The sequence below is a fragment of the Nipponia nippon genome, unplaced genomic scaffold (assembly GCF_047370975.1).
Source record: "Nipponia nippon isolate SJK-2023a ecotype South Korea unplaced genomic scaffold, ASM4737097v1 scaffold_2, whole genome shotgun sequence".
NCBI lineage: Eukaryota > Metazoa > Chordata > Aves > Pelecaniformes > Threskiornithidae > Nipponia > Nipponia nippon.
In genome coordinates this window covers 39,141,318-39,718,033 of record NW_028262336.1, presented here as the reverse complement: position 1 = coordinate 39,718,033, position 576,716 = coordinate 39,141,318, and the positions used below count along the sequence as shown (strand labels likewise).

At 37.2% G+C, this 576,716-nt stretch overlaps 3 protein-coding genes and 1 long non-coding RNA gene across 6 annotated transcripts; 2 read left to right on the top strand and 2 right to left on the bottom strand.

The window, feature by feature from the left end:
* Positions 1 to 119,021: 119,021 nt before the first annotated feature.
* LOC148055754 (uncharacterized) lies at positions 119,022 to 136,048 on the top strand. Its single transcript, XR_015705098.1, has 3 exons — positions 119,022 to 119,071; positions 129,069 to 129,111; positions 135,576 to 136,048. It is a non-coding gene; the product is annotated as an uncharacterized LOC148055754 (long non-coding RNA).
* CFAP47 (cilia and flagella associated protein 47) lies at positions 126,914 to 478,510 on the bottom strand. Its single transcript, XM_087759023.1, has 64 exons — positions 478,349 to 478,510; positions 474,371 to 474,522; positions 469,431 to 469,546; positions 467,246 to 467,384; positions 464,902 to 465,130; positions 464,111 to 464,271; positions 463,086 to 463,219; positions 462,263 to 462,498; positions 461,351 to 461,543; positions 458,388 to 458,601; positions 457,850 to 458,002; positions 456,484 to 456,673; positions 456,281 to 456,377; positions 454,814 to 455,030; positions 453,874 to 454,118; positions 452,723 to 452,853; positions 451,464 to 451,586; positions 449,927 to 450,058; positions 448,652 to 448,729; positions 447,949 to 448,093; positions 446,286 to 446,380; positions 435,111 to 435,279; positions 431,854 to 431,954; positions 430,453 to 430,612; positions 422,283 to 422,475; positions 420,663 to 420,872; positions 410,749 to 410,849; positions 408,483 to 408,611; positions 406,421 to 406,652; positions 405,392 to 405,601; positions 399,200 to 399,296; positions 398,478 to 398,618; positions 393,962 to 394,157; positions 374,905 to 375,002; positions 374,485 to 374,601; positions 362,837 to 362,971; positions 362,223 to 362,335; positions 354,344 to 354,494; positions 353,324 to 353,412; positions 351,206 to 351,292; positions 337,926 to 338,002; positions 335,554 to 335,699; positions 329,947 to 330,055; positions 328,856 to 329,082; positions 322,215 to 322,395; positions 307,884 to 308,080; positions 303,136 to 303,279; positions 301,814 to 301,987; positions 286,183 to 286,294; positions 275,862 to 275,999; positions 247,654 to 247,751; positions 227,198 to 227,373; positions 224,792 to 224,899; positions 220,306 to 220,417; positions 213,942 to 214,046; positions 209,312 to 209,468; positions 198,759 to 198,854; positions 167,887 to 168,046; positions 167,148 to 167,242; positions 163,539 to 163,700; positions 149,551 to 149,722; positions 147,929 to 148,090; positions 138,669 to 138,837; positions 126,914 to 129,263 (listed from the first exon to the last, which is right to left on the bottom strand). Exons 1-64 carry the CDS (start codon positions 478,508 to 478,510, stop codon positions 129,054 to 129,056), a joined length of 9,558 nt encoding a protein of 3,185 aa, XP_087615149.1. The 3' UTR covers positions 126,914 to 129,053.
* A 23,262-nt stretch (positions 478,511 to 501,772) lies between these two features.
* Positions 501,773 to 523,765, bottom strand: LOC148055753 (uncharacterized). 2 transcript variants are annotated; one of them, XM_087759406.1, is made up of 6 exons: positions 523,612 to 523,765; positions 521,148 to 521,217; positions 520,586 to 520,678; positions 504,024 to 504,133; positions 502,816 to 502,911; positions 501,773 to 501,852 (listed from the first exon to the last, which is right to left on the bottom strand). In XM_087759406.1, the coding sequence occupies exons 2-5, from the start codon at positions 521,191 to 521,193 to the stop codon at positions 502,831 to 502,833; spliced, it is 330 nt and encodes a 109-aa protein (XP_087615532.1). In that variant the 5' UTR covers positions 521,194 to 521,217; positions 523,612 to 523,765; the 3' UTR covers positions 501,773 to 501,852; positions 502,816 to 502,830. The 2 variants fall into 2 exon arrangements, with proteins under 2 accessions (XP_087615532.1, XP_087615533.1); XM_087759407.1 differs by having other exon boundaries at positions 520,613 to 520,678.
* Positions 523,766 to 523,957: 192 nt separating this feature from the next.
* On the top strand, positions 523,958 to 559,437 carry PRRG1 (proline rich and Gla domain 1). Of its 2 annotated transcripts, XM_087758982.1 has the most exons (5): positions 523,958 to 524,109; positions 539,912 to 539,962; positions 543,208 to 543,257; positions 547,482 to 547,642; positions 555,292 to 559,437. In XM_087758982.1, exons 3-5 carry the CDS (start codon positions 543,248 to 543,250, stop codon positions 555,814 to 555,816), a joined length of 696 nt encoding a protein of 231 aa, XP_087615108.1. In that variant the 5' UTR covers positions 523,958 to 524,109; positions 539,912 to 539,962; positions 543,208 to 543,247; the 3' UTR covers positions 555,817 to 559,437. The 2 variants fall into 2 exon arrangements, with proteins under 2 accessions (XP_087615108.1, XP_087615109.1); XM_087758983.1 differs by lacking the exon at positions 539,912 to 539,962.
* Positions 559,438 to 576,716: the final 17,279 nt, after the last annotated feature.

The window sequence follows — 576,716 nt, the reverse complement described above, 5'->3', positions numbered from 1 at the left end:
AGAAATTTCTGAAACTGATTCTAGTAGTAACACTTGATGTGGTAGGTTAGCCTTGGCTAACAGCCAAATGCTCACCCACCTACTTGATCACCCTACTCTCTGGTGGGATGGGGAGAATATAGAAGGAAGGCAAGAAGACTTTTGGATCACGATAATGACCATTTAATAAGGAAAGCAAAAGCTGCATGCACAAGGAAAGTAAAAAGAGGAATTCATGCAACACTTCCCACTGGCAGGAAGATGTTTTGCCACTTCCTGGAAAGCAGGGACTCAGCACACCTAACAGGTGCTTGGGAAGAAGAACACTGTAACCATGAATGTCCCCCCTTCTTCATCCTTTCCTTGAGCTTTTATTGTTGAGCATGGCATCATATGGTCTGGGATATCCCTTTGGTCAATTTGGGTCAGCTGTCCCAGCTATGTCCCCTCCCAACCCCTTGTCCACCCCCAGCCTACTCATCGAACGTGGGCAGGGAGAGAAGGGCAGAGTGGGAAACAGAGAGCCTTGATGCTGTGCAAGCACTATTCAGCAGTAGCCGAAGCTTTGTTGTGTTATCAACACTGTGTCAGCCACAAATCCAAAGCACAGCACCTTATGGGCTGCAATGAAGAAAGTTAACTCCGTCCCAGCCAGACCCAATACACGTGGAAAAGGTCTATTAAACAATATCGCTTCTAACTAGAGGAGACATTATTTACATTGAAGCCTGAATCATATTAAAAGAGTTGTTTACTATTCTCTGTTAGTTTCAAGACATTTATAAACATCAAGCATCATTTGTAGCGTCTAACCCTGTGGTGTACTGAGATGCTTCCATTAGACAAAACTGAGATCTGAAAGTCCCATGCAGAAAGGAACTGCCAGTATTGGAAGGAATAAGTGGGTCAAACATGTAACATTGCTACTGTTGTTACTCATTATTATTCCTTATTTTACCTTTTTGCCATAGAAATATATTCAAACATCAGTCATTTTTTTTTTTTCTGGCTTAGGTGCTACTCATTACATTTAATACAAAATATCCTGATTGATTCTGCAAAATATACTGATTCTAAGAAAGCTGAAAATAGAAAAATAATGCATTCTCAAGTTGAGTGAAGAGAACCTTAATTTTCAAGGGGCAGTGGATGAGTCACAAAAAAAGTAGTAAGAGAAGGTGAATCTGCACACCAGAAGATTGCCTGCATCTCTCTGTTAGTAGGTACAGAAAAGGGTGATTTTAAATTGCTGCTAGACTGTATCCTGAAGCCTTGATAATGGGAAGAAGATATGAAATAAGCTATTCTGATAATGAGAAAATTAAAGCCTTTAAAGAAAATGGGGAGAGGATTTTTTTATTCACATGACAAAGAGACCTTTCTTCAGATGTTCTTTGCAAGTGTAGGGGAAAGCACTAAGCAATCATTTCTCTGACTTTTATCTAGATTATTAGGACAAGGACCATTTTAATGAGTGTTCAGAATTAAGAGTTTTATTTTGGATGATATTTTGTCAAGATTATTAGGACAAGGACCATTTTAATGAGTGTTCAGACTTAAGAGTTTTATTTTGGATGATATTTTGTCAAACTAGACACAGGGCAGAGGGCTCCGTGGCTCAGCTCCATGTGACTGCAACGAAAATCTCACAAAAAATGAATGTTAATTACATATTTTGGTTGTTGCCATTAAAAGTATTTGAAGAATGCAAAATTTAAAAAAAAATCTGCCAAAAATTTTTAAGTGACTTTTTAACATTTCCTTCCAAACTATATGTTGGGTTTTTTTCTTCAGCTGGTTGCCATGTAGTAAACAACTAAATGGCAGCTACCCAGGTTGTGTACTGATATGCACTAAAGGCATCCTAGGACACCAGTGCTAAGGTATAGCAACAATCAGCAACCAACCTAAAAAGACACACAGAAGTTAAGATCCAACAAAAATGACAGGAAATCCAGAATATGGCATAGATAGGGAAAGACCCTGAACTGGTGGATGAAGCAGCTATCAAATCTTAAAAAATATGTTCCCTTCTGTAACTAAGAAGGAATTTTGGCTGGTTACTTGTTTGGTGACCCATTGGCAAAAAGGGGAAGCATTCAATTTCTTGCACCATTCTCCTACCACTTATTTTAATGAGGTGCCAATCTCAGTCAATAAACTCATGGTTGTGTTTTGTATTTAGGACAGATTCCATGTTTAGGAATGATCCCTCATGAGATTCGCATGATCTTGAAAGTGTTGCACTGGAGTCGCTGAGAGTTGACTTTAACCAACAGCAGAACCAACTGACTTGGGCTGTGTCTTACTCTACTTTCAAATATACAAAGCTAGGAAGAAATGATGGGACCATAATCTCTATGGCTCCAGCGTTCACCTATAGGTTATCCTCTGCCTTTATCTGTATCAAAGTCCATCCCAGCGCTAACCCAGGCACTTAAGTACAGCTTGAAAAGACTCAGGCCTAAGACCTAATTAGGAGATATTTATTCCCCTCCTGGCAACCACCTGCAGAGCCATTTCAGAAGCCTGGTCTTTCTTGTTCAGCAAATTGCATACTGCAATGTGGAGAAAATTCTGTGGCCACCCAGCCCGAGGCAGGCTGCCATTTAGTGGTTATATCTATGTATCACGAAAGGACAGGCCAGAAAAGGTAATATCCAGCCTGCTATCTCTCTGTTATGTCAGTGGTGGGTGAGGGTGCGAGGCCGAAGATGGAAACTGAACTGACAGAGCCCTGGCTCTTCCCCAGGCAGGAAGGATGTGAATTGAGCTGGAAGGGTAACAGAGCAGCTTCGTACAACTGAAAAGAGCTGGAAAGACAGCATTTAAAGTTCAGTATATAACCGGCTCTGAGAAAGAGAGCTTCACGAGGAGTATTACAAGTAGGGCAAAAGATCAGGACAGTATTATTTTCATGTACATACACTCCCACAGTTAATAAACTAGCCAGTGAAGAAAGATACTAGAGCACGGCAGAAAATAAAAGCCATAAAGAGAACATTATTTTTAATATACATATCTGCCAATCAAACACTACACTGCTAGTTTTTAAAAGGTGACCTGATTGCTTGGCCATTAGCGCAGCAGACTGCCTTGTGGGGAAAATGAATCCAAGTACAGTTGTCTGAATATAATAGAAACTTGGCAGGGGACCTCTAATAATGACTATAACTGTGTCAGGAAAAACAAGGGAGAAAACCCCACAATCTTCCAGTCCACTTTGGAAGATCAGCCATTTTTATGTGCTTAGAAAAAAAGAATGTTTATGAATTAGGACAAAAGTCAATTAGGACAAAAGCCTAAAAAGAAATATTGATGGGATATTAGTGTCCTCCAATTTTGCTATAGCTCAAAGCATCTACCATCAGTAGCTCCCTTTATTTTCCCCACTTTTATTGAACCCTATTCCATGACTGCAAAGCTACTAAGTACACTAGGGTAGACTTGATAAATGCCTCATTGACACAAACAATCAGAATTAGGACTAAAATTGCATAGCACACTCTACATGCAAAAGATTTAGGTTTTCTTTCTGATTTTAACAAAGTTGTACTGTAAAGCCTTTCTTTTTATATGGCAGTTGATAACATTAAGAGCTGATGAGGAACAATGTTCTATATACCAGGTTAATGTCTGCATTAATTACACGAGGAGCACAAATATTAATTTCAAAATACAGACTTTTCAAACTGTACTTTTCTTTATCTTCAGGAGATTTGTGGGTGAAGCATCTTGCCACACTTTATCTAGGTTAGAATAACCATTTTTAATGATTATTATTCCTAACTTCTTCTCATTCATGGTTTTAACTCCTTTATTTTGACTAGAAGAAAGATTTCACAATTCACTTCTGATAAGAAAACACCATATGCTAGTGTTACTGATGAAAGTTACTGAAAACACATTAAAAGTTATTTGCTGCTCATTTTCATGTAGTAAACTCAATTCTACTCTCTGCATTGAATTTATAGGCTAAACAATATTCCCTTATTAAATTAAAGATCCCTTCATGGCAAAAGAAATGTGAACAGACAAATAAACAAACTTTTGCTGTATTGGTTACATGGGAAAAATAATGCTAAAACAATTACATTTAAAACATCTCTCCTTTTGTTTTCCAACTTAAAGACCCTAGAATTTTAACTATTAGAAAATAAATCATGTGGCAACACATATTGTTGGGACATTTGCACACTATTGCAGCTCTTGGCAGGTATAGAATTATTTTTACAGAGCAGAAGTTAAATTCAATTCAGAGAACGGATTTCTTTGGTATAATAAGACAATTACATGAAGCTGAGCAAACTTGTACTGCTATCTCCATCTTGATCTCCTGGGCCTTAACCCCAAGTTTATATATGAACCTACTGAATTTTTGTGATAAAATTTTGAGGCAACTATCAGTGAACTGGAGTGAGAAAAAACACAGAACTACTAGAGAAACCCTAAAAGGTCAAATATAAATCTTTTAGGCTATTTCATTTTCCAAGTCCCATAAGGAAAAAAAAAATATTTATATATATATATTTTTTCTATTAAACTGTTAAACCACACAGGCAGCTGGATTTTAACCTCTAGCACAGCTGTGGACAACAGAGATTTTAAGAAGGCACAGTGGCAGTTTAACTTTTATGAGCAAAAGGCAATACTTTTTAGATAAAACAGAGCTGACAAATTTTCTGGCACAGTTATGATTAGCTATGCATCACCTATCATTCAAGCTGACAGAAAGATTTTTATTCAAAGTTAGTGAGTCTTTTTTTGTTATTGGCATCTAGATTCACCCTGGAGGCTATCAGGAGCTATCTAAAACTGCACCAGTTGATCCACAAAACACTACTCTTGCCTACTTGATAAACACTTCAAGAGTTTAATAAGCAAGATAAGCATTACAGAACTCATAATATTCTTAAGTACAAAACAAAACCTCCCTCTTTTTTTATTCTGTCAGTGTGGTTTAAAAAGTAGACCACCGAGAAAGCCAAAAATATGTGAAAGAGATAGATAGTTGTACAAGTAATAGTTCCAGGAATCCAATGTCAGTGGTGCCGCTACAATTCATGCCATGACTTCAGTGCCAGCTTGAACTGTTACAGCAAACTAGACACATATCATTCCCTGGTCATCTTCTGATCATAAGAATTGGTCACAACTTATTATTGCATCGTCAGTCCCATAATCACCATCACTACGACTACATTTGCCACATTTCATGTTATTCTCCTTTTAACAGATATACCTGTATACATGTATGCACCATGGTTGAAAATCAATGTGATCTTTTTCAGAGGATGAATAACAGGAAAAGATGGAAAATGTGATGGCAAACAACCAAAAAAATACAGAGAAGCTTGAGAAAAGCAGAAGAAAATTTTTATCTGTATCAGACTTGGGAAAGAGCAACTAAGTAGGGAATCCTCATAATGCCAGACTCTTCCTGTGCTATGTATGAGTGCAGAGAGGAAAGGACCCAAGGGCAGAGCCCAAACCAGTGATTTCCCTCTCCCTGCAGAACCAGCATCCATGCAGGAGATGTGAGCTAGGCCCACAAAGGAGTTTCATAGTGAGCCTTCAGACTCTGAATGCTGAAGATCTTGGTTATCTTCCATCTCCGACAACAGCTCCCTCCCTGCTCATGGGAAGAAAGAGCACGTCTAAGGCTGTAATTTGTGTTTGTGACTTGTCTCTCACTTGCAAACACAATGAAAGTTCTGTGACTTCTCTGAAATAAGGTAGAAAGAAAAATCACACAGGGTTAATAGCTGACAGTTTAAGTATAGAGGGGTTGTGCCTGCTCTCTGTGTGCACAGAAGGAGATACAGTGCAACGGGGAAGAAACGGCAGTGTAACATTCACCTGATCTTACTAGGGACAGAACTGGCAGGCACCATAAAAGGGCAATGCTGCAAGATTGAAGCACAACTTTTAATTGTGTCTCAGAGCTTCTGGCATGAGGCCTGCCTGCCGCCTTCCTCCTCCTCCTCCCCACCCCACATAATGAGAAAAATATTATTAGTCTATTAGCTAATAGCTTTAATTATCACTCACAAGCTCATTTTCATTGCACTCCACTGTTTTCATGGGAACAGTACACAGATTCTTCTTCTTTCTCAGCAGCAGCAGCACCTTCCAGGGCAGAAATATGAACATTGTTTAGAATATACTCAGAAAACTGTAGACATTAAAATCAGAGAAGATTTATTGATTACGAAGCTCATTTCTCTGCTAAGGGAGGCTTAGTCCCAAAAGCACACTTTCTAGTGTTTCATACAGAATAATGTTAAAAATACCAGTGGTGAATCATCCTCCAGATTCTCTCAGGAGAAAATTCCTCAGCAGAACTCACTTCTGTGGTTTTTGTTGTGGTTTCATTTTTTGATAGCCTAATTTTTTAATTTCTTTATTTTATTCTTAGCTATATCTACCCTTACAGCATTAAATACTTCTCTGCATACAGCTAGCAACCTTCACACTTTTCTCACCCATCAAATCTTACACTCAGCATAAGACTCATACTGCTGCCCCCGCTTCAGACTCCCATGCAGCTAAGGCCTTATTGTGGGGCCATTTGCAACGCAGCATCAGGACCATATGTGAATCTCTGAGCAGATGCATCTGACGCGTGGCATCCCAAAGCAGGAGGGAGGCAGGAGCACAGAGCTGCAGCTAGCTGCGTGCCATTCAGCTGCAAAGGCTGCCCAGCTGCCTCAGGCCTGCTAGCAGGCACATTCCCCTGCTCCTCCTGGAAATGATGGCTCATCCTTCTCACATAAGAAAATGTGACATCTTTCTGACCTGAAATACATTCTCTGTCATATGAACCACATAGCACCACCTCAGACACTGAACATGAGCAAATTCGAGAGGTTTATCTGAACACCATTCCTTGCTTTGCTTAGTCATCACATACCTAATTTAGTACCTTTAATCCATCGCCTAAATCCTCATAGTCCTCTAGTAATTAATTTGTTGTTCTTCGCTAAATTCTCTCTAATTGATCAATATCTTTCTAGTTAACATACTGCTGAATGCTGCCCAGTATTTCAGAAGCAGTCACGAGAAAAGCACTGTTATTGTTTATTGGACTCTTACTTGTGCTCGGCTATTTTTATCAGCTACTACTGTCATCAAAAACCTCAGAACTCAGGAGAACTATCTCTTGGCATTATAGCTTTCCACTGCGGAACCATCAAAACCAGCAACATTTCACCTGAGCCCACTGAATTATGGCCAGATCCAAATTTTTAACAAACAGGTGCGTTATATTACAGACAGGCTGAGCAAATAACAGGTGAAACTTCATGGTGAATGCTAAAACCTGCTTATATTGCTAGTTATTTTAAGTGTGACAACTTTAAAACCTCTGTAGAACTTGGCAAAAAGCCAGACCAGAGAGGGCATTCTCACTTTATTGGCAGGACACAAGAATATAAAATGTCTTCTGATCACTCAGTGCCTTTTGCTCCTTTAGCTTCCATTTTACTTTTCTCCACCATTTCCTCCAAACACACTTTATGGTGCTTCCATTATTTAGGATTTCACAGAAAAGAAATCCAAGAATGCTGAAACACAGAAGTACTAATTAAAAGACACTGTTTTTCCCCTTGTGCCAGTTATATATGTGCTTATAAAAGGTCACGTAGCTTTGTCACAAGTTTGCTCCTTTTTCTATGTTAAAAACCACACAATTAATAGAAACACATAAATATCTAAATCGGACTGGATAGGGAAGATATTGGACATCTGTCAGTAATTACTGTCTCTAAACTGTAGTGTGTGTTCTTCATCTCACAGATGCTCTTTTCCAGACATGCTTGCTGCTTGCTATAAACAGTTCCTATCTTGTACCACTCAGATATATTTACCCAGGGCTGTGTGTGCACATGCATACATATACATGTACATATATTTATCCATCCATGTATACATGCATATATGTGTGCGTCTGTGTGTGTGCATGCATGTATATTTACATTTACAGGTATATGCAACCCAGGTGTGTGTTACATCTGCTATTTTTCTGTGCAAATGATTGGAAGTTATAATTTTTAGCATTTTTCTTAAAGCTTCAGGTGCTGTGATTGTGATCTTGCTTCAGAAGCTCATTTTTCATTTACAAAGATAAAGAAAAATAGGTTTCTAACCCTTGTGGTGAAAACCTTGAAGGCATGAAGTAACCTTGAAGACATGAAATAAATGAACATCAAAGATGAAAAAAATAACAAACATGAAAAGAATGTACCATTCTTAAAAATCTCAGAGTTTTAAAATCCCTTGCTTTTTTACTGACTTCTAATTTTTATTAATGCTTGTTTTACCCTGCATTCTGGTCAGTATCCATGATATCCTCCTGAAGCAGAAAGCTATTTTCACATGGGAATCTTTCTTTATTTCCACAACATGCAAAAACAATTGTTGTCATCAAATACAATGTAATCCACCTTGCTCTTTCTCCTAATAGGCATGGGTTTAAAAGTCTTCTGTGAGTGACATACATGATCCATCATAAAGAAGTATAAATTTATCTTTGTGAAATGTACATCTATATGGGATGCCACAAAGATAATTATTGTTGCTTTCTTGTATTAATTAGCACTTGAGTATCCAGTAATTTGGATTTTTGCTATTTGATGAATAACACATCTTAAAGTCTATCTGGAAAGGTACCCAGCAAGCTCTAAGGAAGTTTTTAATGATTATGAATCAATTTCCTGTGAACCAGCTGGTGAAGTTTAGGTAAATTAAATCATCAGCTAAATCCTACTTTCTAACCAATCAGAGGTGATAGGACCTGGAGACCAGTCAAGTGAATTTAAAGATGGCTTAATCAATCTTTACAGGAATATTTCTTTTTCTCAATCTACAAAGTCCTGTCCTCCCACAAATCTCCCCACCTCCAATATTTTTCTGTTTGGTTAGAATATCATACATCCAGACCTTTGTACATAGTATACTAGAGACAAAATGTAGAGAAGAAAGGGAACAAACTGTCTGCAATCGAAAAACAGCATGAAAAATACAAGTAGGACTATAGGGAATTTGAACTTGCTGCTTCGAAGGTTTGGAGGACATGACAGTGAGATAAATCTTTGCATCGTTTCAAGGGAAATATTGCACAGTTGGAGCAAGGCGTGCAGATCCTGCTGTTCTGACCTTCCCAGAGAGTCCTGGGCCAAAACTCATCACTGAAGTGCAAATACAGCTTCATGATTCTCCAGAGAGAGCACACGACCGACTAGTCACCTTGCCATCAAGTGGCATATTTTCCTCTCACTTTTTAGGAACATTATTGACACATTATAGTGTCAATGGCTCCCTCACCCAGAATGTGATTCTGTGACAAAAAGTTTCATTGTGTTAAGGTTTAGTAAAGTGCTCGACAGTAGTCACAAGCCCCCAAGGACATTTGAAGAAACTGTTATGTGCTGGAAGCAGTAATCTGCATAATAATGATAATAATGTATAAAATCTATAAGATTTTTATTGTTTTGTGCTTTGGAATATTGAAATCTGTGACAGACCATCAATGCCGAAGCACTATGGCTACAGGCATTAAGAACTATGGATGATTAATAGAGAATAGGTAGGTGTTCTGTAAATTTTATAATAGGTCTTTAAAAAATATTACAAATAATCTGGAATTCTAAAAATCATAACCTTTTCAAGGTGAAAAGACAATCTGACACAATACATTTCCACGTGCTGAACTGGGAGCTGGACCAGAACAGATTCATTAGAAGTGAAATAAAGCACATCTGCACTTATTTATATCATTTTGAGTTCTGCTGAAATCAAGAGCCTGATTTTCCAAACTATTGCATTTTTCAAGTCATAGAATCATTTAGGTTGGAAAAGACCTTTAAGATCATCAAGTCCAACTGTTAACCTAGCACTGCCAAGTCCACCACTAAACCATGTCTCTAAGCACCACATCTACACGTCTTTTAAATACCTCCAGGGATGGAGACTCAACCACTTCCCTCAGCAGCCTGTTCCAGTGCCTGACTACCCTTTCGGTGAAGAAATTTTTCCTAATATCCAATCTAAACCTCCCCTGGAGCAACTTGAGGCCATTTCCTCTTGTCCTATCACTTGTTTACTTGGGAGAAGAGACCGACCCCCACCTCACTACAACCTCCTTTCAGGTAGTTGTAGAGAGTGATAAGGTCTCCCCTCAGCCTCCTCTTCTCCAGACTAAACAAACCCAGCTCCCTCAGCCACTCCTCATAAGACTTGTGCTCTACACCCTTCACCTGCTTCATTGCTCTTCTCTGGACACACTCCAGCACCTCAATGTCCTTCTTGCAGTGAGGGGCCCAAAACTGAACACAGTATTCAAGGTGCAGCCTCACCAGTCCCAAGTACAAGAGGCACGATCACCTCCCTGGTCCTGCTGGCCACACTATTCCTGATACAAGCCAGGATGCCATTGGCTGCCTTGGCCACCTGAGCACACTGCTGGCTCATATTCCGCCAGCTGTAGACCAACACCCCCAGGTCCTTTTCCATTGGGCAGCTCTCCAGGCACTCCTCCCCAAGCCTGTAGTGTTGCATGGGGTTGTTGTGACCTAAAGGCAGGACCCTGTACTTAGCTTTCTTGAATCTCATACAGTTGGCCTCGTCCCATCGATCCAGCCTGTCCAGGTCCTTCTGTAGAGCCTTCCTACCGTCCAGCAGATCAATGCTCCTGCCCAACTTGGTGTCGTCTGCAGACTTACTGAGGGTGCACTCAATCCCCTCGTCGAGATCATTGATAAAGATATTAAACAGAACTGGCCCCAATATTGAGCCAACTGGATTTAACTCCATTCACCACAACTCTTTGGGCCCGGCCAGACAGCCAGTTTTTTTACCCAGCGAAGCGTACACCCATCCAAGCCATGTGTAGCCAGTTTCTCCAGGAGAATGCTGTGGGAAAATGTGTCAAAGGCTTTGCTAAAGTCCAGGTAAACAACTTCAACAGCCTTTCCCTCATCCACTAAGTGGGTCACCTTTTCATAGAAGGAGATATATTATTCAAGCAGGACCTGTCTTTCATAAATCCAGTCACAGCAGTAGGCAGAATCACACTGATGTAACAAGAGGTTAAGTGAGAAAGCAGAATCAGAACATAAGAGCAAAAGTTACTCTAGAACAATTTAAAATGGAGACAAAATTGAAAGTACTGACTGGACAAACGTCTCCAGTATCACAAAGAAGAAGGATTTTTTAATATGTAAACACTCAAAGCCTCAGAGAAATGCTGACATGAATAACATTGTGACATGTTTTGACAGTTTTTGTAAAAATCAATGCAAAATGCTTGATGTAGGTTTCCTTTTTTTATACCTTTGAGATAAGATTAGATTGGGAATAGACTGGTAGGTTGACTGGTAGACCTGGGCACAAGAGAACATGATTAAGAATACATTAACATTTCTGAAACCAATATATTGAATTATGCGGCACAACAACTTGACATACTAGACCTTAGCAAAAATTAAAACATTAGCAGAAATTAAAGCTTACTAGCTTTGGAGAAATACACATTTCACCTGATCTACAAATTATCCTAAACAAAATAAAATCATGTTAATTTCTTATTTAGGTCAATAGCTCAGTTTTCAATGTACGCTGGGGCTCCCAGAAGCAATGTTTAGAACCTAAAATTCTGTATTAAAAATGTTCCCTTAAAATCAGGAAATATCAAACACACAGATGTAAATTTTCCTTTCTATTCTTGGAATCATCACAAACAGAAGAAACATTCTTTGTACTGCAGTTATGATGTTTCTTGTCAGAAAATAATACAAACTAAATATTTCAAATCTGTGGCCTTAATATTCATAATTAGGAAGGTATAGATACCTATGGTTAGGTCTGGTCTTTCTTGTAAAGAACACTTTTAAAAGCACAAGTAGTCACTAATCTGCCTAGAAACAACTAAAATAATGACTGCATCTTACTTCATGTTAAATGTCCATATCTGAATGGTTTAAAACTTCAGCATAATACGCAAACCCTTTTGAATGCCAGCATTTCACCTTCAGAAGCCAAAGGGAGTGACACATTGCCCACCTGGCTTCTGTACAGCCTCTCTGCCTGTGGCACACACAGGACCTCTGTGGTCTGCTCTGCCCAGCCGTCCAGGACAGGCCACATGCAGTGTATAGCTCCAACCAGGTGGTGGCACATCCCGAAACACCACAGAAATTCATGAAGATACCATCTAGTCAGACTTTGTTTTCCGGGTGACAGCGAGTTGATCCCAGCAACACAGCATGGCCATTTGTGAAGCTGAAGAAGCTATGGCATTTGAAAAAGAGAGCTAGAAGGTTTTCCCAGAAATATTTTTTTTCTCTCTCCTTCTATTCCCCTTTCCTGAATTGGATATTGTATTGCTGAGATCAACTCCCAGTCACTTCAAAAGCAAAGGTGCAGCTCCCATTCCTTCTCCTGAGACCACATTCTTCCTTACTTTGGTATTGGAGATAAAGTTTCAGATGCAGATTTTGACCTACAGTGCCTTAAACAGGAGGAAGTCTGGGCAATTCAGCAGCACCCCTTTTAACGACCCTGTCTGTGACTGCTTGATGTTAGAGACTGTACTGCACTTCTCTTTGTCTGTCTGTCATGGACACATTGATTTTCTGAATACGGTAACGTCTATTAGTCAGTGTTTTCCCAAGCAATGGGGTGAGAAAAAGAACACTGCTCTGGTGATTTGAATGTAAAAAGTTCTTTCATCAAGAGTTACTCATTTTAACATTCTACCTTACTTGTTAAAGAATGAAGTGAGATGCTAACATATGTGACCAGAAAAAAGTGAATAAATATATCTTTACACACACACGCATATCAAGAGCCCAAGGGTAGCAAATTGACATGAGGAATACATGTTTATTTTAATAACTCAAATGATGTAGCATCAACTGATGCCTTTATACGCTGTCACCTCTTCATATCAATCAGCCACATAAACTTAAATAAATAAATAAATAAATTTAGTAAATAATTTTATACCTAGATAAATAATTTTAAATTAATTAAAATATATGTATTTTTTTTTTACCCTATAGTAGAGATAGTTCTGAGTTGTCTGGTCAAGGTCCTAATTTGGCTCCAAACTTCTCCAGACTTGAGAACTGGGGTTTTGGAAGCATAAATCTGATGTATTTGCATTTACAACAGTTGTCTGCATTTTCCCAATACACTATGAATAGCCATAAATAATTATAACTAAAGTAGCAAATAAATTAGGGGTGAATTTTCTGATACATCACCCTGACTTTTTAAATTGTATTTGCTCATTTATAAGCTTAGTAGTAGACCTCCCAATTATTACTATAAATTAGAGAGTTTCTGTTAATTAGTGGCCACCAGATGTCTCCCATATTGTTTTCTCTATACAATAGAAAAACACTAAGAATCATGGAAAAATCGATGCAAACAAATGAATAAGAGCTAAAGAGTTCAGCCAAGGCATGCTCCTTGATTCATGCCCAAATCTACAGTATGTTCTTTAAAAATCAAACACAAATTACTGTGATTTATACTGTCCCTTGAACAAAAAAGCAACAGTTGCATGTAACTACATTCTGTTTACACTGCACATCTCTTTGTTACGACAGCATCCGTTGAAATATTTACTTTTTGCACTATTAGCTTTTTTGGTCTCGGAAGAAATGTTGCATCCAGAATTATTGTCTACGTTGTTTTGGTCTCCATGTCAGTAACTAACTATAATCCAAATTTTTGTGCTTCCTCAGCAATTTCTTCATTTTAAAGTGAAGAATGAAGGGAGAGTAGCCTGTGGCCTTATTCTTGTCCTCCATTTTGTGCACAAACTGGTGAAAGGATGAAGGGCATTCTGCACGCCTCCTTAGCAGAGGTCCAGCCCCATTTTTCTCTACAGCTATATCCACCTTAACATATGTTGCCATGCAGTAGGAGTAGATCTGTAGAATGAAACAGCTGGCATGGAGGATCAAATGCAAATGAGAACCATACATGCCTCCTTTAGACTAGCTCCGGTTTGATCCTATGGGCTGATCTCTCATTTGCAGTTAGCACTCATTTAGTGCTCTCCCAGAGCAGTTTTTTTCAGTTTAGTTTCATCTAAATAAATGTCGTGTAAGCACTGTGAAACCACTCCATACTGCAAATCATATAATGGTAAGTACAGACAGTCAGGATATTAACTTCAGAAGAGTACTGAACCAAAATAAAATGCTCATGCAGTTGCACAATTCCCCATAGAGGTCCAGAAATCTACTTTTAATATAGAATGATTGTGTTCTAGGCATGGTCCCAGGCACATAACATCATATGGGCTATGTTTTAGCAGTCTGAGAACATCTGAAGATGTTGCAGAGCCTCCATCTGACATAGGCCATCATGGCTTGGCATTTCTGTTTCCACTGTAGCTTGTTTCTCAGTCTTCCTTGTGTGTACGTAGTTGCATGGACAGTTTGTAAGACGGTCATTATCGGATGAAGCATGATAAATTTACCTAAGACGGAAATTGCATTCTACCTAGGGGCTGTTCTGTCCCAACCACTGCTAAAAAAGCAAGAGAAAGTTCACAGTTTTGCCAATGTAGTCCAATGTTTTGTTCTCAGCACTGCACGCCATCAGTCACAGCAACTTGATAAGGTGAGCTGACCCCTCCATTTAGAGTGCCAAAGAAGTGATTACTGGCTTTGGTTCGAAAGGAAAGGAGCTTCAGTATGAATGCATAATGTATTCTGACTCAGATGCCTGGGATGAATATCATCAGAGCCTTAAGTTCTGAGGAATTTTCTCCTCTAGTTCCCTTCATAAACACTCTTGCTGCTTTAAGATCAATGAATTCCCTCAGGCCATATCCTCATATATCTTTGCATGCTTTCTACTGCATCGCTTATTTATCACTATTAATCTTTGTCTACAGGTGACGGACATTCTTTCACTTGCAGGAAAGAACAACAACAAAGGGTTGTTGTATTTTTTTAAGCCAAATAAGGCCGTTTTAAGTAAAATAGTTAAATGCAATAATAAAATTGTTCAGCGTGCTTATTTTTAGTGCTAGCAGCAGCATTTTTTCCTTTTAGCTTGCAGACTGAACCCGAAGTTAACCTTTCCTTGGATGCTTCATCAGCTTGCTGTAAGTCTGTTCAGCTCCTTTGCACTTAACAGATTCATTACCGTCACCTTAATTTTGCAGAAGCAGGTAACAGCTTAAGTAGGTACCATGTAACTTGTCTAATTGCTGACACAGGGGAAAAATTAAATGAATTCTCTGGTAAAACATATCCAATTAGAAAAATATGCAAACTCAAATCAAGGGGGGAACTGGGAAAGAAAAAAATATGTTACTACTGTATTGTAAACACTATGTGTTTGATTTAATGTGAATCAAAGATACTCACCTACAGAGATAACTTGATATTAAACTGTAATCAATCAGTTATGTCATTTAATTTTAGACCGAATGCCAATAGAAAATGAAATAGCTTTTTTTTTTTCTCTTTTTAAATGTGGATGTTTACATATTTTGAGCAAATTATATGAAATTATCAAAAAGAATTTATTGAAGAATATGTACATCTAACTGCATGAAAAAAATCAGATTTTCTTTAAGGAAATATGGAGTCATTCAGTATGTCTGCCTAAAATATGGATTTCTGATAACATACTGAAGTTACAATGAAGCTGAGAGTTCCTGGCATAATAATACCTATTGCCTGGCAGGCTTGCATGAGGGTAAAAGCTAAAGCTTAATGCCCAAATTGATCTTTCTATGCACTACTGGAACAGGAACACCCAGAGCTATATTCCTGCCTTCCTCTTAAAATGACCTTCAGAATTCAAAGACTTCGTTTAAAAAAATAAAAAGGGGAAAAACAAGAAAAAAGAATAAACTAATATATCAAGAGTAGTTTGTTTAGGATGCAAGAGCATCTGTAAGTAATATTGAACGTAGAAATTAAATTACAGCTGCGGTTAACAATACAGCATATTATACTTGAAATAACCCTTTCCTGGAGATAGCCTAGTGTATCACATTTATTATAGCAGCTGAAAACACAAAATTACAAGTGAAAAGTTGCAAAGACGATAGGTTAAGTCCATGCCATTTCCCATTCATGTTATATCCTTGTCATGAGGATGGACTGACTAGAGAAAAACATGGGTCATACTTTTCGTCTTTCTCAGTTTACCCAGGAGAGTTAATTGTTCTCCATCTCATAGCGTTCTTAGGGGTTTAGAGTTGGTTTGTTTTCAAACAAGCAAGAAACAAACCTTTCCATTACATTTCAGCAGAAGCTACAGATAGAAAAAACATTTGATACTGAAATGTCCACTATTTTAGAATTCAAGCATTTCAGGTATCATATACCATACTTGGAAAATACACATATCTGTATGTACTTATAACATGTACATAACATGACATCAACACAGTGCTGAGTACTGAAGATGAAGGTATTGATAGCCTATTTTCTCATAGAGGAGATGAGGTCTTATTTTCTTCTTGTTACTTTTGCTGTAATCTGAAGTAATGTCCTTGAGATCAGTATTAATGCATGGAAAATCATGGCAGCTGAAGGCAGTATATTGCATTGATTGTTTACTTTGATGTTTTAGCTGTAATGGACGTGATTGTGCAGTAGATTAGGACCAAAGTAGATTGGGACCAAAGTTCTGACTGCTGCTTAAAGAGCAAAGCATCTGCCTGAGACACCTAGTTTACCATAATTTACACAAAAAGGGTTTTTGTCATCCATTTCCATTTTCTAAAATGCACCATGCTATGAACTTCAGTGTCTGTAGCATTACCTGAATATAGAATCACAGAAACATAGAATCACAGAATGGTTTGGGTTGGAAGGGACCTTTAAAGATCATCTAGTCCAATCCCTCTGGCATGGGCAGGGACATCTTTAACTAGATCAGGTTGCTCAAAGCCCCATCCAATCTGACCTTGAACACTTCCAGGGATGGGGCAGCCACAATTTCCCTGGGCAGCCTTTTCCGGTCTCTCAACACCCTCATCTTAAAAAATTTCTTCCTCATGTCCAATCTAAACCTACCCTCCTTCAATTTAAAACCATTACCCCTTGTCCTGTCACTACAGGCCTTGGTAAAAAGTGTCTCTCCATCTTTTATAAACCCTCTTTAAGTATTGAAAGGCTACCATAAGGTCTCCCCACAGCCTTCTCTTCTCCAGTTGGAACAACCTCAGCTGTCTCAGCCTTTCTTCATAGGAGAGGTGTTCTAGCCCTCTGATAATTTTTGTGGCCCTCCTCTAGACCTGCTCCAACAGGTCTGTGTCTTTCCTGTGCTGGGAACCCCAGAGCTGGGTGCAGAACTCCAGGTGGGGGGTTGACGAGAGCCGAGTAGAGGTGGAGAATCACCTCCCTTGATCACAGCATATCTTAACTACAGTGATTGAGACATGTTACTTTGGAACAATGAATCATGAAACCCAGCAAATTTGATCACATAAATGTGCATGGTTATAGAAAATGGCAGATGAAATATAAAACACACCTGTAAACTGATCTAGATTTCTTCCATTCCAAATAACGGTGCCATACAGTACAGTTTTAAGTATTACTGTAAACTGAATTAGTTCACTCTTTTATTCCTCACCTTCAGGTAGATTCAGCCTGTTAACTGTTTTCTAATCTGCAAAATTGAGTCTTTATTTTGCTTTAAGAAAACATCCATGTTTTCACTTTATTGTTTTATATATGAGAGAAACGAATATTTCTCAGATTTCATATAGAGTGTCTCCCAGATGGCACGTTTGCCATTCTAGCTGGGGTTCTCTCTGCTTCATATTTTGATTAAAAAAAAAAAAAAAAAAAAAGAAAAAAAAAAGAAAAAGATAATCAGTCACCTCTTAATGAAGTTTATCTCATTAAGGGATAAACTAGCATCAGCCATTTCCCATTTATCACTACTTCTGCTACCTTGTTAATCATTTGTTCTTCTCTGGCCCTGCAGTGATCACTACCAGCATGACAGAGGGAAGAGACCAAGATTGAGTTCGGCTCTCCACATCCATGAAACCCAAACTGCAACTGCTCTGTGACTTGTATCAGTTCCTCTCCAAATTATAAAAATACAGTCACAAATAATCTTCCTTAAATTTGCAGTTATGACAAATGTAATCATATTTCATTGTTCTCTGTAGAAGAACTCTTTTGATCATGCCTGAAATACATGTCAGTACTGTAGATATGAAAAAGACTGCTAAAATATAACTCATGCAACACTTGCAATGCTGAACATGATGCATACCAATATCACCTCTGTAACCGGTATCTATGGATTCCTGTTGATAACGATGCTAAAATGTGAGTGAGAAATGTGTTATTTTCATCCTATTCTCCTTACTTACCTCAGTCAATGTCAGGAGAAGACTTGGTCTGTATAATTTTCTGCTACGGTCTTTGTCATGAAAATGAAGCATCAGGATATTCATTTCCATCAGAAGAGAATGAGAGGGGCAGAAGCAGGAACTGAATACTGCGGACTGTTTTCTGAACTTTAGATGGAACATTGCTGATATTATTGTGAATGGAAATACCAGAAATGTAGGTTACAAAAAAAATGTTAGATTTTTTTCTAGGAAAAATGTATGTTAAAAATGTTCATGGCTAAAATAGTATGCGTAGGTTTTCAGAAGCTCCAAAATGATTTAGGAATCGAAATTTCATTATTTGCAATAGCACTTCAGCTCCAAAGGCAAAGAAATACTTTTAAATATTCGACTCACAGTCTTATTGCATACGAAGGAATAATTACTTTTCAATTATGCAAACTTCCACCCCTAACAATGTAGGAGGGGTTCACATCTGACAGTTCAGATCAGAATTCCCAGACTGAATCACACAATGCAAAGGGCTTGTGGCGCTGCGTTAATGGTGCTGCTCTGTGCTGCCACAGGCATTTTGATATCTTTTTTATATGATGAGAGCACTAATAAAGTTTGGGCACAAGAAACGGTAGCACAGCATGAATCTTTCACTTTTACAGCCACAAGAATGACTACAGTGCACAAACAGCACTGTTTTTTTTTTTTTCTACAAGAAAGTTCTGTGATTTGTTGAAAGTCTGCAAAGTGAGGAACATTTCCAAAAAACAAAACACAGCAACATGGAGTTCTGTTTTTAAAACTGAATGTTCAGATCACCAGCCTATTTAATAAAGTTACCACCTGGTAATTTGTGGGGACTGAAACTGCCTTCTTTTTGCTCACTCCCTCTTCATCATTCCTCTTACTGTGCCTCTGTATCATGATACTGCATGCAGAGCTCTAGTAAAACAACCATTTGACTACTTCTGGGAAAATTCACATGCATGCTTTGCACTGCCTGGCTTGGACTCCCTGTAGCTCCATTCTTTGATCCCTCCCTCCCCCTTCCCCCTTTCCCCAAGCAGTCAGCCTGATAAACATGATGCACTAGTCCCATCACTGATCACTATGCAAATCCCATTGAACAGGGTATTTTTTCCCCTCTCTGATCTCTAGGGAACTCTCCAAAGTTCATTCCTTTGGAAGGGAGTATTCTCTTTGAAATATCCTTTGAAATAAAGCAGACATGTCCAATACCAAGCAGCAAATTGTGAGGAAATGGATCAAAACTCAGTAATTCATATTTCTAATCCAGTCACCTAATAATTAGGAATGGTTGTAGTAAAATACTATGACTTCATATAAAAAAAAAGTATCCTGAAATCAACTGAAAAAGTACCTAATGCCAGTATAAAAGACCTGATAATACTTGAGGGAATAAGATCCTAATTTTTCTTGGCTACCGTTTTAGCAGTATAAGCGATTTAACCAATTTTGTTCTCTCACTCCAAACATCCTGCTTTAAGTTTTATCTTCTTTTAATCATGCACAATTGGAAGGGACTTTTGTTGGATTTAGGCCCTAGCATTTGAGTCTATTAACATGAGGGGTTGGGGGAAATCAGTGATTCCTCAGATAATAATTACTCATAGGAGAGAAAGAAGTAAAAAACTTGGAGTCAGGACCCTGAAACATTAAGCAAACATTCCCCCTTCTCTGATGCTGGAGGAAGAGGATATTTTCCAGAGATCTGTCAAATAATTGCAAGTTAGTACCTAGTCTGGAAGCTATAGATCTAAACCAGGAAACCCTACTGTGCATTCTGTAACCTATATTTTACTGTTCAAAGTCAGCTTTGATTTCATAACGCTGGCAGGGTCTGCTAGCGCAATAATTGAAGCTTTTGTATTTTAAAAGACTTACAAGTTATATTCCTAGGATTTCTAGGGGAAAACACTTCTTACAAAGATGCACTTTTTCCTCTTAAAGATTATGTGCATTTTTGCCAAATATTTCAGTTGCATTGGATGCAATTATAAACAGAGAAGACTTTAAAAGTATCTAAGGCTTCGATTCGCTTCTCCCCTTTTGCCTGGCAATCCTCCTCCCCAGCTCTTCCAAACATTTCATATTTGTATGAAGAAAGAGTCTGTTTATTCTGTTTGGTCTATTAGCAAGATATGTTCCATAAGCAGAGTAAAAAGCAAACTTTCGCCACCAGTTGGCAGACTTCACTCCCATCCAAATAAGAAACCACTTTGTGTGCTTTTCTGCAGCTCCCCTCCCCCTAGTCCCTTAATTTCTTGGACAAAACTAAGGGAAAATCAAATTCCTTCCCCAGCTCTCTGAAGCTGTTCCTTGGAACATTTTATTTTTAAAACTAACATTTTTTCATCTTTATACCCATCCCATGTTTCCAATACGGCTCTCTCCACACCATAGCAGAACCTTCCTGTTCCCATTTTCCTTCTTTAACAGTTAAGCCCAACGAATGTGCACTGCTCATTTAACCACTGCTTTGCAAGTTTGTGTATGCAGCCAATTAAAATCAAGTAGCCAAAGTAAATAATTGAGCTAACCCTTGTGTTTGAGGAAAAGAGAGTTGCATGAGGAAGGACACAGAGAAGCCAGCAGGAATGGCTTACAGATTAGAAGTGGTTTAGACTTCTGATATTGGAGTGTGGATTTGATGTACAGACAACTGTCATCTTTGACAATCAACACAGTGGACCTAGCTATTAAGGCTTTCTACCCCGTTATGACAGGCGTTATAGTTGCATTGGTAGTTCCTTTCTCACTTACATATTCCTACTTTTGGAAAAGACATTATTTCACAACACTTTATTTTGTGTTGATAAGCAGAATTTTTTTTTCTTTAATTCTGCACATATGGTTAGGAAGTCCTATAGGACCAAAGAACATTCTTTTTATAGTGACTAGCTACAGAGCCAAGAATGTCATCATACATCCTAAGGATAGTTTACATGGATATCAAGCAGATATTCAGGGTACACAGTTAAAAAAAGAGAAATTTCACAGGGCAGAGAAAAAAATCCATCTGGTTATTTAGCTATGTTGTAAATTCATACAGATCAGAAATGCGAGGAAAAATCATATTTTTAGGAGTATTTCAGAGTCAAATCCTCAGTGGGTATAAATGGGTGGGATACTAGAAAGAGTATTTTGTGTTTAATTAGCAGGGGGCATGACATTTGTATCGACTGGGATAGGTAGATAGTAAGGTTCGATATATCATCTTCAGAAGCTTGTCTTTCAGAGAATGGCAAATACAAGGACGCACAAATACAAGAATACTCTATTCATACAGAACTTAAATAATTTTCAACCCTAGGATTTTTTGTGAAAATAACTGCACGCACAGTCAGTAGCATTCTTGCTTACCTTGGGCTGTCTCTGAAGGACACATAATGGCAAGGATGTTTGCGTCAGGCTGTAGAAGAATGTCCTGACTGACAGTGGAGAAAATTCTGGTGTGCCAGTTGACAAAAATTTATCAAGAACCACGTTTTGCAAGTTGCAGGTATCCAGGTGAGAGTTTTAGTATGACAATAATAATGGATCCTTTTTTGTTTGAAGCTGATAAGCAGCTGCTACAGCTCAATGCTAGATTCACCAGCAGGTGGGTGACAGCAAATAAACTACAGCTGTGTTTGCTGTGGCTTTCATTTTATTTTTAATTATTTATAAATAGCACTAGCAGCAATTTAGGCATTACCAAATGATATGCCCTTTAAATGATTAGTTATTTCTTTTTTCTCTTGAACACATTCTAACTGAGCAGGTAGGAGCTAGATGGAAGATAATGTCAGACAGGTGCAGAGTACAACTCTTTTCAGTCCTGTGACTCCCATTGTCACTTCAGCAATAATGAAGTTTTGAGTGAGCTTTTAAAAAGGAAATTCAGCTAATGCTTTGATTTAACAATGTGATGCAAAGCACCTGACCACACAAATATTCCTCAAGCAGCACCATCTGGGTATGTCACAATGTTGACAGAAAAGTAACCTAAAAATTTAGTGAGATGAAGTAAGACTTATTGTTCTGGCTCAATCTTGTCCTCACGCAGAACATACTAGTATCCCATTACACCAACTCCAAATAACAGCAAATGACACTACCATGTCAATCTCCCATTTGACATCCTGTTCAATGGTGCATTGCTGACGTGCTGCCTGTGCTTTTGATGTTCTTCTATTACAGAGCTTGGAATACGCACAGCTGTGATGTGCTCAGCCTGGGGCTGACCATTTTGCTTAGGCAGTCATTCATCTGTCGCCTCCCATTTTCTCCTCCAGCCAACTCTTCAGTTGAGCACCTGAATACCCATGCTTTTTTTTCACCTTTTTTTTTCCCTGTTCCATTTCTCATGCTCAGAAAAGATTCCTTGTAAATATCTTCAAGGATCTGCTTTGCAATAGATTTTCTTAAAATTCACATTTCTAAGTACACATGCAAAACATTTGACAAAGACAGCTGTCCTGTCACACTGTCCAAGCATGTCTTGTTCTTAGCTTGTCCTCCCCTGCCTGTCTGAGAGCACCTGTTGTCCCATCTCCTACATTATAAGCACTTCGGCAGAATGTGGCAGAACTTATTTTAACTGTTTGCCCATCACTGCCAAGTGTCCTAGACGTTGAACGGGGAGTAAGGACATTTGTGTCCCAGCGATAGGCTGAATCTGTTGCAATACCTTATAAAAAGTAATACCTGAACTGTGAATGAGGGTTGAGGATGTAAACTTGTAACTTCCTTGTGCCCAGTGCTCTCTGTTCTTCCACACAGGGATAAAAGGGAACTGTATGTACTGACAAATGCTTTTAGCAAGAAAATATCAAGAACAGATTTACTAAACTAGACCTTTCTTTCTAATGCAGACTGACACATCAGCTGTGGAGCCAGTCCTCCTCCAACAGAGCAGAGATACCTTCAGGAACTGAGACCTCTGACACACGAAATAGGGACATGCAGTTCGTGTTTCAGTTGTGTGCATACTCTGATCCTACCTGTTCATCAGTTCTGCTCCATAAGTCAGTGGGAGCTTGGATCAGGGCAGGGATGGCACAGACCCTTTGTATTTGAAGGCAAAGATTATTGTTTTGTCTCTTGCATTTGCCTACTCAGTAACAAAAGGTAACTGCAGCTGATGTTTCTCAACCCCATATAGAAGCAACACGTCACATTTTCATATCATTAAAGGCCAGGAGTCACTGCTCACAATCCCCTCACTGCAAAAAACTCCAGATCCAGAACCATCTGAGGAAGAGATACCATCTCATGGTAGTTTATCATCCATGTCCAGAGAACTCATGGAAAGAATTAGAAGAGAGGGGATGAGAACAAAAGGAAGAAAGATGAAGTGCACTGTAAGGATGCCCAGGGAACCCAAAAATACACTTTATAGTCCAAAAGAAATTTTTCTTCTGCATTGTCATGGACAAAAAAGTTTCAAGTCCAGGAAGCTGAGCTTATTGCCAGTCAAAGCAGAACTTCCGATCACTAATTTGGGCACTGAGGAAAAAAGCGCAGAATTACACATCCAGTCACTGAACGCTTATCTTCACCCATCACCTGTCCAAACCTCCCCTGTTTTCACCATGGTTTACCCTGTGCCTGTCAAATTGTTCCCAGTGAGACAACAGTCAGCATAGAGGCTAGGATCGTCACGCACATGATGCTTTTTCCATCTTTGCTCCTCATTGATGTCCCTCCCATGCTGTTCCTTAGTGTCCCTGCCCGGGTGTGGGTCGCCCGTGGCTGCAGTCCCTCACAGTGTCCTTGTCCCTTTTGGCTCAGGGCATCCCCCTCCAGCCTCTCCCCTGCAGCTGCCAGTTTCCTTCTTAAATATGCTTGTGCGGGCACACCGTATGCTCCTCAGATTTGCTCCTCCTGTTTACCTCAGCCTCTGAGCCGGCTGGAACCGGTTGTGACCAGCTGCGACCAGCTCAGGGCAGCTGAGGGCCTCCTCCTGCCCAGGGCACCACTGCAGTTCCTGGCTACATCAAGCCTGTGACTCATGCCGCTTACACATGGGCTTATGTTTTTCTCTTACTGCTGGGTCCTGCATGAGAAACAAGGTTTGTGGAAAAGGAAAAAAGGCTGTAAATGGAGTAAAGGCCCGGAAACCTCTAAGGAAGGGGAGAAGCGGTAAGTGGGAGAAGTGAGAAAAGGAAAAAAAATCTTTGTCTGGAAGAGGCAGGGAGCTGCTGTGTCTCTGTTTCCTTGTATCCCTTTCCTTATTTTTCCTTTTACTCCTGGTTGTACCCCCACTTCCTCCCCAGCAGGGAGGCCTGCGGCCCCTGCCACCATCCTCAGCCTTGCCTGCTGTGTGACCCCTTCTCTGTCTGCTCATCTCAGTCGACGGGGGGCTTCTCTCCACTGTTTTTGGCTTTGTCAGCTCACAGGCCTGACAGAAAAGAAGAAGAGGAGGGGAGGGGAGAAATCTGCTTGGTCTCCCTGCAGCTTTTGGTTCACACACCTCTGCATGTTACTTCAGAGATAGAAATGAACACACGCAGCACTGTTCCCTTCTTACCTTCACTGGTAAATGTTGGAAGGTAGATTGCTAATTCAGTAATGTTGTAGTACAACATATAGCCCGTGTAAATAGGTAAAGTGTCGCCTGTGCCAGGCATCAGGGTGCTGTGCTGAGCGTGAATGGACCTCGGTTCTGCCAGAGGAGGGGGTTTCTGGGCAAGCAGCAGTGACTTAGCACCCGGTGGTACGGGGGCAGACAAACTCGGTGCCATCAGACCTCCTGCTACGGGTTCATAGTGGAAACATCTTGCTTCAGTAAATACGGAGCAGAATGCTAACTCTTAACCTTGTCTCTGCATTTCCATCACTTTATCCTAATCACTTTTAATTTATTTTCCAGGTTTGCTGGAAGGCAGTGTTTCCCTAGCACAGGCTTTATATAGATCAGTCCCTTTGTAGCCTCTCAGGTTCAATGTACAAATTTTCATTTTACACTAATGTAGTTTGGAAAGCATGAAAAGGTGGTCAGGGTAATTCCTAGTGCATGAGATCTTATCCAATGTTGTGATGAGCTTTGCAATCACTGGATCATTACACTAATTGTTTGTCACTGTGCACGTGTGCTTATAATTAGCAGCCTTTAACAGAATACATTACATTACTCCTGTGTAGGATATGGTGTGTCTCAATCCATCAAGAGGAAGAGTTAGAAATGGTTAGAAATGAATGTAGGAGAGTGTTTAAGCCAGAATCAGAGGTTCTAATTATTTCACACTAAGTATTTTACGTATTCACTAAACTGAGTTGTGATGCTGCTATTGATTATAAATGTCTTATGTCGTTGCAAATGATCATTCTGAGATTTCTGTGTCTAATGAAAATTCATTTTAACTAGAAAATTCTTTTTGTACTATCCGGGATTCACTTAGAGAATCTTCTGAGCTGTTTGAAAAGTGGCTATGATGCTACTTTTACCCCTTAACACATCCTGAAACTGTTTTCTATGTTTAATAAAACTTCATTGAGAAAATTTAAATGGGTGCATTTAATTCTTCAGTGCACTCACACTACTGACACATGGAAGACATTTCTGGTTTCTGTAGTATGAACATAGATAATCAGTGGAAAATAAAAGGAATAATTTGTTTTTATCTATCTTCATGTTATTACAAACAGATAGGAAGTTAACTGAAGTTAGGTCCCTTTTTGAAAGCTGCATGATGCAATGCATCAGTAAGAACCAGGTATTGAAGCTCAGTGATAACTGCCCACTGCAATCCACCTGAGGTGCTATCAGTCAAGATAAGGATCCGGGGAACTACAGGCCTGTCAGTCTGACCTCGGTGCCAGGGAAGGTTATGGAGCAGATCATCCTCAGTGTCATCAAGTGGCATGTATGGGACAACCAGGGGATCAGGCCCAGTCAGCATGGGTTTATGAAAGGGAGGTCCTGCTTGACTAACCTGATCTCCTTTTATGACAAGGTGACCTGCTTAGTGGATGAGGGAAAGGCCATGGATGTTGCCTACCTAGACTTTAGTAAAGCCTTTGACACCGTTTCCCACAGCATTCTCCTGGAGAAACTGGCTGCTCATGGCTTGGACAAGTATACTCTTTGCTGGGTAAAAAACTGTCTGGATGGCCAAGACCAAAGAGTTGTGGTGAATGGAGTTAAATCCAGTTGGCAGACGGTCACAAGTGGTGTTCCCCAGGGCTCAATATTGGGGCCAGTTCTGTTTAATATCTTCATCAATGATCTGGATGAGGAGATTGAGTGCACCCTCAGTAAGTCTGCAGACGACACCAAGTTGGGCAGGAGCATTGATCTGCTGGAGGGTAGGAAGGCCCTACAGAGGGATCTGGACAGGCTGGATCGATGGGCCGAAGCCAACTGTATGAGGCTAAGTGCCGGGTCCTGCCCTTAGGTCACAACAGCCCCATGCAACACTACAGGCTTGGGGAGGAGTGCCTGGAGAGCTGCCCAATGGAAAAGGACCTGGGGGTGTTGGTCTACAGCTGGCAGAATATGAGCCAGCAGTGTGCCCAGGTGGCCAAGGCAGCCAATGGCATCCTGGCTTGTATCAGGAATAGTGTGGCCAGCAGGACCAGGGAGGTGATAGTGCCCCTGTACTCGGCACTGGTGAGGCCGCACCTCGAGTATTGTGTTCAGTTTTGGGCCCCTCACTACAAGAAGGACATTGAGGTGCTGGAGCATGTCCAAAGAAGGGTAACGAAGCTGGTGAAGGGTGTAGAGCACAAGTCTTATGAGGACTGGCTGAGAGAGCTGGGGTTGTTCAGTCTGGAGAAGTGGAGGCTGAGGGGAGACCTTATCACTCTCTACAACTACCTGAAAGGAGGTTGTAGCGAGGTGGGGGTTGGTCTCTTCTCCCAAGTAACAAGTGATAGGATGAGAGGAAATGGCCTCAAGTTGCTCCAGGGGAGGTTTAGGTTGGATATTAGGAAAAATTTCTTCACCGAAAGGGTAGTCAGGCACTGGAACAGACTGCCCAGAGGACAGGTTGAGTGGGGTTAAATACCTCCCTGGAGGTATTTAAAAGACGTGTAGATGTGGTGATTAGGACATAGTTTAGTGGTGGACTTGGCAGTGCTAGGTTAACAGTTGGACTTGATGATCTGAAAGGTCTTTTCCAACCTAAATGATTCTATGATTCTATTATCTATTCTATGCAGGCAAAAAAAGAGAAAAGGTGGGAAATAATGACAGAAAAACAGTAGTAAAAATAATGCCATTTATTCTTCATATGGAAAACTGTCCTGGGTTGCAATATATTTATATATAAAATAGATCTTCTGCAGTCCCCAGTTTATCTTCAGATGTCTTTAGCCATTGACAGGTTGCTAATATAGGATATGATATCCACTTTTAGTCAAGTTGAACAAGCTGCACCTCCAGTGTATGGAACACCTGTATCTATTTTATTGACCTAACAGAAAATACTAAGCTCTTTCAAGCTGTCTCCTCACTCTTGCATTCATATGGTAGCCTCTCAGAAAACCTTGCTGGGTTTTACATCCTGATCAGCTTTTTATGAATACCATTGGATGCACAAAAGGAACCCAGGGAATACCCTACATAGGTGGTTTGTCAAAAATGGAAAACCCAGTCAAGTCTCATTGAAAAGTCGAGTTGTACTGGTACCGTGGTCCAGCTTTTCAGATTGTCAGTCCTTGAAATTTTAATGCTACTCACCTCCCACACTGTTATTTACTTTGCCTGATAAACAACAAGGCATGCTGGCAGAGAATTATTCTCCCATTGCATTTCTGTCCTACAGGCAAAGGAAAAATACTTAGAAATAAATTACCGGAGCATAAGTGTCATTTCTCAAAATTTCACGGGCTGTAGTCTTTGATGCTAACACAGTTAACGTACAATATGCTTTTTTACGTAAATACTAAATGTACATAAAATCACTATAGAAAAATACAAATACCTTAGATGCTCAGTAATAGATTATGCCTCTGAGTTGGCCATTTTACAGTAAAGATTTCCTTACCTTTTTTCCCTCCTGAAAGAGCAAGTGTTCCACAAACACCAAGCTGAGTGCTGCAGTTGATATGCTTGAGGGAAGGTTGCCATCCAGAGGGACCTTGACAGTCCTGAGAAGTAGGCCCCTGTGAACCTCATGAAGTTCAAAAAGGCCAAGTGCAAGATCCTGCACCTGGGTTGGGGCAATCACCAGTATCAATACAGACTGGGTGATGAATGGATTGAGAGCAGCCCTGCAAGGAAGGACCCGGGGATACTGATGGACAAAAAATTAGGTATGAGCCAGCAATGTGCACTTGCAGCCCAGAAAGCCCATCATATCCTTGGCTGCATAAAAAGAAGTGTGGCCAGCAGGTCAAGGGAGGTGATTCTTTCCCTCTGCTCTCATGAGACCTCATCTGGAGTACTGCATCCAGCTCCAGGGTCCCCAGCACAAGAAAGACATAGACCTGTTGGAGTGGGTCCAGAGGAGGGCCACAAAAATGACCAGAGAGCTAGAACACTTCTCCTATGAAGAAAGGCTGAGATAGTTGGGGTTGTTCTGAATGGAGAAGAGAAGGCTCCGGGGAGACCTTATTGTAGCCTTTCAATACTTAAAGAGGGTTTATAAGAGAAAGATGGGGACAAACTTCTTATCAAGGCTTATAGTAAGAGGACAAGGGGTAATGGTTTTAAACTGAAAGAGGGTAGGTTTAGATTGGACATGAGGCAGAAACTTTTTAAGATGAGGGTGTTGAGACACTGGAACAGGTTGCCCGGAGAAGTTCTGGCTGCCCCATCCCTGGAAGTGTTCAAGGTCAGATTGTATGGGGCTTTGAGCAACCTGATCTAGTTAAAGATGTCCCTGCCCATGCCAGAGGGATTGAACTAGATGATCTTTAAAGGTCCCTTCCAAACCAAACCATACTGTGATTCTAGAAAACCTCACTTTTGATAACAAAATATTGTACAAGTATTTGTTTAAAAAATTCCTTGCTAGATCTTCTGTAAATGTACCATGGGGTCTGCACTGAAGTCAGAGATAATTAACACTACAACTTTTCACATTCTCACCTTCCCTGCTTAACTGCCTCATAATTGTTCCTTTTTGTTCCTTCTTTCCAAAACATGTTAGTTTTCAGATGCCATAGCTGGGGTCTTGATCTTTGGGTGATTAAACATAAACCTCAGGGTTCCACCCTTACAGAGTCTGCAGGACCTTACAGGCATAAAGTTAGGGCTGGATGAATTTTGTAAATCAGACAGTGAGACATTGAGTGGGGTTGGATTTTAATATCATTTGGGAGTTGCTGAATACTGCACCATTTCATTGTAGACCTAAGTTTCTTGACACTTATCATTTTTAACGTAAAGCTGTAGAGCCCTCTTTATGGATATTAACCATAAAATGCGGATAATATTTTGAGGACATTCAATGAGCATCACTGAAATGTACTTTCAAGCTTCACTTTTTATTATACACAAGCTACTGTGATAAAAAGCATTAAGGTTGCAAGACAAGTACTCTAAAGCAATATTCACTCTCTACTTTCTTCCCTTGTGAGCTCTCTTGAGGAGAGACACTCTTTTATATTTATCCATCAAATACCAAGCTCTTTCTTGGGGGTATACAAATAATTAATACTAATAATAGATGCGGCAGAGAAGCAATGCCATCATGAAATTTTCGATTTAGTGTGGATGACATAAGTAGTTCATTTTCATTTTGCAATCGGAAGGCATTTTCTGCAGACTGCAAGTCTCTCTCTCTTCTTCCTACCTTATACAATAAATATTTTATTCCACAGACCTGATTGTCAAACCTGGAATATTTTCCAGATTAATCAGTTGATTCCCATTTCATTATATCCTAGAGCAGAATTCTTCACTACTGCTGCTCACGTATCATAAAAGAACTAGAGCATAGCAGGCAATGTCCCATTAGTAGACCTTACAGGCATCCATGTACACAAATGGTAAACTCCTACCATCCATCACCACTGCACCATACTCACATTCAGTTGCTTCATTTCTTTGGAGTAATCTAGCTAGGTGTGAACCAGCTGAATTATGAAGAAATAATTGGTTCTTTCCTTTTCACTCTGATCAAGTTGCATTCAAGTAAAATAAAAAATGTATGAGGTTGAATTACCATTTTGAGTCCACTCCAGCTCCTTTTGGATCAGGATGGCAAACCTTCAAGAGCTGGATATTCTTCAGTATCTGCACGTGGCATGCTTTAGTTTGTCAGTCAGCATTTCTTTAAGTAATAGCTTTACATATGCACATATTCAGACTGCCTGGAGAAACTAATAATTAGGCACAATGAATATCAGTATAGGCAACATGCTATTGCAGTTGATAAACTCTACAGCTGTATTTGCACCAATGGCTTCCTAACATCTTAAGGAAATGCTTTTGGAGCTAATTTTTCATTAATGAGCCATAATTTCAATTACTTCTTTCATAGGTCAGTTTTCTCTTCTCTTTACCCCAAAATCCCATAGCCTGGGTCACTGTGGAGACCAAATCACTTATATAGCGAACATATAGAGGAAAGAGAGGATGCTTGAAAACTTGAAGCACAAGTACCTTGCCTTAACATTAATGTTATTGTAGACATTTTAGCAAATTTTATAGATGGGGCAATAGTTTTCATTTTTAGGTTTTGGCTACATCAGCTAACACAGTCAGAATTAGACAAGCTCCTGATAACCATGGGCTGCTCAGTAACTCCATGGCTGCAGTTAGCATTTTTCTCATTTATTAATTGATTTGAACTCAGGGCAGTTGTTTTCCCAGTTAGTAACCTGAAAGGAGCTTGAGTTGTTAACATCAGATGTTGCAGTAGCAGTTAAGTCATTACTAGAAGTCATTTCAATTTTTGCATTTATGCATTACTACTTCCCAACCAGGAAGCACCTTCTTGAATATCACAACTTTTTATTGCATTGCAAGATGAGGCGGCAGACAGGTTCTGGTTTTAGAATGAAGTTCTAAATTTCTTCCACTGATTTCTTTTCTTTAATTGCCATTTTTGAGGTATTGCCTCTTCCATATTGTTAAGAGGTAGCTCAGCAAGGGAAAAAATATGAAAGTCAGAATCATTCACTCATTTGAAATTTGGTAGTTATTGTTTGTTAAAAGACAATCCCTCAACAAAAAATTAAAATAAACAAGATAGCAATCAAAACATCTATTTCAAATAGCTCAATTATTATATTTCTTTCAGTACTAGAAAACATCTGCTGCGTGAAAAACAGCAAATCGAGTCTTTTTCAGTTTTCTATATGCTGCAGAAGGCCATTCTATGAAATGAATATGGGAAATCATAGTGGTTTCAGAGTCAGAGGATGCCTCTCTTTGTTATGTGTAGAGGTCTCAAAAATACTGCTTTGAATACAGTATTCAAGGATAATACATTTTTCTGGAACAAATCAGAAGAGTTTTCTTCATATTCTGACATGCCTATTCAGAATTTCAAGTTGTTAGCTATAAAATAACACTTCAAGTTCCACTCTCTTCTATATTCCAGTCAGAAAGACAACTCAATATGTCAAAGGTTACTGAGACATCTTGGCTGACATTTACTCGGTTTTATATTTATGGTAATTTTCACTGGATTCAAGAAAAAATGTGAGCAAAAGCAAGACTACTGTATCAGGATTAAAGAAAAATGTGCAAATATTTAGCTGGAACAATGCATAAAATAGTTCTCACACTTTGTATTAGTCTAAAATAACTGATAGGATAACAGGAGCAAGTATGGAAGAAATTATGTCACCTCAAGTAATTACTATTTTACTCAACAGTAACTAGTAATTTACTACTAAGTAAATCAAAAGATGGAAATGGTGGGATTTACTTATTTAATCACTTGTAATTTTTTCTCAAGGAAAAATGAAAGAAAATTTCAAATTGAATGTTGGTCTTCAACGTTAAGAAATATCCCAAAATGCTTGAGTTCAGGTTTTTCCATTCCTTTCATACAACAGCTACAAGGAAAGTAGGACTGAAATGAAAAAACAAGGACTGAAAAGTCTGGAATTCACAGCCAAGGGGCTTGGCTGTTCCTTGCCATTGATGCCTGCACAGACATGCTATTTCTATGCAGCCTGCTTGGGAACAGAACATGTGGCTGGACAGAGAGAAAGGTTTTAATCCTGTCTTCCCTCTGTTGCTTTGGTCAATGGTGCTGAATCAGTGTGTGAAGGTCCAGGAGGCAAAGTGGGGAAAAGGGAAGGGGAGCGGTGATAATTTGCAGCTCATATTGACTTCCCCAGTGCAAAAAGAGAGGGGAAGTTTTCTGGTTTAGAGATATAATTCATACTTGCTATGGCTCCAAGTATGCAATCTAATGCACAGGCTGTTGCTGTTCCTCCTGTGGTTTCCCAGGAATTATTTTTCTCTAGCAGTATTTCTAATCTCAACAAATGAAATAAGTAAGCCACTTGAATCAAACTGAAGTCATAACAGTAGCTTAATTTGATAACGTGGGGAATTTGGACCCTGCTGAAGGTAAGAGGAGAAGAGTTACTATTGACTCAGTAGAGCCAGTGCTTCACTTGCCATCACTGTAGTTCCGCCTGGTCTGAAGTATTCTGCAAGTTGTTCTGCAAAACATCCCATTTCCTCCTAGAGTTTGTATGTTTTTAGTGCCAATAAAGAATGGGAAAAAAGATGATGAAAAATACAGAGAAGATTTTAACGTTTTCTCTTTCTGTGCTTTCCCTCATTCTATCATCTTCATTTGCTTGCCCTCCTGGGCTTAGCTGACATCACAGCTCACTGGGGACAGCTGAATGCTATGCTGTTCCAACAAGGAGAGAGGCACTAAACTGTGTCCCAGACACCCTTATATATGCAACGATTCAATTGCAAATGGGAAAAAAAGCACAACTTAGAAATAGCAGTTCAGAGAAGCCTGAGTTTAAAAAAGGAAAATGTTTCATGCCATACACGATCTCTTTAGATCCATGTAGGATCTACTGGCTCCAGGATGAGTTTCAGAATCGGTGCTTATTTGGATCCATGAAAAAACAGTGCTCTGTTCTTCTAGCAAAGCAACACTTGGCACTACTGTGAAAACATTTTCTTTGCATCACTATCACTGTTGTTATTTCAGCACCATCTCTGAGAAAGTGATCACTCACATTCATACCAGTCTTGTGTACTTGGATACCAGATCATTATCAACGCTCTTTCCCTGCCAAACTTGAAATCACATCTTCTGCTGTCATGAAGAGCTATACATTTGAGTCAACCTGGGACAAAACTGCAGTACCAGCTCACCATCTGATCACAGCTCTGCGGAGGGGGCTTCAAGGCTTACTGAGCCAACTGACAGTGATAGCCCACAGTAACATAACTCTGGTGATAGCATCCTTACACTTGTCGTCTTCTGTGGTGTCTGAAATCCTGATATATTGTCTGCTCATGTGTAGTGTGTCTAGAAGCCATAAAATAAATGTGATGCCATGTTGCAGTTAACATCACTGGTGTTTCAAAGCATAGAGCTGTTAGGGAGACTTGCCTGTAGGGTTTTCTGGGAACACACTATGTATGACACAAAAAAGGCTTAAAGGAAGAGATGAATAAGGTTTTGTTTAGCTAGAAAGCACAAACTGAAATTATTGACAACTAAAATATGGAAGTCTCTATATTAATGGTGCTCTTATTTTTTGACGTAGAGATGACTTGCCTTAAGCTTTTAGATACAGAGTGACAGTGAGCTGCTATGAATCAAACAATGCTTTGCTTCATCCTTTAACAGCTGCTAAAAATTTTTCATGCAATGTAAAGCACGACATCTGGTCCAGTGTTCCCAAGTCAGGTGTTATGAAATAAGCCTCCCTTCTAAGCTTTTAGTGGTGTTATTTTACTGTGCAGCTTCTGAGGAAGAGAGAAGTAGCTGAAGACTGTTTGTATAGCCAGTGATGTCCTGTCTCCAGCTCTGCAGAAGCAGCATTGCCTGTTTTATCTAATGAGACTGTTTCAGTTGAAGCCTAATAAGAGGACTCTCAAATAGAACTTCTGCACTTATTCTTGAAAATATTCAGATTGACGGCTAATGAGTAGTGTCCACCTGCTGATATCACTGTTCCAAATAGCAAAGGACCAGCTCAGAGAAACCCAGTAATGAGGAAGTTCCTTCAGATGGAGCTCTGTGCAAGCTTGCTCTAATAGGGGAGAATATATTGTAAGGGGAAGGTATAGTACATTCTGAAAAATTCAAGGCTGTATTTGATGCATGTGATCCTGTAGGCTTGATGTTGACTCTAAGGCACTAGTTTTTTGGGTTTTTGCCAGGTGCTGTTGTGTTTACAGTTTCACAGTAAGCTCAAGTAATCCTAGATATTTTCTTTTCTTATTAAAATACAATGCTTTGGGCTTGGACATTATTAATTGATTATATTGACCAGAACTTTAGCTACATTCATAGTTACTTACTGAAATATAAATCATGAATAATACTTTTCTGGAAGCTTCCAGTGCCCTAGTGTGACTTAAAATTACAAAATAAAAAAACGGAGCAGGTGCAGGGTTCCAAGGCAGTGAACAATGAGAAAACAGCACCTTTTAAAGGTCCATTTTTTCCTCTGAGTTTTATTCATAACTGCCAACCATTTGCTCCCAAACTACATACTGAGGCTGATCCTGTGCCAATTTTATGAACAGAGCTTATGTGGATCAGACGCAAAACACAGGGGTTGTAACCCTGCCCATTCTGCTGTTTCCCACTGTATGGAATAGCTGTTGCATCTGTCTCTATCTGGGTTTTTTGGTTTTGGTAAAGAAAAAAGAATTTGAACATGCCACCTACAGATGAGACTGGAGTTACCATTTTATGTTAGTCTGTTTGCAGCCTGAGAGCAGAGGGCATGAACAGCATGCTGCTGTGGCAGCTTGACTACAAGCATGGCTAAAATTATACAACACAAAATACCATGCTAACATGAAAACTGTAGTCTATTTATATGCACGAGCCTCTTTTGATATCTTCCTCCATTCCTCCATAACCTTAACACCAAATGACAAATTAACAGAAAAGGTTCCTTATGCCTTTTCCTTCTGTAGAATGATGCAAAACTGCCATTTTTACAGCAAATTTCACTGTAGCAATCCAGTGTAGAAACCAGTTGTAACAGGTTCAAGTGCAGCTAATCCATTTGCAAGGTTGTCGTGCCTCTTTTACAACCACAATGACTTCTAGGAGGGCAGAGAGAAAGAATAGAAGTTCTCATATTGCCAAAATTTTTTGCATTACATTAATTACTTTTATTAAACACTTGTAAGAAAGAAGCAAAAGTTTCATTACCAAGTTGAGCGTATTTGTTGGTTATTCCATTTTTCTTTTCACCATTCTCATTTGCTCGTGTTCACAGTTAATAGTACATGCTGTGTAGAGTGTGCAGCTTTCTTCATTCTGCGAACTAAGAATAACTTGGAAGCCCACAACTGTGTTTAGATTTTGTCACTAAATTCTTCTGTACTTGTAGAAACTGAACTATATTTCTGAATTTTTAGATCACATGATATGTGAAGAAAGTATCTACATGTTCTGTTTTGCATGATTTAAAGAAAATTTTAAAATTCAGATCTTTCAATTGGAAATTTTTTAGCTTTGACTTTTGGAAGGTATTTTAGAAACTCATAGTAGAAATTTTATAGGAAAACTTACATTCTTCAGGGCATCAGATGATTTTATAGGAAACTAGGTATCTACTGATAGGTTATATAGTTCATATTCTTTTCAGGGATTCTTGCTCCTTACCTCTTTTGATAATCTCTCCATGTCACACATTTGGAATCTGTTGGCAGGAAAAGGAAGATTTTCCAAGGAGGACACTAATCAGTGGCAGACATTTTGAAATTATATGTAGAAAAACAAGTGTCTCTTTAAACGAGGAAGACTGAGCAAGTAAAGCAGAAGTGTAAGTATCATTGCCAAAACGGATATCAGCAGCTGTCAGGCAGGAAAGAAAAACCCTGTAGCTGAGGCAACAGAGTAAATGGATGATCGCCCAGAAACAACAGAAGAATCTGGCAGTGGAGCAAATGCTGCAAACATCTGCCTAGTATCTGTGACACATCAGGGCTCTGCAGTGCTTGAATCAGTTCCTTTTATCTCCTGAGTACTGATCTTATGCTCTGTCACTCACTTTCCAAAGGATCCCTTGTCCTTCCCATGCTTTCCTGTTTTGTGTGATCTAGTCTAACTTTCTTTATCCACTTTTCTCAGAGGGCATCACAGAAGCATGTTCCTATACCTTCATGACTGGAAAAAATACGGAAAAAAGGAGTCCCTCTCTATGAGGCAAGAAGCAGATTAATGTCCCAAGAAGAACTGTAAATGTTCTTGTGCGCTTGCTGCAGCCCACTTTCATTGGTACTGCTTGTCCCTTTCAAGACTTCAGACTATAAAGTCAGGCTAAAAGTCTCTTGTCACGCAGCATTTGACCTCCAGATAAGCCAATAACACTGAGAAAAACTGCATCAGTGGAACAGTAACTTATAAAAGAAGACAAAATTCACACTCATCATAATTACTCTTTTCAATAGGAATCAAAATGCTATTCTCATCCTTCCTGCATGATTTAACTTTTCTCATTACATTAGAAAACTGCCAAAGCAATACTCCAAACTTCTCTTTAACGTGGTTTTCTCTTCATAAGCTGAGCACAACTCCGCTGATATTCCTGAACAGGAACACACAAGGTCAAGCCACCTTCTTCAGTTGGCATTAGGATAAAACTATATCCAGAGGTTCCACAATAAACTGGCAGGTATTAGCAGTAGTCCAAATTGCTTTCTTCTTGTCTTCTGAAAGAAGTGTCAAGCAGTGGTTCTTGATAATGGAATAAATATGTTTTCAGAGTCTATGTACCATGAGAAAAATATTTTGAAATTCTTTCAGAGGGATTTTCCATTTATACAAATTATGACTAATTTCTAAGCTACATAGGAATAAGTAGTCCGTGTGTTCTATTAGTTCAGGATCTTCTCTTATCCTAATGTTGCAATTCCTCATTCAGTGATTCATACATCTTTCTTCTGTATCCTCACATACTAAAGTCAGTTCACTGAGTTAAGAGATTGCTAGACTTTAAGACCCAAGATTAGCACTTTAGAAAGCAAAAAAAATTAATTTATTTACCTAACCTAGGTATAGGCTTACTTTTTGATGTGTACAGCAGTGTTCTTACTGCTAAGCATTCTAGTTCTTTATAATTATCCAAACCAGTACCTGTTTGGAACATTTAATGGCAGTCATCTTGAGCACACGGTCTGGTTTCCTTTATGTACCAAATAGGATTCGTGGAAGGAAAGGTCCTGCAAATTTGTGCCTTGTCCTTGCAGAGAACAAGGATACGGCCAGAGCATGCTTTCAGATTCAGGAACTGGGAATCACTCCTGGGAGCTGTAAAGTAAAAGTAGCATCAGTATTGCACCTGTAATTCACATCAAAAGCCCAACACCTAACAACTGTTGCCCAAAATGGATCTGTAATTCTTTAACATCTTGTGTATTGTATATCAGTCAGGCTGAGTGAGCCAAGACCAAAAGTAGAGGAAGGGTGGAGTGCTCTACAGACTAACAGCACAATATTCTCTGTAAAAGTCTCTTTCAAAGTGTGAAAAGCAGGCACATGTATTTGAAGTCTTGGGAATATACAGGGGAAGGCTTGAAATTCTGTTGTATGCAGATGGTCCTAGGAACTGCAGAATTTCTTGAGGAGGAAATATTTAATGTAATTTTCCATAAAAAGGCAGTAAATATTTTACAATAAAAATGTTGAAGAGAGTTCATTTTTGAGGTACCAGAATGCAGAACGTAGGGGTTTGAACAAGAAGATATATGTTCCAGTACCACTTTGTTACCCAGATATCCCAAAGCAGTGGGTGTGAAATTCTTATTCAGGTAAAGCCTATATTTATATGCACTTGGATGAAATCAGGGTTCTACTCAAATAACCGTGTCCTCCTTATTTTGACAAATGCCTTATCACTAATGTCAGACTCATGCACAAAAATGGATCTTTTTATCTCATCTTCATCTTGCAGCCTTTGAGTTCCATCCCATTGGCTGGAACAATATTTTTTGTAGATCTAACAGAAACCAAGCTGGCAAACCTTAAAAAACGATAGTGTTTGCAGTGGCCTCGCTGAGCAGAAACAAGAAACAAGATTCAGCTCTCACATAAGATGTCTGTTCAATGGAAGAGGAAACTTTACTTTTACTTCCAGAAAATGGATCAAACTTTTTTGTATCTCAGACTGTTTTTGCAATAGTGAGGAGATCTATGAAGTGAATAACCTTGCTGCATGTAATCTTTAATACCAGAGATTTCTCATAATCACTCGTACAGAAAAAACTTCAGTCGGACTCTGAGAAATCTTGGAACATGTAAGGACACTTTGCCAGGTATTTTTCTCTTCCTTCCACTCATTACAGTCTCGTAGTTCTAAAAAACTGTTGAAGAATATCATGAAGAAACTTAGTTCCCTGGCCAGGCAGTGCAATTAAGTGTTTGAGCACTTAATGATGTCATTGATGAAGCTTTATTTGCTCAGGTTCCTTATCCTCATTTCAATTGACAGGGTGAATGGGGTACTATTTTTAAATATATGCATGCATTTTTTATCATTCTGGGACTTCTGCTGTACTGGGACCATTAAAATTGTTAAGTTCTGAAGAATCCACCAGACTAGCAAATGGGTACCAATATTGATTCTGATTCACAGTACCTGGACCCTGTTGTGTTTTTAAATATTACATAAGCAAAGTTTGGAGGTGGGAAGAACTGCTGTTGGCAGTATTGCAAATACAGATTTTTTCCAAGAATTAATGGATCTATAACATACTGTATAATTTGTATGTGTTGCAAACTTGATTGCTGTTCTAAAATAAATCATAATAAATTATAGAAACACTTTTTTCTATCACCTTCACTGTGTACTATGCCTCTAGGTGAGAGAGAAGATAAACAGCAGGCTTACCTCTGTAGGCCAGTATGCCATCTCTGGCAATAAGGAACAGAAGCCCTGCTGCTTGGCAGGGGGCCATGCTGACAGTAGATCCTACTCCTGGAGCTTTCTCTCTGCCCTTTTCCTGCCTTGCACAGGATCAAAGAAAGGGAGAAGCAGAAGAGGGGAATAAATCATCAACATGACCACTGCTTCCTCAGACACCACCACTGTCCTGAGTTACTGTCTCCCACGGCACTGCCCTTCACTAACACTCATGGCAGGAGCTGTGACTCTGGGGGCATGGCATTACCTCATCTCTCTGTGGTCATGACCCTATAAGCCTGGAGCTCATACCATGCCCAGATTTTCCACTACACCACTTTCTGCCTTCTGCAGAGGACTTCAGGTTGATGGGACAGAGTGGAGTATCCATTGTCCTTCCTACTCTGTTCTTCCATACAGATAGGCAGTTTTTGCCCATCCAAATTATATTTCCCACCTCATCTCCTTTTCCCCTAATGAGCAGCAGAATCTTTCCACAAATCAGTAAGACCCTGGCTTCACCGGTGATCCACAGCACCAGGAGGTGGCCACTTAACATGACGGATCACAGCAACTACAGGGCCTGTTTCCTACCCCAGAGCACAGGAAAAATGGTTCAAACAATGGCTGGTAGTGGATTCCTAGAGAAAAAAAATAAAAGAAACAAGGCAAGGTTGTGTCCATCCTTTTTCTTGCAGACTCTCACTGTTTTCAGCAATCTGCCATTCAGCGGGCAACCCAAACTGCTTGTTGGTATAAGATGGCATAGTTCCACTGAAAATCAGTGTGAGTTTGTAATTACACATATACTATGCTCAACACCACTCACTGTTTCTTCTTTCTGTAGTGGAAGAACATTGTTTCAAAAAAGCATACATTTGTACTCATCAGTATACCCAATAGCCATAAATTATACAATCATAGAATCATAATATCGTTTAGGTTGTAAAAGACCTTTAAGATCATCAAGTCCAACTGTTAACCTAGCACTGCCAAGTCCACCACTAAACTATGTCCTAATCACCACATCTACACGTCTTTTAAATACCTCCAGGGAGGTATTTAACCCCACTCAACCTGTCCTCTGGGCAGTCTGTTCCAGTGCCTGACTACCCTTTCGGTGAAGAAATTTTTCCTAATATCCAACCTAAACCTCCCCTGGAGCAACTTGAGGCCATTTCCTCTCATCCTATCACTTGTTACTTGGGAGAAGAGACCAACCCCCACCTCGCTACAACCTCCTTTCAGGTAGTTGCAGAGAGTGATAAGGTCTCCCCTCAGCCTCCACTTCTCCAGACTGAACAACCCCAGCTCTCTCAGCCAGTCCTCATAAGACTTGTGCTCTACACCCTTCACCAGCTTCGTTACCCTTCTTTGGACATGCTCCAGCACCTCAATGTCCTTCTTGTAGTGAGGGGCCCAAAACTGAACACAATACTCGAGGTGCGGCCTCACCAGTGCCGAGTACAGGGGCACTATCACCTCCCTGGTCCTGCTGGCCACACTATTCCTGATACAAGCCAGGATGCCATTGGCTGCCTTGGCCACCTGGGCACACTGCTGGCTCATATTCTGCCAGCTGTAGACCAACACCCCCAGGTCCTTTTCCATTGGGCAGCTCTCCAGGCACTCCTCCCCAAGCCTGTAGTGTTGCATGGGGTTGTTGTGACCTAAAGGCAGGACCCTGTACTTAGCTTTCTTGAATCTCATACAGTTGGCTTCGGCCCAATGATCCAGCCTGTCCAGATCCCTCTGTAGGGCCTTCCTACCATCCAGCAGATCAATGCTCCTGCCCAACTTGGTGTCGTCTGCAGACTTACTGAGGGTGCACTCAATCTCCTCATCCAGATCATTGATGAAGATATTAAACAGAACTGGCCCAAAAATTAAAACAACAAGTTCTCCAAAATTCTTTGGTCTTGGCCATCCAGACAGTTTTTTACCCAGCAAAGAGTATACTTGTCCAAGCCATGAGCAGCCAGTTTCTCCAGGAGAATGCTGTGGGAAACGGTGTCAAAGGCTTTACTAAAGTCTAGGTAGGCAACATCCATGGCCTTTCCCTCATCCACTAAGCAGGTCACCTTGTCATAAAAGGAGATCAGGTTAGTCAAGCAGGACCTCCCTTTCATAAACCCATGCTGACTGGGCCTGATCCCCTGGTTGTCCCATACATGCCACTTGATGACACTGAGGATGATCTGCTCCATAACCTTCCCTGGCACCAAGGTCAGACTGACAGGCCTGTAGCTCCCTGGATCCACCTTCTGGCCCTTCTTGTAGATGGGCGTCACATTTGCTAACCTCCAGTCAGCTAGGACCTCCCCAGTTAGCCAGGACTGCTGATAAATGACTGGAAGTGGCTTGGTGAGCACTTCCACCAGCTCCCTCAGTACCCTTGGGTGGATCCCATCTGGCCCCATAGGCTTGTGCGTGTCTAAGTGAAGTAGCAGGTAGCTAACCTTTTCCCTTTGGATTATAAGGGTTTCATTCTGCTCCTCGTCCCTGTCTTCCAGCTCAGGGGGCTGGGTACCCTGAGAACAACTGGTCTGACTGGTAAAGACTGAGGCCAAGAAGGCATTAAGTATCTCAGCCTTTTCCTCATCCTTTGTCACTATGTTTCCCCCCACATCCAATAAAGGGTGGAGATTCTCCTTAGCCCTCATTTTGTTGCTAATGTTTTTATAGAAATATTTTTTTGTGGTCTTTTACAGCACTAGCCAGATTAAGTTCTAGTCAGGCTTTAGCCTTTCTAATTTTCTCCCTGCATAACCTCACAACATCCTTGTAGTCTTCCTGAGTTGCCTGCCCCTTCTTCCAAAGATCATAAACTCTTCTTTTTTTCCTGAGTTCCAGCTGAAGCTCTCTGTTCAGCCAGACCAGTCTTCTCCCCTGCTGGCTCGTCTTTTGGCATGTGGGGATGCTTGCAGATTTCAATGTGCTTTTAGGTAATGTGTGCTTGTGCTTGTGCTTGGTAGGTGGAATCAAGCTATAAACTCGTATGCCAAATTGCAATGTAGAGTTCCCAGCTGTAGAAACCCTACTGTGTAAAATAATATGAGATGAGGGGAAAGACATAGTCCAGAGTCTTCTATCTGAACAGAGTCAGCAGTGGATGGGGGAATAAAGCCAACCACTTTTCTGAAAACCTGAACAGCGTAAATAAACTACGCATTTCAGAAATCTGCCCTTTTGATTTCTTTTTTTCTTGTTACAATAGTTTGCTGATATTTTGTATTTTGCCCCAGTATCCCAAATAATTTTATAAACTGCATTTGATATGTGGAGAGAAAGTTCTATAAGCTTTAAAATCTAGCCACCTCTTATTTTTAGGAAACCATAAAATATTGTAAGAAAAACATTAAAGAGAAGTAAATATCTGTAGCATGCAGTTTGCAAGAAGAAAGATGCCATGTTTTCAACAATCACAGAAATGTTGAAGTGAAACATTAAGAAAGCTCAGCACATATCAAACCCATTTTGAAAAACTCCAGTGAAACACTTCCACAGTCTGCATCAGTAGCCAGTTCGACTCACAGCTGTGTATCTTTACAACATATTCCTAAGTCTCCCTTACTATATATTAAGTCAGTATTTTATTGCCCTGCCCTGCAAGCACCACACAGAGAACAAGCATTTAGGTACTGTCCTTTTTCGTATACTATCTTCTATATTGGAAGGCTACGTGTCCTCCTCATTTATCTTCCCATTTGTAAAATTGTTTAAATTTGCCCTCCTTTTCTTAAACGTCACTCTTACTAAAACTCTTGTCCTGCTACTCTTCCCTAAATTTGCCTACATCTACATTTCTTTAAAGTGTAGTCATATGAGGCCTCATGAGCACTAAGCAGAGCAAAATAATTTCTTTCCATGTCTTACGTGTGATAATCCTGAAATAAAATGTGGTTTCCTCAATAGTTCAATACTTGTAATTCAGTTTTATCTTGTCATCCATTAGATCTTTTAGATGTTTTTTCTACATCATTGCTTCTTACCTAATTTTCCCATCTTTTGGCATTTATGCATTTGACTTCTCCTGAAAGGCAGGACTTCTCTTTACTGGATCTCATCACCGATTTGGATCAGTTCTTCAACTGACAAAGACATTTCTAAATTCTGTGCCAGTTCTTAAAGAATTTTTATTTTGTATTTTGAAAATGCACCATCTACACTATCACACAGCACATTTCTGGAAATATGGATTGGAACCAGCTCTAAGACAGACCTCTGCAGAGCTACATGAGAACTAGTGCTTTTTTTTTTATTTAATTTTTATTTATTTATTTAATTATTTAATTTATTTATTTTTATTTAATAAAAAGTCACTGACAGCTTCTGCTCAAGTGAAGTTTTTAAACTATTTGTATGGTAATTTCATGTGGACTGCATGTTGCTTATGAGAGTGTCACAGGAGACTGTCAAAATCCTTGCTGAAGTCAATATACAGCACAATTGCAGCTTCTTCCTCATTGACTGAGCCAGTTATCCTGTCAGAGGAGGAAATTAAATTGGTTTGACATAATTTGTTCTTAGCAAATCTGTGCTGTCTGGTTTTCTATCACTTAACTTTCCTCTTTAAGCCTATAAATTGACTATTTAATAATCTTTCTCTACTATCTTAGTATTGAAATTTGGAAGTCTTGCTTAATTTCTGAGTTGTCCTTTTTTTTAAAGATGTCACCATCAGGATTTTAGTTTATGGGTACCAAGAAAAATTAAATTTGAACTACCACAAGTGAAATCCAGAAATATGGGTGACCTCAGACGCTTCATCCAGCATTGGCTTAGTGTAGCAACAGTAGATATCTGACACAATTCATGACAGGATAGTAGTACAACTAACTATAGATGCAGGAAATGTAGAACTTAATCTTCTGTGCTTCACCTGCACTGAAACTTTGTGATTGCACTTTGTGATTGATTTGTGTTTGTCAAAAACACTTGATTACATTTTAACTGCCATTCTACAAGCAATCAAAATAAGAACAAGACACAAGGGAAAGTCCTGCCCTTGCAACTCCACAAACAGACCACACTGCTGTCTGACAAATCAAGTGACTGATGTGCAGAAGAGAACGTGTGCTTCGGCTGCTCTGAGAGACTTAAAGGCAGAAAGGGAGAAGTATAGGCCATGGCTAAGCTCCTGATGCCACCAGCAAACAAAGGGAAAGATGGCTTTGAGCTTGTAAAGATCAAAAACAAGGGTCGTACCAGACACATGCACCTTTGAACTGTACACAGTTTCTTCTGGATAAAACATCCTCTTTACATTATCATTAAAATAAGAAGTCCCTTGAATGCTCATATTAGTCCAATTCATATGCTAGTCACTTCAGCATAAACACCTTGGAATCACTGCATATTGGTGTCAAATTCACTGTAACATCAGTTATGCTTTTTCTCTTTGTTTAACAGCATGCAGAGCAAATAACCAGAGATCTTTCTAGGGACAATTCTATGAATATGTACTATGTTTCTCCTTTGCTACATTGTAAGAAAATATCTTAATTTCAGCTGCTAGCAGATTAAAAAATTTTGTTTCTCAGTTGACGCAAACAAAAAAAAATCAAAACATATCTAATTTGTGAGGTACGTCATGAAGTCATTGAGCTTCTCTGTCAAAAAGCAAAAGGTCCATAGGGACTGTTCACATTTTCCATCTTTCTTGAGGCTTTCAGATGGAGCCATAAAGGATTTATGAGTGAATTAGGCAGCAAGCCTCCATGACTTTGCTGTGCTTTAGATATTCCTTGTAATTATTCCTTCCTTAGTCTTAAATTCCCATAAATAATAATTATATAGAAAGGGTTGGGAGGTGTTTTTTTGGTTTTGTTTTGGTTTTTTTTCCCCTTTTCCTTTTACGTATGAGAGTGACTTAAAATGTTTGAGCTCTCTTCCCTGCAGTAGTCATGTAACCACCTCCTGTCTAGACAGAAATATCAATATATTCTGGCCATATAAAGAAAGGCCAGGAAAGAACAGTAGAAGGCAAAAGACAAAGAGACCTGGGATTTGAGGAGGTCTCTCAGCAAATATTCATACCAATATTTATTGTGTTTATCCAAATAAAAAAATCATCCCAAGTATGTTTTAAAAAGCATATAGTGCTTACATAAATTTCTGCTTTCACTGGGCTCTATGATATTTTCTTTGCATTTTGGATGTTTTTTCCTTCAAGAAAGTCATCAGCAACAAACTCAGGATTTATGTAATTCAAAGGAGAATGAAAGTACAAACACCTAAAGAAAAATTAATGCTGGCATGTACAAAACAATAAGACACTCAAAGTGTAATGCAAAAAATGTCAGTAGACTACTTCCAGCCACTACAACAGTTCGTAGACTGAAAGCAGAGCTCCAGTATAACTATATGGTGCAGACAGTCTTCATTGGTGCCTTACAATATATGCATTTTTTTTATACTTTCTTTTCATTTGACTCTGGACGACATTAATGAAACAGACATTTAAAAAAAAAATTCTATCATAAGTAGAAAATGTTAAACTTAGGAAGAGTCTTAAAGAGACTCTATTTCTGTCCGTTCCTATTTTTACTTTCATTGTATTGAATTTCTTGCTTTTGAAGTAATTTCATTTTGGAAACTTTACTCAGGAGCATACAAAAAAAAAGATGATATTGATGAAAATCTGGCAACAATTACTGAGGCAATTTAGTAGTCTCTGATGTTCACACAATATATGAACATACCATTGAAGAGGACAGTAATTACCAAAATAAACATGTGTTTGGCAGGCATGTTTGTCTGTCTGCATGTGCATTCTTGTGTTTTCAACTGTTTCCCAGTTGAACAAATGCATATGAACATTAACTCTATTAAGTACTTTCAAGGAGAAGTCTTTCCAGGAAAACATAGTGAAAAATTTAGAAGAAAATAGGAATTTTGCAAATGTAAAAAGTCCCCATATTATGAATATTTTTTTTGCTATTCATCTTTTCCTTCTAAGAAAGTCAATCAAATGTTTGCAGAATTTACATTCCTACAATTAGGATGTTTCATTCCTGGTTATATAGACTTCTGTTATTTTTAAAATGCTGACAAACGGTTAACATATTACTGAAAGATGGGTAAAAAAAGCCACCAGGTGAATGGATGTCAGTATAGTCTAGCACATGTACACATGCTGAAATTATGTTTTTGCATCCCAATAATATTATATTCTTTCATACAGAAAAAAAAATCTGATGTCTGCTCGCTTTTTTTAACCTGTTGAAGATCTCACTGAATTTCTTTGAAGGAGGCATTTGTAAAAAAAAAAAATGTGTAAGAACTTTAGATTTGGCTCAGAGTAGCAGAATGGGTAATAATTAACTCTCTCAACATAAGATTTGTGTGGGCTGGTTCAATCCATCCTTTTGAAAAGATGATCTTTCCTGCTCCCTCAGGTTTACCGAAGATGCATTGCTTTAAAACTGCAGTCTTGAATTTTTCCTGAAATTGTTTACTTTTTTCCTCCCTCACAATCCCTGCTTTTGGTATCCTGTTTTAAGTGCTGTGACATCATACTGCACCACCTGAAAGCACACAGCAATTTGTTTAGACAGTATAGCTTTGGGGGAATATTTATAGAGCTGCCTGTGCCCTGAAAGCCTGCCATGGAACAAAACAAGCTTTAATCTTTTGGGGACCTACATGATCAAGTCAAATGCCAGCATTGACACTTGGTGTGATTAAACAGGCTGTTGTATCTTTATAAACTGATTATACAGTGATGCTGGCTGTTCTGCCAGAGGGAGGTGGCATTAATGCTAACAATCTGAGAAGAGTCTCTTTTATCCTCTAACATTAGGTTTGTTGCACCACTGATGTCAAAGGGATAGCTGATGCTACCACAGAACCTCAAGCTACCATGAACACAACACTATTAATTTAATCAGCTATAATGTCAGTGCCTATTGAAGTTACCTGACGTTCTGCCATGTGTCACAGAGGGCACCATCATCATACAGACGCTTTCTGCAATAGAAACAATGGCAGTCATGGTGAGACTTTTCAGGAAAATTAACTGAATGAATATTTTGTACCTGATAATGTTGACATCTATATTAATGTTTGATGGCAGGTGAAAAAAGGCTTCCTATAAATCAAAGGAGTGAAAAATGTCAAGGGTTTGTCTAGGCTTTTATTAGCATTAACTGGTATTTGATACTCGTTGAAGGCAGAACATAAAATTTCTATTTGTTGCATGTTTTCTAAGAAGGAAAAAATTGTCTGTTGCAGGAAAATGTTTGAGGAGAAAAACTAGGAGAGGTGAGAAGTATTTTATGTTCAGGGCACAGGAGCAGAGTCTGGTTTGACTTATTTTTCTGACTTGTACAACCTGTAAGATCTTAGACACATCATTTCATTACAATATGCCTCTTCTCCATAAAGTATGTCTCTTTCCTATAATTTGCCTGTGCCTCCTTATGTCTCTTCCCTATCTTGCCTGGATGATCACTTTCTGGAGTCAAACAGCAGCCCCTTCAAACATGGAAGCAGCAGGTGGTTTGAGAAGCCCAAAGACTTCATGTGCAGGCTCACAAGACACACAAGTTGGTGGTTTTTATTCTCTGTCAGTAACACCTGGGAGAGTCCATAGTAGAGAATACAGTTTCAAAACTGCTTATATGAGCAGAGCGTTTCCCAATTTAAAAGGTGAAGCAGTACAGAAAATAAATTAGATCTTGGGCTTCTTAAATGCCAGGAAACTTATGTAAGCAGGACTGAAAACATTGTAAAATGTTTATGTTTTGTCATTTTTCCCTCAGGAGACAAAGGAAACAGTATACATCTCCTCCCTGCTTATCTTCAGGTATTTAGTAACTATAACTACATCCCAGCATTGGCTGCTTAGTAGAAACAAATACTTCTATAGGACATCTGTTTTACATGCCAGTTAAATATTTCTTTCTTCAAAAATATCTGCAGGAATTCCCTTGTTTCTGACTGAGAAGAAATTACTGTTACTTTCTATTAAGAAAAACGAAGCAATTTCCAACTTGCAAATTTTGGCTTCAGATTTCAGTTTAGGCCAAGGCCCATTTCTGAGAATACTCTTGTGCCCATGCAGACAGGTACTGAATTCAGTGAACTTCCTGGGGATGTCTGCAACAACAGGGCCTAAACACTGACCCAAATAGAGAATGGACACCCCTTCGTGTTACCACGGATTACATCCTTCCTATTGTATCTCAGAATCACAGAATGGTTGAGGTTAGAACTCTGGAGGTCATCTGGTCCAATCCCCACATTCAAGCAGGACCACCTAGACATCATCAGAGACACAAAGACATCAAGAAATCATGTACAACATGATGTCTTACTTAAAGGCTTTATCTGTTCCACAGGAGAGACCAATGCAGTTTTAAAATGAATATTGATATGAAATGGAGATTGTTGACATTTTTAGAGGAGCAGATAAGGTCTTAAAGGGATTTAAATTTCAAAAATTCCACAAATCTGAGTCCTTAGTCCTAGCCGTCTCACTTACAGCAGGTTCTCAAGGATGAACCATACTGTCTATGCTAGAAACTTGTGGCATTGGATCTACAGGCATCAAGGTTTTCATTTCCACATGTTCATAACTGGATCTTCCATGAAAATTGAGCACACAGATGCCCTTGAAAATTGAGTCCCTCATTTTGCATGTCTTCCTTAACATGGTCTTCATTTTAAACCGACACAAACTGAGGTTTCGTAGTCTCCAGTTTCAAGGCAGAAAGAAACCTGTCTGATTTCTGATTTCTAATGCTTGTTCACCAGCCTAACTATACAAGTTTCTGTCTTGGTAAAACGGTTTTCTATGCAAATGTCCAACTGTTTTGAAGTATGCTCAGGTGAACATTATATGAGGAATACAATTCTGAAGTTTGCATTTAGACAAATGAAAAATAGAAGCCTGTTAATTCAGTTGCATGCTGCTGTAACTGGTATCAACAGGAAACGAAGTTAGGCTGCCCACTTCTATCTTCATACACTCAGATGCCAGCACCACTTTTTATTCCATTCAGCTTCTACTTGTCTTTACCTCACCTTCCTACTCCACAAGTTGCTTCTGTCCCTAGATTGTCTTCCTTTCTACTTTTTCTTCCTGTGCTACTCTACTTTCTACATCTCTCTTTTGCATTCTAGACTCAGCTCCTTTTTGACATACCTGTCAACCAAGAAAAGTAAGCACAAAATGCGGGGATATGGTATGTGAGAAAACATGCTAACAATTAAGATAAGGATTTGTATCAGTAAGTAAAAGTTGATAAGCAGTCTTGTCTAAATAGTTGACGGTGAGAACGTGAGAATGACAGAAAATGTTTGAAATGGCTGAGAACTGTATTGGGTTACACTGAAAACAGGAAAATCAGGGATAGGAAAAATACTAGGAAGGAGATACTTTTTGAATAGAGGGCTATTTGGGGGTGTTCATGAAACAGGTAACTATTAGAGTAAGCACTGCTATTGTGACAACATTGGATTAGGAGGTTAGGGGCGGGTTTAAATTTATTTTTATATTATATAATATTTAAGCTCTTAGGAAGAAAATGAAGAGGAGGCAGTGGTTACTATTTGTTTGCTTATATATCATCCCAAACATAATCCAAATTTACATCAACAATAGATAACAATGGACAATTTATTTGCTGGGATTTGTCTTTTGACATGATACTGTTTGAGTCAGGATCTTAACTTACAGTACTATATTTAAATGCCTATTGACTAAATAGAATAATTGCTGCAGAGCAGCTACTATTTTTATGCCCTTAAAGTCATTTTCTCAAGGATGAGTGTATCTGGTTTTTTTTAGTTCCTGATTGCTAGTATAACAACATGGTGGTTAGTACAATGTTTACATTAGTTTATTTCTTTAAGATAATTTAACAACCTTGTCTTTATTCAGGTCCTCAAATCCATCATTAAGCATCAAAATAATAGTAACTTATTTTTTTCAGAATAGCTCAGAACCCACAAATCCAACCCAAGTTACTAAAATTTGTAGGTGCTCATAAAGCCTTCAGATCAGACAGCTTGTATTTAAGACTAAAACATGAGTTTAGGAACTTAACATTAACAAAAAAAAATCGAATAAATTCTAAATCTGTGAGCTCTAGGAAATGAAAAATTTTCCTGTTAAAGAAGAAGTGATACTTCTTTGACAAAGAGATAGAAAACAATAGAAGTTAAACTTTCAAACAACACTATGTTGAGTAAACCATGAAAAATACAAAGAACATTATACTAAGGAGTAGAGTTTATGAATCAACATTCAGTCTTTAGTATTTTGGTTTAGAGTGTGCTCATGTATTTTATGGATATCACCGACTGTCCTGACCTATGGAAAGTTTACCAGAAGATTCTGTCTCTACAACCTAAAGAATCCCTAAGATTTTTATTTTCATTTAATTATGATTTTAATTTACTTCTCCTTAGAACTACTTGCAATTTTTTCATCCCTACCAGACAAAGCAATCACGTCTCTTTGACTGCACCAACAACTACACTTCTTCATTAGATATGTGTGAACACTTACGGTCTTCCTTTCTTGTCTTTTCCTTTTCTCAGGAAATTAGCTTGGTGGCATCCTGAAAAGATCTTAGCAATAAAATGTAAGTGAAGGGTTTGTTGGTGAATCCTGCTACAGGATTTCTTAACATGAGCATTGCCTTCTTTTGACTTTTGCTATGTCTGGCAGGGAACTGCGTCACTGTGTACAAAACCATAGCACTTTGGATGAAACAAGATTCAAAATTTTCAGAAACAAAATATCTTTTTTTGTTGTTGTTTTGCACCAGCCTTACAAAAATCTAGTCTGACCCTTCCTCAGACATCAGTTCCTCAGAAACTGAGGAAAGCCCCAGAGTGATTAAAACACATACTCAGGAGTGTGCAGTGACAAACATATCTAACATTGTTCTGAGCTGTCATGATCTGCAGTAAATGCCAGACTTTCTGCAGGTTTTTACATCAAGAAATCTCTGATCAGCACTTTAAAAATTAAAATAACATCAAATTGACAAGGTTTGTTCAGAAAATCAATACAGATTTTTTACACACTCCTTGGTTAATACTAGTTGTCTTTTAAGCCTTTGTTTCCATCTCCCCTAAGTGTTGGTATTTCCATATGTCCTCCACAGAGAAATTCCAACTATGAACATTTTTTTCTGTCTTAGCTATTCTGCCACTCATGTTAAAAGCTGATCTGTGATTTCTAAAAATAACTGGTAAGAGGTAATAAAACCGTGTCTAATATAACTGCCATTCCATCACAAGCTTGTGAGCTTAGTGTTATTTTTACATGAAAGCCTGGCTGAGTCAGAAAGACACCAATAATGAGGGGAAGATTCTTTTTTTGTGGCAAGATCAGTGAGAAAGCTCTCCGTTGAACACATAATGAAGTTCCTCATTAAACTCCTTCTATTACTGCATCACATTTTGGAAAATGGGATTTAAATAAATCTGTAGTATTTTTCTTAACTGTTGGAATCCTGCCAGAAATAGGAGGTGAGGGAGAGCAAGGGACTGAGGTGAATTAAGACTACTTGATGATTTTAAACAGAAAGCAGGCACTTCTGGACAGATTTGAGTAAAAAATCTAGGACTTGATATAACCAAGATTCTTCACTAGCTGTATTAGCAGCTGTTATTCCAAGATTAGCAGTGATTTTGGATGTAAATTGAGGCATGGTGACTCACATGTCTGTTTTTGAAAATCTTTGCCTGAAACCCTGTGTTTGTACAGCACAACATAAAGACGCACATTGTGGAAGACATTCTTCGTTAATGCTGCAAGGTATACTGAGAGGAAGCTGGATTTTCAAAATGCACTGAAAATACATGGGATGAGGGGGGAGGTGGGTGGCAAAAGTAGGGAGGCAAAAATAATGTGTACCATGTTTACATCACAATTAAGTGCAACTTCTTGCAAAAATCCGGTAATAGAGTATTTTCTTGTGCATCCACTGGGCATCATTGCCACCTTTTCCACGCAGTTATACCATAGTATGAATTATGGCAACAGTTGTTTGATTTCCTAGTGTAACTCTTTAATAAGTATTATAGCACCATTAGGGACCACTGTTTCTTTCAGTGCCTTCCTAAACCCAAATACCACCGGAATCACCGCTGACTTATGCAGACTTATGATGTCCTTATCAGAGGTACACTTATGCAGATATATAGCAAGATTCAGAAGGCTTTTACGTCTGAACTGTATGTTCACACACATATTAGATACAGTGGTCAGTGTACCAGAGGAAATTATACAGCCCATTTTGCCTTTCATTTTTTTCATGCACTATTCAGAGGATTATCACTCCACCCGTGCTGTTTCCCACAGAAGAGGTGTGTAAATTCACAGTGTTTAGACATACTAAAATTAATATAGATATTTTAAGGGCTCTAATTTTTGCTTATGATTGTCTATGAATGAATCTCCCTGACAGATTCATCTTATGCATATACTACAGGATCATCATGATAAGGTGTTGCTGTATAGTACATGACTAAGTACAATGCAAGGGAAAAATACAGTTAATACATTGACTCGGGTAAAAACAGGTATATACAGACTGCTTTATAAAATTGAAACACAGACACATTTTTAATGATATGGGGAAATGGAATTTTCGGGAAGAAATTACATAACAGTGAAAAATAATGGAAGCATCAATGAGAACTAATAATGTCCACCTATAAAATCATTTAACAAGTAAACACAGCACTGTCTTCTCATTTTCAGTCTCACTGTGACCTTCTGGTAATTGCTAAATCTGGATTGAGGTTTACCACATGCTAAAATCATGATCTTTTTTATATTTTACTCCTATTTATTTTATAGTATTTTCTGGCCTTATCAGTTATATTCAGCATCTGTTTCCTTTATAAATATATTCCATAGTTTATAAAAGATTTAAGCAAGAAACCAGCTTCTGAAGGTTTTCTTTGAAGAATCTAATTCTTCACCTTTGTGGTCATTAGCAATTACTCAATTTTTAATTGAGCATAATTAATATTTTTTTAGTACTTTCAAAATGCAAGACCTGCAAAATAAATAAAACATTGAATGATCTGCACAGCCTTCCCATTGTATTAATGTTAAAGTAATGAAGGGGTATATTTGTTAATGTATAGTGACATCATGGTGAGTTGTTTTGCTTGGATAGTGTCATGGTTTAACCCTAGCCAGCAACTAAGCACCACACAGCCACTCAACTCAGCCCCCTGCCCCTGGTGGGATGAGGGAGAAAATCGGAAGAGTAAAAGTGAGAAAACTCACGGGTTGAGATAAAGACAGTTTAATAATTGAAATAAAATAAAGTTAAAAAAACCCCATAGAATATATAAAGCAAGTGATGCACAATGCAATTGCTCACCACCCACTGACCGATGCCCAGCGCATCCCCGAGCAGTGGCTCAGTTTATAGATTGAGCATGATGTCATACGGTATGGAATAGCTCTTTGGCCAGTTTGGGTCAGCTGTCTTGGCTGTGCTCCCTCCCAGCTTATGCACCTGGCAGAGCATGGGAAGTTGAAAAGTCCTTGACAAGTATAAGCACTACTTAGCAACAACTAAAACGTCAGTGTGTTATCAACATTATTCTCATACTAAATCCAAAACACAGCACTATACCAGCTACTAGGAAGAAAATTAACTCTATCCCAGCCAAAACCAGGACAATAGTCATATTATTTTGCTCTATCAATATTAGAATTGTCTGTTAAGGCAGAAAACAGGCTTAGAAAATATCTTCAAAACTTAATTTTGTCACCCTGATTGGAACAGAGTGTGTGGTAATATAATGCTACTTGAATCATACAGAACTTCTCAGCAGCAGCTCTGAAAGCACTTCATACATAAGGAGAGTGACAGGTGATTTCCCTAAAGGGATTTAGCAAGCCCCTGGCAGTACTTAGAATAGATCCCAAGTCTGCTGAAACACATTCCAATGCTGTCCTGACTGACTAGGAATCTTACTTTTTTGGAGAGAAATTAAACTTAAAGGGGATATAGACATTAAAAACAAATTTCAATATCCTTGCAAAGTGATTCTTTTTTGTCAGGGAAAGTGGTTTTTCTTTGTCCACACAACAAAATTATTAAGTGGTAGCTCGGCAATGTATTTTAAAGATATTAGAAACATTATAAGTGACTACAGACTGCTAAGATATGCTCCATATGTGCACCTGACCATTACATCTTCTGTTCATGTGTTCGAAGGGAATGAGCCTGTTAATGTAATTCCCTCTTGCCTTTACCTTAAAATCTCATTTAGAATTAGGAAACCACTGACTTGGTGCCTGCATTTAAGCTCTTAAGTCAAATCACAGGTTTCACTGGTGTATTAAAACCCCAGCTTTACCATTTTATTTGCTATTCTTGCATTTGTTTTCCTTTCACTAATTCTTGATACAAAAAGTCCTCTACCTCCTCTATCTCCAATTTTTAACACATATGTATTTTTGCTGTCTGTGTCAAGATCATTGCTTCAGATCACATACAAATTTGTAGTTTTGTACAAAGGCAGCGTTGTCACTACACCATTTTCCCTGGTCCTAAAAGACTAAATAAAACAAAAGGAAGACAACAAACAAGTACAACAAACCCCACCAAGCTCTTACTATAGGCAGCTGTAGAAAGAGCATTCCAAAAAGTGGCCAGACATCAGTTTCCTATATTGATGTAACCATCCAAGTTCCAGAATGAAAGTATTTCAGTTAACCTTGAAACTGTTGTTTTGTTTTGTTTCCCTGTGATTATCTTAGTGATATAATCACTGCAGCAAATTGACTGTAGGCAATATATGTATGGGCAATATGATGTAGGTACCCAGCCGTGTTCTGCATGTATGTAGAGTTCCTCACCACTGTGGGAATATCTGCACTTCATTTTGAGGAGGACTCTAAGAGCGTCCCTTGACCAAGCTTGCTGGAACCTGCACTTGGGAACATGTGGAACCACATGATCATAGGTGGCAGTTTATTAATCCCCCAGGACAGGAGGTGATCATCTCAACAAGGAGTGAAAGTCAACATGAGGCAGATTATCCCGTACTCAAGCTTACTTTCAGAACAACTCTTTGTAAGTGATACACACATGAACTACTTGATCTCTTTCAAGAGCGAGAAAGATAGCTAAAGCCAACTGTTATTTTAATAATGCCTGTAAGACCTAACACAGATGAAAGCCATACAGCACTAAGCGCTGAGTAAAACTCTAGTCTCTTACTGAACTGTGTGACAAGAAGCTTTGATATCACTATTATCTAGAGGAAGAAATAAAATGTTGAACCTATAAACAGGACTCAAACCCAAAATTCCTGCTTCTAAGGCCCCAGCTTTAGCCACAGAAATTTTTTTTATTTCTCCTAATCACAATCTTTTAAAGGATGGAGTATTGGTTTCCTGGTAAATATGTGTCTGTAAACAATACCTCTTTATATTACAGATAGGATCTGTTTGGGATAGCTGTGCCCTGTCACAGGGAATTAAGTCTCAAAGGGTTACTCTGAACATCCCAACTCAATCTGTCCTAGAGCAAGAGAGTAATCTGAATCCTTTCCATGCAAGCACTATAAATATTTTATTACCTGCAATTCTCAGTTCACAAAGAATAAGCTCTTACAACCCATGTAGGCCCCAAATTTTACCTGCATAATAAAATGATCTGTCAAATAGCAAGAATTCTTTACCTTAACTATTGATTTGGTTCAGGTGCTGGCAAAAAGTGTTAATTTTTCATGAGTCTCAGCACAGATGATAAAACAGCACAGAGTTTTCAAAGTATCAATCATCTCAAAAACTCCATGTGCCACAGCCCCATAATCAGAAGGAATGAACAAAATCTCCTACAGCACAAAGGAATTCTCATTTTCTTCTGGATTTTTTAAATCTTGTAACTGCCTGAAAGTCCATACTGAAAGCAGTACAGTAGTCACCATGAGAAGGATCAACGGTACCCCACAATTACAACATACATTTATCTGAGACACATCAATAATTTTTGAAAACACTTCTGGAAATTAACATAGCTGAAGTTTCTTTTTGTGGTAACTGCTGCTAAATGTAGATGTTTTATTCCAGCAACTTTGAACTGTAAAATTTGGTAAGTTAAATGCTACCCTATATGGAAAGAATCAATCATAATACAATTCTATACTTTATACTGTGTTCTGTGTTCCAGCTTGCAGTGAGATAGAGCCAAATCTTGTCTGAAAGTAATTTTCAGAAACAAATATGCTTTTACTTGTAAAAGATAATTTCTACAGTAAATGTTTTCTCTAAACCTTCATTTTCTGCCTAGCTCATATCCCCTTTAGAAAAACCTTAATAAAAAAAACCCACTCTGTTCTCTCTCAATTATGTTTTCATTGTCTTAAATAATATTCTAACAAATAGATTTAGAGCATGACTTATTTGGTAACTTATTTGGCAGAATTAAATCTATTGCAGAAATAAGAAAATAGTCAATTAGAGCAAAGAGGACTAATTAGCATTTGTAAAAAAGTTTTATTAAATGCTTTTAAAGTCTCAGCTTGCGAGCAATTAAAACTCCGTACTGTTCCAAAGCAACAATTTTGTGCATTCATGTCCCCTACCTACATGCCCCTTCCTATGGAAGCAAATGCTACAATCTGCAGAAGCCCTGCAGGTGGCATTCCTATTTGAAATCATGCTGGTGTAGGCCACATTTTAGACCTTTGTTTCAGAACTGAGCACAGAATTGAGAAGTTTTTAGAGGACCTGGAAGAACTGAATTTTCGTGTGATTTCATCCTTTTAAGGAGATATAATGTTTTAAAACACTTCTTTGTCACTGATTGGTATCCTGTGTGGACAACTTAAAAAAAAAAAAAAAAGTGATGAACTTTACCTTCCAACAACAAAGAATTTAAAAATTATTTAATAACTTAGTGCTTAAAAACCAGAGTCACAAAGACTGACATCACGATGGGAATCTGGAATAGGAGCTGCAAATAGAACTTAGAATTGTTTTCACTGACTGTGGCTTTATAGAAAGATAATCCTTCCTTCCTCCTAAAATGTCAACATATTAGTTATGGAAGAGATACAGTTTGGGAGTATTTATGCAGATTACTGCACATAAATTCTATTTCATGAGACCAGCATTCATAACCATATTTCCTCATTAAAAGTCATTTTGAAAATGTATTTACTCTTAAAGTAAAATCTCTGATGGAGATGTGTTATTGAGAAGTTGCTCCAGAAACACAGCAGTCATATATTCATCAAGGAGGGAAATGACAACAGAGATACAAGAAACAAGAAACTTGGCTGCTCTTCCAAAAAAAAAAAAATTACACATGTACAAGAACACAGGTTTAAAAGGAAAATTAATCTAAAAAGCTGACAAAAAGACAAACTTTCTTTAATGAATGTACTGGAAGCAGCAAATGGTATATGCATTGCGTAGCAAACTCGTGCTATTCTTGTTGAGAAAAATCTTTCAGCACAGTCCCATAGTGTGGAAGAGCTTTGCACTGTGTTTTCAGCTTCCCAGCTTGGTTACCCATTTTGTTGTCTGTCATGCTATTCTACAAAACTGTACTAAGGACTCTACACTTCCCCCTCACAAGAGACACTTCAATGCCAGCGAGCTCTTTGGCTCTAGCAATGTTGCCATTCCAAAGAAGTTGCCAGTGTTGCTAATTGAACTATCGCGGCTCCTGCTGTTCACATTATTTTATCCTGTCCCTAAAAGCAGTGGGAAAGGTTCTCCTTGTACAATTTAACTATGAAGAATTATTCTGCAAAACAACAGAAAGAAGTTAATGATGAATTGGAAGCTATTCACTAATAATGGATAAAACTTGTTAAGTTAAAACAGCAAAAAGCATTCAATGTTTTAACTGAAGAGTGCAGATTCTATTCACTTTAGTGTGTTTGTGTTTGGCCTGGTTTATACAGACAAAGAATTGAAGAAAAACTGCAGTTTTTCCTGGCATATTTGAAATAGTTTGTTCCTAAGTGAATAATGAGTGCTGCAGCTTCCCCTTGAAAAACAACTCAACTTGTTCTGCCAACCCAGCCTTGTTCCCTTTTTCTATGCTGTCAAACATTGCTTTCACGCACTCCATGGAAAAGATGAGACCTCTCTTTTATAAATGTTCTCTTCTCAGTTCAAGCTTCAAGCCAAGTAGCTGTCCGGCAGCATGGTGTTTTAAAGTTGTCGCTTCACCACCACCTTCCTGAGCAGTAATTTCACACGACTAACCAAACTGGACCTGGGGGACAGAACTAAGATTCCATCCCCAGTGAAGAGAGCTCAGACATTGACTATAGGATGGGACACAAAGTCCCATCAAGGCTCAAGGCTTGACTTTATAACACGCTTTTAGCAGCTGTCAGACAGGACATCAAGCCTTTCACATTGTAACTAGAATACCTATCCCAAAATACATTAAATACATAAATATTTGTTAGTTCCACTAATGGAAGTGTCTTGACCACCATCATGTGGAATCATCTTAAAATATCAGAGGAAAGAACTTTTCTGACAGAGTGCTTACTATAATTTGTTGGTTTCTATTTGAATAAGAGATCTAGGAAGATGGTTCCTGTCTGAAGTATTTTGCTGGATTATCAGACATGACATGATGGTATGTTTAATTATCTCTTCTCTCTCTTAAGCATTTGTAGAATTGCACAAGGGACGCTGGTGCACATCTATAAATATCCATATCTATCTTTTTCTCTATCTATCTTTTTATCCATTCACATCCGTCTATTTTATCACAAAGTAGCTTAATATATCACTTATCTAAGGATATCCTGTAAGACTACCTAAGTGCCTATTTGAGTAGTGAATCAAGGACAAATGCTGAACTCAACTGAACTGAATAATAACTGAAAGAAATGCTGAACAGAATGCTGAAACAGCAGCTGAAACTGAATAATAGTGAGGCTGGGGTGGTGCATGGGAAAGAGGCCACCGTTTGGGGAGCTGTCATTATGCAGAGAGAGTTACTGAAAGAGAACCTCTGCCTTCTACTCTTGTGTGGAAAAGTTTACACAGACCCACTCAGGGTAAGCCTGTGGTACTTATAAACTTAGGTCTAGCATAGGGGAGTGAACTATTTGCTACTTGCCGAGTAATAGGTGGTCCCATTATAGGAGCAGGGCTAGACTAGGAGTGTTTCTTTTCCCTAGGGAATAGAGGTAAGACAAAATCTTATCAAGCTTGCCTTCCTTAGTCCAATAACAACAAAGGGCATGACTGCAAAAACACGGTCTTCTAGGTTTCTTGCCAGCCTTCATTCAATGTTTGGCCCTTTCTGCCTAAAAAGGCAAAGTTCCTTTGCCTTCCCTTTACAAAGCATAACTTACCAAGAATAAGTAATTTCAAGTATTTCAAATGTGAGTTTACTGTACACTAGTTGGCTTAGGAGTGGTTGGCACTTTGCCAGCAGTACCCACCATGCCCGACTTTCTGACAGGGAAAGAAAAAATGGTGCTCACTGAAGCAAAACCTTCCAACAGTGTATGTTTATTGGGAAGGTGACCAGAAAGAACTTCTGTGATCATCCAGTGTGACCTCTTGAATATTGAAGAATATTCAAGAATTAAATGTAATCTAGAATATTACATTCACCTGATTGCCCCATGTTTTGCACTCCTGTTTAGCTAGCAAGTGACAGTGCAAAGCGTGATTCAGTCTCATCTCTGTGGATTAAAACTGCAGGTAACGTGCAGCACTGATGAAAACTACTAAAGAAATCTAACTGAGCTGAAGCATGAAACAGTGCATATAAAATTATGACCTTAAAATGGGAGAGAGGAAAAATATTCCTAAATAACATAATGACAGCAATAAACCCACCATACTAACACAAAAATCACTATTTCATTCATCCAGCCATCCATCACTGAACAAACGTTATAGGTATCAACTTAGTGTCTACAGTATGCTAAAAGCATCATCTCTAGCCAAAACATCTCCTAGCCAAAAGGCATGGGGAATAAAAATCTAGACTTGGACAATGGTAATCTATAGTCTGACAAAACAAGAAGTCTCCGAGAAACCTTAATCTGTTAAAATATGCTACTGACAAAGTTTTCATTTGTGGTTTCTATAAGCATCATCTCTACCTAGAGGATTCCTTATGCTTGGATTTTCAGCGCAAGTGTTAGCTAAGAGACTGGTTGAAAGTAATTCAAAACTTTAAAAGGAAAATTTCCAGAACATTTGAAAATAATTTCTTCTTTTTGAGAGGGTTATTAAGGACAGTATGAAAACAGGCACTTAAGAAATGCAGTCAGCATGATGATGTGATATAGTGCTAGTCTTTGGCTAAGATAACTCGGAAGAGCAAGGAGATAAAAAATGTTCTTTGTAATGTGAGCATCTTGGACAAACAAGGCTAATGGGTTTGTGGACCTCCTCATGTTTCCGAAAGGCATCACATTGTACAAGAAGTACAGCACGTCTGTCAAACAAAGTTGATATGAATCAGGCCTCAACAAATAGAAAGGCAGACTTTAATCTGCAGTTGCAGATTTTCTATCTTTTTGGTAAATATTTTTGTTTGTAATATATTAAGAAGTGTACAAGTATAACACAAAAAAACCCAAACAAATACATTTTGCTGTGAGAAGAGATAATTTTAAATCTATTTAAAGCTCTTTCATCTGCTAAATAGATTACCAAGGTTTACTCATTACAGCAGAGCAGACCCTAGATCTTCCAAGAGAACTTTGTACCAGTTTGAGACAAAACCAGTTTAGTCTACTTCCTTAATAGTCTTTAAACATAAAGTGCTGCCTTAAATAGATTTGGCTGAAAAATGGTGTCCAGCTGTTGCAGGATCCCTGTTGCCACATAAATTAAGTGCAACTACTTTGAAACATCTTTTACAATCCTGCAGTGCCTGGACATGTACTATATTTCTGTAGAACTTAAAGATATGTCTCCTCTGCTATCCTGAGCATTGTGACAAAAGCAGAGAACTGAATTTTTTATGCTTTCTGCTTCCGAAACCTTAAGCTTATAGCTCTCCATATTTGTTCCACTTACTACGGGATAACTACTTCTGCCAAGGAATGATCAAGATATTTCTCAGTCACATGTTTCTCTAACATGTTCTTTGTCCAGAGATCGCTGCAGGATGATAACAATATGGAAGAAAGATATGAGAATTCCTTTTAAAAAAACCTTGGCCAATTGCTGTGCAAAAAAAGAAAAAAGAAAGAAAAGAATATTGACAGCTGAGCAGAGCAGTTCATGGTTCAAAGCATAAAATTTGATTATTTTTGTAATATTTACAATTTCTTTCATGTTATATGATAAGCTCAAATTCTACAAGTCCTTCACATATTCAGAAATCCCATTAAATTCATTCTCAGAAAGAAAAAACTTACAAAACTGGCACCCAAATAAATTATCTGTCTTTTCAGCTTTTTTGTCTACTTTTTTAATGCAGTGTCAGTTTCACCATATTTTTATGGATTATCAGAAAAATAAATTAGTAGATTATCTAAACTCATTACTTTTCAAGAAAGAAACCTTGAGAGACAGAGAAATATTCTGTTATAGCATAAGAACTTTCTCTTTGCTAAACTCCATTCACCACAAGCAATAGTTGTACTTCAAGGTTACCTCACCGCTCCCTTCAGGAGTCTCAAGTTTCTTCCAGTTAGTAGCTTGGCAACCCTGTCTATCTTCCTGTCCTTATTTACTGGCAATACAGACGGTGCTGGATAGTTAAAAACAAAACAAAACACACACCCCCCAACAAAAACCCAGAAAAATAATATTAAAAAGATATCAGGTATTTATTTAAGTCATTTTGTATAGGCATATTGCCAGATGTTTTTAAATGCCAGCTTCAGTTAGGATTAAATGCCTTTCTGTTGTTGTTCTTCTTCTTCTAAGTAAAAACATTTAATATTACTGAAAGACAGGGGAAAAAGACCCAAGTGTGGTATATAGAACAAGCCCCACCAGCTAGCTTTTTTTGTCACCGTGTCATTCTTGACAATTTTCTGGTGGATCTCAAAATTAATCATGTTGCTGGGTTGCCAGATTGATGATCCGTAACAGGGTGGCTTGTTGCTTTTTAGGAAGCAGTTAACGCCATTTGATTAAAAGCTGGAGAGGGACTAATGACAGGTAATATTAGGAAAGGAAAGCCTGAGAGAGAGTGGTCAGGCAACAGGGCCAATTCATGTGAGACAAACTGGCAGCAGACTAGGAAATTGTACTTATTTTGGGAGGTTTAACTTGAATTAATGAACAGTGCCCTATGAGAAGGGTCAAAAAAGTAATCTGGCTGTACTATTACTTCATTTGAGGCTCTTAAAAAAGTTATCTGACCTACAGATCTCCTGTATCTCTACTGTTGAGAAAATTGTAGCCTTCTTTATTTTTACTCTTTATCTCTTTCTGTGTTTTTCTGTCTCTGGTTTGTTGGGTTGGTCATTGGTATGGTTTGTCGTTTTTTTTCCCTTTTTTTCTGTTCACTTATTAAAAACTACCTTACTTCATTTTTATCCTTTCTGCTCTGAACTTTGCGATCTCTTTTCCAAGTTGTCTGTTTCCTGGCTATGGATTACATGTGTTTTTGCTGCCACGCAAAACAGCCACAGAAATAGGCAACTTGGACTGGTTATATCCAGTCTGAATGTCCAACACATAAGCTGCTTCAGCAACTGGCTGCATGAAGTGGTACTGTGGAATCAGGATTATGATAGGTGACTTTCAAGGAGCAACCGATAGCTTTGCCAGCAGCTGCTGGAGCACATTACAGGGCGGTAGTTGGAACGTGTCCAGGGTCATGCAGATTTATCCACTCCCACGGCATTTCTCTACTGCTCTGCACATTACTCTCATCTTTCAACCCTCCCTGAGAATGCTGAACTAGGTTGGGGAGGAAAGATATTAAACATATATTTAGTGGCACTATAAGTGAAAAGTACAAAATTGATTTTCATTTCTTTGCAAGTATGTTTTTTTCAAACTTTGCTAAAATTTTATAGGAAGAAAACCCAATTAAAACCTTCCTGCATCTTTATAAAAGGAATGCATTTTTTATATACATTCTGTATTTGTACACATATGCATGCTCATGTACACATACAGATACGGATCACTTAGCCAGTCGCTGAAACACAGCCACTTGTGTAACAGAGCACAACAGCTCTTTAACAGTGCAGAAACACTTGGCAATGATATTAGAAACACTTCGCAAAGATATTTTAGGACAGAAAACTAAGGCAGAAGGGGAAATGCTGGGAGAGTTACAGGCAGAATGTACTCATTTTAAACTACAGTCAGAATGTTATTATCTAATCCGAAATCAGTGAAGGAGGTGAAGACTAGCATCTCTTCTCTTAGGAACGGGGGCCTGTTAAACCAGAAACACTAAAGAAGATATTCAACCAAATTCATTTTCCACAAAAACACATTTCTCTCTATTTCTTCACCTGCAGAAGTGCACTTGAAACCAAAGTGAGCCAGAACTTGAGCAAAGTAAGAGGAGTAAAAATGGGGAAATCCATGGGTTTGGGAGGCAGAGGGAGAAGGCAGGAAGCTTCATGTATTATACATATACATGGAGAGGTAAAAGAGATTAATGTTCCAAACCTCTATTTTGTAATCAGTTTTTCTATTCAGCTATCCACAGTGACTGCAAGGTGAAATGCAAATTTATATCACTTGTATCTCCTACCTCATCGTTACTGGTATGTTGCAAAGAAGACCGGACCAAAGCTATACCTATCCTGTGTAGGATAGGTATCTTGTCCTGTTACACAAAGATGCTGCCTACATCTTTGGTCTTAATCAGCAAGACACACTGATGCAAGTATTATCATGTGTATTAATTACCATTAATTACATGTCTGTTCCTCACATGAGTTTCTATAGATTAAGCTGTTTCTTGTATCTCCCCCCTTTTTCCCCCATCAATTTCCATGCTCACTTTTAATGTTCTTAAAAGTTTTCCCTACACCACTTTACCTCATCATCCATTTATATTTTAAATAAAATTAATACATAGGCAATAAAGTAAACTGATTTTCTCAAGTATCATTGAAGAAATTAGTTTTCAGATATGCTTTAGTTAAGGGACAGTGGTAGAACAGTTCAAAAAAAGTAGTCATTCTGCAAAGGCCACACAGATCCTAAGATGGTGCGATAGTCAAGATACAACCAAGCTAGAGGAGAGTAAGTTTGAAAAATGGTGGGGTGGAAATGATGTAACACAGCCGTGGTGATGTTGAAAATGTTCATTTGATTGGGATTCAGGAAGGGAAAAAATTAACGATGATATGATTAGCAATGGTAACTGGGATTCTGTCCTGAGCTACCTGGAGTAATGTTTTTGCATAGGGGATCAAATGATTAGAACACTTTTTTTTTCAAGAAATGAAATAAGTTGACATACTAGCAAAAATATTGGCAAAATTTCACATCTCTTTTCTGCCTTGTGCAATATAAATGAAAATAAGATCAACAAAAAACAGGAATAAAGGAAAACTAAGCATCAGTAAACTTAGAAACAACTATATTTGTTGGATGAGACCAAAAGTCCATGTAACTCAGTATCCTTTATTCGAAGTCAATAGCACAGGACCAATGTAAAGAGGACAGTAACAGGACAAAGATATAGTGATGCATCCCCCAAATATTCCCCAGAATCTATCTGTCCATGGCTTAGGAAGTAAATGAGACAGAAGTTATATCCATTCTTGTCTGAAACAGGAAAGTGTAGTTAATATGGTACACCAGAAGAAAACAACAGAAAATTAAAATCATAGTAAATAGGGAAATGAAGAGCCACTTCTTAATACCAGTTACTTTGGAGCACACATAAAAATAGTATACAATGCCATTACATCTTGAGAAGATAGTATTTATCAGGGACATATTAACTATGGTAAGAATCTTATTATCCTGCATGAAAATATGGAAGTGACTGTTTTTAAAAATTATAGTTTCTATTTTTCTAAAGTAGTGAAGGTTTTGGACAGAATTCCAACAAGAAAGGATGATGGTATGGGATGCAGAGAGGGATGGCATGACTGTTAATAATAGAGAAATTAATTACTGAGTAAGGGTTGAGGAAACATTCCTGAATGTCTGTGGCTGATTGCAGGGTCTTCCTACCTAGGCAACTCTGTAATCATCTAGATTTCTACCTTTCTTTTTTTTTTTTTTCCATCTTTTTTGGGGGGGACAGTATAACTTGTTTTTACTCTAACTTATCTTTTAAGAAAAAAACATCCTTCAAACCATTTCTTTGGACTATACATAGTAATAATATGATTATTACCACTATAAAAAAAAAATTACTCTGAATGTACGTTACATACGTACATTAGTATGTAGGTTATTGAAAATACATGCACAATATCAAATGTGTGGAATTATATGTTAAGATGATATACTATATTTTCAAATTATGGAAATAAAGACTAATCATTATGGTTTTCTCCAAAGATTAGTATTTCATAGCCTTTTTATAGTAGAGGGAATGAGCACAGAGGAAGAAAAATATTTCTAATGTCACAGGGGATGGATTTCCTTGACTCTTAGCTCCACTGGCATTCCCTCTCAATCACCCTGCTTCTCCAGCTGAATATAAATCAATGTATGGATTTGTGAATAATTCACGTGCATAAAACCTTATTCATTATCAGATTTTGGCCACAAGTTGATGCATCACTTAATTCCACCTGTACTACATAAACAACAGTGTACAAAGTCTCCGTGCTGTACACCTTAAAAAAAAAAAGGCGAGCTAGAAAGTCTATAAATAAAAGAGTTTTGATTTTCAGCCAGTATCCCCAGTCGTATGATCTTTTATACTGACTATAACTTTCCTCATTTTACACAAATCAAATAAAGATACGTATCTTTGAATAAAATATTCCTCTACTCAGGCTGTAAAAAAATGGAATAAGGCTGGTAGCTTTTATCAACTTCATTCTGAAAAATTGAGCAAAACAGCAATCAAAGGCTAGCAAACTGGTAAATCTCCCTTAACTTTTCTAAAGTTCCTTCATTATTTGTTGCTCCTGAGCTGAACAAAGAAACAGAGCACATATTCTGCAGTCTTTATTTCACATCTCTTCTCTAATAAGCCCCAGCCTAACTCACTGGCTTCTTTATATTACTGTGATTTATTTATAATTTCCACAACAGCTAGGCTGAATTCAGCAAGCAATTTGTTGCAAATGTGTGGATCGGTAGATTGAAGCAGGTTGTGCTGAGGCCTCTCACATATCCTGCTACAGGGGGCACTGGGAGTTTATTTCAGATTGGATTTAGTCTTCTGAGGAGAGTGGAAGGAACCAAAAGGAACTGAGTTCCAACATACCAAAACCTCTCTGGAAACTGAGGCTCCTGTCAGCAAATGGTGACAGTCAAAGGATTAATTTCTAAGCAGCACCACTGCTCTGAACTAGCTCACTAATGGAAACAGCTAATGCCTACACAAAAACTCTTTAAAGAAATTTCTGCCATGGCCGTAAACCAGACCCAAACTAGGGTGGAACATACTTTTCCTTACCAACTTCTAAACCTGATTTTCCCCTCTGAAACTGCTTTACTCCTAGGGCCTGCCAGGGCCAAGGTCAGCCCAGGCAAAAGGGCTGTAAGAGAAATGACCTTGAGGACCTCACAAGAAAAAACACTCTTGATTAATGAGCCCTAACCATACAGTCTCTAGCATAAGCAATTGCCTTTACAGCATTTGCAGGTTTCTACAAATACATCAGCAGTAAAAGGAACATGAGCTTAAAGTGGGCCTGCTGCTGAAGGAACGGGGCAGGGACCCGGTGATAAAGGACATGTATGGGCCTAAGGTACTCAGTGCCTTCTTTGCCTCAGTCTTTACTGGTAAGACTGGCACTGAGCAATCCCAGGCCCCTGAGGCCAGTGGGAAAGTCTGGTGGAAGGTAGACTTGCCCTTAGTAGATGAGGATCATGTTAGGGGACATTTAAACAGACAGGACAAACACAAGTTCTGATGGGACAAACACAAGGACCTGATGAAATGGATGCACCCACAACTGCTGAGTGAGCTGAGACATCCCACTGTGAGGCCACTATCTTGGAAAGGTCATGGTAATGGTGGGAGGATCCTGAAGACTGGAAGAAAGGAAATGTCATTTCTGTCTTCAAGATGGCCAAGAAGGAGTATTCAGGGAACTACAGGCTGGTCAGCCTCACCTAGGTGCCTGGGAAGGTGATGGAGCAACTAATCTTGAAAAACATTTCTAAGCAAATTAAGGATAAGAAAATCATCAGGAGTAATCATCATGGATTTACAAAAGGGAAGTCATTCCTGCCCAACCTGATAGCCTTCCACAATGAGATGACTAGCATGGTAGACAAGGGAAGAGCAGTTTATCGTTAGCAAGGCTTTCAACAATGTCTCTCATAACATCCTCAGACACACTGATAAATTACAGAATAGATAAATGGGCAGTGAGGTGGACTGAAATGAGGCTGAACTGCCAAGCTCAAAGGGTTGATCAGCAGCACAAAGTCCAGCTGGAGGCCAGTCACCAGCAGTGTACCCCAGGCGCAAATATTGTTTAACATCTTAGTGACCTCGATAATAGGGCAGAATGCACCCTCAGCAGATTTGCAGACAACACAAAATTGGGCAGAGTGCTTGACAGATCACATGAATGTGCTGCCGTTGAAAGACCCTTTACAGACTGGAAAAATGGGTCAACACAAACCTCACAAAACTCAACGAAGGGAAACACCAACTCCTGCACCTGGGGAAGAACATCTCCACACACCAGTACACAGTGGGGTCTACCAGCTGGAAAACAGCTTTGCAAAATCTGTCTTGAAAGTCCTGGTGGACACCAAGTTGACCATGAGTCAGCAGTGTGCACTTGCAGCAAAGAAGGCCAACAGCACCCTGGACTGTATTTGGCACAGCATCACCAGCAGGTCAACTGAGGTGATTCTTCTTCTCTGTTCAGCCCTGGTGAGGCATACCTGGAGTGCTAGTCTCCCCAGTACAAGAGAGACATGAACATACTGGAGTGAGTCTAGCAAAGATGACTAAGGAACTGGAGAATCTTTCATGTGAGAGGAGGCTGGGAGAACTGGAATTATTCAGCTTGGAGAAGGGAACACTCGGAGGCAATCTTGTCAGTGTGTATGAATACCTGATATGAGGTGTAAAGGCAGATCCAGACTCTTCTCAGTGGTACCCAGTGACAAGACAAGAGACAACGGGCACAAATTGAAGTATGATAAATTCCATTTAAATTTAAGAAGTTGCCCAGAAAGGCTGTGGAGTTGCCATCCTTGGAGATAATTCAAAACCCAACAGGACACAACCCTGAATAGCGTGTTCTCACTGACCGTGCTCTGAGCAGGGGTGTTGGACCAGATGATCTCCAGATCAGTCTGGAGATGAAGATCACCTGGACCAGATGGTCTCTCTTGTTCTGTGAGTCTGAGACTGTACTCTGGACTTAGAGAGAATCACCAGTTCCTGTGGTAAAGCACCTTTCTATCCTTCTGGTACCAAACAGATGTACAAACAATCCAGAAAAGGAGCCTGTGATAAAGTTTTAAGTTTCAGGCAGAAGAGCACACTAGCTCACATGAGCTAGCTTGCTAGAGCAACAAACATAACTGATGGACTTGCATTTATAACTGTTAAAGCATGTACTCTACAAAAGATTCATTGATGTCTCTTACTTAAATTGTATGTGAGATTAACCACAGACTTCACAGCTAATGCTTCTGTCTTTATGGCAACTGCTCCAAAATATTTCAACTGAATCTGAGGTTGTGCTAATTGAACTGAGGTCTATGTTCCATTTTTATGTTAAATATATATTGTGAGTAGCAAAAGTGGAGTCTGTGTTTAATTTCAATATGTTAATCTAAGTTTTCTCACAAACTTTGCAAACCGAGGTGTGCTATATGGATTGTTAGTGCCCTGCTGTCCTGGAAGCGATTACATTTCTATTTCTTGACTGTGTTTTTATGCCTGCCACCTAGAGTTTCTTTCTACCTGTTGCAAGAGTTGCAACTGTATTTCTTCTCTCTATATATATTCAGAAGGATGTATTTAAAAAGTATTTAAGTAGAATATGTTGAAATCCAGAATGAACAGATTTATTTTTTTCCTGGATTAAACATAGCTCTTTTAAAGAGAAAACTATTACAAAGATTTGGCCCTGATCAGAAAAACCATACACCTCATATACATGTTTTCTAAGAAACAATGATGAGGGATGGAACTAGAAAACTTAATTTGGTTAATGGTCTTGAGAAAATTTCATGAGCAAAGAATAGGTTCATCTAGCCCTTGTACCCCTAAAGACTGAGATGACAACTTTATTATAAGCCTATGGGGGTTTGTAATCAAAAAGTATTTGAAATTCACTCTGAATTGGGGAAGTAGTGTTTTTAAAATCTCTTTAGCGTTGGACAAGATGTGGTTTCTGAATTCAGTCAAAGGGTGATTTTAATTTTTCTTGTCCTTATGCCAGTAAATAGTCTTGGCTGATGAATGCATACACAGAGAGAAAGATGTGTACAGAGACAAAACTAAATTAGAAGTAATAATTTTCTATCAGTCATGATAACGGTCAATAATTTCTTCTTTGTGTCAGTCTTGGTTACAAGTTCTCATATGACTGTAAAGACCAGCTTTTCTGAGATGTGTTTTCCCCTACACAGGGCAACAAATGTGAGGTTTACCAGATTTTTCTTTCTTACATTTCCTTTGGGGTCTCCTTTATCATCTATATAGTATGAAGTGTTTCAGCTATAAATCCAAGTTCTTAAATCATGTTTTGCCCTTTTTTTTTTCCTGTCATATCATCATGCTCCCATGTGTCATTGGAAATTCTATGTTTTAGCCTTGCTTTTAAGCAGCTCTTTTATCCTTTATGTTACTTATTGTAAAAAACAAGTTAATTTACCTGCAAAATATTTTCTTAGGAGCCTTTGAATCAGACTTTTTCATTAGGTAGCTGGCATACCTTAGTAAGTTATGGCTTCTACAGCTGGTATATTTGCTTTTTCCAAAAAACACAGTATTTAGTATCATATACCACTAATGAATTTTCATATTTCTGAAGTGTTCCCTTGGTGGACTGGGGAAGAACAAAGGGGGAGAAGGCTAGGTATGTGGAGTGGTGAATTAAACTAAAGCTAAACCTATATCCACAACAAAATTTTCATACTCAAAAATTAACGTAAACCAAACTTAAAATACATTGAAAATAGGAAGTTTGGAGTGGATCCCAAGCTGAGTTTTCTAAACATCTGAGGTCCCAATTTAACTTCCACATTTAATTGTACACAAAATGGAAATTATGCAATGCAGCTTAATTCCAGGATAAAATTCAAATTCAAAACTGAAAGGATTCGATCTGTTCAGGTACCATTAAACCACCATTTGTCCTCTGTAGTTATGATCAGGAATCAGGTGGTCCATGTATACTTTGAAAGTAAATAAATAAATAGAATCAAGATTGAATTTACACAGCTTTTAAGAACTGGAGTACAAAAAAAAAAAGAAAGAAATGCAGTTCAATTTTTTTGTCTTATATATTTTAAGCTAAATAAAAGGGCAATAAAAACATCTGTTATAATATACTGTGATTAAAATATAGCTAGGTACTACAATTTGCCCTGAACAGAGGTAGTCCAACAAGCTCAGGGTCAGCAGAAGAGAGATGGTGAGGGGAAGAACACACTCCAAACCACTGTAGTGATTTCCTGTGGTAATTGGCAAATTTTAATCAGGAACTGCAAAAATTTTTTCTCTTATTAACAATGTTGTTTAGGTATGAGTTGAGACCAGATTGATGCCACCCTACTGATTTTCCACAGCTACCCAGAATAAGAATACAGTAATATTTGTCCTGTTATTTCCAGATGCAGATCACGTAGAGAAAAGTCAAATATGGCAGGTATCATGCATGATTACAGCAAGTTTAACAGATCCCCCTGTATGATAATATGTTACTAATGAAACACTATCTTAGAAAGGGACTGTAAAATTATCCATTACTGAAGGAATGGAGAACAGAAAAAAAACCAAGGATGGCTTTTAATGAACTGGAATAAACTGTTCTGACATGGTTTTCAGCTGCAGGTGAGTCTCAGAGCAGACAAGGCTAATGGTGATGATATCAGGCACAACTGAATCAAATGGAAGTCAGGAGGAAATAACTGTCAGGTCAGAGATCAGACTTGGTAAAGCCACTTCAAAATCTGGAGGAAGACCAGAAAAGTGCGGAGTATTTTAGAATAAGTATAAATGAACATGAAGTTTTCAAGTCAGAAATAATAATTTCACTGCATAGTGTGACTTCCTTCATGTCTTAGCATATGAATTGCAGTGTCTTGCACCTCTTACGAAGTCTATGCATAGAAGAATACTAAATAACTTAGAAAATGTTTTTCACCAAAGCAGTTATATGTGCTTGATGAGTAAGACTGATTTCAGAATACACTTCTATGAAGTAACAAAAGTGTACGGATATATAGCTACACTTCCAGGTAACCGCTAGTTGTAACCCGAGTCCATGCTCCCTTGTGTGCTCTTTTGCTTTACTGTTTCTGAAGGCAGCACTCACTGCTGGAAATAAAGGTTTTGACTACAGCCTGCCAATTAGTGTGAGACATGCCCTCAGATTTTGCCCCCTTGGTCGTCAAAACCAGCACATGGTTAGACTGGGATCTCATGTGGAACATATCCCCCTATTTCCTTAGCATGGAAACAGGAATGAAACAGAGTGCAGAAGAGCCAGCGTGCATCAAGCCTTGGCTGATATGAAGTTATGATGTAGCCAAGGAAAGCAGTAAGAGCACCACAAAGCACTCTTTGGCTGTGTTTTATGGACTCGGTGAAAAAGATTTTTTTGTTTTCTATGATTTTTTATGCTCTTTGACAAACAGAATTTGTCCCATCTAATTTTATTCCAAAAAGTCCTTGAAAGTTCATATCTGAAATAGAATGTCATGAAAAAGACAGCTGGGCTACTGCCAACCATCTTGGATGTGTTACTCTTGACGCCTCAAACTACTCACATGCTGTATGCCACCTTGATGTGTTTATGAAGCAGTGGCTTCATAGCTTCTGATGGACTCACACCAGTACTTTCTATAATGTTATTCACTGAACAACAGTGGATCTGATTGGTGAGGTTCTCACCATTGCTATTATCTGGGGGGGATTTTCTAATGTTCTTTGATGCTCTGAATTAACGTTTCCCTTGCAGCATGCTTAACAGTCAGAACATAATGCAGACTATAAGTCTTGTCACCACAGTACTAAAAGCCTAACTAGTATCTGTACTTGCATGTGTAATTAGGACTATTACTCTCTTTAATTGCCTTCTATTAAATAACCCCTTCTCACTTGATCTAGTATTTTTCTTCTGGGACTTTCCACCTACTGATATTGACAAAGTGCAGCCATCTCATCAGGCTGACATACAAGGGTTGCAGGAATATCACTTGTGACTGCCATTTCATGCTTCATTACAGCTGTGCATCTCAAATCATAACACTAATTAGCAAACAAGTCTCTTCTTCACCTGCCTGCATGATGCAAAATAAGATCACTGGCAGGCTGAGCACAGCCAAATTAAAGTATTTACTATACGGTTAAATGGTCAGTACAGAAGTCTTATTCTGCCTGTCACAACTGTACCATTTTGCTCTTGTAAACTCTTCATTTTAGATAAACATTAAGATAAGGTTTATCCTGCTCCCATTTTCCCCTAACAGCATCTTTGCAACAGGTAATTTTACACGTGAATTGGTTGTTAGCTATTGTAACATGATCATACAACAGCTAGCTCCTGTAGCCATGTATTTGCCAATATCCACATATTTCCACTAATTTTTAGACAGAAGCAGTTAAAATAGGTCCACAAGTATCTCATGTGTGCATTCATATACCAGAGGAGGAAATAATTTCTGATATCTTTACCTAGTCCGCTCACTGGAGATAAATAAGTGACTTTCCCCACATTTGTATATACGAAAAATGCTATCCACCCTGTTAATCCATTCACCCACCCGTCCATACAAGAATCTGAAATGTATTCTACAGTCTCATATAATTTAATCTCAGCATGGCTGCAGAAAATTACACAAGTTATCACTGCCATTTTTCAGGTTAGTGTTGGGCTACAGAGAGTCTATGACTTGCCTTAGGTGGCAAAGCCAGACTCTGAGACAGAGCTGGGAATAGATCTTAGATTTACAGTCTCATAGCCCAGTACTCTAGCTGAATAAATCTCTACTTCTGCTATATCCACTGTAGGGAAGACTACACTGCCCTAACCTGCAAAAGGAACTTTCAGGAGAAACAGTATCTGTTAATTATTAGCTCCAATGTGTTTTTTCACAATGTCTGTGGTTAGAACCCATTTCTGTTACGAGCACTTTCACAAAAGACTACTTCTAGAAATCTCTTGATCCCACAATGCCTATGATAAGGATACAAAAAAGGAAACAGATGAATCTAAAATGTCAAACCCTTCCAGAAGCCAAAGACTTATTTTTTCCACTTCGGAAGAAATACGTTCCTCTTAGAGCACAGCCAATATACGAACAGTTTCCATGTAGCCCTGGGAAAAAATCATTCCAAGTGAAATCATTGTTGGATTTCTTTTACGGTTTTAAAAAATTTCGTAAAGCCCCCACCTCCAACCAAAACAAACAAACAAAAAAACCAAAATCCCTGAAGAAATTATAATTTCCTGCGAAAGTTAAGGACTGAGAAATTTGTCCAGCCTGATAGTTACTTCCTCAGTGTTTTACATTTGGGAATCCTTACTGGTAGATATGGTACACTAAAGCCAATGGATCTCCAAAGACAGGTGCTTTCATACCATACACACAGACAGCAAAAGGTAGCTACTGCTTCCACATGCCATACATCTAAAGAAACAGCCCAACTACAAAAAACGGTAGGAGACTCTAAGCCTCTAAGACATTAATGAAAGGATGATCAGAAGTCCTTTCTGGTAGCCTTTGAAAGGATGCGCTAGTTTCTCTGTGGCTCCATTGAGCTCTCTTGCCATACAGAGAAGATAAAACCATAGCTTTGTCCTTCTCTACCCCCTTGATGAGCTGTTGCTCTCATCTGTGGCAGGACTCAAATACACTAATATATCTGCCCTGCCTCAGTGCACAAGACAATAGAGGGAAGCATAGTCTTTTGTATGACCTCATTAAGACCCTGTACAGCATAGCACAAGCACTCTATCACAGCGCTGAGGTTGTAGCAACGGACATTTTCAGGATATTGCCCTGTTGTAACTTCTGGCTGTTGTAAGAGAAAGAAATATGGTTTCTTAATTTCATGACCCTAAGAATGGTGAAACTGTTAAAACTAAGCAAAAAGTCCCACATTTTAGAAAAATCAGACTTATAATTTATGAAGTTGTTTTCTAGCCAGGAAAATTAATTCACTTAGCCATGTGACTAAGTAACACATCAAGAAAGCAATGGATTACAGAAGCATTTGTTGTCTGTATTTTCAAGGGGAAGGGTATCCACATTTGTACACCATGGATGCATTTAAATTTGGATTCACATCAGCCAGAAAAAAAATAATTCAGAAAATAAAGAAAGTAGGAGTGAATATTTATGAATGAAGTCAATCCATAAATCAAATTATTTAAGACAGACTATGCAATCCCTCTCTTAACTGGCTTTTTTCCTTGAAAGCCATTTGAATGAGCAGAAAGTCTTCTTTTATTCCAATAGTATCAAAGAAATGTAATCCAAAATCCAAAGCCCCCATTTCACAAGAGTCTTAGTAAATTCAAGAGAGAATGGGGATTTGCCTCCAAATGAGACACTTTCAGTCATGTTAGTGGAAGTCACAAGGGAACTGCACTTCTCCTGGAGGTCTCTCTACCTGGCAGCCTGGCCCTGGCTCAGGTGGTTTTGCCTCTCAGTGAAACCTTGTGGAAGTCCCTGGGATGCCGCGAAGTATGCTCCTGCCTCCAAGCCAGTGGGTCAAACCACACAAATATGTCTTATGGCCCTGATCCTGTGCATGTTTGTTCCCACTCCCCCTGGCTCTGGGTCGGGGAAGTGGCAGTCTGAACAGCCAGGACAGCACAGCCGTGTGCCTGGGACCCTTCAACGTGACCACAACATGACTGTGGGGACCAATAATGGGCAGAGAGGGAGGTTACACTTCTTTGGCCACTTTTGTAAACACTTACCTTCCCTATTCACCCCAGCACAACAGCTGGATCCAGCCAAACAGTATTTAAAATGAACAGTCCCACAGTCCTGGTGGACCAAAGTGATGTTGGGTGCTGTTAACAGAGTTTCTTCATTACTTCTCTACTCTGCAGGAACATGTGAATGCATTGTCACTGTATGACAGCAATACCAGCTTTACCTTATGATTTTCAATATGAGAATACCTCCACTAATGTCATACAGGCAGCTAGCTATTCATTATCTTCAGTGCAGTGGGGCCAGAGAGCCTGATGCTGGAGGGCTTGTACTGCTCAAGCAGTGTGCAAATAAGAGCAACAGCATTTTACACCTGCAGTGCTTCATTTTGCCTGGGGAAAATGGATCCACGGGAGGTTGAAGAATCAGTCCCTATAAATGTCTTTGAGAACAGCTACATTTGGGTTTTTATGGTGAAAAAGCTTGATTTTCCTATGCTATACAAAGTTCAATCCTTCATTCAAAAGTCTTGCTCTACTCACCTGTATCACAAAAATACCAGCTGATGCAGTGCCACCTGATAAATGATGACAGTGATTAGGTTGCTTACAGATTTGTTCTCTTGAGGAGTTACTCTCCAAATGCTGTAATTGACTCTCTCCTTGAGCTCTCTTTATAGAAAGCCAACTTGACAGTCTGGATCAAATCTATCAATTATCTACAGCAATATAATGAATAAAATTCAAAATAATTTGACTGTAAGGGACACAAGTCAAGAAAAAAAAAAGTCTAAATAAAAGACTTCTGTAGCAAATGTCTCTGAATTTCCTGGGGAGGCAAAAGAATTTGATATAAACTTAAGATTTTGACCAATTTTGACTAAATTACTTTGTACTCTTTTGGGCTTATTTATACCATCTTAGAATTGTGTCGCTGTCATTGAAGGCTGAAATAAGTTATATAATATTTTGGTGTTGCTTACAGTTCCTGGGATGTCTTTAATGAACCATAATACATTGCAAAGATTTCAGGGAAGCAAGACAGTCCATTTACCAGGGTTATTCAGCATATTCTGAACTTTGAAATAAAGGGTCATCTTGTGGTTAAAGGAATGGTGCTGAGATGATTTAGCTGATTCTGAGACACGATCATAAATGTCATCAGTTAGACTTAGATCACTAAATGGTTCCAAAGGGATTTTAAATCTATGAATATAGAAGAAATTTTTATACCAGAAATCTGTAATTGAGCCAAAGTTCATTCATTTCTGATTGTCATATGTAAAGTGCAGAACCACTGAAAAATGTATGAGCTTGTTTTATTTTAAAGGAAGTCTACATATTAACAAATCTATGCTTATATAATGTGGGAAATTATATATATGCAGAAAAAGTAAAAGTTGCTTTTGTAACCTGTGAAAAGGAATTAAGTTATTTCCTAAAGCAGAATTCATTAATGCCATTAGTGTAACTTGCACCCCCAGGCAACTTTGAGACTGTGGAAGCCGAAATATTTCAGACTTGTTTCTTTAATATTTTTCCATCTTTATTTCCATTTGTCTGAGCTCACTTTTATTAAATTCCTTGAAACAGTTTTCCTATGGAAACCTGATGATAGAAATTTCTTGAAAGCTATCAATAGGTCCGTTCCAGTAAATTGCAGATTTACTTATTTGCAGATCTATAAGATGAAAGTCTTGACAAAAGCGAAGAACTGATTCATCCTGTGCTGTGCAAGGTACTGACACAGACAAATTAGATGCTGGAGGAACACAGACCACGCCCCATGCTCTAGCAGCTTGAGCTTACTACATCTCATCAGGGTGAGTTAAGGATATTGTTTGTTCAAGAATTCCCTTCTTTAATTGCACTAAGCATGTTACTCAACAAGGATTTTAATTTAGTTTTTTGCTTGAGTGCTCAAGTTAGCAGCACAGTATATTTTTCAAGATAAAAGGTCTATGCAAAAGGTGAGTAGGAAATGTACAGATGCTGCCTATCAGCTATTAGGTTATACCTAGCCAGTGTTTGTCTTCCATTTGCCTTCTGTCCTATAGAGCTTTATCCACTGAAGCAGAAGGGAATAAGACCTATCAGGGCATTCATAAAGTCAGGACTACAGTGACTGGACAAGTTGCTGGCAATCCTACAGAAGTTTGTTTCCACAATAAGTAAGAAATATTCTATCAAGGGAAAATATTTCAGGACATGAATTCATTTTTTCTTAGATCAGGAGTACAGGGTTCCCCCCACATCTTCCCAGCCTTGCATTTAATAGCTTCAGTGGATCTGGGACAGGTCCCCAGCGCACAAGTGATGTATCCTGATCTAGAGCTGCCTCAGCTGCTTGCCTGTACATTTGTCTCTGAATTGTGCCTGTCAACTTGTCACTCTTGACTCTAATTACCTCCTTCCCAGGTTATTCTATAATCATCTTCAGTCACAAAACTCCTATTTTGTTTTTCAAAACTTCCACAGACATCACTGGAATATAAAACACTCAGGATGCAATGTTAAAAGCGCAACTCTAGAAAAATCTGTTTCCAGTAAAGTGGCACCTCTCCTTGTTGACTCCGATGACTGACTGTCAGACAATATTTTTGAACAAGGACCCTCCCTGTAATCTCACCTGTATGGATCTTTTATTTTTGTTTGTTTTTTCTTCTCTCTTTATTCCTACCCCCAACATCAACAACATTCTCTGAAGGGGATGGAAAGTGAGTCTGGATTCTTGACTTTTTTTCCTAGACAAGTTCCTTACATGATATTACTTTAAAAAAGAAGTGTAAGTAAATGTTTTATTTAAAGTACTGTTACATAAACTAGGAAAAGATAAAGTGGTTAGTTTAAAGAAGGAGAATGACAATTCTAAATGAAATCCATTTGTTGCTTCTTAGCAGATACTATAACCTTCTTCAGTGCAAACAAGTCTTAGATTTTCCCCACAGAGTATTTCAGTTTACATACTTTTTCTTCTTCTTTCTGTCTTCTCTCCTTCGATATTTTTTGTATCCTTTCATAAAATTCCTATCTGGACACCCAAAACATCTTACACTAACTCATCAACTTGCACTTCACAAATAGTGGTTTTCAACTCAATTGGTCATGCTGAATTACTGTAAGCCTACAATTTTCAGGACTGTGGCACCAAAATATATTTGCTCATTTGTTATATATTTCATGAAATAAATTAGACTGCTGCATAATGCAATGTAACTGTTTTATGCACCATTGTATTCTTTATACAGATTGAACTTGTCTGCATACAGAGAGATTTGGGAAGTTAACAGCCTCAGCCTCTGAAAGCCTACAAACTCATTTTTATGCACTGAAGTAATGTGAAGTGGCAGGGAGCAGGAAAAGAGAAACTGGGGACAGTTCTAAGGGAAACAGCTCACTTTCTGAGAGCTTCCTGGATCATTAAATGCAGAGTGCAGGGTTTGATTTTTTTTATCCTTCTTGTCTGCCTTCTGAAAATGGGAATATGGGGCTTCTTGAATCAGTGGAAACTTAAATTGCTTCAGACCTGCTTTAGTATTTGTGAGGTGACTGCTCTAACCACCACGTGACAGTCTCAAAGGTTCATTTAACACTGCTATAGCAACCAGTAAATAATTAAACATAGTGCTCTGTCTCAAACTCCAAAGCTAGAGAGAGGGATAACGAGAGGCTCCTTGGGCAAAGGACACAGCTTACATTAAATCATTGTGTTATATTATTTCTTAAGTGGATATTTCTTATTTTCTTTCATTTCAACTCTTCTCTTTTAACTAAAGCAGAGACACATGTATGGAGACACACATATGGAACATATATCCTAATGCTGATGAAATAAGAAAGGCTAAATTCTGCATGCAGAGAGATACTGAGCATTGACACCAGCTGCGGGAAGTCTGAGGGCAGACATGGCAAGGCTGGTTCAGCTGACAGGTGAAAAATGTTTTAGTTATGCTATCCAAATTGATTTTGTGCAAAATCAGTCTTGTAGACGATCCACTGTAAACGTGATTCTTTGCTGCTGTGAGAAGACAAGGGCTACATATGTACCTAGAGTAACTCTTTGTATCTGAATTGGCTTCTGTTAAGCTGATGATCGCAACCACAAAGATATGTCTTGTCTATGGAATGAATGGTAGTGATTCAGAAGGAAAGTCCATTTTGGTATGGACTTTGGCCCCGTTCTTTGTGCACATGAAGTGCAAGTACATAACAGTACAAGTACATAACTTTGTGCACATAACAGTGCAAGTACATAACAGAGATGCTTTTTCAAGAGAAGGTAAAAAGATTAGATGGTTTTTAATGTGCATTTGTCTTCTACATCTAACAAGCCAAATTACATTAGAGTAATAAGTTCAAAAAGAGATCCAATTCTTATTTTTCTCACAACTATCTGCTAAAAAATGTATAGTTTTCTCTGAAACTTTTGGCCTGCAGGCCCAAATTTTTCAGCCAGCAAATCAGAAATAAAAGCAAAACCGGAGTCAGGATAAAGAATTTAAAAATTACTTTATAAGGACAGACTATTAAGGCTTACTGCGGGCTCACACAATTTTCTTAATAGATTTTCTGTTTTCCTGCAATGGATAAAAATTGTCATATATTTTCAATGGGATGATGTGCTCTGACTCTGCCAAGAATCTAGAAAGAGTGTAAGGAAATTTTTTTATTTTTTTTTTTTACAGAGGAATTGGAAAAGTAAAGAAAGATGCACTTGGCATTTGCTACAATGAACAGAACATCCTGCCTGTGTGCCCTGGATTTGAGATGCTGAAGGAGGTGCAATGCTGCTGCTGAAGGAACAAAAGCAGCTATCCTAGTTTCTAGATGACAACCAGCAGCATATCCACCACATTAGAATATTGCACCTCTGGAAAAACATGTTATAGTGGCTGCTGACTTCTCTTTTCCTTTAATTTACTTCACTAAAAGCTGACAGATTGATTGCTTAGCATTGGTTATTAACTTTTACAATTCCGGCAGCTGTCATAGACAATCATGTAATTCAGAAACCTTGAATGCTTCAGGGTTCTTTTTTGTCTTTAAGGGAAAAAAAAAGTATATTACTTGCCCTGTAAGCTAATGGTATGTTGACAGTGTGACATCTCACCACTGAGTGCAGGGTATAATGGATGGGACTGGCATTCCTAACCAACACGATCACTGTCAGAGTGTTGATGTGTCTGAAAAAAAAAGAAGTCCATCTAAACACACATAAATGGAAGCCATTTTCAGAATTACCTGTCCATCCTGATAATTTATAAGTAAGGCTATCTACTGATGACAAGAATTGCGTGTCTCCTCTGTTTACAAATGCTATGGTAACCTGAGCCTTGGGGTTTAACTAAACCTGATTTAGTAGACTTGAACTTCAGAAGCAAGACATTAGACATCTGTTTCTGCAACTCAGAAGGTCTTTAGCATGCTCGATTGCTGTTGATTCTTTTGGTTTTTCAGACATCACAAGAATCCTAATGAGTTGATGGGATGCAGGGGAACATTGCTGAAATGCAGCAATTCACATGGGGAGCTTCCTGCACAACTAGCAACTGCTAGGTATTAAACAGCCAAGACAGGAGGGTATTTCCTCTCAGATTTCATGCCTTGGTCTCACCTTGTTTTTCCATTTTCTTTTAATTATTACATAAATTGATTTTTTTTCTACTTATTTTCATTTCAGGTGACTCATGGGTTGTTTGTCTTTACTTTTCTGATAGAATAGGCTGACATGCTGCATGCAACGAAATAAGCAACATGTCAGAAAGAATAGACTAAACATGGATGAAAAACCTGAGGGAAAACTTGTCTACTGTGAAGTATTCCCGCCAGATACCATTAAACTGTACAATACAAATCTCTTTTATGAGCCTTGGAATGTGAAATACGTTTAAAAAGAAGAACTAACATTTTCTTAGATTAAGATCGTATCTAAATCTTGAAGGCTGTGCTCAAGGTATGGAGCTGTCTAATCATTCATGTGCCTGGAAAGGAAGTCTTGATCACAGTGGGGAATTGTGAAACAAAATGAAAGAAGGAATGACACATTTAAGACTGTCTTCACTAAAAACTGAATTAATTCTTTATTTCATTATTAATTCACTAATGAGCATAATTAATGTATTGGCCATTAATGCTGCTATTTGCACTTCCATTAGGTGCTCTGTGTAAAAGCAGAATGTGACTTTCCTATTTGCTAATATAACACATTTCAAATGCTGTAGCCAAGCAGTGAACTGCTCTTCAGTGCTATCCAGATTTATGCCACTGGATTATTTGGTCTCTCTAAACTGCTTGCTGAGGCTGGTCATAACTTAAAAGACAGCATGAATTACTTTGAACAGGTCAGATATAGGACAGTGGCAAAAAAGAGCACTTACATTCTAAATACATCCTTTACTTCATAGGATACCTGAGGCTGTTTCCGTTTTAAGTGATTTGCTCTTTCCACTGCCCCACTGCTTAGAAGACCAGTACCTTATATCAAAATACCTCATGAGCTCTATTTTCACTGTTCAAGAGGTGTACAGATTTGTGGGAAACCTATGCACATAGGCAATTTTCACACTTAGAAAAGAAAAACACAAACTGCAAATAATGCAGAGAAGTTTGAGAGCCTGCAATTGTTTGGCAATGTCTTTTCTCGATACTGCTTTTCCATTTTGCAGTATCAGCACTGTTATTGGATGCCATGTGTTCTCCCACTGTTAGAAGAATTTCCGTACATGCAGTAGAAGGTGGAAGGAGACAATTTTCAACCAGACCAAATTTCAATTTGAAGCTCAAACATTAACTAGTGCTCTTTCCTTCCCCAGCTATTATTAAAGCATTCTCAAGCTTGAACTATAGCTGTACAACACTATTGTTCTCTTGCTATTGGAGTATGCTAGTACTACACCTCTACAGTCTTGTCTAAATGAGCTCACTGAAATGCATAAATAATATTACCCATGATATGTAAGGGAAAAAAAAAAAATCAAGTTCAGTCTCTCTAATCAATGCTAGCTTGGCAAGTCCAATGAGTCAAACAAACAATCAATGAAAAAGGCTGATCTATGTCACTGCAATCAGGGACAAACTGCATCTGAATCAGAAAGCACAATTTTTACATGGTTACTTTTGAAGGGAAAATCTTCACAGATAATCTTGTGCCATGTCTGCAGAGGAAATCAGTGAAGAAATCCAGAGAGTGCAGGATTCCATCATCAGAAAGTTTTACAACATTATTTCCTTGAATTACATTAAAAAACCTGTCTTTTCCAAGAAACTGTTAAGATCTTTTGAAGGAAGAAGTCTAGCTCATTATTTTTAGTTCTGATAACTGTTTCAAAAGAGAGGAAAGGCATTTTTTGCCACAGCCTAGGTATTCAATAACGAGTGCTGGTATTTCAGAAAACCTTAGGGTGTGGCACAGTTTCATAGGACAAGGGCCACAGGCCACAGTAAGGTGAAAAATGTGGGGAGAAAACTGAAAATAAGTTTAATTTATAAATAGAAAGGTGAAATTTTCTTTAAAACTTTGTTGCTGGTAAAAGCTATAATTTCAGCATACATCTTTTTACTATGTTGCATCAGACACCAAAAGCCAGTTAAAGGCCAGATTATAGCTGTCAAGTGAGTTTAATCTGTCTTTCACTGTCTGACTCAAGTCTATTTCTTTATGACATAAAGGCATTTGAAAAATCTGACTGTAAACATTTGACATAATGTCTAAAATGACATACTAAAGTTGCCTGTGCTTGTTTTCCAGCTTCTGTTTGAATGCACAAATCTTTAAGAAATAAGAGTAGACTGCTTTCCCCAAGGATTTTCTTCACGTGTTTGTTATGCTATGACAGATTGCAAAAAGATGGAAGAGAAACTGGATTCCTCCCAGGACCAAGACCATTAATGAGACAGGGAAGCATTCACCTTTAAGTCACTTTTTGAAATACCACACAAGATCAGTGCTCAAGTTTTTCTACAAACTGATGGTCATTCCCTAACCTTTGTGAAATGAGGTGTTGGCTCAGCCCAGCAAGGTCCTTTGATGTGCATCACCTAACTTTTGACACAGAGTCTGACTCCCATTGCTCACTTGCCTGTTTTTTGGGGTGCCTTCATCCCCCTTCTAGACTGGAGCCCTGCTTCACACTGCCGTCACAGATGACGTGCTTTCTCTGTAGTCTTAAGAAATAGTGTGTGAAATGTTCACCCAAACCCGAGGCAAATGTAAGTTAGCCGTGAAAGAAATGCAAGGATAGCACACAGGTACAACTCCAATGCATGATCGTAAACACATCTGATGCCAGTAGTGCCACTGTACATGGCTTTGCCCTTTTGACCCATCTTTCCTTCACAGTAAATCCATACCTGGATTAGACTAATTGTAGCACTCTGGAGACTAAGCCTGAGGTGTTGATGGAATATGTTGTCTGTTCTGCAGATGAACATCAGTTTGGAGATTCTGGACTTCTGCTAGCATACTTTCTCAAAAGTGTAGTCTAGAAGAATGATATTTTCATAGGCAGAACTGCCAATCCAGTGTCCCCCGTTATGAAGACTGTTTTCAGCTGCTTACAAAGTACCAGCTGATATATCACCCTTTTTAAGTAGTGACAGATCATACTACCAGTCCTAGAAAAGACTAAAAAAAAAAAATGTTTTGCCCATGTATGGGCAAAGGGAGGAAAACATGCTTTGCTTGTATTCCCCACATTAAACAAATGGAAATGTAAAGAGTATAAAGGCATAAATGCAAAAGGGAGTAGGAAAAATCATGGAGGAAATAAAAATGAATAAGATGACAATGTAGCAATGATATAATGAGAACGGAGAGAGAAAGACAAAATGAGGAGCCAGAGGGAGTTGAAATATAAGAAGTTAGCAAGCAAGAGCTAACAAAATGAACAAAAGAAGAAAAGCAGCAACCAGGGAGAAGACGGGACCCCACCAGAAAAACAGAAGTGTGTAAACACTGGATGATTTTAACTCAGAGTTACAAACTGAGTTCCGGGCTTTTCTGTTCCTGTGTTCAGCAAGTAGGCATGGATCCCATAGGCTAACTGTGCATTTCTCCAGTGATGATGAGTCCACAAGATCCACTCTGATTATCTTGTGTATTACCAGCTTTGTATCATTAAACTGATAAATCATAGCTGGAGAGGTAAATAGAATTCACAGAATTTGGAGGATTTCTTATGTGAGATGAAATTATGAATAAGTTTAGGAAAATGTATTAAAGTACAAGCTGGAAAAGAATGTTAAAGCTGCTAAGTCAAGCATTCAGAGGATACTGTATATGTCCAGCTTGTAAATTATGAAATAGTATTTATTTCTATGATCACATAGTGGTTTTCTCTTCCATTTTATCCATATCTCCTCTAGAAGCCAAGTGTGCTTTTTTCAACATAATGATAGAATATACAAACAAAAAATCCTCTCCTGAGTCACATGAACAGTCTATCATGCCAAGTGTTGTACATGCTACATTTCCAGTAAGATAAGCAGTGCAAGGAAAGTATGTGAGCCCGGTCACCCTCTAGTCCCCTTCGCTTCATCCTCCCTGAGTTTCTTGGTGCATTAGGCATATTTGAGGGCATATCCCTGCCTTTTCTATTTAATATTAATGTACAGACTTGCTGTCCACAGAGTGGAATAGACATTTGGAAGTTATCTGTCTCTGTCTGAGGACAGGATTAGCTATCCTTGACAGATACATATCCAGTGTATTCAAAAAAAATCCCTGGTGAGGAGCTCTCCTGTGCCTTTTCTAATGTGATCTACCTGGTTTGCTTACCTTCAGAAATCTTTCCCTGATATTTAACCTAACCCTCCTTTCTTGTAATTTAAGCCATTATTCTTAACCTTCACACCATCAACACACCAGTAAACTCTTCTACCTTTCCCAGCAGTCCTCTGGAAGTAATTTGCAGCAAGCTAAATACACTGTCGTAAAGTAATACATGAAGTGAGCATCAGCAACAAAAAACTACTGTGCTTTAAGCTGTCTGGACCATGGGTACTCTGGCTATACCTACCTAGAATATACCAGGGACCATTCTCTGGCACTGGGGCCAACTGGGATAGAATGGCCTGTGTGTGCTAAACACTCACTCTCAAAGTAGGATGGCCATCAGTAAAAACCATCCTGGCTACTACTGTAATATCTGAACAGCATAGGTTGTTGTGTTCCTTGTCCTACTGTGGTTTAATTTACTAGTATATAGTCTAGCCTATGAAAATCAAAATTATATAAGGAGCCAAGCATTGATACAACTAGCTGAAGTATTGCAATTTATTTTTTGTTTATTAATTACAGAAAGCTCCTCATTCACATACTGGGCCTTTAAGAACCTCATGGAATAAAATAGTATTAATGCATATGCACAAATGTAAGTCTTGATTTGTAAGCTTTCTTTTCTTCCCTTCCATTACTCATAACAAAGCTCTTATCTGTGCTTGCAGTTTCCCTTTATTTTTCAACTCAACAATAAACTTTCCATCACTTTCCAATTCCAACCTCATATAATTTTCATTTCTTATTTTGCAGCATTTCTAAGACTTGACCTTTATCTGACCTTCCCACTGAGCCCATGCCACACGCCTTTGCCTATATAACTTTCACAATGTACTTTTGACCCTTTGATGTCTTCTGACCATTCTGATGAAATGCAGCAGCATATATGATCTCTCCCCACCCAGCAATGTCACCTCACTCTTTGCACCTGTCATTAGCCTTAACATCTTGTTTATCCAAGCTGAATACTGTTCTCAATATGTGCACAGTTTTCTTGCTCAACACAGATCCAGTTTCTCCTAGCACCCTCTTTCAGTGTGTCCAGTTCCAGTGACACAGGAGTCTTTGTATATAGCTCTTTCCTGTTTGTTTTGTTAAGTACTTCCTACTCCATACTTGCAGCAAAGCCCCTTTCCCATTATATCAGTTAGCAGTCCTTTATTTCTTCACTACCTGTTTCCATTAATTTGCTTTACCAAAAGCAATTTCCTTTCCCAATCATCAGATAATATTTATGCATTCAGATCTGTGAATAATAGAAATACCCCATTTCAGAAGCAGAGAGGCCAAATAGCCAAAATTAAGCTGTTTCGCTTGATGGGAACTGCTTTCTGTACTGTCTTGTCCTTCAAATACCATTTCAGCCCTAGTTTAGCTTTTCTCACTGAGCAAAGAGTTTGTTTATCAACTGATAATATGAAAGATTAAAACTTTTCATATCCAGCCTAGATAGTACCTTTAAGCAGTCCCTTGGCTAGGAAGAAAACATCAATAGAAATACAATTTATCTTCCACTTGTCACCCAGAAGCGTTCTCAAGCACTTTGGAAGCAGATTCAGAGTTCACAGGGAGGCAGAGCAAACAGCACGCAGCCTCAGCACCAGGCAGCGCAAGCGTGCCCAGTGAAAGCATGTGTCTGTATGGGGAGGGATTTGGCAGTCACAGACACTTATGCAGCTCTGCAGAGCTAGGTACATGTCTCTAGTTTAAACCTAAACCTTAAACTCTGGTAGGAAATTTTAATTAGAGTAGAAGTCAAAGGAACTCCTTGCCCCCTTCCAGTTCCTGGACTGTTGTAGTGTTTGTAAGCAAAGGTCCCTGAATGGACTTATTTGATGAAGTCTCCTAACCCGTGGCCCCCTCTCCAACACCCTCTGTGCTCAAACCCACTGAGCTCTGGAGCCCAGCTAGCACTTAGCACTCAGTTTCCTTATCAGGCCCAAGGCAGCACGGGCATTTCTTCTCATCACTTACACAGATTTAAACAAACTGGATCATATTCTGCTTTCATGTTTCCTCCCTAATGCAAGAGTTATTTCATTCACACTCTTGTGTCCACTTTGGAACATTTCACAGGCCAAAATACTTTTACACATCAAAGCAAAACTCTCCAGGCTACTCATAACAACTCCGCACACATAAAACAGACAACCATATTATGCCACTATGAGAACACTTTTTTCTGTACAAAATCTTCAGAAGATGAACATAGTTTCAGATTTATTTTATCTTTTACGTCTTGCAGAAGATGATCTAGGAGCACAGACAGATTATGATGCAGAAAATGCAGGAAAAGCTTCTCTTGACTGATTAGGTTACTATAGGACTATTAGGTATGAGGAGGAGATTGATACAGAGGAATCAATTGTGCTAGAAAAGGTTATATATATTTTCAGAAAGAAAATAGGAGGAGGAGGGAGAACCACAACACAGGCAAAAATAGCTTTCGATAAGCTGCCCTTGGTTGCCATGGTTCCTTACTTGTCCTGTCAATAATAATCATGAATAATAATACTTATATGAGAGTCAGACATAATCACACTGCTTATTGCTACCCTCAAAAACATACAGAAATTGTTACTCCCACATCATATTGAGCCTTTCTTTCTCCCTGAACAGAGCATGATGCCACACTGTAGGACCACTTGAAACAGGTCTTGAAGTTCCCAAGCACCTTGGAACCTCAGAGTATGATGCTATGGGCTCCTTTTTCCCCTGTACTCAATGGTGTTCTTGCTTTTTCCACCAGTACGTGTCCCCGCTCAGGGCTGCATCCCCAGTCCTCTCCCAAGTGCTCTCCGGAGACGTTCTCTGCAAGGATGTGGATCTGGGTTCCTCCTACCTCCCTGATGTAGCAGAGGCATGGAAAGAACAAGGAAGGAAAATGGTTGAAAATTGGCCCTGTAAGGTATGTCAGGACAAAACAGAGCAAGAGTATGAATATTTCTTTGTGGTTCTAATGAAGGAAAGCTGTGCTTTCCTTCCCACTAACTCCCTTCTGTTTCTTTTCTATGGCAGAAGCAAGGGCCATGGGCACAGTAAATGTCCTCTTTTTGTGGGGCAAGCACCTGAAGTTTTCACACTTGGTCAGATATTGATCTCTACCTGCATTGCAGTGGATCCACATCAAGTCACACACTGGCATTCCTAAGAACAAGTACTTGATTGCTAGATTTTAATTGTTTCAGAAATTAACAGACACACCAAAACCACTTGCTTGGTTGCGGGAAACTGTGTTTAAGAGTAATCTAGGGCTCAACTCCTTTCCTTCACAACCCCTCCCCATTCAATTTCTCTCAGATTTCTGCACAGAGGTTTAGCAGATGTGACCTCAGAGGCAGGTGTCACGGTTCAGTAGTATCTTGCCTTTGGCATAAGCTCACATTTTTCCACTAAGTCCTGAGCTACAAAAGGATCCAGAAGTTGCTGCACTGCAAGCAAGTGGCAGTATCTTGAAGCTTTTAGAAGCAAAGCAGGCAGATACATGCCTGCCAAAGGTACTGCTTTTTGAATGTCTAATCATGCATTCTTTTTACATTCACATTTTATTAAGAAAATAGGTGGACTATGGACCATGGACTATGTTTACCACCTGAAAATATTTAATCTAAAATTATATTTTATATTCAAATAATTACACATTAAGTTAAAAATTAATTTTGTAGCCATTGTAACAAATTAATGGCAATTTAAGAAATACTATAGTCATGCATATTATTCACATTTTATGCAATAGTCCTCTTAGCCAAATCTCATATTGAATCTCCTGAGTTTTTCCAATAATGAAATTTGCTGTAATAAGAGGTACTGTCTTGATCTGTGTTTCCTCCATGCCATCCGCAGATACTAGTGCAGCTGTGGCATTATTGCTACAGACCCTTTCCTCCCCTGTACCAGAGGGCCAAAGAGCTCCAAACTGTTCTGCAAAGATCTTGAAAAGATTTGCAAGGCAAGATGCCAAGGGAATACATGGAGACTTGACTACTATGCTAGCAAATGTTTTCCGTAGTAAATTTGGATGAGTTTGGGATTTTTCAGATAACTTGTGATATTTGGTTGTCTGTTTTCCGGTTTCCCTTTTTTGGAAATCTTGATAAAATCAAATTTTTGGAAATTTTGATAAAATCAAAATATTGATTTTATCCTCTGAAAGCAGCATGCTTTAAGGTAATTAACGGTTATGCATTTACAAAATTAAAATGTGCCCCTTTCCAGTTATCTTCTGAAAGAGTAGGCTCTTCACATTTTACACCATATGGAACAAGGAATGATTTTAGTAGAATAGGAAAGCAAAGACTGAGATAATACTCAAACATTATGGATGCAGTAACTCGAAGCCTTTGATCCTGAACAGATTTTAGACATTGTCACTTGCACATTTATGAGAGGAGATGGGAGGAGAGATTAGAAGCAGCAAAATATTGGGACAGAACAAACATGATGTGTTCTGCTTATGTTTTAACAACATAACCACTCTCCTGCTGATTTATATACTTTCTTAATTTGCAAGATGTGTTGAAAGTGACAACCAGCCACCAAAACAAAATTGTTCTTAGACAGCGCAGGAATATCTGCCTCTATAGGAACTTGGATTTATAGTCAGTCCTATTTTTTGCCACTCATTACATTCTCCATGATATTTAGTTTCATTATGATTACTCTAATTACAATACTAATAATTAATAGTTGACTTTATAGCTTGCTTGCAAAGTACTCAGGGGAACGCAATGTAACATAATAAACACAAACACAACATAGAAGCATATTCTTTGAAATTTGTAATCAGAGGGAAATGATGCATAATTTAGTATTTGAACTTTATTATTAGAAGGATGAGATCACCAGGTTTTTTTCCACATCATAGAGCCCTTACTTCAGTAACATAAATGCTAGATATGCACTCAACTAGATGTGAAATTTTTGAGCAATACTGAAGATTATCTTTCCCCACATAGGGTAAGAGAACATCATCATGTGCACTCTGAGGCAAAAAGAGCTGTTCCTCTTTGGTTTTCCGGATGAATTTGACTTTACCTACCTGTTTTCTAATTGTCAAATGCTGAAAAATAACTTGCTTTCCAATGAGTCTGGTCTAAAAACTCAGCTTCTAAGATATTCTATATAACCTGTTTTTTCAGCACAAGGGTTAGTTCTTGTTGAGAAAGTCTTTTATATTTCATGTATTTTTCTGATTCCAGCAAGTTTTCATGTATCTGAAAAAATTCATGTCAGGACCACTTGAAAAAGAGAAGAAAAGAAAAGCAGACACTAGATAACCTGTCTTTGCCTATATTTCTGCTCTTTGACTTCATCTATTTCAATATAGCATTTTACTGTTCATATATGACACAGATAGGGTTGTTTGTTTTTTTTTTCACACTGGGAAACAGAATTCTTCATCTTAAATTGTTACTGTACAGAAATAGTTTGTTAAGATCTTTAAGGCCTTATTCTACCTAGTATTTTATGCTTCACTTACAGCGAAAGAGCTTACTGGAGAACAAGTGGTTGCATAGTACACCTCACATATCAAATTGCATCTATCATTCCACCTTATCATATTTTTTTTAAAGCCATAGTCATCTATACTGTAGGCTTCTTGTTGCTAGTTTTTTCTGACCTTGCACTGGCAGAAAAGTCTTACAAATAAAAATCTGTCCAATACGTTGTTATTGCCATGTTATTGCTGATATATCACCACTCCACACATCTGATGCCATTGTGTGTTCTCTTTTTGCATTGCAATTGACTGTCAGATGGAAAACCATACAGCCATTAAATGCTTTTCTTGACAATCAATCTTCAGCAAAGAAAAGACTGGTATTTCTGCTATAACTGAATTTATAAGAACACTCAGCTACCACAAGTAGTTGTGACAGCACTGCACAATATACCAGCAATGCTCATCGGTAAACTGGGTAGCTTGATGACTATGTTATTTTTCTCCGGTAGCAGCCATTTCAGGTTGTGCACTAGGAGTACTTTGCAGGGGAGGAGGACAGTACAAGATTACCCCCAGGAAGATTACAGAAAGCAAATACATGTTATAATAATTTTTAATTATAATTCACATTTCTGTGGTATTCTAGGAAGCCTACACTCTTTCTGTTAGCAGGTGTTGATCCTACTGACTCACCAAGGATAACAGTTTTTTCCATACTGCTTATATACAACAAATTTACATCCTAACTAATTGCTTTCTACTAAATCTAGTATTGGAGAGAGATGTTGGGAAAAAGTGTGTGGGAACTTATTTTCTTTATTTATATAAACCTCAAATTATGTATACAGGAATCGGACCAAGAAAGTAAAAAAACAGCTCACAGATAGCAGAATGAAACACAGGAAAAAATGTAGGGCTCTTCTGGAAGTGATTTGTATGTGTCCCTCATGTAATACTTCAACTTTGTATAAAATATTTAAATGCTAAATAGTTAAACCGCACAAAATTTAAATCAGAGACAGACTTCAGGAAAAAATGTGAATCATTTTCCAGTCATGGAGTCAAGATTATGACACTCACACAACAAAGGGGACATATTTATTTGTGTCCCTTTGGTAGTGAATGTTTTTCTACATCTAGAAACTAAAAGAGCATTAACAGCAAACCTTGTACATGCTCTTCCTCATGACTTTCAGTGCAGAGTGCACAGAAAACAAGCTACCATCTTCTGACAAATGTATAAATACAGCAAGGAGCAAGTGAGAAGAAAATTAAATACAAGAGATACTTTTGGATATTCAGAAAAAATCTAAATTCACAATTGTGTACAGCCTTAGGCATATGGCTTCAAAACAGTCAGCTGATCTCAGCTTTGATCAGGAGTGTCATCCGTTGCAAAACAGCTTCATTTTTGTAGCATGCACGTTAAACAGCAGCAGAACACTTTTTCAGTGAAATGCTGTTGAATCAACACCACTATGAAATGCAGCTGGTTGTACTGCATCTCATCAACAATCAGAAGCATTTACATGAGCAATAAATCCCAAACAATAGAAGAAGAAAAATACACTTACTGCAGAAGACTGGCTTTCTGTCGCACTTCACAACATGGGACTTAAGATTCTTGAAGGATCACGCTGCATAAGGAAGTATAAGAAATACGCAGCAGAAATAGGATGGAAATCTTACTAGGTACCACTCTGGTGTCTTATGTCCTGATAGAAGAGGATTAATATCCTTTTCTAAAAAGCTACCATCATACCCTTGATACCTATACACCTGTACTGATTGCTTCAACAGAGGCTTTGGCCTTAATTTCCTGTGGTAATGGTTGCCTACTCTAGTTGCATACTGTATGGATGTGTGTTTGCTTTTATCATGCTGAATCTCCTGCTTTTCGCCTAACAGTCTTTCACCTTTTTGTGCATAGCAAGAGCAGAAGAAATGAAGCTCCTACTTTCCTTTCACCATGTCATTTGTCATTTTACATGTATTTTTTCAGGCTTGTTATTGGTTTGGTTTTTGTTGGTTTTTTTTTTTTGTTTTTGTTTTTTTCTTCCAAAGTAATCAATCCTAATCTAAAACTCCTCTCTGGCTGTTTTCATTGACTCATTTTTCATTTTCTTTGACATCCACAAACCTACTCCAATTCTGCTATATTATTTTCCAGGTGGAAAAGCAGCAGCGAACACACACACAAAGACTGCACCACTGATTTCTCTAACATCACTGAGTTTATCTAACGTGCTGCTTTTTCTTGTACTTAAAGATTTTTCTCTTATACACCCATTGGAAGATGTACATAGTATTAATGCTTATATAAAACCCAAGGTCTCCAGCTGAACTCTAACATGCAAACACACAGGAAGAGGGAGCCCTTTGCCCAAAAGCTAGGAAGGGGAAAACAGACCAAGAGTAATCAATTGATTTACTAACATTGCCAGGCTAGGTTACTGTATCCATTAGGTTTTAATAATGCTTGCATATGTTCCATATACCTACACGATTGCTAACATGGCTGCATATTTCTGGGATACTAGCAAGAGTATTGTAGTACTATATATATATATATACACACAAACACACTACTATATATACACCACAATTTCTGGTGGAACTAGCAAGCACAAGCCTTTGGGTTTTCCTAATGACACCAGATTGAGATTAAACAATGTATTATACCAGATAAATAAAAATGTATTTATATTGTGTTATACAGTTAAAGCTGTGCCATGTTATTAATGTCCTATTGTGTAACATCATTAGATATTGACTTTATAGGTACAGTAACTGCAAGCTTTATTAGCAACTGGATTAATGAAAATAATTGTTTAGGACTGACTTTGGGCTGTTAGTGCTCAAGATCATAACAAAATAGGTACATAAAAGTGATCTTGATTAATTCTGCGAGATGTGAAGACATCACAATGAAAAAAGATTGTCTCTGAATCTGGGGCATTTCATCACCTCACAGTCATCATGTTTTCTATGGGAAAAAAGTTAATGTGAAACAAAATGAATGCAGAAAACCCAAGAATGACTGGAGGCAGGGAAAGCACTTGATAAGATAAAAAAAATCATATCCAATTACATATGCCCAAATTCCAAAAAGGATGAATTAGTAGAAGTAGACAGAAAAGTAGGAAAAGTCTGATTAAATATTGCAATTTCTAATTAAGCTACATAAAATAAATGCAAAGGAAAACACAAGTCCATCAGGAAGCTTGGATCCCTATAGCTCCACTGTAAAGCCTTGCTATGCAGCAGTTAACTGCACTGATGCTTGTCTCTCTCCTGTATTTAGTCAAAATCTTCTCTAAAGGCCAAATTCAGACAAAGGTAAATGGCTTGGGATCAAATCAAAGTTTTTAGTGATTTGCCGGTCTGCCAAAAGTGTGTGCACATGTGTCATTATGCTAGCAGTACGGAGATATTTAGAGGCAGAAACAGAAAGTTAAACAGACTTCTAACAAAGTCGCCCTTTATGCCTTTGAATATCTCTCTCCCAAGGTTTTTTTTTTAGAGCTGAAGAAGTGGTGAGACTCAGTGTAAGAAGCTTATTATATTGTAGTGTTATGAACAGTATTTCAAAGCTTCACTTCTCCTAGTTCAATATTATAACAGTTGAGACATTTCTGGGACTTTGACATTAATACAGATATTCTTGTGTGCTCAGAACAGTATGTAACATGTAAGATACTTCTATCAATCCATTCATTAAGCTATCATGATTTCAGGTAGTGATGTGCTGGTCTATAAACATATCCCCTCAAGGGATGATGAAAAGTTATAGTCTTCTAGAAGGTTTCCTATCCTATTAACTAACTCAAATAGTGTTCACAACCCAAACCAATTGCTATGGAGAGGTGGATACTGTTTAGGCCATGACTGCCAAAGAGCAGCTGAAAATTGAGTTACATCACCTGACAAAACAGAATTACAACAACGCTACTCTAATCCCGATATTCTCATGTGTAACTTTGTAAGGTGATGCGTGACTTTTTATCTTCAGTGTCCTGGTTTCAGCTGGGATAGAGTTAGTTTTCTTCCTAGTAGCTGGTATACTGCTGTGTTTTGGATTTGGGGTGAGAATAATGTTGATAACACACTGATGTTTTAGTTGTTGCTAAGTAGTGCTTACACCAGTCAAGGACTCTTCAGCTTCCCATGCTCTGCCCGGTGCACAAGAGGCTGTGAGGGAGCACAGCCAGGACAGCTGACCCAGACTGGCCAAAGGGCTATTCCATACCATATGACATCATGCTCAGTATATAAACTGGGGGAAGAAGGAAGGGGGGGACATTCAGTGTGATGGCGTTTGTCTTCCCAAGTAACCATTACGTGTGATGAAGCCCTGCTTTCCTGGAGATGGCTGAACACCTGCCTGCCAGTGGGAAGTAGTGAATGAATTCCCTTCTTTGCTTTGCTTAGGTGAAGCAGAAGCTGCGCACACATTGTACTGTCTTTATCTCAACCCATGAGTTTTCTCACTTTTACTCTTCCAATTCTCTCCCCCATTCCACCTGGGGGGAGTGAGCAAGTGGCTGTGTGGTGCTTAGTTGCTGCCTGGGGTTAAACCACAACATTCAGAAATAGTATTTTAACCATCCTTTCCATGTGAGAATTTAACAAATACCTTGAAATCAACAGAAATATTGACTGTACCTATTTCACAAACACTATTTCATACCCTACATAGAAATTAAGAGGTTTCTGTACATTATCAATATAAGCCATCTTTGAATATTGACCTCTTCATCCACTCTCTCCATCCAGCCCTCCAACAACTCACATACAGTTTTGTGTTTCCCAGTGAAGTGGCAGGGGTCTTGGTTACAAGGGGTGAAGCAGCACCTCTCACACAGGGAGGCCATGAGAAGACAAGAGCTGTCACATGCTGCCATAGGAGCACACACAGCTGTGGCATTTGGTGGGTCTAGTCTGTTGGTGTAGTGAGCCCTATGAAAAAGCTCAGCTGTGTTTGTTTCACATCTTACAGGTCCTGACCCTCTTACAGCATCAGAAGGGTGAGGCAGGAGGTACCACAAGCTCTCCTCACTAGTGCTTGATGGCCAGAGTATTGCTCCTTTCTGTAGCAATCCTGGAGCAGAAGATAGACTCACAAGCCTCTGCAGTTCCTAGCCTAACATTGCAGGCCAACTTGTTGTCTCAGACATCTTCATTGAAGTGTTTATTACTCAGTGACAAGCTGTACTGAAGTCCTCAGCTGCTGCTCCCATGCTGACCATCCTGGGGGCTGCTCTAGACTCACTTTGTTTGTGTGTGCCTCTCCTCTACTGGGACCCCAAACTGGATGCAGCAATCTAGATGCTCTCCAACATGAAATGGTGCCCAACATGCAAGTTATATCAAGATGGGATTGTTCATGGTTCAGTGAACAAAAGAGTATACCAAAAATCTTTGGCTGTGATATTTTTCCTATGACACTATCACATATTCTCATTCGTCGTATAGTTCACTAAAGGTTCAAAATGGAAGAAAAACTCAACAATAAAAACATAAAAAGAAAACCAATAAGGAGTGACATTAATCCACTCTGATACTCAAAAAAATTTTCCTACACATTTAAGCTTCCTGCAGGAGCATGCAACTGTCATGAGCAGATTCTTTCTTGTGCACAAAGGCAGCTGATTATGGCTTCGAGCCCCACTTTTGACACTGGACTACCCATCAGACTGGTTTAATTTACACTCAGCTGACTATAGAATCATAGAATCGTTAAGGTTGGAAAAGACCCTTAAGATCATGGAGTCCAACCGTTAACCTATTACTGCCAAGTTCATCTATACCATGTCTTCAAGCACCATGTCTATCCGTTCTTTAAATACCTCCAGGGATGGAGACTCAACCACTTCCCTGGGCAGCCTGTTCCAATGCTTGACCATGCTCTTGGTGAAGAAGTTTTTCCTAATGTCTAACCTAAACCTGCCCTGGCGCAGCTTGAGGCCATTTCCTCTCGTCCTATCACTTGTTACTTGGGAGAAGAGACCGACCCCCACCTTGCTACAACCTCCTTTCAGGTAGTTGTACAGAGCAATAAGGTCTCCCCTCAGCCTCCTCTTCTCCAGACTAAACAACCCCAGCTCCCGCAGCCACTCCTCATAAGACATGCTCTAGACCCTTCACCAACTTCGTTGCCCTCCTCTGGACATGCTCCAGCACCTCAATGTCCTTCTTGTAGTGAGGGGCCCAAAACTGAACACAGTACTTGAGGTGCGGCCTCACCAGTGCCGAGCACAGGGGCACTATCACCTCCCTGGTCCTGCTGGCCACACTACTCTTGATACAAGCCAGGATGCCATTGGCCCTCTTGGCCACCTGGGCACACTGCTGGCTCATGTTAAGGTGGCTGTCAACCAGCACCCCCAGGTTCTTTTCTGCCAGACAGCTCTCCAGGCACTCCTCCCCAAGCCTGCAGCATTGCATGGGGTTGTTGTGACCCAAGTGCAGGACCTGGCACTTAGCCTTGTTGAACTTCATACAGTTGGCCTTGGCCCATCGATCCAGCCTGTCCAGATCCCTCTGTAGAGCCTTCCTACCCTCCAGCAGATCAACACTCCCACCCAACTTGGTGTCATCTGCAAACTTAGTGAGGGTGCACTCGATGCCCTTGTCCAGATCATCAATGAAGATATTGAGCAGGACTGGCCCCAGTACCGAGCCCTGGGGAACACCACTCGTGACCGGCCGCCAACTGGATTTGACTCCATTCACTCTCTGGGCTCGGCCATCCAGCCAGTTTTTAACCCAGCATAGAGTGCACCCATGATGGGGATCATATACATACTAGGGAACATCAGAACATCAGAACACAATACATTGCACCTATTTCTCTCTGCCTCAACTCCAGCTCAAATTAGGTCTTTGAGCAAAGAGGCAAATATCTGACTTAATTCTACTGCTTCTTGGGGCTTGTGTGAAGTACTAGAAGAAAACTCTTAATTTTGTCCTCCTTTGGTACTGACAGTCCTTTTAGTCCCCTTTATGATATTTGCAGGCACTGTGGCCTAGACTTGCAAGTGCTTAAGAGATTAACTTCCACTGATTTAGGCACTGAGTATGTTTGAGAATCTGGTCTCAACACCTTGTTTGATTGGTATTTCAACAAAATGTGTCCAAGATGGTCAGAGCACAAAATAGCAGGCAGAACTGGCAAGTGTATGCAAAGCCAGACAGAAGGATTGCATAAAGCCTGCAGCATGTGTCATTCAAGCTAGAGCAGACAACTCCTATATCACTTCCTTCAGAAGACTTCGCACTTGAATTTTGATTTATATTATCTTATATTTCAGTGTAGAGGACATATGGAAATGATCAAACTTATGAAATAGTGTATTATCTCTATCAGAAGCTTTCAATTTCCATAATCTGTATATTTCTGAGTTCTTGCAATGATGATGTACAAGTACTTCTAAAAAATTCAGATCTGTGGATTATACAGCATACATGAGCTTTCCTTTTCTGAACCTCCACATAAGAAGGGTATGACATACCAAAGGCCTATAGATGTCTATTCCAGGAGAGTGGCAGTGCAAGAGTACTCTGTACTGAGAACTAGGTCAAGATGCACATCAAAATGCCATATTCATTCGTTTTCTGTAATTACTTTTAGTGACTTGCTAAGCATTAGTAATGTGTTTAGTACAAGGTTTGGTTGGGGATTTTTGAACAAAAGAACATGACAATGGCAAATGACATGAACCTATCCATTAGAAACTAATATTCCATTACTTCCTCACTCTGCTCCATTTCATTTGTTTTGTCAGTAAGTCGAGTATCTGCTCTTTCATTTCAAGTTATATGGGGTTTTTTTGCAAGAATGCAAAAAACTACAGACATCTGATAAAGACTTGTGGAAGGAATGCTTTTAACAAACAAAGCCTTAACAAGGCTATGCCTACATTAGCAAATCATCCAGCATAATAGGAATGGATTAGCAGATGGAAGCTATTCGTGCTGAGGACCCTACATCTTCACTATACACAGTTTTCCAGATTTTACTTCAGGCTAGGTTTAGTCTGGTCATCAGGACTGAACATCCCCTCTCTATGCATGTGACCAAGCAGTCCAAAGTAGCACTCACTAGTTGAAACCTTTATATCTGCAAGAGAACTAGAAGTGAATCTGGATGCACACCTGGAGCAGAATTTTTTTAGTTTCCTCTGAAGTGACTCGTTCCCAGACACCAGAAGAGCCCTGCAGAACAAGGCAGCCTGCACAAAGTGGGGATAGCTGGGGAATTTGCTTTGAAACTGCACTGCCACTTTAAAGAAAAACACAGATTCAATCAAATATTCTTTTGCCTAGCATGACAAATACTTGAAAGTGTTCCAGCTTTAAGCATTGAGTAATCACATTGTTTGCAGTTGTACACTACTGTTGGTGACAAGGCTAACTAATGCATGCTCAACGCCTTGCAGAATCATACTGTAATATATTCCTACATTTAGTAGGATCATACAAGGCATTTATTCACTCTACCATAGGAAGTTTTCATTGACAGCACTGGATTTTTGATCTAGCCATGTCAACATCATGTTTACTGTACTGTACCAATATCTGAAATATGATTAAAGAAGCATTTACGTAAAGATCAGATTCACAATTAAAGAATAGAGAATACCAAGAAAGATATGTTAATTTGGAATAGTCCTCAAGCTTTTAAGCCTGAAAGTAGAGGTAACTAATCCAGAGAATCAACAGAACAAAGACACAATACTACTCAGAAATATTTTCCATTTATATGAGCAATACACACAGCTGCTCTTGTAGCTTCCACTATAAAAACAAAACGCTGCCATATTTTAAAGTAATGGTCCAAGATAATATAGCTGTACAAGCACAGAATAGCTTTCTACAGTGTTTCAAGCTATTTCTGTAATATTTTCACAAGCGATTAAGAGCACTACTCCAGTCAATGAGAAATTTGCATTCAACCAGGATTAGGAACAGAGGCCCTGAATCAAAGCTCTTAAGAATTTCTAAGTCTCATTGAGGTCAATGTAAAGCAAGCTTGCACTTGAGTGCTTTGCTAGGAGGAGGAAAAAATGCTCTTTATTTTTATGTTTTGCCTGTTTGTCTAAGTAAACAAAAAAGTCAGTGGAAGCTGATTTTTAATTTTTTTCCATCACATCTCTGAAACAGAATGGCTCAGCTGGAAGACATGGAAATTAGCCTGTGGCAAGAGGCTATAGAGACATCACAGCAAGTGATAAAGCAGCAGCATTTATCTTCCCTATAAGTTAATGTTCTACTTCTCGTGGCAAGTAGATGGGAACCAACTCCAAGTCTCCATGTTTGATTTATACAGACAGGGTATTTAAGTATACCAGTGGCATACATATTTTTATACAACAAGAAATAAATACTTTTTACCTGCAAAGTTTTCTTCACACAGAGCTTGATATATGCTGACACATGTCAGTCTACCAAATGTAACAGAATGGTAGCAAAATGGTAAAATGACATTATGAATGTGAAAGATTTCTATTGGAGAATGAACAGAGACTGTTCAATCTGTACAGACACACAAAGATAAAACCACCTTTTCTGCAATAGAGCGAAGATACCAACCCCTGATTCTTGTAAATGAAAGGTCAGCATCATTATAAAGATAAAGACTGACGTTTCACTCTGTATATTACAACAATGCACAAATATTTTAAGTGTCAGCATAATGAACTACAATGTGATAACTTACCATAGCTGCCTTCGGCTGTACAGTGATCTTTATATTTATCATAAATCCATTCCACATCTTTCCTTGATAAGGGTCTTCCCTCACTGCTAACCTTGGGCTTAGAATAAGAATGCTTACACTTTCTTCTGCTGCTTACAATGGAGTCATGAGACAGGCTATACCCAATTTATTGTATTTTCCTTTAACATAATATGGGAGTATATTGTGGAATATCATTGGAATGATATTGGCACATCATTTTGTTTTGAGTCAGTTTCCTCTTACAATCTTGTGCATTCAATCTTTAGAGGATGAAGGTCTTATCAGCAAACGAAATCAAAATCTGATTCCCAGTCTACACTCTCAGCAGAAGATAACACACTCCTGAGCAGACACAGGATACTTTTTAAGCTTTGGTAGGAATGCAATAGGTGAGATTGTACACAATTAATTACTATACTTCAAAGCAGTCTGCTATTTCTAGAGTCCCTGAGTGACTATGATTTTACTAATTGCAAAACTTCAAACTCTTAGTACTACTTAAACTTTTACCTGCTGTGTTAATGCCTGTAGGCACAACCTAAGCAACTGACCAAGGTTCATTGCAGAACACAACAGTGGTAGGTCATTTCCATTAAGGAAAAAATAAATCACATCTTCGATTCTTAGATTCTTTTTTTATTTTTAATAGAAAGTAAAGGCAGTATCAAGAAAAAACAAAGAAAAGGAAATTTTATCAAAAAGGGAGGGATTGAAAGACAATTGTTGCTTTTCTTCTGATTTTTAATTAAATATTTTGACTCATGCAAATATAATGCTTTTAACTAAAAGCAGATCTTACTTGCTATGAAAAAGTTGGTTGAATTTCTCCAAAAATTTGTTTCACATGAAAGCGAATTTCCTGATCAGTAGATATGCATCAGCAAGGCCATCTTGATCATATGAATCCTAAAATAACTATCTCTGACAAGGGAACTGTTTTACAATTAAATTATCTCTCTCCTGAAAGATTTTTCAGATAGACAAACAATTAAATGCAATTTACTTACCTGCTGCCCAAGTTATCTTAGGGTACAGGAAAACGATACTTTTGAGGAAACCTGATCTATGCATAGGGTATCGGATTTCTAGCTAAAATTTCACAAAAATAAGTGAGGATGGGTAACTTGTTGGTGACTTCTGATGTAAACCAGTAGACTAGACTACAGAATTGCATGAATGTGAATAACTAGATTGCACAGAGACAAAGCAAAGACTACCAACAGAATCCAGCACTTCATTTCTCCTGTCTAGATGAGAGCCTTTCATTCATATTTTCCATTGTAGCATAAGGAATTCTTTCCGACCACAATCCCAACCAATTTCAGTGAAAAAATAAATATATTCCAAGCCTCTTCAACCAATCTGCTGCAAAAACAGAGTATTGCCCTATTACAGAGCTCAATAGTAAAAGTCTTTCTCCTCTCCATTAACCAACCCATTTCCTAGAGTGGTGATGAAAGCAGTTCCCCAGACAAATTTGTTATAATACTTGTGCTTCCCAAATGCCAATCAATTTTACTCAGCAAGAAGAGGTGGCACATTAAGAAAAATGAGGTCATCCCTTAAACACACAACCAAAATTGCTGTTTTTTTTGCTGTTAAGCCCTCAGAAACTGATTCTCTCAAGCAAAGGCAGGTCTGACTGCCTCTTGCAGCCCAAATAATTTCCAAGATCCTGCAGCACATCCCGAGCCTGGCTCCCAACCCATCTCAACACTTATACCTGCTGCCAAAGCATTCAGTTTCTATGTGGCCTTCCTTTCTGATATGTTTAAAGTGAGAGTGAATCATCCAGGCAATATCAAAGGTGTTTCTGGCAGGACCTTGGCCACCCGCTGTGGGGTGCGGAATCCGAACAGCCTTCCCAGTGCCTTCCTTCCTCTCTCCTTTGTGTCTTCCAGCCAAAGGCTCCCATCCTAGCTCCTCCCAAGCACAAGATGGATTTGCATCCTCTCTTTTTGGGCAGAAACACACACCCTTAAGGCTATTTTCCCTCTTTGGCACCCTTACTAGGGATCCAACTGCCCACCGGCTCAAAAAACCAAAAGCTAAAATCTCCATGGTTTACCTAGTAATGCACACAGAGCAATAGCCTACAGCAGCCATTCTCAGATGAGTGTAATTGCAAATCCATATAGTTAAAAGTTATCTATTTTAAGTGAAGACAACCTCCCATGTTTACAGAGTAAGGACAAAAGCGGCCTTCACGTGTAGCAGTGGGAACAGAAATTCATGGGGCTGGCCTCCAAGAGATTTGGAATAATCCATATCTCCTTTTAATTGTTAACATCATTTAAGTGAACTAGATGGCTGACAGTAGGTGCTGAATTTCTTAAGTGGGTGAATATTTTATTTAACTTTCAAGCAAACCAATCCATCCACCAGCAATTTTTCAAAAAGTTAATTCTATATTCACTACAAAGCCAAACAGCTGGATTCTGCCTTCATATATTTAAAGCAAATGAGCTTACAAAACAAGCTGAATATGCCACAGTGTAAAAATTCCCATACCAGTGCTTTAAGCCATAAATGCGATATACATCTCTAGATATGCTGGACTGATGGGAACTCATATCTTTCTTTTGCTATAGCCGTACTACCTGTAACCTCTCAGGAGGCAGATGCTACCTTAATATTGTGGTGTTCAAATCCCTGCTTAGGCCAAGTCCAAAGCACAAAAAGAGACTATTAGATATGAATCAGATCCAGCTCAATCCCCTCTCCCTTCAGACAATATCACAGTGCAGGAAATTATTACGTACATAAGTTAAAATTATTTTCCATCTCCGATTCCCCTCCTCCATTGTCTCATACCTTCCCACCTTTCTTACCTCCTGTTATTTTCACAAGAGCCAATAAATTGCTTCACAGCAATTTTACTATTTCTTCTATTATTCCCTTGTTTCTTTAGCAAGCAGTAAACAACTCTGCCTATTATGAAAGTGTTCTACAGAGGCCGATTGCAGGTACAGGTTAGAGTTTCATACCTGTCTTAAAATCTGGAGGTCTATAGCCACATTAGGTCTGTTCTGGAGAAGAGTGCTGTGCTGCTTCTTTCTCCCGTGATTTAGGGAAGTAATATGGGGCAAGATTGTTCAGTAAGGAAACTCAGCGGAAAGCTAAAATATTCATCTTAATATTATCAACAAATAGCAAAGAACAAGAGTGATATTCACAAGTAACATGCTCTGATTTCAAAGCCATTGCCCCAGATTTGCATCTGTATAGAAGAGGCTCATTTCTCAGTCTTGTGATTTTCTTTACGGTGCTTATACTTATTACTCATATAACGATTGCAGGTTGAAATATATAGATACTTAAGTAGGACAAATATTTTCATTTCCTTCATTATGCAAGCCAGACATCAGAGCTGTATATGAGGTATATTTTTTAATAAACAATATTTGATTGAAAAATTCTACTAAATTTTGAGCAGCTTTTAAAAATCAGTATTCCATTCACCATAGCTATTACGTATAACTGACTCATCAATCTAGTGGTGCCAAAATAGCTTAAGTAACTTTAAAATATAGTAGCAAATGTAAGTTTCAATGTAACATAAAACTCCACACAGAAAGCATTTGAGAAATTTGAACATACCTTATTTTGAGCTATTTCCCCCAGTCCTTTGTAGCTATATATTTTACTACAGTTCTTGAACTCAAAGTACTGGAGATTTCTTACTTCTGTTTTTATAACATTGCCTATTAGCACTCTGTGGAGCCCAGAAAAAGCAACACCTGTGGACATTCTGAAGGCTCCTTTGAGCAGATTGAAATGACCACATGACATGCAGAGAAAAAAAAAAAAAAAGGTGCATGTGGGGGAAGTGCAAAATGAAGGCCTATTTTTAAGCTTCCCACCTTGCTTAGAAGACTTACAAAAATGTCAATGTCTAGCCCACATTTACTGGTCGCTTTATGATGGTTTTTTTCTGTGCTACACAATGAAGTTATTTACTTACAAGAAATACTGCTCCAGCCTAGGAGACCAACAACTTACACTGTCCTTGGCAATGTTACAGGACCTGCCACTACATCAAAATGAACTGTTCTTGAATGTCTCCAGCGTATTATGTGCAAATGTGCTTTCCTTTAGCACTGGGCCTGTAACCTTTCTTGGCTTCTCTTTTTTTTCCCTGGAACACACATACTATTCTTGTACCAAATAGACAGTAACAAGCTTATATTCATAGAAAATGGGATCATTACTTTGACAGCTGACAAAGTTCTGGGCCATATTCTCTCTTGGTAATAACTCGGCAGATACTTTATTTTCTCCTGTTTGCATACAAAAATTATTTACGGTGGCAGGAGGGATAAGGATAGAAAGTTAACAAAATCCAGCTTCAACCCACTGTTTTGTCTGCTAAGACTTTGGGGACACATCGGTCATGCATCCGTCCCTGAATACCATTTGTGTTTCTGGGAGTGATAGAGTTGGTAGTGGGCAGGTCCCAGCAATGTCTCAGTAGCACTGAATTTGCAGACATATTTAGAGCACAATCAGAACTGAGAAATATTCTGCCTTTGTCTATCTGATATATCCTGGAGTGTTAACCTGGTCAGCCGCAAAAGCATCAGGGTATCTTCCAGCACCAAGTGGGACAGGCTCTGTAAAGACGGGGAAAACTCTAGAAAAGGAAAATTGGTGGACCTGGGAGGGCTTACTGGCCCCTCAATTTGTGTATATCCCTAGTCACTTCCAGATCTGAAGTGTGGGTGAGAGGTAGGTCTACGCCAGCCTTCCTTATATTCCTGTCTTTCCTTACTAACGCTTTACTCAAATGAAAATATGGGTGCGCATGTTTGGAGAGACATGTGGCACACTTCAGCCATGTCCTGAAGGCAGAAGAAAAGAGATGTAGTCAAGTCTGGAGCATCCAACTATAATCTACAGATGTAGTTGTATTTCTATTTCTGGTATGCACCTGCTCTGCACTCACAGGCAGATGATTTCACCTCTGTGTGCCCTCTTCTGCAGTTTGCCTTTCTCCATCATTCAGTTTGAGAACTGAGACAACTGTGCATATATGTATAAATATGTATGTATGCAAGTATGTGTTTATATGTACAGACATACATGTAGAACTTCACACAATGGCAACTAACCTTGTTGAGACTGCTGGTTACCACTCCAGTGCAAAAACTCATGACTTGGAGGGAGTAGGGGTGTTTTGTGTTTTTTAATTTTTAAATGTTATTTTTAAGAAAACAGCAGTAACTTTTAAGGATAGCCTATGGCTGCATGCAGTGGTGGCTCTAATGCTTTTTTAGCTGCTGGGAATCTGTCTCAGACACAGTGAGGGTTATTGCACGGACACTGAGCATTACACCCTGTTTCAGTATGTAACTCTGGGTCCCTTTGTGCTTCTGGGCTTGATGCGAGCCTATGCACTACCCGTGGTCAGTGCAGGAGGAAAATAATATTCCGAAAGAGTTTTCAGATGGTTTTTAAAGTGCTGGTGGGTCTGCACCCACACTATCCCCAAGGTGTGTATGGAAAGAGGAATAAACAATACAGTGATGCACTTGTAATAGCCAGCAAGCTCGACGGTGCTTTTCCTGCATGATTGCACTCCTCTAGCATTCTTCTCTGTAATTTTTAAACAACAGTTAAAGGAAAGCTTTTTGGAGCACGGAGACTGTTTAAATGAGTGTTTGTTTAGATCTTTGGGGCCACAGTGCTGAAAGGGAATTTGAAGTGTTATGATGTAGTTAAATAAATGCTGTTGCAGGAGCTAAAGTCACCTATTATAACTGCCTGTGTTGTATTCCTTGCAGCTTCCTTTCAGGCTGACACTCTTTCATGTATGGCCTTTGCCTAAATATATATGTTTTTTGTGCAAAGGTAACCTATTTTTTAATACACTTTTCCTTCTCTAAACCATTCTTTTTAAAAAACATGTTTTTCTGAACAATTTTCCAGTAACTATAGTTAGCAATAGAAATTTGTCAGGGAGATAAACCCCATGCAGAAATATACTTGAGCTTTCCAGTGAAAAATAGCTGCAGCTGGAACAGAGAGGAGGCTTAAAATCAGATTTTGAATGAGTAACAATAAAAAGGGCCAGTCAATATTTTAACAATATTCATAAAAAAGGCAGCATTACTGAGGCTGACAACCAAACAGCTTCACTGCACAGTAAGAGTGTGTGCATCTCACTGTGGGAGGAGGGAGACGTGCTTCGTTCAGTAGTGCCTCTTTCTCTTTTAATGGAGCGAGTCTGACCTCTGAGTATTGAACAGGATGCACAATGAAAGACAAAAGAGTGTCTGTCATGACAATTTTTTTCTCTGTTTTGAGGTGATAATGCAGCAGCCATCTCTTGTTTTGTTTGCTTTTTCTTCATCATTATAAAACACTAGATGTGATTTTTTTTTCTTCCTTTCTTAAATAAATTTAAAATTAATATGATGGATTGGAAAAAAAAAAACTTTGATTCCTGAACTGGCTCCAATATGAGTACTAGATACAGCTGGACAAAGAGAAAAGATTTCAGCCCTCAGTCAGGTAAAATGGTTAGATAAATATGGTATTTAATATCTGCTTAGTATGATGAACTTCACCCTTGGTTTGCTTCCAAAGCTGGCTGGTGGGAATCTCACAAGTCATCAGTAATTATCTTGTTGAATTTGCAGAAGAAGGGTGAATGCCAGGCACTTAAAGAAGGAAAATGCAATGCCCATATTCCTGAAAAAAGGAAGGAAAAGAAGGAGCCAGAGAGTTGCAAAGGTGTCAGCTTAGTTTCAATTTCAGAAAAATTGTAGGGAAAGAAATCATCAAGCCAACAATTTTTAAGCACCCAGAATTAAAAAAAAAAAAAAAAAAGGAATGGAAAAGGAAACATGAATTAGTCTGGCAGGTCTTTCTTTTGCCAAATCTAATTGCCTCATGTGACATGGAAACACTGTGATAGAAGGGAAGAAAATGATGCCATTTCTTGGCTTCTAGCAGTGTTTTGAATGACATGTTCATCATCAAACTAGGGGAACCACAAGAGAGTGAGAGCAAAGATAGCTGGAAAACTGTAATCAAACTGTAGTTATTCATGAGCCACTGCCAAAATGAAAGTGTGTCCTGAGCAGACTCTCTGGAGTCTGGCAATATTTAATATTTTCTTTACTGTTATAGATGACTGGACAGGGTATTCAAATTAAATTTGCAGACAACAACAAAAGGGACTAATGGGACTAAACGGGGACCAGCCACTTTGCTGAACGCAAGATTTAGAACTCAAAATGTTCTTGACACTTTCATATGAAACAGTATGAATCAGGGACAAATATAGGGTTTTACATTTAGGAGAAAATAGCTACATAAATACACATAAGAGAATTGCGAAATTATATCATCTGGTTATTTTTTACCCATGTTCTGTCTGATCTGCAACCTCAAGTTGCTGCAAAAGCTGACTGGGATGCAGAGACAAAAGTTGAGCCTGTGCATCATGTGAAATGAGTCTCCTGCTATACGTGGTACTGATATGGCCATAGCTCTGGTACTTCTGTTTTTCAGATTCACATTTCCAACCAGTTGTCAAAAGATTAGAGGAGAGAATAACCAGAGATTTGAGGAAGGTTGGCTCTGAGGAAAGATGAATGGCTGTTTAGCCTAAAGAAGAAATCATGACATGAGGGACAGAAGTCTTTAAATATGTAAAAGGCAGCTTCAGAGGAGCAGGGAATCACCTCTTCTCCATGTTCAGAGGGGGGAGGACAAGTAACAAGCTTAAATGGCAAGAGGACATATTCCCGAGTGGCATTAAGGAAGGTTTCTAAGGGTGAAAGTCAGAACCAGTTGTCTGAGAAAGTTGTGGAAACCCCTTTGAAAGAACTGGTGGGACAGCGCCCTGCCAGGAGTGATGGGGGCATAGCTGATCCTCCTTGGGCAGGAGGAGTGACTATAAGCCCCATCACTTTAGGCAGGCCCATTAGGACTGATAACGACCATCAATCCCCACCTGGCCCATCCTGGGGGATATACCCTCTCCGTGCTCCCTGCCTGGCGCCTGTGCTCTGCCCAGGGATGGACAGCTGGCTGGTGGTGGGTCTCAGAAGGGCAACCCAGCCAGGGATACCAACATTGCAACTTGGGTATCAAGCCTTTAGCTGGTAAAACTTTCAATATGCTCTTAATGTGTCTTCTCCTTTTTACTTACTCATATTTATTCAACTGCTTAAATCAAGGTTTTAAGGTTCTTCCATTCTTAAGATAAACAGCACTTATTGCCTTCTGACTTCAATAGCCAAGCTAATAAAAATCCAGTTGGTAGACTTAATTTTTTTAAGCTTATATAAACTGAAACATGAGAGCAGATGGTTTTATGCTGATGCACAGTCACTGGTGGTATATGAACTTAACCTGTATCCCATCCTGCCAGACAATGCTTTATTGTTGTAATTGTCATTTATTGTTTAGACTATCAGGAAGTGCTGCCACTGTTTTTTTAAAATCAAATTAAGTAATTCTGCATTGATCTGGAAGAAAACTGTTTAGAAGAAAACAGTGACATTTGCAGCAACAGTAAAGAACTTTAAAGCTATGCTAATAACCTAGCCTAGACTATGCCACTTTCAATGAATCTGCTGTTATTTAGTTACATTATTTTACACATGCAGAAACTATTCTGGAGCTTAGAGGAAAGCTCTAAAGTGTCATTAAAAAGAAAGCTGTGGAGTATCATTGTATATATCTACTCGTATCTAAAAGAAGAAAAAATATAGGTGGTTACCAGAAGCTTAAAATCTAGCAGCTATATAATTTCTTAGATACGCAAAAGTCAATAGAGTGATAACTCTCAGAAACCAGCACCTCCCCACACCATGAATGCAAATCTAAGCACAGAAGTAACATTTATGGTATGAGAATCCCCCATTTAGCCCACTCTTTATTGCCCTCTCTACATCATGACAAAAACCTGGAGACCGTCCGCTGGTTTTGGCTGGGATAGAGTTAATTTTCTTCATAGTAGCTAGTATGGGGCTATGTTTTGGATTTGTGCTGAAAACAGTGCTGATAATACAGGGATGTTTTCATTACTGCTGAGCAGTGCTTACACAGTGTCAAGGCCTTTTCTGCTTCTCACCCCACCCCATCAGTGAGTGGGCTGGGGGTGCACAAGAAGTTGGGAGGGGAGACAGCTGGGACAGTCTACCCCAACTCACCAAAGGGCTGTTCCATACCATATGACGTCATGCTCAGCATATAAAGCTGGGGGAAGAAGGAGGAAGGGCAGGACATTTGCAATGATGGTGTTTGTTTTCCCAAGTAACCGTTACACATGATGGAGCCCTGCTTTGCTGGAGATGGCTGAACACCTGCCTGCCAGTGGGAAGTAGTGAATGAATTCCTTGTTTTGCTTGCTTGCATGTGCAGCTTTTTCTTTGCCCATTAAACTGTCTTTATTTCAACCCATGAGTCTTCTCACTTTTACCCTTCTGATTCTCTCCCCCATCTCACCGGGGGGGGAGTGAGCAAGCAGCTGTGCGGTGCTTAGTTGCCAGCTGGGGTTAAACCACAACACCTTTGCATGCATTCCCCAAATGAATTTTCTTTGTAACCCTAATGCTACAACAAAACTTTGCCCCAACCAAGAAAAGTTGAGTGGGGCTGGGGTAGCCTTGGCTGTCCTGCTATCTGGACTGACCAAGGTCTCAGACCTCCTTATCTGATGTGTGGGTGGCTTGCCTTTAACCTGAGAGAAGACGACTGCTCCATCCATTTGAATATGGGATTTAAGGAGTATGAAGAAGTATAGAGAGAGGAAGGAAAAAAATGTCTACCCTGGTATAGCCACAACCCCCAATCCTTTTCCAGTCGGAAAAGCATTAGCAGCTCCACGGCCTCAAATGCCAGAGGGTTTCAGAGTTACAGCAGAGGACTGGAGAGCATTTTTAATAATATGTGAAATTGTATTTTCTAGCACTACCATGCACCTTCAACAAATGAGTCCTTTAGCCTGTAGCCAATGTACCTGTGTCTTTTTAGACCTTTGGAGACTGCAAGGTCTTTGGGTAGAAACTTTATCTCCTTGGTAAAATAACCTGTATGCTTTTACATATGATTTAAAAAATAATACGGCCAAAGGACTTCAGTGCTTTCTCTGTTGCGCACATTTAGAATAGCTAAGTTTTAACTGGCATAGTTCAAAGCAGAATTTAATCCACATTTCACATTCTTGTTCTGGGAAAGGCTGCTTAAGGGTTATTGCAGAAAAGTACGGTTAGTTAATTATGATCCTAGTTACTACATAGCCAAAACAGGCACTACAGACCTTCTGGCTGTTGAAGACAAGTAACAGTGCAAGGGAGACCAACAAACTTATGATAATGGGGAGGGCAATGGGTGCAAGGTTCAGTCTCTAGCAGCCTCTGGTGGCTGTTCAAATATAGATTTTTTTTCTTTAATGTTGATTGTTATGCAAACATTCTTTATTTGATTTGTTTTGCAGTTTTGATTTCATGCATTAATATGAACAATTTATGTGTTGTGAAAAAAATGTCTCTGCTTGTTGTAAAGTCTTTGGTTATCTCTGGAAGTCTTTGTTGCTTTGTTGGAAGCTTTTTAATAGAAGAGGTCACCTAAATACATGGGTTAAGCTAGGAGCATCTAGGTTAGAGAAAGTCATGGTAAATGACTAATCACAAAGGCTAATTCAAACGGTTTTGAACACACAGATTTTTGGGCTGACTATTAGCAATGTAAGCTATATCAATACACTGCCTTGTAAATTAATAGCCTTACCTTTTTCTTTTAATTTTATTGAATAATACTGTTTCATAATAGCAATAAAACAGTACGGGCAGTAGATTCCTAGAGGATTATTTATCAGCTTTATATCTCATGTCACTCCTGGAAAATGCAGTAATTTTTGTTGGGCTGTATTTCTTAATCATTACAGCTGTCACCCATTGCAACTGCTGTAGTTAAGGCTGCAAATCACTATGCATTGCAGCTCCCTGTTTCCACAGACTCATAATTTTCCAGCACAGTCTCCTTATGGTAGTCAAATGTTCCATGTTTGGTCTATGCAGACAGAAGTGAGTGTCTAGAAACAGAACAGCACCCCATTAAGCTATTTTATTCTCAGGAAAAGGCCTGAGAGAAGGTTATAACGCTCTTTTGTGCATGTAAACTGACCCAAGGGTTTAGACACATTATTGCTTGCACAAAACTCTTCCTGTGAGTCCCGTGTACTCCCCCAAGACATTCACACTGCTGCACTGCTCATTTCAAGGCAAATTAGAAAGCTGGAAGTCTGTTCACCACTAAAATCATGCCTTTCAGTATCTTGAAATGTCATCAAAATCCCACCTTGAGTGGCATACATGAAGGGCTGGGTCAAGACAGAGTGTGGCAAGGGTCACATCCTTTTCATCTTAGCCCTAAACCCTAAACCTAACACATGGTCTAATTCCTCTGTCCTCTGAAAGAGGCATCTATCACTCCTCCATACACATTGAATTTGTTCTGCTTATGTTTCCTACCCAGATATAGAGGTTGTCCCAGGTTTTGTTGACTAAGTCAACCTGACCTCAATGTTAGGTCTTTATAATCAAGGTATTTCAACGAACACAATGAATGGTCTTCCTAACATCCTCTTCTGATTTGGTTTTGCTTTTTCTTTGCCTCCAAGGACAGGGTATTTTTAAAAGTGGCCAAGCATTTCAAATTGACATTTTTTACATTCACAGCTCACTGAACAGTAAGTCCTTCAGACAATCTTAAAAATACTTCTTTGTAAAGCAGTAAAACTGTGAAAGTTAGAAAACATGCCATTGCATTTGCATAGAAGAAAACGATGTAACATATTAAATAGGAACTATAAATACAGATATACTTGTTGATACCTGTTCTTAAAAATTCTGCTAGCATAGATCATATGGGCAAAAATGATCATTAGAACAAGGCAGGAAAATTAGAACTCTGCCACATGGAGCTATAGTCTCAAGCCCCCAGGTATTTATTTGATTTGAACACCTTTCTGTAACATGGGCCAAGAGGAATCCTACTTAGCAGAGCAGTGTGGCATGAGAGTCACTTCTCAGCCATTCCACAAGACTGTAACACCACATGGGTAACCCACAATGAGACAGAAACAACCCTTAGGATCCCAGGTTAGAAGAAAATAGACCTGGCTGGGTTTAGGTTGGAAGTGTTAAATCTATAGGTATGCCTACAACATGGCTGCAACAGCACGTGGAAGCAAAAGCTTGGAGTATTACCCTGTGTCTACATATCATTTATTAAAGCTTCTTTCATTTTTAACAACTGGTGAAGGATGAGATTTCCAATGAGAGTCTGTAATGAGTTTTCCATACTCAAGGTCACCTTGTGTACTCCGCAGCGCTGGGAGAATTAACGGTAGCGGTGTTTGCACAGAGCAGGACAGTGACATGGCAGCAATGGTCTGGCAGTGGTACCTGCCAGTACCTTGTTTGCCTCAGAGCGGGGATCTTTGGGTCAAACAAAGATCAGAGATAGCACTGACTGTGCAGCTGAAAAAAAACCCAATATTTTAAGAGATACTGAAGTATTTTATTCCTGCTTACTAATCTAGGTGATATCTTATAATTGGGATATATGGTGATCTAGCAGTCACAGCCTTACAAGAAAACCACTAACCATACACCTTACTCCTGGTCATACAACTTGTGTGTTATTGTTCAACATCCAGTACCTTCTTTTGTTGTTGCCTAGAGCCTGTGCAAAGTCATGTTCTGTTTTCTTTTGTTTCTTTAAATCTTAGAAGAAAAGGTAGAGGTCACTAACTTCTAAGTCCTATTAACAGCTTGTCTGGTGGAAGATATGAAGCCAATCTTTACACTAAGTATCTGCATAGCAGCATTCTATTTTGAAACATCTTAATTTTAAGTATGCTCTGAAAAAAGAGCCTTAGCAATTAAATATCATAGAGCACAACTGCAGGAACAACTAAATTAGTTTTTCTTGACATGAAAAATTTTCAGCAAAAACATGTTTAACTACTCGAAATATAAGCTAGAAGTGTGAAAACCACGCACAGGCGGCTGTGAGTATTGTAAAGATCGAGGCACAAAGGACCTGCTCTCGTTGCAGCATTGTCCTGCCAGCCAGTAAAATTACTGCTCACGTCAAGCAGCCCCTCCAGAAGACTGTCACAAAAGGCCTCACTGGGCAAGCAAATACAAGCAAGCTTGTCTACCCTGCCATCTGTTACCGAGACCTCCTGTTACTGCTGAATCATTTTCTTTCCTAGGCTTATTTAAGGTTCTTAGCTGGTGTCTTGAGAAACGAGGGTTTGCTCGCCTCTCTGTCTTTGCTTGGGGTGTGAGCAAGCATTAGAAACTGACATTTTCTATCACAATCAGGCTGGAAGAGACAGATACGAGAAGACAAATGTGTCATGCCTTGGTCGTTGAAGGTTTGGGATGGAGAAAGAAGAGGCTGACTTTAATGGGAGTCTTACAGAGAAGCCTTCAAGGAAAGTGGGAACAGGAGCAAGACTTGAGAGCCCCCAGCCTGCTATTTTGCAGGCAGAGGGAGAGGAAAAACAAAGCAGCAGCTGATTGAGACAGCTGAGTAAAGAAGCTACAAGGTAAAAATAGCAGCAGGCTGTCAAATAATCTGCCGGTGTTGGGCACGAGTGAGAAAACAGCATCAGGCTGTGGGGGGAGCCGAGCCAGGGATGCTGCGCAGGGAAGGGGAGGCAGCTGCCAAAAAGCTGTCTCGTTGCGAGCCATGTGGCTCTCAAAGGAGGAGCAGGCTTGGGATTGCTGTTCTACACTTAGATACAATTCTGTAGAGACAGCTTTAAGTCCCACTTTATAACAACTTCAAATTGAATATTTGTATGAATGAGGCCCTTTTATCACTAAGATATCTGCAGCTATTTTATGCACTTCCTTAAAAGGGACACTTGCAGGGGTTTTCTGAAGTGCTCTTGCATGCACAGCATGTCTACCCCGAGGAGCAGGGATGTCACCCGCCACTTCTCCGCTACAGCAATTGAAACAGGTCACTTCTAAAATAGGAGGTGCAGCATGGCAGGTGCTAAACCCACTACAGTACCGTTTGTGCCACAGGGTTGGGTGTCATGGATTTTTCTGTCAATGCTTTTGCTCATTCAGTAATGACTGCAGTGCACAGGCATCTCTGATGAATGGCTTGCTCAATGTGTTGATGGGCCAAGGACTGAGGTGTGCCTGATTTTTGTTTATTCTTTCATGAATGCCAATGCTAGTGAAGGGCATTACAGTGAGAGTCTCAAGCTGTTTATTTACACAGTAAGAATAACATAAATATTTTGAAGTGTGGCTCAAACCAGCCTTCAGCAGAGAAAGTAGATAGGCTCAGCAGATACACCATGGTATGAGCAACCAGGGTGTCATCTGTTATTAACTTCAGTTGTGGCTGCTGTGAAACGGGGTGTTTGAACCAGTGATCTTAATTGGGCTGCACACATTCTTAGATAAAGAGTGCTATAAAAATACCAGGAGTACCTATTCTGTATTTTTAACAATATTTTGTCTGTATTTTTTCGCTTTCACCTTCTGTCCCTGAACTGCCTGAGGTGAAAACGTCAGCCTGTGCCTCTTCAGAGAAAAAAAAGTACAACTGCAGTTGTTATTGAGCTAAAGTTTGTAATTTAAGAGCAGGGATGCAAGGTTGGAGTGGGCAGGTCACTTCCTAAGCCTGCAGCCTGCACGTGCACCCACTCTGTGGCTCAGCAATGTCCCTGCTCGCTAATTAACTGTGCTGCAGTTCGCCTCATGCTGGCTCTGCACTAGCTTCTCAAAAGCCCCAGTCTACCCCATGCTTCCCCGGAGCAGCATCAGCCTGGACCAGCACTGTTACGTCTAACTTCTGCAGCTGCTCCTGCAGGGAGGTTGGCCCCTACCCTGGCACGAAGGGCTGAGTTCACAAAGGAACACAGCTGCCCACCCCTGGCGCAACATTCAAAAATTGGAGCTGGGCATTGAAATCCCCCATGGACTGCATGGTGGGAGAGAGGGCTCTCAGAAAAGAGGCCCTAAGCCCATAGAGGGTGGTGGTTCTGACAGTGAATGTTTGGGTATGCACCAGGAAAGAAAGCTAGCCCAACGCTGCCATATGTCCCGCACAAGTGCTGAGGATCAGGCTCAGAAACAAAGAAGCAGTGTCCCCCCAACATCGCACCTCAGCCTGAGGGTAGGTCATATTTAGCTACGTGCACGTGAGACTGCTCCTGGCCTGTCACAGCTCTTCTGGTACCACCAGCTCTGGCATCAGCTCCACTCTGCCCATGACTTCTGGCAGCCAGCAGGTGGGCACCAGCTTAGCAGGGTCCGCTCCTGCCTTGCAAAGCCACCCATCTTACTCCTTTGAGAAATGGATGAATTTCTGCTCTTTTAAAAGGCAGAAGCAAAAGCTGGCAGTGAGGCCCTGCTGGGCTGTGAAGATGGACAGCTTTTTAGAGCTTATCTGTAATAACAAAATCCATCTCACCTAAAACAGAGCCCGAGGCACTGTGGCCAAGCGAGAGGCTAGATGGAGGTGCGGTCCCTTTACACCTCCTTCGGAAACCATGCAGGACAGAGTAGGGGACCATATTTCTCTAGTCCAGAGATTAAAGAAGTTTTCGCTCCTCCGCCTTGTGGTTGTTTTTCATGGCTATTTAAGAGCTGGGCCAGGTGGCCATCTGTTTGGTTGGGCCTGCCTTTGCTATTTAGGCATCAAGCTCAGAGGTGGGGAAAAGTTGCCTTAGGCTGGCTGTCAGAGTGAGATACCAAAAGCTCTCCCCTCCTGGGCTCTACCTGGCTGTCTTTGTGGGACAGCTGATCTACTGAAGGGGTGCCTCCTGGATAGCTGCACTTGGTAGAGTGATGTCCTGCAGCAGATGGCAAGCAGTGGCCAAGTTGCCCCAAAACATTGAGCTCCGAACCCAGAAAACCTCGCAGCACTGAGTGGGGAGCTCACTACATTCATATGCTCTGGCTGTCTCATGCTGTATACATAAACTAGAGAGATTTAAGTGTTAAGTATTTCAGTGATTAAAAATAAATCACCATTTTAATCACTCGCTTGTTGCAATAATCTCAAAAAAGAGTTCTTCATGTCACTCACTTGTCCTCATGGAGGAGCTGCAAGGTGAAATTTGAGCTATTTCTGTTTCTGTTTAACTGCAAGAAGTAAGTACCAAACGCAGAGATAAGATGCCATGCTCAGAGTTTAGAGATGACTCCCTGTGGCTTCCCTGGGAAGGGAACAGTCCCAGACACCCAATTATATTGATGATACACATGTCCTGCATGAAAACTCTCATCACCAATGCAGTACGATTGGTGGCCCCAGTGCACTCTTAACTGTACCGTGACCTGTTGCATCAATGAAGTGGTTACTCTGCTATTAAAATCTGTATGGCCATCATGGCTTAAATTAGTAGTCTAGGAGCTTTGGGTGCACTTCAGTCCTCAAGATTTGGACTTCTTTCTCTTGAACTTTGAAAGACACAGCCTCCATGATCCTTGTTCAGCCCTGCATAGATTCATGCAAAGACATGCCAAAAAGACCAGGGCCTCAGCTGGTGTTAAATTACCAGTGCAGAGTGCCCCATCTGCCACTGAAATACAGCTGCATGGTGCCAAGCGGTGACAAGGACTTAGTGTCTTCTTCCTATCACAAATGTCCACAGGAATTCAATCACAAAAAAGTATTTTTCCTGTCCATAAGGCTATAATTCATTGGCTATTAATCTTTCTGGCCAATGGTTACATGTTGAATCCTCCAGAGCCTAATTGCAGCCTGTTGCTGTCAAGCCACTGCTTGGCAAAAAGAACAAGAACGAACCTCGGCTCCTCAGGACTCTAAATCTGCAGAAAATAAACAAGTCTGAGGCCTTAAGTCAGACATGCTGTCAAGTCATAGGAACTATGCCATTTTTACCAACTTCCTACAAGTCTGTCTCGACACCCAAAGGGAACCTTACAGGAGTTCTTCGTCTGCTTCACTTACAGTTGCCACTTAACAGAGATTGAAGTGGAAGAGCCTCTAGCTCTAAACCCAACCCATTTATCTCTTTCACACCTAGGCAGTTAACCAAAATATAGGAACTTGAAGTTTTTTCTGATAAGAGGAGAAATTGATGATTAAGGGAGGCATCTGTGACATGAAATCCAATTTCTCTGAAGACAACTGGAGACAGGATCTCAGATCCTCATGCCCTGCTTCAGCTAGGAGCCCCATCCCCAAGGACTCACTCCATATTGCCCTGCCAATGAAACTCTCGTATCTGCTTAGGCCATGTCTTGCTTTCCACTGAGGCTGGCTCATGCAGCTTCTCCATGCTTTACATGGGCTCTTCTCAGCCAGGTGTGCCGTTAGCATGAGCAACCCTTTGCACAGAGTCATGGTAACGTTGCATAGAATAAGTCAAATTTTTTTACAGTTACTTCATAAATGAAGGGTTATAGTTTTTCCCTCTTCTCCCTTGACCTCTAGTTTTAACAGGTCCTATTTTCCCATTTGCAGTCAGGTGCTGGGCAGTCATTTGAGCTCAGCAGCTGCAGCATAGCTTGCACACCTGGCAAATTACTTGATAGTAGCCTGTATTGCCTCATTGTGTTTTATACATGGGAACCACATATAAACAAACCTCTCCTGCCTCCCTGTTTTCAGTAGACCTTGTTTCTCAACCTCTTTAGAAGTCTAGTTTGGTTTTGCTTTCTTTTCTTAATTTAAAGTTACAGTCCTTTCAAAAATGGAAATTGTTCACAGATTGCCACCACAGCATGACTCCAGGAGGGGGAAAGTGGGCAGGGATGTGTTATGTCTCCTTACCCAGGTCTCTTTTCTTTTTGTTGACTTCAGTTTGCAGGTTACTTTTCTAACCGGGCAATTTTATTTAGACATTGGGAAACATATCAAGATCAAGTTTGCCAGCAGAGTTGAACAGCATGGCCCTAAATGTGACCCAGTGCTGTTCCTAGCAGAAAAAATCACTTGCTGGTGTAGCTCAGGACTGTTCTTAAAACAGAATAGGCTGGGCCACCAAAGGTGTTTTGCCAACAAACAAAATGTAGTTATCACTTTTCCAGTAAGTTGAGGCAGTTCTTTGGCATCTTGTTCAACCTTCTAATGAGAACAGGTATGTTAGTAAACATTGCATTAGGCTATTACTTTGGAGATAAAAGGCAAAAGTATTAAGCACTTGTTGGTAGATGAGAGTAAATTAAGGCAAAGTTACAAAGGGTGCCTCTATCGTCTTAGCATCTATAGTTTTCTATCGGATATTCAGGACAATATTTTATAATTGAATTATATGAGGATATGGTGGTATTTACTCTTACGCAACACTGAGAAATTAATCACTCATCAAATCCCACAGAAATCTGGAGTACTGAATTCTGACAAAGTCCGGGTTGTGTGCTCATTCATTCGTTCTTTCTTCCTTCGTTCCTTCCTTCTAGCGTGAAATTTTGCCTGTGATCTGCACCCCCTCAAGCAGAAAGTGCTACAAGATGACTCTAGGCATGCTGACCCCTCTGGCACCCACAGCTGATGATCATCTCCACTAGGCACTTTAATTAGTTGCTAGTGTTATTAACTAGAAGAGCATGTAATTGACAACAGATGTTTTGGGGCTGTTTTTTGGATTGGGGCTCCCAAATTTACAACCTCAGTTGTTTTACCAAGGTAAGGCCAAACTCTTCTTCATCCAGTCACCAGTTCATCAGCACTTGCTTGTATTCTTCCAGCTCAAAGCTGTGGTTGTATGACCTGACACACCTCACCCCCACTCACTTCTGGTTGATTATGCATTAGTTTTGGGAGAGACTGGAAACTATTGGTTAACTGTCTGTTTCCTTCTGTACACCCACATTCATTTTCTTCAAAGCAATGCTTTTGCCTGGGGAACAAGCAAAAGCGATGTGTCAGAGTTAGTGTATTTACATGCTAATGTTTAGATGTATGTAATATTTATGCAGAAGAGAACAGTGAAGGATGGAAGATGGTATTTGTGTTGTTAGCTGTGACTGGCATGTCGTGAGAAAGCTCTGCTGCTTCTTCAGGTCTTATTGAACATCGCAGAGTGGGGACTTCTCATTTTTAACTTATTTAGATGATGATCGTTATCTGCTCACAAGTTCAACACCAGTTATTTCTTTATGTTACCTTCACACTAAGTTAAAAATAGTATTCTCTTGAATGCTCTTGAGCTACTTTTCCTAGACACAGTTATATAGTGTGTCAAGATATGGCCTTGCTAAATTTATCTTTATAGGGGTTTAATTACCTTGTATACTTCCTGGAAAGGAACAAAACACAGTGAAATTTTGTTGGGGAACTAACTTCTTCTTAACCACCTGACTGTCTCTTGTCCATCAAGTGACATTACTAAATCTAAGCTTATCAGATATAGGTCCGTTTGGTTTAAGGGGGGGGAGTATTTCGTTTTTTACTTGCTTCTCTTCAATATTACAAATCCAGTGTTGTTTCTTTTGAGCCAGTAGCTGGTAATGTTATGCTGCTAATGTGCTTTCATTCCTGGGAACCATCTGTTCTTGCACCCGCATCCTTACAGACCCTCCTTGCTGGCCTCCTCCCCTCCAAACAGTCTCTCAATCTATTTTTAGGGAACTATGCCACTGCCATGGTATTACACTGCAGTTTAGGGCTATTCTGTCTTTTCTACTTTACAGCCAGAATTAAAATAGTCCTCCTCTCAAGGTATTGTTCCTTGAGATGGCAATAAGTGTTTTATTTTGTTTCTTTCTATGAGAGATTTGAGCTATGTTTGGTATTTATTTATTTATTTTTATTGTTGGACAATATCTTTGGCTGATTTTCCTTGATGCACCACTGGGATCTGCACTGTTCCTTCCCCCAGTTTCACTATAATTTCTCTTACTTTTTACATTGTGACAGAGATACTGTCATAGTGTTGACAATCGTGGCAGATGTCTGTGACTGGCCCAAGTGTCCCTTAACACCTGCTGATTTTTTCCTCCTGTTTTGAGTTTAAATAATCTTCCATAACCTTGTGAGTTTCCTGTGCCAGCTGTCTTGTCCTACTTTCTTTAAGGTGGAGCTATTCCTGACTTACAAGCTTTCTCTTCCCAAATAATTCCAGTGAGCCCTCTGCATTCATATTTTCCCTCTTTAGGCTGCTTTTAGTTCATTAATTCAGACACTGATAATCTACCTAGCTGATTCTGTCATTAATCCTCTCTGTTAATAATCAAGTTATTTATTTTTTTACATTTGTGAAGTGATAGGAACTGCAGCCAACCATCATTCTAGATGCACTAGATTTTAGGTAAAATCTCCTCCCAAGAGCAACATCACAATTCAGTATCACCTGTCATCAGTAAACTAAATGCAGATTTCCTCTTTGTAATTTATTCCTGTTAATACAAACCTGGGGAAGGGGTGCAGAGATAACTTGCAGCATGCTCTGAAAGTTAAAATAAGGATTATATCAGACCATGGACTGATTATATTTAAAGGCATGGGACCCCCAATGGCAATATCACCCAGCTGTTCCCTCTTATTTACAGCAGCACAGCTCTGGCCTAAACACTGCTACTGATCTTGGCAGCTGTAACACCACAGCACAAGGGGGGGGCGAGGGGGAGGGCACCTCCAGGCAGCTTCATTGCAGCCTTTTGTCCTCTACGCTCCAAAGCAGGAGCACGGATGGGTATCATAATTCCAGACACCTCCTGCCACTGAACTCGAGGAGTTTGACTTCTGTGACCTGCAAATGACCAAACAGCTCTTACAGATGTTACACCCCTAACTAATAATATTTTTAATGACCTAATCTAATGTTTCTGCAACCTATTTGTGTCTCAGTACAGTAACATCATGTCGTCTAGCAATTAATCCCTGATAGGTCAATGATCATAGCCACTGTGTTTAGATACTGTTCTCTAAGGGAAAAGAGGTTTCCTTAGAAATAATTCTATACAATATGATTTCTTTACCATGAAGATTTAATTTTGTAGCTGTGAACTTGCTTGCCTGGGTCTCCCCTTCACAATATCTCTTTTATGTGATTTAGATTCAGGTTCACTAAGAACTGTTTCATAATGGTGAATAACTGGTAGCTGAGAACAGTAAGACTCAGACCTGGGCAAGGTAGCCTTTTTTTTTGGATTGGGTTTTTTGGTTTGGTTTGGTTGTTTATTTGTTTTTTTTTTTAAGATAGCAACCATTAGGGCAGCAATAAGACAATGATAAATGGAATGCAAGTACCAGTTAATGCTAGCCAAGTAGCTGCATGGCTCAGAAAAGCATTTTAAAATCAAAGGCTTTTCATATTTCTTTCATTGCCAGGAGCAATGCAAGACTGTTGAGTCAGTGCTGTCCACGTATTTACCATGTATTCAACCTGCTACCCACATGTATGCTCTGAATTTTGAAGCACACACCTGACACCTACACATTCAGCTTGACTTTCTAAGTGCACAGTTTTGCAAGTATGTATTTATTTTACATTTCAAGGGATAAAAATAATCACTATTTTATTCTTACATTAGATGTATATATGTTAACTCCATAATATACCACAGATTAGAGAGAACTATTCTTAAATGGACATTGTAAGCTGGCAATACCTGTTGGTGACCTAGTATCTTTGGGTATTTGGATATTAAGCAGTCAAAAGTGTTTCAGACTGTTGGCAAGGGTGCCCAATATATTAAATGCTGGATCCCAGGTATCAGCCGTGATACTTATGAGGGAATTGGCTGATGTAATTGCCAAGCCACTCTTCATAATATTTGGAAAGTCATGGCTGTCAGATAAAGTCCCTGGCCACTGGAAAAAGGGAAATATTGCACCCATTTTTAAAAAGAGCAGAAAGGAAGACCCTGGCAACTACATACAGACTTGTCAGCCTCACCTCTGTGCCCGGGAAGATCATGGAACAGATCCTCCTAGAAGCTATGCTAAGGCACATGGAGGATAGGGAGGTGATTTGAGACAGCCAGCACGGCTTCACAAAGGGCAAGTCCTGCCTGACCAACCTAGTGGCCTTCTATGATGGAGTGACTACATCAGTGGACAAGGGAAGCGCTATGGATGTCATCTATCTGGACTTCTGTAAGGCCTTTAGCACGGTCCCCCACAACATCCTTCTCTCTAAATTGGAGAGATATGGATTTGATGGGTGGACTGTTCAGTGGATGAGGAATTGGTTGGATGGTCGCATCCAGAGGGTAGTGGTCAATGGCTCAATATCCAGATGGAGCTCAATGACAAGTCATGTCCCTCAGGGGTCTGTATTGGGACCAGTTTGCAGACAACACTAAGCTGAGCAGTGCAGTTGGTGCCTGAGGGAAGGGATGCCATCCAGAGGGACCTGGACAAACTCGAGAAGTGGGCCCATGTGAACATCATGAGGTTCAACAAGGGCAAGTGCGAGGTTGTGCACATAGGTCCGGGCAACCCCCAGTATCAATACAAGGTGGAGGATGAAGGGATTGAGCAGCCCTGCGGAGAAGGACTTAGGGGTACTGATGGATGAAAAGCTGGACATGAGCTGGCAATGTGTGCTTGCAGTCCAGAAAGCCAACTGTATCCTGGGCTCATCAAAAGAAGCGTGGCCAGAAGGTCAAGGGACGTGATTCTGCCCCTCTGCTCCTCTCTGGTGAGACCCCACCTGGAGTACTGCGTTCAGCTCTGGAGTCTTTAGGACAGGAAAGACATGGACCTGTTGGAGCAGGTCCAGAGGGCTACAAAAACAATCCGAGGAATGATGAGGAATTTCCTCTCCTAAGAGGAAAAGCTGAGAGAGTTGGGGTTTTTCAGTCTGGAGAACAGAAGGCTCTGGGGAGACATTATTGCGGCCTTTCAATTAAAGGGAGCTGATAAGAAAGATGGGGACCGACTTTTTAATAGGGCCTGTTGCAATGGGACAAGGGGTAATGATTTTAAAGTAAAAGAAGGTAGATTTAGACTAGATATAAAGAAGAAATTTTTATGGTGAGGGTGGTGAAACACTGGAACAGGTTGCCCAGAGAGGTGGTAGATGCTCCATCCCTGGAAACATTCAAGGTCAGATTGGATGGGGCTCTGTGCAACCTGATTGAGTTGAAGATGTCCCTGCCCACAGTAGAGGGGGTTGGACTAGATGACACTTAAAAGGTCCCTTCCAACCCAAACCATTCTATGATTCTATGATACTTAAACCTAAACAGTACTAGAAAAATGCACCCTATACTCATAAAAGAATATGGAAGTTTCACACCTCACCCTGAAGTCTGTTTATTAAATTTGGTCATCAGGAATCTTTTTTTCATAGACTAGTTTCTTCAAAATGAAAACCTGTCTTCTGAGGCGCTGGTCTTAGAGAAGCTTGTGATTGGAGTAATGTGTTTCTTATGTTGTCTTTTGAGAATGACAGTTGAAGGTTTTAATTGATTTGCAATGTACATTTTGCACTTCAGTATTATATAAAATAACCAGGACTGAGGTGATGTGGAGTCAGGACGCAGCTACCTTACCACCTTATATTCACAATATCAGGCTTGTAGGCTACAGCAAAGACACCCTGAAAACCTGTTATTATTAATGGAAAAAGTGAGCCTTTGAGTTTTGTACAGATTGGTAAATTGGATCTCATGTGATGAACACCAACACTATTCATTTAATAAGTGGCAGGATTTTACTCTGTTGCCTTACCCTTCTCTATACATCTGATTTTCTTTTGTCACTTAGATTTGTGCCAGACTGATTTGGTGGCATCTGCTGTGTATTCATATGGTGGGATGAGCAGTGAGTTATCAGGTTTTCCACTGACAGAATGTTTTGTTTTGTTTTGTTTTGTTTTTTTTACCGTGACAAACTTGATACTTTGCAGAAAAGAGGTAAATCCTGGAATAAAGAGGAAAAAAAACCCTCAAAGATTCTTCTTGCCCCACGTCTTTCCCTTTATTTCTCTAGCCACTAAGCAGTGCCTTTTGGACAGACTTCTGTGCAGTGACCTTGGCATCCATGTCCTGCCATGACCTCACCACATTGTCATCATGCCATGATCTCAAATTGTAAAATATCTTACTATTGGAAATTTGACACTATCAGTATTACAATAACTGTAGTAAAGTAAACTGCAGAAGAACATGTTTCATGTCAGTGGAAGCAGAAGAGCTAGTAGATGAACTGCATTCCTTTATAGATGAATATTTTATGGATCAGCAGGTTTATTCAGAGTTACTTAAAAAACAGTTAACATTCCATTAGCAACAAACTGTGATCTGTGTCAGCAGTAAAGCACTGTTCAGTCATTTATTTTAGAATGAACAGTCACTGCAGGGAGAAATAAAATTATTACACTTGTCGCAGGAACTAAATAGTAAGGCAAAGCCAGGGATTTTCTTTCTTATTCTAAATATTAAGCCTTCCTCCTAGGAATATTTATTAATATAGAGTGATTTTATTTTTTTTTTCCCATGATGTTTGCTATATGCAGGATGAGTCAGAAGTTTCCATTTCTTCTGATAGTTTGGGTATGGGATCAAAGAGAAAAAAAGTGCATGCTCAGATTTGGCTGCTGCCATGTTATTTTATTCAAGTAGGAACATTGTTGGTTCAGCATTATGTCCTCTGCTAACCTGGCTTCAGTCACAAAGAGCTGTCTTAAAATAATACCTTTCCTTGCAGCTAGCAGTAGAAATGTATATGGCCCCATGCCCCAATGGGATCTTCACCTGATCATGATTACTATCTGTGCTTAAAGCAGTCTTTATCTCTCAATTCTCCTGACTCAGACAAAATCTGCACTGACACAGCAGTTAATGTTAGGCTCTTATTATTCTTGAAGGGAAAGTTTGAAACCTTTTTATAACTAGTGAGATCAGGTATAAAATAGTCTTAGAGTGTCATTGATATCATGGCTAGGCAGACATGAGTAGAACAAGCAATCTTGAAATCTTCTGAGTTATGTGGCAGAAAAACCCACTCCAAGATGAGCTGCTAATGGCAGGCATCCTAAAAAACATTTCCATGTTATCCTTGTGTCATTCTCCTATGTGGTATTGTGCCAAAAAAAGCTCAGCTAAACATCAAACAATTAGAAGTTTGATTGCTTTTGCATTGTTTTGAAGATAGTGCTCTGACTGTACAGTCCTGCAATCCCCTACGGCAGATTGAACCCACTACTGGACATGTCACATAAAAACAGGAGTTCAATAGTTGCAAAAGCTGCATGGTATTTTAGTAATAAATTTAAATGCAGACTCCATTCCCAAAGTAACCAGTTCTATGTTACAGAATAATGATGTTGCTTCATAAGGTTTTAACCCTTTTTTAATTACTCTGAAAGATGAATCATTATAGAGAGACATAAAGAGACAAGGGAGGAAGAAATATAAATAAACAGGTGGTGACTATACTGGTTAGCCAACTAGTATTTCTTGTAAGCCAGTAACAAGCAGATGCACAGCTGACTCGTATATCACATAAGACTGTGATTAAGACATTGGCCTTAAGTGTCAGATTGACTTTGAAAAACCTCTCTTATTTTGTGATTTTGATATTGATATATATCAAAATATATAAGTGGGGTCAGTACAGGTAATTTTAGATCTCTAATCAAAATTAGCAATTAGAAATTAAGAGCTATTATTGACAGTAATAACCAATATCACCCCCATTTCCCTGAGATTCTGCTGTACCTGCACACATTAATGTGAAGGGAGATACTCCTTTTTTCATCCTTTTCAGAAGAAAAGGATCCCAAAGGGTGCTCTAATGTGGAGAAACAAAGTTAATTTTTTTCTCTTCAAGCTTCTGCTAGTTGCTGGTCTGGTGTGGCATGAGGGCATAGAAAACATTGTGAGAACTTCAAAAGCCATAAGCTCAAGGCTGTGCTCATTCTCTCCTATTTCCTTGTAAGAAGATTATGATAATAAATAGAAATTTAGAACAAATTCTAAGCTAAATCACTTGGACTGCTTTTTTTAGACCTGAGACCTAACTGCAACAATTGTGTTTAGACCTGTCTCCAATAGTTAAACTCCTCTGCAGATTACATTTTGAAGGTGAGGGGTGATGGTGAGCAGCTTGCCCACCTGTTCTGAAGCTTGGATTTAATGGTAGGTCCGAAAGCTTTGGAGTGAATTCTCCAAGTTTAAATAACAAAAGCAGCATTTTATAATCTTTTCTCACATCAGTTCTTTCCTTCCATGAGTTGAAACTCCAAGATTTTCAATATGGCTTAGTAATTCTAGTAAAAAGGAGGGAGCAAATAATGAATAAAACTGATCATTCTGGAAACCTTCCAGTGCTGCTGCTTAGAAACTGTTTTTTGAGAGATATGCTTAGAATTAGCCCTTGCATTATAAAGAATACAGTCACATCATTGATGGAAGTGCAAAGCATCAAGCCAGAAAGCAAAAAGGAATTTATTTTTAATAGACAGTTTATATAGTCAATGTAATCCATAAATGCATGCAGATGATATGTAAAATATTGTGGATGTTCTAACCACACAGATACAATGGTATTTATTTAAATCACCTTTGCAAATATGTTCTTAATATTGAAGAAATATTTTTAGTTCTGTTTAAACTCTGTAAGAAAAAAGAAAAATGCAATACATTTTTAATATTGGGTACAAATTCAACTGATGATAGCATATTTTGCATGAGTGACCTTGTACACATTGAAAAACCACTGTAATCTGGTCCAGAAAGCATAGTTTATGCTTCCCTTTTAAGATAGATAATATAATTAAACTGCACCTTTGAAAACACCCCTCTAATATTATCTTATTGCATAATATTTGCCTATGGATTTTTTTAATATTTGAATGTATGGCAGAATTTGAAAATCTACTACACGTAGCAGCAAGTGCAGGCAAGCAAATTATGAAATAAAATTTCTGGAGTGAGCACCATTTAATTGTTATGTGATTCACCTATATGCCACCTGCTAATCCATCTGTGGTAGAATTACAAAGTTTTGAGCATCTTGCAAACAAGTATCATTTTAAATAGGAAAGCAAATCTTAAAAAAGCGAAACAAAGAAAACAAAGCTTTTGCAAAGGAAAGTTATCACTGAAATATTTCCTGAACACCAATAATCAGTTGTGAAGCCATTGCATATTTCTGATCCATAAATTCTGATTTCTTACAGTCAGAGAAACACTTGCTTCATTTACATATGCAGATAGAGCCTTCCTATGAAATCTAGGTGTATTTGTGGTCCCAGTAGCATTTGATATAAATATTGCAAGTTTCTTAATGTCTTTTAGATACATACCAGATATCACTATTGACAATATCTTTCCTGTATTGTGTACTGAATTTGTAAGGCAGATTTTATTCTTGCTTCAGATTACCTGGTTTCTGACCAAAATGGGGCACACTGCATTTAAAAGGAGATATTAAACAGTGCCATTGCTGTTTTATATGTTCCCAACATTATCTGTAATAGCTTCTCTAAAACGTGTGGCATAAACAAAATCCTCAAGCACATTGTGGTAAAATGGTTTTATTGGTGCTCATTTACACTGACCTACATAGGTTGTTTTCAGGCTCCCCATTCCTGAGCAATGATGCTCATTCTGTATTTGTGGCAAGAAAGCACTTAATCTGTGCCAAGCCTTTTTTTTTTTTTTTTGTTTAAGTACCTTCCACCATCAAAATAAAGGCACAAATACAATTTACATTCTATTAGTAAAATCAGGAAAAACAATCTCAATGAAGAAAGAAGGCAGGAGTTACCCATCCAGTGATCTTACAAGGCATAGATCTGATTTTCCACATTACATCAAGAGCAAAGAAAGCCTGAATATTCATCTAAAGTCACCTGTGGATGGGAAGAATGGAAACAGAAGCACAATATGAATGGGACCTCTAGGGATTTTTTTTTTTTAGAAAAAAAAGTAAAATCTGGCTCCATTCCTCACTGACTTTTCATAGCCTTCTGTATTTCAATACTCTAAAGCACTCTCTAAAATTTACTTAACACAAAAATACTGAGGGAGGACATTTTATTTTAATTCCATGTTACATATAATTATCTAAGATTTTGAAGTGCTACAGGATGAATAAATTAGGATTCTTACTTTAAGCAAAGCAAAGACTTCATAAATAATGAAATTTGTCAAAGCAAGAGAATCTGAAAGGCATTCAAACTCTGGACATATGACATGTAAACATTTCAGCTTAGCAAAATACTGCGAACTTTGGGAAAGCATTTTATTGTGAAAGAGATTAGGGATTGGTTTGCTTGCTTGGTTTGCATGGGTATAATATTTTGAACATCACACAGAACGTTCATTAAGGCTTCCTATTAAAGTCTTAGCAAACTAATATCCCTTAGAAAGCAAAGCATTAGTTTGAATTCCCCAATTTTCAAGTATATTTTTTTCTACTCAAACTTTTTTCTCATTACAACTTACTGACATCTGTATGATATACACAAACTGTTAAGTAAGCATCTAAAAATCCCTCATAGAAAAATAAGAGTGTTATTAGAGCTCAGGCACTCTGAATCTTCCATGCATACAATGCATATCAATGCGTCAATACAATCAATGCATATCATATCTGCTTTTAAAAAAAAAATCAAAAAACATATCCTCTTTTTATCTGCAGAATTTATTTGACAAAGGTGTCTACCTCATAACCTCCCCCACAAAAAAATAACTGATCATAACTTTCTCTATTTTGTCCTCAGGACTAAAGGTGCCCCCTTGACTGGTGAGGATACTCCAGTGGTTGTAAGTTTCAGATTTTCACGTAAAAAATTGTGCTGTCGAACTGTGGCTGATCTTATGTTACTGCTAGTAGAAATGACTTTTGCTGGCCTTGTAGGTGGTACAGTCTGTGGAGGTAGTCCATTGATTTCATATGTCCACTGCATTGATTGTGTCTGTAATAATGAACAGAGACATAGAAATAAAAAATAATCGGTGACCAAATACCTTCAAACTTTTTGACAGTGATTTACCATGCTACATTAATTTCAAAATATATTTATCCTTTCCTATGTAAGGTGCTGGAATAATACACAATGAGAATTACGCTCCTGGAACAGAGAAAACACACCTAACATTTTGAATTCAGGACCAGGCATAACAAAGATGAGTAATTTAGCTTCCTAGCTGATCTAAAATTCCTTTTTTTATTTAGTCAACACTATAGCTCTGTATGTTGTTCAAAGGTAATTATTCCATAGTACAATATAAATGTCTCAGGTTTATACTGTAGGATGTAATTACAGCTCTGGTATTGGTAATAATGGCATTATCAAATGGTGGATTTTTTGCATTAAAATAATGAACAAAACTAAGAGAAAAGGACTCTGAATATGCACAAGAGAATTGCAGCTTCATGTTGAAATCTCTAGTTTGAAGAATATTTATGTGAATTGAAAATGACACTTCATTTGCTTTCTGTTTATAACTGGTCTCTAGGAATGGAGCATATGTTTCTATGTCATGTCTTGTAATGCTTGAGTACTTGATTCTTGCTGAATACGTGATTCTTATTCTTACTACACATGCCATCTATTTGTACTTAAGCAGTATTATTCCTATGCATATGAAGGCTATACTGCTGTCTATCTCCCATGTTTTATTTGTGTCCTGAAGCAGAATTCTGGTTGCTAAAACCCATGTGTAACTATCTCAGATCTTTCAGTCATTTTTCTTTCAGAATGTATCAATTTAATTCTTTAAAGCAGGTCTTTATTCCAAGTCTTTAACATTTCCCTGTTGTTACGTCTAGGAAAAGGTCTATTCATGGGTCTTTAGTTTTCTGTTTTCCTTTTCCTTTAAAAAAAACACAAGCAAGCAACAGAAAAATTACAAACCCCAAAGATTTCAAATGATGTGTCATTATGTCCAACTTTGTACTATGCAAAAGAAAGACAAAGCATTTCATGCCCACTTTAGGCATGCACTGTCATCTATTCCTTCGCACTCAGCGGTTGAAAATCCCAGGTTTTATGTTTGGGGCTTTTTTTGCTTCCAAGGCAAAACTTGTAGGGAACACTGAGTAAAAAATATGGCATGATGTAGGTCTATTAAAATATATTCATACAAGTGACAATTTTTTTTTTTGCAGAACATAGAACATAGTGCATATACGTAGTACATATGCACATAGTAGACAGAACACACCAGACTCTATGACTTTGCAGCCTCAGAGCAGTGGAGTCACATTATTCAAGTGATATTTCCAAATTCCCAGGATCTGCCTTTCCACATTTGGCAGAGCCTTGCAATCACACAGCCATGCTGCTTCTGGTTCTAGCGCAGGTTTGTTAGTGCTAGGCTTTTGCATCATACTGCATTGAACTACAGAGACGTGGCTTGTAGGATCACCTTTCTCTCCTGCTCCAAGTCATAAAGATTTATCATTCCAACAACAGTTGTGATTAATGTAATTCATCTCCCATTTAAAACTAACTTAATCCTCAGAACAATCATTTGTAGATATAACCATTACACCTAACACCAGCGTCATTTTTCATCTAAGGAAAAAAAGGTCAGAAAGGCTGCATATACTCTCAAATCAGTCTGGAAATCGGTGCAACAGTCAACCTCAAAGTGCAAGATTCTTTCCCTCAAGCACTTAGTTAACAGTCTGACTTCCAACATGACTGGCTTTGTGGCCCATTTGCTCATTCCAGTTTGAGAAAACTGCTTCTGCTTTTCTGCTGGACGTGTCCGTACACCAAGCAGATTTGGCCTACAGAGAGGAGCAACAGTATCCATACAAATCACGATGAATTTTCACATAGCATAAATGCCATGAACTATCCCCAGAGCACAGTGTGTGTATTTCTCTAGTTATTTATTGCATTCTGTCAATTAATTATGGTCTAGGTAAAGCACTACAAAGGCCATAGGGAAGAGCAGTCAACCTTCTCCATCTTGAACTTTCTCTACAGTCATCCCATACTTAAAACAACACACAGAAGAGAATAGAAAGGATGTTAAAGTGGCTCTCTGACTTTATTAAGTTTTGTTAACTATCAATTTTATATTTGCCACTGAAAAAGTTTGAATCGATGATGTTTACCTTTGTTATCTTTCATATGCTCCTTCCTATTGTTCTAGTTGTTACCCTGTCATTGCTAAAGTACATTTAAGGGATATCATTGCAAGCAGTTTTGCATTCATGTTGCAGCTACTCAATGGAAAGAAGTTCCATTAAACTGTAAACCCTTTGGCACAGGCTTTGTGCTCTGCTATGTACTTATACAGCATTTACACTATTTCACATATAGGCTGCATACACTTACAGCTCTTAAATGTCATCACCATAAGAATCTCTAATTGTGGTGCTTCTTGTTAGACGACTGGTTTTAACTAGTATTTTGGTAACTGAATATATATTTTTCTGTGCTGTTGTTGAAAGAACAGGTGACTTTTTTTTGCTGTGTATTTTTAAAGAAACTTTTTTTAAAACCTTTACTTTAAAATTGGCAGTACTAATTTTACATAGTGTCTACTGAATGAATTGCCTTATTCAAATAAGATTAGTAAGCATAAGATCTTAATAGATATTTCACCATGCATGCATAATTTTTAAACCTTTATCACTATTCTGCTAAAATCAAAATCTAATTTAAATTGAATATTATTCCTGTGTAAAATAGGCAGATTAACTCATCTTTATTCTCAATCTTATTTAATACTGTGAAATGATCTAGTAACTCCACTGCCTGTAAAGATAAAATCCAGCAAAAGCAGGTGTGACATGGACAAACGTCAGTATCTTATGTCCAAAGATGAAGTTGTCATTTCAGAAAAGTAAATCGCTCTCCAAAGTTAGCTAGTTGTTTTATTAATTTCAGTACAAGATGAAATGCTTTATCTTTCTTTAGTATGCCAGATGAACAATTTAGTTTAAAGAAAATTTAACCTCAGGGTCACATTCACTGTGTACAAGTCTCATTGATCACTCCAAGGTCAGAGAAAAGATCTGATAGGTGTTTCAGCCAATGATTTAAACTGTGTATCAATTTACTAAAAAATAATTTCTGTTCATGAAATCCACACATATTGTAACTTTACTGTCTATAGTGATCTTAATTTTTTAAAGTGGGACTTAAACAAAAGTGATGGGCTATGCCACCTCTCAACTTCATTTATCATCAGCATCAAACAATTGATATAGCCTTCTGGGTAGTAATAACCTTTTGCTAATTTTCTGTTTGATATACAAATATCCTAGATTGTATGTTCTGTGAAAAAAAGTTTGCAGCTTGACTTGGTGAAAAAAATCGCCTATTCTGTTGCTGCTGTAGCCTGTGTCAGGTGTGGTTCTGTGGCAGGAGAGATTGCTCTTTCCCTGATGGAAACTCATTGGGTCCAATGTGGAAAATGTTGTGGGCATTATGACATAAACCCTTTAGATAGGATCCATCAAGCTAGAAGGGAAAAAAAAAAAGATCAATAACAACACAAAAACCGACCCTAATTTATCAACTTGAACTATGGTAGTCCATCTATTGTAAATCATGTGCTATCATCCAAGACAGTTGGAGACAGTCACTGTGAAAAAATTGTGCATTTACATACTGATTTACTGAAAGAAAGACTCTTGTTTTAGTTCAGCATTTTCTGCTTAGACAAATGGAAAAGAGTTACTGTAACTGTCAACATAATTTGCATTAGTGCTTTGTTTAGCACTAGAACCACACAGAATTCAGTAATTTTCAAGACAACCTAAAATTCAGTAATTTTCAAGACAGCCTAATATTCAGTAATTCTCAGAAAACCTTAGACACCCCCAAATGTCTATTTTGCTAGAATGTTTAATTTCCAAGGGAAAAATATTAGGTTTTTCAAAAGCTGCTGAAGCCTAAGTATTTTCTTCCGGATAAGGCTGTACAGCTTAACTACAACAACTATTCTAACCAATACGAAAACTGCAGCAAGAGCAAGTCTACCAAGTTCAGAATTCATGCAAGTGCCTCAAAGCTTCTGCTTTGGGTTTCCAGGTCAGACATGTTTCAGCAAAGGAAAAGACAGATCACATTTCAGACTTTTCTGGAGTGGTGAACTGGAGAGAGAAAGAGAGACTTCAAAAGGTCATCTATATATGGCCATATAATTATGATAGAATATTTGACTTACAAGCTGCATTTTCTTGCCTAAGAAGTGGTTCAAAATTTTCCAAATCAGAGGAACTCTTCCTCTTCCTATGCTTAAAGCAGTGCAGTTTATTATATCAAATTTGGAACAATTCTAATACTATCACTGATAGTAACAAAGTCTAAAGATGAAGGTATTGACTCTACTGCAATCTGCTAGAATAGAAATTTAAAAGAGAGTCTCTGTTAAGAAGATATATATCTAATACAAACATCAGTATTTAAGAATCCCAGGCTCCCTGCAATGCATCATCTCACACGCAATTTAAGAAGAAAGACCAGACCACAGTCTGAATGTCCTTGACAGTCTGAGGGAGGATTTCTTGTTGAAATGAATGACTTCCTCTTATCAAAACCTCAAAATTCCTGATGACTATAACCTAATCGAAGTGTGAAGAGAGAGATAATTTGACTCACCTGGTTGGAATAATGGCCATCTGCAGAGCTAAATCTTTCTGAAGAATATTTTGAAGAACACAAAAATGAGATGCATGCTGCCACTTTTTACTAAATATCATAAGTTATTCAGTTAAGCTATTTAACCATCTTGATGGCTGACTGAGTAGTGTTCATGAAGTAATTTATTCAGCAAATACTGGTAGCAGTCACCAAATAATTTATATAAAAGTGTATTTTTTGGTATTCAATCCACTCTTACAGATGGTTCATGACTCATAGGATTAATTTGCAGATTACAGATCATCCATGTGTATTCACTGTAGGCTGGCAGTACTACTGAGTTACATGCTAATTAATTGCCGGAGAAATCTATGTTAGGAGTGCGTTAAATGTTGGGAGCAAGTATCAGGAATTTTAAGGTAAATGGTATTCCAATCATCTTCCAAACAGTGTTAACTCAGGGAAGTCCAAATAAAATTTGCAAGACTTCCAAATAAGTTAAACCCGAGGAAATTACAGATAGTGCATCTAATACTCCCTGACCCTTAATTTATACTGCAGTGGTGACAAGCAAAAAATGACCAATTATGATCAGTGTGTATAGAATGAAATTAAACCAAACCTTTATGCGAACTGTGGAAGGGAAAAGCAAAGGCAAGAAAACTCATGGATCAAGATAAAGACAGCTTAGTAAGTGAAGGAAAGAGTCAAAAATAAACAACAAATACCAACAAAAACCAAGTGATGCAAAGGCAGTCATTCACCGCCTCCCACAAGCAGACCAATGCCCAGCCAGGCTCTGAGCAATTTGTAATGAAGAAGATGGCTAACAATCATTTTCTTAGCTTAGAGGAACATTTCCAGATAAAATTAAAGGTGTCTTAATTGACTTCTGCAGTTCAAATATTAGATATTTCACAGGATTGCGTAGATGTAATACAGTCAATATCAACCATTCCTTCAGGACTGGCAATGGTTTGAATACCTTCATACAACAATGGTTCCCATATTATTATCATCTTTTGGCATTGTGAGAATTATATTCTCAATAAGCAAAGTAACCTTTCTTCTTGCTTGTGAATAAAATATTTTGAGTATTGATTCTGCACTCAAAATCCAGCAATGCTAATGATAAGATGTGCTACATTCACTGCCTGTAATGAACTTTCTGGATCTCTGCTTTTAATCATAAAACTCAGGTCAACATCAACCAGTGGCAAGGGACACAGGTGATGTCTTATTTAATGTGAAGCTATTCCAATTATTCCTGTTAACTTTGTTACATTTCTCCTTGCTCATTCTGTTTAAGAGATACAATTTAGAATAACATTAAACTATGGTAATTAACAAATCTACCAGGAACAATGCAGAACATATTTTCACCAAGCTACTGAATATGTAACAGTACCATCTTTTGTTAAGATATGCAAGTTTGCATAGGCAAGCTTAGAGAAGCCACACCCGGGTACTGTGGCTTGCACGCTGCATCATTTATTTCCAGAACAGCATGACAAATGGTTTTGATATGCTATCTTCCATAGGTTAAGTTAGTGGTTATTCAGTAATAAAGGTGCACAAGCCTGACTTCTGGAGGGCTTGATAATGTTACCTGAAATCTGGTTTACTCTGACATCTATTTTATCATTTAAGATTTATTTTGTGTGCCTTCTGCTTTAGAATATCTCTGAAGTCACCCACGAATTGCAAAGCAATTGCTTGGGTCTCTAGCTGAATTCAGCACAGTGCAAGCAAATTAACTGTAAGCCAACTTGAATACGCCCTTTTCCACGGATTCGCCAGCCTTGTGACTGCTCTGCCTTGTGCCTGACAGTGATTCCTGCCCCAGGAAGCCTTCGCAGAACATCGCCCTGGCCCCAGCTGCACTGTGCCATCCCTAAGCTTTCTCGGTTTTCTCTGCAGTTTTACCACATGTCACAGCCTAGCTCTGAGATGTCAGTGTGGCTGAGGAAGTCCTTTTCTTCCTTGCAGCACTTTGTAGCTTATCTAAGAGGCATGCTCTGTTCACTAATTTATCGTTAGTGGCAATACATTTTTTTTTTCAATTAGAACGGCACTGTTTATGAAAGCTATTATAAATGTGGAAGTTTGATTATGGAATATTACCTATTAAAAATGCTCTTCTTGCACCATGTTACTGTTTCTTATTTGTAGCTTGATTAGATTATGATGTTTTCTTTCACAGCTACAGAAACAAACATGATTATTTTCTTTACCGGCTTTTTATTGTATTTCATTCTTTGATCTACAGAATTTTTTTAAAGTAATTTTCTGTGTTACTTTTACAAAATTAAGATTAACAGCTATTCAAATAAGTGTCTAACTTCAATTGTTTTGATATGTAGTTGAATGAGAACAGAAGTTTTAATGGTGGTTAAAGAACATTTAATTGCTTCAGCAAAGTAATTAAGGTTTTCTGCTATTAATAAAATCTACTGTAAGTATTCATGAATATTAAAGTCTCAAAGAATCCACAAAATATCCCATGAAGTACCTGATTTGTGTGCAGAAAATATAAATGAGGCTACATTATTTCAATTATATATATACATAAATGTTAATAAAATGTACACACTAAATCCTGGTAAAGGCAAATTGTAACCTCTTAATGCTAATTAGCTCCTCAGGATTGGATTCTCAGCAGGGCAACTAAACAAATTTTACAGCAAGAGTGCTGTAGCCCTTTACTACAGCAGCATGAAAAGAGAGGTGACACTGTACAAGAAAAGAAACTTCCTCACTGTTTCTAAAAATAGCCCACAAGCCTCAGCCAATGTATTGGCTAGAAAGGATACGTGCAAGAGAGGTTCTTTAGTGTTCAGTCCAACATTAATTGTATTTCACCACCTCCATTACTATTCCCCAAACAAGAGTGATTTAATCCTGGTTTTGCCATCTAACTAAATCTGTTTCCCCCAGGCCACTAATGAAAATTATTGCAACTAATACGAAAGGCAGACATGAGTATCTGGTATTCTCAACATGCTACCAAGTCTTATTTCAGGTCAATGTTGAGAGCGCAGCAGCAAAATTACACACAGTCGCAGCTGCTTTGGCTTATGTTAGAACTACAGGAATGAAAGCTTGTGTGGAGAGGAAAGGGGGAAGTCCAGTGTACACAACAGGACTAGCACTAAGAACAAAGAGAACACAAGCCCCATCAAAACATTACTGAAACAACTTTATACTTCAGTTAGAGTGAGAATGTTAGAAATATCTCTAATATACTATGATGGTATAATATTGGTCCAAATTGCACCTACAAGCATTAAGAGTTGTCAATGTATTTTCGAACATACAAGAATAGATAGGACAAGATGTGATCTGATATGTACATGTAATATGTATGAGTGACTTCCTACACCCACACACAGTACCAAAGGTGGAGATGTCTGCCTAGATCATAACTGGAGACTCTAGGTATGAGTTGATGTAGGTTAAAAATGCCATTACTCAAAGCCCATCTGTACTGATAGATTCCTAAAAGGAAATTTTCAATTACTGATTGAGTTCTTAGAAAGCTAATAATCTTTGACCATCATGTTTATCCCATTCCAGACAAATTCATTATTTTAAAGCTCTTTGTTATTGATGGAAGTTAAGCCAAAGACAAACATGGCTAGCACATTTACATGTGTCATGCCTAAAACCAGGAAGTTCAGTTCCAGAACTACATTAGAAGTTTCTGAGCTCTGTAGATGTGTGATATAGCATTATGTAAATATAAAAGAACGCAGAATAAATTCAGCTAGTTATTTTCCTTTTTAAATGAAAAAGCGATAAGCATCACTGCTGTTTATGTAAAAAGACTAAATTAATCAAATGCCTAATATGGTTAAAGAAAACAAGCAGGAGGGATTAAAGGGCCTTCTTGTTTTTCCAGGATTTGAATTTCTTATTCACTGTTGCACAAGTTGTCACTCAGAGAGATAAAACATGATAGTTATTTGCTATGCATCTTTTCATCAACTTTATTTTGACCATCTTATTTTTTAAATCAATATTGCTGTTTCACTCTAATATAGTAGCCTGAAAACATTGCCAGCATGCAGTGAATAGATTTAAAGTGCAAACCATGATTTGTAGATAGTCTGGGGTGTTTGCTGCTACTGTATGTTTTCCACAGTTTTCTTTTAAAGAATGACTTAAAAATTAATTCCTGCAGTAATAGGAACATTTTTACTACTGAAGGAATAAATGTCTTCAAATGTTTCCTGACCTTCAGACTCACAGAAGCTACTTGGCTACAAATTCTTTTTGTTTATTTTGAAGCTTGTTTTAAAAAAGTTATTCCTGGCTTCCTGTTCTGAAATTCTGTCTTCTACAGTTTAGTATTTAGCTTCTAGTGCCTTTGATCCTAGGGGGTATAATACATGGAAAATCAATAACCTAGGTCTCACATATTCAATTACTCATATATTCTCCACCAGTTCTTAACAAGATTATTTTGATTCTCTGTGAAAAGTCATTCTGTCATGTTGTCTATGGAGTTGGGGCAAATATATCAAGATAAGTATATGTCTCTGGTGATGATGGCAAAGGGATAACATAGAAATTAAAGTATAATATGTTTTTCCAGCTTGTCATAATTTAATTTTCAAAATTTAGTTTTATTCTTGTCCATAGTGAAGAGTAGTAAAATAATCACAGTGCATGCATTTGTGTGTTTCAATGCCACTTTTTTGTATAGGATTTCTTTTTTTCCTTCCACTCCTGAAGGTGTATTTGTGTATTGCATTCAGGAAGGCTTACCTGAATTACAAGTGTTGCTGTATGCTTCTTGCCATACATCCTTGGCTTGAATCCAACCATTATATGGGTTCCCACAGTGCCTGCTGGAAGAAGTTCTCCAGCTTGCGGCAGCACAAGGAAGTCAGGATCGCTGCCCGCCAGGAAGTGTGCAGTGAATGGCTCTGGGTTCCTACAGAAAAGCACAGGACATTATTGTGCCTTTTACGGTATCTTAATACAATTTATCTACAATCTAACACTTAGGCCACCATATGGCATGACTCAGGAAACTTGGCAGCCCATGGAATGCATGTAGAATATTAATAGCATTCTTACAGAAGAAATATTCTGTAGTAATTATTTACATTTATTTATAAATATTTATAATCTTTATATATAGGGACCTGCATACTGGTCTTCCATTTCAAACATACTTACATGCTATTATAAATAGTATGATAACTACAGAATAATGATAGCATTTGCCACTAGAAAGAGAAGAATCATCTGGCCTGTAAAGATATAATAATAGTGATAGAAATAAATTCCATGTTAGTGTGAAAATCCACTTTTCCTATCTCTAATCAAATAAAACTGAGAACCCACCCATTTTATTAAGTTTTATGACTAGAACTGAATTTGCAATCTGATGGAGCGTTACCAGATTGGGAGGGAGTTCTGGAAGCCTTGAAATGAACTTATGGAAAAATAACAGTTTTCTATCACTGTTTTCCACATTTTTCATATCCCATAAACTAAACACTTTAAGATATTGCACTAATAATAATAATTAGGTTCCTCTGTCAATATTATTGTATATCTCTTATCTCAAAGAATTTTTGTCACAGGTACTGCAGATCTTGTCTAATTGCTAGTTTCATGGAAGTAGTGTTGCAACCAAAGAAAATGTCTTATTCCTGGTAAATACAGTGGCTGAGGACTACAAAACAATCTTAGGCCAATCCCAAACTGAAGCCTGTCTGTCACAGGTCCTCAGGGACTCCTTGACATAAACTTTCTCAGCATGAAAAGAATATATATTTTTGTATTTTCCAGTCAGGCATTCTCCTTTTAGTCTTTATATGTGTTGCTGAGGACAACTCTATCACTATCTGGACAGAAAGAGAAAACAAGAAATCGAAACTAGAAATACAAGAGCATCGTCAAAAAATAATCCACAACACCATGCCACAGTACAGCAGGACAAGTATCATGCATGCTTAAAGGGAACACATTTTTAGTCGATAAAACTTGAAGAATGAAAAACTGACAGCATCTCAAAGAAAAGCTGTTCAAATCTGTTTATTCATGGATTGTCACACCAGAAATAACACTGTTTTTCAAAGAAAATACTCACAAAGAAGTTAAATTTAATATTTTATGACAATTCATATCTCTACGGAAATGTCCCACGTTTCCTGCCCAAGTGCTATTCAGTGGGTGGTATGCTGGGTGTATGCTGTCTTATTTAAAAATAGCTCTCCTTTGGAATATGTTCTCATGGAAGGTTTTCTTAAATTCAAAATACCCTCATGAAAAAAAGTCACACTTTAAGTTTGTAGAAACAAATAGTGCCAGTGCAGAAAACGGAAACCAAAAAGCTTCTGCCTCCTCAAAAAAAAACCAACTTGACATTTAGCAGTGCCATTGGACTTGGGTGCATTAGCACAGTTAGCCTAGCTTTTCCTTTAGGTGGCAGCAAGGTGGGCAAAACTACTGAACGTCTGAAACTACGCTTCAAGTCTTGTGACATGAAACTTATGGTGGCAATCTCTTTTTGTGGTGCCTAAAGTTGTGCAGCTGAGTTTATACGCCTGGGCCATAAGCACTAATCCTGCTACAGCCTGAGTTCCTGTCTATGTGTCATCTAAGCCTGGAGTTTTCACATCTGTGTTTCCCACAAGGACTGTTCAGCTGTGAATGCCTAGAGCATATCTACTACACACAAAAGGCGGGCACAGGATGAAAAAGAAGTGATGCCTCTTAGACTGAGTAGCAGAGTAGAGCACTCACCAAAAACATCTGAGATTAGTATTCAAACTCTGGTTTGGGAAATAGAAACCTGAACACAGGTCTTCACTTCCAATATCATTGCTCTATAGCCTAGATTTAGGAACATTTTAAGACAGTACTTACTTTCTTTATCTCCCATGTTCAGTCTGTTTTCTGGTAAGTAGTTAGGGATGAGAACTCGTAATAAGCACTTTGTGTCTTTGTAAGACATACAAGAGTGTGACTTAGACTACAGATGCAATGATGAAATGCTAAGGGAGATGGGACAGGCTGCATGCACAGGAGACAAGAAAATAAGGCCTTCATTCCTGCAGAAATTGCATCTTTGCAGGGTGTGATGCAACAGTAGAGGTTTTTTTAGTCCTGACAAGGGGACCAGACAGTCACAAAACTGATCTGTAATTGTGCACATAAGATATTTGCCAAATCAGAGAAAAAATCTTATTGCATCAACCTTGTCAGATTTTAATTTTCATAAAGAAAAATGGAGAAAAGCTAATAAAAAGCTTTGAAGAAAATCTGCATGCTTCTTGACAGCATTGGAACAAGGTACTAGAGGACAAGGTACTAGAGGCAGCTATAATTTTTTTCTGTATTGAGTAAAATATATATACATATACACATACATACTTACATATGTATACATATACACATATATACTTACATGAACACGTATAGTCACACCTAAAACCTTCCCCCTTCCCTTTTCCCTTCCCTTCCCTTCCCTCCCCAAAGCCTGGCAGTTTTAAACAAAAGAGTCAAGTCAGTTACTGGATGCAAAATATCCCTCAAAGTAGGAGCTATGTCCAAATAAGGAAAATAGAAATTCTGGCAAATTAAATGTACAGCCATAATATGATAGGCCAGCAGGGATTCTGATGAAGATATGGCTGACAATACAAGAACTACCAATTAAAAACTTACACACAATCAGAAACAGGAACCTTTCACAGTGCCTGCAATGCTGATAAATCATGAATTTTTGTTTTAAAAATATATCTAAAGATGGCCTCTTGAGAAAAAACAAGCAGTGTTTTCACTGATGTTCACATCACTGAGATGATCTGGAATCCTGGCTAGCTCGCTAGCATAAGTAAATTGCTTGTCATTTTCATCTTCTATAGTACAGAGAAAACTGGAGATAAAATTCCCAGGATAGCACCTGAATTTCAGACATTATTGTTTTCAGTGTCTGTATATTTAGTGTATAATTAAAGATTAATAATTGTGTGGTTTAAAATGATTAAAAATTAATTCCTCTTTTTTGATTACTGCTTCAGGTAAAACAGCTCTAGAGTCAATGTTTGGCTTGTCATTTCTCAGCCACGAAGGACAGCTATGAGGCAGTCAGTATTTTTTCAAGAAGGCTTTTTTTTAACTCGAGGATGGCAGATACTAACATACTCGATAAAGTTTAATGATGTGTAGAGTTTTGAAAACACACACGAACCAAGCACAGATGAATTAGTAAATATAAGGGCAGAGGCCATATAAACCAGAGAAAGCAAATGTGTCTTCCCACCTGCATGTTCCATAACTCCTGTCATAATAGTTTGGTATTGCTATCAGACAATATGAACTCTGCCCTTACTCAAATAATGAACAAGAGTAATTATTAATTTGAATTTAAATAATAATTGGACAATGAAATCATGGCAACCACGAAGAGTGGAAATTGAGCTAGCATTTAATAGACATTTATAATTACTCCTTTAATCTTGTTCTTAAGTCGCACTGTTCTTAAATAGCAGTCTGTGCTCGTCAGTGTTCTTGTGTTAGATAATTTTCAAATTAGTAAACTAAAATGTCTTATGTCTTCAATTAAGGAAAATCTTAAAATTTATATTCCCATAGAGATCTCACTGCAAAACTTATAAAATATGAAAATATAAAAATCTGAAATATATAAGTCTTTATTAAATTAAGGCTCAAAATAGCTTTAATGTTTACTCCTCTCTTCCTCAAACTAGTGAAGCAGTAAATTATTCCTGTAGAAATTTCTTCCTTTACAAAACTCAGCATTTTGCAAACTATACATAAAAACCAACACATAGTGCTTTTGATCAAAAGATTTTTTTTTTCAATTAAAAAAAAGAATAACAAAACGTCTTAATCTGTGAAGTGTATAACTGCTTAAGCAAATAAGGGATACGGTTTGAAAATGTTGCAATGTGCTTCCAAAAATAGTTAATTGTAACTACACTTACTTCTTGTAATTTGTAGTTAACATCTGTTGGATGACACAAGAAATTTCAGTTATTACGTATTGAAGTTCTTTAAAGTTATTAACTGTATGCAGTTGTCAAATTCTATAAAATTATTAGTGATAGTTGGCATGATTTAGATAATTTCTTTTCAACAAAGGAAATGGCAATGGAAAAAAAAAAATAGGAAATCCTCATTGTTTATCAAAATTGGTTACGTTTTGTACCAAAACCAACTCTGGTTTATTTGACCACTCTAAATCCTGAACTCTGGACATCAGAAAAGTTTTAACTCAATTGTCACTCTATAGCGTTGGAAAGACTGCTTCAGAATTAAAGGATTTTCAAAAAATATGAAGAAACACTGCATGACAAATGACTGTCAGGGAATGCTTTACCAAATATAACATCACTTTTGTTGTGTACATGTTGTAAAACCAAAGCAGGAGCTAGTGTTTTTATCTTCAAGAGACGTTAAGATGTCTGTCTCATTCCTGTTCTACCCGGGGGTACTATATTTGCAGATTGGTAAACTGACTTTTCCTGCTAAAAATGGTCCAGGTGACATGGCTAGATACAGCTCCTGGCTAACTGTGTGACATGTCAGGTATTGTGTTATTAGAAAGGATGATCATAACTTTTTGGAAGCTCTGCTGCTTGTATACCATTATTGATATTTTCCACTTGTCCGTTCAGGCTCCAAAAAATGGAGCTCAGTCAACATTTGTTCTTTGCAGCTGCCACTATGTGGGAGATGCTAAGATAAAGTATTCTAATTACATCTTTAGATTAATGGTAGAATATTGCAGAACTGGTAACAAAGAGATTGGCATAGGAATCCAGGCCTATAACATGCACAGCGACATGTGAGAGAGGGTGAGGAGAGGGTGCATGTGCTGAGAAATTAATGAATTCATTTTCTTGCAGCATATATAATTCTGGCTTATGGTAATTCTAATGAAATACACAAGTAATTACAGTAAAATAGAAATATTTCTCAAAGTTGTAACTGTAAACTTTTTTTTTGTTTTTCCCTTCACAATTAAGGAGGGTACAGAAAAAAAATGGGTGGCTCGCTATTCTTCAGACAGCATTAAAATTAATTTTGTGTGATCAAGGAATGTTTTTAATTGAACATTTATTTTATACCTTAGGAAATGTGCCTAGAAGAAATAAGGAAAATATCCACAGTGGTGTTCAAGATATGAAATGTAGGTTAAGATAACTGTCTGCACATGCAGTCATTTTAAAGGTTAATTTCGTCTTTCTTCTCATCTACCCAGTCCACCTGTTTTTACTCTCTCTTTATTCTAGCTGTTTCCATAATTGGGTGGAGCCTTGGATTTTGCAGATACTACTCTGTGGAGACCATATTGATACCACCCTGTTTGCTTTTGTGATAGCAGGTGCTGACTAAGTATGGTTTTTTTTGAAGCATAGTTTAAGTTCATCTGAGAAAGTTCTTCAGTGTAAGAAATATCCTGTTTGTGATAAACACAGGACTGGAATAAGAGGTTGGGATGGAAGGATGGATAAAATTTTACTGTATATGGGAAGCAATACACGATTAAAACAATCACTAACAGGTACATGGAAAGCTAGAATTATGTTGGTGAAAGAAGGCTCTGTGTATGAGAAATAAGCAGATAGAATGAACAGGAGAGAATTATCTACCATCTTGACTAAACATTCAAAAGTAATGTAGTTTACAAAAAATTTTCAAGTGAACATAGTTTTCATATTTATCTATCCACATGTTTCATGTTGGCTACTGAAGTATTCTCACTGGAAAACAAATGAGGTAACATTCTGCTGTAGATGGATATCAGTATTTTAACGTTAAGAAATAAATCCAACCATCTAAGTATTTCTGTACTGCAACATATAATAGTAAATATTCTCAAAAAAACAGTTCTGTATTAATACAATTGTTCTGATCCCAAAACATAATTGATTAAAAATACATTAAGAAGTTACTTTCAGCAAAACAAATATAGGAAGCAATAGTTTTCTTAAGCAAAGCATCACTTCTGGAATTTTTAGTCTCTGTTTCAATTACAGATATCACACAAAATAATAGACCAATAATTTGAGCTAGATATCAAACAACTTTCTATAATTTTTATTTCCAGGGATAAGATTTTATCTGTTCTTTTTGGTTAATACTGCTGCCATTGGCATTCAATAATCCATTTGGTATTAAAACAAATACTAATGTTAACAGAAACATTAGAGGCTTGTATCAAAGCCAGTTACCTCAGTGGAAATGTTGCCAATGATTTCAGCTGGTGTTGAATTAAACCTACATTTATGACAAAACCTGATGAAGGTCATCTGTGACTCTTAAAAAATGGCAGATTTTTCTTATTTAACAAGTGAAATCTGCTTATTTGACTCTAACCAATCTCAATGCCATTACAAGAAACCATTCAACAATATGTCCCTTTTGAATTTGTAAAGCTGAAAGTAAAACATTGGACTATTCATATATCACAACTGTCCCAGGTGCAGACAGGTTTAAAAATGTATTTGAGTTTTCTTCATACAACAAAACTGCTTAGCTGCGTTCTCTGTGTCTTTCATTATTTATTGAAGCAGATATTGGGCTGTTTCTCACTGGGGGCATGTGTGTGTGTTAATTTTAAATGTATTAAAAGAGACAGAGTGTTACATATCTGCATGGATTCTCAGAGCTTTCATTATTGCAGATCAATTGCGAGCAGCGTAGCAACTACCTCCCATTTGTAACTGTTCATCATTCCTGAAGCAAGGACATCAAATGTAGTTATGGGTAAACTGGAAAATCATTAATTCAGTCTGAAATCTTTCGTACGCATTGAGGATTTTGCTGGGGAAGGGTGGAATTAAAGGGAGAAGCCCACATTTGAGTTGTAGTATCTGTAAAGAAAAAGAAAGCTAAAACCATTGACCTCATAGCTTTGTAGTGGTCACCAAAGGTGCTCTGGGGATCACTGAAGACCCTCATTCAACTTGGTATATAGAACAGAATCCTAATCTGTCCTTAATAAGATACTGAGCCTTTTGAGGGGGCTGTGGTTCTCAAATATTTTTGTTGCATCACTATGCACCCTGCTAGCCCAAAAAGATGTACAGGTCTTCTCAGTGATGCTGTGCAGCCACTCTGTCCTGCAAGTAGCAGAGGGAGAAAAAGACACAGCTGCAGAGTCCCTTTCTAGCAGGTTACTCAGAAATACATCTCTGTTTCTCCCCCAGTTACTCTCAAAGTAGCAGTGCCATGAGGTACTACTCAGCATAAGAAAGAAAGACAGAAGGCATCTACAGGCAGGGTGAAAAAAACCCCACCTCTCTCTAAGTACCAGAACTGATTCTGTATGGGATTCTTCTACCAACTGTTTACTTAAGAAAAACTCTAAAGGGCCGATCATTTTTTTTCAGGGAAGGTCTATAGGATGACACTCCATATCCCAACTGAAACTTTTAATCCATATTTTAATATTTCGTGGGTTTATTTTTAATCTAAGTCATTTGAGTTATTCAAGCATTAAATTACATCTGTAAAATATGGGTTTCTTGTGTAATTGCTTTTAAACTGCAGATCCTGTATGCTAAATGTTGATTGGCTGACTGTTCTATTTCTATAACAAAACCTCCAACACCAAAAGCTCCTAAGCAAATCAAAGATAAGATAAAGCAATATAAAACTTACAGAGCAGTTATTGGCACTATTTACAACACTGAGCTTATTCAGTACATGCAAGTGTTACATTTCATATTTGAAATGTATGGGGGGAACCCTTGTTAGGTAAAATAAAGTTGGAATTTGTTTAAGGGAAAAAGGAAATCTGTCTTCCATCATGGCTCCTTCTTTATATAACTATAATGATTCAGGTTTTATAACGCCTTTCTAGAGAACATTGGGTCTCTTCACTACTATCAAACACCTACCAGGAGATTACAGTATTGCCAGAGCAATTGCTTCACTTTTGTTCCTGAAACAGCCCATTCTGTTGAAGCTGTTAACTTGAACACTGTGATAGGAGCATTTTTCAGAGTCCTCAGTAATTATCGTCAATGACAGCCATCTAAAAGCTGAAACAACTGCCCATCTTAGATGTGCAGCTTTTGGAAATAAGCTCTTAAAAAAAAAAATCAGTTGGAACCAAGGACCCTTCCTGTTGAGGATGCAAGAAAAGCATGCACCTACAATGAAAGTTAACTATCAATCAGCATATCTAGCACACTTTCAGGATATACAGTAAAAAAAGTCAATTTTAAAGAAAAAAGGAAATTTAAAAACTTCCATGAGCTAATTAGATTGCAAGCGTCATGATTCTTCAGGTTCACTGTTTACTATTTTAAAACTTATCTATCAATACCACACAATTTATTCCTTCACTTTCTGCTGTAGACAAATGACACTATGGGTTTGCTATAACATTATGAAACTCTGAGAAAATAATGAAAAGTATGTAAAAAATATATTAACGGAGATTTCTGCAGGACTTTTAAAAAGGAGAGTAAGAAAATACGGAAGAATTATTTTATCTAGTGAAAAGGCAGAGTAGAGATGAATTCATAACAGGCTTATATAATAAAACAGGAATACTTAAAAAAAGTGGCACATTTAAAAATTTTTAAAGCACAATGCAAAAGATTGTTTTTAACTTTGTGTAAGTACAAAATACTTGGAAAAACAATCTGTTAGTAAAAACATTAAGGCTTTAATAGTGAGCCCTTAATATCACGACACACCTTCCTCAAATTCATGTTACACATTTTAACACACAAAAGCATTTTAGGGCAAAACTTTAAAGTCATAACATAACCATTGGGATCTATTCTGCAAATTTTCTCTTGAGGGGCTACAGCCTAAATGTAGAATGCTTCTGTTTTGTACAGTACAGCTTCAAAATCACATTTGTTACCTATACAATGCAGCATTTGAAATTAATGATGTATTACTGAAATAGCTACAGGCCAGTTGTTATGTTTCTGTTGCCCAAATCTATCCTATCTGATGTGTTTGAGCATGAGTTTTAGCCTCAGAAAACTGCATAGATACTTTATCATAAATATTTTTACCTTGTCTGGCTTGTAAGCCTAAAACCAACTACAGATTCCTTATTCAGGCCAACTGCTTCAATGTTGATGACATCATCCACTTCTGGTTCCGTAGCAATGAACAGCATTGGAAACTTCCAAACACCTCCTGTAGTGCACTCTACTACGAGAGTTGCTTCATTCCTTAAAATTTCAGATAAAAACATTCAATACATAGAACAACATTATAAAACATAAACTGAGTAAATTAATGTCCAAAATAAGCCTCGAGTGTGTAGAATTATACTACAGTAAAATGAAAATACAGATGGCTTTAAATTGGAATACATCCTTAATTTTATGTGACATGGTACATATCAGTTGCACTTAGACTGGAATGTAGACTAAATAGCACTTGATATTCACAGTAAAGTACAAGAAAGGACATAATATGAAACTAAAATGATGGTCACAGCCATGAGACTTGATTCTTCTTCTGCTTACTCTCTATTGAGTTAAATTTGTTTAACTCAATTTGGTTTGCTCATTATTCTTTATTTACTGTAATGTTAGAGGAGAATTTGGTCCAGAACATGTTAGCAGTTCAAATTAGAATCAGATAGATCTGACGAAGCTCTATGTACTTTAGAAAACGTGCCAGCTTCTGATGTTTTCAGACCATCTGAGAGTTGGTGCTGTAGATTCTGAAGATAAAGAAACTAATTAATTGCAGTCATTGAGTCCTCTACATGAAGCCTGATAGGTCTCAAGTACACAAAGATAAAAAAACAAATCAAAACAAAAAATAATAAAATAAAAAAGGACAGAGTAGAAATAAAAAGGGTTTCTAAATTAACCTCTCCTCTCACACAATGGCACTGTATGGTGTGGGTGGATAGTGTTTCCTAAAGGTTTGCTCTTTGTTTATTTCAGTTCCCTTCTGCATCCTAAAAATACCCTTTTTGCATGCAACCCATGATAGTTGGCAGTGACTGCTCCCTAACCTTCCTGGTAATGTGGAGCCTCTGAATTTACCGTGTGCCTGCATGTTATTGAAGCTTCTTTCCTCCCCATACACATCTGACTGCTTCAAAAGGAAGGCACAACTTCCCTCTCTCTCTGAAAGTATCTCCCTTTCACAGTTTCTTTTTAAAGAGGTGGGATGTACTAATGTAAATGACAGCAAATCCATCATTTTTCACATCGCAGCTATAAAAGAGGGTAATGTTTTCCTGTGGACTGTTGTTACTGGGGCACTAGAGACTAGTTTCAAATTCAATCATTCCATCCAGCCAAAGAATACACACACATGCTCATCTAGGAAAAGTTTATCAAGAATAACAAACCATCTTGTCTGTATGCTTTCCACAAATTCTGAGAAAAAATAATTTTCATTGGAACTCTTTCAATACTCCAGTGTTTAGAAGTAAATTGGTGCACACACAGACTAAGGCAGTAATTCAACAGAACCATCTAGCAGGCATTAAAAAAAACCAGTCAGTTTTAATACCAATACTGAGAAGTAGCAAGTCAAAATCTAAAATAATAGATCTCAGAGGTGAAAACAAAATGACTAAAACATTGCAGGGAGTTCTTTACATAGCTAAGAGTGACCAGACAGGATTTTATTGCATGTTCTGTTGGTATAAAGAACAGGAGCTTACCTCATTGGTTTGTTAGGTGTAAACACTATATTAAAGATCAGTGTTACGATCCCGGATTCTGTATCCCGTTCTCTTTGAATCAGATGTATACCAACCAAAGCTCCAAGCTGAGATTTAATTTCATTTGATTGATATTGTAATTCATACAGAAATTCCACTGTTGTAGAGAAACCTAAATGATACAAGAGAAAGAACAGTCTGTGTGCACTGTAACTTCACGCAGTTGGCTGGTTAGTAGTTACAATTATTTCATTTGTTACTAAAAATGACAAATAAGTAAAACTAGCAATTATCCAAAACTTGAGTGATTTGCTCCTGACTGCATAGCAAAATCTTCCAATTTCATATGACAGGCTATATAGTTTCCAGCAAAATGGAAGCTGGAGAACGTACTTAGGAGAACTGAATAGTAATAGCAATATTATTCTGGCTACCACTTCTGCATTATGGTGAGATATTTCTAGTTCATTAGTGAAATGAAAATTGCAAGAATGTAATACTATTTTTGAGTAATGCCTTTGGGACAATGTCAAAAAAAAAAAGTCATTAAGGACATCAGTGCCATTGATGGCTGCAAGCCTGAGAAAAAGTCTACAGAAAAACAGCGAAGATGTCACTAGCAGCCTCTTCTCTTATTCCCCATAGCAGCTATGAAAAGGCCAAGTAGTAATGACATAAGAATAAACAGCTGAGCTTCTTGAATCAAATGTCTCCTCCAGCTGTAATAAAGAAAACTGCAATATTCAGTATACAATAGCAATTTGTGCACAGAAGGGAACATTTCTAGGAGGAAAAGAATCTCAAGCTGCTAATCTATTTAAAAATTCTACACGTTTTATGGATGAAAAGTCTTTTAACACAACTACTAAATCCTACAGGAGATTTCATTTTACTATGCTCACATATCTCAGGGCACATTTTGAATTTTCACAGCTTAGTACAATGTGTTCTGCAGAACTCCTATCTATGTGTCCCTGTATATGCTGACTATAGGGTGCCAGTCAGCTGTAGAGTTAATTCCCAAGGCCTTCTGACTTGAAATTCTAAAATACAGACTACATATTTATTTTTATTTAATGAAACAATGCACCGTGAGATATTTGAACAAAATCTTACTTCTTTTTTGCCAATCTGTAATGCTACCCAGTGTCAGTGAGTATAGAAATGCTTTCCTATGCTTGTAGTTCTTTCCCCTTTTCTGAAATGCAGAGATTCCTTCTTTCTACTTCATTCAGGTTTTGTTGCCAATGTTTTTGGAACACACAGATTAACCCTAAGAAATGTAGCAGCTTATATTGAAACATTTCTGACTCTTTAAAGTGGATCCTTCACACAGACATCTGTACAATTTATGCTAGATCGAAGCGTTACACAGACATAAGCAAAATATTATTACCAACATATGGAATTATTGGTCATAGTAGATATACACTGAGTATCAAATATACAGGATTTCTATGTATTAATCCATCTATTATAAAATTACTTTATTACAATAAATGTACTTTGTTATAATGAAATTAAACATGAACATTTTTCCTACGGTTTATAAAATTTCTGGGATGATCCTACATTGTTCCATGCTTTGTTGTTTCTCTATCTGAAAAATATAATGTTTATAGCATGCATTGAGATTCCCACACAGCCCAAGGCTTGTAGTAGACACCCTAGACAAATGCCAAAACATGAAGATTCAGACATAAAAATTAACTTATGGGACAGAAAAGATGACATCATTTGGAGCATTACACAGTGAGAAAATTACAACTATTGAGCAGATGTTTCTTTCAGCAGCTATATCACACAACACTACTGAGGAAAAGCTTATTTTATAGTTCAGATGCTAGGAAGAAAATGTTGTGAATTGCATGCTGCTTTTAATATCCAAAGACATTTGGGTTTGGTTTGACATATGTATATAATATCTTTTAGTCAGAAGCAATTAAATATTTATATTTTTTCTGCTCCAGGCTGTTTTGTAACCTGTTCTATGTTCGTACGAAGTATTTAATTAAAATATTTTAATATTTACACCACCTAAGGAAAAATGATGCATTTATAAGTGTCAATATTTGAAAGCTTTGTTATGCTGGTCCCTTAGCTGGTTTTGATCTACACTGCCGATCTAGTTTAGGACTGTTCAAAATAGAAAAATGTAATTAGATTTTCAGCACAGCTGCCCTGAAGACTACTATGTTATCATACTATGGGAAGCCTCCGTGAATATGTTAATATTTGATTCTAGACAATTCCATAATACACATGCTGCCTAAACAAACTGTCAGAAACTAGAGGTAAAAAAAAAAGTTATGAATCATTACTAGAAATTTGTCTAAATTGTCAAATGTTCAGAGTTGTCTTCACTCTTAGATTTTCCGGTTTCAATTAAATTGGTGAAATAAGTAAAACATTGGACAAAAAATTAACATTTTCTTTAAAGTAATGCCAAATACAATATAGCATATGATTCAAATATGCCTTGACCCTTTAGCCCAGCTCTTTGTATGTTTTCATTCACCAGTTGCTTTTTTTTTTTTAAATCACCATTTTAATACAAGTAAAATTCTTATTTTATCTAATGCAAACTGTAGACTACATGTACAGGTATGAAGTATACCCCAATTAATCCACCTCTGTTCTGTAAATAGACAGCAGCAGGGAGAGTTTTAACCACATCTGACTCAACACAGAGATATTTATCAATCCAAACACTGGGAAGATATAAGCATGCTATTTATATACAGCTTGTTACATCTAGGGAATAGAAATTCCAGTTATAAAAAAAAATATTATTTTCTCATATTTCCTGAAGAATATTATGCATTATTTAAGTAAGAAAAGGAGTAAGAATATGTTTTTGACGTAATTATTCGAAGACAATTTTTTTTAAAGCATTAAGCATTTCTTGTTTTGAAAGGCAATTAATCTCAGTCTTTAAGTGTTTTCCTTTGTGCAAATAAAGACTTCCAAAATGTAGTATGCATTTAGGCAACATTTGTTTATGCAGAGTTACTGATGCAGCTATGTTTAAAAACCAGCGATATAGTTCTATGACATGGCTGTCATTTCTTTTCAAGTACTAGTAAGGATACTTCTTAAAAAGCACTAGAATTAAATTGTTGAGGATTTGTTTGGGTTTTTTTCAAATAACCTCTAAGAAGGTGAAAGGAAATAGAGCATTTTTTTTTTTAATTTATTTTCTGACTTATAAGAATGACATTGTGGAAAATGCAAGGATTTTACAATCTGAGCATATAAATTGGGTAAATGTGAATTTTTGTGATGGTTAGGATTTACTGTAAAACTAATTAATAGATGTCATACATCTAAAAGTTCAAAGATGAGTCTAACATGTTCACAAAATAAGAACCTCAGGAGTTTAAATGACTTTTTAATGGAAAGGAACCCGTATTCAAGCTTCAAAAGAGTTAATTACAAAGACATTGATGGGCCTAATGTCTATAGAAGGTACTGTGAAAGGCTCACTGGATATATCTGACCTGGAATAAAGTTTCACACTGTCATTAGAGAAGCCTTTGTACGTCCCCCCTATTTTTGAAAAGCAAATAAGTGTTTGATTCCACTGAAGACCAGCTCATTATACAATGTGTTTTCTAATGATAAAAATCTAATGGATGCTGGCCTGTGAGGCTGTAGTCTCTTGTGGATACCTAAAGGAGATCTAGCTACCTGAGCTCTCTGCAAATAGTGCTTAACCTGTGTTGGACTTGGTGACATAATAATGGCGAGGGGGATGAACTTCCTAAGGGACCCTCCTTACTTTCACACTGTCTCCCATTTCCAGTGAGGCAGGTGGAGATTAAAGCTGTGAAGGAAAGATGTTCAGACTGCAAAAATGCTTGTCCTTATTACAGAGGCTTTTCCTTGGATAGATGCAATAAAACAGAGATGCAAATGAATTCACTTAATTGGCCTTCCTCATCTCCCATTCAGCAGGCTGCAATCTTACTTGCAGTTATTTAATAAAGGAGGTCAACACAATCACAGAATACAAACACAGAATGAAAGCGCAGCCATTCATAAACTTGCAGCTTCATGTTTTTCAAAAGCTAGATAAATTATTTTATTTGGTGCTGAATGTAAACATATTGCACTCTCTCACTGATTTTTTTCCGCTGGTTCTGCTAATTCTTCAAGGCTAAATATCCATTGTGGCCCTGACAGCTAACAAAGATTTCTTCCTCTCTTGATCTAATAGTCTCCAAACTGGTAAAATAGAAACTACAGGACCAGACCTTAACTGCTTACTTCTACCAGACAGCTGGCATCTAATATTGACCTTCCAAACCTTGTGAAATATCTTCCTTCATAACTTTATTCAGCTCTTATCTGACACTTGTCCTTTTCCTGCTTTTCCACTGTTTTCCAGGAGTCTTCACAAACACTGCTGGAACTCAGTAGGCAGTGGGGAATGAACACTAAGTATGCCGTTATGCCTTACCAGCAAAAGCAGCAGCAGACAGAATACATTACTGTACAGTAGATTAAATCATTTTAATATAGTTTTCAAGTAAATAGTCAAGAGAATAGCAAAAGTGAATTATAAGAGTAATAAAGGAAAAAAATAAAAGGAAGCCTGGTGGTCAAGAACATTCTAACATTTAAGTAGACAATATCATCTGAGCAGGAAGAAATTAATCTCATCTGAGAAGTAAATATCTATTTCTCACTGTAAAATGTCATAACTCCAGGATAATAGCAGCAGAATAAATAAATTGCACAAGAACCCAAAAAGACCTGGTTGTAGCTGAATATGCCTTTCACTAAATTTCTTCATACAGGTAAAAAATTGCTGTATGTAGACCATTATAAATATCAGCAAAGATAACATCACATAGTTCATTAAATTCCAGACATCAAATTACCTTAAATACAAAGAAATGAATGGATAGTAAAGTGACCTCCTTCTGTTGATAATATACTCATTGATCCTCAATGTAATTCAAGGAAATCCTCAATGTAGTTCTTGTGTACAAATCATTATATCTCTGCCCTCCAAATTTATTTCTCCTTCCATATCCAATTAAAGCTTTTCATCCATATCTTCAAGGCTCTGCAAAATTCCACTCTTAGCCTCATCTTTTTTTACCCTGCATCCCACTGCCTATTCCCCTAGCAACCAACTTTGATATTTCTTTTCTAAATTTTCTCTTACATTTGATTTTTCTGTTTGCTAATTTTTTCTCTTTCAAAACAGTTTTTTAAAACAGATTTCTACTGCTAAAGCAGATTTCTACTGTAAAGAAAGGAGTGGAAAAGAGTTTCCTCCAATTTTTTTTTTTTTAAGAATGTCTTTCTGCAAAATACTGCATCATTTAGTGAATAAAATGGAAGTTTGTGAAACCATGTATATGAAATACACGGTGTGCATCTAGCATCTGCTGTTCCACATACATTTCTGCATTCTTCCTTGCAGGTAGTTTCCATATATTCTCTCTCTCTCTGAATCCTTTTTGGACTAATTCCCTTTTTATTATGTCTATCCATACTCCCCTCTTAACACTCTTTCTTTATTTTCATATTACTTGGCATAGTAAATTGAAAAAAAAACCTCAGGAAAAGCAAAAAGATTCTCATCAGCCCAAAGGATGTCTCACATTATCCTGCTTTGATCTGGCATTCTACTTAGATTTGTATACTAATCTATAAATTAATGCTTTAAAGGAACTGATTAAAATATATTTTTTCAAAAACATTGTATTCCTTTTTCAACATTCTCCTTTTTTATTTAACACTGTCTTCATTTATCTGGCAATTCTGGCAAATAAAGATCACATCTGTGCCTAGGCACAGGCAATGTCAAACCAGCTTCTTCAGGAACATAGGTTATGATGTAGTCTTAATTCACACAGACATTATTTTTTCCATGGTATCCTAACTCATTTGCCTCACTTTGAATGTTGCCCCCTGAAATCAGTAACAACTCAAGATGTTTTTTAACTTAAGCATTCAATTTGTGTTGGCCCACACAAACACTAAATTGAAAACAATATTATTTATCATTACAGGGTTTTCTACTGCACTCACTGTGATGATATCTATGCACTTCAATGCTTAAAGTAGTTACATTAATGACTAAAAGAAATTATGCCTGTCATTTGGAAGACCAAATTCCAATGCAAGCAAGTTTCTTCAGATTCCTTTGGAGGGGCAGTGTGTTTACAGATCACCAGATAACCTGCAGATCATGAAGCAATAGCAAGTTTGTTGTTTCCAGTCGTTTTATATGTCAGCATTATGGCTATTCTTTCCTCCCTCCTAGCTGCCCTCTCACCTCCAGAAGCATCCTAGTTTTTAGCCTTCTTTTTTATTGTTTGGTGGTTTACTGGAAATACATAACTCACAGGGCATGTTTTTTGTTTCGAGTTTTTTTTGACAATGCATCAATGACTGTAATTACCAATTTCCTATGGGTGGTTAAGAGGATATCAGTGTTCCTTTATCACACTCTTGTATTCAAAGACTTTTCTAGCTTTTGTTGTTATGTTGTATACACGGTCACTTTCTCTCTCTTTTCAAAATTCATTTAAACCACTGGCTTTAGAAATCTTTGTTACTCCTTGTCTTCCAACATTGTCAACATGTACTGTGTCAAGTATACTTCTGAGACAGAAAACACCCTTTTCCATATTTTGGAACATAACATTTCCATTCATGGAACTTTATTACTTGCCAGTTAAAATATCATTTTACTGCTGTATGAATGTGACCTTCCAAATGAGAAGAATAAATAGATTTAGCCTATCACTAGCTATTTCAGTTCCTTCACAGTTTCTTATTAGGGTTACATGCAAAATGCAAATATAATTTGTCCTACTGAATAAGAGTAATTATGCATTTAGAAATTCAAGCTCCTTCATAGTTACTTACAAAATTCTTCATGTTCAGGAATACAATCTTAAAATATTGTGGATCTAAGCACTACTTCGTAAATCAGCTGTGTGTCTATACAATGTATGGTGGTTTTCCTGAACTAATGGCGATACAATAAGTAAGTTTAAAATACCTGTTCCAAGAGAAAAATAAGTGTTTTCTCACTACTTTTAACATCTGTCTTGCAACCTGGGTGCAAAATTAGAACTGTTTTGTTTTTATAAAAATAGATTTTTCCGATCAGCCTCGATCAGTCTGAAATAATTTTGAAAGGAACACCTTGGCTGATTACTCCTAAAAATCAGAATTTATTAAACTGCACTAAGATGCAGTTCTTACTCAGCAAGGCCAGTTTCATTTTTTCAACGAATCATAAAGCACTGCTGTTTAAAATATTCCTATATCCAGGACCATTTATTTGCCGTTTGAAATTCTGTAGAGCTGACACAAACCAATCCAAGACTTCTTAATCTGAAAACTCTGAAACTAACATGCTTGAAATAACATAGCACATATGTAGCAAAAAGCTTTTTGTTGATTTTAAAGACACTTTTAACATCTATCAAGTCTGCCAGCTACAGAATGCAGCACTTACAGAAGCTGAAAAGACCTTACAATCTGATCTGTTGAGCAAGTTTGTTTTAGAAGATTAAGAATAGCTTGTTTTAAAATGTTTTAACTTAATTAGCAGATATTTCAGACATTATGTTACTTAATAACAATGGAATATCTTCTCTTAACATAAAGAGTCCAGACTGATCAGAATCTGGTTGTCTGTTGAACGCAATGAAAAATTCATCTTTTTTATGTGGGATGTCAGTAAGAGAGATGTGTCATGGGCATGTGTGTATTGTAAGGTTTTGGGTGTTGTTTTTTGAGGACATGTGAGAAGGACATATGCTAGCTGTTGTGATTTGCAATATATCCATTGATTCATGGTCATCATAGGAAACAGGGACCTAGGCACCAGGAAGTGTTTCTATTCTGTTTGTTTTTTTTTTTTTTTTTAAATAGCTGCATTTATTAGAAATTTGGATGACAAAGATGTCAACCTAGGTTATGTTGTTTCCCAGTATCTTAATCTAAATCACTAGGCAAATAGCCATGTGTGACTATAGACTAAATAACTTCAGCCGAAGATTTTCCCATGCAAAACAAGTTTTTTGTGGTTTGAAAATATGGCCCCGCATACTCAAAGCTCCCACTCAGTAGCTCTGCAAATTAAAAAAGCACACTACACAACAAATATAAACACAGGTAAAAGGGGTAATATAAACTTGCAATGTCAGATTGGGTGCTTCTCTGTATTTGTTTCTAACTTGTATGGGGATACGGAAAAAAGAAAAATTTCCTAGCAAGTATTCCTCACCTGCTCATATAAAAGTATTCTTCTTATAAATGAGATAGAAAGAATCTATGTCTTATATCACATCAAAATAACTTAAATGGTTTATAAGTTTCCTGATATAACTACAATTCTAATATCTGTGCTATGATATAACCTTTGATTTGATGATCACATATTAATTTTTTGTTGAAAATTAACAAAAATGTAAATTTATGCACACAGAACTCTCTACTGATGCAGATAAATTGTTTCTAGTACTGTCACTTGCATCTATAAGCATGTCTTAGATAGTTTTACACTATACTATAGTCTATTACAAAAGGATGTATTTTTTATCTTTTGACTTTTTAATATACAAACCAGACTTAGCCACAGAGACTAGAACACAAGACCTAATCACTAGGGTCATATTCATTTGCTTCCTTTTTCTTATCCAACAGATTGTATTCAGTTATACATAAGGTGGAACATTTATAACACAGGGGATTGTAAATTCTTCTACTATAAGACAGCTGTAATCTCATGGGAGGTATCCACTTGTGTTATTTTTTGGATACAAATCAAGTTTCAGAACTAATAAAAGGGTTGTGTAGTAAATTTCTGAGGTTTCACTCTGTCTTCCTCAGCTGGCTTGAAGAAAGAGTAATGGTTCAAGGTTACTATTTCATTCAATGTTCTGTGGTGATTCTATGCAACTTCTAGTTACTTGTCTTATGATTTTAATTTCTATCTATATCTTCAAAGCTTCAGATCAACTTACTCTTAAACTGTCAAAACTACAGGCCCAATGTACTTATTCACAAAAACATAAAGTTGTATACATTCTCGATAACAAGTGGGCAAGTTTTGTTTTTTCCTTTTTGCTTCATGTTTATATTGGAAACATGCAATGTAGGAGAGAATAAGGAAATCTAGAGTAGATAATCAATTTTCTCTGACAACAACAATATTTGAACAGTGCAGCCTCAGAGACAGAAGAAAACAAGGACAAATAATTTTAGCACGAAAATGACAATAGGATGTAATAACCTGGAAATGGAAAAGCATTTGGGATAGACTTGTTGTATGTGTGCGTATGTTTGTTATGACAGTGACTGTCAGGTACATTGTCGGAGGCAAATTTAGGTGTATAAACCCTCTGCTTGCTTTTTTAAGATTAAAAGCATGCAAACACCTCTGGGATAGACAGGGAGAGCACTGGTCCACTGCTCTTCTGGAAAACCTACCAAGTTCGCATCTTAAGGGCTTTGATTAGCTATGCTTTGTTGATGGCCCATAATTAATAAGAAAATAATGCAAAAAACCTAGTGCAAGTTAATGCAGATGGTTCATTGTGAGGTGCTATAATGTTGTAGAAGAACAACTAAGATCCTGGAGAGCCGTGCTAGCTATGGTTTTGACTTACAGAAGCTTTCCCAAAATATCTTTACAAACCAAGGGTGTAGTGGTGCTGTTTCTATGGAAGTAATACTTCCTTATCACCCAACCAAAGAAATTACAGGAAATTCTGTGAACAAGAAATGGCAGAAATGTAACTTTAGCAATCACAGTCGTATAACAATTAAAGTCATTAATAGACTCTTGCAGCAAATTATATTGCCTAGGTTTCCCTTAGCCACGAACTCAAAAGACATTTTTAAGAGATATCTGTTTGTGTGTTCTTGTTTCAGAGATATGTTATGTTGGGCTAGCTAATCAGTTCTTTTGGACTTCTCATTTTTTCCTGGATGTACATCATACCAAAAAGTAACACCAGGAAGAATTGAATCATTTCTCATTTTGTATTATAATTTTTGCACTTTTGTGAAGCTGAATAAATAACTTCAGATTAGTTTATAATTGATCTGCTTCCCTGTAAGAGTGGAATATTTTAACTGAGTATGATTTTGCATAGGTGTTAGAAAGTAATTTTAATTTACATAACATTGACTCTCATTCTTAAGGCTTGCAGATTTCAACATTTTATAATATGGCAAAGAAACGGAAATAAGTCACTGTCCTGTAAACAGAAATATAAGCAGTTACAAATTAATGTATGTTGACAATTCACAAGCTCTTTTTTCAGTATTTGTCATTAGTGTTCTAGTTATATTAAGAAATGGCAGTAGGAGGGGTTACTTGTGAGATAAAAAATTATGCTAAATTGTTTCTTTTTTTAATGGACCAAATGGTAACCTTGTATATCAACATCAGGTAAAGTCCTATTTGAAGTTCTGCATTAAAATGCCTGTGCATATTGCAGTTCAATAAAGAAAATAAACAATGCATCAGGTCTCTCCCATGGTTTACTCATAAATAAAGAAACAAACAGCCAGATGTTAACAAAAATTATGTAGCTGATAAAATAATCAATCTTGGCTTTCATTTCTACTCTGATGCCCTATTCTTTGACATCTCCTAGTTCCCTGTTTTCCAGCAGGAGTTGGCACCTTTAACAACAAGGTAATAATCCATAACAGAGTGACCCAAATGGGGGTTCACCCACTTGTCAACAGTTTCATGTTTCCATTGCTCACAGCTTTGACCAACTGTTAATCCAAAACAAACACTTTGTTGGTCTACTTCTCACAGAGTAAAAAAATCACTTAACAATCTCATTTATATAGCTAGAAGTCTCTCATCCTCAAATACCATTTCAAAAATGATGCCACAATTATTCTGACAATAGAGAGATGGCTTAAGTAAGATATAGGGCCACCTTCATCATTATTATCCTCTTCATATTGCTTTCAATATTAACCTGCTACACTTTATCAGCAATTAAATTAAAATCTCTGGATGAGAGATAAATCCACAAGAATATTTTGTCTCCACCTATAGTGGCATTTTTCTTTCTTATGCTGATAAGATTTCTTTGGTCATATCCAATTTTATTGAACTCATTTCTTAAAGGTGAGCTTCCCAATCCAGATCCATCACATCAAATTGGCATTTAGTGAAATCCATACCACTGCCTAACATAAAATCTTGCTGGGGAGGAATAGCTTTTAACATGTATTTGGACATGTTGTGCTTCCCCTGTTTCAAAAAGCTGCTTTAATGAAATTAAAGAAAATAGAGGCTTTCTGTATATTCTGATGAGTGTCAGGAATTTTTGAATGCTAGATAATTGCTATAAAATTGTATAGAATATATATATGAATATATATATATATTTGCTGGTTTTGTAAATGGTGAAACAAAGGGTACAGATACACTTTGCATAATGTATGCACATGTGCATAATGTATGCCAATGTACGTTATGGATTAGCATATCTGAAAAATGTTATTTAACCACTAGGTGCAATTGAACTGTCCATCTGTTTAGTCAGAAGTCAGCATAGCTGTGAAACTCGCGCATAACATAAAAAAAACCTCATACCTGTGCTACCCTACAGAACTTGGACAGCACTATTTCCCCAAAAAAATTAACTGTCATGAAACCTTCCGAGAAATAAGAACCCAGGAGCAAGGCACTAAGACTAGCCTTTGGGCTGTGAGAAGCACTGTGAATTAATAAAGACTAGGGAAGTTAATTATAAACACTCAGCCCTTATGGTTGGTTTATGTGATAAACTGAAGTAATTGAGAAGGACAGGTTACAAAGGACCATTACAAACACAGAGACAGAACAGGACTGATTAGTGTATTATTTCCTCAACCAGAGGTACACTCTGGCTGTGTACTCCACATGCTCTCAACACAGTCAAGTTTGGTTGCTTAGAAATTTGTGAATTTCAGTCAAATATTGATAAACTGATAATTTGTGCATGTTTGATATTTTTCTTAGAAGATCATGGAAAATTAAACATTTGTATTTTCCATTGAATATTTAAAGTAAACTAAAAAACCTGTTTTATTAGAATAAAAAATAACATTCTTCACACTCGTTTGGATGAATCTTGGGTCTTAACTTTCGTTTAGTGAAAAAAATGTCTTTAAAGCCATATGTAAGAACACAGATGAAAAATACGTATACGGTAAAAATATGCATTTAATACAATTGAAAATTATTTTTTAAAAGGGCCATATAATTGCTACATCTTAAACATTAAGCTTTAATTATTTGATCTCTGGAACTTTGCTGACTTCTGAATAACAAAATACATCATTTTAGCTAGACAGTATTTAGATTGTCCCCTCTTTCTTAAGGAATTATAATAATTTTCTGGTTCAAATGCTATCTTCTGGATTGGATGAAATTGAATTCTTTTAATGTAAAAGACATGCTTGAAGATTTTTCACTTCCCAAGAATTTATACTTGTCCAAATAATTTAAATACTGAAGCACAGTAGTAGTTGTTTAAATCTAATCTATTAGTAATTATCATAATTTATCTTTGCATATGAAAACTGCTTACTACACGTCACACATACACTCTGATGAATCCCTCTTTCAGAAGAGAAAAAACTAAAAACAGCTTACCAGGCTGTTATCTTAGAAGTTTATGCTTTTATTTACGTTATTACTGGTAGACTGGAGAAAGCTGAGATAGTACCATTAAATAACAGGCATCAAATTCATCTAGCAATAATGACATTATAATGTCATTGAAAACTATGAAAAGCACCAGAGTTATAAATGATCTTACTACCTATGGTGTAAAGCATTTCATTACCAGACTTCTTGCTTGAAAAGATGCAATGTCCCAAATCAATGTCTTGCAGCATGTGCAGAAGCCAGTGTTAATAGATATGAAATATTACTCCTATGAATAAAACAAGCACTGCACATCATGAATCTGCAAGTCTTTCAAAATGCTGCCTCAACTTGCTCAATGCATGTTCTTGTCAATTCAAATGCCACCATGTTGGAGGGAAATAGCCCAGGTATGTTTAAGGTAGCCTACTCATATATGACAAGTCAACAATGAGCTAAGCCTGCTACTCTATAGTAAAAAAGAAAAAAAAAAGGTAACATGTATTTTGATTCACAGCTGTTCTCAGAAGGCTGAAAAAAGTTATATAAAAGTATTTACAGTTCTCCAAAGAGGCAAACACACATTAGGATGTCTCATGTCATGTGTCATAATTTTTAAATAACATTTTTCTTAAAAAGTAGGATGACTTTGAACCCAAAAAGAAATGTAGGCTAAATCTCAAAGATGCAATAATTGATGAAGGTAAAATGTAACGGTGCACAATTTGTTGTAGTGAGTATGACTTAACACACATCTATTAACAGTCATACCGGGCATACAGTAGTAATAAGCATTCTTTTTTTACTACTTATACATTGTACTATTCTGTTTCAAAGAGAGATATAATATGAAAAGCTGGTGCATCTCTGAAGAAATTGATTTTCACTGTGTCCTCTGCTGATTAACAGTAAGTAGAAGCTATCTTTTTACAAAGCTTTATTGCTTCTTTCAAACAAGACCTCCTTCTTCAATCCATTTTGCTGCAGATATTGGCCTGCTGGTGGGAATGCATCTTATAAATAGGGACAACCTGCAGATAAATATTTCCTTGCAATGCTTACACAGACATATTTTTGCTAACTTTAGACTTTGTGGAGGCTATTCTCTTTTAAAGGAGAGATGGTATGTGTGCAAGACTCACATCCAAGACAGATACAAAAAGAAAAGTTCAGGTTCAAAGGTGCCTATAACAGCAGACACACTGTTATTACGAATGTCCCATATTTGTAACAGGGTAGAAATACGGACGGAGAGAAGGATACATCTAAAGCTACATTTGGTGAAGCATTTACCTCATTTGCAATGTTCCTAAAATAGCATGATATCCAAGCTATTTATTCTTACCATCGGTGACTTGAACTTCTTCTTGGATGTTGGCTGGCTTATTTGTATTGACCATGGCAGAATTTCTTGCAGCAGGCATAGCATTTGCACCAGGAACTACGCCAGTCAGGAGCACTTCTACTCTTCTTTCTACTCTCTGCCTGGCTCGGCAGCGTACCACAGCTACAGAAAAGCAAGAACCCATTATTTGTAAAGTGTCAGCATCTTGATTTTAACAAAACAACTAAACATAGAAGTTAAATGTGCTTAGAGAGTGACAGAATTCCAATAAGGACCAAGACAACTAAAAGCTTTTTCCCATTCCACAGTTTCTATTGTTCTGTTTCAGTTAAGTGCTAAAAAATATTGCTAAGCTAATGAAAATCTGTTTCTACAGTTAGTTCACAACAGCACTTGCAAATTTCTCCCTTTTTTGTAATCATGAAATGTATCTTCATTTTTGTCCATTTGGAAAGAGAAATGATGGTATAATTTGACATATGCCAATGAGAAAGCAAGACTGAAAGGAAAACAGAGAATAGAAAGAATTTAAAAGTTAAATGAAAGAATATTAAGTTACTCTTTGATTTCTTAATTTAAGAATACTGTTGTTCAAACTTCAGCTTTTACAGAACTATGCCAGAATAAAAAACATTCTGACACAAGTTTCTCTTTGAAGCATGACAGAGCTTTTTTCAATTCAGTAAGTGATTTTAATTTACTGCTTCTAAAATGTCTTTTTCCATTACAAGGTAGTTGGATTTTAGCTTATAGATTCGATATTACAAAGCTTACTTCAATATTTATTGTTTATGGTTCTTTCAGTAATTAGTCGCACAGAAAGAGGAGAAAATTAGATGCAAGAATTGAAAGAAAAATATGTTTTCCCAAAGAAAAGATTTAGAATTTTCTAGAGTTACGGAAATCGACATGAAAAAGAAGAGCTGATTACATACTTCTCAGTTTCAAGGTCTAAATATTATTTTCATCAGAATTATACCCAATGATTCTTTAAAAATTAACTCTGAACTTAATGTCAAGATTTAATGATAAATAATTTAGAACCATATCTTGGTAAGTAACCATGTAAAGTGTTTAAAAAAAAGAGCAATGAAACCCTTACTTCTATACCATGTTTATTTACTTTCAACTTTCAGTTATGGAGCTTGATTCAAGTTCATTATTTTGGAAAATACACAATTGCACATCAAGTTCAAGTCCTTTCCTTTCTTTAAAAAAAAAAAACAAACACCTTTTTTTTTTTCTTCCTTGGTCTTTTCCTGTTTAACAGGGTTTAAGTAATTTCTATAGCTCTCTTCTAAGCTGTTCCTTGAGGGAGAGTTACTGAAACAGTTAAAAAAAACATCTTTTTTTTGAGATGCATGGCCTTATATTTAAGAATAAATTACATATAGTCTGTATTACACTAGTTTACCAAGTATTTCAGATTACTGTGTGCACATGTTGTGTCCTCATCATTTTCTATTCTGCAGCTCATCTTACTACCAGAAATGACTCTACATTTTCTTTTTCCTAAATGGCTAAGTAGTATTTATGGATAAAAATCAGATCCCTGTGGGATTTGACTGGACAATTCCCTGAGCAACCTGATCTAATTAGACCTGGCTTTGAGCAGGGGGTTGGATTAGATGACCTCCAGTGGCCCTTTCCAGTCTAAATTATTGTATGCTGCTTTGACTCTACAAGAACTAAAAAAATATTCTGGATGATTCTCCATTTGTAATGACTTTTATAAGATAGCCAAGTTGTAATCTACTTAACATGTACTACATGGATTGTGACCACTGATCATTTTAATCGGTCTCATGAGATACTAAGCCAAGTGACTTCTAGAAGTTTAAGTATATTAAGATGCAAATAAGAATGACACAAAAGATGAACCGCCTAATACACTAGCAAAGCAGCTTTGGTTTTTGACATAACAGCTTGTAGCCTCTGGGCAATTTTAATAAATGTCTGCATTAAAAGAAATGACAATACTATTTCGATCATTATTAAAAAACAATGATTTAAAAACAAAGCAGGTTTCTTGTAAATTACCTGCTTTGGATTCATAACTTACAACAGGGTTTTTTAAAAAGTCCATTTATAACTGAAAACTATAGACTTTCAGAACCAAGGCAGAAATGGAATCTGTTTCATAAATACACTCACTAACAGGTATTTTAGTTTTCCAAGCCATTTTTCAATGAGAGATCTAGTACTTCCTTAGAAAAAAAAAATTAGCCCAACATAACATGGTGATGGCCGAAAAGAGATATGTATTCAAAATTAATGCAATGCTCCTTGTATGCATTACAAACATTTACTGAACATAAACTAGTGGATAACACACTTATAAATATTCTACAGTTTAGTTTTATTCTTTTAAAGAAGCATTTAGGAATTTAAAATTACTTCAAGATTTGACATTACTTAAGTTTTTGATCATATACAGAAATGATGTCACTTAAGCAATTTATGAATGCTAACAGTTCTAATTCATGACTTCTATACCTAATGAAAACAGCAGCTCAATAAAAGGGAGATTTATCTCAAAGTCTGCCAGTGAATTACATAACAGCTTTAAATAACACAACAAACATTCACATCAATATACATAGTTTTAATGTTAATGAGACTAGTTAAAACTGTTATTTTGGGCAACAGTTGATTGCATGATAATATTCTGCTTCACTCGTTAAGGTATTAAAGTGGAAATTAAGGAGATGAAAGCTCTAATTAATAGCACATCGTTGGTATTTGTCTGAAAGTAAAGGGTCATTCAGCAAATTAAATTAATGACACTAAAAATATCTATTTCTATAGTTTTCCAGAAATTATTCCTGCACCTTAGTCTACTTAGTGTAGAAAGGTATTATCTTTTTTTTTTTTTTATGAAAAGATATGATTTACTTATCAAAAGACAAGATGAAAAGATAAGTTGGTATAAAATTGTCCCTCATCTACACCTTGAGCTGTAGTTTCATCAAGGTCATAGATTTAAAAAAGCTGTTCACAATTTCTCTTTCACAATTCTGGGATTATATCACACCTTTAAAAAATAGGTGCATCAAATCTATAAACATTTGCTATCCCAAAAATGAGCAACAACAAAAACCCTATGAATGTCAGTCATCTTTTAACGCAAGTTTACTTCTCAGGAGCAAGTGGAAAACTTGCTCTTCACAATACTCTGTATTCTGTTTTTGATTAAGGAGTGAAATTCAAGGCTGAGAGGAACAGTGGACATCTACTCCAACATTTTGTACCCTGTAAACTCTCCAGAAGGGTGTTCTGGGTGCGCAAGCAGAACTCTATCCTTGTGTCAGTCTTTTGTTTGATTTACCTTCAGTTCTCTAACTCAGCATTAACTGGGACACTGAAGGGCACAAGCCTTGAGATTTTCAACTGCTCCTGCTCCTTTTATCCATGATGAGAACAAAATAATAGATCTAGATTTGCTTTGTAGGTTGGAAAAGGAGATTTTATTTTTAATATGTGATTTAATCTTTTTTTAAGATGTAGCACAGTACTACTGCAAATTCTTGTGATCAAGCAGGTGAGAACATAAATGACTATTTAATTTTCTTAAATTTATTGTTTGAGTTTTTTTCAGTCATCACCTACCTGGAACTAATCTTTGCTGTGGTGCTTCAGATATTCCATGGACTGGATAGATCCAGAGTATTCCCTGAATTCCCCCATTCTCTGCTACAGTAACACTGCTTGGAAAATAAGTGAAAAGTATCATTGTGATAGACTGCTGAGAATTTTTTTTCCAAAGTAATCTCGACTTAAGAGTTGTTGGAGAGATGAGACTCCATTTTATTGTATACCGTAATGTTAAACATATGTAAGAAAAATATGAAAAAAATCCAACCAAATCAGAACAGCAATAATTTATATCCACTTAGTTTAGTGTCTTCAAATATTACTGTGTCAGGACATGAGAACATTTGGCCTGATCTGCTCTCTCTTATGTCATGTCTACACTGAAACAAAGTTTATGCAGTCTATACATTATGTAAATATATCCACCAGAGAATCATTATTAGCCCAAATATACTGAAAAATTAGAGGCATCTAAGAGCTTTCATTTGCACAGTATCCATAACTGCACTGGCAGCTACTACTTTACATTTTCTTTAAATAAAGTTAGAAAAGGTAGGTATTGAAACAGATAACATTCCTACTCTAAATCTTCATACTTTGCAGGGTACATTAAAAGCTTATGTAGGACACCTATTGCCCTCAAAATCAGACACCTGATTGCCCTTGGGAGCTACACACAAATATCGGAAGGGGAAAATGATGATAGTATTGAGTATCCTCAACTACTTTGTCTTTTTCTATCAGAATAAATTACCTCTTTAAGTCTTTATTTAATTCAGCAGAATCCTCATAAGGCCAGTATTCACCATTTTCCCTCATTACATGAATTACCACCGCAGCCTCATACAGTTTCATTGTATCTGGCATGAATAATACTGGGATGTCCAGTTTTTCTTTCGGAGCTAATCGGGTTCCTGTAAGACAGAACAGATCGTTCTGGCATTTTGAAAGTTTTGAAAATTATTCATATCATTTTACTGATATATTTTCTTTTTTCTTTTTGATACACTATTTAACATTTTTTCATAGTGTACTGTTCTCACTGTGATAACAAATTTCATTTTACCCTGCTCTTGCTACAGCCAAACCTCATCTTATAGTAGCATTTGTGGCCTAGCTTCCTGTAATAAGGTGCTTTCTGATTCAATGTCCTGAATAGAGGAGTTCACATAAAGTGTTATTTTAGACAGCTACTTACTGATAAAACTTTGTAATGAGACCCAGGGAGACTCTGAAGGCTCAAAACAAAACAAGTATGATTAAGTGAATGTCCCACATTTAATATTCAAAGATTATGTGTAATATATGTAAGCCAATCCCATGATTTTCTAGGGCCTAAGTCAGGTGTTTTGAGCATCTGTGGGTTGCAACAGAAGAGAGTAACACTGCATAAAAAAGACCAATCCAAAAGCAATTGTTCATGTTCAAGACAGAATTGAAATATATTTGAAAGAATTTATGTTATTATTATACAAGCCATGTCTTTTTTGTACAATTTTTCATCTGATTGATTTTGCTGTTTTAAAAAAAATAAACCTATGTTGTCTGTAGTGAAGATGGCCTGATACATTGCATTTTTAAGGGCATTTTTCCAATGCTAGTCTGCCAAGTGTTAGAACATCTACTTTAGGTTGTGTTCCAGCTATTTCAGAAATAAAGTTATAGAAAAATTACAAAAAGTAGAACAAGTAAATCATACAGTCTTATCACTATCAAACTCCTTGCTTTGAAAAGAATTCTTGAAATTTGGTGGAGCTTAAGTCTTGGGGTTAGGGTTTCAGCTTTAATTCTAGCTGTAAAAAAACCTCTTAGTTATGACTAACTACTTCTACATTAAGCTTTGAATCCATTTTTATGATAATTTTTCATGCCTGCTACAATGCATACATGCTAATACAGGTCTATGGGTATCATTCCCTGAGAATGACTGAATCTGCTCCCTGTGATTGCTTCTGCTGATAACCACAGTCTGCTGTGTGTTCAAAACATGTCAGCAGGGAAACTTTATCTTGTGCTCCAAATGTTCATCTTCCTACAGCCTGAGTGGCTTGAGGGTGAAGACCTCAATACTGAGAGCTGTAGCAGAGTGGGTGATAAGAAAATTGTAATGCAGTCTTGGAAAGGCCAAAATATAAAAAAGAGGTGGATGCATGGAAGTTTGGAAATGAAAGTGAACATGTAGGGAAACAGAGTAAAATGATGACAGACAGGAATGGCCAGAAGCAAAAAAGGTCAAATAAGTAACAGCAGGGTGGGAGAGAAGGGTTTGAAAGACAGCTCTCCAAAAAACAGAAAAAAAGTCACGACTCCTCATCTGCACCAATCCTCTGCTAGCATTTAATTATAAAGTCTACTGGACATTGCAACTTCTATTGCTACCTCACAACCTGCTGTTGCTATCATGTATTTCTTCAACACAAACAGCAATGTTGAATAAAGATATCCAAAGTAGCTCGGGTAGATTAACACCATATTTAAATTAATAAATTGCTCTGTCCAGACTAATTACCTTTTTGAAGAATTATAGAATCATAGAATCTTTAAGGTTGGAAAAGACCCTTAAGATCATCGAGTCCAGCCATTAACCTAGCACTGTCAAGTCCACCACTAAACCATGTCTTCGGGCACCATGTCTACCTGTCTTTTAAATACCTCCAGGGATGGAGACTCAACTACTTCCCTGGGCAGCCTGTTCCAATGCCTGACTACCCTTTCGGTGAAGAAGTTTTTCCTAATATCCAACGTAAACTTCCCCTGGCGCAGCTATCCTCATTAAAAATCCATTAAAAATACTAATATCTAGATGAAAAAATAAACTAAATGTCTTCCTTTTTTTCTTTTAATAAAGATTTAAGATTTTTCTTTAGATATTAATCTCTCTATTTGATGCATTATCTATCAAGTACATACCCAAGATTTAAAAGATATGCAATATATATACACATATTGTTGGCCAAAGGGTTTTTTGAAAACCTTTAAAAATTAGCAACTAATTTTTTAATCCAGTATCTGAAATAACTAAGCTGACCACACACATTGTTGCCATACTTCTGAAAACAAGTGAACTAGGATCCATACCTCTGGAAGAGAAGTTAGCTACAGCACTGATGCACTATTCTCCCTCTTGAGAGAAGAGACAACTCTCTACCGTGATTGGCCCACTTTGGGCCTACTGTGGTGTAGTTAAGGCAGAGGCCTGTAATATCTTTAAATTAGAAGTGTATTCTTCAGCATATACTTCCAATTAGATTGTTTTGAATGCAAATACATGCATACCAAAATAGTGTAATCAACAACAGTATGTAAGCACTTTGTAACACCATTATGGCACATCCAATGTATAGGCATTTTAATTAAGTTTATGAGCAATGTGACCACCAATGGGGCAAAGACGTATGAAGTTGCATGTAGGAGGTATCCAGGTAACAGAAGGTGCAAAATGAGGCACAAGGTAAGCAGAAGGGACTGCAAATAGGCAGAACATCCTGCTGAATACACAGGAGGGATGATTAGCAAAAGCAAAACCAAAATAAACAGCACAGGGAGCTGCTGAGATTGCCCTTTGGAGGTGGAGAGGGAAGCATAAAGCATTGGCAATGACCAAGGAAAGATGAAGAAGAAAGTCGACAAGACCACTTCAGTTCCAACTTCTCCCGAGTTGTTCTTCTCTCTCAAGTCTGATCACTTTGACCTCCATGATGAAGAAACATCAAGGACCCAGACCATCACTGCTAACTATATGGCATCAGCTTCATGACATTGTATATTTATTGCTAATTTAAGATATGATTGTTAAGGAATAATACTTTTATACATGTAGTAATAGTGATTAACAGTGTGTAAGAATTACTCATTAGCATGGCATTTATTGTAAACCTTAAATGTAAGGTTTTGTTTTAAAGTTTAAATATGGCCTAATTTGTCAGTCCTCTAACCATTCCCATCACAGAGACCTCTAATTCCTTAACAGTGTATTTATATATGTATATATATAACCACATGCACATTGTGTGTTCTGTGTATATACATAGAGAGAGATCATTAGATATAGTTATACGTGCACACACACATATGCATCTATTCTATTGCAACACTGGGCAAGTCTATCTCTGGTTTCTAGCCATTTCCTTGTCAGGTATTTTCTCTCTTTGGTCTTAGAATCATAGAATAGTTTGGTTTGGAAGGGACCTTTAAAGGTCATCTGGTCCAACCCCCCCTGCAATGAACAGGGACATCTTCAACTAGATCAGGTTGCTCAGAGCCACATCCAGCCTGACCGTGAATGTTGTCCTTCTAGATCCTTGTGGCTGGCTGCTCCTCAAGTTGCTGAAAGGCTGCGAAGGACAGAGGACCTTTTCCCTTCCCTCAAAAATGCAAGAGCAGCTTCAGCTCCCCACTAACCACCTTGTGTTTTTTAAAAACACTTCCCCTGCCTTTTCCCATATGTGTAGGAAAACACCATCCCAGCTCTTTCATCAGTACACCTACTGACACAGCAGACAGTAATATGTACGTGGGCAATTTTAGTACAAATCAGCATGACTGATCAAGTTGCTCCTATTTGTCCGTGGACCTCATGTATTCTGCTGGGAATACCAAGAATGTATTCGCTCTCCGTGCCCTCTACAGCAATGCCTATACACTGCAAATAACAAATTGCTGCTACCTCAGCATCTTATTAATTGCAAAATATCCAAGTAGCTGTTCAAGCTAATGTTTGGTCTCTAGTGTTTTACCAGAATAGCATACTCTGGATGATTTGCAACTTTAAAAAACAAAACAAAACAAAAACAAACAAACAAACAAACAAAAAAACCAAACCCAAACAGAAAACAAACAAACAAATCTTTCCAGAAGTTATAATTTAGAATAGGGTTTTACTAATTTCATTTGCAACTCTTTCAACATATGACAAATAGATCAGACTGTAAAGTTATACTATATATGCATTGCATATACTGTTTGAACTGTAGCTTAATTACGCCTGTTACAGAACATAGTGCCTTGATTTTTAAAATAAATTTTAATACAGAACCTATATGATAGCATTCTGGGTCATTCTGGCAGAAAATTGGTTATTAAAGATCATGAAAAGTCAAATTCTATGTTATCACTGTTTAAAGAGAGTGTGTTCACATTTTTAATAAAAAAATCTTAGTAGAAGCTGTTCATAATGACAGTAATTTTTATATCACTGGGCTTGCTTGCAGCTGTCAACTAACCAACCGATCATTAACTGCTAGTACAGATTTATTTCCTTATGACTTTGCCTAGTTAATAAGATAGAGGAAATAGGCCTAATTGCAAAAACCACATATTGCTTTATGCTTCTTTTTTCTCCTTCCCATTTATAGAATGTGGGACAGCAACTGCTGGCACAACAGACAATAATATCTATGTGGACAACTTTAATACAAATCAGCACTACCAACCAAATTGCTCCTATTTGCCTGCGGACCTCAAGTACTCTGCTAGGGGTACCAAGAACTGATCCCAATGACTGATCCCTTATGTTCATAGAATCATAGAATTGTTAAGGTTGGAAAAGACCCTTAAGATCATTGAGTCCAACCATTAACCTGTCACTGCCAAGTCCACCACTAAACCATGTCCTCAAGCACCACGTCTACCCATCTTTTAAATACCTCCAGGGATGGAGGCTCAACCACTTCCCTGGGCAACCTGTTCCAGTGCCCGACTATGCTTTCGGTGAAGTAGTTTTTCCTAATATCCAAGCTAAACTTCCCCTGGCGCAGCTTGAGGCCATTTCCTCCGCATCCAACAAAGGATGGAGATTCTCCCTGGCCCTTCTTTTGTCGCCGATATATTTGTAAAAACATTTTTTGTTATCTTTAACGGCGGTGGCCAGTTTAATTTCTAGCTGGGCCTTCACCTTTCTAATCTTCTCCCTGCATAACATCCTTGTAGTCCTCCTGAGTCACCTGCCCCTTCTTCCAAAGGCGGTAGGCTCTCCTTTTTTTCCTGAGTTCCAGCCAAAGCTCTCTGTTCAGCCAGGCCGGTCTTCTCCCCCACCTGCTCAACTTACGGCACATGGAGACGGCCTGCTCCTGTGCCTTTAAGGCTTCCTTCTTGAATAACATCCAGCCTTCCTAGACTCCTTTGCCCTTCAGGACTGCCTCCCAAAGGACTCTGTTAACCAGACTCCTAAACAATCCAAAGTTTGCTCTTCTAAAGTTCAGGGTAGTATTCGCGCAAGTTCAGGGTAGTATTCATGCAAGTATTTATACTGCAATGGGTATCCACAAATTCTTCATAAGAAATCCATAGCAAGGCTCTTTTCAGAATAAAGCTGCATCACATTTGGTAAAAAGCTTTGGGCCAGATTTTTATAATACCCTACTTCTATTTCACTGTCCTACAGGCTATTAGGAAACAGTGATACTAGAGTAAGCTCAGCTGACCATTTAAAAGACTGAAGACGTGATTCAAACCAAGGGCTGCAGTTAGAATCAACTGCCTTACAGGGAAGCATGCGGAGATCTGTGTCCTCCTTCATTTCTTTTTTAGGCAACCTGCTTTTAAGCCTTTCCTTGCCTCCAAAGGCGGGGGGAGAGCTCTGATTCTGTAAAAGATTCCTTGGGCACTGCATCCTTTGACACTTGAGCCTAGAACTCAGAACTTAATTAGATAATTAAATCAAAATTAGTATATTTCAAATTCCCTGCTTCACTTCTATGGGCCACTGCACTGTGGTTGAGTTCTGTGTAATTTCTGTGTCAGCCCTAGAAAGCATAGCACTGTGAGAGCTAAAATTAATTAAAGTAATGAAGCAGTGGATCCCCATAGCTGGGATTTTATTTTGCCTCTACAGTAGCTTAGGAAAATGTTTAAGAGCAAGCATCCCAGGCAGTGCCACAATGACAAAACTGTGATGGCAATGAGCAAAATATCCTGCAATATCTTTGAAAAGAATCACCATCTTCTCTTCTAACCTTATCTTAAAGCCATGTATTTTTCATATTAGTAAGGTACTTTGATGGCAGATTTTCTAGATGTTGAAAGGACTATCTCCTTGATGCATTGCTGTTCAGTCTGTAGGATCTCTGAGTGCCTCCCATTGATTGTACCCAAAAGAATGTACTCAGTTCAGATTCCTCTAATTGAAAAAGAGAGATGAGGCAGAGCTCACTATGTCTTGTTGAAGTCTGTTGAGGAATGATTTAAGACTGAGCACTTCCCCCCCCCCACCCCTTGATAATTTCTCCATTAAAATTATTAGTATAGAATCATTTCAGTTAAAACCACAGACGGCCCTGCTAAAATTAGCACTGGCCATATAAATGTCAGCCCAGTATAATCAGGTCTGTTTTCTACCATCATCCTCAGAATCTGGAAAGGGCAACCTCCAAAATATTCACAGACAGCAGCTGTTGCTGGGGAAGGATTGCTAATTCTTTCTCAAGGAACACATCTAGAAAAGGAGGACTGATATCAGGCAGTAAAGAGTGAGATATTGTCAGCACTCCAGTAAGTATCTGAAATACATAATAAAAGTCAGGCCTAGGTATTCTTCATTTATTTTCACCTGCTAGAAGAGATAAAAGCCTGGCTCACATATGAAGACTAAGATTTTTTATAGCAGCTCTTCCAAATGTGGTTCAGTGCTAAATTCCAAGAGTTTAATAAAGAATAGACAGCATTTCTGCCTCAGCTGTTATTAAGGGGGGGGTGTGGGGTGTGTGTGCCATTTTTGTTTGCATATTTTTCTTTCTTTTTTTTTTTTTTTAGTGCTTCAGATGATGCTGCTTGAATTTTTTATTCCCTTTCAGTAAAACATGACCACAATCCCTTGTCATGGGTTCTAATTAACAAACTGTGAAAATGCAGCAGTCTGTGTTAGTTTTGCTACATCAGTATTATAATTAGGCAGTCTCAGTAAGTAAATATGAATAAAATTTTCTGGATTGACAGCCATCACACAACAGCCAACAGCCTCCATCCGTGGAGATACTAAAAACTTGACTGGGCATGGTCCTGGACAACCTGCTTTAGATGTCCCTGCTTGAGCAAGGGAGGGGTTGGATGGACAAGATGATCTCAAGAGGTTCCTTACCACCTAAACAGTTCTTTGATTCTGCAATTCTGTGATCATGATAGCTCACTATGCTTTGTCTTGTTTCTGCTTTTAAGAATACATATTAAATACACTCTTGTTTGCTAAGCCAGATGCAGACACTTATCTCGGTGAACTGCAGGTGATATGAAGAACAGTGTACCTCCTACAAAGGGAAAGGAAGAAGGCAGACCAAGAGATCACCCTGGCTTAAGAATTAGCTTTTGGGTGCACTTGAAAGCAAAGCAGCAGCATACCAGCTATGGAAAGGCAGTCAAATACCCATCAAAGACTACAAGAACGTTGCTAGGGCATGCAGAAATGCAGTCAAGAAGGCTAAGGCTCAGCTAGAACTGAAATTGGCCAAAAATATGAAGCACAACAAGAAAAGGTTCTTCAGATATGAGAGTAGTAAACAGAAGCACAGGGAAGACAGTCTCATTGCTAAACAGTGCAGAGAAACTAGTTACATATAATGCTAACAGGGTGGAGATTCTCACCAAGTTTGCTGATGACACTAAACTGGTGAGGTGGACAGAAGGGAGAGACAACTTCCAGAGAGACTTGGACAGGCTGGAAAAGTGGGCTAGCAAGAACTGCGTGAAGTTCAACAACGACAAGTGCAAGGTCCTGCACCTGGGATGGCATAACCAAAGAGCCCAGTAAAAGCTAGGATCTGATGTGGCCAGGGACCAGCCTTGCTGAAAGGCACCCGGAGGTCCTGGTGGAGAACAAGCTGAACATGAGTCAGCAGTGCACCACTGAAGCAACAAAAGCAAATTGGATCCTGGGCTGCATCCACAAGGGCACTACTAGCAAAGACAGAGATGTGATCATCCCCATCTACTCAGCCCTTCTCAGGCTGCACCTGGAGTACTGTGTCCAGTTTTGGTTCCCACAATTCAAAAAAGATGTGGACAGACTGAAGAGGGTCTGAAGGAGGGCCACAAAGATGATCAAAGGACTGGAGAACCTGCCGTGTGAGGAAAGACTGAAGGAGTTAGATCTTATCACCATGGAGAAGAGAAGAGAAGGCTCAGAGGGGACCTTACCAGAGTTTTCTAGTACTTAAAGGGCAGCTACAACGAGAATAGAGGCTCTTTCTTCACAAGGAGCCACATGGAGAGGACAAGGGGCAATGGGTATGAGTTGCACTGGGAGAGGTTTCATTTTGACCTAAGAAAGAAATTTTTTATAGTGAGAACAATCAATGACTGGAACAACCTCCCCAGGGACATGGTGGAGTTCCTATCACTGGAGATTTTCAAGACATGTCTGGACAGAGTGCTAGATAATCTCTTCTAGGCTCCCTTTTCGATGGAAGGTTGGACCCGATGATCTTTCAAGGTCCCCTCTAACCTGAGCTGTTCTAAGGTTCTATGGCATTTATACAAAAAAGTATTCCAAGATGAATGACTTGCGTCTCCAAGGAAGATATAAAAAAAACTTTACCATCTCAAGACGAAGGTTTGAAGGGCACATGTATTATTAAAATGTCAGCTAGTCATATGTCTTGAACCATATATCAGAAGTTCTGAACATTTTTTCCTGTATCTGAAATTAACCAGGAAGATAATTGGTGGCTCAGTCTTTTGTGTCCTCTCAGACATGAAAAGCAAAATCCATAAATGAAGTATAATTTGATCTAAGTTATGGTTTCTCAGGGCCCATATGTTATGCTAAAGCTCCTGTTTTCATCTTCTCTGGGACAAAGAAAATGGAATGTAATGCACTTCAAGTTAGTTCAACTTATATACAATAAAGTAAGTAAAGGAGTTGATACAATACGGATGCAAAATGCTAAAGGTTAAATTAATCTTATCCTGCTTTTTAATGTTGACATCACCATTGGACTGTGTCCAAGAAGGCTTTTGAATATCTCCAAGGATGGAGACTCCACATCTCTGGGCAACCTGTTGCAGTGCTCAGTCACCCTCACAGTAAAAACAAATATTCCCTTATGCTCAAATGGTAGTTCCTGGGTTTCCTGTCACTGGGCACCACTGAAAAGAACCTGGATCTGTCATTTTTGCACTCTCCCTTCAGGTATTTATATACATTAATAAGATCCCCCCTGAGCTGCTGAGTTCCTTAGTTGAAAAAGTTAAGTCATGAATATGCAGCTCAGATGCTAATAAACAATTTCACAAATGACTGGTTAAAACTTGAGAAGCCGCTTTAAGAAATAAATGGCACAAATAAAGGAATGAATGTTTGAGTCTTTAACTGAAAGGCTTCACATCATCACTATCATAAGCACACAATAAACTGCATTAGATACAGCATGTTTATAAGATTTGTTTGCCATTTTATGAATACAATTTTGTATACTTCTGGCAGAGTCTGGCTTATTTCATTAAGAGATTTAATTTAAAAGAATTTCTTTCTGGTACAAAATAACAGATACAAGTTAAACAATTGCTATTTAGATTAAAATAAATGGATTAAGAACTGTGCTCAGTAATTAAATATGTTGTTTTATTTAATGTAATTTATTTTGTTTTTAAATGAAGCATGTCTAAAAGGCCAAGCATAAAGTTTCCTTTTCATTTATAAAATTATCTTTCTCTAACTAATAGCCTATAGTGCAGTTGCAGCCAAAATCAAAACCATTATTTTGACAGAAGCACCTATTACGTTTATTTATTGTTGAAGTGCAGTAACAACTAAGCTTACAAGGGTTAAGCACACTGAGGGAAAAAATGTTTCTAAGTAAGTACAGTAATTCAATTCTTTGGTGATGACCAAAATAAGAAAAATTACATTTAAGATCTTTAACTCTGAGAAAACTCTAAAAAATACATGTAGCAGAGATCATGAAGATTATTGCTTAATATATTTCAGAACGTCTCCATCACTTCCATATTACATTTGATTATCAAATTTGGTGTAAGAATGTTCTGCAGTAGTACAGAAATTACGTAACCCCCTAAACTGGTTTATCACACAACATCCCCCTTATCTCCGAAACTCTGGTACCTGCAACTTTGACTTTGGGTAGGTGTTAAAGACTTATTAAATCTAAAAAAAAAAAAAAAAAATCGCCTGGCATTCATATACATGCCACATTCAATTATATTTTCCATCTCTACTGTTATCTTATGCATTTGTCTTTACAGCATGGGATATCTTTGCAATTTCCCTTCAGAGGTGCCTTGATGATGGACTTTGGGTTCACATTACAGAAATCCAGTTGGCCAGCACATAAGGAAAGACACATCTGAATGGTAGGAGATGAGAACAGTAAGAAAGCAAGGTTGAACACCAGTACAGAGCAACACGTAAGACACACGTCGGAGAAGGAAAATTATTGTAAAGACAGGGAATAGTGAGCAATAGGACTGGAAAAACAAACAAACAAAACACCTGAGGGACCAGAAAAAGGATAACAGACAGTAACCTGCAAAATGATGCTATGGCAGAGAGTACAATGAGTGGAGGAGGCCAGACTGCATTATATGGAAGCCATTTGGCAGAGGGAATGCCAAATAGATAAGCGTAAGGACTGAAGAAGAATAATCAGGAATGAAAGTATTAAAAGTTTTCTAATTATCTTATGGTCCAACACTTTTTCTAAAACTTTATGGTGGACTGGCAGTTTCTCTTGCTTTTTCCTTCCAAATCTATTTTTTTCCTCCAATAATCTGATAGATAGTAGATCTACCCCATCTTCCTTTGACCATTTTATACATTTGAAAATGTTTATCATCCTTATTTCCCTGACGACAACTTTAAGTTGATAAAATTTTGTGAGGTCTTCCAGGCACCCAAAATCTAAAGGTCTGCAGTACAGTAATGTCCTAGATCCAAAGTCACAGAAAGCAGGAAGCATACTGCAAAGTCAAAGGAAAAAATGCAAAATCTCTTCTACATCAGCACTGTAAAAGATTTATCAATAGACCTTTTCTCTGAATGATTCTATTTGTGACACATTAAAAAACAGGCAAGTAAAAACTCAGTTACATTAGGTCAATTGGTCCTTCCTTAACTAAATTTTCATTTTATTTCTGCACACATTTAAATATAATTCTGATGGTCTCAAGAGAGATTAATTGATAAACAATGACATAGAAGAAAGACCAGAAACACAGTGTGGGTGGAGAGGGATTGCTGAGGTGAGTGGAGGGGAGAAATAGTCATATTTTTTAGAACTGGGATCTTACATGTTCTGCCCGACTGTGGTAATGGGAAAACTATGGCCTACTCAACCTCTCTCCCTCTGTACTACAGTGAATGTAACAAAACAGTCTACCAGCACTTGATAAGCTGCCTAAAATTTTAACAAAAAATAGAAAATAACCACACAAATATTTTGAAAATGCAAGAGCCGCACAAGAAATGTCCTATGCTTTGTAAACAAGCGTGACTTTCTTTTTCATGCCCAGCCACCAAAAAAACCAAACTTTATCCTTTCTCTCATAACAAAAGTTAGTGTTACCTTAAGATAAAGTACTAGCAAGTAAATTAAGACTATGACAGCTTCCCCTTTTCTTAATCTTTTTCTAGACCCAAACACACACAAAAATGTCTTGAGTCCATGGTTGAAAGGAAACTATAATTGCTTCAGTTCAGGAGTAATTGAATTTTTGACATATGTCAAATATCTGATTATTTTTGACAGATATATTTTTACTTTCATTTTAAACTTTTCTTGGATATACGTATCTCTTAGTCCAATCTCTGAAAGCAGAGTCAAGTTCTGAAGCTATGGCACATTTTAATCAAAATCTGCAAAGTGTTGTGAAATCAGTAATGACACTGGTGCTGTTACATCCTTCCACTTTTTATATACAACCCAAAATTGTACTCCTTGTTACAAGTTTCCAGGAGACATATCACACTTCATACAGCAGACAGTAACTGGAAACATATATATCTATGTCTCCAACTGACTCTTGTAAGTGAATGGGATAGAATGATTACTTAGCATTTTGCCTTTTCCAAAGTTTTTTCCTTGACATAGTTTATAAACTTTTGAAACAGCTAGTTTAGCTGTTATTCTCTGCTGTGAGTCACATATATATATTTCCTGAGTTATGCATTTTCATAGTCTTAATGTTTATACTCTTCATCATTTGAGGTTTACAGGTTTCTGTAGTAAGGTGGAATTGAGCTCTACACTGGTTTTTTGCTTTCTGAGTACTCAAGAAAACAAAGTTGGTAAGAAGAATCCCTCTTGAAAAGTAACTTTTGCTCATTAATTTGACTTGTGTCATAAAACAGTAGTTCTGTGAATGACAGAACCCACAATATGCTACATATATTTCATAGCTAAATACTTCCCATAGTAGGAATATAGTTTCTACTGGAGGGAACACTTCTGTAGTCCAGTAAATATGGTTTCTTTCCATTACTATTAAAAGGCTTTTTAGTGGCCTTATAAGGCTGGGTCCAAGGATTTGACTGACATTTGTCTTGATATGAGTTGATTTTAGCTTCTTTTATTTATGATAGCAATTGTTTAGCAGTCAGGTTTGGTTTATGATATTTTGAGTTTATAGAAATATGAGTAAACATCTGTGCAGACTGAATTATCTATGAAACTAGAATAAAAAAATGGTTTGCAAGAGTGTAAACACAGGATGATACCAGATGTCCAATACTGTAAACGCAAATCACAACAGCCACTACAGGAATACAATCTTGTTAAACCAGTTTAGATAAAGCAGAGAATAGAAAACTGAATAATTGAGAACCAGTAAAGAGAAAGTTCACTTATGCAGACTGTGTTAAGGTAATGCATAAAAATAAATCCAGCCAGATCCCAAAACTGTTGAGGAAGGAACACTTTACTAGCCCTCCGAGCAAAGAAGTTGGGGTATTGACAGCTCTCTGACATCCCCATCCAGTCTCTGCACCTGGGGAAGACTGATGCTGTCAAGATTAAGACCCAGAGGGAGACCAGAAGGATGAGCATTACACCAGAAAAAAAGGGTAGATACTAGGAAAGCTTTTCTGTGTAACAATTTTAACCATGTTAACAGAGGCTTTTCTGTATTATTGTTGACCATGAATGGTAGTGTTATTGTAACTGGACTAACAATAACTTTTATTAGCCTGTCAAATTAGACAAACAAGAATTTTTTTGCTCCACTACTGTACCCCTTTTGCCCACTGTGTTTTGTGCGCAACATCCTAAAACCCAATATGTGGCAATGCCAGCCTCTATGTTAACCCCTGAAACTTGTCAGCAGATAATCTCTAGATTCAAACATTCTGAAGAAATTAGCTACATCTATTATTCAGCCTGAAAAAAAATCAGGCTTAAATGAAAATATATGGTCCAACTCCTACCTACAAAGCAGAAAAGCAAATAAAATACAAAAGACAATTCTAGATTACTTGCATTTCACTCAAAATCCTTAGACAGAACAATGGTTTTTAGGGCTGGGGGTTCAGCCTTTACATGAACTATTCTAAAATTTGTCCCCTTAACTGAAACTTTTCTCCTACTCACAGCTTTGTAGATTGAATGTCTTTTTCCTTGTCTTTACAGGTAAAATATTCAAAAGTTAACCAGAATATTGCTGCAATGTAACTGAAATATTTGGGTTTTGGCCAGGAGCTGGTATCTTCAGAGAATATCCTCAAGGCGTGAGACCTCTATCACCCTCAAGTTACTTCTCTCTATAGAAGTTTTGTTTCACAATTTTGTTTAGTTTCTTTCTCTCAGACAGCAAAATAAACATTTCAAAAACCTTTTTTCTACTGTGTTTTATATGCTACACATACAAAGTAATATCAGCTGCAAAACAGATCTGGTTTTGCTTATTTGGTTTTAGGTGTATCATGGACTTTCCACGGAAAGAGCATATGATGCATTAACAACAACAGCAATAGATAACTTGGTACTTAAACCAAGCAGTCTTGTCTTCCTAACGCTAGCTCTGAGTTCAAGATGTATCTTGTGGCATAATGCAAGTGAAAAAGAAAAAATAAAAACCATGCACTCTGAAAACAAGGTTTCAGGACTCAATTGATACAACTTTATGTAGGAAAAGAAAATCCCTCAGAGACAACAAAGAACCTTCATTTCTTTTACATTTATTAGCAAGTCATTTTGATTACTTCCTTGGTCCAGGACAAAATGAGGTCAAATAATGGCCTGGATGTCACTGCTTTTGGATTTTATTATAGTTTTAGGAGTGAGCACTGATTTAACTGCATCCTCATACAGAGGTCAGCAATCATATATCCAGGATGACGATTTAAAGAATACATCTTATGTTGTGACGGTGATCATCGTTGTCATGCAAAACCTGCTCCAGAGTTTATCAAGACTACCACAGAACAGTAATTTGTTCCTAGAGGAAGTAAACAAAAAAACACCAGCAATATCCTCTAGCAAGAAACTATGTTGAGCTGTCAAGTGCTTTTCTACTTCACAGACATTTTGGATTTTTATGGCCAATCTGGTAATTCACACTGACTTGTTCTTTTTTTCAACAAGTAATGCTTTCTGACAGAACCCATGCATACTGTATTTGTCTTAGGCCCATAGGTCTCAAACTACAAAATAATTTATTTTTTCAAACTCTGAAAATTCTCTTGCCTACACAATATCATCTTTTATTGTCAGTGTGGTCTGACGTGCTGTTTATGTACATCTCTGCTGCTCAGTCATTATACCACGTAAGGACACATCAGTTTAGATATATGTTCAGAAATATCTTAACCCTACTGCAAAGATCTGGGACATGTTGGATCAGTCAATGTGGTACATAGCTACTCACTTGTCAGACTCAGGAATAGATACAGATCATATTTAAATTTTATTAAGACTTCATTAAAGTCTCATGATATTTTATCCCCTGAATTCCTGAGGTTAATATGAGATCTTTATTACGATTCTCCTGCTTTTCTGAGGGGTAGTTGAAATGTGGCATGAGTTTCCAGCCTTAAAGACAATCAGCAGTTCTTGGTTGGGAATTGTACATTGCTTCCTGTTGTGTGAACAAGGTTAAAATCAACTCTGGAGTCCTAATTTAGAGCTAATTGTAGTGGGTATTCCAAAAATCCAATAAATACATGAGTTGGTGGCCTCATAAATTCAGAGAGGAATATAGAGGAATACGCTTGGGGACCTCCAGAAAAAGAAGAAAAGAACGAAATGCTTAGAAGCAGATATGTAGGAAATCAACTGGACTGGAAAGACTTGCTGTGGTAGGAGATTAAAAAAATCAAATAAAGTCCCCCTGTGGAGAGAGAGATGTCGTTAAAAATGGATATTACTATTAAGATATTCTGGAAGGGATCAAGGACCCAAATTACTTGACAGTGTCAGGATGATTCTGAGTCGTACTGACATAGAAGACAGGCTTTGGATGACTCAATGGTAAACAGGAGCTGCAGTTTTTCTGAGCAGAGGTGGCTGCTGCAGATCCTGTACATCTGAGTGAATCCAGAAATGGAAATCATATGTAATCCACAACTCAGCAGGCAAGATGACTACCAACATCAACATTTTCATATGAAATACAAAACAAATGTCTACAATTTAGCTTTTACTTATTTTTTGCACAAGCTTCTAATTTTTAGTTCTGAGTAAGAGACAAGTTATTTTTGTTTTGATTCAGGAAGGAAGAAAACAGATCATCATTGCTGATTCTTTTTTAAAACTTAGTTAAAATACAGTAGTGGATAAAACTACATGAAAACAATACCTTTCTGGAATAGGAAGGAGACATTTTAGGTCAGTTACTGTAACTTTCACTGACAATAACTTGTGGTGAGATAACTGGGAACAAAAATTTTCATGGACGCGACTTAATCAATTAGGATTATCCATTTTAAATCTGTCAAAACGAGAAGCAGCCAGCCTTCAAATCTAAGGCATTTTCCTTTTCCATATGGTTGAGAACAGTCTCTAAAGCAGCTCAAGCCATAAGTGTATTGCAGTCAAACACTGAATAAATGCAGGGACAAAAGGTTTTCCCAATAGTTGTTTGTCATAAGTGTCAACTGAAGAAAAGGTGGAGGAAAAAATCCTTGTGTATAAAGATGACAGTGAACAGAGCTTCACAAACTGTCATTTGGTATCAACTTAAAGAAAAAAAATGAAAAGTTTTATTTTCTGATATATGGCAGCAAGGAGTTGGAGAAAAGGCTAGAAAAGAGTTCAAAAAAATTAGTAGTTAATTTTTCCTACAATCTATAGCTTTTTTCTGAGGGAATATATTGGATGTCCAAATTTAATTTAATTATTAGACATCTTCCTTTTGTATAAAGACAAAGAAAATGGTGATTCTTTAGAGGCAACAGACTGCAATGGTTACTTGTAAAGAAAAGAAAACTTGTACAGTCTATATCTATTGAAAGTGCTTGATTTCCTGCCCCTGCTTTCATCCTGAAGTAGTAAAAAAATAAGTAAAATAATATAATAGAACTTCTGAAATTTCAAAGTATTGTTTTCCATTTTTCATTGAACAAATGCAAGCATGTTTAAAGAATATTTACTTATCCAGAACTCTGCAGAGATTTTTTTCATTTCTTCACTGCTAAACATTTCAGTCATTGTGATCATCCAACTTGACCTAAATACACAGGATTTCTCAGAACTCATTCTCAATAACTCTTCTTGAACAAGAGAATTTAATTAGAAAAAACACATCCAATTGATTTAAAATTTGCCAGTGATGGTGAATCCTCCACATTTCTTTGAGAATTGTTCTGCGAATTGATTAAGCTCATTTTTAAGAACATATTTCATTTTGTATTTGGCTACTGAATAACATTGACTTGGTTTCAGCCCCTGCTTTTTCCTGTGAGAGTGAACACTCTTCATTACAAACATTCTGGTTTTTATTGAGGTAGAATAAACGAATCGCCACCAAAATTCTCTTTGGTCAGCTAAATAATTTGGGATCACTGAATCTCTCAGTCTCATCTTGAATCACTTAAACATGCTTGTATTGCAAAAATGAACAACACCTGTAGAAGGCAACACAGGCTAACTAACATTGTATATCAAGTGGAGGAACTCTATAAGTAAAGGCAGAGGTACCAAAAAGTAGGGAAAAAAGCATTTCCATTAAATTCAGAGTTGGGAGACTTAGGTAAATCTGTGGATACAATAAACAAAAATAACATAAAAATTCATTCTTAATTTGGAAAAGGGACAAATCAATAAAAAGAAAAGACTAATAGGATAGAGTTGGTGATTTTACACTTGAAGAGATGTAAAGCAAGCTGGAGAGATAAGGATCATCCGAAATTTCCTCAAGAGCTGCTGACATGCTATTATATTGTGTATTGTGGTCTTGTGCTATTGTGTGTGATAAAACTGAATTGCTTGTTTCTGCATGTAGAAAACTTAATGTGTTATTCATACAGGTCTGAATAACAGTTCTTTTCAACAATAAACTTCTTATTTTCCTGTTTATTAGAAAAGAGAAAATTGTATACAATGGCTAGAAAAAAGGAACTGTAACAGCCTCTAACTGGACTGCATACAATTCAGTTTGTGGTTTCTGTTGGTTGTCTGTAGCAGAGGTAGTAAAAATGGCAGCAAACCTCAGGGATTAGTTTACATTATTGGTATTCATTGTGAAAAAGGCAGTACTACCTGCAATTAATAGATATCAATTTTTATGGGCTATTAACCATTGTTTTATCTTAATATTTATGATGAAGGAGAAAAAGATTTAATTTATCAGGGATTTTCAGTGCTTGTGAAGCAATCAGATAAAAGTTAGACAATTCAACATTAAAAGTTGTTGCAGTACTATAGTTTTCTCTTCAATGTACAAAACAAGGATATTTAACATTTTTATAACACAAGCAGGCAAACAAGGCAACCACAAAACATCATTTGCATTTAATAAGCTCATCTATTACAAAAAACACTCATATGTTAACTACACTAAATTTCACACCTTAAAGAGGAAGTTAATAGTTCCAATTTATAGATATAAGAAACTGAGTCACATCAGGAAGTTTCATGGACTTCTTGACAGTTGTGTGGAATAGTTTGCATTCTAAGCCTTCCTTTAGACCTTTGTAGAAAAATTATTTCCCAAATGCTTCACCAAACAATTATGAGATAAGAGGATCTACTTACCTTTCGAGCTTCTAGACTTTATTTTGAGACAGTCACAGCTTTAGTATAGGAAAGCTTTAGTACACCTATACTTCTGTTTCTCTGGGTTAAAACGAATACAATGCTAAATACCTTCCCTCAAGTAAGTGGAGATTTGTGAAAATAAAATTATCAAGTATCTTAACGACATGTGAGGGTTGGAAGTACTTAAGTATCAGTACACTTGCATTACCTACTTAATTTTTTAAAGGTTATAACTATTTTTGCAAATACAGGTTTTACCTAAAGTAGCATATTAACAGTAATATCAGAAGTGTCAAATCCTTGGGCGGAAACCATTGCATGGTAAAACTAAATTCTAGCAAGAAGAGTCACAGAAAGTCAAACACTTTTCCAACTTTGCTTTCATGAGCCTTTAAATATGTTGTCATCTCAAAAGATGTTATTACCTTGCAAAGAATTAAGTTCAATTTCCCTCCACGCAGCAGAAGATGATACTAGGCTAAGTGACTATGAATGTAAGAAAGCACCTTGTGTATGTTGTTAGCATGAACTCGGATGTCCAATGAAGAATTTTGCGTTGCATGCTTCAATGTTTGTGAGATATTACTGCTTGTAATAGTAAAAGTCACAATTCAAACACTTTTCATCTAACTGTAACATAAGTTTATGTTCTGCATTTCCCTAAGCATACCCAAATTATGTCCTATACCTAATATCAAAATCCCCTCTGTTGCTTTATATACTATGATTTATGAGCAGGATAAGCAGCACATTAAAATAGATCCAAAGACTGAGTTACAGTTAAAGCATGTCCTCCTCTTTCACACACAGCAAACACAGCAGTAGTGCCCACATTCAGTTTTTCCTGGGTTGGTTTTGCTTTTGGGTGGGTTTTTTTAGCTTGGTATCAGTGATGCATTTAAAGCAATAAACCTAAATATTATTGCAAGATGCAAGATCATCATTAATGTTGATGATTGAAGGTATCAACCTGATCTTCATGTAAACAGGAAGGGTTTCAGCATAAATACTGTGAAAGCTGAAAATAAGGTCCTGCATGCATCATAAAAGGTAGAAGAAAAATCAGTTTTTACTGAGACTTATATGAAGAGGCAAGAGGTACCAGTGATATGCATTCTTTTTGCAAATACACTCAGGCAGGTACAATCCCAGTGTCTTTATCAAGCCAAAATAGACCCTGCCTAATCATTCAGGCTTTGTGGCAGAAAAGTAAATCAGGGAATCCAATTCCCACTGGTAACTGAAAGATATCAATTTTTAATGAGAATGTGAATAATTTATTATCTCCCCCATAAAAAAATATTTTGAATAATTTGTTAATCTTAGTAATAGTATGACAAAATATCTAGGGAAGAGAATTAAAGCAGAGGAGTACTAAGGATATAATGTTCATTTTAATTAAATTATTCCTCCCCTACAGAGAACAGTTTTAAAGACCACATTTGTCAAGAACTGGAGCTACAGTACTATTGATCCAGGTTATATGTTGTGAACAAGGAGAAATATATGATTTTGAGGTGAACATATACATATTGGCATAGTAAAGTATTTATCAAAATAATTAAACACACAAATAATCCCACCTCAATTCACACCACAGCAATTAGAATACATGCCTAACATACACATTTACATTTCCTGTAATTTCAGTGCAATTGAAGCAGATGTTTAAATTTAAATTCTTTGTTATTTAGGGATTGCCTTACATACCTGAAATTAAACATACTCAAATATGCTACTGAATCAATCAGTCATAACTGAACAAACCAAATGCATCTTTCCCTATCATGAATAATTTGACTTCTCAATGCAACTGTTAGCAGCTATTATTTCAATTAATCACATACCCTACCACAGAACCAAATATGTTATTTAAGTGTGCACAAAACTTATTATGGGATGTTTAGGGGAGAGAACACAGGAGGGAAAAGATCAAAGTGGATGAGGGAGGAGCAAGCATAGGAGAATAAAGGTAAAAGAGGATAAAAGATGCCAGTCATGTAAGCAGGTGCTGGCCAGCAAAGCTGTCTGACAACACTTCAGGTTTGATCACTATCCTAGACTGTTATTAAATCCTATGTCTATCTTCTGTCTAAGTACACTCTCTATTCTGAGCCTCTGTGTGAGGCAGCCACTAGCAAAGTTCAAACTGGACTAGCCAGCAAGCAGGATGAGGCCTCAGTGCCAGCTACTGGAGAGACTAAGTCTAAGACAAGTCACTGGAGAGAAGAGTGTTTTGTGTGGGTGGTTGGGTGTCAGCTGCTACCTAATATCAAGTCAGACTAGTCAGCAAGTAGCAGGAGACCAGCATCTGGAAAGACCCAGGGTCAGCACCAGCGACTGGGTAAAGGGTCTACGGAGTGAGCACACATACAGGACAGACTTAAATCTGTGCTACTATTCAAGAGACCAGCAGACATGCATTTGTGAGCTGAGTGAGCAAATGTATGTGTATGTTCTGCTAGCGAACTTTGAGCTGGACTAGCCAGCAAGTAGGAGCAGACCAGCATCCAGAAAGACCCAAGGTCTGAGCCAGCACCTGGATAATGAGCCCAGGAGACAGACACAAATACTGGAGAAAGTAAATTAATTAATAAAAATTAAAAGCCCGTGCTAATATTCAAAAGATCTCTGGGGGTGTTAGTGCATAAATAGTTTGAGGGGGTGTGTATGCACCTCCAGTGCAGTTCAATCTTAATCAGCCAAACACCAGCAACTGCACCAGTCTGCCCATGCTGTTCATATTTACGTGAGTGCTGATTTTTTTTATGGGTGTGCTGGTAAAGGCACTGCTCTCTGGGTTGATCTGAGTGGTTGGCTATGTTCGTACTGTGCGTGTGTGTGTGTGCGCGCGTGCGTCTGCTGGTCTGTCTGCAGGAGTAGCTGCTCAGCCTGGCTGCTGGGCAGGCAGGAGAAGCCCCTGGCTCAAATTCGGCTCCAGCAGAAGGGGGAAGAGAATCCTTTGTGGTCCCAAAGTCCGCTGGATTCTTATCTCTCACAGTCTGAGGTTCACACTGGTTTTAAGCATAGTAAGCCTTTCACTACATCATAGGCCCACTTAAATGTTAAACCTCCTTATTCAGCAAGATTTTTTTTCTGCTACTGGCAACAACTTTAGATCTCGCTGTCATGTATATTGCTAAACTAAAGCCCAGCCAACACTGACTCCACCAAGAAGTAGAAAATATATATCTGCATGCCCAGCACACTCTGACAGCTTTCCTAACGAATTCAAACAACTAGTCCTGAGGACTTAGTGACTAAACTAAAAAGGAAAAAAATAACCAACTTTCCTTTCTATTCCTTGCTGACTGCAATTCAGATTGAGATTTCATTACATTTTTGGAAAGCAACAGAAATATGTATCTATCGATGGGCTGTCAAATAGAATTACAGGTACAGAAGGTAGACAAAAGAATTTATAGAGCTCTGGAAAATGTGTAGAAGCAAGGTTAATTGTTTGGCAGGATAATTATGGAATTATTTGTTTGTATAAGTTTGACTTGTGTGATTGGGTTTTACACAAATAAGAGATAAAAAAAGGGACACTCCCGTGTAACATACCAGGGTCTGTGCTACATTACACGAAATTCCAAAAGAGACTCCAGGAACATCCTTGTTGTTCACGGTCCCTCAATATAGCAGTCACACAGAGTACCAAGGGTTTGCAAAAAAGTCTTACGGTTGTTTTCTAAATACCTGTGCCCAGGACTCCTCACACTGGTACTGGAGCCTGGGCTTCTAAGAACATTTGATGTTACTTCGGATGAGAAAAAAAGGGTCAGAGCAGGGATCATCATACTGAAATAGATATATAGAAAGCTTAACACTTGGGAAATAAAACTTTTAAAATGGAGGTGAAGTACACAATGCTCCTGCAGGCCAGTTAAATCAAATTCTGATTCAGAAAAATCTTAAGGGTTCACTGACTTTAAAGTGTGAGCCACGATACTGAGAAAAATTGTTACCCTTGTGGGTGAAGATTGTTGTTTAGCTACTGAATGCATACTATATATGGAATTTGACATTCCCTTAGCTTTTGTCTTATATTTGTGACCCATTTTTCATTGACCAAAAGAAAAAAAGAAAAAAAATCAATGAAAACATTTTACAAAAAAGCTCTAGAAAAACTCAGTGTAGGAAAAAAATGACCATTAATTCAACACTGTAATTATCAAGCACTCTTAAGGCATAAAACTTCAAGGTTGAAAGCTCAGTTTCAATACTGCCTTCTAGCACTTATGCTTTAAAATAATATCTGTGCCCCAGACAGTTACTTAATAAGATAAGTTTAAATTGTCTTTTCTCTCCTGGACAGAATATAGTAATTAAAACAACAACAAAAGAAAACATTAAAGTTCAAACCAACCAGCTCTTCTTCCCTCAACCCCTCAGACCACCTTGTGAAAAACATCGTTTTATCATGATCTTCCATCTCCAGAAGTTCTTACACAAAAGGTTCAATTTCTCTCTTACGCATACCTCCAAATTTAAAAATACAATATGTTAAGGTAATGTTTTCAAGAACTCTATAATGGTTTTCAGCCTCTTCTTTAGGAAAAAAAATCTATGTAATTGTTCCACCATTCCATACATTTCACTATTAATATCAATATCAGTAGGGTGAGGGGTTTTTGTTTGTCTGTTTTTTAGTCTTCTGTCCACTTTCAGTGAAGTTAGACATGGATCTCCAACATTGCACCAACGCTTTCTGAAACTCAACAGCTGAACAGACAAGGAAAGTCAACTTAGAAACTTCAATGAAGAAACGCTACAGCAGACTCAACAGTCGTAGTTCTCAATCGGGAAATTACTAGCTAGTTTAGAGAAGGGGGGAAACTTTGTCTTTAGTGTATATTTGGGGTGGAGTATGGACATGGAAGGGTCTTGCACAGATTAATTCATGGGAGACAGAGACATGCTGTGATTATTCCAAGAGCAGAGGACAGTGAAAATGGATATAAGACAGAAGCCTAGAAAATCAAGCTTCTTTAGTTCTGCTGCTCAAGAAACAACTCTTTGATACTGCTGGCAATTTCCCCACTGTGTATGTGTGGCTGGAAACAAAAGATTAGTGCAGATAATTTTTTACAGCCAATTTAGAACTAGGCACGGATTTACTGATTAATTTATAGGATGAAACAAAGCTGTGTCTCTGGAGTTTTCACTGGGTTTATTACCTAAACAGGTGAAGAATAGAAGCAAGAACCAGGAAAAGGAGAGGGGAGGAAGTAAGTAGTTCTGTCTTATTGAAGGACACATTCTGGCTCCATCTTGTCCGTCCACAGCTGTTATCAAATAGATTAGCAGCAATACGCTATTCTAAGTCAGAATTAATCATCTTTTCATTTTCTATCTCTATTGAAATTGAAGGAGATAATTTCTTATCAAGTTCTAAAACACAGTAGATACTTTTAAATAGAGAAATAGGTTAAGATAATGTGAAATAACAGCCTCCCCTGAGACTGATTTGCATAGTTTAAATGCTCTAAAGTGCTGTACTCTGGATGTTCAGTAACAAATGATGAGATTCTGATGAAACCTACTGCATGGCCTACCTTAAATCCGTGAGGCAATTATAGCTGGAAAATCTGTTTTCCATGATAAATCCACATGGGAAGTCTTATGTGGATTTGCAGGAGACTATGCAAAAGACGGGTTTCTGATATCTTCTCTTCTTTTATTTGCATTCAAAATATCTTTTTTCCTCTCCTTTTGCAACATCAGGAGAGTGTGCTGAAGGAGATAAATCATTTCCTTATATAGTCAAGGGAATGTACTGTTCTACTCCTTCAATTCAAGTGATTGTTTTTAAAAGAACAGTAACAGAGACTTTCTGCTGCCTTTCACTTCATAAACTTTAAGTTATTTCAGTAAAACAGTTGCCTGGATTTGCAAAAACACATAAAGATATCTCCACACCATATAATTTGCAAAGAAAGTAAAACTCAAAGATAAAAAGAGTGCATATAACAGGCCCTATAAATATATCTAAAATATGGCCTGAAGACATTCCAGAAAAGTACAAAGAATAATCTGTAAGTTTTATTGTTCATTATATTATAATATTTCATGTTTTGGTGCACCAATATACCAAGCACACCTGTTTCAGTGCTGAAAAGCATATAATTCATTAATTCTATAATGCAAAGATACATCCCGTGTCTCACTGAGAATACTGGCCATATTAATACCTAGCCTAGCAGCATGTTAGTCCTAGTTATTTACCGCATGTATTAGCCAATAAAACAAAGCAGTGTATTCTAAAATTGCATAAATCCCACTTGCAAATTCTCTTTGTGCACAGCAAAAGATGCCCACCCCAAAAAGTGATCCAGTAAGGAAAGAATCTCATAACTCCAAGGTGGAGGACAGGTAGGTCTCTCACTCAAAGGACAATTTCAGTGAAGACGGTATCACAATATTCTCGTGAAGCTCCTGGTTGACAGACCACCAGCTCTATGGAACCTCCATCAGTCAGGGACAATCCACTAATGTACAATGGGATAGGGCCTGTCAGGAAACCTTTCTCTGACAGACTGGTTCTGAGGACATGTGGCCCATAAATTTTTCTATTAGGTATCCAACAGCCAGTAACTGTGCATCTAGACGCAGTCTGCAATCAGCCAGCCACTGGCCTACATTCATAGTAACATAGCAGAACTGGAGCTAAACCTGTCTTTGTGCACTGAATTGATCTAGAAGTTAATCCTGGACCCCACGCAGGAAACCAGCCCTAACAGCATCTCAGAAGCAGGAACAGAAGAAGCAGCAGGGTAAAAAATGGGGACACTAAAAGGCAAAACCTAATCTATCAAACTGTGTCCTTTCCCAAAAAAGAGAGACAGTAGAGTAGAAAGAAGAGTTGCAGTCCTGTGAGCTGAATGTACCTGCAGCTTGAGGAACAGTACCATTGGGAGCCACTGATGGTTGCTTCAGAAGACTGCCTGCCTGCTCCTTGCCTTCAGTCCTTTCTGACCTCATTTCTTCTCCATCTATGATGAAGCCAACCTACCAGTCTCATGGTCCTAAACATGAAAAGCCTTCTGCATAAATGGTACGCACTCCTGAAACAGTTAACATACCCATGACACAGCATGTTGTAGAGCTATTTGGTCAGTAAAAGAGCCAGCAGGGGAAGAGAAAACTCAAACCAACAACCTCATCCCTAAGTTTCAGAGCAGCCCAGGTTCAATTCAAACTGCTCTACCTAGTTTTACATAATTTTCAAGTTGTTTTCCTAAATTAGGTGTTCAAATTCAGTATTATTTATTGTGACCACTACACAATAGGTAATCTATCTCTCTACACTCAAGTTTAAAATCTTCCTCACAAATAAATCCAGACTAGAAGCTACTTACACTATCTAGAAGATGTTCAAGAAAATCTAAATCAAGAATCATGAACTTTGTTTTTCATATGCTGGCATCTGCACCATGGGCATCAGAGGTCACTCTCACTGACAGAGGCAACTTTTGACTTGATACTAGGCTGTATACTTCCTGAATGAATCTTGTGTAGCACAAGTAATTAATGTACCACAGCTTATGAACCATTCATGTGAATAGTATATCTGTTGAACAGTTTTGCTCAAAAAAGTAAAACTTGATAGTTTCAAAGGTGAAAATTCAGGGAAGACAATAACATCAATGAAAGAAAATCAAAACTAAAGAGAAGTAGTAAAAGTTCATCACAAAGAATGAAGACTTGAATAGATAAAACAGGAAAATGCTTAGACTAAGGAAGTTCAAAGGAAATCTGGCACCTGAATCCTCCAGCATTTCAATGGAACTCTAATCCCTTCAGTTTCCCTGTGAAAATGTGTACTGAAAAGAAGGAAATGTTGAATCTAAAACCCTGAAAAGAAGGAAAAAAGTGAATCTCCTAATTATCCTAACATTTCATTTTGGTTTGCAGTGAGGTCTCAACACGTGTGTGTGTGTCTTTCTTCTCTAGTTAATTTCATTACTAATAACTTTTTACGAAGCTAAAAATAGAATAGTATTGTGTATGTACCTGGTTGTTCAGTCTTTTTATTGCTTGAATGTCCCTTTCCTACAGAATCCATTATATGAATATTGACTACTTCCTAACACAACCTCTGATGTAAGTTATAAAGTGTAAAATTATTTCTGCTTGTTGTGAGTGACCAAACCATGGTCACAGAATGCAGTTAAACCATGCAAGGGTGATAATGAAAGCATTATAAAAGAGACAGAGACAGAGTCTTCCTAGGAACTAAGACAACCAGGAAAATCAAGTATGTTAGTTTCATTGGTTTTCAGTCTTTGAAAGCAATCACACGAAGAAAAAAAAAAAAAAAAAAAAAATTGTGCACGCAGAATTACTGAAAGAAAAAAGCAGATGCAAATAAGTACAGAATTAAAAAATGAAGTCTTGAAATCTAACATTTTAGGGAAATGGCCTGAGGACCTGAACAAAATTTATGCCATTTCTTAGGTGAAATTAGTTTAAAAGCCCAATTATCCATAATCATAGTGGACTGTACATGACATAAAAAGTACGCTAAAATGCTTCCTCAAATATTGTTGAATAAAATATGAAACTATAATAGTAACATGCTTCCAAAGCGCATACACAGAATTTTAATATCTCAAATTTGATTGCTATCAAAGTGGTTTAACACTGCAGGCAGCTTTTTGGAAAATGTCTCCCTAACAGTGTATACATTTATCAAATATATTTTATCTTTCCTTCCTAAGTGCTTGAGAAAGTTAATAAATACATGTATTTTACACTAAAGCAAAGTTAGAAGGCAAAATTAAATAGTTAATCATAGAGATCTCAGTAAAAAGGGAAAAGAGATGAACACAAAACAGGTGACGTGACAGCTTTAAAATACAGAAGTTTCTAAATATAAAACTTGTGTTGAAATGTGGAGAGAGATATCTAAAAAAACTAGGTTCAGCTAACTGCCCTGTTTACTGTTCTTGTTTGATGCTACACCAAGTTGTTCACAACAGACAGGCTTATTGACCACCTAGAACATCAGCTAAGCTATAAAATGCAATGACTGGAGGCTGCATGCAAAATGAGATCACAGCTTCAGTATTAGGACCGGGTGAAGTAATGCAGTCCGTTTTACTGGGAAACAGTACCAGCAGTCCAGAAGACTTATGTTGCTACTGTGAAGCCAAGGAAGGAAAAAAGGACAGTCTACCATGAGTAACAGTTTTACAGCATGGCTAGTATTTTGGCTTTTTTGTAAAAGTATGATGGAAAAATTATTCCAAGATTCTCAGCCTATCTCACTATTTCTGAATTTCTCCCTTCAGCTTTTAGAGTCAGTGAGGAAAAAACAAGTACTTAGCAGCAAGCACAGTTTTTCTACAAGCATAAATGTTGCTCATAAAGTGATCTAGCAATCATATTCCAGCAAGTCTAAGAAGAATATTTGGTTCCAACACATTTTCAAAGTATTCTTTCTTTGTAATAGGGAACAGTGGTAAAGCAGTGACACCTGCATCTAATCCACACGTCATCTACTGTTAAGTGTAGGGAAAAAGAAGTGCAGTCTTTCCATAAAAATGATTCTTAACATGATTCCACTATCCCTGACTTCTGAGTTAGACCCGGTACAAAAAAAAGCATTCACCGGTCTTGTGGCCTCCCAACAAGGGAATTAGGCTGTAGAATCCTCAGAGCAAAAGATTTATATCATGAAAATATTTAAGATATAAAAGAATAAGTAGCGGAAAGTACAATTTATAAAGATTGCTTTGCTGCTCTGATATTTCTGTCAAGTGATTGCTCTGTCAGTTTTACTATGTACATGAATTAGATTGTTTTGGACAGTTCCTCACTGCCTCTGTGAAAAAAATAAATATAATCTCATTACAGCAGTTACAACTCTTATATATGCCCATGTAAAAGGTACATATAGAAAATGATATGACATCCAGATCAATTCTTACATCTTTTTCTTCTAAATCGTTCTTTCTATATCACCCAGAAATTTTGTTGAGGCATAGTAAGCTTCAAGGAAAGAAAACAAAAACAGATCCTTGCTGGGAACAGCAAGGTCTGCAACATCCTTTACAAAATAAAGGTGTAGCAAGTATGTCTTCAGGAAAATCACAGCATATGCCGAATTTTTGAATGAAATTGAAAACAAGTCACCTCATTTCATTTTTCTAACTCAGGTCTTTAATTTGAGATAGATACCATTTCTTCAAGGAAAATGGTATGGCTTATTCTGATATCTATATTAACATGAAACAGATGCTCACACATACTTTTGTGTGGGATACCAGCAAGGAAAATTATTTTCTTTGGTAAATAATTCAAGATATGAATAATTCATCTGTGTCTTTTGAAATTGAAAGCATATCTGAGAAGTAATCCAGCTGAATATGAGCCAGCAGTGTGCCCAGGTGGCCAAGAGGGCCAACAGCATCCTGGCTTGTATCAGGAATAGTGTGGCCAGCAGGACTAAGGAAGCAATCGTCCCCCTGTACTCGGCACTGGTGAGGCCACACCTCAAGTACTGTGTTCAGTTTTGGGCCCCTCACTACAAGAAGGACATTGAGGTGCTGGAGCGTGTCCAGAGAAGGGCAACGAAGCTGGTGAAGGGTGTAGAGCACAAGTCTTATGAGGAGAGGCTGAGGGAGCTGGGGTTGTTTAGCCTGGGGAAGAGGAGGCTGAGGGGAGACCTTATCACTGTCTACAACTACGTGAAAGGAGGTTGTAGCGAGGTGGGGGTTGGTCTCTTCTCCCAAGTAACAAGTGATAGGATGAGAGGAAATGGCCTCACGTTGCTCCAGGGGAGGTTTAGATTGGATATTAGGAAAAATTTCTTCATGGAAAGGGTAGTCAGGCGCTGGAACAGGCTGCCCAGGGAAGTGGTTGAGTCCCCATCCCTGGAGGTATTTAAAAGATGGGTAGATGTGGTGCTTAGGGACGTGGTTTAGTGGTGGACTTGGCAGCACTAGGTTAAGGGTTGGACCTGATGATCTTAAAGGTCTTTTCCAACCTAAACAATTCTATGATTCTATGATTCTAAATAACTATTAGGAAAAATATTTAAATATTCTGTGTAAATACAGAAATCTACCTATCTCCTATACTTCAGCTATGAATAACTTGTAATGATTAAAATACGTTAATTCTGTGGTAATCCAAGCTTTACCATAACACTAGATAAATCAAATAAATCAATTGTTATCATATACAAGTAATAAAATATTTTGATAAAATTACAACACTAAAGGCAATTCAGTCCTTTCCTATCCTATCTCAGATCATATATCACCAGCAATGTCATCTAAAATTTAATTCAAAAAATAAAACCAAATAGTTTAATTCTTTCCAGATAGTCCAGGTTTATGGTTTCTAGATTTTATTGTCAAATTTGAAATTATCAGGAACAACATAGGAAAATATAGAAAATAGTAACTTGCAACAGAGCAACTATCTTAGAAAAAAACAGTTGAAAGGACTGGCAAGTCTGAAGAGAAAGATAAGCATATCTAGAACCAAATAATTGTGTCGTCTATTTCCTGTTTTGTTTTCTGTTACTTCAGTAAAAAGTAAAATGAATAATAAATGCTTAACTTATTTATTTTTTTTAATTTCTTACCCCTTCCTTTTCTCCTTAACTGATCCTTCAAACTAGGAAAATTTTATTTTAAAAAGAAATTTCTTAAAAGTTACATGTTTTTCCTTTCTGGTACTTCAGGTTTTAGGAAACTGTGACTTGTTGCAGGATAAATTGATAAAATAAGTATTGGTAATAGTTTAAATATATTTAAAAGATCACTTTTCAAATTTATTCATTTGCACTTCTTACAAAAACATACAATTTCTCATAAAGAAAAAAACTTTTAAGAAGCTTTCAATTTAAATTTAATTAAGAATTTTGATAATTGATGTTTTTCTACCTAGTATTTCATAAACAATTTTATAGTGGTGTTGCTCACCAGTCCTAAAACACAACTGTATTTTTTTGGATTTAATCTCTTAATTCAAAGCCTTTTCTAGGAATACATCAAGACTGCATTACTATATGGGCTCATTCAGCCTTTTTATATCATACTTGTAGCACCTATTATGAAGTCAGGTTGCATCCCTCTTGTTTCTTTCACATATAATCATCACTTTGACATCACACATGACATTTGTGCTTTGATGGTAAGACGTTATTTATAAAAGAAATCATATTTTAAAAGTCCAAGAAAAACATTGCAGGGGCTAGGAAAAAAATAGCTGTCAAAAAAATGAACAGTACACACTTCAGAGGAACTTTACTGGATGCACCTCTGATTATTACTTACTTATTTATTTTAAGTAAAACAAACAAAAATCATTGACATGGGGCTAATTGTTGTTTCCACAATGAGCCAGATTCAGCACACCAACTGATGAGTTGCACTCATCAAAACACCGAATTTTACACACACTATAGATTTCAGGGATCATAAAAGATCACACCTTGTAAAAAATTAAAAGTAGAACTCAAGAAATTACATACCTCGTGGTTGTTTAAGCAGAAGATGGAAAACAGATTCCTTATGGGTGGATTTCGATAGGACAGATGCATTGAGATGACAACTGGACTGCTCCTGATCTAAAAAAAAAAATTAAAAAAAAAAATCATTCAGGGAAATTAATTTAGAAGTGAAAACTGATTGAACAATTTCCCTAATAAAACAGCTTCATAGACAGAGGTTTTAAAAAATACATTCTCAAACAGGAGCATGTGGGCCTTTTTTTCCCCTTTGCTTAAAGGTTCTCTCAGTATTTTCCCATTGTGATGAAGAAAAGTATAGATATAATATGGAGATCTTAAATAGAATTAAAATAAAATAACACGCCACCAAGAAAACCCAAAGTTTTAAATGTTTTCTGTTAAATAACATCTAGGAATTACAAAAGAAACTGTTTTCTAGATTAAAAAAGTCAAACAGCCAAGAAAGCCAATGGTGATATGAAACATCTAAGAGAAAGCTTGATAGAAACCAGTTCAGGACCAGCAGTACTGCAACAGTAGCAGACAAGAATTGTTTTCTTGATGACAAGTTACCAGATCAACTAACAGATTACTTCATAGAGACAGAGGATTTAGACATTATTTTGATTGTTTTCACTGATTACTGTTAGTGTTGTGGATAAATGAAAAATGAGATAGGAAAACCTGATTTGAAGTCCAATTTTATAAACGGATTTTGGAGCTGTTCAAGCAGCCAAAGGTGTCTTGTTAAAAGAATTGACACTTGCAGGAAATGCCTTGTAGGAAATATATCTAGCAGTTAACTCCAAGAATCTGAGCCCAACAGATAGATAGACTATATCTAAATAATATGTCATATTAAAGGGTAATAGCACTGAATGATGAACTGCTGACAGGAAGATATGATGCACAGGAATGCATCAAACAGTCAGGGGAAGACTGTCATTTGGGTTTACAGAACAAAGTTAAAAAGTTCCTGTTTAAGGAACAGAACAATGAGCAAAGATGTTCAGGAAGGCAAAGAAAAGCTCTCCTGGAAATATCAAACTTCTTGCTTCTTGTGAGAAGAGAAACAGCCTCAAAATTATTTCACCCCAAGAACAAAGTTTCAGGTTTTGGAAACCAGCTTAGAGGTTTAAAATGAAATTTGCAATCTACAGGGAAATACTTAAAGAACTGAAGGGCCCTTTGCAAATATTAAAAGATGGGTCCATAAGAAAAGCCTACACACCCATTGTAATATATCAGTAAAGCAACTATATTGCCATCTTTCTTGAGCCGAGATACTGCAATGGCAGAAACAAGGCTACTGTGAAAGTTTTCCCTATAATGCTAATTATTCTGAAGGAATTATTTTCTTTTTTTTGTTGTTCATGACGCAAACAAGCTGAATACTGTAAATTTCCCTTACTAGAAGAGTTTTCCGAAGTTTAAAATGTTATTTATTTTTTTCTTTAAGTCCGTCTACATATTCAGCTAAAAAGTAATTTTCACAGAACTAGCTAACTAATCTCTGGAAATCCTTTTTTTTTTTCTCTCTGAAAAATAATGTCACTGTATAAAATTAAAAGTAGTAGGTTATACTTCATGATGTTTCAAAAATGTATTTATCAGTTCAGAAGTGCATTTATATATTGCACATTTTTTTTTTAATTGGTAGCTAACATCAGGGTTTGAATTATGCCAAAATCAGCACAAAGTAATGTTAGCACTTTTATTCTAAACTGATTATCCACATTCAAAACTGATTTGAAAATAATAGATTTCTTCACATTTGTATTACTTCATTCTAACACTGACTTAAATACCTGCAATAATGCTTATGTCCAATATATTTTGCCTGAAAGAAAAATAACTGTAAGTGGCAGACTTGACTTTGAGTATTTAGTTCTGTTACATAATAAAGTCACAGAAAGCAGTTTGAAAACATTTTGCAATGCACATTTAAAAAGTGGCAATCCAAGTTTAGAAATCTTTGTATGGAAAGAGACATGGCCAAGCTATTGCGCATGCAACCTTATCTTGGAAATAAGGTAAGTTTTAATAATCAACAATATGAGACAGCGATTTTAATATGACTGTGCACAGACCCGACCCTTACCAAAAGCAATCTTATACACTGCCACAGATATCAGTTTTGATAATGCAGAAAACACTGGATTCCAGAGAGGAACCAATTTACCTCCCCTATCCAATTCCTGATTACCACTGTAGGTTTTATTTGATCATGGCCCTTCAAACTTTGATGTAAATATCCTCTAAAAAACAGTTGCACTTTTTCCCTGAAACTTTGAAATACATTTGGCTCATTGAAAACACGAAATTAAATTATTCATGTCAACCAAAATAAAGCATTATAGGTATTAATGAACCACTAATACTTAGGGACAATTCTTATATAGGTGAACACTGTGGGGTCTGGTTTACACTGGAGATTTCAGTAGTATCAATTATTTATATCACTTTAGTTGCTTCTGTAAAGTCAGTGAAATATTATATAGTGGTATTTACAGAAGAACAGTAACATTGAACTTGAATCAGCTGAAGTAGTACAAATGGTCGCTAAACCATCTGTAACAAGAGTTTGCATACTCTGTAGCTCTGATCATCGGCTCATATTGGGGAAAATTACCTACTGTCAAATAAACATTACTCCCATGAATACTCTTAATGTAGCTATGAATGCTTATGTAAATAAGAGCTGCAGATTTAAGCCACAGATAGTATCTAAACCTTGGGAAGACAACTCATTGCTATTAAATTCAGTAAGAAAACACCAAGTTTTAGGAGGTCCAAGATTTCGTCCCTTCAACGCAAATTATCAGATGGTGAGTAGTTTTACTTGTTCTATAATTATCCAAACTAAAGGACTGTTTGTGTTATAATGTCAGTCAATATTCACAGAAAGAAACATTTCTGAGGAATAATGCTCTTGGGTTTGACAAAACTTCAGAAATGCAAATGACAGCTTCAGAAATGGTCCAGATATGACAATTCCCATTTCTATCTTCATTCCTGAACTATGCAATTCTAAACATAATTTCACATCTATCTAGGGCAGAAACTGCCTATGGAAAGTTACTTGAAAACAAGATGCAGATAACTTCTGTAATCTTCTTTAAAGCTTTCTTTAAGTAAATCTATAACTGTTGATGTTTATTGCTTGTACACTTTAATTGAGATGCCCTATTTTCATTGTTGCCACTTTTAATTCTCTTAAGAAGCAGCACATGGTCTGAAACACAATTTGTAAAGATCAAAATCAATCAAACATTTCATTCTGCCTTCTGACTTGCTACTTTCTGTCGATTTCCCCATTCTGCCCTCTCTCTGGCCTCCAATAACACCAGCAATGAGCATGACAGGTCCAGCACAAGATTAAACAAAGGCATTCCAGTAACTTGCTTTAATGCTAAAATATCAGCTAAGAGCTTTCAAAATGGTAGTAGCTTGGATTTTATATTACTAAACATACAGTTTTAAGTGCTGCTCTCAGAGGTGGATTCATTGAATTTGAGTTACCTGCTGACGGGGTCATTCCTACTCTTTGGATTAACGTTTTTCAGGAAAAAGACAGGTTTTAAGAATGACTAGGCTGTCACTCTTTAAGGAATAAATTAAGACTACTTTCTATTTCAGACTAAAATGTTTGTGTTTAACTAATTCAGATGGAAGGTTACTATTGTAATGTCTGAAGTAATGTTACTGTCATTCCTAATTAGCTTGTACTTTCCCAAGTGTGTTCTTGCACTGCTACAGGAGATCCTAGGACAAAAATGGGCTCTTCATGTCAAAACACATTAAAACAAAGTGTAGATCATTACAATATGGGTAAAAGATCCAGTCTCCTCCATAACTTAGGACTGTAAATGGTCTTGAAATAATGTTCAGTTTTGGACGTCTCATTAACAAACTGATACAAGCAAAATAAAGGGGGGGGGGGGGGGGGGAAGGGGGAAATCTGTGGAAGAGCAACTTCAGAACTACCAAAGTTCAGTTCTTGGTAGGAAAGGAAGTGTACTAGAAGTAATGTATTCATACTAGGATAACTTTCTCACCAGGCTGATTAGCCTTGTGGGATGGCAAATTCATTCTTAAAGTTGAAAAAAAAACAAGTTAATTAGCTTTTACTGTACACTGAGCTAACATATCTTCATTGCTATGGTATACACAATATCAACGTTATTATATTAAAATTCTGTTTGCTTCCTTTCAAGGTAAACTATGTCTTGAGAACATGAAAGTTCCTCTAAATATATAGGCCATTATGGAAATTATTTCCCCGGATATGTAAAGGCCAGAAATACTAAGCTGAACTTGTGCATCCATGACTTTGCTTATAAGACTGATTTCTCTTCCCCTGGAAAGAAGGAAATAGTAATAGAAAAATTACAGTAAATATTCCTAGAGAGAGTAAATCATAGCATGCACAATCATGTCTAAAGACAGCTTGAATGCACAACTCAGCTACCTTATTGTGATTAAAACCAAGCAAACATTATTTACCGATCACCAGCAGCAACTGAATTAGAAAATTAACATTACATATGAAGCTGATTAACAAATTCAAGACAGCTTTTAAAGGACAAGTATGATTTTACTTCCATAAAGATCACAGTACAAAACTAATTTTTTCAAAGAAAACTTTTCATAATTCCACAGATCACAGAAACATTAGATCATCATCATATCAGGTCTACTGATGTGTAAAGAAAAATGAAGACTGAAAATTTCTGATGCATAAAACCCAAGATCAGTCTTTCACTGTCTAAGCGAGTTGCCTCTGCACTGTCTCTATTACTGAAAATCTCCCTGGGACAACTTAATGCTCTATAGTTAGAAAGATGACAATATTTTAAAAAAAAATACTTAAACAATGTAGGTTCTGCTAATGTTTCTCAGAACATCACAATTCACTAGGTTTTAGCACCAATATTTAAGTTTTATAAATAATTTCTGATGAAATTGCATTGTGGATAAGTTTGATTGTTCTTTCCCATTATTTTGTGAATAGCACATTAGATTAGCTTCTTTGCAAATAATACTTAGTAGTATGAGAGTACTAAACTGTGCTACCTGACACTAGATTTATGCTCAACAAGCCAGGCAGTTTGCTTCTCATAATTGCTCTTGTTGTACAAATCAGAATACCGGCTTGCACTTTACACTACAATAAAGCATGCTGCACTCCATGAGGTGCAATGGGAAACTTCATACCACACATGTAATAAACACCTACACTTCAAGAGATTATATAATCAGTTGCTTCCCAGTCAAATAGGGTGGGTTGCACAGCTAGTAATTCACAGTGTTTCTATAAGTGTCTGAGCTAAGATAAGCACTAAGGGTAGATGGAATGAGAGGGGAAAATACAAAGGTTTAACATTTTAGAAGGAAGATTGCATTACAAACCATGTAAGAGTTTACTGTATCTTCAGCTGCTCCAGGGATGATGAGCTGATGAACAAGAGCAATGAAAAAAAGAGGTATACCAACAATTTATCAAAGTACCTCTGGACTGAAGCTCTACCATTCATCATGTCAGCCACTTCCTCTAATTTACATTTCAGTCTCTGTCATCATCCATGCCGTTAATAAAGGTGTTGAATAATATGGGCCCCAGTGCTGACCCCTGGGGTACTACACTCATTACTAGCCAGTAGCTGACTGTCAAGATGTTGATCACTATCATTTGAGACCAATAGTCAGCCAAGTTTTCAACCCACTCAGCAGTCTGTTCATCAAGGCTAGACTTCCTTAGCTTCCAAACAAGAATGCTACAGGAAACAGTGACAGAAGTCTTATTAAATCATGGTATATTACATCCACCGCTTCTCCCTCATTTGCATAATCACTCATTTCCATATAGAAGGCAATCACATTAGTCAATCATGACTTGCACTTAACAAATCCATTTGACTACTGATTACCTTCTTGACTTTCATGTGCTTGGAAATGGACTGCAAGAGAATGTGCAATTCATGGGCTACACAGACCCCAAAAGAATGTGTCCAATGATCCTACCAGGGGCTGAGGTGAGGCTGTTCAACCTGCCACTCCCTCAGTCTTCCTTCTATCATTTTTAAAAGAAGGAAATAACACAACCTTTTCCCAGTCAACAGAAACATCTCCTGATCAGCCTGAATTTTCATAGAGAACCACAGCCGCACAATCATGTTGGCCAACTCTTTTATCATTCTGTGAATTTCATCTGGACTTGTGGATCTGAATGCATCCAGCTGCTCTAAGAATTCCACAGCCTGTTCCTCCCCTATGAGCTGCCCATCTCCTTTTCAAACCAAGTCAGTACATGCTGCTTTGGGAGCAAGTTTTGCTTGCAAAGACTAAGGCAAAAAAAAGCATTGAGCACTTCAGCCTTTTCTGCATTGTCTGTAACTAGTTGATTCCCCCCCATCCATCAATAGACCTATCTGCATTTTCCCTAAGCATCCTTATACAACTAGCATACCTTTAGAACCCCTTCTTGTGAGCCTATACTTTCCCTGTTAGTCTTCACACCTGATGGGCTTTGGTCTTCCTGATTTTTTTGCTAAGTGTGCTTACGGTACTTTTATATTCACGTTTTGTTACCTCTTCTTCCTTCTACCTCATCTAGGTATAGTACATGGAGTACATTATTGCCACTGCTAGTAACAGGCCATGGGGCTTTATATTAAGTGAACAGTGCAAAGCATCAGGGACCTGTCACACCTTGTTTGGACTTGAGCTATTTTAGCTGTAACAGCACATAGCCAAAGTGCCAACTGTTGCTTTATTTGTTTTTCAGCTTCAGCTTAGTGATGTATAATTTTGTGGCATTACCCAAAAGAAATAATACAATATATGGTAAAGACTTAACAAAACGAAAGGGTTATTGTGGAACTAAACCTGGGGACCAATAACAAAGCAAGTTTAGCAACGGACCCTTTTGGAAACATATAAAAAAAAAACCAAGCAGATCTAAGACTGAGAAGGAAGAAACTGGAATTTTATCAACATTTCCTAGAAGAAGAACCTAGGATGTTGATGACTCTCTCTGATAATTTACTGTTAAGAAATACAAGGTAGATATGAGAAGACTTGTGTATATCAGTTAGCAGCAATTAGTATTAATTGGATAATTTGGACTAAAAGTATTAGTGGTCGGGGCCCTGAGTTCAGCAACGTATGCTAATTTATCTGTCCAGTGAATAACCATCCTTCTCTGAAATTCTCTGCAACCTCTTCTCCACACACAAGGCTGTAGCTGCCTGTGTTCAAGAGCTGCTCTGATACAGCACAGCTGTATAAACTGGTATCAGACTTCTGCGAAAACAGCTAAGTTGTGAGTGAGTAGCATCTGGGGCCTCCACCCACTGGCTTGAGTTGCATTTAAACTCAGGTTCTTGCTGTTGGTCCTTGCCCAAGCTATGTCCTAGGTATGCTGTCTCTGGCCATACACCTTGCCAAGCCTAGCCTATTTGATTTCCTGGCTTGATCACAGACTCACCTTCTGACTGTGGACTTGGCTGTCAGTCACTAGACTATTGGCTGAAATTGGTTACTGGCACCAGACCTGCTATGTTCCTCTTGTTTGGATACTGTGGGATTGCAGCCCTTGTTTGAAAGGCCTCTGCCAGTCTTGCTGTTGCCTTTGGCTTCTGTCTCACTTTGTTTTGTGGAGCAGCCTGTTCTTGCTGCTCCCTGACAGCTAGTATCAGTGTAGTTGGACTGCTAATATTTCATCATTTATATTTTGATTAGACCTAAGACTTTGATTAGATTGTTAATAAATTCTTAGTGCCCCATACGAGATGTGTTTCTTTAGCCCACATATGGTGCACCAGATCCACAGCAGCATATGCTCCCTTTTTGTATGTTAGCTCACTGAGAAGGTCCCTGCATCGCTAAGTGGGTCTTCTGCTGAAATTTTCAGTCTTTCTAAGTAATCAATCAGATTATTTACTCCTGAGCTGTTTGTTAATAAATTTTCTGCAAAATTCATCCAGCTCTGAGTACCTTTCTGTACTTTAGTGTTCAGAGACTTGAATAAGCTGAATCATCTCATGGTCATGGTAGCCTAAGCTATACAAGTGACCAAATTTTTCTTCTCTATCCTTTATAAACAGCCTGCACCCATCCACAACCATGCTCCAATTGTGCACAGTCACTGACTGTCTTCATGACTGTGATCGCATTGCAGCCTTGCCACTGGCCTGGAATTGCTGTTCTTCCTGTTTTTCCTGTTTGCTGCCCAAGCTCTGTGTAAATGTATGCACAAATATTTGCTGAAAGAATGCCCATAGAACCTTCTAGTCTCCTTCAATCTGTCCAGTGTTTCCTTGTCTGTACAAGGAGTACAGATCCATGTATTTGTTATATGAATGAACAGCAAGGTATAGTAACTGCAGGGTCAGATAAGCCTCGGCAATCTTTTCTGCAGCATCTCAGATTTGAGCTCCAGGAAAGCAGCAAACTTCCTGGGATGATATGTTGTTATGGAAATTGCCATCCTTTGTCCAGAGAGGAAAAAAAATTCAACCACTAGCACTCATTGCTTCCTGTTTAATAGTGCTGGCTCTAATCTGAAGACCTGAGATGCTTCCCCCTCAATGGAACTTTTTTTCCCCTTCCTCTCTTCCAGAACTCTAAACCTACACTTTAGAGGAACAGCTGCAGATGGAAATGGAGACTTCCCCATTGCTGGGACTCTGTGTCTTCTTGATGCTTCTGTCATCTTTTGGTCACACCAAACTTCTCAGCCTTGAGGCGTTTGGCTCTTGTTTCTGCAGACTGTCTGCAAAGATCCTGTCAATCTCTTGTTTATTAACCTTGATGCAATAAAGCTCCTGCATCTGGCACTGCAGGAAGGCTACCAGAGCACAAATCTAACTGGTGAAGCCATTGCCATTCATAGCACAGTGCCGGGGAGAAACCTCAAGAACTCCTGACTGCATCAGACCAGGGTTGCAGCATCCACCCTCAGGACTTCCATGTGGATTACACAGGTAATGATTGCACCATCCAGGGCCTGAGAGCGGCTCCTGTGGTGTGTTGTGAACATTTACACATCCTTTTCTGACCAGCACTTTTGAGCCCTCTGTATGTGCACTGAATGCCAGCTGCTGCCTCAACTGCCCTGTTACTGTGTGCAGACCTAGTCTGCAATGCTCCTTGTCACTTAAGGGTGCCTAGATGCCAGATAACTAGGAAGCTGGACACAACTCTGTTCCCCTCTTTGCCAGGTCCCCTGCTCAGCAGGTAAACTCTGGCACTGTCTCTGAGATGCTGGCCATGATTTACTTAGCCTGTAAACAGTGGATCCACTGCATGCTGTTGCTTCCTTCACTGCTGTCCAGAAGAGAACACCAACAGAAACTCAGAAGTGGTCTGATCATTTACAAACGGAACTGTTTTGTCACAGTCATGAATGAAAATATTTTAGTAGTTAAACATGAGAAACTGCACTAAAGCCTGACAAAGCAACTTGGTCAGCAAAAGTATAGAGCATTCAGTCATGAGACCAAAATGCTCTTGACCAGGCACGATTTAGGTAGAAGAATCTCCAAAATTTCTCATATAGTAACTGTATATGCAGCCAAAGCTGTATTTCTGTATTTCTAATTCATATCTCAGAAGGTGTAATTTAAAAGGATGAGTTCAATGCAACAAATAAACATGAATACATACTTTTTAAAAGTCACATTTCTTCACTTATTCTATGTGCCACAAACCCCAAATCATAGTGTGACTGTGTAAACCTGGCTTAACCTTTGTACAGGCTTGATTTTCCTATTCTTTTATGTTTCCCCATCCATGGGATCTGTGTCAGGGGCCACTGGAAGGTTTATCTTCAATTTTTGTTATACAGAGATGCCAGGAAATGCTTTGGAACCTGTTTTCTGATGCTACATGTTATGTTGGACTCGGTGGAGATTCAGAGAACTTTCTAAAGCTCTCTGCTTCACTCAGAGTGAAATCATAAAGTCATCAAGGAGAATCTGGGACTTCTAACTTGAGTTCTACAGCATTTGTGTAATCTCAGTATGGACAGTGACTTGGTGATCTTTGATAATTCTGGATCTTATCTTATTTTTTAAAGTATGTTTGAAAATATTGCTGAAACATACTTGCTTGGAAGGTCAATCTGAAAAAAATCTCAAATGTTTTGCCCTTACTAACTCCTTTAGCTATCTAGAATCTGACAAAATAATATAAAATATTTTGGAAAATAACTGAGGAACAAAACCAAAATATTAGCTATTTGGCTTAGACATACAGCTCCCAAAACACACCCCAGGAGACTCCTATTGCTTAAATGTTACAGCGCAGTTCACAGCCAACAACCAGCTGCATGTATATATGAGGCTGTATGGCCTAAGAGGTCTACTGTGAACAGTTGTTAAAGGTTTGTGTTATTTCTTAGCTCCCATAGCACAATCTACAGAGATTCTCAGGGTTGATGTGAATGATACACAATATTTGTTGCCAGGAAATGGAACGAGGCAAATGTAATCACATGCCACTCACATTTTTAATGCAACCCAAGGAGCTTAAGTTTCTCCCCCACCCCAAAAAAATCCAAACCTCTGTACCTGTCAGCACGATGTCTACCACCACATTTTCAGGAGTTGGATTTTTGAAGGATATGATGACAGAAGAACACTGGCCAATGCATGCACTTATGCTAGTTGGTTCCATCAGCTGAGGAGGAAGACCAGTCCCCGAAAGGTTAAATATCCACTCTTTAAGCTGTAGATGAAACGTGTCATTTTTTATTATTTGATGAGTCAGATCTGTACATTTTAAGGTATTTTGCCTAATTCTTTCTTCTAGTGTTCTATGCCTCTTCTAAGTGCAGTTGTAAGTGAACTGCAGTTTAACGTTTTCTTTCTTTCTTTCTTCTTCCCTCAAGCTGTTATGTTACTCTAAGTATTGCTATCTAGAAATCAATAGTTCCAGTCTGTGAGATGATCACATCTCCTCCTGGTATTTAACTTCTGTGCTACTCTGAGCACAGAGCATTTAACTTCCATGTAGTAGAGTTTCCAGTGTAGTGAATGGAAAGATGTAGGTGGTTGCAAAAGGGCAATTCAAAACACGTATATTAAACCTTTAAACCTGAAAGCAGATGAAGTGAGAAGTTCTCTTCAGAAAACAAAGGAAAAAGGAAAATAATTCTTTGATAGGACAGCAGTAGAATCACACAAAAAGCTAAAATTGTTACTCCAAAGATAATAAAGAACATCATTAACCACAATACACAGAAGAATCGGGAATATTGGAAAGAAGTAGTAAATATAGAGTATCACCACAGAGCAGAAAAAAAGGAAAATATAATTAAATTAATGTGTTAATTTTGGTCTTTTTTTTAGCATGACAGTGAAGAGTTGCCTGCCCCACATTCACTCTTTTAAGGTTATAAAGAGCGATGTTAATAATGCCACTTATTATGGAACCTTTAAAGGTGAATGAGCAGCAAATGTGAATGGTAAATATAAAGATACTACCATTATTTTAAGGAAAATATTTAATTTGTACGTTCATGTTGCTGCCTTTAAATAATAACAATACAGACTAAAATCTGAAGCTTATTACAAACTGCTCAAAGTGACCCTTTGATCTGTTTTGTTCATTATCACTCAAAAAGGTATGCATCACAAAGAGAATAGAAAATAATAAATAAAATCAAAACACTATTTTCATTATCTGAAATACTGCATTTACTTCTGCATAGCCTGTCTGAAAAACTTAAGGAAAGTCTGTAACAGACAGGGTCCAATAATCAAACAACAAATCTGGAAATACTTAGAGTAAAAAGTGACTAATATATTGAGACTGCTCAGCATAAACAGAGATAAACAAAATGGCACATCATATGTCTTCAGAAAATAGCTTTGGACAGCAAAATTCCATGCCTTTATTGTCATTTTACAAAGAAACATTCAATCCAACAAGAAAAAAGACATTGTAACCTTACTGAAGGAAATTTTTTGGTAAAAGTCATCCAAGGTTACAGGATTTTAACTAAAAAAAAAAAAAAAAAAAAAGAGGAAGAACTGTTTATATACTGATGTAGAGACTACCCAATACTAGAAGTCAGAATATAAAAATAGAGCCTACATTTTGTTTAGGATTTAGACGGTGATTTACATCACCTGGTTTGTGGGGACTTCTGTATTACTCAGACTAATATGAATTAAAAACTACCTCCCTTTAAAATTACATTTTATTTTGTTATTGTTGACTTAAACATGACCTGTAGCCTGTTCATGGTTACAGCTTCATGAGCAGGAAGCACTGCTCATTATTCAGTTTCTGACTGGCAGGCAAATGCTGCTGCTATACAGATTTTGAAGCAACCCAGGACTAACTCTTCTGTGAAGCTCCTTTGCTGTTGTAGTCAACAAGAAACTGCCCAACAGTTGCCAAGCCAGCATGCCACAGCATTTGTGTTCCTGACTCATGTTCATCCTTACCACGTCGGCCTCAAGAAGTTAAATGTAAACAAAAGGTTAAGCACACTTTGCAGGCTTATTTTGAAAGACTGGAACGCAGGCATGAGCATGCCAGAAGACCATGTTTTCAGAAAGCTGGATGTGTCAAGCTATTAGTGGTCTACACTGGCTTGTTATTGATACTTTGTGCTTGCTTACAAACACAGTAACAAACAAAAAATTTTTGCAAAACTCTTAATACGGAAGTTATGAGGCAATATTAGTCTAACAATGCTTTCCAGGCCCACTGTAAATTTGTGTGAACACCTTGTTCATAGCAAATAATTTTACACTGAGGTACAGTGCAAGAGTGGAAGGAGTGCACGTGTTCATATTTTATGCAGGTGAGCTGTAAAGATCACGCTTGAGCTTTATTGTTGAAGGCTCAGGCTCATGGTCTAAAAACATTAAAGACTGTAGCTTCCACTGATTTTTTGTGGTTAACAAGCAGAGCCATGTTGAATCCCATTGCTTCAGGAGCTGAGCACCTTTAGAACAACACACTGAAATTTTGTCAAACTGAGCAACTAAAGAAGGAGCCAAACAAAATTAGTGGTCAGTCTGAAATATAAAGCAAGAGAACCACAAAATTATACAGATTACAGGACAGGCCTTCCTTTTTTGACCTGCAGTTACTGTTCCTCACTGACCCACTTGGCGATGAAGCTCAAGATCATGTATGCTCAGTGCAAGAAATCAAGAGGAAACAAGATTAAAAAAACCAGAATCCTAAGGCAAAAAATAGAAGATAGGCTTTAGTATTGGGCTCAGTTTCTCTCTAATATTACTTACCACTGTTAAATGTTCTACATTACACCTGGATGCTAGTAATGTGATAAAAGAATAGGATAATACATATATGTTAGAACTCTGGGTGTGGGTTATGTTCAAGCTGACTTTTCAGTTATGCTGTCACAACAAACTTAATTTCAGATTTTCACAATAATTAGAGCTAAACTCAGATTCATTTTGTGAAGAGCTCTTCATACAGCTTCAAACCAGAAACAAATGAAGAAGGTAATAGCACAGAGCAGTTTCTCTCAGTTCGGCAAAGAAGCACAATCAGAAATAGTTAAGGCTTATCCTGTAAGCACTGTCACTAAATGATTTTAGATTAGTCAGCTATTCAGCTATCAGATGGCTTAAGTGTCCATTCAGATATATTTAATCAGAGAAATCAAGGGAGGGAAATCAATGTCAGGGTAGGGGGTTACATTGAAAGTTGTTTGAGGCAACCACCACTGATGAGAAACATTCTTCCAGTCTTCATTACAAAGGGCAGTTATATCTGTGCAAATATTCCCTGTCAGCTATCAGTATAACGATTAGCAAACTAAAATAGTCTGGGATTAATTTAGTAAGGACTGTAGCACTTGAAATGAATAAAAATTTAGAAAATTCAAAGGATTCAGGCATAAAAAGAGCACTAAGAAATTGCAAAGATTATACCAATATATTGAAATGGTTAAAGGGGTCTGGACAAAGCAGCTAGAAGGATGGGATACTGACTAAAGTTCACCGCAGATGAAAACTTGGAGATTCACCCTAGATGACAAGATTCAGGTGGCAGGGTTCAAATCGTTCCTGGAAGGTTTAAATTAATTGTTGTATTGTTTTATTGCTTCTGTATTTGGTGAAGAATCTTTTTTTTCTTTTTTAATATGTAGATATGATTTCTGTGTAGCATTAGGATCCCGAAAAGATAAGGACATTCTGTCCTCTTGAACTGGTCTTGGATATATATACTATTCATATGAGAATTGCTGTCTCCTTGTTTTTATCCTTAAATATATAAGAACAGAGACCCTGAAAAAAAATGTTGTGCTAACACCACCTACAAATAACCTGTCTGTTCAGCATATTTTATCAGGAAAAAAATTGCCACATGACTTCCTTCACTATTTGGTTTTTTTCATATAAAAGAATATTTGCTTTTGCAATACTACTTAAAATACTACTAAAAACTCCTGGCAGCACTTAACTGGACTAATTCACAGGTCAGCATTCCATTAGGATATCTGAAAGTCCAAAAAGAATACAAAGAGGAAATTGCACAGAAAGCAAATATTTCATTCAACCATAGCTCATATGAGGAAATATTACCATTTATATCATATTATCATTTTTTCTTTTTGTTTCCAGTTGTAATTTTTAATCAGCTAGTAAGTCATGTTGATGACTCATGTTTCTTTATTTACTTGTTTCTCTTTTAAAATTAGGAAAATTCACAGAGAAAAGAATGTCAACAAATCTAAGAAGCTGAAAGTAAAAACCATTTTCAAACAAACTGAAAGGAAGACTTCACTTTTTCAAGTGCATGACCTTCCAAAATTCAGATCAGATAAAAAATGAAACAATTTAATTTTGTTTGGGGTTGGGAAAAACATCAAGAAATTTAATTTCAGAGGTGACAATGCTAAGAAGTGCCAGTCTTCTGGTGTTAAAAACAGCAGAACTAATTACCAAGAAAGCTAAAATTATTCATTACTTATTCTAGCTCTTGGGCCATTACACCACATTTTAATACTGTAAATAGAATAATTTCTGTATAAAACTAAGGTTAAAACAAATTATAACTTTTGAATATCTTTGAATTTGTTCTTTCATTATGCATCCAGCCATTAAATTTCAACTTGACCTACAGACTGAAACCCTTACTTACATGCCTATTAAAAATATTATCTAATCTGAATTCCAAATGTTGTGGGCAGCAAACATAGTATCATACCTGTGGACATTTGAAGGTTATTGATGCCTTATGATTGCCTCTTCCAAGGGCAGACGGACAGAATTGTACGGGTACTTCAGTGGTGGAATGAGGAGCAACAATCAGCTGTACAAATACAAGAAAGAAGCAAAGGAGAGAGGGTAAAAAATCAATTTTTTTGATTCTGCTTCTGTTTTGTGCTTTGTATCGACAATGTTGATGTTTATGTGATTAATGTGTTCCATCAGATGCGTTCTGTCCTCTCAGCAAGCACAGGCTGCTAAGGCAGCAAGTGTATTGCTGTAAACAATCCTAGTGGGAGTCACTGCACGTTCATTCCCCAGAAACTACAGAGCTGGTGTTACAGATTGCTCCAAGGACATGGACAGCGGCTCTCACAAATACCATTCAAATATGACTTTGGTGTCTGATCGTATTGATGACACGAAAAGGTTATCACATTGACCTCCAAAGACAGGAACTGGCTTATAAGGAAAATACAACATAGGTTTTAATAAACTAGTGCTTTGTCTCTCTTCCACTTACCTTTATCTAAACTAACATTGTAAATGATGTTGCTAGTTCTCTCTTCATCTGAAGTATACTACTTGAGCCTCAATTGCACAGGGAAAAGCAAAGTAGCTGACTACAATGGGGTCATAAATGTTTTTAAGAACCAGATAAGCAGTGAAAGAATAGAATTATGAATAATAAAAATGTGAATGCATTGAGAGAATGATCAGCTAGAATCACTGAATACACAATTACCATGTCTATTTTTTTAATTAAAAAAAGTACTAGGCTTTTAATATCATACATGTTTAAATAACATTTGCATCTAAGAAGACAGAAAAAGATAATTGATTGGAATTATGGACGTTCAAGCTGTACTTTATAAAAGGAATATAATTTACAACTAATAAAGGTCAAAACAACACCCCACAACAGCTGGCACTGACAAGCCCTTTTATAAAGGAAATGTCAGCCCTGGAAGAACAGGCTGCTAACAGGCAGTGAACAGGAGTTATTAAAACATTCATTTTTGTTTACTACATTTAATGGCTGCAAGATGCCTGACTGCACCAACAAGCCCTGCGACCTCTTCCCACCCCAGGGGTTTGACTGCCTGTGCTCTGATATGGTGCTTGGCTCAGGGCTGAGGAAGGCTTGAGCTTATGGCACAGCAAGGCAGGGACCTCCACCAGTAGCCCTGTCCCATCACAGCCAGAGACAGCAAGCAGAGCCATGATGGGGACAGGGATGGGGGCCCACTGTGGCATGACCATGGCCAAGGTGCTGACGGCAAACTGGAGGCCCCAGAGGGTGAAGCAGGACAGAGATGTCCGCTCACTTCCAGCCTAGGGCAGAGGACCCTGATGAGGCTTATATTGCTTTTCCTTGCTTCCCTGTGGCTTTCCCTGCCATCTCAGAGCTGGACCCAGGCAGGGGCCACAGGCATCCTGGTTCTGCCAGTCATCTTCTGGGTTTGTCTATAAGGTACAGGCACAATTACAGACTGGGATGCTGGTGTAACTTGAACAACGGATATTCCTACTGACAGCAGTGGGAGCTAGATTGAGCAGAAGAGATGACAGAGCTCAGATGTGGTCAACTAATGCACAAAACTTGGAATGTTATTTTTCTCTTTTCGGGGGCAAGTTTTAAAATAATTTATCAGAATATTGCCATAACGGTTTATTGGTTTGAAGACATTGTCTTATCTATTGGGGGGGTGGTATTGTATTTTTTCAAACTTTAAAAATTTAATTTTATGGTTTGCACTGCATGATTAAAAAATATTTCTGGAAGGGAAGTAGGTGAGTTTCACACACAGAGCATGCAGCTCGCTGCTCTCGGCCCACTCCCACTCAGCTGTTACAGCACCTGCACCTCCCATACGGGGAGCACAGCACTGCTGTGTCGCCCACACTTCACAATCTCGTACGTCTCTTAGGTGAGTGATAACCTGAAAACACTTTTGCCACCAGCAGTCAACTGCCACTGTTTGTCACCTTTGCACGGCTTCTGTGTTACCCAGAATAACAGACCTGAGGGAGAGTCACCTCCCACAAACCACCTCCAAACCCATCTGCCCCACCGCCCAGAGTTCATTGAGCTGTTCAGCATCTAAAAGGAGCCTGAACAGCTCATTTCTCAGTGAGTTCCTGGGCATGCTCAGTATCCAGAGACCTTTTTTTGAGATTTTTTACTTTCATTTGCAGTCTAGTTCCTACCTACTTTCCAAACCAGCCAGCCCCATTTATCAAATGAAGACTTACAAATGGAGAAAGAACCTTAATGATTACCCCCTCCCAAATACTTTTGAACGAAATGAAAAAGCAAGGTTGTCACAGCATAAGAATACGTGATTAAATTAAAACTACAATTTTAAAATTTTTAGTAATTTCACTGAGACCTACATTATTTGGAATAATAACTCTCCCATAAAGGTGAAAAGAGACTGCAATTCCATTTTCAGTAAGCATTACGTGACATATTATCATTACACAGAAAATGCACTGCCACAATGAATCTAAATAATCAACATGGAGTTATGATAATCCAGCAGACTGCCTGCTCTGAAAGCAGGAAAGATTTTTATTTTTTACATTATAGATCTGTTTTAAAAATATCATTTTATATTACACAGTATGATGTTCTACTGCATCCAGAAGGTAATTTGTTTTGAAATAAAAAGCTGGATAAAAAAAAAGAACTTACTTTCTACTGAAAACCAAAGAATAAATTGCTTTAAAAACTAGAATTGAGAAATAACGCTAACATCATGTTTAAAGAAATTCATAATTTGCTACAATAATTCAATAAAATATGCTGAACTTAACCCATGCCCTGCTTTTCATTTTTTTTTACATAAAAAAGTGTCTGCCAAGATACTCATGTGAAAAGGAACTGGTATCATTGCTCTTCATAAGATCTCAGATATAACTGTTCAAATACAGAAACTGAGTATGAAGAGGACTGAGCAACTACACATGCATTATTCCTGTTATAAATCCAACAAAGGAGAGAAATTTTTCATTAAATGTAAAGTTTATTCTCTATTCCATACAAAACAATATTTTTGGTCATTAAGAAACTAATAAAGCTTGTACACAGAGACTTTGAGACTGCACTCCTCTCTGCCAGCCCTTCTTTATTAAGTTATTTTTCCTCAATAAAAATTGTGTTTCATAGCCAATGAGGATGGAAGACAGCTTCATGAAAAAGGTAAAATCATAAATATATGTGTGTATAATTATAAAACACATACATGTGAAATCTGTCCATGTATTTATATAGAGAAAAGAAAAAAGATATCAAAATCCAAATCACATTAAAGGAAATCCTTGAAAACTGTTATCAAATTCTTGAAAGTAAACCAAGATAGTATATTCTATTTAAAGCTGTTTTAGGCTACAATTGCAAAGCTGCTAACAAGATATGTATACTTTTCTCATTTTCATCAGTTTACAAAGAAGTTAATGGAGCTGCTTCTAATTTACATGAAGCTGACAAGAGATTTAAAGTCTTTGAATTTCATTTAGACTTCATTAAGCACCCAGAAGTTCAGGAATACTTGAATGTAATTCAACTGGACCTCTGGAAAGCCTATTATTAATGATGTCAGTACTTGAAGTTGAACCAGATCTATAGAAAATAATCCTTTGTGGTATTTCAGTAATGCCTTCTGCTGGAAACTGAAACTGGAACAAACTTACACACACACGGAAGTAAGTAACTAAGATAAAGATGATATTCGAATTAGTTTAAATTCTGAAATATTAGTCAAAATTTTGGTTAACGTTTTAGGCAATTAATCTCTAGGAAAGAGAAAATTTTCTCTGATATCTCTGTTCAATCTGGTTTATCTAACATAACTCAGTGACTGATGAAATCCATTTGAGATATTTTCTGATTGACAGCCCAATATCATCAACAGTTCTACATCTTAGATCACTTAAAAACAAATATGGATAATTATATGAAATATTAAAATCAGTGATTTAGAATATGCAGAATTCTAAAATGACTCTACTAATTTTCTTCAAACATTACCTATCTTAATTGGACAATCCCATCTTCAATCTATTGTTCTAATAATTTGCTCTTTATTGTTGCATTTCATCTAAGGATCACTCAAATCAGATTTTTTCTGCTGACAAGAAAGCATTATTTGTTATTTAAAGAGAGCAGAAACCTGAATAATTAAGATGGGAAACTTCTTCCACACATCACAAAGACACTGAAACAGGCATTAATATAAACTAATACCTGAAACACAGGTTACAGTTTATAAGAACAAGCAGTAATCTTCTGGAAGTAGAATGCAGTGCTGTCTGGAGAGACTAAACCTAGGACACAACATATTCAGGAGAAGCAACAGGTATTTAAACGTTACCCCCTGCCTTTTGCATCAAAACTGTGAAGGAAATCACATTACCTCTCCAAACATGGGTCTGCAATGGAAGAAACACGTTCAAAAAGGGACAGATACATGAAATAAATGAAATAAATATTAGGTAGTTACTTATAGCAAATTCACCAAAGCTATCCTTTAACTGTAAGAACTACTGTATTTCACAAAGCACATTTCAGAATTCAATGCATAAATGATATATAGGACTCAGTATTCTGTTAAGAAGAAAAGAAAGAAAGAAAAGAAAGAAAATTACTGCAGTTAGTGTTGAATGTGTCTTGTCCTAAGCAATGTAATGTACTATTGGTAATATGTGAATCTACGGTGCTAAATTAGGAAAGCTGAAGGGAGAAGATTTTTTTTTTTTTTTTAAATTTCCTGGACAAGGTAACACGCAATGTGCAGGAGCCAAAAGTCACTATAATTAAATCTAATCCACTTCTGTGCCAATGACCCAAACATGACATGTGTATTACTCCTAGATTATTAATACAGTTTGCATTCATTATGTTTCTTAGCTCCTATTCAAATACCAATTAATTAAATGATTAGTAATAGCACTTGTTGAGTTTTAACATAATGTATGAAGATGTGTTAATATGCATGACATAAAAGACAGACTAAAATAAACACTTCACATTTCATACTTTTAATGTAACACTATGTATGCAAAATATAGGGCAGTTCAGTAAATAAGTGTGATCTCCTTTAGCTGTGATCTTTAGAGCCCCTTTTAAAAACATTTGGTCTTCTTGTACTGCTATACTGGAGGCTGAAAGCTGTTTAGTTTCATGAAAGCCAAAAATGTGCATATTATGACTTTATAGCATTCCTCTATTTTTCCCATACAATCCATTTTCTACCTTCTCAGCTTTATTTTAGGATCTTATTGCAGTATTCCTCTCCTGTCCCTCTGACCCTTATACCAGTTTGCACAAATAAACCAGCTCTGGTGTATGTCTTCCCTGTATTATCTTCCTCATGTCTAAAAAAGGTGCAATTGCCATTTCTTTCCTGTCTGCAACAGGTTTCATAATTTTCTTTTTTCACATTAAAGGTTCTATATTCACATCCTAATAAGAGGTCCCTCTAACTCCTTGCACGCGAGTTTCCATGCATCCATCCTCCCTTTTCTCATCTCCCCATCATAAAAAGGACACATTTAATAGCATTAATTGTTAATAACATCCAAAGAGTTCTTTATAGGACCTGTGCTATTAACTAGTAATCAATGGTCAATAACAAATACTTTTCTGAATCCTGACCATCTAGAACTCTAGCCAATCTCAATGAAAATATGAAAGCTGAGCCCATCTACACAACTCTCAGTCCTTGAAAGGACAAAAATGTTAAGCAGCAAGATAGAAGGGCTTCTGTGATGGAGGAGGAAAAAGTAGTGTACATAATAGTAATGGGATGAAGATTTTCTCAGTAGAAATCAGTCTGAGGCTAAATGTGAGTTTGGAGAATAAAATTATTCCAGGTATTTGTATGAAGCTTCCTTGTGGCTAAATTGATCAAATTCTTATTCATAGGCCCTGCAAGTTGGTTATAACTGCCATGACTATGAGATATTCTTATATTCTTACATTAATTTTTTATCTACTTACCTAAATATTTACCTAGCTATTCTGTTGATTCTTAGAAACTTGTGAAGCTTCTAATACAGCTGGTTTGTTTACAGCTTCTAATATCCCCTGAATATTATTTGCAACCAACACTGCCGTCCTTCTCAAAACCATTCCACAAAGCGTTCCAGGGAAAAAACATCTATACTTCAGTTTGTTTGTCAAGTTTAATTGTTTTTCTCCTTAAGCTATAAAATCTCTAGAATACATACTTAAAATGTCTCTAATCCTTGAGACTATGTTGTATATTCCGAACCCACAGTACAATACACAATTCGATACGTTTTGAAAAGAAAGCGCTCTTCTATCACTTTTGTGAAAACACAGAAATCTTACTTACAGGGTGTTTTGGATCAGTCTCAGTTGAAAAATTGGTAGGATTGCTGTTAACAATTTCTAGCTCCAGAGTTTCATGTGTAGGATTAAAGAGAGGTACGTATAGACGAGCCCATCTGGAAAAAACACATATATGCAATGACTATTAATTACAAAGCTTCTTCCATTGCATTTTATTATTCATCACTTGTTTTCTGTCTTGAAAAATGAGTATTTTTCAAAACAAGAATTATGTTTTATTGCATTAGTATTTTTCCACTAGTATTGACACATATTTAATAGCATTAGTTATTATTATCAATAATTATTAATAAAAATAAAAACTGGTAGCAATAACCATTCTAAAACTTGAGTCATTTTTAAGAGCAGAATTTGTCTTGCTGTACTTCAGTTGCTAGGAAGTTGGTTTAAGTTAGTTGGTTAAAAGGACTGTCTGGCTCCCTTAATACGCAACAAGGAGAAAAACATTTTCAGGGAGAATTGGTCTGAATGTAGATCACTAAGATGCAGAATCACTTTTCATTGTCTACAGGAGGAGCCTAGACTTAACACCTTAAACTTCACACCTAACTTTCAGATAAGAGGATGTGGAAATGAATCCTAGTGTCTCCAATACCACAGCTTCACATTTATTCCTAGGCTCCAATTTGCAGATTTATGGCTCACCTTTCTTTCCTTAATTTCTGTAGATCTAACTTTGGAATAAAACATTTTAGTCAAATAGATAATTCAGAGTGCCAAGGCCAACAAAAATTTGGTACCAGAAAGTAAAATAATTTTAAGTATGTCTTATTATTCTGTAGTCTATCCATGGACACATAGTCTGCCTCAGGAAAAACACTGGACAGAAATTAAAGGTAGTCAGATAAATGATATCTGTAACTCCTTTTTGTCTAAGCAATGGTTTACAGGAATAGCTTGTAATTAAGTGGTGCTGCCAATAGCTTTTGATTTAGTGCCACTAGGCAACCATTCTTCTTGATCATCTTGTAACCTTGAGATCTCAAAACAAACTTAGTGTTCCACACCAGCCATTTCAATGGAGGTTCTGCCTGCTTCGCTTCTCTTTTTTCATCTACATGGACTCAAAATCTGTTTCATTTTGTACAATTGTTGCGTCGTTCATTATAGCATAATGGTAAATCATTATATTGCACATGTAGGTTATGTATTTTAATGAGTATTATGGCTGTCCCAGAACAAGGATTGGAGCATGCTGATTGCCTAAATCAGCTTTAAATCAGCTGGCACTCTATTTTACAGGCTGTCCTTTTTTATTTTCTAATTACAGAATAAATAAACACAAGATACCTTCAATAGGGAGCACAATTTTCAAAAGAATTTATAAGACTCCCAAAAATTCCTCTATTCTGATCAAAATAATATATTATTTGCCTTTAACAAAGATATATGACCATAAATTACATTCTTCTTATAATACCAAGGGACACAGAAAAGAGATTCAAGGTGAATCGGTGAAAACAGTAAATAAGAAAAGGTTGAAAAATGAGATACATATATTGGTTTTGCTGTAATTTATCTACCTAATGGATATTCCCTCTAGTCAAAGCTGTGGCAGGTCAACTGCCAGATTGCTCCACATCTTTATCCTCTGGAAAAAATTAGTCAGTTAATCATAGCTAAATCAGTAAGGAAAAAGAAAAGACAAAAAGCAACATTTGGAAGAGAAGGTATTTCAGTCAAGCTTTATGACTGTAACTTTAGGCCCTAAAACTTCTGTGCGGGTGGGCTCCTTCCAACGTATGCAGTGATATAAATCTCCAGCAGCTGAGTGGCAGACTTGTTTTTGACTAACACCGTCAAAGCACTGTATCACTGAGGTCTCAACATCAGAGAGTACAGAAATACCAGGAAAGTTTCACACAAGAACTTCAGATTCACTTGATAACTCCCATTTTTCACATTTACCATCTCTAGCTTTTACTTTTTTGTCTGGTCTCTTTCATACATAACATTTTGTCAAAGGGAAAACTATGTTGGAATATCTGAAATTTCAGTAAGCAACTATTTGACTGTTAGAGGTTCTTCAAGTGATCAAAATCCATTAAGAATCTTTGTCACCCCACACAGATTGACTACCATGGTTATGCTAGAAAAAGTTGTTGCATATGACAGTAAATTCAAGACCACTGTGAATATCATTCGACTGACTCATCTTCAATGACTCTGCTGTAGAGCCCATAACAGGAAGGATAAATGAAGATGGAGAATATCAAGGAGAAGGTTTCCTTGCTTAAAGGCATATACTAAAGGATGTGTTAAATCTGCCTGGACAGAAACAAAAAGCAGATCTGACTGTGATAAACCCAGAATGTTAGGGTATCTGAAAAAGGATTAAAAGGTAAACTGTTAGAATTCGTTCTTTTCTCTTTCAAGAATTGGTCAGAAATTGATTCTAAGTGTATCAATGGGTTTTTGGGTCCTAATCCAACTCCAAGTGATGTTTCAAGGACACAAATTCTTAAATGTTTCAGACTGATAGCCACAAGAATTCAGCAAGCACATAATGAAAAAGATTAGTCTTAGAGGAATATAATAATGCTTCTTCCGCATTCAAGGAAAAGGTGGTAGAATGGAAGTTAGTCTTTTAAATAACTACAAAGCTTCACCAACCAGAAATGCCTCAAACATTTTATGACATTTACAGTCCACATCTCTGGGAACATAGCAAGGAAGTACGCCCATTCAAAACAAAACAAATTGATACCTTTCTTAAACAGACAACACATAAATGTCTACCTGCATTGCCTTTACATAATCAGCGTACATTAATGCAGCCAATTTACTTGGACTATCTCAACTTTTCAGCAGGTAGAGCAATTCTCAGTAATTTAACTGTAACCTCAATGCCATTGTCCAGAATTTTGCACTTCAAGAAGAGGACATTATGCGGGTGACACAATAGAAATAAATTTCTGGAAAAGGAGAGTGCTGAAGGAAATAACTGAACAAAAAGCAGGAGACTTTATGAAACCAAGGATATGGCAGATAATGCAAACAGAAAAGGGAGAAGTTTGTCAGCTTTCTTACACTGTTTTATAATATATAGACATAAAGATATATGAAAGAGACTACTGTTAATTTCCTGTTATACATTATTGTTGCTGCTGTTGCTAATAATTAAACTAAATAGTACTTCTTTGTTCTTCCACCACTATCTGCCCAGGGCAGATGTAGATGAGTTCATTTATACATGCATAGGAATTACAACATGCATCTACTTGTAAAGTGAAAAGAAATCTCATTTGAAAAAATAAAACATGGAATTCCATTAATTTGAGATGATAGTTTTGACAGGCAAGTGTTGTAGATAATGGAGCTAATCCTTTCCAACATACATTTTATTTGCAGTAGGAAGGGATGACTTGCCATTCTCAGCCAGACCACTTGTGCATGTAGTGCATGCTAGAGAAAATTCTGAATGCTAGATAGTCTGAATGAAAAGGTTTTAAGTTGTTTCTAACTCCTAACAGTTTCAGCCTACAAAGTAGAGAAAAATTATGGGTTTTACTCCAGTCAGCCCAGAAATTTAAAGTAAAAAATAGGAAATGGACAACCCTACTGATTTTCTTAGAAAAACATAGTAACAAAGGCATTGCCAATTAACTCTGGTCTGTGCCTCATATATGAACAGCAGAATATATTCACTCACAAAAATTTAATCAGGCAAAATTTTATGCTGTACTCTCTAACAATAGTTTTTGCTCAGTCTGTAATGTATATTAATTATAGATTTAGTCAAAGACAAGATATACAGAAGTAAGTGGAATTTAGCATTCAGAAGAGCAGTGTGTCCACATAACCTACTACTAAGCAGAGGTAATAGGTGTAAGAGCACTACTGAAATTCTGGCATTCTTGAAAGTCTTATTCTAAAAGTTATTATTTCCGTCTGAAAAGTCAGAACTGAAAATTATACTATTGAAATGCAGGATTAAATTTTTTTAAAGGAGACAAGAATTGGGTTAATTTCTCTGTCTGCTTTAAGTAGCTTATTTTCTTAACACTTGCAGTGTTCCAACCATGTCTATCCCCAGGATCTGCAGGACAGAAGTTGTATTACTTTGCCATTTCTTGAGAGGTTAAAAGAAATTGATAACTAGTATACAAGCATTTGTAAAGCAGGACTGTCAGATATATTCCTAGTTCAGAAAGAGAACAGAAACAGAAAATAAAACAAACCTACAGAACTCTGTATTATGGATCTTTATGATTACGTTCTGCAGTATTTTCAGAGTGATTTCTATATAAAGACTTCAGGGGAAGTCTACCTATAGACTACAATTCCATTTCAATTGTTTTTCTGCAAGGAGAATTTCACCTATCCACACATATATCTATGAAAATTATCTGCAAACTACTATAGTACATATACAGCACTATTCTGGCTTTTTGATGTAAACTCTTAATATGTTTTCCATGATACTTCAAACCAGTGACCAAGTTCAGCACTATGAACTACATACTTACTTTCCAAGCTCACATTCTATTTCAGGTAGACTAGTTGGCAGTGGTTTCTCTACAATCAACTTCAGTGCATACCAAAACTCTCCAACCATATCTGACAGGAATATGACACTAGAAACAGATACATAAGCTTAATATTACACAGCTTTTGTGCAGACAATTAAAAATGTACAGACTAAAATTCAGGAAAAACTGAATGAGTTCAACACAGTGAGTTCTTTAATTAGATCCCAGTTTTCCCATAACACTTCTTGCTGTTATCTGAATTCAACTACCAAAACTAATAATACTTACAATTACTGATGCAACAAAATCTCTTCTTCATCCTTCTTAACTTTTTTAGCACAAAAAGTTGTTTGTTGCTGGTTTGTTTGTTTGTTTGCTTCAAAAATACAACTCAAAAGCATTTCAACTGCTAACTTACAAGAGTAAGCATTAATTTCATTTCAATGTCACAGTATTTTCTTTCTAGCCATTTTGAACTCAAAGGCCAAAGAAATAGAAATAGTATTTGCTGATTTTAAAAAGGAAAATCTTTTCAAATCTAGTCATGAAAACTGAGGAATAGATATAGACACATTTATATAAGCATGACAAAGAGATATGCTTCAAGGGAATATTCAATATACTGTTTTGATATACAATCAAATGTTGTCATGACTGAAAATTGCTTGCTGCTAGGTGAGATGTACAGCAGTATATCCCTGTGACAGACATTCTAACAAATTCCTTTCCTATTGCAGATTTCTTTTTCTATTTCTTGTGGTTTTTTGTGTAGCAGAGTCATAATAACACTAAACCAAAACACTGTAAGCATATAAAAACTTACATGAAATGCACTGTACAAACCCATGACCCATCAAGGACCAGTTCTGGTTCTAAATGATAGATAACTATGTCTGTTCCATGACTTTATGGTTCCAGACTATCCTCTGTGCCAACAGAGCCTTTAAAGTGAACATAAAACAGCTTAGGAAAGAATCATCCATTTGAAAAGGTACACCTGCCACAAACACTTTTATAACACTTCTTCCCAGCTGCTACCATAGCAAAGGAAATAGAGCACGGCTTCAGAAAAAAAGATAATTGTGTGGATGTCATGTGGAAGTACCTCTGTCCAGCTGTAACTGTAGTCCTTGGGAGCTATTGCAATTTAAAGCTGCTATTAGACAGCTTTCTAGTACAGTACTGCATAATTGTATTGAATATGTACAGGTGTGCTTTATATCATCTTTGCACATATTCCCCTAAGTCCCAGCCTACCAATCAGCTGAGCTAGAAGTTTCGCCAGTTAAAACAAACCTTTAGTTTATTATTTGGAAATTCTGCACTTGAAAAATACCAGAAATATTATCTGGTATGAAAAAATGAGGTCTATTCTCATTCACAGCTTCAGAATGCATAACTTGTACAAATTCCCACAGAAAAAAATATTTACTAGAGTGATAACAGTACTCATTTTTATAAAACAGTATTGCTTGAAAGCTGTATTGTACAATGATACTTGCCATTATTCTGGTCTTTGGAAAAATCAATACAAGCAAATTGAACAAAACTTTGAAATACATGGATTTTGGCTTTGTAAATATTCGATCTTTGAACACAGGTCATCTGTCTCTGCCCTCCTCATACACCATCACCTCACTCTCCTCCCCATCCCCATATTTTTGCCAGTCAATTGATATTGAAAAACAGGGAATTGTTTTTCAATCAGCCCTTCAACTAAATAATACTTTGCTAACCAAATTCTGGGAAAATAAGCTTTGCATTTCTGCACTCTTCAGTTACTTGCTGAACTGGCTTAGCCGAAGCTAAGACCAAGAGGTCATCTGTCTTTGTGTTGCTAATTATCATACCTGCATGGTTTCATTGGGATTTCCAATGTAATGAAAAATTTGTCATTTAAAACCTCTCCATATTCATTTAGTAGATCATTGTTAATTAATGGAAGATTCTGAAGCTAAATGGATTTATGTGAAGACTGTTAAAGGGTTCTTCACGTGGTTTAGGTTATGTTGTTATCGTTTCATTCCTTCTCAGAAGAAAATTGAAATCATGTTATTCCCTTTATGGAACTTACAAATTTACAAAACTAACTATTCATCTGAAGTCTTCACAGGGGACTTCTTCTAATATTAAGTAAATTTCTAAAACATTGTTCACTGAATTCTAGTGAACTAGAATAACTAGGGGTTATTCCACTGCTTGTCAGTCAGGTTTTTCCCCTCAGAGGAAAGCCACTGTTTCGGATACAATATAGTTAAAGTTGGAATTTTTTAAAATTCCATTTATACATTTTGTGGGGTTATTTAGGCTGATACCTACATCAAGTGACCACGGTTTCAATGAAAGTAGTTCACTTCTTAGTACAAGAGGCACAACCACCAGTATCAAAACTCTGCAACTTACCTTCCATCTGAAGTGCCAACAACAGCTGGGGAAAACTTTAGTTGATACAAAAATGTTTGTTTGGGCTGAAGAGTGAAAGCCTTTTGTCCACAAAGTGACTGATTCTCTAGCACCACACTCAGCTGGAGAATTTTATCTGCAGGATTAGTGATGGGAATATGAATTCCAATAGTATCCTAAAAAAAAAAAAAAAAAAAAAACAAAAACCAAAAAACAAACCCACACAAAATTAATTATGAGCCGTTACACATAAAAGATCTTCCTCAAACAAGCATAACATGCTTACTCATGATTTACACTTACGCAAATACAAGCTGCACCTTTGTTTGATGTGTGAACTAACCCAAAAATGAGAAGTTGCCACAAGAGACATTTCAGCCAATCTTCAAATTGTAAACTCTTTAATTTCATAAATAAGGAAAAGTTCAAGTCTTCCTAGCCAATCTACATTCTAACAAGCTACTTCACCTTCCAAGATATGGCTGAGGCTTGCCAAAATACACCTTACAGGAAGATCTGCTGTAGTCCCAACCAGGTAAACCCTCCAAGCCATCTCCCAACAGCCAAGCACAGACAGTTGAAAATGTCCACTTAGCCAGCTGGCAAATGATTCAGGATGAATTCTGCAGGATCTGTTCCTCTTAATTTTTAAGTTACATCATAATACTTGACATTAAAACACCACCACCACAAAAATCATTCCCTCTCTCATTCCTTTTTGCCATTTCCCTTACTGGTGGTCTCCATATCTTTCTGTTTAAAATCTAGGAACACTTCAGGCAAGGACCATCTTTTCTTGACCACCTGGAAAACATGGCTACTATTAAAGATGCATATGAAATTCCAGTTACTACAATAAATGGGAGCCAAAACATGGCCAGATTAGACAAATATGCATACTTTACACATGGAACACTTTTAAGATGAGCAGGAATTGGGCAAAGGTGTCTCACTCTGCACAGCTCCTACATTGTATTCTTGAGCAGCCCTTGAAACACTGCTATATTTCAGCAGTGTTCAGTGACGCCCTTCTTCACTGTAAGGTTAAAAACAGTGTAAATCCTTCCCGTGTACCGTATGTGTGTAACTATCAATACACTTTATGAAATGAAACACTTTAAACAGGCAGGAAGGAATATATTAATGAAGTCCACCGTCACAATTCAGGATGCATACCTGCAGTTTAAAATACATATGTTCTATTCATCTATGTTCATCTATATAAAATATGTGAAATCCAAAACCAAATATATGTATTTATTTCATTGTATCTATATTTATTTTATCCCTATTTTGGTCTCTTTCTTTTGCTCTAACCAAGCAGTTTATTTCAAAATGCAGGTTTTTTTTTTTAACATATGGTGATTTGGTTCTCATAGTAAAGTTTTGCCATATACTTTTTTGTAAAAAGTAAAGAATTCAAATTGCAGTATGAAAGGAGAAAAAGATAAAATATCTAGTAAAATTAATAATACATTAAAAACTGAACATGAAATACTTTACAACCCCACACACAGCTGCCTGACTCTGTTTTGAGCCTGCCTATGATTTGGTAAATTTCTATATATTTACATTTATAGAAAATGACTACTGGAACACAGATAAAACACATTTAATGTTCTACAGATGGTAAGATTACACCAACAATTTAAATCATTCAAGTGCCTTGCATTGGTAAGATGGGATTTAAATTCGCCATAAAATATTTTAAAGCTCAGATTAATAGTTTTTACCGGTGTAAACAAATTTCTAAATCTATCTACCATTTTATTGCTAAAGGCTTCATAACAATTTTATAGTATAACTTCTACAAACTGTGTTTAAGAAATACTTTTACAGTTAAAAGGAAATATTGGACTGCTTATTTAGGAAAAAAGCAGCAACTATCAAAGAAACCTTTGTAACCTTGTACACAAAGGAGATTTTATATTGCCAATATTAGCTTACTGCAAAAGAGTGTTCTATTGCCAGTATAAAATGAATACCTAGGATTATGTTTTTCCATGGAATTTCCCAGAGAAATTTCCCTGGAATTGCTATAAATGTTTCAAAGATCTCCTGCTTCACGGATGGTAATAAGAGCAGATATATATTTATCAACAGAATGTATATACATTGTACATTTCTAGGCCTTAATGGATTGTTATGGAGGTATAGTACTACGATAAATAACAAAACGCCCATGCAATCACTAAGAGTATTATTTTTCCTGAAAGTTTTTTATGAGAAACAATGCAAAGGAGTAACATCATAGGCAAGTTCCAAACACATTTATAGTCATTAATTTAGATCCACATTTTAGTGTTGTGTTTTTTATAAGCATTTTAACAGAGGAAAAGTGTAAAAGTTGAAAAAAGAAGAGAATTAATGTCATTCCTCAAACTGCTTCTTCTATCAAGACTGACAGTGCTCAAGATAGAGCCATTCTGGTGCAGTATGTCATGTTTTTATTCTTTTAGAACTTGCTGTGTGCCATTTCTTGTCCAGTGAAGGTCATTTAAAATAATCTAACATAAGGTAAAATAAAATAAAATAAAATGAAATGAAATGTAAATATGAGATAACAGTTATTCTATGTGGAACTTGAAAAAACAATTGACTGCTTACACTTTATCCTACCCTAATAGCCTGAGCCTATGTATAGGTGTAACACTCTGTTATCAAGATTTTGCTTCAAAAGATGCTCACCATCATCAATTGATCTTTTGTGATATTATACCTGTTTGCTGAAATATTTTCCTGACGTATTTTATACCAAAGATTTTCTCATCATCCCATTATCTACATCCTTCTTTTAGCAACTGGACCTAAAAGATTTAAGTCCATAATATGTAATTTTACATTTTATTAATGTATACACTGCACTGAACTATCAACTAATCCTCCTCTAACTTTGACAAGGTAGCTTATAGGAAGATGGACACATTCTGAAATTACTGTGCATAAGACTTCTCTGTGTTCAAACTTCAGTAATAATCCTATTCTAACCATCATCAGGTGTCAATAAAAGCACTATCTGGCCAAAGTTTCTAAGAGACTAACTACACTTCTTAATGCTTTAGAACAATTGTTTTCAATTAAAATCCAGTTTCATTAAGGAGATGACATTCACTCCACATTTGTTTGCAGCTTTTCCAGTCCATGGACCTTGAGGAGAAAGCATTCGTACTTGCACCTGAGTTTGCCAGGCTATTGCTATAGAACCAAATTTTCAAGTCAGGTAAGAAAGTTATGTTGATAGGCCTGGTGAGATAATGCAGCAGAAATTCTTCCCTTTATAGGTCCTTGTCCAAATCCTTATTCTTCTAGAATGACAAGTAACAAGTGCCTTCTTTTTCTGTGCCACACCTGATGACAAGCAGGAATGTTGCTTACTCAAAGACTGAACTTGGAATCGTGGCAATATTCATGAAAAAACACATCTTGGCCTTCTATTTTCCATAGGCTCAAAATGATCAGAGCTTTCAATGTCACCATCAGTGTGTCTATATGTCAGCAGCAGGAGTTAAGCTACAGTCTCCTGTTGTATCCTCATTATTATTCATTTCCATTTCTTGGAACAAAAGAGGCTCAAGTGAGTTGATCAGCAGAGTTGATGACAGAGTTTCAGGGCCATACTGAACAGACTTCAGGCCAGTTTGGTCAAATTAGTTTCAGAAATCAGAGCTGGCTCTTGAACCACTTGATGCAACGTGCCTCCAACACACACCTCACCTGACGTCACCACTTCTCTCCGCACACAGTTCTAATCCAAACGCACGTGTCCACAGTCAGCTGGGCTTTTCTCACATTCAGACACATGGAAGTCCTAACCTCCTATGTCTTGAGGGGGTGAGTCCTTCCAGCTTCCCAGTCACTCATAAGTTAATGGAACAGATCTTTGTGAAGTGAACCACCTCCCTCACCATATAAATCCTTTTTTCTTTTTTCCCCTCTCCATGATGTAAACTAATTGCCAAGATAACCCTCTCCTTTCCATGTAGGGTTATGACAACAGAGAATCACAGCATTGCCATTATCTTGATATTGTATTTTCCCATTTTACTTGGCACATTTTGCCTTACAAAATATCAGCTTGCAAAAAGGCACCATCAACAGTTAAATCTTTATCAGAACAGCAAATTAAAAACTACTCAAAATCTAGGAATAAACACCTTAAGCAAATTATATATTTGTAAAGCTTGATTAGTAAGGAATCCATTCTTATCACTATTACAGTACAAGAAACTAACTATATGAAAAATATGTGCACAGGACATTTAATATCAGAGTCTAATAGAGCAATGAGTTTCAGGTGTAAATTTACATATAAATTTACATATAAAATTCACACTGAATTGAATTTCTTTTAGCTGAAATGTGCATTAGTGCCTAAGTAACAATGCTCTAAAACAGAATACAGAGATGATTAGTTCATAAGTTATTACAGTAATTGTAAGCTCACTGAGTAAAAAATACTACACTGTTAACCTCTTAATAGGGACTAGACATTGTACCAAGCAAACAAACTGGGAAAACAATGTTTTGCAATAGATGATTGCTAAAACCATCTTTCTGAAATCGAAGGAAAGGAGGGGACTGCAAAAGCATTGTATTCTGTGACTGAAGCTATCTATGATGTCCTCAGCTCTGCCAAAAGAAATCATGCACATTGAGAAACCCACACCAAAGCGATAGTAACACATATAGGAAAAGCTAATGAACTAAATAATATGCACATATTTGGTCTTCCATGCACCCCAGTTTTGTGCATCTGTATAATGTTTCTGGTTTGGTATAGACAGACAGAAGAAGTTGTAGCAAAGATGAGTTGAATTACAAGAGAAATAATGTATTAAGATAATAATAAAAAACACCTGGCAAGGGAATACAGACTGACTCAAAGTCAAATTAATATCCCAAATTCCCTCAACTGAGGAAGCAATAACTATGTTTACATCTTAATGAATATTCCTTTGCATTTGAAATCAAGGCCACCTCTGAATCCATGTAGACTGAAGCTCAATAATCCTCCATCCTCCTGAGATCACAGGCAGATTTCCTTTTCAGATCCAGCAGTGTCAGATGAAGAAATTATCAATTACAGCTACTTTTCACCAACCTCTGTACTGAAGGTTGGCACTTCCAGTGATCAGCTCAGTTGCCTAAGCCACCGGGTACAGTAACCCGGCTTATCAAAGCCGAATCAGGTTAGAGAGCACTACTAAAAAAACATAACAGTAGGTTGATCTTTTCCATTAGCACAGCCAATCTGGAAGGAGATATCTGCCACTGCATTAATGTAACAAAGGACCAAATTAATCTTCAGAGGATTTTACAGGAAAATCATTTACATCTACTTTGTCAACAACATTTTTTGAAAGCATGACTCAGCAACTGACAGATTTCAATACAGCTCCTATTCATCATTCTTATACGTCACTTTGCTGTGCAGATACATGTAATATATGAGGTGCCAATGATGGAAAACATAGTTTGAATCAAATCAATAGATGTATTTATAGTCCTTGTTCAATAGGACTATTTTGGATGACTGACACTTCAGTAAATCCAGGCTGCATCTTTCAAAAAGAGACATTTCTCTTTTTTTCAGGATGTCCTACCTCCTTCACAGACTGTCATATCCACAATGCCAGAACAAAATACTTAAGGTCAGTATCACTCAATAAAAGCACTAGAAAGTACAACATTTTTAAGTTAGAAATGTACCGCTATTAGATAATGAAGTCAAGAGAGCTATCAGTTACTACTGCATTTTCAGAGTGTCAGTTATGTCTCATGGAAAGGTAATATGCAATTCTTCTTCAAGCATGTCATGACACAGAGATACTTGCCCAAAATCAGCCTCAGAATAGTGACCATCACCATTTCTAACCACTCCTTTCTTTCAGGGAAGTCAAGAAGATGTAAAATTTAGGATACTTTCAGTTTCCAAATAGCTTCTGATATATCAGGTAGACAATTAGCAAATTTGTCTTTTTCTGTCATTTCTCTCAGATCTAGACTAAATCTTACCCACAGATATCTTTGTGAATGTCAGTCAGGTTAAGTATTTAAGCAAAGCTTTGTCACTTTCTTATTTACCAAAGAAGTGCACTATTATTCTTGGACTTTGAATGTGTACAGAACTACAAAGTTTAGTTCCTGAGCTAATTGTATCTACCCATATAATGCTACAACAAACAGTTAGTTGCAATTATTTTCTGCTAGTGTCATTGATTTGTTTTCAAGTGCTATATGAAGTTACAATAGTGCCGTAAATTCAAAATTCCAATAGATTAGAACAGACTTCAGAAGGCTTGGTGAGTGCTGATGATTTCTGCATATTCATAATGAAGTCAGTGACTGAAACAACAGAATTACTTCCAGGAACTTATTCTAATGGCATTTAAGTTACTCTGTTAGACACTGAAACTGATATTTGCACCATGGGTATATTGTCCTGGATGGAAAATTTGATGTGGTGAGGTTAGAAAGCTCCCTCTCACATGAAACTACAAACGTAATAATGACTACGTGAGTGAAATGCTGAGGTATCAGCTCGCTCAGAACTGATCAGGAAAAGGCAGTGACCAGCACTGCCTGTATAACAGTGCTTCCAAGACTTTCAGAAATACTTGGTAAAAACAAACTTACAATCACTTATCAGAACCTAATGGTACTACAGTAGAATAACGGTAATGACTAATTATTGCAATACTTCCATCAACTTTAATGACTTCTGCTACACATGTGGAAGCAAATATTTTAATATGTGCCTCTACTTCCAGCTCATGCTTGTATAAGCTAACTAAAATTACTTCTTTACTTTTTAAAACTAGTAACCAACTCTGATAATATTTCATTTTATTGAATTTTTTTGACCATACTAATAAGATAATTTACATCCCAGCTACGTCACCTACCATCGAGTTACTCAATCAGCAGAGGAAAAATGCTAATTAATTTGATTGTCTTAGATCTTGCACCTACTGTAACTCTCTTATTCTGTAAGTCTAAAAAGAGATTTTTAAGGAAGAATGTTTCTCTGCAATTTAAAAGACTGATACCATAATTATCACTGGCACAAAACTTATAGAGGTAGAGTTAATTCTAGAGCAAAATTGAAATTGTCAGAGTTTGTACTGAGAATTACTTTTTCTCCTGAATTTTCTAAGAGTAGAAAATTACAAATAAGTTCATATTGACAGCTAAAATGCCTCAGATAAAAACCATCCTCTCCCAAATCCTAGACACTCGGTTTTTTTAAATCCAACTTTTCTTTTTGGCATATCTCTGCAGTCTCAGGAGCCAGACAGTATCAGTATTATAATGAAAAGAGAATTTGTTAAATGTTCATAACTTTTTTGAAGACAGAAATATATATAAATCTGAAGGAATAGTCTCTATAAGAGTAATCCAGTTCTATGCCTTACTATGACTTAAAAGGTCAGATAAACTTTAAAAAGAAAACATCCTCATTGTCAGTTGTTGCTCCAAGCAAATTTAACTTTTAAGTCCTTGAAGTTAGCTCACAAATATGTTCTCACATACAACAACAAATGCTGCATTATTAATTTTGTCTTCCATATGTGACATACTAAAGGTATCTGTATTGGCAACCTGTCCCACACATTCGTTTAGTATTTACTCTAAAAAAGTAATGCATGTTCACTATATCACAAACAATGTTTATTAATAATATTAATATCAAAATATATATTATTATTGACTGATATCTGTTACTAAAATCTCTGAAAGAGCTAAAATTAGAGCAGCCTGAACCAAGGCCCACTCATGCACTTCACTGGGTCTCTCTATGCAATCCTACTAGTTCTGCTGTCACCCAGAAAGCAGCCTCTCCCTCTGTATGGGGTGGTATGTGAAAGATGTGGAAGAAAGTGTTTATTAGAGAACCATGGATTTATGAGTAAGAATATAAAGCACTTTAAATACTGATTTCTCCATATTCCTGTGTGCTCAGTTTTGAGTACCTGGCAGATCATCTTGTGAGGGAAAGGACTGCTATTACAATCACCTGAAATATATATTATTTGGCATATCCATGTATCTGGACATGAGCCATTATTTCATCCTATATCTTTCATAGAGTAAAAGGTATCCTCCTGAGATTTCAGTTTTAAAACTTGGGTAAATATCAATGAAGTGTTTCTCAATTGTTATATTCATCCTACAGTCACCATCTGCTGTGTATGGATCACAGAGAACAGACTGTTGCATTCATTTTTCTAGAGACTGCCAAAACCAAGGAGGTTTGAAGGTTGGAAAGAGCTGCAACCAGTAATGGAACCACCCTGCCTATTCTTAGATCTGCATGTAAACATCTTGCTAAGTGTAAAGACTGTGACAGTGATCTTTTAAAATCACCACTGAAGAGTGCAGAAGCAGTGCATTAGAGGCAAGGATCTGGGAGCCATTGCAAATGGCAACAGTGGCACAAGTTTCAACTCAGCAAGAACAGCTCTCGTGGAACTGGGGGCGGGCAGCATATGTTTCAGAGTTACATTACCAACTTCTAAGTACTCATGTGGCTCTCAGGGACTTGAGAGAGAGAGAGAAAGCGAAAGATTTGGCAGAGAATACACAAAACTATTGTCTCTGCACTTATGTGGAAACCAAACTCAATCCCTTCCAGGCATTTGGTTTTATTAAAGCAGAAACTAATAATTCACTGTTCAAAACAGACCTTCCCCTCTGGCTTATCTCCTGCTGTACAGATCCTGCTTGGAGCTCACGTATTAGATACTTCCTCTCAAGACAGCCAATACTATTTTTCAAATATATGGACGGATTAGAAAGTCTCTTGACTCAGTGAACCAGCAATATACACTTAGAATTTTCTCCATGAAATAGACAACTGCTAAAAAGTGTGCCTAAAGCAATAACTGCTGGCCTTTTAGACATTTTACATAAAAACTTAAGAATCAGCTTACTTCTTGATCTCTACATACAACCTGAATAAATCCATTAGAATATTTGCAAGGCAAAGTAACTGTTACAGTCCATTTTTCTAAACAATCTGAGATAATGAACCGGAATTTATCAGCCTAAATTCAGCCTCTGTACTACTGTTCCCCATTGGGAAATCCACAGTAAACACCAAAGTAAAATACAGTAACCAAAAAATAATACTTTAAAAATGTGAATTGTTATAATGTTGTCAATTGGCTGAAGATACTTAATAATTATCAATTGGTAAAATTAAAAAATGTGGTTGTTTTCTCTGCATTTAGAACTAAAAATGCCTGCAAATGTACAAACAACTCATAGTAACTGGAAGTGTTATTTAATTAATGAATAATGAATATTCACGAACAAATTGTAATTTGGCTTTTGAAAGCTTTTTGCTTTCTTAAATGGCTCCTTTGAACTGTTAAAATTCTTTGTAAAGTATCCTTTCTAAATCCCAGAGAAATATATAAATGAATAATTACTGAGTACACATTCATTATCTTTCCATGTGAAATGAGTAGTGCTAATTTTTACTCCACATTTTTCTTAAATAACTTTAGCTGGAATTTGTTCAATACAAGTATCTGCTGCAGGGAACCAATTGTATGACCTTTAGGTTACTTTTATACAATAGTTCTGGAGATGAAACTAATGTAGTCTCTATGCTTGCCAAGACTTTACCTTCTCTTTAGTCTTCTAAGATTTCAGTTGCAATGATTTTCATATACCTTTATACCAGGAACTGAAATCAAGCAGCAAATTCAGTTTAAAAAGGCTGATGAACAGTCTTCAGACAGTAACAGACACTGGTCCCTCCTTTCCAGTGAGGATGATGATTAATCAAGTGCCAGAGATATGTTCATATTGTCACAATTACATAGTCATTCCTTACTCTGATTCAAATAGAAAAGGAAAGATTTGAATTCCTTTTTCAATAGGCCAAACGATCTAAAATAGTTAGGGTTTCAGCCTGTAGTAAAAAGTCAACTAAAATTGTACAACCTAAAGCAAGTATTCCTGAGTTAATGACATTTTACAAACTTCAACACAGCATCTGTTTTCAAACCAAATCCGTAATCAATTAATTAGTTTTATATACTTACTTAAAGTTCCTGATTCAGATGTTGTTTGAGAATGTTTGTATGTGTGGATAAACTTGTTGCTCATTGTAATGATGCCATTCAATCATCATTTGCTGTTTCAGAAGCTGTGAAACTATCCATAGAAATCCAGCAGAACAGAACAGCTAGCTGCTTCAAACCATGTTCTAGAAATGCACAACTGTAAAATAGTACTTGAATTTCTCTCCAGCATTTTTAAATAGCATTCTGATCATGGAAACACAGCAATACTATTTTGAAGAAGCAAGGATATTGCTACATTTTGTGAGGGCAGTAGTACCCCTGCCAAATAAGTCTTAAGTAAAAGATACAGCTTCCTGTTATATAGATGGACAAACTTCATAGGAATGGAATGAATAATAAAGACCCCTTCTTCCTTTTTCTTCATATTACACAAGGAAAGCAGTGAGTTCTCACTACTCACTAATTCACATTAATCACTGAGGGGAAAACCAGTGGCAGTACCACCAATTTTCTTGACAACTCAGAAAAGTGGCAGGACATGTTTAAAGGTTATACTTCTGCAGAAAAATTCACAGATCATCACTTGTAAGAGCCTCCAAACATAGTTTGAAAATTTATACTTAGGATAACTACATTTCTTGGAGAAATTCTCGCTGTTCTCTTTCAGGTTCCTGTCATCGTTATTTAAAAAAAAAAAAAAAAACAAAACAACACAACAAAAAAAAACAACCCTACAGAGTGTATATACAACCATGTTTTGTCTTGAGCTAAAAAACTAGCACAAGTTCCACTGATTAGAAAGACAATCATTACAGGGGTATATCCAGGGAACAGAGTTCAAACATTAAGTTTCCCTTTCAGCGACATTACTTTAATACTTAATTCACTAAGCTATACAATCTGTACTGCAGATACCATCAGCGAGCAAATTTTTTAAAAATGGCCTTTTTCTGCGGACTTACAGTGTGTAATGGTTGAGCAAAAAACCCTCTTGTTTTGATTCATAAGCCACAGGGTTAGCAACAGCAGTTATGGACTAAGTGACATAGTAGTTTAATTATACAAGGCTACTCTCTTTCTTCACTTGACAGTTATTTTTCATATATATAACCACTCATCTAGCATAGATGAAACACCCCTCTAATTACTTGGTTTTGATCTAACTTTACTTTTTTGTTCAATGGCAGTTAGTGACAGCTCAGCTGTCATTTTGTGACCTACATTAGCTCCCTGCTGTTATATCACAGAACTGATTCATGCATCTGTAGGGAAGAGAGGAAGGGATTAGCAGCTGCTGTACATTTATCAAAATTTTCACTCACATTCTAATATTTCTAATAATTTACCCTCCATTTGATAACACCTCTTTTTTTTTTTTTTTTTTTTTTTAATGGGCTATACAAATATGTTCTGGTCTGAATTATTTGCCAAACTGCTTTTAGTTAGAGTGATTAATAATTACCACCTTCCCAAATTTGTTTTTCTTCCACAAACCATGTTGCCATGGTTCTTTCACAGAATGTTACTTTTTATGCTACCAATTGTTATGAAAGCATATCCTAAAAATTGGTCTTAGGGCATGATTCATAATGTCAGGTTATTCAATTTCTGAGAACATGGTCCAAGTATCAGCCATGTATAACAATATTCAGATTACAGTTTAGTTTAGGATTTACAAAAAATTAATGTACCACAGCAATGAAAACAGTGTGCCACTGTCTTCAACTGCGAAGTTACATAATTACAAAATATTCTTAATTATATGCTTTTTACTTTTAATTAAATAAATAATTAAAAAAAAAATAAAGGAGACACTGACACATAATTTAAATTCTAAGTTGAATCTACCTCAACACTGGTTGTATTTCTAACAAGCTCTCTACATTATATTTGTCTGTTGACATAATGTAGTTCCCACAAAATGCAAACTCCTGTTAGAATAAACATGACGTAGTCTTTTTTGACAGGAAGAGTTACAAAGATTTGGGTGGTATAATCTATCTATATTAGCATGTAGTGAGACACAAAAGGAGTAGACGTGCAAAGCAAAACAGTTGGTGCTGAGGACCCAGCATCCACACAGTATGAGCGCCCAGGAATGTTCTGCTTATGAGTAGTTCTATTTCACTCCCATGAACTTTAACACCCATTAATGGTTGAAGAACATTAGACAAGCACCTGGAAAATATTCTCCAGTTGTTACACACAAAAGAGATGCATTTCATGCACCCCAGGACTGCTGTGTGATATAAATGAAAGTGCAGTAAGTGAGGATGATCAGGAGAGACACCCAAAACCAGGCTGTTGCTGTGAACTGAAAGGCTAACACAGATGCATCTTTCCTTGTGGGTTCCCTTCAAGTAATTAAACAAAAGAAGTAGAGGTGCCAGGGAAGAGGCATGATCTAGAGAACATTAACACATCTTTTGTGTGATCTCTTATTGTTGTGGCTCTCTGTAAAACAGTTATGGATTTAAAACAGACTGACATCTCCCACAGATGGCTTCTACCTCTACAGTCCCCAAAGCATGATTCACAAGTGCTAAAGATCTGCCATGATTTTTGAGGGGAATCATTCCTTGACCCAATATATCCTATGAGAAGAAAAACATCACTGAGTTGGCACGGGTGCTACTTCTGATCTACAGCTTATAAATCCATTAGAAGGCAAAATCACTTCTGGAGCTGGGTGAGAAGGGTTTGAGGGGTAGACGCAGCAGTAGGACTAGCAGGAATCCCATGCTGCTATCCAGCTTTCCTTCTCAGTCTACCGCCTAAAGAAGAGAGTAGGATTTTGGGAAAGGAAAAGGATGTCCAAAGGAGGGCTCCTCCTCTCTTTATACAGTAGGCTACATTGTGCTAAGGTCAATCCAGTTCCAAACTGAACTGTTCCTTATCTGCTTTCTGACTTGCTGATAATAACCGTGTGCTGCTTCTCACTTCCTCTTAGAGTTGTAGAACAACTTAGCTATTGACAAGTGAACAGCATTCTCATGATTCACAGAAATTATAGTTCCACATGCTAAATCACAGAGTCTTTCTTGTAATCATATATGAGAAAAAAGACACAGCCTGATTTTTTAGAATTCATAATGGATTTGAAAGGCTGTCAGCTACTGATGAACAACAGTCTGATTTAACTTGTGCTATCTAGAAGTCACTAATAGAGTAAAACCCACAGAACTATTGAAATATACTTTAGAATTATTTTTGAAGTAAAATATACAGTTGAAAGTACATTTCTGCATCCTGTACCATCTCTACTGTTGCAGGTTTGGTTTGTTTGCCTTTAAGATTCATTAGACTGCCACAGGCTGATCTGGACAAGACAAAAATGAAATAAAAATACATTAATGCTTTCATGAAAGAAGAAGGAAGAAATTCCTGGGTAGACAATGATCACAGAGGGTATTTTCTGCCTTCTTCCCTGAACTAGCTTTTAGCTGCTTTCTTTTAACAGAGTTCATAGTCTTTGTCAGGGTGAAATGCAACCTGAAATTTGCATAGGTGGAGGGGGAGACCAAAGCTGACAAGTCTCCAACATCAATCTCCCTTACATCATGCAGAACAAAACAGAAGTAAGGGAGATTTTTCAAAATGATAGAATAGGTAATGAGGCCTCACAAACCTGAAATTTCCTTACTGGAATTATTTCCAGCGTAGTGCTATGGAAACGTTTATACAAGTAGCACAACTGGTGGAGTTTTTAATGACCGTGGGGAAATGTTCTCTATAGGCCAGCAGTGCCAACTGCTGGAACAGGTTCTCGGGCTGGACTGAAAGGCAAAGGACACCAACAAAAGACGCATGTACTTAGAATTTAGATTGATTGCTTTTATTATGACAGCTGGCAAAAAACAGAGTTTGCAGCTGGGCAATGACTGATGAAGTTGTAAGGTAAGGTTGGAAGTGTTCATTATAAGCAGCATTAAGACTGACTGGGTTATTTCAGTATTAACAATACTTGATAATATCCCTCCTCTGAAAAATAGGCTTATCATCTAAGCCCTCATAAGGGCTCCCCTGTTTACTAAGCTTTAACAATCAAGGCGGGCAGGTATCTTTCACAGCTGAAATGTATCCTTACAACTTTTCCAGGCTTCACCAATTGATCTAATTTCTATTAATATACATGGGGCTTAGAAAATAACCTGCATCTGGCTAATCCGCCTCCATTTCAGTAAGGTTCTTCTCATTTCTGGAATGGTAATGAGTGGATTTCAGAGTGTTCAGGGTCTGGATTAGAAAAAATATCCAGATCAGCAAGCTATATGGTTTACAACATGAATCATTGCAACTCCTTATAATCTGGTTGATATGTTCACTGAATGAGTATATTGTTTTGTTTCTCAGAGATGCAATACATGGTTGTAATCAAAACATTAGGTATTCAGGCAAAATAAAAAATTACCACTGTTGTCAGAAGACAGAAACTGTACATGGTTGACAGTACAATGAGATTTATCACAAGTACTTGATATAAAAGCAGGAAGATATGTTATTTCATTTAATAGAAGGCTGCAAAATATACTTAGCTGGCTATCGTGTATTTCTTAAAGACCACTTACTAGATGAAATATATCAGGAATCTTGATTAATCCATCTATTTAATCAGAATGTAACAGTATAGACACATTCTTGATTAGAGAACTAGTTTCTCTTCTCAAGAATTTTGAGCTATTCTGTGGACATTCTCAAGTGTATGAGATATATATAAAAAAACGAATCACTCAAAGAAAATGCAAGATTCATTTAAGATACATAATAGTCCATTGGAAAATTCTAGCTTCTCGAAGATTCAGGGTCTAACCCCAAGCCTTGCTGTTTAGTCTCACTGTCATCCTTTTAATAGTTGGAATAAAGTTAGGAATAGGAGGGGCATCTAGCTATAAAAACTAAAGCCTTCTCACACTGTACTTCACCCCACCAGCCCTTGCACTAGGAGGTACACTTAGGTCTTGGCCATTAGAATCTTCATTCCCATGCTCAGAAATATTTATATTACTTCTTCCAGTTTCCTGCATGTTGAGCAGATCAACACTATTTTTAACTCTGTTAATGTTTGCCATGCACAGACTGGGCAGGAAAAGATGAGGAATTGAGGGAACCTCACATCAGAGTTACACTCCTTTCTTCAAAGTAAAATCTATACTCCTACTTGACAAATTAAATTCTTCTTCTACAAAAATAAAAAAAGAAAAATCTCCTCTGTTATTTATGTGTTTTCAATCAGGGCTTCACAATTCAGTTTTCACTTCAATACTTCCTAACAGCAATTGCAGGTTATGAGTAAGACCGCTTTCTTGATTTTTGAGAGTGGGACAAATAATGAGGTCTTCCTAACACTTCTAAGATTTCATTTAAATGGTTGGTATAGTCAAGTATTGGCATCAAGGAAGTTTGTCATAGGTTGACTTTTGATATAAGGAGCTGCTGTGCTATGAATCACTTCAAGAGGTCAATGGGATTTATAAACTCTTGTTAATTTTCACCTAATATTTTTAAATGTCATCAATGGAAATCTAATTTTTTATGTTGCATTGTATTTTTTAAAGTAATAAATTTTCTAATCTTAAGATTTTGCTCAATTATCTCATCATTGCTTTGACTTATATCAACTGATAAGAAACCAAAAAGGCTAACTGGTAGAGCTAAGTTTTGAAAGCTTCGTTTTAATAGACACACTTCAAAGTGCACCAAGTGAAACAGTTAGAGGACAAGCACTGCTAAAATCTGAATGTTTTTCTTCCTTTCAATACATGTTTGATCAATTTTTTTTTTCTTTTTGAAAGAAATAGTTTTGGAGAAATAGGACAATAGTAAAAGATGAACGTCCAAGTGGAAAACACAAAGGAAGATGACTATCTTATCATATTCTTCATCTTGGAAGAGAGATAATTCAGAACAGATATATAGAAGTCTACAAAATCATGAGTAGCATGGAAAGACTGGATAGGGTTTAACTGTCCACTGACTCCTGTAATTTAAGAACTAGGGGGTACCAAATTAAAATAAAGAACACAGCAAAAAATAAAGGTAGTGGTTCCTACACCATGGTCAGTAAACACTTCAAATTCAAAATCAAAGGAGTTTGTGGATACTAAATGTATACATAAGTTTAAGGATAGACCTGGCAGCTCAGCAAAAAGCTTGAACAGAAATCCCTTAATAGCTGTGAAAGTACCATACTATATGTACATACTCTTGCTTTTTCCCTTGACATTTCCAGCCACCCCTGGAGACAAGTCCAGGGTTCATACCATAGGTTCAGACCTTGGTCTGAACTGTTCTATTGAACCTATAAAGTATAGGCTGTGCCTAGAGAGTCTGGTGAGTTCAGACTTTCGGAGTCCAATGAGTTTCACAGAGCCCAACAAAAATTTTAGAGGAAGGACAATTGAACACTTACCCTTTTATGGCCTAAAAGGCAAATATTGAGGCTATGACTATTCAGCATTATTCAGAAATTATATGAGGGTCTGAACTTAGCACACTAGTTGTTATCTGTTTGCTAGACTTACAAGTGACGTACTTACCTCACCAGAAAGTAAAAGTGTTGTTTATATGTGATTACTCTGCTTCGTAATATCCCTATTCTTTTTAAACTGATTTTAAATGTAATCTGAAATCATGTACCAAACTGCCCAGGTTGGAAAAAAAAAAGTGTAAAAACATAAATTAAAAATAATGACTTTTTCAATATGGCACACATTCAATATTTTTATTTCCATTAAATAGCCTAATCATAATCTGGATTATTAGCAAAATACAAGTTAAATGCTTTCAGCCATGACAAGCCAAAAGAGTTTTAACAAAACTTGAGCGGAATAAAACTGGGTTTGATCCATTTAACTATTCAACCTCCACTTTGAATTTTAGGTAGAGAAAAAGGAACATATCCAAAAGTGATATGTAGTGAGATTGGTCTCATCAATGTAAAAATGTAAATTTATTATATTTTATTAAAAATGCAAGTTAAACCAAATTATCTCTAAGTGTTTCAGATACCTTTTCATACCTGCAGATACCTTTTGAGACTGAAATTATGCACCTTAAGGATGGTAAGACACAGAATTTACCAAAGTGCAAACCAAAGATAAATGTAACTGGAAAATCCTGTGTTGTTCCAGTTCAACATCATGAATCTAGTCAAAATTATATATTATGTGTTATAAGAAAGACAGATGAAAACACATGCAATACTACTTAGCACAGAAAATCCTGAGCAAATTAAGAGGACAGTGACATGCCTTGTTAAAGTCATATAAGTTCTGGGGGCTAGTACAGACAGAACTGTGGTATTTCCTTTTAGATGATTTTGTGCACTGAAAGCAGAAGAGACCAACTGTGTCCTGCCTCCAAGACCTGAGCTACAGTCAATTGCATGGTGCTGCCAGGTAGACCTACTTGTTTCTTCAAAATTCTCTGCACTCTTCAACAGAGGATTCCTTTTGCAACATCAGCTGATGGCCACTGCCTCAGGCCATCCCTAAGGGTCAGAATATCTACAGAGTTACAAACTCAGTTTGAACCCTGACACACACATCTTGCCCCCCCTTTTCATATGGTATGAACTATCATCCTGTCACAGGCATTACATGTCAAACAGACACTCATTTATCAAGTACAAAAGGCTGAGTTAGCCTAAAGCATTTGCAAACCTCAAACACAAAACCAGAATCTGCAAGCAAATATATTCATTGAAGTCTTGTTAATGTCTATAGCACTCATGGCACCCAGGTGACATATGTCAGGATGATCCCATACTGTCCACTGTTCCTGGGATGCCCACCAGCCCTCACCTCCTTGAGGACTCCCTTGCTGTCTGTAGGCTGGTAGTCACTGCGGCCACATCTACCATTAAGAAAAGCAAGATGTTAATATACACCTTACTCATTTCTAAACTCTGTCCAGCCAACTTTACCTCTGCTGTAGCCAATTTCTGATGTTTCATAAATCTGCTCAGTTGTGTAAGACAGGAAAAGTACTTTTGACATGCTGAGTATAAATTTGTATTGCATTTGACTATGAGATACAATTATAACTACTGTCCAAAAGCAGTGTTATTAGTATTTTAAATTAGATGTTGCTAATCCTTTTCTTTCCAAGGGCCAGAAAGGAAGAAGACAGACTCCGAGGTCAAAAAGAGATCAATTCATTCATTAAATCTGACTCACTGATGTAGCAGATGTACCAGGTGTCTATGTTTCTTAAAAATATATCAGTTTTTGAAGCAATTTCAAGTCCTCAGCTTTACAAGACTTTATCTACTCTTTTCACCAGTAAGAACTTCCAATGTTTTATTGTTGTCATTACTAGGACTTTCCATGCAAGATATTAAATATCTCAGATTTAAATTTTTGGCCGCTAGCTCTTAATGCATGTTGGTCAGCAAAGCTGAGAGACCATCACTATCTTTTCAATATTCTTTAGTGAATGATCACATTCCTTCTCCATTTTTTCTTTGGCAAAGTAAGTTGATAGAGATATTTAGCATTCATATACAAGGCCTGCTTTTCCAGTCCCCCATACTTTTAGTGGCTTTCTTTGATTTTCTTCCAGTATTTCAACACAATTCTTAACCTCTGAGAACCAGATTTGTGAACAACATTCTAATAGCAGTACAACCAGCATTATTTGCTTTCTGCTGGTATTTGACCATTCTTTAATAGTCAAGGACTGTATTAGTTCTTTTTACTTGTGTCACACTGACAGTGTATAGTGAGAAAATAGCTAGGATAATCCCAGTCACTTACATTAGAGACAAAGCTCTCCCGCTCCAAAATGAACCGCCTGGGATGTAACCAGTCAATTCAGTAATAGCAATTCCATAATAGTAATCACCTGTATTATTTGTTAGTCAAAAATATTTGTGTCATCTTCAAAAGTCATCAATAAAAATATTTTTTATGGGATTTTCCATAGAGATCTGAAGAAGAGGTATAGCTACTTCTTTACCACCTTCATCTTCCTAGAAAGGAATTATGCCCATTCAGGTCAAGAATTTCAGTGCCCCATACATTGTAAAAATATATTGGATTTTACTGTGTTTTTTGCAAGTTTTCATACTGAATTAGATTAAAAATTATAGGCAGAGTTAAAATGCAGCTTGAGAACTTATTATACAATAAAAGTCAATAATATACTTTAAATCTAGCTTTTCCTTTTACCATTTTAATAGTATTTTCAAATCAGAAAATGATACAAGACAATGCATGATCCCGTAGGACAAAAACCTACACTATTCTTATCAAGGTGCCAAATCACAAACTCTTTTAGTCTAGCTTTTGTGTTTCTTACTAGCACAAGACACCTCCATACCACCATGCTCACCCAACACCAAGATTTTGAAAACATCCTTATCTGTTTCTCAGCCCTAGAGAAGTTCACAATCAGGATAATACACTTCAAGAAAAGAAGAGCAAACCAGAAGTGATATATAAACAATGATGTTTTAAATATTTTGAGAAATGCTTACTGGGTTGGATTTTTTCCCCCCACATAAACACATGCTGATGTGTAAAATCAATCTTCTCCCTTCCCAGCATCTGTTACTGGAAGAGGTAGTCCCCTAGTACTTGTATCATATTTTTTCTTTTCAAAAAAGTTCCTGCACCAAAATACCATACCAGTCATTTCTATTCATAGAACGTGTTACCAGCATCCATTATTAAAGTCAGTATTTCTTAGCTGCTTACAATTCATGCAGAAAGCAGGACGTCTAGATGATAAAACAAATACCCATATATAGAACATAAGAAAAACATTAGCTCTGAAAATAAAAACCTTATAAAGTATAATTCAAGGATAAATACAATTACAAATCTTTGGAGAATAAAATATCAATTAAGCAAACATACTAAACAGTTATTTTATCTTTACATACTTAAGTGATTTAAAACATACAACTTAATATGATGTAATCGTACTTCTAAATGACTAACATCATTTAATTAATTTTTGAGAGTGAAAGTATGTATTCATCTAGTAATACAAATATGATTAAATACTTTCCAATGATTAATGAAATCTAAAGGACAATAATAATGTGGCATGCATAAGGAAGGAGGGTACCAAAAGAGACTTATTCTGTTGTGGACTGTACAGAAACTGCTTGAAGTTTTTATAGAATTCAGCCTTATCTGAGATCCAAAATTAGAAGCAGATGTCAGCAGAATAAAAATGTAATTATTCAAATAGGATAAAGAAGACACATTTTTTCAAGCATTCATTTTAGTTCATATCACTGAGCTTAAATGAGGTCTTAGTAAGTATTGAATTTTATTATTCAAAAAGTGATTGTGTGTGGTCACTTAATAGAATTGATTAATCCTCTATGATAGCAGCCAGAGCAACAATAAAACTTACATTTTTCTTCTAATGCAGTAGAACAAAATTAAACATTTAGAGTAATCTTACCAGAGCTCTGCATTTCACATCTATCTTTCTTTCCGGTGCTGCAGGTATGCTGTTAATCTTTAAGGAGAACCACACTTTGCAATTTGAAGAACTTCTTCCTATGTTAAAAAGAACAAAATGCCTTACAAGTCATCCCTCGAGGTGATCAATCTTAACAGCATTCAAATCAATGAAAAATTTGGACTTTTAGCAGAAATGCCAGTCATTGTTCATATTGAGACAAAGCAAATCATGAACTGATTTAATTGCTGTCAACCAACTGCATTATCTAATCCCTTCTTGTCTGGATTCAAAATAGTAACAAAATCAATATATACACAAATTGAATGGAAATAGCACTTCGGCACATTAGTTTCCTAGACTGTCACATTGTTTCAGAATTTTAAATATCATTGATTCGTAACTGTTTTTCTTCAACAAAGACAATATGTTCAAGAATTTTAAAAATATATTAAAAAATATTCTGAATTAATTTTTTATTAAAAGCTCATCCACCATGGATTCAAAACTACAACTTATTCACTAAACAGATCAGAATTTTCAGTTACATAGAGTCCATCCTCAAATACATGTTTGAACATACATTGATTTATACTGCAATGCATTTTTCATCAGGTTTTGAGACAGGATGTCCTGAGTTACTGTGATAACGAACAAGTTGGCATTAAAGAGAATGAGAATGCTCAATGATGGTAAGTACATGCATCAAAACATTCACACTTCAGCATTATCCTATTAGATCAGATTCGTTATCTATCTTATCCCAAGCTCTGTTATCAATGACTAGTAAAAGTGTGGCCAGAAAAAAACATGCAATAAACTCTTGTAAATCCACATTTAATTACATGATAAACTGGCAAGAATTCCAGAAGATTTGATTCCCTTCAGTATTTTGTATTATCTAGTCCAAAAAGGAGAGATGGGAAATTCCAGCAATATGTACAAAAGCTGAAATGCATCAGAGGCTCCCTTTGAATTTTGGAGATCATTTATGAAGCCGCAGAAGACTATTTATCACACACATGTGTATGCTCATGAATTTATAAGGATAGATTTTAAATTCTTCTGATGCTGATCATTATGAAACCCTTAAATAATTCAAATTTGCATGAATGTTAAAATTAAGGCCAGAAACAGGGAAGTGTTTAGTACCAGTAACCATGGAAAGCAAAGGCAAGCAGATCTTTGAACTGGAGGCAGTCCATATCAGACTGACAGTATTTTTCTGATTTTATATTATATCAAGCAAAATTAAATCAAAGTTAGTTCATCTAATATGACCTTTGGTATATCACAGAACTTAAATTCTGTTCACTCACACAGAACTTTTGTTGTGCAACTTCAGTCAAGCAATCTGTGTTTTGCTAAAGCATATCTTCCAGATAGACTTTGAGTCTTGATTTGAAGATATCCACTAGCAGTTTGTTCTGGTGGCTAATTACTGGCATTGGAAGACATTTAAATATGAGTCTAATTTCTGATTTCCATTAGATTTGCTTCAACATCCAGCCAAAAGATCTTGTAATAACTTTGTCTTATAAATTTAAGAGATCTAGCATTAAGTATCTAGCATTTTCCGGTATTTAAAACATAGTCATGAATGTTAATAAAATTAGCTCTTCAATCTTTTTCAGATAGGCAAAAGAGATTGAGCCCAAAGTCTCTCATCATAAGGCCTGATTTCCACAACACAAATATTTTGTGTGGTAATTTTTTTGCAAGTATAAGCGGTTGTTCAGCACCTTTTAAAAATGCATACACAGGAACTGCTTGCAGTACCCCTCTTTGTCAGTGTATTGTATGAGGTGAAAATAACCTTAATCCTCCTACTCGCACTTCCCTGAATTACACACTAGAGAGCTACCTTAGCAGTTCTGTTTTACCACAGAATTAGTCTTAGGAGCTCCTACTGTTTTTCTTTTCTGCTGTGACCCAGCCCTTCTCAGAGCCACTGCTTTCCTTGTTGCAGTTCCTCATTCTGTATATATGACACTATTTCTAAACCCAATTTCCAGTAAAACTGTGTCTGACTGGCTTTAATTATATTACTCTCTTTAAATCTTCACTGAATACATCCTGTATTAACTTAACCATTCTTTTGTTCAGGCTAATTTGATATGCATATAATTTACTGGTTTTGAATACCAGCAGAATATTACAGTCTTCCAGTCTCTGGAATAGTCTCAGTATCTTAAGATCTATAAAAATTAGCATCATTGAGGCAAAGACATCTTCTGAAAGTCTGTTAAAGGATTCTGGCATGCACATGACCCTGAGTTTAATCGATATAAAAAAGTGAAAAAAAATAGTACACAGAAGAGAAATGACTTCTGCAAGAAGGGAGGATCCCCTTACACCAAAACAAAACATGTCACCGGGAACCTGAAATAAAAGCTCTCAATTAAAGACCAAAAGAAAATCAAAGGGTGCCCACAGCTTCGGACATCACATCCTTCAAGAATGCAGTCAAAATGTAGGAAAGCATACAACAGAAGTGTATAAAATTCAGATAAGAAACAACAAAGGAAAATGTTAATGCTAAAGTTCCATTTACACAGGATATGTGATTAAATAGCAGGACAAAAGGATTTATTAAAGTAAAGCAACACATTCAGGAATGAATGTTCTCTACAATTAAGGAAAACAGAAAAGAGCATAAACTGTTATTTAAACAGAAAATTAACAAGGCTGCCTCCCTGACCCCAGACCCCCAAGAACACCCATACAAAAAAAAAAAAAAACAAAAACAACAACTCTGAGTGACAACTTGCTAAAGACTTAAAAAAGCAGTAGCAGAATCTTTTCAAACACATCTGAAGCTGGTAGCCTGCCAAACTCAGAAGGGCTGATAGATGATCAGGGTGAAAAGTAATGCCCAAGTAACATAAGGCTGCAGCAGAAAATCTAAATTAATTCTTTGCAGTAGTGTTTGCTATAGTGGAGTTCAGGGGCTTTCTACACCCACCCTAGAGCTTGTTTTGAGGGGAATGGTCAGAGGGACTCGAAGTAGCAAATCACCTGGGCAAGAGAGTCTTTGCCTAACAATTCAAAAGGAATTCATGTATGAAAGCGTGGTAGTGCAAACCAGCATGTTACCCATTGCTTAAGTCAGCTTCAGGTACAAAGAAACGAAAAGGCAGAGAATGTGCTGCCAATTTTTAGACAGGTCTCTGGGATAAGCTGAGAAATTACAGATGTGAGTTTGTTTACATATTCCAAAGAAAATTATTAAGAATCATAATAAAGGAGAGAAGCCACAACACGCAAATCTATTTGAATTCTTTGACAAAGTCAGTGGCTGTGTGAATAAGGGAGATGTAGTCCACATAGTACCCTGGTTTTCCAAAAATCTATTTCTAATATCCCTTTCCAAAGGCTTATAAGGAAACTAAGCTGCAGAACAGGGAACATTAGAAGATGGGATTAAAATACAGAAACCAAAGAACAGGAAGAAATGGCTAGTTCTCACCATGAAGAGAGATAAAGAATGAAGTGAAAAGGCTTGCTTTTAGTAGGAAAAGTCCTTAACCGCATTTTCTCCCTAGGACAGATATTTTAAGTATCATATTCTGTCTCTAACAAACTGATCAACTGGAAGTGTGTCTCCAGTGTGCTAGGAGCACTTTCACTTTTTTCCTAATGCACAACCACAAGTTTTGTGGAACTGCTTTGTTACTTGTCATTACAATGCTATGACTTCCGGCAATTAATACATCTATACTGCTGCCAAGATATTTTTCCATATAGATTTATGGCCTGCTTTGTTGTCTCTGATCACAGATTTTTCCTCTGTACTTTTAGCTTTCCTGAATTACTTTTCTGTACTTTATCATTACAGTAATGTAGAAGTTATAATCTATTTGCCTTTTCTCTTGCTTTTATATATAAATTCATTGATTCTGTTCACACAAATTGCTTAAAAATACTCTAATTCCTGGCATGTCTCAAAAGCAAAGCTTTCGGGTCAAGTTGCTTTCTTTTTAGTTTTGACTTCAAGTATTTTGAGCTATTGAAACCTTTTTTTTCAAAGAACTCTTAATTTCTTTTTGTAGTTTTTATGCCTTTGAATGTGTAGATTCATTTCTCTTTAAATTTTCCTCAATTTTGGAAAATCAAGTATTTTTTCTGGGGACCCTAAAGAAACAACCTAGCACACAGATTACCTTTCTGGAAAACAGCTGTCATGTTTGGGAGGGAATACTCCGTATGCTTTTTTAAATTATATTACATATATTTAGATACTTTAGATCATAATATTATTTGCATAAAAGCTTCAACAGGCATTTCCCTAAAAATTGTCAAATAGTTTAATTGAAACACTTTTCTTAACACATGGAAAGAACCTGGCAATTCTCTGCTGAAGGAGCATCTTTTCATTTATTGTTACAGCTGAACTCCTTACCAAACAAACATTCCAGCAAGTATTGTTTAGTATTAAGCCTTGAAGTTGTATAAACTTTGATGTTCTGTCAACTTTTACTCAGTGAAAACATAGCTGAATGATTGCTTTGCTGCCCACTTGCATTTTTAAAAACATAAAACTAGGGCTTTGTCCCCACTTAGCCATAAACCTGATACCAAATAGTGACTTTATAGATGAGTCCCACCTCACGTCTTTATGCGTATAATGTATTTGAACGGGCTAGGCAAAGCCAATTTATTTCAAGTATCCTCATTCTCAGGTAATTATAGCCTAATTTCACTGCACATTTCTTCTCTTGCCAAGGCAACCCACGAGACAGAACCTAGTTCTTACCCACAGAAATACTTAGAAGACACTTCCAAAGTTATAAAAATCTACCAAAGCTTTAGCTCCCTGAAAAAAATGAACATAAGCAGATTAAATTCACAACAATTGCTCTTGACCTTTCCTTTAGTTGTATCTCGGTGTTTCTGTTTCAAACCTGAAGAAGAACTTGCATGCCTGAAAATAGGTCTGGTATTAGAACTTCATTTGCTAATGTATACACCAGAAGGCCGGGGGCTTGGGGATTTCTTTTGCTGGTTTTTATTAGGTTTTTTTAAGAGTTTTACTTTTCCAGATAGTAGATGATGGGAAAACACGGCTGAAATGTCACAGGCAATAGAGATAATCTCAATACACTCATGCTGAAACAGAGATGGCTCATTCCCAACTCACAGAACAAGATTATATCTTGTGTGTGTGTACATACATATATATGTCTGTTTCCGTTTTCTGTACACATTTAAAAAAGAGGCAAAAAAAAGTAGACACTCTTCCCTCTACCCCAGAAAATGTTTATTCTAATACAAAAATGTTCCAAATTGATGACATCATTGTTTTGAGATGAAGCCTTTTTCTCCACATAAAATGTCTCAATCCAGAACATGTTCTTAGAACTCCATGAACAACTCAAAACAGAGAATACTATTGCAAACACAAGTATAAACTCATGCTTACGTATACACCCACTTTTCTAAACTCACATCGATATTTTTAATGCATTTGAAGCCTCTTTTTAGGGCCTCAGCACCGCACTTTGTTGTGTTACAAGATAAACTTAGTTTGACTTTAGGCCTATATCTCTTATCATCTCACTCTGGGGCTTCAATGACAAATAAAAATCCTTAGCCTGCTTTATGCAGCCATCAGGTCATGATCTTGTCAGATCTCATAAAACAAACAAAACAAATTTTAGTCAGTACTTCAGATGGAAATCACCACTAAAAAGGAGTGAGCGCAAATCTTCTGAACATAAGAATGTGTCTGCTTAAATATTTATTCTCCACTATCTTGTCTTTTCGTCTCTCCCTTGGTCAGTAGGCTTTCACCCTTGCTAGTTAGGGTCAAGCGTCTGTCATTAATGGTTAGGGCAAACCAGCATCTTCCATATGTTAGCTACTGCAAATTCAATCAGCAGCACCCTAAAAGAACTTACTTATTTTTAGTTTTTAGAACTTTCCTTGATTATTTTGTAAATTTATTATTTATTTTTTTTTTAATATATGGAAGCATTGGAATCATAGAAAGATGTGTACTTGCTATTACATGTAGTTACCCTGAATTTGAGGAGGGGGACACAAAACCAAAAACCAGACATATTTCTGCATCCATTCCTTAATAACAAGCCAATTTCTTCAACCAATATTTATCTACAGTAATTGTTTGTCAAAAGAAACCTCCATATTTAAACCAAAGGACTAATAAATTACAATTTACATGAAAATTAAACTTGAGCCTTCAATAAACTTTTCAGCTTAAAATTTTCACAGGTGCCCTCCAAGTCTCATTCCAGCATATATGAGATACCAAAATAATCAGTTTTTCTTCCAGAGAATTGAACATCCTTTTGTAATCCAGTCAGTCTGGTGTCTTGTCTTGCTTCTCTTTAGTGGTGCAAATAAGCTGTTCCTCCTGTGCATGAAGTCTTCATTTTATTGTGCAATTTTTAAAATTATGTAAAATACTGCTTAACAAATCAGAGTTGTAAGCTATACACTTTTAATCTTATACTTTGTATCATGTCCTGAAGAGTTATCAGTTGTGAAATCCCCTTCCTTAGACTCACAAGTTGCTTTTCTCTGCTCACTTGGATGAGAATACATTACTACCATATCAGCCACAAACAGAAATTTCTGTTCTCTCTGTCCCCTTTCCTTGTCCTTTCCTTAAAATTACTTTTCATCCTGTGTCTGCTACACCAGCTGTTAAATGTGCTGTCAAGCATCAGTGGTTGTATATTGGCTTAAAAATAGAAAAGATTCTTCTCTCCTGATTGTGATACAGCTGCCTATCGTTCAGCTGAATTTATACATCACTGACGATGAAGGAAGATTTGCCTTGGTCTCCTGAAAACTGTAGACTTCTAGGATGTTTTTTTTTTTTTGGGGGGGGGGGGGGTAGGTTGATATGGACACGATGGGGAAATTGGAATTATACTGCTAAATAAAATTAATTTATTTGAAGCACTTTATCCTAATTTTACAGACTTCTCATATTGGCATCAAAAGTATGATTATTTAAACAAAAAGCTGAATTAAAGTGATATTGTCAAATTCAATGCACGTTCTTTCCACAGCATTTTTACCTAATATTTGCAGAGCTAATATAGCAATAAAAAGAAAGAAATTAGATTCAATTCCAGCTTTAAATAAAACGTCAACAGCGCTCTTAGATCTGTCTTTAAGTGTATGTTTTTTAGCAATAACAGGCAAAGGAATAACACAGCTTGGTTTCTTGGTTCTACAAAAAACTTTCCAGGCTGGTAGTTATCTAAATTCTCTTTGAGTGGGTACACCTAATGCTGTTCTCGCAGTATATGACTGTACTTTACAGAATGTAAAATATAAATTAAAAAAAGACATTTTGTCTAGTTCCTTACAGTATGTAAATAGCTAATACTTCTCAATATGTAAAGAGCTCACCACTGCTAGCACAGGATAAATCAAAATTTAGACTTCACTCTGCTCACAGGGAAACACAACATCCATGAGCAACCAACCCCCTGTAGGGTCATCTCTGAAGGACAAGAGCTGTTGTTCATGAAAAATGATCAGTTAATAAGTATATGTCATATTTATTTAGTTTTTCCTTTTTGATTTAGAATAAAGACATTTTATATAAATTATTTGGAACAGACTAGCTATTAATCACGTGATGATTTATGTTCCTTATTTTTCAAATTTGACTGGCCTTAACAATCTAAGAATTACACTAAAAAGACCTAACATTTCTTCTGTAAACTTTTCCTGACAATTTAAGTTTCTTTACCATGTTAAATTCACAGATTTTTTTTTTCCTGTAATTTTTTTTTTACAGAATTTTAATGGATTAGTTTAGACTCACTTACCATAAACCTCAAAGTTTATTCCAGATACAAAACTAGTTATAATAATCTGTCCAAAGACATATAAACCCTTTATAATAAGGTTTTGGATACTTCTTTTAACAGTGATTGATTATTGATTCATATGACCCAGGTAAAAATTCCAATTTTTCTGTATAAGTAGACCCATCACTCCACTGAAAACTATTTATAAATTAAATCCTATTTTAACTGGCTCTAGATATCTCTCTCCACATTTAGCTTCCAAGTGTAGAAAATCTGCACCTAATTTTTGAGGAAAACTGTAAAACACTAACACATTAAGAAAATGGTGCAATCTTATTATGTTAAAAGCTCAAAATGATGCAAAAATGTAGACACTAAGATTAATTTTTACTGTGTGAGGAATAGATTATCCTTGGAAAGGCAATGCTTCTACACTTTCTTCTTCCAAGGAAGTTATTAATTTAGGGTTATCACCTTCAGGCTTGAGCTCATGAGTTTTCTCACCTAAGGGTTATGCTTTTTCAATAGATGTAATCAATATATATAGCTTTTAAAAACGCTTTTGCGTTGCATGGCAAGATAAACTTTGCTCTCAGCTTCCATTTTATGCACATGAACATATTTGAGTAACTAACATTTCAATGAATATTCATTTAATGTATTCCTTAAAACATTGCTTGAAAACATATTTGAATATTCCTCAGACATTAATCTTGTTCTTAAAGGATATGAAGTTATAATTCACTTAGAGCAGCTTTCATAAATTTAGAGTGTGCCTAAGATTTTGTATCAAACCTAGGTCATAGAGAGGGACAGTATTAAAGTGACATTGAGGTTGGAAGACTGCATTAGTTTGTCCACCTAAATTGGAGCTGATGTATGAAAGTGGTGCACTTCAAAATGCTGCAATTTAAAATGAAATTATGATGCTTTCATGTGTAAAAATGTACTTAATACTGAATTAATTCAAATTTTTCAAGTTAATATAATACATATAGGCAGGATTGGTGAAGAAGGGCATTCTACAAGATGGAAATCTACAAGCTAGAGTAGGATTCTTTTTTCTTTAGTACTTGTCCTAAACTAGGTAATGACCCTATCTCCAAAGCCTTTGCTAACTTGCGAAAATTTGGAAACAGAAATGAGAACAACTTTCTAAAATGTAAAATCAAAACCACATTTCTGCCCTTGGAATTAGCTGTGATCACCAGGAAACAAAGCTCTGGAAAAGTGTCTGATCTCTTATAAGGCAGAATCCCAGAACCTCTCTTTTTTTAATTCTGCCTTCAAAGCCGCCTTTTCAAATGAAGATCACCACCTTACGGTGGAAACTCAGATAACACTAGCCCATGAATGCCATTCCTTTTCCCTAAACTTTCTTCAAAACTGTAAGGTGAGGAGAGAATTTTAACACCACTGACAGCTTATTTCAAATAAATGGATGACTAATGCTGTTGACGTCTTCCATTTTTGAAGCTCAATCTTCCATGTTATTGATATCACCACAGTATGATGTCGTAACACCATTTCTCAGACACCTTTACTCCATAAAGACACTTTCTCATCTCTATCTTCCACGTACAGCTTTAAAAAAAATCATCCAGCAGATCTGCTATGTCTATGGGGTTTGGAAAAAAGAAAATATCCCTTTAACTCAGAATATTATTGATGCCCTTCATAAACCCTCAATACCTTAATATAATGATGTCACAGCTCTCCCTTCTCCGTTGCAGCTGGGTGATAAAATGTAAATATGGCAAATATGGTTATTCCCCTTCTACAGGGGCTTTTTTTTCAGTCTCCATTAGTATTGTGTTCTGCACTTACCCAGGGCATGTACCTTTCATGAAATTTAGTCTAGCCTGCTATCAACTATCTATTGGAGACACACAGACCTATCTGCTGGTACATGTTGGGCCAGAACTCAGAGTCTAATCTGGTTCACGTATTAAACTCTTTTTCTAAGGAAATCGTGGCATGGGGAGTAAACTCAGAGCATATGCCAGTATGCCATCCAGATACCAAGAACTTGCGACAGTAGTAAATATAGATATAACTAAAGATCAAAAATCGACAATAACAGAGGCAATATATTTGGTATTAGACTCCATCTCTCCTCACCTTTTTAAGCTCTGCAGGCAGCATGACATATGTGACCACAAAGTATGCAAAGCTTAAGAAAATTCCAAATGCTGAACAGAAATTCAACACGTTTTAGCACTGCAAGAGTCAAAAACTCACTGGATTGGGGGGGGGGGGGGGGGGGGGGGGGACAGAATACTCTACCATCTTAATAGTTGGAGGAATAAATTTGAAGGACTCTCACAAACTTTACCAAAGTAGGTCTGCAATGTCAATTACATTTCTTGACCCTGCCTTAGAATCATAGAATCACAGAATTGTTTGGCTTGGAAAAGACCTTTAAGATTATCAAGTCCAATCATTAACCTAGCACTGCCAAGTCCACCACTAAACCATGTCCCTAAGCACCTTAGGACACGTCTTTAAAATACTTCCAGGGATGGGGACTCAACCACTTCCCTGGGCAACCTGTTCCAGCGCCTGATAACCCTTTCAGTGTAGAAGTTTTTCCTAATACCCAACCTAAACCTGCCCTGGCGCAACCTGAGGCCGTTTCCTCTTCTCCTAGCGCATGTTACTTGGCAGAAGAGACCGATCCCCACCTCGCTACAACCTCCTTTCAGGTAGTTGTAGAGAGCAATAAGGTCTCCCCTCAGCCTCCTCTTCCCCAGGCTAAACAACCCCAGTTCCCTCAGCCATTCCTCATAAGACTTGTGCTCTAGACCCTTGACGAGCTTTGCTGCCCTTCTTTGGACACGCTCCAGCACCTCAATGTCCTTCTTGTAGTGAGGGGCCCAAAACTGAACACAGTACTCAAGGTGCGGCCTCACTGATGCTGAGTACAAGGGGACGATCACTTCCCTAGTCCTGCTGGCCACACTATTCCTGATACAAGCCAGGATGCTGTTGGCCTTCTTGGCCACCTGGGCACACTGCTGGCTCATATTCAGCCGGCCGTCGACCAACACCCCCAGGTCCTTTTCCTCCAGGCAGCTCTCCAGCCACTCTTCCCCAAGCCTGTAGCATTGCATGGGGTTGTTGTGACCCAAGGGCAGGACCCAGCACTTGGCCTGTTTGAACCTTATACAACTGGCCTCAGCCCATCGATCCACACTGTCCAGGTCCCCCTGTAGAACCTTCCCACCCTCCAGCAGATCAACACTCCTGCCCAACTTGGTATCGTCTGCAAACTTCCTGAGGGTGCACTCGATCTTCTCATCCAGATCACTGATAAAGATATTAAACGGAACTGGCCCCAATACTGAGCCTTGGGGAACACCGCTTGTGACCATCCGCCAGCTGAATTTGACTCCATTCACCACAACTCTTTGGGCCCGGCCATCCAGACAGTTTTTTACCCAGTGAAAAGTACACCCATCCAAGCCATGAGCAGCCAGTTTCTCCAGGAGAATGCTGTGGGAAACGGCGTCAAAGGCTTTACTAAAGTCCAGGTAGGCAACATCCACAGCCTTTCCCTCATCCACTAAGCGGGTCACTTTGTCATAGGAGGAGATCAGGTTAGTCAAACAGGGCCTGCCTTTCATAAACCCATGCTGACTGGGCCTGATCCCCTGGTTGTCCCATACATGCTGCTTGATGGCACTCAGGATGACCTGCTCCATAACCTTCCCTGGCACCGAGGTCAGACTGACAGGCTTATAGTTCCCCAGATCCTCCTTCTGGCCCTTCTTGTAATGAGCACCACATTTGCTAACCTCCAGTCAACTGGGACCTTCTTTAGTAAGTGTATACAGCCACACACTGAAAAGAATCCCAGACTTGCATCATAAGACACTGAATACTTGTTGAAGAGGTGGGATGAAATGGACAATTAAGAGATGAAACAATCTACTACATAAGGAATGTGTCATGAATGAGCCATTGAAAATAAACAGAGCACCTTTGGGGAGCACTGGTAGGTTTCAAGTAGGATGGTCTGTAGGCGTAGGAGTGGCCTGCACCTCAGACACATTTGTATTGCATGGCTTTCTCAAAACTCTGCCCTTACAGTATTATTTCATCTTTTACTGCCTGGTTCTATTATTCTTAGTCTAGAATATTAATGTATCACAATTAGTTAACTCAAAATCAGACCATCATCACAAGCAGAATCTTTGTGGTAATTTATGGGAAGATGATACTTTTTCAGTTACTATATAATGGCTTTAGAAGTTTGAATAGCAAGCAAGAGGAACTGGGACTTTTCATTGATTAGAATAAATTTGATATAATTGGAGGTTATATAGTGAAGTGATTTGGTTGCTTAGAATACTAACACACTTTTAAAATACTGTTTAACTTTTAATGTGAAGATAAATTACATTTGCTTTAAGAATGTTATTTGATTATTATAATTGCCTTAGTTCAAAGACCTGGCAAGGAAAGAAACTGAGGCTAAGTAGAAGAGATATTTAGGATAATCTAGTCTAAGAGCAGAATAAGCACATAATTCCAAAGAGGGAGAGAGACAAGAACAACTCAAGAAGAAAAGTAAAAAAAAAAAAACCACAAAGCAGTTGGTTGTTATGCAATGATGAAAAAACTTATGAAAACACAGAAAAACTAGTATAACCAGTATGAATTTGAAGTTCAGAAAACATGTATTGCTAAACAAATCTTTTTATTTTTATTTTCTTTTTCTTCAGAAAGATTTTTAAGGAAAGATAATGACTACAATCTTCACATGCACAAAAGCTTGTTACTAAAAGTGATCTCCCTGTCTTCCCTGATGGAAAGAGTAACAAATGGTGGGCTTTAGTACATGTGAAAAGTATCAGGAAAACTTTACAATGGTAAGGGTAGAGAAGAACTAGGACAGATTACCTAGGTCATGCAGTCTTCATTAGTGAAGAGCTTTAAAGAACATCCTAGGGCAATGGTTGTCAAAATCAACAAGAGAACAAGTTATATATACCAGGTTATACCTAACTAACATATTCACATGTTCCACCAAATGCCTCAACACACCCTCATTCACAGTTATAATCTCTAGCTCACATGGAACTAGAATTCTTGGTACTCTGTTAACAAACACAGAGCTAGGATTACAGTCCCAAGCAGATGCAACCATGATCATGCTTATGTCAGGCAGCTTCTTAACCCAATGAACACAAACAAGTTATGTACTAACCTTCCCTGCTCCTGCTTACTTCATACAACTTTTAAAATTACTCAAATTCTTAAGAATTTTTTCCAAAGATCTATTGATTTTTCTCCACTTTTCCTAACTGGCTTTACTTCTACTGACTTCTTTTTTTTTTTTTTTTTTTTTAAATCTTTTTCTACCTATGTCTTACCTTTGGAAAAATCCAAATGTAAATTTGTCTCTGGGTATTGACCTATAAGATCTCAGATAATGAACAGAAAGATTACTGCTCATTCCTATTATGCTGGCATATAAAGCTGCTAAGGGTGATCATGGAAAAAGGGGTCCTTAAATTTCCCTGTGGCTCTCTGGAGGGTTAGGAAAATCATCGGTAATATTTAAGGATGCATACAAAACCAATATAAACCATGTAATGAGGAATGGAATGGGAAAGAGAACAGAAGGGAAAGACGTCTTATGTCAGTGTAGTAGAAAAGCGACCAATACTAATTGCTTGAAGAAGTTCCAAAAAAGGATGGAGTAAAATAACCTAGTATTTTTTTTTTCTGCATCTTGGCAGAAATAGTATTCACTGGCCAGGTTTAGCATAGCACTGCATATTTTAAGAGGGTATAAACTGTGACTTATGCTAGGAAATCACTTGCCAGGTGGACAGCTTGGGTAAGCTCTGTGCCACAGGCATTTTAACAAGTCTGAAAAAGTAAAACACAGCTCAGGAGTCAGGTACACACAGTCATGGTTGATATACCCTTGGCACAGTAGGATAAGTTGTACTCAGATGACTTCCAGTCATGAAGTTCCTTAAAATGATACTCAAGTGTCTTCTGGTTCCACGTCAGGATGTATACAAAAGATATCAAATACAGATGTTTATATATATAATAATTATATTGCTCCAAAGAGAGAAAACTTAATTGGTCATAGTTTGGGGTTTTTTTCTTTTTTTTTTTTAAATAGTTGATATTGTTATACTACCTAAAATACCTTCATAAATTAAACTTTTTGGCTACTAAGAGCTCTTTAACATATAATATTTAACATCAACAAACTGCAGCCAGAAAAATTCAAATATTAAATTAGTATGATTTTAGAACTGGTAAAAATCTTTGTGGTACTGAAACAATATACCAATGTGTAATTAATGCCTTTTTGAACTTTTAGTTCATTCAAATACAAGTTATTGAATGAAAAATAAAAGCACATTAGTGAAACATAATGTCCTGTGACAGGCAGAAGGTCAAACTAGCAGTCAAAAAAAAAAAGGCAGCAGAAAAGTAGCATGTATTCTTAAATCTCAGAAGCCTGCTCGCAAACATGGCACTTATTTATTGTAAAGGCTTAGCAAATGTTTTGTTTTTAAGTCTTAGCAGCTAAGGCCTGTTAGAGTGTCTTTAACAACCCTCCAGGTGTGCTCTCTAGGTGTAATATGCTGTGGTGAAATATACTTCCAATAATTAAATGTTCTTTATTATGAAATTCCAAGTCATATTCTATTATTATCAACACGATAAATTCAAAATAAGCTTACTGAAGACAAAGTTAACCTAATTTTATACTAGTGCTGTGTCAGACAAACAAGTAACTGCTCTTATGAGTTGCTGCACATGCAAGGTATTTAAAAGCTACACTCTATTAAGCAGCACAAGTCTTTCATTTGAGAGGCAAGTGCCATTGAATCATCTGAATTATAGAAATTACCCTGGAATTTAGAAGCTACTGTAAAATCAATTTCTGTATTTCCCTAAAAGTTCTATATCTCTCAGCTTGGAATTCAGCAGCTTTAAAAAATATCAAAAAGACCCAAGAAATGGTGAGTACCACATATCCTCATTTTTAATATAGAACTTCATTAATATTCAAAGATTTTACCCCTTCTAGGTACCAGGAAACTAATTTAACATTTCCTGGAATACACGTGAATTTCCAATTGAACCTTTGACTATGACTTAACTTTGATTTTATTATACGAACCTACATGAGACTTCAGTGGGAAGACAGCTCGCTTCCAGACAGGGTTCACTTTTACATTCTCTACCATACTCTAGCAGGCTCACTGTATGAAGTTTCCTTTAAAAAACATGCTAAATCTTAAGGCTAAGAATGCCTATTTCCTAAACGAAGATAAGACAGAATTACAAAAATTATATTCATGTATCCTACAGAGTAATTCCTGACTGCCATTCATTAGAAATTTTTTTATTCTGTATTTACCAATAAAAATTAGTTTTTCCATAACACGTGGTATCATAAAAATATGAAATTAACCAAAAGCATTTTATCAACCCTAATACAGTCTTACCGTAATGTTTCATAGAAACACAGCTAGGCAAATGCAAAGGCATTAAATCTGACAAGTGTCCATTTATTTTCTTTTTCAGCATAACCCTTTTACTTTAAAAGGAACCTTTTAATCAAGTTCACTGGGATTTGGATCACTTTCCATTCCAAGCCCTGCCACAGAGTAGGCACTTGATCTCATTGTTCTCAGGCAAGGCAAAAAGGTAAAAGTACAAAGCACAAAGCAACACTACACACACAAAAAAAGCAACATTATTCTGGGATAAAAACTGTGTGTTCCCTGAAGAAGATGTTATTAAAGGGTATAATTTTCTGACCTCTTTAACATGTTTCTGCTGGGCACTTGGGTCACTTTAGGAAAACTTCTTTAGTCGTTTTAGGAAAACTGTGTTTATTTCTCTATACATCCATAAAATACAAAATTAGTTACATGAAATAGAATCTTGACCACAATGATGAAGTGGGCAGATTTTCATTAGATTTCAGCAAAACCTATTGTAGAGTCGTGTGAGCAATTTATGTTTTCAATAAAATAAGAAATGATAAAGTCAAATTCCATTAATCTTCAAGAGCTTTATGTTCATGTACTTCCACACTAAATAAAACCAACCCTTCATTAATTTCATGGATATTGTCTCCCATATTTACAGATGCTGAACTTTATCAGGTTGTTTTTACCAATTTCTCAATATATTGGTGGACAAATAAGGTGTAGATAACTGATAAATCCAGAGAGTTTAGTGAAAGCAATCCTATAATTCTTTCTAGCATTCAACAATAATTAGTATATACATCACTTACACTATGAAAGAAAAAGCGTTCTTCCTAAATAACACAAGTTTAATTTAATATCTTACCAGGAACGCTAATCATGTTTTTGTAATTAATTCTAATTGTCAAAAAAACAAAAGCCTTTGTAAAACCCCCAAAACCCCAGGAATTACTGTTATTTTACTTACAGCACTGCAACTTTTCTATGTTTGTCATTATTAGAGGCTATATTTTTAAACATGCATGAAATCTGAGTCAGAAATAACATGGACATAAGGGATCGTGATGCATTGGCAATTGAAAATGACTGGACAGCAATTTACATATGCACATTTCCCATGTTTCATACACACTATGTTACATACACACTAAGTCAGATCTTGCTAGGTTCTGTGTCCTGCACATTATTTAGTACTGCATATATCCACAACAGTGACGTACAAAACATTTATGCTAGATGCTTTTTCTTTAGCTGTATCTGTAAAACATCTGCCATGTAAAAAACATGGTTTACTGCAATTATGTGACTACTATGTGAAGCCTAAGCAAAAAGTATGATGTTTTAAAATACGCATTTTACACTTCAAAGCAATGTAATACTAATTGCCATATTGTACAGCAAGTAATACTGATTTGAATGCAATATCACATCACTTTCAAAGAGTAATAACAATGTTTATGTGTATTCTAGAAGAGGGACTTTGATATGAAAACCCATCCCAAAATCTCCAAATGGTAAAATTAATGCTTTTCAAAGTTTTTTTTCAAGGATAATTTCCAATTTCCAGTATAAATGCAAACATTAACTCTGACAAATGAACACTAATTTAAAACAAATGAACTTTGACCTGAAGATTCTAAACATATAAAACACAGGAATCCCTGTAGTACTTGCTGACATTTTTGCCTGTTCATGTCTTCACCTACCTATAGAAAAGTGAGGATCGTTTGAAAGATCCTTGAGATCAGATCTACAACATAGCACTTACAAATCATGCTTTTAATAAACCCCACTGTGACACAAAAGACATTATAAGGAGTAATAAAAAATGTTGCACAATCTCTCCATAAATTTATTGGTAGAAAATTAGGCCAACCAGTTGAAACAGAAGCATGAGAGTGAGATTTCTCTAGCCCTCATGGAAAAATATAGGTCAAAAGTTCAGTGGAACAAAATAAATATGCCTTAGTGTAAAACAGAAAAGGAAAAAGCAAGGACCTTTCAGTACAGATAAACAAGCATGTGCTCAGGACTCAAAATATCTCAAAAAAAATCTCACCTGAAAAAAACCCACTATATTTGTCAAGAGAAAAAATATTTGTGGATATGTAAGGTTACTATTGACAGTCAAACTAATATCCAGTAAAGAGTAACATGAAGTCTGACAGATGCTTCAAGGTAAAGGAAAAGGATGTGACGGTTCATTGCAAATCAGTTCAAATTTTGGATGTAAACTGAAGTGTGATATTTAATAGGCAGGTAATGATACCACAAAGTATCTTCTAAAGTATTTCCTCAGCTCACAGAAAAGCAAAATGACCACTAGCCAGATACATTCTAGTATCTGGCATCTCGTTTACCTATTGACTGATTGTTGCTGAATAATCTCTAGTATATATATACACAAACTACCTAAATATAAAATTTAACATATTTGTTGATACATGCATCCTATGCAAACTACTGTATGGTTTGAACTCACAATCAATGGCATATTAGCTATAATATATTTTAATTATTTTTTTATGCACAAGAGAAGTAAAAACTGGAGATAATAGTACTATTCAATGCTTTCTGCTAACATTATAACAGCATTCAAATTATTTTTGCGTATTTATAATACTATGATTTCATTAAGGTATATTAAGTGAACAATCACCAGAATTCATATTGTAAATTTAATTTGCGACTTCAAAACATTGTTTGTATTTTTATCTCCTCTTATGTAAAAAAGATAGGGCTCACAAATTAAAAAGACATAGAACCTCAAGTTTTGCAATACTAGCAGCAAATGAGATTTAGGACAAGAGTTAATATGGGGCAAAGTAAAAGGTTATTAATTCAGCGTACTGGTTTTGATTTTAAAACTCACTGACATTTGCTAATATCTTTGCTAAATTAACTTTCAAATTTGAAATTGCCCAAGCCAGTTGTCTTCCCTGGGTTGCTTTTCTGGAATTTTCTAGCCAAACGAATCCAGTAACAGCTACTCTAATAAAATACACAACATTTTTCTTACAGTAACGGTTTTTAGATTTTGCTGACAAGCTGTGGCACATCATTTAGAGCAGAGGATGATATTTTTTGAAGAAGTCACCTTACATATAGAAACATGGTTTTTACTCTTTCTGTGAAAATCCACTCAAATTTTGCAAAGTTTATTATCTCTGAAAATTATTTTGTTGTGCACTTATATATACAAGAGAGGTTTACCAGTGTCTGATGCTTAAACAATCTGGAAACCCAGTCTGCACCTAACATGTCCTAGCCACTCAGCTCCCATGTCAACCAGATTTCCACATGGCTACAGCAGCAGCTTTGAAAACCTGGAAGAGTTATTCTTTACAAATGAAACAACATGCATATTCAAGAACTAGCATAACTTAACAGTGATACATATGGCTTTTTCTATTTGCTAGAAAAAGTATTCCTCACTTAGTGGGTCACAGTCTTAGAGAGAGTTAACACAAATACCCCAATTAAAAAAAAAAGTGCATAATCAGCCTTTTAAAGCCTTTCAAAGCCTTTCCTCCATAAGAAACAGCATGTACAGGATTTCCTTAGTTTAAAAAATCTAGCATCCCAGATTACTTTCACTTAGAATAAGGGAAACTGCATGTAATCCAAGAGCACCACAAAATGCAGGAGTCTTCAAAAGAGATCACAGACTCATAGAATCATTTAGGTTGGAAAAGACCTTTAAGATCATCAAGTCCAACTGTAAACCTAACACTGCCAAGTCCACCATTAAACCATGTCCCTAAGCACCACATCTACACGTCTTTTAAATACCTCCAGGGATAGGGACTCAACCACTTCCCTCAGCAGCCTGTTCCAATGCCTGATAACCTTTTTGGTGAAGAAATTTTTCCTAATATCCAGTCTAAACCTGTCCTGGCACAACTTGAGGCCATTTCCTCTTGTCCTATTTCTTGTCACTTGGCAGAAGAGACTGACACCCACCTTGCTACAACCTCTTTTCAGGTAGTTGTAGAGAGCAATAATGTCTCCCCTCAGCCTGCCTTTCTCTAGACTAAACAACCCCAGTTCCCTCAAGCCGCTCCTCATAAGACTTGTGCTCTAGACCCTTCACCAGCTTCGTTGCTCTTCTCCAGACACGCTCCAGCACCTCAATGTCCTTCTTGCAGTGAGGGGCCCAAAACTGAACACAGTACTCAAGGTGCGGCCTCACTGATGCTGAGTACAGAGGGACGATCACTTCCCTACTCCTGCTGGCCACACCGTTTCTGACACAAGCCAGGATGCTATTGTCCTTCTTGGTGAGATGATACAGTCTGCTTTATATAATGACTTCTCTAGGAAGAAGAGATAAAGGACTTGTATGAGAGATGTGTTACCTTTTAAGTGGGAAAACGACATGTCAGTGGTGAGTAGCTTTTTAAAGAAGAATTTTTATTTGACCATGAATAAATAGCACCTGGCCTTTTAACTAAATTTAACCTCCAATTGCTTCTGAGAGAGAGCAAGACTCTGGATCAACCTACAGTGAACAGCAAGGACCTACAGGCAGAGAATGCAGTACAAATGAAGAAATTCTTACTTTCTTATGGAAATCAAGTGATGCTAAAGGCCAGAGACTTTGGTAGGATACCCCTCAAAAAGGCCACAAGGGCTTCTGAATTCAGATCAGCTCTCACTGTGATAATGCTAATGTCACACAGCAACTGAATATGCTCCAGGCTATGACTGCAATGGTTGAGACTTTTCTGACAACTGTTCCTACTTGATATCAGTGATAGTTCTATCCGGTACTAGTAATCAACAGAAACCAGTAACATACCCACTCTGAACCTTTTCTCATTTCTGAAATGTATATTTGAGGATGAAAGGAGCAGCAACTTGTAAACATCTGAATTTTCTGTAGGAATGTTTAATGAGTTATATTACAGAAAGGTAAACAGGGAAAACCCATACCAAAAGAACACCGTTACCTGTTGAGCTTCTTTCTACTTAATGATAAAAATCCCTTTCACAGAGAAAGTTGTACTACAAATCAGTGCCAAATACCATAAACAGAAATAAATAATGTCTTGAAAGTGCATCCAAATCTCTCAATTACACTTCTTGCACATACATACTCTCACTCTCTGACAACAATGTATAAAATGCCATCCGTCTTTTACAACAGTGGGAAACAGTAGTTCCCTAATATTTATAATTTCATAATAAGTCAAGAACAATTAGGACTCTACTGTGCCCGCAGAGAAAGCAAAGGAAATATTTTGAGAGAGACAGCATAACAAATAAATCACTGCAATGGACAAGAAATATCTATTGCCTATTCAGTAAAAATGTCAGAGTGGTCCTTTGATGGTTAGTTAGGCAAATCTACCTCATGACTGAATGTACGAGAATGCAAGAATGTCCAGTGTCTGGGATAAATTGAAAGCCAAAATTCTATATGGGCCATTTATTTTGCAGCTGATGTAGAAATAAAAGTCCTTTGCAAATTCCAGCAGCAGGCTACCCAGTGGACTAGAGGATCTGAGATATGAGAGAAATTCATCCATTAAAAAACAATGAGGTGAACTTATAATATTTTACTAACAAAACACATGACTTACACAACTAGAATTACCTAATCACAAATAGTCTTCAGGAACAACTTAGTTAGGGCTTCAAAGGCAGACAATGGCAGTAGTACGTGATGCAAACTTGTCTAGTTATGAAAGTATAGCACTATTTGTAATAGAATTATAATAATAATTCTTGTGGGGGAGCCTGATGGTAAAATGAAAAAAATAAATTAGATTGGATGGAGAAATGTGTTTTATTTTCTCCTGTTGGAAATTAATGTTCTCTGTCATCTTAAAAATATAATTTTGACTCAATCTAATGTTTTAATTGATACTTCTGAACTGCTTATTTTTCAGAAATTTGCAACAAAGAAATAAATATATGAAAACTTTGCTCTGGATTTGTGAATCTATTTATACAATAGCTTAACTGTTGGATAAAGAGCATCTCAAACACTCAAACCTAATAGCAAGGGCATTGGCTGTAAAGAAACTACTGCTCTGTTGCTAGCTCATTTACTATTTTGTTTCAAAAATTCTATTTTTTTATATCACTCTGAATGTGTTCTGTCACAGACTGCTAGTAAGGGTTTACACTTGGACCTCTCACATTAGCTGCTGAAGGACAGATTAGTACAGGAAGAAATTTCAGTGTGATTCTGCTGTGCTGTTTCAACTCGGCAAGGTGCAACTCACGCCTGTCATTTCTCAGGTGAACTTGAGAGGGACAGGCAGAAGTCCAGAGTACATCTAGCCATTTAAACTTAACAACTACACCCAATATTTTTGCTCCGCATTTTTTTTTCAGAATATTTTTTTATTAAATAGGCTACTAACTGACGAAACTCCATATATACACAAATATTTCATATCTGCCAGACATGACATAATGAATGTGTTTCTCAGTAATATAGTTTGTAGTTTATACAGACTATCAGAACAAGCAAAATGCATATCATGGACATTTTTAATTAGGTAAGAAAATTTAATCTGTTTATATGCAAATGCAATCCTACATGCTATGACATCCAAAAATATACGGAGGTACAGGTTTACAAATGGAGTGACTTATTTGTGGCTAGGGCAGATGCAACATTACTAGCCTTCTCAGCACAGCAATATTAAAACACCTGCTGCATGAAGGATGATGTAACCTAAAGTTCACTAGCAGCCTTACACTGTGAGCAATTACAGATTACTTTTGTTATTAATTTTAAATGGGCTACCATGCTTCGTTTGCACAGATTTTTAATTGCACACATACCATGCCCCACAAAATTCCATGTGGGCCATAGGTTCTTGAAGCATTGCTACATCTGAATTGTTTCAAAACAACATGTTAGTTTATTAGGGGAATCAAGCTGTTCTGAGTCTCAGAAGGACACAGAAAATGCATAAAACTTAGCAGACTGCAGTACTGCAGAAGGGCACCTATTGAGAAAGCTAACAATAACTGAACATTCTTTTTGACAAAGGAAAAAAGCATAAAACAGTCTAATCCTTAATGTTCTACATGTGCTAAACCATCCCCAAAAGCCTGTATGCACTAGCATAAATATAGCTGCAAATGCTAAAATGCTATCAAAAAAAAAAGCAAGCCCTGTTTGGCATTTTACGTGTTCAAATATGCATGCAGTTTACACGGGGATTATTTTCTTTGGATATTTCTTCTGTAACTTTTTTTTTTCCTGAAGAGGGAGACTCAGTTAAAACAAACTAATCTGAAGGTGGAGCACAATATGCTTGAATATACAGTGTGCAGATCAGACCGAAAAATAGCTTAACTACACAATTAAAATTTATGAGGTAGATAACTCAAAATTATTTTTAAGAATATTCCTGCTAGAAAGGCAGTAATTCAAGAAATATATGTGCATGTGAGATATATCATTACTTATTAATGATATATCATTAATTAATGATATATCATTAATTAATTATTATTAATCATGTTACTGCATTAATACTGAATAAATCCTAACATTTACCATTCTATACTCAGTTCTTATGAACTTTTAAAAATATTATCATGAATAAATGCAAAGTCTTATTTTAAATTGTCACCATCTTGAGTACTGTTTTTCTCTTAATCACCTTTAACAGTTGCTAGAACAAAGAAATTATTTCATTATCTTCCTTATGTGAATACCCCGGTGTGCTACCACAGATGTTCAGCTCTCAGGGACTGATTTCAAGCCTGAAAGTCCGGGAGGACCACATGTGCAAGTATCATTACCTTTCAAAGGCATCAGTTCCTCAATGAACCCGCTCGGAAGCAGTTGTTTTTAAAGACAACAGGAAAGATACTTAACTGTCAGAGACATAGCATGAGAACTACAATGACAACTTCGACTAGAAAACGTCACCTGTCATTGAAGGCCTGGTTGAAGGATAAATTAGCTTTTAAAAGAGAATTAAAACAGGCTTTGCCAAAATGAATGCCTGGCCTAACCACTTTGACTATGCTTTTTTATCATGGCATATTCACAAGTAGTGTATCTTTTTGATGTTATGCCTTTCAAGCACAAAGAAATTCAAAAACTTGGCAATGGCATAAAAATGTAAATGCATTCCATAAGACGAACACAATGGGAAGTCTAATCTTTTGATAAAGGCAGTGCTTAGGGCAGCCAGAATAAGACAACAGCACATGCAAAATTCCACTGTGTTATACAAACAAACATTCTGCATCTGTAGTGCTCAGCTCTGTGAGACATCACCACTGGCAGGAACATTACAAGCTGTTGCTTAAGTGCCAGCTCTGTGCCGAGGCTTGCTGCTGGAGAGCGAGCGAGGGCTTCTGGAAGAGGAGGGGGGGCGTTGCAGCTGCAGCGCAAGTCTTAGGCATTGCAGCAAATGCACCAACTTCACACTCTTGACCCTTCTTTACAGGGGAGCTGTTGGATCAGATTCCTGAGGACAGCTGAGCTAGTCTAGCAGAAGCTGAGCCAAGCATCCTCCCTATTGCCCCCATGCTGCACAGCAAAGAGCGCAACACAGGGGCAATTGTCCAAGGACCGTTCAGTTTAAGAAGTCACCATGGACTCCATAATAGAGTAGAAAAATTTCCTCTACTTTGAGAGGAATATTGGACAAGTGCAGGAGGCTTCACAGCATTTAGTCAGACTATGAAAAAAATATCTCTTAATGGCTAATATTTATTTATGATTTTAGCACTTTAGTATATAGGAATATCTAAAGATAAATCTTACATGAAAGACCAGCTGCATCCCACTTTCAGTCTTAGCAACCACTTAGCCTGGTTTTACTTTTGGCTCCCATGAGAAAAAAACCCTAGGACCTCTTCTCTTGAAAGACAGAAATATGCCTTGGAAAGAACTAAAAATCCATGTCAGTTTAGAAAGGGGCAAGCCCCTGTCACTACATCTGTGCTGAAGACATTTTTCTGTTTGGGTTTTGGTTTGTGTTCTTTTTTTTCCCCTGGTAAAAGGCAGCATAAAAAGGATTTGTCATAAGGATCGCCGTATCAATGGTTTTCACGGCAAGCACTCAATGTGCTTTTTCTTAACTACATCTGAAGGAGAAAAATATCACGAACAAATTTCAGAATCTTTAGCTTTTTGGAAGAGCATAATGAGTGATTTTGGTAGAAGTTATGAAAAGAATATAGGAAAACTATACTAGAAATTATCACCTTTATGATGTATGTTTAAAAGGAATAATTTTCACTGAGTGACAGCAAGACAAAAATGTTTGGTGTACATGCGTTTATCATTAGAGATTTTTTTTATAACCTTATTCAACTATGGACAACCTCACACTTGTTTTGACCTCTACAGATTCAAGTCTGTATATTAATTTTCTCTACATCAGAAGTCCACTATTTTCTGTTACCCCAGATCAGTAACAGTAGCCCTGGGGATTCTCAGCCCTGAGATGCACTTCTTCAGTGTATGATGCCTCTGGTCAAATGCAAGTGGTTTGCATTCTAGTAGTGGTATGCACCTTGCAATTAAGAAATCCTAAATCTCGGAAATATCCATCACTCATTCTACTCTGAAAAGCCATAGAATAATTAATTTTTGTGAAAAACTGCAGTAACAATATAGGTGTAAAAGAAAACTCTGTAGGATAAAGCTAAGACTTTGTTAGTTCCTCTTTGAAGTGAGCTCAGAAAAAGACTACTACTATCGTATAAGTTAGACCACACCTTGTTACATTCCATCTCTAGCCAGCAGATAATTTCCACAGTTGTAAAAGTTATAGATGTCTAGTATAAATGAATGGTTGTGATGGAAGATAGTGTTTTCTGAAATAACTAGAAGTAGTTGGTTGATTTAAAGGTGAGATGGAAGCTTGCTGTTCCTAGGATATGGGCATTATAAGGGTATATCTCTGTACTGAAAAAAAAAAAATCCTATTATTAAGCGGTACTGTATTAGGGAAGAGTCATTTCATGTCCTACTTTAAGTCCACTTTAGAATGCAATCCTAATGATGCCCTAAACATTGCTAGCAGTCATGAAACTTGAGTTAGTACAATTTACTAGAAGCATGTATGTTACAGTAAGACAAAGATATAACTCTACAGTAGCACAAAAACAGCAAAAGATCATAACTGAAAGATAAGACACAGTAACTTGATACAGCCATATATGAATAAGCTGTGCAGATTGCTCCAACTACCAATGGGACCCTGTGTGCTGGAGTGATTATATTCATGTAAATTAGTGTGCAATGAAAAAGGGAGCTGAGTTGGAGCTGATTACCTGGCCCCTCTCAGCAAGTTATTAGACTAATCACCCACCAACATATTTGGAAAACACATTCCAAATGCATAAGTAGATCAGACAGTCTCACATTGTTAATGGGGAACCAAAGTGAGCAAAAGGCTTATCAGTAATAATAATTGCAAATAGTGAACTTGCATTGGATTTTCTACCTAGAACAATGCCCTCAATTCACATTAGTGATAGGGACAGTATTGAGAAATCCACCCACTTAACCTTCTATTTTCTTATTTAACCTTCTATTTTCAGTTACTTTCAATTACAGCCTCTACAAGTTTCAGACTGATGATTCCTAACTTTGCAAAGCTGAAATATCTCATAAGCAGAAGTAGTTAGTTTGGAAAACAGAAACATAATTAAATTCACAAACATTTGCAGGCTTTCAGTAGAGATTTGAAGATTACCTCCAATATTTCCCTGTACTTGGCATCACTCTTGATATTTCTTTTATGATTAATTCCTCCTAACATCTTGAAATCTGTTAATTCTCATCTCTACTGCATTGTCTGCATATATCACCTTAATTTAATCTTTGTTAAAATCCTTATTCTGTAAGCTTACAATGATATGTTGCGCGAATTTTAATGTCAACCAACTTCCATGTTGTTGTACATGAAAATTCAAATAAAAAAACCTACCTGTAGGAGGAGAATGCAAGGAAACATTCTTGCACCTTGAAAACCAGTGAAAGCTACATACTGATTATTTCCTTTCTTCCTAACTGCTTTCTTAAGGCCTTTCTCCTATTTCTAGCTCTCTTCATGCCAGAATTTAAAAAAACACTACTGTGCAACATTACTAGTGTTCCCCTTAAACACATCAGACAGGAGAACTGAATCTATATTGTCCTCACAAAACTCTTTATTTCATTTTGGACTTAGTTTACATTTTTCTCCTTTGGTTTTGAAAATCCTCTATTTAATATTTCTATACTACTTCTCAACCCCCTGTTCCTCAATTTGTCAAGCATTGACTTGCCTTTTGCTTTTTTGTTATAATTTTACCACTCTTGCAACAGTCTTATCTGTATCATAAGCACTATGGGAAAATCTTAGTTCTTTGGTCACCTTATTTTCTTTTTTTATTATTTTCTGTCTTCTTTTGAAAACAGCATTTTGCCATGTCCAGCTACATCACTGTCTTCCGTTACTATTCCTTTTCTATTTTAAACTCATATTGTATTATCAACTGTTTGCACAAAATAATATTTTATAAGAAATGATTTTGTATAAGAGCTACATAATCACAGAAAACATTTTACTATGTTTTTTCAGTTTTAAATACAGCTGTTAAAAAGAAGTGGAATGCATGCAACAAAGCTAAGTACACCAGGAGTCTGAGCTGTGTAAAAAAACGTGTTTCAAAACTCACATGAAAAATTTAGCAAAAAAGAATGTGGTAACGAATCTTGTAGATTAAGTAGACAATGTATATCCGTTGATAGGGCTTCTAGCTTGTGAGTTAAAAAATGGGTTTTTTTTTCATACTCCCCAACATTAAGCTACTGGTATGACCAGGGAAAGTCACTTCACTTCTCTGAGCTTTTGTCTTCTTCCTGCCTCTGTCCTGCCTGTACAGATTGTATATTCTTGGGATCACTTCATATCAGAGATGGGATACTAATCTCTGAGTCTCTACATATTAGTAAATACAGATATTAATATAGACTATAAAAGAACAGACTTTCTGATATTCACATTGGATTAACCAAAATTATTTATTATTTATTAATTATAAAATTAGCTTATAATTACTTTTAAAACTAGATAAATTCTGTTAAAGTGAAATTAGAGTTGTAAAAAAGGTAGAGAGATCTCCAACTACAAGCTCTTCTCAATTTACTAAAAACTAAATGTTGATTAAAACAACACCTATTTCAGGTTAAAAAGAACTCTCCTTGATAACTTTCCTTGCGAGAAATATGCTTTAGCCATCTAACATAAAGCTTGATAATTTAAATACATTCCAAATCAGGTATTAAAAGCATAAAAAACACAGTTCTATAGGCAAAGTTTTACTTGCAAATGTAAAGAAGAAAAGGGAGAAATCCATTTAAAACCAGACAAAAAAAACCCACCTTTGTCTATTTGGTGTGTGCATTTGTAATCACAAAAGTATTCCTCTGGAACACTTAAAATCTCAAAAAATAATACACAAACTGTTTAGAATAAACTACAAGGTGACAATCTGAAAGTAACCAGGTATTCTGGAATTTTCTCCTCTCGATTTTACTGTAACTAACCAAAGGAGCATCTATAGTTGACAGTTACAAGAAAATTTTTCCAAAGTGGAATGAAGTGGAGTGATGTGAATTTCAGAAATGGCCTGCTTTGACATCAGCACTATTAATATTATTGGACACTTTTAAAAGAAAGCATGTAACAAATGCTGCCCCTCTCCAACAAAAAGTGACATTCGGTGACATTGTTGCAAAAAAGAGAAAAAGAAAAAACAAACTCAGCTTAAAATTTCATAAAAATGTTTCAAAAATCAGAAAAGGAGAAGTTTCATATATGCCTGGAATAAACATTTGACAATGCTGTTCACAGGCATGTGGCGTGGCATACTACATATGCGTTTAATTTAAAAAGAAATTATGATATAAGTTTATACAGACTGACATTGAGCTTATCCATAATAACAAACATACCCATGTTTTCTGCATCAACAGTTTGTGGTGTCTCTGTTGACAATTTCTGAAGGGGCTTTTCACCATCTGTCTTCTCTGGTGAGCTGTTATGTCGAGACTGCTGTTGGTCTTCATCTTCAGCAGCAAATGAAATTACACCTAGAACAAATAGATACCAGGTGTTATATTAGCCGGGGCATTAGCTTTATAAAACAGGCTGCCAGACATGTACAAGTATTTCCTCACTTCAAAACTAATAAAAAATGAAGTAGAAGTTCCAGTCCAGGTGTCAGCCATCCAATTATAATTTATGGTAATAAAAATTGCATCTTGAGTGAGTCCAAGGAAATTAACCATTTTTTGCTCCCAAAAGTGTTTTTCTACTTACCAGAACTAAAGATCAGTTATAAGAAATGAAAGCAAACACACTTTTCAAAGATTATAAAATATGGCAGACAATAACAGTATCTTTCTTTCCAGCACAATTATCTATGCATCGTCTTGACTGTTTCTGTTATTTTTTTAAATGACAGTGTCTCATTCTACTGCTGTAAGATAATAAATGTAATAGGTAAAATATTCTTGTCATACATTTTTGTATTGTAAACAAGTATTTAGGGAAGATAAAATACATAGAGATTGTAAAAATGTGATTTTTAAATTGGAGTGAAAAATCTCCCCAGTTAAAAATGCATATATTTCGGTTTGATAATACAAAACCTAATTAAAAAATCTATTATGTACATGGTTCCTTTAAACAACACTAATTTTATTCTGGAAGATTTTATATACCAGCTTTAAATAATCAGGTTTTGTTTCCTGTATTATGTGCCTCTGACTAAGAATTTTAAATCTATACAACTTCTTGGAAATACTAGATATCATTACTATTTTATCTAAATGACTGTCCCTCAATATTTCAGTACATTCTGGAGAGTTTCAAAGCTGAAATAAATTTATGTTGCAGGTTTAATTCTTGCCTCACATGTACGATGAAAAACTAATTTGAGGAGGCTTGTTTTATGATATTATACAGTAAGAAATTTTAACATTCGAGATCATTAGAATATATGTGAAATGGTCTCCCAAAGGGAACTTATGCAACTGCATCTTATTAAGGGTTTGGGAAAATTATTCATAGTGGAACTTTTTTAATTTGAAATGGAGAATTAATATAATTTTATGAGAGTCCCAGAACAATTTGATTTGAAAATACCTACATTCAATGGTATTTTTTTTTCTCCAGCTTTGAATGAGATAGATGTGTGGTAACAGATCACATGGCAGAGAGGACATGCTGTGCTCCCTGTCTAGTGAAATTTGGCATCTTACTAGCAGGAATAGCTAAAGCTAAATGGCAAGGCTCATGTGGAACCTGGAAAAGGGAGCAGCGGTGAGGGGGAGAGATGGGACCACACCGGTCACACCTGGCTCAGGAAGCTGCCATGACTTTAGCAGCCAGGAGCTGATCAAGCTTCCCATACACATACCTGTAAACACCTGTCTCATTTACAGTCCTCGAGGCTTAACATTCTTCCCTTAATCACACACTTCTGCAGAAGGCTGCATTAAACCTTCTAGTTTAATTTCATCTCAGGAGGGATCAATCTTAACAAAATAGCCTCATGGTTAGTTTTGATAATAATATTATGCTAGAAGGATATTACTCTTAACAGAAAAAAGAAAAAAAAAAGGATGCAAATAAAACACAACTAAAGTCAAATGCTACCAGGAAGTCTTAAAAAAGCAAAATTTGTTCATGATATGCTCAATGGTAGCTACACAGGTTTGATGGATGGACTGTTAAGTGGATGAGGAATTGGTTGGATGGTCACATCCAGAGGGTAGTGGTGAACGGCTCAATGTCCGTGGAGAACAGTGATGAGGCGTGTCCCTCAGGGATCCATATTGGGACCAGTACTGTTTGATGTCTTCATCAGTGACATAGACAGTGGGATTGAGTGTATCCTCAGCAAGTCTGCAGATGACACTGAGCTGAGTCATACAGTTGACACACCTGAGGGACAGGATGTCATGCAGAGGGACCTGGACAAGCTCGAGAAGTAGGCCCATGTGAACCTCATGAAGTTCAACAAGGCCAAGTGCAAGGTCCTGCACATGGGTCAGAGGAACCCTCAGTATCAATACAGGATGGGGGATGAAGGGATTGAGAGCAGTCCTGAGGAGGACTTGAGGGTACTGGTGGATGAAAAGCTGGACATGAGCCAACAATGTGTGCTCGCAGCCCAGAAAGCCAACTGTATCCTGGGCTGCATCAAAAGAAGCATGGCCAGCAGGTCGAGGGAGGTGATTCTGCCCCTCTACTCTGCTCTTGTGAGACCCCACCTGGAGTACTGCATCCAGGTCTGGGGTCCTCAGCACAGGAAAGACATGGACCTGTTGGAGTAGGTCCAGAAGAGGGACACAAAAATGATCGGAGGGATAGAATACCTCTGCTATGAGGACAGGCTGAGAGAGCTGGGGTTATTCAGCCTGGAGCAGAGGTGGTGACAAACTTTTTAGCAGGGCCTGTTGTGATAGGACAAGGGGTAATGGTTTTAAACTAAAAGAGGGTAGATTTAGACTAGATATAAGGAAGACCTTTTTTACAATGAGGGTAGTCAAACACTGGAACAGGTTGCCCAGAGAAGTGGTGGACGCTCCATTCCTGGAAGCATTCAAGGTCAGGTTGGACGGGGCTCTGAGCAACTTGATCGAGTTGAAGATGTCCCTGCTCATTACAGGGGGTTTAAACTAGATGACCTTTAAAGGTCCCTTCCAACCCAAACTATTATATGATTCTATGATCAGATGGTCATTTCAACATGACAAACACTGACAAATTATTTCTGATAAGAAGGATTATATTGAACTGTTACACAGAAGCAAGGTTTATCATCTTCACATTGCCACTGTATTTTTTTCTGAGATGGTAAATGGGTAGCACAGGTATAAAACACCAAAGTTCAAAACAAAACCAAAAAAATGGAAATAGGCGTGTACTTAAATCCAGAGAAAGGAACTATACAGTTTTAAATTAAAAAATATTAGAAACCCAGATTTTCTTCCCTCTGTTAAGAAAAATCTATAAAAATACAAATAAAATAATAAAATAAAAATAATTAAAACCAAAACAAAAAACACTTTAAATAGAAAATTTTTGCAAATTCCTAAAATTAATCACAGTACAGAAGCCAGAAATTATGTCCAAATAAGCAGGAGAGTGACCGCAATTTCAGAAAATTATTGAATATTTTAAAAAATATCTTCAAAGACAAGGTAGATGTGTAAGAGCAACAAAAAAATAAAACCATTATGGAAAGCTCATGGGAATAAAGTCTGCTGAAAATGCTCAAGGTATTGATGTAAGAGGTCATATTTGACAGCACTAATAGCTAATGGGTCTTAGGGTAAATACCGACTAATTAATCTGATTTAATGTCTCAATACATAATCCTAGTATAATTTTGGTTTATTGCAGCACAATATTAGAAGCAAAGTGCGAGAGAAAGACTTCACTAATTTTAAATACCATCCTAACCATCAATATACTTGAGAAACGTCAACAATTTTAAGCAAATGAGAAAAAAATAAAAAGCAAAAGCTTTAAAGTTGATTAAAAATACTTGAGTAAATGCTGAAAAGCACTAAATTACTACATTCTAAAGCATCCTTACAGTACAGAATATTTTGTTTCACTTCATTTTAAAATGTAACTAATTTTTTTCCTTATAGTCCTTGCTTCCGGTGACAATGGAGGGTTTTCTTTACCAGTTGTCTGTACTTCAGAATATTGTATTGTGCATATATGTATGTGAGAGAAAGAGGGACAGAATGTGAGTGTTCACAGTTTAGAATTTTTTGTTTCATCAGTAGGTAAGGGGATGGTAAAAGAAACAGTAACTTTTTTGGCTCTGCACAAAAAGTGCTCTCAAAAGCATCAAAATAGTTGGCTGAAGAACTCTGAATAATTAATTTTTATTTGCAGTAAATGTTGGAATGCTTGAAAAGTTCCAGAACTGTAAATTGCTAATGCTCAAGAATATTTCAAGAGCTAGTGGGAGAACTATGGTAACTAAAAACTACTTGAATTGCTAAACCACTGTGCTGATAATCCGGCAATGGCACAATCGAAAAATCAGTGAAGAATTGCACTATAATTACTGACACTCAGTTTTCTTTCTTTAGGGAAAACAGATCTCAGACAAACAGAATTAGCAGCAAAGAGGTTAAAATCTTGATCAGTAAAGGTGACTGGATTGATGTAATGTTTTCAGGTCTCTGCAAGGCACTCAATTAAATCTGTCAAAGTATTTCAAGAAAAAATAATCAGTTTTACTGCAGATGGCATACATTTTTAAACTCAGTTTATCTACTTAATCTTAAAATATTCATAAATTGTCTTTCATAATTTTCCTGGGCACCAAAGTGGTACTACTGGCTTAAAGATATTTAATTTTTTTATTTGGGGAAAAAAAAGAAAACCATTGCTGGCAAGAACTGCAAATAACAAAAAAAAAGTGTATTAATTCCAAGTCAAATATAGAATGCAGAATCCTTACCAGTGAAGACACTTAGTATGTAGTATGCTCTGCATGACTTGATTCTTTAAATTAAGGCTGAATGTTTTCCTAGGAAGTATATTATTGTCCTAAGCAGAATGCACTCCTGGTTCGGGAGTGAATGGTGCAATCCAATGACCACTATTGGAGATTAAGATAGCTGATGATACATAAATAAATTAATTTATTCAAATTACAGACTACAAAATAAATTCCAATCAGAAGGTGTTTTGCAGGATGGACAAAAGACTTTTTTACAATGAAGAGTAATAAAAGGTCCTCAGCACTCTATTAAGTAATAAAAAATACATTTGAAAGATGCAGAAACACTGCATCAAAAATGACAGATTTAAAATAACAAAGAAGCATGTTTACATTTTTTCATAAGGTTCTGTTGACTTTGGCTCCTGTGTGATGTAAGGGCTTTGATACCAGAAGTTTTAGTCTTTCAGCTGGGAACACACTGTCATCCTACAGAACCCACTGTTGCTTACGCTATCTTCAGCAAAGGCAGCAATATCTTATATTACCTTATTGATGTTGCAAAGCAACTGATAAATGATAATTTGGTCATGAATAACAGTCTCCAATATTTGGGTTTTTTTCTTGCATCTATTTGTTCAGTTTTGACTTCTCTGTCATACATTATATAACAATGCAACTTGTCAAAATATCATGGCTGATAATACATTCAAAAACACTTCATGTACATCACAGAGATACAATTCCCACTGATTCAATTGGCCACAGAATTGTGTCACCATTAAGTATTTTCGAAAATATCACTCCCCTTCTCAGCTGTCCTTTGGCATATACACATTTCATAAGAAAAAATACTAAACTTGCCAAAGCAACAATACAAGTATTCCTAGAATTATACTGAAAAGGAATAGTTTAAAATGAGATAAATTGTGGAGGTTTTCTTTTTGCTGATACAACATTGCTTTAAAAGGTTTCTTGGTAAAAACATTGTTGTAAATTTTGTAGCTTTACTATCCAGTGTTTACAATTTTTATACAGCTTCGGTCCACATACTAATACCAAAGCCTTGTTTTATATTGCTTTAGAGAAGATGCATCCCTTTAAAAGGAGGCAGGCTGGTTTATTTCCCAATAAAATTGTAATTGCAACGCCACATGTTAGACTGACTCATTGGCTATGCAACACAATACTACATTCATAAATCCAATTAAGAAAGCAAGAAATATTCAACTTTTTCCTTTCTGTATAATTTGAATGGACTATTTGAAGATATGTATTGTACATGATTATTTTCTGGTGCAGAGAGAAGATAAAAGCCCACAGTATCCCAATATTTTAACTGGAAACAAGAATAGAAGGCTATGTGACCACAGAATCCATCACACAAATCTGAGAAGATATAGCAATGTTTAGCTTGCAATTTAAGTATACCAACATGATCCTAATAAGCACAGGTCTTGAGAGTAGGAGGAGGGTTTTTTATTTTTTCCCGAATTTTTCTGGCCAATGAAATCAATGTATAGTTTCTGCCTCAGAAAAGTTCCACAGAAAAAATATGATAAATTAAAAAGATTAATTTATGTAAGCTATAGCTTTGGCCAATTTTTCCTCTGGCAATTTTTCTACTGACAAAAAAAGATATTTACTGTAGGTTACAACAAAACTTTATAATCTATTTTGCATAGGAAAACCTCTATGATGATATATTTAAATTCGAAAGAGTTTCTATAAATCCTTCTACTTGTTGGTGTACAGGGACTAAATGAATTGCTCTCTGCATCAATGAAAAGGAAGAAGACTAAACTTTAAGACTCATATGTAGGAGAAATGAGCAAGTGGCAAATCCTGCTGTCAACTATCATTCATATACGGTTTTCTGGCATTTACTAAAGAGATTAATTGCTTTATTTATAATTCTCACTGTCTGTTCTTAATGTGACAATGAAACCATGATATGAAGGGGCACAGGACTGATGGAAAGGGTATGCTAGGGATCATCTTGCCAGGTGGTGGCATGTACAAATAGAGCAGCCCTTCCTCAGCAAACTCCAGTGATCCAGCAGTGGAGGTATGCCAGAGCCATTCATGGTAATCAAGCAACCAGAAGATCCTTCTAACTTTGTCGTTATTACAGATGAATTAATCTCAATATGTTAGGGTGTCTCAGCTGAAGAGGAAGTGCTTGCAGCAAAGGTACTGACAGGTGCTGAAAATAGGGCAATGGCTGTGAGAAGCTACAGAGATGGTCTTCCTTCCACGTGTGATTTCCATTGAAATTAGAGCGATCAGCAGATCAATTTACAGAATTCCTCCATACAAAGAAATGGACTTTTTTTTTTTTTTTTAATCAGATGTCACACAAGTGTTGAAGGGAAACACTGCTAAGCAAACAAGTTTAATCAGCTCATTTACAGGCCAGAATATATTGGCATGATCTTCACCATCTCATTAAAATTGTCCTACAGCTCCATCTGACAGGCCACGGCCTGCAATATACTACCCTTTTTTGTCAATGTCAGCTTCAAAAACTCCAAGTAGCATGGAAAAGTGCTGCCTACTAAGTACAGATATACTTAAAAAATAAATGAAAGGTGATCCATAAAATTAAAAAGCTCCTTTCCAAAAGCTAGTAAATTTTTGTGGATAGAAGGATGGATATAGTCTGACTATAACAGGTGTGTATTTTTTTGAACAAGAAATATTCAAGCATTTTGAGCTTTGGTCTATTCTGCTAAAATTCTGATCTCTTCTGCGGAAAGCAGAAGTAAGAGTTTGATAAAAGATAAAGTAATATGTAGAAGATGCCTTATCAAACCTAAAGGAAATTGCTCTATTCCTTAGAAAACAGATTGCTGAAGAATTTTATCTGGTGCCAGAACCTTGTGTGAGATGTTTGTTAGCTATTATTTCTATGTTAAAGCTGTCACACAGCTACAAAACAGCCGAAGCACATAATATTAGACCTCTATTGGAATGCTTCCAAATGGACTTTTGAAAAGAACTGGGCCTGTTTTTAGCTTAGCATCATGGAATAGCCAGAAGGAAAGCAAAAGAAGTATAATTTTGCAATGAAAAAGACTTCAAATGTAAAGGAAAAATGCAGACCATTTGCCCAGTACAACAATTTATATGGCAAAAGTCCTTTTATGAGAATTTATTTTAATATGACAAAAACAGCACTAGAACACCAAGGTTACAGAGTTTTATGCTTACAAGTTAGGGAGTTCTAAACTTGAAATCATCTGTTAGCACTATGACAGAGTCTTCAACTAGATATCTAAATAGTTGTTCTTTTTTCCCCACAGGATAAAATTTACGCACTCTGGATAGCTTTTGAGCATTGCTTTTTATTATCAATCATTCAACATATTTGCCCCATGGATTATTTACTTGCCTCTAAACAAATTCACCAAACTGAATAAAGAGTACCTTTCTTTTTGGGTGTTTAAATTATCCTTTACCTGTAGTATCTTGAACCTAGAAAGGACTAAGATTCCTGAGTCCTAATTAATTCCCACTTGAATCACCTACATCTAATCTGTGATCCTCAAGCTTCAGGCTGGCTGCTAAAAAATCCTAAAAATGCCAAAAATTCAGATATATATCTCAGCTTTTTCAGTTCCCCAGGAGCTGAAAATTCTGCTTTGGGGAACAAATATGACTTCCCAGCCTTGCACAGTATGAAGCAGACTGACTTCCGTTCTCCTTGAAGCCACAAAGTAAGCACTTCCTAACTGATGTTACCTTAGATAGGACACCTGGTACTTAGGTTTATATCACACCTAACATCAGACAGCAAAATCAGCAGCTGCCTTTCAAACCTGCGACAGTGGCCTTTCTTCCCTCCACCTCTCTCCCTCCTACAGCAGCTGAATGATTAGAGAGTGTGCACAAATTTCTGTGACATAACCCAAACTGTCCCTGCTCTAGAGGAAAAATGAACGTGATTTCCTAAGGTAGTGATTAAAGCAAGCACTGAGCCAAGGGGTGGATGGTAGAGAACTAGGCCCTGTCTCTTTTCAAAGTATAACTTCAGACTTCTATCAAGTTATTTTAAAGCATAAAATAAATGAACTGTTTTCTGAAAAAAAGAACATCCGTGGCTTCCCAGCCTTTGAACCAATAACTTTTCTGTCAGGGTAGAGAGACTTACTGTTCTCTCTTTTTCTTGCTCAGTGAACATATAATACTTCCAAACATAATGGAAACCATTGTAACAGGAGTTAAGGGAATGACAGAACATAGCAGATGTCGATCTGAACATGCCATCTCTGTCCCTTTGAAGGCATGGCTTTTACCACCTGGTATTAATTTGCTGTATGATAGATCCCTCGGAACTTTTTCTGCTGAAACTTTCAGTATGTATAAAAGAATTGGTGATTTTCTATGCCAGAATATAATATTCCTAAATTGTTAAAGCCTGAAAAAAAAAGGCATAAATTAAAATATAGTACATTTTCAATATTTCCTGGTGAACATTTTTGATGGTCAGAAATTTCATTGAAATCTGACTCCTATTCAGAGAAAGTAAAATTTGTCTCAGGGCTACAGATTTAGCAAGAAGGCACTGAAGTCTTCCTGCGGCTCTAGGCCAAGCTTTGTTAGACGTATTAATTTCATTTCACAAATCACCTGTGAATTGAGATGGCATTATTACTTACATTTTACACATCAGACACTAAAAACAAAATGGCCAAAAGAGCAAACTAGTTTGGCATCCTCAGGGACAAGATTTAATAGCTTTTTAGTGTTGAGAAAACAGCTGTCATTAATCTCAATTGTCTAAGGCGGCAGCAGAATCAAGTGTTTGGAGTTAGGAACTCACAAAATCAGAACTATGCACTAAGCATTTTGGATTAAGAGATTTATCGAATATCAGGAATCCTTTTGTTTAAGAAGTTGTTCAAATCTAGGTTTCCTGAGCGCTATTCCGTTATTTTAAGACGGTCTCTTCTGTTCCCATAATTCCCTTCCAAACATACTCTCATACTTTGCTCTGTTGAGAGTTATACAATAGCTACTCTACAAGGAAGAAAAAGACTGATTGTACAGCCTCATTCTCACAATCATGCTTTTCAGGTTCTGAGGTAAAGAATGAACACCATGGAACTGTATAATTATTACTAAGCATTTGAAAACTATGAAATTTGAATTGTTGAAAAAAAATTCATTTAAAAAAATCATTTTCAGGACAAAACATTAAATATGACACGTTGATGTTAGTTAAAACAAACAATCTTGCTATTGTATCATAAGAATACCAGTATAAACACAGACTGATGCAAATTATTTGCAAGTAATTTTGGATAACCCTAGCCTCTGTACATCTCAAAGAAGGAATCGGGTTCACTACAGCCTATGTACGTATTCTTGCCTTGTGGTCAGCAAATTGAACTTTAATCAAGGGAAAGAATCAAATTCTGGTCTCTGCCTTTAAGTCTTTGGTTCTAGTACTGCTAAGAAAACTAGAGCTATTCAAGAGGTTTTGGAAAATTAAATTTAGACCGAAGAACTTGTTGGTAATTCAAAATCATTAATTCCTACTGAGTCAATTTTCATGGGACCAATTAAATGCATAAAGTTGCACATATGCTGGCATTTTTTAAGGACCTGACCACATTTTTAGCAGTAATATACCGTTAACAAAATATGAGCCAGCTTGAAAACCAGTATCACCAGTAATTATAGCCTTACTTCCAGAAGAAAGGTTATGCTGAACAGAAGCGTAAGCATTAAATGTAAACAGATTTAACCTGCTAATTTATAGGAATTTTATATATTTGGGTTCTACATTGTACCTTGAAAGATTCCTCGTCTCCACGGACATACACTCAAAGTGTAAGCAACTGTGTCATCTGGTTCTACAGTAATAACGGGTGCACCACCCACCATTGAAAGATTTGAAGATACCTGGTGAAGAGAATTCACAAAGAGGAAAAATCATCAAAAGCAAGTTACCTTTGCAAAAACACTATAGACACAATATCCATTCTACTTGCTTTGAAAAGTAGAGTATGATATAAAGTATGCTATCGGTAAATCCTGACCTTTATGCACATGAAAAGAATACATACTCTAAGAGTGGTGCTGGGTGATACAGGTCATATCAAGCACAAATTTTGAAGTCATTGCTCAGCGCGAATAAAAGTATCTTGCTTAGACCATGGGACTACTTACATATGCATAGTTGCACAGTCAGGCCTTTAATATTTTACATACATTTTCTTTAGAAGTGTAACAATGAGGTTTAACAGTAGTGATCCGTCTAACTAGACAGAGCAAAGCAAAATCTGGTCTTATTTTAACATCAGTTGCTCAAGTGATATTAAACCATGCTTTTTGATATGTCATATTTTGTAAATGACATGTATGCGATGGCATACATAGTCACTATTTGAACAACGAAAGGCCAATACAGCTTTCATATGCTGAATTCTAGATTTTGTAAACTATACAGCTAGTTGCAGGAATATAGGCTGAGAGTATTTTTTAATTGCATCTCATTTCTTTGGCGGTTGTATAAGTTTGCTACAGAGAGAGTCTATGATCAGCTGCTCATGGAAGAGACGTTCAAGTCTGAGGCATTACCAACCACAGCTGATGATTATCTGCTTAAGTCACTGGTTGCGCAGAAAGCCAGCAGGTGGACTGTGTGAACAGTTCTGCTCACACCCTCTCTGCTGTTACCTCTGCCACTGGGTGGAGCAAACTGCTGCTGAGTGATGGCATTTTAAATTGACACTGCAATTTCTGCAGTGGACGTCTGACTACAGGTGACAATTTTCCGCTTAGGCGTGGAGTCCTTTTAAAAAATATTTTCAGGATATCAGGTACTACTGTAGCATGCTGTAATTTCTTATTACATTAAATAATAAAATAGTCTCTGTGTCGTTTGGGTGAATTTTGAGTGAAATCACAAGTTAAGTCAGAAAGGCTTGATTTTTTTTTCCAGTTCATTTATTAATTTCATTAATGACTACAGCTAGCCTGTCAAGCAATCAAGTGGAGACTTGGGTTCTACAAAGATCTCTTTTGCAGCAGTAAAAGCATTAGATGCATGTATCATTATCTTTCTCCCCAAAGTTACCTCTTTTTAAATTTTTTTTTTAGTAAATAAGATTTGTTCGTCTTTTCTGTAGGAAAAAACAATTCGAAGATCATCTTGTCTTCTATTACAGCCAACCATTGCCTATAATGTTTGTCCTTTCTAGGGTATTTTTGTTAATATAATCCTTTGTTCAAGTGCTAGTACAATCTGGAACTTCTATTCCAAGTAACAGAGAAAAAAAACTGTAAGGCAACAATCATCATCTTCCCCAATAAATCTGCATTTCAAGATGGATATTAGAAGTCCAACAACCACAAAGAACAGGAAAAGAGACAAATTGTCAAGGAAAAAAAAAAAAAAAAAGGCCAAAAAGAGAATAATGGAAAGCTTTCTTGAAAGCTTTCACTTTGGAAAAAAATTGAAAAAAAAAAAAAAGAAAAAAAAGAAAATCTAACTATTAACAACAAAGAAAAAGCATAGAAAAAGAGGGCCTGCTACACACAGAGTAGGGAAATTTCACTTCATACAACATAAACAATAAATTAGGTGTGATCGTACATTTATGGACTATTCCATTTCAGTTTACAATGAAGTTAGTAAAGTATACAAAAATAAAGGCTAAGTACCTAAAAAATGAGGATAGGATAACAGAAATGACAGCAAATGGTTAGGGATAGAAATAAGATTAATTAAAATGAGATTTCTTTTTTAAGGAAAAAGTAACATGGAGCAGATGCAAAAGTAGGATAAATGTGATTAATTTAAATTGGATAAAATGCAGGAAAGTAGGGTAATACAATTTCTGTCAAAGACTGGACATATCAGACTAATTTCTACCAAAAACCATCAAAGTAAAAGGAACAATACTGGTATAGTTGACTACAAACATGAAACAAATATGGATTGCTGATGAATAAATATGGACTGGAAGTTTGATGGTTTTCCATCATTCAAGAGAAGTTTTGGATACCTTTCCAAATAGAGTAATGAATTAGCAGAAGCTAAATTATTTTAAAATTATTTTGTTAACCTTAAGGAAGTGACTGACTGTATAACCAAACAGGAAAAAGCTGAGTATAAGCAATGAAGTAATGATAGTACATACATGGCCACTGTTTCAGTGGATGAATCCAGGTGCCCATATCAAGAGACAGGAAGGAAATCTCCCTTCTCTCCCCTGCATCATATTGGTAAGATTCCTGGGGTTTTTGCTTTATTCTTTTCTTAGTGTTGGACATGGTTCACTTCCTAGGATCATCTGGGATGTTTACATAACAAATGCACTGCTGTTTGAAGTGTTCAAAGACTCTGATGATCTCGAACTTTCCCACACTTTTCCAGAAACACATTACAGTTGTCATCTATTTTTGCAGGTCTCATATTTTGTCATAGAGCTAAGAAAGACTTTGTCTTTCATGGTGTAGGAGTCATGTAGATTAAATGTTCTGTGAGTCTGTCTAAACTAGATATTTACTACGTGACTGCCTGTAATTCTTGGGGGTGGAGACCTGCTGATCCTTGTGGTCCCTTCTAGTATTATATTTCTACTAAGTGTTAATTGAGTAAGCCCATTTTCTCATTGCATGAAGTTTATACACACACACACATATATGTACAAATATACATACATAGTATGCTACACTGTCGTTTGAGGAGGGTTCTTCCTTTTGTCAGTTTTTTGTTTAATAGGGATGGGATGAGAGACAGGCAATGGACAGGCTATCATATCTTCTTGTCACCACACCTTATGAATTTCTTACTGGTCAGAACCACCAGAAGCTAACAGTTCTCAAATTTAGCTAGATTTAAAAAAAAAAAAAAAAAAAAAAAAAAAAAAAAGAGGCACCTACTTCCAAAAGGTATACACTTATTTTCTCCATTGAGCTGTAACCTACACCTGTAAAGGAAGCTAATATTTTCACTCCAGGGTAGAGCCTGAAATGTTTTTTTCCTTGACAGTGGATAACCTTGCCATGTATACTTTATGACTGAACTCCATTGGTGTTCCCACATCAGGCAATTTTCTGTGGATATCTGATGTCTGATTCTTGCTGATCATATCTCTAAGACCAGAAAGGTGCTTATACCAACATTTTTTACCAAATAACTAGGAGCTTAGGGCACTGGCCAGACCTGTAGATCTTAGAACAAACCCCTTGGCCCTAATCTGCTCACATTGAAGAGATTAACTAAACTTCCATAGAGAAAATATGTCTTACTATTTTACTACTGGCCTGGTTATATGATTCTCCATTCCTATTGCTGGCTCTTTTAGAGTTCTGTTGCTCGGTGCCTATTTTCTCCAGTTAGACAGAGAACGCAGATGGCTGTCTAAAACTCTGGATTTCAAGGCAAGAAGTGTCTAAAAGAAAGCAACCAGCAGCTCAGAACTTTGTCACCTCTTTTATCCCTATTTATGAAAGCTTCCAAAGGCACCGAAGGCATTGTTCTTTCATAGCATGAATTTAATCATATAAATCCTCTGAATCTCTTTATTGTTGTTCCAAAGACTTCCCAGGGCTAGAAATAACTTTGCTTTTAACAATCTAGAATCATATGCATGAGCTTGTGTGCAAATTTTTATTAAGCATCTTGTGCATATATGACAGGTATAAAAATGACACTGTGTATATTAATTTAAAAGCTCCGTTTACTTTTATGGTCTTTTTTTCTTCCATCACCACTCTAATCCTTAATGAAAGCAAAGATTCCTCTTTACACACATTCTGCAGAAATCATGCTGGAATTATAGATCTGCAGATTTCTGATTTCCCTTCTGACTACTTTAAAATAACTGAAGTACATATTTTGAAAAATTAAAAAATTATGCTTGACTACAGTAAAGCATTTAACTTGACTGTTTTAAATTCTCACATTTTCATGAAAACTCCTAGAAGTTAGGTACCAGGCATCAGAAGCTAGTTTACAGATGTTGGCTTTCTAAACGCATAGTATTTTCCCATGAAAAACTGTGCAGTTTTTCACTGTAAATAGTTGTGCATCTCCACTGCTCCCTCAGTAGTAAATGAGTTCATCACTAATTTATAGAGAATGGAATCCTTTTTTAAAGAGGTAGGCTTGTTACCTTGAGATAGCTCTAGTTAACTCCTTAACACCGTGAATGAACTCTCTCTTCATAATTTATCATTCATTCATTTGACCTATTTAATCTTTTCACCTCCCAAACTCTGGAAATTGTTTAATGCTACTTGAAACGTTTGCTAAAATTTGTCAATTGATTTCACTCTTTATGCACCTCTAATTCACCTTCTTTCTTTCCATGGGTTTGCCACTGTTCCCACCATATGTTAATAGTAATTGGACTTAAAAAAAAAATACACTTTTTCCATCTGATAGCGTTCTTTCCCCTGCTGTGTCTAAAATTTAGTCTTCTGTGGAAAGGAACCTGGGGGTCCTGGTGGACAACAAGCTCAATGTGAGTGAACAGTGTGCTACTGCAGCAAAGAAAGCCAATGGGATGCTGGGTTGCATCAACAAGGGCATCTCCAGCAGAGATAAGGAAGTCATTATCCCACTCGACTCAGCGCTTGTCAGGCCACACCTGGAGTACTGTGTTCAGTTTTGGTCCCCACTATGCAAAAAAAGATGTGGACAGGCTGGGGAGGGTCCAGAGAAGGGCCACAAAGATGATCAAAGGACTGGGAAGCCTGCCATATGAGGAAAGGCTGAGAGAACAGGGTTCGTTCAGCCTTGAGAAAAGAAGGCTTAGGGGAGACCTTATCACCGTGTTCCAGTATTTAAAGGATGGCTGCAAAGAAGATGGAGACTCCCTTTTTACAAGGAATCACATGGAAAAGATGAAGGGTAATGGGTACAAGTTACTCCTGGGGAGATTTCAGTTGGACACAAGAGGATAATTTTTCACAATGAGAACAATCAGCCGTTGGAATAATGTCCCCAGGGAAGCCGTAGATTCCCCAACACTGGACACTTTTAAGATTCAGCTGGACAGGGTGCTAAGCCATCTTTTCTATGCCATGCTTTTGCCAAGAAAGGTTGGCCCAGATGATCCTTGAGGTCCCTTCCAACCTGGTATACTATGATTCTATTATTCTTCCTGCTAATGCTTTGGTTTAACAAAGTTTCTACTAATTCAGTTATGATCACACTGCTCCATAAATATACATGCTTCTAATGTGCTACACAGGCCAATCCCAGATTTTCAAATTCTAAATAGATTTTTTCCTGTCAGTCTGCCTTCTGCAATCACACTTCCCAAACTCTTCCCAAAGTTCTCATAAGAACGTGTATCCTATTGTCCTCACATATTACGTACGACTTCACAGCTGCATGCCAAGGTGAAATCTGAGTGCCCATTGCCACTTCGTGCAGTTTTCCCTTCAAGGGTAGAAAGACAGCCATAGTATGCTTCAAAATACCCCAAGTCCAAATGATGAGAGAACTGGAACTGCAAGGTAAACTACAGTGCATACTACCCTCCTCCCATTCTCTCCAGCAAGGACACAAACAGTTTTCCTTAGTTCTTTAAAGTGTTAGGAAGATTGTAAGACGACTGTTTTAAGTTATGCAAGCCAAGCCAAAGAGCTGTAATTCTTTCTCTGTTTTCACAAAACACAAAATAGAAAATTACAATACAAAAACTTGCACACCTGAAATGACAAACTACCCAACAAATTCAGAAATAAAACATCTATCAGCAGTACTGTATTTAACATTTTTTTTAGTCATATATGTAGTTTCATGAATACTATTTATGCTGTAAAGAAATTAGTACTAAAAAAGACATTATGAAACACGGGTATGAAACACAACAACTGATTACTGAAGGCTTCCCTTAAGATCTGGAGTTTCAGCTGAGCAACCTTAAATCTGAATGCCTGTCTCTGTATTAATTTAAGCATTAGTATAACTTGATGCTGAATCAACCAATCTACATTACTATATAAACATTTATGGCAAAAGATAGTCATAGTTCAGTTCACAATTTTGCCAAATTCACAGGCCTAAATGTGCAGCAACCCCACCCACACACACACACAAAACATGTGCTGCTTTTGTATCATTCTTCCTTTTGACTTTCCCTGACTAAACATCCTGACGTAAGGTACTCCAGCTTCTAATATGCACTGAAGGCTTATGCCGTCACTGCCACTACTTCCTCACCCTTCTCCTGTTTAACTGCTGTATATTGAATTGTGTTTCCACAAAGAGACAGATCTTGATAAAAATGCATTTTTAAGAGATTAGGCCAAAATAGCAAAAATACTGGAGCTATTCTGCCTATTTTCTAGCTCTAGTGAGATATAGTTAAGCTTGAAAGGAAACAACTTTAACAAACTGATGTTTGATCCATTGTGTTCTGCTGCCAGAATCCAGTGTAAATAAAAACTAATGGACAAACTAAAGTCTTGCTCAAGTACTTTCTGGAGTGAAAGTAGGAATGATCTCAAGATCACAATAAGAACTTTTGTGTATCACAATTCCCATTGCTTTTGGAAGTCAAGGAGATTCTGCAGCAAACTGAACTTGTGGGAGTTACTCTCAGGGGAGATTACTAATGGCCAGTTACTACTGGCGGTTCCTGTAACGTCACACTGGACTCTCTTAAATGACTGGAAATGCAAGAGGGGTTGCTCAGACAGCCACAGAAAGGATTCTACACTATTGCAGCTGTGACTCCCAGTGTCAAAAAAGTTTATGTCTTTTTCTTTCTTTTGTGTTCACATTCTAAAACCTTTTGCGATCAGGTACTGACTGTAATGAATATTAGACTAGGGTGCTAAAGTGCACCCAAGAAATAGTAATTTCATTATTTCTCTGGCCATTATAAATCCATGTTAAAAACTGTACATAACTGATGCTACCCTCAGTCTGCTGTCACCTTTCCTATTACAGTCATTAAACTCTACTAGTGATCTCCAGGCTGCTCACTATTGCTACTGATATGAATACTCACTATCTTATCATTAATGAATCACTCCCATTCATTTATCTTTATAAACAACCCTATTTGTCTCTACTATTTAAGTTATTCACACCTTAGGAGCTCCAATCTCCAAACAGTGCTCACAACAATATTATCTTCTACCTCCAACATCTTGACAAGGTCTATGGTTGTAACAGACATCACTCGCTAATTACTTTTTATGTATTCCTCGAATTGAACTTTGCCTTGCTCTGATGGCCACCTGATTCATCAAGTGCATTACTGAGACTAATTAAATGATCAACCTCAGATGGCAAATGGATACTCAATGCACATGCCCACACTTAAACATGCACACCAGGCAATTTATATCCATATCAGAATTCATATCAAGAATACTATTTAATATAGCATGAGAAGTGTTCACAGAAGTTTGGGGTTCCAATATGACATAATGTTGTGTAATGCCTGTCTGCTTAACTGTAGATATATTACACGTATACTAATATAATAACAACATATCCAAGAACACACAGAAACTGAAAAAGATGGAGAATGTAAAAGTGCACATAGGAAAAAGTCCAGAAATTTCAGATTTTGATAAGAATAACTTCTTGCAAAGATTTCATAAGCATAGAGGAAAGCTTGGAGTGAAGAAATGAAATAATTTAGATACGGTGAGCTTTAAGCTAACTTCCTTATAAATATTAGAGAGAGCACTATTTCTGATTAGAATGTCTATTTGTGAGGATTGTACATAAGAGTAAGACACAATTTTAGTCTTAGATGTAGCGTTATGTAATCTTACATCCTATAATAATCTGCAAAGCCATGTTCCCAAAGATACCTGAATATGCCTCACAAAATCTGTTATGGGTCATTATTGTTAGGCAAATAAATTGTGAAGTAAGAAAATAGGGCCTAAATAGGGGCTCTGCTATCAACAAAAAATTTCTTCTGATTTACAGGCTACCCAAAAGGAGTCAAGATATGGAATTACTTCTACCAGTTAGTGGGAGAGGCAATCCATTAGCATTTGCCCTAATTTCCAAGGAGGGAATGATGAACAACTACAGATATATTAACTGGAATTTATTAACTGGAATTTAGGGAAAGAAGTCTTATATTCAAGGAACTGTATGTAATTTAGGAATGATCAAAAAAAAACTTGAAAGACAAAAATCCTGTACCAAAGGTATCCCAATAGATATGAGCATGCAAAGATAAAAATAGCAAAACCGTAGCATTTAGGGATGCTTCTACAAAAGAAAAGAGTAAGAACTTGTACCTGTCAACAATATCGTGCATACAGAGTACATTAACTGGAAATGTTTTGGGAAGAGGTGATCTCACAAACTCGTGACAACCGTGGCACAGGACAAAGGAAATCTTGTGTTCCATACCCGTTCAATGCCAAAAAACTAAGCTTCTTTTAGGATGGAATCATAGCAAGGGTGGGGCTGGATAGAGATACACAAACACACACACAGAATTTATTATCAGACCAAAATAACTGCAGTTTCTTAAAATATTGATCAGTTTTATCCATGTGGAAGCTATGTAACATTGCTGATTCTTATCTACAATCTTTGTGAGCATCCTATTGCCAAAACCCCAATCATATCGATATTAATGCTGCCTTGTAAAAACTTTCTTACTGGTAGCTCTTCCATTCTTGAACATCTTTCTAACGTTCCTGGGCATAACCATTAGAAAATACACCAGGTGACCTAATGGGTGAAATACTTTTTAACTGTATAAGTGATCTAGGAAAAGAAAAACTCCCACTTTGATGTTTATCTCTATTTCCTAGCATGCCTGCCATCTTCAAAAAACATGAATTTGTTCTTCCTATAGTTTATGTATGAATTATACCCATTTACAAAGATATATAGACATTTTGGAAGAACACTCTTCTTCATTAATAAAATTTCACATAAATCAGGAAATAATGTAACAAATAGTAAATAATTAATACATAATTTTAAAAATGTTTAATTTTATTAAGTTCTTTAGAGGAATGTATAAGCCTAAGCTCCATCACACAGTGCAATTTAATTAAGAAAATACAAGAAAAAAGGAGTTTGATAGACTATTAAAATAAATTGTCCTTCACTACTTCTTAAGATCTCACAAGAAAATAAAGTTAATTCTCTTGTTTTGCAATGTAAAACTGTTGGTAACTAATAAAATACTTTGGTACTACTCACATTTTCAAAAAAATCTAATAAAGAACTAACACAATAAGCTGAAATGGAACAGAAATTCCAATAAAATGTCTGTATTAAAGCCTGGGTCCACATACCATTATCAGTCCTTCAAATCTATAACAAAATTAGATGCTTTATTTGAATAGATTTTGTTAGAAAACCAATGTGTGACATAATTAAGAAACAGCAAAGCTGTTCAAGTTGCCGTAATATTTATCATGCAATCACTACAATTAATTCAATGAAGAAATGCTGGCTTTCAGTAACTACAAATTTCCCCAGACCCACACAACATGTGTTACATCCTTTCACTATCGCTCAGAAAAATAAGAATTTCAGAATACCACAATGAAACCAAAATGTAAATTATTATTAAAGTTATCATTGTGACCCTGCAGAAAATTTGCTCAAATCAAAAAATCAATCCATCTCCAAGGATTTAATTTTTAAATGATAGTATTCTTCATTGGCTTATACCTCAAGTCATTATTTACACACAGACAGAAAGTATAAATGAAGCAGATTTGTAAAATATTACAATTTTAATCTAATTTATCAGTCACAGATTTGAAAACTCATTCTGCAAAACTGTAATATGGTTATTAAAGATGAATAGGAACGGAAAGACAATCTTCAAAATTATAGTAAAAAAATAATTTTTTCCAGAGTTGAATAACCAAATAAGAAGAACTTAAAAAATGTCAGCTGACACTTCAAGCCAAAGTGGTATACCGATGTACAGAACTTAATCAAATATACTTAAATTCCACTGTCGCTTTGTATCACGAAGTTAGACAGCAATATGTTCAATGTTTCCATTTGAAAATTGTTTCTCATTTCTGTTTAACAATATTGACAGGCTCTACTTATTAAAAAGTTAATGCTCCTTGACACTAGGCCAGAACTGGGTCTGTGAGAGTCAATGATCAATCTGATAACCAGATTTTTTTCAATACTGTCAAGAATGACAGATGTTTTGAAAGAAGCCCCCCATTACTTTCCCTTATCCTCCTTTCAGTGCATACCTTGCAAGTTCCTGAGTAATTAGGAATTCATTTAGTTCTTGCAGTCACTTTTATTTTGCCACCAGCATGTTAAAACACTGAAATAAAACAGCTCTGCATTGCACTGAGTATATTCCCCAAATAATTCCTGTGTGTTCAGATGCAATCTGGAGTTCTACATAGCGAAGAATGCTACATAATCCAGATTCATAATCCAGCCAGGCCACCTGTCAAGACCACTAACCTACCTCAAGAAACAAATCAGGCCTAAGATCTTACTCTACCCTTACTTGATCAAACAATTTCATAACTAGTAATCACAAAAAAACCCTGCCAACACCACAGTTGTTATATTCTGTAGGCCTTTGTACCATTCATTATTGCTATGAAGAATGCTTTTTCTGTAGTGAAGCCTGTTACAAAAGTTCTGGTAGGCAATGTGGAAGCCAAAAGGATTGAAATTGGAAGGACAGATAAAACTAGGATTATGGAATACACAGATTTACTTGTGCATAAAGAATACAAACTTGATGAGGGTATAGGACATTCAGCAATCAGATTACTAGAGTTGCATGGAATTTATTCTCAGGAAATCTCACATAAATTACCAAACAAGACAGCCTGAACAGGGAAGTCCCTCATTGAAGGTTTACAGTATATAATTTTATTATTTTGAGACATTTGTTACAAACACCCAATCTTCATGTTATTCTTTCATTGACATTGTAAAGATCTAAAATGGATATATAGAGGATAGAGAGAGGAATGCATTGAAGAACAGGGGATTTCATAGTTTTTTGATTATGTATTTCTTCTACAATACTTCTGGAAATTACTAACAGTTTGTATAACCTAATACCTGAAAGGTAATTTACTGAGCCCTGAGATTCCTCTAGAGAGTTTACTTTAATGACATCTATTTTGAACAGCACTGAGAAAAACAGTTACACAGTTTTATATTTTTACTGCAAAACCAAGCCTTGAAAGAATTAGGCACCTTTATAGCTAAAGTTACTATAAAAGGTGTCGTTAGAAGCAACCATCAACACACCAGACAATTATTTATATCCAGCAGATAAAGTTTTAGAAAAAAAATCAAAAGAAAACGGTATAAAAAAATTTTTCGTGAGACTAACAGATAGGATTTTATAGAAATACTTTACACTTCCTACCTTTGTAGGATTATTTGAACCTAATTTTACAGCCACTAAAATCCATTTACATTGCAGTCACTAACCTTATATTAATTCAGCATCAGAGGAGGATGTGCTCTCTGGCTGACATTATATGTGTACAAATTCTTCATGAATTCTGTTGTAACATTTTTTCAGACCCAAGAGTAAGTTAATCATTAGAAAGACAATTTTTGTAATATCCCCTGGAACCAGCCATGAAGACCATGGTGGCAGTATTTCCCTAAGTTTTACACATCAATCAGTAGAAAATAGTTCATAAAGCATTCACATTTTTCAAGGAATTTATGGAAATTGTCTTTCTAATCATGGAAAGCTTTGTGGGCACTGAAAGTGTTTTGCTTAGCATTTTTAAAGGTAGACTGAGTCAAGCACATGACCTCCACTGAATTCCAAAGGCACTTCGTCCCTCCTCGGCTCTCTTGATACATATTAGTGGTTGCACAGACAAGCAAACCACACATACAAAAATTACTGTTGCTCCAGACATGAGCACTCTATATATGTTTGAAATGGGAAAAGCATTATTCAGAGGAAAGAGGGCTTTCTTAATGGAGAAAAGGAAATAACTATTTCCCTCTTCCCAGACTTAACTTTCATTTTCAATAGTCACTTTTGCAGTAGTACCCTTATTTTGGTTGAAGCTATTAGATAAATACAATGAATACTGAGAACCAGGGTATCATATATACATTGTAATTAATTCTTAATGAAATGAGGTTTTATTAAGTTTATAGTTAAAATATTCAGTTATTAAAATGGAATAGTGAAGCTAAATTTACATCTCAAAGGCAAAATTAGCCAAGTATTAATTCAGCTAAATTACTTATTGCTAAGTATTTATTGTGCAGTAAATTGTTTATGGACATGCCTGTAAATTAGTCTGCTCATCAGCTACTTGCATGTCTTATACCATTCTTGATATAGGCTGAGTTTTATTACTTCAGCAAATGAAATACTTATGTTTTTTAAAAGTATTATATATGTCCCAGTTTATCTATGAGAAGTTACCTTCTATAGCAGATCAGTCCATCAGTGGAGCATGTACGGGGCAAATCAACCAATCAATTCAATAATGAAGATATTCACTAGCCAACAAAATTACAAAAGATCCCATCAAAAACATTTCTAACACTATTACTTTTTGGATTATCTTTGTTCTGCCTCCACCAAAGCTGACAAGATTTCCTCTACCTAATCATCAACTTATCTAAAGGATAGTATGGTAAAATTTCAAAGATGCTGGATTAAAAAGGAGGAGTTATTGGGCTGTCAGCAACTGCCCCCAAGGGAAATATTGACAAAGACAAAATCAGTCTTTTGTGCTCTGCTTCACAACAGACTATCAAGAAATTACAGTAATCAGGCAGCATGGAATGAACAACAACAGAATCAGTATCACTTCTTTTTCCTGTTGCCCTTTGTGCCCTTTACTTTTGAGTAAATAAAGTTTATTTTGCATTTCTAACAAGGTTGTTGGTCACAATTCCCTCTTAGAGGAGGTTTTCCCCTTTCTCCTAATAACTACAGATAATGGTGGTCATGTTCTGGATTTACTGATTAAATCCTAATTTACAGACTAACCCTTTTGGAATTAGTATCCAAGCAAATGATCTTCACTCACTACAATAGCACAAGACACTACATAACATCTGCTGCAGAGTGCTGGAAGTGATTAGTATTGTTTACTTGGTTGAGGACACAATTTCCAGACACTGGTAGGTTTTGTAATCATGCCTTTTCCAACAATTCCAGCCCACCTTGCTTCAACAACTGTTCAGCAACAGCTTCTGGGTAAAATCCTAGCATAGAGAAAGTGCATTATTCACACCTATTAATTTATTAGATGCATACAAGCATGAAATACCTGGCCTTACTACTTCTCTCCCAATAGTCCTAGAGAAAAAAGAGCACACATGGTTGGACTGTCAAGTGGTACTTCACAGAGACAAAAAAAAACCCACAACAAAACAAACCACCACAAAACCAACGAAGCAGAAGAAAAAACCCACCCAAAAACCAGATTTTGGAACCCAGAGAACACCCTCAAGGAGGTCAAAGTTCAATCAGACCCCGCTCACCCTGGAATAGTCATAACTGTCATAAATCCGTTTAACGCAATGTTTCTGAAAAAGACATAAAGTGAATAATTTTAATGAATTCATTTTGAAGTTTGGTATTTCAGTGCCTTTCACTTTCATTGGCACAAAAAATATTGAGTTCACACAAAATGGGAAAGCCAAGGAAATATTTCTGTTGTCAACTTTCAGAAACATTCACTTCTTTCAGAGATAAAAGTACAAATGTATTAGAAATGTAAATGCTTTCACATCTAAAAGGCTAAGACTGTTGAAAAGAAAAGTTTCAAAGATGCCCAAAAAATACATTTCCTACTTTGTTTGGGGGGTTTAATAACGAGTCAAAAAATAGGAACATGGAGCTAGAGCTTTTTATGATATACAAAGTTTATTAAATGTAAATCCTTCTGTAACAGTGAAGAATTGGAGACTAGCAAGAGTTTAAGAAAGGATTTCACATTGCCATGAATTCCCATCAAACCAACAGAAGAGTGCTGCTGGTATATACATGATCTCTCTTTATTAAATAAGGTGATGCCACTGTCTACCAATACCTATCATTTTGAGTAAAGCAGCATTTGGTGCTACTGGTACCAAGGCTGCGAACGAAAGATCACTCATTTTACAAGTCCACACTAGTTAACTAGTCAGATTTTATCTTCTAGAATCTACATTCTCCCCTTTTCCCTCCTTCTCCCCAAAAGAAAAACTACAAAAAAAACCCCCGACACCGAAATCTCTCAGTTCAAAAATACATATTTAAATATGCTGACAATTTTTAGAGCACATTCTCCTGCTTTATTTTCATAGATTGAGCCCTCCTAGAAAACAATATACAGCCATAGTATTTAGATGCTATCTGCTCTAGATTTAAATGCCATAATAGAGTCACAAAGATGTTTTTTGTTGAGCAAGGTCCAAGATATTCTTGCTCAGGAACCTTCTCTGCAGTTGAGAAGAAAAGCAGAAATCATCTTTTTTGCCCTAATGTACATTCCACCTCTGCTGGCATATGACATGGATAAGGAAGGTGAGGAATACTAGTGAAATACTTTTCCCACTTTCAAATTAAGCATGCAGGCAAGATAAATAGTAGGAAAATCATGCAGTTACAGTAATATAACAGTGTTTTTAAATAGGAAAATGTGTGTAAATACAGTTATAAAAGATATTTAACTAAAACAATGAAAAATAATAAGTAGTATATTTAATAGTAAAAAGATCTTCTTGAGCAGGGAAACTAACAAAGATGTGTTTTCTAAGAATTTATATCCTATGTCCCTCCACTGAAATCACAACTACCTCAGCACCTCCTACTCCATCTCCCCATTGACCTACTGCCCTTCAACAACTCCAGTTTGTTATTTCCTTTAAATTTTCGTTTCCATCAGCAAACATACAAAGTATTCCCAACTTCTTCCAACATGCCTGAAACAACAGCTGGGCAAAAGACACTAACTGCTATAATTTGTTCCAAGAAATGCAAGCACTGACTGGTCAGGCCATTAGGCACAGAGATATTATGAGCTCATGCTGCAATCTTTCCCTTACTAGAATAATAATTTTTGTCCTTTTCCTGTAATATTCCAATGCTTTATGAAGATTTTAGGAACCCTGTATTCTCAAGCCCCTTCTCTGATTTCAAAACTGATGGAATTGGCCACTGATTTCAAACCAGTGGAGAAGGAAGGGAGGAAAGACTAGCAAATGAACAAGAGTGCAATTGTAGAAGTGTTGTCCCCTTAGGAACAAGACTGAAAAATGAAGAAATCTTTTTCCATGGAACATACAGTAAAATCATACACTACCTCACAGACTTCTTGACTATAAACATATCAATAAAGTATAAGCTATAGTTAGATATAATTTCTCATGGATACATGAATTTTACTAGTATATCTGCAATTACAATAATATTTGCTATTCTAATACATAATTCATAGGGGCTTGGATAGAAAAACAGTTGTCACATTATTGCAAAAATTTACCTTGTACGTTAACTTTGTCTTGGTATAATTGGGCACCCATAAAATTTTTTGAGTGACCTTTCTTACTTGGCAGTCCATCACAATATGATCCTGTGCCAGAGGTTTCTTCCCTATTCCCTTAAGGCTAAAGATGTTTTCAGTGCCAGCTGTATCACTTCGTAGAATAAGCCTTCCCTATAACAAAGAAAGAAGAAAAAAAAATTTTCAGCACTGTAAGAGTCCCCTTTGGCTGCGAAACCAACTCCTTTAGTCTATTAATCTTAAATCCAGGCAACAAAGCATGTTTACAAGAAAGTGTTCCTATTGACTTTTCTAGTTCTTAAGTAAACTCTGCTGTTAAACAGAGAAAGAAATTAAAGAAACAAAAGTTTTTATTTTTAATTTTTTTTTTATTATGAAATTTAAAAATATAAAGTCTTCACACTTCTAGATTTTATACCTCCTGGCTTCTTCCTGGAAAACAAATATCCAAGAAAATATGTTCTCATGCATCCTTATTCCTCACATAAAATATAACTTTGCTCAATCATTTCCATCTGTCCTTCAACTAAAATGTTCTTCCTAATTATTTGTTGTCAAAGGATTCAGGGCTTTTGGCTTTTAATAATTTTATAATACTGGATTCCTAAACTACATTATATTTGGTTGGTAATGCATGCAGAAGGATTACTAATGTTTCACAGAAATTTTTTTTTTTTCCTTTGGCAATTCACACATTTGAATAGCAACCTGCAGTCAAAATCTCTCAGCTAGTATACAGGCAAAAATACGTATACCACTTTTTGCTAAAGGTGTCATAGCCTTTGCTCTGCTTTTCATTATAGCATTCAGAATAGTGATTATTCTGATGACAAAAGCAGCTTCTAAGTAGTGGCTTAACTTGTAACAGAAATTATTTTATGAAACAAAGTATGCATGCAATGAGAAATACTCAATGGTACTACTTTATAACTTCAGTAATGAAATACAATTTAATATATATATTTAAATTCAGACTAACACAGTGTACATTTTTATGATCAAAGTTCAGAATCTCTACAGAGTAATTGGTCATTTCATTAAAATGAAGGGTTTGATAGAAGAGCAAATAAAGGAAGAGATAATAAAGGGTGGTGGGGAAATCTATCATGCCTAATCTTAAGCTTGGCAAAGTTAGTTCCTTTGTTTTTTCACTTCAGCTAGTAAGCAATCTTTCAACTTCTGACTCTCAAGCAGATGCTTAAAGTTAGTAACTGCTTAAGCACTTTCACAATTTCGACACCAATGTAAATTTTATTGACAGAAGCATCCTTTTCAAATGTTGAAACTAGTTTCCCTCTTACCATTGTTACGCACTCAGCAATAGGCTTGAACATGAGAGGATATAGAGCCGTTTCACCTAGACCCACATTTATTAGAGGAGGGCCATAAAAACCCTGTCCTTCCAAAATCGCTTCAAGTTTCCAGTCCTGGCTGGACATGTTACTCTGAAATCAACATAAAGATAGAAATTAGATTATGCATTTAAAGCTCTTAACATTTCAGTTTTTACTTGCAGTTATCATCAAATCAGAGCACAGTACTTATTTTTCCCAAAGTACTGGCTCAGAGCACCTTTGTGGAGAATAAAAACCAGTGTATTTTAAAAATGAATTAAGCTACTAATCAATCCCTTATTGCTGGCAGCCAGAGGTACTGGTACCAATACTATCAGTAGCAATGCTGTCAGCAGGAATACCCATTAGAAGAATATGTGCATGATATACCTAATGGTCACGATGGAATTTATAAGTATCATTATAAACATTTACAAGTGTCTTTATGGTGCTGTTCAATGCTTGCCAAAATTCTGTCCCTTTTCCATCTGTAGAAAACTTTAGTGTACCTCTCTGAAGAGCTGATGTGGTGTACTAGCATATATTGCTTCATTTGGCTACTGACTGTATTACAGGATCAGTCTTGCTTACAAATTAAGGACTCTGTCTCCAAAGGAGTATTTACAGTCCTATGTTCTCAGAAACTGGTCTTTCAAGAGACTAATCTATTTTAAAGAATGCTTGTCCTGTGTAGTATGAAAGCCTATTTAAGAATCATGTTTGTCTTGCATCCAGATGTATCACAAGACGGCTTGATCATGGTAGAATGTGAGATATTTTGTAATACATGCTTGGGGTCTGCATGCAAATAGTAAAACTAAAATTATGCTATCCAGCCTCCTACTATTTGAAGGAACCAGATGACGAAACATCCAGTCTTCAAAAAGGTTAATATTCATCTAAAAAGAAAATAAACTGCGTTCAAGAACTAATACCTGCCCTGTCAAAACAGAGAAGATTTATGAAAAGAGGAAGTAATCCTTTGACCCATGATGGTCTTTATCCATGGAAAACTGTATATAAATATGAGAGATACACAATGGATTTTGGGGAATAGAGATGATACTTCATTCCTCGTTTCCTTCTTTGAAAGTCTCTCAAGCCCAGCTATCTCAACCTCAGAAACTAAGAACCACCACCCGTGGTCATCAGAGCTAGCCCCATGCCATGGCACAAGACCTGCAGTATCATATATCTAAGGTTTGACTAATATGAATGATTAATGCTTAATTCTTAGTTGTTAAGAGGTAAATTTCCTAGTAGTTGAGCACAAATGCCTGTTTGGAATGTTGAGATTTATATAGTGGCTCAGTTTTTCAAAATACTTCCATCACTGTGGTCTCCAATTCTGTAATAATAACAGTTACGTCATCTCTGGCAGAAAACATGGGAAAAAAAGTAAATAACTGGTATCCTCATGCTGAAGATACAATGAAAGGGAAAAAAAGGCATCAAAAGATTATTTTTGTTCTTATGCTTTTTTTTCTCCACAACAAACATCAGGAACAACTTTATCCATTTCAAAACCAGCTTGACCAGTTTTAGAACTGGCAGGTCATCAACCTTTGCTAATCTGCTTTTTTAAAAGGTGGGATAGAGGAAAAACATCACCATGATTGTTCTTCTGTAAGGAAAAGAGGAGGACAATCAAAATTTGGGGGCTTAAGTTGTTTTGTTTTCAATGATTTCTAGTGCCATTGGTATCGGATGCTTCCTTTATCCACATTAGTGATGACTACACCATTAAGTATTTTTTTCTTAATCTCAAACACAAAAACTTGTCAGCTGGAGAAATGCAGTTGACAAACACGGTCACTTTGAAATTCTTCTGTAACAAATCCTTCTAATACAGCATGAATCTGTCTAAAAATATCTTCTAAAGAAAGATATTCAGGTCAACCACAAACATTAGAAAATGAAAATAAAATATTTGTTAAATTCTACTCCCTTGAACTTGTGCATTAAAAAACAGCTTTAATTACTTAATCACCTAATTCTTACAGGATCCCTGCTTAATGTGAAATCATATCCAAAGCCTGTTAAGTCAAAAAACAATCACAGATTTCAGATTCATGCGGCTTCTTATTCTGGTTCTGTCACTAATTCACTGTATGGCTTTAAGTAAATCACTTGACCATTTTATTTGCTCCATTTATAAAGTGTTCCATCTACCACACAGATGTTATGACAGTTAGTTTGCTAGTGTCCATAAAAAGTGCTTTGAACACTAAATATTAGGTTCAAGAAACTAAGTTTAGCAGATTGAACAACCCCATACCTCAGTTTCACTCTCTATGAGCATCTGTCTTCCTCCATAGAGTATTTCAAATTTCAGTAATTTGAATGACAAATATAACAGTGCTAACTAACAACATAAAAGTATGGGAAAATTTCTGATAGATGCAGAAGCTCCAGCTAGAATGAATGTATATTAAAATGTAAAGTATCTAGCATCTTACCAGAGTTACACACATTTCTTATACTGAACATGAAAGAAACTTCATGAAGAAAGTAATGTGCAATCACAAAATTAAGCTTAAGATGTAAAAGGACAGGAACAACTTCACATTTTTATATTTGTTTGTTTATCAATGTTTGATTTTGCAAATTTAGGGCATAACATTTCATAGAATCATAGAATGGTTTGGGTTGGAAGGGATCTTAAAGATCATCTGGTTCCAACGCCCTTGATATGGGCAGGGACACCTTCCTACTAGACCAGGTTGCTCAAAGCCCCATCCAACCTGGCCTTGAACACTTCCAGGGATGGGGCAGCCACAACTTCTCTGGGCAACTTGTTCCACTGTCTTTCAACCCTCACAGTAAAGAACTTTTTCCTTATACCCAATCTAAATATACCCTCTTTCAGTTTAAAGCCATCACCCCTTGTCCTATCACTGCATGCCCTTGTAAAACGTCCCTCTCCATCTTTCTTGTAGGCCCCCTTCAGGTACTGGAAGGCTGCTATAAGGTCTCCCTGAAGCCTCCTCTTCTCCAGGCTGAACAACCCCAACTCCCTCAGCTTGTCCTCATAGGAGAGGTGCTCCAGCCCACTGATCATCCAGGCCCTCCTCTTGACTCACTTCAACAGGTCCATGTCCTTCTTATGTTGGGGCTCCCAGAGCTGGATGCAGTACTCCAGGTGGGGTCTCACCAGAGCAGAGTAGGGGGGGACAATCACCTCCCTCGACCTGCTGGTCACGCTTGTTTTGGTGCAGTCCAGGATATGGCTGGCTTTCTGGGCTGAAAGCGCACATTGCCGGCTCATGTTGAGTTTCTCATCAACCAACACCCCAAAGTCCCTCTCCTCAGAGCTGCTCTCTATCCATTCTCTGCCCAGCCCGTATTTGTGCTTGGGATTGCCCCAACCCATGTGCAGGACCTTGCAGACTTTGTGACCACGTGTATGCATTCCATAGAAAGAGACAGACTAACAGAGATACACATTCCTTCTCTCACAAACACAGACATACACACAGACAGAGTATATGCTCCAATTGGGGTACTTCTTATTTCCATGCTAAGAAAACAAGCAGGACTTAAAAGTATAAAGCATGACTCCTGCATGAAATTTAAAAGCATATACTGAGGAACAGCTAGAGGTGGAGAGAAAAAAAAAAAAAAAACAAACAAAAAAAAAAACCAAAGCCAATCTGTTTAGAAACTCACTGTTTAAGCGAGGTGGAAAAAAACCTTACCTTTATAAGTTATTTATCAGCTGTCTTTCAGCTAATGTAACATTCAATAAATCAGTGTTTAAAAAATATGAATATCTTAAAATTTATGTGTAACAAAAGATAGCACAGTAATATGTGATTTCCTTTCATTTTTTCTTTCTTAATGAACTGGTTCCTTGTCTACTTTCAGTGTTTCATAGAGCATCCACAGTATGGTCTTTCCGCAGACATTAAGTCTCCTTGTTTGAATCTTCCCCCACTCTTTTGTCTACAAAACCTCAGAATAATTTTTCTATAAATTAACTCACTAGTATTCTTCTGCGGCTGTAATATTAAAAAGTTATATCAGATACATAGACTAAACCATAGTTCAAATGTCAGGAAATATTTTACCATTTTTATCTCTTAAAGAATCTTTACCCTTTCTCTCGCAGCTTAAGTTCCTGCCCTATTATTTTTTCTTTTTTTTTTTTTTTTCTTTTAAAATGGAAAAGTTCTCTAAATTTTGAGCAATAATTTTCTGAGGGAGATGATATTCCAACCTACACTCCATCTTCACTCCCTGGTCTTAATTCTTATGTGTCAAGGGTTTCATATACAAAATAGATATGATAAAACTATATATGATATAGTGCCTATGCTTGACATCTTTTAAATTGTATGTAATCTATTCTATTTTACTCCTCAACTTCTCTCATTTTTTTCAGAAACAATACATTTATTCCTTAGGTTAAACAACAACTTTTCACTTTCAGTGTGATAACTTTATTAAATAACAGATTAACAATTTTCAGGAGAGAAGTGAAACGTTAGAAATAAGTCCATCAAATTTATAATTTGCTTCAAGAACTGCAAGAAACTATTTTTCCAAACAAGCTTTATATTATGTCCAATATGGACGTTGAGTAATAAAACTCAAGTCAGCATTTATATGCATTTGTGCGTTTTACAACTGTAAATTTTAACAGTATTGATTGGGAGTCCAGTTTTTCAAAATTCTGAATCTTAGTTTAGTTTCTAGTAGTGAAGTGAACTTACTATTGGAATATCCTGAATCACTGCCTGGTAAGCTGGAGTTAGAAATTCAAGCTCTGCTTCAGCATGGTCTGTATTCACTACACATTCAATCTCATAGACACGAACATCGCAGGAGGACTTCAGAAGAATCTGACAGTGGTAGCAACCGGCATACTGAGGAATGAATTTTATAGGAAGCTCAACTGCATCACTTCTATCTAAAAACAAAACCAAAAAATTGCAATGTTGTAAAGCTTTTCAGAAATGTTGAATTCAAAGCAGAATCTGGAGAGAGTTTGAATAAACTGTAGGAGAGTCTCCCAGCAGTGCATGCAACAGTTTAAAACAAACAAAAGAATTTAGGACTCTTCTCATGTAAGCATAGCCAAATTTTTATTTTCCTAAAAAAAGGCATATTTAAGCATCTAAACAATATTTTCTACTGTTTTAGTAGTGCACAGAGAGAAGTATTTCAAAAGATCTATTACACCTAGTAGAAAAATTTAATGTATGTGAATTTCTGCAAATATCAAAATAGTATAGTAGTTACTATACTTTTGTCAACAGTTAGTATGAGATATATCAGAGATAATACAGTATATTTGGTTAATAGTAGCCTCAACAATGACTGGAATTCTGTTAAGTATAGTAGTCCTCATGAGAGCTACTCGTTAGACTTTTCCTATGCCCAATTTTGGATTGAAAGTCTGAGATTGCAAAAATGCTAGGGGTGTTCAAGTTGGAACAGAATCATGAAAAGTCCCACTTTCCCAATCCACAGCATGTAGGAAAAACTCCCGCACAGTAACCTCTAGAGTGAGGAAGAAGCAATACAAATGCTCTCCATCTTTGTTCATAGCCAGGTCTAACAATTCTGCTGCAAAGACTTCCTCCTCTGCTCTTGCTAACAGAAAGGATTAGACTCTTTCACAGTATTTTAAGCCCTCCATTAGCTCTTGTAGGGCAGTTTCCAAAGGAGAAGGCACATGAGGAACTCCAGTGACTGGCCATAAAAAGAGTTCTCTAGTCCAACTCTCCCAAGAGTCTCTAAGAAACCTGAAAAACTATATGAAGACTGTTGCTGTAAAAACTTCGCTGTACTGTTATATGTAACAAAGCCTATTTCTTTTCACTGTTTTCCAAGGTTAGAAACCAACACCTAAAATTGGAAAAGATAACGAGGAAGATCAGAGACAATGTAATAACACAATAGAACCTTACAGATAAAACTCCAAACAAATTGCTTCTCCCTGAGGATGAACACCTGACAGATTCTTGTGGAATTTCCCTTCTTCCTTAATTTGGCTTATTTTCTGATAATATCTATGACAACTGAACTCAAACTATTCTAATATCTTCAATGACAACTACTGAATTTTGAAAGTGCAATCAATCTTCATTTGTGATGCTGCTCATTCTGTTTCACAAAGTGGTGCTCCTCATGTATTCAGTTCTCACCTCTCTGCAAATCAACAGCAAATTGAAGCTTTCTTGTTGCCTTATGTCATCACTACTTCCGTTTTTTTACAAAAATAGCTCAAGTTCAAGAGACAAATCGTACAGAATGACATTATTAATCTTTCAACATTACTAGGCTATCAAAAAGATTATAGATTGCACCTCAGGTTTAACCCTCTCTGAAATAAATTAGTTTGTTCTCCTTTAAAGACAAGATTAATGGCCTGGTAATTTTTGCATTATTACTTTTTTTTTTTCTATTTTGTCACTAAGTTATTATCCCCATTGGCTATCTTCCACAAAAGTGACCTGAGTTTGTCAGTTATGCAAGGAATGAAACTGTCCTTTCCATTCTTCAGTTCATTAGTACAGTCCCTAATTTTCTCTGCCTACAAGAATTTTTTTAGGATCTTGAAACAAAATACTTACTTAAAATTTAAAGTACACTTTTTAAAGACTTGCATTTCAAGATAAAGTAGTGTTTACAACATGTATTTGAAGAAAGATAATACAGTGTATTGGAAGCTCCAAAATATTTCTGCATGAGTTTTACTTTCTTGCATTAAATGGAAATTGTAATTACTAATAATTGGGGTTATGTTTCACTGAGTTGGACCCATCTTTGAAATGCACACTTGCAAACAGAAATGCCTCCTATAGAAAAATTTAAAAAGAAAAACAAGAGTCTTCCTACCCATCCCATTCCATATTTATAATATTTAGTTTGGCATTACTTTTGTTAAAATATTTGTTTCTTATGCATTAAAAAAAATACATTGAAGAACAGGTCAGTTGAGTAATTGAAATATTACAATCAATTACAATCAATGAAAAGGAAAGCAAGTCAATTGGTGATGTTTATTTAACATGATAAGTATTTTATGCAATAAGACATGGTTTCTGAAGTGAGACAGGATCTCCAAATCAAAATGATTACAGAAGTCACTTGCCTGTGAATTATAGGCGAAGGCTGGTTTGTTGGGTTGTTTTTTTTTTTTTCCTGCAAAATGTTTTTTCATGCTAATTTTAAATACCATAAAGTAAACTGGGCTTAAAAGTTTCTCAGCGTAGTATATTTTCTTCTTTCTCAGTCTCATAAGATATTCAGCAAAAATTGGTCTAGGAATTAATTCAAAGATTTAATGAAAACAATCCATGGGGTCACAACTGGCCTAACAATTTCTGAGACAAAAGTAGTAACAGTAAGCAATGGGCAGCATTTATGTTATTTCTATGTAACAGGAAGGAGAGCCTGCATCCATGGAAGTGAATGAGACTGCAAGCATTTCTCCAACAGTGAAAAGTCAGGCAGAACAATACAGGGTTTTGGTACAGTTTCCTTTCCTAGACATGATATTTATTGTTTGATGGAGAGATGTTTCATGTAAAATAGGCAAACAGCTTTATTTTATAGATTTGTGTTAGACAAATGCCTATGGGAAATATTTACTTGATCCTGAATCTGAATATCTGAATTGGGTTTAGTTGTGAGACAGTTGTCAAAACAGGGGTATTTGCAAAAGCAAAACTTTTGGTGTGTAATATCACCACACGTTCTTGGAAAGCAAGTTACAGCACATAGGTGTTGGTCATGTTCTCTGGCAACTGCCTGGCATCTTGTGCCATTTACTTATTGCAAAAGACAATCTGATCACCATCTGGAATTAACAAAGTCCATGTCTTCTGGTTCTTAAAAATCTTACAACTCATAATTTTAGATCTGCCTGACCTGAATTCAAAGTTAATCCTCCAACTGCATTAACCAACAAACTGTACCTTTCAAAAGAAAAGTAATGACAGTTTTTTTGATATTAAAATGTAAGGAAAAAAACATGTTCTAGAGGTTAATAATAATGGCACTTACTAGAGTAATTGCTGTTTAGCCCTATTACAAATTGTGGGAGGAGGGAAAGAGCAAGAATAGAAATGTTATTCTTCCATATCACAATCTGTTGGCATAATTTCTGAAGGTAGGAAACTATGGGCCTTCAGCAGTTATTTAACTACTTGTACATTATATTAGCTTTTATCACCAATGATGGTCCTATCCATTGAGAAGCTCAAAGCTAAATTTCACAGTGAACTTATCTCAGCGTCTGACACCATCCATGTGTCACAAATAACTGGCTAACTTAACCTGAAGACTGAATTTGCAGGTATGGACTCCTGGAAGGTTAAATAAGCAACCACACTGAAGAGCCCAGACTCTTCTGACTTCTGTTTATACATCAGGTCTTCAAATGAGCTCATCTGAATTAGAACATCACTCTACTCAGTAGTCTTGAAAAAGCAACCACTCTCTTATGAGCACTCCTTAATGAGTGCTGTTATGTTTTGAAATTTTTGCTATCACTGTGTATGTTTATTTGTTTTTCTTTCACTTTATCTGAATACAACAGATTTGTAGAAGAGCTTCTAAAAAACCTAACTGTTTATTGGTTCTTTTTCTACTTATATACAGTATATCACTACACATCTAAGCAAACAGTTAAATACACTTGATCAATCAGAAAAGGAAAATCTACTAAGGGAAAAAAAAAAAGGAATGAAAGCAAGTTTTCCTTAATTGATTTAAAAATGCAAATGGCAGAGACTGTTTTCAATGTCTTGTCATGAATACTCAGCAGCCATGTTCATGTATCACATTCAGAAGCCAGTGAAGAGCTGTGTGGCACTACAATAAAGTAGAACAAAGAGTTTCTTGGGGGTTGGTTGTTTAATAAATATTGCCCCTCAGTATTTCTGAAGAATACTCATAAAAGTTTTAGAAGTAAGCAGGCTATACGGTCACTATGACAATGGGCAACTGGAATGCTGTCAAGTAAAAAGTTTGTTTAATACAACTCAAGAAACATAGTAAAGCTACGGTGCTTTCTTAAATCATCCGATGCATAGCCCCTATAGAAAAGGATTAGCCAAATTATAAAATATTACATTGAGAAAAATATAGTAGAGTAATAATTCAAAGTCTCTTTATCTAAAATCACAACAAAGATAGAGCTAAGATCTCTCTAAAACATCTACCCAAAATTTACAAATATCAAAAATTTCAAAAGTGATTCTTCATGACTGGAAGAAGGAAGTGGCTGAGACAAGATCTTTAAAAAATAAGCAACAGAGACAAAAAGAAGGAAGATTAAGCACAATTTCCTAAAAACAGAGAAGAGAGCTCAGAACTAATAAAACGAGTGCATGGAATGCATAAGGAAGTATGACATGGAGAGAATCAAAGACCAGGTTTTTATACCACTTACTGCAAAAATAGTAAGTTAATGTAAAATTAGTAATGAAGACTTAATGCCAGAGAGACATAACAAGGGCTAGCTAGACATTTCTGTAATACATGATAATACACATTCCTTTCTTTTTGCAATCTAGAATTCTCTAAAAAAAAAAAAAGAAGTTTTCTTTTAAAAGAAAGGAGAAAAAAGTCAGTAGTTATTTTAACAGAAGTCAAGAAGAAGCCACAACAATCTGAATAAATTAACTGTAGGAACAATTCTCAAGAAAGCAGAAAATTTCCAACAATTCTTGATAGTTCTGTAGAGAAAACTTTTTCACCCATTCACTGGGGAGGAAAGAAAAAAATACAGGCCTCTTTTTGGATATTCTTTGCAAATATAACAGCAGGCAGCTAGCCAGCATTGTCAAATCCTGTAGTAAGAGGCAACAGAACTCTGATATTAGCTTTTGATACTGAATCTAAATTAGATAGCAATGTGGAACAACATTTTTTCATTGAAAATGCATTGTGGACTTTTATTTCTTCCTGGACAATTTTAATGCCAAAATAGTACAACCTAGCTATCAAAAAAAAATATGGTTTTAGTTTTATTTTCCTACCTAGGTTTTTTTATGTCTATCTTTATAAACTAGGAAAGAAATTAAACCACATGTCATGACAATGACCTGGAGGAGGGGATCAAGGGCACCCTCAGTAAATTTGCAGATGACACCAAACTGGGCAGGAGTGCTGATCTTCTGGAGGATAGGAAGGCTCTACAGAGGGGTCTGGACAGGCTGGATCTATGGATCGAGGTATGTTATATGAGGTTCAACAAGGCTAAGTGCTGGGTCCTGCACTTGAGTCACAACAACCCCATGCAATGCTACAGGCTTGGGGAAGAGTGGCTGGAGAGCTGCTCTCTTTTCTGCTTCTCCCTTTTTAAGTACTTCCAGGTAACCTGAACAGGACCTCTTTTCCTTAGAGATCAGTGAGAGATCAAGCTATTCAAGCTTTCAAGACCTTGAAATAATTACTATAGCACTTCCCTGAACCCTTCCTCATTTGTAACCTCCCATCTGAAGTATGGAAACCAGAACTGGATTTGATGTTCCAGTAATACCCTCCCTTTCATAAAACGATAATAGCACTTTTCAATACCTACACTGTACTTTTCCAATTATGCATTCAAGGATCCTTGTTTTTCAAAATTTTCCAAAAAAGTCCTTAATGAAAGAGCGAGAGGGAGCTGAAGTCAGAAAAACACACAGTGGGAAATAAGGCTGAAAGCTTTAATTCACACTGTGAGATAAGTACTCTGCTACTTTGCAGATTTCTCAGACTTTTTCAGAGACATCACTTTGCAACACAGAGCCCTTCCTCCCCTTTCAACCTATGTTATTTTGTATTTGATACATAACATTATTTAGTATAAAAACAATGTTGTTCAAATAAACCAAACTGCGGAGCCAGCTGTCCTGCTTAGTTAAAACTTAGTTAAAGCTGATCTTTCATTAACTGCTGAAAAGACAAATAGGATGGATTTTTGTTTTGGTTTTCACAGTTTTACCCAAAAATCCATAGCCATTTCCTTCTTTCCCCACTATAATCAGTGTTGTGCTGCTAGACAGGAGCGGCAAATATACAGCAGATAAACTGCTTATGAACTCTATTGAACAATGATAATATAATAGCTCTGACTTGTCAAACATGCTCCTTACTTGCAGGAAAAGCCTGTTCTTTTATACTTATACAGTTCTATAAATTAAGTCTGCATGGCAGGAAATCTTTAGACAAAACTGTAAAAAGTAATAATTATCAAGATTATAAACATATATATGCACTACAAAGTCAGAGACACTGGCAATCAAATTCAAAAGTTTTTAAATATTGCCTGTACAAAATAACAGCAAAACGTACTAAATTTTAAATTATTATTTTATCCTAAAGGTGCACTGAATACATGAAGGCAGACGGATTCTTATCAAGTTACAACTCTGAGACATAAAACCTCTCTATTCAAAGTTTCTTCTGTTTTCACCTTTAGAAGGACCACAGGGAGTGACACTGGGACAGAACAACATTCTTCCAGTCACAGCATGGGACAAGTCCAAATATGCACATAATAATAAAGAAAACAAAATTAATAAAATAAATGCAACGAGAGGAAGTCAATGTCTTCCTCCCACATCCAGTGATGATGAGAAATGGGCACTGCCAACACCAGATCTATTACTTGCTTTAGAGAAGCAGTATCTTCTAAGCCTCACAAATGCAATGGTCTCAAGTCTGCACCAAAGACAAAGATAAGCCTTGACACTGACAGTCATGCAAGCAGATGTCAGAGTCCACTGATGAAAACCTAAATCACATATGAACATCCTGACCTCTACAAGGCTTCATTTGTCAAGTAAGCTTGAAGCTTTTGCTGTGTATCCACATGTTCTTCTTCTAGGCAGACTCCCGGTTTTGGTGAATCTTCTGAATCTCAATTCTGACCAGAGAATGAGATAAAGGATACTCTGATATGCTTTCTGAGGATTAGCATCCTTCTTCACGACAGCAGTAAGCCTATTCACACACTACCATAAGAGAAAGGTCTTCCAAAAATTTTTCACAATAGAAAAAATACTGTAGCAAATATAACTATTCTTCACTGAATTCATTATTGCAGGTATTAAACACAAAAGAAATGCATCCAGTCTAATATTTAAATCCCTCTCACTTTTGCAAGACCAAAACAACTTTTTACTGATACATATATGGTAGAAATAGCTATTCAATAGGTATAGCTGAAATGAAAACTATTAAGATAAAGACCTATATCATCATTTTTCAGAGCCACATTTTGAAACAGAATCATATTTTAAATAAATCCTTTGTATGAAGGAAGAGTAAAAAGGAATGCCACCACTTTCACTTTTTAACCCCATTTGTGCCTCACTATCCTGGATGATTAAGACCACCAAATGTAATTAAATTTTTATTACTATACTGTCAATTAAATCATAGAACTGAACTTTGAAAGTTAACATGATAGGGAGCTAGAATAAAACCTCAAAATGTAAACAGTAAAAGATAACAAATTTTTTTGTTATTGGACAGTGACTATGTAATTTTGCTTTAAAATATTAAGACTTTATTCAGGAAAAAAAAAAGCAAACTAAAATGCAGGAAAATTTATACAGCATGTGGACCGTGGAATACTAGGAAGAAACAACAGAATTACTAATAATGCTTTATTGAACAATAGATTTAAAACCCCAGGAAATTGCTCTGAAGACATAAATAAATAAATAAATAAATAAATAAATAAATAAAAGATTAAAAAAAAATTGCACTGATTAAACCCAATGCTGAGCAAGTATATGAGATAACATTTAAAAGTCATAGAAAGAAGGAGATAAGGTTGACCACAGGTCATGAAAAAATATTAATGCAAATTGTAAAACATCCCATGCAATTATCAAGAAAATATACAGTGATTAGAAAATATTACTAACATGAAAAAGTCCATTTGTAGATAATACAGTGTAGGTAAATGTTTTTACTTAGCTATCTGATATGACTAAAACAGAAAAGGAAAAAATTGAAGAGTATCTTTCATCTCTAACAGTAAAAATGATGCATGCCATATAATGATTTAAAATTTAATTCTTGATTGTTAGTTTTTCTGCATTTTATTTATTGGAAAGTATGGCAATGAAAACATAACATCACATATTTCTAACTACAGGCTATAATTTACATAAGAAAAATACTGAGATCAGATCAACATTATAGACTCAGTTATTCATGGGTAACATTTTCATATATTAACACAGAATCAAAAACTATCAGGTTTGGGGATGCCATGTTACTGCTGAAGATGTAGATTTTGGGGCAGAATACAAAACTGAGACCCTCTCTGCTATGGAATGGAAATGATACCTATCTTCAGGTATCATTCTAAGGCCTGGTATTTCTTTTTCTTTTTTAAATTGCCAGTAAATATCAGATTAAAATTCAATAGTCATGCCAATCTGGGTATTTACTGGGCTCCTCTAAATGAAATTATGTTATATACAATGAAGTGACCAAATAGAATGTATTTATATTGTACAATCTACATACTGTTCATTATTACTGGTAGAAACAGAATTTATATCCTGTTATGTTAGGCAGAATATAAAGAATAAAAATAATAAAACCTCCTATCCTAGAGGCGTAGAATATGAAAAAATAACTTCTCCATTTCAACATCAACAGGTATGATACATGCAAACATCTGATCATAACACAACTATATCTTGTTATTTCAACATTTAGCCTAGCCCATACTCTTATAAATAGACAACAAAAAGGGATTACAGGGCAAAAATAGGTCAAGAGTACCTTAAACCACTTGGTTACAAAAAATTCTGTTCTATAACGAAGGGAGTCCATGTAGTACGACAGTCACTTAATTAAACCTGCTGATTATGTTGCTGAAAAGCTTACCACAACCCTTTCTTAATTTTCTCTGATTTCATTAGAAGTCGAAGATTTCTTGGGAAAGAAAAGGAAGCAGAATAGAAATTACAGGTTTGATAAGAACAAATTATAGGAGCAGGCATACCTTATTATAGCTGCATAGTAATAAGTAAAACTTTTACCGTAGGTTATAGAGCTGCATCAAAAGAAGCGTGGCCAGCAGGTCAAGGGAGATGATTATGCCCCTCTACTCCACTCTCATGAGACCCCACTTGGAGTACTGTGTTCAGCTCTGGGGTCCCCAGCATAAGGAGGACATGGACCTGCTCAAGCAGGTCCAGAGGAGGGCCACAAAGATAATCAGGGGGATGGAGCACGTCCCCTGTGAGGACTGGCTGAGAGAGTTGGGGTTGTTCAGCCTGGAGAAGAGGAGGCTCTGGGGAGACCTTATAGCAGCCTTCCAGGACTTAAACAAGGCCTACAGGAAAGATGGGTAGGGACTCTTTATCAGGGAGTATAGTAATAGGGTGAAGGGTAACAGTTTTAAACCGAAAGAAAGTAGATTTGGATTAGATATTAGAAAGAAATTCTTTACTGTGAGGGTGGGAAGACACTGGAACAGGTTGCCCAGAGAAGTTGTGGTTTGTGGTTGCCCCATCCCTGGAAGTGTTCAAGGCCAGGTTGGATGGGGCTGTAAGCAACCTAATCTAATGGAAGGTGTCCCTGCCCATGGCAGGGGAGTTGGGACTAGATGATCCTTAAGGTCTCTTCCAACCTAAACCATTCTGTGATCTATAATTCTATGGTCTAATAATGATGGTGTTATGGCCCTTTTGTTTTGTACTAGCTGTCATTCCTTGTGCTTGTAGTTTCACTCATCACACAACAATTGCTCTATTAACTTTAATGTCACATCTTCCTTTTATCATTAACCACAAAAGGAGTGACTCCTTAACTAATAAGGGATTACAGCAAGGGGTGGGAGAAAGATGGGAAAACAAAGGGATAGAATCCATTAGCTAAAACCTCGAACCAAGTGTAACTTTTACTGGTTTTGCTCTGGAAACACACACATAGAGACAGATGAAGCAAGACAGTCAAAGCATTTCTACAGATGCTTTATCCAAGGAAACCAGCAACTTGTTAGTTTGGTGAATCATGGAGCTGTGTTTGGATGCTACTTCGCTGTTGCTTAGAATCTGGAGCCATTATTTTAATTCCACTTGACATTTTAGCCTTTTCATTCTTTAATAACACACCGCTAAGAAAAGGGCAACTTATTTCAATTAATTATGCCTAACACGGTTTCTAAATGCTCAATCCACTATCCTTTGGTTTATAAAGCATTAAAGTTTTACTGTCAATTAACTTTCTCCTGAGCTGTATATGGGGACTGAATTATTTCCCAGGCTACTTCTGATGATCCAGAGAGACTAAAGCTCTTAAGGATCCTATTTGAGACAACGGCGAACAATTATTGTGGTATGTGATGTATCTTCTTTAAGAGAATGGGGATACTCAAGGTGTAGTTCAATGCACATATGAGACCAAAGGATCCCTAACAATCTCAGTATGAAACAGAGCTGGGCTGAGGTTTAGACTGTATCCTTAGGCATTCTGCTAATGGCAGACTTACTAGATGATCTCCTTTCACATCCAGACTCCTTGGTACCAATTACAGACTCCTTTGGTCACATAACACTGACACACTATAGGGGCTGTGCTTGAACTGCTTGGCAGGCACACAGAATTCAAAGTGATCGCAGGGTTACTCTTGTCCTAAGCTTTATTTTCTAGCACTGGAACACTTTTGTAGTTTGTCTTTTTCAAATTCCTTCAGAATTTCCTGAAACTTCTTACAGACATCAGACCCTTCACTTCTGTACTACCTCTTCTGCCAATACTGTGTACTGAGACAATACCATCTCCTCAGTTCTTACAATGCTTCTAATTCATCTGTAGATCTCATTGGCCATTTCAGCATTAAGAGCAAGCTCACGTTGATATAATAATTTTGTGTGACTGTTGGTCCTTTTCACTAACAACTGTTTTCTGAAACCAGCCTCTTACCTGGTTTAGCACGCAGACTCTGTTCCACATATAGTACTACATGCTTGGTTGCACTAAAATACATAGTTTATAACAAGGTAGCAGTTCCAGCTAACTGTTCTTTCACAAAATCTGGGTCATTGCTAACTCAACAAAGATTTTATATAATCTTCTAAATTACTGATGAAAAGTAGTTAATATTGTCCAACAAGTACTGGTTCCTGAGGGCTCACTTTCTGATGACACTCCAGCAATAAATTAACCACAAAATTTGCTAGTTTTTCAATCTGGACAATGTATTATTTTAGTTCCATACAAGTATTAGGTTTGGGTTTTGATCAGGATGTCATATAGGAAGTAAGGTAAACATACTCTATTCTTTTTATCTATTAGATCTGTAATACTGCCAAAAATTTAATAAGATTATTTAACAAGATCTATTTTACAAGAAAACATGTTGAGTGACATTGATTTTTACCTTCTAATTTCCTGTTGGCAGAGTTCTTAAAATATCAGCTGGACACTTTTCCTGGTACGGCAAGCTAAGAAATTCTGATCCAAGGATTGATTTTAGTTAGCTTGCTTCCACCTTTGTTTTTCTTCATAAATCTAAGCACTCTATCATTTCTGTAGAGAAGTGTCTACTCCCACCCTAAGGAAAGCTACCACCGTGGCTAAAATACTGCTTCTTCTTCAGATAATGAAGTTAACAAAATTTTCAGATGAGATCAATGTTTTGCCTCCATCCACAGAACACCATCTGGGGACTTCTGTCACAATATTAGATTTTCTAGGTGCCTGTAAATATTCCTGTGTTTCCTCATTAGCACAACAAATACACTGAATCAACCGGCACTGTCTTTGTACTGAACAGATCTTTGTCTGTTTTCATACCATCAGCTGGTTATCTCAGCTTCCCTTTTTAGCTGTTCTTTAGCTCACCACCTCTCTGAATTCACTACCAAAGCCCCATTTAGTTCTCTGCATCATCTTGACATTTCTATTCCCTCATGGAACTATTTAAGTGTCGTAGAAGGAAAAAATAAATATCAAAAAGATCGTGTTTACTGCAGTATGATTTAGTTTCTGACTTTCCATTGCTTACTTCTCTCTTTCAGATACTTTTATAATTTCCTTTGATGGATAAAAAAGCAGTATGAACTAACAGAAAAATAACCACTTCTTTGCTGTAATGTTGTTTCTTCACTAAATTTTAGCAATTAATATTTTAAAATTTTCAGATATGTTCATTCACATTCCAACTTTAAAAATAATTTGAGAAGTTGCTAAGCAACAGTGACCTGACTTCTGGTCAGTTAACGACCTGTGTTCTGAGATCATGATGGAGGTCTTACTATGTCCTTATCAGAGTTGTCTGTGCAGATTCTACTCTCTCTCCCAGCTGGTATTCCTTTCTTCTACAGTGCAATGCAAAGAATTCCCCACACCACTCAATAAAGTCATTATGATTTTTTTTAGTTCACTTCTACATCAATTATTACAAACACAAACAATTACTTTTTAACTTGACAACAAAAGGATTTTAACTAGGATTTAAATATCCTGTCATTCAAGAAATATTTCAGCCTGCAACCTGTGTTACATCTGTTCTACAACTTCTACTGACTGCTAGTCCTGTAGTCACTCATCAGGCTAGTCTTGCTTCTAATACTGCAATAACTATTGTCATCTTCCTAAAAACATGCCCAGTAACACCCTAAAATGTTTTACAACACAGATACTGTAGTCTAAGTTGAATGAATCTGTAACAAAGACTTCTCATAAATAATCAAGAAATTTCTTCTTTTTATTCCAGAAAAGAAACAAATAAAACAAGGGGTACACCAAGTATGAAAACACATGACTGATTCCAATGACACTTGGAGAAGTGAACTGCAGAAATATGCAGAAGGACTCTATTGATCAAGAAAAGAAGTGATGAAACAAATCTATGGATTTTTCACATTCGTGGACTGACTATAATTCAAGCCTTTACTAAATTTTCTAAGGAAACTGCTACTTACATTTTAAGTAGCAAACTCAAAAATTGTGTTGTTATAGAATACCTGTGGGACATTACATTAGCTTTGATATAACCATGTACAGATACCCTAGCAAGTAAATATAAACACAAATTTTATCATAGAATCATTTAGGTTGGAAAAGACCTTTAAGATTATCAAGTCCAACCATTAACCTAGCACTGCCAAGTCCACCACTAAACCATGTCCCTAAGCACCACATCTACACATCTTTTAAATACCTCCAGGGATGGGGACTCAACCACTTCCCTGGGCACCCTGTTCCAATGCCTGACTGCCCTTTCGGTGAAGAAATTTTTCCTAATATCCAGTCTAAACCTCCCCTGGCGCAACTTGAGTCCATTTCCTCTTGTCTTATTGCTTGCTACCTGGGAGAAGAGACTGACCCCCACCTTGCTACAACCTCCTTTCAGGTAGTTGTAGAGACCAATAAGGTCTCCCCTGAGCCTCCTTTTCTCCAGGCTAAACAATCCCAGCTCCCTCAGCTGCTCAAGTTCTTTTAAGAAATGCAACCTAGAGTGCTTTATAGGTTTAAATAAAACATTTAAAAAAAAAAAAAATCAACTTGCAAAGGAGGGATCAAAATGAAAGCCAAGCAAAAAAGAAAGCAATTAAGATTTCAGTATAAAATTTAAGATACTAGAAAAATTAGAGGCAATGGAGACTGACCAAAGCTGACAAGATCACTCTGAAGACTAATGCATACTTCTCATTGGTGAGGGACAGGGAGAAAACAGTGTACAATTAGTTGACCTCCCTCTGGCTGACCCAGGAGCAGGCAAACAAGAAAAGATGTGTGGTATAACTGGCACAGTGCTGGATGAGAAGTGGAAGTGAGAAATGAGCACAAATTCAGGATGTCAGATAAACAAACCAAACTAATTTCTTTTTTAGAGCGGGTCTCCTGTGGTTGTGTGCCTTTGAGAAAACCAAAGGCAAATGGAAAGCACTGTTTTGAGCCTGGGTAGATAGAACTTGGGTAGTGATGACAAAGACAAGGCTGGGGATTTGATCAATAGCAAAATGAAGAGAAAGGTCATTTTCTGAATCCATTTAGGAAAACCTTAAAAATACAGATTCTCTCAGAGAGAAGAAAAAAAAATCCATCATATTTAAGACTATTCTTACCTGTTTTCTGAGGTGAAAGGTCTTTTGCTGATGGAAGTTTCGAATTAAGTCTGCTTGATGCCAACACTGGAATAGAGAACTTCTCAGGAACCTCAAAGAATTCTTGCATGCTTACTTCTACACTGTAATCTATATACTTCAGCTCTGGGGGGAATTTACGAGGTTTCAGGAGTGCCTGTCTCTACAAGTGAAGGAATAATGTATACATATGAACAATCATCTCATAATAATTTCAGGTTAAGAAATGCAAAATTATACAGACTTAAGAGTGTAATTCTAAAACTGAATTGGCAATTAGGCAAGTTATATAGAAATCGTTGAGACAACCTTCTAAATAAAAACTCTGCCTTGTATAATTTTTTTAGACATCATGCATCCAAAACATTCGTTTAAGAAAAATGCATTTTGAGGTTTACAGTAAAACCACCTCCTACTTAGAAACCACTCTGCAAGCCTTTATAGGTATTCACAGAAGGCAAGAAAAGGGGAGAAAAAACATTAAAAGAAAAATGCATTTTCTATCAGATGTAGACAGATGTTTCTTCTTTTACTTTGTAAAGTTTCTGAGTGATAAAAAGTATGAAAAGGAAAAATTATTTTGATATTTTGCAAGGGATAACTATACAGTAAGCTGAGCTAACTTTGATACTTTAATATTGACAATATATTTTAGAAATCAAAACATTTAGAATTAATTTGAGGGACAAATAAGCTCCTCCTTTTCGTAAAGAGCATTGCTAATCAACAGCATGAAACGTATTAGTAAAGGATTAGCACAGTATCTAAAGGCAAGCTCAAAATAGGCATCTAAACCTCTTAATGAACTAAATTAGACTCCTGTAAGATAGAATTACAGAAATAATGCAATGATTTAATACACCACTTGCTCAAAATTGCCATTTTCAATCCAATAACACAGTATAATTGCAATACTCAAGATTAATTGTAAGTTGAAAATTTAAAATCTGAAACTAATTGCATCTTTTTCATAGACATGTCTTTGAATTCATGACTATTGTGAATTATCTTGAGCAAATCTAGTGAGGAGATAAATACAGAAATATTCAGTTGTGGTAGGAAATCTGGTTTATTCTCAAAGCCTATTGGTTTTAAGTGATGCCAGGACAGCAGGTATCACAGTACATATTGCAAAGGGACGAGGAATGGCTATCCGTTGTGGAAATTCAAAAAGACAATTTAAAAGGAAAGCTGATTGTTGTTAAGGATTACTATTGAGGGTAATATAGTCAAATTACCATTCAGATCAATTGGGTTGGGGTTCTGCTTTGGCTTGGTGGCTTGTCTTTTTTTTTCTTTTTTTTCCTGTTTTAATATAACACTCACATGCCCTTGCCAGTTTTAGAAAGCAGACCTACGTTCTGACATTGCTTTGATTTGACCATTAATCTACCCATCCCAAGTGTCAACATGGTGTTAAACACGAAGTATATATGGAATTTGGGAACCTGTTAAGCTTTACTTGCTAATACAGTTTTTGACACAGTAAATATAGAAACAGATCACTATTCAAGATTTTTGTTCTATGAAGCACAACTGGACAGATCTATCTGACTAAAAAAATACTTATCAAAACAAAACATTAACATAGTTCTTTTTTTACTGTATTTGCACCACTTGTATGGTGCAAATATAATTTGCAGAAGGGACAACTCATTATGCGAGTTGAAAACCTGAACTCACTATTAAATTCTACCATGCAAGACGAAGTTCACTGATAGTACACTCTCTAAATAAATAAATAAATAAATAAATAAGGTGCTAATAATTCAGTTGCTATATTAATAACAAGTTCAATTTCTCTCTGATAGGACTGAAGTGACAGAAGACTTTGCAGTGGGAAGAAGATATTTCATTCTCACTTGTAATGGGAAGTTCCAAATCAAAAAATTTACATATATTTACCAATTTAAATTTAACTTTGACTTTCTGCATATTCAAATATAAATTTATACCTACACCTGATTTTGGTAATTAGATTATTTTCCAACGCTGAAATAAAAATCCAACATGATTAAAAAGTTTTGGGAAGTCTTAATTGACAAAATGATTGTAAGATGACCTTTGGTGGAGCACTGAACACATTTAAAGTATAATTATCTTGAAGAGATATCTTACTATTTAAAAAAAAAAAATCACTGAAGTACTTTAATTTAAGATCCTTTTTCATGCTATCTCATTTTTAAAGATATGTTAGGAAAAAAGACAGCTGGTTAGTATTATGTAGTCTATGAACATTTCAAATATTTCCTGGTACCTTATCAAAGAGTAAAGGATGAAAAAAATTTTAATGAGAGACCTAGATGTTTTTGAAAGGGGAAAAGAAAATCCTGCAAACACACACAAGACTAAACCTTGTTGCCTCAAAGGGTAACATTTTCAAGAAAAGAGGAAATGTTCAACACGATTCAGATAAGTGTTGCAGCTGCTCTCCTTCTTTTTAGTATTTTTCAGGGCAGTGAGAGTTAAATGGAATTTAATATTTTTTAAGTCTCATTATCAACTGCAGGTCTAAGGCTGCTGTGCCTTTAGACACAGATTCCAACATGTACTTCATCAGCGTAATGGTTCATGATATTCCAAGTGTGGAAGTGTTATTACCAGTTAAGAACAGTATTTGCATTCAGTTCCCAGGATTAATTTCTTTTTTAGAATAATTTTTCGAAAAAGTATTGGAGGGTATATAAAGCATCAGATTTAAACTTGATATTTTTCCAAGACTGATTGATTTTCCAAGGTATTTTCTTAGATTTACCATCTGCACTATCTATGTATAAAGGATGGCAGATTCAGTTACAGAGTGCTGAGACACCTTACTCTTTCCTTGCATATTACTGTTTTCCAAAACCTAATTTAGCCCCATTTCTTCCTTCCAGGAATTAACTTTTAAAAACATTACTCATTAATAAAAGAATTTTATGATCTCAATCTCTCAGAATCCCTGTGATCAATCATGTTTGCCATCTCCCTTAATCCCATATCAAAAGATAAGTGACGTAATATAAAAGACATTGGTCCCAGTTCTAACTTTGACAAATTCATAGATCCTTTTATGAAAAGTTCATTTCCATTCAAACACATCTAATGTAACTTTTTAATTACAGTATCTTCTCTCTTCAAGGACAACATGATTCTTTCTCAAAAAAAACCCAACAAACCAACCAAACAAACAAAAAAACCATCACAAACCACCTATATTTAAAAAACCAAACTGTTCAAACTGAGCTTACAACTTTTCCATCATCACATGGAAGATCACAAAATCCTTACTGAATCCTGGGGGACTCTGAAGAGCACAAACATTGAAGATCAGAGCTGGATAGATGTAGGATGAGATTCTGTCACATTAGCCAAGCAGCAGAAGCCACAGCTTCAAGTGCACAAGGTCTCTGATCATTTTCCATTGATCAAAGCTAAAACTCATCACCACCACCATGATGTACTAAGATAAAAATACTCAACATTGCTTAGTCACATGGATAGCAGGCTAGAAAGAAAATGCACAATGTCCTAAGAGCTGGAATATAGCTAAGGATACAGAGATCTTGTGTCCACCCTCAGCTGAGCCACGCATTCGAAGGGAGGCAAAATGGAGCCTAAGTAAATATTTTTTACAGCTTAACCATGTGGATACATCTGGACACAGTGGGAAGTGTAAGCTTTAGTTTTGGCATTCTTGCAGAACAGGACTTGTTGTCCTTTCCTATTGTAATGTCTAATTATACAAGTAGATTACTGGCATCTCTGACTATGAAGAGCCCTATATCTAGACGCTGGGTGTAATTTGTGCCTCTTTAGGTAGATTCTAGAAAAATGGAAAACTCAGGCATGTTATATTGAATTTCACTTCACTGACCGCAACATCCTTCCCCTCACATACCCAAGTGAATGAATTCTAGTTATTCTGTTATTTCCTTCGTTTATTCACTTCCATCTATTTACCACCATTAGCAACTTCAATCTAAGCAAGTTAGGTTCTTCTTCTACATTCTCTCCCTTTTCTTTCCAGATACCCTTTTTCTTCTGTTGCTATGTTTACTTAAACTTCCCACCTACAGCTTTCTCTCATTCATCATTAACAAAGGCAATTTGTAAATATTCACAATAATGCCAGTCCCAACCTTGACAGTGGCAGAGTTCCATCCTATATTCCCTTTACTACCACCTAAAAATGTTTTAGGAGGAATTAAATTAATGAAATACTCAGGAGGTAAGAAATTAACATAACTGTATATTTAAAACATAGAACTTTCCTAATATTTTTCTTTAAAAATAATTAAAAAAAATTCACAGTCAGAAATGGGCATGCAACCAGGTTATTATTTAGTTTGTGGGGGTTTATGCCTTGTATATATTTATAGGGTGTCTACTACCAGAATTGAATAGCATAAGGCTACTGATTTTCATCTCTCATTTTCCTTTAAATATTGAGATCTGCATCTTTGGATTCCTACTGCTTTAGCATCCTTGCTTCATATCTCTTAATTACTTAACTCCTCTAACTGCTTTATTAAATTTTTGTGATCTTTGGTTTCAAATGTATTTTTTTAGTTATACCAAAATTTAAAGCACCAAAAAGAAATCCTTTTACAAATGGTTTGGATTATGTTGGCAGTAGAGGTTACTTTTGGGGGACAGGGAAGGAGAATGGCAGGTTAACTACTTAACCTTGCTGCTAGTAAGTCCTTCAGTGCCCAAGACTGTAAAATAAACTATTAAAATTCTATTTCTAGCAGAACTGTTTAATGACCTGATTTTAATCTAATTTAGAAAGTAAAAGATAGAAATAAAGATTTAGCTAATACTCCTGCTCCTTTCCATTGAATGTCCATTTCCAAGCTCCTCAGACTTGTTGACTGCCACTTCTGTACATGTTCCAAAGGATTTCACGAGCCTAAATAATTCAGCAAGCCACAGGAGCTGTGGATGGGATCTTGGGGGGTGGGGGGTGGGGGGGGTGGGGCGGGGGCAATTTGGACAAAGAACCTAAAACCATACTGCAGCTCCGAATTTAATTGCAGAACACTAGCCCCCCTCAAAAAAGTTTCTTCAATAAATGCCACCAGAATTTCTATACTGTCACTTTTATACAGACAGTAAGAATTTATGACAAAAAATTATTAGGAACACTTTTCAGAATTTAATCTGCATAGTGGATTACCATATTGAGATTTTTTTAATGCGTGAAGTCTTTTCTACATCAGTATACAGCAGAACATCTCCATTTTATTTCTCATAAGCAATTATAAGACTTTCTGTACATGGAGCAAAATATTTCTTTCTGCATATTAGTTTCACTTCTCACATGATAATTTATTCAGTGTTAGTATCCATCATTATGTATTTTATAACTAATTTAATTGTCCTCCACTCTTCTACGACACAAGTAATTTTAGAACTCATATTAGATCTTAGCATACCTAGTGGTACAAAGAGTGTTCCTATTATGTTCTGTCTTGATTACATCCACAGCTTCAGAGCAGTCAAGTCTTTTATCAAGTATTTGCTAAATGACTGTGATATTAAAGGACTTCAATTATGAAAAGTTTATAAAATGTTACCACAACAGTGGATTAGCTATAATCCAAAAGGAAAATATTTGAGTCCAGATTACATGGTTACAATTCTTGTTGCACTACAAACATATAACAGACTAAATCTACTCTTCCATTTTTCCTAATTTAATTTGTTTTTCTTGCTTTTTAAACTTATTTTAAACAAAAGGCATAAATTTAGCAACATCAAGACACCAGGTAAAATTCTCTTCCTCTTGGTACTGGGAATCACATAGCACTGTGAACCATACTCAGGGAACAGTCTAACTGGAAAACTGCAATAATATACAGCTGTCCAGCAATCTGTCTGAGGCCAGATAACATCAGGTTCACAAGGGAAATTAAAACCCAGAGTGTGGCTGTCATTCATAGATGGTTACATTTGAGTCCTACCTGAGAAAAAAGCTTTTTTTGGCAATATTGCTATTATAAATTTATTCACAAGTACTAATTGAATGTTTAATGGACTACCTTGGGAGGATTTTTTGTTTCCAGATGTTCAAATCTTGGGAAAATATCTCTAGGTTGGAACGATGTCTAAGTAGGGAGCTATAGCTTATGAGGAAGATTTGCAGTTTTCCAAAATTATTTTGTATTGATTGCAAGACAACAAAAAGTCTTTTCTGCTCCTTGATTTATTCTCAAAGTCTATTCTTTAAAAAAAAAAAAAAAAAGAAAAAAAAAATCCTGTTTGAGAATTTTCATTTCTTACAAAAATGTGCATAAGGAAGGATACTAACACAGATACCTATTGCAAAGAGTATGAAAGCTTTTTTAATCAATGGGTATTTTTCAGAAGCTAACTGAAGTAAAATGTTAATGGTCTTTTTAACTGCAGCCACGATTTTTTAAAGGAAGCACTTCTTAATAGCATGGAGTGAGGAAGCAGCTTCAGAATGAACATGTAAAATATTTCAGTGTTTGAGGGGAATTGGGCTTAGTAACTGTCAGATTATAGAATGCGTGAAAAAAACATAAATTCACATTATTTCCTGAAACTTAAAAAATTCAGTCCTACCAATCAAGAATAACTAAATAATTGCAGTAACAGATTACTGTGTTTCTCACCTCTACTCTGGACAGCCCTAACAATGCAGTTGCAACTCGAACACTACTGCTCTGCAGAGTCCCGGTGATCTTTCTTCTTTCATATTCAATAGTTGACATCTGCTGTTGTGCAGCAATGGCCAGAGCCCTCTCTCTTGACTCATTGATCAATGGAATCCTCAGATTTTCTTCAAGAATCTGAGCAAAACCACATTTCAAATATAAAACTGGCTCTACTGCACTCGAACCTGTTAAAAAAAAAAACAAAAAACAAACAGATTTGTCAGCTGCTAGTGTAACTGCATAGAGTATTTACAATCCCTAATCTCCAAAGAAAAGCCAGAAAAATTCCTTTGATGTTTAGTTACATGCTATTACTCTAGTACATGCTATTTACTCCAGTAATACTTTTTTTTTAATCATAATGGGAAAATAAAAATTAACATAGACTGAAATCCAAATCAAAAGTTGCTTTTGCTGGTTAATCAAAAAACCTCAGACTTTAGTGTTACTACTACTATTATGACGGTAATGAAAGTTTAAAAAGTCTTTCTGATACCCTTACAACACAGCCACTCTTTTATCCCTCTAGATGATGTTGCATCCCCTCTAAAAGAAGCCACCAGCAATTATTTCAAATAATAGCTGCACCATTTCTGAAATAGGACTTACAGCAGTTTATCACTGGCTATTGGAAGACAAAAGTATTGGATTGCCTATCAAATCACAACACTGCAGAGAAAACTCATGTGTTTTAAAACCAGAAAAATTTGAGATAAAAATGACTTGTGCTGGTTCATCTGGCTACAAACTATATTCTGAAGTAGAAAAGAGAAATTATGAAAAAATATTTATGTAGACTATGTTGAAAACAATACAAGAAAGTTGAAAAAGACAGCTAACAACCAGCTGCTGCTCTGAAGAGAATGGACAGGACAACATTAAAAAAAGTATCTGATAGTTACACTGTAGTATCTTTCTTACACTTCACTATAAACTGCTTTTATCAGGTGTATTTAATTAATTTTAACAAAAATGCATGGGAAATAAAGAATATTTGCAAAGGAGAATTATTTGCTCTATTTTACTCTTCTTCCTTCTATTCGCTTTACCTTCTAATGTACTGCTAATATGCAGAACATTTGGACTATCCATTGGAAGCAATCCTGAAGGTAAAGGTACATCACCTGTTCCCTCTATCAGGTATACAAATTCTCCAATCTGAAACACAAGAACATACACATCCACACAATTCAGAAAGCAACTCATGCAGAACAGAATGTAAAATATTAAAACTAAAACCAAAGATATCTTAGTAATACTTAAGATTCAACTTGTAAAATAATTTACATATTCAGGAGAGCTATTATTTTAAAGCTATGTTTAAATAAAAGAAAATTATTTCAAACCCTGCTATGATAACAAAGTACCTTTAATTGAGAATATTAAATCTGAAAAGTCAAGACATTTCAACGAGTTGAATCCTTTCTAACTCCTCATATAGTTTAACCGAATGAGGATACCCTGACCCATAAATACAGCAATAAAGTGAATTCTAATTTTGTGTTATAGCCACATATAATTTAAACATATACACAAGTTTACTTCATTGCTCCTCACTATTAAGTACTTTTTTAAAAAATGTTTACAGTCATTTTGAGCCAGTAACATTTCTCTAGAAAGCAAAAAAAGGCAGAAGTCAAAGCAGGTTAGTATCATGTACCAATCCTCCATTAAAAAGAAATAAAGTTAACAAATCTTAATTATTTCATCAAAAATAATGGAAAACCTACAGAATCTTGAAAGTAAACATAAACATGACCTAGAATAAAGGAAGCTAGTGATCTGTCATAGAGGAAAGGATAAATGAGTTAGCAGAAAAATAACACTTTGAATTATAGATGAAACAAAAAAATACAGTACAAATGAAAGACAGAAAAGTGTTTTTAAAAGAAAGAAAACTCACTAAAAGAACTCCGAATTATAAAGGACACAATCAGAACATTCCCAAAACTAAAAGAGATCTAATTAGGTACCTATATATCTATCTGGACTAGGCAGGAGATTTAATAGATATGTTACTTTTGCTTTGATGACATCTTTTTGTTTACCACAAACTTTTTTTGGACAACTTTAGCTTCTACTGATTGCAAGGTAAAGGATCAAATGCTGCTGCAACTGATATAATTTGCACAGGTCACCTCTTTATTTCCATAAACCACATTCTGTAAAACTCTGCCCTAAAAATGCATATTCTGTCTTATATTCTTCATTCCAGGTATGAAGGAAATAATTTATTTATATAATTTAGTGCATCTGCCAACCAATGCAATATTTTCCCTTAAAGGTCAATAACATAAGACAAACCTTTTTATTTTACCTTTATTCATAGTTTTGTCAGCTATTTATGTTAAGGCTGAAAACATCGCAATTATGTTTCTGACCCAGTAGAAGGAAAGCTATTCAACTTTGATGGCATTTTCTCTCCTTCCTTGATTCAAAAGTTCAGACAAATCTTCCTTGAGAAGGATTAAAGAAACCTACGGCAAAATTGGTTTCCCACACACAAACTAATAGCCACTCCTGTGAACCAATTTAAACAAGAATTATTCCTGTTTGACACAGTGTTTTGGCTCCATAAGGACCGTTAACAAGCTTACAGCATATACCACTAATTTCATGAAGGTACTGGTTGCTAGGATGCCATTCTACTATCAATTACTTTTCTTGTCATTGCTGACATCAATATGTTTACAGGAGCAAACTAACTTCCCCATTTCTGTCTTTGCTTTGAAGAATTCTTGCTTTTTGATCTCCACAGAATACAAATCCTGTTTTTTGTCTGCTGAGGTTTTTCCCTGGTGCTTTGGAACAGAATGGTTACTTCACTGTATTTTGAGAGTTAAGCTAGCATCCCCATGGTTTTAATGTTTTATACTTCCATTTTCCATCAGCTGCAAACAGGATAGCATCAACATTTTGTAGGGTGTACTGTTAACAAAAATAGTTAATAAAATGGTTGTTGAACTACCATTAACTATTTATCTAATCCCATTGCTAACTGATATTCCAAAAGAATGTATAGCTACTAGGAATTTGCAGTTCTCCATGCAAGTCAGTAATTAAGAACAACAGATAGTAAAGTGTTCTCTTAATAAACCATTTAATGTTATAGTAGACATTTAGCTGCGAAAGTCTGGACTACCACTTTTAAACTATGACTTAATAAATTATTATCATTGAAATCACAGGTTGTTCACATTTAAATTAGCTCCCAGAAACAAAGATATAGAGAAAAAGCAACCCAGTTATGTTAACCAATATATAATTTCTTCTGTGAAAAGATCTATGCTGAAAATTTGAAGAATGTCAGGTTCAATTTTTCTTAAAAAACAAAGAAACATTGAAACGAATCCTTCAGAAATGTTATAAACAACTTGTGCTGTCATTTCAAACCTTAGAAAAGATAACACACAGATTACTTCAAAACAATTTAAGCAACATACTTGAGTAGGCCAACAAACTTGAATCAGCGTGTCTTCTTGCTTTTATTACAGATACATAGTTGATGCAATTACAGGTAGGATTCCTAGTCAGATTCAAGTCTAACTAGTGATTTGAATCTCAGTACCTTCTTCATTGATTGTAATGAACAAGCAGTCTTGCTCTGATTACCATTTTGTTCCATTTGTCAAAAAGGGGAGTAAAGGTAGGTAGAAAGAAACTACAGAAATGCTAAATTAAATTATTTATTTGATTATATACAGCACAAGTCCATATTTGAATGGTACAAGTCTCATCACTGTATGAAGCCATTTGATCATCATACAGCATGGTAGCTGCAATTGTTTGTCAATTAGATGATGATATGATTGAAATATTGCAGCCATATGCACAATATTTAAGCAAACCAATTTCTTCCTGTGCCATTACTGTACAGCTCCAAAATCATGCTAGCTGTCTTGCAGTTTCACCTTTCCCTAGGAGATTTACCACAATTTCTTACAAATGATACAATTATGTGGATGGGACTTAATTTTTCTAACCTGCGGTGCTACATATCAAAAATTTTGCACTTTCAGCAGCCTTAAAATGCATCCCACCTACTCAGATAAACTGAAAGGAGGGTGTTCAAGAAATAGTTACGATACAGGACATAACAGTGGCTTCTCTGAGGCATTAATGCTTCCTACTATGATAAGGTCAACTAGTTCTTTAAGAACAGTGACTAGTAGCTAGGTGTCTAAATTTAGGTGTTTCTACATCACCTGGAGGCAATACTGGGGCTGTCAGAAATGCTCTTTTCCCTTTCCACCTGAAGTATAACTGTCCCATAGCTCTGAGCACATCTCTTAGATTTGCTTTCCTCCCATTAACATGTCTCCATTTCCCTTCTCTTCATTAAATTATTTAGTTTTCAGGCTCTATACCTAATGTAGTATAAGCCTCCTCTTCTCAGCCAGGGTATATGCTTCTGCTTCTAATAAAGAAATAAACAGGGAGAATGCCAATAGCAGAGGTTTAAAGAAAGAGGATAAAATCATAGCAAGTAAAAGAAGATCCTTCTCAGATCTGCTCCCAGAAACTAGTAGGTTAGGATCTTCCTTGTCTAGAGACTGCATCTAGATATTTCACTGAATAAAACTGATGGACCTAACCTTCATGAGTTTGTCTAATTTTTTTTAACTAGTTAACAGTTTTAGCATCCAAAGTGTCCTATCACAGCTGAGTTACATAAGTTAAACATTGTGTATGAAAAAATACTTCATTTGGTTCAGTTTGTACACTCTGCAACAGTTGCTCTATTAACTTTCTGCAAACTATTCATAATCTTATGTACCTGTCATGTCCGTTAACAATCTCTTTTTTAATTACAGGAAATTAATTTTTTTAAGTATCTGTCTCTATAAAGAAACTGTTACATCCTTCTGGTCATCCCTGTTTTTCTCTCTCTTTTTTCCCTCCATCTCTATTATATTGTTTGCTGGGGTGACTAGAACTGCACACAATATTCAAGATGTGTACACTATAGCTCTTTAGAAAGGTATACTGAGGTTTTACATTTTGATGCCTATTTTTTTCCTAATGATTTCTCTTTCTGAATGATGCTGAGCACTGGATTGTTTTTTCATTGAATCATCCACAAGGATCGCTATCCTCTGACATGGGGACATTTATACAGCATCTTTGTGGGTGATTCCCTGGTGTCAATAAGGCATGAGCTCGCTGTAGGCTTTGACAGACTGTCCCTCTTTTATCTCTCTGCCAATTTTCAAGAAACTCAAGTGAACTGTACACTCTTTAAGACTTCCAGCCATGCAGCTTGTTCTCTTAAAAAACAGCCAGTGGTTTCAAATATGGAACAAGGTCAGATAAACAGGCTTAGGCATCATTGCATTAGTCTTGTTTTCCTTTAAAAGCAAGGAAAAATTAAGTTGGCCAGCTGGCATAGCCAAAGTTGTGGTTAAACAATAAAAATGAACACCAAACATACAAACACTAAACACCAGCAGGAGTCTCTTGTTCTATAGTAATGAAAAATATGACAGCTGAGAAAGTGCAGGAAGAAAATAAGTCATTTAGTTTGGGATGTATTGTTACAAATCATGAAAATGCGGCAGAGAGAATGGCAGATGCATGTCATTGCACAGAGGGAAAGCTGAAACACAGAGGTAGTATTATGAAAGTAAGAAGCAGAATGCAAGCCTTGAGATCAACCACACAAAAAATTAGAAAAACATTGTCAGCTAGAGACAAAACACAGCAGAGAGGTTAGAGGTGAAAAGATGGACTAAAGATATAGAAATAAGAAGATTGTAACCACTGAGATAAATGATTGCAGGGGTATCAAAGAAGCTGGAGTGCAAATTTTAAGCTCTGAAAGTTGGTCAAAACCAGGTCTTGGTAATTTGATGAAATCAATTTCAATTAAGTATATATGGTGAAACCCAGGCTACATGAGTCAAGAAAAACTGAAAGGTAATGGAGTCAGTGTTCATGTACAATCATCTATTCAAAAGTTTTACCTGCATTGGTGACAAGGACTGAATGGAATTTGGATTGGCAGAAAAATTAAAAAGAGACAGAGCAAGGATAATCATCATTATTCTACTTTGACAGCATATCCTTGATACAGTGATAAACACAGGGAGAAGTACAGTACAGTAAAGACTTTATCCTTTCCCTGCCTATGTCTCATCCAAAAGCATTATTCTTGCTCCCACATCAAGACAAATTATAAGTTCCGTATTTGTTTTGAAGCTGAGTTGCCTAGAAGAGCCACCAAAGTAACGTTCCTTGCAGTATTACGTTTATTCGTAATGATTTTACAGTCAAAAGTAACTTGCAGCATTCCATATAATTCTGATTATGTGGAGACAAAAGGGCAGTAAACTTTGGTTTAAATTTCTTAGCTGAAGCCTGTAATCTTATGTAAATCACTGACCAACTTCTTAAGCAACATTTTCCTCCGAGAATTATAGGAATATTGTATTTTAATAAAAAAATGAAAGAGAAAATATTTTCATTTCCAAAAGTTATCACATACATCACATCTTTATAATTGCATATGCGTGCAAAAACATTACCTTAAAATATGTACATAACCAATTTGTATATTCGTTTACCCTTTTCACACATAATTGGCAAACATATCCCGATTCTTAACTGACTAGGCTATCACATGAAAACCACTCACAGAACATACTTTCTATTCTTACCAGTTCATTAACCAGAATGACAGTGCAGTAACGTTTTTCCAGATTAAAAGGAAGAAAGTGAATGTCTAAGCCTGCAGAACTTCTCCCTTCCAAGAACAGTTTTTCCATTGGACTGAAGAACTCATGCAGGAGGCTGGACTGGTCAGCTGTTAAAATAAGTTTAAATGGTTGTTCAGACACAGCAGCATGGGTTGTAAAATAATGTAACTGCCTGCATTTAAATATAAGGATATTGTATACAGCCTCCTGTAGTAATCAGTGTTTAAGGCACACTTGCAAGCAGTAATCAGTACTTACAGTTACACTTGTGAAAATGTGCTGCAGTATTGCATGCTGTATTATTTAAATACATTTTGTTAACGACTTGTGTTTTTATTCTGTTCACTGAAACAAAACTGAGGAAAACAGACAATTCTCTCCATCAAAAAAATTCCTTAAGGATGCACAGCCTATAAGCAAATGACTCCTCTTGCCAGAAAGAAGAGTACAGTTTACTACTATTTAAACAAACAATCTTGCTTTCAGTGGCAGTAACTATGTCATGTTATAGTCTGAAATCCTCCAGAATGGACAAAAACCAAATGCAGGAAAGCTTGTTTTCTTTGCGATGCTTTCACAAAATCATTATGCTGACAAAGTGCTTTCTTCGTAAGACACTAAGAATCTTAAGGCTGAATCTAGCAGGGTCTGACTACTTTCTCACTGCATGTTTTTCATCTGCTGAGCATATTTTGATAGTGCAGAATACTTTAAAACTGGACTTTCATTCAACCTTGGCTGGTTAACCTTCTAGGAAGTTCAACAGACTTAAGAATAGAACCAAAAGTGCAGGCAAAAGAAATGAGTGACTATCACATAAAAAACCTATGTCAAATTCTGGCCAATTAAATAAAACTGATTCACCCCCCAAAAACACCAAGAATCAAGCTGAAGAAAGGCCTAACCACAACCTGCCTTTTCTCTCCATAGTCCACATTCTTTTCCAATCAATATAGGAATTTCCCAATATTCACGCTTCAACCAACAGTTAAGTTTGATATGAATTTCATGTTTTCAAAGCCTACACAAACAATGACCAAAAAAACAAAAAAAAAAAAAAAACACACCAAAAACACCAACAGGACCCAAGTCCCATTTTTACCCTTCCATCAAATAGGGTAAGGCAGCCCTAACAGGAACTAATTTTTGACTAAATAAGACACTAACTCCCAAACTTATCTCCTGTTCAAGTGTTCCCCATTCAAAGTATGTCAAACTGTGAAGCAGACTAAATTAATCTTGTGAGAGCCCTCCCTCCTCACTTTCTCCCTCTGGACTCTGTGAAATTAGAACAATTGCCAAAGAAGTAACATTAATTAAAAATTTAGATTTTTTTTTGACAGTTTTCTTCCTTTTTATTATGGCTGGTTCAAGACAAAAAAAAAAAAAAACGTAATTCCTATTACTCTCCACTTACGACTCTTGACCCTTAATAGTACATATTCTCTCTGGTCAGGGTGTAAAACGTGCAGAACACTCTTATTTAGGTTTTGTTCACCATGTTATAGAAAAAATGACAGGAGTGATGAATTATTCCCAAAGCAGAAGTTCACTTCTACAAGAAATGACAACTTTTTTTTTTTTTACAAAGACCTGAAATACCATCAAAAATGTCTCTGTAGCTCCAGTCTGATTGAAGCCATAAAAACTTTCACAAGCCATTCACAGATTGGTGCAATAGTTGTACCTCACTTTGTTACTTAAGGTTCATACTTTTTATTTTTATGAACTGTGTATTAGTTGGTTGTTAATCGCATCTCAGAATACAATACAAAATAATAAATATATCTAGAAGGGCTAGATTATTCAGATTAAAAATCTGCTTTCCATATGACTTAATGGAAACACAACAATATTTTCCAAGAGGACAAAATTAATTTAATAAGGCCATTGTACAAATTTTCCTCAAGTGGACTTTCAACAGTCTCAGAAAAGGCTGTAGTTCTAGATTCATACATTTTGACATAACTGTTGACTGACATTTCATAGGAAATAAGAGCAAGAAATGCACAATCCCTGTTGATGAGTATTTTCAAAAATAAATTAGGCAAACTGCAAAGGCTCCACATCAGAATTCCATGATGCCAACCCATGGGCCCTTAAAAGAAGAAAAATAGATTTCTTTTTTTTTTGTTAATGGTAAAGTCACTAGGACTACAGTGCAACTTTAGAGATCATTTCACTAAATTAAATATATCAGAAGACAAACTATCCTATAAATAAGAGTTACTGAACATATAAATAATAATTACTTTAGATGTCAAAATCTTTCTCATGTAGATACTCTAATTTTGACTGTAGTGACACAAGAGGTATTATACAGAGGTACTTACAGCAATTTAAGCTGTTCTCTTCATTTGAATCTTCAGGCAGTGCACCCTTTTTACAATTTAATATATTATTTTCAGAACTACAAGGAAAAAATAAAAACAGAAGTAATACACTAAAGCTTGACATTTCTGTTAGTAATAGATAGCTTATTTTCCCTTTTTATGAATAAATACTGGAAAAACAAATGGTTAAAAAAAAAAAACAAAAACAAAAAAAACCCACACATCACATTTTGGAACCCTCTACCTACCAATAACATTAAATACAACCTCCTCCACTTAAGTTAGTAGTCATATTTCCACCAGAGTCAGAACATGCTCCCTTCAATTAACCTGTATATCATCTCCGCAGTACTCATATAAGCAAAATTCCATGTTAAAAAGAAAAAAATGCAATTATATTTTGCCAGTCAAAAGTACTCCTGCCCAATAACACTTTTTTGTGTAATTCAGTCCCAATTCTTCTCTTTATCATTTCAATATTCTGTGAGGCAAGGCAAAGAAGAATTGTTCCCTGGTACATAATGAAGAGGCAAGGCCTTGCATTCCTCTGATGCTCTCACTTGTCTTCCTTTCAGTCTTTCCAATTTTAGAAATATATCTAAATGCCTGCAAACCAAATTCCATTCAGATGCATTGTGCTCACTCTAGAAGTTACATTCATAGACCTTGTGGACATGTCTTTAGACTGCTGCTTCTCACTGAAACTGATTTGCAAAAGTAACAGTCTTTCCTTGCCCCTTATCAGAACACACTTCAGATACCAGATCTCCTCTTACCTAAACTTTTTTTTTAAGCCCCAGTTTTTTTCTCTAGCTCTCTCTACCTTCTTTCTAGCTCAACAGTCTCCTCTTTTTAAAGAAGAGGTCATCATTCTGCTTTATTCATGATAACTCAATTGCCTTTTCCAGGTACCATGAACTCCTGAGAGCTAACTGAATCTATTAACTTTTACCTGCCTACCTAGGGGCCAAAATACCTTTAACACAACATTAACATTTAGAAACAGTAAAAATAAGACATTTAAACTTAGATTTTTAACATTAATTTTAATTCTTGGTATATTTTTGTATGTTATAGAATACTAGATTTTTTAGGGGGCGATATATACTTTTAGGCAAATATTTTATGTTTATGAGCTTAATTAGATAACATATCAGCAGCTCATATATGTCAAAAAAAAAAAAAAAGGAATTATCTAGTAAACAAAGGTTCTAGCCTATGGCTTTGGAAAGTCTGTTTATGTCCCAAGCACTTTACTGGAAACCTTGAATATACTACTAGTCATTATGCTAGAGTCAGAATTCATGGTTTAAACTCTACTCTACTCTAAATTTTAGCTCTGTTTCTAATACCATCTGGAAAGCAACTCTGTCCAGTGAAGGGGAAATTCAAATTGTAACTGCTCAGCAATGGTAATTCAGGATCAAGGAACAATCTGGCATGGAGGGCAAGAAGGCCCAACTGGCTGGAAGCAGGAATGACAAAGACAGAACAACTCCCTGCAAGTGAGCAAAGTTTCCTTTGCTGAAGAGATAAGAAATGACACAGCAGCATCTTGTAGCAATGGATTGTTGGAATGCAAGTGCTCAGGAGGCACTTTTGGTAGACAGAGTTGGTGCTGGGGGATGAACCAAACAGTGGGTTAAGGTGCCTGATGCTGATGTTCACAGGATTGCTGCTGGTGCAAGTGTATACAAGGAATCGGCTCGTGTCACATCTTTGTGGACTCCTTGTAGAAGCTTATGGCGATAGGTCTCTGCCCAACGTGTTTGCTCATTAAATCTTTACATTTAAGCACAAATGTGTGTTTAATTTGACTCAAGGGATACAATAAAAATTCCCCAACACCAGTTCAACAGATGTCAAATAAAGCTAACAAATCCCTTTTTTTTGTTTCCTTGCTTAGGCCTGGAGAAATACAGGAAACCCAGCTCCTGTGTAGTGCTCCACTGATTTAAACAGAAGTCTGTGTTTATGTGGGGGCAACACTACCAAATACTAAAGAAGGTGCAGGCCTTAATTGCTTTCATTTCCTGAAATACAACACTGTTGAAATGTTATCTCATTTTAGTTTTTCCAATTAAAATGTTACTGGTTTTATTTCTGTTGTTGTTGTTGTTATTTATTGTTCAGTGCAACTGCAGATTTCTGGCCTCAGAGACATTAGTATTTCACCATTTAAATTAGAAAATTTTAGTTGTGGGGAATATTATCTTAAATGTAACATATTGTGATTGTAATTAATTATTCCTCTTTTCCCTTCTTTGTCCACTTAATAAATTGTATTTTTACAAATAAAGAAGTAGTAAACTCTGGATCTTGCCTGGAAATGCACGGAAGCTTATCACTTGGAAGTTTGCTTTTTCAATAGTAAAGGAAATCAGAGGCTCATTGCTTTATAAAGTCCTATGTTTAACCCCTCCTAAGCAGTAAAGTCAACAGAGCACTAATAAGAGATATTTTTTTACCTTATTTTTTATATTTCATTTACATATATTCTTAAATGTGGATACTTTAGTTACTGCATAGAATATTAACAATTATGAAGACCACATTTTATAATCTTCAAGTCAACCATTTGAATAATTCCTGTGTAGTGCAACATAGCATTAGCTTTAAAAGATGTCTTATAATTTCTATTTGGAATGTAAAACAGTAATGTTTTGGGGTTTGTACTACTACACCTCAACAGTAAAAATGTCTCTAAATAATTTGGAAAAGCTTATCACTAAATGCAACTTTCTAATTTAAGTATTTGAAATAAATACTTCTATTTTTCAAGACACACTTTTTCACTTCAAGTCACATGCATTTCAGTAAAGTCTTTAAGGTACTTAAATAATCTCACTTGCACCAGGATTTTAAATGACGACGTATACACTAGGCCATACAGTGGATTGATTTGGCATCCTTCTCCCTGCTATTCATATTTATAACTCACAAGGGACAGATAAATGTTTTAATTTATAATTTATTATAAATACATAACAAATTCAAAGACAGCTTCCTGCATGTTTTCTCTATAGATTTTTATTTAAAAATCTAATTTTGTAAATTCAATCTTAAAAATAACATGCAAGGTCATATTTATTTGTTTATTCATTTATTTCTCTAGTTTTTCAGATAGCCAGATTGTAATAGTAAAAAACGCATCACAACACATCTTATTATAAAACTGGCGTGACTTTATACAAGGTTACCTAACCTAACCAAGCCCCAGGACAGAAATACATTGAAGAAATTTAATAGGAAATCTACTTCTTTTGTTATTTAAGGCAAGATATCCCTTTTTTAACGAATGAAATCAGTAAAGCTAAGTAAAACAAGGATTTTACACTAACCCTAATAAATGTTGAGTGATCCAAATTCAATCCAGTAAATGCAAGATCCAGATTTAAACCATCAGCAAAAAAATCCCATTGGAATCCCACAATTCTGTATACCAGGGATTCACAAACTGCAACAAATCAATAGTACGCAAATTATTTAAAACTTGTGAGCCATGATTTTTTTCTTACAGGAAACGGAGCACAATTATTTAAGAAAAAGTGCAACATAGACAGTGGAACATTTGCATATTTCATGGCTAAAAATAGGGGGTTGATGTTGCCACTATCTCTACCTCGTGTAACTCATTTCTCTTACGTACAGCGCTGATTTCCAAACAGACTGAATTTGGCATCTTACATTTGCCATTCTCAAAATCTTTGTCTTTTTAATATTGGAGTAGAAATGAATTACCAAAAATAGGTTTTCTCTAAAATACTCCTTAGGTTTTTCTCTTTTTTTTTTTTCCTTCACAAGAATTATTATACAAGAAAAAAACACTTGAAATTTGCTTTTATGCACATGGTTTACAATGTTTCTGCTCACAGAATAAATATAAACTGGGACATAATTTTCCATGATTTTCTGTGCGAAGGCTAATTTTACTCTTGGCTCTTTGAGTAAGTATTGGGAATTTATACCACATAATGAGGAACTAGAGATGTAAAATCCCCGTGTTAATATATAGTTCATGATCTTGCTAGGATACATCAACTGTCATAAGAGAAGCCTTTCAAGCCATTTCTAGTAAAAATAATTCTCTTCTTGTTTTAGTTAATTTAGTTCACATGCAACGTTCATTTCCGCAAGGTTATAGCCCTGAAAAGAGGAACAGCAAAGCTTGTGCCTCTGTACCTTTTTTTTTTACACCAAGGCTACAGGAATGATCTATATTCACTAACAGTGCAGTTAATCATTCACAAGGAACCCAATGCAATCAAGGGTTTGTCTGAGAAAGGAGTGAAGGGGATGAGCCTTAACCTAAACACCTTAACTTGGTTCATGACAACATTGCTTTTCAAGTGTGTTTCAAAAGAACAGATAATACTTGAAAAAACAACTTACAACAAAATCTTTGCTTATTCTTATCCCCACAAAGCAAATTGTGCTTCTTACCATCATTTTTCCTCGATATTACTCTAAAGTTTTTTCTGTCCTTCTTCACAAATAATTTCTACCAGTGTTGACAGGAGTTAAGACTGTGCAGTTACATTTATGGAAGGAGAGTTTTGTTTAATTTACAACAAGCACAGAGCTCATAGATGCTGAAAACTATACTGTAATGTATCTCAAGAAATACTGCAAGTAGAGTTTCAGCTCTAGACTCAGGTTTAATATTTTCCACACATAAAAGTCATTCTCCCCTAGCAGTAAAATTTGATGAACCAGCTTATAGCAAACAATTATTACATACAGCATTTGATAGCTGTTGGGTCTCTCTTAAAATAAATAGTTAATCTTGCTGGGCTAAGAAAAAAAATCACAACCTTAAATAAATGGACTTGTAAAATTCTCAGAATACGATACCCTGGAGATTCATTTTAATACCTATACTTAAAGGCCATTTTTCAGAAAGGAAAATGATCTCTGAGGTATGCAAGTACAACATACTATTTATTCTGTACTTACAAATAAGTATCTCACATAAAAATACAAAAATACAAATTTTATATAAAATGTCATCTCTTTCAATGCTTTATCTTTGAATAAGAACGCCAAGTCATGATTGCAAAAACAGAGACTACAGCAGAAGAATCACTATAAAAATAACAAATTGCTCAAAAGCTGCATGAAAAAATGATAACAATAAGCATACTACATGGAAATACATTACACATTGAGAATGTACAGAGTACAACATATTTCTTCACTGGGGTGAACCATACATTGAATAAGTCCTATTTTCAGAGTTGAATGACAGAGAAACTCATTGCACTGATTTGACATGGTATTGAATGTTTCTTTCTGTAAATATATTCTCACCCCAATAAACAAAGCACCTGCAGATAAGTGAAGGGAAAGGGAAATAAAACTGTGTTGTGGAAGACACGTACATTGTGTCTCATTCTTCTATAACAAAAAGAAATAGCATCTCATCCAATAATAAAAATAAAAGAAATATAGTTAAGATCAGGAAGGTATAAGAAGCATGGTTATACTCTCAGTTTGGCTCCATACATCCCCTTTCAATACAAAGAGAAATAAGGAAATGGATTAGGCAGAATAGTTTACCACTGCCACAAAGTAAGTCTACACAGACAGTTTGCTACACCTGGATAAGGGCAGTCCCCAGGGGCAGTCCCCCAGACTGGGGGATGAATGGCTTGAGAGCAGCCCTGCAGAGGAGGACTTGGGGATATCGGTGGATGAAAAATTAGATATGAGCCAGCAATGTGTGCTCACAGCCCAGAAAACGAGTCATATCCTGAGCTGCATAAAAAGAAGCATGGCCAGCAGGTCAAGGGAGGTGATTCTGCTCCTCTACTCTGCTCTAGCGAGGCTCCACCTGGAGTACTTTATTCAGCCCTGGGGTCCTCAGCACAAGACAGACATGGATCTGTTGGAGTTGGTCCAGAGGAGGGACACAAAAATGGTCAGAGGTCTAGAACACCTCTCCTATGAAGCAAGGCTGAGAAAGTTGGAGTTGTTCAGCCTGGAGAAGAAGAGAAGGCTCCAGGAAGACCTTGTTGCAGCCTTTCAGTACGTAAAGAAGATTTATAAGAAAGATGGAGAGAGACTTTTTACCAGGGTTTGTAGTGACAGGACAAGGGTAACCGTTTGAAACTAAAAGAGGATAGAATTAGATTAGACATAAGGAAGAAATTGTTTACAATGAGGGTGGTGAGACACTGAAACAGGTTATCCAGAGAAGTTGCAGATGTCCTGTCATTTGAAGTGTTCAAGGTCAGGCTGGACAGGGCTTTGAGCAACCTGATCCAGTGGAAGATGTTCCTGCCCATGGCAGGGGGGGTAAAACTAGATGATCTTTAAAGGTTACTTCCAACACAAACAATTTTATGATTCTCTGGTATTAAGCTTACAGTAGTGTCCTATCACACCTTACGCACCAATTATTCTTCTCCATATTAACACTGAAGTCTGCTGTCTAAAAAATATCACTGCTGAAGAACCCCAGGCAAGCTCCAGCATCAAGCTTATGCATGTGCTGTGTAGACACAACGGCAAAGAATCAGCGGTCTACTTGTGAGACTAAGCACATTATATCACACTGTGGATCAGGCCTCTAAGTCTGATAACTCAGGTATTAGAAGTGATTCAGTTTATCAAGGGGAATGGTGACCAAGCAACTTCACAAACTGCCTCTCATTTGTTTCATTTTTTTTGCAAACACAACTTGTCCCTTCCAAAGCAAGGTTATTTTACTGTGCATTAAATGAACAAAAAAGTTCTGCAAGAGTAAGTTACAGGTGAGTGTTGCTTTAAGAGAAAACCTCTCAATTGCTTGGTACAAAGACCTGGTTGAGACAGAGAAAATGGCAGGTGTGAATACTTCCAATTCATTCTTGCCATGGTTTAGTCTAACCAGTTCAAACTTGTAATACAAATTACTTACATACTTGTGCACCAGTGAGAAACAGTTTAGTAACTGTCACCTCTGAGTTGCCAGTTACCTCTTCCTACATAGCACCACAACATGGCAAACCCAGTCTCTATCAGGTGTGCCAAAAATCAAGATCAAAAGCAAAATCATCCACGCAGTCAACATAGATAGTCCGCATACATCATCATGTCGTCATAGCTATATATGTGCAATAGTGTGCCTTTACTCCTCAGTCCAGGGTCCAAACAAGCCAATAACCTTGTTTGCCATCCAACAAATTCTCAGAAAATGAAAATTACTTTGCTTTCTGTATTTGGAACTGAATTTACTAGATGAGCTTTGTAGTTCCTTCCAGTTCCAGATTTTATATATTACCAAGGCAAAGAAAAAACATTAAAAGTGCCAGGCACCATGGGGAAATCTGAAGTCCACACAGCAGCAACTTCATCAATGAACTTTAGAAGACAGAAGCAAGCAAACGTTTTATGAGAGAGAGAAAGGATAAAAGGAACTTCTTACTAATACACTGAAAATACTGAAATATTTGAACAACAAAACTCACATCTAAGATATTTGCCCACACTCCATGGGATAATTTGTCATCTCAGAGCAAAGACTGGGACAGAAAGTAAAACAGGAGCTGCCCAAAAGAGGTAGTATGCCTTACATTACTATAGATCAATTTCTAATATATCAAATATTAATCAGAATTGTGATGACTCCTGATAGTATATTTCTAAACAATAATTTCTGAAACAGCAGGTATTAATGCTGTATCGTATAACCTGTATTACACAGAGACACAATGGAGCCTTTTAGATCTTCATTTTTTCTTTATCCTACCACTAAGTAAATACAGGTATTCTGTTTAACGTAACTCTTTCCTTTACACATGAAACTGCTTAGAACAAAAAGTATAAGAACAAATTTCAGAAAATTAAAAATATTTGGAATTCCTGGTATTATGTCTGGTTAAAAAAAAAAAAGTAAATTAACATTAAGAAGTGATACACAATATTCTGCAAAGCTTGACTTGAAATTCATTAATTAATGGCACCTTTTTTGTTTTAGAATGAGTTTTTCTTGGTATAAAAATATTTATCCGCATTCACAGCTTTTTTTGCAAATCAATCTGTGCAATCATGAGCCATCCTTATGACTCATGGACACTAATACATACTCTAAACTGCTTAGTAATGGTCTTAGGATAGGACTGTTAGCGAATCATTAGTATACCTTCATCACTTCCTAGTTTTAGAGAAGAAAATCTATGAAGGAAAAGTTGGCTATTAAAGGTAACATTGAACTTTTATTGTCATTCAATACTTTTTTTGAAACGGACATCATTCAAAATACCAACATGCTTGAAAACTACATATGGGTAGTTTTATATTAGAATTCCTGAGCCATGTGGCATGCATCTCTCCACCTGGTTCTCCTTCTTCCACAGGGAGTAGGCCATGCTGGCACACAGATGTAAGCCAAGGATAATAACTGAAGTGTCAAGGGCTTGGAAAAGCATAGAAAAGTCTGTAACTTGAAAAAATCCAGGCACAAGTATACTTAAAAACTATGCCAACTGGATGAAAGGAAAAACACTATCCTTCTCCCCAAACATCATTCAGCTCCCCATGGTCAAAGAGGTCTTGCCTGCAACCACTGAATGACACCCTGCCTCAGACATGGGCTACTGTTCGATTTTTTAACTTAGACAGCACTGTGTCCCAGTAAGGATATAGTTTTTCTGGGCTCTAGCTTCAGATTGGAATATCTTTCCAGTCACAGTATGATGAGCCCATGCCACAGTGACTAAAGGGTTGGTCTCCTCTTTGGTATGAATGACACCATTTTGGGTGCCTGTGATACTGCCAGAGGGGAAAGGTCATAGGTAAGAAGGCGACCTGCCAGATAAAGCTTGTTACAGTGAGGTCTAAAAGGGTGTATCTAACACATCTAAGGGCACAGTATGAAGACACGTAATGAACTATGAGACTGAGGAGATGCACTTGGAACTGCATGAATGATTAAGTAGTTAGGATCGAAGCAAGCAAATGGCATCAATCGTGTAGACACAATTACATAGAGTATAAGCACTTATTTTATGGTAGTTTTATGCTTATGGACCACTTAGAGCAATGGGCCCCCATTTTGTAGAAGGTATTTTCTGGATTTATCAAAAGAATAAAAATGATTGCAGGTACAATCTTCTTACTGATCAATTATGAATTGCACACATACTAATTTTTTAACACAATTTCAGACGTTTCTTATGCTCCATTCAAGAAAAAAATCTTCTTAAAAAGAGCACTTAAGTGACTTCTCTTATCACAGATAACAGACTCATAGAATCATTTAGGTTGGAAAAGACCTTTAAGATTATCAAGTCCAACTGTTAACCTATCACTGCCAAGTCCATCTATACCATGTCTTCAAACACTGTATCTATCCGTTCTTTAAATACCTCCAGGGATGGAGACTCAACCACTTCCCTGGGCAGCCTGTTCCAATGCTTGACCACCCTCTTGGTGAAGAAGTTTTTCCTGATGTCTAACCTAAACCTGCCCTGGTGCAGCTTGAGGCCGTTTCCTCTCTTTCTATCACTCGTTACTAGGGAGAAGAGGCCGACCCCCACCTCACTACAACCTCCTTTCAGGTAGTTGTACAGAGCAATAAGGTCTCTCCTCAGCCTCCTCTTCTCCAGACTAAACAACCCCAGCTCCCTCAGCCTCTCCTCATAAGACTTGTGCTCTAGACCCTTCACCAACTTCGTTGCCCTCCTCTGGACACGCTCCAGCACCTCAATGTCCTTCTTGTAGTGAGGGGCCCAAAACTGAACACAGTACTCTAGGTGCGGCCTCACCAGTGCCGAGTACAGGGGCACTATCACCTCCCTGGTTTTGCTGGCCACACTATTCTTGATACAGGCCAGGATGCCATTGTCCTTCTTGGCCACCTGGGCACACTGCTGGCTCATGTTCAGGCAGCTGTCAACCAACACCCCCAGGTCCTTTTCTGCCAGGCAGCTCTCCAGCCACTCCTCCCCAAGCCTGTAGCATTGCGTGGGGCTGTTGTGACCCAAGGGCAGGACCCGGCACTTGGCCTGTTTGAACCTCATACAACTGGCCTCAGCCCATCAATCCAGCCTGTCCAGATCCCTCTGTAGAGCCTTCCTACCCTCCAGCAGACCGACACTTCCACCCAACTTGGTGTCATCTGCAAACTTACTGAAGATGCACTCAATGCCCTTGTCCAGATCATTGATAAAGATATTAAACAGAACTGGCCCCAATACTGAGCCTTGGGGAACACCACTTGTGACCAGCCACCAACTGGATTTAACTCCATTCACCACAAGTCTTTGGGCCCGGCCATCCAGACAGTTTTTTACCCAGTGAAGCATACACCCGTCCAAGCCATGAGCAGCCAGTTTCTCCAGGAGAATGCCGTGGGAAATGGTGTCAAAGGCTTTATTAAAGTCTAGATAGACAATATCCACAGCCTTAAGTGGGTCACCTTGTCATAGAAGGAGATCAGGTTAGTCAAGCAGGACCTGCCTTTCACAAACCCATGCTGACTTGGCCTGATCCCCTGGTTGTCCCATACATGCTGCTTGATGACACTCAGGATGATCTGCTCCATAAGCTTCCCTGGCACCAAGGTCAGACTGACAGGCCTGTAGTTCCCTGGATCCTCCTTCTGGCCCTTCTTGTAGGTGGGTGTCACATTTGCTAACCTCCAGTCAACTAGGACCTCCCCAGTTAGCCAGGACTGCTGATAAATGATTGGAAATGACTTGGTGAGCACTTCTGCCAGCTCCCTCAGTACCCTTGGGTGGATCCCATCTGGCCCCGTACACGTGTGTGTCTACATGGTGTAGCAGGTCGCTAACCATTTCCCCTCGGATTATGGGGTCTTCGTTCGGCTCCCCATCCCTGTGTTCCAGTTCAGGGGGCTGGGTACCCCCAGCCTGACTATTAAAGACTGAGGCAAAAAAGGCATTAAGTACCTCAGCCTTTTCGTTGGCCTTTCCTCAGCCTTTTAGAAATATTTAAAATTATAGCAAATCAATACTGGAGATTTCTAAAGACTTAAGATGCCCTCAAATCAATTTCAGTAAGAGTGATGCTTGTATATATGAGAAAATTACACTTTTTAGACTGATTTATTTCCTAGGGGTAAATTAAGCCAAAATATGCAGGATGATGAAAAATCCTTTTCTATTTGAACAGCTTCTGATACCTCTAAGTACAATATACTTGTAAAATCTGTAGACATTGATGGAGTTACCAGAGTGGCTCTATTATTATTTCTTTCTTTGTAAGAGGCCTTGGACGGTAGTTTTAGAAAATCGCTGTTTTGTCCTAAGAGAATTTTTAGTAAGAGTTATACAGTTTCCAGTTTATTTCTTCTCTTGCTTAAATTGAAGATGGAGCCCTTTACTCTGGCATATGTTAATCGCATTTGAGTTCTAAATATTATCTATCTTCCCCATCAGAATTGATAGTATGGGAGATATGAACATTGATTCTTTATCACATCACATTTTGAATTACGTTCAGAAAAGACCAGGTGTCTTTTCAGCAAAAAATATGAACAGAAGTAATGTCCAACCAAAGTGGTCTAACATTTGTTTAGTAGGCTGAGTTTGGAGATCTTATCAGAATAACTGATAGTTATGACCAGACTCTTTTTCTAGCATGCGTTACATTAAATAGGCATGACTATTTCCCCTTGGATACAGGCCTTGCTAAACGTATCTGCAGGTTTCGGACAAAAATCATTGTTCTGATGTTGGCTGCACATTTCAAAACTAACAATCATTAATCACTGGAGGTTCACCTATTGTAGCACATCCGGTAAGTGTAGCTTAGCTGTAAGTGCACAAAGCACACAGGACACTGACAATCATTGCAGCCCACAGAACACAAATAAGGGATAAAATGGCATTGAATGCATCCACCTCAAATGTCTACGTAATAGTGTTCTGGTTGCTATAGTATTCTTTCTGGATAGTATCTCTGGGCTGGAGTATTTCTCACACATATTGTGAGAGGGCTGCTGATGGTGTATTTTCAAAGAGAGATCCTGCCTCTATGAGATGAAACCTGAGTGGTCACACTTTGGTTATCTTTCCTGTAAGCTGAGTTCTTACTTCTGTTGGGGTTTTTTTAGCTACTATACTATTCCAACCGATGACTATAAATACTACTCTACAAATAAATAATTATAAAACATGGCTGAAGTGACAGAAGACTAGAGAAATGGATCTCTGTATATAAATTGCCAATGTGTGAATGCAAAATCTATCATCAAAAAGATTTAGAATTAACACTTTCAGTCTATGACTGAAAGATAGTTATTGAACTGTCAATTATTAAAACAGTGCAATTCTTAATATCTGGCAAGTTCCAAAAATTGTTTCAGATATTTATGGCAGATCTTTCTCTATGCTGGGCCACTTCTAGAGAGTGCCACAAATTTTAGTTCTCAAATCTTTTTGATTCTTTCTTTCTCCTTTAACCTTGACTATCAGTGATTCTGATTTACATCTCACCTCTTCAATGCCTGCAAAGATTTCTGCCTGTTCATCTAAGCTTATTGGTATTTATCTCACTGCCTAACAATTAAAGACAGTGAAGGCAGAAATAACTTCTTTCAGACTATGTCTTAAGCATAGATCTTTGTTTATATCTCTCCTTGACTCCCATTCCGACTACTCTCTGTTTTTTATTCTTTGCCATTTTATTATCTTTACCACACTTACTTTGAACTGTCCTTCTCCTTCCAGATTTCCTATGTTAGAAAATCTGTTCATGGTCAGTTAAGCAGTAACGTCTAGATACAAAATTATATTAACTTATATCAGTATATCTGCACTAATAACCTCTTATTCTGTTTTTGCATGTCCAGGAGCCTATTGAACCTGTAACATTTTACATCTCAGCACAATTATAATTCTATAGACTGTCTATTTATAAATAAAAACTTGACCTTACTGCTGCACCTTCAAATATCTCTGCCTTCTTCATTCCAAGAATGAGAACTAATCCTGTTGTAGTGAACTGGACCTAGTTTTCAGCATTTCAATCACTTAAGTCAACACGGTTGCCCCTATCCCAGATCAATTTCACCTTTCAATCCTAGTTTCTCTAACACTTTTTCCAAATGGCATACTACACCCATTTTTATCTTTTACACCATATTAGTCTTTTCTCCACTGATCGAGTAAGTTATAAGTGTTCTAAAAATGTTACATAATTCTACGATATTTCCATGTCCTACCCTATAATTCTTTACAATGGGTATGCACACAGCTATACACAAAGATCTAATACTAACAGAATTGTGTAATTCAGTGTATTATAATTAGCAATTGCCATTTAAAACTCACCTGAACGTTTGCTCTTGCTTTACTCGCCTGGCTTGATATACTTGCTCTGGCTGTGTTAAGTAACTTGTGGATTCCAGTAAAATGACCCTGGAGTATGGCAGTACACATAATCACCACATTTTTAACTTGCAGAATGAAGATAAAACTCCGTTTATTCTAACTTTTAAATGAAAGCTTGTTAAAGAAGCTTATTATTTTCAACTGGGGATACTTTAAAAGAACTCTCAAAAAAGATTTTTTTAAAAACTATATATTTAATAATTTATTAATTCTTATGTAATAACTTAAAACATTTTGCACAATTTAAGCTATGTAATTTTTAAAGTTCATGTAAGCATGCAAAATCCTGAGATACTTATTCAAGGGTTATTGGGAAAAATCATAAACTACTACCTCATCAATACCATAGGTTGATTTGTAATCATAGGGGTGGTCTACAGCCATGTCATGACATGCAGACCAATATTCCTTTCAAAAAATTTTTAAAAAAGAAAAAATTAAAACCAGAAACATAACGTCCATTTCAATATTAAGACAAATTATACTTATAGTTTAATTGAAAATAATTTTCTGAAATGTAATTTATACTATGATCTGTACTAAATTAAATGATTGAATAATTGAGTCATTTACACTTGAAGAAAAAAGCTCAAGTAATTTTATTTTGCTTTTGTAAATAATGACTCTACTAAGATAGAGTAAATTGTGATTTCTCTGACAAACCACAAGCAACTGCTTCACTTTAGTTTTTCCTAGAAGATTCTGATCTTCTTTCATGTACATTATTTAGATGATAGAATGGGTAACATCTAACAAACAGCCAAATGCTAGGCAAGGACTAATTTAGGGTGCAGTATTTACAGCTTTTGGAGCTATCTGACATTTGCTATATATTTGACATGAGGTCAAAGAGGTGCTCATGTTTGTAACTTGTCCTTTTCTTAAATCATACTACATTATACACCTAGTTTTAAGAGTTTCAGCCCAGTTTTCTGTAAAAGAGCTACTTTCTTGGTATCACAAGTGCATTTCCTAGTGTTATTTGCAACTAAGCAATGCACCCCCTGATGGAACACTAGATGGTTCAGAACACTGGAAACATGATACAAAGAATTTTTTGTTTTAGATTACTGGTTCAAATGTTACTCAAATTGATAATTACTTCAAGTAGTTGTCAAGCAGCTTTTGAGTGATACATATAAAATTAAATTACTTCATCACCTATAATCTATTCTTTCCAAGAGGGTTATCCACATCATAGAACTGATTACAGGCAGTCTCACTGACCATGTCAGGCACTTTAAAAAAAGACAGAAGCTAAATAAACTCATGATTCCCACATAGGAGGCTTATGCCAGAGCACACTGCTGGAGCAATGGAAACAATCCTGTTACAGGTGTCTATACCAAACCTATTCTGTGGATGAAAGAGAAATTTAATTTGCAGTGTATGCAATGTGTATATTAAACAGACCAGTAAAACAAGCTAAAAATGTTATGGAGAATGCTTCTTATAAATAAATGAATGACATGAACCAACGTTTAGCTCTACAGACTAAAGACACAATGTGGAGTCAGATCACATAAACAGATTTTAAAGGGGCACAGCACTCTCTTTCTTTTGTATTAAAGAAAGCAACATTTATAACTGCAGTTGTTACATCTATGATGAATACAAATGATAAATTAGATTAACTGATAGTGATGTGAGCCCCAAGGCAAAAGCATGTTTTTTCTTTTGCATGTTTAATAATTTAAACAGCAGGATAAAGCAGATTGGGGAAAAAATAACCAACTATTAATTACCATGGTTTGTTTCTCTTCAGAAGTTCTGCTGGACCTCAGCCAAACACAAAAATACAAGCAAGGTTCATGAACTCCATTTGATTAAAACTCTAACTTTATTGCTTACAGTGAGATGGAGTTCATTTAAGGCTTATTTATCTACTTTATTCATTATGACAGCTTCCACTTCATAGTGCTTGTAACAATTTTGGTAATGTAAATCCCTATGATTTAACCTTAAAGTTTTACATTTTTAAGGAGAAGAAGAAAATTATGGAAAAGAGTTGATAAAACAGCATAATTATTATAGATATGTCTTTACAGCATTGTCTACCTGAATATGCCATCATTTCTGAAGGGATTAGTAACATTTAGGATAACTTTCTTCAGTTCATAACATGGTGATTTGAATTTTAATATATCCTAAAAAAGAGTAAGAATTTATATCAATATGAAAAACTTGCAAAACTGCATTCATCTATAATACATGAACATACAGGAAAATATTACAAAGAAGAATAGAACCATGTATTTGACCACTGGTGACTACAAAATTAACATAATTTAAACGCTAGGCTTTGTTGCCAGCAAAGAATGTTAAAGCCTATTTCTTTTTAAACATGCATTAAACTTCACTATATTTTAAACGTTCTTCAAAGTGATAGCACAGGGCCAAGAACCAAGCTGTCTTTTTGCCTTCTTATCTTTCCATGTCCTCTATTTTCTTCTCTTCCCCAACCTTCCTTTCTAACATCAGTGTCTATTGCTATGGTAGAGAGCGAGTCATGATAAAAAACGAGAATCGCATAAACACCATCTGAGTTTAGAAGAGGATCTATCCAGATGTGTTCAATGAATGTTTGATAACAAATGATGGAAACCATGTCTATCTCTGCTCTGACTATTTCTGGGATATATCTTAAATCTAAAGACTGTCTAAAGTTAAAAAGCACAAATAAACCTAGCAACATCTAACAAAAGTTTGCTGTCCGTCTACATCTGACAACTGAAATCAGTAGGCTGACGGGGCCTATGAACACCTCCTCAATGGAATTTCTGAAAGCATTCATAAGCTGAAGGGACTCCAGATTTATTTTCAGAGCAATCACTGCAAAATTTTTAAAATTATTTAGGATCCAAGTGTGATTTATATCCTTAGGCATCTTAGATATTCCTCTAGACTTTTCTCTGCATGTACCTAGGCTAATATTGGAAACCTGAAAATTCATAGGTCGAAGGCTAATGCTGATGGTAACTCACATTTTTATTCTTACCTCAGTTCACTTTTGTTTGATACAATGTACAGATGAACAATATTTTTATGACAATATTAATCATACACACATAAACTTACAGCAGGTTCAATATGCTTGACTTCAGATTTAAGAGAGAATGTCAGTGTGGCACCATCTATTCCACCCACAGTCTTTGAGATCAGTAGCAACACTGCTTCAGCAGGGCGCAGAAAACGACTAGTGAATTCCACATTTATACTTGTTTGTCTCCTAGGCAAAATAATAATGATAATAATAGTTTAGTTAGGCACAAAATGGTGACTCAGAAATTACTCAGAAATGTCAATTCAGGAGCACATTTTCGAGTCTTTGTAAGGTAAGGGGGCTAGAAAAGAAAGTCATTTATTTCTTCTGAAATACTTTGTTGCAGTTCAATCTTCCTAAGAACACCTTAAAGCATTCTAATACAAGAACTATACAGATAGAAAAAGAACAATATTGAGTCCTTATTGCTTTTTATGACCTCAGCATGTAGCTTAATTTTTCTTCCCACACACACTAGCACAGGAAGTTCTCTTTCCTTATAGTATTACCCCAAGTTAACAACTGATTTACTTTATGCTCCCCTATTTGAATAGGTTTTTGTGAGTTAAACAGTCAGACATCCTGTTATGCATGTTGTGAGACAGATCTAGATGTTCTTAATCAAATCCCCACTGAAGATTGAGAAAGAAATGAGTAAAAAAACCCTTCAGAATAATTACTAAAGCTGAGTAATTAAGAGGCAGAAAAAAAAAAAAGTTCTCTCGTACAAGAAACAGCTCAAGTCTCTGATGGGAAACTGGAGAAGGGGAGACCACATAGAATGAGAATTTAGACTAGGTAAGAGTTAAGTTTAGACTTGATTTGCATTAGTCCTGCAACTAAGCAAGATCAATAAAAAAAGTTTAGTGGCTGAAGCTCACACTTTGAAGCTCTCAAAATCACCCTCTGATTTTGAGATTAATGTCTTAAGATAGCATGAAGGTCAGTAAACTTGTAGTGTGTAGGATTGTTCTAATATCAAGAGAACAGTAGAATCTGAACATATTCTGCCTTTCTACACATACAAACCGAGTAGACAGAGCTTTCTCTAAACACAAAAAGACCTATATTTTTGGAGTTGCAAGCAGAATATCTCAAAATACATACCAAAAAGTCAGCTGACTGGTTTACACTTTCATTGTAATGCCATTCTATGTAGTTAAATAAATTTTTAAATTTACCCCCCAGCAAACTGTATGAAAGAGATGGCAGAAAGAAAATATCCTCTAGTAAAATCTTGACATTTCTTGATTTACTCAAGCTGATATTACTTAAATAATACTTCAAAGGGATTCTTAAAATATAGGAAAAGGTTATATTTATAAACTGCAGATTTGTTAGTTGTCTTTCTGGAAGAGAGAGCAGATGCTAAAGTCAAAATGAAGCTTCTCCCCAACCCAAATCAGCCTTCCCCATTAAAAAATTAACAGGAACTCTGCAGGCTGACAGAAAAGAATTAAAACAGAGGCAGAGGGAAATTATGTGTGATTTATTGGTCTTCTGCCAACTGGGAATTCTAAAGCAGAGGCAATCAACTAACAGTGGTATGTGAAATATGCCTATTACATATTGCATGTGTATATACTTACACAAGTAAGTGGTGAAGTAAAGGACTTGTAATAGCAATCACCATGCCATGTCTTCAATGGAATCGTGTTCATTTACATTTGGTTCACAACTTTCATAATAGCAGCTACTTTTTCAAGTGAACTCAATGGACACATCTCTTCATGTAAGTTGAGCAATCACAATGATGGCAGAAGTTCTATAAACTTGTTTTGATGGGAGCAATGGCAAGATTTGGCCCTGGGTGACAGCTGCTGTTAAGGAAATTTTCTGGGAAGACCTTAACCTCATTCTTATGATGGACCAGGGAAAAAAAGAAAAAAAAAAAAATATATATATATATATACAGCATTCTTACTTAAAACTACTTTGGGACCTGAGAACTGGGTAGTGATAAATACCAATATCTTAAAAAAAAATTGGGGAAGATCAGGAGAATAACAGACCTTTAAGCCTCAAACCTATACCATGCAAGGTAGTAGAAACAATTATAAAGAATAAAAGAATAGGATAAATATAAATGATATCTACTATAAACAAGATCTACATAAATGAGATCTAACTGGCACAAGTCAACATCTGTAAAATGTAGTCCTGCCTTATAAACCTGTGGGAGTTCATAAAAGGAGTTCAACAAGAACATGATTAAGGAGGGTGATTTAATTCTTCTATTTCTAACAAAATCCCTTTCTATAGACTTACAAGGAAACTAGCAGACAGGAAAGAAGCAAGGAAAGAAGCAAAGAAACATAATGTAGAAACTAACACTTCCTACTATGTAGGAAGGCTATTAATGGAGTCCTCAAGGGTCTGCGACAACTGGAAAGTAAGGAAGTTTACTGATGTTCTAAGTTGCTCCAGGTTGCAAGGACAAAGATTGACAGTGCAATGATTGCAGGACCTTATGAGACAACAAAATGACAGGCAATTCAGTGAACATAGATATAAAGAGAGGCATACAGAGAAAGCAGTTCTATGTTTACATAAAATTATGGCCCCCAAGCCATTATAACTCACCATTAAGAACTTGCGATTTGTGACAGATAGTTTCATGAAAACATCAGCAAAGTGCTGGGAAACATCCAATAAAGCCAAATTAAACGTTAGGAATAATTAGAAAAGGAACAGACAGCAACATAGATCACCATTAGGCCACCAGATCCCATCCAAAGGGCTCAAACCTTAATTACTCTTTGTACCTCTTTACCTCAAAAAGGATATAGCAGAATTGAAAAAAGCTCATCAAACCACAGAAAGGGTGACTATAGCTAATAGAATGAACCCAGCATGATCTCTAGCTTAACACCTAGGATAAAGGAATATGATATTGTCCAGAATTCCAGAATTCTTCCTAACGTCAAAAGTCTCAGGATCTCAGTTCTGAGAATCGATGATAAAATCCTGGAAGTCCTGAAAATCTGGCTCTTACAGCTTTCATGTCTCTGCTGCACAAACCCCAAACATTACCATTTTTGACAGAGTTGAGATATACATATATATATATATATATATATATATATATATAAAAAATACAGTTGATACACTGTAGGCGTCAAAGATTCTGAATTTCTTTATCAGCTCAGTGTGTCCCATCTTTCAAAAAAGCAAGCAATCAAATTCTCTCTCTTTTATTTGTTGTACTTTGGTGTAGGAAAAGAAAGATAAAAAGTTGCTTGGTGGGATCAAATTTGCAGAGTTTAAGGCCAGTGGAAATCACTAGATAACACAATCCAAAGTAGTAATACATTGCAGGCCATTATGTGCAACCCAATCATCCTTCAATTGCTTCTGATAACTACCATTTGGCAGGAGCATTTTTCTGAGAAAGCACTCCATATTATCTGAGGCAGAAGGCTGGATTAAATAACTTTCTGAGGTCACTTCCTGTACTATTTTCAATGTTCTGTGGTTTGCAAAACTCCTACAGTTAAAGAATTTGCCATTCAGATAAAGTTTCTTCCCTTCAATAGGTGATCACCTTCACTACTTCCAGGTTGAATTTGTACAACTCCAGCTTCAAGCTGTTGTTCTTATAAAAAGTTTTATTCTGTGTTTTTTGCAGTTAAACAGGTCCCTTTCCCAGGAAGGTACTTTTAAATATTTATCAAGTCATCTTCATCATTTTTCTTTTTAAGATACCCAGACTGAGTAACTTATAGGCATGTCTACACTACATAAGAGAGCTTAGAGACCTTTATGCTACTACTGTTGTTAACTGCAAGTCTATATGACACAATGCAGTGCCCTGGAGAGTGGGAATCTCAGATCAAAGATTAATTACATTATATGCAAGGTCTGACACTCAGCTACACTGAGAATGTTCTGATGCATCCCAAAAGCCAGAGCAGAACGACAGATTTCCCTGATGTTCAGCTGTTTAAGATTAAAGCCAGTTTCATCTTGGCCAATTGATACAAAATATTCATTCTTGACAGATACTGGGTGTAGGTGGCAAGGTTTTGGTAACAGGGGACTGTAGGGGCAGCCTCTGTGAGAAGAGACCGGGAGCTGCCCTGTGCAGGACACAGACAGTTCCAGCTGGCTCCATAATGGACCCACTGCAGGACACAGCTGAGCCCATCAGTCAAGCTAATGGCACCTCTGTGAAAGCATATTTAAGAAAGGGCAAAAACATCAAAAAGGCAGAGGAGTGAGGAAAAGGAGTAAGAAACAGCAGTGAGAACATCAAGGTCAGAGAAGGAGAGGGAGAGGAGGTACTCCAGCTGCCAGAACATTTCCCTGCAGCATGTGGGGAGGATCATACCAGAGCAGATATCCACACTGCAGTCCATGGAGGGCCCCATGCCAGAGCAGTTGGATATTTCCTGAAGGAATTGTGATCTGTGGAGAGCCCATGTGGGAGCAAGTTTTTCTTGAAGGACTGCAGGCCATGGAAGGACTCACAGAGCAGGAGAAAAGCATGAGGAGAAAGGAGAAGCAAAGAGGAACTGTTGTGAAGTGACTGCAGCCACCTGCTCCCCATCACTCCCTGTGCCATTCAGGGTGGCAGGAGGAGAAGGCAGAGGACTCTGGAATGAAGGAGTGAAGTTGAGTCTGGGAGAAGATGAGGAAGAGATGAGGTGATGTTTTAATTTTTATCTTTGTTTCTCACTACAAAAGCCTATTTTAATTGAAAATGAATTAAAACCATCTTCCCTAAGTCGAGCCTGTTTTGCCTGTGATGGTCACTGGTAAGCAGTCTCCCCATCTATCTCAACCCACAAACCTCTTTAGCAATTTTTTCTCCCCTGTCCTGTTAAGGAGAGGGAGTGAGAGAGAGTGTGTCTGGGTGAGTGTCTGGCAGCTGGCCAAGTTTAACCCACCACAGCCGTTTATGAGTTTCTCCACCTAGTAGTGGACCACAGTATGCACTGTCATGCTTCTTTGAAAATACAGACAGACATATGTTACATATTTCTGACACTTCATTATTTTTAGTTTAAAATCATTGGCATCTCCATCTAATGCTGCATCAGTGCTTCCTAATATATTTAAGTAACTCCTCTTCGTTACCCTTTGCCTTTCTGCTCAGATTTTTCCCTGATCTGTTTAGCTTATCAGTTTCCTGCAGTTCATCTCTCCTGGACAGTAAACACAGTTCTTTCAGACTGGGCCTTCATATACAGAATACTCTATGCCAAGCGTGCTCACCCAGCAGGTCCAACAGGATTAGTCAGTCACACTTACTCCTCATTAGTTATTTTAATGACCCACAGTCATCTTAAATCCAATTATAGTTACTTCTAAATATAGGAATATATATATTTGGCGGATAATTAGATACAAGTCTCTATCCGTGACATGTCTTACTTAGTGTCTTCCAGCTCTCCAATCAGAAGCCTGACAAGTTTCAGTTTCTTTAGCCTCCCTATCAAGGCTGTGGTTCATCTTTTCAGCTGTAATTGCCTGAACTCTCATGAGTGAATGTTCTCTGAACTCCTAAGATTTCCCTTGATCTTTTACCCTGAAACTTTGGCAAAGCAAGCTTTACAACTTGACTGGAGCCCTGCAGCAGGCCTTCATAAGGCAATAGCTGCTATTTTTAACTGCTTCTTCTTTATTAGTTTATCTAAAGTACCTGTTGTTTCAGGGGAAAAGAAGCTGGCTAGTATCAAGCTAGCTTGCAGTGAAAGATGAACTAGTGGTGAAAGCATATCCATGTTTATATATAATACTCATAAATTCATAAGGAATAGTTTCAATTCAGGGGAACAAGGATGCAGAGATATCTGACCTTAAGTTGTCTGAACCATTACAGACACTCAGAAAGTTTTTTAAAGTATAACTCCTATTCTCTGATATAGCAAGTAGGCTTTTCTAATTTTTAGTGATTTTTAACACATTGATTCATCTGCCTCCAATCCCATATTTATGGATTATTTACTTCTAAAAGTAGAATAAATAACTTCAATGTGAAGTGCCTCTTTCTAGCTATTTTAACATCTTTTATTCCTAAACAAGTTATAGTCAGTGATGCTAGCATTCCCACCAAAAATTAACTCCATTAAGTTTTACTAATACACTCACATCAAATTTCTTACTGAATACACTGAAAATTCTCCCTCGCTTTTTATTTAGGCCATAAATAGATTTATTTTTTTCTAGAATTCTGTTACAAGCCTACATCATTTCTGAGTTTCTCTGAAGGCATTCTTTCCAAAGGAAGCAGAACATTCTCTCCTACAAATTCTCTACCATTTTTCTTGACCTTATACAACTGAATATCAATCAGCACTAATAGCCATAAGCCTACACATAATCTATTAAACAGAGGTGTTGGTTTATTATTCACGTTACTATCACTTCCAAACCCACCTATGATATTATGGTCTAATATAAAGCACCTACAAGACTCCAACCCATCCCACCGCTGCTTGGAGTTCTCAAACATATTAAGAAATATTAAGAAAGGTATTAATTACAAAGAATCTGTTTTTCACTTAGTGACCAAGATTACAAGTAAGGTTACATTATGATAAACTCTGCAGAGGTCACCAGTGTACAACTGTCATTTCCACAAGCTTTTATTTCTATGCATTTTTTCAAATGTTTCTTGCTATATATAATGCCAAGCAGCTCAATGACAAGGCTGTACGCATTTACTTGTGTTTTGGTTTTTTGGGTTTTTTTTAAAGGTGAAGTGAAAAACAGCCATGGTATTGACCTTTCAGAGAAACACATGGTGTTTTCAAGGATTACATTTTTATGTTAATTCTTATTTGAAGCAATTGCAAAGAAAATGGAATCAAATCATCCTCACAGCTCGCTGAAAACGTAGCATTACTTGTCCCTTTTGCATATATTTACAATAGGCATGTCATTTAATACTGAAATATTGATCATCCTTGAAGAGCACTATATTTATGTTGAGTCTTCTTGAATTTGACAATATATATTTGAAATTTTTCTTCTTCACAGGATATTTTCATACAAATGTTGACCTTTGTTTTCCTTTTTACAATCTCTAATCCATTTTATCTGCAAAGGAATATCTTAAATACACTTGCAGTCTAAACTTCAGAACTCTTAACTGACAGCCAGAGTCACTGCTACATCCCTCTTGTCTTCACTAGTTAAACAGGGATTAGTGAAATTCCTGTATCTAGTCATAAAGCCACATAGCACTTAGTGAACAAAAAGAAAAAGATGGCGATATACCATGAGTGTTTCTGCTACCAAAAATGTTAACAATCTAATGTTTTCTCAAAATTAAATCTCTCCAAAATCCTTAGATGACTTTCAGAAATGTAAGACAGAGAAATAACTACATTGCAGCTGCAAAATTTCCATCTTGGCGGGGAGGGAGGATGGGGGCAAAAAGAAGCAGTCTAACACTACTATCAAACCTGTACCATGGTCTTTTAAATTCCCAGCCATGCTTCAATTAAGAATAAGAAACAAAAACTGAAATCTTAGAAGAAAGAATTTTTACCTGCTCATGCTTCCACAATACATTGATGTAAAAAATGTGAATCAAGTTTAGATGAGATATTTCAACTTTAGTTGGGCAAAAAAATAATATATAAGAACAGCAGATCCAAACTGAAAATCAAAGCTTTCAATGCATTGGGACAAAAATATTTCTTGGACACAGATGACTCCTCTAATGATCTGAAGGCTTGTATTCTGCTCTCAAAGCTCTATTAAGGTAAACTGTAAGTGTCCCACTGATAGATTACTCAGGATTTGTTCTAGGTTAAGGAGAAAAAGCCTGATCTTTATACTGACTAATTTTGCCCTGTTTGTAGTTGAGCACATTTCTATTGTTCCACCACTATTAAATTAGTAGGTTTATATTTCCATACCGCTAGACTTATTAATAACACTAAAAAAAATATCATTACTTACTTAGGAGCAATGGTGACAGTGTTTCCTTTAGGTAATGAGAAATCATCAGCATCTCTTCCTACAAGAATAGCGTTGTACATCAAAGTTTTACTGCTTGGGTTTTTCAGACGCACCTATCACAACAACAACAAAATCAGCCTATTTTATTTGATTTTTAGAGTACAAAAGATGTGTTCTGCAGCTAGGTTCCAAAATACAAACTAAGGATATCACAAAATAAGAAAGTACTTCAAATAACTAGGTAGATCATTTTCCTTCCTAAGGAGTATAGACTTCCCACAGACTATCCAACCTCAATTTTTCTGAGTACTCTTTTTGCAGTGTACACTGAACTCCTATGCCTATTAATTTCTTATTCCTCTCTATCTTTGATCTCAGATCTGTCAGATTTGTAGATTTTTTTCTGTGCTTACAAGCATAGGGAAAAAACAGCAGCAGAAGTCAGGATCCCAAGCCTGAAGAGAAAAAGAAGATACATGCTTCCATCTTCTATATTTAGTAGCCAAATGACATGAAACCCATTCATTCTTTGTTGTAGTATAGACAAAATATAAACACATATATAGTGTCTTAACCTTGTACTGCTACAAATCTAAATTCAATGGTATCAATACCTGTTTAACAACAGTTGCATGGAGAGCACCTGTAAATTCTATAGTCTTCTTTGGTAAGTAGTGAGGGAGACTTTCATATAGGTAGACACACAGAATAAGCAGCATGACTGGGTTGGGATCACAGATATCAGTGGCCTAATATTGAAAATGAAAGAGAAAAAATAACCAGATTTTCAGTTAAAATTTTGTCTGAATAGTTTAGAGATATGAAGATGAAGAACAAAAAAGTTTAAGGTAATTCTTATTATACAAATATTTTCAACCTAACTTTTAATAACTGGATTAGGCCCATAGCTAAGACGAATATGAATCTTGTCAGTGCACAAAAAAATTAATTCTTGAAGACCACTGCCATGCTCTGGTAATAAACCTAGGATAAAATGCAATACAACACTCTGAAAAAGTAAATATATATTCCAAAGAACAGAACAACGACAGCCAGTCTATCTTCGAATTTTGCAGAAAAGCCCTTGTTTCTCTAGTTAATTCCTCCTGCAGGTATGGCAAAAAGCAGTTTCATGAATGTCCCTTATCAGAATACAAAATCAGCTGTAATGACATTGAACAAGGATCCACAAGATCTAAATCAGCTTGGATGGGTGCACTCTACACTAGGTTAAAAACTGGCTGGACAGCCAAGCCCAGAAAGTGGTGGTGAATGGAGCCAAATCCAGTTGGCGGCCAGTCACGAGTGGTGTTCTCCAGGGCTCAGTACTGGGGCCGGTCCTGTTCCATATCTTCATTGATGATCTGGATGAGGGGATTGAGTGCACCCTCAGTAAGTTTGCAGATGACACCAAGTTGGGTGGAAGTGTCGATTTGCTGGAGGGCAGGAAGGCCCTACAGAGGGACCTGGACAGGCTAGATCGATGGGCCGGGGCCAACTGCATGAGATTCAACAAGGCTAAGTGCCGGGTCCTGCACTTCGGTCACAACAATCCCATAAAACACTACAGGCTGGGGGAGGAGTGGCTGGAGAGCTGCCTGGCAGAAAAGGACCTGGGGGTGTTGGTTGACAGCTGCCTGAACATGAGCCAGCAGTGTGCCCAGGTGGCCAAGAAGGACAATGGCATCCTGGCCTGTATCAAGAATAGTGTGGCCAGCAAAACCAGGGAGGTGATAGTGCCCCTGTACTCGGCACTGGTGAGGCCGCACCTAGAGTACTGTGTTCAGTTTTGGGCCCCTCACTACAAGAAGGACATTGAGGTGCTGGAGCGTGTCCAGAGGAGGGCAACGAAGTTGGTGAAGGGTCTAGAGCACAAGTCTTATGAGGAGAGGCTGAGGGAGCTGGGGTTGTTTAGTCTGGAGAAGAGGAGAGACCTTATTGCTCTGTACAACTACCTGAAAGGAGGTTGTAGTGAGGTGGGGGTCGGCCTCTTCTCCCTAGTAACGAGTGATAGAAAGAGAGGAAACGGCCTCAAGCTGCACCAGGGCAGGTTTAGGTTAGACATTAGGAAAAACTTCTTCACCAAGAGCATGGTCAAGCATTGGAACAGGCTGCCCAGGGAAGTGGTTGAGTCTCCATCCCTGGAGGTATTTAAAGAACGGATAGATACAGTGTTTGAAGACATGGTATAGATGGACTTGGCAGTGATAGGTTGACAGTTGGAGGACTCGATCTTAAGGGTCTTTTCCAACCTTGACGATTCTATGATTCTATATGATAAATACTTATGGATCTCCTTGGAGTATCAGAGACTGGCTATCCCACTATTCTGCCTCTGGCAACAGAGCAGTTGCTTGAATAAAGAGTGTAAGAAACTGGGCAAATATACAGTGCTCTTTCCATTGACATAATTTGCCAGCTTCTGGAAATTAGTGGCTTAAGGATTTATTGATTATTGCTAAACACCTCTCTCTCATTATTTTAAATTCTTCTCTATTTCATTCTTTACATACAGAAATAAACCTGACTGTCATTAACAGTTTATTAACAGAATTCTTTTTAATTAGAAATTGCTTATTGAGTTTTCTGCCTCTTTTCATGTAATTAAAATGCAATATTGGCTGAAATGCATTGCTTAAAACATAGGACCCTAAAAAGCAGCTGAGATTTAAGTCCTGAGGCAGGTGCTCTAAGAAAGTGAAATGACACAACACTGAGCACAAGTACAAATAGCTCCACCCTCAAACAGCTTCGACTTGATGAGTGACAGATCAGCAACTGACAAATATTTTTTCAGCTAGCAAAAGCTGCATTTTGACATAATAATTTCATGAGGAGAAAGGGTATAATAAAGGGCAAACATTTGAAACTCTAGTGGAGCCACCTTATTCCAACAGAATGTAAAAAAAAAAAATCAGTAGCTTAAAGCAAATATTCCATGTAGAAAAATCTTTACACAGCCTATTGGCTCAGACCATGGGCCAACAGGATATCACTACAAGCTGATGCCTAAATGAAAATGATTATATGGTAAGTACGCATACACTTGAGTGTTTTCCCAGGCTCAAGCATGAGACTTCCTGAAACACATGATTTCTGTCTAATTAGAAACCTTCATTTCTTTTTCTCCCAAGCCTATACACAGTCTCCCTTTGACTCTGTGTGAAAACTGTAAAGGCAGCTGCCTAAGAAAACACTCTCCCTTTGAAGTTATGTTCAGTATAACCAAGAAAGAATCTGAGAGAAAAGTTGGAGAAATAAGCTAAGTTTTCTAAATGAACATGCTCTAAATAAATGCAGTAACACCAAGCATTTGAAGTAATGCCCACTTTCACCAGCCTATGGCATTCTAGCCCCACACAAAGTACAATTTTATTTTCAAAGAGTCAAGAGAACACCAAGAAGTAAATAAAAAGAGCTTACTATTTTTCCTTCATTTCCTAAAACATCATCAAAACTGGGTGCCCATCTCTTCTGCTACCAAGAATGAACCCACATTTGAAATAGAAGAGAAGAGGGAAAATAAGATGATCTTTTGTTGTCACAGGTGGGTGAAAACAATTCTGCATTTCAAACCAGAAAAATCTAGAATAAACTGGATTCTAAATTCAGAAATGCAAGGAGTCAAACCAACACAGCATTTCCAATGCAGGAAAAAATATTTCTTTTCCATCCAGTCTACAAGTTGTAAGAAGTTTCCCCCCATGTTTTACAGAAAGGAGAAATTAAAGAATTCTCAGAGATGAACCCAGCAGTATTTTCTCTGGTTCCTTCAGCCCATGAGCTGCTGTGTTATAATGAGGTGCTCCATGTCTTGTATGTAAGAATCCTCAATTCAGTAGGAGAAAACAAATCCAGAAAGGCGAGTGAAGTTATAATTTGTCCAAACTTGAAAGGGAAACTAAAGGCAGAGGTAGTTGCCAAGGCACAGCAAGGGCCAGCTGTTCTCTCTGGAGCCAGGATCCAAAGGCAATATAACACAGCTGCAGAGCAGAGGCCAGCCAGGGCCCATCCCACCACCCAGCCAGGAGCTGAGCAGCCAGGGGAGCACCAGGGCAGCCATAGCCATCAGGCACCTCCCTGGGGACCAGGACAGGCCAAGGCTGGGATGAGGGCCGACAGGTGGGCCTGGCTTGGTGAGTCCCATGGCTGGGCAAGGTAGGGCTGTGGGGAGCTGGAGACCAGCCCTGCTGCGGTGTCGCTGGGGCAGGGGCTGATGGTCCTGGGGAGCTGATGTTGGGTCCTGGGCCACAGGTGGGTGGGGGGAGCCCCGAGGAGCTGGGCAGGGGCAGGCAGGGCTGGGGGTGCCCCCAGGGGCTTGACGCTAGTTAAGTCTGAAGAGCATTTAACCTGTATCATTTGATGACTCTACAATAGACATTTCAGAAAATTGTATTTTTAACAAGGCTCCATCTCTCTGGTTGCAAGGAAATCAGAAGGAGCTGTATCCCTGAATGGACTCTTAATGTCTAATGAACCTCGCTTTCTCCATACCCTAAAGCATTATATGGCAGGGTGGGGAGAGAACAAAAGAGAGAGAATCTGAATACTGGAAAACATGGCAAGGCTTGGCTCGTGGACTAAAAGCAGAGAAGGGATGCAGCCCTTTCCCAAAGGATAAACATTATTTAAGAAAAGATGACTTAGTTACTCAAAGATTCACAGACTTATTACTGACTACAACTCAGCCCTAATTAAAATAAATGCCTGTAGTCTTGCAAATTGAATGCCTGTAGTCCTGCAATAATGTGTTTTGTGTGCTTTGTACTATAAGGAATATGAATTTTTGTTTTGTTTGGTACAACAGGAAGGAGAAACCTACCAAGATATATTAGTTAGAACAGACAAGCCTTACCAGACTTTTACCTACATACATATTAAATTCAGCTCGCATTACATCTCACTAGATAACCTCAAAGTTTTCTTAATTTCCCTTCTGTTTTATTAAGTTAGAGACAGGTAGATTCCATAGAAAAGGCAGAACTGGAGCTCCCCTGGAGGCAAATCCATTGATTCCATGGAGCACAAAGGCAGGAAGAGTTACTGACCGTTTCCTCCCTCTTTTCTTGCCCTGTGCCCATGACAAGCATCACATCCTACTCCCAGCAGTTCTAGCACAGCTCCTTCTCTAACCTTCCAAGAGAACGAGTACATCACTGGGCACTGATCTTAAGTTTCCCTGTCACTCTCTATAGTTTCCTAGATAATGCTTATCCTCATAATTCTTAAGATTTATGTCATATAGTCTTCATGCACTGATGTAATCATATGCTTCATATCTTGCTTTTCTATTTATTTCCACCACCACTGTTTTTTAAAGTTGGAATTTTAGGATGCACTTACTATGCAAAGTAAAAAAGCTTCTTCCATGCAAAAACTTTTAAAACTGAGGTCTGAAAAATATTCTGATGTTTTCCATTCACTTATCTCAGTGATAGCTATTGAATGTTAACAAGTATTTGTAGGAGAAGTTATTCCAATACAGCTGTGGTTTTACACCTTCACTGTTCATCTTTCCTACATTTTCATTTAAGATAGCAAAAATGTCAGGGTAGATTACCTGTTGAAGCCTAACTTTCTTTTACCCCCTACTTCTACTCATTTCCACTTAGATCAGAACTTATTCCCTCAGAAAACATCATTCTGTTTTATCCTGTGCTGAATTCATAAAACTGCATTTGAGACATTAATCTACTACTCTACGAACTAATTAAAAAAAAAAATAAAAACCAGTGTACTTCATAACAACATTCAGCAGAAAATTCACATAGTCTATAAATATTATTTGCTTTAAAAAATTCTGTGTTAGCAAACAATAGCAATTAATAAAGTTTAACAGATTTATGGCTTAAATTGTATCCATAACAAAGTTTCTCAAAATATGAAAAAGCCTCTCACATTTCTTGAAGAGTTGGGTGCTTGCTTGTTAGCTTTTTATTTGTGCTCTAATATTGCCTAGTTATAGAGAATGCTGGAGGTGACAAACTGGATAAATTATTATACTTCAAATTCTAAATATTCCAAGTTAGGACTATATCAAAACTGGACAAGAAATTCAAGGGCTGGTAGATTTATTCTGTTGCAAAAACAGTTATTTAACTGTTATAACGCCGTCAGCTCTGTGCTGTTAATTCCATAAATAACTCTCCACGTTTTCAATCACTTGTATATTACTAAAGCCTGGTCTTTAGTATTGCTGGTACTACTGCTCAGAAAACAGTTTGTAACTGCTTAGAAATAATGCCTCTTGATTTTAGGAAAACAGGTTTATAACTTAATGTAAACATTAAATGGCATTAACTGCCTCTAAGCCATTCCATGGTATTTAGAAAATGCTGGCAGTTCTGTTTTATTAGCATAGCAGTGTAGTGGATTGATACTTAGAATAGAATATATTACAAATAAATATTAATCTATCCAGCTGGAAAAGGAAAAGAAAAAAAACAAATCAAGGTGTTTTAAATCCAGAATAATCAGAGTAACTATAAGCCAAAGTTCTGACAGACAGAAAAGAGGAGAGAAAAACTTTATTAAAAGATATCAGGAAGGAGTAGATTGCTGAACCACTTCTTGTGGCAATCACACACTCCATTTTTCTGAACATGTAATTATTAGTTGAATAACGTAATGAAGCAAACTATTCAACATATGCAAAAGTCATGCAAGAAGGCTTTCACCACTACAAAGCCTACAAGCAATGATGAAAATAGACATCCTACACAAAAGAACAGCTTCTAGCAGGACACAAATAACTGAAAAATAGAAAATGCTTGAAATCAGCGGCCACGAAACATTACCTAGGTAACCAATTTAAACCAACAATTGCAAATTACTATTGAAAATTATGGCAAAAGTCTTAAACTAAGAGAAGGTAGTAGAATACTATATTAAATTTCAGAAACAGAAAGCCATACTTTAAGCTTTATTAGTTATTTCCAGATTTGTAAGGCTTAAACATTGAATTTAAGAGGTAAACATATAGGAAACAATGCTGTTTGTGAACAAAAGGAGGTTCCTAAGTTTATATAGGCTTTGGTTACACTGCAGCAGCCAAATTTTCAATAAGCTGGAAGTCAATGTGAGAATAGAACAGTTAGAAAGTCTGGAAAAAAGACTAAGTAGTCATTTTGGTGTCTAAATAAAGCTTAAAAGTCTATATTTTTGTGTTTGTAATGTATACACATATGAATATCCTTTTTAAAAGACTATATCCATCCCACACATATCCAGTTTCTCTTTAGAAATACCCCAGGTGAGACCATTATCAGGTCCAAGTTATTTTCAGTTGCTCTGGTGGAAATAAAAAGCACCACTGATTTTGAAACATACGTTTCCTTTTCTTTCATTTCCACAACATGTTTACAGGGTGCCCAAGGGTATAATCTAGGTGAACTTAAAAATAGACATGCCTGAACAGATCACTTGTCTGTTGCAGTTGCATGTGTTTCCATAGATCTCATCATGCCAGTGAATCATAGAATCGAATCATAGAATGGTTTGGGTTGGAAGGGATCTTAAAGATCATCTGGTTCCAACCCCCCTGACACGGGCAGGGACACCTTCCACTAGACCAGGTTGTTCAAAGCCCCATCCAACCTGGCCTTGAGCACTTTCAGGGAGGGGGCATCCACAACTTCTCTGGGCAACCTCTTCCAGTGCCTCACCACCCTCACAGTAAAGAATTTCTTCCTTATATCTAATTTAAACCTACCCTCTTTCAGTTTAAATCCATTACCCCTTGTCCTATCACTATGTGCCCTTGTAAAAAGTCCCTCTCCAGCTTTCTTGTAGGCCCCCTTCAGGCACTGGAAGGCTGCTATAAAGTCTCCTGAGCCTTCTCTTCTCCAGGCTGAACAACCCCAGCTCTCTCAGTCTGTCTTCACAGGAGAGGTACTCCAGCCCTCTGATCATTTTCGTGGCCCTCCTCTGGACTTGCTCCAACAGGTCGATGTTGTTCTTATGTTGGGAGCCCCAAAGCTGAATGCAGTACTCCAGGTGGGGTCTCACAAGAGTGGAGTAGAGGGGGAGAATCACCTACCTCGACCTGCTGGCCACACTTTTGATGCAGCCCAGGATGTGATTGATCTTCTGGGTTGCAAGCGCACATTACTAGCTCATATTCACTTTTTCATCTATCAGTACCCCCAATTCCTTCTCCACAGGGCTGCTCTCAATCCACTCATCACCCAGCCTGTATCCATATTTGGGATTCCCCTGACCCATGTGCAGGACGTTGCACTTGGCCTTGTTGAACTTCATGAGGTTCGCACACACCCACTTCTCTAGCCTGTCAAGGTCCCTCTGGATGGCATCCCTTGCCTCTAGAGTACCAACCACACCACTAAGCTTGGTGTCATCCACAAGCTTGCTGAATGTGCACTCAATCTCATTGTCCATGTCCCTGACAAAGACATTAAATAATACTGGGCTCAGTACAGACCCGTGAGGGACACCACTGATCACTGGTGTCCATGTGGGCATTGAGCCATTGACTGCAACTCTTTGAGTGCGACCATCCAGTCAACTCCTTATCCACTGAGTGGTCCATCCATTAAATCCACGTTTCACCATTTCAGAGACAAGGATGTTATGTGGGACAGGATCAAATGCCTTGCACATTACCAATAAAGCTGAATTCCAGCCAAATGTTCTTTATCTAATGCTCTGATTTATCAGGCTTACAGATCAAAGCAAATAGTTGTTGCATCCACTTTTATACAGATGCTTAGGAGGATTCAGTCCTTTACAACTCTCTTCAAGTGTTTTTCCAGAATAGTCTAGGAGAGATACATATGAGAAGACAATGCTATTGTAACAACTAAAAGTGATCTTTAATTTTTTCTCTCTTCTATTTTCTGAATTTAAGACTGCATATCAATATTAGATTCCTATCTCAGGCAAACCAAGGTATTTGCATTTACATTATAGATTGGTGGATATGCAGATAGAGCTCCGTATCTGTCTATTTGCAATATCATACAAATTTTAGTCAAATAACTAAGAATTAAGAAAGAAATCCTTTTCCTTAAAGTTACTTTTGTTGAGATGTTGCCATATTTACCAAGCTAATAGCTCCTTATTAAAGCACAGGAAAGTGAAGACAAAAAAGTCTTAATCATCTTTAGAGATGATTACAATAAAAGTATGACTGAAACATTAAGTGACAGCCAGGAAGTTATCTTTCTAAGTGCATACAATAATCTGTAGGGTACCTCAAGAAAAAAGTCTTACATATACTGGAAATTCTTACATATACAGGAAATTTAAAAAATTCTATATTGCTGCCTTTCTTTCCTTTTCTCCATTGGCTGCTGACAGAATCTTCTTTCTCTCCCTCACTTCAGACTCAAGTCTTGGGGTTATCATCTACCTCCCTTTCTTGCTCATATGGCCATGTTATTGCCCAGTTTCACTGCTTCCTACTCCACAACAATGCTGAATTCCTCCCTTCATTTCAACAGAACAGCCACATTCATTTTCAGCTTCTTAACACTCTCCAACTTTACTCACAACATCTTCTATAGCTTGTTTGAAAATATCCTCCCTTTTACTTGGTGTCAAATATAAATGTCAGCATTGTTGGCCCCAATTTTAAATCAGTCAGTAGCAAATTGAGTTGCTCTACTGGCTGTCCCCAATCAGTCCATCTTCTCTCCTAATCTATCCTGGTCACGTACATTCCCTCCATATAGCTGTTATCCATCATCTTATCTTGCAATATTTTATTTTGGGCTTTCAATTGGATCTTCTTCAAATCAAAGCACTTTAGAACTTAAAAATATCAAACACAAAGGAAAACTACATAGAAAGACACCATTAATACTCCAGGGTTGAACTGTCAGTCATGATTAGAAAGTGGAAACAAAGAATTTCTTGCCCAAAGTACTCCATCTTAAGCCTGTATCTTAATCCTTAAGAGGATTTTAAAGCCTTGAACTCTGTTAGAGGTATCATTTAAACTTGCAGCTGCAGTCTTCCAGACAGTTAAACTTCTTTATTATTATAGAATCTTAGATTTTTAAAGTAATTGAAAGTGCCATCTATTCCAGACCTAATATGTGTCTCGGCTTGCTGTCACCACCATCCTTGCATTAATTAATGCAAAGCTGTCCTGAAAGTTCAGAAGCAGTGATTGCCTGATAGTCAAGAACTTTGCCAATGCAGTTGGAACATTTTGGCCTGCTAAATTTAAGAGACAAGACTATCAGAAAAGTCCCAAATTAGGACAGTTCAGTAACAAGATTCATGTATTTTGCTGCTTTTATTGCTGAAGAACAAGAAGCTTAAGAAATTTATACAGTAGTCTTAGAAAAGCACATATGAACTCAAATAAATCTATGTAAAAAAGTAGCCTTTACCTTCTTTTTTTTTTTTCTTTTCCAGAATATTTTGTTTGTAGAACATGCCTTAGCTAGAATTAAAATACAGACCTCAAAGATCCAAGATCTGTTCCTTTTTCTACTGTTGACTGATTATATAGCTTTGTTTGAATTCCTAGTCTGTATGGAGATGGACTTTCCCATCTATGAAAACACCAATATCTCAAAAATACACTGAACTAATAATATCATAGTATTGTAGACATTGTAGTCTTAAAACACACTAAGTGCATTAAGGAGAATGTCCTGGAGTTCTGCTTCCACCTCTAATGTGGTTAACTCCTTTTGCACATCTAGCATCCAGCCTCTGCCTTCATGTGCTGAACAGCCTATTTTTCTTATTAAATGCTGAGGCAAAATATGGCTTCATTTTGAGGATTATACCTACTATACCTTCCTGTCAGTCACAAGTATACAAAACAGTAGATTTTCTTGGTTTAGCCTGTCATAGCAAAGCCATTTATAACGGCATATCTGTACCAGGATGTGGGAGCAAGAAAGTAGCTGATACAACTGGAAATAGCAGTGTTAATTTTCCCCTGTAATCATAACATAATTGAATGGAAAGGGGAAAAAAGTTGTAATTGAGCTTCGTTTCATATCACTTTGTTCACACCACACCTCTAACGCTGATTTCTAATACTGTCAATTCCTTTGGAATGTTTCCTAATACACCGACAAATACTATGTCTATTCTACCATATCCTCTTCTGGCCAGCCCAACATGCTCCAGACCCACCCCAGCCCATCACAGTCCCTGACATTCGCTTTGCTCATCATGGAAGCTGCATCACTCTGCAAATTCCTAAGAGAAAGGTGTGACCTTAACCAGTTTTTACTAGTTTTGGTAAGGACAGGACTTTAACGACTCAGGGAAAAAAGGAAAAAAGTAAAATAAGAGGGAATCTGCTATTTTAAATAGGTAATATTTTGGTAACTAACACACGCAACGAGAACATAGAAGATAAGAGCATGAATCCCTGTGAGCATGTAACCTTGTAATACAACCTTGCCGTTGCTATTAACAGGCCATAAGGTTTGTATGGAATTTACAGGGCCTCAGCACTGGGGCTGGACAAGCCTTCTCTGTCTGAAGGCTTGTTGACCAGCTTGTCGAGCTTTGCTTTACTTGGTTTAGCTGTGACAGCAACTTTTTTAATTGATCAACAAAAAGAACAAAGAAATAATATCTAACGTATATAGGGCACCATATATAGAAAATTTGGAGCTGTAGGCCAATGAAGAAAAGACAAGAAATGTAAAGCATGTTACTAAACATATAAAAATGATCCCAAGTGGATCCTAGATTGAAGAAGAAACTAACATCAACAACGTCATATTCCTCCCAAGAAAGGTCATCAGAAGCTGACGGCTTACAGTGTTACTCTCACCCGCAGTCCAAAGCTACTGACTTCTGCGTGCACCAAATCTGGGACAGAACCCTCACGGGCCTTCGTGTTTAGATAGATGCACATAAGTGTCACCAGACACTCATATATTTTTTTTACCACTCCTTTTTATGTTTAAGTGCATGATGTTTGTTCTTAAATATATTTTTTTCTAAATTGGCTTAGGATGTTAATAATAAATTCCACTCAGGTTTTCATTGTGTGATTTACAATGCTAGAATCTGAAGTAAATTAATCTTATGTTCAGCTAATTGTATATATGCTATTCTACAAAGCATGGAATTATGGAAATTGCTCATAATGAAGTGTATTTATATGAAGCAGTATTTTGGTTTCTATCATACAGTAGCACATCATGAAACAAAACTGCATCACTCAGATCTCACCTTAATATGATGTACAATATTACTATCATAAAAATAAAAAAAAATAATATTAGAAGTATATAAGAACTGCTAGTAAAAAATCATTTACCTTTATGCCTATAGCCAGACTGACAGCATGCATAGCATTCACAAGTATCAAATTGTTGTGCAGAAACTGTTCAGGAGTTCTTGGATTAGTATACATCCTTACAAAGTGAGTAGCAATCTAGATGAGACAGAAATCAAACTCTTGATCTTCCAGTAAGTAACATTACTATGTTTGTATTTTCACTCTTTCGGTAATCCATAAGATCTAATTTTTGAACTAAAATTCCATATTACGAATATAACCAGAGAAAACAAAAATTAATACTGAAATCATCACTCTAGACTTGCTAAATATTGTTGGGTTTTTTTTCTTTTTAAAAAACACATAAGCCAACTGTTCTAAAGGAAAATAAAGCCTGAATAAACTCACTTACATTAATAAACTGTATAAAACTTGTACAATATTAAGAAAACTCCTTACCAAATAAGGACAATAAGCTGCCAGCTGTGCTGCCAATACCAGACCATCTAGAAGATCTCGGTCAAAATTCACTATCCATCTCATTGGTGGTACTTCACCTGATTTAAAAACAGAGCAAGATGAATTAGACTCTTCTCCCCTGAGATACCTAATTTTATTCTAGGTAGATATGATGACTATTTGAAATGACTGAGTAGAGGACAAAACAGAAAACATCCATTCACATGTAGAATTTCCCAGACATAATTCTCTTCCAGAGCCATTGCTGAAAACATGAAAAATCTCACCTAGAATGTTGTAACTATTATTCATACACTCTGGTACGGCATGTAAGAGTATTCATCACAATGGAAGGGAAAGCAGGTAAACTAAACTTAACCTCACAGATTAGGAACCTAAACATGTAAATTGTTACACCTATAAAAATAAACACATTCATAAAGTTGCAATGTTTAAGCACATAAGAAGGAAAAGGTTATTAATTTTCTTTAAGGTCATATTAAATTATTTGGCACAAATGCAATATAATTGAAAGCTAACAGCTCAATTCCTGCAGCATAGATCACTATTTCTACAATTGTATTGTAAATGCCTATGCCTCACAAGGTTAGATTTTTTTATATATATATATTTCTAATGTTTTTATTTAAAATAAAACTGATTATTAAGAAAGTAAATATAGTTTATTTATTAGAATTTCTTATTTGAAGCATTCCATATCTTAAACATTTAACACAGCATTTAAACAACAGACTTTTGTTCTTAAGCATCATAAAAAACCATAGGAAGAATAGAGACATTTGAAAACTCTCAACCTGAGATATTGTCTAAAAAAAGTTACTGACATACCAATAACCAAATGTCTTAAATCACTGTCTATACCCAATTACCAGTACTTTGTTCTCCAGATAACATGCACTTTGTGAAGCATGAACACATAGAAGTTGATCCTTTTTTAAGGAGGGCAATCTGGTCACAAATATTCAAGCACCGAGTCATGCCTTCTCTGTTGTGTCTTCCAACTGCTATTGCAAAAATACCTATTGCTTAATTTTCTTTGGTTTTGTTACTGTCTCAAGTCCAAGCTCCCAAATTTGGGGAACACTTTGGACTTCAGCCACTGGCAAGGTTTTCAGATAGACTGGGATCATGCTTTCTCATATAGGACAAATTATATAGCTTTTATTCACTATACATCCAGAGAGTATATTGTTTACCAAGTTTGAAGCTAAGTTGAAAAAAACCCACTGATATCTTACAGAATCTGAGATGATCAAAAATCTCCTACATATTACAAACACATAAACATCTTAACATTACAATATAAAGAAATGTTCTTTTCTTTCAAAAATGCTACCATTAAAAGATAAAAAAGTGTTTGTAACACTGAACTGTTATGATCGTAACATAACGATGTTCAGAACAGTCCACTATCTTCATTACCAAAAGAAGAATTTGGAGACACAAGTACTTGACATAGAAATAATTTAAAAGAACAGAAGCATAAAATGTTTCACCAGGTTACACATTTCAGACCTTTATTTCAAGTCTGTCCTCATTAAGAGCTTCATTCTACAAGACCAAGAGCATGAAAGTGGGGGCACAAATTGTGTATATTTTATATATAAAGGTCTCTACCTTTACAGAAAGACTACTATAAACTAAATAAAAGTTCAAGACAGAAAATGATAGATTCTCTATACATTTGGAATACCAGGGTCTCATTTAGTGGGCAAGAATACTGAATCTTTTGCTCTCACAAATTAGATGACACTATCCTGTAGATGTAACACTTCAATCAGTGTTACTAAGGGGTTTAACCTTGAGACAGTATTTTGGGGTATGTTATATACCCTATGGACAACAACTGCCAAAACCACACTGACTAAGAAAGAGTCTGTTGTATATTGAAAATTATTAAATTTCTTAAGGTAACCTTATTCACTCCTAAGTACCTTCAGAGATCAGTCAGGTTGATGTAACCAAGCAAGTTATTGACCGAAAGCCAGGCCACAAATCCAAAAACCATTCAAACTGGAAAAAAAAATTCCTGATCTTAAACTGAAACAGTGGTAACCACTCCATGTAGTGTTGAAGACACTATGAATCTTCAAAATGGTTTTCTTTTACTAGCACTTATTTTACTTGAGTTTATATGTCCTCAATTGTCTTTACCCATCTACTTTTGTTTCATATTAAGTGTGATTGCAAAATTGTAATTAGTGACAGGGAAAAAGTAGCTACAGACACTGCTGCTAATGTCAGATTATAATTTATCAACATCAGCTCAAGTAACTTCAATTGGTCCCCCAAGAAGTACAGTTAAATCAAATCTGCAAATAAGCAGCTATTATCAGCTACACGTATAAATTTTGTTGTGGAACTCCTCATTTATATCAAATAGATTAGTTGTAAGCTTATAAAATTGTTCTATGGTGCTGTAAATATTATGCTTCAGACTAAATATTAGAGATAAACTGTTTGAGAACCAAGTAGAAGAAATAAAATAACCATGGGGCAAATTATTAAATAGGAAGTGCATTCAGATGGAATCCTACATTAATGCAAAGTAAATATATCAAATTATAATCTCAAAGAAAAATTAATTCCAGGAAAGACTAATTTTTAAGTACTTGCTTGGATAAAACAACCCAGCTAACACACAAGAGAATTTTATCAAACTGTGACTTCGTATGTCATAGAAGAGTGAAATTCTTACAGAATTTTCTAAGATTGTTCATTAATATGCAGAAGTAAAATTTTCATGTGCATATGCTTTGCACCAGGTGGTGCTGGTTCATTATGATCCCACTATGAAAGACACTCAAACTTCATAAAGTATCACTGCCAGTTCTTGGAGCTAATGCTATAGGGGAAAAGAGGTTATTATAAATAACCTTACATCCCTTCAGACACTGGGAACCCCGAGTTATGCACCACTGGAACTGACCTACAGTCAGGATGCAGCACACTGTACAGATGCAGTCTGTGGGAGGGTTAGCTCTTATAGGATCTTGTTAAAATAAAACAATTCTGCTAATCATTTCTACCATCAGATAAAAAGGATGTTCATGTGAGAACTTGGTGCTGTAGTTTTATTTAAAGACAAGGACACGCTGGTGGCATAATCACTGGTACCAAGTGGAAGCTGCCTACAGACTCCTCTGTTACAATTAGCTGGCTAAGTTCATCCTGTAGCCAAGAGATATGCATAGCACAGCACAGGCCTGTACCTACTCAAGTTAACTGTTATGTGGATCACTTAGCTCCTTTATGTACAATGATCTTCCACTCAGGATCACTACAACATGTTAATGGTTTGGTATATTTATACTATTTGGAGAGAAGCTCCCCAAAAGGATTTAATTAACAATTATCAAAAAAAAAAAGTACCCTTTCAGAAAATATCAAAACCAAAAGTAGTTTTCATAACCAAGTACTTTGTGAGGAAGTACTTGGTACAGCTTCAGGATTATCTTTTGCTGATTTTGAAAGGAAAAAAAAATTACGGAGGAACCAAGTCTTCCATTAGTGATCCAAAACTGCATTTGAAGTACAGGTCAAAAAGAATTATTTAGAAGACAATTCTGTACAGGACTTCTTATGACACGACACATAAAGAAAGTAAACAGAAGAAAACCATACTCTGTAGGGAAAGATCCTTCTTTGTGGCATGAGCACCAAATAAAGATCCTCAGAAGGATTTGGTGTGCTATCAAGAAAGATACTATACACCTAAAACAACCTTACAGCCTGCTACTTTTAGAAGCAGTCAGTTCAGACTTCTTTTTTTAATTTCATGCTCATGTACAATGATGTGGGAATAAAGATGCTGTTTGGTCTAACTTACTAAGCACTAGGGATTTAACATTACTCCTACAAAATACTTTCAAGCAGGGTGCTAGAGATTATTTCCTTAACTGCTACAGTAAACACTCCGCTGCAGTGGAAAAAAGAATGTATCAAAAATTCAGTGGGAAAGTCATTAGAATTTTAATAGCTAATTACACTTAAAAAAAAAATAAATCAACCTACAACAAACTCCTGTACCATATTCCAAGCAAAATCTGTCTTTCATGATTCTTTTGTTCATTTGTAGAATACAGATGCCTCAGCAACTGAAAAACTTAAATGTCCGTCACTTCATATCAACTATTTGAAGATCCTTCAGCATATTCATATAGCTCTAGTAAGAAAGAATAGGAGCAGATGCTGCACAAGCTTACCAACAAAGGCATTTAAATTCATCTGAGCTTAACTCTGTGACATTGATAATGATTCTAGTTTGCCGCTTCTTCAGTGTGGTGATGTTTAGGCTTGGTGCAAAATCCCTTATTTTTTCCTATTCATGCTGTAAAGTGACTTCAAACATTATTTCAAATGAAAGAAAGATCAGCAGGTCAATGAGTTGGAAAGCCAATGGCTGCTGCTGCCCACACCTCTTCCCGCCATTCTCTGTTTATACATCCAATTACATTGAACAAGATGGCTTTCACAGTAGTAAGATCTTGGATCTAAACAGGTGTAACTTTGGCCAACACCTTCCCCTTCTCTCCTCCACAAAACCTATTTGCCATACCAGAAGACAGGTGGAAATCTTACTATAAATGAATCATTATATCAAAATATGTTATATCATAGATTAATTAAATTAATTACACTGTTCTTAAACAGTCTCTTTTCTTCTGGAAGGCCCTAAAGTGTTATTTTGTTTCATTTTCATTATATAAAATAAGCTCTAATAGTTTAAATAAAAGAACTGGCTTAAAAAGAGAGACAAACTCTCTCCTCCTTTTTTACAGAAAACAGCAAGTTTCTTCTCGAACATTCAAAAAAAAAGTTATTTCAAATTACTATCTAAAAAAAACCCCTTTGCTGAAGAAAGTTTTAATTCAATTTAGACTTCAAATTATGTTTCTTTTATTGTCATTGTTTCATTAATATGAACAGAAAGAAAATGAAATCAATTTACATGTTATTCTAAATATTCATGAAATGTATGTTCAGTTAAAAAAATCAAAAAACAATATTTAAAAGAGGATTAGAATGAAAATCTCATTTTCTGTAAGTTTTCAAATCAAAATTAAAACATTTATTTATAAATTTATAAAGAAAAAAACATTTCACTGTGTCAGAATTATTTTTTTCCCTATTGTTTAACTGAAGCAACTTTTTTTTCAAGCAGAAAACTCAAAGTTTAAGGGTCCTTGATAATTCTGGAGGGCAAGGTACCAAAGACGAAGTCTGACTGCATATATAACATCTCCCTGTTACCTATGACAGGAACAGAACACAGTAAATACGGGCCTCAACATCTAAACTGGGACAATATTAATTTTAAGTAAATTCAGACCTCCATTTTACAAATGTCTACAGTAGGAGATATTTTCATCCTAACTCCTTGGTAAATTGCTTGCAGTTATTTCAAAAATATTTAATGCAGTCACTGCAAAACCAAATGCTTTAAAACCAGCAAAATATATTTTTTAAAGATTAGTTTCTTCCTAAAAAGTTAGTCTTTCTAAATATAAATCCATCATGTTATTGATCATAGTTGGGACCTATAACATTCAATAATTTTTCTGTTTTTTTTTTTTTTTATTAATAGTACTCAGACTCACTCTCAGAACACAATATTGGTATTTTTAATAAATTGCCATTTCCACATTTTTATTTTTAACTTTTTAAGATTAACTACTTCTGCTTTCATTTTAAATTAGGTCCAATATTGAAGTGTTCTTTTGGTTAGACATGTAGATTGATTTGCTCAGCCTGGTTATGGAAATTCATTAAACTAGATGCTTTGATCAAAAAGTAAACTTTATTGTTTATCTTATTTTAACTTTAAATCTTACTTTAAATGTACCATTAGCTACCTTTAGGCTTCTGGTGGGAATATAACTTGAGTGCACTTAAGCAATACCAGTTGTCCTAGTACCTAAGTACTTTCTTCTGTCTCCACTAATCCTTTCTTTCATCCTGGTAGAATTGTCTGTGTGTCAGCAAAGCGGGTGTGGGAACAAAGCTGGCTTAAAAAGAAAGGGTAAAACTTTTCTATACTTTTTAATCTCGATCACACCAATCTGGTTTACCATGCAGCCATATAAATGGCTGTGCCTGTGAAAATGAAACATGGTAGCACTATTGTCTAAAAAGCATTTATTGAACTATAGCTTTATAGCCTGTGTAAATCAGAACATAAAGAAAAAAACATGAAGTGGAATATTTTCCCATTTTGACTAATTAAATACTTTTGTAAGTATTTTTTGTTGTTTTCCAGTTAATTCTTCTACTATCAATCAACCTACTTAACTCAAATGCTTGTCAATAAATTAGTCAGAAAACATAATGTATTTTTCCTAATTACATCAAATCTAGCAGAAAATTTGCCAGCTAACCACTGTACCATATTTAAGTATTTAAATATAGTTACTCAATTTTAGTAGAAATAAGCAATGGAAAGCAGAAGTCTTACTCAGGACACCTCATTTTCCTCTAAGCATATAAATGTATTAAATTTCATTTTTATTGGTACTTCTTGAAAAAAAAAAAAAAGAAAATAAAAAATTACTAATGGATCTTTAAGATAAAGATTCTCAGCCAATGTCATGATGAAAACCTGATTGATGGGTGTTGTAGGCCAAAAATAGCTTAAAACGTGAATGCTAACAGGTAGCAGATAACTCTGTGTGGTTGGGGGGGGAGAGGGAGAGGAAATTGACCAAAGTTGAACTTCTGAATTCTGAGACAGAATCCTGCTACTTGACAGCTGCATCCCATAGGGGCTGGTTGCAAATTTTGATAACACCTAGGCTCAAGTGGCATGTTCTGAATCCTCCCATTAATGAAGAGACGTGAGACAGAAGCACCAGTTAGGTTGATCATGAGTTACGCTTCTGCATATAGACTATTTAGACTGGGAAAACTGGGGACTTGGGGTTATGGAAAGAAGAGGCCAAAAAGGATTCCCGAAAAGAAGCAACGGTCTTGAAGAGACACCAGGGGACTGGAAAGAAGGTGATGAACTTCCTAACTGGAGGAACGATCCTGGAAGTGGTAGAAGATCCTGAAGATCAGAGAGATGCATAGAGACAAATGCCAGCGGATGCCCAGGGACTTTGGAGAGTGATACCTGAGACTGTTAACTACGATCAGCGACACGGCATGAATTGACATGACTTTTGCCTGATCTTCTCAGACCAGTAGCAACCTCCCTTCCAGGGAGGGAATTTGAGACCTTATGAACATAGCGCTGTGTGGAGCGACTGAGTGTGTGAAATTACCAAATAGGATAAGAGCTCTGACCTTGCTGGTTCTTCTGATCCATCACAGGCTGTCATTTACTCTGTCTCACCCATGACAATAGGTGAAAATACTTCATAGAAGAAAATAATCAAGCAGGATTAACTTGGAGTGGATGTGCAGTCATTCTTAGGTAGTGTACTCAGACATTTACTATGGTTACGGAAAGCTAAAATATATGGCAAGAGGCCTCTGTAAGTGATCCAAATGAGAGTAGCTTTGTTTCAGTTGTTGATCCCACTCAACACTGAAGGAAGAAAGATTCATACTCAGTTCAGTGGTTTGGGACTAAAGTGATTCCTGCATTTATTTATTTTTAATAGGTAATTTTATTTTTAACTTGTAATGACATCATGTGGCATGCATGCAGTAATCAAGCATAACAGCATTGTCCTCGTTTTCTTGCAACAGGTTAAACCAACTCTTGAAGACACTGCTTTCTTTTTTCATGAAGCATTTCTAGATAGAAGAAGCAAAGTTTTGCCATACCACTCTAATTATTCATTTCCGTATTTTTTTTTATTTTATAAGTCCAGATCCATTGAGGTTTTAAAAATTTTATGGCCTTTAAAAAGTCCCTGAAACACATTTTACATCAATTACTTAATACAAAGTCTTACTTCTAATTCATCCTGAATGTAGAAAAAACAGATTTGTCAAAACCAAAATTTATGTGGGAATGTTTTCAGATTTAGATGTTTTCCCTCTCTTCTCCCACAAAGAGAAAGAAAAGAGCAAACTATCTTCGTTGTCACTCTTTGGGTTGGATTTGGTCTTCCCCTGATGAATTAATAGCACACAAGGCTACAAGGTATTTGCAATGCCTTTTTGCCAAAATCTTTCTTAGTTTCCACTAAAACAAAAATAAACATTTTTACATTTGTATGATTAGATTTGAAGCCTCAAGTTTTTTTGCAGGATATGAAAACTGTTTTCCAAAGGGAGATAATCAAGGAAATATCCATAACAATTCTACATGAAAATGACTAACAACCTATTTGTTGGCAGAATAGCAAGCAACAGTCACCATAAACCCCTCTAGGTCAAATTTTGTCTATTTGACAGGTAGAAGATACTGTGGACAAAGGAGAAATAGTAGACATTGTAACTTCAGTAAGATTTTGGTCACATTCTCTCTCATAAGAAAGCAAGGAAAAGGTAGTCTAGGAAAAAAGGTACTGTAAGGTGGAGCACAATACTCACTGCAAAACAGTAAGCCTAACTATCAGCAGTCCATGAATCAAACTGCAAAGTCCTAGATTGTATACTATTCAATATTTTCATTTGCAACTTGGAAAATAGCATAAAACTACCTTAGTGCAATCTGGAGATAATATCAAGCAGGTTAAAGAATTGATTCTGGGAAGAAGAATGGGTTGCAAGTACTCGTGAGGCAAGGACTATAATTTAAGCTCTTGAACAATTGGAGTAATGATCTGAAACAAATGCGATGAAATCCAATAATGATGCATGCAGTGTACTACACTTAATTAAGAATAATTCATTACACAAGTACTACATGAAAAATTGGATAGACAAAAATTCTGCAGAAAAGAATCTGGAGATAACAGCAAATCTCATACTTTTGCAGAAAAAGCAAATACTTTGCTAGGATGCATAAATAGGAGAGTTGTATCCTAAGCAGTTAGACTGATCCTTTCACTTCTATTCAGTTCTAGTAAAGTCTCAGCTGGTATAAAACCCAGTAATTGGCACCAAACTTCAAGAAAGATATGGATCAACTAAGAGAGTTTACCAGAAAACAATCGAGCTGAGTACACAGAAAGACTGAGAGAATGGAATTGTTTTGCCAAGAGGGGGGAGAGGGAGTAACTGAAGCAGAACATAACCATTTGTGAATATGTATAAAGTTACTAGAAAAGCAAAGATGATCTACTGCACACCACATTTTAGAAGAGAAAAGATGGACTTAAACTCTAGCAGGGGAAATTTGGGGTTATGTGAGACAATAGGAAAATCTTTTAAATGGAAATGAGTAGGAAATACTGGCAGCTATTGCCTAAAGCTATTGCCTAAAGTGGACCATGGAAGAGATTTTAAGAGTCTAGGCAAATACCTGTCCAGTACACTACAGGTATAGTCAGTTTAGTCTTTGCACATGAGAATGAAACAGATTGGTTTTGCTCTCTTCCTTACTTTGTGCTTTACTGTGGGTTTTTTTCAAGTTTCACTTTTATTAACTGATCCATCAGTATGCTTTATTTCACTGACTTACTAAAACTGGTTTATACCTTTGTGCTGCAAAACACCAGAAATATACAATTTACTTTCCAATATCCCCTTTTATTTCAGTTCCTCCAATGTTTTGAAGTGACCCTTTATGCCTCCCGTAACACACTATTGTATCCCTCACCAGCTGTAGAAAAAGATCTATTTTAAGAGAAACATTTTAAAGAGAAATATTCACAAAAAATATTTTTCTTTCCTTTTTTTGGTAACAAAGTATCTCTTTGAAGATAGATGGTAGTGTTTTTATTCAAAGAAACACCCCAGAAAAATGGCTAATTGGATCAAGAGTTCCCAGAAATCTCTGAAGCCATTGCTCTCAATGGTTATAGAGTCAAACATTTCACTGTTTCAAAATAGCTAACACATCCCAATGCTAACAGTGAAAATGAAATCTTTAAAGCTGTTGGCCCCTCTTCTGAAAACCAGGAAGAAATGATATCCAATCTTATTCTAAATAGATACACAAAGGTACTTTTTGATGTCAATCCCACAAAAAAAAAAAAAAAAAAAAAAAAAACAAACAACAAAAAAACCCACAACAAACCAACCAAACAAAAAACCCACCCACCACAGTACAAAGTGGTTGGCAAGCCAAAATCATCATCATCTTTCTGGTAGAAGAACACTGTTTAGCTCTCCCCAAAAACTGGTACAGTTAAACAACTCTTCCACCACACGCACCATATTACTTTCATTCTAGAAAAAATGACCATGAAAAATTACCATTAATCTAAAAAGAAAAATTCCAATAGAAAAGAAAAAAAAGTTGTAACATAGAAGTATGATGTATTGGTATTATCTGGATAAGACCATCCGGAAAGAACAAAACGGTCTTACACCAAGCGTTAAAACTCTTAAAGGATCAGATTTGGTTTAATCTACTAAGTTTAAGACTTGTTTTATATAAAAAAGTAAGAATAGCAATAAATCTTCAAAGAAAGCACTGTATTTCTTGTGAAGTTGTTCTGCTGTTTTCAGAAGCAATAAAAAAAGTTAAATTCTTGCTATCAGCTGCAAAATCAACTGATATATGTCTAAGGAGGCACAACAGATATCTTCACGAATGATAAATCTTCTGTTATATAGCCACAAGCAATTTTTTTCAAAGTCTGAGTTACTGAAAAACAGAGGAAAAAGTATATAAGGTTAGGCTAATATTCTATAAGACTTTCCAAATAAACCTAATAAGTTCATATAAAAATCTTGAAATCGAAGACCTTTAATGATCAAAGGTATGAAATGGTGCTTTATAAGAAATTAATAAAGTAGACTATGGAACTACAAAGGAAAAGTAACAATTGAGTGGTGATATGAGAACAGTCTATATAAGTAGGCAGGGCATTGAGAATGGGAACCAGACATTATTGTTAAATAGCTCAGTGGAACACACAAATTTGTCAGTAAAGGAAGTATCAAATGACAGTATTAAGCAGTAAGCTCAAAACAGAATATTTTACATACAATATAGTTTTTAAACCTACCAGAATGGTGTGATGCTAGAAGTTTGCACAGGTTCAAAATATAATTAAACAAACCCACAGAATAAAAATCTAGTACAACCTTATAGAAGTACCACCTTCATCTCAAGTAGTCTTGAATTTCAAATCAAGAAGTCTCAGAGTATGCATAAAGTACTGCTCTATCTTTGCACTGTTACTCATCTCTAAGCAACTGCTATTGGAGGTAGAATACTGAGCTAGATAGACCTTTAAACTATCATAGTATGTCCTTTTTAATGTAAATTACTGCAGTAATAATGGTTTATAATGTTATATAACAACTTCCTATTCTGGGATCTGAAAATCTCTGGAGGTGGAACTAATCTATAGCTATAATAACACCTATAGTCCTGTTTCAGTAACTTAAATCTGGTACTGAATAATACAAACATTTACAGAAGAAATATGTAGCAATAACCTTTTTTGTAAGCATTGATATTAGAACCAGGACAAGGTTTAAAATGAAGTATACAATGGTACTGAAGTATACAATACAGAGCATATGAAAGATGAGAGAAAATATGCCTTTGAATATTTTTTGAAAAAGGTTATTATGTTTTTCCTAAAATGTATTTAGGATTAACAGAAGGATAATATATCTACCTTCAGCACATACAGCATGTGAGGCTACGTTTATCTTAACACGGAAAACAAGTCTTTTATTAGAGACTTGTAGGCAAATTACAGTTCCTACTTCAGGCACGATGCTACAACCCTCGCTCATTGAAACTGATAATTATTTATAAGATCTCCTGAAATATCAGGGACAGATCGATTTAATACCACTTAAAATTCATAATAATTCTAAGCAGAAAAGTTCAAGAAGTACCGCATGGAGCAATGACAGAAAAACAAATGCACTGAGGACGTCTCATTTATTCCCATCTGTTGCAGGCAGCTTTTACCCTGAGGCATGAACATTTACCTTTCTGCACCTAATAAAATCTTCCAATTGTCTCACTATCTACGCAATTCTGTTTTATTTTTGCTGATTCTTATATCAAATAATATCTTAAATTGACAAATTCCTTAGGTTTTTATGCATCACATAAGAATAGTGCTACCTTATATCAGTCTCCATTTTGTTGCTTTTCAACAGAAAGTTTCCATTTGTAAAGAGAACTAGTTTTAAAATCACTGAACAGTACTAAAAGCCTCTAGATTAAAATGTCACCTTCAACACTATTTTTTGTTATCATGGCATTTCATGTATAGATCACTTTGATTTAAAATGCAATAAATCACAGCAATTCATTACAGCATACCTGGCTTCTATACTGGCTTCAGAATGAATACTACAATCCCCACATCATCTTATTTAGTCAAAAAAAAAAAAAAATTAAATACTATTCTCAATGAAATTCACTGTTTGGTACTTACAATGAATTAACAGAACTTTTTTCAATCTTCATAGTCTGAAATATGTTTTCTCCTCACAATATATCTGAAGTTGTATTACTAAATCCACAGCTATACCATACTCAATCTACATATTTGGTATGCACTACATAAGTAGCATTAATTCCACAAATAATCAGAAAGATAATTTATTCCAATTAACATACAAACACTGCAAAGCGCCTTGTTTACCTGAAAGTAGAATAGCTGTTTAGGCATCTCAATGTGTATTACAAGTAAGGAAACAAAATTTCTTCTTAAATATTTACCCGATTATTCCTATTTAGGTCATTTAGGTTTTTGAGGGTCAGCATATACATATGTACACATATACATTTTTATATGTAAGCATACATGTCTACACGCATGTATATATGTATACACATATGTATATACACAAATATATGCAGCCCTCAGAGTTGGGGCTTTTTTTTTTTTTGAAAGATCTTTTTAACAGTTTTCCAAATATGAACACTTTGAATCTTTTCAATATAGGGCTCCAAGGACTATCCTTCTTCATACTTTTATTTCCCTGAAGCTGCATAATGCCAGACGGTACAAAACAATAAAACTGTACAAAACAAATATTTTTATGCTACTCCAAAGTCTAAAAAGGTAAATTAAACATGGAGTTTTGCTTATTTCTCAGCTGCATATGAACTTAACACTCAGGAAAATAATTCTTTTTCTCTTTTCTATCAAATAAAACCCTGATGCGATCTGTGGGTTTTTCAGCTATAGGGAACGAGATATGATGCAATTCTTAAACGTGAAGTATTCAGGTTGACTAAGAAAGGCAAGCAGAACAGAAAAGCCTACTTATTGGACTTCATATATTATATTTCATTCTTATGTTCTGCTGTGCAAATCATGAAATATAACACAGGAAAGTGGTTTAAAACTTTGCCAATTTATATTTCATGAAATATTTTCCAGGACTTATCACTCAAGAACAAGGTTCTCTCATAATATTTTGTTGGAAGGCAGACTTCCAGATACTCATGATGGCAGTTCATTAGATAGTCACTTCCCCCCCTTTAATTCAGCTTCTTATCAAGTGTGCAAAAAGCAAGATTCATTCTTTGGGAAAAGCCTGTTTTGCAGCAATTTTAACTGAAAGAAATCTTGTATGAAGTTACATAAGATTCTTCCCTTCTACCCTTCAAAGATAAAAAAATATCCTTCCGCTTTTGTTTCTCAATTGTCTCTAAGAACTATCAAATTGAGATGCAAGAATTAATGGACTCCATAAATACCCTTCCTAAAAACGGAGGAGAGGAGGAGAGGAGGAGAGGAGGAGAGGAGGAGAGGAGGAGAGGAGGAGAGGAGGAGAGGAGGAGAGGAGGAGAGGAGGAGAGGAGGAGAGGAGGAGAGGAGGAGAGGAGGAGAGGAGGAGAGGAGGAGAGGAGGAGAGGAGGAGAGGAGGAGAGGAGGAGAGGAGGAGAGGAGGAGAGGAGGAGAGGAGGAGAGGAGGAGAGGAGGAGAAAAATTCATTAAAACAAGGGAAAAAAAAGTGTGCTTTTTAATTACTATCTTAGAAACAACCTTAAGAAAATGTTCTGGAGAATCTGTTTTAAAACAAACAAGAATTCTACTTAATTCTCGTACAGTTTTGTGAAGACATGTCATCTCACACTAAAATCTCTCCTTCCTCAACCTTTTTACTGCAGATGCCATGCTAAATTGATATAGAAAAAACTACCTCACTTACAGTGACATGAAATGAATAAAATGCATCAAAACCAAAAACTTTCCTATTTGAGAGTAAGAATCTTGAGAAATGCTGCTATGCCTAACATTGTCAGACAAACCTACATTGGCACTGGATTAGCACTTCTCTTTCCTCTTAAGCAGAATTTCCACTCTAAGCAAATTTTCCAGTAAAACGAAAATGTAACTACTTTGGAGACAGCTCTTACATCTCAGACTTAGGCTGATTGTTCGATACTGTTCCATTTACTGGCTGTCATATTCTCTAATAATTTTATATTAAATGTAGAATTATCTACTCTTTTCAAGATCTTCCTGAGATACATTCAAGAAAATCCTTTATTTCCCAAAACATAATTTATCTTTTTCACCACAGCAAGAATCATAATTAATAAGGAAGACATACAGCTTCTCAGGTGGCAATTTAATTCACTAATTTGCAAAATTTTCTTCTGTTTAGGAAGTACAGGTTTTGAATTATGGCATTCCAATACGCTAGCAACTTTTTAAGGGTTTTTCCAGACTCTTATTTTTTCATACTATTAATAGTTAGACTTTCAGAGAGCAATGTTGAAAATAAATGTGAAGATAAGGAATAGTAGAAGGTAAACTGAAAACTTATTACACTCCAGTAATTCATGCTTCCTCTCCTATCATTACTATTGCCCATATAATGCCTTAAGTGGGCACCGAATCTTATATTTCATGTATAATTAAGGTCTCAGCAGAATAGGCAAAGTTGCATTTTGCAGTTTTACAGCATTTGGTCTCAAGTTTCAACGCTGCTTTCCATTTTATGGTCAATAAGGCTTATTACAAGCCTCCCCTCCCAAAACATATGCCAAGCTGCTTTTAAAACATTTATTTTTTTAGTAGCAGTAAGGGCAGAAGATGTGGAGATAGTAAACTCTTTGCTAGTGTTCTCTCTAAGCTATTGAGATCTTAATTCTTGCAAGAAAAGAGTTCTGATGAATGACATAGTTATCGTCAACAAGGAAGTAATAAAGATGTATATTTAAAACCTTTCTGTGCTGCAGCAGCTTAGGCTTGGCTCACTATCACATTTCACTTTAAGTAGCTTAGGTATCAAAGGAAAGACCGAGAAATGTGGCCTGGATAGATCTTCATTTATGTATAGGAATGGATCACCCAACAGACTAGTTTGAGCTGAAAGCAGCTCCATGGTCAAGACATTGCTCATCGGGGCTAATTCTTTATTCAAAGCAGAGTGTTTGGACGATAATATGCAAGAGCATAAATGTTAAGCAAAAAGTGGTAATTGCTCTCTGATTCGCACTGTAGCAAGAATAAAAGAACTAATCCTTCTCTTAAAATTAGTGATATTAAGCCAATAGTAGCAACAAAAACTCTTACAAAAATGAGGATATTTGGGACTTTCATTTGGGTTGTATGAACATTTACTATACTTCGACTGATGTATTTCCTTAGGACTCTTTTAACTGTTCCCCTGGAAAAGCCTGTTTAAATGTTTAATTTAAGTCTAACAGGATTAAAAATGTCACAATATCTAAGTATAAATTTGATGATTAACCTTAACATCATAAAATTTAAAGGACCAACAGTATATCAAAATATTAAATCTGCTGAGATATATAAGTTCTTATCCAGTATATGATCTTAAAAACCAAACTCAGTCTAATACCCCTGAGGTACATTACTGGTGACCAGCCTCCAGCTGGACTTTGTGCCCCTAACCTGTTGGGGGTTTTTTTGACCCTTTGAGCCTGGCAGTTCAGCCTAATTTCAGGACACCTCACTGTCCTCTTATCTAGCCTGTACTTCACCACTTTGTTTATGAGGATGTTATGGGAGGCTGTTGAAAGCCTTGCCAAAATTGAGATAAACAACATCCACTGCTTTCCCCCTGTCCACTGAGCTAGTCATGTTATTGTGGAAGGCAATCAGGTTGGTCAAGCATGATTTTCCCTTTGTAAATTCATGCTGGCTACTCGCAAACAATTTCTTGCCCTTCATATGTTTGGAAATGGTTTCCAAGATTATTTACTCCGTCACCATCCCAAGAAACAAGATGAGGCTGCCTGGCCTGTAGCTCCCCAGATCATCCTTCTTCCAGATAGGAATGACATTTGCTTTATTCCAAACTTCTTCCAAACTTCCCCCTGATTGTCCTGACCTCTCCAAGATTACCCAATGTGGCCTCACAATGACATTGGCCAGCTCCCTCAGGACTTGTTGGTGCATCCCATTGGGTCCCATGGACTTGTGTTTGTCCAATTTGTTAAGTGCTCCCTAATCTGATCCTCCTCCACCAAGACTAAGTCTTCCTTGCTCCAGGCTTTCCCTCTCATCTCGAGGGCCTGTGATTGCTCAGTGCCAGTCTTATCAGTAAAGACAAGGCAAAGGCATTGAGTACTGCTGTCTTTTCTGTGTCCTTTGTCATTAGATCTTCTGCCCCATTTAGCAGAAAGAACAGCACAATAGCAGACACCAATTCATCTTGAGGCAGTAAAAGCAAAAAAGTAAGAGGAAAGGGAAGGCTAGAATGGAGGATTCAGGGAGATACTAAGGCAGATCCTCTGTGGAACAAAACAGTATAAGATCACACAGTTAAGAAGTTTTATAATGCAGCGGTACAAGATTAAGACTATGAATTTCATAATTTGTCAAAATTTTCTCTTTTTTTTTTAATTATTGTAACTTTAGTAATGCTCATTTATGTAGATTAGTGGGAGAAATGGAAATAGAAGCAAAAGAAAAGGGCATGCTCATGAGCATACACCAAGCTATTTCTGTTGTCCTCTAGCAAACAGAATATAGAACTAATGAACGAAAAAAGCTATATACAAGTCAATACAGCAAGGCAGTATCTGTAACTTCCCACACACAGAAAGCATATATATTCTCTGCCTTCTCATACCAATCTTGCACTTCTCTGAAAGCAGAAAAGTATAATTAAGTGAAATTGTAAGAGAGAACTGTAATGCAGATCAATGTCCCCTGGCAGTAACTACAAAATTCATCTTCACCTGTGACCCAGAGCCAAATCTGCAACCAGGTTTGTGCAAATGAATATACTAACCTACTGAGTTATTAGAAAGATTTAATAGAAGTTATTATTATTTTCTGAGAACCCCAATATTGTAATTAAATTGTTCTTTTTGGGTGCCAATTTGGGAGCCTTTAGAACTAAATAATTGTAAAAAAACCTACTTTACAATTGCTCATAACTATATGACAACTCATTAAAAAACCAAACTCATTCTAATATTCTAATTTATTACCTACTCTTAGGCAACCAGAACAACACTTTCAATAACTGGCTCCTTAAAATGCATCATCAGTAGATATTCCACTTGGACTGACACATTTGGGGGTTTTGCCCAGTAGTATCCACTAGATCTGCACTTTATGGTTCAGATTCACTCCACTCATCTTTAGACGTTATAACTCAAGTAAAAGTTTGATGTTAAATAAGATGCATTTTGACATTCATATTCTCCCCACCAAGTTCCCACAGGCCAGAACAAGGCTAGCCATGCCTCAACATATAGGTATTACTAGAATCTACAAAAAAGAATGGACAGTGCGGTGGAGGAATATATACATGCAGCATTTATGGTGAGCCACAACACTGGCCAGGTAGGTAGCCATTCTCTCTGCAAATTGTCACCTGTACACACGGGACTCAACACCCAGCAGAGCAGAGTGCTTGCAACTGTAAGACAGCTCCATTAAAGCAGGCACTAGACACAAGTAATAAAAAAATAATACATTGCAAATACACCTACTTACTGTAGGGCATGTTACTTTAGCTAGGGAAGCTCCCTGAGTTAATCATAAGATCAGACTCAGACTATGAGTTGACAGCTAGAAATCTATTTCTATTGGATGCCGGGGGTATAGACTGACCGTTCAATCTTATCAGCAGAATTATTCAACATATTTGAGAATATCTAGTATAATTTGCTTCTAAACAGATAAAATGAGAAAAGCATTGGGATATTCAAAGCATATGCAAGGTAGAGAATACACCCAAATAAGACTTATGAAAGATGATATGCAAATAGATTATTCATAATTCAGACAGGTCAGAAATCACTCAAGGCAAAAATGACACTAGACAATCTTTTCCATATGTGGCTTATGAGCCATTCTTCTGGAGCTCTTCCCTGATCATCATCAGACTGCCCTTTCTTGGTGTTAACTACCCATCCAAAATTAATGCTGAAAGAGATGATGAAGTTAGGGTCAAGAAGCAAAAGAGAAATCGTACAAGGAAATGGAAATAATAATTACTACTGGTTGAACAGTTTATCAGATTTGAGTACCAGAACTGCCTAGGTCAGTCTTAAATAGAACAGGTCATTTTGTCTGACCTTACTCAAGTGATCATGAGGTGTCAAACTGACCTTGCAAGTAGGGCAAGATTTATAACCTGGAATCTTTGTCTCCGTTACCTTCCTAAATGGCATTAGAGTAAAGGCAATACAAAAATTATTCTAAAAATTTTGAAAAGCTAGCTCTCAAAGACACCACTATAAGCACAAGTGCTAACAACTGCATGTGACTGTAGACAGGAAAGTGAAGAGAAAGTGATTACTGTTAGCACTTCCTTCCCAAGATCATTAAGGGAAAGAAGAAAGTGAGAAGGTTCATCACACTTCACCCTTTATGCCTAGTTAGAAACTATAAGAACATGCAGAACACAGAAGATATTTCATGCACAGCGCTAGTCAAAAGATGCTGATCTTGGAACACAGAAACACAAGGAAAGGAAATATGTATGGATAGGCAATAACTTCTTCCCCAGAAAATACTTTCAGTGGCAAGTTGTCACAATATCTCTGTGAATAACAATTTTAAAAGTCTACAAAAGGAGTATTAGAAGGAAGAGTATAGCAAAAGAATTATTTCACCTTTTTGACAATCTTTCCACACTGTTTTTCGATTCTTCTCATAATGTTTATTCAACCAGTTGAGGATGGTTCGTTCATATGGAGAATATATATTACTGGATAAAGGTTCTGATTTTATTCTTGGCATGCTCTGCACACTTTCGAAGCTGAACAGATCAGTGATATTACGTGAAGAAACACGTGGAAGAACAAACACCTGAAATTAGAGAAAGTGTTTTTAAGCATGAACTGTAAAAAGAACAATTTCAAGTTGGATGATAAAAACAAACACTTCAAACTTAAAAGGTTTTCTAATTTAGAAAAGGTCTAAGAGATTACACATTAGCATAAGTGTATAACACACAAGAGAATAGATTTGCTGAAGTTTTAGGGAATTCCTTTGCTTCCTTAAACAAAATGCAAACTGAAGGATCTAAATGGTCTTGGGAGTCTGAAGAGGTCCCAGTCGACTGGAAGCTGGTGAATGTTGTCCCAATTTTCAAGAAGGGTAAGAAGGAAGACCCTGGTAATTACAGGCCTGTCAATCTCACTTCAGTGTCTGGTAAAATTATGGAGAAGGTTATTCTGGGAGTTATTGAAAAACACTTGAGAGACAATGCAGTCATAGGTCATAGCCAGCACAGGTTCACAAGGAGAAAGTCCTGCTTAACCAACTTAATTTCCATTTATGACAAGGTCACCCATCTAGTTGACGAAGGAAAGCCAGTAGATGTGGTGGTTTTGGATTTTAGCAAAGCTTTTGGATACTATCTCTCACAGTATTCTTTTGGACAAAATGTCCAGCATACAGCTAGACAAGTCCATAATACGATGGATGCATGAACGATTGGCTGATGGGTCGTGCTCAAAGAGTTATAGTAAACGGGGTTACATCAGGCTGGCAGGCAGCCAGTCACCATTGGGGTTCCCCTGGGTTCAATTTTAGGGCCAGTGTTCTTCAAAGATTGTATAAATCATCTAGACACAGGAATTGAATGTACATTAAGTTTGCCGATGATGCTAAATTAGGAGGAGCTGTGGACACTCTCAAGCGTAGAGAGGCCTTACGAAAAGATCTCAATAGACTAGAGAGCTGGGCAATCACCCACCATATGAAATTTAACAAGAGCAAGTGCCAGATTCTGCACTTGGGACAGGGTAATCCTACTTATACATACAAATTGGGGGACGAGAGGCTGGAGAGAAGCCCCACAGAAAGAGATTTGGGGGGTTGGGTTGATGGCAAGTTGAACGTGAGTCAACAGTATGCCCTGGCAGCCAAAAGGGCCAGCCATGTCCTGGAGTCCATCAAGCACAGCACAGCTATCCAGTCGAGGGAGGCGATTGTCCCACTCCACACTGCACTGGTGCGGCCCCACCTTCAGCGCTCTGTGCAGTTTTGGGTGCTTCAATAGAAGAACATCAAATTAGTAGAGTGTGTCCAGCAGAGGGCAACCAAGATGGTGAAAGGCCAGACTTAGGAGGAGTGGCTGAGGTCACGGTTTGTTCAGCTTGGAGAAGAGAAGGCTGAGGGGTAACCTCATCACAGTCTACCACTTCCTCAAGGGGGGCCAGCAGAGGAGGAGATGCTGATCTCCTCTCTCTCGTCACCAGTGATAGGACATGAGGAAATGGAATGAAGCTGCATCAGGGAAAGTTCAGATTGGACATTAAGAAAAGGTTCTTCACTGAGAGGGTGGTCGGTGACTGGAACAGGCTGCCCACAGAAGTGGTCATGGCACCAATCCTGTCAGAGTTCAAGGAGCATCTGGAAGACGCTTGTAGTCATATGGTTTAGTTTTAGGTAGTCCTGCAAGGAGTAGGGAGTTGGACTTGACGATCCTTATGGGTCCCTTCCAATTTGAGATATTCTATGATTCTAAATATTTTTTGTTTCCAACTTTTTTCCAAGTTTTGATGAAGTGGATGAAATCACTGGACCCATCTGGATTCCAAGAATTACTGCGTATATTCTAGCCAAAGCACTAATTACTGAAATACTATACTGATCTCCAATGCAATCCGTATACAGTCTTGAAACAGTATCTTTCATGACCCACCTGCTCATTGAGGTCCCAAATTACACTGACTATTTCTCCTGAAAAAATAAACTTTATAATGTCTACAACAAAATTCTTGGTACTCAGAGGTCCTTGATTAAGTCTTGCATAAATGTTACGTTTAAAAATATATATAAACATATGTATATAAAATATATAAGAAATATAACGACATTAAAATAAAAATCCTACACAATACCTTTGATTTTTTTTTTCCCCCAACTGAATTGACAACATAGAAAAAGAAATTTGAAGGAGGACTACAGGACAACATAAGGAAAGGGGCACAAAAATGTAGCCAGGAAAACATGGTTTTCCCCACCATTTAAGACATGTTCTCTCAGTAGTAGCCCACACCTACATTAGTGTAAATTCATAATGATGTTTTGCTCTCAGATATTGGAAAGGCTAGAAAGTTAATTTTAAAAGATTGCACAACACAAAAAAATAAAGTTAATGATATACTACAGAAATTATCAAATTAAAAATTCATTTTTTATTTTTGGTTTTAAGATGTCTTTAAACTGTTACTGTAAGAAGTACTAGAAATTTTCTTAAGTGGCAAAATGCAATTATTAATAATTTGATCAAAACTGAAGTTAACTTCTCTTTTACCTAGACATCAATAATATCTTGTCAAAACAAAAGACATAACTTCTAATAACTGACACTTTTTGATAGTACACATGTGAATGTTTAAAGTATATTTCCCAATATACCTTTGGTGGGTTGACCTTGGCTGGTGCTACCACCATCACTGATTGGCTCAGCCTTGGCCAGCGGTGGGTCCATCTTGGATCCAGCTGGCATTGGCTCTGTCGGACATGGAGGCAGCTTCTGGCATCTTCTCAGAGAAGCCACCTCTGTAGCCCCTTGCTACCAAAACCTTGCCACGTAAACCCAGTACAATATCTGATTGAATCAAGCCATTTCAAGTTACCTACTTTTATAGAGTTTCATCTCATCAGGAAAAAAAATAATCAAAACCAAAACAAAATAACACACATGCATACTATTAATATTGGGGGGTTTCTGCTCTGTGATAGTCTGTCGTGTAGCTATGAATAATTCAACAAATTGAAAAAAATAGCAAAGTGACTTGCTTTCTGATCACTATGATTGCATTTTTCCACATCCATGTTCCCATGAGTCCTAGGGCCATTTGTCTCAGCCCATGTGTACATACTGTTTGTTGTCTGTTACTCTCTCAGCTATTTTCCTCATTTTTTTATTTTAGATCAACTCCATATCTTTGTTTCATACTTTCTTTAACATAATTTTTGTCATACTTTATTATTTTTTTCAGTAAATAATCATGTAATTACAGAATAGTTAAGGTTAAAAGGCACCTCTGAAGACTGCCTAGTCCAAACCTCCTGCTCAAAGCAGAATCAGCTAGAGTGGGTTGAAAGGATCATGTTCAGTTGGGTTTTGGATATCTCCAAGGATGGAAACTCCACAACCCCTCTGGGCAACTTGTTCCAGTGTGTGACCACCCTCACAGTAAAAACTTTTTTAATCATATTTAAATGGGATTTCCTGTATTTCAGTTTGTGCCTACTGCTCCTCACCATGTCACTGGGCACTACCGAGAAGACTCTGGTGCTGTCTTCTTCACAGCCTCCCATCAGGTATTTACACACACATTGATAAGACCCCCTTGAACCTTCTCTTCTCCTGGCTGAACAGTCTCAGCTCTCTCAGTCTCTCCCTGTATGACAGATGCTCCAGTCCCCTAAATCATCTTTAGGACCCTTCACTGGAGTCACACTCCAGTATATCCATGTCTTTCTTGTAGTGGGAAGCCCAGATAATATTTATATTTTTTGTTTATTTTCCATCCCTTTGAATAGAAATAAGTAAATATTTCTTTTTAGGCATACAAACATTACTGATCATTGGTGAGTACATCAGATTTACTTTGGAAAACATGGTTTAGACATCAAAAATGTTTATCTAACATCAGTAAAAATAAAATTTAATAAAATTTGAGAAGTCCATACTGACCAAGTTCATTACATCTTAAAAGGAATAGGTATTATTAAAATGCTTACCTGTTTAAAAACTCCATTCTAATACAAGATAATAAATACAATGGTTGGGTATACGTCTAGTCAACTAAGTATTTCCAGTGAAAAGTGTTTCAACCAGGGCAACAAAAAAGCATGGAAGTGTTTTCTCTATTTGTAAGAAGAGATTTCTATAACATTTACTCTTACAAAATGCAGACTGTTTTAACATAGCATTTCCTAATTGAAACGTATTAACACACTGCTAAAGTTTCTGAACTAAGAAAATGTTCTCACTCTTTTTTTTTCTTCTCTGTTAGTGAGAAATAAAATACTTAAAAGTATTTAGTGCTAAAGATCTGTTCGGGGGAAAAAAAAAAACTGGAGTATACCACAGATCTTGCTCAAAACAAAGGTTTTTGCCACCAGTTCTTCAGAATTTAAGCAGTAAATGTATCTACAGTTTACCTTGTATACCTGCAGTAGCACATCTGTCCAAGCTCGTTTGCTCATTGTCTCAAATATGCTGTCCTCCATAATGAATAGATGCTTGTCACTAAATAAGTCTGAGTTTTTCACATCTCGTTTTTTCAACTCAGCCGTGTGACCCTTCACATAAAGGAATGGGATTTTTTTTTTCCAATATTCATTTCAGCAGTTTGGATAGAAAATTCACAAGAGTACAATAATGAATCAATGGTATAAATTACTGATAACGTCTACTACAGTGCAATAGTGATCAGCATTAGAATCATTTACAGTTTGCTGTTATCTCAGGAATAAGAAGCACCATACAGAATTGACAGGAGTTGAAAGCTGCAATCAGGACAGGGAGGCAACACGCAGAATATTTTCTAAAAAATAGTAACATCATTAGAAAGCAGTAAAATTAATTCTACTTTGAGAAAACATATCTGTTGGAAATTAACCATAGGTATCAGTGGTATCAGAAGGAACAGAATACAAAAACTGGGGGAGGTGCGTGTAAATGTTGGTGTCAGTTTCAATTTCTGTTCAATCTCATGCACATGCTTAGATTTATGCAATCCAAAACAGACACCAGTAAGAATACTTATGGTCCACAGAGGACTTCCGTTAGTCTTCAAAGGACTGACACTAAGCACGTGGTCTTTGTTAAAAAAAAGATGAAAAAAATGAAACAAAACAAAGAAAAAAAACCCAAAAACTACCTTTGTAGGTACAGTTTGCACTTTAATCCATTTCTTATAATCATCAGGTTCAAGCAGAAATTCTGGCATAATATGAGGAAGATATGCTCCTTGGCTTCTGCAATCATAAAGCAGGAAAAGTTAATAGGTTAAGCAAGATAATTCTTAAGAGCAGTCCAAGTTTTTCAACTTGCTCAACCTATGTGTAAGCTCATCTGAGTTCTATCTGAGTACACTTTGGACTAATGATCTAGTTCTATGAATTGCTTTAGATAGCTTCTATTTATGAAGTCCATGTTTAATTACTATGCCTACAACTAAATGCTGAAAGCACATACAACTCTGGACAGACTGGCTTCTTTATGAGAATTGCTCCTCCATATAGGATTTATTATAGCACAAAGCACCAAAACACATAATATCCATTTCCATGTGAAAGCCAAAGGACCAGCGTTACATAACATTAGTAGAATTAAAACTTGATGATGCTTTTATCTGTCTGCAGGTCTGATATTGGAAGTCTTATGAGTGTAAGCAAAGGTATTTCAAAACTCTTAATTGTTAAACTGACCTGCCATCTGCTCTCAAGCGACTAATACATGCAATAGGAAAAGTAATTGCAGTAACAAAAGGCAACTTCATTAGACTGAACACCAAAAAAACCTAACTTCCAAGTGAAGAAAGACTATTCTTTATCTCAGATGACACAGTTTAAAACAAATGTTTCTGGAAAGAAGGGAAAATAATGAAGAATTCTTAAGTTTATTTTTCTCAGGGGAGCAGAAAAGTTTCCTGACTTTTAGGTCACAAAGATTATCCTAGCATGTCTAGATTTACATTGTTCTCTGTGTTTTTAACATGGCTAATGTGAATAATAATCAGATGAGCTTTTCTTTTTATATACCCAGTCTCTCATTCAAATGAAGTGATGACACTTTTCCAGTACCATACAGTCCAAATTCAATTTATTTTGTACATAAAAATTCATACATCACAGTTTGAAATTAGGATCATGACAACTTACTTCTCTTCCCACAGAATTATATTTTGCTGGTAACAGCACATTTTTTGTCTCCATATGTTACATAGTGACATTATCTTCTCAGATTATTGAAATTTCATGTTTCATACAGTTATCTACCATGTTTTTTAAAACACAAATATTTTAATCAAGGACCCAAAATAGCATCAAGTTAGTAGTCTGGTTCTAAAACTCACCATGTCTGAAATTCCCATTTTCCATTAAATCATAGACTCTGTCCCATGAAATCCCTTTAAAACTTCAGTTCTTCCCAAATTATAAAAGAAGAAAGCTATACAACATTCATCTTTTCAGGTGTCAGACTTTTCTTTCAGTGTTTATATTTGGTAGATATGTGGGAATAGGTGTAATATACAAATCTGATCCTCAGAAAAGCTATATAACAATGTTACATGTCATCATAGTAAAGATGGGTTCTATATGACTGAATGTTCTCATAAATCATTGCATTTTGTTATTGAGGAACACTGCCTTAAAAAAATTCCTCCTCATTAAGATCAATATTTAATATGATGCCAGTTCTCCAAGATCAGTATTTTCATGCTGTTAAGATGTTTTTCCTCAAGACACACAGCTTGCAACAAATTAGTTAGTTTTATTGTAAAATACCCAAAGTTTTCCTTGACTGCTGTGGTAATGTACCAAAGAAACCTTTTGAGGGAAAGAAAATAAAACTGATACTTGGAATGTTGCTTGAAACAGTGAAAAACATCTACCTGCTTTAGCAAGTGGAAAATTTGAAAGACGAATTATGCTTTATTTGAACCACGCTGACCAGAAAGTAGTGATTGGAGGAAGAAAGCTGAGAACTGTATGTTTCTATTTTCAGAGTGCTCTCCTGGGCTTTTTCAGGAGGGAATTTGCACTTTCCACAAATCACAATGAACATGCAGGGGTAGCAGATCACAGATGAATTACTCATATCTAGGCTGGCTCTGGATGTCTTACAATCATTACATACAGTCATGCCAGCAGTGCAGATATCAGACATTCCTGGACTATGATCTATAAACACTCTTAAATAATAACCTGTGAAGAAATGCAAATATTCTAGGTGATCCTAAAATGCACAAGTAGGAAAAGAATATCCATAATTCAGGAACAATGAAGAAATCTGATAGGATTCACACAAACTAGAAGGGGCAAAAACTAACAGCATGTGGTAATGCTAAGAACATACCGAGCACCAATTTCATCATCTAGTATCAAATCATAGAATCATAGAATTGTTAAGGTTGGAAGAGACTCTTAAGATCGAGTCCAACCATTATCCTAACACTGCCAAGTCCACCACTAAACCATGTCCTCAAGCACCACGTCTACCTATCTTTCAAATACCTCCAGGGATTTAAACCACTTCCTTGGGCAGCTTGTTCCGATGCCTGACTACCCTTTCTTTGAAGAAGTTTTTTCTAATATCCAACCTAAACTTCCCCTGGCACAACTTGAGGCCGTTTCCTCTCATCCTATCACTTGTTACTCGGCAGAAGAGACCGATCCCCACTTCTCTACAACCTCCTTTCAGGTAGTTGTACAGAGCAATAAGGTCTCTCCTCAGCCTCCTCTTCTCCAGACTAAACAACCCCAGCTCCCGCAGCCACTCCTCATAAGACTTGTGCTCTACACCCTTCACCAGCTTCGTTGCCCTTCTCTGGACACGCTCCAGCACCTCAATGTCCTTCTTGCAGTGAGGGGCCCAAAACTGAACACAGTACTCGAGGTGCAGCCTCAACAGTGCTGAGCACAGGGGCACTATCACCTCCCTGGTCCTGCTGGCCACACTGTTCCTGATACAAGCCAGGATGCTATTGGCCTTCCTGGCCACCTGAGCACACTGCTGGCTCATATTCAGCCGGCTGTTAACCAACACCCCCAGGTCCTTTTCTGCCAGGCAGCTCTCCAGCCACTCCTCCAGCCTGTAGCATTGCATGGGGTTGTTGTGATTCAAGTGCAGGACCTGGCACTTAGCCTTGTTGAATCTCATACAGTTGGCCCCAGCCCATCAATCCAGCCTGTCCAGGTCCCTCTGCAGGTCCTTCCTACCCTCCAGCAGATCAACTCTTCCACCCAACTTGGTATCATCTGCAAAATTCCTGAGGGTGCACTCAATCTCCTCATCCAGATCACCAATAAAGATATTGAACAGGACTTGCCCCAGTACTGAGCCCTGGGGAACACCACTCATGACCAGCCACCAACTGGATTTGACTCCATTCACCACCACTCTCTGGGCTCGGCCATCCAGCCAGTTTTTAACCCAGCGTAGAGTGCGCTTATCCAAGCCGTGTGCAGCCAGTTTCTCCAGGAGAATGCTGTGGGAGACAGCGTCAAAGGCCTTACTAAAGTCCAAGTAGGCAACTTCCACAGCCTTCCCCTCATCCACTAAGTGGGTCACCTTATCATAGAAGGAGATCAAGTTAGTCAAGCAGGACCTCGCTTTCATAAATCCATACTGGCTGAGCCTAATCCGCTGCTTGTCCCACACATGCTGTGTAATGGCACTCAAGAAGATCTGCTCCATGACCTTCCGTGACACCGAGGTCAGGCCGACAGGCCTGTAGTTCCCCAGATAAAGGGGAACCCGTCGCTGGGTGGGCTCGCACCACCAACCTTTCGGTTAACAGCTGAACGAGCTAACCAATTGCGCCACAGAGACTCTTAAATACATACAAGTACAGGAGTCCAGCTAGAACTGTTTTTCTATGGCAACCTGTATCATTTTGCTAGGGTTGTTATGGATTACTACTTCATTTCCAATCATCAGTAATCAATGTATCTCTGTACGGAGGCACTGAACTTAGCCTTGACCAACTGGCTGGTGCTCCAATTCTGCTCTAAATATGTCAGTGAGTTAACAGACAAAACTCAGTAAGACTGAAGGCTTTTATTAAAATTTAGCTATTAAATAGCTTTCTACATTACCCAAGAAACTACCTTAGAAACACTTAAGTGTTTCTTTATAATTGCTGTTATGCTTAGCAAAAGGGGTTGGGATCCACTTACCCCAAAACTCATCATCATTTTAAAGTATGCAACTAACATATTGTATGCTAGTTTCAAGACACCTAGATTCCCTGGAAAATATCCATGGGAAGACTGGACATAAAAGCCATCAGGTTCCACCAGGAGAAAATTTTGACCCTATCTAGGAGTGCTCCAAAAGTATCCCAGTTAAGGAAACTTCTGTGAATTAATATTTTGATGGATCTCCTGAACAGACTTTATTAGGAGTAACTTCAAGCACAAGGTATGCAAAAGGACAGAAATCTGACTGCCTCCTTGCCAGAAGCTGCCAGAATATAAACAAAATAAGGTATTTCGGAAGACCTTTCTGGTACAACCTTAAGGTAAGTAGATTGATGACATTCTTTCATGTCTTCACCTATATCTTGAAGAAATATTTCCACTTGTGTTGTTCATTTTCAATGTTACGAATAAATGTTTTCATTTGCATTTTACAATAAACAAACTTGAGATAAATAAGTTAGAGACATTCTCTCTCTCTCTCAGATGCAATAACTCAGTAAACCGGATCATAGTAAAAAGTATACCCCCAGCTTCACAGCATACACACCACTCTATCCAAATTCAAAAAGTGCTAAGAATTTACCTTGTCTGCCCAAGCCACCTGACACAATCAGAAAAAAATAAGTGTTTCCCAGAGCTGATAACAACCAAGAAGGCTTTCTGGTATACTCAAAGATATTGGGTGGCATGCTCAAACTTGGAGGCTGACTGATAGTGGGTGTCACTATCATCCAATGAGAAAAGATGTTATTTTGGTTCCTTTGTACTGACCTCATCCGTCACACAATGAGTTACAGAAGAGACATTAAAACAGTTGAAGCTAGGCAGAATAAATATCAGTCCTAAAAGACCAAAATTAAAGTCTATGTTAATTTGAGTTAGGGCTGTAAAATCCCACACTGAAGGGTGAAAGGCTCTGAAAGGTACATCAGCTCCACCCTTGAAAAATAGTTAGACATTTGTGTGTCTCTTCATAGGAACTGAGCGGAATCAATCCAGCTGCCTAGACAAGGATTAATGAAACTTAACTGTTAACAAGGGTAACAGGGTTCCAAAGAGGAAGCATGTCTTGAAGTTATTCTTGACTGCTCTCCTAGGAGTTGGGCAGAGTATTACCTTCAACATCAGAATGAATGTCGAAATTGGATGAATGGATATTTCGCCACTGCTTCAAAGGCTCCTCCAAATCATCTGCCACTATATTATTTATGATGCATAGAAGAATGCTATTCTGCCTCATTTTAATGAAAATGGCATGGACAAAAGTTGCAAGTAAAGGTCCAGTGCTGTTGGAGCAGTGTGCATTGGTCTCATTATGAGTTCAGATACAGCTGTATCACTGTCCATTATTCTCAGATGAAAAGCTTCTATTTAGAACAGTATGTAAATGACAGTTTTTAAATGGCTTTACACCCTTTTGAACACTAGGTGAGGATGCTAAAAAGAAGCAGAGATGCTGTGTTTCAGGGCTTCTGATGATCTCTAAGGATCTCATGACATTAGACTTTCTCTGAAGTTAATTTTCTTCTCTGTTGCACAAGAGCGACAGCCAAGAAGGATGAAGAAGAATTTATTAACCTTTTTCGATTTGCACCATCTTTGACAGTCGTTCCATATTATGTGACAAGATAAGATCATCAGTGAAGGTAGCTAATAACTAAATCTGTTCAGCAGCAGAAGTAGTGCTTCCATTTCTTGGCATATTGTTAATATGAAAGACTAATAGATTACAAAGTCTACAAAATTTTTGCTAAAGCCAATAATTAGAGGACAAAGAGCATCAGTGGAATAGTAAGATCATTAATGACAAACCTGATCTGACTATCGACTGAGTCTGTCTAAGGAATGAAGTTGAGAGTCATCTTCTTTTGTAATTTAGGGAGCAGAGTTCCTGTAGAATTCCTGTGTTGGACATAACCCTACCAAATGATGCCTCAGTTAGCGTAAACTGCAGAGGATAACCTTGGTAAAAATCAATTAAAGTTTATAAAACATAAATCTTAGATCATAAAAGATACAGTACAAAGGAAACCCTAAACCTACTCTATATTGTTCAGTTGGAATTATGTTTGAACTATGCTTATAAAAAAAGTGGAAAGAAAAGATGCATGCATGCATGCATATTTTATCATACATGTACTTACTTAAGGAAGGCAAGCAATGTAGAATGTTGCCAGTGGAGCTGTAAAGTTCGTTCAACTGGATCAAGGGGCAATGACTGGCTCGATGTAATGCCTGGTAACAACTGTCCACTCAGATGGAATAACATGTCATAAACAGTCTTAGTATCTTTGCCAAGGTTTTCTTTAAAAACTTTTTCTTGCGAAGAGGTCATCTGGACTTTACACACATCACTAAGAGAGAAAAGACTTCCGATATTATTCTTTTAAATGCACAAAATGAGCTAACATTATATATATTATGATGATAAATGTAATAAACCATGAACTAAAAACAGCAGCAAGAAGGTTGAAAACTATAGCACTTTTTCCTTTTTACAGAACTTTCACAATAATGTGAGAATTTTGAACTGTATAGAATATTTAATAAATATATGTAAAATATTTCATAAATAAATTTGTGTTTGTCACGGCTTTCTGCCAAACATAACTTTGATTTCTATCATGTTTATAAATGCCTATGTGTATGTGTCCCAGGAGATTGGCTTCTTCATTATTTCATAGCAAGCTAGATAAGATCAACTAAGTGATGCCACTAAGACTGATATATTTCCAGGGTGTTTGCAAGACTGTTGGTTATGAAATTTGCTTTCCCATCTGTTTCTTGATCTTCAGAGTATGTGGGGGAAAAAAAAGACATATTGTTAAAACACTTATTTATGCCACCAAAGAAGGGACAATTGCTAGAACTGTGTTCATTCTGCGAGGAGAGTCACTTTCAGATAAGAGGGTGACATATAGTCTGCACTGCATATTTAACATACACTGCATTATGATATATCAGAGCACCATCGTTGGAAATATATTTTAGAAAATGAAAAATAACACCTGAATGACATTTTCATATAAACAGCACATAGATGATACAATTTTAATATACAACTATGCATTAAAGTGTATTTATATTCCTCAGATCATATCCAAAACACTTCAGTATATATGTTAACATTTTATTAGGCAGACATAAGTTAGCTCTCAGCAGATATGAATTACCGTCTTAGTGAATATGGTATTGAAATGGGATTTTGTCCTTTAGACCAACCAAAGAGAGTGAACCAATTCTTAACAGCAGTTAGGGTTTTCTGAAAGAAGTTGTACTCCTTTTTATCTTCATCAGGAAAAAATGATAATTCATATTTATTTTCTCTCCCATCACTTTGACTATCAGCTTCACTTTCTTCACTCGTCTTTTCATCACTCTCACTTTCAAAAGTAGTATCTGAGTCTGAATGATACACAAAAAAAATCCAGAAAGATTCCTTATTTCCTTATTTTTGTCTAGTACAAAAACAATATTATTTTTTACACACAATTGTTTTCAGAAAACAAAAAACTGTCAGACAACAAATGATGAACTTATTTCAGCAATAAACAATTTGAGTGACATGTACATGTCTTGGGAACAGAACAAATTATATTTTTGGAATCTAATTTCACTTAAAGAAAAAATTATTACACAATCAGAAAATAAATTCAGGCGTGGCTTACAAAACCACAGACAGTAATCTTAAAGAAACAGTCTTACATACAGTTCTAGGAGGTATAGCTTTATCAGCTAGTCAATGCTAGTCCCCCACCCCAATCACATGGCATAGCTCAGTAACTGACTTGTGTTCAAACAGTTTATCGGGTATTGTATAGGTATAACTAGGCCTACATCCCAGTCTATAAGACTTGGGACTTTTCTACCCTCTGTTAGGCCTTCTCTCTCCTCATTTGTGACCTAGTCAAAACTTAGATTATATATTTTAGCAACTACTAGTTGTTAATGACATCAACAACAATATTATTGCATAAAAGATAACTAAGAAAACAAAGAACACTTTTCTTCACAGTACAAATAACTTAGATGATTCCATCCTTGAAGGTGTATTTTAATACCACAGTTGCAGTTTTAATGTTTCATTAAATGATGCAAAAATAAAACTAACTAATGCTTTAGTGAATTAAAAATAGAACAAACTTGTTTGGGTTTAAGAAGAAAAAACAATACAATATGGAGAAAAAAGACTCATCCTTTGTAAGATCATCATGCAGTCAGATCTGAGTTTGTGCAGTTCTGCTGGCTGACAAGATTACTTTCCCCATCTTGTCACTGCCAGCTTTGCCAGAGGTTATTGACTTTTCAGATCTGAAACTGAGTTGCTCTTTTGAACTCTTCTTACATCATTCCATTAAAAATGAATCATGTTGGTACTATTTAATCTGTTTAACTACCCCTATTTGTCTTGGCAACACCTTAGAGAATGATCACACAAACATCAGCAGATCTGCAAGAGTAGAATCCTAAACAGTGATGAAACAGCAGCAGTAAATTCTGCTGTTCTAACTTCCGAGTCAGAAAACTAGCAGCTGAAAGAAGAGAGATGTCAACAGCCTCAGATACTAGTCACCTGACAACCTTACAGAAGATCTATTACTCTTAGTTCATATGGAACAGCACCTTAACTAAGCCTCACTGACAATCGTTGTTTTTATACAGTACTTCATAAATGCAACAGAAATGTGAAAGTCTAACCTGAGCGTACAACTAGACCTTTGCAGAACATAGTATATTTACAGAGTGTATACAATTGGTTAGTTCATGATTACAGAAACAATGCCCTTCTTAGCAACTAATCCCTTAGGTTCGTTCAGTAGTTATTTTTCTGCTGGCTCCTCCATGGACATGTTATTGCAAATGGGACCTTGACATTTTCTGGTTGTTTTTTTTTTGTTTTGGTTTGGTTTTTTTGTGGGGTGGGGTTTTTGGGAGAGGGTTGTTGGTTTTGGCTTTTTGGGTTTGGGTTTTTTTGTTTGTTTTTTTTTTAAATAGTTTGACTGATTTCCTTTCCACCTAGCCTGCTAGAAGGAAGGAGAGTTTCTTCTGCTCCTATACTCTAGGCCAGGTTTCTCCTGGTATCACAGGAGAGGATAGCCTCCCCAATATTAATTGACTATATGTGCAGAAGCATTTCAGGCGAAGCTTACAAATGTGAAACACATGTCTTTAAAGCAGTAAGCTGAAAAGCAGTTGTAAGAGTCAAAGTATTTAAAGTGAACAGTTGCACTATACCTGATTGAGAATCTTCATAGGTCGAGTCAGTGGTTGCACCAAAGGAACTTGAGGAAATACTATGGGAAAGTGATTGTTGAGTATAACATGGATGCAGAACAACTTCTCCACTACTGTAGTCTTTACTGTCTATAAAACAAGATTGCAAGCTGCAGTTGGGAAAACATATTTTATTGTCTGTGCTCTAACAGTTTATAAACGGATATCTGCTTCTATATTTTTCTATTTTGTGCTTCAATTAATCAAGTAACAGTTCTCATTTGACTCATGATGAAAATCTCACTTTTGTCATTAGACCGGGGACAAAAAAAAATTACCTGCATGTTTTTTTCCCCTTAACTGTATGTATTACAGGATGGGTCTTCACACTTGCTGAAAAGTACTTATCAGAACAGTGCTAATTCAAGAATTCTAAGTCATGAATAAAATATTCTTAAGGAATTTTTGATCACAACTCTGTAATGAGTCTCAGCATACCATTATAAATCTCTTCCAGACTCAACAACACATATTTTATGAACCAAACTCAAAAGTATGCTTTATCAATCCATCAGTTCTGTCAGAACATATGTTCTGACATTCTCATGTTGGCCTATGATAGGATTAGAGGACCCTCTGCTAGCTATCTCTGATGTCAGTCTCCAGAACAAGAGTAGAAGAGGAAGCCAGTGTAGTTTCTAGAGAAGTGAACACATCAGTAAAAGAAGGAAGAATTCCATATGATTAATTTTTGATTGCTGGCACTGTTATTCATATGGTTTGGAGGAAATAACACAAGAGCAGAGTGTCAGATATGTGGAAGCAAAGCCTTCCTGAATAGCTTTCAAAGCCACTGTGTTGTACAGATATGGTTTGGTCACATTACACAGCATTCTACACCAAAATAGTCTACAAAACCACATAAAATAATTTAGCGGTAATGACTTGCTTCAAAACTGATGCAAACTGATAGTGTGAACAAACCAATAACCAATCAATACAAGACAGAAATATCCCATTAATAATGGGAGATCAGTTATATAAAAACATCACTCCATTTTTGGCTTAATCTTCAAGGGAAACCTAACAAAGCATCTTCAAGAGACAAGCTTGCAAAAATGATCTATTGGTCACAAAAGAAGAATTAAAAAAAAAAAAAAAGATCACACATTTACAAGGAGAGAACACTTTTCCCCCTTTTCCGTCTTCATTTAATTGTGCTATGATCCATGAATGATGTGGTACCTATACCTATCTTCTCCATGAAAAAAAAAAAAGTAAAAAAAATCATTATTGTCTTCTTGCTAATCCCTTTTTCAACTTCATAAGTACAAACTCTCTTTTCTCTTAGATAGTCCAAGTAACACACTTACTTTAAGTTAATGCAGTCTTAGATTTAGCTTTGAAGACTCTGAATTCTATTTCAGACCTAAGGAATTACTTGCTTACCTGAAAAACTTGTCTATTTCATCAAAATATAACAGATCCCAACAACTATTAAAAAAAATATAATAGTTTACCCCATATTTGAACCTGCTTTCAGCAGAAGGTTGAACTAGATGACCCCCAGAGATCCCTTCCAACCTGAATTATACAACGATCCTAATCTCTTCCCAAAAGCACAGCTACACATAAAGAAAGAGATTACAGATCATTGAGGCAGGCAGAAAGGGGGAGGGCAGTATGCGGGCGCAAATGGGGCTTGGGGGGACACACAGGCAAAGATGTAGAGACAGAGAGGCAGGTAGAGTCACATTGCAGATAAAAATATTTCTAGTGTCTGGTCGCAGGTGTTTATTAGGCCTTAAAATATGACTATGCTCTCCAGCCTTCAAGGGCAGTAATTAAAAAAACCTGAAAACTATTCTCAACAGGCAAATAATGATCACATTTTATCATAACATTGTGGGGCTTTCTTCAAAATATATCCAATTGATGTCCTAGGAATTATTGAGGATCACTCTCTATCAATATAATTTAAATTATGTTTATTTATTCTCTATTGTTTGGACTGTTTTCTCTATTCATACTTTTAAACATTCTGTAAGATTTAGGTTTGTCCAGTATTTTTCAATAAACATTACCTAATCATTTATATAAGTTTTCCTCATTTTCTACAAGAAAACAGAAGCTATTGAACTGTTTTAAAAATTTAATTGCAGTACCCCCTTGTAATTATTGAGGAAAAATACTATCTTGATGATAACGTCCCTGTTATCACACTGAAAACATTGATAATACTACTGGACATAACATAATTTGAAGAGGTAGAATGTTGACTGCTTACTGCTTCTCAAGATAACTTGTTGATCAGAGCCGTGAAATGCCAAATATGGGTATAAAGTAAGAAGGCAATTCTCTGCTGTTGCAGCAACTTGAATTGAAAACCTGTTCAAAACAAAATACAAAAGTGATAGTTTTCTATTTAGCCATGGTAATCAAGATATTTCAGCACAAGAATAAAAGACAGAATGAAGGTGTCCAGACAACTTCTTTTCTCTTCTACTCTGGTTCAATAGGAGAGTACACAGATGGGACTGCACATGCCAAAGCGGTGAAGTTTAGTATACTATTTCCACTTCATAGTTTTACTATGAGCATGGATGTATCATTAATCTGAAAGTCCAAGAGATAGCAGAGATTTTGTGAAATAAATGAATTTTGTCTCTCTGAAAAGAAAAAATAATTAAAATTACAGCTTACATTTATGAGTGTCCTAAAGGAGACTGCTAACTTGCTAAATATATCCTATGATTTTTGACAGGGGAAGTTTTCTTGAAAAGCAACTTCTATTTGGATTTAACATTTATTCTATGAGACTTTACAGAAATCTCAAAATAAATATTTAGAAATAAATAGATTCAATTTAAAAACCATGAGATATTGACTGCAATTGCTAGAATATAATAGAAATTGATGTACACGCTGCAATGTTCTCTAGAGTACCTGTACTGTCTGTAGCAGCCATATTAACATGCAGCAATCCACCTTTTAACCTTTATTTCATACTTCACCTCAATCTCTCAGGGTATAGTCAACAAGCAAATTACTGCCATCAATGGATCCCTGTTAGCCATCTGTATATATGTTCTTAGCTCATTGCAACCAACAGGTAATTCAACTGAGCTTAGTTCTTTATCATTACATAGCTGTTTTTTTACTCCACATTAACTTATTAACTAACATTAATATTAATTAACTATTTTGATTAAGCTGTCAAAAATACAAAGACAAATGTATTTTAATAATTTAAACAGCATGCTGATATCCATCTTGCTTTAATGTATTGAGAATTCTGCATACTGAAAATACACCTTGCACAGAATAAAAGAAAATATTTTCTATTTCTTTAAATTACATGTTGAAGGATGAATTCCTATTTAATGTAAATTTAGATTAATATTAAAAGATATCACAAGACCTTTCAGATTAATTTGTAATTTGACATAATTAGCTTCTACTGTTTTGTTACAGAACAACATAATCAAGGAAAAACAGAAATGTTTTAAAAGTACCAGAAAGTAGCTTTTCTTTCCTCTTTCATACTTCCCTCTCCAAACACAACATTCTGAGATACCACTTTCAGGGGAACTTTATTAAATAGAGAAAAGCTCCAGCAAAATCCATAGCCATCTTTCTTATTTGTAAATATTCACATTTGGATTCCAACTTAATGGCTAACAGTTATTTAAATCAATAATCCAGCTCTGCAATGTTTTTGTTTGTTCTAAGGCCATGTCAATGCTATTGGAACTTGGCTGGGAGCAGGGTAAGGGCCTTGGCCAGTTTCACCGTGTAGCATAGTATTTCTTTCAGCTAACTTCATGCTTTCTGCTTCTATTCCGCAAAAATCTCAGCAGCAGGACATCAGCAGAACAGATGGCTATCACAGGTATATCTACCTCTATCTATATGTACAAAACGTACATTTGTACATGCCCAAACCAGGTGTCAGGGCATAGTATTTTTTTCTAACTTTACCAAGCCATTTAAAGACACACAGGATCAATAACTACAACACAGAAAAGTTTGCCAACTTCCAACTCGTGACTGTACTGTGGTAAACAACAATTCTCAATACTCTGCAGGCATAAGTTAAGTTAACTTCAGACAACAGAATTGTGGGCAGGGATGGAAGAAAGCTATATGAAGGTCAATGAAAGACATAGCTCTCAAGCTATATGAAAGTAACTCGGATGTCTGTATTACTGGACTCAGTCAACTTTCTGAGTTCTCAGTTTGAGGTGAGCACCTCAGCCATCTCCATCCTCAATGCTGATTTGAGATTTGGGCATATGCCAAATCTTCATTCATGCTCTGATTTGCTCAGTAATGAAACTCAGAAAAGTGTGCTTGAGAACAGCTGCAGTACATCTTAACTAGTTACCCAAATTCAGTAACTGATACTACTCAAAGCAAAGATACTACTGCATAATCTAGAACATAAAGAACAGCCATCACTACAGAACATCTGTGTACAAATAAACGCCTTGGACCTCACAGTGCTGCTGCAAGAGAAGCTCCTCCCTGTTCCATGCTGCTAACAATCCAACAAGGGCATGCCTCCTTGGCTGCTGTGGTATTATAGTAAGAGAAATTAATACACCTAGCCAATAGCAAATGCAATGCAAATATATTCTTAACTAAGAAATTTCAAAGCTTCAGATTTCTCATAAGATGAAAAAAGACTGGACAATGAAGCACCTGCGCTGCCCAAACATGAGCTATGAAGCAACACCAGGAAACTGCAAGTGATAGTAGTGAGTAAATCCCTGCTGCAGGGGACAGAGAATCTCGTTTGACAGCCTGACCCATTATCTAAGGAGGTTTGCTGCCTGCTTGGAGCTTTGATCCAGGATGATGTTGAGAGACCAATGCAGCTTGTCCAACCCTTGGGCCCGCTGCTCTTCCATATGGACACCAGTGAAGTTGATGGGGAGACCTGGAACATATCAGGCATGACTGCACAGCTTTGGGGGCAATGATCAAGGTAATGGGGCACAGGTGGTCTTCTTTTCCATCATGCTGTGAGGGAAAAAAGCTTGAGGATAAGTGGATGGATCCTGCAAGTCAACAGCTGATTCTGCAGGTGATATTGACAGCAAGGACCTGTGACCTCCTGTGACCATGGATCTACCATGGCTGCAGTGACCATGAGATGGTGGAGTTCAGGATTCCAAAAGGAGGAAACAAGGCAGAAAGCCATATCACAACCCTGAATTCAGAAGAGCAGACTTTGGCCAGTGAAGAGCCACAAGGATGAAGAAGGGACTGAAGAACCTGCCATAAGGGGAGAGATTGAGAATTGCGAGTGTTCAGCCTGTAGAAGAGAAGGCTCAGAGGGATCTTATGTATGTGTATAAATACTGACCTTTATTTATAACACCATTCATTAAGTGAGGTTACAAAGCTGTAAGTCTTGTGCAACATATTTGTTCTGTATTTGCAGCAGAGCTTAACTAAATAATATAAAAGTCTATGTTATTCTATTAGAATGAAAGGTACCTGTATTGCTAGCAAATGTGAAGTTACTAAATATGTTAAATTATTCAGTGTATTCAGTTTTATAATGCTTAATAAAGCAAGTACAAAATTTGTTATCTACATGAACCATCACTGCCACTGCTATTTCAGTGTTTATTCTCTAATGCATATTTCCAAAGAACACAGAACAGGAGGATGGTCATTAAATATATTGTGTTTACCAACATTTGAAACTTGCTGATGACCAAAAACTAAAGCTCCAACTGTGATGACAAAAAAGTACCATCCAACACTCTATATAAAAGCAGTTCATTCACTTCTCTTAAATGATCTCTGATTTTTTTTTCACTTGTTTGTTTTAATGTTTGTGGAAAGACAAAAGAACCTAGATCAAAATATATGTTTATCCTTTTTATTTTGCTCTGTAGCATTTCAGACTTTTTGTGAGTAGGAACAAGTGATTTCTTTTGTATCAGTGTACCCCAAATGCCGTAGAAATACAGGTGTAGTTAAATAACCTTTCATCAACAGTATTCATTAACATGCAAAATATCACTAACAAGTTCTAAAGAGAAAGAATCCAAAGCCATTAGGATCTAACTGACAAATTTCTCTAGCAACATTGCTTGTGTAAATTAAAAAAAAAAAAAATTAAGGGAAGCTTACACTGCTACTTTAGGAAACAAAACAAACTGCTTGCAGAATTGATTAGTGCCAAAAGGAAACTTGACATGAGCGCGAGGCATTTTACAGATCTTTAAGAAAAATGAATAACCCAGACACAGGGAACAAGAAGTTGGAATTCAAAAATAAATAAAGACCTGCCCTCCTCCCTCCCCCCAAAAAACCTTGAACAGATCCAGAGATGACAGAACTGGAAGGGAGAGGAAAAGATGACCCATGCAAACTCTGCCATTTCTGTTCACAAATGAGCCGTTCCCCAACACTGAGAAGCCCTTATCCTTTGTAGCAGGAGGTCAGGCTTCCACAGCAATCAAAATAATACAATAATGAATAATGACAGAGACATGGTTTCACACAATTTACAAGACTTATCGCTAGGAAAGTAGCCGTGCCTTTTCCAGTAGCAGCAACAATGTCAGTTCTTAGTTCCTGAATAACAGACGCTTCAGCTGGCAGGGACCGTCAAAATGGCAGAAAGCCACAAGCACAGAAAAGAACAGGAGTAATTAATGGGTGTGGACCATCCTAGTTTTCAAAAACACTTCCAACTATCTGATGTAAAATGCCAATATATTATTAGGTCAGATGAATGAAGCAACGAGCATGCAAATATCAAGAACTACAACTTTTTCTAGCTCCCTTCTCTCTCTGAATTTAAACAATATTGAAAGAAATTGACAGCTCTTATTCTCTAAAGCATGCCAGCAGAATACATGCATTTGACATTTGCCAGGAGGGTCTATTAAAGAGCTACATGGTTTAGGCACATTTCCCAACAGCAAAAGGGAATGTACTGTTTCCCTCCATGAGACACTGAGATCTCATGTACTGTCAAAACAACTGGAACCGATTCATAACTGGGTACCTTTTAGTGATTGTGTCTCAGCTGCATCATGTTGTTATTAGAGGCTAAGATTCCCGACATCCTCTTTTCCTGAAGCTCCAGCCATGAACATGAGTAACATCAGAAATTGCATGAGTTGCCCCAGCTTCCCAGTGGGAGAGGAAAAGAAAACGGAGAACTGTAGAACATGGGAGGCAAGGACCTCAGCACATTTGTGTCATCAATGATCACAACAATTTATCTACCCACCACACGTGGGGGGGGGGGTTTGGATATTTTGCTGCCCAGAGCACCATTTCCTTTGATTGTATTACACAACATGTATCTGTTGTTTATTACTTAGTTTTTAGAAAGAATAAGTTAAATGTTATTTCAATTAGGATGGCAGAAAACTTTCTTTCCTGCTAAATAATTTATCTAATCAGCAAATTAAAAGATGTAATAACAATTAGAGGACAAATATATAAACATGCCATGTACACAGAGGCTTTTCTTGGTTCAGTTTTTCAAGTTGAAAGAAATAAGTGTCATAGCTAAATATTTCTTCCCATTTATTAAATATTTGCTCAAGACATTCTTGGATTTTATGTTATCTTTTACTTCTGCATTCCTATCAGCCCTATGCAAGGAAATGTCATTTATTCTCCTCTGGAGTCAAAGGAGAAAAAAGGGAGAAGAGAGATTAAAAATAACATTAGAAATTAACTGCAAATTCTCATTTAAGGCAGTCATTTAATAAATATTAATGTGCTTTCTTATGATCAATTTAATGGAATCTGTGCACACAGTAAGTTACTTGCATAAATGACAACCATATATCTCTTCAGTTTTCTTCTACAGCTATATATAGCATGGTTTTACTATGAAACATGATTGCCTATCGTTTTTCAAATGTTTTCTGTAAAGTAGCCATATTCAACAATATCTGTACTCTATCCAATATTCACTCTGATTTAAAGAAAAAAAATATTATTATTTAGGTGGACTTAATATGGACCATACGAATCAATCCTACTGAAGTTTTAGACCTGAATTTAGAAAAGCAAAACACTGCAGAGCCTAAGTAAAAAATGACCAAAACAGAGTATTTGTCTCATTAATACTCATGGTTTGAGATATGCCTAGAATTAGTTTTGCTGAGAAGGCTCCTCTTCTAAGTAGTTAAATACAGGACATGATATTTTACCAACATATGAAAATAACTTTTTAACTCACTTATTTTAATTCCATCCCAGCACACAGAATATGAGTTGAAGTTGAAAGTTTTAGTTCAAATCATTAAAAAATACATATTATTACTTTGAAAATGGAAATATAAAGAGAGAATACCTGACGAATTAATACATCTTCAGCAACTGATACTGTGAGATTTCACGGCCTATTAAACAAGCCAGGAACCTATTCAAGACCAGTTAGCTTTTATAGGTGTTATAAAAGGTTATAGGTTTCATTGTTTTATTATTAAAGATCTAGAAAGCCCTGAAATCTTGTCTTCTTAAAAGACTCAAATTAACAAAGCAGTTTATATTCATTAGTTACACAGTTTGAAACAAACCGCTAAAATGCTTAGATAATTAGTTGAATCAGGTTTGAAGTTTGAACGCATTGCATAGGTCTCCCATGTGGCGGGGTTAGGAAGAATGAGGGTAGATATGCAGAGAACAAGAAATTGCAGCTACAGATTACTACAAAGTGGAATATCAAAGCACATAGTAATATTAACAGTAGTAACGAAATCCAAGTCTGGATAAATTATCATAGACTTCATTAGAATAACAACGATATGCTCAGGATTAGAGAATTGGGCACTTACTTAGACAGGAAAGAATTCTTCCTGGTTATGATAAAAATAATTTCTTCCAAAAGCCAATATGAATATTACTACTACACTGACTAATAGCACACACAGAATCCCTTTGTTTTGGATGGTGTGCTATTTCATTCAGTTGTGTTCAGGTTTTACATCTGCTCCTACAGCCCACGCACCCATGCGACTCCCTGACAGGAAATCACATACACATTGGCAAACCCATGTTATTAGTTCTGTCCTTTAACAAATACCTATCTACTATGTTTTAAAATACAGCAGAAATTTTAAGATGATTTGACATTCCTGAGCATGATTTTTTTCACCTTCACGAGCAGGGATGCCTTTTAAGGTGATGACTTTTATTTGGTATCTCTTTTTGAAAAACATATTGAGTTTGCCTTTAAATTGAGGATGGTATCCTTTATTTCATTTTAATGGCAAATATAGAAAAAAGTTTATTACACATCAGACAGGATTATTTCTGTATAACAAGGTTTGAGAAGCTGCTAGTGCATCATATAAAAACAGTTATTAAAACTAAATATTGTGCCTGCTCAGCAGCTATATTTCAGACCTCATCATAAGCTTAAATTATCCTTTTCTCATAATTACTGCAAGTTTTAGCACACATTTCTGAATCACATCCCACACAATGATTAAATCTTAGAATTAAATAAAATGAATAAGAAATGGATTCTTGGCTGACAATCTATACAGAAAAATATAAAATACTAATCCAATGTGGGCAGCAATAACTGAAAGGTTCATAAACCTTGCATCAAAATAATACAAAGTTTAGTTTTATGCTTAGGAAAAAGCCCATTGTAAGCTGTAGGGTGGAGATATTTAACCCTCAAAATAGTTGCTTTACTGAAAATATTAACTGCAGGAATGAGTTCTAATTACAACATCTTTCCCCCTCATGCATACACCCATTCATCCCACCAAGGGGAGAGAGAAACAAAAGGGACAAATGCTGATAACAGTTATTTTTTGCACAGAACATTTAGTAACAAATTTGATCTCCATTTACTAGGGGCAGGGGAGACCTTCTGCATTGCTTTTCACCATTAAAGTTACTTAAAAAACAGCCTACTGCTTTAAAATCAAAATAAGATGTATGAATTTCATGTTTGTATATGTCTTCATCACTAAACAGTGTTTTAAAGAGATGAATTTTGGTATGAACACTGCATATAAATTGCTGTCAAACTGTAGGTGTTCTGTTCTAAAATAATTTAGGTCTAACAGGAATTAGACCACATAAATTCTTAAGTATTTTTCAGATGTAGAGCTTACATTCCCACATAATTTCAGTACTTTTGAAAACTTCAAATGCTTGCTGATGTAGTGCACAGGATTGCATTTGAGGAAATATATAAATAGATAAATAACAATGTAAAGCACATCTGTCCCTTACCCCCTTCTGTCTGATAGTGCCCGCTTCTGCTGATGCCGCTGTCCAGAAAGTCCCTCTAAGGCAGTGCAGAAAATACTGGAGAGCCACGCACAGAGGGAGGGAGAAGACACCAACAGTTTTCTGTACTTTGCTATCCAGTCCTGTGTCTCATATATCAGAAGTATATGAGAAAGTAACAGTATCCCATATACTTTTCATACAGGAAGTATGGTCTGAAGCTGAAATATATCCCTAGCACACTTTTATGAATTCCTAGCTTTACACACACACACACAAAAAACACCCACACATATATATGTGTATATATATACATATTTTAGAATCTGTAAACAGTGAACTGCACTGATACGGATGAGCAACATCAATCCATGCAGCCCTGTGTCACCTGGCTGTTAACATGATTCCTTTTTATCTTATGCCCCAGAGAACGCCTTCACCAAGATCAAGAGTCAGCCTCCTTTTTATTCATGAATCAACTGCTTCCCTATAGAGCTACTCAAAGATACTGCCCTGCACCTTGCAAATTTAAAAAAAAAAAAATTGACAGAAGCATTAATATATTAACCACTTAAAAGTTCCCAAGTCCTGTCTTGAAACACACATATGCAGTTTTCTTTCTCCGTAGCAAAAAAAAAAACCACACAAAAAATCCAAAACCAACACAAAAGACAAGTAAAATAAAAAAGAAAAACAAACAAACAAACAACAAACACTCACACAAAACCCCCCCAAACCAAAAGAAAAGAAAACCAAACCAACCCACACTCTTCCACCTGAAGGATTCCATATTGATCTTTGGTATGGACAGTAGCCTCCAGATTCCTAATAAGCTAACTGAGTAACAGTATGACAGATATTGCAGGAACAACTAGAGATCAAGAAATGCCTCAGCTTGGAGTATACAAACTCATAATAGACTGTCCTGCTCTAAAAATCTTAAAAGCAGAGAACATAAAACCAGAGAAGGAAAAATGAAGGCTTAAGATATAACAATAGAAGATGAGTTAAAAGTGACATATAAAAAAAATAATTAAAAACACCAAAGAAAGGAGGGACACACACACAAAAAATTAGGTAGTAGTAGAGTGCAGGGGAAAAAAAAGACAGACAACATGGAGAGCAAAAGACTGAAGAATGACATACACTGAGAGAGGAAGGGAGGGATATCCCTTTAAAATAAGACTGGGACACGTTCTTTGCTGGTTCCTAGCAAAATGAAATTCTGACTTCCAGTGTAATTCCCCCTTGAGAATTCTCCCTATCTTCACTCTGAAGATGTCGCTTCTCAAATTCTTGGGTACCAGAGGAACACCTGAGGCTTTTGAGAGGACTGAAAATGGAGTAATCCTTTGCAAGATCACTCCATTGCAACTTTGTAAAGATTTGCAAATAGGTGATAAGAACCACCAGCTCTTCCGGATGCCATTAGGATAAAGCCCAAAAAGAGACTCTAAACCAGTCACAAACATTTCATTGTTTTAAAAAATTAAACGTAGGATAAAGGCTCAGTGGAATGAAATTTCACAAAGTTTGGCTCAACCCAAAATCAGACCACCTTAAAATTCAGTATGGAAAGGACTGTAAAATTTTAATAGGGTATTTTTCAAAGAGCAAAATATTTTGTAATAGAAAACATTAGGACTTGCTGATTCAAGACCATGTCCCTCCAAAGCAATCTGAGAAGATTGAAGTAGACATAAGAATTACCAGTAGATATGAATGAGACGCAAGACCTTAAGATGGCCACTTTGATGAATCTTACCTTAGAGATCAGAGCTGAATTTTGTGTTTTCCAATTGCTATTCAGTTGAAAAGAGAAATACATTTCTATGTTTCATTTTCATCTTTTTCAGAATGATTCTTGTGTGCCTTTACCCAACCATTATGAGCTGTGTGTCTTGTATCCAACTTAATCAGTTTGGACCCTGCCCCCAAATGAATTTGAATTGTACACATTACCTGTTTTCTTCTTCATCAGTGAAGAACATATTCCCTAAAAATGACACTGGCCTAGATGATTTGAAGCTGATATGACAAATGAGTTCCTTATTTGTGCCATCTGATGAAAGAACAATATCTTGTCCTTCTGGGAACTGTACAGAAAAAGGGTAAATCCTATCACCATCTTCAAGTTCAAGCTCTGGAAGTTCAACTCGAATTTGTGATTGCCTGTGTTAAAAATAAATAGTAATAGTGTTTGTGCTCACAGGATGGCAGTAATAAAGTTGATTCACAGATTCACACATTTATGAAACTGCTTTTCACAGCTAAATACAGAAGAAGAACTTCAGTTTTGAAGTATAAATCAAGTAAAACTAACTAAAGAATTAAAATTCCTTTAGCACTTAGATGCTAGTTTGTTTTCTACATATGTATCTGAATATTTTATACTGATCCACAGCAGTTCAACATCCAAATGAAGAGCAATTTCTACTAACTGTGCTACTGTGCATTACTTCCTTACTTTAGGTTTCCTAAACTTAAAGCTTTCACTAATATTGATTAAACTGCATTATTGCACAACAAGGTAAAGAAAGTTTTAAAATAGAAATATTAAGGGGAAATTCATGAAGATACTTAAGATGCTTTCCCCAGTTATGTAATTTTAGGTTCTAGTTCTGAAAGATGAATGACAGTCAGTCCAGGCCCATATGGAATCCTTTCAGTTCCAACCACTGAGTTACTGACAATAGACAAATCACTTGATAAATTGCTACAACTCAAACAAGATAAGACAATAATATTTTGAAGGTAAAGTTATTTTCATTAATTTACAGCAAGTTAAAGAGTTTTGCTCCAATTCTTCTGGTATTGAAATGATACCTACATAAGCATAACAAACTAATATTACTGCTCTTTACTAATTACAAACAGAAAAGTTGTATCTTAGAGACGAGAAAAGCATATTTTGACACACATGTACACAAGAGTCCTTGGAAAGATTAAACTATTAATATTTCTATCAAATTGGAATAGGTGTGGTGCTGGGTTATGGTACATAATACGAAGATTACAAAAATTCTCTCATAAATTCAAATAACAGGATAAAGTGGGTGATCCACAGAAAAATGAAAAACATATGGATTATTTATCATACTAAGTGACAGGATTAAAACATGTGTGCTGTCCTTTTTGGTACTAAAATCTTGCTTAGGAAGAAGAAAACCCAGTGCTTTATAACATGTGGAGTAGAGAAAATAAAACAACAAAGATTTTATCTGATCACAATGCAAAAAAAGAAATAAGACTACGATCTTAGTATCTGGGTAAAGTTAACAAAAAATCCTGGTAGGACTCTCTTCTTAATTTTTGTGCTATTCAAAATAATTTTAAAAGCATCTGACAGAGTGAATATATCAGAAGATAGTCACTTCATGAAGCAGGAATGTTTTGAGGACAGAACATAGGCTTGTTGAATGAACAACAATATTAATTCTCTCAAATACGCAAACTCTTTCTTCTGCTGAGCAGAAAATTAATACTAACCTTCACAAACAAAAATTAATTCACTTTTTCAGAAGAGAATGAAACTAAGAATTTTTCAGGATTTCTGTAATAAATTTATGTTGAGATTTTTACCTTAAATAATCTTGCGGAATGATACTGATGGCTGTTTCAGTTTTCACATCCAGAGGAACTGGCATCAGCATTAAAAAGGGGGGATCAAAATTTATTTTTGGTGACTTCACAGTGCCAGACAATGTTATTTTGTAATGAGATGGATTATCATTTAGACACACTGACATTTCAGATGCGTATGTCCCAGGAGAAGCTGTTAAAAACATTAAAAAAAAAATCAAAACAAAAAAAAACCCCACAAAATTATATTACCATAAATACATGCAACTAAAAGCTATAGTAAGAGGTTTAGTTTTGGTTTTGTTGTTTGGTTTTGGGGTTTTTTTTTTAAAGTCATTAGTATTGCTTTCTTACTCAAAATGTAGCTTAACATACAGTAAGTGTTGTATCAGAAGATTTATTTATTAATAAAGCTTATAACACTTGCCTGTAGCAAACCAGAAATCCATATTTTTTTTTTAATTTGTCAGAAATCTTTCGAAGTTTGAGTTCTTCATTTACTGTATTAATATTCCTTTATATGTAACATCAATGTAATGCTTCTCAGAATTTTAAGAATTGCAGTCATATCATAAATTACACTAATTAACACAGAGAACACCAATTTTATAAAGGAATAAATACCTGAGGCATCTGACTGCCAAGACAAGAAAAAGTTGGTGCCTTTTAAGATGGCAATCACTACATTTTAACAGATGACTCTAAAACCTATACCGTTGCCGAGTCAGCCTCACACAAGCCAGCAGGACAGGTTCTACCCTCCACTGAGAGCTTCTCCTATTTCCTTGTGTTCTGCCCCTTCTCATGCCTTCTTGCTAACTGCTGCAAGGCAGTTTTCTCTAGGATGAAAAAGCACATTTTCTTTCACTGATACAGTGAGCAAGGTGCTTCCTTCCGCAACCATTACACTATCAAAATGGTGTTCCAAACCACGCGGTGACATTTACCAAGTTTTTAGTCATTCCTACCTGCCGAAGAGCTAGCAAAATAAACAATTTTGAGAGCCAACTAACAAACACCTCTTGTATCTAGAAACAAATCTGCATGGCATGTTGTAAGACAACCCAAAACTTTAATCTTTTCATTTTCAAGAAAAACACCTTTCCCTTTGATTCCCCTCTGTCATCAGATTAGTAAGTATGGAAACATCCTCATCTAATATTTAAGAAGGAAAGGAGAGAAAAACAAATAATTTTGCATTTTGTGTGTCTGTATAAGCGCATATGCATCACTGCAAACAAAATACACGTGACAAGCTCTTCTGAGATTAGCTCAGATAATTATTTTCACAGCCTGAGAAAGAGCTGCCATTGTTTACATACACAAAGAACAAAACCTAGTGTCTTCAAAATATTTTGTCTCTTCCATCCTCATAAGAGCTAATTTCTTCATGGAGATGGTAACAGAGGAGCTTCACAGAAGCCTGTTAGCTCACCGGAACATGGCCTGCAGATCTGTTCATTTCAGACCAGAAAACATGGAACTGGCAAAGTGAAAACCAGATAAAAGGGGAACTTGCTGCAGTGTTGGCAACATCTGCCTAATTCCCTGTTCAATAGAAATCAGCTATATGAGGCAATACTGCTGAGAAGGCTAAGCAGCTTGTGCTTCTAGGTTTTGATACAGCAAGAACACACCTTTTTCTGGCACTTAGCCCTTTAATGAGGGAAAGGTGAGAGAGCATCAGAAAAGGTCATGGAGATGCACGAAGAGCCAAACAGGATATTTTTGACGTACTTGTAAGAAAAGATGTTCTCTACAAGTAACTCTCATATACGAGCTAGACAGTCTACTGTCCTACAGCTGTGCTCTGACTAAACCATATTTCTGGTATCTTATCTTCATACACATGTATGGTGCATGGTAAAGGAAAGTGAAAGGTCATAACCAATAAACGCCATAGGGATGGAATGCCGTGAAGGAAGAGGAGCATATGTCAGTACCAAAGAATATGCAATTTTGACTAACATTTTAAAATATTTGTATTAACCATAGTTCCAAAGTTAAACCTCCAAAAGTTAGGAAAGAATAGTGTTAAGCTTTCCCCATATAAAGTTTTTATCCATACTGTACATAACAATTCTAACAAATCCATTAACTACAGGATCACACTCGTTTGCCAGAGAATTCCTGACTCGCTCACAAGGCAGAAAAGACAGCGCTTATTCTACATCACTGATCATTCTGTGTGTGGCTGCACACATTTACTAACATCAAAATTCTGCATAATATGTAAGACAATAATTTATTGCTTATGTCAGAAACACTAGGATGTTGTGATATTGTCCTCATTTTAAACAGACACAAAGACAAAAAAAGTTAATTATTCCATTAAGTTTTGTTCATTACTTTGTAATGCCTAGGACCAAAGTTTTCAGCATATTTCACGTTAAATAAGTTACTTTGAAATTAACGAGAATTACATCCTGAACTAACAGCTGAAGTCATAAATTTATCCTGTTAATCACACCTTTCATGACTACTGTCAAAGCTTGTGTTGCTGTTACCATTCTGATATAACATGAATTTCTATAGGGCAAACAACAAGCAGTCCAGCCGATATGAAAATTTACCTTAGGGAGATTTGATGGTATTTACAAACCTGTCGATCTAAATTTTCCAAGGGCTTACAAAATCTGTAGAATTATATGGGAAATTTCCCCTCTGTCTTTTCTAGGTATTTATTAGGGGAAGTAAGCATTCATTGCCTTGCCTTAGAAAAAACTCTCAATAAAAGAATGCAACTTCTCAAAGTACATGTGTGCATACATTCATTAGCTGCTTCATTTCCAGTCTAATTTGCACTAGAAAGCCCATCCAGTCCAGAGTGCCTAACTCCCGAGCATGCTATCCTGGGACTACACTTTATGCAGATCCCTTGTTAACAGAAACATAAACAGATTATATTTCCACTGAAAGTCAGTTATACACATATGCAAGTTCTCCTCCTGATACTGCTCACACACTTCTGGAGGAGAAATATTTCAAGTCCCCACACCTTCCACTCTACCTGTTTCAGTTGCAATTTAAACTAGCAGCAAAAGCTAGTTTAAACGGCCACCTCTTTAAGGATGTCTATATTCTTTGTTCCTCTCTAGCAGCACAAATCTAATTTTTGATTTTTTCCCCCCAGAAATCTTAACTGTATAATAGCATGTTTTTTGATCTTTTGAGAGTGGGTGGGAAGAAAGTGAAATCACCATCTGCTCTTCTCACACTCTTAAGTTTGTATTAGATTGTTATTCAGTTCCTACACTTGTCTCCCAAATAAACATTTATTTTAGTTGCCTTGGATTTTCTGATAATTCATGCCTTATTGCATATATGCACCTTCAGCATAAATGGGTGCCAATGAAGAATTTGCATACACTGAAATACAGACTTCAAAGCAGAAGAGTCACAGGTAGTTAAAACGTAAAGGTAAGCACTACAAAAAAAAAAAAAAGAAGAAAAAATAATCATAAGCTAATCATTTTTTCACAGAAACTGTTAAAGGGCATAGTTATCTAATATCTTACTGTTACAGAAAAAAAAAAAAAAACTAGAAGGTGGAGGTCATAATGGTCATCTGTGCACATAATCATCACATCTTCCAGGGGCACTGAACTACTACTGTTAACTCACTGGTGCATTTGTGAGTATTTTTCCACGCAGCATCCCAGAGCAGAGTTTTATTGTAACTTAATATTCTGCAGATAAGTTTTTTCATACCACAATAAGATATAGTGACATTTTTCACATACTGTTAATGCATTATATTATAGTACAGCAGAAGAAGATTATATTAATATACCTTCAGTTCTTGAGAATCTCTATTAAATTTAGTATACTTAACAGGTAGCGTCATATTACCATGCATTATGTAAACTCTTGCATTTAATTTAACATTGTAGCCTACTATAGCTTTTTGCAGTCTCATTATTATAAATATTGCAGCATATTTAAACAAATTACTCTAATACACACTCAAAGTTCATTTTAAGGTGTGTTCACCCCCATATACTACAACTTTACAGTACAAACCTATGAAGGTTATTAGCACACCATATTCATTTACTAAGTCTCCCGTGTAGGTTTTGGTGTATCTCATGTTCTCTTACAGAAAAAAGTAATTATATTGAGAGAAGGTATAGCACAAGTAGGCTATAAATCATGGGAAAATACTTAGAACATCAAATTAAGGGCAATTGATTTTTTACAGTTATTTATGATTTTCTGTAAATAAAAGATATGGCAGCACAGCAAAAATACAAATAACTTCAAATAATTATTTATCAGTCATATTTATGTATATACACATCTGCCTTTACACATACTATTTGTTCAGTAATTCAAAATATTGGCTTTTATTTGTATGCTGTTCTCTGCTTCACAGTCTTTGCAACACCACTTTGCAACAGTCTTTGAGCCACGAAGATGGTGAAGGGTTTAGAGGGGAAGCCGTACGAGGAGAGGCTGAAGTCACTTGGTCTGTTCAGCCTGGAGAAGAGGAGACTGAGGGAAGACCTCATCACAGTCTACAGCTTCCTCACAAGGGAAGGAGGAGGGGCAGGTGCTGATCTCTTCTCCCTGATGACCAATGACAGGACCCAAGGAAACAGCAGGAAGATATGCCAGGGAAGGTTTAGGTTGGACATTAGGAAAAGGTTCTTCACCCAAAGGGTGGTGGAGCACTGGAACAAACTCCCCCGGGAGGTAGTCATGGCACCAAGCCTGACAACATTTAAGAAGTATTTGGACAACGCCCTCAGACATATGGTGTGAATTTTGGGGTTGTCCTATGCAGGGACAGGAGCTGGACTCGATGATACTTGTGGGTCCCTTCCAACTCAGGACATTCTATGATTCTATGAACATGCAAGCAATTTTAATACATTCTCATGATGTAAACACCTAAGTAGAACAACCATCATATGGATGATCATTTCACCTATTTGTTATCACGTGATCCCTCTCCCGCTGCTCCACAAAGTAGTATTACAATTTTTTTTTTTTTTTTTTAAATTTCCTCTGTCTTAAATGCCAGAGTGGTACTTAGACGAAGGAGAAAATGAGACCCTGTGCTCATCCGGGCCCTAAAAATCACCAGATATCTGGAAATGCAGGTTTATTCTTTTTATCTTCCAAGACTAATATTGCCGTGAGCAATTTTCTTTTCCAAGCTACATACATTAACCTAATCAATGCAAAATGCAGCTATTGTATCTCCTATTAGAATATGTTTATCAAATTCAAAGCACATGAAAATGTTTGTGTTCTTCACAATTGATTCTTTTAGTATGATCCACAATTATTCTAACCATAGGCACACAGTACAAAAATATCTATTAGAATACCTTCTCAAAGTTATAACACTTATTTTGTAGGCTTTATTATCTGAAATACTATAGAAAAAAAATATGATACCCTATTGAAAGAAAAGTAGAAATTTATGAAAGGAGAATAAAATGTTTAAAAGAAATAGAGTTACAGTAACCTACATGTATATTTTTGAATTGCTTCTCAAGGAACAATAGAAGGTTGGGCCGGTCCTGTTCAATAGCCTGGTGAGGCTACACCTCGAGTACTGTGTTCAGTTTCGGGCCCCTCACTGCAAGAAGGACATTGAGGTGCTGGAGCGTGTCCAGAGAAGAGCAATGAAGCGGGTGAAGGGTGTAGAGCACAAGTCTTATGAGGAGCGGCTGAGGGAGCTGGGGTTATTTAGTCCGGAGGAGGCTGAGGAGAGACCTTCTTGCTCTCTACAACTACCTGAAAGGAGGTTGTAGTGAGGTGGGGGTCGGTCTCTTCTCCCAAGTAACAAGCAATAGGATGAGAGGAAATGGCCTCAAGCTGCACCAGGGGAAGTTGAGCTTGGATATTAGGAAAAATTTCTTCACCGAAAGGGCAGTCAGGCACTGGAACAGGCTGCCCAGGGAAGTGGTTGAGTCTCCATCCCTGGAGGTATTTAAAAGACGGGTAAACGTGGTGCTCAGGGACATGGTATAGTGGTGGACTTGGTAGTGATAGGTTAACGGTTGGACTCTATGATCTTAAAGGTCTTTTCCAACCTTGACTATTCTATGATTCTATTGTATGATTCTATGATTATGAGTGTTTGTTTTTCACTTTCCAACCTTCTCTATTTACCATTCATCTCTCCTGTATATTCTTACTCCAAAGAGCTGGGGTCATAATACATATTTTTTGTAACTTTAATACTGAACATCTGAAAAAAGATAACTTCCAGATTTTTCTCTTCAATCTCCCTCTGTGTTTTGTCCAGTCTTCCTGTCATCCTGCTCCCACTGCTTAACCCCTTCCAATTTTTGTATTGTAACATTTTATCACACCCTGGGGCAATATTTTCATTCAATTCACCTAGTATCGTCGGCATTTTTTATTTCATATTGCTCCGAAAACAAATTCTTTAACAAAAATTTTTATCTCTTTTATTTTATTTTGATAACTTGTGTAAGTTATCACTAAAAACTGATTGAGGATTTGAATAGATGAGATGAAGATAAGATCACATCATTTGGTTCCAAAACCAAGGATTACACGAAGTACAACATAGAACCTACCTAGTAAGAAAATCTTTATTGCATTGAATACACTTTTATGTCTGTTTCATAAAAGTGTGGTTCATAGCCAAAAAACAGGGGGTTTGCAATTTACTTTGGAGGAGTGTAGGGGAAAAGGAAACAAAGTGATGCATCAAAGCCAGAAACATGCTCTAAATATTTTTGCTCAGCCTTCCAATAGTAAATGGCATTCAACTTTCTTCTCGCAGTTTAATTTGTAATAAAATATAATTTAATAGAGTAATTTAAAAACGTATTTCTAAAAGGATACCTCATGGACTGATCAGAAGTGTAAAAACCACAACTATAGATACTGATTGAGTCAGAAACTTTCCAGGTATTATATGCACAAAGAAATAGTACTTCAGAAAAATCAGAATTTGCTACTCAGAACAGAAATTAAAAGAATTTAAAACAACCTTCTAAATAATTCTGCAAAAATCATTATATATTAATTACTTTTCCACTCCATGATGCAAAATCACAAGCTGATGTGATTTTTCTTCAACCATAAGTTGAAAAGAAAAGCTACCAACAAGGCATAAAACATAATGAAAAAATGTTTTTAAGTATAGCAAGCAACTCCAAGCAACACATGCAATTAAATACTGCTCTTGCATAATTACAACATGTTTGCAGAGCAACATTTAATACAGTCTTCTCAATTTCTCACACAGAATCATGGCAAGACTCTTATAATTTTCTTTTATTTATAATTATATTAAATTGTCCCCAGTGCTTAATCGAGGTTATAGATCTCAATTCTATCATATAGACTAGCAGCAACATCTTTCTTTAGGACAGGGATGTTCACTTGCTGACTCAAGATTGGATCCAACTGACAAAACAACTTTTCTTCCCCTCGAGAATGCTGGGGCCCCAAAAGTAGGCCACTTAAATCTGTCAAAATGACTCTGAGTTCTGTAGGAGTCAGCTGCATATGCTGGTGGGCTTTATCAACTCAAATACAGTGTTACATTACTGTCTATCCTAAACACTTGACTGGGAATAAGGTAGAATCCTGAATATTCATTTTCTGTCATTCCTCTTCTGGTGTATGTGGTTGATTACCATCTTCCTGCATGCTCTCAAGTTTTGTTAGAAATCTATTTTATGTTTTTTATTTAGAATCTAGTTGCCTGAGTAGACTACTCAGAAAATACCATAGCAAAGTGATTTTGTATCTCATTGAGGCAGGAAATCTCCATTCGTATCTAAATTATGGCTATTTAGAAAGAAAGTTCACACACATTCCGAGTACTCTTGGAAAGCTTTACTATCTAAGTCAGTCAACCTACATGAACATGAAGGAGCAGTATTGAAAGTGATTCAGCTATCCCAGCTTTTGATGCTTTATATGTGCAAACCAGACTTTTCAGATAATGCTGTTAAGTCATTCCATGCTTTGTGTTAGGTCTGCAGCTGTCTTATTTTATCAGAACCACAACAAACCTTTCTTCTGGCATTTTAGTTCGTTATTTAGTCATGTTAACTGGAAGTCAATCAAAACAAGCACTAATTATGATTCATCATAAAAAGTCATCTAAACAAATCTATGGAAATGGTATATTGGTCAAACTACCCGTCGAAGAATTCATAAAATTACTTACAAGGGCAGAAGAATACAGCAATACTGATTTTTTGTCCTGGATCAAGGAATCCAGCCTGCAGACTAAATTTAAAAATACTGTCTTCTGTATTTTTTCCTGCATCATCACAATTCAATTTCCATGTCAACTGCTGCCTTGAGATATTCTTCAGGTCAAGCTTCTGTAAAAATTTGCAGAGAAAAGAGGACATGATGAAAGAGGGAAAGCAGCAAACACCATGATACTTTTCACATTGCCCTATACTAAGCATTCTTTTTGCAATCAGATCAGAGTAAAAGCAAGAAAGCACTAGAAAGCAATGAAGAACCCAGTTTATTATATCGGTAAGGTGAGAAGATGAGTATGCCTATCAGTACAGACTAGATGCTTTCCAGTCACTCACCACATTCAAAAAGAGCAATACTTTCTTTCTAGAATGGAAAAATTTATGTGAGGTAAATAGATCGAAGTGTCACTATGGGAGTACTTAGCCAAACAGAAATGAGGAGTTTTTCCTGATGGAAATGAAGCACAGCAAGCACTAAACATATCACTCATGACATCTAGACTTACAGGTGGATATGCTGAAAAAGCAAGAAGTTCAGAATAGGTTTTCAAAACCCATTCTTTCAACTTAATAAGATGAAGGTGGAAACAAAAAAAAAAAAAAATCCTTTCCTTTATCTCAGAGTTACTCTTTCAACTCCTAACACATCCATAGCTAGGAAGAGGCCTTGACTTTGTATTATCATTGTTTTCTGAAGGTACTTGAAAATGAGTTTCAAGTGTTTTCATCATTGCCAAAAATTGTTTTTTATAATTTCCAAACAAAGCCTTTGGGAATTAGAAACAATAAGTTATGTTATGGTATGTTTTGCAGTCATACAGTCAAATTCTGTGTTCCAGAACAGAATGGCTGCAGCCAAATATCCTACTTAGTCCCTCTTTCCCATTAAGCCCTAAATCATGACCAGGAACTTTTTGGGAGAGTGCCAGTTGGCGCAGAGCAGTACCATACAACATATTGGGACAGCAATTTAACTGCATGGACCATCATGGCACATCAATTGCATTCCTGCACTGTCACTATCTAGTTTACTAGTATAGGCAGAGGCAGAAAATCTTTGGAAGTAAGCTATTTCTTACACAATTCATGATCAGTTTCTCATGGTGCCTATGCTATCTCATAATATTAGAAAGTCAGGACAAGATCAATTTTGAGTTTTGGAAAAATTCCTAGTGATCAAAAGACAAACCTAAAATCAAAAACTGAACAAAATGAAAATGAGAAAACTTTTAAATATTTAAACAATATATTTGGAACATGACTGAGTTTTGAGTTCCAAATCTGTATTCTTCTCCCAGTCATTTTTGAGCAATTAAAAGCTGTAGCCAAGAATAACAACACTTGTGATTACGTACCTGAGAATTCAGACTTTCATCAGCAATATTGAAATGTATGTCACTTGAATGTTGTGCAAATTTAAGTTCCGTTGAGGAGAACTCCAATGGTGATTTAAGTACTGTTGGAAAAAATAATTTAAGATGTTTATACAGCATCATTTTGACAAATATTTCCTCAAACTCCCTTCATAAAATCATTGTTTCTGCACATTTAGCAGCAATGTTGCTCCCCTTGTTTTAAAGCTTTATTTTCTTTCTGTTGTTCCCATACTATATACATAATTACTGTAATTTAACCTTGTCTTATTATGACCCTCTAGTCACATTAAAATTATTTCAATTTTGTATCTACCAGACTTATAGCATCTCTCTTTCATATAAAGATGCTATAAAACAGAGCACCACATGATCTTCCTATTGCAGATGAATGCATTTACATTTGTGATGGTAATCATCAGAAAAGACTTGAAAGATTTTATAAAAACAGCATTTCTCTTCATTTCATATAGGCGGAACAAAGAAATCATCAGAAAGGATGAAGTTTAAAGTGAGGATTTAGAAAAACAAAGGTATGTGTCCCCACAGTCTCATTTTGCTTCTTGATTAGATTAAACACTGGAAATGAACCTAGCAAGCATACAGTATCCTTTTATTAAAATCTGCAAGTTTGTTACATACTCAGTGAGGAAGCGTGTTGATCAATTCTCTTCTCCCCCTAAAAAACCCAAAGGATTTCCTAATCACATATCTCACATTATGTAAACAACAATACTATGTGTATTTCTCTAAAGCACAGGCACATAAACTCTATAAACTACTATTGTGTCAAGGTAGGAACCTAATCTGCTGGAATGCTTCCACCAATATGCAACTATGTCACTCGTGAAGTCCTCCCCTCTCATAGAAACTGCCTGTACAAGGGAAACACAGCACAACTGAAAGGCTAGGAGGGAAAGGAAAGGAAATTATCTACTCCATGAAAAAAATTGAGATTGATCATTAAAAAAAAAAAAAAAAATCATTTCACATGAGGTCATTACATTCATAATATGTCCTCTTCCTTTGTGTCTGGCTGAGGTAGCGCTTGTGTCTTTCCCAGCTGACTTTTCTTTTTAGTTTTGGTTGTGGTTTTATTTCTCACTTTCAGTGCTTTCTTACATACCAATAAGCAGTTTCCAAGGGAAAAGTCCTACAAGTATTTAAGTAAGAGACCTGCTTTCCTTCCCAGGTGCTGAAACAGTCTACAAACTTTGATCGTAAAAAAATTCAAAAAAAGTTCCATGATGGATTGAAAACATATTGACTACATTGAAGTTAAAGGACTGGGCTGACTACTCCAAGATTATTGTGATTCTTTTCTCAGGGTGAACAATCCTGAGTACAAACATCGGATAAAAGCTATTGATTTAAGTGCCAACTGCACTGTCCTGTGCAGTCTGAATCCCAGTCAACCACAAAAAAATGTCACAGGGGAAAAAAAAAAAAAAAAAATTATAACTGTGGAAAACAAATGTGCCATAAAGCACACAGTAGTGAGAATTAGGCATATTTTTCAAATCAAAACTTTGAACTTGCAAGATGCATCTTACCCACTTTTAGTTTTTCAAGTGATAATCTGAAATGATAAATCAATAACAGCCATTTTTTAAGTTGTCAGAATCTAATAAAATTAACAAGTTCTTTTTTAACAGCAAAAATAATTTGGCTAGTTGCCTACATCTGTATGATTATGTGAAATACTGAGTGGTCAAGACATTTATTTAGACTTCTCTCCCTCCTCCCAGTCCATCAAAATTCCCAGTAAGAATGTAATTCCAATGCTCAAATTTAAATAGAAGCCACACTTTATTTTTTCAAATATTCCTTAGAATTGAATGTAGTAGATATTCACTTTAATACTACGATTACTTGTTGTCAGCCTATACTGGTACTTTGAAGAAATTCTATGTGGCAGAAGTACAAATTTGTGATAAAATTTAGATAAAATTGTCATTTATTAGCGAGACTTACTGGTTGTATTGATTCATTATTCCACAAAGAAAGGGAAAAGGATATGAACATTTTATTTTTTGTTCAGGTTACATAAATCATTTCTGCACTAGAAATTTGTTGCTTTGATTCGTGATTTTTTACTTAGAGATGTGCTTTCTAATAATCTCATATACATATGTACATTTATCTTTATTCTACATGTTCTTAAACTAAATACATTTCTAAATGTTTAATATTTATTTACTTCCACCACAGGATCTGAAGAAGGTCTCTCAGATTCCTTTGATATCTTAAAAGATCTCAAAAGTAAGACTTAAAGTGCTACAGAGAAAAAGAAAAAAAAAACCAAAACCAAACATAGATAAAACCTAATAAATTGGAGTTGCTTTTACCCCATATTATGCATTTAATTGGCCAAGACTCCTTCTGTGCTCCCAAGATGCTTAAATATTACACAAACGTCATTCCAGGAAGACACTTAGCACTTAAGTCTCATCTCAAATAAGCAGTGACTACATATTAAAAAACTGAGATGAGGAAAGCTAGTGGATTCAAGTATTCATAATATGTAGGTCTATATGACTATAAGGATCAGACAGGAAGCTAAAGAGAACCAAAAATTATTTCTAAGAAAAGCAGAGAAGAATCATTTAAGGTATCAATTTCTTGCTGCAGGCAAACGGCCTATTACTTTGGCCATTAACAAGCTCTGACAGGCCAGAAGAGTGCAGTTCTACACATAAAAGCAAACAGAAGCAAATGGACTAAATTACCACCAGTTCTCTCATCTGAGATCAGGGCCAGTCAGAGGCATTTTAAAGGAATTTTAAAGGAGTTTTAAATATAGCTAGAGCTCCTAGTTTTGACAGAGTAAGACTAGAAAAAAAAAAAAAAGGAGTATGAATGACATACTACTTTTCTACACTTTTCATATGAACTGCTGTAAATACTGGGGTCCGTATGATAAGGTCCAGTAATACTAATGAATGAGGAGAAACAAAAATGAGTTTTGGTAAACTAATTTTTATATAAGGCAAATAACTATAAAAAAAACACCTGTATTTCCCAGCATGTCATCATTATGTATAGAAAGTTCAGCTTTAGACATACTGAAAAATTCAAATCAAAATTTGAAAATTTTGCAAGTGTCCAAGAAATTTACAAATTATACAATTATCAATCAAATTTCAGTTAAGTAGTAATTCTCTGCAATTAGAATACAAGCAAAAACATCATCACAACTATAAGTATCCACCATCTGCTTACATCCCTAGTTTACCTACCAACTGCTTTAACTCTACAGAGTGGAACAGCCACAGTCACAGCCTGTGGACGCGGAGTAATGATGTGCTTTACAGATTCAACAGAAGTTGCAGACACAGGGCTTGGCTGTGCCAACGCGAAGTCAGCCCAAGGAGTATTAACTGGAAGAGTAAAGTCATATGCTGCCACCTAAAGGACAAAAATATCATTGTGGTCACTTTCCCAAAGAAATGGTAGGTACTTCTTGAACATCTGAGTGCTATTACTATTTCAGAAGAATTATTGAAATTAACTTAGGACCTGATCATGATAGTAATAGGATGGTTGTTTATTAGCACCCAGTATCAGCCCTTTAAATAAGCAACGGCCAGACATTTTTTCCCCCACCAAGGAAAAAACTGTATGCCCAAATGCATCAGGGCTATCAGCACAGCTACAGACAAGGCTTCTGGTAAATCACTGTGTTGTGTTCCTCTCCAACCACTCTGAGTGAAAAAAGATTGGAGCAGTGGCCCAAATGCGTAAGCACGAGCAAAGAGAGGGGTGAAACAAAGCTATGTAAGTTAAGAAAGCCTTTCTCAAACACTGAAGAGAAAAGGTCAGCTGTTACAGTATACCCAGCATAAACAAAATGGGCTCTGAGATCAAGGTGGAGCATGAGTTAAAATTGAGAAACCTCAGGAGAAAAAAAAACAAACAAACAAACAAACAACTCTTAAAACCTTTGTCACTGAACGCCACTGAATTCCAGAAGTCCAAATTCCAGTGATTTTGATCCCAGTTTTATCTCTGCAATCACATCCCCAAATAAGTGGGATTTAGAATTTAAAAGATAGCATGTTTTATACAAAATCCTCTTTTTTGACAGACTGTGCACTTGAGAGGCCAAATTTATTCCACAGTGTACTTTCAAGGAGGTATTTCTTGCCTGTCGCTCTGTCTTTCCAAGGATCAACACACTAGAGCAGTATGTTCTCCAGACAAAAAGGTATGGATAACTCTAGCCTATAAAATCTACATGCTGCTTAAAATTTACAGTAAATCCAGCTATATAAAGAAGTTATGAATCATTTAAAAGCTTTCAAAAACTGCAGAAAATAGTGCATCATGCTTCACTTTCACATACGTGGTAGTGAGTAGAATATATAAATGACAGGAAAGAAAAAAAAAATTGTCCTAAGCCAGGACATGAGGCACGTAACCATCTGTAACAGAACCAACACAGAGCTTAGAAAATGAGAAGAAAGCACGCAGCACTTACAGTGTTTGGAGTTCCAGCAGGGTTTGTAATACACAATTACGAGCTCCTGGTGAGCAAGATGTGTGCTGAGCCTTGTGGAACATTTTGTGTATTTGTGCTTAGCAAGAGGAAAGCATGGGATGAGAGGAAGTTTTTCTAGTGAGATCACCACAGTCCCTTGATTTATATTGATCCTTCAAATCTGATAATGATTAGATTTTATAACATAGAATTGGCTTTTCAAAATTAACATGGTGAATGCTATTTAAGTTTTTTTAGTAACTAATGCTCGAGGTGTGTCATAGACAAAGATTGAGTAAAAATCTCCTGATTTAATTTACATACTCTTCTAATTTTAGTATCTCAAGTCACCCACGTTAAAAATTTCATCAAGTTACATCTTCAAAATATGCTCTTGTGGCATAAAACCACATAATTAAAAATTAGACTGAAAAGGATCTTTTCTTCATAGCGTGAGAAGTTCCTTTTACTTCAAAATATGTGTGAAATACATGATTTCATGTCACTAACAACAGTGGTTCCTTACAGTTTTAGAGAAACAACTGACTATCTTTTCTTATAGTTCAAAGTAATAAGCATTGCATTTCAAGGCTGTGAAAGCTGTCAAAAAAAAAAAATCTTTTAAAACTTTTTCCAAAAATATAGCAGAAGTTTGATAGAATAGAGCTGAATACATCATTATTTGGTAACCCTGGTAGCTGTTAAAATACATATGTAAGAGACAACTGTTAAGTGAACCAATACTAGGGGGAGGGAGGGGGAGGGAGGGGGAGAGGGAGGGAATTACAGGACTCTCTAGGTCAAGCATCTCATACAACAGTCACAACACAGACACAATCCAAAGATTCTGTCACACTCCTTCAGCTGTATGAGAATTTTGCTATATTGGGTATAGTGTACCCAGCATACATCTTCAGAAGCGTAATACTCAAAATGCTGCATAAATAATGAACTTATCTCCCAAGCATTATAGGTCACTGTAGGGAGAACAGAGAGAAGATGACTGCACATTTAAGGTTCTGAGATTCCTCCCAGCCTTGGCAGCTCCCTATAGCCAGTAGATACTTCCCTACAAGGGCAATTCTAACACTTCAAACACCATTGCCAAGAATTGCAGTAAAAAAGTGAGCTAGAAAATCCTTCCATCCCTAGCATGTATGACGTATATAACAACATAATGACACTAAGTTTTTAAAGTTTGGTAAGATTAAAATGCTTAGTCTATAACAGATACCATTACATCATTGGCTATGCAAAAGTGTACAGTCTAGCACTGCAATTGTTTTTCATCAATGCTGTTATGTTTAGTATGTTTACGTTGGACAATAGAAGGTGGAATCCCTTTATCCCTCTCCTAAGCAGCTATTCAAAATTCATTTTTCATCCCCACTATCAGGAAAATTTGGCTTAGTCTTACTACACAGCAAGGGTTTTATTTGCTAAGAACTGGCAAACAAACCAAATATGTGCAAGGCACTCACTTAATTCACTACATGTAGGACATGATGTTCACTGAAAACCTACATTTGCTTTGAAGTACAATGGTGCAAATTCAGAGCCAATATAACTTATAGGAATTTATAACTGAGAACAAATCGTAGACCTTTTGTTTCACTCATACATATCGTTGCCTCATTAACTGCACACTAACTAACCTGTACTACAAATGAAAAAAATCTTTTAAAATTCTATATACCTAGAAATCATATCATAATTCATACACATGCACACATACATACACGCATTACTGAAACAGAATTAAAAATCAAATTAATTTTTTTAGGACTTCACTTTGCAAGTTGAATCATTATTTTTCCCTTTGTACATATTTTAAGAAAGAAAATTTATTATTTGTTTTTGATCTCTAAAACTCCATAATGGAAAATTCTCTCTTGTAAGGTTATATAGTCAAAAAAATTAATGACAATATTTAAAAAAATGCCTCATACTATTCTTGGACTTGCAGTTGCTTTTTAAATAATCTATGAATTCGTTACAGTTATTTATTTTTTAGATATTTTTCTGAAGCTGCATTTAACTTCATAAACCAAAGAATACAGGGAGGGGCAGGAAGCAAGCAGCCTAGAGAGAGTTCTTTGACAAACACTCAAGGTTGTTTATATCATTATAAGAAATATTTTTCCAGTCCTGATTTACACTAATTATGCACGTTAATTGGAAAGGTGGCATCATCTACAAAGTGGTAGTCTTAGCAATTAAAGTACTTCAAAAGAAGCTTTAAAAAGACTAGTCACGTGAGACAAAGGAGCTTTTTGTTATGCATTCACATAGCACACCTCCAAAGGATGCCAGAAAAGGACATGCATGTGTAGGCTGCCACCAGAAGATAACAATTCTTTAAATAAAACTGATATTCCTGCAAGCTTTTATTTACAGGGCATTTTAAAACACCTTCCATTTTTTTTCTGTTAGAATTGCTAAACAAATAAAAGTTGCTGATTTTAAGAAATCTGTCTGATCAAGAAAGCTCTGCTACCGAAACTCATTTGAATCTATGAAATAGGTTTGATAAAAAGTACATGGCAGCTCTAAGCCCAACATTGGAGAGTGAACATAGTTGAATGGCTTCCCGCCTCAGGCCTAAATACCTGGTATACTGAAAGAAACAAAAGGGGGAAGCAGCATCCATAACAATTAAAACAGTATTTTATATAAAATTCATGCATAAAAAAAAACAAACTCAAGCACAGCTGTCAGGATGAGGGGGGGAATCTGAGAGTAGAAAAAAAAATTAAGTTATTTTCAAAAAAACACTTTCAAAGCAGTTACTTCATTTCTGTCTTTACTAAGTACCCCAATGCAATAGTATATTTTATGCTTTATAAAATGTATTTTGCTAATTATTATTGTAATACAGCACATATTCTCAAGATTGAGTAAAAATTTTGCTGTCAAATCCAGGAACAAAGAATATGTGACATGTCCCTAAAAATTACAGTATTTGCTTTCACAGTACAACTTCACAGGGAACTGCAAGCAAACCAGTAAGCTAATTTATGACTTAAAATTAAGTTAAAACATCTGTAAAGGATAATACTCTTGTATTTATCATATAATAACATGCAGACTGTTCAAATATCTTGAAGCATTATAAGTCATTGAATTTTTGTGTAAAGGATGATTTTAAAGTTTATTTACAACACCAACAACATACAGATTCAGCAGTGACACAAGGAGAGAAAATGTAATGTATGTTAAAAAAACCAGTTTGATTCAAATTTAAGCCTAACTACAAAATCAAGGGTTCACGTCCTGCAACTGTATACAATACACATTCTCAACCTCCCCTCAGGTTTAACATAAGCTTTTTTTAAAACATACTTAAATCTTTCATGCAGCCTAAATTCCCCAGCTTTATATCACAGATAAGCAGCTTTCCACAATGAATAATGTAACCAGTGTTCAAAGCCGTCATTCAAAACACTGAAATAAAACTAAATCTTTCCCTTGTATACGGTCAGAGATGATGCACCAGCAATACCCTGTAATTCCACAGCTGCAGATTTTCCATAGAATTCATTTCTTACACCATGAATTCTGTTCTTTCATTAAAAAAAAAAAAAATTAAAAATGCAAAAAAAAAAAACACCAAACAAACCAACCACCTGTCACTTCTCTACAAAAAGCTTAAGCAATAAGCTCTGACAGGTGTGACTTGCTCTATTTATCTCAATCAAAGGCCTTCGTAGGCTTTATTATTACACAGCTGTGTATTTTGTCTTTTTTCCAAGATGCTGGAATTTTATATTTTCCAGCAGGGTAAAAAAAAAAAAAAAAAAAGAAAAAAAAGAAAATCATTTGGAAGCAGTACAGTCCTGCATCTTGCTTTGCCTGCTTTCCTTACCAGACTATGCGTGACACTGTGGCTGGCAGGTGGGTCATCCTGCGTGGAGAAACACAGTAACAGTTGAGGAACAAAGATGAGGAAATATTTGAAGTGACCACATGCTGTCTGTTTCCCTGGCACAAAACCAAAGGAATGAGGTGCTCCTCACTCTTACCTGGACAGGTAGCTTGCAGAAAGACAGCCATAGTCAGAAAAGCCATGCTTCTATGGTTCTTGGACAGTATGATTCAAAACTCAGTTCAAAAATAACCACTGCTAGCAATCAATCAATAAATAATATTATTAGTAATAATTCTTAGCTCTGTCTCTGGATAGGGATGAGGGAGCTACAACAGATATTTGGCCAGATAGTCATGGAGTTTTTTGTTTGGTTTTGCTTGGTTGTTTTGTTTAGTTACCAGAAAATTTTTTTCTATTCAGCTCCAAAATGAGAACCCTGTGTAGCCCATCAGACATTCAGCTGGCTAAACCTCCTTATACTGCAGTGAAAAAAAACTAAAACATAATTGAAGTGTCTCTCAAATAAAATTATACCAAAACACAAAAGAAAGCAGCATACAGCCTATATACAAATATGACATTAAGAAGTATTTGCTAGCTTACCTATTTATATATATATTTGTATACTGCTTTCACTTACAGCTCTGACTTTCACAGACAACAGACACCAAGGTTAAACTCTCTCCAGTGAGGTAGAGAGCCCCGTCACCTCCAACACCTTCTGAGACACTGCAATAACAGGAAGGCACAGCCAGGCCATGTCTGAGCAGCATTCCAGCCTTATCCATAATGCATCAACCTCTTTTTGCCACTTAGAATATTGGGAGAATTGTCTCAAAAATTTTTAGGTATCATTTCATAAGCATGCCAATATGCTGTGTCTCTAAGAGCGTCTTTTGGTGTCATGTTTGTACATACTAAGTTTTAGTGAGAATTGTAAGAGCTATTCAGAGTTCCTATGTATTTACTTCCTTTGTTGATCTGAAGTTTTTTGAGGCAGAAGGAAAGCTATTGCCAAGTTCATTTTTAGCAGGAGAATTCAAGATTGCATTCAAGACTAAATTACTTGAAACCTTATGTTAATAATTCCAGTAGTTTTAATAAAATTTTAAAGCGTATTAAAGTAATTTCATACTTTCGTGATTTTTTTAATCAATGCTTCTGAATTATTTTGCTTTAATTTTTCCTTAGTTCTAGTATCTACTTTCTTAGCAATAACATCAATATAGTGGGGTTTTGTTGGTTTATAGGGTAACGTTGTCAGTAATGACTACAACAACAGCAGGAAGTTTTAGTAGAACCAGAAGGCAGACAGAAAAGAATGTGACTCAATGGGATACAGAAGGTTTGTAGCAGCTGGGAGGTAAGCTGGGTAAGAGCAGTTGTCCAGAAAATGGTGATGAGATCTGAGAAACAGCTGTTCAAGTGCAGAGGCAGGAAATAGCATTTGCAACCATGAAACCTGAATAGGGGAAGCTCAATATACAGAGAAGATTAGAGTTTTTTCAAGACTGGAAAGTCAGGAAAGAGAAGGAAGAAATCTGGTGAGAAAAGGGGGAAATCTAGATGAGGTAGAATGATAAAGAACTCAGATCCAATGGGGAATGTTTTAAGAATCAGTAACTACTGAAAGTTTCTGATTACAGTAAGAGATACTGCTACCTGGACCACTTTCTTAACAGAACTATGCTTTTTATTAGTATTCTTCTTTGCAGGAATTAAATTAAATAAAAGCTACAGTATCCTGGGGGGTACATATACTTCCAGATGCTTCCTTTAGTCATGCCATCCTGGGCAACATATTTAGTTTCCAAAGTTAACTTCATTTAACATTAGTCAGTGCTATTGCTGCCAGCTATCACTGCTGCACTAACTCTCAGTGATGTTACCTTGTGACCACCAGCGGGCTGTAAGTTGTAAGTGTATTTGGGCATGTCTGGCCTAGCAATAAGTAAGCTGCCCCCTGACAGGCAGGCAGTAACACACTTGGAGCAGAAGGGAAGCACTGGTTGTACAGTGAGCTTACCCAGCACCAAGGGCAAAGGGAGACAGAAGGACTGTGAGCGCATGGAGAGAAGGGGAAACTGAAATAAAGACATTTCATTAAAGCAGCACTTATCAGTTGGTTATGAGGTATAAGGTGCCCCAGGAAAATTTCCTTTTTTAAGTTCTTTATTCCCTTACTTCTGAATCTGTTTGCCAAAAATTATTCTCAAGACTGGAAAAACATTTAGACCCAGAGTTTGAAAAATTAAAAAGAGATGACATCAGAAACCCTATAGAGAAATTTGTAATCAATAGATGCAATGTATTCTACAGATTTTGGTTTGGTTTTTTGTTTGTTTGCTTTTTTGTTTTTTAGTGTTTTTTGTTTTGTTTTTTTTTTTTAAGAATAGCAGTCACCAAAGAGTTCCAGTCAAATGTAAGAATTTTTTTTTTTTTTTCCAAATTTGTATCATAATTAAAGCAGACTGCCAACTGGTATAACCTTGTGTTCAGTTAGGTTACCATACCACCAGTATCAAATGACAGTTGGAGATGCTCATCAGTAACGAACAGTAATACTGAACAGTAGTTCAGATGACAAGTGAAATTAAACATAAAGAACCATCTGCTATTTCAGCAGTCTTCAGAAATATTAATTTAGTTAATCACTTGAATTTACAGCAGTGTCAGTAGCAACATTTCTACTCTTAATCCATCCCGCAACTTAACAAGGAAAGAAAACAGTAATAGAGCTCAATTGTAACAATGTGAAATAGAGTACTGGGAGGCAAATAAAATCCTTGTTTTGATAGTTTGGGGCGGGGGCATTTAAGATTTTAGAGAGTTGATATTTCACTAATCTGTAAGGGGGACAACTGACTTTTCACTACACTCTTTTCCTCTACAGTGGAGAATAAAGGATCACTTTGTACAGCAGCACTATCACCAGAGAAATCCCATGCTATAAGAGAGAACAGAGCTGTCAGATTTCAGGTTATGACTCCCATCAATATGTATGTGTTTTAGATCCTATATGCAATTGTGTGCTTTTAGCTACTGAGATTAAAGGAAAAAAATAAACGAAAACTGCATCTACAGCGTAGATTAGAAATACCTCTGTTAAATACTTGACAAGACTTAAGTAAAATTGTTTTATGAAAATAAATTGAAATTGAGGCCGTGGAAGTTAAGCTATTGTTACCTGTTAAAATCTTATACATAGTACACACCCTTGTATCATCCGTAGAACAATATTGCTAGACCCTATTTTGGTATTTCTAGACCCTATTTATCATTTTTAAATCAGTACATTTGTGGCATTCTATTTTTATAGAACCCCTAACTGAATTTTCTGTATAGATGCTGAAGCAAAAAAAAAAAAAAAAATTTTTTTTCAAAAAAATTAACCACTAGCTCAACTAAGCTAAAGTATTAGTTGTACCATGATCACCTTGCTCCCATCTAATCCACAAACAGAGCAAATTCCTTAAAAGTAAGTACATTCTATCCCAAAGTAATCAGATAATACAAAATAAAAAACAGGAAAGAATGGAAATTTGGGAGATTTGGAAAGTTCTTACAGAAGGGCATTACAATGTTAGCAACCATTTCCTTCCTCTGTTTAGTGTTACATCTATGGCTTACTAGAAGCTAACTGGCAGTTATGAAGCAGCATTTTGTTTGTCATTTCTATTGACAATCTTTCAATTAGAACAAAGAGTTTAAAATGTTGTTGAATAGTTATGATTTAAAGCTAGAAATGTTTTATAGGAGACTGCTGTTACAACAGGTTGCTTTTGTAAATTAAATATGCATCTCAGGACTTCACTGGTAAAATAAAAATCAAAACTAATTAAGTTCCGAAGCATGGCTGTAAGAACAGTAATAATGTATACATACCCTTTAAAATTTCAATCAATCTTTTCCCCATTTTTGTTTCGCATGGCTCTACACTATTTTATGTACTTTTTATTTATAAGGGAAGTTAGCCTTTCCACATTCTAATTTCAACATTTTAAGCCAAGAATCTATATTCCTTTGTATTAATTATTGTTTAACTGGTTTGCATTTCACACTTAGAAAGAGACAGCCACTAAGAAGTACTGTTATAATTACTAAGAGCCTTAACATTTGCCTTAGTGGGCCTAGAATTTTATCTTTGGAGCAACAACACGCTGTTAGAATATGATTTTACAATGCACAAATGTGACTGACTGACAGATTACTTGTCCATTTGGGACAGAGTGAAGCATTTCTGGTGATGCTTGTCCAGCCCCTTCTTCAGAGTCTTCAATAATGGAGATATCTTCTCAGGTAATTTATTCCAATATTTGATTCTTTTTGCTACCATGAGTTTTTATATCTAACCTAATGCACCTGGCATAATTTGAACCCACTACTCATTACCTATCTACTGCAGTGAACAAGCATATATAAATTATATTCCACAGAATATCGGAAGTTAGTTCCATTTTTTACATAGTTTGTGCTTTCTGGACTTCTGATAATTTCCATTGCTTTCTTTTGGACTTTCTCTCCAAGGGAAATTTTGCCACGACTTCCTTTAAGGATGGGATCCCAAACGGGAGAAGTGTTCCAGCTGAAGTGTTATCAGCACTGATTAGAATAATTATTTCACTTGCTTTACAAACATTTCTCCTATTTATGTAAATCAGTATGGGGTCTGCCTCTACTCTTAATTCTTGTTCAGCTTGTGATCTACAATACCACACACACAGATTACTCCAACAGCATTATCTAGTCTTGCATTTCTATTATTGACCCTTCCTACCTAAATGAAAATGTCAGCATTTTTCCTTACCGAGTTCCTCTCCAGTTTGACAATAGGGCACTGATGATATTCTGCATGTACCATTTTGCAAACAACTACATACTTTCCTAATACTGTATCTAGTCTAAATCTGATTACCTTTCTTATGAGAATGTTGCATCAGACAGTGTCAAGATACTTAAAGATATGACATCTACTGCTTCTCCCCTAACCTCAAGGCCTGCTATGCTACAGGAGGAAAATAATTTGGTTTGAAATAGCTCATTTTTCATGAATCTATTGACTCATGTTCTGTCAGGAAAAATCATCTCAGAGTAGTGAATGTGCTATAAATTCACACCAACAGCTATTTCACAATAGCTTCCATGTGTACACAGAATCTAAGTTGACAGTAATAAGAGGAAGAAAATCACAGTGTTACCAGACACAGCCTGTAATATGCAAATATTATTTGAATGATGCTTTGAACAAAGGAATTCCCTTTTATTCAAAAATGAAAGTGCTGGGAAGGGGGGCAGGGGGGAAGCGAAAAAAGAATATTGTTGACCCTTGCAAGATGCATTGTCTCTGATATTCATTTATTTTTTTAAGGTAAAAATGCAGCTAATACAACAGTTTTATGTGCTGTAGAAGTGGTCCCCAGCTGCTTGTTCTAAAGCTGGTTTATAATATCAAAGACTAAGTTTCCTTTCAGTTCATTGTTCTCTAAATATGTGGAAAACCCAAACCCTCCATTTCTAAAGTGTTGTTCAATAGGTTTAGATTTAAAATTTGCTATAGCACTCTCTGTTTACACCTACTGCCAATAAAATGCTATTTTCCTGATGTAAAACTAACCCATAAAGTCTCATATCTTCAATTTCTTTCCCTCAAATAGCTCAATCAGAAAGCAACTTTGCCAATCTTTATGACACATAAAACTCCTCTACTTTTGCAGTCCCTTGGTCATCTGAGAGTTAAAGCACAAATAGCTGCAAAAAGAAAATGGCTGCCAGTTTGTTGAATGACTTAATGAATGTATGGTAAGACACTTCAATTTAAGTTCATACCTTTTCCATTTTTAAGTCATTAAGAATGTGTGTTTTCTTTGTGTATGCAAACATTTAAGGAAAGCAGCAAATGTTATATAAAGGTTATTTCAGAGATTGTTTTCTTAAGAATTGGAGTACTGTTATAAAACTATTGCACACACTAAAATGTGCATTTAAAATGTCTATATTCTTTCACCATAGAAATATCAGAGAGCATGATTTTAATCTAGCATAATCACCGCTACCCCATAAACCTACCTCTTTTGGCATGAAGGACAGCAAGCATTGCAAAGCTGACTTTCCCTTTAAGTTAACCGAATACAAATAAGGCTTTGAAGAACAGCAGTCAACCACTGTCAAACAAAATTCAGAAGCAAATTACAGATGCTATTACACTAAATATCAACTTTGTAGTAGTTGCAGTACTTCAAAGTGATTTCCAACATAAGGTATCTACATATCTGTATGGTAAACATTTCTCAGAAAGTTACAAATGAATATAATATTTCTCATAAGGATTCTGGAGGTAATTTGAGAAGTGTTAATCACCAGCAACTTTCATTGAAGTTATCGATTTGGGAGAACACAATATTTCAGAAAAAAAAAACCCACCGTCATTTACCTTTGAATAAAAGCATTAGGCAAAAATATTTAACTAAATAATGAAAACTAATACCACAGGGAGAAAAAATAGTTGAAACTGCTTTTCTAAATTACTTTTAGGCATAATCTACACTACAGAAGTTTACCAGTAAGGCTTGCTTCATTTTTCAGACTTTCATGTCCAATTTTAAGGCACTGGCAGAAGCATGGGTTTCCAATAAACTAGGTAACATTCCTCCAAGATCAGCATTCATCCTGGAACACCAGGATCAGTATTCATCATTTGAACAGTACTGGACCTGACTAGACGTCACATTACTTGTTTCAGGCACAAACTCTGATCTAGAAGTCATTTGCAATGAGGCGACTCCCACACTGGCTAGTTGCCTGTTGTAGACAGTCCTACAGTTACCTTCCAAGTGAAGATGAGTGACTAGGAGCCCTCAGCTTCCCTTTAAAGTCTACCTCATGGTAAGAAAACCCCTCTGTTCTTGTCAGATCATTTTTTGTCATCGTCCACATATAGTTCTACATAAAGATACAACTAAATGTTATAATACTGTCTTGCAAAAGAAAGAGTCCTGATTTCCTTAGTTTGCAGGGACAAGAGGTCATGTAAGCATAGCTGCAAAATTCTCTCATCAATAAAGATGTTGGAACAGCAAAGGAGGTACCAGGACTGAAGTAGAAAAGGGATAAGCAACAATGAGTAAAGGATAAGAATCTGCACTAGTTCTATCAAGAAATAAAAGAACAGCAATCTAATTCCACATATTGCCCCAATGACATTCTGAGTTGGGCATCATGCAGAACAGAGGCCCTGCGATTAACCTGCAGACATCCTGTACCATTAGGAAAAAAAGAAAAGTCCAGACCCTTATATTAATGATGAATTAACTGAAAGGGTAAATATTGTCACAATGGTGGGTTAAAGTCCATGAATAGGAAATTAGTATAGTTGTTTGGCTTTATTTTGTTGGGTTTTTTTAATGTTTTTTTTTTTTTTTTATTTTAACTGGTGAGAGGGTATTTAAACTTTTTTTTTAACATGCGTTAGCAACTATAGAAAAAAAAGGGGGGGGGGGGGGAATCCACAGGCAAGATGACATTTTCCAAATGCTTATTTTTGGTAAATGTCATTTCACAGGCAAACCAAAATGTCTCCGCTTAGTTTATATTAAGCGTCACTTTTAAAATAATTGCTTTAGGTTTTCTTAAATCAGAAAGTTTGTATACCAGAAACAGTCTGACAGATTTTTTCTCTTAGCATTATCCATTCTTTATTTAATGAAAATTCTGATATAGCAAAAGGAAATACCTGAATAGTCATTAGCATTCAATTTAAAATCCTTATACTTAGAAAAATCAAACTCCACTCTGGTACATGCTTGTCCTTTGTTCTGCAGCAAAAAGGGAATTGATTTTGTAGAACCGACAAAAACACCACCAAAGTCAAATAGCTCCTGTAAGTTTAAAGAAAAAAAAATTGGGTCAAAGCACTGTGAAGTTAAATTTGTAATTGAACAGAACGCAAAAAATATAATTGTTCAAAGATTCACAATTTATAACACTATAACAGTCTTGGTTAATCAATTGTCTTGCATAACCCTTATCTTTAAATTCTTCCCAGGACATAAACCACAACAGTTTAGAATTCAATACATAAGGCCAGTTACACCATCAGGAAAGTTTTCATCATTCAGTAAACAGATCAATGGACTCCTTTTCCCTTATTGCATTTTTTTTTCCTATAACTACCTTAAAGAAATCCTCTCCCTTTTAACATACTTTTTCCAGATTGTCTAGTTCAAAAGCTAAAGCTGTCAGCTATCATTTAGTGCAACTGTTATATGTACATTTAGTTTTTAATTTCTCTTCCTATGTTGTTCTCTTTTATAATTTTCTCAGGAAGTTAGTATAGGAAAAAATGAAAAATATGAAGTAGGGATGAGCCACTTCGACATCTAGATGAAGCAAATCAGTATCAATCTTACCAATTGCTACAATTTCTTCATACTTACCACATCAATGTTTATTTCAGGGATCTCTACAAATCCACCAATCCTAAGCACTAGTACTCCTGAATTTCGCACTGCTACCTAAGTGAATGGATGACAATGTGATTGTTGACAAGGTTATTTTAACATAACTATCCCAACAAATCTGTCATAATTACATGGGGAAAAAAAGTTTAAAAAAAAAAATAAAAACCACCAACCTACCCCACAGATATAGAGTGGAGAAAGACATTCAGCATAATTTGTAATGAAAATATGAAAATAACTCTGCACTTATAATGCATTTTTGTTATGGAAATATAAAGAGGTAAAGAAAACACCTTCATTTTCTAGAAGATATATATACAGATTCCAGTGAGATGTGGCTTCAAAGAAGAACCAATCATGCCTCTGTGGCATACCATATCTAGGATAGTCATAGCTGTCAATTAAAAAAACAAACCAAAGTTTTAGGAAAGACCAGTCTTCTGTAGACAAAAATAATGTTGCAGGAGGCTGTATCACTAGAACAAACAGTTTTCTCCAACAGAAGAAAGCTGAGTGGATGGATTAGATCTATTCAGCAGCTGTGAGGATTGGAAAGTATACCACAACACAAATTGCTTGACAGAGGTGCTGGTACAAAGTAGATACTATGGTTCTGAGCAATGCTATATCTCTTTTAGAAGTGGAAAAAAGAAGCGGATACTAGGTCTAGCGAACATAACGTAGGCAGCCACAGAAGATGGAGAATCCAAGATTAGACTCAGAAAAGGTAGCAAAGATCAGCCCCATGATAGCATCTTTTTTTCCTATTGTCATTTGTCTGAAGCAGGAAGCAGGCATGCAGAAAAGAAAATAGGATTAGATGTTTATTGCACTCCTATTATCAAATCAAATCTACTAGTAAATCCACCTCTGAAATGACCACAAAAAGAAGTCAAGAAATTAAAGACACTGCAGTATACCAGTCCTGCTCCTCTATAGATCATAAAAACTGCAGATATGTTTACATGATCTTCTGAAGACAATCACACATTAGTTTCAACAGCTTGCCAATAGTGTAATATCAATCAGCTCAAACTATGAGGCTGTTTGGATACTTCAGAGCAGGACTGTGACCAAAATAACAGAATAGATTATAACAGCAATCAACTGCTGTAAGAAAACTTTTTTTTTTTCTTAAAAAGCATTAGAACACTGGAGATAAAATCCAAAAGATGCTCAAATGTACACACATCTCCACACATAAGCACACAACATAACACTCAAAAGACAAGTTCTTCCAGTTTTGAATACCTCTGCTCTTGTATCAAAACTCATTTTTGCATTCGGAGTGAAACAGATTTGGAGATCAGCATGGCCTCCCACAGGTACCACCCCTTCAGAAGGGGTGATCGTCATTCCAGGCAGTGGGTTTGAATCAAGAACCTCGAAACACAAACATGAAACATTAATAATACTGAAAAAAAAAGGGGGGGGGGGGGGTGTTTGTTTGTTCAAAAATACCAATATATCTATCATGAAGATTTTACATTCTTAAAAGGAGAACGTTCATAATATATAATGTTAACTTGGACTTAGAAGTCTGGGGCAAAAATACAGTTAAACAAAATGAAGTAGTAGATTCCTAAACATGATGATTGTCAGCTTCCACTATGAAATAATTTTTGCACACCAGTTGGAAGTTTCACATTCTGGTTTTTGGGTTGTTTTCATGTGGTTATTAAAATTAAGACTTGCTATCTAGCAAGTCTCCAGAATATTCTACAAAGCATTTTTTTCAGTGACAGATAAATTCATCACTTCTTTTTTGACATCCACAGTAAGAAGATGGGACACAGGATCCTAATACTGTAAAGTTCAATAATACTAGGAGTAAATATTCAGTTTACCCACGATTAGTAAGGACAAAATAGAATTTGTTCTCTAACGCACTCCAAACAGATAACTTTTTAAAGTATAGTTACACAAGTGATAATGACCAAGACCAACCAGACATCTCTTGGCTTAAGAGTAATTGTGGAGGCTTAAAAGGCTGGGTATGTTTGTTTGTTTGTCTTACTGATTACGCTGATTTTATTCTTTCAGGCCCATCCTCCAAGAGCGTAGTAAGAATACTTGTTATTACAATGCTCAGTTGATAAACAGAAAAATATGGTACAAATCAAAATAAATTAATCAAATTTCTTAGTACCATAATAATGTAGTAACAAAAATTCTGAGGATTTTAATGAAAATTATTGTGCTTCACTAAATAAATACAGCAAATTATTCTGTGATCAGGAGAACTAATGAGGTTAGGTTTCCTACTAAGTCGTGTATTATGTCTTTACCCACTCTGGCATCCATCTCAGCTCTTATCCAATTCATAATACAGCCTATCTTCCTCTCAGATGTTAGTCTAGCAAAGTAATCACATTTGCTATGACTGCTCTGGGTCTATGCATGCACTGACTGGGCAGCCAGTATGACTAGCCAGTTTGCTCTGTCTCTCAAAATATAAAGCCATCCAAGCTGTAACTGCTTTTTCATAGGGTATACCAGTATGGCGTTCTACGCTCACCACTGATTCTCATGAAACTTCCAGAATCTTTTCCAGAATCCATTACCACTTCACTTGTCTGTCAGTCTATCTATCCATCAATCCAAATTTGACAGACAGACAGAATTCCTATTCACATAAATTTGTTTCTTCAGAACACCAGACAAAAACTTAAGTAGATGTGTATGTAATAACTGAGAACACAAAACTGTAACATGATCTCATAAAATGAACTCCCTTCTTCCTCCCCACCCCAAGAAATTAAATATGTTAAAAATATTTTTAGCTTACTTGGAAGTACGCATGATTGTATCCTATGTTTTGAAGAATGGCTGTCCTACAGGTAGATAAACCCATTGGACTATGACTGAAGGGTATCCTTTGTTCCATAAAGTGAACTTTAGTAGCACCAAGCTATATAAAACAGAAGAGAAAACAAGCAAACTAAATAACATATTACTAAGTACAAATAAATCATTCAGCCTAATTTTCTTTTCATTACATAATGAGCTAATATACTTGTAGAAATGCATAAATTAGAAGTATTAAAATAGACAAACACAGTTTAAATGTGAGACAAGATTTACTCAATGTATTGAACTTATCTAGATTCAAAGTGAACAGACACAACTCCAGAGATATTTCTGGGCTAATTTCAAGACAAATAAAAGTATTTTAATTAAATTTAACTTAACAGCACAAGCTCCATGATTTTTTTTAATCCTAAATGTGTGATCAGGACAAGATACTTCAGAGATTTTAATAGCAGTAGAAATGCTAATATTCTAATTTACACACATCCTGGTTTATAAGGCTTCAAAAGAAGAGAAACAACACGAAAAAAGAGCTACTGGGGAATTAAAAAAAAAAAAAAAAAAAAAAAAAAGAGAGAGAGAGAGAGAAAGCAGGCACATGAAAAGAAAGGGAAAAGTTTTCTTGGCTCCCAAAATGGAAGTTCTAGAGCATGCAGCCAGTAGAATACAGTAAAAAAAAAAAAAAAAAAAGAGTCTGTCTCCTTCATACTCCCTGGCATGTAACATAAGATAACAAATGATTAACCTAAGCTCAGTTTCACTGTTTAGAAGACTATCCAGAACACTGCTTTTCAAATTATCAAATACCATGTTCAAATAACAGTACAAAATTATGTTACAGCCTGTTGTTATCCTGAAGCTCTGAAACATACCTTCCCACACATACCTTCATTTTTATCCCTTTAATATATATCTAACAAACTATCATACCACCGCTCAACCTTTGTTTGGCTACACTAAGTGAGCCAAGAATAATTACCACTTAATATATAAGGACCACTAATTGTGGTAGCAAAGGAAGTATATCATCGAAAGCAAGAAAAAGGCAAATTGTCTTTGTCTTGCCTTCTCCATCATGTCTTTGGAGCAATATTCTTTTGTTAAGCATGTCAAAAAGAAGCCATATGAAATTAAAATAGTTTTTCAAATACATGAGAATAGAAATATATTTAAGAAATTACTTGCTTAAAAAAAACATACATTTTGCTTCTCTAAATCTGCTGTATGGATTGTTACCTTTGCAAAACATTTCAACTTAATCGTGTTTCCTTTACGCACACACAAGTTGAATTCTCCTGCTTCTGGAGAGTTGAACCCTGGATGCCAAACAACTTCACATTCCAGATCTCTATAAGCCTCCACAAAACCTAAATAAATGTGCATAATTTACACATTATAGCATACACATGTACAATTATAGAATTACACTGTATAATTAGAAATAACACAAGCACATTGAAGTGAAATGACCTTCTATTACTGAAGACTAAGCCTACATTGCAAAGGTATTGAACAGTATGCTGAACTAAGTAAAATTAGTTTCTAAATTCTCATGACAATTGCATAATCCATTTATCCGCCTAGTATCCTTCAGTAAAACACACTCAAAGTTCACTAGTATTTTTTAGCCATGAATTACCCAAATAGTCAACATTTTAAAAAATAAAAGAACAGACTACCCTTCTTGTAGAATAAGAACTTTGGGAAAGACCATGAACGTTTTCTTGCTTGCCGCCGAGTCTGAACTCATATAAGCAGAAATATCTTTTCTGGATAATCTGCACACACCAAGCTCCTGATCCAGCAAAATCTTGTTTGAACTGTGTAATGCCAATTCAGCTAGTAGTTAGTTCTTTAATAATGGAGCACCAACATACTCCTGCAGAACACTAGCTTTTACCTTCTTTCCTTTGAAAGATAATGTCTCACACACTTCTAACAAATATTGATCCATAATGCAAGTGGAAACTAATCCCAGATTGAATTAATTTGTGTCACTTAGACTATCTACATCAACTTCTTAGCAGCTTCATTCATACCGTGCTTTTGGAAAATTTCCTATCCTGATGAGCTGTATGATATTGCTAACTGCCATTAAATAGCTGCCTCACTTTTGAAATATCAGCAGTCTGTGCTGAGAAAAATGATTACGTAAGCACTGATGGCTAGACATAGAAACAATGAACTGGGCTGAGTATGCACCCAGGGCAGGGTTTATACAGGAAGTGCTGCTATGGTATTAACACTCTGATCTGACGCTGCTTTTGGGATACACTGATATTGACCCAAATCTAAAAAACAGTTTCTAGCATCAGCTGAATGTTTGTCTTACTTAACATTATTGACATTTAAGATACATGCACACACATTGTACTCGCATAGTATACCTTTGGCTGGCTGTATAGAAAATGCAGTTCCTCTATCTGTAATTATAGGTTTCCAAGTAAACTCAGCAGGATGGTTTCTGGGATTGTATATCCTGACAGTTGTTCTAAATTCAGTCTCTGCTAAGTAGCCAGGAATAGGATTTAAAATCAGTTCCCTTGCAGACAGCTCAAGTTCAACAGACACTGCTTTTGCAACTACCAGCACATGCCCAAGGTGTTGGTTATTTATTGTATAAGTGAAAGATCTGTAACAAAAATATATATTTCTCAATATTTTTATCTGTTTATTATGTTGTAGTCAGAGTAAAATTTATGTGAAATATAATCATTAGCAAGAAAATACTTAACAAAATGATTGGGTGTGAACACACAGTTAAGACTGAAAAGAGAAAGCAATTTGTAATTATTTTGCATACAACTGAAATCATGTCAAAAGTGATGATCATCCCAAACAACGATCAACCTCATACAGTCGTTTTAACAACATTAGTAAAGTAAGAGTTCCGTCTCCATACCAGCAGGCTACAAAACAGTTTGCCTATACATTTACCCATGAGGTGCATCAAAAGATCTGAGCACAGATGCAGTGATGCAACACTATGCTGGAAAGAGCACAGTATTTTCCATAAAATTTCTCCTAACAAATACACTGTAATAGCAAACTTTTTTCCCTGATATACATGTGGCTATATGGACTTCTGACAGGAGAGTTTAGTTGTTTTTTTGTTTGGTTGGTTTTTTTAAACCCTAAGAAACACTACTATACTAGCAAAATTTTGCAACATAAAACTGCATTAATTATTGCAATATCACCACAAACAAGTGTACACCATTAACAGTTATCATAATTACACTGTGTTTAAACCAGCCATGTGACTTTTTTTTTATTCCACTACTGCAAATGAAATATCTAAATCAAGACAAATATAAGAAACCTTACCTTTTAAACATTCCAAGAGTGTTTGTCTCGAATACAACTGGAATATGAGTCTTTGTAAGTGGAGGCACCACCTGAGACAATGGACTCGTCTGCTGTAATTCATCAATTTCAATCTCAATTTGTATCCATATATGAACTAACAAGTTATTGATGATGTGCAGTTTTCTGGCTGTTGTAGAACACACACAAACATCACCAAAATCCATAGTAGAAGGACCTGGAATATATAAGAAATAAGATCTTCAACATTAAAAAGTAAAAGTTAAAGTAAAGTAATGAAGCATAGCTACTAAAACATTATGATCAAAACATTTTAGTTCCTCAAATTACAGAATTAGTCAGCTAGAACAATCCTTCAGCAGAACAAATTCACGCTAAGATTTGGAAGTAAATACCACGCATGTTATGTGAATGTTTTCAGTAGTGCAACTCAAAAGCCAGCACCAACGTTTATTTCTTAATTCTGTCTGTGTTAGCCAGCTATTAAAATAGGAAAAGAAATGTGCTATTTACTAAAGGAATTATTAATAATCATAAATACTTTCTTTTATTAATCAGATATTTAAATGGCTAGACAACCAGTAACTCACTGAGAGGTTATACACTTAACCTGTTTATTTGCTCGCTGATGTGTGACCATTTTGTTTAATAACGCATATAATTTGATGGCGACAGAATTATTTCACTACTTTATTTACTGCTATCACCAGTTTTTATTCTGGTCTGCAAACTTTAGTGCTCATGGCACTAATCAAACATCTTATAAAACTGTAAGTACTTTTTGTATTAATATGTTTACCTTAGTCTACCTTTCCCTAAGTGTATCAGTATACATAGCTACACTATTCAAGTTCTGGCTTCACTGAAAACAAAAAAAAAGCCCAGAAAGTACTGAAAATGTTCACTTTGCTGCTAAATAACTTTATTGAAGAAAAAATGAGCTTAAAATATACCAGTTTTAGTACCAAGTGTTGTTAATAGATGAGTCCCTCACAGACTTTAGAAGGTGTTACTCCCCATCACAGAGCATTCCACTGAAATTATTTTGAAGGAGGATCCTGAAGTTTTACTTTTTTGGGGGTATCACCATTCAGTGTTAATTCCCAGAAACATTTTGAACACTCCCATGAACCTTGCTGATATTAATGCTGGTCCAGATACTATGCAATAACAAGGCATAAGGGTATGAGCAACACTCATAGTATGCTGTACTGATTTCTCTATAATAGGCTGTAGTATAAGCAGTCTTTAAAGGAAGCTCTCCTTTTACATGTTCATACCTAATCATACCTCAGTATTTTCTGAGGAGTACAAAGCTTTAGTTAAACACTACTGTAGATACCAAGCTGCCACCAAATTCAGCTATTTTCTATTTAAGGTGAACAACTACGGACATAAATTGTGTTACTATAAATAAGTGCTTTTATAACAACTGTATGCATTTAGTAACCAAATTAAAAGTCTTACCAATGAGTATTTGATGAAGCTGCTTGGATGTCAAAGTTAGACTACAATCTTCCTTCTCTTGGGTAGAAGATGGCATAGCACTAAGCCCACTCCAAATCTGTGATAAGCACAAGACGTCTTCTCAGAGCAGGATCAAAATTCTTATGCTTTTTTTATATGGTAAACACATTATGCCTACATTACTACTCAAGCATTTAACTTACTTCTTTGACTGAAGAGTGAGAACGAATTGCTGCCAATTTTCGACTAGTTAATAGGCAATTCTCATCTAAAGGAAGCATTTTCAACTGTAGCTTCTCCTTGTGAAGATCTGTGATTGAGATCTTTGGTGACATAAGCCCTTCAGCTGGTTTAAGGCCTATGCTCACAGAATTATTATAAATATAAAACTGCCTATAGAGGAAGGGGGAAAAAAAGAGAATATGGAAATCTGGAAGTTTGAGCATTCTATGTTCTACACATTAAACTATTTAAGATTTTTAAACATAACATAATATTTTAAGTCGGAATATTTCATTATTAAAAAAAAACAAGTACAGAAAATGCCTTGAAAAAAGTCTTCTGTTGTATTGTTTAGGCAAGGATTAACACCTATTGCACATTTGTGGCAATTGCTTAGCTAAACAGGTTGCAAGCATTATGGCTACCAAAATATAAATATTATGTCTAAAATACCTCTTAAAGAACAATTAAGTTGTAATGTCAAGCACTTAAAAGTTAGCAAATGCCAAGATTACAAAGGATTCTTTAGTTGTATGTGTCTGAACTGGACCACTTATAGCCTCATTTTCAGAGCAATTAACTTTTCTTGGTCAAAGTTCAACTCCAATCAATCAATTTCACCTGCAACCAAGAGATTTGAAACTTCCAGAGATCTTACACAGATGTTTCATATCAAGTACTCAGAGAAATTATTACTATGTCTGTGACACTTGGGTCTTGCAAATTTAACACTCTTAAGGTATTACTTCTCTTGCTTTAGAGGTTTTACAGGCTTTTTTTTTTTTTTTTTTTTAAACTTTAAAAGTAGCAGAGCTGTCAGTTCTGCTTTCACATTATTTTGCTCCACAGCATACCAACCAAATACACAAATTCATGAAGTGAGAATTTACTATAGGGCTAGAAGATCAATACAATCCTTTAATCTTATCTGCTTCATTCCACAAATTATATCATAATATACATACTGATTCCATCACTTTGGGTGAGCTAGACATACTAGTTGGAAATACAATTTATTATATAAAAAGAAAAGAGAATCCAACACAATAAATGTCATGTTTTTCCTATTAACCATAACCAACTCTTCTTAAAACTTGGCATCTTATTTTAAGTTCCGTGCCTCTGTCCCTACATTTTATCCAGGAAGTGATCTCTAAGTGTCTAAATGAACAGTTGAACAAAATGGGTTTTGAATGCATTATAAATGAAGGTCCCAAAACCATAAGCATTTCAGCAGGGGACAAATTTAGGTATATGATTGGTGCCACTATGTTAATTCTGCACGTATATACACACATTTTTCATATGAGCCTAAAGTATTTATTTATCCTTTAAACAAAGCCTTACCTAGCAGCATCTTTCTGTAAACGACGCTGTCTTAAACTAGAAATGAAGTCTGCGTAGTATTCCTTATGTGCTTCTTTTGACAGTCGTTCAGAGTCAGTATAAGAAAACTCTGGATCTATATAATTATATCTCTCAGTCTTTGTGAAAATAGTCCTAAATATTTAGAGAGAATTGTAGTTTCACGACATGTGTAAAATGATTCTGGGTCTTGTTAGAAAGAAAACATTGATTTTGCTACGTATATATTTCATTGCAAACATTCTTTTTATCACAGCTGATTATTAATATTTGACCTTCTAAAGGCAACTATAAAAAAGAAATATTGAAACTGTAATAGCTACATTTGTAGTTTCACATAAGAAATGCAACTCAAGAAAATTATGTGCAAGATGCTCAAGGTTAAGTAGGATGCAATGAATTTTAAATAACTTTCAGCCTGGAAAATCGAAGTAAACTGTCATATGAGTTATCAGTCTTGATCTACTATACAGTATATACAAATGTGTGGCTTTAAATACTATATTCGCATAATTCTTACCTGTACTTTTTATTCCATTCACTAGGCCTAATGCTGGCTGCCCGGTCATTAGGAAAAGCTATAAGTGCATCACCCTTATAATTCCTGTTTATCCAGTGAGTATGAATTTGTGTTTGTGTTGATTTAAGTATTGCCACAGGTGCTGTATCAGTGCACTGTCCTGTACCATCAGCTAGAAACCGTCCAGTTGCATTGGAAATCATTGGTGTTATACCTTAAAATTCAAATAAAACATGTTACATACACTTATACTAATACTTTCTAAACAAAATTCAAAGTATTAGAAAAATATTTCTTAATTTATATTGGTCTACCTAGCACCCCAACAATCAGTCACCCATCCTATTATGTTTTTCTCAGACAAGAGGGAAGAAGGCGTTCAGACCATACTAACAGTCAACCACTTTCCCTGGCCTAGATCACAAATACTAGAGCCCATACTACTATGTCCAGCTGTGATGCGTTGTCTTGCACATGCAAATGACCGAACGCTCAGAGCTGCCTCTGTCACAACAGTCTGCAGTGTCCTAAAGCTTGTCATAAGGGCTGCAAACACAGGCATGATTTTTGACAAAGAACTCCCGAGCAATCACAACTAAAAAGAGAGCTCAGATCTTTTTCGCTCTAGTTTTAGAAAACTACATATACATTAAAGAGAAAAATTATGACAGAAACTAGGCCATGTGTTTGCTCACCTCTCCTACATAAAGATACACATTTAAAACAGCACTATAAATAAGTAAATCCATTCTTCAACTGCCCCTTCCTCCCTCACCTGCAAAAAAAATGATATATTAAAATAAACATATTGGTTTTACCCACTTTAGCCTTACTTTACTCTCAAATGGCTACCAAAAAAAAAAAAAAAAAACAAACAAAACAAACAAAAAAAAACCTTTTCATCCTCTGAACTATAGGAGTGATTGGAGTGATTACAACTTCCACTGCCCAGGGAGGCACAGTTTGCAAGAAGCTTCATTCCAGTCTCTTCCCCCCTCCATCGAATACAGAGAGACAAGTACACATACTCATCCACAGAGACTGGGAGAACAGGAAGATATAGAGCCCATCTATGTAAGGATCTGAAAAAACTCACTTTCCCTCCACACTTCAGTGAAGCTTAAAATCAAAACACAGAGATCAGTAGCCTATAGAGTACAAACACCGCTCATAACCTCTTTATAAACCTGCAAATAGGAGCAGACTGGGGACATTAACAGAGCAAATGGTAGACAAGAACATTTAGAAAATCTGGCAAAACTTTAATACTACATTAAATCTTTGATCCACAGAAACATATTTTGTGTTTTTGAAGCAGAAAAACTGCAGGACTTCTGGATTTCAACAATAAAACCCAGAAATTGCAAAACTTTAGTTTCTCGTCAATTCTTGATTGCCATGGACTTGAAATACCTTCCTGACAGTAGCAGGAATGTCCAGTGGCTTATCAGCCATTCTGGTATTTGTAGAGAGAACAGCATTTTATCCTAACTTTCCAATTACTTCCTCTTTTTGCTTCCCCACAACACTCTCTTTGAAAAACATGGTTATTGCCTTCTTGTTTTTCATTAGTACATCTTCATGTGAGCAGCAGTCAGTTAAGCAGTATTCAAGCTCTCCTCCTTATCTACACACAGAAGCCAGATGCACCACTGTACAGGACAACCCTGTTGCACTAGCACTACCTGCAGATGCTATGGTATATTTGATTATAGAAAAAGATACGTTTCCCATAACTGGTTTTAACATCCGGTGACAGGCTTACTCAAATCATGTTAGGAACATGAGGAACAAATTAGAGATCAATTATTGCATATCCTGAAAGATTTTTTCTGCTGGCATAGGCTTCATAGAATGAGAAGAGTCAATGGATGTGGGACAGGTAGCAGGCTGTGTTAACTGGCAAATTCATCTGGCACTAGTAACTTTCAATCAATAAAGAGTACCCTGTTATTTTTCCTAACTTCCTTCTGTGCTTTACCCATGTCTCTACAACTGAAACATACTAGCACTGTGTACTAGCATCGCTGGCAAAAATTGAAGCCTTTATTTTCTGATTTATAAAGGTTAAATAATCATAAGTGAAAATTTATGCTTTAATAGCTCAATTTTTGTTAAAATATGAGGGGGGGGGTGTTACCATTATTTTAGCCATTGTTTTATACTCATGGGTATATGTCATACAAATGAGCATTCCTCAACTCAAAAAGATATTATTTTTAAAAAACAAACTTGTCGTGGTTTAACCCCAGCCAGCAACTAAGCACCACGCAGCCGCTCGCTCACTCCCCACCAGTGGGATGGGGGAGAGAATCAGAAGGGTAAAAGGGACAAAACTCGTGGGTTGAGATAAGAACAGTTTAATAATTGAAGTGAAATAAATTAGAACAGTTAAATAAGCAAAGCAAAAGCCGCACACGCAAGCAAAGCAAAACAAGGCATTCATTCATTACTTCCCATGGGCAGGCAGGTGTTCAGCCATCCCCAGCAAAGCAGGGCTCCATCACGCGTAACGGTTACTTGGGAAGACAAACGCCATCACGCCCAACGCCCCCCCCTTCCTTCTTCTTCCCCCACCTTGTATACTGAGCATGACGTCACACGGTATGGCATAGCCCTGTGGCCAGTCTGGGTCAGCCCCCCCGGCTGTGCCCCCTCCCAGCCCCCGGGCACCCGGCAGAGCAGGGGAGGCTGAAAAGTCCTTGACCAGTGTGAGCGCCACTTAGCACCTATTTAGCAACAGCTTAGCGCTACTTAGCAAGAACCAAAGCATCAGTGTGTCATCGACATTGTTCTCATCCTAAACCCAAAACACAGCCCCATACCGGCTACCGAGACGAAAATTAACTATCCCAGCTGAAACCAGGACAAAACTAAAAATAGTAAAAAGTTCATTTTTAAAATGTTAAAAACATACTTTTAAAACATTTTTTCACTTGTCACTTATCTTTTTAACATCTTACCAGGATTAATTTTGAATAGAACATTTTTTCGTTTAGATTTGCACACACCAATAAAGCTCAAATATATTTGGTGAAAGGATTTTTTCTTCGAAACCTGTAAATTATTTTTCTCTAGTCCTGTACCAATGATATCAACAATTTGCTTCACTTTAAATGTTCCTATTTGATGCGGAGAAAATGAAAATATCACATCCTGGAAAAGAAAAGTCATTATGAGACATATGAGGCAGAAAAGCAAAGAGAAAAGTTTTGTGTAATTCTCTGTTTAATTGAGTCACTTCTCTCCACGCTTACTTCTAAGACAGGTGTTCAAAACTGCACTTTTAGAATATGCCAACTGCCACACATAAATTGGCAATATAAGGAAATATAAAACACATCAGAACACCATAAAGTCTCACTTGCTCATTTCTGAGACAAATTGTTCTCTCTTGTGTCCCGAGTTACAGATTTGTAAAATTATAAGTATCTCCATATTTGCCTTAAATTCAGCAAAGTTTCTTCCGTTAAAAGATATCTTATGTTACTGAGTATTTATGACTTACTGAAAGAAGTGAAAAGGATTCTGCAAAGGTTTGAGTATAAATCAATCTTCTCAAGTCAGTAAAATATAAAAAAAAAAAAAAAAAAAAATCAAAAGCCAGGAAAAACCTAGGTAACGTTTCTTTAGTACTAGAATGTTTTCCAAATTTAAAATAATACTCATTGCTTCCTGGTGTACAGGAAAGAGCATTAAAAGACTCTACATAAGGAGGAAAAAAAAAAATATATATATATTTGGCTGATATTAAACGTCATGGCTACTGAAATGAAATTGTTCTGGTTTATTTTCAGGAAATTCCACCACTGACTACTGTAAAGTAATCTGCACATCTAAAAGATCTACATAATCTAAGAGAAAGAAGTAATTACCTTTGCAGATTTTTTTTTAATTTTTCCTTTTTCAGGAGAAATATTAAAGTGAGCAGTCTTGCGGAAGCTGAATCTTACTGGAAGGTACTCGGATTCATTTTTGAGTGTGCATAGAACTTGTGTTTGTTCACCCAGGAAACAGTCCATAAACTTAATAACTGGTCCTGGACTAAAAGTTAACATGACAGGAAGCCCAGAACCTGTCAAAGCTAACTCCATGTGATGAGGAGGGTTCACTGCATTAGACAAAACACAAACAAATAAAAAGCCTCACACATCTATTAGCTTACTAACAGAGAAGTCATGCTATAATTGTACGGTTGCAAAAACAAAATAATACTGTAATACAATATGATTTATAATGCAATTTTCTATAAACTTAACACAGACATGCTTACTTATAATGGCTGTTAGATAACGTATTCCCTCATCAAGAAATTTGAGGGTGATCAAATATTCACTTGAAAATGCGCAAAACTGGTATTACCAAGGCACTGGTGACTTGCAAATGGCTGGGGGTTTTTTTATGTCCTCCAAATATTTAGTTTTTTAATTAAGCTCTAAGTGTTCACTACCAGTAGGTGCATTCATGACACGCATGATTCCTTCCTCTTTTCTGCTCACTGTTTGAAGAGTTTTTGGTGCTAAAGCATTAAAGGTGTAAGTTACAATAATTTATTTGTATTGATATAAATAAAATAAGCAAAGGTTTCCCATAAAACTGCTAAGAAGATGAAGAAATTAGAAAAAAAAAATCAAGTTATACAGTTTTATCGTCCATATATACATTTCTGTTGGTGACTATACATTTCTGATAACATACTTGTGATTGCTGTGGCACCATCACTGAGGGCCTGCAGATAGCCATCTTTACTCCCAACAGCTTCAAATCTCAGAAACAGTACATAATCTTGTTTCAGTGATGAGTCATTCACTCCAAAGTCCCTTTTAAATTTTCTGTAAGAGTCACAATCTCTAATTACAAGATGGGGAAAAAAACCCCACAAACCACCAAACCTCAACCCACCAAAAAAAAAAAAAAAAAAAAAAAAAATCAAGGCTTATTTTCCATTATCCAATCTGACTTCTTTGCTGTTGGTTACAACTTGAACAAATGATCTTTATACTTCCTTTCAGAAAATGGAACGGTAACAAATTTAAGCTTAACAATATCTGTATGCTTAGTATACTAGTAATTTGATATCTTTTCCAGTCTACAACAGTTTTCTAAACTAATATTACCTGCATAATAATCACTTACAATCAGAGCTTAAGTAAGGGAAAATGGCAAGAGCACATTTTCTTTTTCTTCTCCTTATCTGAAGAAGAAATGTTCCTTTATGCTTAGGGGTTTTTTAATGGCATGAAAGCTCTCCAAAATGTTTCAGTCCTTGGTGATGAAATATATATATTCTTTCATAATGCTGCACATACTATATCTTTATGAAATAAATCTGCAGTCATTAAAAAGGCACTTAATTTGACACTGTAGAAGCCTCTCAACAATCTTTAGAGATTCCACATATTTAATGGGAGCTGCAATTAGTTCCCTTGGCAAAATCTAATAAAATTCTTGTTCTTGAAAAACAAGCTTAACCAATTCTTCGTTCAAATACATCCTTAATGTATTATAAAACATCTCCCAGATAACCACTTCAGACTTTGCTTTCTCATTTGTGGTATCTTGCCAAGCAGTCTCTTTTAACACACATAAATACATAAGAAGTCATTCAGAAAAAAACTGACAGGCACATTAACTGAAAATTATTTTCTCTAATACAGCTCTTCACAGAATAGTTTAGACCTATCAGCTCGTGTGTGCGTGTCTAATTTGGACCACTCACTCACTTTGGACTAAAGCACAATGTAACCAAAGATTTCTCATAAGGTAGCAAGGTTCCTTGACTGGGAATGCACAAGATCAAGGTGGAAACATCTACATCTCTTGTTCTATTTTTGAGGCTTAAGTCTTGTAAAACAGCATCTGCACTCCTCTGAAGATCTGTCCCCTAAAAAATAATGAAAATGTGGAATAGTTCAGCCTGTTCTGCTTCCCTTTTGTGTTCATTTTTTTTCCTACACATACATTTTCACATCTTTCATAAGGAGAAAGACATAACGCAAGTAATAGCACTGACATAGTTACATATCACGTGGCTAATTAACCAATTTTTAAACACCAATTTCACGTCAATGTTTTGAATTCCCTTTTTTAAAGATGATGCTGGCTCAGATGATTTAACTGTCTGAGAAAAACAAGTGAAACCACAGATTCTTAACATCTTAGAATACCAAAATATATTTTGATAGCTCCTACTAAACGATAAGAAATCCAGTAGGTCAAGCAAAACCACTCAAAAAAACCAACAAAACAAAACAGACCGAGCCAGGGAACATACTTAACATTGTTAAGGTTAAGATGTCACATAGTGAAACAGAAACATCTGAAAAACTTAATTCCAAGGTTAAATTACAGTAAAAAATTTGTTGGTTGGACAGAAGTTTCAGAAAGCCTATTGATCAGGAAATAGTATGACATAGTAAACACTACTAGAAGATGAATGCTGAGAAACAAAAAATGCAAATACAGTAATGAAAACAAGTTTTCAACTAAAATAAAAACCAGAACAGTATCTTACCATCTCTCCTCCAATGGCATTGTCTTCCAGTACTGCTACCCAGTGCATACACTCGGGACTTTCATTGTATAGAGATATTTGTTCAGTCTTTGAAGACCCAAAGTAAACTGGTCCAAAGTTAATGCATTCCAATATGTTTCCACAAGACACTCCTTGAACTTTAAGAACTTGTTCAACCACAACAGCTTTGATCAATACTTCAGTACAGCCATGACCTTCCAAGTCCACTCTGTCAGTAAGAGTAGCAAGCAGCAATAGGTAATGTAGAAAAGTATTAGAAATAATCAGTTTGGCTTACATTAGAACCTATACAAAACTGAACCAAATCAGAGCATTTTCATCACTGGCTTTCCATAAACTAAGTGGCGTGGGGGGTGGGGAAAGAGAGTGTACTTGACAATGTGATACCTAACAGCAATATTACCAATCAGGAAGAATCACACATTACATGGTGGAGTTTTGGGGAGCTTTTTGAGGTTTTCCCCTTTTTTAATGTTTGAAAAAATAGGAATGACATCTCAAAAGAATCAGAGATGTCCACAGATGATACACTGCTCTTATTTCTGAGAATCTTTGTATCTAGATATCAATTTTGGCATATACTTAGCAATTTTCTCTTAGGCAACTAGAGCTAGAAGTTCATCTGAATACCCGTGAAAGAACTGCTGCTGTTCCTGCCTGAATGCTTGATCTTGATGGTACCACAAAACACCAAAGGATCATATAGACATTGTACAAATCTTTGTTATTAGAATTCTACTGGAACAAAGCATATTTGTTCTTGTTACACAAAAGAATCAAATTTATTAATATAACTTATCATTCTAATAGAATCAGCTATCCTTTTGAATAGCTGCTGAGCTGAAAAAAATTATTAAAAAAAAAAAATCTTTGTTTTGAATAGTCACATACATAAACTACACAAGGGATCTGGGAGAGGATCTCAGACTCTCTAAATATTGTCTTTCAACTTCTGAAGCATGATTATGGGATTCTCCAAGACAGAAAAGAAATCTCAAAAAAATATAAGAGTAGATTCCTCTGAAAAGAAATTTTGCTTGCACATAGAAGCAAAATGCTTAGGGGACAAGGCAAATGGGAATAACCAGAATGTTTTCATCAAAACTGTACAGTTTCTCCAAGTCAAATTCCTGTCAAATACCCACTGCAAGACTTTTAATATTACCCTATTTGTTTAAATACATACACACATGCATACACATGTATTTGTATATTTACGCAAAGCTTGACAAAACTTAAAATTTAATTTAGTCTAAAGGACATTGCAACGACTATTAAGAAATGCCAAATTCACTGACAGAATTATGTAGAATTTAAGGCAGGGAATGGGTGAGGGATGAAGTCTGAGCTCTGTGTAGTTATGTTCTTTCAGTTTAATAGATAAACTGTCTACTACACTGCAGGAGACAGTAGCCATTTAGCCAAGATGGGGTGAAGAAAACAGTGGTGGTAGCCTGGACAGCAAAAGAAAGGCAGAAAACATGACACTTCACAATCAAAACATTCAAACTCAGTAACAAAAGAAAGTATCTTTTCAAGGAGGATGTAACTGCGAGGCAAAATACAGATGCTGTCTTTCCTATCAACTCTAACAGAATTTTTCGCCTTTCATTTCATTTGTTTCCAACAGGCTACAAAAAGCAAGAACAGGAATATCTGAACTTAAGTCATATACCTTAATAATTTAAAAACAAAACAGTAAACAGCCCCTCCCCCCAAAAAAAATCAACCCAACCACACCCTATTCACTATTATAAGAAAATACGATCAAAAAAGGACTTTCCAGATTGGTATCCACTTCCAAATTCTGACACTTCCTAAAAGTCTATATTCACCATTTGAAGAGAGACAAGGTAGGCATTTAAAAATAGTCTATTCTTAAAAGGGTAAGTGGTTGCAAATACATTCCCTCCATTTAAAATAAAATACACCAAAGGACATTATAAAGTTTCTGAGACTCCTGAAACACATAGAGACAAAAGAAAAATAGCAAAGTTATAGAAGCTAAAAAAGTAAGGAACAAATGGTGCGTAGAAAGGTGAAAGATACAAAAGCTTTTGGTCAGTTGTATACTGAGAGATGTGCAAACATCCTATATCATTACAACTTATGAGAGATCTTTAATAACACAACCTGGTACATAATTTATGCATCGCTGTTCTGTGGAGATAATATAATCATCGAATTAATTTAATAAAAATAAATGTGGAAGACAGCAACTGACACCTAGGAGCTTCACTTTATTAGATAAACATTCATAAGAAAGACTAGAATTAATAACAAAGTAATTTATAGAGCCAGATTTCTTCAGTCATACACTCACTTTATCACTTCTTTGATGATTCTGGGTACGTCTGTGCAGATATCCACTTTAACCCTCTTTATAGATCTTGGCTTTACCACTCCACTGGTAGGTTCTATGTTAAGCAGGACAACGCCATCATATGATATTTTGAATGTGCCTAAAAAACAGAATAATAAACAGAATGTTACACAACATAAAGTTGTAGATTTATTTTCTTCTATTGCACATTTGGAGTTACAAAACACATAATGCAGACATTCACAAGCAGTACGTTTTCCTATGGAAACAGGAAGCATGGAGTTAATCTTTTTCAAAACTATTTCTAACACAGAGTAGATCATTATTTCCAGGCTTTCTTTAAATATTACACCCACATGTCCAATGCCACTTTGCAAGTTGTGATTGCAACAGAAAAGGTACTCGCATTCCAAACAAAAGTGACTATAATCCTAAAGCAGCTCTAAGCAACATTTTTTAAGTTACGGGATATTTTATACACAGCTCTAGGCAGCTACAGTAGCCAGAAAGTTAAGTGCATATTATAGGTAACAATAGCTTTCATGATTTGGTATGTACACAACACAATTTATTGCAGAAGAGAACAGTGAATATTTCTAGGTTATAAAAATATTTTTTAAAATATGAAAAAAATATTAAATGTGTATTTAACCAGCAGCACTAATTATCTGTCATTATATCATAGATAGCAAGAAATTGTTTTAAATGTTGTAGGAAAAATGCTGTGTTTGACCTTAGACAATAGATAATCTGATATGAGATCAGAAGCACGAACAAAGGACTCATTTGTGCATGGGAGGACATGTGAAATGCAATCCTTGAGTCACAAGCCAGCATACAGCACTTCCTGCTGATAAAATTTACGTGCTGCCTGTTAGAGTGACCTGCTGTATTACAATTTACAGAGCCCTCAGAAACACAGATTCAGCAGCTATTCTTTTGTCTGCCCTCAATATATTCTTCGCTAACCACCACTTTCATTCTAATTTTGCCTGTGTCCAATCCTGCAAAACTCCATCATGCAGCCTGCATGCATCATGTAACAGAGTTTATAACTAGAATCAGTTCCTATACAACATGATAAATTTCACATCATACATATGCATCTACAACTAATTTGCAACATAGGTTCTCATTTTCTTTATTTAATCATCATTCCTCAAAGAAAGAAGTTAGTATATATGAGTAAGAGCTGATTTTATAAATTACATACTACATCTTTAAGTTGAGCTGGCTAGAAAAAAAAAACAATTTTTCCTTTGCTTTTTGAAAAAAAAAATTCTGTTCTAACTACAGTAATTTAATTTTTTTTTTTAATATTGCAACTCATCTCTGTGTTTCTACAATCATGTATTTTCTGTTGGTACAATATTTCTTGTGGAAATCTATGAAGCAAGTGTTCACACAACCTTGACTAATGCAAATGAAGATACCTTGTGATATAATGAACAGCTGTACAAGTAAGGAACAAAAACAGTTAACTGCCTTAAATTCGTTGTTTGAAACTCAGCATAGTTGCCGTCCTACTTCTGGAGAAAGGTGTCTGCAGTTTTGTCCAGTGGAAAAGGCAGTCAAATAGGTTACTTGGATCATACAAGCATTCTTATGCTCCATTCACCATGTTTCTTATATTCCTTGGAAGGGTCCCTCACAGAAGTTGAAGGACGTGCATGTTTTGAAAGCTGTATGATTTCAGAAGCTATGGCAGCAAGATAAAAGACCTCTCATTATCTTCTGGTAACAAATAGGTTCAATTCCCATCCTAGAGGACTTTAGCTCTGAAAGTACAGGGAACTTGTAGTTGTTTATTTAATAGACTGCTATTGGGATCACAGAATCACAAAGAAAACAAAGCAAGAGCAGATGTGATTTGCTGCTATTTATGTTGAGCATAGTAAGCCAATGAGCAACTGATATTTTTACATCTTTCAGACGGGACTCAAAAGTAGAGAACCTCTAAAATTTGGCAAAGTTGTAAATCCAGTTTTCTTCCCTAAGCAGAAACATAGTACTGCCTACAGAAGCAATGGGCCATTTATAGAACCTTTAGCTACAATACTTATAATCTGCACAACCCAGAACTTCAGTTAATTTCTATTTGGCCACTGAAGTGTTAACTTGCATAAAATTACATTTTCCAAGAAAATAAAATATTTGTACAATTTAATGCATACTAAATATTTACCTGAAGCTGATCCATGGTTAGCAATACTAATCTCTGTACTAATTATTTTACTGTTTGCAATCACTGCACCAAAATTAGTCTCTGACTCGATTTCCAGACAACAGCACGGAATTAATCTGCAGAGAAAAGACATGGTTATATTTTCCCAAAACTTGAAAATACTTTTGCATTTTTAAAGAAATTTGATTAAGCACTCCAGTGGAAGAGAGTTCTCCTTTTCTCCTAGTTCTGCTACCAAGGTTTATGCAACTCACTTCAGCAGCATAGCATACACAAGGAAGAAGTAAAAAAGATCTAGCTATCTATCAAGCTGTTGACTTTAATGACTAGCTACAGTAACTTTAAAACAATACAGCTTTAAACAATTAGTCGAAATGGAATGTATACATTTCTATTTAAACACTTTATTATAGTACAAAGAACTTTAAATAAAACTATCTTGAGTTAGTTGCATCACAAAATAAGACCAAAGTTAACATTCACCATATTTCATTATCAGCTGCCTGAACTAAAAGCAGAGAGAAAACATGCACGCCAGTTTCAATTTACAGTCTTCTTGTTTTATAGATACTTTATGTGGCTTCAGCAAAGCTTATTATAACAGATGGAAGTGGATTATGGCACAAGTTATTTCCATTATTTCTTTAAGAGCCTCAGCCAGCATGATGACATCACTGCATTGGGTACTGCTTAGCCATAATAAAAAAATCATACTTGCTTCAGGAAACTTGTATTTTAAAGGCCCCAATTTATAATACAATCACACATAAAACTGCATTTGAAATCAATTGAAATTTTACATCACAGCAGTCTATCTCCTCTTAACCACAAATAGGAACACGCAGGAACAATTGCATCTCATGATCTGCATTACATGCAGTAAAGAAGACTAAATGGAGAAGGAAGATAATTCTCCTTGGCCGAGATAGGTAGACCCTGCCCATAAAATCTATTGCACAAGGGAGTGGGGGAGGAGGAGGGAAAGTAAGGGAGAGAGGGGAAAAAAAAATTAATCAGGAAATGCATCAAAAGAAGTTGCTCTTAGGAATGTTGATACACTGGGTTTAGTTCTCTTTAATAATTTATTGTAATGCAAAAAAAAAAAATTAGTAAATTCTTGAAAGAGATTGTATAGACCAGCAGGAGGCGGGGGGCGGGGAGGGGGGGGCGGCGGGGAAGAACCACCAACACAACAATTAAAAGAAAAAACCCAACTGAGGAAACAGCTATCAAGATTAGAGTACACTTGAAAAGATTGTAAAAACTTCACGTTCCAAGTATTCAGACATTCTTCCAAGAAGCTTTTTTAGAAAAATGAAACACAAGTATCTCTTCTCTCAAGATCCAAATATATAATTTCCCAAGAAGACAGGAATCGGTATAAATTCTAAGTGCAATGAGATTTTCTAATAGATACAGACCTGTGCAAAAAGGGAGATAGTCAAGTTAAAGGTTTTGGGGTTTGTTTTTTAATACAGAGTGGGGTTTGTTTGGTTGTTTTGGTTTGTTGTTTTGGTTGGGTTTTTTTTATGAAGATGGAATTTACCTCCAGAAATGCCTAATTTCAAATGTTCTCTTAATACTTTTTTAAAACAAAAAATTAATTCTTAATTATTATATTTTTAAAAAAGAGTTTGGATGCAGATTTTCAGTTAATCATTAAAAAAACAAACAAACAAACAACAAACAAAAAAAAACAGAAACAAAAAAAAAAAAACAACCACAACTGGCTTGTTTGAAACTTATTCCCAAACCTTGATATAAGCATTTTCTATGGTGATCAAATATTTACACAATTAAATCATTACACTTCTATTATTGAGCATATCATAAGTCCATGGTGCTGTAAAGATTAAACTAAAAATGTTGTTTGGTCTCCAAAACTTATACCAAATACATGAGCCAGAAATCAATATGATTAACCACTGGATCTAGTCTCATGAGTCAAGGAAATATGTAACATCTATTTTACTTGCAAGCCAAACAACTGTGATATTAATGCCACTAAAGCACAATAGAAATAAAATTCTCTTGCTGGCATTTTTTACCAAATAAATGGTTACAGAAATAACTGGAGTGTTACTGCGGTTTAATGTTGTATGGGAAGCTAACCTTTCCTACATTTTCAGTGAATCTCATCCCCAGACTAAAGATTATCTTAAAATGAACAGTAGATGTGATTGAAGGAATCACACAAATTGTTGGCAAAAAGTTTAAATCTTTTCACACTTTTTTCCTAAACCACCCATGAACTTTTCTTTCAATAAAATTCTGTGGACAAAACATGCAGACCCCTAATTTCTACGAATTCATAGTGAATTTAATACATGTACACATCATATACATAGAACCCATACAGAAATAAAAGTTGAAAACCAATATAATTTCAAAGAAAGAAGACTACAACTAAGCTAACAGGTAAGAGAAAAGTAGCAGACATTTAAAGAGGCCAGTACAAATAATGGCAGCAACTTCCAAATATTTCTTATACAATAACACATTATCTTGGATTATATTTATGAATTTTCTGAACTTGCTGTCACATGCTTTAAAACTTAATTCTGTTTTGCAGATGTAGAGCTCTTCAAAGGTACTGCCAGTACACAACCTGAGTGACATTCACAAGAGACAATGAAAATAAACACTATATTTGAGTTGGCCAAAAATCAGAATTTGTCACTGGTAAGAAACGTTGTTTGTGTGTCACAAAAATATATAGCAATTTGATATAAAACTAAGTATAGCCTTAACAATTTTTAAAATAACTTATTTCAATTCTTGACAATTTAGGAAAAGTAGCATCAATGTTTACTACATTGCTATTGATACATCAGTGGAAATAATATAATGTTATTAAAAATGTAAAAAAAATGCACAATCTTTTAAGTGAAAAAAACACATCAATTAAATAAATTTGGGGGAAGGGAAGTGTCTGTCCCCCAAAACAGAACATTGCAAATATTTCCTTGAAAATATTTTCAGGTTCTTCCATCAAATTAAACATTTTTGTGGACATTTCATAATGACAATGCAATTTTTATCAAAAAAATCTTTTGACTAGTATTTCTCAACCAGTGTTACACTATGTACATTATTTTCTCAAAATGGTTAATGATGCATTTTAAACTGTGTCTGTATAGAAAAAAAATATTATGTACTTAGTGACCCTGCAGTGCAATAATTTAATATCATCTATCTATAAACAGCAGATATGCGTGACACAAAATACATTTGTGAAAAGACTGATAAAAAAGAATTATAAAGTATATTTGCTTTTTCCAAACAAACAAAAAAATTATTATAGCCTGTCAATTTTTTTCCCTGCAAAAGCCATCAAACATGAAGATTTGAAATACTTAACAATTAAGCGGTCTTACCTCCATAATACCACCTTAATATAAATTTTCAGAAGATTAATTTTTTAAATTTTCTATTTTTTACTTTTTATTTTTTATGTTTAATTTTTAAAAATAAAAACTAAAAACAAAAATTAAAAATATTTTAAAAATTTAAAGTGCTCCCTAATCACTTTTTTCTTCTAGGAAAATATACGTTGGGGGAACATAGTTAGAGACAGCTATTTTTAATTGTAAAGTGATCATATTAAATTACTAAGTCCTGCATTACCTTATGAAAAGTCATCCCTCTCTTTCACTCAAAGCAAAGCATTTAGGGCTTTCCATTTAAATTTCTCTAATGTTATTAAAGAAACCTAGAATAGCACTGTTTAATACTGTGTTCTAGGAGAATAAGAGTTTACAAACACCACAGGAAAAACAACTAATTGAAATTTTTATTTCCAAGTCTTCTGATCCTAGACAGTCTTTTGCTAAAAGGAGACGAAATTTACAATAACCTGAAAACCTCATGTCAGACTTAACTATGTGTTCTACATTAACAATAGTACAACATTAAAATTTAAAAAAATCCCACAACTTATAAGATGAAACGAGGAAAACAAAATCAGTGAAAAAGATCATGACATAAGAGGTAAATGAAACGTAGGAGTAAGTATTCCTTATCTGAAGGCAAAACCTTACATATTTCAGGCTAGCATGAGATGTTCATGGGATTGCTTGATTTTTAAGAACAGCTCATATACTGAATAAACTCCATGGAAATTCCTTTCTGTCTGTACATGTAATTTGTAATGTTAAGATTTTCATAAAAACTATGGTTTGCAATAGTTTATGGGATTCATCTGTCCTAATTTAGGCATCTAAAAGCTGGACCTGTAAACAGAAGTTTGTCATTCTAATTTCTCTTTATAGACAAAGGAGAGAAAGGTACTCCAGAGCAATTCCCCCTCATCCTCAGATAACCACCTAGCTTCAGTCTTATAAACTGTATTTAGAAGCTTATTTTTTCCAACCAATATGTATGTTTTATACAATATACAAGACATGTATCCATGTACACACACATAGGTAGGCACACACAGTCACACATGGAGTGATGAAAATGATCCTTGAATGTGTGACCTTATTCTAAAACACACACCATATTTTTAGAATTAGGCAACATATGTTTCGCTATAATCCAGTTTTGCAAATATGGACAATTCCTATAAAATCTTTTATATAAGTGGTTCAGTAAGGAGGGAAGACATTAGGAGTAGATGTTAACTTGTCTAATGTTGATACAGAATTAGAAATTATCAACATTATCACAACCAACTCAGAATAAAGCAAAAACAAAAACCCAAACTTTCTCCAGGATCTTAGAGGGACATCACCCAATTAACTTCTTACCTGTGTGCTGCTATGGGAAAAAAAAAAAAAAAAAAAAGAAAAAAAAAATTTACTTTTGTAAGGAAACTATTTGTTTTCAGTGTAACCGACAGATTAATCACATAGCCATATGTGACATGTATTAGCAAACTTTCCACAAGATTAAACTGCAAACAGTAACAGCAACATATGAACTTTTGACCATCATACCCAAGCAGGGGGATATCAACTATGTCATCTTCTATTAAAAGAAGTAGTCTATCTTGAAGATCTTCTTCACTCTCAGGATAATATTCCACAAAAGCTGTAACTTGAAGTCCACACGCAACAGGTTTTTCTGGATTTTCCACAATCAATTTAAACTGCAATTTAAAAAAAAAAAATTTAAATTGTGAAAGATTTCTAGATTAAAACACATATACATGTGCTTCATTTTCAGAATAATACACAGATTGTTTTAAAATTCACAACCAACTTTAAAATATGCAGGATTTTATGAAATTTCTCTTCCTATTTACTGAAGTCCAGACTTCTTGCAGTAAAACAGAAAGACAGAATGAACACTAACCCATCAAATTACATGGAAGAGTTGGTTTAGCAAAATAACATTTTTAGTCTTTCCAAGAGAGCTCTAGCTTTTCCTACTGTTGCAATAAACCTTTTGAAGCAATACAAAAGTCAGCTACTACTCAATGCAGAATCTTTTTAGTACCTGAGAAAGTAACAAGGACTAAGTCTCAGTCTAATGCAGCAACAAAAGGAGACAGCATAAGAGTCTTCTCTAGGTCTGATCAACATTCATCTGACATCAACAGAAAGTCTCACTGTACATTGAAAATCTGCTTGAAAGGCCCATGGCACCTCCAGCTTGCGGGGGTCAAATGAAAGAGAAAAAAAACAGAAGCAGACGACAGAAAGCACCTTCTTCCTCTCTCAAAACATAATAGCACATAGTGAGAAATCCAGCAGTTCCCATGTTCCTAGGAAAGCCTCACAGCAATGTCGAGAGCTTCTGTGGTGTTTCAGTCTCCTTACAATTCACATACCTCTATGCACAATAGGCTTCTGCTCTATATGTGCGGATTAATTAATGTTTATTTCTGAAACAGAGTCATCCCAGTATTCTTTAAGTTTTCTGTTCTAATTTATGTCTGAAATATGTAAACATGTAATTTACTACTTGTTGATTCTATTGTCTGAGCACCTCCCTCTAATCCTTTAAAGTTTTCCTAGCAGTATAAACACTCAGCTAAAGGAAATTTATTATGCAATATGCATCATGATTATGGGCTTGATTTTGAAAGAGTAGCCATGTTTTAATTTATGTGTGTGTAAAGTGTGTAAAATTTATCTCTTCTCTAAAGAGAGTTAAACAGCCAAGCACATTCATTCTATACAAGCGAAAATGGATATATTGTACTAAGAACTTTTAATGAAACCTATGGAAAACTGCTTTGTGAGCTAAATTCCTTGAAAGGCATTTCTTGGCCATACACTATGACAGCTCAAGAAAGGTTATTTTTCAGTTCTTGCACTCTATGCATGTAATGCCTCAGAAAAATTACAGATGAGTCATACACTTCAGAGCCATGTAATCACAGATAGCAGCATAAGGTCTGGGAATGAGAAAGGGCAACACTACAGACTTTTCTGGAAACTGAGCATGTGAAGTGGAATCTTGTTTGCTGTCATATTGATCGTCTCACGCACAATAGCATTAAAATGCTTGGCAAAAGGCATGAGATACTCACAGAGGTAAAAACTCATAAATTATGATTGAGTAACCTTTTCTCTTTTCTAAAATTGACTCTGCCTTTCCACTTCTGGAACACATGAAAAATTGATAAGGCTGATGAAAACTAACAAAACAGAATAAGCCCAGCCCTATTAAATCAAGCACTCTCAACAGTTCCCAGCTCATTCCAAAATTCTTCAGTTACAGCGTAATAAAAATCAAGCTTTCTACATCATGCGAATTAGCAAATTTTAGGGGGGGGATAAAATGCATACACAGTCTTGGTGACTCTTGCCCTCAAAAAGAAAGGCTGACTACTCAGATAATTAAATTATCCAAGGTACTTCAACTATCTGACAATCATTTTCATAACTACCCCAGAATATACTTATTCATAGTTCAAGTTGCTGTGAAAACGTGGCAACATCAGCTTCTGTTCAACCCCAATGCCAGTTCAACCCTTTGATCCTAATTTTGATGTAATTAACAGATAATAAACTAGCTAGATGAAAGACCAAATGTCCTGGTTTTGGCTGGGATAGAGTTAATTTTCTTCTTAGTAGCTGGTATAGTGCTGTGTTTTGGATTTAGTATTAGAATAATGTTGGTAACACACTGATGTTTTAGTTGTTGCTAAGTAGTGCTTATACTAAGTCACGTACCTTTCAGCTTCCCATGCCCTGACAGGTGCACAAGAAGCTGGGAGGGGGCACAGCCAGGACAGCTGACCCAGACTGGCCAAAGGGCTATTCCACACCATATGACATCATGCTCAGCATATAAACTGGGGGGAGTTGGCCAGGGGAGGGTGACCGCTGCTCAGGGACCGGCTGGGCATCAATTGGCAGGTGGTGAGCAATTGCAACATGCATCACTTGCTTTGTATGTTATTATTATTACTACTACTACTATTTTACTTTATTTCAGTTATTAAATTGTTTTTTATCGCAACCCACGAGTCTTTTCACTTTTACTCTTCCAGTTCTCTCCCTCATCCCACCGGAGGGAGGGTGAGCAAGCAGCCGTTTGGTGCTTAGTTGCCAACTGAGGTTAAACCATGACACCAATATAAAACTACTAACCACAGCTGGGTTTTGCTGGGACCACATACATTACAAGTCAAGGGCTAAACTGGTTAGAATTATAAAGATGCATTTGCCTTTAAAAAGACTGGCTAGGCAATGATTTTTCCAGAACTAAGGATGATTGCTATTGATAGGAATCATACTATCTTGAGAAAAGAATGTGAAACTCTCTTTTCTGAGAAAGCTCTCCACAAGCAAGCACCACAAATGGACTACTCCACTCAAAAAACTTACAAGAACACAATACAGAAATGAGGTAATAGAGCTATCAATCAGCCCTACGGAAATCCAAGCAAAAACAATTTCAAAAGTCGTGCCCTTCAGCTGTTCTGGAACACTTCACAAATTTGTTGTTCACACCATAGCAAAGTGATCCATTTCTACATAATGCTCCCCAAAATAACAAGGAACTCCTGGTCTTCTTGAGGGGTAACACTTCTGGAGAATGCAAAGCCAGACAGGAAAGCTAAGAAGGATTTGTTACCAACAAGGAACTTGATGTAGTAAGACATACAAGAGAGCTAATTTACTTCTGTTGAAACTATGGATTTAACAAAAAAGGAAGCCCTCTTCAAATTGCTCATCACCTCAGGAAAATACAGAACTGGGAAGACTGGAGTTCATTTCATTCTGACTTACAAGCTTCAAACGAGCAGCCTCATTTGATGCCGTATATGAGCACACTTTTCAAGTATCATAGAAATGACACCTACGTGTTCTCACAAGAAAATGATAAACCAGGACTTGCTCCCTCCTTCAGATCTGTCACACAAGAAGCAGTTCAGACAACTTTGGCTCTAAGAACTGCCTCTTATTCCTTTGTTTATCCAATTATTCAACTATTCTAAATTAACTTCCAATTCACTGGCCAATTCCAGTCAGTCTCATAAGCTGCTCAGGCATTCTTGGTAGCATTTTCCATTTGCAGCAGCTGAACACAGACAAGCATTTACACGGCCCAAGGCAGCCTCTTACACAGCACCTGGCTAGCTGGGCAAACCTGTGAGCAGACATCCTCCTGCAAAACTGCAGAAAATAAAAGCAGGGCCTCGTGACACACTTTTCCTCTGGCAATGTTCTGCACCTCAAGGAGAGCCTGGCAAGCGCAAGGCGAGCAGGCTGCGTACCAGTTCCTCAGGGCAAGCCCGGGAGGGAAGGATCCAGACCCGCGGGACTCGGGGCGGGCTGGGGTGTTCCCATGAGGCACTACCGTTACTCACGCACGCTGGAGTGGTGCGGGGTGCTGTACAAACACAGAGCCGACAGCTGACTTGTAGGGAGAGGCAAGCTTCGACGACGTTACCCACCCCGGCCCGGGCCGGGGGAGGGCAGACGCTCCCCGCCGCTTCCCTCCCGGCCACCCCTCACCTGGGGCCGGCGCGGCGGCAGCAGCTGGAGGCGACAGCTCTCCACCCGCCGGTTCTGGACGCTGAGGGCGGCGCGGTAGCGGCCCCCCGGCACCGCGTCCCTGAAGCGCAGTTCGGCCGGGGCGATGCGCACCCCGGCCACGTCCCGCCACCCACCCGCCATGGCCGCCGCCTCACCCAAGCGTCCAGCACGGCCTGGAAACGATCGCTTAGCAACGGACGCAGGACGCTGATTGGAAGCAAAAGAGCGGCGCTTCCAAACCCGCCAATCGGAAGAGGAGAGACGGGGGAGAGACAGGGCGAGCGGCGAGCCGCCGGCCGCGCGGCGTCGTTGCCCAAAGGACGGGCTTTTTAGCCCGAAGCTGCGGGGTTTCCTTGCGGTCTCCCCAGGTGTGCGGCCTGAGTCCGCGCTGCCACGCCCTCACACGCTGCCGCCTCGGCAGGTGCGGGGGGCCCCGCTAGGCAGGGCTGTTGGGGCAGGTGGAGGGCCACCATTTCACGGGTGCCGGGTTGGGCAGGAGCTGGAAGGAAATAAAACCCCCAAACCTGCCGTTTTTTGGAAGCGCACCAAAACGGCTGCATCCCTTTGGCCTGTGTTTACAAGTAAAGAGATACCTGAGCCGATACCTTGCCGTAGGGCTCGGGCTTGTCCGGCATGGTCCCTTCTTGTTCTCCTGAGGTGTTTTCTTGCTACAAGTCTCTCTCCAACAATGGCCCGGGACAGTGGAGGGTGATACAAACACGGATGCTCTTCCTGCCCTGGGTTTCTTAAAGTAAAGATGGATTAGGTTTAAATTAAAATGACCTGATTTCTCTTCTGGGCATGCACGTTAATCAGGGACATGGTCTGCATAGAACCAAAGCAGGGCCTGTTTGTTGGTGGGAAGCTCAGTGTCCGCAAAGTCAGTGACTACACGAATAATTCATTGCATGCATTTATTGAGTGGTGAAAGATGTGTTCCTGTTCGGTATTCCCATCCCTTCCTATGCTGTAATTTAAGTGGTAAAGTGAAGCTGACAAGAATCCAGCACTTAGGCAGACTTGGAGGTAGATAATGGGCCTTGTTGTGCTTTGCTTCAATGTAGCAGAAGCAAGGAGGCAGGAGCGGCATGCACAGCATGCACACAGAACCTCAAACATCAGTTTTGATTAACCCAAAATGTTTTGCCTTGGATTACTTCATCCCCTGAAAGTGCACGAGGACTCTATTTAGATTTTAAAAGTCAAATGTGAGAAGCTGCAAACATGGATGGCACAGATCAGGAGAACTACAAAGTAAAAATAGGCTTTCTGCCCTTTTTGTGAAGGGTCAAGAAACCTAGAAGGAGGAAGGAGAGCCTTTGTTTCTGTTGTTGGGGGAGGATGCTAACAGGTCTTTCTGTCCCTCTTAAGAATTCAAGTGATAGCTACCCATCTGTAGATTTCTGAAGAATGAACGGGAACACGACATTGCTAGCACTAAGGGTAGAATCCAGGCATCTGAAGGGAGTTCTTTGGGAAGACTACTTGAATCTGTTTTATGGTAGCATGCTTGTACTTAACTGACACACCAAATAAAGAAGAAAAAATTAAAAGAGAATATTACCTTATTAAACTCCCTCTGCTTTTTCACTAGAGAATGGAGAACACTCCTACATAGTTTCTCTGATCTTTGAATGAATTCTTAAGGAAAGTTAAGGGACACAAGATCAGACCTAAGAAGTATCTGATCCAAAGAAAGAGAAACCTTTGAGGTTTTATACAGACATCGTGATGGTGCCAAAAATTCACAAGCTCATTAGTTTATCTTACTTTGGGTTATTCCTCAGTTTTCACATTGAAGTAATGTGGAAATGTTCTATATTTCTGATCACACATTCTGGTACTTGGAAATAATCAAATTCAAAAGTGAACCACTGACTCGTCCAGAGAAAATGTCAAATATGTCACTTGTTATATACTATTCCATAGTCAAGTAGTCAGTCACAAACTTTTTTTTTTCCATTCCGCTGAGAATTGTAGCAACATTTAATATTTTTAGCAAAACTATTAGAAACAAAAATTGCTTATGATTTTTTGTTTCAGTTCAGACCTTGCTGGAGTACAAGAGGATCCTCAGAAGGTCCCTGCCCTCTCTACTCCTTCTGACCTTCCTGGTGTCCTACATTCCCATCTGCCTCCCGGTCAGGTTACCAGCCTTCATTCTACTGAGCTCCGTGTGGGGCTATATGATAAACCTGACCTGTAAAACAATCCAGGGTAAAAGCACTCATACATGCGCCTGTGTTTTGGTGTCGCTGGAGGAGGATTGTCTTTAGCAAGATAATTTCTCGGCTTCAGTTTAGAGCACTTCAACTGTTCATGAACAGCTGAAGCAGCACTCTTGTCAGTGTGGTAATTGACATTGTGAGTGGAGGCTGAAGCAAGCAGCAGAGAAAAAAATCTTTAAAAATCAATTCTGTCGTAAAAGAATTTGTAGCAAAGAAAGAACACTGGCCTTACTTTCACTTGATTCAATGTAGATATGTCCATACAAAATTTTTATCAATTTAACTAAATTTTTGAAAAACTAATTTTAACTGTGATTTAGCTTGTGTGTAGAGGAGCCAAGTTCTGCATTAAAAGAATCCTGATCTCTCTGAAATAGTTTGGCTAGGCTCTCTTCCTCTTCTGCAAACCATTATATCCAAATGCTTGCTATTGCCATCATTATGAGATCTCATTATGAAACAACATAAGATAATGGACTCTGCTCCTTCCTTTCCTCAACTTATGCTGGCTTCATAATTTTTTTTTTTATTAGTTGCCTAATAATCATCCCCAAAGAGAAAACTATTGTAAAGGAACAGGTGTACTTTGTTTTGATGACAGAATCCTTTATAACTAGTGCTAGGGTATGGATTATGTATATTCTTTCTCCTTTATCACTAAATCATATGACCACATTAAGTTTGATTTTACTTCTGCAGAAATTCATGCTATTTTACAGTGCAGTAACCTGCACAATTCACATTGCATTCACCTTAGCCATATCAGATGATGAATAATAAAGCTTCACAGCAAACTTCTCAAAATTATATTATAGTCCTCAGAGTGAAGAGTATAACCTCACATAAATCTCCACCACACCTCAGTTTCTGAGTCACTTCCAACTTTTATAAGCCAGACTTTCCAGACCTGAAACTTGTTTGACTATCCACTGATCTCACTATCCTCCCAGGTTCCAGGCATAAAACCAGAATAGCATGGTTAGTTATTTCCAGTTAATAGACGAGGCTAATTTGTTTAAAATGAAATAGCCCCTAGTTTGTTCAGATCTATCCTGGGGCCATGGTCAGGTAAAACAAGATGCAGAATCAGAAAGCCATCACCAGTCTGTTTCCCCCTACTGCACAGGGGAAAACACTACTAGAAAACAGCAAGACCTGAGATGCTGGTCCTATCTGCCCATGTTCTGAACGTGCGTCAAAGATGCTTGTGCACCAGCTGAGTCATCTATGAGATCACAAGAAGTTCTCACTCATCCAGGAATCTCTAAAAACACAGACAAATTCCTTCAGAAAGTATTCAAGAGGTTAGAAAAAGGGACAGTTAAAATGATGATAAGGGTGGTTTATTTAACAGTAATTCAGCAACAAGAAATTACAGTGATACCTAAAATAATTAAACTAATTTGAACAAACTGCCACTCATACTGCACTTCATTGCTGGAATCTGAATCCAGAGGAACTGTGAATGCTGACCTATTTATTCTACTTCAGGAGGAATAAATATATTTAGAATATACTAGAAGGAAATAGGGACACTTACTGGAAAACAAATAAATTGTGTGTATTTTTATATCAGCTTTCAGGAGTCAGAAACAGACAAAATCCAAATAATGATGACTAATAAGATACATTCCTTTGCATTTAATCATCGAAACTGCTCTGTTCAATGGAAAACAAGAATGTTCAAAATGACAGATTTGGGCTCTAATTCTTTCTAAAGGTCTCTTCACTAAAGAAAGCATTCTGCGAGAAGCAGAACTAATTGAAGATTTTATTTGGTCTTTTTGCTCAATGAAACCATCAGTTTTCACAAAACATGTAAGAATTGCCAATCTCTGAGATGTCCTTCCTTCTCAGACTGAGTTGGTACCAAAATTACCGAAAAAAGGGAGCGACAGAGAGGTGGTCAGTTAGACAAGGCAATCACAAATGCCTTCCCTTTTTTTTCTTTTTAGAGAGACTCTGTAGAAATTGGTAAATGTGTACTGGGTTTGTGTGGCAACGTTTTGGAGCGGGGAGGCTACAGGGGTGGCTTCTGTGACAAGATGCCAGACGCTTCCCCTAAGTCCAACAGAGCCACTGGACAAGGCTGAGCCAATCAGCAATGGTGGTAGCCCCTCTGTGATATTATATTTAAGAAGGGGGAACTTGGACCAGAAGCAGCTGGGAGAGAGGAGTGAGAATATGTGAGAGGAACAACCCTGCAGACACCAAGGTCAGTGCAGAAGGAGGAGGAGGAGGTGCTCCAGGCGCTCCCTGTCCTTATCTCAACCCATGAGCCTTTTGTCATATTTTTCTCCTCTTGTCCCATTGAGGAGGGCGAGTGATAGAGCAGTTTGGTGGCAACCTGGAGTCCAGCCAAGGTCAACCCACCACAAAATGAAAAACCCGTATCATAAATACATACAGTCTCCACTATTCGGTAATATGGTTTAGGGCTCCAAGAGCCACACGGAGCTATTATATGTACCTATAGAGCAGAAGCAGAGTGATTTTATCAGTGTAATCCTTCAGTTTAGCTAAATAGCCTGACTAGGAGGGAAGCCACAGTACTGCTGTAACATGACGATACTGATTTAGGGACCAAGGCTAGTACCGGCACACAGTGCCGAGCTGAACATTTTGGTCTTACGAGCTTGCAGCAGTTAGTCCAAAGTTTTCAGCACCAGGCTCTATATAACAAATTACAAATGTGCCCTTTGTTTCCTGCAGTCCATTCCCATGGAAATGTTTTCTGCATCTGGTATCTTTTTTAGTCACAATGTGTGAAAACATCCTTGTTCATGAAAAATTTAGTAACTCTAAAAGCATCCATATCCACTCAGGGATTTCATGTATTAGACAAATACAAAAATTGCTGGGTAGAAGGAAAAATCATTGAACCGCACTGAGAAACATGATGAAGATGTATGTTTCTGAGCTGGGCAGATCATCTCTGATCAAACCAGAACATAACTATGGGGAAACTGCATATGTATATATAGATAGATAGATAATAGGAAATTCAGATAAGGGATAGCTCTGAAAATCTCTCATATAAATCAAGGGTTCTTTAACAGCTGTCTGTGGCTTTTAAAGACTCCCATAAAATCATGATATTTACCATGTTGAACCAGAGCGGTAGACTTTCCAGACTGATATCAAGATGTCAACAGCTATTGGCATCAATGAATCAATATTAGATTTCCACTATACACAATTAAGATGTGATTTTCTGAAGTTACTAATGGTGGGATTCATCTTGCCACACTTCACTGATATAGATTCAATGTCTAGTCTAAGCTTCCACTATGGTTAGGAGTGAGATAAGTACCTCCAGAGGATGATCATCCCCCTCCTCTTACATAGGTATTTAAAATAACATTCCACATATCATATTGACTTTATGCAAGTGTCCTGCTATCTAGTTACTTAAACAATTTCAAGAACCTCTTTCTTAGGCAGTAAAGATAAAATTATTGAGGAGCATGTTCAGATATTAGTGAATTTATTTTCTTTTGCCTGAAGGTGGAAAATTACTGCCTAATCATTTTGTGGTACAATTATGTGTATTTTTATTATACGTGTATCTTTTACATTTTATATGCAATTTCTCCAATTTACTTCCTTAGAATCCAAGTGCTTACTAAGATAAATTAAATTTGCATTGTGATCTGGAGTGTCGGATGACTCCCTGGTTTTCAGCTTTTTAGGTACTCAGCCTTCTGAGCTGCTTGACGTTTTTATTTCCTTGACTTCAATTACAGTTGGAAACCATTACCAAACAGATATGTCTATATACTTTAAAAGCAATCAGACTATGGTTCAGTATAACCTTCTACGGTTACTTGTTGCATTATCAATCCACTTTGCATGAAAATACTATCCTTAGTCCTCATGAATGTCATCATAGCTTGTTGCATTATACTAGGAGAGCTCATTTGTCTTCATAAGTTACAGATGAAAGGGTACTACCCAATTTAGCTGGGTCCTTATCCAATGATGGCCTTGAAGATCAATAGCAAAGCTTCAGAATTGCAATAAATGGGAATTAGGACAGAACGTATCTTGCAGAGTATAGAAGATACATAGTCTGGGGAATTCACGCTACTCAGTAGGTTAATGATGCATTGTGTTGACGTATGCTTTCTTTTATGAATTTTACACTGATTTTTTTCAGATTGCTTTTTTAACATTTCTTCCCACACTAGGAAAAAAGGAGAAACATGGATGTTCAACTGACCTTCACTATTCCATTCATTATTTTATATATCTCTATCCTAATATTTCTTGCTCAGCTTAATCCTGTGTTTATGTATTTTTTCTTCAGTTGAGGGTTTCTCCATGCTATTTGTTTTCCCTTTTCTAGTCACCCACTATTTTTTAATGCTGTGGTCTGCCTGTAAATCTATCTGTAGATGCTTTCCTTAATGCAGTTTAGTATCCTGTCTGTATTGATATTTTGCATAAAGCAGACATTATATTGATTTCTTCTCGCTGACATCCATTTCTCTTCCTGATTGATCATATCAACATAGACGTTCCACAGGTCTTCAGCTCCTCCTTTCAACATGCAGTACTTTCACCTTATCTACATTTAATTTCACCTGCCATCATGTGGCCTAATTTACCAGCTACAGATAATAGCATGTTTATTTTAGGCTACATATGATGGGCATTTTGCACTTTCTAATTTTTCCTAGCCATACTGACAAACATTTAATGTAAGGGGGGGGGGGGGGGGGGGGGGCAGGCTCGCAGGTAAGACACTCATTGAGAGTCAAGAGTTGACCTCATTTTTTTAACTTGGCAATAAACCTTCTTTCAGCAATTTCATTAAGTACCTATATAGTATACAAAAAAAAATACATCCGTCAGTGCTGTAAGACAAGAACAGAAACAAGCAATGCATAATAAAAGCAATTATCCAGTGGGAATAGAGGTCACTAGTATTACCAGTCTTGAAGGCTATTCACACAGAGCTAATAGTTTGGGGAACTATTGAGCACTGAATCTCATTTCTTCAGTACTTATTACTTTCAATTAACTGAATAGGGATCCACATTCCTGAAATTACAGAAACTGTTGCAAAATATAGAATCATAGAATCATCTAGGTTGGAAAAGATCTTCAAGATCATCGAGTCCAACCTAGCGCTGCCAAGTCCACCACTAAGCCATGTCCCTAATATCCTAATATCCTAGATTAATTATCCTATATCCTAATAACCTAGATTAATTCATAGCTGGCACAAGTTCATGTGTCTTGTATGTGAAGAGGTCCTCTCAGTGGTGAGCTTCCACCACTGCAACAACTGTTACCTTCCTATCTTGCTACAGGTTCTCTGAAAAGTGGGTGGAAATGAAAGCTAAGCCACACAGGCTAAGTACCATATAAGACAGAATAGTAGAAAACATCAGAAATGCTTTGCCTGATGGTGAAAAAAGCACATACATTTTGCTTCAGCGCTGGCTGCGTGCTGAAATGCCTGCACCCCAGCAGCAATCAGTGCGGCCCTTTCATGGCAGCACAGCAGGTGGTGCTCCAACCACCCCGGTTTCCCAGAGCACCCAGAGAGTGGGATGCTGCTTTCCAGAAGCAGCCCTCGGTGGATAACTTCTCCATAGCCCAGTGCTGTCCCAGCCAGTAAATCATACTCAAAATATTAATTGAGCAAGCCATGACGAAAGCATATTTTTATTAATAATTTTGCAATATGTATATGCCTAAAGCTGTAGACACGTTTACAGTGAAAATTAGAACACATTAAATTGACAGTGTCTCCTACAGAATTCTTTCTTCCACCAAACAGAGAACCATCTGCCTCTGTGCAGGCAGATTTCATATTTTCAAGGTGTGATTTTGTTGGCTTTACCTGTGCACTGTGTGGCCTCTCCTGCAGGTCAGCAAGTTCAATGTGCATTTTGGAAATGCAAGAAGTTCCAAAAACTTTACAGCTGCGTTACTATAACTGAATACACCTATATCTCTGAGATCTAAGTGCTTAGATATTTGGTGAAAGAAAATGTATAACAAAATTATTTGCAAGAGCACTATAAATTCCTGGGAAATACTGAAACAACCAAAATAAGTTCTCCCTGGACTTCATAAATAGCTTAAGGTGGATGAGTGGAATCTGACTTACAGGTGAGAGGGATTTCCAATTAGAGAAAAAAATCCCATTTAAGAGCTACTAGTGCAACTTAGCAGGCTAATTAATAAGTACTTTCATCATACCTTGATGAATCTTCTACAGAGTGCAAAACCCAGCATCTTTCAGCAATCTGCTGAAAGTGGATCCACATCTGTTCTCATGGGTCCTACTTGGCACTGCTGTGCATCAGGGGACGGACCTGCTATGGGAGGGCAGGAGAGAGAATGAAGGGGAAGGAGGAGGAGGAAAGGCAAAGACAAAGACAAAGGTCTCTGTTCCAGCCGGACACGCAGCCAGGCACTTGTCCATATACACTGTGAGCTACTGTGGCGTGATCTTCTAATATTTGTATTTTTTTAAATAAAACATTACGTTTAGCAGTGTTTGTTTCTTATGTCTCCATGTGTTGTCAGAAATGATCTGTGTAAGAGCCAAAGCAGTTACCATACACATTTTGTGCAGAGTTTTCTTCATAAAGATTTCAGGGTCTCGAATTTTCAAAATAAGCAGAGTATTTGAGGAGAGTGTTTTTACTCTCTTCCCCACTCTCGGTTGTTAATGAACCTTGTTTCAGGATTTGTCTTTTATTTTGCACAAATTAATGGTACGCAGATCGTAACTCTCCATCGGTCCTAAGCAGAGACACTTAGCTGAGCCTATTAGCCACAAGAATGGTAATGCACTAGGGATTTGTATGCATGACTTATTTCTCATTTGTCTTCCCTTGCAGGCCTCCCAGCACCGAGAACAGCTGTGCACTGAGCTGCAGAGATCAAGAAAGCTACTATATTTATGACAGTGCTCTTCTTTTCTCTGTTGCCAAAAGAGTGGTCAGATGTAGCATAGCAATTTATACTGCTGAATTCCATTATCACAATATTTTTCTATTTTCGGCCACATTCTGAAAATAAATTCATCTGCCCAATGCCATTACCTGTTGAGGAAGTATAACAACATTTTAATGCTGATTTTAAATTCACTATATTTGAATTAGCTGTTTATATTTCACAGTGGCATAATTTAACTCAAATTCAGCTTTCAGCAACCACTGAACATTTACCTGCAGGTTCTTACCCATAGGGCTAGAAGCCAGCTTACAAAGTTTTTCAAGTTTCTAGCCAAGGACAGTATAAGCATTTCTTTATGGTAACATCACTAGGCCAGCAATCCTCCATCATCCTATATAGCCTCAGGCGCCCAATGATCCACAGTATTTAACACATCTCTTGTTACATCTTGCCACAGATTGTGAAGCATTTCCTGGTAGTCAGCAAAGTTGGGTTTTCATAGTCGTCAGTGACATTTCATACCATTTAAGACAAAAAAGGTCCTGTGATCATCTAATTAGACTTTGAGCAATATAAAAGCCTTGTGATTTACCAATATCTAATTGCTTATTTAATTTCAGTAGCTGGAGTTGAACTAAAACTTACTCTTTAGAGAAACATCCCATCTTGGTATAAAGATCTCCAGTTCTGATGCATTTATATTCTTTGGTTGGTTCCACTAGCTAATTACCCTTATCTTCCCAGTGGCTCATTCACTGTATTGTCCTAAATCAGTGTCCATCATCTACGGACAAACTCACTATGTCTCTAAATCCAAGATCTGTGGCTGCAAATAAAGATGCTGTCACTAGTATAGAGGTAACCAAAGACACCAAGAGAAGTTTTATCGACACTTTGAATAGTAGATGGTTGTTCTGGCATTTTAAATACATTACTGGCATTCCAGAAATCTCTAATTAGCCTCATCTTAGCTATATTCAGTCTCCACTTAAAACCTAAAAAGTCAAGGGCACATAAGCATAGAAATAGTCTAGTAATATGTAGTTAAAATTACAAACCAATATTCCAGATATGCAGGACATTAAGATATAAGAAACTGAAAGTCTTTATTGTTTCTGAAGCATTTAAACACTATAGATGAAAGATAAACAAATATAAATGTGAATGTAAAAAAAATAAATACCCATGTAAGTAACTTTTCTTCTCTCTCCCACACTATCAAGATCACAATTGAAGCATAGTTCAGGATGGTTTCAACTGAACATACCAGGGAAGTTTGCTAGAAGTTTTGGCACAAAGTCTTTGAAGTATCTGAAGCAACTAGAAAACATTTCACACGTTGCTAGAACAAAATAAGTAATGAAGAATAATAAAACATTTCAAAAGACTAACATGAAAATATTTATGCAATGAGACAAATAAGGTCATTAGGTGCAATTTAGAAAGATGTGGAAGACAAATTCATACATGAAATATAGCAGACTGAGAAGCTGGAATAGTTGAACAAATATGTATATTATTCAATATATAAAAGGTAAAAGAATACATTAATACTTATTAGTCATTAAGGTCAATACTAACAGTAAAGAATAAAGCAGAGCTGGATTATTTAACTGGCAGGTTTGTAGCAGATTGAAGAGTATGTTGGGATGCAGGTTTATGTTCACTGCAGTTGCCTCAGTTTCTCTAGATTAGCACATATGGTTTTCTAACAGTGGAAAAAGTTAAGGATGATGGCATAGTCTGGGCAAAATGTTACTGGTCATTGACAATTCATAGTTGTTTGGGAACAAATCCTTGACAGCAAAGGTTGTTAGTGCTGGAGGCAGCGGAGCATCCTGATGTAAGGGCACTGACGGCTCTATTGTCACCTGAGAGGCAGAAGGAGACAGGGAAGGAGTTGAAAAAGGCATGGATGAGACAGCCAGGTACAGACCATGAGCTTTAAATGATACCTGGGGAACGGCTCCCTACCATTCCCCGCTGCAACTGGTCTTGCACTATGCTGAGTCTATGCTTGTAGATCCTAAAGAGATTTAGTCCTGGTAACTGCAGTTTCCACACAAAGCCAAGCAGCTGCTGGTGGAGCTAAGCTGTCAATTTTACTGCTGAAAACTGGCTTCTAAAAGATTCAAAGGACGTCCTTATCTGGAGGTGCTCCTGAGGGGTCACAGAGAGTAAGTGAGGTGCTGTGTTATCAGCATCCTCTCAAGGGTCCAGAAGAGCCTGAAGTACAGAAACAGCTGAGTAGCTGCCCAAGTGGGGAGGTGACCCAAGGAGACCAGGGAAGCAGCCACCTGCAGGCAGCAAGACCCTGACTCAGGCAAATACTATGTAAAACAGCAAAAAGGGTAAATTGCAAAAATACTACTGCATTCAGCTAAAAGGGACTGAGGAATAGAATCTACAATTATATTTTTTCCTCTCTGTCAAAAATACGTAGGGGCTGTACACAACCTTCTCTATCATGATAGGGTGGCCTGCATTCAAACACAGAAGATTACATCAGTTATTTAGTCTCTCTGAATAAGAGTAATTCTTTGTAGCTGCTCTGTGCCTTTGTTCTCAATGAGTCATTTTTAGGAGGGCAGATCATGCACATTGTTTGACAGCAAGCTTCTGAAGACAGCCTTCTTTCATGTCAACTATATACTGTTTAGATCAGTAGATTAGCCTAACACATGACTGTCATTTAGTAACAGCAAAGGTTTTCCAGTGAGTTAAAACCAAAAGGGGACATCTTTCACTCCTAGATTCTAAAATGGAGTCCTAGAATTGGCATTATTTCTTAGAAATCTAGATATTGAAAATCTGTAAGCATTTTTGCAAAAAACATGAGTTTGTGTTTTAAAACTGAATGAGTAAATACAGCACATACTTCAAAAGGCTTTTTTGTAATTCCCTAGGAAGGGAATGTTACCAAAAAAAAGCAAACAACGAACCCTCAGATACCTCAATTTACTCTTCTACAAATGAGAAAAACAATTTCAGAAAAGCATGGACTTACATGAAAGAAAAAAAAAAAAAGTCTGCCTTTTCTTTCTCAGGCCATCCCGTCATTATCTATGCAGCAATCAGAAGCTGCGGCATACACTGGGGTTTCACAGCTGTGAAAGTTCAGAGTACAATGATTCTTCCCTCTGCTTGTCCTTGCTCTTTGTTACCTAATAAAACTGATTATTTCATCCTCAATATGACCCTTTGAAAATTGTCTTTGTTAGTTATGGCCCTCTTTGTTAGCTATGACCCTCTTACCTATCTTTGACAAACTCACTGCTTTTAGATCTGTCCTCTATGAATCACTTTTTTAATTTACCTTTCTCAAGTTGATTTTCTTTCTGCCTGAGTTAATCTGTATCTTGTTTCTTTCTTTTGATTTTTTCTGGTTGTAAGATTTAATATTTGTCTGATTCACTATTCTATATCCACTTATCATCATTCTTTCTGATTGTCATTATTTTCAGTTTTCTTTTTCATTCGGTGATTTATTTTGTATCCCAGCTTGCCCAGAGCAACATCTTTTTGATTCATTCATTTCCCATTTATTTTTAATCTTTTCTTCTCTTTCCTCTCCATGACTCAGCCTGTGTTTCCCATACTTCATGCTTTTATTGTACTTGTAGCTAGTTTTCGCTTGTTCAGCATCAGCTACTGGAACTTTCAAAGGGCATAAATAGAGAGGCGGCTTCTGTGCTCAATGGGATGATGTCAGCAATGCAGCTTCTGAAAGCACATTTCATTGCACTGACTTGTTAACAGTTAGGAATCACAAAACAAATTGGTCTGTTATATCTGTAAGATATAGCTTTTGAATTTGTCTCCTGCAATTTGTTTCAACTTTATTCCACTTAGATCTTGCAATTATATGGCAAATTGGTGTAGCTGTTCAAAACAGACACATTGCATGATCCTGCAAGAAACAATTTAATGGCAGCCAGTGATCATGAAATCACCACTTTAAATTAATTAGTAAGTCAACATCATTGCAGTTTGCAAAGCAATCCTTTTTACTTTCAGTTTTGGAAATATCTTTCATACTTGCAGCAATGAGGGTTAATTTCAAAGTACGGTGTCAGCATTGCAAGAGTAACTACTGTGTGAATTTAGTGCAATGCTGCTTTAATCTCAAGCATCAGAAAGCCAACAATATTAATTCTCCATTACCTCTCTCTATTGCAAGTATCATTTAATAAAGGATAGATGTCCTCTTTTTCTGTTCAAGTCAACCTCTTTGATCTTAGTAGGGTTTCTTCCAGCTCTAACAATCACATCCTACAGCGTGCCTTTCCAGTTGGTTCCATTTTCTGAATATCACCATGATATATGACACTATAGATGAGAGATATAGGTGAGAGATATATGTTTCATGGCAATTCAAGATTGAATACTTGAGGCTTAGTAGAAAATTAAAAAAAGATTCTGTCCCAGAATTTCAAGAAAGGATCACAGCCATTGGTGTGATTTATAACATAATTGAATGGTGCTTTCCAATCCAATTTATCATGTAATACTTTCACTATAGTTTATTCATAGATTATTTCCTTTGGTGACAGTATTAGATCTTGTAGTGTGATTTCCATTATAGCACAGGCTATTAAACTTTACAGAAATGCTTTTGTAGAGGCCGGTAGCTCCTGAAGAAAATTTCTATATCGTGTCTTCCAAGAGCTATCCACCACTGATTTTATAACATTAACAGTGGAAAACCTAACCTCTTTTCACAATTGTTCTTGTTGTTTATCAGCCTCGCTCTTAAAAAAGTAAAAAAAATAAAAATGTGCCAAATTTGTACATTGAATATTTTTGGCATTAATAACCAAGCACAGATTATTGTTTTGCTTGGTTCCACTGAGAAGCTTTTATTGTTTAGTATTGTTTTCCTTTGAAAGTGCTTGTACACTCTTATAAGGCCACCTTCTATTTAATAAGTTAAAGAAGTCCAACTTTTTCAGCATCTCAGGGTGTATTTTAGTGGATGACGTATTTCTAATGAACAGCATTTAATTTAGCACTGCCCACATGTTAACAATCACGTTGCAAAACTCTGCCAGATGTTGGGGTGTCTTCATTCAGTGCTCAACTCACTGGTGTAATACATAAGGACTTCTGGACATATACTTCATGTTCTTTGTGGTGCTGTAAGGTAAGACAATCTCTTATTGTATCCAGACACACACAGAGATGTTGCAGTGGTTAGTATGCTCCTGAGAAGTGTGAGAGTAGCAAACCAAAGGAAAACATCTGGCCTTCATCCTATATAGGTCAGGAATATATATATATATATATATATAAAGAACTCATTCGAGGGCACCAGTATAAAATCTTGTTTGAGAGATTATATAAATATATATAAATCTCTTCTGAGGGCACCAAAAATCTTGATTGACAGAACTACACTATCAAAGGAGAAATGTTCAGGGGCACTGATGCGTTGACTATGCAACAAAGATGTCTGCTACAGTAAAATATTTTCTTCAACCTCGGAGTAATTTTTGTGATTCTTCTCTGCCCCTCTCTGTTTTTTCAACTAACTTTTTTAAAGTGTTGATATCACAACTGCATACACTAGTAATTTTGTGTAGAGATGTAAAATCATCTCCATATTCCCCATTTATTGTTCTATTTTTCTATGCACGATAAACCTTTTGCTACAGCAAATCACACAGGGAGACCATGCTGCCTCTCTGCTAAAACCTCTGATTGTTTTCCAGGACACAGACTCTCTCCTGTTAAGTAAGATCTATAGTCTTATTCCTCATCATATGTCCGCCTAGCAGTTTGTGTTAAAGTACAATGTGTTTCATTGAATCTAGAATCATTAAGATTGGAAAGGACCTCTGAGATCATCGAGTCCAACTGTTAACCTAACTGCCTGGTCCACCTCTAAACCATGTCCCTAAACCATGTCCTCTAAACCATGTCCCTGTTGAGCCCAACTTTCTCCCTTGTAATCCAGAATACTCTGTTTGGGTGACTCGTTTTTGACACTTTTTACCACTTTGGACCATTCACAAACATTAACGCAACTGTTAATACCACTGATTTTGTTTTTTACTTATTTCTGCTAATCATTTGAAAATTATGAAGAACACAGAGCTGATGAAAACAAAGCTGATTAGAAACTAGGACTAATCAATAAAGAACCTTCCTAAAAATGTCATCATCAGTAATAACTCCCTGCTGACAAGTACTCTTTGAGGCCTGTGAGCCAGTTCTTAATCCATTTAAGATGTACTTTATTGATACTGCATAGTCCTAATATTTTTATCAGCATGTCATTTATAGTAAATCAAATGCTTTGCAGAAGTCCATTATGTACTTACTTTTATCAACTATAATTGTAAGAAGGAAAGCAAATATATCTGACAAAGCCTATTTTTCATAAAATCATGTTTACCAAGCTTAATTATAAACCCTTCTCTTTTAATTTTTTAGCAGCAGAATCTTTATCATTTTTCCACTATTTTGCCAAGAACTGATGTTATCTAGCAAGCGTCCTGTTACCTTCTCTTCCCCCTTGAACATTTTGAATACTCGTAAAATACTAGTATGTTTTTGATCCTCAGAATCGTCCACATGCAAAGACTTATTCAAACCTGACATTTGTGGGAGGCAATGCTAAAAGTCATTGTTTTTAGAAATCCTGGGTGTAAGTTATCTAGGTTTGCCAATGAGAAATATTCTTCTGCTAATACATGTCATTTAACATCCACATTGGCTACTAATGGTGTGATTCATCTCACCTAAATTAATCTCAAATTAGCTAAGTTACCTAGGATTCCCACAATAATAGAGAAAGATAAGAACCCCCATAGAGCCATTTGATTCCACTTACCCTGAAGAGAATCAAATAAATTTAAACATGTATCAGTAACATCGCTGTAAATACACAGATATTAATAACACTAGGTTAAAAAGCATCGCATACATACACACGGATATTCTTGTATACAGTTCTGTGTAAAAGGAATTTTCAGGAACTCTAAAACAGGAATGCGTATGTGACCAAGCAAACACCATTTATGCTGTTAAGGACTATTATCTTGATGCCTGCTAAAGAAAAGCAGACACCTTCTGTGGGAGTTGTAAGGGGGTCACATAACTTCAAACATGTACAGGATCTATTGAAGCTGCCCCTAACTAACTGCACAGGTAGAGCTATCGTTAGGCTTTGCCCACCTGTGCTGCAGCAAGCGCCACCAGCTGTGCACCCTCCCTTGCTGCAGGCCTGGCTGTGCAGGACTGAACACCACGGTAGCCTGTACCGCTACAAATGCAGGGATTGGTTTACTGCCATTAAAGGGCACCATAACGTGCACATATCGCCTGCTTCCCCACCTGAGGTCCGGTGGTAATTTGGCTACTACGCTTGGTGGAGAATGTGGGCAGCATAGTCAGTTAAGCTTTTCATGAAACTCTGAGGGAAGGGAAAGAGATATTATTTGTCTCCTTCTGATTGCAACCCAGGCCCAAATATCCAAACAAGCTCCACAGTGGGAGCTTGCTGAATAGGCGCTGGAACAGTAACCAGTCCAGTAATGGAAACAGGGGAGTAGAAGCAACAAATTGAAAGGATCACCATCTTTGTCTTGCCACCTCTAAGACGGGAAAAATTTCTTGCCAATTAGAATCATGATTCAGTGAGGACCTAATCTGCAGACAGAGGATACTTTCCATGGACAGTTAGGAAATGCAAAACATACTTTTGAAGGCATGGATATTAATGAGAACCAAGTTAAGGGTATCCGAAGAGCTTATTGGATGAGCGGTTCGGACATTGGAGTGTTTGGGAAGCAAGCTGAAACCAAGCCCAAGCATAATTGGGAATGTGATGCAATCCCAAAAGGATTAAGGACAGCAACTATGTTATGAGATTTCCAGGAAAAGGACATCAGTATGGAACAGGGCAGACCCTTCCCAGAAGAGGGAGCGAGTTAAGCCAAAAATCGTGAGGCATAGGCTGCTGTTTGGATTATACTATGAAATAAAAGGAGACATAAAAAAGATTTCATCTAAAAAATCAACTGAAAAATAAAATAGCTGTGACAGCAGACATGGCACAAATCATGGTTAAAGAGATGCCACTGAGCTTAAAGTAATAGCAAAGGAATTAGGGACTTCTGCAGGAAAACTAGTGTGGTTGTTATATGTACCCACACCAGTGATTACTGACTGTCTGTGTCTTGCCTTTTACATTCAAAATGAATTAGACTTTGTATGATACCTTTGTTAACATTCATAGTCCAGTCAGCTCACTGATTTTAACTTTTAAACACTTCAGGATATTTCCACAGGTACTTTGGTTGGAAATCACCTAAACAAAATGATACCAGTGTGATATAATTCCAGTGTTGTAGATGTGAAACTTCATTCTTCAAATTCTAAACCAAACAATTTATAAGTTGAACTTTTTCAAGATTTCAGCTAAGATTGCCATTCAACAAGCAACTCTGCTTACAGCTAGCATTGTTGTGCTGCTTTTAGTTCTCTTCAAATCAAAGTCTCAGGAAGCATATACCAGTAAAACCACAGTGGTTGCTCTTAGGGCCATGAGTATAGTAGGCAGCTCCTCATCCCAATTTTTATTGCTAGCTTTTACTGATTTTCTAAGTTTCTTTGCTCGTTCTGCAGACATATTCTACCTGTCCAGAACTTTGAGGTTTTCTTGCCATGTGGGATTTTTTCTTGATTCATAAGATTGTGCACAACTGTCTCATTATTTGTTCTTGACATGGCTTTCTTGGGAATTCTCTGCTGATAAAATGCCACATAATTTCATTGCAGCTAACTGTGTGATAGCTCTTTTCACAGGAATGGCTTCCGTTTACTTTGTAAATGGGTGAAAAATAACTAAACAGTGCTGATTTCCCCAAGCGGTGATCCAAAGGGGTCCTATGGAGTCAGCCCATACCCTCACGCAAAAACCTCCTACACACTGCCGCTGGATTTGTTTTTGAGGTATTAGAGCATTTACAATTGCTCCTGCTAGCCAGCTGTGCACCCGTTGCTCTGCCTCAGCCACCACCACAGTACTAACTCCATCTAATCTTTAGCTTTGCCAGAATAGGCTTACTCATGAACAGGTCAAGTGAGATTGCTTTGTACTAGTGCTGGACCCACCCATGCTCACAGACCATCTCCATCTGCTCGTACTGTTTCCTTTTATTGGCCAAATACCAACTACTCTTTCAGAACGGAATCGAAGTCCCCAGAAGCCCAACTTTCCAAAGACACTATGGAAAGTCAGAAGGTCTTTCAAATCTGGAGTAGAGAGTTACATATGTTTCAAATTACCTCAAGTAACTATTCGATTAAATTTCCTAATTATTCAGCTGGAATACATGCTGAGCAAAGCCTGTTTAAGCAGTGGATTGAGAAATATTTGAAAGTGAAAGGGAGAGGTAGCATTTTAAGTACTTTATTAGGAAATTTAGGTGTAGTGAATGGAACACTGAATACTGTAGACCTTGAATCCATTTGGGATAAATTATCACTGATGGGCAATGATGTGATTAAAGCCTTCCTACAGAGAAATGAAAGACTACAGGTTTCAGTACATAGTGAAGGATTATTGCACCTTGAAAAAGCTGTGTTCTCATTAGTTTCAAATGCTATACAAATAGCAGATGAATCTGATTGCAATATTACCAGGTTCATGTGGTTTGCTGATATTAAAATGCATTATTGCAAGGATAAATAGAAGCAAAGATGACCTAATTAAGGCCCACCATCCTAAACTGTATCTTAGAAAACTGTAAGCCACTAACTGCAGCTTTACAACACAGTGATCTGTGTGGAGCTGTCCTGCAGACATGAAAGGACAGCACATAAACTGATGACCCTTGGACTGGTAAAATCCATCCCTAGTGTAAACCAGGCATTCCTCAACAGAGAGCTGACTGGGTAGTTTCAGAAAACTATTATGATAGCATTCTTGCTGTAGAGAAATGGAAGCAAATACTCACCACAATGAATTCTTCTGATCCAAAAGTCAACTGGTAGGGCCCCAAAAAAAGCATGTATCATGGTGTCTTCAGAGTAAGACCATATTTTAAAATTGAAACGCACACTTTACAAGGGTATTGTAGTCAGTACTTACCTCGTCTTGGGTGTACAACCAAACATCATTCTCCAACCAGAATGACTGAAAATAACGCCTAAACCACCCCCCAGTGCGTGACAACTACTACTGTAACGGGAACAACAGGAGCTGAATGGAAGGAGTTGTGGAATAAAGCTTTTTATTGTGAATCCATAGTAAACCAATCAGCAGTACTTTCAACAAAACAAGAAGAAAACTGAATATAATCAGCAAGAAATTACAATACGGGCATCAGAGACTAAGGCAGTGTTTAGTAAGTCTCAGTGGGACAGGCTGTTCTACAGTCCTACAACATCTAGTCTGTTATGTGTGCTATTTCATCCATTATTGAACTATTAGCAATGCAGGTTATGGTATTATGTACTATAGTGGTAATTTGTTAAGTATGTTATCTCAAGGTTATTTTCAACAAGGCACTGAAAAATCAATACTTTATGAGGCAAAACCAGAATGTTTCCTCAAGAGGCCAGTGATTATGTGCAGACTGGGGAGTGAACAGTTTGACCAACTGTGCTCTTAAGGAAATTGTGATTTGAACAGGTCACCATCAAGGAGAGAATTACTGTAGCCTGAAGAGAAGCAAATAAATTTGAGCTCATACCAGTAACATTGATGTAAGTACACATATATTAATAAAACATAGGTGACAAAGTGTTATATACATGTATACCTAGATTCTTGAAAAAAGTGCTGTGTAAAGGGAAGTTTCAGGAATCCTAAAACAAGAATGCGTATGTGACCGAAGGTATTGCAAAGTGCTGAGGCTATCACGAAGCCACACCTGGAAAACACTGCCAGAATACGGTATCTTAAGGAACAATAAGCTCTGCCTGAACAGGCAATGGTTATACTGTCAAAGACTGTTATCTTGACAGCCGCTAAAAAAAAAGGGCACCTTCTGTGTGAGACCCAATCATTCATTGTAGAGGGGGGGATCATGTCATGTAACCACAAACAGAATCTGTTGAAGCTGCCCCTAACTAACTGCACAGGTAGAGCTATCGTTAGGCTGTGCCCGCCTGCACTGCAGCAAGCGCCACCGGCTGTGCACCCTCCCTTGCTGCAGGCCTGGCTGTGCAGGACTGAACACCACTGTAGCCTGTACCGCTACAAATGCAGGATTGCTTTATTATCATTAAAGGGCAACATACTGTGTACGCCTGGCCTGCTTCCCCACCTGAGGCCTGGTGGTAATTTGAATGCTACAATCCCAGGTACAGAGAGGGGAATAAACTCCCCTCTGGAGTACCTGGCCTTGACTGGAGAGAAGGCACAGCCGACTAGCACGGGCTGGACACCTGGACATGAACTAGCATTAGTGGGATTCCCTTCAGTCTAGCAGACTGGAAAGTACTTTTTCCATCCTCGTGTGTTATGACTGGATTCCTCTGCTTCTTTTCAAACAGAAGACAAAAACATTTATTGAATAAACAGGTTTTCCTCTTGCTCTTCAAAAATTTCCATCTCCTTGTGGCTACGGATACCAGTTACATTTTATATTCTCCTTAATACCCTTGAGAAGGTATTATTTTTGTCCTCAGAACTTTCAATCTCATTTGTTCTGATATCTTTATCTCTCCTTATTGACATTCCCTTCTTTCTAATTTGTAATTCATACTCACTAATATTGGCATTTTAGGCTTTTTCCTTCCTTTAATTTCTCTCTCAATTTTTCCTTTAATTTCTTCCTTCACTTACCACTGAACAAAAATAATCTGCCAAACAACACTTACTTGACTTCTTCTTGACTGTGGACTCAATCTGGCAATGAGTTTATTTCACAGATTTAAGGGTTATTTTTTGTCTTAACCTAGTTTAACTCAGAAATTTTCTCAACTTTGGAAATTAATTTGCTATTTGAAGCATATATATATATATAAAAGTGAATATATAATGCTGCATGGAACTGCCCATGGTTTGTTCATGATGATTATAATAACACCACTGGTCCCAAGGTAACCATCAACTCCAAGTCCAGAGGTTATTCATTTATCTTTAACTGCCACACTGGAGTTCAAAATAGACATGTGATTAAGAAATTAGGTAACTTATCCTGACTATATGGGATCAGACACTGGATTTCACTTACATCATAGTTAAAATTAGCTACTGTCTGTAAATAGACAGCAGGTAAGTAGGGGACCAGCGCTCTCTTTCACCGCAGTCAGGTGAAGCTTTCTCAGAGAAACGGACTGCAAGATATCACAACGGCTGTGAGAGATCCACCGAACTGCTGGAAATCTCACTCGGAGAAACAACGGCCTTTCCTGCAGGAGGACAAAGAGCTGCCCAGAATAATATTGTGGTTGGTGAAAAAATGCCTCACACTTCTGAATGGCCTTCACCCTTTGGATCTGAAGTGAATAGGAAAAAGAGGCATTTTGAGGCACAGCCTTCATTTCAAAGATGTTCCTTTGACTTTCATGGGAGGGATGTAAAAGGTAGTCAGCTCAGAGAGATCAAAGGCCTACAAATATAAATCCGGAAATGCAGCAATTCAGATATACTCAAGTGAGACAGAAAATACTAGCTAAATTATTTAACAGTATCAGTAATGTTTTGACTTTGTGATGCCACTTTTTATGGCATCTAAATCAATTTATTTCTCTAAATAGATCCTGGTGCTTTGCTGCAGTAACTGGAAATTACTTTCACCTCTTCCACTCTATCAGTAAAAAATGAAATTAGCTTTATCACTTCATTATAAGTTTTAGCAAATTAAGTAATTAAGGAAGAATAAATTATTTGAAACTATGAAAGGGCCAAAGCTATGTTCATCTCTCTGAGGCATTACAGAAACATTCTGTAACTTTAAAATAAGCCAGGTTATTCCTTTTTTCTTAGAGTCTAAATATGACTTTCATTATTCACAGAATAATGAGATAAATAATGAAATAATGAGTCAGCTGTAACTTTCATCACTGAAACCCAGCATCCACAATGACTATGTTTTCCCAGTAGACTAGGAATGTGGGGTTTACATCAGAAAGATATATTGTCATTGTACATAAAATGGGACTTTGTTCTTCTTCCTACAGAGGTCTGTAGGACTCCTCCACATCAGTACCACAGAGGGCTTTAACAGAAGAGCTGTAGCAAGTCCTGCCAAAGCTCTTTACAATAATCTCTGTCTCAAAACTGTCTCTTCTTTTCTGCCAGAGGCTATTTTCCTCAGAGAAGAGTTGGCACACTGCGGTATGTGCACATACTTCAACTCCTCCAGAGCAAATCCTTAAACTGTCAACAAAGATGGTCTTCAGCCACAACACCAGGCTGCTAAGGGAAGGAGCTAAAGAGCGCTTACTTCTGCCAGCTTTGCAGCAGGATGGCAACCTTTGGCAGGGCTGAGTAAGCCAGCCAGCCGGTGTATGGTATCATCAACACCTCCCCAGTCAGATACTGCCCACGTCCCTCTCGAGGCTCTACATCACAGCATCGCAGTTAAAGCAAAACTACTTGTACAAGTACACAGTTCCCTGAAGTGGATGAAAAGGCATGCTGAACTGCTGGGTCCAAAGGCAATTTGCCTTCAACTAGAAAAAGCATGGCTAAGAGATCCTGCTGGAGGCTGTTATAGGGAATTGGGAGGCCCTGAGCAATGCTGGCTGAGGGTCTCTGTGGCTTCACACAGCTCATGTACATACGCGATGAGCACACTGCTCTCATATCAAGTGGGTTAGCACAGGCTCACTGTGCACACGTGCAGACCTTTGCAGAGCAGCTGTACAGCATGTGTGCAATAACTGATATTCATGCATTGACTGGCAAGGCTTCCAGACATCTGGAAAAGCAACTGGCATGAAAATAAAGGAAAAGCCATCTTCCAGCTATTTTTAGGGGACATCGTCCAGGGGCTGAAAGGATTCTCAAGACCCTTCAGGGACTTGGGCCCAGGGACTCAACAAGGCAGCTATGAAAATCATCCTTCTAGCATCCCAAGAGTAGAAGAGGTCAATAATCTGATCCACATGCACAGATTCACATATAGCTGGGACAGAAAAGATACGGAGACACCTCTTTTTTATGACAGCCCTCCTGTTACTGGTATCTTGTTATAGTTGATAAAGCATCACATCTAAAAGTGCAATGACAACTAATAAAGTGTTGAGAATGGAGGAATGACATGCACGTGCTCCTTGGGAGGCACCACTGCTGCCTTCTGCTTGATGCTCTGGTGATGCGAAGAGTACAGCCTGTGCATGAACAGCTCTGTTGGTACGTGTTGTAGGTGTCTGCAAATATGAGATGACATTTACTCCACTGTCATACCTGAAACACACATCCCTCAGGCCTTCCCAAAAGTAAATCAGGATTATTATCGAGTCATCTTATTGATAAAATGCACATGCAGATTCACTTACTTTAACCAGTATGTGTCCTGATCAACACAGAGAAACCAGCATGGCACTAGGATCACAAATGTTTTTCTCCTCAATCAACTGAGACACTTTCACATGTTTGTTTAAGCAACTTAATATTCTTGTATATACAGAGCAGTATTTATTCAACTGGCAAGGCCATTTTAGACACACTATGTGTAAATACACATTTTCACTTGAAGAAGAATGAAACACTGTAATAGAGGGTGTAAAATACCGTAAGTTCTAACAGAACTTACATGTCAGCAGTGTAAATCAAAAAATGTGACTAGTCAGCTTTTACCATAGTTTTCCAGAAACAGAAAAAAAAAAAAAAAAAAAAAGAATGGAAATGCAGGGAACAGCTTGAAACACAGATGAATTTATTTTAGAATAGGACCCTCATGCAAGATTGAACTCAGATTGTGTTAATGCTACTGGCATTTGACAGAAGATTACAGATTGTTCACATGGAAAATTATGGTAATAAAAGGTAAGCTGTGATTCTAAAGTGCTACAATGACATTAATACAAATTCATATGTGGACACTTTCGTCTAATTATAAGAGGGCTTTTTTCCAGTTTTGGCATTAATTCCTTCAGAACTGATTTCAGCTAGACCAGAAAAAGCCACTCTCATACTGGAATATGCATCTATATAGACAGTTATATTAGTACAGTTATGTTAGCTTAATTATGCCTCTGTAATTTCTGGTGAAAATTTTTAGGATGGAAAGCAGTTGTGGTTGTTGTTATCAACTTTAATTTTTATGATTTAATTGTGACTACAGAATTAGTATATTAGATGACATCCACCTACCTTTGCATTTGACTAACCTGTGAGTTTATATATCACAGTTGCTTGTTTTTCTCAAATCTCATTTCAAAACCAAATAACAGTTTCTCGGTTTCAAAAGACACAGCTTTTAACATCTCGAAGAAAAAATTAAGACAATTAATTGAATTTTGAATAATTTCCTCTAATGAACTATTGTACAGATATAAAGTTTACTCTTTTTTCTAGTCAGTGATCCTTGGCAATAGGTATGTAAAAATTTAAAGGATACTATTCAAATGACGGATGACAGATAAAGTACAGTGAGGCAGATAAATGACCCTTGATGGTCTCTGATGAAAGACCAGTGTTCAAAACTGGACTTCTTCTGTATTCAGTCCTACTCATCCTTTACCACCTGAGATATAAAATATGTTTCTCACCCAGTTAGCTGAGTGTAATTATCTGTATGATAACATTATAAATCTAACAGACAGAAACATAAGCAATTAACATTGTACCATTCATATTTCTTATAAATACAATACAAGTCACACAATACTATCATCATTATTCCTAGTTCATGTCAAGTTATCTAGGGGTTTAAAATCCTACCCATCACTGTCATAGCTAAACAATTTCTACTAAGATTTCCAGCAATGAAGAACTTAGTGGGTTTCATCAAATATCTGGTCTCCTTCAGGTTTCATTATATACATCTACCCTTAGGATAGTGTATTCTTGTTACTACTATTATTTCGACTACAAAATTGAGGACTGGGTTAGCCAGGAGATAGGCATGTAAAGAGGCTTCCTCAGGAAGAAAAATTGTGTGTGATCCTGAGGTTGTCCAATCTCCCAGCTCTGCGTGCTTTATCTTCCAGTTTGTAAGCTGCATCGCCCCAGAGGAGATCACCTGTCTTAGTAGTTCATAAACTGAAATTCAGCCTTTAATATAGTTTGGTCTTGATTTTTTAATCACTTTAAGGTGTAGCTCTGAGGCCTTCAAGCAACATGAGGAGTACCCTGGGACTACCTGAAGGCATTAAACACTGACTTGACGTATGCACAGAACTAACTAACACTACTGAGAAAGCAAGCCTTTGTATGTTGCAACAGGGGGAAGACAAGCACAACTTACACATCCCAGGAAATCAAGCAATTTTAATGAAGACAGCACTGCAGCGTATTGCAATAAGATGCAGCCGGGACCCAGTGGGTAGTTATCTGCAAAGCATTTTCCAGACCTCTGCTCTGTTCAAGCTGTTACCTTTGTGTTCACTGCACAAAGCAATGCTCTTCTTTGAAGGATTGTTTTATTTTCTGGCTTCATCTGACCCTCAGTCCATTCCCCCAGTCCATCCAGCCTAGGAGATTTCCCTGAATTAAAAACAAACTCTCAAAGGATAAGAAAGATGATTAATCCCTACAAGCTCACAGTTCACCATGGATATTTTTCTTGTGCTAACGATTTCCATTACCTTGATAAAACAATGCATTAATAAAGCAACAATAAGGAAAGAGAACATATTGGCATTCCAATAAGCAGAAATGAAGAATAACTATTATAGTTCAATATATTAAAGAATTAAATACTAGGAGTCTTTTGGAAAACAAAAAAGATGTAATGTGAAGAGACAAACAGGTTAGTTCTACGGGGACTGCTTGAGCCAAAGAATAAATTTCAGCCTGAATCCTGCATTTAGTTCTGTGCCTACAAGAACAGGGCCTTTCCTATTGAATTTAACACATCCAGGATTTCACATAATGTGTAACCCTCTCCGTGATGCATAATAAGCAAAATTATTATTCCTCCTTTTACATGTAGGTTCCATTTTGACTGATTTTTAAAGACTCTTTTAATCTCTGAGAGCTCATCTCTCCTACAGAGCCTCTGCTGACACCCCAGTTTGAGGACAGCTATTCTGGCACAGTAGCCTAGTGCAGATGCAGTGTGCATTCATTGAAGAGGGGTTTTCTGTCAACTTGGTTATGTTTTTTTCTCCTGCAACATTAATCAAACCAACAAAAGCTCTCTTCTGCAGCACAGCTCTATCAGCAAGGGAATATGATTATTTTCACACTTGCAGCTGAAATAACTCTGCTGGCAAAACTCTGCAGTGCAGGTCAAATCTGAAAAACAGCTGAGGGAGACTGTATGACTGATAATAAATAATACATGCTCTGAAAGCCATTGCAAGTTATTGAGTTTGTTGGATTTAACGGGACATAGCTGTCCCATGACGGGTTTTCACTCTTCCTGATAATCCAGTTTCTGTTCAGTGTGCATAACGGTGCCGGGTAGTAACAAAATAGAAACCATTATAATGAGTTAATACAGTACCGTTTGCACAGTGTGCATTTATGATTGTGGACAGTTCCCTCTAAGCTGCCAAAGGAAGTCTCACAGCTGTAAGCAAGTTTACTATTCATATTATAAGCACTGTCTCAGCAGCCTCCCCTGTGTACAAGATAGGCAGCACTTCTTAAACTCCTTTCCCACGGGCACCTCTACACAGATTCTGGAGGCAGACGTGGTCCAGAGAGACTGGATACAAGGCATCTCCAAGCTAGAAGCTATGTAAAGCTGTTGTCAAGGGGCAAAGCTAATAAACCCTGTGAGAGTATATCAGCTTGGGCTCAACAATGTGCTAAAACATCAGCATGGCTCCCAGTTGACTTAGAATGTGATGAGAGTGAGTTCATATCTGCCTGTAAAAGACTGTAGGGCTGTTTAAATCTCTGGAGACCAGAATGCTCACTGAAACTTTCTCAAAATACTTTGAATGTTCAGGACATAAAGAAAATCAGGGGGGTCTGCTAGACATCTGGGTAATCCTTTGCATATTTTGGGATTCATCGCAATACAAGCAGCCGGAATAAATTCTATTACAGATGGGGCCATATATGCTATTAAAAGACCTTGGTTTTGAGGTCTTATGATTATGCAAACTTCAATTGCTTACAAGGAAATTTTCCCATATCTGGTGTTTGCACAATGCTATTTCTTTGGAAAGTTTCAGCCCTAACGATTCAGACATTTCTGAGAATAAAGCTAGGGAATCACAATTTACCCACTGACAACTGGCCAGTGAGAAAAAAGTAATCTCAGATTGCACTTACTGGTAAAGCCTCATTAGAAAACTAACTACAATTCATAAAAAGTCTAATGTCACTCAATAGCCAAACCACTTGCAGCTCCTCAGACTGACCAAACTGCATGTGTGCCACCTATGGGAGACTGTATTTCAGAAAGACTTTGCGTCTTCTGCTCCCCTTGCTTTGGTGTGCAGCCAGGGGCCAAAACATAGAGAAGGAAACTCTCCTTTGTACACAGGAGGGAACTGACCTCATTAACTTCAGTGATTTAAATCTTAGATTTGTAGTCTTCAAAAATTATCAAAGTTCACTCTATGAAGACACTACTGAGAATTTTTCCTTTCTGAAAATCCTACATATCCATCTCCAGATGGGACACATATTACCCTCTGGAGATGACTATTTTCCTCCAGTGACTAGAAAGAGAACTTACTCACACATCCAGCTGAGACTAGATGTCTAATTTGTAAACACTTACGGAAAAGCAGTATGGATCTCACTTTAGATAAGCCTTGCTTATTCTGCAAATTGAATGGGACAGTGAGGTTGTAACTAAAGACTACCTTACAACACAAGCACAGGAGGCCATCAGCTGAGACTACAAAGACTTCTGCCATTCCTGACTTCTGGGATCTTGACACTCTTATCTCAGCAGCGTTCCTCTAACTGGGCTTGCGTAGGTAATGTAGCTCCCACTGCTGAGCACATTAACCTTTTGATGACTACTATATGTGATCATTCACAAAATACGTTTAAGCTTATAAATCCATTAAGAAGGTTTCTTATTCTGAATTATGTTCTTTTTAACCTTTGCTCAGTTACACCTACATTGGAAATTGGTGCTGCATTACGCCTGCTCCTGGAGCTGCCTACCTCAGGCAAATCCCTTTCCCAGCATCTGTTACTGCTGATCAATTACATTCCTGAAAAATTAAATCCTCAGTACACCACTGATTGTTATTTAGTTCTTATTGTACAGTACAAAAGATATATAATATGCTCACATTATGACAGAAACATTCACTTGTAGCAAGTGACTTCAGAGTTTTTGCTCAACCTCCACAATGTGTTTTCTATTTCATGTAATACAGAAAAAATGAACTTATATTTTATCTGTAGAACAGATACAGTACAAGCTGTAGAAGTTTTCCCATGCCAGTAATTTCCTCCAACTCTGTCTCAGAACAGGTGACGAAAAAAGTAGTTTTCTCCCATGTCAATGTGGACCTTAAACTCTGTTCAAAGAGACTAATGCAACTGTGAAAAGATGTCTACTGGCCATCAAAGAAAAGCCCATACATATCTGTAAAGGCCCTGAGTGCATTAATTAGCTTTATTGGCCCTGCCCAGCACCCCCAGGGCCTCCCCCAACCCTGCCCATGGGATCAGGAGCCCCATTTCAGCCCAGCCTGGGGCCACCAGTCCCTGCCTCAGTGATGCCGCAAGCTTGCTGGTCTCCAGCTTCCCGCATCCCTGCCCTGCTTGGTCACATCACTGCCCTCAGCTCCTGCCTGCCTGTCCCTGGGGGAGCACCTGGCCCCTGCTGCTCACTGACAGCACCTTCCAGGGGCCTGAAAAACACCTTACTGACATTGATAGGTTTCAGATACTACCATATTCATGTACAAGTGAGACAGTCACTTTGAAAGAATGACTATCTTATAGCTTTCTGTAATTATTAAAAATTATTGTGACTTTATTAAGAATCTTATTAAGAATATTTGTTGTTCCCTTAGACTCTCACAGATTGCATTCATTTTCTGAGAAGTATGGCTTCCAATTAAGAAAAAGTTGAGAAGCCAGATTGATTCTTGTAGAAGCCTAAAAATCTAAATGTCTAAATGCTTGCTAACCATAAGGCAAACAAACACCTTATGATGTTTTAAAACATAATACATTAACTTCTAAATTGCATTAACTGAAACTAGTTGAAGGTGTGGTTGATTATCAGGTATTTTGGTATGTTTATGCTTCTTTAGGTAAAGGGAAAGGATGACTTTTTTTCATTAACATGGAGAATATTTATAATTTCTAAAAAACTTACTGTGAGATTTTGTTGGGCCAAGTAAGGTGGCTGCTCAGGGCATCAGTTTAAAAGAAAAAAAAAATTGGTCTAGTTTTTAAATGACAGAAGAATAAAAATATGCAAAAATCCCCTTGGATGGAAAACTTCTGGAGTTGATTTGAACCAAATGTTCCTGTGCTTTTTTCTTAATTTGTTTGCTTTGCGGAAAAAAAAAAAAAAAAATCTTCATTTTCCATCCATTAATACTGCTAGGAAGGAAGTTAAACTTTCCGAAGGGTTGCTAATGTTTCTGTGTGTGTAGAATAAATATAATATCACTCCCAATCACAGTCTCTCAGCCTCATTAGAGAGACACGCTGGGGATAGCATCTTGGCAAACTCATTAGGAGTTTCTTGTTGCAATCGAATTTGCCCTGTCCTTAGTTGCCAGGCACATTATAATAGGGAGAACAAAACCTTGTAACTGTTCTTCCCCATTTATTAAATTTTGTACTGAATGCACCATCTTTGTTTTACAGGAAGCCATCCACAAAAGCCGATGGAGTGTAAAAATGCTCATGCTGAAAAGAATCTCATTAGTCAGTGCTGGACATAGATTAGCATTATTTCTTTGAAATTGCCATACTGTAACTCTAAGTGACAAAACAGAGATGCAGGCAGACGGTTGCTTTTGATTTTCTCTATACTATGAAGTGCGGAAAACCACAACTCTATGTTTGAAGAACTCAGAAACATTCAGGGACTTTCTGTCAGTAGGATACCTGACCTCTAGGTTAAAGTAATTTTTGTGGGTGACTATTGGTGACACAATACTCCCGAAACCTTTGTCGCTTCTGTGTCTCCTAAGTCTATCGATGCTGATGCACCTCAGAGTTCATTTCCACAAGGTGGGTCAGTAAAAACTCATTGCTGCCACTATGGGTGAGGTCCTGAGGAGCATCAGAGCTGGAATAAGGTAGGGGAGTGGGAAGGATAGATCAGATGGTCAGAACTGGAGAAGGGCTGGAGGAGGGAAGATGAAGAAACGAGGCTGAGGTAAGGGAAAAGGAGAGAGGAGAACTGGAGAGAGGGGGAACTGGAAGACCAAAAGGTGAAGGAAGCTCTCCTCCTTTCAGCCACAGCAAGTAATCAGCTCAGCTGTCTGTGGAACCAAACCTTTAATTTAAGTCTTAAAGTTTTAAAGCATTGGTCTTCTGGTATTATTAGGTGTTTTCCAAAGTGCCTTTGATCTAGAGATTTTAAAGAACACTGTGAGACCAATTTTGAGCCAAAATTTAAATTAACAAATTATTATTAACAAATATTTGCACACCCTGAGACCAACAGAAAAGATTTTTCCGTGATGCATATATAAATTCAATTAAAACCAACAACTTTATGTATTTGTGTGTGTATGTGTGTGTGTGTAAAGCCTCAAGACAAGCTGAGATGAAACAGTTCATTTTCTTTATATTCATTGCATGTCAAAAAGTGAACAGAAGGATAAATGATGGAAGAAAATATCATTAACATCTCACATTGCAATAACTTGAGAAGCCATCTGTAACAAAAATGTTTTTCTTGAAAAAATATGAATTTTAACCTGATAGTTTTCAGAACTAATGATTTGCATGACTTGAACTCATTAGCCAAATGCAACTATGGTATGCATTTATAGAGAGTTCCCAGAAGAAATCAAAGTTGGTTTATATTATCTCAAACAGCTAATACAAATGTTCTCATGAATTTCTCATATTTGGAAAGAATCAAACCTAAGAACAAATTCATTGACTTCGAATCACTATTCAGCTGCAAAATATTTTTTTTTCCTATCTGTATATTTTAAATCCTTTATTTAATAATCAGCATATGCTAGAAAGCAATACAACACAACAGTAAAAAGAACTATTTTTAACATGAAAATTGAATATAAAATCAGGAAATGGAATTTATTTTTACAATATATGCTTGCTTAATGGAGATCTGAAATACACCACTTCAGACAGCAATACAAAAATGTTTATTTTCCAGCCAAATCTGAATTTGTCCCCATATGTTGCATTATTGCTGACAAACTGGGCATAATGTAATATAAATGCAACTATGGAAGCATTCAAATGTCTGCTTACTTGGCCTGATTCAGACTTTTTAAACAAATTCGAAAAATGAAAGCTGCTATACATTTTATTGATCATTCACCATTTTAAATAGGATTTCAAGGACATATTCAGTGTTGTGTTAGCAAAAATTACACTGTAAGATAAAAATACGATCTTCACTTTGATATAGTGAATTTGGTAGAACCAAAAGTATCAGGAAGAAAAACACAATTTTGATCTCCCTGGTTTGCCTGACACAGTAGTTTAAACTGTTTTCCTCTTAAAAGCCTTCCTCCTGTCTCCTTAGCTATTAAGTCTGGATACAGTAACTGATTGTATGACAGTACAAATGTCATGACATTTTTCCTTGGGGAAACAACAAATGCTGTTGTTTATCAAATACTTTGGATAAAATACTAACACATTTGAAGAGCATGTTAATACTTCACTTTTTGTAATAAAAGTTTAATATTTTACTAGCCCTGAGTTTGAAAGGGCCACCTCACGGCTGAAATGTAACAGTTGACAATGTACATACTGCTAGAGGGCTGGAAAGCAAAATAAAATGTGTTTGCACGAAACTGCCACTGAATGTTTATACAAACTTGTTTCACTTGGCACTGCAACAGATAAGGGAAGTGCTACAGTAAACCACCAAAGTTGCACTGAGGGAATGATATGTAACAGCAAAGGGCTGGGAAACTCCAGCTGCTCCTTTTGAAGGCTGTCGGTGGGAACGGTCTAGGTCTGCAAAGTCCATGTCTTGGCAGGAGGCTGTTCAAGGAAGCTCAGAGCCAACAACCAGAAAGCATCTACTGCAGAATAGGAGCTACTACAGAATAGGAATCTACTACAGCACTGCCTATAGGAGCTGTTCATAAAGTTAACTGGCTATCTAATTCATCAGGACTGTACATCACAATAGCTAAAGATGTAATATCATATGGCTTTGTCATATATCTCTCTTTTTTCCCCATCCTTCTCTTAACACCTCACTACAAGATGCAGTGGCATTAGAAGAGTGATGAAGTTGTCTTCAATCAACCTGTAAGCCCTCTCTTCTAACAGGTAAACAGACATATGTCCAAAGAAGGGCAATGAAGCTGGTGTAGGGTCTAGAGCACAAGTCTTTTGAGGAGCAGCTGAGGGAACTGGGGTTGTGTAGCCTGGAGAAGAGGAGGCTGAGCGGAGACCTTATTGCTCTCTACAACTACCTGAAAGGAGGTTATAGCGAGGTGGGGGTCGGTCTCTTCTCCCAAGTAACAAGCGATAGGATGAGAGCAAATGGCCTCAAGCTGCGCCAGGGGAGGTTTAGGTTGGATATTAGGAAAAACTTCTTCACTGAAAGGGCAGTCAGGCACTGGAACAGGCTGCCCAGGGAAGTGGTTGAGTCTCCATCCCTGGAGGTATTTAAAAGAAGGGTGGACGTGGTGCTCGAGGACATGGTTTAGTGGTGGACTTGGCAGTGATAGGTTAACAGTTGGACTCGATGATCTTAAGGGTCTTTTCCAACCTTAACGATTCTATGATTCTATGATTCTATGATTCTATATCAGGGATACATGTCACCTTCCTTCTAAGCAATTTCATCTTGCCAATCAGATGTAGGTATTCCATTTAATAAAACAGAGACCAAATAAGATTTAAATGGAGAGACCTTTCCAGCCACGAGACTTCTAGACACCACATAAAGGGAAAGGGAAAGATAAACCACTAAGGATTCTCTCGGCTTTCCCAAGCAATGGAATTTTATCTGTTGCCATAAGTAGGTGAAATCCTAATGTTTGCTGGCAAATAAATAAGAAAAAAAATTGTATTACAAGGAGAGATTTGAATGATAATTATTTCAGTGCGAACTATCAGCTTTTCTTTTGCTTAGCAGAAGAAAGGAAGTATCTGGAAACATTTGAGAAAGACCATATGCAAATCTCAGGTAATGTGCTGTTTTCTCTTTGTGGCATTATGTATAAATCCTATTTTTCATAAAATGAGACCTTGAGCCACTGTTTTTTTGGTTTTGTTTGCTTGTTTTTCAAGCAAGTAATGTTTCTTTGGTATTTCTGTTGCCAAAAGATCATAGCATGTATCTCGGAACCAATTTTTTGTTTGCAGAGTAGGCACAGGTGATGGCTTGGTGCTACTCAAAACTCAAAGGATCAGCGCAGTGTTAGTTCCTTGGTGTTGCCTTTTACTGCAGATTGCCTTATGCAAAGCCTCAACTCTAGCCAGAACTACCTCATGACAGATATATAGGATGAATACATGTGGAATCAAAATTTCCTCCTCCAGTAATCTAAGATGCTGATCTATGTGAGAAACTTATACCAGCACTTGACAGCCAAATGCCAGGCTTAAAAGAACGCTACAGGTTAAGAACAACAGCAAGTTTTTATTGCATGGCAACTGAGATGACAGGTTGTTGGTAGACCTGTTGGTTGTCAGCTGGGTTGCTGGAGATTTCCCAGGATACAGGAACCCAGTGGGTTTTAAAATTGTAAATATTCTTAAAATACCTATGGACTGGGAATATATGGAATTCTTTAATCATAAACATATTATTTAAATATAATAACTCTTGAAAAAACTGCTTTGAGGTTTACTGGTAGAAACTTCTATCTAAGAAACCAACAAGACTTCAAGAAAGCACCTAGTCATTGTAATTCTCCTGCCCCAATTCAAGATCAGTGATACTGTCATTCCTGTCAGGCGCCTGTCTATCCTATTCTTAAAAAGAACCCATGATAGAGACTCTGCAAGCTATCCAGGCAATAAATGCCATGGTTTTATTAAGCTTACCATGAGAAAGACTTTCCGAAAACCTAACAGAAATCTCTTCTGCTCATCTCCCTGTCCACCAAGGACCTGGAAAATTGACTATTCCCTTCTTCTTTAGAAGAGCTTCTATGTATTTCATGACTGCTATCACATCTCCCTTCAGTTTTCTCCTCTGTAGACTAAGCAATCCCAGCTCTTTCAGTCTTTCCTGGTAAGCCATGCTTAGATGTCTGATCATTTTCATGATCTCCTTTAAACTCTCTCCAACTGTCCTACATGTTTTTCTTGAGAACCTGGATATGGTACTCCAGCAGAGGCCTTAACAGTGATGAGCAGAATGGAAAAGAGACTTTTTATGTCCTTCGGTCTATTACTGTTTGTAAGTCCCAATACGAATTTCAGTTCAGCCTCACATTCAGCTTGTGATCTACCATATCATGACCCCTCCCTAGATCCTCCTCTGAAGAACTGATATACTATACCAGGTATGGTATCACCATGTGCAGGTGATTATTTCTGCTTAAGTGTAATACTTTTCATTTGTTTCTAGGGAATCTCATCCTCAATTTTTCAGTTTATCAAGATTATTGTTCATTCTAATCCTGTCCTCAAGCATACTTGCAATTTCTCCACATATTATCTGACAATGTAATAAGCATATTTTCCATTTTAACATGTACTGAATGGACTAGGACTACAGACAAATCCACCAGAACCTCTTTTGACAGTGAATACTGATAACTACCCTCCACATATCTCTTGCTCTTCCTCTTCATTAAGTGGTAGAAAGACCATTCCTAGGCCTTCCTCTAATCATTAACATGTTTCTAGAATGACTGCTTGTCACCCTTTATGTTGCTTCTGCAATCTGCATATTGCTGTTCCATAACCTGTTTGATTAGATCCCTCACAGCCACACCATTTTTTCATACGCATCTTCACTCGTCTAACATAGTTTCCTATTTCTGTATTCCTTTTTCTTCTCTTTAAGAGCTCATGATTTTGTTAAGGTGATTTCTTACCAGTCTTCTATCAGCCGTGGAGATGAAAACTGTGGAATGCTTATCAGAACAGCTTGTAGGTTTCACCATTGGATTCAGCTCCAACATGGATATAAGTTACAAAAAAAGACCCTTTCTCAGGGTTGCTGGATATTACAAAGTTAAAGCAAGGTACGAAGAGTGTATCTTTACCAAAAATTGGCCTGAAGGTTAAATCTACTTTTGCTCCTGCTCCTGACCACAAATCAATTGTTTGCTAATATGGCTGTAAGCTATGTAGAAACAGGCTAGCATTATCCAAACAGCAATAATCCTCCAGTGCCATCCTACAATTTCTTCAGATATTTAGAAAGAATAGCTAAGACATTTCAAAATAAACTGTGAATGAATACGTGCAAGTCACTAGCTCTTTGCAATGCTAAGAAGGATAAGCCTCAGAGCTGAAGGCAAATGATGACATCACTGATGCTGATACAGCTCAAACCTCGTGATTTCATGCAGGCTTGGGTGCAGTGAACTGAAAGCCTTTCATTCACTAACACGCTTACTCACTAACACAAGGCCTTAGCACTTCACATCACTGCTTGCTGTCTTGCCCAACAGTAATAGTCACATTTTTTCTGACGTTAAAATCTCTTTCTTTGCACCTTTTTGACCATTCAGTTAGGTTAGTCATGGATAGCTGTGAAACAATTGCTGATTTAAACTGGACAGTGAGTCCAGTGTGCACACAATTTAGATGTCAGGGCCTGAAGTGCCCCAGCACGTTGCAACACCTTCACTGGGAGAACGGGGCTGGCTCTGAGATGATGATGGTAGCGAAAGCCATGGGCCAGTGAGGAAGAGCATTGGGAAGCCTTGTTGGAGGCCTCTGCCCTGGCCTAGGAAGCTGCTGGGGGAGGTGTCTGCCCCCCCTGCCACCCACAGCTCTTGCTCCCTGGTCCTCATCTCATGGCAGCCACCTGCTGCACCCTGGTTCTGTAAATCAGGCCTACGCCCTCCTATTGCAACTAGACCTGTTCTACATGTACTCTGTTCCTCATACCTGTCTCTTCTGTTTTGCTCAAAACATGTACAATTTGTTTCAAAACACAAGACCTGGCCCAGTCCTATGTTTCAGACCCACTGCTATAGTCTTTACCCTGAAAAACTTATATTTACACGGAACCCATCTGGAGACAGAAGCACAAACCAGCTGAGGCAGGCAGACACCTCTGGAGATCATCTAGTCCAAACCTCTGCTCGGAGAAGGTTGCTAAAGGCCATGTCCAGTCAATTTTTTAATATCTCCAAGGATGAAGACTCCACAGCCCCTCTGGGCAGCCTGTGCCAGTGTTAGACAACTCTCACCACAAAAAAAAAGTTTTTTTCTTATATTTAAATGGAATTTCCTGTATTTCAGTTTGTGCCATTGCCTCTTGTCCTGTCACTGAGCACCACTGAGAAGAGTCTGGTTTCGTCTTCTATGGGATAAACATCCCATCAGATATTTATACACATGGATAAGATTCCCCTGAGCGTTCCCTTCTCCAGGCTGAGCAGTCCCAGCTCTCTCAGCCTCTCCCCGTATGACAGATGCTCCGGTCCCTCAGTCATCTTCATGGCACTTCACTGGACTCTGTCCAGTTAAGCCTCCCTTGTACTGTGGAGAACAGAGCTGGACCCAGCACTCCAAATGTGTCTCACCAGGGCTGAGCTGAGGCGAAGGATCACCTCCCTCCATCACCTGTTGACGATGCTTTGCCTAATGCAGACCAGGATGCTCTTGGCCTTCTTTGCCACAAGGGCACATGGCTGGCTTATGGTCAGGCAGGCATTCACCAGGACTCCCAGGTCCTTTTCTGCCAAGCTGCTTTCCAGGACGTCAGTTGTACAGCATTATTCCTCCCCAGGGGCAGGACTTGTCATTTCTCTTTGTTCAACTTCATGAGACTTGTGTTGGCCCATCAGTCCAGCTTGCAAAGGTCCCTCTGAATGGCAGGATATCCATCTGGTCTATCAGTCACTCATCCCAGAGACCTATTCTTCTGCCCAGAAAAGAAGTTGGATCGTCTAATAAGGTCTCTCATTTAGCAGAATTATGGCACAACAGAGGATTTTGTCACCATTGTGTTGTGAGTAAATTCAAGACATGTACTTGGAGGATTGTACAGAATAAATATAATTCTCCTCAGACTTTTGTTAACAATTAGAAGGCACATAGTGCTGCATCTTATAAGATCATGTCAGTGGAATTCTGACAGCATGAAGTAACAAAGTGCTAAATAAGTCAATTTCCAGTCATTTAAATTTATGTTGGATTTTATACTTGGGACATTTGCTGGTTTTGTATGCTCATCTTGTCGCTAAATGCATGTATCAAATATATAATACAAACAGCATAACAGACTTTAAGAAAAAAATGCATTGCAAGGATGCTATTTTGTTGAGATGTTCTGGAGAGACACTATAAACCACAGAAAAGAAATCTGAGTTGCTTGTGATGTTACAGGGATGCTGAGATTGCTAGAACAGCCCTGTTAAACATAGTTGCTTATTTATTTTTTATACCAGATGGACTTTTAAAAGCTTTTTATGGTGTTATAAAATGAAAAGTCACTTATCTATTTCCTATTCTTCCTCTCTTCTTAACAGTACTGAAATATATTCCAAATTCACAGGGCAGAGTCTAGTAGTGTGAATCCAAAATCACTTATTTCCACAAATATCACGGGAACTGGAATTTTCCTAACAGTTGTCAGACTCTCTTTTAAGAACAGTATTATTTCATCAGCTATTTGTTTTTCTCCCAGGATGTTAGTCTGAATATTCTTACATTCTTTTCCAGTGAGAAAAAAAGCTACTCAGAAACCCTGATTAGGAAGTTGCTTATTTTGTTGCCCCAGCAGGGATCTAGGCACATAATCTTCAGTTCCAAAGTTTACCACTGTCTTAACTTGCAGACTCATGTCATACAATGCTGGGGGTTTTGTGGTTGCTGATGTATAGGGAAGAACTGCACAATTAAAGCATCCAGTTTGTTTTTATGTATTTCCCTTTATTTGTTTCTTTTTCTCTTTCTCATTACTTATTTCAACACCACGGAAGAAATTCTGAGAGATATAAATGCTCAGGATCAGAAAAATAATTATGGCACTTTCATTGATCACATGGAGGCCACCAATCAAACTAAACCATACACTATAAAAACAATGGCATAGGACTTACATGCAGCCTGCTCTCCTTACTGCAGGTTATGGAATAGAAATACACTTGCAATTACTTTGTAATATCAACAGCACACTTGGGTGATCTACAGCGATTCAGGTGAATGCCTTCACAGATGCAAAATGGTGCTTTCTGAACAATTCACAACACAACTGGAACACACATCAAATCCTGTCAGTGTTTGGGAAGGGAGTGTAGCAAATCATAAATTAATTTCTGAAAGCACAAAGCCATTTAGATGTGAGCGGTCAGTCATTCAGAACACTAAACATTCCAATGTTGTTGAGCTGGAATAATAAAGGATTATAAAAAAATTTAAAATATTTGAATCCAGTTAATGTATTACACAGTGATATTTAAATGCACTTGAAAATAGCCCAAGAGTGTATAATTCATTAATGTGGTGCAAATTCACATAACGCAGCAAGCAACTGCTTAGTGAAGCCTGTCTGCTGATGTGAAGGTTTTGCGAGGCAGTGCTTCAGTGCAGAAGCAGGGTTAGGGGTCATTGCAAGGCAACACGCTCGGCTCCTTGGGAACATCACTCATCAGCGCTACCATTACAGACCAACTCCTCTGCCTGATTAAGAGGCAACTTTAACGGGCCCTAAATAGAAGCTATTGTAGCCCTACAGGGCTGAGAGGAATGCTCCTCCAGTCCAAGATCTCAAGGCAGAGGGACTGGAGGGGAGAAATGCCTGAATACGCTGGAAAATATTGTACAATCCCCACAGCAGTTATTGCTTTTTTGTGCCATCAGAAGTTTCAAAACTAGATGGCAAAAGACGACAAGTTTTCTTGTTTTCAGAATAGCCCTTTCAGTGCTGAAATTTGTCATTTGTCAGGAGATGAGAAAAAGTTACAGAGCAGGAAACGTTGAGTAATGAGGACATTGGATCTGTGTCTGAGGTAGCACTTTAGAAACCTCTTGGGTTTACCTTTGTTTGCTTTGTTTGATGACAAAGAGATAATAAACATTTATGTGAAAGTGTGACATCCAGGGAAATGCTCTAGTGCAAGGTACAATTTAGCTGTGCAAACACAATGCACAGCATAAACAGGAAGACTTAATATGTGAGTTTGAAAGACAGCACCCATAATAAACCTGCACTATTCTTGGCAGTAAATGATACTTTATATTTTTCCCCTTGCTTGTTTGAAGGAAGTTCTGTATTTAAAAGTATCTTTACTTGTATCGTATTATACACATAAAAAAGAAGACTTTGTAAGGCACACTTTCTTTATACGCGCACACTGGGCCTAAATTTATATACTATATTATATTTTTCTAGAAAACAGTATAGAATCACAGTTACTGTGCTAGCCACAACTCTTCTTCCTTTCATTTTTGTAAGTCTTGTCAGTTCTTTTACTGAGATCGGTTTTGGACTTCCATGTCCCTTCAGCTGGAACCCTTGTTTCTCCCACTCCTTGTCCTGCTCCTGGGCTACATGACAATGGTAATTATTTCACCCCAGAATGGTCTGGCTGTATTCTCACTTTTGTACCTCTTTTCTTAAGGATTTAGGAGTGGACCTCCTAAAGGTGCCCTGAGGTACTAGCCTATGACAATCTTTTCAAAAACAAATTACTCTTTACTCTCAGAGATGAAAGCAGATACAACATAAAGTTTCAAAATTATTTATATTCCATAACAGAAGTCATGAAGAAACTGAGGTTTAAGGCTTTTTCATGAAAATTGAGAGTTATTCAGCTTAGCAGGAAGTTAAGACCTTCAGGTGGTAGATGGGTTTACTACTGCTGTTCCAGTGAATACTTAATTATTTATATAAAGTGAAACATCTCCAAGAAGTGGAATGCAAATGTTTCCCCACCTCATGTATGGGAAGTAGAAGAACAAAGATTTGAATTTGTTTTCAAAAATCCAAGGAGAATACCTACACAGCAAATCCATTACCCATACTAATGAGTCTCTTTCTGTCTGGAAATCCCACCTTGGAACCAAGACACCTCTCCCAGTTTAAATTTTATTAAACTATATCCTTAAAATTTGATTCATTTCTGAGGAGAAAGTCTACATAACTGTACGATTCCCCAATGAGTTCTACTTAAAGATTGGTCTGCTTTTATGCCTCCACTCCTTTCAGCAAGGCTCAATGACAGTTTGCTCTCTTCCAATATAGCTGTGACATTTCTTGTCCTCTGTTCAGAGTCTTTTTTATCTTTTTCATTGCCCTTTTGAGCTTTTGGCTCTAAGCCTTCACAAACAAACTGTGCAATGCATCTGGAATCAAGGAAGAAAGTACTGCATAATTATTAAGTTAAATATTGTCTCTTAGTCCTTGTAAAGAATTTTTTCATCTACTGCCCTTCCTCGTTATTTCCCAACCACCTGCTATTAAGTTAAATAGATATGGTCGAATACTACATATTCAAACAACCTGTGGCAAGCACTCGTAAATTATTACAGCTAAACTCCCTGCCTTCCAAAGAAAGGCAGATGCAAATTCACGACTCTTGGAGACCTAACCTACAATGGTGTGTGCCTGTCTCCGTTGTCCAGCCAAACTTCAGGGAGATTGTTGAATTCCACATAGCTTGTACCTGGCTGGGAGTTTCCTTCATCCCTTAAAGATGAATTTAAAAATTGTCAAAGCATCTCCTTTCTCCATAACAGAGTTTCTGAGTCAGATTTTCTGTCTCTCTTTGCCTGTCCTGATTAGCTGCCTTTGATACAGACTTGCCAAATCTACTTTTCTTTATTTTGCTGTCTTCTACATTTCCAATGGCTTTCCATCACAAGAACTGTACTTTTGCTGTACTTTCTTTCACATTCACATGCCTCCTAACAAACCTGAGCTTCCACACAAGTTACCGAACAGCCCCTTCCCACATATATTTTAGAAGGTAGTGGCAACAGGTCCCTTTCTTTCTGCTAAAAACTGGTACTCTTTCTCAGGCCTTGCCTACACATATGCCTTTGACTTCTCTGCCTCTTTTCTTCATGTAGTGCACATCTCCTGTTTCCAGACTTTCAGGGGTCTGCAAGATGCTCATGGGGTTGTGTCAGAGGTGCATGGAAGAGCTGGGTAGTTCCCCACAAACAAATTTCAGAAGTGTGTGTGGACACTGGAGCTCTCACCTCTAACCTCATCATTGCAAAGGATCGCAGACTGCTGTTTTGCCTGCTGCGTGAACTAAGGTATTTGGTAGAAATCAGACTGATGCCATGGTTGATGGGAATACCAGAGAATGGGGACCCCTGGAAAGTGCTCTGTCATTAGGCATCATGGTATTAGAATCAGGTGTCAAGACACTGAAGAAAATGTTAAGCCCTAGATTCAGGATGGGCCAAACTTGGCAGCATTGGGATTAGGAGTCAAATCCAAGTCTCGTGACTCAGCCATACACACGTCCTGAACTCCAAATGCTGCAGCAGCCTATGGCCACACTTCTGCAGGAGCAGTTCCTTTCCCCCTTTCATTCTCTCTAACAGCAACAACAATTTACCAAACAATTTCCAGGTTAAAGCCAACTATGGGGAAAGGACAGGAAGGGGGACTCAGAACAGCTGCTGCTCCACACAGTAGAAGGGAAGAGGCTGAGATGAGGTGAGGGAACTGCCTCTGCTGTTGTCTTGTGAGAGGGCCAGAATGAGCCACCAGATATTCCCACTCTCACTTACCAGCAGGGAAAATAGCATTGCAAGTACCTGCATTAGGCTGCAGCAGGCAGGAAGAGCAATTCAGCCTTTTACATGAAAATTGGTCCCAATCACCTACAAGAAAATGCAAAAGGTCAGATGAGACCACCCCGAGGAAGGCAACTTACTCTCAGGCAACCTAATGGAGCTTGCCACTATTTTTTGTTCATGCCATGGAAATTTCAAGTGGTGTTATTTCAGTACAAACTTGAGGCCATTATTCTGAAGAATATTCTAGTCTAAGATACAGACAGTTTCTAAAATTTGTACGTTTCCCATCATTTATTTAGTAAAAATATTTTTAAAGTTGCAGCTGAGTCATAAAATGCCATCTTTTATTTTTATTGTGTTTAAACCTAATTGGTATCTGTATATGGAATTACAAAACACAGTTTCATTTTAGAAAATAAATAAATCATTAGATTAGTGAATTATGTGTCTACAATTCAAAACAGAGGTTCTGATGATTCAGACCAAACTGTAAATAGAATATAAAGTTATCTGTATTTCAAAAGCAATTACAATCCCACAATTTAAAATGTACCTTTTGTTCTAAATGCATTTGAGTCTTCTCTGGATTCCTTCTTCATAGCACCGAAGATGCTTTTCCAGTCCTAAAAAGTATTACCAACATAAGCAATAATAGTGTTTTTCTCACTGATGCAACTCTTACTGGATGCAAAAAAGGAAACTTCTTCTGGAAAAGAGAAATTGAGCTAAAACTCTGCCAATACTGCATATAAAATTTCATATTTTCTTCTTCAGTTTTGAATTGCTATTGGCAAAACTTAAACATTCCTTGAAACATCAGACTCAGCATTTGAAAATCATATGGGTTTTGTCATGCTACTTGGCAGTCCTCAACATGTCACTGTTCTCTTGGCAAACGTTTTACTACTTTGGCTGCAGACAAGGGGCAACTGAAACAATTTAAAGTAACTTTAAAACAATTTTATGTTCTTCCAGTAATGAAACCATCTCAGTGTAGGTTAGTGTTCAGGATAAACTAAAATGCCTGGTGATTGCTGTCATTTATTAAAATTGCTCATACCCCCCGAGGTTATTTTAGCAACCAAGGATTGCTGGAGTTTAGAAATGGCTCAACATCTTTTGCCTTTGCAGACAGCTGCAAGTATATGCCACTTACAAAGGTGATAATTCTCAAGAGAGATGATAATTCTCAAGAGATCAAATGAGTTTACAACTTTTCCATGTGGAAAAGGTAAAAAAAAACCATCATAAGCATATAAGAACCCATGTTCAGTAAATATACATCCTACTGTGACAAATGTAATACAAAATGAAACATGAAAATGATTCAGGACATTCTTCCTTTCTTCTACACCCAGTCTTTGCTTGTACAGTGTGTCTCTCCTTGCTTTCTCAGCATTTCAACTATAAGAGTAAGTATTACACTGCTAATGGTGTTGTATTACAGAGAACATAATAGAATTTTAAAATTTTCAAAGCCCTTTTCCTCCTTTCAACTTTGATTTTTGACCTGTAGTCTTGAGTTTATAAAAAACAATGTTTTAAACAAATAAATAAAAATCTAATTAGGCAACGTTAAATTTTTTGTTTAGTTGAACCATTCTTCTTTGATACAGATTTTGTCTTTCATAGACAGAAATGAATGGATAAGATTGAGGGCTTTATTGAAAAACTTTTTAATATCTGACTGGAATTAATTCTGCAGAGCATTTTTGACTATCAGCTCAATAACACATAGGAAAACCTGTCCTCTGTGAAGTCTTTTGTTTAGAAGAGCTCATATTAGACACTAGTGGAGAGTACTGAAAATTCAGAAACTGAGAAAACTGTGAACTAGAAAAGGTGTATTGCGCGTAATACTAATATTAACCACTATCAACCACCTTATCTTTTTTTTTTCTCCTTAAACTTGACTGTGACCCTGACTGATTCAGCTACATATGAAATTTATGTGGGACTTACTGATGCCCATTTGTCATCTACTGATGCCCATTTGTCATCAGGGCCTCGGTGAACTTTCAAAGAGCAAAGGTATTTTGTCTCCCATTGATTCAAGGGATTTGAGTTTCTAGATAATTCTGTCAAAGTACTGTCAGACATATCAATGTAATTTCTTTTATTTAAGTCTTTATGGTCTCAGTGTCAGGTCTCAGTTGACATATATGAAAGAATTAACTTTTAATTATAGCTCAAGATCCATTAAAGAAGCTGAGACATGTCTGAACTATTGCAAATTGTGTCTCATCTTTCTGTTCCCTAAATGTCTCTGTGACTGTACTATTACCTCATTCCTTTTTCTGCTGATTACCAGTTGTCTGCTAATACAAAATTAAAGGTAAAAAGTACTGGTAATAGTAATCCACTAAAAATTGAAGCCACAGAACACTGAATATGAAGGCCACAGCAATGTAAACTTCAAAAAACACTGTATATTTATAGGGAGCTTCAATTCTGTTTTCACAGAATAAATGGCATTTTACGCTCCACACCAGACCTCAATCTCTCTTCCAGCAAGCCAAGCTGTTATTTTTGTGAATCGTTTCTAAGTCATTTACTGCACCACTGACAACAGCACCTTTGAAGTCAGGTAGGGACTATTAATCCGCTGTGAATTTTCTGAGCAGCTTTATCCTCTTTCTCTACGCATCCATTAAAAATCACAGAGGCAAAAAAGAAGGTACTAAGCACAAACCAAAAAACTTTAAGCTAATGTACCCTTCGGTTTCAGATTAAGGTCCAAAAGTTGGTTAGCACCAATTCTGGGCAGCACAAAAAACACCCAACCCACAAGCATCCTTAATTTTTAATGTGGGACATTAGGGGTTTAAGGTTCCTGAAATCCATCTACCAGGAGGATGAGATCTGAGCGCACCCAAAGGCCCAGACCTCTGAGAAGCAAGACCCCCCACAGCCACCCACGGGGACACAGTGAAGGGGGAAATCCTAACTTTTTGTGTCATTTTAGCTCTCCATCACAGGGTACAACTGCCGGGGGAAAAAAAAAGTGACTTCCCTACCACAAGAAAAGGCTGCGTGTATCCATAGAGACAAACTGGTACAAACTTTAGGCCTGGGGGCCGTTACGAACGGGGCCTCTTCGGCCCCGGGGGCGGCGGGAAGGATCCCTCTGCACCAGGGAGGGGGCCCGCGCCCGCCCTCCGGGGCCGCTGAACCCGCGGCCAGCTCGGAAGAAAGCCTCGGCGGCAGGCACCGGGCAGGCACGGCGCAGGGCCGGGGCAGCGGGCGGGGTCGGGCGGGCTCGCAGGCCCTGGGCCGGCCGGTGGCCCCGGGGCTCGCCCCGCCTGGCGACCGTCCCCCGCTGGCGGCCCCTGGCGGCCGGCACGGGGAGCCGCCCGCGGCGCATGCGCGGCGGCGTCGCCTGCTCGGCCGGGCGGGCACCGGAGAGTTCGGGGGCAGCGAGCGGGGCGGCGGCGGCAGCGCGGGGCCGGCAGCACTCGGCCACCCTCGCCGCCCGCACACCGTCTGCCGTCGGATCGCCGCCTCGGGCGGCAGCGGTGAGTGCGGAGGGCCGGGCCGGGCGGAGGGCTGGCCGGGGTGTCCCGGGAGCGGAGCGGGCAGCCGCGCCGTGGGGGAGGGCCGGTGCCGGCAGGCAGGCGGGGGTCCGCGGGGCGTCCCGGGGAGGGGAAGGGGCTGCCCGCCGCGGGGCCGCCTGTGAGGGGCCCGGCGGGGCTCCCGGGGGCGAGCGGGCGGGGCGGGGCGGGGCGGGCCGAGGCGCGGTCGGCGCTGCCGGGCCGGTGTGCGTGGGGCGGGGGTCCGGCGGGGGTGCGCCCGGCGGGGCGACGGGGAGGCCCTCGGAGCGGAGAGGGGGTGAAGGGCTCCCGGCCCCTCCTCCCCTTGCCGGGCTCCGCGGCTGCCGGCGCTGGCGGAGCCGCCCGGAAAACTTCTCTCGAGGGGTTTGTGCCATTTCCAGTTAAGCCAGGGAAGAAAGTGTTTTGACTGTACTTAACAAAGGAAAAATGCTGCGGACTTCTCTTTTTGAAAGAGGTTAATGGTTGTCTCCAAAATAGGCAGCTATTAAATTTTTTCCCTTAAGTTTTAAAAAACACCACCACCAGAACAAAACCACAAAGTAAAACCACAACCATTTGAAGCTTTCACATTCCTGTTAAAACTTTTTTCACTCTTAGCAGGGTCACCCAGACTCCATCTGTATTAGATCTGCGGTAGCCAGGGCAGTCACTGCAGCTTTTAAGATGCTGAGTATGGGTAGGTGTATTGAGGCTATGAGCCTGATGCTCCTGGGCTCTGAGACCCCTCCCAGGCCCAAGACCGGCAAGGGAACAATTTATTCATATCCGCAGGAAACAGGAGGGGAGCAGGGAGCCCCAGTGTCATCACAGCTGAAGGTGGGATTGAATGTTGTGTTGGTTGAGGGGTGGAAGAGCAAGAGGTGGCTAGGCTTTTTGGGAACAAAACGGAGAGGAATCGAGCCAGTGAGTAAAGGGAAGGCGACTGTAAGCAAATGAAGACACTTGAAAGAATGCAAGTTTTCATTACCCTGTTGCCATAGATAAGTCTGGGGAGAAAAGAGGGACAGTTAGGCAGATGTTGGTGTTCTAGATTAAAATCAACACCTTAAATTTATTATTACTATAGGCTGGCACTGTCACTGAAAAAAAAAAAAACAAACAACTAGTCGTGCTTTTTCTGCAGCCCTGCTGCTCGTTGCTGCCTTCTCTACCATCTTCTCCCCATGCTGGCACCATTGTTTATACAGCAGTGGGGTGAAGTGGCATGGAGTATTACCTGCAGGTTCACACTAACCTTTTAAATGTTTTTTCTGATTAACTGAGTTAGTCCTTGCGTCTGGTTCTCTGCACTGCCATAGGGATGCTTACGCTAGCTCAAGGAAAGATATGTGATAGGAGAAGGAAAGAGGTTATTTTTTTTAATACATAAATGAATACGTATGTATGTAAAAGTACTGGGGTTTTTATGTGTATATGTGTATGTATACACATAGGCACGCAAACACCTGTGTAAAGGGATTGCGCAACTGCGATGTTGCGCATTCTGGGTCTTGTGTGGAACAGAGGGAGTGCATTGATAAAGCAGTCGTGGGGGAGGTTTACAAGTGTGAGAGGTGACTAGCAGTCTGAGTAGGCATCCAGTAAGGGTGAATTTGCAAGAGTAGTTCTTGCTGGGCCAGGCGCATGAGATTAGAAGCCAGAGAAGAGGGGATAGGGAATTTCTGTGTGAGAGGACTGCATGGAAACAGAGGAGTGAGACTTTTTACTCATCTGTTCAACCATCTCACTTCAACCGCATTTAGACAAGAGAAGTTTATTTTCCAGAACAGGTTAGGATAGAGCCTGGAATTCCTGAGTATCTCCATTTTCTTGGAATTAGCAAATATCAGGAAATCCCCAGGCAAAACATGGATGAACTTGCTCACACAAGTTCATCCAGAGATTTGCATCCAACTAATGCTGCAAGATAACATGTTAGTTCAAACAGCAAAGCATTGCATCTGGTTATAACACGTATAGGTGTTGAGATTATAACATGGTGGCATCAGTTTTCCTTTGTTAGAAGTGGGTGGTTGCACACAGTTGGACTAACTGTACTAATATTGTCATTTCCAGAAGCACTCACAAATGAAGAAGAGGAGAACTAAGTTTTTTAGTTAGCTTTAATTCAGCCTCTTTATACATCTAGATGGAACTACAGTTGCCTATTAAGTTATAACATATTGTTTGATGCATAAAAAAATCCTATTATACTCAAGGTATTAAAGAGACAAAGTATTTTGGTCTTATCCTCATTACTTCGGTTGTGTGACGTCAAGACTTATTTTCTGAACATTACTCAAATCTGCGCTCAGATTCTGCTTTAACTATAGAATTATAAATTTCCTTGTGTCTTCTATTGTGCTTGTCACCTTAATGTCTCAGTACTTGACAAATACCCCCTTAATTGACAAAACTTTCCCAAGACAAAGAAATAATCATCTTCCCACTCCACATGAAGAACGAAAGATAAAACAAGTGCACGGGTGCAAATAAATTGAATATCTGGTCTAAGCCTATGCTGCTTTTGCAAATCAAGCACTCAGATTTTGGGAAAGGCACCCCTAAAATAAAATGCATGCAGTTAGTGTCCAAACTGAAAACAGCATTTTAAAGTAATTTATGTAGAGTCATTAAGGAATTCTTTGGCAAAAGCAGGGATAAAATACGCCTCAGGACAGTGCTAACTTATTTTAGACCACAGTATTGTGAACCATTTTTGTTTGTTGTGTCGTTTTAAACAGCTCCCTTTTCCTGTGATCCTCTTTTCCATCATTTTGTCCTGCCTACCTCTGTGACCTCCCTCACTTGTGATAGCATAACTGTTTCCATATCCGTCTGGTGAGGTGGATCACAGAATTAATCAGGTTAAAAAAATATATGACTTTTGACCCTGGATGATTTCCCTTACCTGGCTCTTGTAAACAGCTGGATGGGCGGGGGAACAAGAGGATGCGTTTGGTACCACTTATCCCCAGTATGAGTGCTGGGAAAAGCCTAACCCATTTTGTCCCTCCATTTCCTTCTTCCATTAATCCCGTAAATTTTGTATGCTTCATTTCTTCCCATTTACTCAACAAATGACACCAGGTTCCTGTAGGCAAGAATTATATTTTCTTGCAGCATCCTGTTAAGAGTTTTTGCTTTCAGTTTCTGAGCTCAATTCTGAACTTCTCTGCTGCTTTTCATCTTCCTCTTTCATGAATTCCTATCATCAGCTGTGTTTCCAGGCTGCTGTCTTTCTCTGGCTCATGTTTCTTTAATGTTTGGGTTGGTTTTTTTTTTTTGCTTCAGCCTCCAAAGACAATCTACTTTCTTTCCCCCCTGTCCCTTGCTTCCTCTCCTCTTCCACATTATAAACAAAAGCACTTGCAATGTGCAGTAGAGAACAATACAAAACTGGCAAGGGAGTGGATTAAATGACCTAATGTCTAGTATCTGTTCTCCTGCCAGCTATTTTTGTTTCAGTTCAGATGTCGTTGACTATTTGACCTTCTAAAATCTAATCTGACAATGCCCAGCCCTTTCCTTGTTTACCTTTGTTTTGTTTACTGATTCTTGTTAGGTAAAATTTGATATACATTTGTGAGGTCTGAAATACACTTAGCCTGTTGTCTTGTTGCCAGCAGTTTTGATGGTACTGATTATCAAGTGATCTGTGTTTTAATCAAGGTTGCTGAATACCATTATTAAAATCACTACATTTCAAAAGCAAAGCATGTCTTCATACTGAAAGTTAAAGAAATTACATATTAACTACCTAAAATCACACAATGTGTTTTGGCTTGCTAAGGAAATATATTTGTTGAAAGCTATTTTATGCGTATTTCAGGCTATCTCTTATTTTTAATGATAGATAATAATTATGTAAATTAACTTTCGATAAAAGTTATGCATCTGTTCAGAAATACACTTGTAAAATCAGACAAGAAACATACTTGCATAGCCCAACATACTGGAGTTAGCATCCAGTGCTAAGACTCCTGGACAATATAGTAGCACAAGAAGTGTTGTCTGTTTCCAAACTAAGAATGCTGCTTTGGGTATTTTTTTTTTTTTTTGAGAGTGGATGTCTTTACATGGGGGAGAGACAGACTATCCTCCAATTGCGTCTTGAAAGTTTGAGAGCACTCACATTTTATAAATTACATTGTGCTGCGTACCTGCTCAGTGGAGTGTTTCTTTTAAAGCATTTGAATCAACCTTCTCACGTTGCTTCTGAAATGACTTTTGAAAGTTGGCATCTCATGTTTTAAGATCGCCCACTCAACATACTTTCAGTTTTTCAACCTAGTGGTCAGTCTGCACCGATATGATTACTCCAACAGTGGTCAGATTAAGTGATACTAAAATCCGGAGAGAGACTGTGTGAAAGGTAGTAATGGAGGAGGAAGCTTCTTAATCCTGGTGAAGTAGTTCATTTTGTTGCCTGAAACTGCAGAACTACTATGTTTGCCAGAATTCTAGGGTAGGTGAGATTTTTTTTGTTTACACCAAGACTTATACCCTCTTGTTGTAATTCTGGATGTTCCTGTTTTGCTGAGCTCTTTGTTTTCCTGTAAGTGTAAGGATGAATGTCATGGACCAGTTTCAAGATTCACTTTACAGCAATTCCCCATTAAATCCTTATCACTAAATTAACTGTCTAATATAACTGTCTAAATTGTGTAATATTTGTTATAATTAGCTGTATTTCTAAATGTTTACTACTCGGTCTTGAAGAATTATTACTTTTTGGCTCAAAGATTGTGGATTTGTTAGCTCACTGGTGTGAGGCAGTTCATGGGAATGCTACCAGGAAAATTCAGAAACAGTGGCTTCATCAGACGTGAACTTTTGCACCTGCCTGTACCTCCAGGTTTATCAGTGTGCTATTTACTGACCTTGTGTGTATTCTTCAGCTTTTATTTGCAGAGTATTACTCTTCAAACTATCTGCTAAATAAAACTGGGAGGAGAAGCAGCTTTCTGTTCATCTTTCTGTCCGTAGTCTTCATTCTCATGGCTATGGGGAAAGGTTGAAAGAGGTCTCAACAGCAGAATTATTAGCTAACTCTCTTGCCTGTCTTCCTATAGATTTCCCCTGTGGCAGCTGAAATTAGCACAGTCCTTGACATTTTATTTCGGTACTGCTGAGCAGTTCTGAGTATCAGAAATGAAACGGACTCACTGTACTATTTTCTGTTTGCTACTGTTGGTTGTCAGAGCTGTGGGCAGCAGCAGAATAAAGGCATGGCTTAGTCTGGAGAACTGAGTGCATGGCTTTGTAAGCAGCTTAACTGATCTAAGCATGTCTTGCTGCCTGAAAACAAGAGTTCTTGCTTTTCCCCTCCATCCTTGCTAGGTTTTGCATTTTGACGGTTTCCCTTGTGCTGGCACTAGCACTCTTAGTGCTGTGCAGTCAACTGAACCAGGGAGCTGATTTGTCTTAAAATTAAACCAGTCAAACGAAAACAAGCATACTGACATGCACGCACGCAAAAGGCTTTCCACAGGGCTACCTCTGGCCTTGGGGGCTACCAGCCAGACCTTGTATTGACTCGAGGGAGGGAGTGGGACTATGTGTCTGTGTGGGGGGACTACCTGCTCAGAGGGCAGCTTTACCTGGGTTTAAGTGCTGACTCCAAAACTATCAGTGATGCAGCAGTGTATCAGTATCTTTCTCTGTTGATATCTTTGAAGAACAGCAGCAAACTGCTCAAGGGGGAAGATACAAGGAAGATACAAGGACAAGAACCTGGTGAACAGATCTTGGGGTCAAACTCAGAAAGTGAGAAAAAAAAAAAAAAAAGCTGAACAAACTCATCTTTTAATGAAAGGCCACTTACAATGAGCGGTAAAGAAGTGCCTAACTACAAGCTCATCAGATCTGCAGTTGTCTCAAAAATAGAAGTAGCAAAGCTCTTTCACTATGGCCATTCTTTAGGAACTCTTGGCAAAGGTTTGATCAAAGTTTTCATCTCAATATAAGAAAGAAATTTTTTACAGTGAGAACAATCATTCACTGGAACAGTCTCCCCAGGGACATGGTGAAGTCCTCATCGCTGGAGATTTTCAAGATGCCATTCGCCAGCGTGCTAGATAACATTATCTAGGCTCCCTTTCCCATGAAAGGTTGGACCAGATGATCTTTGGAGGTTCATTCCAACCTGGGCTGCTCTATGGTTCTACGAATTTTTTTGTGTGTGTGAAGTGATCTACACCTGAAATACAAGATGTGGAGATGCACCTAGGCAGCATGCCTAGGAAGGTTCTCCAATGACGACTGCAATGTATTACATATGTAAATGAATACAACAGAATTACCAGATTTTAAAAATACCAGTGATGCATTTGTTTGCATTAGAAGACTCCTCTCTTCCTTCATATTCTCTAGGTGCTGGACTAGATATGCAGCTTCTTGTGGGTGGCGGGGGAACACCCTTTAAATCTTCCAAGAACAAATGTTAGACACGCTAGATCCCATAGCGGATCTTTCAGTTGTGAATCAAATTTTCAAGAATTAACTTTATTTTAATTCTGTGTATGCTTTTGACACAACTAAGGTAAATTATATCTTCAAATACAGTTAGCTGCACACAAATTTGACACATTAATTTGGCATGTCAGTGTTAGGAACTTCAATATGTGTAAAATTTTTCTTGCCTTAAATCTTTCAAAACTGATTTCTGAAGCTAAAGGCCTTCTGAATTGTTTTTGTTATATGCTTATTTGCGCTTCCTACTCACAGACAGAATGGGTATTGTACTGAATTGCTTCATAAGGAGTAGGAGAGCATCAGCAGAATTATTGGTTTAGTTTTGGGAGCTGTTCTAGTGTTTTCACAGTGCTGGAAAGTGTGGAAAACTCTTCGTAAGTGTGCCCTCATACTGGTAGTTTTGTAACTGGTGGAACTCATGCAGCTTCATTTCCTATGGATTTATGCTGTGTGGTTGATCAGTTATAAGCTGTGACTTCAAGCTTGACTGTGGTATTTATTTCTTCATAAACAACGAATTTGAATTAGAAGTTAATTTGTCTTCCAGTCTTTTCTCAAGTTACAATGTTCAGAATGCCTCCATCCTCTATACTGGTGTGCTTTAGGAAAACTTCCATGACTTTAAGGTTTTCTACTGTTCTGTAGTAGTTGATTGGAAGGGGCCAATGAGTAAAATTTTTTTTTACTAGAGGACATGAGGAAACCCCAGGTAGACGCAAAGCCCTTTTACTGAAGGAAAACAATCTCAAAATAGGAAAACTGTGTTAACACCCTTTGAAAAGAAATACTGTTGAAGTTTTCAATTTTTGCACTTCTAGTAATTCTTACAGAATTGTATCCATTTAAAATAAAAATTGATCCTTGATTTCAGTCTTATACCAAACGTAATCTATGTTATTGAGACTACAAGGTAACTAAGGAGGAACGTAAAACTAGTTGCCCGATAGGTTGGCTTCGGTGGCAGGTACAGTCTAGGAAGTTCATACTTCCTTTCTGCAGCTGTCTTCGAGAGCAAAGGGGTAGAGGAGGAGAGGGAGGCCAGTAGGAAAGGTGCGAAGCTGTAGTGGAGAGCATGGAACTGCATCAGCCCACAGCAGGGGCTCTGATCCCCAGTAAAGGGTGGGTAGCAGTGGTAGGAAGGGAGGAGAAATTCCTTGACTCCTCTTCAAGGCTGAAGCCAAACCATCATGTTTTATTATACTCCAAACATGTAAATCAGCTGCAGCACTTTTGTGTGTAGGTTTGTTCAAATCCTACTTAGAAAAAATAAGGTGTAATGCAGTAAAAATGACAGTCATGATTCATAATGTGCGCCTCAACGTATTTGGAAATTCAGGTAAAGCTGATGTGAGGGGAGATAGGCATGGGTGTTGTGAGAGAGGGAAATAGCAGTTGGTCGGGGTTTTTTTTCCCCCCTCTGGTTTGTAGGGCTGTTTACCCTTCTGTTTTACTGAGGAGTATGACTGCAACTGGTCTGTGGATTCTGGTGCTGTACACCTTTCTGTGTGTTCTTTTTATGCGGTTTCCCAGTGTGACAGAAAACTTCATAAAATTCTGTGAAGGAGTTGTGCCTCATTATCTTTTCCCTAGTTGCCATATAATTCAATAAGATGAAATATGTATTTATGACTTTTCCGTCACTTCTATGCAATTTGATTTTTGGTTGACTGGAAAATCCCATTAAAACATGCTCTGAAATGCTGTCATATGTGCCTTGCTTCAGGGGAAGACAGGCAGGGTGGAAACTTGTGTTAAAACATGCTGACGTGCGTAAATATTTGGAAGAGAAGGCTTTGTTTGCACATTTCTCTAGCTTAGTTTAGCAATTCACAAAGAAATTACTTTTTATTGTTTTCTGGCTGATTTTTCTAAATTAAATTAGGTGTAAGACATTGGCCTACCAAACAAGTGCTAAATGCAATTTCTCTGCAGAGCAGAATATTTGCCTCACCTTTCCCTCATCACAGAAAAGCAAAATAAACTTTATGAAGTAGTAGGCTTATGTTTTTTATAAAATTATTGCATGCAAAACAAAGATGCCAACATGAAATTATCCAGGTTTCTTCTGGCTAAAAAATGCACATTCTGAGATCTAGAATCTTTCTGTTTTCTTTTTTTTTTTAATAGCTGCTTGAAAAATACTGGTAGTTTAGAGGGAAACTGATTTTAAAAAATAGCTATTGCCCCTTACCCTTGTAACAATTGTAACAATTTCAAGAAAAACTTCAGTGAGTTGAGGATAATCTATTTCAAAGGTACAGAATCATCAGGTTTCTTTTTTTCTGTGAAAAGAGGAGACTTGAATATTGGATACAGACTGGTATAGTTGGAGGCTGAATTTTGTACAGCCAGTTTGTGTTATTGGAAAATCCATAAAGGTATTATTTGTGACATTTGGGTCATGGTTTTGCTTTTTAAGATGTGTTGGGGAAGAAAGTATCTATAAGAATTTCAAAGTAGGAAAAATGGTACATTTTTAGCCTTGATCTTGTGACCTTTCCTGAGTGGACAAACACTGTACCTGCAATGAAATTATATTGTTGTGAATGGACTGTGCCCAGGTACTCTTGCTTGGTCCTTCTCTCTCGTGCCTGGAGAGGTATAATTGGAAGTAAAGGCAGTACTCCTTTTTTCTTTTTTTTTCTCCCCTACCTGACCTATAAATGCCTTTAAAAGACAAACAGCACTGTTATAATCTGCTTTCTGCTTATCCTGAATGTTTTGATGTGTTGATTTGGGGGCAGATGGGAGACCCAGAGCCAAATAAAAAAGGGAGATTGTAGATAGTGAGTAGGATTCATTAAAGAGACCACTTGCCATCTACCAACTCAATTTCTGTTATGTGCTGGTATATTTACTCCCCTGGTCCTAATCCAGTTTTAAACAACTTGGGAGAGGAACTGGAAATAGTTACTCATTGCATACTAGGCACTGGACTGCTTCCCTCTTTTCAAAGCCAGGTAGTTACCGATAAAAGGTATATGTGGTGTCTCTTGTGTGTATGTAATAATACATACTTTCTTTGCACAACTGTGTAATACTAAAATCTGAAGGTTAACTGGCTCCTGAACTTTAGCAAATGGTTGAAATGTTTGGGAAATTGTCTGGCCACAAACTGTAGAAGATGCTAAATTAAGTGAAGGTTGTTGGAAGCTAAATGGTTAGCCATTTTAGCATTGTTGGAAAGTAAATGGTTAGCCATTTCAGCATATTGGAGAACCTAAGCTATACCAGATCAGCCAAAAAGTCAGCCTGGTATTGTGTCATGGTTTAACCCCAGCTGGCAACTAAGCCCCACACAGCCACTTGCTCACTACCCCTGCAGTGGGATGGGGAAGAGATCAGAAGGGTAAAAGTGAGAAAACTCATGGGTTGAGATAAAGACAGTTTTTAATACGTAAAGCAAAAGCCACATACGCAAGTGAAGCAAAACAAGGAATTAATTCACTACTTCCCATCGGCAGGCAGGTGTTCAGCCATCTCCAGCAAAGCAGGGCTCCATCGCGCATAACGGTTACTGGGGAAGACAAACGCCATCGCTCTGAACGTCCCCCCTTCCTTCTTCTTCCCCCAGCTTTATATGCTGAGCATAACATCATATGGTGTGGAATGGCCCTTTGGCCAGCTGGGGTCAGCTGTCCCAGCTGTGTCCCCTCCCAGCTCCTTGTGCACCCCCAGCCCACTCGCTGGTGTGGTGGGGTGAGAAGCAGAGAAGACCTTGCCTCTTTGTCAGCACTGCTCAGCAGTAATGAAAACATCCCTGTATTATCAGCACTGTTTTCAGCGCAAATCCAAAACAGGGACCCATACTAGCTACTATGAAGAAAATAAACTCTATCCCAGTCAAAACCAGCACATGTTGTATGTTGTGTGTTGTGCCAGCAGCTGGCAGGAGATGCTATGGGAAGAGTCTTAGATCAGAGCATGGACAAAGTGAGCCTTCCCCAATAAAGTTCTGGTTATCAGTAGATCGGAAACTACATGGGATAGAGGATACACCTGGAGAATTGTGTGACAGTAGTCATCAAATCTCTCCCTCATTTATTCATTTCCTTTCCATTTTTTAAACCTATTTCTAATTTTTGCCTGAACAGCATCTTATAGCAGCAAGTTCCGTAACTTAGGCACTACGAGAAAATTCAGGTCCTTTGATGTATTTACATCTATGTCAGCTTAGGTCAGTGCGTACCCTCCTGTTTCTCATGTTGTGAGAAATAATGGTTAGCTGTAATCTTATCTTCTCTGGTCACAGGTATATAGCCAAGAGACCAACTTATCTGGACAGGCTCTGTGTGTTATGATTACATCAGCTGAATGACTGCCTGCTCTAAACTGAGTGGTTTGTTACATGGTGATTATTTAAACACAAAGATTTTTCTTTTCTTTTTTTTTTTTTTTTATAAAAGCAGCATGTAATTTTTAATCCATATACAATCCAATTTGCAACTGGAGTTGAGAGCTTCTGAGTAATATTCCTTAGTTTGTTGTCTGTAGGGCATCAGGAGATGGTCTGAACTGCAAAATGAATGTTGGCTTGTTCATAATTTACGAAACACATGCAAACATTTCATTTGTGTGAAAACAGGGGGACAAAATAGGGGAGGAAAATACAATGAGTGCACATTCAAACTTCTAATTTTGGGAGGCTGTGAGTGAAAATATGCTATAGAAACAGTCTGCAGCAATTCTGATACAGTTCATGTTGTTTTATTGTTGAAAAGAGCTAGCAGGTCCATTGATTATTTTCTCTTACTATAAATTTAAAAAAAAAAACATTATAACTGTTCAATAAGCAGCTGTCACTTTACTAGTATAACATAAGGATTTATCAATACATTATTTAAAACTTCAGCCACCTGTAAATGTGAGGCAGAAGGATCATAATGTAGTTTCCCTGGCTTATTGTGTACTGATTTTGTGTGTTACTTTATTATTTTAGAAGCTGGTAAGAGATTTTTGAGAGGGAGTTATTGAAATTATTGATAATGGTGATCATAAACTGGATGTTAATTTTGTAGTCTGTAATTGCAAACTTCCACTCTTGGGGAGGGAATGTGCTTTTTTGTTTGTGGAGTTTGAGGGAGATGAGGGGTGGCTAGGTTGTCTCCCAGTTTCCAGATTAGCTATATATGTCTTTTTTTTTTTTTTTCCTGGTGTTTCTGAGGAAACACACCCATTTTTTCAGTTTTTAGCTCTTAGATTGGGCCCCATGATATCCTGTGTATTAGCAATATTTAATTTCCACAGTGAGAACACAGCATTTGATGACAAGAGACAAGCACATAGACTGCTTCAGAGATCTGTTTCACTGTGGTGAGGGTTTTGTTTCTGAGTTGGTTTTTGTTTGTTTGTTTTGTGTTTTGTTTGATTTTTTTGTTTTTCCTCCAAATGATACTGTAGGTAAGCCTGGCACTTTTGGGTGATGCCCCCAGCAGGTTCTGGTTGGGAGGTATTCCTCCTAACTAGCTTCCCAGCACTTGCTTTCTTGTTTGAGAGAGAGCCTCATGTTACCTCTGGTTTTGTCAATTTGTTTGTCAAAGTAATTTTGTAGCTCTGCAGGAAGTTTTGCCAGACATTCACTGTTGCCTCATAGCAACCTTTGATTCTTTGCTGAGGCATTGCTTATCTAGAGCTTCCTTCCTCACAGCTTCTTGCTACTTTGAGCATAGTCATGCAGTACACATTGGGTGTACCTGCAGTAGCGTTTTGATTCAGGTTAGGAGTGTGCTTTGGAAGCAAAACTCCCAATTGTCACCACCGACTGTGCTTTGGTTTGCGTTGCAGAATCATTTCAAAGCACTCAGACAGAATTACTTTTGGATGAAAGTAAACCAGAAGATACCCTCCAAAAGCATACCTACTGCAGTCCCATTGCTGCACAGTGTTCAACTCATGGAACCAAATTGGAGCTGCCCCAAAGTAAAATTCTCAACAAGTGCATGTTTTGTTAATGTTGGGTCCCCAGCACCAACTGTTTTGTTGTTCAGATTTGCTCCTATTGCTCTGCATTCCTGGCTAATGTGAGTATAGTCATGGATAGAGATAAATATACAGCACTTAGAGATTATTATTCACGACCACTGTACTTGCTTCAGTTAGAGTCCAGCTATTCAAGCCTAAGTGAGAACAGGTAATATCAAAGTAGCTGACAATTTGAGTTTGATTTTGGAAGCTGAGACTTAAACAGTAATTAGGTTAGTGAGCACCAGAGCTATATCGAAGCTGTTTTCCTGTCTGTTACCTTTTGCCCTTTCCTCCTTTATTAATCTGAGTTCTCCTCCATTCTCTAACATGCTTATTCTTGTGACCCAGTCGCTAACCCAAATCACCACAATATTCTGACGCCTCTTATGTGCTAGCTGCGCTCTTTCCCTGTTCCGATATCTTCAACTTTTTTTGACTTACCAGCTTGCAAAGGTCTGTACAGGCTGTGGCTGGTCCTGAGCATGGTGTATGCTTTCTAACTACCTACTTTCTGCTGGCAAAAATGGATAATGATTTACAGCTGCCAAAGGTGCCATGCTTCCTGAGGTACTGCCGCAATTGGCAAACCCCATCTTTACTTCAGTGAGAACATTAATGGGTTTTCTTTGTTCTTCTTGGTCGTTGATTTTTGAGGAAAACTTATGGTTGCACAGAAGAAGAAATCTAGGTGTCAGATTTAGTTAAAAGGTATTGGGAGGGGAGGAACAGAAAGTAGAATGGGTAAGTAACACAGTATAGTTAGTTTTGTTTCCAAACACAATCAGGATAAACACACATCCTACTGTGAAAGCTTTATTTAATTGTTCACCATGCCCACTTGAAAAAGGAGAGGAATTGGTTATTGTTATGTCAACACTTAAATGGATTATCAAGTTAAATACTCCAAATTTGAATTCCCAAAGCATAGCGATAGTATCTAACCTAAAACAATGTCTTTTAACAGTAGCTTAGAGAAGACTGAGGTGTCTGAAATGCCGCTAAGTAGGCTGCTCAGAAAGGCCTGGTCTCTTGAGGATTTGTGTAATTCTGGTTTCAATACAGACAGTTACTTAAGTGTTCAATTATGCCTCCCAGGATCTGCCCCATGTGGTCCCCACCCGCTTGAAAACAATGAAACCCACCAAAATTCTCCCTTGCCGAAGGGAGTGTTGTACCTTCTCCTCCCAGATGTCCTACTCGCCAAAATGTCTTTATCGGGAGATTGTTCTTATCTGGTTTTGAAGGGGAGGGGAAGGAAGAGGTGTCTTAGCTTATAGCAACTCCCCCTTTGAACTGGAGGAGCCTGGAAGTAACCAGAGAATAACCAGCCAGAATACTGTCACAGCTTTAAAACAGCAAAAAACACTAAGTAACTTAAAGAAGGGGTAATGAAGTTGAGGCAGAAGCTTAGAGTTCAGTCTCAGCCAGCTGAAGTCCTGTCCAACTGCAGTCATGAGGAACCACCTTCTCTCTGCTAAGAGGGCGATGTTCAAGTTGTACTCAGCATGCTAGTTCTGCGAGTGATGATGTATTTTACTGGTTTTAAGACATAATGGCAGTCTGCTAAGTACAGGTTTCTCTTAGTGAGCTGATCTGTGGTTTTGGGTCCCTGTGCAATCAAAATTAATGATAATGTTTTAAATGGTGTGTTTGGATAGCATCTACAAAGCAGAGGGTTGGGGGGTTTTTTGTTGTTGTTGTTTTGTTTTGGGGTTTTTTTTCAGTTCTCTATTTCGCTCTTATCTTTGTCCCATGTAGTCTCAGGTGGGGCAAGGCTTTTGTATCCTTATCTGATAGAGCAGTTTCCAAGGTTTTCCATCCCTCTTTATTCCCACCCAAATCCCCTGGCTAACCTTGCTGTTGCAAACAAACCAAACTTAATAAATGCAGGCTTCTCCCATATCCTTAAACTGTGGACTTCCTGCTCAGAGAAAAATCAATATATTTCTCCAGTGTTTGAATCCCTGTAAATCCTCATGTGCACTTTTCCTGGGGAAAAAGTCCTTTTGAAACAGATTGTTAGAAGTAAAATTGTGATACCTGTAAGTCTTCTGTAATATTTTTTTCCAAAGATGTAAAAGCCAAATGTGGTGGGACTGGGATTTTTAAGTAGGCACATAACACATATTGAATAAATGGAAGTCAGATAATTATCATCTGTCTTACTGTGTAATTATTTAATGTTTTCATTTTTCTTCTAAATAAACCTCCCACAGGAGTGTTTCAGTTGTTGCATTGTACCTGGTTTGGGGCTGCGGACTAGAAAAGGGATGTTTATTTTTAGACTGAGCATCCACTGATGTTTTAGCTAGCAGTATCTCTTGAATGTACCTGTTTATATAAAAAGCTCCAGAAGAACCTAAATATTTAAAATTTTTAAAAATTTTATGGCTCTATGTGGCATCTAGTTGTAAATTGCATCCCAGTACTCCATTAATTGTACAGATCACAAAACTAAAATTAACAGCTGTATCCCCTGTTAGAGTTGTGTTGCCGAATGAAAAAAGCCACTTCTCTCTTCCCTACCTGGGTACTGTAATGCGTTGAGTGCTGGCCTTGCCGTGTTCGAAGTCCCTGCTAACGCAGCAAGTGAGAAACGGAGTGAGGGGAAAATACTGCTGCTGCTCTACATTATCCTTATTTTCCCTTCTGTTTGCGATCCCTTCCCTAAGGACGTGCTTTGTTCTCGATGTTGTGTCTTCTTAGAATACATGACAGTCAGGGAGTGAGAATAGTGAAGGCAGTTTGGACTTGTGAGCCTTCCATCAGATCCTCTGTCCTTTCATGGCACGTGCTGCACACAAGTTTCCATTAAACTTGTAGTCAGAAAATGTAGCCAGAAGAGATGTACCCGCTAACAGAATAGGGGTATCTTAACAAATGCGACAAAACCTTGCAGAAATATTGTCTTGAGCCAATAACTTTTAATGCCAAAATTAGTTAGCCTCCCAATTTAAGGGATACACTGCACTGCTAGAATATGGTTACCAGCTTGGGAAATATGTACAAAAATATTCTATGCTTTGTGCTTATACATAGTGTATACAAGATTGTGCACTTTCTGGACTGAGGAAAACATATTTAGGTTAGTTGTGAAAAGAAACATACAGCTTGATTTGTTACTTCAATATTAGTTTCTTCAACTTTCATGCAAAATGTTTCTCTTCTGTAAGGTACCACAGCCCTTTGGTGGTGAGCACAGTACTGCTGGTAAATAGCATGGGCCTTGTGTCTCCTTTGCTGTCTCATATGCTTTAGAACTCATTGTATTTCCCATTGAGTCATTATATTATCTACTAGAAGTGGATGGTTGATTGTTTTAGTTTTGTATTGTTTTGTTTTTTAGCATTATACTGACAGCCAAGCAGGAAGGCAGAAAAGATCACTTGTGGGTCAGGTATGTCAGCTTGCTATTGAACTCAGAATTTGACACTCAGCTTGGCTATAGTGCTATCCATGCTGTCCACCCTGTTGTCGCTTTTTCCACTAACGAACCTAAGGTGATGTATAACATGTTGGAGGGTGTGGAGGGGATAATATGTAGAAGACAGTTGGAAGAGGGATTCCTGAAATGATAAACATTGGTGTTACTAGTAAGATACTATCTGTGCGGGTTTTTTTATTCTTGCATTTGTGTATATATATGAAAAACTTTTCTCTGACACCATAGAACCATCCTAGCCTTCAGTAAGGTTCATGAAGACTTAAAAGCAGGAAACTAAATAAAGAGATGGGTAGAGGAATAAATGAGTCAGTAGCACGTCAAGATGTTCCTGTAGTGCTGCGAGCCCTCTTCAGTTTTATTAGCTGGTTTATGAAGGTAAAGAAGGTTTATGTAGTTGTCTGTGTTCGATCCCTTAGTTCAAAGGTTGTTTGGAAGATTTAGTCCATTTGAACCAAGACTGTCAGAGAGTAGAGGACTAAAATATAATTAGGCTCCTTCCTTTCAGGGGAACCAAGTGGTTCCTCTGCAGTGGGAGAGTCCGTTCTGTGAGTGTAATGTCCGTGTAGTGGCAGGGCAACTATTGCCCGTGCCCTCAGTCAGCCTCTTGCCCAGTGGGTGTTTGGGTGTCATAGCAGGAAACTAGCCATGTTTTGTGGGAGCTGGGAAATGAAGGAGTTTGGGGAGATATGGAGAGGGAAGGCAGGGGAGCATGAAAAAGACACACATTTTTAGGAAAATGGACATAATTTGTTCCAGGGAGCTCTAAGTACTTGTAATTGCTGTAAGAATCTAATGTAGATTGTTGAAAGGAAGTTTCTGTACCACAATCGCTGGAAAGCTGTATTTGATATTTCCTAGGGGTAACTAGGAGAGGGGCACACTGGTTCCTTTTGTAATGAAGGAAGGGTGAAAAGAAACCTAATTTGTGTTTTGCTGCTAATTCAGCAAATCTTTATCACTAGCTTGTAATATACTTGCATCAATTTCCACTGAAGAAAATAAAAGGTGTTTTTTCTTTTGTGTTCTTTTTTTCTTCTCCTCTTCCTCCACATGTTTTCCCTAATTTCCCAATTTGTGTATGTCAGTATTCTGATGTTCATTCCCAAAGATCATGACGTACCAAGCACCTGCTGCCAGGTGCCAAGGCAGCACTGCATGCCCAGGCAGTGGCACTCTGCTCCTGGTGGAAAATGTCCCGTAGCAGGGGAGAGGCACCTTGGTTCCACCACAGTTCTCAGTAGGCAGAGCCGTCTGGTTGTGACTCAGTGAGCATGGATGTGGATGCGTGTGTTTTCCTCTGGGTTTTTTTTAATGTTGTCAAAATCCACACCCAAGTTATTTGTTAAAAGGGTGCAATATTAAAGACTAACTGAAATTTAATGCAGGAAAACGTCCCCATTAGAGAGGACAAGAGCCTGGCAAGGTGCATTTCATGCACTGTATTACGGCAGCTCAACAGAGCGAGTGAGCACTCATGGGCCTTGCTCTTCCATTCCTGTGAACCTTACTTGAGGGGCTGTTGCAAAAGCAGACACCTGAAACTGGAGGGTAATAAATGGCAAAAGAAACTCATGATGTAACAGTTGAAGAGAAGAGTTACACTAGTAGCCAAATTTTTTTGTGACCTGTTTATTATTAAAAATGTGGCAGTTTTTTCAGCACAGATACTTGGGTTGTAACAATGTGACTACCCAGAACAATTTAATTTTTTTCAAGAAGCAAGTGGCAAAGGCGGTTTTGTCTTTCCATAGAGTAGTCTGCTAAGAAAAAAATCAGGCTATTAAAAGAGGTTAAATATATTCTGAAGAATTTTTTTAAGCCCTCTGCTTCTGTTACCCTACAATACTTAGTAATGAAAAGCTAAACGCTATGGTGGTGAGATTTAAGAGTGCTTTCATGTCTGCTGTTTATTCACATGTATTGCCTTTACAGAGATTTGATGAACTCGCTTTAAAATCAGTTTACTCCTCTATCTCACATGTCTTGTTGTCCCAATCTTACAGTTTTATTTAGCAGACTGGGATGTCTTTATAGAGCTCCATTCACTTCAGCAGTAGCAGTCCTTACAAATACTACAGTCTGCTCTTGCATGACGAATTACAGTGTTGGACAGGCCATGCTGGAAGTCTTAACTTTCCCTCTTTGTTTATTACAGCAGCTATGGCCAACCTTTGTGCATAGTTGTTGCTTTTTTACAGAGGTGTTTGCTTATGGGGTTTTCATTTTATGGAGAGTGAGGACATTAGTATGGTATGATATGTTGATGTGTAACCTGGCCTCTGAAGTAGAACTAATGCTAACCTTTAGGAGTAGGTAGTTTATTAGTAAAAAAAAAAAAACAAACAAAACTTTAACCTTGTGGTGTTCTACCAACTTGGTTAGGTAGCTGCACCTTGCTTAAATTTTGCTGAAAACTTTTATTTTCTTAACTTTTCCCATATTAACAAAGACTCCAAGAAACTGAAACGACTGTTGCTGCCTTCTGATGCAGTTCTTGTTGGTTGTTTGCCTGGTGGGTGCAATGAGCTTCAGGCACTTTCTTGACTGAGAGCATCTCTTGTCTGTTCTCCTTCCAAGATGAGGTATAAAGTACGTGTAAGTTCTTGTAGGGCAGGTTGGGATCTTCACATTTGTTGCAAGTTTCTTTGCCAAATCGCAGGTCTTGTTCTGCCCTTGAACTTTATGCAGGCATCCTGTTTTAATCAGTAGCAAACTCGGAATGAATTTGCCTGTGTTCATTCTGATTTCAAAAAATCTGATCCGTGGACTAAACATAATGAGTTGACTTGATGATCTCTGCAGAGTGAATTTAAGTCTTAGATAAGACATAAGTAATTACAGTGGAGAATGTAATACCTTTCAAGTTCAATTAGGTAAAACAGAGGTTGCAGATTCATTTAAAATGATACACACCTTCTATTTCATATTACTATTTTTGTGTATTCTAAACGTGAAAAGCTTTGAAAAAGGTTGAAGCATTCACCATTTCACAGTTGTCTCCTTTTTTTTTGATGGTATTCCTGTACTACTGAAATTAGTCTGCATGCCGTCGTGGTTCAGCTCAAAAGAGGGATTAATCTTAACCGCGGGGTTTCCAACACTGATATATTTGTAACAATATTTGGGAATCAAGAGAAAGTTTTCCAAGTTCAACATAATTCACAAACTCAACAGGGTGTTTCTTCTTTTCTTTACAGACTTGATATTTGCAAGTTCCCTGCCTTGACAGTAGTCATCATGGATAGTGGTAAGTTTGTTAACTTAGCAATGAGTGTGCATTCTGTACTATTCCCTATGAAGTGGGCATTAACACACCCCAAAACTGTCCTCTGCTCAAAATCCCAGTCAGTTCACATAAACAATGTCCTCTGCTATTGAACTGATTTTGTTCTTACATATGATGCAGATCTTTGCCCACACTAAACGGAACTGGAACCATACTACTGTTCTGACAGAGATATTGTATGCAGACCGCAATAATCATCACAAACTCATTTGTGGATTTTTGAAAGCTTGCTGCAGAATGAAGACCACAGAGCTGAATTTCCAGCTTTGCGGACTTTAGTTTAACTGTTCCTAAGCTTGTCCCAGTAACTCCAAAATCTCAGAGCAGAAGTGACTTCTTAAGCTTTATATGTAAATGCTCGAAACATTCTCCTCCCTCCTGCCCTGTGCAAACCAAGTAATTTTATTAAGGTCACCTACAGAAATATTCAAATTTATCAGTAGCTGCAGCATCAAATTTAAAATGAAATGTTTCTTTCTAGTATTTGGTGGTGGTTTTAATCTGCTTGGGTGTTGGTAAAGAGTCAGAAAAAGGAAGCCTCAGTAATAGTTGTAGTATAGTAATAGTAATGCCCTGGGTTTGCTACAGCAACACTTCTGTGTCCCAGAATACTTTTCCCACGCTGCTGCTCCCTGTGCCTTGTATCACTAAAGACCTGAAGCCTATTTTCTTTGTCTGTGACAGCTTCAGCTGGCAGGCTGAGACGTATTTATCCTCTCATGTCCTTGCTTGTCTCTTTCTGATTCTGATTTAATTTCACATTGCTAGAGTATCTATTCACTGTTATGATAGCACACAGGTTTTCCTGAGAATGTATAATAGATTGATCTGACTGTATTACTCTCTTCAATAATAGTAAGTCAAACTAAGACTTTGGAATGTTTTTTTTGTAGCTTTCTGATGCACAAAAACTTGCTAAAAGCCAAGTGTTACAGTTACACACAGAGCACAGACACGTTTGAAGAAATAAATGTGTTCCAATGCATTACATTTGGGAGTTGTATATCTTCATCTATATTCTACAAAAATTGAGGGAGAGGAAGAGACTTTAGATTTTTTTGTTTCTGTGTCTATCTTACATAATGCCAAAATCATAATTTTGATTTTTCCTTTATCTTATGTTTGCTAGTTTATCTCCTTAACAAAGTGAAAAAATAAGTTTTGTCTTGCTTCATTACTTTATTCTTGCCACATGCAATTTTTCTGTGATCATCTTCAGCTCCATAGTAACAGCTGCAGTGAATTCAGCCATGCTGTAGCTTGGCTAGGTGGGCATCCAACCCAAAGCATTTTTTTTACACCCTCCTATGCAATTATAACTGAATGTCTACATGATGATGGTCCTGGAATACTAAGAAGTCAAAGTGGTTTCTGCAATATGGTTCCATTATCTCTTTTTATAGGATTCATCAGGCAATGACTGGTTCTCATTAAATCACTGTGTTTCAATCAGTATCTCCATCAAGATTGCTTTGATCAGTGTATGTTTTTATGTTTCCTTGCTACATTTCTATTGACTTCCCAACAGCATTTAAAGTCACTAGGAGTATGCAGAGCTTTAAAAATTTCAAATCAAAACAAACAATATAGTTCATTTTTTCCAGCCTTGCATGGCCAAAAGGCATTCCTGGTCTGGCCTAATCATAGATCATTATTTATGAGATACATTCAGAATTAATATGGGGTGTGGTTTATTTTCCTCAGTGGGCTTTTTCGTCTCCATGATATATGCATTTTCTATAGTGTATTGTGAGAGAAGAGAGACACTTTCTGAATATGAATTGCTAAATAAACAAGTTGGGTTTTTTTAGATAGTCATATGCTGGCCATTTTTGAAGATTGAATTATTTTAATGCTTTGCTGTTCTTCTTCAATGCATTTTGAAGCAGAAATATAAGCTTAGCTCTTTTTGGAAAACTAAACTATTACCTAGAAACTCATTCCAATGTGTATCAAACACAATATTTTGTAACATACCAGATTTTAAACCTTTATTCTTGGTTTGCTTCTTTGGTAAATTGGAAAGTGAATGCAGAAACAAAGATTTATATATTGTTTCTGAGAGCCAGAAGCTTTAAATCAGGGTATTTTCAGCTACCTGTGCTTTCCTCTTTTTTTCCCTCTGCATCCAGTACAAAGCTGTCGTAGTTTGTCATATTGCTGTTTTCAGGGACAGATTCCAGCTGTGAAATGAAATTCCCTAGGTTTTATCTGCTGAAGGAAGGTAAACTTGATTTATGCATTATCTACTCTTCAGTGACTCCACATATGGACACTTTTAAGAGAGTCTGGGCTGTAGCTTGTTCCACTTCAAGGAATGCCCACAGGAGGAGTTGGTGAGAAGTAGGTAGAGCACTGGCAGTCCATTTCCATGCATGGCTGCATGCTGGTTTCCTGATGTGGACAAGTCCTTCATCTCATCGCACTTAGGCGATCACTGAGGCATGTTGAAAGAAACCAAGTTCATCAGGCCTAGAGGGGAGTCGGGAGAATTGTGTGGGAAATGGAAAGAAGCCATCCTTTTTTTCTTTCCTTTTTGAAGAGATTTTTGAATATCAGTTTCTATGTTATTTAGTCAGTGAACTTATACAACAGGAGATGCCCGTGTGCTCACCTGTGATGCTGTAGAAAACCAAAATTACAGTAGGTGCAGTTGTAGAGCTTATGCACTGAACCTCTGGCAACGTCATGAATAGTTTGTGTGGTGCATGTACGTACCACATGTATTCAACTGTGAAAGTATAGAATTGACCAGTGTTTTCAAGTTTAATCTTCAAATCTTCATTTAATTTTTTGCAAAAGGAAGATGACTGTCTAACGATTTATAACAAAGTATACCACAGAGACTAAACAAAATGAAATTAAAGTAGATCAGCCTAATTATGGTAGTAGCCTCATTGCTGAAAAATGCCACCCCATCTATCTTAGGAGAAAGCAAAAGTATAGTGACCATCTTTGTAGACTTGCTGCCATCCTTTTTTAAAGGTCAAAATCAGATGATTAAGAAAAAAAAAAAACACAGCAAACTGATTAATATAAAATTATAGATAAATCATTGCTTAAACCAGTCAGTCTCTGTCCTTCAGCAGACAGTGAGAGTTTGTTTTCGTAGCATGTTGGCAGTCCCAGACTAGGTGTAGATGAACCAATGCAGAAATGATTGCATAGGTCATGAAAGTGGTATGGATGTATTAGTGTGGCAGCACATTGAATAATTAGCCCCTCTTGCGGGCAGCGAGAGCCCAAGAACAGTGTTGCACTGGCATGATGTTCTTGCCTTCTGACCTGAAATACATGGAGAATTTCTGCATCATTCACTGTGGATGTACCTCCTGGGCAATTCAGTCTGCTCGATTTTGGAGTGTTCCAGTTGCTGCATGTGACTGGAAAAATCATTTGGTCAGGGAGTTTGAGGGAAAGCTGGAACATCAGAACAAAAGAGCTTGCTTCCAGCTCTCTTCTTTGAACAGAAAACCAAGGAAAGCAAATAAAGAATACCTGTGTCAGAATGTTGGTTGCCTTTTGGGGTTGTTTTATTTGATTCATCAAATAAGGTGAGGTTTTGTGTATGATTCAAGAAAATAAAGATGCTACTTCTCTCCACACCCCCAAAAAGGTCACTATTTCAGGGCTGACATTTCTGGAGTGAAGGGAGCAAGTCTGCTTCAAAGTTGCTTAAGAAAACTTACAGACTTAAACTTTGATAAATGCAGCTGTTCTGGTGTGTATGACTATGGGTAATATTCATAAATATTTATACCAAAACTTAAGAGCGTTCTGGCTGTGATGCCCTCAGGCAGTTGCAAATATCTTTTGGGATGTTCACAAGCAGGATTTGTTTGTTCTGTGTCATCTTAGTTTAAGAAGTCACTTGAGCTGAGCATGTGCCTGTCTCTTCTGAGCAATCCTTAGGCACCGGCTTCAGTCTTGTTTAAGCATACATGACTGATGCTGTATTGAGGTCCATCACATTTATGACATTATAGCAATAACTACTGAAATTGTAAGCCCAGCTACTTACAGTAGTGAATAAAACTAGGAAAGGCCTTGTATCATATTAAATAAAGGGGAGGACTTTGAAAAAGCTCTTTATTTCTCGAAAGCTCATTTTCTTTCAGCAGTTTTAGCATGAGGTTTTGGATATCTATTTTAGAAGTGACCTTTGTTGTCTCTCCTCTTATTCAGTGTTCTTAACAGAGGACAAAGCCAATTCTGTGTTAAAAAGATACCCGAGAGCCAACACGTTTTTGGAAGAATTAAAGCAAGGTGACATAGAACATGAATGCAGAGAAGAAATCTGTAGCTATGAAGAAGCAAGAGAAGCATTTGAAAATGAGGAAAAAACGGTATGTTTTGGTGTGTATTTAAAGATGGGTGGGGTGTATTGACAATAAATTTTTGGATGTGCTGAATGCTTGTGTGTTTTCCAACATTACATTAGATTTGTTTTTCTTTTTGGCCTGTTGCTTTAAGCAAATAAGTGAAGATGGATAGACTGCACAGCAATAACTTTTGAATCCTTCATCCCAATTAAACTGAATTTGAAGGGGGTGGAAGTCTCAAAGATAATTATGCTCTTAAGTGTTGTGAAAGTCGGCAGCTGGGAAGAAAAGGAATATGAATTAATACCCCCACTTGAGAAAGGGTGGGCAAAACTGTCATCTGTTTGGCAGCACTATTTACCCAAATAGCCTGTGTCCTGATTCTCCTACCATCACACACTTAAGTCTGACCTGGATATCACAAATGCAGTTGTCTGGCTTGGAAGAAATGATGGGATTGGAGCTGTTGTGGGGAATATATAGATGCAGAAGGCACAAGTCTTCACTTATCTCACTCCTTGTGGAATAACTTGTTCATAGAACATGTTGACATGAAATGAGTGAGCAACTCATAAAGCTTTCCATTTAAAATACACTTCTGAATCTCAGGTGCTGGTGTAGCTGGCCACAGTGTTCGGTGCCCAGACTATTAATAGCCTAAAAATAAGGAAAGACTAGTGGCCTTCTTCAGGCTAAAATCTGCAAGCCCTCAGAGAGTATTGTTAAGCAGCAGTGATCTAAACATGGAAAGAACAATAATTTCAGTGCTACAGTGTGTTATGCAAGGGCAGTGATACATTAACTTGATGGGAACAAAGCAGATACTGCCCACACAGAATAGTTGCATAAGTCTATTGGCTTCCTAGTTAAAAGAAGCTTGTGGGCTAATGGCTCTGTCAGCAATAGCTGCACATCATACCCAACATATCTTATATTGCTTCCCAACAAATAAAAACAGCACACAGGTTTTCGATGGTGGCATCTGACCTATTTAATGCAACACAGTCAAGAATTTTAATTTTTTTTTAATGCAAGACAGACATGGATGAAATTAGGGGCTGAATTTGAGGATAAATATAAAGTGAAAAACAGGTGTTAGAAAATGTGACTCAGAAAACTTATCTTCAAAAAAGGCTTCTATCCCTTGTGTGTTTTTGCACAGGGAAATTGTACTTGCAAGGCCAATGGGTTAATGGCCGAAGTGGCACAGGGAGCATTGCAGATATCCAGAATTTACATAGGTGATGCATTCCACTCTTCACTGGCCGAGCTCCACATCAAAAAATAGTGATGTTATTGTAAAGGCATACTGAACTTTTAAGTTCTTCGCATCTTTTTGTTGGAGGTCATACCTGGGGAGATGGATAAGGCTGGAATGAGAACTTTCTGCTTTATCAAAATTAAGTAGTAGGACGTGCGATGTCTCTTCAAAGTTTCTTCTTTCTGAAGCTTTAAAGTGCATGCACACGCATGTTTTTTACCTCCCAATCATGGCTTGGTGTGGCCATTCCTAATGATAACTCATTGTGTAATTAAGAATAATGTTTACAATGACACTACTTGTGTAAAATTCTAACACAGTGTCACTTTTGCTGAAGCAGCACAAGAAATTCAAGTCACTAGAGAAAGCATAGCCTAAACATGTTGCCTCTCACTTCAGCTTCTTTTCCCCCGTTCAGGAACATTTTGTGTTTTGGCAGATAGCATTTCCCTTGCAGAGGTATTTGGGAAGTAGTGAAGTAGAAATAGTTACATTTCCACTCTTGCTACAACCTTTGTGTCACAGGGGAGAAGGAACTTCCAATAAGGTCCTGACCCTTTATCCATGTCTACTACTCTATCCTTTTTGCCTAGCTGCTTTCTTCTGTTGTTGGTAGTTTGCTAATGAGCCAGGCTCTGCTAATGTGCAGTCACGCCTGACCAGCCTCATTTACTTAGGCTTTATTTAGTCCATTGTCCCCCAGCGGTATCCATCCTTACAGCCACTTAGTAAGACTTAACTTCTGTGTCCCAGGGGAAGGCAATGGATGCAATAGACTAGGATCATGATACAGTATGTTCGGAATAGGAAAGATGTAATGAATTCACAGTATAAATAGACTGGAATTCAAATAGGATCTGTAGCTTATTTATCTCATGGTAACTTTGTTCTGTGTAATCTCTCTCTTTGTATTTCTTATCTTGTCCACTTGGTTCTTCGTTTTTCTGCAGTCTTTTGGGAAGGTGTGCAACATTGGGATTTGTAATATTAAAATAATACCAAGCAGTTCCCTTGAGTTATTTTTGATGCATGAGTTTTCCTTGGAAGTTAGCATTGTGTATGTTCAGTGTACATGCATAGCTGTCATGAAAATATTGAATGCCTTTAATATTGTGTGGGCTTGGGGATTTTGATAGGTTCAGAATTATTATTTAAAATGATAAAGTTAATTATAAAGGTAATAATGTTATGTTAGTAAGGCTAGAGCCAACAGGGAAGAATTTGCAGGACTTCCTGGATAAAATAGAGTATGAAATTCAGTGCTGACAAATGTAATGCCTGTGGGGGGAAAGGGATCATTCATTATGTATATGATTGGCTCTGAACTGAACTCGGGAACAAGATCTGAATTTGAATCTATGAAGGCTTGAATTTAATGCTCAGCAGTCAAACAAAACCAAAACAAAATAAAAACATGAGTGCTAAGAATCTGAAGAAAGGAATAGGGATCAAAATGGAGAACATATAATTATGTCATTGCACACCTGCATCTTGAATGTGCCATGTACAGCTCTGATCTCCCTGAAAAAGCAAATTAGTAGCTGAGGAAGGACCAGAGAACCAGAGTGAGAGTTGACCAAAGATATGAAAAGACTTCTGTAACAACAATAGATTGGAAAAGAGTTAAATCAGGGAATACGTGATGAGGTCTGTGAGGAGCATGAAGATTGAACTGAGGTCAGTCACTTGCCATCCTTCTGACAGGAGAGCTAAGAAGCCCTCAAGGAAACTAGAAGGTGCAGGTTCAAAGCAAGTAGAAGTGTCTCTTCTCACCACAGATAATAGAGCTGTGGACTGCCTTGCTGCAGGACGTCTTGGATCCTAAAACCTTATACAGGTTCAGAGAACAACGATATAAATGAATGGAAGATAACTCAATCTGAGACCATTGAATAAAAGAGGTCAGCTTTGGCTAATGGAAATTCTTGAAGTACAAATATGTGGAAGCTGGGAGAGTATCGCTGCCTGCTTATGTTTGAACTCTTCTTTTGCCAGTCTCTGATGACTGTTGTCAGAGAGAAGGTAAAGCTGTTTATTTGTAGTACTTGTAGCCTACAGGCAGCACTGTATGCAGTCACTGGTCAGTTGTCAAAGGTGGCTGGGAGACTCAAAGATTTGTTCAAAGGTTACTGTGCAAAGTATCTGGGTGTGATTGAAGCACTGATATTAATTTTATATCCATTAACTTTTTTTTTTAATTATACTGCATGAAGATTTTAAAAGCTGGAAGTCGCAGATCTTTATTTGTGTTTGAAATTTCCCACAAATTTTAAGTATTACAGAAATTGCAAGGTTCTCTGTATAGCTCTATTCTAGCAAAACAAACAAACTACTAAAAAGCTTAGCAAGCAACTCGAAACTTGTCAGCACCAGATCTAAAATGATGTGATCAAGTAAGACTTCTAGCATCGGTCTGTGTCTAATTACGGATGCTGGATAAATACCCAGAAGAGAAGAGGTGAATCTTTTCCTCCCACCTGAAATTGAGGGCAGACTAGAAGAAAACAGTGTAGCAGGTACGCTCGCTTCCCATTATTGCTTTGTTCGTATCCTCTACCTACTGAATACCAAGCAGTGTTCTGACTGGCATATTATTAGTCCACCTTTAAAACAAGTCAGACAATTGACCAAGAATCATTTGAGGCTGACAGTGCTGCCAAATGCAGTAAAGGCCTCAGCTGAAATTCTCAGCAGGGTATGAGTCTCTTAACTTTCATGTGGATCCTTTGTTTGATTCAGTGTTCAGATCCAGTTGACTGATGCTGACTCTGTTCTGAGAAGTATTAGAAATAAAAGGGAAACAAAATTCTGGCAAATTGGCTGTAACTGTGTGGGATGCCCTGGAGAATTCCTTTTGATTATTTCAAACTGGATTTGCCAAAGCAGTAAGGGATGTTCAGAAAAGTAGTTCTTGGCGGGAATATATGTTAGATGTTTTCTAAGTCTTTTCCATTGCAGTTATCTGATTCTGTAGCCTGCTTAACTTAGTTTTTCAGCCTTTTAAGTCATATACGCCTGGTATTCCCAGCTGTACAGCACTTGAGGATAAATGATTACTGGAGTGTCCTTTTCATAAATCACGAGTTAATGATTTTGTCAAGTAGAAAGAAAGTCCTTTTTGTTATTGGTTTAATACCAGCAACTAGGGAAGGGATGTTTGTGCTGTGAGTTTTCCAACTTTTAAATTACTCTTTAACTTTCTGTATGAGCTCTACAGCTGCTTCCTACGTTTTCAGTATTTCCCCCTCTTGTTTTTTCTTTAATAGCAGTTTGTGCAAATCCTCACACTGTGCAAATTCGTCCAAGTTCTCCATGGTTTTGTTGGGCATGATTTGACTTTGACCAGATGGCTTGTGCTCCTCTTGTGCCTTCCCTTTACAGTGCAGCGTAGCTGTGGGATGACGGAGCAGAGGGGGAGCTGCTTGGCAGCTGCGCGGCTCCAACCTGAAGTATTAGTTACCTGCGGTTCCTGTCAGTTCTGTCAGTCTGGAGCTAACAGTCTTTGTGCTTCTCTCTCAGATTGGGCTTGCAAAAATGCAAACTGGAAACCTCGGGTTTAGTACACTAGTAAGTTTTTCGCTGGTGGTTTTTTTGTGTGTTTATTTTTTTTGGTTTTGTTTGGTTTTTTTTCCCCGAAGAAGAAGATTTAAAGAAAGCTTTTTTTTAAATGACTGAACAAGTGTTTCTTTCTTAGTATTTTTCACCACTGTGCAGAATTTTATTCCTCTGTCTCTGTAAGATAGCCTTAGATGTGAAGCACTGTATTTTTTAGGGGGGGGGGGTTGGGTGTCTAAACTGTCTTGGAATTTCCTTTGCCTTGCATGCAAATGAAAGTGGACACTAAACTACTTTCATCCTTAAGGCAGTTTAACTCTTACCTTAAGCTCTTTATGCACCTGTCTGGTCACACCATCAACTTGAACATCCCCCATAGCCACACACCCTATTCTGAACTAATTGCCTGCCACTCTGAGAAAACAGCTTGTCTGGTGCTTTGTCATGTTGCAGAGTAACAAGGAGAGATGCTGGTATTTCAGCTTTCTGAAGAAGGTACACAGACGTTTTCTCCAGCAGATAGAGCTGAGCTAGAAATACACGGAAACAGTACTAAAATACCAGTCACGACTTATTACCCTTGCATCGGATAGGGTGCGTTTCCTCCACAGTCTGCAACACAAACTATATTGCTAAGGGAAAAGTGTGATTTCTTCTTTTTCATCAAAACAACCTTTCTCCTCCACTGAGTCTTTAAAATGACACATCATCGCACAGTATTTTTGATGACTTTCAGTAAATCTTTGAAATTTTGGCCTCAAAACCAAACATTGTACCAGTTTATTCCTTTGCTGCCACTGAGGCAGCAGAACAGTGAAGTGGGAAACTTGGTTCCAGTAACAGTCAATAGCAGTTAATAATCCTAATGAATCTTCTGCTTTTTCAGTCGAGAATATATTTATTATTTATTCCACTAAAGAATCTAGCTAGTTGTATTCAAACCAGATGGAAAGGTAACAGGTAACAGATCTTCTTAATTGCCTGGTGATCTGGTGGGGAAAGGTGAGGTCATTGGTTTTGTTGGTTTTTATCATGCAGAGATCCCAAAAGTCCTCAGTTGTGCAGCTAATTTCATTTTTTAATATTAGTTTCCCCCCTCAAATATGTTTTTCTAAAGTCAGCACAGTTGATCTGGGGTTCACTGTGGAACAATGCATCAAGAAAGGCCATTGCAGAATAGTATCTAGAGAGGTTAGTCCATCTTCCAAGACTTCCTTACTTCGTTTGAAGTCAATGCTACCTGACTTAGCTTAGATGATTTGGACCTAGGTTCACATCAAAGAGGGGCACTGTGATGACCTGCTTGTGATGTCAAGCCTTGGAATTCGGGGAAAAACACCTTAATTCCTACAGCAATCCAGAATCGGATTTATTGGGGGGGGAGGTTGAGCTTGCACTGAATATAGGGATAAGAACAACTGAATTTATCTTTAAAAAAAAAAAAATCTATATGATAGCCAGTTGTTTCATGCACATAGCCTTGCTCCTAACCTTAGTGAATTAGTGAATCCAGAAGCATTGTGAGCCTGTGTTTTGCCCATGGTGTCCTGGTCCTGGCTGTGCAAAGGGCAAGTTTAGCCTCCACACTAGAGGGGCCGTGCTGCTTCTGGACCTGAGCTGCCTCTGAGATCAGTTTGGTGGCATTATCTGTTTAATGCTGATCATGTGGCAGCAGTCCTGAACTAAAAGAAATTGACGGATCTGATTTTTCTGTGCACAAAGTCAGTCAGTCTGCAAGCTGAATACATCATGTACTAATAACTGAGCAATGACAATGTCAGTTTTACCCGATGAGTGTGTTACAAATACTTGCATGTGAGATGTGTGCTATTATTTAAAATAGATACTGGCATGAATATGAGTGGGTCAGGTCTCTGCATTTTTAAAGGAAACTAAAGAGTTCAGAGTTTCTGGCATGGATTTGTTTGGGGTTTTTAATTATTTTTTTCTGAAATTATACATGGCTATAAAACACAGTGGAAGTGTTTCTTAGTAGGAGAGCTCTTATATTACAGGTGAGAATGACTACTTTTTTGAGGCAAGATATGCTTTTCTTTGTACTAGTTTTTCATAGCATTCATAGCATGCAGAGAAAATTGGATGGTGATATGATCTCTGTGCTCCTTTTTGTGCATTTAATACAGGAAAGAGTACTTTCAAGTACTGGTGTCCCCCTTCATCTTTGTTTTTCCTTGTTCGTTTTCACTTTTCACTTTTTGTTCCATTTATCTGTAGATACGTTGTCAAAATTTCTAGAATATAACAAGCTGTGTAATATTCTCATAGTGCTGAAGCTATTTTTAGCTATAAACAGAGGATCTGAATCAACTCAACATAAGCTGACAAGAATTGCTTTATGAGCCAGAGGGTGGAGGAAGTCTAAAGGATGAGATGACAGTACAACATAGTTGTGCTTTGCCAAAATGGGCTGTCATTCCGAAACAGTATTTCCCTGTCAAACTGTATTAGTATATTATTACAATTTTAACAAACAAAAAACCTAACTTTTACTTTGAATGGTGCTGAAAACTTTTGATCCATCAGATGGCTGATGTGCATGCCGATGAGATTTCTTACCTATGCCTGTCTGTGCTGCAGGTTTGTCAATATTAAGTGCAGATAGAGGAATCTTGAAAGCAGTGAGGAGTTGGTCTAAAAAAACAAAACCCTTTTGTATCACTAACCACATCAGAAGAAAATTTGAAAGTTTATTGGGTGTGCTTATTCATATCTGTTCTTATTTTAATCATCAGAACTTGAAATGCCTTTTTTTTCCTAATTGATTTAAAACAGCTTGATTACAGTGTATTTTTTAATTGTCTTATAGTTTCTGACTTATCCTGTCTTGCTTTTCTAGAAGGAGTTCTGGAAAGTCTACAAAAATGGACTTCAGGGAGAAAGTAACACAGGACATACCTGGTATTCATTTTACCTTGCATTTCCATTAATCATTGGCCTTTTTGTTATCCTCATTGTCATTTTTGTCATATGGAGATGCCTGTTTAAAAAGAAAATGCGTAGACAGTCGGTGTACATGCATAGGGGAGCCCACGAAGCGATGGGTGATGGTGCTGTGGCTGACGGCAGAGGTCCACTTCCGCCACCTCTCAGCATTGTTCATTCCCCACAGGAGGAAATGTATGAAGTCAGTGGGCTCTCTCCAGGAGGTCTGAGCTATACGGATGGACGGTCAGACTCAATATCCACAAGGCTCTCAAACTGTGACCCTCCTCCTTCATATGAGGAAGCCACTGGTGAAATTAGTATGAGAAGAAGTGAAACTGAACAACATTTAGATCCTCCCCCACAATACGAAGACATTGTGAATTCCAGTTCAGCCAGTGCAACTGCACTATCTCCTGTTGTCACCAGTACTAAGTAAAGCAAGAAGAATGCTATGGACTTTTTAAAAATTACTAATCATTTTGTAGCACTTTATCTTGGCTTATCATGCATTTCTGTAATTTAATGGACTTGTACAATGAAGCTCACTTTTGTTTTAAATTCGCTTGTTCTTTGGGTTCGGGATTTTTTCCGCTATGGCAGGTCTTAAAAGATAAGGAATCTGTATTGAAAGTGTAGTGCAGGTACAAATGTGGTGCTCTGTCATACTTCTCAAAAGTACCTCTGCTTTGAGGGATGTCACTTGTTTTATTCAGAACGCTGTCCACATTCCCCACAAGATTTGTGGAATCCCCCTCCCCTTTCTTACTGCAGACTGTCAGAATTGCCTGAAATAGGGAATCCTTAAGCAGCATTTTAGATAAGTTATTTACACTAAACGGGAGTGATTTTGCAATATTGCGTCTTGTCTGGTTGGTTCCTTTCTCCCACTTGGATTTTTGTTACATGCTGCACCCTATCCTGGGCCCTTAGAAGCCTGAGAGCAGTATGCCTTTGTGTTCAAACCAGTATTTCGTTAAGAGTATGCTGGCATAATAGCAATAATTTCAGAGTCCTAGCAGAAGAGGTGTATTCTAAAGCTTTTGCTATTACAATTCAAAATTCTGTAAATGTTTGGAAGCTAACAATTCAAGATACTAATTAGTGAATTTAATAGTGTACTTTTTTGTCTGCGTTCTGCCTTTCCTGTCTGTTTTTAATTGTGTATTCTAGAGGTGCGAAGTGTGTATATGTCAACTTTAGAACTTGAAAGTTCATGCAACGGTAAATAATTAAATACTGAAATACTCAAGAGTGGATAAAACCCTGATCATAGTCTTCCTACCATAGTCCTCCCTGGGGACCAGGATATTATCCATAAACACATAAACCCAAAGGTATTACTTTCCTTTTTAAAAGGGGAAAAAAAGGGGAAGCATTCAGTGTGTGTGACTTTTTTTTCCCAACTATGAAATAAAAACCCCTTCCTCAAATCCTGATATTCTTTTGCCTTGCATACTTACCTGTGCCATGTGTGCACCTTGTATTGGTAGCTGTGGAAATCCTTTGCAGAGAATATAGATACCTTTTTTCAACAGCAAATACATTTATCACTTATCCATTCCAACAAAGGTGCTTCTGTTGCAAAAGTTAACAATATGTTATAATGAAATGAAACTACTTACATTTTTCATTGTTTCTACGAACAGTGTAGTGCTTTTATCCGTGACGTGCATTCTTAAAGTGCACTCCGTTCTCAGTGTACACAAGCCTTTTTTTCCACAGCTCTTAGGCTGCAGGTGCCCATCAGAGTAAGAGGTGGTGGGAAGCATGTTAGTCCAGGATGGCTCCAGAAGTTGTGTGGCCAGCCTGGCTCTGCTATCTCCAGTTGTGAGCTGCGGAGCCCACCTGACGTAGGGCAGAACCGTGAGGACCCACCGTGTTGTATTTCTAAGAGCATAACACAGGCATACCCCCAAGCATTAGTCTGGAGTGACTTTTTGAGGCTGAAGAGATGTGGATTTCTGTCAGATTTGACACAAGTTAGTATAGAGGCTTGTACAGAATTTCAACCAGCTGGTTTAGATGCTGATGATAGTCAAGCTGGTGCAAGCTGTAGTGTGGCGATGCTTTTTTCCCAGCTTTAAAAGTTCATTGCTCAGCTTAGTTTGTGAATTTCATTTCAGTTTTCTTTCTTCCCGCACCAAGGTAGTGTGGTGGTAGCTTTAGTATTGCTCTGTGTTCTACTAATCAGTTAGCACCAACTGAAGTTTCCTTAGCCCTGAAGGACTACTGTGTTATGTTGGCTTTCTTACTACAGAAACCTAAACTGCATCTTGTTCCAAAGACCGCAAATGAAATGCCAGTGCCATCCGTTTGAAACTGCTGTTAATGTCCGACATGTGTGCTGGTGCCTACTGTCTCATGGGGGCTTGGCCTGTCTTTTCCCTAAGGAATTTCACAGAAAGCTGCTGAAAAGAAATGTATGGTCATACATGCGTGTGTATATGCAGACTCCTGTAAGAATCTGATATAATATATTGACAAATGAAGTAAGGATTTTATGATTAATTTTATGTTCTCATTTTTGGCAAAGAATAGGTTGCCTAAGTTGTCTACTGGGGATCTTCAGTTGGTAAGGCAAGTTGTATTGGAGTTAATGGACGAACTCCAGGCCAAACTGTTGTCAAAAAGATAACTCTGCTTTATATTTATTATTTAGAATAGATATTGGGCAGATAAGTACAATATGTTTTGGACACTTGTAGTAAGAATTGCCTGGGTCTTGTTTTTTGGACTGTCTGACCTTTTCTTTTGAAGTGGTTTTAGCTCTTGTGTGTCCTGAATTGCCACCTGTAGAAGTTAAAGCTCCTTTTATACTGAGCAACAGTTAATACACTGCTTTAGGCAGACGTTACCAAAACAAAGTGCCTCATCTCAACATGCAGGAACCACCTCAAAAAGAGCTGGTATTTCAATGTCCGTGCCATATTGGCATCTCCTGTGCCTACCAGCACAGCTAGTAGTTTTAGCAGTAACTTTTTCTGTTTGGATATAAGACTTTCCTGTAGGAAATGCATAGAGATCACCCATTTCACATTAGGTCATTCAGCAGCCATCATCATCCCCTGAAATGGGCAGTCTAGTTTAGAGATGAGCTGGCTTTTCTTTTTTTTCTTTTTTCTTTTTTTTTTTTTTTTTAACGACTCTATATTCCGCTACAACTTTTAACGGCTTTATGTTTCTGGCTCCTAAGTTGAATATGTTGCTGTATCCTGTAGATACTTTTATGTGCAATGCAAAAATGATGCTTGTCTTTCCAAAAAAGCCACAACCAAATATCTGAAATCATCTATGAGCTGAATTTATTGGGCTATGCCTTTTCCATGTACATGACTGTGAAAGCCATTGTGGGCTGTAAACTTATGTCTTGGTGAATAAATTTCATAATTAAACAAAACTTGTGTGGGACAGTTATCCAAATGTATTTCCTCTAAGACATGAACAGCTTTCTCCATATTGTAATAATGTCAAATTACAAAATATTTTGTTCTGGTTTGTGAAATGTGGAAAAACAGCTTAGTCTTGTGGCTGGCTTTTCTAACCTGATTGAAAAATAAAATTTCATTTGTATTGGGTTTTTATACAGCTTTTTTTGCAGATCACTTAGTAGTTTTGCCCATCCTGTAATTGCATTGTCATGCAATAAATACTATAAATTTATAGTTGTACCTCTCTAAAGGTTTTGCAAGTCTGAATGCAGTACTGTCTTGACTAATGACAAGAAAAGTCAGGATACTGCCTTTCCCACTCCTGAATATAACACTGAATTTCATCTTGTATTAGGATTGAGATGATTTATCTACTAAAACTAACTTAAATATAAGTGTTGCTGTTTTAAAAAATTATGGAAATTAATTATTTGCTTAGATGATATTTAGCATTAGTGAAGGTTGTTCTGTCTTCACTGGACGTAAATAACCTCTGATTACAGTATTGCATATTTTAAAGGGGTTTGGTTTACATTAAATTATCCTATTTAAACATTTTTGCCTATGTTTATAGAAAATTTTTTGTAACATTTGTTTTTGGATATGCTAAATAAAATTTTTTAAGATGCCTCATGTTTCAAAATATGAATTCTACACAACTGCCGTGAGAATTAACTTTGCGTATTTAAGTGATGCTCTTAATTTCCATTGGTTTATGTTCTTGATCATTTGCAGTGAATCAGTTGTTTTCTTTTGATAATTTAAAATATAAATAGAATTTTGTTTTCAGGTAGACTTGATATTCTTTCAAAATTCAGGCTCATTTTTTAATCAGATTTGTGAACTTGTTTATTTTCCATTTTTAAAAAAAGCATTTGTTGTAGCCATAGCTAAATAACAGTTACAGGCAGAGGGAAAGCAGAAATTATTACAACAAAATGAAACAGTACCCTGTAGCAAAAAATGTTTAAGTCAGGAGACTTAATTTCAAAGTTGGCTTCAGCCATGTGAAAGAAAGTGATTGCAACATTTTGCATCAGCTCTGTGAATGATGCATTAATAGTGAACAAGAAAAAAAAAACCCAAAACCTTGCGTAGTGGTCCCTTCTGGAAACTCAAGATCTCCATTCCAGTCAGGACAACTTTTGTGTCATCCTTTCTCGCTCAGCTGCTGGTAAATAGCATAATATGTCGCTGGTATTTTTGCACTAGCTTACCGCATGACTGGAGCCCATTGGAGACATTAGTGAAGCCCGACAGGAGGTACGTATTCTAGAGTTTCACGAACACAAGTGCAGTTTTGTACTGGTCATAACAGAAGTGCAAAAAGAGTCATTTGAAGCAACAAAGTGCATGTGACTTTCCAAGCCATCACGTGCATAGTGTAGCACCTTGCTTCCCTTGGTAAGCTTTTATTTGCGTAGCTCAGATCAGCACCATCCAAACAGAACGCTCTGTGTTGGGTTAAGTGGCATTCACTGTGCATATACACGTTCAGTGTCCTGACCATACATCCATCAGCATTGGCTAATGTGTTTGCACATGGTTCAATGCATGATTGCCTCTGCATGCCTGGCTTCTAGCTGGTGGATATGATGTTAAACTGGTATCATGAATCTCTGCGTCTATAAAAATCAAATCATCGCACCAGGTTACTAGTGATGAATGTTCACTATTTATTGTTTCGTCTGCCCTGAACACTGTTCTCTGCCGCTCTAAATCACACTGATGGATTCATTTTTATCTTCTGCATAATGTTAACTTTGTAAATATTTCCTAGTGCTACTTGCTGATTTCAAAAAGAAGAAAAACCATGTTCAGCTGAAAGCAGTGAGGTGTACTCAGTCTGTACTATTTCATTGTTTGCTGCACACACATTTGATTGATTTGCTACAGGGTAATTGAGCTTTGCCAGAAAGTTGAACTATGCTTTTCTTCTGCAGTGGGATCTCAGTAATTGTATTTTTGATTTGGCAGTGAGTTATTGAATGCTAAGTAACAAGTCAGTGCAAGAAAGGCCTTGCCTATATTCTCTTGATTGTACATATCATGCAGCATTTGCTTACCAGTTAGCTCTCTGCAATGTTTGTTGTAATATTAGGACCTATGTTCTTTTTCCCTGTCCTGTCTCAGTGTATCACGCAATAAAAACACACTGACTACTGTGCTGTTTTCCCCTCTCTTAGAAACAACAAAATCTAAGAATCAAAACAAAACCTTTTAATGCGACCTGCTGTTTCCTTGTCCAGGTGGAAGCTTTGTACGTACCCGCGAGGCTCCCGGGATTAGCTGAGGAGCTTAAAGCAAGAAGGAAACAAGTACTCAGAAAATTTATTTCGATACTCCCAGCAATTAAATCTCTGCATAAGGCGTAATCTGTACCAGACTGTCTCCCTGGCCTTTCCCATGGTGTAGGATGTGTTTTCCCACAGAACAGACCCTGGACCAATTCCATAGGTCAGAGGCTCCCAATTTGATTTTTCTTTATGTTCTTACTCAACTGTCGCTGCTGGCAGTGGCACAGCACCCGCTCTTCACTGTGCACAAGGACTCGAGTTGTTTACTCAATGACTGCATACTGCGAGGTCTGTATAGATGAGGATTTGGGACCCAAGCTTGCCTGCTTTCCTCCCTTGTCCCCTTACCTTGCTGGTCTGCTCACACCCCATGCGGTATTTCAGTGCTGGACAAGCACGGCTGAGGGGCTGAATGCAGGCAGGTGGGGCCAGGTGCAGGCATCAGGCTGCTGCGACACGCGGTGAGGCACAGGCTGTTACCACCTGTGGCCTTTTAACTTCCAGTCTTAACACGGCCACCACACATGGATCACTTCCAAGACTAAAAAACCACTGCAGACAACATTTCTTGCCAGGCTTTTCTGTGAAAAGTGATCCTCTCAGAGAATAGCAAGGAAAATGTGACCAGCTCAAAAACTTTCCCTGTCTGGTACCCCTAAACTGTCTTATCACAAGTCATTTATTTCCATTTATTATTAGAATTTCTGTTATTTTTTATTTCTTTCATTTTTGTACTGTCTACTTTTCTGTTCATGGTTCTATTGTAACTATAGTTTTTTCCTTACAGGTAGATGAAGATGAAATATATCTGCCCTCTGAAAGAAAACCCCACGCGTGAGACTTGGTCAGACTACATTTTTCACATGTACCCACCTGACCAGAGTTTTAGATAAAACCAAAAAGTTCCACACTGATGTCTGCTGTGTCTTCCAGTAGCGATACTTATACCTCAGTATCTCCTTTTCGCATGCAGTTGTGTTGGGCTTGTGTTCCTGAACATTAGGTTGGTGTCTCTAAACGTACTTCTTCCATCCAACAGCCATGTGAAATCATGTTTTGGATTGTTTCCAACTCACCTACAACTTCAAGAGTGCTAGTAGAAGTATAATGAAGACTGGGCACACTTGCACATTCATTTGCTAGTAACGTAGGCAGCAGTAAGCAAATTCCTCTGTGAAAGCACTTGATGAGTGGGGAAGGTTGAAGGTAAATACCAACTTTAAAAAGAAAACAGCTGTCTTCCATGCAACAAAATGCTGACCCCAAACCTAAGACTGACTCTGCTGCCCTGGGCGGATCTGCTGCATCGGAGAGGGTTTGGCTCGGGAACAGTGATCTGCGGCACGGCTGCTTGTGCTCTGTGGGCAGCAGCCCGTCTGCTGGCATAGCAAGACACGTGGGCAGGCAGAAGGTCCGTCATCCTGACAATTAGCACAACCCAGTCAATTGTATCTTGGTCCTTTTGTGGGTTTTGCCCACAATAAGCACATTGTAATGTTTTACGGTTCTGTTCTCCGTCCGTGGGTGCCCACCAAAATTTGAGGCGCGGAGGCAGCTGAGAACAAAACGTTGCTTTAACGTCTACGTGCCCCCAATGGTCTCCTGGGACGGGTGCTGTTCCACGTCCACACCATGTTGGCGCAGCCAGGCTCTGCCAGCCGTGCCTGGCATAACGCTCTGGGAACAGCCTGTGGGGCTCTATGCAGCCTGCACTGGGCAAGGCAACCAGAATTTACTTTCAGATTTCAACATTTACTGTTCTGCATCCGCAACATTGACAACCTAAAGACTGTTCACAAAATCACGATACCAGTGCCAAAATACTCAGTGGCTTGGGGCTGTCGGGAAATCCCCAGCACATGAGGAAAGCTGGTTCTTGCCCTGACCTTGCCATTCACCCCTGGCCCAGGAGCAAGGATTTGAACTTGGGTTTCCTCTGTCGCAGGGCTATTAGGTTGCTTTGCACATTAGACTAGGCTAGCAGTCTTCATCTTTTTCAGACTTCAAAATCCCTTGAAATTTCTTATAGTATGCAGATTTCTGGGTATAGTGAATTTAAACTACTTAGCATAGACTTAATTTACTTACTAGCTTCTTATGGGTTGTTGGAAAACAGACCAGTATTTTTCTGTTAAGGGATATCACAGAGTGTGGGTTTGAGCCCCTTCTCTTGGGGTTTTTGTATGCTGGTGGCACCAGCCTTCCCATTATACTTTTTGGATCACAAATTCCATCTGGAACCCAAGAAGCCTTTGCCAGTGCAGGTTTTGTTGCTTGTTTTTGTCAAAACTGGCATGGTCCCATGAGCAATTTTAGCTTCACTGAATTACTCTTCAGTACAGAAGAGTTTATTAAAAAAATTCCTGAGCAGCAGTAGTTGATGGTTGTGTGATTGACTACAGTGATGTCTCCTAGCAACTTCACTGAAAAAAGATCATCCCACATTGCTCATTTGTCCAGAGATTTCCAGATTGCTGTGTAAAAACCTGTTTATCTTGATGAGGCTGACTAAACCATCTCACTTCACCAGTACTCTCTGCACCAAATTTTGTGCCATAATGTTGAAAAGGCTTCTCCAAGAGCGACATTAAAGGTATAAACCCCATTCTCAGACTACTGTTTTGGGGGCAAGACATGCAAAATGCCCTCCCAGGCAGCTGCATAGCGCTACCCCACATCACCAAAACATTCATTTCCCTCTGGCCTGCCCTTTCCCAGCAGCCCTTCTGTGCCAGGGCTTGCAAAGGATAGAGACCTGGGGAGTTCATTTTGCTGTCGGACACAGGTTTTCAGAGTCAGGTACAGCCTGTGGACCTTTTATCTGGCATCTCCTCTGTGCTGGTGACGATGACAAATGATTAGCTTGCTGATAGTCAACATAATTTCGATAATCTTTTCTTTTAAAGAGATTGCTGTTGTTAGTTGTGAACAAATGCTTCTCTTCTACAAGATTTCACAGGTGAGATGCTGCAAGATGCTACCCTGCTATGGCCCTTCTCACGGCATTCCCCTCTGCTTTCTCAGATAGCCTCCTCAGGCTGCGATGACACCATATGTCACCATCACAACCACTATCTATGTTGATCTGAGGCTGGCTAACATTCAGCATAGACGTGATAGAGGTGTTGCTGGGTGAGAGAGATGGCAGAGATGCTGTCCTTTCCCCCTCCTGAAGAAGGCTGTCCAGCATCGACAGAGAGCTCATCGACGGGACGTGGTCCTGGAGCGCAGGCTGCTGTGGTGCGTGCCCTACGGTAGCAGCCACTCTGCCCGGCCTGCTAACTGCATTTGACCGTAAAGTAATGCCTCTGAGAGGCAGACACTGTCACTGTTTAGAGGCCTTTTTTTTTTGCTTCAGCACCAGCCTATGGCAACGTGCTCTGCATGTCCAAAGCTAATGCGGAAAGAACCGCTCAGCTACAAGCGAGGCACGTAAGTGCAGGGCTGTGAGACCTGTGCCGGCTGCCCATCAGCCTGAGGTAGCCATTCTGCTTTACAAACCCCTAAGCTGCCGTGGACCTCTCTACTTGAGAGATCACTTCTCTCTTTGTGCAATACCCCTGCAACTACAGGTAGCAACATCTTAGCTGGATTTGTGCTGTAAAGCAGGTTGGGTGAGCATCAAAAGCTTTCCAGGTCCACAGAGTTGCCTCTCTCTGTCTTACACCTGTGGCCTTAATTTTAATTTCTCGGGGGCATGTTGTAAAAGCTGCATTTTTCTACACGGCTTTGAAGAGAGCATAAAGAAATTATGTGAGGGTGCTTTGGGAATGGTCCTGCCATCACTGTCCAATGCCTGATGCAAATTGTTTTCTTCACGTTGCTATTTAAACTGCTGGCAGGTGAGTTAATATATTTTAATAGAATGCTACAGGGTGGGTTTTGCAAGTCTAATTATTGGAAGGCCACTCAGAAATGTTAAAAGACCTCTTTTCATGCCAAATCTAAAGAAAGTGATACAATTAAATAATGATCCAGTCTTTTTCTTAATTAAAAAAAAAAAGAGAGAGAAAAAGAAAAGGAAGAGGCCAGGTCAATTGAAGCAATTACACTAGTAGTAGTACAGGAGTGTTAGAAGTCCTCCAAACCCTTGTTTTTGTTCATGTACACATATCTTTGATATCTTTATAACTTCATTGTCTATATTTGGATCACGTTAACGCACACTTCTCTGCTTTGACTTGGCCTGCCTTTGTGCTGCAGTTGATATCAAGATACTCAGCGAATCCACAGTGGGGAGATCATCAAAATGGGGATATTGGACCAGTCACAAAATACCAACCACCCTCAAGGACAACCAGAGGTACTGGTCTGCTAAACTGGATCGGCCAGTGCAGGCACTCATGGTATCTGTGTGAAAGAGTCAGTCTCCAGAGAGGGTTAATCAGTGAGGCAGTGGGGAGGGAGGAGTGCAGGAATGCTGAGCTTATCCCAGCAAGCATGTAGGGATTGTCTAACCTGATAGGTGTTTTCATTCCTTAGGATTTTTGAAATCACCTCTCTCCTCCTTTGGTGGTGTGTATAAGGCTATCTCTACAGGGCAAGTAGATAAAGTGTCCCCTAAAGCCAAGAGAATGACGATGTTTTTCTTGTAGAAGAAAAGAATTTCTGTCATTAACATGTCTCCTTGTCATTTCCCTTTTAAGGCTCTGTCGGTAACAACAATAGAGTTTGGCCTGCCCTATTTCACTTTAAGAACTCAACAGAGTGGTTGAAGTTGGATTTCTACATGTGTTTATGTATTCGGCTATCAACTCTGCTCTGCCCTGGGTTTGAGAATACCTCTGAGGTTAGAGTAGCAAGTTCCTGTACCTGCCTCTGGCCTTAAATGATTAAATGTGTTGAACGGTTGGCCCTTGGTGGTGTTGAAAAGAACTGATAAAGAACTGAGGAGAGTTAAATCTTGCTTTATTTAAGGTATTTTCCCTTTAGTCATGTTCTTCTTGAACTGAACACTCTTCAGAACATCTCTCCACAGATTAGACTTTCTTTTTTATTCCAGCCTGTGCCAAGGTAAATTTATAATAGAAGTTTTCTTTCACGTGTGTATAACCTTGAGAAAGATTCTTTCAGCTGGTAGTTTGACTAACCTAACAAAGAACAGAGTTGAGCAATTTTGTCTAATCTCATCATGTCGGAAAAGATGTATTAAGCTAGCATTAAGAAATGAAAATATTAAAAATGCAGTGGTTGTGCACAAGTCCATTCTCATTACATCTTTCCAAGTAACCATTTCAAGCTTTTATCTGTTGTTGAGCTTTGTTTCTATTGCTAATAAAACCAATATGAGACAAATAATGAAATATTGATTTAGCAACTTGAAACTTTTTAAACTGCCATTTTATTCAATGCATCCATGGGCAGCACAGCAGATGAAAGCTTTATTGTAGACTGAATGCACCTATTGGTTTGAGCATGACACGATGAAATCGTAACATAGCAATAAAATTGCAGGGCACATTTATGCCATCTGTTTCATAGTGGAAAAACAAAGAACATTTTGGTGATGGCCCCAAACAGTAAATCTGGATTCAGAAAAGAAAAGCAATTGGAGCTTGTAATGTTGGGAACAGCCTAGGATGTTACACATCCTCCTTCCCCCCATTTCTCCGCTGCAAAGTTCTCCCAAGTGTTTCTTGGTTTAGGCATCCTTAACTGCTATAGTGTGCTGGGTTAAGGGCTCTAAAAACCATCCTTAAGTCATAGAACACTGATTCAACAGATGTTTGCCTCCTCCTAGCTTGGCTATTGTTTTTAGCACCTTTTCATTTTTGGAGTGGGCAGGAAGGAAGGCGGTCAAGTTGCTTTGCTCCATGATCAGTCAGTGATAGGAAGAGGAGTTAAAAGGTCACGATCTATTAGCAGGAGGCAAGCATGAAACAAAGGTTTTGTTCAATCTTCTGTCAAAACAATGTAAAATCTAGTAGCTAAGCCCTGTGTTACCAGAAAATGAGGCAACTAGATTACTGTAAATCACAGAGTATATGCAAGAAAGGTGTTTTCCTTGGGAAATCAGTAATGTAAGATAAGAGGGATCTTTTATTCTGACCATTCTTCAAACATAAAATATTATGGCCCTTGTATTTTTAAATGTCCTGTGGCCTTAAAGAAGGGACCGTAAAATACTGTCCTTGTAGCTACTGAAATCTATAGATACAGAATGTGATTAAGGTGGGTAATAAATCTTTATTTTAATTATTTTTGTTGCAAGGTTATAAATGTTATGGCATATCTACCTAGTAAGAAATAAAAAACCCATCTTTCTTCTTTGGTGGGTGGGATCTCTTGCAGGGAGTTTCTGCACAGTTTCTTACTGTTTTCTGTGTCCCCCCTTTCCCACAACAGTCCTCTGTAATGTGCCTGGATGACCTTCTATAATGGTATCCGTTCAAAGTCTGTGTATTGACCTTCTGGGGGAAGAAAGAAGAAGACGAAAGATGTCAGGGTTGTTGAAGCATCCAGTTTCTGGTCCAGCTACAGCATTATGATCACCTTGGGGCATCTGTGCACATTCCCAGTGGCAAAACCCCTCTCTGGCATGTCCTCCTCCCTTCAAGTACACGTCCCCCCTTCCTCGGCCTGGTTCCTCGGCCTGCCAACACATGGTGCGTACACACTTTTCCTACAGCCTCCTCCACAGCCTGCTGCTTTACAGAGTCAGACCTTCATAGATAATTGCTGTGAGTGTACCAGCAACTTCTGTGAAGGAGGTTTTCATCCTTGCCCAGCTGTCTCCATTAGGCACCTAGTTACCTGCCTGGCACAAATCAGTGCCCCTTGGATTTTAAATGAGAGGGATGGAAGCAACTGGGCTTGTTTGTGTTTAAGCCGCAGAAGGCACAGTTTTCATTTTTTATAGTGTTCGCCAGTTTTAAGATGAGAGCTTGCAAAATGCCATTAAAATGAAGAACGGTCGCAAGGTAATAAAGAAACAAGGACTTGAGCTAAAAGCTAAATGACTGTAGTGGCTCAGATTGTAAAAGCAGTGGGAAATTTAATGAACAGTGACCCCACAGGAAAGTCAATCTGTCTGTTAATGTTTAGTTTTGTCATTTCTTCTGAAAAGTAATAAAATTCTATTTGCTAATCTATTGGTTATGGAACCCGGGGTCAGGCTCCCGTTGATCTTAACTCTGCCAATCTGTCTCAGCTGAAATTACTGACCTTCCCGGTGTAATAGATAAACATCCCGAGCCAGAAATAAGTATGCAGGTACTCAGGGAAACAGTTATGGTTATGGGGAAAGGAAATTGTCATGAACTCGACTGTAAGAGCTCTAAATAGTCTGCAAATTCCTCTAATATTAAGCCAATTCAACCAGTTAAATTATTTGAGCTAGGCAAAATATAAAGAATGAAACTGTGATTAATTAGTAGTGGCTGATGCCCTACTTCTGTAACAAGCCATTCATCTGGATGCTGTAGAATATTTATTGCAAACCTCATAGCAAAGGTGGTAAGCAAATAAGAGATAAAAATATAAACCTCTTTGCTTATGTTTAGCTATGAAGAACATGTATTTACTTAACTGGGTAGTGGGAAGAGCATATGTAAAGAGTCACCCTGAAAGCTAGCTAATTTAAAGAAGTGTATTTTAGCTACAGGCTAAAATAATTCAGCTAAAAGTAGCGTATCTGTGCCCTTTGTTGTGCAACAAACCTTTGTAAAGCAGGAAAGCTTCAATCTTTAGATAGCACCATTCACACAGGCTGCTGCTGTGAGCACAGGCCAGGGAGAGGCTGGAGAAGTCATCTGCTCCTGTCCCCTGCCACAAGGCAGAACCAGCCCTGTCCTATAAAGTTCTTTATTTAGATTAAAGTTTCAGGTTGGCTTCATTTTAATCTTATCTGCTTCTTAAATCAGAAGCCAACCCTGTTTGGTTATGCTTTGTGACCAGCATGTTTGAGTGGCTTTGCACAGTAGTTTGTCCTGTGAGAACAGGACTGTGCATGGGTGGGATGTGACTTTGGAAGTGGCTGAGCTGACAAAACTCTCCAGGCTACACCGCTCTTCTTTTTTTCCAGTTAAATAGTGGGGATTATCCAGAGTCCAACTTCTACATATGCACATCCCTCACAGTGTACAAATTTAACTGGAAATTTATGAATTGGTTACATACTGCATGTCACACTAAATTGGTATTTTCTTCTTTAAGATGCTTTAATAAAAAATGTGTAGCTCTATTTACATATGTGTCTCAGATAGATATAAAATTTCTTTCAAGTCTACTCAAGTTTATTTTGGCTTAAGAGCCTATTGCAATTTATGGTCAAATATATAACACAAATAAAACTTTACATTTACAAAGTTATAAAGCTTTTTATAGTTTCCATCTTTTTTTCCCCTTTTCTCTTTTTTTTTGTTGCTGGCTGGCATTTGGTTCTGTGGGCTGGAAAAATAGCTTTCCCCGGTAGTAACGTCCTTTTCCATTAAGCAAATCTTGTTGATGTAAAGGAAATTTTCCAGTCAGCGGTTTGTTATTGCTAAAGTACAGTGAAAAGTTGGTAAAAAATAATCTGGAGAAGGCCACTATTTTCATGAAAAGGAATGAACCTATAAATGGTCGTACTGGTCTTCAGGCCGTCCTGGCACAGCAAGGGCCAGCAGCAGGGCAGGGACCTCTCCCAGCAGCCCTGGGGCAGAGCCAGGATGGGACAGTGACCAAGGACCACCGCAGACCCTGGGGACCACCAGGCACGGCTGGGGATGCAGGGCAGCTCCGAGGCTGAGCCAGGGACCTCAGTAGATGAAGCGGGAGCAGCAGGGTCTGCTCCCAGCCCATGACAGGGGCCCCCGATGCTTTTCCTCATTGGCTTTCCCCACTGGAGTCGGCCCTGGGCAGGGGCTGCAGAGCCCCGGGGTGCCCCAGTCCTGGCCCAGGCAATGGTTTGACCCCCATAACCAGCAGAATTCTCCTTTCGGTGCCACCTGTTGCCTTCTGCCTACTCCGCACGGGTGCGACAGGGAGACAGAGAACGGCAGCCTCCCAGCCCCAGTGTGCCATTAGCTTCTTTGGCATGCCTGGTCACAGTCCTGATGCACCGCTATTTTTACTCATGTTTTAATCTGCTAAGCATTCTTATCAGAAATATTTTCTCTCCCTTTGCCCTGGCAGTGTTGTGTGTATTCAGTGCATGCAGCCAGCAGCAGCTGCTCGGTGCCCCCTGGTTTGTGCTGCACCACTCTCACTGCACCTTTTTCTGAGCAGAGTTTCCTGGTGTCTTTGAAGTAAATTTGGAAACTACAGACTTAATAAAGATCTCTTTCAAATACATCTCGTGTAGAAAGATACCACACCAGACTTTGTGAGTGTACGGTGCCTCTCCAGGCCAGCGGAAAAGCCGTGGGCAGCAGAAGTGCCGAGGTGACGGTGCTCCCCACCTGTCCGTGGTGTCCAAAGGAAAGACAAAACAAAAATGAGAGTAAATTAATTTTTAATTTTTCATGATGGCAGCACAGCCACTTCTCACAGCAGGGCGCAGGATCATTAGAGACTGACCTGTCCTCATCTGCACAGAAGTACTTGCTTCATCCAGGCAATTCTCCAAGTGCAGAGTTTCTCTCTGACCTGCTGAGACTCGCCCCCTTGGTGCTGCCACAGTCTCTGTGGCCTAAATGACTCTTCGCTTTCCATCGTCTTCGCTCCTGCCCTCGGAGGGCGGCAGCGCACCCTCACAAATAACGATGGCTTAGTGCACGTGTCTAACACTGTGCGTGCAGGGGACCACGTACCTGAGCCACGATTTCACGAACAGTGACTAATCAAACTAGTTACTTCCTCCATTCCACAGAGCTACCCGATGGTTTACAGCAATTAAATAGCATGATATGTGGGAGAAGCACACATAGTAATGTCTATGCCATGCTAAAAATGCTGACCCTTTTGTGGCGGTGGGCCTGGCACAGCCTGCACCCTGGTCCCTGTTGCCACCTGCCCATGCCGGGACGCTCGACTGCAGGCTGATCGGCCGGTTTGCTCCGGAGGAGTCGGTCCTGGCAGGCTTCCCTGCGTCCCTGTAATGTCCTCCCTGCCTTCCTGTCCTCATCATCTGCTGCTCATCCTGCTGCAAATAGTGCAGTCGTAGCCTGTACGGTACCTTATCTCACCTTACTTATTTATTCATTTTAAGCATTTGCTGGTAAGGAAGTGTTTCCTCCTTCCAATAGCGTTAGTCATAGCATTTCTGATGTGGTTCGTCTCCCATTTACCTGTCAAGATCTGGTTAACGACTCTGTGTTCTCCGTTCTAATAGCTGGTGACACTGCAAAGCACTACCAGAGCCTGGAGCTGGCAAGTAACTTCTGTGTAACACAAAGCGAAGACAAATCACTCGTCTAGAACTGAATCGCTCAGAAGAAAAATGTTTCAGCTGCATCTGATAAGACAGCTGCAAAACACGCACAGCCTTTTGGAATATAAGACTGAATATGAAATATATGGGAAAAAAACATTTCTGGATGGCATTATAAAAAATGTTTAGCATATGGTTAGCAGTTTCCAGTCAAGCAGAAGATAAACCTTTTATAGACTGCAGTAGGAGCAGTGATTTGCTATCAGTGGCACTTTCAAAAAGCACGTTTGGATCAACCAGGCTAGGAGGTGATACAGAAATCTGTCAGCTAAACAAGGGAGGTTACAGGCCTGAGGGCAAGATAGAAAATAAGGTATTTAATTGCATAAGGGTCAATGAAAATAAGGACATGAACCTATAGAATTTTATTCATAATGTTAGTCCTATCAAAACAACAGATAAACAGGCTACCCCCTGAGGATGAGTTGTAGCACTGAGCCTCCAGTTTAGTTGTCTTACAGAGTGTCTGAGATATGAAAAAAACAAAGTTTTCTTCCGATGTTTAGCTGTCCTAGATTGGATAGCAGCAGAGGGTCATGTTAGCTTTTGTGAGATGAAAGAAATTTAATGCATATTGATTATATGTTACTGCTATAAGCAAAATAGCAGCACTTTAAAAGAGTAAATGCTCTTTCTATAAATACTGTGCATGTATTGTAGAATGAAATTCTCAGTTCGAGAGCCTTGATCCTTTTTTTAAGGCAGGGAAGTGCAATGGATGTTGCTATATTGCCCTCTCGTGGGGCGAGCCTGGAAGGAGCAGCTGAAGGGGCCGGAGCTGCCAACTCCCCTCCCGCAGTGCCACCGGTTTTCACCGGCCTGAGCTGAGGGCCAGGTGATGCCCTGCCTGAGGCAAAGTGGTGAGAGACCTGCGCCTGGTAAAGATTTAGTCAAATAAATCAGTTTTCCCCATAATCTTCTGTTTCTGCATTTCTGTAGAAAACAGCTCCGAGGCTAGGTCCCTACTGGAATTGCAAAGATTGTCCCAAAACATCAAAACAATAAGCAGTCCAAATACGGTACAACTCCTCTTCCCAGTTCTCTTTCTGCAGGACTTTACGTAGCAAACAGTAATTAAAAAGCAGGAGGATGAACGACGCTATTTCGTGGCATAGTGCACGGATAAAGTACACACCAGAAGTGAAGAGAGCGTACTAGGGATGAAAGTCTACACACAGATGCATTTTGCCTTACCGTGAGTGACGCCATCTATCACACAGATTGCTGCAATTGCCTCCCACGTTGTTATATCTCATCTCTATTCTGTGCTCTTCTTCTGGGAATTTTAAAGCAGCGTTTTCCCGTCTAGCCAAGGTGCTTTTGTCACCCGCACTGAGAGAGATGTCTGAATACTTCATAGTCTCTGAAATATTTATCCTCTCACTTTTCTTGTCAGGTAAGAAAATTCTCCATTTTGCAGATGACAAAATGAGGCACACAGATTAATTCTCAGATCCAAAAAGAGATTTATGCATGCAAAGTGGTGCTTAGGCAGAATTTAAGAGTCTATAACCAAGATGTACATTGTGAAAAGCCCTGTTCAAGGGCTGGAGACGTCTGCTGGCATGCAGCAAGCTGGCAAGGAGTTCCCTTCTCTGCCTGAGGGAGAGGAAAAGTGACAGCAGTTCAACTCCTTGTTACGAGCCATTTATTTCTGTATATGAAATAGAAGTTCCTAAATAAAACTGCATTCAGCTAGGACTTCACACACAGCTCGTGCTGCTAGCAGTCACGTTGGGGTGGAGGAGGAGGCACAGCCTGCAAAGCTCCCAGAGGGGAAGGAATCAAGATAAGATCTTGTCCTACCCTGCTGTGACTACTTGAGAGAAACACTGCCTCCCTTGTTTTATGCACATGGGACACCTATGTCCCCAGAGAAAATCTTCCCTGAGAGCCTAGTGCAGTGTCAACAGGCGTGCTATACATGGTCTTGGCTTTGCTGAGGTGACCAGCTGGGTGTATGCTTCATTTGTGAGGCTGTTTGGGGCCTGACCTACTGTTCAGAATTCATTTCACAAGCCTGAACTATCCTGGAGTTCAATTAAAATGACTGTATCACAAAACATGATGCCCTACTTCTGTCCAATAACCCAGAGCACTGCTCCAGGAAACATAAAACCTGCATCCTAGGCTCTTCTAATCCCATGAAAGTTTGAGCCTCCATCTCCCTGAGCTTAGAAAAAACATCAGGCACAGCATATTTGGGGGGGGAATACTCTCCGTTACTCTTGGGCCATTGTACACCTGAGAATGCAAGGACCACGGCACCAGCAGAGAGCAGCCGTGACCCAGGGCTCAGTGGGCTGTGCGTTTCCTGAGGGCAGGACTCTGGCTCCTACTCTAGAGCATTTTCTCTGTTTTACGAGTGTTGTGTTTCAATTTTCTTAGTAGCCTGAGGAACCACAGAGCACCCCTCCCCGAGCTAAGTGCTTATACCCAAGGCTACTGATCCAGTCCCCCATGGAGACCCCTGTCTTCTGCTCTCACAAATTCAGCACCTTTGCCTACAGAGCAGTCTGAGTACGGTAAGAGAGCTGAGGATCACCTCTGTACAAAATGCCCCATAAACTGGCAGCTAACATCTTTTCCTGTAATGCAGAGCCATTGGTTCAAATATCTGCAAGGGTGATGCTGGTTTGGGATATAGCTCTCGCCTCCTGGGCATGTTTTGTAATCTCTGACTATGGAAGAGAGCAGACAAGAGTGTTTTCAGGGCTCTGAATCCCTGCTTCTCTGGGGAAACAGCAAAGACAAGGTTTCAGACACACAGCTATCTCAGTGTTTCTGATTGACTAGTTTAAAACTCCCCTGTGCCCAGCAATTTGGCTTTTGGGCATTCCCACTTGGATGCCTGATTTTCCTGTCTTCAATGGAGTGTGACTGTCACCCGCTACATCACCCTTGCAGATGGCAGTGGCAGGACAGGTGCTGACAACAGAGATGCCACCTCCTGTACATCGCAACTCCTAGAGCCCGTTGCTGAATGCCCGCTAAAGTGCTCTTGGCTGTTGGAAGCAAACAGCCATGCTGGCAGACTGCTTTGTTTTCTTTCTTGCATTTATGACAAAGAGTGATTTTAGAGCCCATCTCCCCTAAAATATTGAGTGTGAAAAGGGTTATTTATATTGCTTACTAACAGCACTTAAATTTAGGCAAGAAATTTAGACATCTAAATTGGGAGACTAGCCTGCCTCATTTCCCTTGTACAGTATGTGGAGCAAGAAAGCTCACCCAGAAGATTTTCCAGGCTGGAACTAAAGGTCAGGCGCTGTTTTAAAGTCATCAGCAGTGAGTTACATTAAAGTGCAGTGCGACATCTGGATTTTCTGATTTGTCCTCTAAAGAACTCTCTCCCCTGTAACTGTAAGACTAGGCACATGTAAGACTAGGCACCTCCTTCCATTAAGTAGTGCATCTCCTAAATGTGACTGTGTGAGGAGGAATAGCATTAGCACTTTTCTACTTGATAATGCAGCTCAGCAGTAAAGGAAAATGTTACATTAGAAAACAGATCCTGTTTTTCTGCAGACTGCAGATATCTTCTTTTGAATCCTCATTCAGCAAATCACTTGGGAGTTGATTCAAAGCCCACCCAAAGAAGATCACGTCTTAGTATGTACATGTCTTTAAGCAGATGTTTAAGGACATCTCTATTCAGCAAGCACACAAATGTATATTTAAATCCCACTGAAGGCCAATTTCCCCCACAAGTGCATTATTGAACTGGGATTTTGAAATACATCATCACCTCTGTCTGAAATCTTTCCTCACTTTGGAGCTCTACTGTTGCAGAAAGAAAAGCCATATGGAACTAATCATGCACATTTTGTCTAGCAGATAGGCATTATAGCAGATTGTGTTTTCCCTTCAAGTGATTGTCCATATGAGCATGCAAACTGTGGTGTGCATATATCCAAACATGCAAGACAAGATTTTTAGCCCTAACAACATCCATACTGATGTACCTCCTGCTTAGTCGCATAATAATTATGAGATGAGCACACTCATCACTGCCTATCTACCAGCCAAATGAGGCTTCTTTTCTTTTCTTTTTTTTTGTGTCCTGCTCTCACACAGATCTTACTCTTTTTTGAGCTTGTTTTCATCCTTACTTTCTCTCATTTAACAATTGGTCTTTTTTCCTTGTCTGTGGACTCCTCAGAACCATGCAGTAGAGTTCAGATTACAAGAGAGAGATTTCCCTTTCTGGCAGATACGCTCTATACAACTGTATTGCCTCAGAGAAAAAGTATGTTCCTGGGAAGTATAGTCTTTCCTGAAACTTCTACGCTGGCTTACAGAGAAACAAGAGAGGACCAGCACTGCAGAACTTCTACCAGCCGTAACTCCAGGGCTAGAAAGGAGGCATGAATCACTTGCAAAGCAGCCAAGGAAAGTGGCTTCTCCATCACTATTGACACCTGCATGATATAAGATCTCTCTTTATCTTTGGAGTGTACAAAGAGGTTTGAGTGAGCTCCCTTTCTTTATCAGTGCCTCCAAACTGGCATGGCTGGTCTCTAGCATATGATGAAAATGAAAGAGAAGAAAAAATACATGGCTTCTCTTTCACCCACCAAAGCATCTCCTTCTCTGGATTTCAAGGCTCTTCTCAGGCACTTCCTCAGCCCTGAGACTTATCAGCAAGCACTGAATGAGGACTTTGTATCTCTCAAGAGAATCTAGATTAATCTTTTTTTAAGTTTTTTTCAAATCACTAGTTTTAGTCTCAACCTCACCTGCCTTCCAGAACAAGACCTGGCTGTCAGACAGCTGAAGGGGATTTTACCAAAGGGACTTTCATAGTCCCACATGTGGCTCTGAGGCACCAGTCAGGTAGGCAAACTTGGGCACTTGCCTTAGGCTAGGCTCTTTCCCAGAGCCTCTCCAGCCCCTGAGAGACCGTACAGACTGCTCCTTGCACCCAGGCTATCTCCCTCCAGCTCCCTCCAAATCTTGCACTAATGGCCAAAAAAACCCCTAAATGTCCTGGGATGAGTCTCACGTTCCTTTGAGATTGTTTATGGCGTGGTGGCTGTGTGATATATGCCTTCCTCTTCTCCACACTGGTCCTTCTAGCAGTATCTCCTTTTGCAGCCTGTTTGGCAGACAGTGTGGGCAGACTGTTGAGGTCACACATCACATTTTCTCAGCACTCAAGCCAGAGCAGACCCTGCAAATGCACATTCTCACTTAGGGCCATCTTCCTACAACAGAACTTCTGATTATTTCTCTGCCTTGGTAGGAATGGGTTTCTTTG

Bases quoted from the DNA above. Each gene is read 5' to 3' on its own strand.
- CFAP47 (XM_087759023.1), bottom strand. From the start codon at position 478,510: ATGGCGGGTGGGTGGCGGGACGTGGCCGGGGTGCGCATCGCCCCGGCC. The intron at 448,730-449,926 runs GTATTCAAAACT...CCATTCACTTAG, and splicing joins GTTTTGATACAAGAGCAGAG to GTAGCAGTGCGAAATTCAGG. The intron at 435,280-446,285 runs GTAGGTTTATGG...TTTGTCCTTTAG, and splicing joins TGTCCTTCATGCCAAAAGAG to GTGGCAGCATATGACTTTAC.
- LOC148055753 (XM_087759406.1), bottom strand. From the start codon at position 521,193: ATGAAGAAGGAATCCAGAGAAGACTCAAATGCATTTAGAACAAAAG. The intron at 520,679-521,147 runs GTACATTTTAAA...ATTTTCTTGTAG, and splicing joins AAATGCATTTAGAACAAAAG to GTGATTGGGACCAATTTTCA. The intron at 504,134-520,585 runs GTAAGTGAGAGT...TTTTTAATTCAG, and splicing joins CAATGCTATTTTCCCTGCTG to GGAAATCTCCTAGGCTGGAT.
- PRRG1 (XM_087758983.1), top strand. The intron at 547,643-555,291 runs GTATGTTTTGGT...TTGCTTTTCTAG, and splicing joins TTGAAAATGAGGAAAAAACG to AAGGAGTTCTGGAAAGTCTA.